Source organism: Panthera tigris, chromosome C1 (assembly GCF_018350195.1).
Source record: "Panthera tigris isolate Pti1 chromosome C1, P.tigris_Pti1_mat1.1, whole genome shotgun sequence".
Taxonomy (NCBI): domain Eukaryota; kingdom Metazoa; phylum Chordata; class Mammalia; order Carnivora; family Felidae; genus Panthera; species Panthera tigris.
This window is the reverse complement of record NC_056667.1, coordinates 217629383-218193907: the sequence shown is the minus strand read 5'-3', so window position 1 is coordinate 218193907 and position 564525 is coordinate 217629383. Positions and strand designations below refer to the sequence as shown.

Genomic DNA, 564525 nt, shown 5'->3' with positions numbered 1-564525 from the left:
GACAAATCTGACTCCACAGGACTAAAACAACCATGGTGCTTCAAAGGGCACCGTGAAGAACGGTGAAAGAAAACCCAGGGAATGGGAGAAAGGATTTGCAAATCATGTATCTAATAAAGGACTTGAATCTAGAATATATAAAGAACACTTAGAAATCAACAATAGACAAATAGTTTGATTCAAGAAGGGGCCAAGGACATAACAGACATGGTTCCAAAGATATAAAACAAAACAAAACAGACAATCATCTCAAGATAATTGGCCATCAGGGAAATGCCAGGCACGGCCACCATGATATGCCACTTCACGCACACAAGGATGGCAATAACTTTAGAAAAAGCAGATAATTGTAAGTGTTGACAAAGATGTAGAGAACTTGGGACTCTCACCCTCTGCTGTTTGGAATGAAAATGGAACAGCCGCTTTGGTAAATAGTCTGGCAGGTTTTCAAAACGTTAGGCACAGAGTGACCCGACGAAAGAGCAATTCTACCCCTGGGTTTTCCCTCGGGCGAAATGAAAACGTGTCCACGCAAATCTGCACGTGAACGCTGACAGCAGCACGGTTCAAATGACCAAAGTGTCTGTCACCTTAGGAATGGATAAGAGTCCAGGACGCGGTGTTTCATAAATAAATGTTGACAGCATTATCTTCCGTGATACCAGTCACAGGATGCCACGTTTATAGGGACACCTGTGAATTACAGGCAAATCTCTAGACACGGAAAGCACGCGAGGGGTAGCCGAGGGTGGGGGCGGGGCAGTTAGGGAGAAATGGGCAGTTGTCGCTAATGGGGCTGCTTTCTGGGGCGAAATGTTCTTTTTCTTAATTTTTTTTAATGTTTATTTATTTTTGAGAGAGACAGAGTGTGAGTGGGGGAGGGGCAGAGAGAGAGAGGGAGACACAGAATCCAAAGCCGGCTCCGGGCTCTGAGCTGTCAGCACAGCAGGGCTCGAACTCACGAGCCGTGAGATCACGACCTGAGCCAAAGTCGGAAGCTCAGCCACTGAGCCACCCAGGCGCCCCGGGGCGAAATGTTCTCAAGATGCACTGATGAGGACTGTGCCACATGTTGTGAGTAAGGGAAGAGCCACGGACTTGTCCACTGTATGTAGGGACACTGCACGCGGACAATGAAGCTGTTAACAAAAGACTATGATACGCTGTTGTCCCCACTGATACAGCGAATCCCTGTGAGTTAGGAAGAAATAAGCCTCCGCTATGGTTTTCAAAGAAAACACATAGGGAACAATATGGCGGCTTTCAACAGAGTCCTCACCGATGAGTTCAGACTCCATGAGGAAGGGTTTGCTTTGTTCAAGGAAGAAGGAAGGAAGGAGGGAGGGAGGCAGGGAGGGACGTGGAAGGACCAGAAGGGAGAGGAAGGACAACAAGACAGTTGGTCCCAGGAAGCACATGTGACACCTGTTTCATGTCTGGTATTTAAAGCACTCTCTTCCCTTCCAGAAGTTTCCGCCGTCTCCCTGTCTCCCCCTGATCTGGGCACGCCCCCTCCCCCACCTCTCCTTTCCCCCAGTCTGGGTACCCGGGCTCTTGATCTGGGCACGCTGACCCCCGCCCCCCAGCCTGTCTCTGCTGAGCTGGGTCACACCCAAGCCCTGGCGGCGTGCGGCCCTTGGGTCCCAGTCTACACCGCCGGGCCTGCTCCGGGCAGCCGGGGAGGCAGGCGGAGGGAGGAGGCACAGCCTGCATGTGCAGAAGCCCAGCAGAGTCGGAGTAGGGAGATAGAACGTCCCTTCCTCGGAAAAAGAAAGTGCTTGCCCTGGAGAAAGTGGTGGAGGGAGGCGGGGAGACACAAGCAGGGAGGCGGAGGGGGCGAGAGGACATTGGGGAAACAGGAAGGACGCCTGGATAATCAGGGACTTGGGTTAATAGAAAAGTGTTAATGCCGGTTCATCAATCGTGACAAATGTAGCATCCCAGTGTGAGGTGTTCACAACGGGGGTTAGGAACTCTCTGCACTATCTTTGCGATAATTCCGTAAAATTAAACTGTTAGAAAATTCTGTTTATTTTAAGAGAGGTCTGGAAGGGAGGCTGGCCGGGCTGCCCCACTGACAGGCCAAGCAGAGGCCCCAGGGGAAGCACACGTCATCCGCAGCTGAGACCGTGTAGTGAAAGGCTGGACGCCAGAGCCAGCAGGTGGAGGCATGGCCGGGACCACGGGCTCAGGGGGTCGCCGTGGGAACCTGCAGTCTCCACGCGAGGGCATCGCACCCAGGCAAGGCGGCAGCCCCTGAGCCCGGCTAGAAAAGCAGAAGGCCCGAGGTCTGTCCCACCCGGCCGGTCCCCACACAGACTGGAGCTCAGGGCCGCCAGCTCGCGTGTTCCCCACACCGCGCCCAGGACCCCACCTGGGGACCACACCTGGACAAACACCCAGCGGTTGTCCAGCTCAGCGAAACCAGAAGGGTGCGCGGTTCAGACCCACGGACGTGCAGAAGCTTCCCCGTCGCCCTGCGCGTCTGACGAGCGGGAGCTTTTGTCTCAGCAGCTTAGGACCCACGCGACCACACCCCGACCTCACCTCCATATTCTCCCGTCTGCTGTGACTTCAGATTCCACCGTGTGATGGACCCGCACCCCCCAGAAAGATCCACTAACCAGAGCACGGTGGCCTGGACCCTGACTGGTGGTCCCTCCAGGGCCCCCGGTGGCTTCCGGGCTCTACCTGTGAGACCAAAGCCTGACGTGGCCCACAGACCGACTCATCCGGGCAGGGCAGACAGGGGGGTTGCCTTCCTCCCCCAACCAGAGCTTCCCCGGGGGTGTGACAGAGGAGCTCACATGGCACCCCTTTCCCACGGGCTTCCCGCGGCCGCCTGGTAGCCACGCGGGTCTCTGTGACACTCACGTCCCTCCCCCAGGCCCCAGAGGGCGCGCCTGAAGATGAGAACCGTGCGGGTCGGTCTTTCTATGCTCCCGACATAAACTCCAACTCCAGGACCTGCCCGTCAAACTCCAGTCTGTCCACAGTCCACAGGTCACTGCCCTTGGCCTCCTCGTCGGCCTGATGGAGGGGTGAGAGGTAGTGGTCCAGACCTGGAGACCCAGGCCCAGAGGAGCAGGGAGAGGGGACCCCAGGCGCTGGGGGGATGAAAACAGGCTGGGGGCATGAACGGCAGTGAGCATGAGCCCGCAGGCCCGCGGGTCTTTGCCTCAGCCTGGGACGTGGTGACCACAGGCCCCTGTGTGCAGGCGGCTCCTGACTGTGCCCCTGGCCCCGAGTACTGCTCGCCACGTGGAGAATACAGGCCGCTTCCCAGGGGCCCTGGAGGGGACCCGTGTGTGGCCCGGCCTCCCAGCAGGCTGAAGCCCCTCACGGTGGGACTCGGGACCACGGCCCTGGGAGGCCGGACCCCCTCCAAGCTGCCTCCCGAGCCAGCGGGAGCCTCCCCAGGGCTGGACCCGGGACTCAAGGAAAGGCAGAAGGGCCCCCTCCTCCTGCTTCAGGACTCGGCCGACAGGGACCCTCACCCTAACCGCTCCCTGGCTGCCGCCAACCCCAGGTCCCTGCCTTCCTGCCCCAGATCCTGAGGCCACGTCCTGTACCCCGAGGTCCTCGGCTGCCTCGCCCCCAGATCTCGGCCTGGACGCCCTGCGGCAATGTGCGGATCCCAGTCACCGAGTCACGCCTGTCCGAGACCCAGGAGTGGCCGTGGCGGCCCAGGCAGGGCTCAGAGACTTCCTCCTTGGAGCTGGTGAGGCAGCACGCACGTCCCCGGGGTGTGAGGGATGGATAAATGGCCACGCGGACGGCATGTGGACCCGTACACGGAGCTCCTACCCTCTGTCCCGGTGCCAGAGGCCAGGAGGACTGAACTTGGGCTCACCGATGCTTGCGTGAGGCAGGGCCTCTGTGCCTGGGTCTGAGAGTCCCAGGACCCAGCCTGGGGCAGGACCCAGGGACCATCCAGGCCACCACGGGGCTCGAGTCCTTGACCTGAAGGTGGTTCGTCAACGACTATGTGACCAGAAGCCATGAGAGGCCCGCTCAGCCCACCTAACTGGGTGTCTACGCTTCCCCAGCACCCTGTGCTCATGCAGGGATGGGGGCTGGACAGAAGGATGTGCCCAGAAGGGGGTTGAATCTTGCCGGCAAAAAGAAGCCCAGGATTTGAACACGCTGACCTGGTGTGAGACACAGGTCGGCCCTTGTTGACTTGGTGGCCTGGGGCGCCGGTTCGACCCTTCCGGGCCTGCCTCCCAGCGAGGCCTCTCCTGGGCAGCGGCAGCAAGGCTGGTCCCTGAGCAGTCCTCCCGCGGGGTGGCCGGGACACGTGAACCCAGGAGCCGACCTAACGAAACCCCGTATCCTTCTCCGAGTGTGGCAGCCAGTGCAGGTGGGCAGGCAGGTGGCCCCCGTCCGCTCTAACTTCCTGGGAAGGACCAGAGGCCCCAGCTGTCTCCCCGCTGGGACCGGGGGAGGCCGTGAAGAGGTCAGAGTAGGGGAGGGTCCGGCCTGTCCCCACCACCGCGGCATCTGGAAGTGCCCCGCCCCCGTGTGCCCTGTCCCTGTCCGTGCTCGCCTATGGTGGGGACGTCATGAAATCCTACCCGTGCCTCTGCCAGCCGGCTGCCGTGGATGACAGCGGCCCAGGACAGAGGGCCGTTCCCGGCGTCCGTAAGGGACTGAGCTGGTGTGGGTCTTCATGGTCACCGGGGAGGCGGCTTTACCGCCACCCAGATGCTCCAGGAGGTGAAGGAAGTTGCCGGGTTCACAAGGCTTGTCGTGGAGAGGCTGGCACTTGGGTCTAGGTCTCTCCTGTCTTTGGTACCTTGGAGCCCACACACCGGGATTCTCAGAGACCTAAATAACCACGGAGCCTCCCTGTGCAGGGAGAAAGAGTGTTGCCCAGGGGGAGAGGCAGGTGCAGGGAGGGGACATGGGGACACCTGTGCCAGTGCCCTCCAGGGACACCCAGCGGAGAGCAGCCTCTGCCCAGAGTGGGACGGGGTGGCCAGCAAGCCCCCGCCTTTGCACCCCTACCTCGTCCCACTTCCCTTCTGCCCTGCAGACCACTCGACCCCAGCCCACGCGCACCATGGACACTCCGCGGTACGGACCTCACCTCCTCCCCGTCCCACTGCTCCCTGGCCCGGGCCAGAGGCAGGCCGTCCAAGAAGGAGCCGTCTTGGCCGTCCGTCTGCCCCAGCGTGAACCATCTGCCTCTTCCCTCCGGTGGCCCTTCGGACGCGAGCCCCTGCGGCCTTCCCAGCACCCCTTCCCGTGGGGTAAGTTCTCACGAAGGAAGGTGACCTCTTCTTGACGGGAGGCACTTTCCACTTTCTTCCTCCCAGACCGTCTGAGCGTCCCTGCCAGCAGCTCCGCCTCCCGCCAGCGAGCCCTGATCGGTGGGCAAACAGACCCGGGCCCCGGTCCTGGGTCTGCTTTGTAGAGATGGGGGAACGCCTACAATTACCCTGCCCCCCAACTCCCGAGGCCGTAAAACGAGAGCAGTGCCCGTGAGCGCCAATGTCCCAAAGACAGAATGACACTACCCAGTGGACGCTGTCAGATGCTCAAAGCCAGCGTGAACACTCGGGTCCTCGCAAGGGACGATGGGCAACTTTGTGGATAAAAGTATGAGATGCTTGTGCCTTAAATCCTTTCAGAATTAACCGTTCAGCTAAAACATTGTTATTACAAGGGTTAAACCAGGGGCGGAATTAAACTTAATAATTACCATGAATGTAAATCATCTAAAAGACAAAAACTCCCAGACTGGATCACAGAACCACATCCGACTCTCAGCTGTCTACAGGACACGCACTTTTCATAAAAGATGTACACAGAACAGAAGCAAGAAGTTCTGAAAAGATATGCACGTAAACGCCAATCATAAGAAGGCCGGTGGGTCTGTTAACATCAGACAAAGCAGACTCCTGCACAAAGATTTTTACGAGGAACACAGAGGGGAACATTTTTTCCTTCAAAGGGTTAATTCATCAAGAGGGTATAACAAATCTAAACACACGAGGCAAATCTGGAACAATTAAAAGGCCGAGGGAGCTAATCCACAAATGCAGTCGAGGCATCGGCATGCCTCTCACAGCAGGCAGAGGGAACAGACAGAAAATCGGCGAGGGTGCCAGGAGCTTCAACAGCCCGTCCACGGCCAGACCCACAACAGTTAATCGGCACTACCCCCAAGAGCGATGGGACACACGTTCTTTTCAGGAAGGTTCTCCAACCACGGGAAGCCCGACACGGGAGAGAGACGGCCCTGGCCTTTCCCGTGGGGAAGGGATTCCGTAAGCGGTGCTGGGAACTTGTGTCCCTGAGGAGAAAATAAAAGAAAACCAGATCCCAGCTCACACAGCACCGAAAAATAAAATCCAGGTGGATTAAACACAACAGTGGAAAGTACATCTTTAAAACTTTTATAAGAAAATGTAGGGAGATATTTTGTGACTTTGCAGTAAGGAAAGATTTATTAAGGAAGTCCGAAAAAAACGCAAACCATAAAAGGACAAAAATGATCAACCTGCTTGTATTAAAAGTACAAGCTGTACATTGAAGGACATAATCACCAATTTAAGAAAACAGCGACCTATGGAAAAAGATGTCTATGCCACAAAAACCGTCAAAGACTTGAAATCCAATGTATGTCAAGAATTCCTACAAAATCGTATTAGTATTAAAAGCAGTAAAAAAATATTAAGAGTTGAAAGCGTGATATCCAAAGGTAAATGGATTTGAAATCACGAACAACCTCACTGATACTCAGAGAAAAGCAAATTAAAGTACAATAAAATCCCATTCCATGCCGTAAGAGCCACAAAAATTTAAAAGTCTCGTAATTTCCAATTCTGCTGAGGATGTGAAGAAAAAGAGAGAACCCCGGGGCACAGCTGCTGTCCGTGTCAATTGATGGAACCCCCTCGGACAGCCAAGGGCCAGAGTCTGGTGACTTTGAAAACGCAGGTGCCGAATGATGGGGTCATACCGCATGGACGGAACAGAAGGTATGTTAATGTAATATGGGTGTCATAATCACAATATATTCTAACATATATTATATTTGTGTTATGATTACTATGTAATGTAATAATATAATATTATATACATAATTATATGCAATTATATACAATGTATGTAATATATATTGTTGATATTCTATTACTGAACGACTTAGAGAATCTTCCGGTGCACAGGAAGGACTTGACGGAGCTGTTTGTGCCCATCAACACTACATCTCACTTACGGACACAGACATGTGATAAGAGTGCGATGAGGTTCATGGTGAAGATAAACGCTCAGCAGCGCTCCTGTCCTGGGGGACGATGGAGTGTAGGATCAGGGAGGGATAGAAAGGGTTGCCTGACTATATATTTAACGTGCTACCTTTCAAGCAAAAGTTAGGATTTTGGCAAAACGTGTGTCCACCACCAAAAGCTTCAGAGCTCTCCGTTCTCTGCTGCGTAAAGATTTAAAGACAGGGTGATACTAGCCACTGGGATTTCCCGAGGTTGGATGATCAAAAGTGTCTTCGTTCGAAAGGCGACATGACCCACTGAGCCAATGTTTCCCAAATAACAAGACATCATGTTACAAAACCCTGGGAGGGTAAGAGATCCACCCAATGCGTTTGGGTATAACATAGGTAGCGTTTCAGATCCACGCTGCGATGAATCCTCAAGAAACTACCACCTGCAGTGTCGAAGAAGGATATCCACAATTGCCAGAAAAAACCATGAGGCGAATTTTTCTTTCCGACGACCCATCTGCCCTATTCTCGTCACACATTTCAAGCAAAACAGTATATTCAGCTGGCGTTACAGGAACAGACGTGAGAATCTGTGGCCTCTAGCAATGCAGACCCTAAGGACATTTGCAAAGTTATAAAGCGATACCCCTGTTTCCACCAAAAATTTTAATGGAAATAAATTTGTTTTTCATGTTATTTATGTTAACATTCAGCAGTTTTGTTTACAGTTATTTTTAGTGGACTGTAATTTATTAATTTATTTAGCAAATAAATAAATATTTTAATTGCTCAATTTTCATGTTTTCCCCATTAATGTTTATTTATTTTTGAGAGAGAGAGAAAGAGAAGGAGCAAGCAGGGGAGGGGCGGGGGGGGGGGACAGAGGATCTGACGCAGGCTCTGTGACAACAGCAGTGAGCCCAACGCTGGGCTCCCACCCACGAACGGTGAGATCGTGACCTGAGTCGATGTTTAACCAAGTGACGTTTAACCACCCAGGCACCCCAGTTTTAATTTCTAACATGACAAGTATTGATAGGCACAAGCCATAGCAACGAAAGCTTTTCTTTCGAGGTCTTGGATGATTTCCGCGACCAAACAGTTGCACTCCCCTGGGACAAAGCGCACTCACGCATCACACTTCCTGTGATCGTCAACGCAAGGCTTCGCCGGACAAGTGTCCCCGAAAACACAACGAACGGGACCCGAGTTTTCTAGGAGCAGGTCCTGAGCGTGAGGGTGTGGAAATGCGTCCTCCACCGTGTGGCACACGGTTGTTTCGGGAGGGTGTGTCAGACGGCAGCAGCTTTGGTTCTGGTAGAGAAAAATTATGGGATTTCTTTTCATTCAGGGTATTTCAGCGGGAAATGCAGCCACATGTAATCACGGCATCACTCAGTAGGCACTGAGGGACGGGCCACAGGATGGGGTCTTGGGGCCACAGGGAAGCCTTTGCAAGAGCCTGGGTGGGCCACGGAGACGCCACAGAGAGGCCACGGAGAGGCCATGGAGACGCCACGGAGAGGCCATGGAGACGCCCGGGCCTCGAAGCCCAGCTCTTGGGGCGCAGCGGCAGCAGGTGGGCTGGGGAACCGATGCTCGTGCCCACGCCCGCGGACGGAGGCTCCCACGCTCCCGCCTTCCTCACCGGCCCAGCCCTGAGCCCCGACCCCACACGGCACCCCGAGTTGGATGCCCACACATCCCTCTCCTCACGGGAATTCACTCTGCGGGGCAACACTCAGACGGTACACTGCGAATGACGTCATGAGATTATCAGCATCGGGAAGGAAACGGTGGATGACGGCTGCGGATCGCTGAGGTCGGGGAAGGCCTCTCCCAGGGGCCGTCTCTGGCCCAGAGACTGGACGCCCGGAGGGGGAGGCCGGGGTCCGGGGCAAATGCTCCGGGGCCAGGGAACAGGAGCCGGACGACAGGAGCGCAAGGGCAGGGGAAGCGGGTCCGCGGGGTCTCTGTGGTGAGGGGAGGTGCGTTCCACCTCACAGGCCGGCAAACAGGCCTCCTCTGAGATGCACGACGTGCCGTGAGCAAAGGGGCCCGTGGTTCGTGCAGAAGCACAGCCTGCATCACGGGAGGTCCCCGAGCAAGTTCGCGGTGTTTCCAGGGACCCTGCCTAGGAGGTAGATCACCGTGCCCAGAGCAGAGTGCTGGCGGGGAGGCAGGGACGACACCAGACGTGGCCGGACAGAGACGCCGGAGCCCTGGCACGTGGCTGATGGCCGTGTAAGGTGGTCCTGCCTCTGGGGGAGAGAACTCGGCCTTTCCTACCAAACTGAACCAGCCACTGGGCACTTATCCTGGAGAAAACAAGACACGCTCACACAGAAGCCTGTAGGCAATGCTTGCAGAGGCCTTATTCATGATGGGCCCAGCCTGGGGACAACGCAGACGCGGCAGCAGGTGGGCGCTAAGGAGGCTGCGGTCCGTCCACACACGGAGCCCCGCCCTGCAGTGAAAAGGAAAACCACTCGCCCCCAAACCTGGGCAATCACAAGGGAGTTGTGTCACGTGAAGGAAGCGAATCTCAGAAGGTTGTGCAGAGCGTGAGACTAGGGCCGGGAGCAGGGAGAGGGAGGGCCGCCGTGGCCGTGGAGGGGACACGGGGGCCCCGCGGTGCAGCCGTCTCGGGTCCCGTCTGTGGCTCCGGATTCGTGTACCTGCGCGTGATTACCTCGTGTGACAGCAAACACACACGCACCAGAGAGCGCACGGGGGCCTGGGGGCGTCCGAATAAGGCGCGTGGGCTGCCGGTGTGGATTCCGCGGTTATGATACCGGGCGGGAGGCTGCCTTTGGAGAAGACCGGTTAAGGATCCGGGTATTGCTTCTTGCCAGTGCATGTGATTTACAATTACCTCAAAGTAAAAAGGTTTATTGTCTGTTTTTGTGTCTACTTTTCAAGAAGACAGAGACAAGTGAGTGGATTTCACGCCATGTCCACAGGGAGTCCTGGGGGCCGTGGGGGACCACTCGGACCAGATCTTGAAAGCCCAGCTCCAATCTGGGTATCCAGCTGCGAGCTACACCGACCGACGCCTGTCCAGAACCTTCTCGGCATTGCTGGGGCCCATCGCGGTGCCCGGAGGGAGAACTCGTCCTCACCACCATCTTTGGTTTGCGAAGACCGGAATTTTAACGGAGTGGGCGGGAACTGAGGACCGGCGTCCTTATTTCCTTTCCTTCCGAGAGCGTGGCCTGGGTTCAGGAGTGGAGGGAATGTCCCAAAGTGCCAAGCCACATGTACCTACAAGCCAATTTTAGACCTTTGCCAAACCCCTAAATTCCACAGAATACTCCATTTCTATTAAAGGCAAATAAAGGCATACCACGTGTGAAGGGGCTTTCGGACCCATTTCCCAGGTCCGTTCAGCGAGGCAGCGCGTGCTCCGCGGGGCTGGGGGTCACCCCGTGCCAGCCTCCCTGACGGACCGTGCTCCATGATGCAGGAGACCCCCAGCCCTGGACCCAGGGCTGCATCCCGACGAGTGATTGAACCCTGCCAGGCTCCGGCGCCTCGTCCGTAGCGGATACGAAGCGCTTAGCGCCGGGTCTGGTGAGTAGCAGGCTTGCAGACGACCGCTAGCCCCCCGGGGCTGCCCAGGCAGGATGTCTAGAAGTTTCATTGGAAAGTTGCTCCCACGTAAAGCGCCCCCTGTGCTTAGAGCTGTGGCCTCTGTTCTGGGACATTCAAGACACTGTATTCCACGAACAGCCACGGGCTTCTGTTCTGGACAGGGATTGCTGTGCGAGTTGAGTCAGCGGGACAAGGCCCGCTTCGTATCAGCGCTGAGACCTCGTCTGGTCACGTGCCACTTGCGTGGCCTACTGTGGGTGAGGACACCCAAGGAGCCGGGCACGGATGGAAGATTAAAACGACCTCCAGTCTGGCCCTCGCCCTCAGCCTCCTCCTGCCCAGAAGGCCCATCTGCGGACTAATCTCGCCCGCCTGCCCCCGAGGGGACGTGGCCGGCGTTTGCGTTTTCTCTGGGGTCACAAATTCGGGAAACCCGGTCAGAGTCACACGAGCCTGAGGTGGCTGCTCAAACCCAGGCGGCAGCCCCCAAGGTGCCCGGGGAGGTCCCCGACAGGCCCACGGGTCCGGGCGCCGCTCCCCAGCTGCCTCTCCGGCTGCTTCTCTCTGTGGGGATGCCGTTCACCCCCAGCCCAGCTGCAGAGCCTCCCTGAGTGGCCCACAGCGCTGACGGCCATCTCCATGCTTCTGGCTTCCTGGCGTCCTCTGGCCAACCTTCTGGACTCTCAGCCCTCGGCCAATGGCACGGCTGCGGAGGTCGGTGGCGTGGAACGAGGGGAGCCTCTGGTCCACACGTGAGGGGAAGGAGAAGCTGTCCCCCCGCCCCCCCCCCCCCCCCGCCGGGGAGGAGGGTGCAGAAGATACTGCCAGATCAGAAATAAACCCAGAAATGCACTCTGCACACAGGACAGGGAGCGTGCAAGCATTTGTCAAATGTAAGACACTGTATACATCTATCTCCAGAGAAGATCCGCAGATGGCCGATAAACACATGAAAAGAGGCTCCGCATCATTAGCCGTCAGGGAAATGCAAATCAAAGCCACAATGAGATGCCACTTCACAGGCACCAGGACGGCTATAATCAGACGCAGATCATAGTGCTGGTGAGGGGGTGGAGGGAATCACAACGCTCGCTCGCTCGCTGCGGGTCGCACGGAAACCGTGCAGCTGTTTCCGAGAGCCGTCTGGCAGCTCCTCAAAAGTTAACCGTGGAGTTTCCACACGACCCAGCAATTCCACTCCTGGGTCTGTGCCCCAGAGAAACGGAGCACGGGGACGCGAAGGTTTATAGCAGCGTCGTTCACCACAGCCCAAGAGCGCAAGCGACCCGAATCGCCCTCAGCCGGAGAAGGACAGACGGAATGTGGTCCATCCACAGGGCGGAATATATTTTTTTTTTAAGCTTATTTTTTATTTTGAGACAGACAGTGTGCAAGAGAGCGTCTGAGAGTGCGAGCACACAGGCAGAGAGAGAGGGAGAGAGAGAATCCCGAGCAGGCTCCACACCTAGCGAGGAGCCCGACGTGGGGCTCGATCTCCCAAACCGTGAGATCATGACCCGAGCCGAGATCGACAGTCAGACGCTCAACCGACAGAGCCACCCAGGCGCCCCAGAAGGTCCTTTGAGTAACCGTGGAAGAGCTCGTTGGACCCCAGGACACTGTCCTGTGTGGCCCCCATCCCCTGTCCCATCTCTCCTCTCTCCTGTCCTGTCCTGCCAGACAGGGCCCCAGATGTGGTCCCTGTCCCATCCGTCCAGAGAAGGCCCCGGATGCGGTGCCCGTCCCGTCGGTCCCTGTCCTGTCCGTCCCGAGAGGGTCCCGAACGTGGTGCCCGTCCCGTCTGTCCAGAGAGGGCTCGGATGTGTCTGGAACCAGGCTGGTCTGCAGCTGCCTCACTCCCAAACTGCACGTTTCTGCAGCTCGAGTTTCTTCTGGCAGCTTCATCCTCCCGGGGACCGTCCTCAGACCTTCCCTCCTCTCAGGGACGGGTCCCAGCTCGGCCTGCATGAAGGTCACTGCAGGTGAGTGCTTCTGGAAAGGACACTCAGATGGCCGGCTCAGATAACATCCCTGGCCGCCGCTCAGGCCCGGGAGCGGCCACCCGCGCCTCAAGGCTCCCCTCCTCCACCCCGGCCCTCACTGCCTTCGATGCCTGGCCCAGCACCTGGTTGCAAAAGCCGTCACGCATCCCCTGTGAGACAAGACGCTCCTCTTCAACCCTGCAGGCCAGAGTGGCTGACCGAGCACCACACGGGCACTCTGTGACAGCAAGCATCCCACTCAACTCTGAGAACGGTGGGCTGGACCCACGTGACCCCGGAGCCGGGATGGTCTGCACCTGATAACGCGGCGGTGATGGGGCCTGCCTCCGGGCCCTTCTGTGGCTCCCCAGGGCTGTCGCCAGGGGAAAAGCTAAGGGTCATCTCTGCCCGCCGTCGAGTGGCAGGGCCAGCCGGGGACCCCGGGTGCCCAGCTCCGTCCTGCAGGACGAACCCTCAGGCTCTGTCTTGTGCACACACTTGGTGTAGAACGTGAGGCGGAAAGACGATTCTCTGCATCTGCAAATTTTTTTTTTTTTAAAGAGACGCTGATTCTTTTTCTGCTAAAGAAAAATAATCCAGAAAATGACAGACCCTAATAATATGAGACACAGTAAGACACGTGTGCAGATTCACACCCAGACACGGCAGAGGGGCCACGGGCCCTGACCGGAAAGGCATTCTGTGCTTATTGTTTCCTTATCACTTTCCCTACTCTTCGAGCATCCCCAGCTTTTCTGACCGTTCTCACACCGGTAAGTGAGATTACATATATTTACTTATGTGTTCATGCTGTCAGCTCAGCCTCAGCGGGATCCCCTCTTCCTGGTGCCCCTTTCTGCTGGAGGCCCCCGGGGCGGCGGGGCGGAGGCCAGTGGCTGGTTAACTTTTTGGCCCGAGTTACCCACGGGAGACGCTGTTTCTCCCAGAGGCCAAGCGAGCTGCGGACGTCCCCGCACTCACCCGTGGGAGCGTGAAAAGCGTTTCCGTCCTTTTCGTGGCAGGCGGTCTCTCCCGTGTGCCGCTCAAGGTCACGTCGCGTCCCAGACGCAGGGCCGGACCCGGGCCCCCGGGGCCAACCGGGCTCCGCTGACGCTCCAGACAGCCTGCCTGGGGTCCTCGAGGAGCCCGCACGTGGGGACCGCCCTCGCTCTCCCCTGACTTCAGCGTCATCTTTGAGCACACACGCGCACACGCCCACTCACACGTGTTTTCTCCAGGATTCTTGACCGTTTCTGGCTGAGCAAGTTTTCGCATCAGCTTTGCCCATCGTGCTGTGGGAAATCTCATATATATAATATATATATATTATATCTAATAATAAATCTAATAATAAAATATAATATTTACAAGTAGGAAAATAAGTTTTACTTCTAAATGTATTATCTTTTCATGCCGTGTCCTTTGATGCTGGCCATCTGAGGTGTCTGTAACAGTGTCCTTGCTGGGAAGTGTGTTTCAGTACAAAACCCAAGAAGGTGCAAGAAAAGCCAAAAATGAAAGGGCGCCCGGGTGCCCTTAACCCGCTCGATGGAGCGTCTGATTTCAGCTCAGGTCACGATCTCACGGTTTACGAGTTCAAGCCCTGCGTCAGGCTCTGTACTGATGGCTTGGAGCCCGGATCCTACTCCAGATTCTGTGTCTCCCTCTCTCTCTGTCCCTCCCCCACTCACGTTCTGTCTCTCTCTCTCTCTCTCTCAAAACTAAATAAACAAAATAAAAAGAACCAAAAGTTAAGAATAACCAGCAAAAGCATCTCCTTCTTAGTAAATTTAAAGTATGGGATGTTGCAATTTATTTCCAGAATTTATTTCCAGACACAAAGTTTGACGCCCCATACCATGCTGCACAAACAAAACAGAAATGACCAACCCCCCCCCCCGCCTCCGCCCCGTGCACACTCCCTCAAATATGACTGTAACTGTGGCCGAGGCAGTCACTCCCCTGCATAGCTCAGAAAGGCACATGTCTCACCCCTGCACAGACACTGGGACGCACGCCTCACCCCCCGTGCAGACACCAGATGCAGCTGGAGGCCAGGTACGTTGGGCCCAGATGTGGGTCTGAGGGAGCATGCCCTGACCTCCTGTGCGGGACCAGCCCTTTCGAGTTTAGAGGGACCGTTTTTAGCTGCGTGATGCTCACACCTGTGCCGACCGTCAAGTCTGCATTAGATGAGGACCCCGACGTGAGCCCTTCCCCACTCAGGTGTACAAAGAACTCAGTTGGACCACCCCCCTGCCCCGACCCAGAAGGGACCCTCAAATCAGCTATTCGGGAAAAGGAAATCTTTTTACCCACATTATTGTAGATCATATCACGTTCATTATTATCCTTAACTCTACTCAACGTACACACAGTGTTTTGAAAACTCTGCCTTTGCCTACTTAATAATCCATCACACATTTGTCTTGTGACTTAATAATCTTGAGAACTATATTAGAGGCAATATAATATCCAATCAATTGAGGGTGCCATAAATTACCTACCCGTTCCCTGACGGATAGGCATCCAAGTTACTTTGTGAGTTGTATAATTCTGCAGTAAACCTCTTCATGCACAGGCTTTTGTCCATTTTTGGAATTTTCTTTTAGCACGATTTCCCGGAAATGTCACCACGAGGTCAGATGGAACAAACAATTTTACGATTCGTGTTACGTGTTGCCAAATGCTTTCCCAAACAGCTTTTGCCTCCTTTTGCCGCCCCCGGGGCACGTGTGGGATGGGGCAGGTGGAAAGGGGCTCCCCCGGAGCCGCAGATTGCTCAGAGAGCCAGGGGCGCTCCCGGTCAGGGGGTCCTAGAGGTGCTGAAGAAGAGGCCGTTGTGCAGGTCTGGGGGACGAGTCCAGCTGGCACAGAGCAGTGAGGCTTGGCGGTAGGAAGCACATGTCCCAGCTAGCCTGCTCGACCTCCAGGCTGGGGGAGGACGGGCTCCCCGTGGGGCTGAGGGAGGGGCACACCAGGAAACCAAGCAGGGAGCCCCCTGGCTTAAGTCTGATCCACTGGGATTTTATCAGGAAAACTGTGAGCTCTATCACTGACCAGCCCATCCCTTTGTCCCGTGATCTCTAAGGCGTAAGTGGCCCCATTGTGAGAAGGGAGACGATTCATTTTCAGAAAGACCAAGTAAAAGCTGTGCTGTCCAGTTAACAGTAGTTTTACAACCTGTTGGAAATGTGTATGAACCCTCCCCACAATGGAGTCCCAAACCCTTAGACGCGTCACTTTCTTGTTCTTCCCCGCTGCATTTTGTGGGCACAGGTGACTTCCGGGTGAGGCTGGGACCTCTGTAGTGCTCAGCCAATGAGGAACCAGGGGAGGGACTCACCTCTGCAGTGCTCAGCCAATGAGGAATTAGGGGAGGGACTTATGTTCTGGGAGACAAATTGCTGTAACCACCGCCCCCCCCCACCCAGCCCCTTGCAAGAACGTTGATTAAAGCCTCGCTTCACTGTGCTTTGAGTCTCCGTGTCCCTCCTTTGATTGGGCAGGTGGGCTTATTCCTCACACCCATGCGGGTGTCACCCAGGCCGTCTGTGTCACTCACACAACCCCTGGATGGCCAAATGGAGGACTGTTTGAGTGTCAACATAAATAGCAATGGTACCTGATTTTAACCCCCGGAATAATGCAAGAATCCATGAGTCCGTGCCGATATAAAGACAAAAGAATGAATGAATGAGGGGGAGGAAAGTCCTTCCCTACAGTGGCGTGGAATGAACGAATGTGGACAGGATGGTGGAGTTCTAGAAGCACAAGTGGGTCCCCATCCTGGTTGTAAATGACTCGGACCAGAAGCTCCAATGGCTGTTGAAAGGGCTGGTTGAGAGTTGATAGGAGTCCCAGGCGGTGGCCTCACGCGTGCTGATTAGGCGGGAAGGAGGAAGTGACTTAGTGGAAAAGGCCGGGGACAGTGCTTACCACATCAGGCACACCTTGGGCCTCCTGACAGGCAGTGCCACCCACAGCCTCACCTCTGGGGAGGACGTGGTTCAAAGCCTGGGGCCATCCTGCACAGTAACTGCCCTCACTCTCCACGGACGGTCGCATTCAGAGAGGACAGGGAGGCTAAGCAACCATTCCAGAGAAAATGACCCTGAGGACGCATGGAATTCAAGCCAGCGTGTGATCCCTGATTGGAGCCTAGAGCGGGCACAGTACTGGGACAGCTGGTGAAAGAGGAGAAAGAACTCGGGTGTCATAGGAGTAGGATACGATTGCTTGACTTCCTGTTAAGAACATGTCTATTCTTAAGTAAAGGAGAGGATTCATCAGGGTGATGCGGGTAACAGATGGCACAGTTGGGTCTTTGCTGTAATTCTGGGCTGTGATGTGATGGTAACTAGCAAGCTTACTCCTGGCTTCTGCACCCAAGTCCAGTCTGTGCCACGCACTGACAAGCAGGGCAAGCTGGTGGATCTGTCAGAACGGGATACAACTGCAGCCTGGGGTGGGAAAAGGACAAGTGCCGGGCGGGGTGCAGGAAGAGGGTCTCAGGGCGAGCCCTTGCCTCCCCCAAGGCACTGAGCCACAATTCTCTGTCCCCAGCCACCGTGAGGCTAGTCAGCCTCCACTCAGTGGTTTAAAGTGGGAATCAGCAGCCCATTGGGGAAAGTTTTAAAGACAGTGAACCGCCATGGAAATAAGAAGGACCGGACGAATTCAACCCCAGAGCAGGCCCCTCCCGGGTGAGCGGCCATGGCTGACCCTTTTCTTTCCTGGGCACATTTCTGAGTCTGGGCAGAGGCTAAGGCTGGGGCCTGTCCTAGGCAGACAGACTGTCCTGGGGAAAAGGTGAGTCTGCAGGTATTTCGAAAATCATCAGGGCCAGCACAAGACATTAATCCAGAGGAGACCAAACTGGGTAGTTGTGTTCTGCGTAGACTCCTCGTCCAGTGCCGCCTGGCGCTTGGGGGCTGGGAAGGCAGAGGGAGGCACGGAGACCCAAGGTTGGCGACGGGACGGCCAGGTTTATGTGTGAGCTGCCGGGGTGAGGGTGCACAGCTGCCTGGTTACACTTTGTGTCTGGGGGTGTCTGGGGGTGTTTCTGGTTGAGGTTAGCATCTGAATCGGTGGCTTCAGTAAAGCGGATAGTCTCCCCAGGGGGACATCCTCTAGTCCTCTCCAATACTTTGAGGGCTTGAGTAGAACAAAAAGGCAGAGGAAGGAGGAATCTGCCCTTTTCTTTCTGCCTCATTGCTTGAGTCAGCTCCTCACAATAAAACCTCCTTTTATGTCCTGTTGGTTCTGTTTCTCTGGAGAGCCCAGGCTACCGGGGAATCATCGCTCCAACTCAGAAAACAGAGAAGGACTAATTCCAATGTTGCATCCCTGTCCTGAACCAGCTCAGTTCCTGACTGGGCCGAGGGGTGTCTCTATCTGCCCCAAACATGGCAGGGCACCCTCAGGGTCACTACATCAGCTTTAGTCTCTATTATTTTCTCTTTCTTTCTTTCTTTCTTTCTTTCTTTCTCTTTCTTTCTTTCTTTCTTTCTTTCTTTCTTTCTTTCTTTCTCTTTCTTTCTTTCTTTCTTTCTTTCTTTCTTTCTTTCTTTCTTTTTTCAATTGTTTCTTTTACATTTACTTATTTTTGAGAGAGAGAAAAACAGAACGTGAGCAGGGGAGGGGCAGAGAAAGAGGGAGACACAGAATCTGAAGCAGTCTTCAGGCGCTGAGCTGTCAGCACAGAGCCCGACTTGGGGCTCCAACCCACGCGCTGTGAGATGGCGACCTGAGCTGAAGTCAGATACTTAACCGACTGAACCCCCCAGGCACCCTAGTCTCTATTCCTTTCCTATTGTCTCTGTCTGGCCTCCAGTAAAAGCTCATGTCAATATGAGACCCAGAGCCTTCCACAGAAAGGTGTGGAGAGCAGGGACCCTCCTGAGGGGCCATGCCCGCCACGTGTGGGGACAACAGATGGGACCAGAGGCAGTACCTGCTGGGGTTCTGGAGGGCAGGTGGCATGTTAGCCACAGAGAGGGAGGACCTGGTGTTTTAAAAGGCGATTCTGGTGGCCGAGTTGGGGACAGGACTGGAGACAAATCTGGCTGAGAACAGATGAGTGGCCAGTGCAGAGAGGGACACACAGGGGCCGTGTTCAGGGACTGGCCACAGGTACGAGGAGGGTTTGCAGCAGAAGAGGAATCTCAGCCCGAAAGGTGCACCTGCCCAGATGCCTCCACCTGTCCCAGGACCTGGAATGCCACGGTGACCCCGGGTCAGGCCCGTCCTCCCAGCAGATGCCACAGAGAAGTGACAAGGAGCTTCAAGCCGAGAAAGTTAACGCCTGCGAGCACTTAACGTCTTACTATGAAAGTGCGCTTAGAGCCATTTGCATAGTTTTGACTTTTCGTTGCTCAAACAGGCAGGGAGACGTACCCAGCAGTTGCTATAGATATGCTCTTACCAGGACTCAGTTTTATTTTTAAAAATAATTGGCTTTATTGTGCTAGAAATAGTCACGGTACATATTATATGCGTTTTTAAAGTTGGCTTGCTTCGACTTTCATGCGCCCGATAAATAAAATTAATTCCATTTTCCACGATGAACTAAGTTAATTTGTTAGGCAAATAACTGGATGAATATTTCATGTTTAATTGCCCAGTGCTCCGCCGAGTGGCACCTCCATCCCACCCGGAACCCCCGGAGGCCAGGGTCTGGACCGTCTACTGCCCCGCGAGTGTGCACTCAGGGTCCCGGGCCGTAGCCGGGCCCGCAGGAAGCATGTGGGCTGCTCGGGAGGCCGCTGGGAGTGCGCGGCATCGCGCCACGGCCGTGCGTCCTGCGGAGAAAGGGCCTCTGACCTGCACGTCTCCCTCGTAGGATCTGGAAGACCCAGCAGCAGTCGTTCAGATCAGCAGTCAGTCTAAGCTGCTGATATGGCCCAACGGAACGTGCCTGTGCGGATGGGCCTGGCAGATGGGGGAGGCTGCGGGCCCACGGGCGGTGGGGAGGCAGGCAATGCAGACAGGAGACGTGATCCCGCATCCCGAGGACCTTCTCGTTCAGGGAGAGCCCCAGCAGTCATCATGGGGGCAGGGAGCAGGATCGCCCTGCTTCCCCTGTACCTGGAGGTGGTTCTGGAAAGAGCTGCCCAAGGACCAGATCCCGGGCCGGGGTACAGCGTCAAAGTCAGCACCTACAAGGGACAAGCGTTCTCTGGAGGGCGTGTGGGGACCCAGTGACCATCCCAGCCCCCTTGGCATCTGCTCTGAGTGCAAGGCTGGGGGAGAGGTTCCCGTCAGCCCCTGCTCTGAAGGGAGTGACCAAGGGTGTGACACCCCCAGGGGAGAACACACAAGGAACAGGGTGGTGCCTGAATCGTCTCCTGTCTGGGAGGTTGGACCCGTGGAACCAGACGGGGAGAGGAGACTGGGGTCTTCTGAGGCTGAGTCTCGCCTTGGTGACAACTGACCCCATCGGACCAAATGCCGTCTGTGGAAGCTCTCAGCATGTAGCCGGTTAGCGCGGCTCCTTTCCTCCCGCACAACGAGGGATGTTAAAAACGCTGGTTTCGGAGCCATGGTCTTCTGTGTCCCAGAGCAGATGGCGGGCAGGGGATGGGCCCACACTTGTCTGGGTGGAGACCTGGGGCGACCACTCCCGCCCTGGTGGCTTTGTTTTCTCTCCCTTCTCTTCACCGACTTCACGGAGAGTCGCTGTTCTACTGGCCAAGAAGTGCTGAAATTTTAGTCCTGTTTAAGAAAATAGTTTTATTTCCTGAGGATGGGCAGAGTGAAGTGCGTGAACGTGGGAGGGGATGCCTACATGTGTGGGTGAGGGGGCATGTGCATGTGGGATGTATGTGCATCTGCGAGCCCTGTGCATGCATGGGTGTGTATGTGTGTGTGTGTGAGGGTGTGTGCATGTGGGGACATATGTACATATGGGGGATATGTGCATATGGGAACTATGTGCATGCATGAACGTGGGCATGTGTGCATGTGTGGGTCTGAGGGTATGTGCATATGAGGGTATCTGCATATGGGGTGTGTGCATATGGGGGGAGTCTGGCCCATACCCATTCAGGTTTTCCCTCCCTGCTTGTCCCCTGTGTCGCTATCCCTGACGTCCACACCTCCCACAGCAGGCCCCCGCCCAGAGATGGAACCACTAGACTGGACCTCACCTCCCTGAGGCCAGCTGTGCCGCGTAGAGGGCCAGGAGATGAACGGGCCTCAGGCCACAGCAGACAGACCTCCGCTATGGGCGGAGAGGGACCACGTGGCCTGGCAACTCTCCTGGACTCCCTCTCAAATTCTCACCCGATCGCTGTTTTTAGGAGAGGTGAGATTTCCCTCGGGGCCGAGCTCCCGCTCCCTCTTGTGTGACCAATTACGCAGCAACTTCTGGGTCCTGCAAAAACCTCAAGCCCAGAAAACGTGTTCTCGGAACCAGATCCAGCTGGGAAGGGCCTTTGGACTTGTTTACTGTAAATACCTGGCGATTGTTTTTAATGAAACAAAATGCCATTGGAAATTAATTGGAGGGGTGCCTGGGTGGCTCAGTCAGTTAAGCGTCGGACTCTTTATTTATTTATTTAATTTGTTTTAATCTTTATTTATTTTTGAGAGAGAGAGAGAGAGAGAGAGAGAGAGAGCCAGCTGGGGAGGAACAGAGAGAGAGGGAGACACAGAATCCGAAGCAGGCTCCAGGCTCCGAGCTGTCAGCACAGAGCCCGATGTGGGGCTCGAACTCACATTCATGAGATCATGACCTAAGCCAAAGTCGGACGCTTAACCAACTGAGCCACCCAGGCGCCCCGCGTCAGACTCTTGATCTCGGCTCAAGGTCATGATCTCATGGTGTGTAGGTTCAAGCCCCGCATCATCAGGCTCTGTGCTGACAGAGTGGACCTTGCTTGGGATTCTCACTCTCCTTCTCTCTCTGCTCCTCCTCTGCTTATGCGTGCTCTCTCTCTCTCTCTCTCAAAATAAATGAAAAAAATAATAAACTTAAAACAAAGAAAATTAATTGGAGATTATTATGTTTCCGAACCTTCCTTCTGCAGCAAGAAGGCATTTGTCCCGTCTGTGTGAATGAGGTTTGGGTGATTTGGCGGCATGGGCCCGGGGCAGGATGGGAGCCTGTGGGGCTGACCGCCACCCTCTCCCCTGCCCCGCTTCCTCAGGTGCTTTGTCAAGGTGCTGGTCACCTCAGGCCTCAGCCTACCTTGGCCCCGTCTAGAGGCTTCTCAGGACAGGTTGGCTGAGTGAATGAATGAATGAACAAGGGAAGTGGTGAGGTGTTTCCTGGCTACAAGTCTCTTCTGGGCCAAGGGAACCCTCACGGCATCATGTGGCTGGCCAATAGCTCCCGCCTCTGTGGACTTTGGGACCCCTTGACTGTCCCCAAAGTTACTGGGGACCCCAAATATTCACTTTTATGTGGGTTACAGCCGCTGATGTTGACGTGATGAAAAATTAAAATGGAGAGCTTTTAGAATATTTGTAATTCAGGTAGAAATAATAATAACCCCATTACATGTTAACATAGATAACACATTTTTATGATGAAAATAGCGTATTCCCCCCCCCCCCCAAAAAAAAATTCAATGGGAAAGATAGCAACATTTTACATTGTTACAATTCTTTTTCCTGCTCTCACGGGAAAGACAGTATTTCTCTTATCTGGTTCTGCACTCTCTGTTGTGATATGTTGGTTTGTTTGAACTGAGTGAAAAGAACCAGCCCCACACAGATATGTGGTAGGAAGCGGGGCCGGGGCGGGGGACACTTTAACGGCTTTTCCAGAGAATTGTGGATATTCTGCTTCGAGTCTCCCCAAACTTGACCATGGTAGGTCCTCAAAGCTACTTAGAATGTGGACTCTGAAACCATATTGGTGACTTTTTGTCCTCACTTGTATTGACATTCATAGGTCTCTCCCACGTTCTGAGCAGATCGTTTACATGGGCAGGATTCAATGTCACCACGGATCATTTGGAAACCGTTTTGTCACGGATTTATGCAGCTTTCTCAACGTTGCTACATTTCATTATATAATATTTAAGATGTTCTGTTCATTCATATCACCATCCATTCATCAGGAAAGCACTGGGGAGCTCATGGTGGGGACACCATGCTTCCCAGAATTCTGATTTTCACTTGAATTTTTGGCAACAAACACGGCCAGGTGTTTCCTTTAAGTAACAGGCTTCCTTGGCTCACTTTTGAGACAATATCTGCCCACGTCCAAGTCGGAACAGCCCCCCCCCCCCATGTAGGTTGCTTTTTTGTGTGAAAACTGTGCCCGTGGGCATCACGCACCGTCGAGGAATTGAGTGCTGCCCGCCAGGCCACCGGCATCTTCCACGGGCAGCCCAGGAGCCCCCCATTTTGTCCCACAGACTGTTACAAAATTCAAGATTTCATGCAAGAATTTTTATTGTTTATCGAAGACACCCTTAAGTAAAAAATTCTTTTAATGTTTATTTAGCTTTGAGAGAGAGAAACAGAGCATGAGCAGGGGAGGGGCAGAGAGAGAAAGAGAGACCCAGAATCCGAAGCAGGCTCCGGGCTCCGAGCTGTCAACACAGAGCCCGACGTGAGGCTCAAACCCGCGAACAGCGAGATCATGACCCGAGCTGAAGTCGGAGGCTTAACCGACTGAGCCACCCAGGTGCCCCAGACTGATATTATTTTAAAAGTGTGTGCGCGATGGCCCGGAATCCAGGGCTGCTCTGAGCTGTCACCTGGCTCCTGGCTGTGGCTGCCGGGTCCCCATCGTCGCTTTCACCGCAAGGAGAAGCAGAGAAAGGACTTCTGCGTGCCTTTGTGGACACAGCTTTCCCGTGTGGACCCTTGAAAGGGCATCTCAGACCTTGAGAGTCTGGGCCGTGGCGCTCGCCGGGCCGAGGAGGGGTGCGTCTTCCAGAGTCAACGCCTTCTGTCCTTTCATTTCACACAAACGTTGCAAATGTCCGCTCTGCGCTCCTGTGTGTTCGCATGAATCCTCCCGCAGTGACGAATAAACACACGTCAGCCCGTCACTGACGCTCAGGAGCGCCTCCAGGGCCTCCACGGGACCCCTGTCCTCTGCCCTGAGTCTCCGCAGAGCCCCGCTCTTGTCCCTGAGCCCGGAGGCTGGCGGCACGTTCCAGGGTCGCGGAGTCCGTGTGCGCGGGGCCCCTGCCCGGCCCTCACCGGCTCTGGTCGCCCGCGCTCGCTCTGGCCACGCGGGTCTTCGGTGAGCACCCCCAGACCCCGGGCGAGGGTGCTGCACTCTCAGTGAGCAGGGTTTATTTCCCAGAGACGTTGATGTTTTCTTTTGTTTTTAGTAAATACCTGACAGTTTAATTTCGATGGATTCTGCAAATAAAATGTTCCCAAACACGACGTGTTCTCCTGAGAAATGACTGAAAATACACAGACATTTTCACAGCGTCTCACGCAGCTGCTGCGTGCGGACAAAGCTGGAACCGTCCACGGGCGGAGACCTCCTGTCGGTGGGCAGGGCGGCGCCCAGTGGAAGTCTCCTGGGACGGGGGTCTTGCCCACGGGAGGCCAAGGCTCGCGCACCCTCTGCCCGGGAAGACCACCCACACGCGATGTCTACCCTTCCGATGGGGGGACCGGTGCAACCCACCCGGGCCGGTGTCCACACAGAGCGCTGGGCGTGTCCGCTCTACTTCTGGAAGGCGGTGACGTGGGGGTGGACGCAGGCGTGGCCCAGTGGGGGTGGGGACGGGGGGTGTGGTCTGGGCGGGCAGCGCCATGGGGGTGAGCGGGCCACGCGGGGGGTTCTGCCACACCGGCCCTGGGGCCAATCAGCTTCCACAGATGTACCCCTGAGCTACATGGTGGCACCAGAACGCCAGGGGTTCCATTAAAGATGGCCGATGAATATTTGTGGAATGAGTGGATGCACAAGTGTACTGACCCTCCACCGAGCGCTGTCCAGCGAGTGGCTGTCCTACTGGCCTGGAGCCCCGCGTGGGGTCCCGTCCCGCCGCCGAAGGAAGGGTGCTCCTTAGCACCTGCTGTAAGAGGACGCGTCCGGCCAGGCCGCCAAGGCCCAGCTGACCCGTCCCCCGCCGGACGGTACCAGCCAAGGCCCAGGCAAGGAAATGGAGAACATCCCAGGTGGTTCCAAGAAAAGGAATCCCATGGAAGGAACTGTTTCCAGCCGGAGGAGCTGTGGTCCCGACCTTGCGCTGGGGCTGGGGTGGGCAGGGGAGAGTCAGCCCTTCTGGCCCCGGGAGCCAGACGTGGCCGGGGAGCCCAGACCCCTGAGAGAGGAGCCGTCAGGTGGGAGATGAGGCCCTGGCTCCCGCCCTCATCTGCCGCGGTTACAGCGACCCTCCTGCGGCATCCGCGGCCCGCGGCGTTCCTGATCAGCTCTCCCCGCGGCTGCCCCTCCAGACCCACTGTCTACCCACTGCCTCCCTGCCCTGGCAAGAGGGAGGGGCCCGGGTGCGGTTCCTCCGGCCCCTGTCCACGGACTCGAGGGCTGGTGGCAGCATGGTCCCTGTACCGGCCTCGGTCCCTGCCCGCGTCCCTCTCGTGGGGCTACTGCTTTGCTTCCGAGCTCAGGTGACGCCCCATCATCACTGGCCCAGGCTCTCCCCAGCCCTGCACACCTCAGACCAGGGCCCTTCTGAGCCTGCCTCCTGGCGTCCCGCGGGGTCCGGTCGACACCGTCTGCCGCCTGCTTCTTTCATCCACAGACGTGGCCACGGCGATCCTCACGGACCGCAGCCGGAGAACTGAAAGGGACGGTTCCGGGCTGCTGGCTTCTGGCCCCCGTGGCTCCCGCTCCCCTGGCGGCAAATCAGCTCATCTACTGGGTCGTAGCATGAACCCCCCAGCCCCTGGGGTCCGGCGTCCCACCAGGACAGGGACCCGCTCACTCCACGCTCAGGCCAGACTCCCTGCCGGCACCTTCTGTGGGTGGCTGGGGAGGTGACCGGGAGACAGAGGCCGGCATTGGAACCGCCATCTCCAGGGTGAAGGCAGGCAGATGTCCCCGGGCCCCGAGGCCGCCACGTAGAGGGGAAGGCGCTGGATGACTTCACGTGGCCACGCCATCTCCTGTCTGTGCCACCGAAGACTTGGCGACCTCCCCTCCCTGTATTTTCCGCTCAGGCAAAGGCAAAAGTTCGACTCGCCTTCAGAGAAACCTTTGTCCAATGAGCAGGAAACCTGGGCCGGCGCTAAGGAGGAGAGCGCGAGCTTCTCCGCGGCCCGACCACGCGCAGTGAGGAGCTGGCCTCTTCAGAGCTGCCGTGTCTGGCAGGATTCTGTGCGTGTGCGTGTGCGTGTGCGTGTGTGTGTGCGTGCTAGCATGTGGGGGAGGGCAGGTGCACCTGTGTGTGAGCATGTGTGTGTGTGGGGGGGGGTGCGTGTGCACCCGCGTGTGAGGGAGCATCGTGAGTGTGAGTGGGGGTGTGCATGTGTGTGGGCAGGTGTGGAAGCCTAGGCTACAGGGGCACCGTCCTGTCTTGTCCTCTCCACCTACGGGGTTTAAAGAGATTGCCTAAGCACATGGCCTGTGTCAACTCATCCCCGGGTTCCAACCGTGGGCAGGGTGTGCGTGCCAGCACTCCAATGACCGGATTTTTCCTGGGCTTAGGCAACCCGCTTCAATCCCACGACTCCTTCTGGGGCGTCATCCTGGATGAGTTGGGTGAGACGTGACTTAAACCCAATAGACACCCCGTGCTGGAAAAGTCCAGGCCTGTGGGCTCCTGGGGCCTCCGATGGCTGTGGTTACGAACAATGAAATAACACGGCCGTCCAGGGGCCCAGCCAAGGCTTCTCACCAGATGGGGTGCTGCCTCAGAGCCCACAGAGGCTCCCTCTGGTTCTCCAATGGCCATGGTGGGGGAGGGGAAGGGTGGGGGAGGGAAGGGGAAAGGAAGGAGAGGAGGGGAGGGGACAGGGAAAGGGGAGGGGAGGGAGGGCCCAGAGTCTGAAGGAGGAGGCTCAGCCCTGGAGAGCTCCTCCCCTGCGGGCCCCACAGGGGCTGTTCCCAGAGCTGCGCCAGCCTTGGGAATGGTCCCACTGTCTTCATCAGAAATACATGAGCAGACACAACCCCCAGCCTGACTTGGCCGTCAGTGTTACCCGGGAAGCGAGCCCATTTTATGCAGAAAGGTTAACAGTGACCCGGGTGGTGGGTGCTGGGTCTTAACAACCTGGCAACAATAAGGTTGCTTTTTTTTTTTTTTTAAGACAAAGAGCCCTGAACAGTAATTGACAATGCTGTTTTTGGAACATACAAGCTATTTTTACTGTCCCCAGAAGAAAATAGAAATTCTCTCTCTCCTGAACAAACGCCAGTGTTCTGTTTCTGCGGACCCCGTGGATACACGCTTGTCTCGAGACCCATTCTTTAGCACCTGAAAAACCCCACACACCGTCCTTGGGTCGGGGACCGGGGCCCAGACACCGGCCTGCAGTCAGAGAGCTGGCACGACACCCCCCACAGCAGCCCCCCCAGGCTTGGATTCCTCATCCACCCAAAGGGGACATCACGGCATCTGCCAGACCGTCACTGGGACAGAAGATGTTTCCACTGGCCCGTGGCCCCGCACCCCAAGAGCCAGAGCTAAAACCAAATGTCCCCTCGGCTAAAACTAAATGATGACCGCCTTTGCAAAAATTGATTTCAAAATTTCATACATTTCAAAAGGCTAATGAACAAAATTCTCTTGATGTCCATTTTTTGCTCCCACTAATACATCTGTCTCATGTCTTTCTTTGGTTCCTGCTGTGGCTCGATGCACCTGCCCCAGAGATACCGAAACGAATGGGCACGGGGCGCCTGGTGGCTCAGTCGGTTAAGCTTCTGACTCTCGGTTTCAACTCAGGTCATGATCTCACAGTTCCTGAGTTTGGGCTCGAGGCTCATAGCACGGAGCCTGCTTGGGATTCTCTCTGCCTCTTTGCCCCTCCCCTGCTTGATCTCTCTCTCTCTCTCTCTCTCTCAGAATGAAAAAATAAATAAATAATAACTTAACAGCAACAACACAGACGACTGAGCCGGTCCCCTCGCTGTCGGCACAGGCTCTTCCCGCGGTGGAGGCACGCCTGGCTCTCAGGAGACGCGGAAAGATGTCATTAGACCCCAGGCCACCAAGGGCCGCTTGCCTCCCCCCTTCCCTGCCGCTCGGAACGGCGCAGACGCTCATCGGTGGAAACCTCCAAACCAGGGGTAGAGCTCACTTCTTTCAGGGCTAAGGCCCCGGGTCTGGAACGGGATGGTGTGTGGGTGAGCTCGGCTCAGGCGGGGGACACACGGGCATCCCTCCCCAGGAGCGTCTGAACAGACGGCTGGAGAACAGAACAGATGGAGCTGTGATACGACATCTCCTTGGGTGACGTGCCGGGCGTGTCCCCGGGCGTCCCGGAGCCCTGCTCTCCCGGCCGCGGCAAAGCCTCCTTTGGCCCCGTCGGCCCTCCTTCAAAGACCTTCTGTCTCCCTGCTAGGCAAGCCCGAGAGTGGAGGGAGGGGTGGGGAAGGCGGGGGTGAGTGAAGGGCAGGGACCCTCCGTGGGAGAGGTTTCTGGGTCTTGGTGGTAACAGGGTGTCCCCAGGACCCGTCCCTGCCTTCATGCCCAGGGGCCGCCCCTGAAGAAAGCCCCGAAAGGCCAGGCATCCGTGTGTCTCCCCCACCAGAGCGCTGCGGGGGTCCTGGAGGTTCCAGAACCCGGTGAACACGAGCTCTCAGGCAGAGTACCTGAAACCCCGCCTCCCGTCCCGAGTCCCCAGGTGTGAGGACCGGGGTGTCTCCTGAAGGGTTGGCAGGTGCACACCTGGGGTTTACACCCTCATGTGTGTCTTCCTTCAGCCCCACAAGCCTGGAGCCCGCCACAACTTAACAGCTGAGCACTCGGGGACCCGGACAGGGGCCGAGAGAAGCAATGAGGCAAGACTCAAACCCGGGGCCCCACGTCCACGTCCCTGCCGCTCCCCGTGGAGTCCTCTGTCTGACAGCCAGATGGCCTGGCGCTCTGGCTGCCACGGCCCGAGGCCGGGCTGCCCCAAGAGCCGAGCTTGGACGGGTGCAGCCACCTTGGCTGGAGGTGTCACAGAGAGCAAGGTGGACATACGTCCCCGTGGTCCCCGTGGGGCTGGGTGTCTACCAGGAGAAGCACAAGGCGGTCAGGGAACAGGTGCCAGGGTGGAATCAAAGGTGGTGGCCGGTGTGGGCCAGCATGCCCAGAGCTCTTGCCCGGAGCACCCCCAGGGCAGGCCGTGTCTTATGTCACCCCAACCTGACGCACCGTCTGTGGGTCTGTGGGGAGGGCAGACTGCCGTGCGCTCAAGGACTCAGCCCTAGACACGAGCGCTGAGGAGCGCCCGGCCTGGGGAGGACGCCAGGACTCGCGGGTGGGCTCTCACTGTCTTCCAGTCCACCCAGGCGAGGAAAGAAGAGCCGTCACTGTGCTCAGGGAGGGCCTCCCATCACCAGGGCAAGAGACAGGCGGCCAGAACCCGCCATATGCCTGCAGGGGAAGAGGAAGAGTGAGGCTTGGAGGAAGTTCCTGGCGTTATGACAGGTTCCATCTTCCAGGAAGCCAGCCTGGGAAAAATCGGGACCAGCGGGCTGTGGGGACAAACCAAGGGCTCTCCCGGGACCAGCCTGGAGCGCTCGCTGGGCCCCGGCTACGAACCCTCTACGCGCCCGGACAGAGCACAGTACCCCGAATGGCAAAGACCATAATAAAAACAGAGCAAATCCCTCTGTGGCCGTTGTTCCTAGGGGGGTGCTGCGCGGGGTGATCCGATGGGGCCGGGATGGAATTGTGGAATCCCTGGGGGGTCCCGGCTCCGCCACTACCTGCCGTGCACTTGGGGCATCGCTTCAGTGCTCTGCCTCAGTCTTCTCCTTTGTCAAGTGAGGATGCTACTAAGGCCCATCAGTATCAAACAAGCATGTGACGGTGGTAAGCACTCAGCCGGGTCCTGACACCTGGTATTTTTCAAAAGTCAGCTCAATGGAGACACAAGAATCCTCCAACGAATGAAGGAGGGGTTTCTGTTCTTTTTGGCCATCCCCCAAGCACTGCTGTGCGTGCAGGAACTAAGTCTAATGCTGTCAGAGAGGGAAACGAAGTGACGTGTCTTAGATGCCGCGGCAATGAGAGTCCCTTAGTACGCGGGGAATATGTTGACGCTGTGGCCTGAAGAGCACATAGGTGAAATCTTAACCCCCAAGGTGATGGCATTAGGAGGTGGAGGTTTTGAAGGCGAGTAGGTCATGGGGACGGAGCCCCGGGATGGGACTGATGCCACAGAGCTCCCTCACCCTTCTATCATATGAGGACCCAGAGAGCATCTGGTACTTTTGACCCACAAGGGGGATCTCAGCGGAGCCCAACCAGGCTGGCACCTTGGTCTGCATTTTCTGAGACTCGGAACTGTGAGAAATAAATTTCTGTTGTGTATAAGTTCCCCAGTCTGTGCTATTTTTGTTATAGCAGCCTGAACTGACTGAGAGAGCTGAGGACCTCAGAGAAAGAGCAGAAAAGTAGAGCAGCAGAGAGAAAGAGATTCTTAGCGGCCACCGTGATGGGATAGTCCTTGGGGAAAGAGAAACAAGGAGAACGTTAGGGATCTTTCTGTAGGAAATACCACGTAAACCTCCTCTTGCACACCTTAAAAATTTTTAATTACACCTTGCATCTTAAGGTGTCTAGATTCAGATCAGTATCTTTGTCACACTATACAGAGACTGTACCATGTGGAGCCCCAGATGTATTTGGGTTGCACTGACCATTATTATTCTTTGATGATAAGAAAATTGGAGACCTTCATGGTGAATGCTGCAGTGGGGTTGGAGCACCTGAGTCAGTTCCTCTTTATTTGTTTTAAAAGTTTATTTATTTTTTGAGGGAAACAGAGAGAGAGAGAGAGAGAGAGAGAGAGAGAGCATGAGCAGCAGAAAGGCAGAGAGAGAGGGAGACACAGAGTCGGAAGCAGGCTCCAGGCTCTGAACTGTCAGCACAGAGCCTGATGGGGGCTCAAACTCACAGGCTTCGAGATCATGACCTGAGCTGAAGTCGGATGCTTAACTGACTGAGCCACCCAGGCGACCCTGAGTCAGTTCCTCTTAACTGGAGAATTTAATTCTTGTGCTGACCCTCCAGCCAACAGTAAGCGAAAGTCTTGGCTCAAGAACAGAGATGGCATCCATCACCAGGTGAGTAAGCCAGAGACTGTGACAGATAAACTCACCGGCTTCCTGCCCTGGACGTTCCTCAGCTCACCAGAACCGGGCCAACTGGTTTTGGGCAGACTGGGCAAACACCACAGAGCAGCAGCCAGATCCTTGGGCATCCAGGGCAGGTGGGCTGGGAGCCTTCAAAGAGGGAAGTGTGAGGGGGACCTTGGAAGTCAGGTGGAACAGAGATGAGCAGACATGAAGGAGGGACTCGAGTCAGTGGGGGGAGAGGCGAAAGTCATCACAACACCGAAGAAGATGCTCTCCAACTTGCTCACCTTGGTAGACACCACAAGATGCTTTGCTGCCTACAGCCTCTAAGCTTCACTGCCTACAGTGAACCTTACATCAGCATTAGTGAATTTAAATGCTTGACTTCTTTATTCCTAATGTGATGCCATTTTGATGCAAAGCTCAAAGCCACAGACCTAAACCGTGGTGATTACTGGAAGTTCCACGGCCCCTCTGTGATGTGCCCGGCTGGCTTCATCAGGCTAATCACATCAGCTCAGGTTAGGGTCTCCCTCCGCTCTGCTTATCGGGTGCTTTACGTCTCCCAGAGCACCGACTGACGCATGCTGCTTCGATTTGAGTCCACAACAGCACATGTTAAGGAATTTGGAACAGAGAACAGCGGAGTAGCTAATCCAAGGCGTCCCAGTCAAAGGCTCATGGAGAACTCAGCCCCCAGCCTCCGCTTCCTGGTCCAGGGAGAGGCACCAGCCACACCCAGCTTCTCCTTCCTGCAAGGGATTTCTCTGAATATAGAAGATGCAAAGGGCAGGTCCCTGCCCATGGAACATGAGCAGTCTGTGGAGACACGAGCTGCTAACATGTGAACACTTAAATGGTGGCGAAGAGCTTCGAAACAGCCTAGCCTCCTACTGGAGGACCCGTGTTGACACTTACATCTTGCCCATGAATTATGCAGGCGGTCAGCTCTGTGGATGTGGGTCTGGCACCTGCCTCCATCAGGGGGGAAGAGAGTGTTGTAGGTGGGGGGGGGCAAGCATGGAGGTGGGGGCTGTGGGTCCAGCAGTGGGGGCAAGGAGCTAGTGGAGAAATGGGGGAGGGGGGCAGGGACAACTGGAGGCAGAGTCAGGGCCTCAGAAGTCAGCCCGGTCTCAGGGTGGGGGCCGGGAGACCGCTGCACATTTATTGAGATGCTGGCAACCGGAGTTTTGAGGAATCTATCTGCCAGAATGGTGTCGGAGCCTCTGGTAGGAGAGGAGGGGAGACTCAGGCAGCCAGTATGGAGTGATGGTGGGACCTGGGCCTGGACCAGAGGGGGTGGTTGTGGGAAGGGAAAGTGGCATCAGCACAATGGATGGGGTGGCCAAACCCCCAGCATGACTGCGTAGCCCGACTCATCTGGGGCAAGGAGAGGGCAGCACAGGAGCAGAGTCCCCAGGCAGGGACTCTAGGAGAAATGAAACAGAAAAGCGAAGCTAGACTGGTCACGTTTGGGTGGATGGCAAGATGTCCAGATTCAGGAAGGAGGAGGAGTCTGCATTGCAGTTCACCAGAGCCAGGAGGAGGGAGTGTGGTTGAAGGGAAGATTGGGGGGGGGGTATATGTGGCCAAAAAGACAAGTTCCAGGAAGCCTTCCCCCTACCCAGTGCTGAGAGTACCTGGATGGGGACCCAGGGAAGTCCTAGAGAATGAGAAGAAAGAGCCAGGTGTGATAAGAGAAGGCCATTGGCCAACCCCCAAAAAGCAGTTTTGGTACCAATCAATCAGTAAAGGATAGGAAGAAGCCAGATCCAAGAAATCAAGAAGAGAAGGAGCCAGTGAAGTGGGGGTCCTAGGGAAAAGGGGCTAGCACCCCCACAGTGAGGGAAAGGTAAGAGAGACAGTGGGGCAGGAGGCCCAGTAGAGAAGCACATGTGAGGTACCTGTAGATGGGGGTTGGGTGAAATGGAGAGGGTGGGCAGAGCTAGCTTGGCCCATCAGCTTTGTCACTTGCTGGCCCCAAGGTCTGGGCCTTTGTACACCTGTCCTTAGTCAACATTGGATGTGGCTTCCCAGGAAAGGTGTGACCTTGGGCAATCTAGAGGGTCTTAGTGTTTGAGGGTATCTGCCTCCATCATGTCAGCAGCTAGGGCAACAGGCCCTCCCTTGTGGGAGACCCAGGTGGACCATCCCCTGATTCATCAGACCAGAAAATAAAGCTGGCTGTCAAAGAAACCAGGAACAACCCAACGTGCAGCTCTGAGTAAGTGCTGCTGAGAGATTTCTGAGACCTACAGAGGTCATTCTCCAGAATAGGTGGCTCAGCTCTGAAGTGTCCAATTGATGGTTACAATTGATTACTGGGAACATCAGGGTCACGGGAGCCTGTCAAATCCATAGGGTGGCAGGAGAAATGAGGCTGTATAAGGAGCCTGGAAGGAAGATAGGTAGATGATGTTAAGAATGCAGCCCTGGAAACCACACCACCTGAAGTCCCACAGCTGAGCCCGTATCTGTGGCTGCGGGACCATGACAATGGGCTGCTTCTCCACCCCTGCCTCAGTTTCCTCTGATGTCAAGGACATATAATCAGGAGAGGAATACATGTGATAATCATGAAAAGCACTTAGAACAGTGTCTGTCATAACGAGCCTGTGATAAATATTCTTTAATTAGTGTTATTTTTAGAAGAAACTGGCTGCTGGTGCAGCTGGGTGGAGAGAGATGGTGACCGACCACAGTCAGCAGAAGAGACAAACACGAAGTTACCAAGTCTGAGATGCAGAACATGCTGTGTAAGCTGATGAGACCTCACTTCCACTCTGAACAGGAGGACCTAAGGTGTTCAGAACAGGAGCAGAAATGAGCACCCAGGTGCTATGAACAGGAGAGCTGGTTTTTAAAGATTGCTCTCAGGTGACATTTAAACAAGGCTGCTTCCTGCCCATTTTCCACAGTATTCTTCAGCAAGATGCTCGCTGAAAGAAAGGGTCTCATTCCTATCTAAATACCAACCAAAGCATGCACACGTGTCCTGTATTTTTCTCAGAAAAATGGAGGAAACAAAGATCATTGTCATCAAAGGGCACAGGGAACACATTTCCAGAGAAGTGTGCTAGGAAAATATAAATATTTCAATAAAAAATTCTCCATCATGTCAAAGAAAGCTTAAAACACAGTCTCTTGGAAGCAAACACCGAAGGAAAAGATAAAAAGAATGGTAGGTCACAAAAGATAAAAATAAGTTGCTAAAGTTTAGACAAAGAAATGAAAGATACATTTTTAAATGTAGAGAAATAAAAGCCACCATAGAAGTAGAACAAATAAGAGTAGATATTAATAAAAAAAATAAAGAATATGAAAGAGCAGAATACAATGAAAAAAAACCCCCACCAATATTAAATTGATTAGAGAGAAAGTAACAGATCTGGAAGACAGACAGTAAAGGACATAACACGCTCAAGTTGATGTTTCTGAAGACAAGAACAGAAAAAATAGAGCCAGAAGATTAAAGATGCAAAGATGTAAACTAAGAAAGGAGAAATTAAAGACCTGAATCTGCTAATTGAAGGTGCATACTATGCCCCAAGAAAAATTCAAACAGAACAAACATATCCCAGTAAGATGAGTAGGCTTCAAGAATAAAGAATCTTGTGAGCATCTAGGAATCAAATAGTAAGGTGTAACATCCAGCAGAGGACTCACTTCAGATTTCCTCCATGTCTACAGAGAATCTCTCTGGACACACTTGTTCACATGTAAGAAAATATAGAGACATTTTCAACATGCAAGGACTTGGGGAATGGTGCCCTTGAGAAACAGCCTCACGTAATCCAGCAAGAGACAAGGGAAGATGTCATTAAGACACTGACAATGCTCTGAGCTGAAGGCAGAGCTATCACTAAATGTCTTTGTGAGTTTTCCTTACAGAGAAAAATTAATTTACAAATTTTCCAATGGAGAAATCATTACCTAACAACAAAATCAGGAAATGGAAGGGGATATATAAAGCTGATAGATCAAGTATTAGACATTTTAACATTTCACACAACAGGAAAATCACAAGAAATGAAACATATAACAAGGTGAGAGCTTGAAGAGAGGGGAACAAGCCAGGAGAAGGGATACTAAAGTAAGTCCCACAAGGACTTGGAAGAGAGGAGATGCTAACACTTCTCATCAAGAAATAGAGGTTTTACTATATAACTAAAAGTTGTCGGTAACCATGAGACCATAAACAGGCAATGAAAACCCAAGCTATTCGAACGTGCATGTGTGCAAAAACACACTCAAGCAACACGAATCATTGAGCTCATAGTAAACAAAGACTCTTCCAAAAGATAAATGAGAGAACTGGAAAAAATTATTTGCCACATCTTTAAACATACACAAGTAAAACTGGCGTATTAATAGGGGAGAAAGGAGATCCTGGCCCTAAAACCCAAACTCACTGATTTGGTAGTACAAAAGTGGCATCTAAACACAGAGACCCAGGAGCAGGAAAGGGAAGGATGCTGGGAAAAGTCACAATGACAAGAAAAATGAAACAAAACAGAACAACCTGCAACGAAGATCGGTCAAGTTATTATTATGCCAAATAATGTAACATTAAAATGTGTAAAGCAGAAATTACAAGAAGAAGGATGCACATATACCTAACCTTCAAGAAACACTCCATTCTAATGCTCCCTGAATGGCTCCACGAAAGGTATACGAAAGGTAAATATCCAGATACGTTGTGTAAAGTTGGCACAACAATAGCACCCAGAGCGAACAGAATACACAGAAGGAAAAACTTGAGCACAATCTCCTTCATAAATATCAATGTAAAAAATAATTAGCAGGTGAAATGGAACAGAGCATTAAGAATGTACTGCAGGACAGTCATGACTGTCATCTGAAGAATAAAGATTGATCAACATAAGGAAAGCTATTACATAATCCACTAGTAAGCAGGTCATTGGGAAAAAAGACATGTGTCTAGGCACTTAGATTTTTTAAATTAGATTTATTTTTAGATAATTGTAGACTCACATGCAAGCACCCATACCCAGACTCCCTATACCCTTTACTCGGTTTCCCTCAATGGGAACATCTTGGAAAACCCAAGCACAGTATCACAACCAGGATATTGGCAGGTACAGGGCATTTCTGTCACCAGAGAATTGCCTTGTGTCATCTTTTATCATGACACCTGCCCTTTCCTCCCACTCGCACACCTGCCTTTGCCCCCTGGAAATCGCTAACCTGTCATGCATTCCTGTAAACTTGTCATTCCAAGAATATTATGTGAATGTAATCACATACTACGTGACTTTCAGGGTAAGATTTTTTCACTCGGCATAATTCTCTGAAGACTGTTTGTTGACACACAATTAATCCCTTTTAATTCTGAGTATTTATTCCCTGGTGTGGATGCACCAAGGTTCACTTAACCATTCGTTCCTTGAGGACATCTGAGTTGTTCCCAGTTTCTGACTATTAGGAATTAAACTGCTATGAATATCTGCGTACAGGTTTTACGTAAGCGTTAGCGTTCACTTCTCTGAGAGAAATGCCCCAGCGTGCAGTTGCTGGACTGCATAGTAGGTGCATGTTTAGTTTGATCAGAAAATGCCAAACGCTTTCCCAGAATGGCTGCACCATATTACATCCCGCTGGCAGCGTAGGAGTGGTGCAGTGTCTTTGCGTCTCTGTTGCTGTTTGGTGTTGTCATTTTCTTGTTGGCCGTTCTGATCATTGTGCATTAGCATCCCGTCATGTTTCATTTGCATTTCCCCTACAGCTAATGATATGGAGCACCTTTCAGGTGTGCATTTGCCATCTTTGGTTTCAAGTTTTTTGCCCATTTCTAAATTAAATTGTTTACAGTTACTGCTGAGCTTTAAGAGCCCTTTATATGCTGTAGATGCAAGTCTTTTTTCAGACATGTGGTTTGCAATTATTTTCTCCCATTGCCTGGCTTGTCTTCTCAACCTCTTCAGAGAGCAGAAGGTTTTCATTCTGATGAGGTCAATTTATCAAATTTTCTTTTTTTTTTTTGCTTTTGGTGTCAAATTTATGAACTCCTCACATTGTCCAGGGTCCCAAGGTTTTATCTTTTTTCTGAAAGTTTTGTAATTGTACATTTAAGTCCATGATTCAATTTGAGATTTTCTTTTCTTTTTTATTTTTTATTAAGGTCTGAGGTTTAGGTTGAGGGGTTTGGTTGTTTGGGTTGTTTGGGTTGGTTGGTTTGATTGGTTGGGTCGGTTGGGTTGTTTGGTCTGTTTGGTTGGTTTAGTTGGTTGGGTTGGTTTGCTCGTTTGGGTTGTTTGGGCTGGTTGGGTTGGGGTGGTTGGTTTGATTGGTTGAGTTCATTGGGTTGGTTTGGTGGGTTGGGTTGTTCGTGTTGTTTGGGCTGGTTGCGTTGGCATGGTTGGTTTGATTGGTTGGGTTGATTGGGTTGGTTGGGTTGGTTGGGTTGATTGGGTTGGTTGTTTTGGCTCATATTTTGCTCATGGATGTCCAATTGCTCCAACACTATGGGTTGAAAAGGGTACCTTCTTCCACTCAGTTGCTTTTGTACCTTTGCCAATAATAATTTTTGAGCTTGTAAATTACAAACTCAAGTCTTAAACTCAAACTTAAGATTAATCAGATTGTCTATTTTCTTTTGGTTGAGTTTTGGTTGTTTTTGGTTTTTGAAAAGTTGGTCCATTTTTTCCAAGTTGTCAAATTTATGAGCATAAAGTTGTTTGTAGTATCCCTTAGAATCCCCGTAATGTCTGTGGGATCTAGTGAAAACCTCTGCAATCATCCCTGACATATCATTCCTGATACTGGTGATTTGTGTCTTTCTTTTTTTAATCTTAGTCAATCTTGTTAGAGATTTATCAATTTTATTGATTTTTTTTCAAAGAACAAGCTTTTTGTTCCACTGATTTTCTCAATTTCTTTCCTGTTTTCAATTTCATTGATTTCTGCCCCTACTAGTTCTTTTTTTCTGGTTGCTTTGGGCTTATTTGACTCTTTCTTTTCTAGTTTCTTGAGGTAGAAAACTTAGAATATTGATTTGAGACTTTTCCCTTTCTTCTAAGATAAGCATTTATAAACTTATAAAATCCTCTTTCAGCTCTATCTCATATGTTTTGATTTGTCATGTGTTCATTCTCATTCAGTTCTATGTATTTGTCTTATTTCCTCTGAAACTTGGTGTTTGACCCATGGATTGTTTCAAAGTGTCTTGTTCCATTTCTGAATGTTTAGAGATTTTCCTGTTGTCTTTCTGTATTGATTTCTAATTTGATTCCCTTATGGTCAAAGAAAACATTGCACATGACTTAAATCTTAAATATTTGTTGAAGCCCAAGATATGATCTGTCTTGGTGAATGTTCCATGGTTGCTTAAAAAACAATGTATATTCTGCCACAACCTGCAGAGTTTTCTCTGCATATCCACCAGATACCGATGGTTGTGTTGTTCAGTTTCTCTACATCCTTGCTGGTTTTCTAAATTCTGTCAGTTGCTCAAAGTGGGGTATTGAAGAGCCCAACTCAATTGTGGTTGTGTCTACTTCTCTGTTAAGTGTTACCAGTTTTGCCTTCATGGATTTCAAGGCTCTGTGCTTGGTGCATACACGTTTGGGACTGCTATGCCTCCCTGGTGGATTGATCATTTTCTTATATGACATCTCTCTTTGTCTCTAGTAACTTTATTTGATCTGAAGTCTGCTTTGTCGGCCATTAGCAGGGCTGCTACTGCTTTTTTCTTCATTAACATTACACGGTGTGTGTTTTCCCATCTTTTCATTTTTAACAGACCTGCACTGTCATATTTGAAGTGAGTTTCTTATAGACACACTGTTGTTGGATCATGGTGTGTGTTGTTTTTAATCCCCTTTTCAGTCTTTGCCTTTTAATTGGTGTGTTTAGGCCATTTACATTTAGGTACATCATTGATAAGTTAAGGCTTAAGTCTGCCTTTTCCCCTCTGTTGATTCTTCTTGTATTTTCCTTTCCTTACTTCCTGTGGGTTACTGAAACTGGTTTTAGAATCCCATCTTGGTTTGTTTGTCGTGTTTTTGAGTCTGTCTCTTGTATTCTTAGAGGTTACCCTAGGTGCTACAGTACACACACATAATTTACACTTTCTTAGTACCAAGGTTTTACTACTTTGAGGGAAGTATAGAAGCCTTGTTTTCCACAGAGACACCTTCCCCTGCTCCCTGCTGTAAGTGTTTCCTCTAAATACGTCGAACACCACATCCAGTGAGGTTATAATTTTTGCTTCCACCATCAAGCACATTTAAGAGACTCACGAGAAAAAGGATTATCTATTGGATTCTCCCCTATTTTATCAATTCCAATGTTCTTCCCCTTATGAAATTTCAAGCCTTCTTCTGTCATCATTTCCGTTCTGTTTAAAGGACTTCGTTTAACCATTCTTTAGGGGCAGATTTGCTAGCAACAGATTTTCTTAGTGAGAATGTGAGAGGGTCTTTCTTCCCCCTTCATCCTGGAAGGGTGTTTTCACAGACATAGAGACAGAGGCAACAGTCTTTTCCTCAATACTTGAGAAATGGGTGCCCCTCACTATGGGCTCCCACGATTTGAGAAATCCACCACCACTCAAGCTATTTTCCCCACAGGGAGTGCATCACTGTCCTGATTCTGGGCAGGGGAACCTGAGTAGGCTGCCTGCTTCCACAGTGGGGTGGGAAGGGCAGGGCTGGGACGGAAGAGTCCCGTGCCCCTTGGCACTGGTTCACTGGGTGCTGGGCTGGTGTTGCTACTACTGGAATGCCCTGTGGCCAGAGGACCACACTGCTCTTAAAGCCTTTTTTGTCTATGCCTGCTATCAGTTTGGGGTTGGAGGTGATAAGGGAGCCCAGGGACTCCCTGTGTGTCATTTCTCCTGAGTTCTGAGTCCCTTGGCAGCCCACCTCCTTCCTTCCACTTTCCCCTCTTCCTGGGCCTGTTTGTTGTGCATGATGGAGATTTCTGGCTGTGACAGAGGGAACCTGGGAGGAATGGGGCTACTTCATCTGGGTAGATGGGGAGGTCTCCTCTCCTTAGATTTTGAAATCTACTCTGTAAAGTTCAGTGCTTAATAAAACTAACAAGGAAACGCTTGGATGGCTCCTTAGGAGCAGCAGAATATTAATAATCTCAAACCAAACGCCAGAATTGTTCTTAGCAGTAAGAGAAAGTGAACGCTCTCTTTAATGTTGACAGTGAGGCTATCCCAAAGTACACATCACTTTTCCAGAAGCGCTGAGCAACGCAGGAAGAAAATGCAACGAAATCAGAAAGGCGGCAGCATCTGATTATTTGCTCTCTGCATGCAAATAGAGCCGAACATGTAATTGAATATGGTGAGAGCCTTTAAACACCCCACACGATGCCGGTCCCCAATTAACATACCAAGTTCTTCTACAAATAAGAACCTGTTTTAAAATACGAAGGAAGAAAGGACAAAGAAGAAAATACCCAGGAACAAATGGGACAAGAAATTGGCAAAACCGTATTAAGAAGAGTTTAACACCATACTGAGGTACAGAAAAATAGACTCGAGTACACACGGCAAGGCAGATCTGAATTTGGGGCAGGAACTCCATTTCCAGCAGAACTGCTGCCTCCGTGATTTTGGGAAACCTTGGTGTGATCCTAACGAACTAGCAGCAGGAAACTGACAAGCTAATTCTAGAGTTTACGTGGAAAAATAAACAGGACTAGGGCCACAGAGGGTCAGAAAGGGCACAGCAGCGAAGGGTTAATTGCTCTGAGCTGCCCTTTCCCACCACCGTGGAGCAGCCGGGCTGGGTCATCTGCTCTCCCCAGACGAGCAACCACCTGGACAAAGTGTGGGACACGTACGTGGTCAAGACCCTGGAAGTCAGGGCGGATAGGCCAGCGCTCCCTGAGGGACGGAAACAAGGAGGGTGAGCCCTGGGACTGCCCCGGGGGCCAACCTGACAGAGCAGCCCCACCGCCGAACAGGGAGCCGGGCAGAGCCGAGAGGAGAAGGCGGCACACAGAGAACATTCTGGAGAATATGCAGAGGCCACCCCCCTTGAGCTGTGAGCTAAGTACCCACTAAGGTGTGTGTGGGGGAGACCCTCCCCACGAGAACCACCCAGAAGAACTGGGTAGGAACACGCCGGCTGCATGAGGCTGAGGGGGGCCCCTCTCCTGCTGCCGGGTACAGCCCCCCCCATTCGTGGGTGTCCGGAACGCTGGGAAGGAATCTGCCTCGGGAGCAGGCGAATTCGCCCTGGATCCCACCCCCGCCACCACCGGACAAAGGCCCAAAGCATCAGACTTTCCCTATAGCTCAACTGCATCCCAGGGAGTAGCTCAGGGAAAGTTGTAAAGTCGCATGAACGGAACCATTTGTTAACATTCCTGGAACCGCGTTCCAAGAGAACTATCTCACTGTATGGTCATTTTTGAATTAAAAAATGAGGAATCTGTGAAGCGTTCCCAATTCTAGGTGTTTCTAGAAAATAAAGTGCGTGGGCGACTGACTGCAGGAGGAGGGCGGCCACAGGCAGGACACAGGGCTCACCAAGGGGCACCGGGAACACACGGGTGGCCGACCTGCCCACGGGCTTGAGCCCAGTGGTGGTTCCAAGTGCGTGTGCATACGTGTGCGAACCTGCGTGCGTCAAATCGTGCACTTTAGTGTGTGCTTTACGCTCCAGGAAAGCTGTTACAACTGTCACGGACAAGCAGAGCTTCCAGCAAGTTGCACAGCGGCAGGGTCTAGACGTTTGTGACAACTAGAAATCCACGAGGACAGGGGCTGCGGGCTCTCCGGGCGCCCCTCGGCCGGGAGCTCGGAGCCGGCGCGTGAATCCTGAGCACGGGAGCTGCGTGTGCACACTTGAGCACACGTGCACACCCACACATGCACGCACAGGACGCATCCCACCACACGCATAACACACGCCACACCACACGTGCACACACCCCCCCACACGTGTACCACACAGTCAGCACCCTTTGTCGCTGTCCTCTGACTGTCCTCACTCTTTCCTCAAATGCAAAGGCTTCGTGTTTCATTCCCAGCAAAGTCCAGCAAGACCCCGTAGCGAGAGAAACCTGCACGCGAGGATGCGGGGCGAGGGCGGGCGGCCGACAGCTGGTGAGCCATCGCCGTGGCCCCTGGAGGAACCGGCGGTGCGTCAGCTTACGCAGGGAACAGCATCGTGCGAAGGGCACGGGAGGGGGAAGGGGCCTTGGCACTGGGGGCTCTGGGGAAGGAGCCACGGGGGACGGGAAGCCACAAAAGGGGGGCCGGCGGTGGGCGAAGGGAGAGTCGGCATCAGGCTTGCGCGGGACGGCGTCGGGCCGCGGGGTGGCGGCCCAGCCGGGCGATCTGTGTGGCTCCGTGGTGTGTTTAGACATCGCGATGACTTTTTTAAACAAAAAAGGAGACAGGCTTGTAATTTTACTTTGCGAACCTGGTTCTGGCTACGGTCTGAAATGTTTGTTTCACTCTGCTCCTGTTGAACAGGGAGATGAGAGAATTCCTTCTCTAATTGGCTCCTCGCTGGAGAGTAATTAACCTCGAAACTGTTTACTGCCGGGGGTCGGCAGCATCTCTGAGATATCGTAATTTGAAGGATGGGTATATGCTAGATTAAAAATCTTTCCGAGTTTGCCATTACCCTCTCTAAACATGGGAAGGCCCTTCTATTGAGGAGCTCAGATTTGGTATAATTAACTTTCAAGGGATTGAACCTGTCTGGATGTGTAATTTCTTCCCGGAACATTTGGGAGCCATTATGGAGCCCATGATATCATTAACATAATTATTGTCAGCATTTCCCTTTGCAGTTTCTTCTTATAGCTGAAGTTGCATATACACCATCATTTCTGTCCTCTGTTGGTCACATCGCTTTACTCCGTGCCTCAAAAACTGCACGGCTTCCTACCTCCTGCAGAACAGAGCCTACTCTGCTTAGCGCGCGGCTCACCCGCCCCTCCGCTCCGGCCGCACAGAGAATCAGGCCCTCTGCTCCCACTTCTGTGACGTGGCATGTGCCCCCAGGACGCACCTCCCTTCCATCGTCCGGCTAATGCTGCCCCTCATGGCAGAGTTCAAACACCCCCTCCTGCAGAAAGCCCTCCAGGATTCCCACACCGTGGTTCCCACAAGAGAGAAGGGAGAGAACACGGCTGCCCGGATGTTCCCAGGGGAGCATGAGGATGATGGAGGTGGCAGGTCTGGGAAGAGCTGGGTGAAAGTTCAAGGTCAAAGTTCTGCAGGGTCTGGTTGTCCGTCCGCAGGAAAGGAAGGGGCCCTGTCGTCCGGGAAGGGCTGGACCCAGCTCCTGCTTCCTCTGGTTCGTGATTGGTTCTCAGACAGTGTCCCTGCCACCCTCACACCGAGTTCCTGAAACGGTTCACGTTCCACAGTCATGTTGGAAATCGGTCAGAGAAATGTTCTCGCCAAACTCGCCAAGAGACAGGGCTGGGCTCCTATTTGCCAGGCACTGGCCAGGAACCAGGCGTATGTGTTTAGCTGTATTCGTGGATGGAAAACTAAAAGAGTGTGATTACTGGGCGCCTGGGGGCTCAGTCGGTCAAGAGTCCGACTTCAGTTCAGGTCATGATCTCGTGGTTTGTGAGTTCGAGCCCCGCGTCGGGCTCTGTGCTGACAGCTCGGAACCTGGAGCCTGCTTCCGATTCTGTGTCTCCGTCTCTCTCTGCCCCTCCCCCGCTCATGCTCTGTCTCTCTCAAAAATAAACAAACGTTAAAAAAATTAAAATAGTGCGATTACTTGCTTTTTGGAACATCTTCTATGACCCACCAGTGTGTCCCCAATTTTCAATTTGAGGGGTTCCTCACCAGCAGAAAAATAAAAAGCTACTTTTAGTCACCGTTGAGGGTCTCTGGGAATCTGGGTTATGAATGTTTATAAGGTGAGGGGCACCCAGGAGGTAGACGGACCACGTGGACAAACCTTCACCAGCCCAGAGTGAAATCCAGGGAGCAGGTGCTAAGCGTTTGCCACCAGGATGCCCCTGTCCCCACTCGTGGGCTTGGGGCACCCACCTGGACCTCTGTACGCCTTGGGGGCTCTAGGAGGTGCCCGTCCGGGAGCTCGCAGTCGGCCGGTGACTGCCTGGGACGTGGCTATACAGTGCCGGCCCTGAGGACTCCCTGAGGTCAACTCCAGAGCTCTCTGCGGGATCGACCCTCACCCTAACCCCACCGAACTCCCCTCCTGGCCCCTCCCTCCCTGCCCTGCCCCTCCAATTCCTGGCCTCTCTAGAGGGCACTTCCTGAATACATCCCGTGCACACAGGCTGCATCTCAGGATCTGCTTCTACAGAGCCCAGCCTGAGTCTCCGGAAGCCTCCGAAAGTTCCAGAAGCAAGCCCAGAGCCCAGAGTGGAGGGGCGGGAGAGGGGCGCGTCCGGGCAGCTGAAGGTGTGTGTGCCCAGGACTCCCCGTTTCCCGGACCGGGTCTGAGCCCACTGACCTTCCGACCCAGGGGCTGTAGGCAGGCACACGGCGCCCTCACCTGTTCGCGGCCCAGACCCTCCAGGACCGGGCCGCCCCACGCCCGACCCCACGCCTGGCAGAAGGCCGCAATGACAACGAACGTACCTCATGCAGGAGGCGTTTTAAAATAACAAATTACAACATTTCAGGTGACTACCCCCAGGAGAATGTTTCACGATGGGTAATTAGGTCTGCAATTTGAGGGCAGAGAGGACGTGTTTTCTGCGGAGCTCACTCAGGGCTGATGTCACTATCGTCCCGTCAAGGTGGGGTTTAGATGGCTCTGCTGCAGGGGTGGTGGAGGGCGGGTGCCAGGCTCCTGCGGGTCTGGGGGGGGGCGCAGCGGGAACCAAGCCCACGTGAGCAGTGCCCGGTGTGCGGACACAGAGGCCGGGGCCTCGACGGGCAGACCCTCGGCCACAGCACGCGCACAGCGGTTAGAGCGCCGGGGACAGCTTGGCTCTCCATCCTTCCGCACGCCGGATCCCGAGCCCCTGGGCCAGGTGGAGGGTCTTCTGACGGGGCCCAGGTTGGGGGGACTGGCCGTGAGGGCTGGGGGGGCCCCTCCGCATCGACGAGACAGCCGGGCAAGGGCACCAGCACCTGCCCGTCCCCGGTGCCACATGCCGCGTGTCCTGATGGGCACAGAGAGTCAGCGTGAAGTTCAGGAACTTCCTGCTTGTGTTCCGGATCGTTCTGAGTGGCTTGGTCGGCAACCCAGGCAGACAACTCCGCAGTTCACTTTCCCACCCTCTCTCTGTGGGGGGAGCATTTCTGTTCCCTTTGGGCGAAGCACATTCTAGAGACGGCCTTTTCCCACCAGACACCCAGCAGTTTTTTCCCAAGACCCGACTCTGTTGAGACCCAGGCTCTGGACCATTTGCAGTCACTGGCTGGTTGGCTGTTGGCTTCTTTGTTTAACGTCCTTAATTTCTGGGTCTGCTTCTTTTGTCTTCCTGTTCTACCTTGTAATCATTTTGATTATAGCTCTTGTACCAACTTTTACATGCGCTTTTCTCTACCATTTACAGGCGGCTCGGTTATTTCCATTGTTTAAAAAATATAATTGCCTCATCTGACCGCCAGTGGCCCCTCGGCGGGTTTTCTGGGTGTTTAGGTTCCAGGGAGGAGGGCGTGGGACCTCCTGGGAGCCAGAGAGGACAGCCCATTGCCCTCATCCGTTTGGATGTGCTGGCACCAGCTGCAAAGAAGGAGGGCCTCCACTGGGCCAGAGAGGGCATGTGTTCTCGGCCTTGGCCACCCTTGACCCTTCCCAAGGCCACCCACCTCTCTGCCTTTCCCCCAGCACCCAGGTCACCCCAGGGGTCTCAGGCTTCATTCCCAGCCCCTAAAAATGGTGTCTCTTGGAGCCCTCCCCTGGCCCTACAGACTGCAGAAATACAGCAAGAGGCAGGTCCCTGGGCAGATCATGAGTGAGTCACTCCTGCTTCCCAGGCAATGTTCTAAGTCCTAACTCAGATCATTCTCTCCCAGCCCCACGGAGAGGCCAGCACTTTTGTGCACATTGTGCAGATAGGAAAACGAGGCTTCGGGTGCGGAGCTGGGATGGGGGCGGGGCTGTCAGAAGCGGCCAGGCTGTGTGGCGCTCGACCCTCCGATGACTGCTTGACTCTGACGCGGTGAGCTATGACTGCATCCCGTTGTTGCTGGGGCTGCGTATCAGATATCAACTGTGGCCTAACACGTTTCTTAAAAACCCAGCAGCTTGTGGGGCGCCTGGGCGGCTCGGTCGGTTAAGCGTCCGACTTCAGCTCAGGTCATGATCTCACGGTCCGTGGGTTTGAGCCCCATCTCGGGCTCTGTGCCGACAGCTCAGAGCCCGGATCTTGCTTCGGATTCCGTGTCTCCCTCTCTCTCAGCCCCTCCCCCACTCATACTCTGTTTCTCTCTCTCAAAAATAAACATTAAAAAAAATTAAAACCCAACAGCTTGAAACAGCAAATGTTCATTATCTCACAGAGTCTCTGAGGGTCAGAAACCTTAGAGCAGCCGAGCTGGGTGTTTCTCGCTCAGGGTCCCCTGGGGGCTTTCGGTCGGGCCAACAACTGGGCTGTGGTCTCATCTGAAGGCTCAGCCGGGCCTGAACCTCCACTTCCAAGCTCACGCTCACGGTGGTCGACAGGAGGGCTCACTGCCTTGTCCCGTCGGCTTTTTCCCAGAGCCACGGATCCAAGGAGGTGAGAGAACATCTGAATAGAAGCCCCGGTGCCTGACACCTCATGTTGGAAGTGACAGGCCATCACTTCCAATCACTCGGGTGCAGTGGGGAGGAGACTGTGGGGGGGTACCTGGGGGTCCTGTGGGAGGCAGACAACCACAGGCCACCTCCTGTTGAATTTGTAACGGGTTGGTAGCTCAGAATTCAGAGTATAGCTGAAGATAATCGTGGGTCACCCACCATATCACTTCACACATGGCACGAGCGTGGGTCATACTGACTGCTGCTCATGCCCCAGCAAGGTGAGGTGGGCGCATCTATCAGAAAGGCCATCGCCGTCCAGCGACTCGCCCCTGGGGACCCCAGGGCCTTGCCTGCATTCCTCGGGACTCTCAGTGGTGACAGCGGGCACCTCAGTGGTAGGTGGGCCGTAAACTGGAAGGCGGGGTGAGGACCCTTCCCAGGCTCCAGCCCAAGCGGGAAGCTGAGCCTGGTGGGACCTGAGCGGTGACCACGCTCTAGACCCGTCGATGCCCCTGGCTCCGTATGTGGGCTGAGAGCTCCATCCGGGTGTGGGAGTTTCTGTACCTGACAAAGAGAAGGACCAGGGAAGCGGATCCGGGGTCCCGTGCCAAAGAAACAAGAGGAAATATCTCCGACCTGGTGGGGTTCTCAGAGACAAGGTCCCATCCCAGCCCCCAGGAGCCAGTGGCTTCAGGGGCTGATTGGTTTGCAGGAAGGGCCCTGGGTGAAGAGAAGGAGGCTGCTGTCCGCATACCTGGAATTATAGGCCCCCGGGTGTCAGTGCACAGGACGTCCCCGTCAGGCTGCCCGGCCCCCCATCAACACAGGTAGAGAGACTACAGTCCGGGAGGTTAAGGGGACACCCAAGCCCCATGAACAGTGAGAGCAGATCTTCATGACGACCAGACAAAGGGAAAGGGCTCCGCCTTGCACCCGTATCCGTTCGTCCCCACAGCCTCTGGGACGGGCACCCACATCGCCTGTGTTTAAGGATGTGGGAACTCCGTCTCCAAGGTGAGCTAACCACCCGAGAGACTGCACAGCCCTCCGCCCCGTGGGAGGGTTTTCCCACTGACTCCGTCTCCCAGTCTCCGGCCCTCTCGGAGGAGAGATCTGCTCCGCCGAGGTGGCCAGTAGATGTCCTTTTCATGGGTTTATTTTCCCTTGACCCGCATCTTCAGTAAAGTGCATTTTGAAAAATGCCAACCTCTTTCCACTGAACTCACAGGAAAAGGAGACCACAGGAGAGAGGGTTGGGGACCAGGGGAGTCCTCGCCTCAGGTGCCGCAGACCCTCACCTGTACCTCATGTATGGAAGGCGTAGGGAGCTGAGGCCCACCTTGGCCAAAGCTGGGGACGGTCTTTACAGCGTTTGCCCTTGGGACTGAAGGGGAGAAGAGGGGAGGCCTCTGAATGGGTTTTGACAGGCTGGAGGGTGAGGGAGCACCAGGAGGGGGAAGGCCGAGGGCCTTCAAGGCGGTGGGGGAGGACTGGCTGCACAGAGGAGGAGCCGCAAGCAGCAGAGAAAATGCTAGAACCTCCTTTTGATTTAAACTCCTCATTTTCATTCTCTCTCTGTGTCCAGTAAACCATAATGCACACTCTGCAAATTCATCAATTAAAACTAAGATGAGGGGTGTTCCAAAGCTCTCGTTTATAGGATGCACAGTTTGGAGACCATTTTAGTACCAGCCCTGGCCCAGAAGTAGGCTGTCCTGTCTGACTCTTTACGTCCATTTTAAATGTGCTCTGAAATTGTATTCAGGACAAAGGAAAGAAGCCGAGAGGGTCCAAGAGCAGGTACGAACCTTTGCACACCAGCTGTGAGCCAGGTGCTGGGCCACGTGCACCTGTTTGCTCACTGATGAAGCAGGTTTTCCTGCCGTCTCCTTTCCACCCACATGGTCTAGGGAGTAAGAACTCCTTCAGGGATGCTGGGTTTTCCTGGGAGGTGTTGAGTACTGCTGGGGGGTTTGGGGTGCTGCTGAGAGGGGTGCTAAGTGCTGCTGGGGTGTCTTGGGTGCTGCTGGGGTGTGTTGGGTGCTGCTTGGGGTTCTGGGTTCTGCTGAGAGGGGTGCTGGGTGCTTTGGGGGTGTTGAGTGCTGCTGGGGGTGCTGGGTGCTGTTGGGGGGGGTTCTGGGTGCTTCTGGGTGCCATTGAGAGGTACTGAGTGCTGCTGGGGTCCAGGGGCTCTGGGCGGATTCTGGATGCTGCTGGGGGTTTCTGAGTGCTACTAGGCTCCAAGTATCAGATTTTCTGAGTTATCAGCACTCAAGGCCTTTTGCCATTTTCTGAGGGAATCATGGAAGGAAAGAAGGGGAGGGGACAGAGGGAGACCAAAAGGACGGAAGGATGGAGTCTCCCACCATCAGGATTAGGAGGAGACAGGGTTGCCACATCAGGCAAAATACCGTACAGGACCCTCAGTTAATGTTAATTCCAGATGAAGAAAAGACCCATGGGACATAGTGACACTAAAAACTGATTTCCTGTTTAACTTAGATACTCTTGGCAATAAATTATCTGCAGAACCCATTGGTTTTGACCCTGAGTGTCCTGACCCCGTATCCGGGCGTGACCCGTGGAAGGCGGGGTGTGGTGTGGCCCGAAGACGTGGGCTTTGGGCCGAGGACCTTCCGCGTGGCCCGACAGCAAGGCCGGCTGAGCCCCCGAGGTCGTGACACAGGTGGGAGGGCAAACCATTGAAAGTTTAATAAAGAAGCTTCCAAGATGAGAGGTTCTTCTGCAAGGGCCACACAAGGAAACCCAGGGGAACCGTGTGGGGCGATGCGGACCGGATCCCCCGCTGCGTCAGGAGCGTCTCGTGTTACTTGATGGATGCTACGCTTTGCAGCCTGTATCGTTGTTGAGCTAATAGGAGAATTACAATTCTCCAAGTCTCCATAACAGGTCTCATTAAATCTAAGCAAACATTTGGTACTTAGGAGCTCTGCATTACAAATCTAATTAAGACTCCATAAAATAAAATAATTCCAGTCTGCATCCAACCGTTCCATTATCTCACACGGTATATGATTGCTGCTTTATTAAACAACAACAAAGAAACACAAGTTCCAAGTGGATCTGTCCGTGTGTTTGGGAGAAAGAACAGGAAAGTGAATCACTCATAACAATGGGCCCCATCGTCTCGGGATTTTCAGCGGCAGCCACACTGTGTTCACCGAGCAGATTCTATGTGTGGGTTCCTGGAACCCCAGCCGCAAAATCACAGGCCGATGCTCCCCAGAGGCCCGCTCCGCGGCCCCGCTCTGATGGCCTGGGATTCCAGAGATCCCGCTGGCCTGGGTGGGCCGGTGAGTGAAAATGTCGCAGGTGGAAACAGCTTCACGGGTGGTTGGGGTGGGGACGGCTGTCCTCCAGCGAACGGAGGGCAGGGGGGCGCCGTGGGAGGACAACCTGAGGACACCAGAGCTGGGCCGGCTTGCTGAAATCAGTCACAGGTCCTGCGGAAAGTAAGAGCCACCTTAGCGCAAGGCCCGCCTTCCTTCCTTCCTCGGGGACGTGGCGATGGCTTCCTGGTGGTGTCCCGCCCTCCTGGGGGGTCCCCGGGACGGGCCTTGCTCCCCTGTGCTTCCCCGGTTCCAGGCACTGCCGATGGATACTCGCTGTGTTTGCAAAACAAAGTGTTTGCGACTTCGAGTTAATTTCACGAACGTCTTCACCACCCAAGCCGCCCATCGGCTGGTTCCTGCCCACGTCCAGGCAGACGTGACCTTCCACACTTTACGTGCAACCTAACTCGAGGCACGTGGTCGAATGCCACCTTTCAGAGGCCCTGGTCCCGTGGGGCGGGGGGGCCCACGGCAGCCTCAGCCACCAGCAGCCTGCGCACCACCGCGTGAACCGCCTGCCGAAGGGGCTCTTTCCTCCGGGCCCTGCCGAGGGTGCTGGTCGCTACACAAGTCCGCTTCTCGGGGACATGCGGGGGCGGTCTTTACCGTGAGTATGCACAACCACGAAGGCCTTTTCCTCTTCCCTGGCTTCCCTCACAGCCGGGGGAGAGCAGAACGGGTTACCGCGCCTTCGAACCACTCGCCATTCTGTCCACCTGCATCCCCGCCCCCCCCCCCCAACTTGGGAAGACGACCGAGCTGCCAACTGGGATGGCTCCTTACAAATAGGAGTTTACATTCGGTGGGACACGCTTTTCTGTTCAAAAGCAGAATGAAGACTTTAACGGACAACCAATCAATCCGCCAGGAGCTGGGGTGACAGGGTCCTGACGGAGCGTCGGTACTTCGCCAGGTGCGCTCGCGTCCAGCTCCCGTGCGATAAGCTCCACGTTCATTTCCACCAGGCACATCCGGGCCAGTCAGAGCTCAGAGACGCCCCTGCCCCTGGCTGCGCACTTCGGGGTCACTCCCTGAGCCCGCCGCGCCAGCCTTCCACTAGACAGAAGGGCTACTTAAGGTAATAGTGTGAGTAGGAGCTCTGGCAGGTTAGACCTCTACTAATGCCATTGGCTGCCTGCACCTGCTGGGTCCTCGTCGGAAACCAGGAGGCGAGTCGCTGTGTCGAGGGCTTGTTGCTGAGATTAGCGACGTGACACTCGCCACGGTCCTCAGCCGCAGCCTGCGGTGTGGACGCTGGCTGGTTTAAATAGGAAATTACAGGGGCGCCTGGGTGGCTCAGTCCGTTAAGCGTCCGACTTCAGCTCAGGTCACGATCTCGCGGTCCGTGAGTTCGAGCCCCGCGTCGGGCTCTGGGCTGATGGCTCAGAGCCTGGAGCCTGCTTCTGATTCTGTGTCTCCCTCTCTCTCTGCCCCTCCCCCGTTCATGCTCTGTCTCTCTCTGTCTCAAAAATAAATAAAAACATTAAAAAAAAATTAAAAAAAAATAAATAGGAAATTACACTCTGGGAAGCCTGAGATCGTAGGACTTATCATCCTGGAAGGCCCTGGAGGAGGGAGGCAGGGGCCACGTGGGAGGAGCGCCCCGGGCGCGGGCTCAGCGGGAGGTGGGGACCCCAGAGCGCCTCGTCAGGGCTCAGTGTGGAGCCCGCAGGAAGCCATGTGAGGGTTCAGCGGTGCATTGGAATGTCACCCGGTCACAGGGGGCAAGAAGGGGACCTGGGGCGGGGGCAGCCTTACCACTCTGGCTGCCTGGCCACTTGGGCGGGGAGCCCGCAGCGCGTGCTTGGGGATGTCGAGGCGGCCGAAAAATAGGAAGTTTTAAAAACGTACGATACAAAAGGGAAATAAAATAAGCCCTATAAAGTGCGGAATGTCCGCTCAGCTGGACTCCTGGAGTCCTACCTGGGTTGTGGGCGCCTTTCCTCGTGTCCTCAGTCAAGTTCCGAGCGCCAGTGTCGCTGGTGACCTGTGTACTGAGGCCGAGTGTCTGGAGCCCTCGGGGACTAACGTCTCGCTGGTCCGGGGGGAACCCTCTCTGCTGGCCTTTCTGGAACACCTCTAGGTGGCCCTCCTCTCGTCCTAGCGCTCTGTCTGGCTGGCAGGTGACTTCACTCCCTCGGCCGCCTTAGGTCAACCCCGCACCCCGCGTGGGCCAGAAAAAGATAAAGAATGATCCAGTATGAAAAACCACTCTGTGGAACTGCTTTTTTTTAAACTGTTCTGTTATTTTTTTTTTAAGATTTTACTTTTAAAGGGCGCCTGAGTGCCTCAGTCGGTTAAGCGTCCAACTCTTGATCTTGGCTCAGGTCATGACCTCACAATTTGTGAGATCCAGCCCCACATCGGGCTCTGTGCTGACAGCACAGAGCCTGCTGGGGATTCTGTCGCTCTCCCTGTCTCTACCCCTCCTCCACTCTAGCGTGAACTCTCTCTCCCTCTCTCTCGAGAAAAATAAACATTTTAATAAAAGATTTCATTTTTAAACGATCTCTATGCCCAACATGGGACTGGAACTCAAGACCCTGAGGTCAAGAGCGGCCTGCCCCACTGACAGAGCCAGCCAGGTGCCTCCAAAACCGTTTTCTTATTTTTTAACGTGCTAACACGTTCATGAGAGTAAAAGGGCAAAGCCCCCTTTTTAAGAAGCCAACTTTGAGGGGAGAAATAGGAGAAACCACCAAGTTGTGTTAATGAGCACTGGTCAGGTCGGCCTACAGAGGAGGGTCCGTGTGGGGGCCCCACCAGAGGAGAAGGGTGGTGCTTTGCTGTGTCTCTGCTCCGATCTGTGGGTGGAAACAGCTTGGCCTGGCGGGAGAGCCACCATCTGGCCAGCTCCCAGGAGCCATGGCGCTACGTCAGCCTCTCCCAGGACACTCCCGCTCTGGGGGCCTCCCAACATTTCAGACAGAATGTTCTGGGTTAGTGGGAGAGCTTCCTCACGATCTGGGAGGTAAACTCAGAATAAGAGGAACAGCTCAGTACTGTTAACATTCACTTTTCTTATGTACCAAGTGATGTGTATAGGTCTTACATATATTATTATTTGGAGCCCAACATATGTACATTATGTATTATATATATATATATATATATATACACACACATATATATATACACATATATATGTGTGTATATATATATATATGTGTGTGTGTGTATATATGTGTGTGTGTATATATATGTGTGTATATATATATATATATATATGCCCAACTTATGTATATTATTATTTGGATGCTGCAAAGTCAAACGTGCACCCACTTTGTGGGTGAGAAGATGGAAGGGGTTAGCTAAGTGGCCAGTGCCACGTGGCCAGTACGAGGTAGAGCCAGGATCCGGAGCCACGCTGCCACCTCCAAGGCATTGGCTTGAGAGAGAGAAAGGCGCCATTCCTGCTGTGGGATCGTTTTCTTTAAATCTCGCTCCAAGTTATTTTTTTCTTATTTTTATTTAATAAGATAATTTGCTGTTAAACCACAAAATTAACTATCTATAGTTTGTCCGCCACTGTAACTCCTGATACCCATCATGTATCTTGGACACAGTAAGAACTTGCTAGGTATTAGGTGGGTTAATTAATTAATTAACCAATCAACCAGTCAAATGTGTCCCTGGGCTGCAGGCTGCAGGATCTGGTGTGCCAGGGCAGTCTCCAGAAAGCTTCCCTCTCCAGTCCCCTCTGCTGAGCACAGGACAAATATCTGAGCTGTCCCAACCATAGGACACATAATAATGACGTGCAGACATTAAGTGAAGTCCAGTGACTTCTGCATGAGGCAAGGCTCTTCTCCTCCCCCTCCAGTGCCCCTCACCACACAGACACCAGTCAAGGACCTGTCAGAGCAGGACAGAGCCACCACTTGTCAATGAAGAGAAGCCCCACTCAGTGATCACTGGGGCCATCCTTGTCCTGAGGGTGCTGGAATCTAGGTACTTCATAAAGTCTTTGTGATTAAGAACTGAGCTAAACAGATCGGGGAGCTGCAGCTGACCAATACCTTCCCCTAAAACCTGAACTCTCACAACTAGGAGAGGAAAGAGACTTACCTGCCAGTCATTGACTTATTCTCTAGATGAGCATTCAGTACCCGGGATGTCCCAAGAGGGGTTGCAAACGCTGGGGACACAGTATGGATAAAGTGAGCAAGATGCTTGGAAAGGATTGTAAATGAGATAAGTGACAGAAAGCTAGATGGGCAGACAGGTAGAGAGAGAGAGAGAAAGAGAGAGGGAGAGAGAGAGAGAGAGAGAGAGAGAGAGATACATACATACGTAGTAGGTAGATAGATGATTGATAAATAGATAGGTGTTGGATGGATGGATGGACAGATAGATGATAGATAGATAGATAGATAATAGATAAATAGATGATAGATGGATAGATAGATAGATAGATAGATAACAGGTAGAAGATATCAAGAGAGAAGGAGAAGGGAAGGATGATCTATGAATAAGCAGCAAAATCAGATCATGAAGACATCGCAGTGCTGCCCAGCTGTTGCAGGAAGGAACCAGAGAAAACCACTGGAGAAATGCCACGTGCACCCAGTTCTGAACAGTGATAAGAAACACTGTGAAAAGAGGTGTGAAAAGAGGATGTCAGAACATTCCAGGTGGAGGGCTGAGCTAATGCAAAGACCCTGAGGTGGAAATAAGCAATTTGTGTCCTAAGTCAACGCACAAAACGGCCATTCCTACCCAGGTTGGCTGGGCAGGTGGCCGGTGGACACAGGGGTGAGAACACAGGCAAGACCTGAGAAGGGGCTCCAGACCCAGCAGGAGACATTCCCGGAAAGGCTTCACGGCTTCTGCTGGAGCATTGAAAACTAACCCGGCACCTCCTAAGTCATGTCCGCCCTTGACTGCCACATCGTTGGCTCTGTTGATCACTGTGGCGCAGTCAGACATACTTCTCTTTCACAACCTGCCTTTGAGACTTGCCAGCTCAACATGGAGATGAGACAGGAAGCCGGCCCTGAGCCGCCGGGCTAGGCCGTTCGCACCGTCGGCCCTCACAGAAATCCAACAGACAGCGCAGCCACCAGCTGGCTCGCATGCGTCATCCAGGGATTTTCAATCATTGCAGCAAATGTCACCGTTCCGAGTTAGCTTTCCATACCCGAACGAGTACCATGAATGCCCGGTACCATAAATGCCAGGTGCCACGAACACCCGGTACCACGAATGCCCAGTACCATGAACACCATGAACACCCAGGACTACCAACACCCGGTACCACGAATGCCAGGTGCCAACATGGACAGTTCCAACAGCACGACCTTCTCACGGTGTCCCCACATGGTGCAAGGGGACTGGGGTCTCTCTGGAGCCTCCTTTCTAAGGCACAAATCCCTCTAAGAGGGGCTCAACCCTCATGACCCAGCACCACCCCTAATACCACTACCATCACCAACCCTCTGGGGGCTGGGAGCCAACATATGAATTTGGGAGGATACACGCAGACTACACCAGGGGCCATGTTGAAAATGTCATCTTGGGATGGTGAGGCCAGGGTGAGACTCCAGACTCTGTGTGGATGTGTCTGGTCCCTGGCTTGAAGGGACGTGTATAAGATAACTCAAATACCTGGATCATCTTTGGCATTGTTTCTGTGGTCTGTATTTTTTTTTCTTAGTTTTCTGTCATTTGGACCTATTTCCTGGCATGCTTGTAATTTTTTATTGAAAGTGAAATATTACGTACTGCCCAGGCTGGGGATGTGGGCAGGGACAGAGGGAGGACAGAGGCCACCTGCAGTGCTTCCCCTCCCTTAGCTCAGGTGCCTGTGTTAGTGTACACACATGCATACACACACACGCGCACACACATGTGCACACACACGTGCACACACTCATCCTTGGGGGAAATGGGGAGATGTAGGCATCGATGCAGGCCCAGATCATTTCCCTAACCCCACCGAGGACTATGGCCAGTAACATGGAGAGCCTGTTGCATCCATTTTAGGAGGGAACAGATGAGGTTCTCCGCACACACGGGGTGGGGATGGGGGGGTCAACAGCAGCGTCACTGGCCCAGCACTTGGCTCTTTGGTTCTGGAGAAAGGCAAGGTGTCCTGAAATAGAAGCAGAGGAGTTCCTGTCTACCAGCTGGACAAGGCCATGGGAGACCTGAGCGGGGGTGGGGGTGGGCCTGCTAGCTGTGCTCGAGAAATGAGACAATGTCCCAGTTTACACATGCCTACTTTCTCACACAAAGAATCTAGCCCTGGGCAGATTCTGGTCCTAGAATGAAATTCTCTGGGACTTGGTGTCCCAATCATCAAAATGAATATAATAACAATAGTTGATGCATAAGCTTATCATAAGAAGTGGTTGGACAATTTCTATCCAAGGGCTGTGAAAATTATCAAGGACAAACAGCAGTTGTAATTCACCCAGGAGATTCAACCAGTGTTGAGAGGTCATTTATCAGAACACTAGGGAGAACAGTGTGCATCTGGAGTTTCCCAAGTACGAAGTCCTGGGGAGTCAGAGGCACTGGCAGGAGGGTCTCCTCCCTCTAGAAAGATCTGCACACCCCAGGTGGTCTGCACACACCAGGCACTGCAATGGAAGAGCCCTCAAGGTCTTGTGTGTTCTCGTCAGACACTTTACTCATTTTGATTCAACAGAGACTGTGATGGGGAAACACAGATGCTGAGACACGACCCCCCTCAGGATTGTTTCTGTGTCTGCTATCTTAACAACTACCACACTGGGTGGCTCACACGACAGAAATGTACAGTTCTATCAGCTGTGGAGGCCAGAGGACTGGGATGAAGGTCCCGGCAGGGTGGTTCCTTTCAAAGGTGTGAGAGACACCCTCTCCTTGGTGTGTAGACCGCCGTCTTCCCCAGCATCCTAACACTGTCTTCCCTTTTTCCATGTCCCTGCCTTCAAGTCTTCTTCCCCTGAGGACACCAGTCATGCTAGATTAGAATCCATGCCAGTGGGTTCTCACTTTAACTTGATTACGTCTGCAAATCATTACCTCCAAATAAGGTCACATTCTGAGGTGCTGGGGGTTCAGACACCAACATATGGATTTGGGGGGACACAATTCAGCCCATGACAGGAATGCAAACCCAAGGGTGGGAGACAGAGGCAGGTGGAGGGAAGCCAGGAACTGTGGGGGCTCAGAGCAGCTGAGATAGGCTGGCATTCCTAGAGGAGATGGTGTTTGAGCTGACAGCAAAGGGAAGGCGCACACGGTTAGCTGGTTAGTGCCCAGCAGGGGGAGTGTGTGTAAGTCTCAAAGGTACAAAATGGCTGAAATATGGGAGAAACCAGCCATGCGGACAGGGGTGAAGGTGGGCCAGCCCCCTTGCATCTACACGCCCCTACCCACTCCACACAAACTCTGACAACTGCTGGAGTTCACATGAATGAAGGAGACGCCATCCAGATGCTAAGTCACCTAGCACTGCTTTGAGACGGCAGGAGAGACACAGGGGCAAACAGATACCGTATATTCAAGGGGTGATCCATGAGGGCCGGTATCAGTTGGAAATGCTCAGGTAGAGAGGTAAGAAAGAGGACCAAGAATGAGTCCCATGTTGGAAAGATGCAGTGTGAGGTTCAGAATGTGGTGAAGATGATGGCCATGGTTGGGCCAGGTCAATGGCCAGACGCCTGGGGACACCACGGCAGGATGATGTGGAGTGAGGTTGGGTGGCAATGTAGAAAGGGCATCACCAGGAGTTGAAAGTTACTGAAAGCTTGGGTTTGATGAGACCACAGGAGACTTAATTTGTTATTCACTCGTTCTCTTATTTGCTCAGTTAATATTTTTTATTCTTTTTAATTTTTTAATGTTTATTTATTTTTGAGAGACAGAGAGACAGAGACAAAACATGAGCAGAGGAGAGGCAGAGAGAGGGAGACACAGAATCCGAGGCAGGCTCTAGGCTCTGAGCTGTCAGCACAGAGCCCGACGTGGGGCTCGAACCCATGAACCGTGAGATCATGACCTGAGCCAAAGTCGGATGCTCAACCGACTGAGCCACCCAGGTGCCCCTGCTCAGTTAGTATTTAAAGAGAATCTATTTCCTAGAGGAGACAGTGGGGAGACCTGGCCTGGCCTCACATGGCATGGAGACTGGCGGGAAAGCCCAGGTTTGAGGATGCCCTTGGAAAGCACTTTGGCATCAGAGACGGTCACTGTAGGTGTACAGCTGTGAGGGGAAGAAGGCTCCCACCAGCTGTCCTTCAAGACCAAAACATCCAGAAAAGTGGAAATGTCCGTCCAGTATAGAAGAGATCTATTACCTGTGATCAGCTCAAAGTCAGAATGCTCTCTAGCAGCATCCAACCAAACACCAATGTGGATGGATCTCAAGGACATTATGCAACATCAGAAAGCATATATTTGGTGTGGTTCTATTTATATGAAGTTTTAGAATGCACAAAACTAGACACACACTGGGTAGGAGCACTATAAATAACGTAGTAAAACAAAATGAAACACAAAAGGGGTACTACGGAATTCAGGGTGGCAGTCGCCTCCGGGGTGGGGGAGGGAAGAGCCCTGCACCTGCACACAGAGGGGCTCCCGGACTTAATCTGGGGGTGGTTCACAGACAGGCAACATACTATAATTATGTCATGCACATAGATGTTAAATATTCTTTTGTATCAATTCAATATTTAAATTGAAAACCAAGTTGGTAAATATTCCCACAAATGCCTATCTAATGACACACGCCGATGGGAGCTGGAAAGGAAAAGAATAGGGTGTGAAATAATGACAAGGTGCCCCCTTCCATCAAGACACAAGGAAGGCCTCTAACGAGGTCACATGGAGCCCGAGAGCTGAAGGAGAAAAGGAGCCAACCCTGAGAAGGGAGAAGGAAGGCACATCCAAGGGAGAGGGGACAGTACAGACCAAGTCCCTGGAGGATGTGGAGGAGGCCATGTCAACACTGAGATTTTATTCTAGGATATGGGAAGCCCCTGGCAGACTTTAAATAGGATGACATATGACCCCAACTCACAATTCTGCAAGGCATACACAGTCAGGTAGAGAAGCAAAACAAACTGGTTTCACTATAGAAAATCCAAGTATGAGCAAAGCAGTATTTTTGACTGGCTCCAGGAACATGTGCGTTAGCATCCCACATACAAATGCTAGTAGACAACAGGGGGTGGGAAATCCCCTCTACCACGGTCTCAACAAGAATGGCACAAACACTGGTTTAGCAAGCATTAAATTGTGATCACCTTGCCAATACTCGTCAAGGTAGATGCCAAACTATGGTGGGCACATGCTCTGGCCCTTAGCCAAGAATAGTGAGGCTCACAAGATCACTCACTTGTGTCCAATGCCTGCCTCAAATCAACAAGTCCTTTGAGTAGATTCCTCAGCAATGGCTAAGCCAGGATAAAACTAGAAGATAGCGTGTCAAGAAAGAACACCTCAGATACCACTAATCCTCCTCCTCACCTTCTAGAAGGGGAAACTGAGGCCGGGAGAGGCAGTGAGATCTCCCGAGTGTGTCCTTGCAGGGTGGTGAATAGCAGAGTTTAACAGTGAAGAACAAACAAGTAATGTGGATGGGAAGCACTGGTGGCTAAGTACAGACATGGAGAACAGAGCTCTTCATGAAACTCAACATATCAACGTTGTGAACCCCAGGGGCACGGTTGTTCTGTACATGTACTGTGATCTCTACTCTAAAGCCTCCTTTGATGGCCTTTCACTCCTGGACAGCCAAGTGTCATATGCTCTGGAGTTGACAAGAAGATAAATGGGAGTTGGGGACAACTGATACCAGTTTTAGCAATTTCTTGGACCAGCAAAAAACAGGGCAGTACAGGAGACGTGAATTCAAAAGCCAACTTCTGGCTGTGACAGAACTGTTTGCATACTAACCCTCCTGATTTACAAAGGCTGATACATGCATGAAAGCAGTTGTTGGAAGTTTCTGGAGAACAAGCAAGACAGCCAGGACTTTAGGGGCCAAGGTCCTGGAAGGAAGGGAAGTACTTAGAGGTGAGGGGAAGCCCCTTCCCTCTCTGGTGTGATTGCTGGGTGGCAGCACAGGACACACAGAAGGAAGCAGGGGGGTGGCTGGAGCTTGAAGAAGTCACTGAGAAACTGACCTGGAGTTTGGGTTACCAAAGCAGCCACAGTGTGAGCACAAGATCCAGAGGAAAAAGAATCACATGGGAGTGAGTCTAGAACACTGCAGTTTCTTTCAAGACATTTTCCAAAGCCTAAGATGCACAGCTCTGGGTGAAAACTCAAGAAACCATTCAGACAGCGGCTTCTACGAGGTTAAAGAGCTGAATGGGGATTACAACTATCTCATGGAGCTGGGATGACAAAAATTGTAGTTCGGGTCCACCAGAGAGGAGGGGTTCCAGCAACAACCTAAACCTTCAGTTGAGACGCCTAGAAGTATGGGCAAACTGCAAATAGATAAGCCCTATGTAGGTCATGGTGATCTTCCTTAACTCAACTATCTGTCAAAAAATAATAATAATTTATCTCTGGAAATCATCTTCCAGGAGCTTACAGTTTTTCATATGTAATATTTCACTTTCAATAAAAAAATTACAAGCATGCCAGGAAATAGGTCCAAATGACAGAAAACTAAGAAAAAAATACAGACCACAGAAACAATGCCAAAGATGATCCAGGTATTTGAGTTATCTTATACAGAATTTAAGTAAGTATGATGAAGATGTTCAAGAAAACAGATGAAAAATTAACTTCATCAGAGAACTTGAATCTATAAAAAAATACTGTATTGGAAATATTAGAACTAAAAAAATAATAAGATAATGACTGCAGTTGAAATTTCATAGATAAACTTAAAAGTAAATTAGAAGGGCACGTGGGAGGCTCAGTTGGTTAAGTGTCTGACTCTTGATTTTGGCTCAGGTCATAATAGCACAGTCATGAGATCGAGCCTCACATCAGTCTCTGCTTAAGATTCTACCTCTCCCTCTCCCTCTGCCCCTCCCCTGTTCCTGCTCACTCTCTCTAAAATAGTAAGTAAATAAATAAATAAATAAAAGCAAATTAGATATAGCAAAAGAGAAGATTAGTAAATTGGAAGAGAGGTTATTGGAAAATATTTCAGATTGAAGCATAGAAAAAAGTGGTTGGAAATGCATGGGGAGAAAAATAATTCACATAGGACATAGTGAAAAGATCTGTCACACATGTAATTCTATTTCCAGTAGGAGATAAGACAAGGATAAAAGGGAAAGAGCAATATTTGAAGATATAACCAGTGAGAGTTTTACAAAAGTGATAAAGTACCCTAAGCAGAAAAAAACATAAGAAAATATACCTACACACATCATAGTAAAACTGGAGAGAAACAAAGACAAAAGAGGAAAGAGGTACATTGCCATCATAGAAGCAATAAGACTGAAAGGTAACTTTTCCACAGACATTATTGAAACCAGAATGTGATAGAATAATATCTTTAAAATGCTAGAAGAAAATTGCTACCAACAAAATTCCATATCTATGGTAGACATTCTTTAAAAGAAAAAGGTGTAGGAGCACCTGGGTGGCTCAGTTGGTTGAGTGTCCAACTTCTGCTCAGGTCACGATCTCGTGGTTCATGAGTTCGAGCCCCGCATTGGGCTCTCTGCTGTCAGTGCAGAGCCTGCTTGAGATCCTCTGTCTTCCTCTCTCTCTTCTATTTGCACGTGCCCTCTCTCTCTCCCTCTCCCTCTCAAAAATAAACATTTTTAAAAAGTGTATTAAAAAGTTTTCAGACAAACAAAAACAGAGAATTGATTACCAGCAGACCCTCGAGTAAACACTATAGGGAGATGTTCAGGTAGAAGGAGAATAACTCCTGGTGGAAATATGGCAATGCCAGAAGAAACTGGAAAGTGCTAACATTTAGATTAAACCTAAAGGAACATTGGGTGTTAAAAACAATTATAGAAATGGCTTTTGGGTTTTAAAAATATATGTTGAATTCAAGTTTATTATAACAATAGTACCAAAGTTGAGAGGAGTAAGTAGGACTAAAGTGTTGCAAAGTACTCACATTGTCCACGAAATGAAAAATCTTCTAATTTAAGGTAGAATTGAATAATGATATGTCAAGGATGCATGCTGTAATCTCTAGGGAAACCACTGAAGGAAAATAAAAAGTATAAATTACTAAAAAGCTAAGTGAGCCAAAAAGTAGAACAACAAGAATGATGTATCAATTCAAAAGAAAGTAATAAAGAAAAAATAATAAAGAACAAATTGCATAAGTAAAAATCCAATAGCTAGATGATACATTTAAACCTAAAATAGCAGCAATAGCATTAAATGTAAATGGACTATATTCTCTACTTAAAATGCAGACTAAAAGATTGAGTTTTAAAAAATAATTATAAGTTGAATACGAGAGAGACACCTTAACTCTAACAACATACACTAACAAAATAAAAGACTAATCAAAAGAAAGCTGTAAAGATTAAATAAAATAAAACCAGAGAAGTTATACTAATATCAGGCAAAGTAGACTTTAGGGTAGGGAGCATTACTAGAGATAAAGGAGAATATTCCACAATGAAAAATTGGTCAATCTAAGACATCAAACCCTAAATTTGCATATAACTAAAAAATAGCCTCAAAATGTAAAGACAAAAAGTAACAGAAAACACTGGAGAAAATGACTAATGTACAATCACACTTGAAGTTTTTCTCTTACTTCTCTCTGCTGACCAACCAAGCAGATAAAAAAAAAAATCAGTAATGACATAGACTATTGGCACAAAATTAATTAAATTTACCTCGTTGACACATAAGACATTACACCAACCACAGTAGAATATGCCTTCTTTCAAGTGCAGCTGGGACATTTTCAACCTAGACCATATGCTGGGCCATCAAATAATTCTTACTAAGTGTCAACCGATTGAAATCATACAGAGCATGTTTCTGAATACAGACTATACACTATATCCCACCCATCAAGAATTAGGAAATGAAAATTCAAAAGTATTCTATACACATAGCAATAGCACCAAGCAACATTATGTATCTGGGAATAATGATAGTATATCGTGTATTACATTTTTCATGTATTATATTATTATGTATTCCTGTATACAGAAAACTACAAACATTACGGGGAGAAATCAAAGACACTTTAACTAAATGTAATGACAGATTGCGTTCATTGACTGAAAGCCTCAATATTGTTAAGATGTCAACTCTTTTTCTTTTTTAAGTTTTTATTTAAATTCCAGTGAGTTAACCTACAGTGTAATACTAGTTTCAGGAGTACAATATAATGATCCAACACTTCATACAACACCTGGTCCTCATCACAACAGGTGCCTTCCTTAATCCCCATCATCTGTCCCTCCTCCACCCCTCCTCTCCCCTCTGGTGCCCAGCAGTGTGTTCTCTGTAGTTCAGAGCCTGAAGATGTCACTTCTTTCCAATGAATTTACAGAGTCCAGGCAATTGTAAACAAAACCCCCGTAATTGTTTAGGTAAAAACTGACAAGCCAGTTCTAAAATGGATAACAAAATGTGAAATGTCAAGAACAGGCAATGATCCTGAAGAAGATTAGAACTGGGTGGCCCAGTTCTATACTGTAGTTCAACAAACTGCTCCAAAACTCAGGGGCTTAGAACAACAATTACTTATTTGGGGGCAAGGCCTGATGGGAATCACTTACCTTTGCTCCCAGTGTCTGGAACCTATATGGAATGACTTGAACATCTGAAGGATAGGGTGGATGGGGACTCTGCAGGGAGTCTCAGACCTCTGAATGTGTCCCCTCATATGGTCCCATGGGCACTGTGGCTTTATAGTGGTCGGACTTCCCATATGGATGCTCAGAGTTCCAAAAGCAAGAGACAAGGACAAGAAGTTGAAGATAACAGTTTCGAAAGCCTAGGCTCGGCTCAGAAACCAGCCCAGCGTCACTGCAGCCACTTTCTTTGGTCCAAAAGGCACCGAACCTGCCAGGACTGATGAGAGAAATGTCAAAGTTTCCACGGCATCACTAACCTGCCACACTGATGGACACATACTATCTGATTTAAAAAAAAAAATTATTTTTAAGTCTAAATAAACATAAAAATAGAAGCACGGATAGATAACCAGAATAACAGAACAGAAAGCCCAGAAACAGATCCCCACCCATATGATCACATGCTTTATGACAAAGATCACCACAGCACAGTGAGTAAAATGGCCATTTATGCAGAAGGTGGTGTTCCAGACGGATATTCAATCTAATACAAATAAACTTTGATTCCTACCTCACACCATACACAAAATTAAAACCACAGTGAAGTTCCACTACACATTCACCAAGATGTCTAAAACTTTAAAGATTTTATATATATATATATATATATATATATATATATATATGATAAGTATTGGAGAGAATGTGGGATACTCTGCTATATGTGTGTAAATTGGCACAAGCACGTTGGGAAACCTTTTGGCCGTATTTCTAAAAACTCAGCACACACACTCCATAACGCAATGATTCCTTCCTAAGTATATATCCGGACGACAGACATACATGTGTGAACCACAATATTCATAGCAACATTATTATAACAGGCAAACCCTGGAAACTATCCAAATGTCCTTCAATAATAGATTGAATGAACAAATTATAGTAAATTTATACCATGGAATACATCATGACTGAAAGAATGAGCCCCTGCCAAATGCAGCAAATGCACAAATATGGAAGACACAGATAATGTCGAGCAAAACCATCGAGACATAAGGCATGCATATTGTATTCCTGTATTTTTTAAATAAAATTCAAAAATGGCCAAATTAACGTATGGTGAAAGAAGTCACAACAGTGGTTGCCTTTTGAGGGGGTAATGACTGGGAATGGGCTCAATGGTTCTGGAAAGTTCTATATCTTGACCGGGTACATTTCACATGTGTGTGCTTACTTTATGAAAGTACACCAGGCTGTACGTTTAAGACATGTGCTTGTTGATATGCACCTTATATTTCAATTGGAAAAAATTATAAAACTCATATAAAAAAAAGAAGCATGAGACCTCTTCTCACAAGCCGTAGCTACAGAGGAACGCTTGTGGCCTGGCCCTCTGGGAAGCAGACGCCGGGACGGGATTAGCGAGCAGGGGACGCTGAGGGCCAATACCCGTGAGGGAACATGCAGAGTGTGTCCCGTGAGCCTGGCAAAGCCACCCGGCCACACGTGCGGCCCACCCCAGCGAAGGGGAGAAGGAATGAGGAAAGTTGTCCGCAAGCAGCCTGGGCTCGGCTCTAGCAAATTCTAAGACAGGGCCGACACCCTGAGGCCAGGTCACCCATCAGAGAACCGAACTCCCAGAACAGGCCTGCCTTGCACCCTCTGGGCTCAGTCATCTGTGAGGAGTGCCGTCCCCGTCCCCTGCCCTGCCAGGAAGGGCGGCCCTGGGGCCTCAAGCGAGGTGGCGGGAGGGTCGAGGTCTCTCCCCAAGGCGGAGTTCTGAGGTGCAGCTTGCTACTGCTGAGGCACCTGCTCCCCCACACGGATCTTCTCTCAGGCTCGCCGGGCCTCCCTCGCGGGGTGTCGTGGAGGAGAGTGAGGCCCACGGGACGGATGGTAGTCGTCACTACGGTGGATGCAGGGCCACAGCATCTCCTTCCTCAGTGTCCATCCCGAACTCCCTTCTTCTGCAGCTCACCTCAGCAGGTGACGTGCTGTGACCCCATCCTTCTGTCCAGCGGCCATCACCCTACTCAGGCCGGCCCGGCTGCACTGGGGGATGATGAGGAGCACCGCTCGCCTCCCCGCTGCTGCCGTGGGGTGAGGCATCCCCAGCTCCTCCTGTGCGTCAGGGTTTTCACCCCTGCATGGCCGGTCCACTCTCCCGCTGCACGCGAGGAGGGCCTGCCTCTGTCTGGGAGGCCAGCGCAGGCTCACGGACTCCGGCCAACGGCCCTCAGTCCCTCGTTACCCTTCCGCAGGGCCCACACCCTCAGGACACCCGTCAGCTTCGCCGTCTGTGGCTTTGTTCGCCCCATCTTTGCTCAGGTGCTTACATCCCCGCACCTGCCAGGCACCTGAGGAATCTACGGCACCTGTGCCGGGGGTGCCCCGGTCCCACCGAGCACCTCGCCGCCTGCCGGGTGCGGGCGAGCCGGGCCCAGGCCTCCATCTGATCACCGCCTCGGACAAGCAGCACAGGTGGGAAAGAGCCTCAGGAGAGACACCGTAGGGCCATGCCTGTGGGGGGGACGGGATGGACACCGGCGGAGGCTGCGAGGGCTGACCTTGACCCCAGGTGCAGAGAGGGAAGGAGGAGCAGCTGGTTGGAGCCTGTCGGACCACGGCGCATCTCAAGAGGTCAGCCAGGCCAGTGGGAGTTTGCCCCCCCAGAGGAGTCCCTCGCCCGCCCTGTGTCCCTGCCATGGCCCAGCCCCTGGAGCGGCCTGAGGGTACGGTGACCACAGTGCGGATGGCACGACGGGCCGCAGCGCACAGGAGGGGGGCTGGCGAGGTCAGGGAGGCGCCTCACCTCCGAGGCCTCTGCGGCCCGTGGTCTGTCCTCCGTGTGGGAGGTCAACACAGAGCTCGCCCCTCCCTGTCACCTGTGTCCACACCCGGTGACCACTCAGCAAGAGCCTTCTATGCGTGGTGCCACTTGGACATGCTTTTCCATGCAGAACAGGCCCAGTACGTTTCCCGTTCGGCCAGCACGGCCTGGGTACGATGGTTCCCCGCATGCTGGGCCCTCCTCCCCACCCCATCTGGGAAGTCTTGGCTGAGCCAGGGTGTCTGGTTCTGTATAGCCCCATCCCCCCCCCACCCCTGGAAACACAGAGGGTGTTGGCTTGGGATGCGCCCCTGCACGAAGCTTTTCTAGGCGAGAATCAACCGATCCCCCCAGCTCGAGCCCAGCCTGCACCCTTACAATTATTCAGTAGAAATCTGAACCCAGCCCCCACTGACGGTGAGCCCCCCGGGCACCAAACAAAGAGGGCGTCGCTGAACACAAGACGTCTGAGACTCCCGTCCCGGGCCAGCCCCTGCACCCGTGAGTGGCTCTGCTGTGGCCCCGACAAAGAGGACCACTGCCCACGACCGCGGTTCAAGCCCGAGGGAAATAGGGTACTTTCGTCTAAGCAGAGGCCCAGAGGGATGGTTCTCGGTTTGATGAGTTAGACTGTGCGCGGTCCTTCCGAGTCCAGATCAGCCCCACAGCTCCTACAGCTGCAAAGAGCCACCCGAGGGGACCAGCCGGGCTGGGCTGCGGTTCTCGCTCGGGCCTTTCTGCAGCTCTCCCTTCGCTTAGCTCCCTCCGCCACTGCTTGACCCCCATGATTTGACTGGCCTGCCCGCCTTGCTCCACTCGCCAGACTTCTGCCCACGCTCCAAGGTGGGCCGGCACCTCGCTGGGCCCCGGGATGCGGCCAGGACAGCCCGGCCCTTGGGAACCACGGCCGTGCCCCTCGTTTGGCTCCTCGTCTGCCGGGACCGCTGGACAACGGCGCCGATCCGTAGTGACCAGCTCAGCATTCTGTGTGACGGCAAAGTCACGAGGTTCTTCATAAACCAGCGGCGGGTCAGGGCCCAATGGCGGGTGTGAGAAGCAGCACTGACGGTGCCCTGGCGGGGTGAGCGGGGGCCGGCGACCCGCCCTGCTGTCACTCAGCCACACACTCACCTCGGCTGCTCCGCGGGGACCGCGGTCCTGCGAGAGGCCGCTGGCATGGTCTGCCGGGAGGCCCTGCGCCCTGCACCCCGCTCGCCGAGGCCCCGCGGCCAACCTCTGCCGTCTGCTCCCGGGGCTTCCTCGGCCTCTCCACCTTCAACTTCCTTTCCTTCCTGGCTGAGGGGGTGGTGGGACCTCGTCCCGGTCCCCCGGCCCATCTAACGCCTCCCGATGTACAGTTAGTACTTCTCCCCTGGCCTCTCCGGGCCCTCAGCCGCGGCCACGACCCTCTACACTCCTAACACTTTTACACGTTTGATGAAATCCAGATGAAGAAACCTGTGCTCAAAGGGCAGTTTATGTTATCATGTTCCGAGTAAATGACGGGCGGGAATCTCATGTGTCAGAATTCTAGGGTCAGTTTCAAAGAGATGAGATAAGTGAATTCTCAAAAACACATATTTTCATGAATAATCGCTATCTCTCTGTTACCCTCCACTGTTAACATTTATAAATTCGCTTGTGTTGTTTTCGTTTAATAGCGGAATCGTTATTAATAGTGACTCATTCATTGCCAGGAGCCATGATGTGAAAACACCATCTGCCGAACTTTGGGGAAAGAAACAAAGAGGGGAGAGACAAAGGGAGTGGGGGGAGGGAGAAGAGGAGGGGAGGGGGAGGGGCAGGGGAGCGGGGGGCGGGAGCAGACACACAGACGCACAGGCACCCACAGCCCCCAGAGCTTTGTGGTTTCCCAGGCATCCTTCCTCTTGACCGAGGTAGTGCTCCCCTGGCACTGGGGGGGCTATCACCTCGTGGCCCCAGAAGTCACCCCCGCCATCACGTGCCGTGCCCATAACTGATGGCCAGCACCTCATTTTCCCGCGCCCACCTCCTAACGCCCCTCGCCCCTCCTCGTGCGCTGACACGGCACATCCTGGGCTCACTGGATCCAGAGCCCAGTGAACCAGCCACCTTCTCCCTGCCCTCAGCCCTCCTCCTTCCTTTCTTCCCGAAGTATGTGTCGCGGTTCCCTATTCCAGTCCCGATCACACATCTGCACTCGCCAACCTTGCCCTCGCTCCCTCAGCCCTGTTAGAGGGACTGTTCCACCTTGCCACATCCCTCCCCCACATCCCTGCACCGCCCTCCCCCACACTCCTAGACCGCCCTCCCCCCACTCCTAGACCACCCCTCCCCCCTACTCCTAGAGCACCCTCCCCCCACTCCTAGAACATCCCTCCCCCACACTCCTAGACCACCCTCCCCCACACTCCTAGACCACCCTCCCCCCCACTCCTAGACCACCCCTCCCCCACACTCCTAGACCACCCCTCCCCCCACTCCTAGACCACCCCTCCCCCACACTCCTAGAACACCCCTCCCCCACACTCCTAGAACACCCTCCCCCCACTCCTAGACCACCCTCCCCCCCACTCCTAGACCATCCCTCCCCCCCACTCCTAGAACATCCCTCCCCCCACTCCTAGAACATCCCTCCCCACACTCCTAGACCACCCTCCCCCACACTCCTAGACCACCCTCCCCCACACTCCTAGAACACCTCTCCCCCACACTCCTAGAACACCCTCCCCCCACTCTTAGAACATCCCTCCCCCCACTTCTAGAACATCCCTCCCCCACACTCCTAGAACACCCTCCCCCACACTCCTAGAACACACTCCCCCACACTCCTAGAACACCCTCCCCCCACTCTTAGAACATCCCTCCCCCCACTCCTAGAACACCTTCCCCCACACTCCTAGAACACCCCTCCCCCACACTCCTAGAACACCCTCCCCCACACTCCTAGAACACCCCTCCCCCACACTCCTAGACCACCCTCTCCACACTCCTAGACAAGTTCTGCCCAAACCCCTCCACCACATCCAAGCCCATGCTCATCAGACCCCTCACTGACCGGGTACAGGCCATCAGAGTGTTGTTGACCTTGCACAGCGGGGTCCCCTGCAAGGTGCTCTGTGGCTGCCACACGCAGTCTGATCACAGCCCAACATGTGGTATTTCAAGGTTAGTCCATCACCGGTACCGGAAAAGTGTATAAAAATCTGAGAAAATATGAGCATGTAATTGTAGTTACAACTTGTTGCTTTTATAATTGCTTTAAGCTTTGATTTGGCCTTTTTCAAAATGTGTACTTTATTCACAAGCCAAATTAGGGAAGTAAAATTTGTATCATTTTTAACCCCGCTATAGTGATTGCAAAACGATACACTCTTGAAACGCAGCGGGAGTGGCGGACCGGATGACGGTGACCCAAGTGTCGCCACAGGCAGGACACGAGAGGGTGTGTCCCCGAGCTCCGTTCTGCAGCCGTAGTTGACGGGGCGGGGCTAACCCCGCTCACATGATTGCGGAGACGCAGCAGAAGCTAAAGAAGCAACGGGACTCTCAGCGCTTAAATGGGGGCTGTGTGCAAAACATAAGCTCAGAACCAAAATTTAGTCTTTGAAAGAATAAGTACTACATTCAAAAGCTAAGAGGAGCGGGTGCTCAGTATTTTTCGCAGAGCTTAGTGCTTTATGAGTGTCCTGCAAAGCCACGTCCAGGGCTGCTGGGCCAGATTAGATCACGGGGCGGTGGGGAGAGACCACATCAAGGACGCTTGGGCGGGAACCCATGGCCACGAAGGTGGCCCGTCCCACTCTCCGGCAACGCCGAAGCTACATTCGGGAACCAGCTTGCGAGACGGAAGACCGATCCCTACCCCAGATTGAGCCAACAAAGTATTTTTCACTAAAATTTTACAAAAACGCAGATACAGCGAGCGGCACAGTGCTTTGAGCACGTATGTGATTTGAACGTGACACAAAGGAAGAAATCCGTTCAGCTCTGTCGCCGACAAACACCACCAGCTCTAAACTGTGTGAAACCAGGAAGGATTGCAGTGTGGACAGACAGGGAGCAGGTACGTATTTAAGGAGATTTCACCAAGATGGGAACCAGCACCCTGCTTTCTTCATCAGCAAAGTCTCGCTTTGGGGAGAAAAACACCAAACATCTGAACTAGCTAGCGCTTAGTGGCACGGTAAGCACGACGCATTTTGTAGCAGTTGGGCACGGAGTGGCTCTGTCACAACAGCAGTTATCTCAAAGCCAGCCTGCTAACTTCGAAGGTAATCTCTTTGTAATCATAGGAGGCGGATTACAAACATCCGCTGTGATTCTTCGAGCGCCGTTAAGCACCGAAGGGCAAGTTGTATCCGGAGCGTTTTATGTGTGGATTGATCACCTAGTGTCCTGAGAGATAAGAAACCAGCTTGGTCCCAATACTTTACAGAGCAGATTCCCACAGACAAACTTGTTTATTTCCACGATGCCTTTGGGATTTTTAAAGTCCTTCCTGGGAGAAGAATGCACAGACTGAAGGAAGAAAGAGGCCCTGGCCACAGCTGTCTGTCCTCCACACGGTGGCCGGAAGGTCCCTGTGGAACGTGAGTCCGATTTAGCTGTGTTCTCTTCATAGCCTGTCCTTCCACTTGGGGAAATATCCCTAGTCTTCTCTGAGGTCTCTTCGGTCCCATGGGCCGGCCCTGGCTGCAAGCCTGTTTCCTCTCCCCACTGTCCCTCCTCTGGGCCGCTCTTGAGTAAGTTCTGTGGACCTTGCCAGACAAGAGTGTCCCTGACGCAGGGCCTTGGCACCTGCAGTCTCCTGGGCCCCGAAGGATCTCCCCAGACCTCTGGGTGGTCCATGCTAGCAATTCCTTCCGGTGTGGGCCACACCTTCCCCTCTTGGCGAGGTCCGCCACGCGGCCGCTGTCTGAACTAGAAACCCCGTGCGCATCATATTCCAAACCACATCCTGCTTTCTTCCCTTCGGGACATTTTTCGTGGCCTGAACTATACCCACTTGCCATTTGTTTACTGTCTGGTGTGAAATTTTTTTAATTCATTTTTTTCTTTTAGCCGGGGGCAGAGGAAGAGGGAGAGAGAATCTCAAGCAGGCTCCACGCCGATCACACAGCCCGACTCAGGGCTCGATCTCACCACCGTGAGCCGAAATTGAGGGCTGGACACTCAGCCGGCTGAGCCACCCGGGCGCCCCTGTCTGGTGTGAGTTTTATCTGTCTTGTTGGCGGTGGTATCCCAGGGCCTGGGGTGGGCCGGGAGCCATGGTAGGTGCTCTGCAGATCCTCCAGCATGAATAAATGAAGGAATGAGTGAATGAGTCTGCGTAATAGCTTCTGTCACCCAGACGGGAAAAAATGCCTCCTTAAGAGACGACGGCCATCCTTTGGCCACAGACCGTGCTGGGCTCCATTCAAGGGCGTGCGTGTGCGCACGTGTGTGTGCGTGTGTGCAAGGTGACTGGCAACGGGAAAGCAGAGGGGGACTGAACACGGCATTTCGGGAAGCAACTGAGTCTCGGTACCCGGAGCAGGGGGTACCCGGCTGGCGTCACCGACCTCATGGGCTGCCCATCCATTTTCTCGTCTTCACCTTTAAAGACCCTGAGATACGTGTCATTGTCACCATAGCACGGGGCAGGACACCCGGGACATCCAGCGTCTCCCCAGGGACACAGAGAGCCAGGAGACAGAGTCTGGGCAGAAGGAGCAGAGAGACGTCGGGGAGGGTCTGGGGCCCTCCCGCCAGGCGGGCTGTCTGGACGGTCCGTCTGAGGGCGTCCTGCCGGCTGCGGCTGGTCCCGGAGGTTTGGCGCAAATGGAGAAACCGAGGGTGCGTAGAAGCTGGCACCTGTGAGGCAACACCCCGCGAGGGCGAGGCCAGCGTCCCGCCTCCCCCACGGAGAGCCCCCGGACCGTACGGAGCCTGCAAACCGTTTCCAAGCGCTGTGACCGGCCGGCCGTGAAGCCCGTCTGCTCCTGTAGCAGGAAGAAACACACAGGGGCCAGGCGTTGTGAAAATCTCGCTGAACGAGGAACCAAGACGGGGTGGTTCCTGGGAGAAGACGGTGCTTTGCCTTTTGAGAGAGCAGCTTCCGTGCGTAGAGAGCCAGCTGACCCCTTGGACGCGGGGGCAGAACGAGAGGGGACACGAAGCCCGGCCCGGACGGGCTCAGGAGCCGTCTGGAGACAGGCCAGAAACTGAGCCCAGGGTCCCTGCCCTCAGAGCCTGCCTGCACGTGCCCCATGGTGGAAACACGATTCTCTGGGTTTTGCAAACTCTGGGGGCGGGGAGGAGGTCTGGAAGGTGGCTGGGCTCTGGGGGAGGCGGGGACAGGCAGCATTCGGGTCTCACTTGGTGTCGGCCTGCACCTCGCACGTTTTGCGAGGTCTCTGGACCTAATTTCAACAGAATCTTCACATTCCCGTCTCCAGCACCCCCACTTTACAGCTGAGGAAACTGAGGCTGGGAGGTGAGTGCTCCCGAGCCGCCAGGGCCTGCGTGGATATAGGTGACCAGAGACCCTGGGGGTGGGGACAAAGGCCAGGACACCTGAAGCTTGGTCACCCCAGGGCAGGGGGTCAATAACTGAATTTAAAAATTGGAATTAAAAAAATACATTAAAACACAGAAGAGATCATGACGAATATGAAAATCCACGCGTGTCTTTAAAAGAAATCCAATTTGAAGTTCAGAGAAAGGCTTTGCGGCCAGCAGGCCACCGGGACTGGGGTCCCCGAGTTCTAGCAGCAAAATTCCAGAGGCGGCGGTGGCCCTGGTGCCCGCTCAGGTGCCCAGGAGGACAGTGGGGGGCGCAGAAGACAGTGTCTGTCAGTGGAGGTGAGAGGGCACAGAGGGAGGAGGCCCCCACCCCGAGGCCAGCCCCTCCCCGGGACGGGCTCCATCGGCTGGGCCCGGGTCAGGCCGGCTCTGTGGCAGCTACATCCTCCTGACCCTCGGCCGTCGCCCGCCCTCCCGGCTGTGGGGTCCTCTGCCTTCCCCGCCCCCACCGTGAGGTGGCCTCCTCCAGCCTCCCCCGGGAGCCTCACTGCATTGCCCTCCTCGATCACCGGAAAGGGGAGAGAAAACCGCCCTCCCAGAAAAACCTCCATCTCCCTTCGCCCCTGTGGTCTGTCTTGGGCAGCCCCCACGAGCCCACAGGCGGGTGCCCTCACCATGTCCCCGACCCCCTCCTCTCCAGAAACAGGGACGGGGGCCCGGGGGCCACTTCCCGGCTTGCTAAGCAGGCGAAGCCCACAAGAAGGAACGCTCAGCCCCAAGTCCTGCCCTGTCTCGCGATGCGCCTTCCTTGGCGACTTGGCTGTTTTGGGCAGCAGGACAGGGAGCCCGCGGCACTGGAGTCGGGTGCCCAGCACCTCCTCTCTCTCCCTGTGGACCCCCGGCCAGGGCAGCTCGGGGACCGGGCTGCTGGCACAGGGCGGGGCCGCCAAACACATCGGTCCTCCTGCCGGAACCATCCAGGGGGTAGCAGCAGCTGCCAGCTTCCCTTGCCCCTGACAGAGCCTGCGTGTTAAATTGTCAACAAAGCCGTTAACGCTGCTGGCGGTTTCCAGCCAGCAGTTTCTGTAGCGACAGAAACCCCAGGGGAAGGGAAATAGGTCCTTCCCGGAAGAGGCGTCATTTCACCAGCTCGCCTTCCAGCTGTAGACAGCTTCATGCGGCCACACGTGGGGCATCCCACAGCCGGGCCGTGGAGTCGTGGCGACCCTGGTGAGAGGTGAGCGGGTGCCCACGACGGAGGTGGACCCGTCACCCCCAGCGAAAGCGCCGTGAAACAAACGCGTCTCCAAGACAGAAACATCACGTCTCTCGAGAAAGACAGGCCCTCCAAATGGCAGGGCCCTGTCACTCCCAAGCGGGTAGACTCAGGCAGGTGTGTGACGCCCCAGGAGTCCAGAGGAGGGTCGGAAGGAGTCCGTCCGTCCGGGGGAGAGCTGGCAGGACTCTCAGATCCCGCCCCTCGCTCGTGCGTCCGCTGGGCAAACACACGGACGAGCGAGCGAGTGAACCCATGACGGTCTTGTGTCCTCCCGGGACAGGAGGGCCCGCCCGGAAGACAGCGTCACGATGACCGCGTGTCCCTGCCACACAGCACGCTGCGGTGGACGAGGCCCCAGACCCTGCCTGGGGGACGAAGCCATCGGGGCCGGGCCTGGAGGAGCGAGCCGAGAAGGGAGAGAGAGTCTGAAACAGACGGAGCGGTCAAACCAAAGTCTCGGAGGCCCGGTCAAGCGGGAGCACTTGGTGCAGGAGGACCGAGCAGATGTCCGGCAAAGCTGTCCCCCGACTTGGTCGGAGACAGCAAATCAGGGGGAACACAGACAGTCCGGGCAAATTCCGTCGCCCCTTTTGGTCGGAGCCCCTGAAGCGACCCGCATCGGCCCAATCGTGCTTTTTCTCAGCAGTTTCTCAGCGAGGGCAGCTCCTAGGCATCTGGATCCTCCCGGGGCAGGGGGGGCATCTCCGGGGCTCCTGGGGTGTCTTGGGTTCCAGGATACACAGAGGAGGCCAGACAGGGGGGTCTGGGGCGCTCCCATCAGGAGACGCAGCAGGGGGGAAGCAGGCTGGGCCCAGGTGCAAGGACGGCCTCGCCTCACCGGCTCCCCGTCTGCTCAGCCCAGCCCTTCTCGCCCCCTTGCTGCCTGGACCACGTCACGTGGCCCAGCGGCAGGGGCAAGGACTCATCGTCTCGCTGATTAAGCAACCGCCTGCTGCGATCCTAAGCCCTCCCCAGGCCCATGGTTTATTTCAGATGTTTCTCATCAAGACCCCAAGGTTCCTGAATTTTAGACGGGTTGCAGCAGAGTCATATTTACAGCAAAGAGGGGCGCCGGGGGGGCTCCGTCGGTTAAGCGTCCGGCTTTGGCCCGGGGCATGATCTCGCGGTTCATGAGTTCCAGCCCCGCGTCGGGCTCTGTGCCGACGGTGAGTAGCTTGGTTGGGATTCTTCCTGTCTCTCTGCCCTCTCCTCTCTCTCCCTCAAAAATAAATAAAAATAATAAACATGTTTAAAAAAAAGATGTAAAAATTCACGACAAAGAAACACTGTTATGTGTTTCTTCCCCAGCGCAGGAAGTGAGACCGTCTCACCCACGTGACCAGCGTCCCACCGCGGGTCACAGGCGCGTCCAGACCCAGAGTCCTGCTCCTGCTTCTGTCGTGTACTTGCTGTGTGAGTTGGATCGAGGAGTTGGTAGCAGAGAGGTTAAGAAGCGTGTTCATGTAAGCAGCGGGCACGAACCCACTCACCTCCTTAGCGCGTTGTTCTGAGAGATGTGCCGTCCTCTACGTGCCCACGGAGCAGGGGGGTTGTGATGGGCTCGGGTGAATAACCCCGGGGGCCGGCGGGGAGCTGCGGGCCCTCCCTGGGGAAGGAGGTCGGTGCCCTGGCAGGAGGGCTGTTCTCTCAGGAACCTCGTCCACAGGACGGAGCCAGGCGGGAATCTGAGGTTGGGCCATCATGTGGGTCACCTCGTCTCACCAGCCACGCAGGGGCTCCCTGGGCACAAGGAGCACGTCCTGAGCCCCAGCCCCAGGCAGGAAGCCCGGCCAGAGAAAATCTGTCAGCTCTGGCCTGTCGGCCGGTGAGGGACGCTCCAGCTCGCTCTGGTGGAGCCTGTCCGCCTTCCAGCTCAGCCACCGAGCCGGGAACACAGGGAAGGCTTCCTCCCTCTCGGGGCACAGAGGTAAGACACTGGGGACCCTCAGGGCACTCAGTAAACAAAATAGAAGTCAGGGCGAATCTAGGCCCATCACCTCTATGTCGGTTGATAAACACGTATCTGCTAAAATCGCGAAACGTACCTCGGATGTGCTGACCCACGAGCCCTGGGCCAGGCGTCTATGCCTCGACCCCAGACACGCACACGTGAACCTGGCCACGCCTGGTCCGACGCCTTTATTTCCTCAGATGTGCCAACGTGCAGGGCACGACACGGCTTCCAGTTGAGGAGGGAGGTCAGCGCGGGTGGCGGGTTAGGAATCGTGCGCGGGAGGGGCCCGGGCGCCCCACGGGCCAGGCAGCTAAAGGCAGGCGGCCCCTGCCAGCTGGTCCAGGCCACCGTGCCCTGCTGCAGCAAGGACCCCCGGTACGGCGACTGCCCGCAAAGAGGAGAGGTCGCCCTGGTCCCCGACACCTGCCCCTGCTGCCGGTCGATGCTCTGCCACCGTGAGGGGAGAGCCAGCCAGGTCGGCGCACTGCCGGAGGGTTCGCAGGCTGCCTGGACGATCCGGTCCCGTGGTCCGGGGCTCGGCCCGCCCAGCCCAGCGCGAGACGCCCCTGCTCCGGCCGACACCCCCAAATCCACCCACGGCCACCACTGCGGCCCCAGCGGCTCCGTCCTTCGGGGCCTTCGAAGTGACCTCCTGACTCACCTCCCCTGTCACTGTCGCCCTCCTGCCGTGTGTCCGGGGAGACCCCCGGGGGTGGCCCTGACCTGCCCCCTCCTCCAGAGGCTGACCCTGGCAGGACACTCAGACGCCCACCGCTGCCGAGGTGCCGGGTGAGCGGTGACGAAGGGGGCCGCCCAGTGGCCCCGGGGAGCCCTGCACGTGCCGCTGGACGGAGGCTGGAGCCAGGTGGGGGGTGGGGGCCCGGGGCCCTCCGACGGCGGCTCGCACGGCCCCGGCGGCACCGAGCCTGGGGCTGCACGTGGGTGGAGCCTGGACGATGAGGGTTCTCCTCCCGGCTGGCTGGAAGCCGGCTACACCCGCCGGGGGAGGGGGGCGGCAGAGCAGCCAGAGAGCACCTGGAGGGTGAGGGGGGGGGGTCCCACTCCTGTGGCCTGATGCTCCCCAGCTGGGGGAGATTCAGAGATGGGACGAAACAGAAAGATGCAAAATGTGTCGACCCTGACCCACCAGCTCACCTGGGGGGGGGCAGCAGGAGCCCCACTGTGGGCTTGTGGGCACGCCTCGTGAGGGTGGGACTGGGTGAGGCCCTGGGCCCACGAGGCTGGGACGTCCCTGTCACAGCAAAGGCAGGGGCGAGCGCCGTGGGAGGACCCCACCCCTATACTGACTCTCATGTGGGGGAGGGGGGCGGCGCCCAGGCCTCCCAAAGAAACACGGTCACATTTTCCCCGGAAATTCTGTCAGGTGTTTGGAGAAATGGGGTTGTTTCTTTACTAAAACTGCCCGGGACCTAATTACAGGACAAGGAGTGCTGCTGGGCCAGGAAGGAAGAAGGTAAATGAATGTCAGGCTTCTTCTTGTGGAAAGAAACAGAAAGTGTTACCAGGAATCAGTGGGTGGGCCCGAAAGGGGGATAGAAGCCGAGGAAATGAGGTAAAGGTGGAGGCAGGGGCTCGCGGCCGAGCAGCAGAGAATGTGCTGGAAAAGGCAGCCGACCGAGGCCATTCGCCCTCTGTGTCCCGGGGATCAGCTGAGAAGCTGGTTTAAGGTGCAGGTTCTAGGGGCACCTGGGGGCTCAGTCGGCTGAGCGTCTGACTTTGGCTCAGGTCATGACCTTGCGGTTTGTGAGTTCGAGCCCCGCGTCGGGCTCTGTGCTGACAGCTCGGAGCCTGGAGCTTTCATCAGATTCCGTGTCTCCCTCTCTCTCTGCCCCTCCCCTGCTCCCACTCTGTCTCTCTGTCTCTCGCAAAATATAAATAAACATAAATAAAGTGCAGGTTCTAGAACGTCAGTCCCCCTTCCTGAGCGCCAGGGTCTGGGATCCCCCACTCCCTCATTGTGTGGCACCCGACATGGAGATCCCGGGGCGAGGGGAAGGGCCCTCTCCTGCTGCCCACACCCGCCCAGACTGGCCCTTCTCTGCCTCCCCCTAAACCTGCCGTGACCTGGACCCTGACTTCTATTCCCCTTCCCGACCCCATGTGGACCCACATATCAGACGGCTTCCTGTCCCTCCTACTGGGCCCCCAAGCCCCGCTCCAGCCTCCTCCGAGCCCCCTTCGCACCCACCCCGTGCCAGCCCCAACTCCTGACCTCTCTCTCACTCAGGACCCCGGGCCCCCCTGCTCAGACTCACAAGCACATTCTTTCGCCTAGCGCTCAGCCTCAGCAGAGGACAGAACAAGGTCCCTCCTGGGGAGAACCTCCCCGAGACCCCTCCCCAAATGCTTACCTTACGTCTCCCCCCGTCGGCAGCCCAGACCCTTGCTGGTGGCTTCTCTCTCTCTCATCGTGCGGTCACGAGGGGGTCTCGCAGCTCCCGGACAGCCATGCCCTCGGGAGCAGGGGTGCAGGGACCGGCAGGGGAGACCTGGAGACCCCCTCAGACATCCACGAGTTACTCCACGGAGCTGTCATCCAGCAAGACGACCAGACAGCAAAGGACGCCACAGAGGGACCTCAGCCGCCCCTTGGCGGGGCCGGAGGGCACGCACCCAAATCACCTGGGGCCGACTTGAGCCAACTCTCCCCTCCAGCATGTGGACATCGGGTCCCCGGTTGCCAGGGCAACCGCATAAAGGACTCACGTGTCCTTCTGCAGTCGAGCGTAATGTTCCCTGGACGCTCGAGATGCCAGGTCCTAGTAAGACAGGACAAGTGTACCCGGGTGTCACTCAGCCAGGACCACCGGCTGGACAGGGAGGTGTGGAGGCCGGGCTGACCCCTGAGGGCAGGGCGCCCTGGGCACACCTGACCTGTGAAGTGAATGAGACGATTCGGAGAAAGTGGGATTTCGATGTTGGTGAGAAGGAGGACCATCATTTCATTCTTTCAATTTGCAAGAACTTGGGAAGGTTTTTCCTTCTTAGGTTTCTGTCTTTGCCCTGTTGGATATTCGAAGCCTTTAAAGAGAGAATCGAAATGTATTTAGTTTAGAAATGCAGTTTTAAGTGTGTCGTGGAATTTAATTAGTGAAGTTTGTAAATAAAACCGAGATTTAATTTGTTCAGCTGGAATAAATCTAACAATGCGGGGGGGGGGGGGGAGGCAGAGGATCCAAAGCAGGGTCCGAGCTGTCAGCACAGAGCCCAACGCAGGGCTCAAACTCGAGAGCCACGAGATCACGACCTGAGCCGAAGTCGGTTGGTTAACCGATGGAGCCCCCCTGACGCCCTTATGTCAGCTTCTTCAACATGATTGCATTTTATAAGACACTTACTAGATTTATAAGCCGGATAAGCAGGTGTCTGGTTATGTAACTTTATTACATCGAGGGGTCAAGGGCGCGCTGGATCAGCCGTGAACAGAATCTTCTCCGGCACGAAACCCGCCGTAGACATCGGACTCAGCGGGCAGGAGGGGAAGGACCGAAGCGTTGTCTCCCGGACTCACGTCGTCCAGCCAGATGCGCCACCACAGCCGTGATCGGAAGTGAGTGGAAGCCAGACACTCGTGAAGACATGAGAGGATCACCCCCCGCCCGCTCCCCCCCCCCCCCGACCACAGATAAATAACAGAAGTGACTGACGGTGTCACATAGGCTGCCTCGTGACACGGGCTCCCAAAGAGCTCCTGTCACAACCTCCCCCTTGGTCCTACTCCAGTAACACTGCTTACCGCCAGTCTCTGGCCACCGAGGCGGCTTCCTTGTCACCCTCCAAATCCGGCCCGGCTGGGATAGGCCTGCCGCCTCGGCTCCCCGCTTCTGCAGGTGTGGCTGCCACGGATCAGAAGCACTAGAAACGTGGCTTTGCGCCCCGGCTTCGCCACCTGGGCCGTGTCCCCAAGACAATGGGCCGATGTCACCTCCTCCTCCAGCCCCGGCACCACACCCCGAGGCCCGGCCGCCGTTCACCAGGCGCCCCCTCCTGAAAGAGCACGGGTGTCTTCGGGACATAGGGGTTCCCACGGTGGGCTGGGGTGTGGGCTCTGACAGTTTGCTTTTGGGGAGTCTGCTTTTGGGGTTTTGAGTCCTAGCTGCCTCCCCTGCGAGTTCACGGAGCCGGGGTGTGCACCGTCGCGGAGCGGGAGGGCCGGATCAGAGGCTTTGCTCAGCCTCCACGCGTCACGTACCCTGCAGGGGCGGCGGGTCCCCCCACCCCACTGGGCAAAGCACGTGTCCTGAAGGGCCGGCGGAAGCGAGGCAGGCCAGGGAGGGACGGGCCGACTGGTTGGGTGGGGCTGATCCCACAGCCGCCGTCCGATCCCAAGTGGGCTAGCCTACCTGCCTGGGGACAAGGACCAGAGCCAGGCTCCAGGGGGGACCCCGGCTCTGCTCCTGGAGGGTTTTAAGCAGGAGAGGCAGAGGAGGCTGGGAGAGGCTGGAGGTGCTCCCGTCCTTGGCTCTGACTGAGCGGTCAAGGGACAAGTCCCAGTATCCCGGTGCCCCCTCCCTGCAGCCAGCTCAGAAACACCTTCCAGAAAGTGCCTCGCTCTGCCTCTCACGCTGAAGCTACGAGGACTCCTCCTGTCCCAAGATCTACCCTGGGTCCCCGTCACGATTCCTGCGGGAATGTGCAGGGCGCGGCAAAGCCTGGACAGACCCCCACTCGGGGTAGAGCCCCTCAGGGGGACCCCTGAGTGCTGGGGCCCGGGGACGCGGCTGTCAGTACGGCACCCGATTCTCCTCTAGGGCAGGCCAGGGTCCAGGGAAAGACCCTCCAAAGTCACCAAGGGACCCCACCAGCCGGGGCCGTGGTTCCACTGTGCCCGAGGGGCCCTTGCTGCATGTGGGCCGTGGTCCCGGGAAGCCCGAAATGGGGCCTCCCGAAGGATGTCGCCAAAGGAGGCAGGAGCCAGGCGCAGGGGCCGCCCCAGAGCCCTCTCTGGGTGCGTGCTGGGTGGGCTCGTGCTCGGTCAGGGCGCCACGAGAGGTCAGCGCCCTGGCAACCCAGCCGCCCGACCGTCCTTCTGAACGCGGGGGATGTGGTACTTCTCAGGGACCGGGGTCTCCAGCAAGTTCACCTGCTCTGCACACCAGTGGCCCCAAAGGGGCCGTTTTTAGTTGGCGTCTTTGGGAGCGAGGCCCCCAGGCTGGTGCCGGTGAACGTCCGAGGCGCAGTCCCAGAAGTCTCTCTCTCACACACACACACTTACACACATGCCCACACTCACCCCGTCACGCAAACACGGGCACTGGCCCTGTGTCACCTGCTCCTCCCACGGGGTCCCCGGTGTCACCTCCTTGTTCCCAACGGGGCTGTGGCAGCACTCCAAGGATCCACGGAGGTAGATGCGTCCAGACGTGAAGGCCCCCGTCCCTGGAGCCCCTTCCAGGCCGCGGATCGGGACGTGAACTCAGCCGTCCGAGGACCTTCACGGTGGCGCTGCTGTACTTGGAAAGGTCTAGAACAAACTCGATGTCCACTTAATGTAACTAAATTGCTCCCGCAACTGCTGGGCCCCCAGCGCCCAAGAGTAATCGGCCCCACGGGTCCGGCTGGCGTGTTATCTCCAGAAGACGTTGTGCGAGTGGAGAGCCTGGGGCGCGTGCCCACTGCTCGACCTCAGGGAAGAGCCGAGATGCAGACCCGGTTGTCTTCACAAAGGTGCTCAGCCCTCGGGATTTAAAACAGCGGGGCAGCGGGTCGTGAGCGCGCCGCCCTCCGGGGGTAAGGCTCCCACGGCAGTCCACACATGCCGTGCGGCACTAAAATGAAGTTTCTGGTGGTGTGGGAAAGCATGCCGAAAATATTAAAAAGAGGCTGGGCGACACGAGCCAGATGGCATTTGTATCATGAACTCGACCACGGAAAGAAGAGAACTCCGTTACGCCGAGGAAAAGCACAAAAATAAAAGGTCACGCGCTAACGGTGCTTCCTGCTGAAGACGGGCAGGAAAAATGTTCTTCCTGGGCCTTTTTTTAAGAATTAAAAAAATAATTTTTTAACATTTTATTTGTTTTTGAGAGACACAGAGAGAAAGCGTGAGTGAGAGAGGGGCAGAGAGGGAGACGCAGAATCCGAATGGGGCTCCGGGCTCCGAGCCGTCAGCCCAGAGCCCGACGCAGGGCTCGAACCCACGAGCCGCGAGATCGTGACCTGAGCCGAAGTCAGAAGCTCAACCGACTGAGCCACGCAGGTGCCCCCTCCCTCTTCTTTTAAATTTTCTATGTTATCCAGGGACATCTGGGTGGCTCAGTCGGTTAAGCGTTCAACTCTTGATTTTGGCTCGGGTCACGATCTCACAGTTCATGGGTTTAAGCCCCGAGCTGGGCTCTGTACTGACCCCATGGAGCCTGCCTGGGATTCATTCTCTTTCTCCCTCTTTCTTTGCTCATCTCCCCCACTCAAAATAAAGTAATAAACCTTAAGTAAATAAATAAATAAGTAAATAAATAAATAAATAAATAAATAAAATTTCTATACTATCCAAACTTACCACAAACATATACATTAGCTTTATAATCTGATCCATTCCAACAAAATCAGAGAAAATGGTAAATAACGTAAATTGATTGTGAAAGTCGATGGCCATCATTAAAATTCCTTCAATGTTTCTCTTTAAGCATTACCCTGCTCCTGGTGCCTGGGGGAAAACAGGAAATAGGTCTACTTCTCCTCTTCACAGCTCTGGTAACAAGGATGAATCCCGACAGAGCCCTCTCCGCAGATAGGGCATAAAACCTATCCCAGAAGAAACTTGGAATAATTTCTCCTTGGCTATCCAGCTAACAGGCAGAATTTCTACTCTTTGAGTAAACACCTCGCACTGCTTTCCTTTAACCAACAGAAGACGGCAGAATTCACGAGACTCTGTCTTAAACACTCCAGTCAGTGCACCACGCGGGCAACCGTCCATGTCCCACAGCCGCCCCAGGAGGGATCAGTCCCATGATAAGGGGCCTCTGCTCCCTGCTCCCCATGCTACATGCTTTGCTCAGAAGCCACCGGAACTTGCCCAGCAGCCCGTGTGGAAGCCCTGGGTGTTCCCTCTTCTCAGGCAGACTGGGACAGGAGAGGAGGCTGCAAAATTCTCCACGTGAGCAGCTAGCTGCGGTCCCCAGGGATGAGATCAGACGGGTCCCTGTGGAGAAGAGTCTGGGGAAGACGATAGGGAGCAGGTGTGAACAAGATGGCTTGGGAGGACAGCATGTGCCCCTCCGGCCACCATATCCCAGTGAACGGGGGGGAGCAGGGCACCTCCCAAAGCTAACCCAAATCTAACCCAAAGCCAGCGTGTCCCCACTAAATCGAGACGGCACAGGGTCCGGGGGAGTCGATGGGATCCTCAACCGGGAAAGCCGTGGTCCGGGGAAGGCGGCCTGCCTGCCAGGAGACCATACAGGAAGTAATGGCCGGGCTGGAAGGCACCAGAAAGGACGGTGTGAAGGGGCCAGCGTGCCTCCAGGCGGGAGGTGGTGCCCATCCGTGCAGACACGGGCAAGGTGCAGGTGGGAGCGGGAGTTGCCCACCAGACAACTCCCACGGCAGGTCCAACCACACCCACCACGGGGATCTCCAGACGCCCAGGTCCCAGGGAACAGAGGCGGGAGCGCCCTGGGCCGCAGAGGCAGAACTGGGCCTTGGAACTGGTCCCGGGACCCGTGGCCGCAGGCAGCGCCCCATCGGGTTCTTTTCCAAACCTACCTAATGGTCTCTGATCATCTCGTTGCTTTCTCTTTCTTTAACTGTGTTTTCTTTTTAAGGCATTCGACACACACTATTTTACATTCTCTCTCTGATCAGGCCAATCTCTCGAACCCCTGCCGGTACAAATTATCAGGTTTTCTGTTTGCTTTCCTTCCTCCCCTGCAGCCTCCAGCTCAGTGTAAGTCATGTCTTGGCGCACTTCGTGGCCTGGAAGGATGTGTGCGGGTGCCGATGAAGGGACTCCGTGGGGACCCGCGGGCCCCGAGCCACGGGCCTGTCTCCCAGGGGTGCCGCGCGGGCTTCTTCCGTGGACACGTCCCCCAGGCATCCGTTCCCGCAGTCGTGGCATCCACCTTTCCTGTCTCAGCTCACGGCTTGTGTTTCCCCCCATTTAGACGCTCACTTACTTTAGTGCAACCCTAGCCGTGTTTAAAAAGTGTGTTTCATTGTCAGGGATCTAACCGCACGTCTCACGGCGGAAGTGCAGGCCCACGCCGTCCCCCACGGCGAGGGCCCGGACTCCCCTCTGTCTGTGTTCGTGAGAGTCCACACCTTCCACGGACGAGGCCACTCCTCCCACCTCTGCCGTCTGTGGACCCGGACCTCGGGCAGACCTAGGGAAGTGACCTTCTACCTGCGCAGCCAAGGGACAAACCCCACACTCGACAGCCATGTTCTCCGTGGTTCCCTCCAGGCCGTGGATGCGCCGGCCCCACGCAGCCCCGGCAGCCCTGGGTCTCACCGCCCACGCCCTGAACTGTCCTGCTTCTCTGAGGACCTTGGCTCCCTCGAGGCCAAAATGCTCTGCCCACCGACCTAAAAGAGAAACGTTTAGTAAAAGCAGCAAATAGTTCTTCCTCCATATAAGGAAGGGCTCAGAGGCCCCAGAAGCCTCCTCTCCCCTCAGATGAAGCTTTGCTGCACATCCCCAGGAAAGGGGCCCCTGCGGGTAAGTCAGCCTGCGGGACTGCGGAGGCCAGGGCTGGGGAGGCCAGGGCTGGGGAGGCCAGGACTAGGGAGGCCAGGGTTGGGGAGGCCAGGGCTGGGGAGGCCAGGGCTGGGGAGGCCAGGACTAGGGAGGCCAGGGCTGGGGAGGCCAGGGCTGGGGAGGCCAGGGCTGGGGAGGCCAGGACTAGGGAGGCCAGGGCTGGGGAGGCCAGGGCTGGGGAGGCCAGGACTAGGGAGGCCAGGGCTGGGGAGGCCAGGACTAGGGAGGCCAGGGTTGGGGAGGCCAGGGCTGGGGAGGCCAGGGCTGGGGAGGCCAGGACTAGGGAGGCCAGGGCTGGGGAGGCCAGGGCTGGGGAGGCCAGGACTAGGGAGGCCAGGGCTGGGGAGGCCAGGACTAGGGAGGCCAGGGCTGGGGAGGCCAGGACTAGGGAGGCCAGGGCTGGGGAGGCCAGGGCTGGGGAGGCCAGGGCCGTTCACTGAGGCTCACACCCGGCTTTGCTTACAGCCCAGTACAGCAGTCCTCCCACTGCAGAGGCGGACATGTCTCTGGTGGTACCTAGTGTGTGGGCCTCACCCTTCTTGGCTGACCCTCACCTGTAGGTGAATCGCAGTCATCAAAGGCATCAAGGTCAAAGCATACCTCGGCCTCAGTGAAAGCCTCCTGCCCCGGCCACAGCAGGCCAAGCCTCACCCAACAGAAACCTTGCAAGCCGTCAACCTGTGCCATGTTTTCTAAATACAGAGGTCGAGGCTGCACATCTCACCCAGCAAAGCCCCTCCTCACCTGTGCCTTCTTCCCTCTCGTCACAGAGATGACGGGGGACACTAATACCAGTTTTCCCTCCTCGATGGGGCCTTGGGGAGGCATCCTGGAGACAGGGTCACTGGGGAGCATCGACGTAGCTCTGGGGCCTTGGAGACAAGGGTCACTATTTCCCCTGGCTGAGGCTGTGAGCCAGCGGTAGGCTAGGTTCTCTACCCCTCGGTCTGCCCGCGGAACCGCGCAGCGATCGGGGGGACCCTCCACCCACTGGGGTGAGTGAGCGGCAGGGCGGAGTGGAGAGTGTGTCCCACAGCGTGAGCCCCCGCACGCCCCGCGCCCACTGAGCCTGCAGGAGGGCTCGCAGGGCCTCTCCCCACAGGGCAGCCCTCCCTCGGGGCAGCGCAGAAGCCCCAGCACCGTCCCAGCCGAGCCCCCAGTCTGTTTTGCAACTTGTAGCCGCACAGCCAGATGTTGACCAGACCACAAAGGGCGCTTTGATGTTTCTTCACCAGCCTCTGGGGAATGCACGGCCCCCACTTCCCGGGAGATAAGAGCTACAGACGGCTCCCCTGGGTCTGCAGGGAAGAGGGCGGGTGGGCAGCGGCCGGGGCTTCACTGTCCCTCAGCCGGGGTGAGACGGAGTGGAGGGGGGGTGCTGGCAGGATGGGAGCAGGCTGGAGATAAGGAGGATGTGGATGAGCTGAAGGTCTGGGCCCAGTGGAGGGGTCCGAGACCCCGTCCCAGCAGACCTGTCCCATAGTGACCCCCACCTGCTCCTGGCAGGCCTTGCAGGGACGGGGGAGGAGACAGCGGTCCGGAATACTTTGGGGTGCAGATCCCGGAGCTCCCCGGGGCGTCCGCTCCTCCCGGATTGCCCTAAGGAGCATGTCATTAGGAGGGTCTCTGATGTCCCGGATGCCACACATGTGGGCCCCGGCCCTCGCCTCTGCTCTCAGCCAGCCAGGCCCCGCCCCCCAGCTGCCCCACACGTCCACTGCCCCCCTCTGTCTCTGTGGGAAGACCCTTTTTCTCACCGCTGTGAGTACTGTCGGTTGAGGCCCCCCAGCCACAACAATAATGGGACAGTCTGCAGGTGACACCACAGTGCGTCCCCAGCTCTGCAACGTGACTCTGTCATCCAGCCGCCCCATCTCACCGCTGAGATACAGAGGTCCAGAGCAGGTACGTAAGCTTCTTGAGATCACAGAGCTAGTGAGTTCTGCAGCCTGGGACCACACTCTCCCTCGGGGGGGTGGGGGGGGAGCAGCTCTCAGCAGAGGGGGGGGCGGGGGGGGGCACACGGGGTCACAGACACCGGGTCCTGTCTCCTGCCCACACCCCATCCTGCCCTAGGGTCCCGGAGCCACACAACTGGGGTCAGGGGTCAGAGCCCATCCAGCGACTCACACACGGGTCCCCAAATACCCCGGGAACCAAACGAGCTGCTTCGGTTGAAATTTCAGATTTTTGAAACACAAGCCGGGGCAGAGAAACCCCTTTGGCCTAAAAACATACCTCGCTTTGGGCTACTGAGCCTGCCCCATTCTCTGTGTGGACACTCTTACCCAGTGTGTCCGGCCTGTAAAGGTTCAGGGGCTATATACTTACAGCGTGTGCCCTTTTCTGTACTCAATTAGATTTTAATAAAATGCCTTAAAAAAAAAACAACAAACTGCATTTCAAGGCAATTTTCCCTAGAAAGGCCTTCCCAGCAGCTGTTTCTGAGACATTCAATTCCTTCCCAGAGGCTTCAGGCGACTAGAGCCTGGGTCCTCATTTAAATCGGAAACACGGTATTTAAAGGATAAATTTTCTTTAAAATGACTTCTAAATAATGGAACGCTTTTACAAAGACTGTGACAGCTCTTTCGGAACTGATATAAACAAATCTTCAAAGCTCGCCGTCAGGGTGTGGAGTCGTGTATGTAACAGGGAGCCCTCTGTGTTATCTAAGAAAACGAAAGAAGAGAGAGTGTGTACGTCTGGGATTGTGTGTGCATAGATGTGCCTGGGACACGGAGTTCTGATGCATCTGGAAAGGGAAACTTCCAGATGGATGAGGGCAGGGCTGGGAGAAAGATACATCTTTCCCTCCTATCCCTTTTCCCACTTTGGAATTTCGTTCCTAGTGAATTATCACTTATGAAAAATTAATTCGATTTTAAAAAGGTTAAGTCTTATAAAGAGAAGGCCGTGTTTTCTCTCATTACACATTCACAAATTCACTTCCTTTTCATGGGCTTCTCTTCCCTGAAAGGAAGAGTTCAGAAATGATTCCCACCAACTCCATTTGTAATATCAGATGGCAAACACCATAATCTCAAGGGATCGGGGCTTAGTAGCTGAAACATATGTAATTATTTCTGCGTGAAAAATATGCAGGAATGGGGGCTCCTGGGTGGCTCAGTCGCTTGAGCTTCTGACTTCAGCTCAGGTCATGATCTCGCGGTTGATGAGTTCAAGGCCCGCGTTGGGCTCTGTGCTGATGGCTCAAAGCCTGGAGCCTTCTTCTGATTCTGTCTCTCTCTCTCTCTCTCTCTCTCTCAAAAGTAAACAGATTTTGCATATGATCCTATTCCACTCCTGAGTATATATCCAAAAAAAAAAAAAAAGAAAGCAGTGTACTGAAGAGATATTTGCACACCCGTGTTCAGAGCAACACTATTCACAATAGCTAAAATGTGGAAACAATCCAGCGCCCCTCGATGGAGGAATGGATAAGAAAATGTGGTCTGTCTGAATAAGAGATAAGGTTCAGCCTTAAAAAGGAAGGGCATTCTGACATGTTACAACGGAGATGGACCTTGGTGATGTGCTCAGTGACTAAGCCGGGTATAAAAGGACACATACCGTATGATTCCACTCACGTGAGGTCCCTAGACTCATCAGAGTCATGGGGACAGGGAGCAGAAGGGTGGGCACCAGCGGCAGGGGAGGGGGTGGGGAGCCAGTGTCTCACGGGGACAGAGTTTCCGTCGGGGAAGATGATAAAGTTCTCGAGACGGATGGCGCCACGTTGCACAGCAGTGTGAATGTGCTCAGTGCCACTGAACTGCGCACAGAAGTGATGTGAGGTCCCGCCGGGTTACACCTGTGCGCCGGTGACCGACGGCAACCGGCTGCAGTGAAGCTGTGGGCAGAGAACACGCAAGGTGGGTGCAGGGTGACCCATGCTACCGCTGAGCAAATTGAGGTCCGGAAAAGCGAAGCGATAGGCGGAGAAAGCTCAGAGCCCGAGGAGAGTCCTGGCGTCTGTTCCCGCTTGGCATCCTTCCACCGCACCAGCCACCCGCGGCTGGAAGTGACAGGTTCCCCCAGAAGTGAGAGGAGGCCCCCGAAAACCACAGCCGTAGGAGCACCGAGGACCACCACCACCGCTGCCAGGAGTCCCGACGGCCCTGCGAGCATTGAGCTCCTGCTGTATGCCCGACTCGGTCACTGGATCCTAACGTGAGTACAGTTAGTTCTTGCCCTCGAGAGGCTCACAGTCGAGAAAAGAAAGATAAAATTGAAAATTAAGAAACGGGAAAGAAGTCTAAAGGAGCTTCGATATTTGTTTGGTGGAGGAAACAACAACCCAAGGGATTAGCCCATTTTTCCTGGACAGAAAGGGAGGCTCTTCAGGTGGAAGCGTTTGCAAAGTGGACCGAGTAGGAAGGGATGCTTGAGAGCCTGGGGGCAGCTCGACGATGCAGCGGGGACGCCAGACAGAGTGCTGGGGTGTCCGACATGTTCGAGGTGCAGGGGCTTATTCCGCAGAGAGGAGAGCGGGGAAAGGTTTGGCCTGGGGAAAAAAATGGAAGCCAGAGCCAGGTCATGGAGAGCCCCGTGTGGCACACTAGGTGTATCAGTTAGCTACTGCCTCATGAGAAACATCCCCAAGCCCCGTGGTGTAAACAGCAGCTTTTCATCAGTTCTTCTTTTTTTCTTTTTTAAAAAATGTTTATTTATTTACTTTGGGAGACAGAGAGAGAGAGCAAGAGGGACAGAGAAAGAGGCAAAGAGAAAATCTGAAGCAGGCTCCGCACTGTCAGCACAGGGCACGACACGGGGCTTGAACGCATGGACTGCAAGATTGTGACCTGAGCTGAAATTAAGACTCAGACACTCAACCGACTGAGCCACCCAGGAGCCTGAGCTTTTCATCCTTCCTGACGCGTCTGCGGGCACACGGGGACAGGACGGCTCTGCGCTTTGGGCTGAGTCCTCTCGCCACTACTGGGCTCCCACTGAGCGCGGCCGGAGTCTGCTGGTCGTTGGCTGTCGTGGGTGGGGTCACCCGTCCGGTGCTCTCTCATCCTCCGGAAGGTTCGTGGAGGCAGAGGTATGCGGACAGGGCGGCCGTTAGGCCCTGAGCCTCTGCTCCTCACCGGCACGCCCCGTGTGCCCTGCACCCCGTGGGCCCCCGCAAGCCCCAGGGTGCGCCCCGATTCAGGGGCTGGGCGTCAGCCCCGCCTCTTGATGGCAGCGGCCACAGGCCACACTGCAAGGAGGTGTGGAGACTCTCAGCAGTTTCCCAACGCCCCACACCGCAGCGTGGGGCCGCCACCGCGGGGACAGCCATCAGAAGTGTTGAGCGCAATGGGGCAACGCGGTATTTGTTCTTAGGAAGGAAACCAGCCCGTCGGCCGTGCCTGCCGTTACCTGGGTGACAAGCCCCGGTCCGTTCTGCTGTGTTGCTTCTTGCCTCGCGGTCTGCCATCCGCAGGCATTTTCCTTCTGGAGGCAATGGTTCAACAGGCAGACGCCCAGATCGGAATTGCCACCGGTCCTCCGAGCACCCCCTTCTCTGCGGCAGGACCTGGAGCCCGGGCCCGGAGGTGACTCCTCCCGGGCCGCGGGCGTCCCCAGGGGAGGAGCGGAACTGGAGGGGGGCTGGGGCTGGGACTTCCCTGCTCTTTCAAGGACTCCAGCCTCACTCGTATTTCCTGTGTGCTCCTTCACACCTTGGAAGAGGTGAGTAACAAAACCAGGAAGGCAGGTGGGGAGAGATCGGGAGACCGAAGGCCCAGTTCAGAGCTCTTGGACGTAAACGGTAAAAGGAACAACAAAGAAGAAAAAAGAAACTTCAGAGCTGAAACTTTTCCAATGATGCCCTCGCAGCGTGATGCGCGCACGGTACCTGCGGTGGGTCTCTGCCAGCTTTTCCCAGGCGCTGGTGCATGGAGACAATGTCATACAGCGATTCAATTTTCTAAGAATCGGTTAGCAATTAAACCCAGAATGTTTGGGAACAGATATTAAATTCTAAAGAGAATTGCCATTTAAACTCTAACTTTCCCGAGCAACCCGCAGATCATGGGGAACAGCTAGAAAGGTTCTCTGGAATTTCAGTGAGGAAATTATAAAAATTGAGGTCAAATGCCCTTTGGGATTCTTTAAATGAATCTGTGACCTTGATATGCCGGTAGAAAGCGTCAAGGGCGTTAGGATTGTCTTACAGGGCACTCATCTGATCCAGTCCCGACGATCAGAGCCGGGGACATGCAAGGAATTCTTGGCCCGTTGGTTAGGGGTCACTGGGACCCTAACCGTTTGTTCCAAGCAGACGGTTCTAGAAATATAGTCCATCTACTGTAGGAAATAGGTATGAGTGTATTCAGCCAACGATTTTCTGCGAGCATTTGGAATGTGTCTCGTGTGGGGCGCAAGCAAGGCCCCCAGAAAACAGCAGCGAGCCCTGTGTCAGGGCCCCCCTGCTTTCCTGGAGTCACCTGCCAGATTCAGAAACCCCAGGGAACTGCAGACCAGAGCCGCAGGAATGTGGACCTCGGGGCTCGAGGCTGTTAGAGAGACCCGTGCAGTACTCCCAGCTGCGTGGACGTTACCCCGGAACACAGCGCGCCTGACGTTGTGCCCGACTGTCTCCAGTCTCGCCAACCCCCGGGTGGTTAAGAACCCAGCACGTCTAGCCTGAGCTCTGATAGATGCCTGGGCGCCCTCTCCTTCCGTCAGATGGGTCCGACCTGCTCACCCGGCTTTTCTGGGCCTCTGTTTTTGTGCACACAAAACACTATGTGGGTCTTCTCAGAGAAGTGCTCTAGAAATGCAGTTAACTGTGGAAATTTGCTATTTGCGTTGACTACCGATTACCTTGAGTATGCCAAAGGTCAGCAACTTGTTCAGAACCAGGATAATTGAGATCAATGAATCAAACATCACGCATGTGCAGCCCCCGCACGGAGAACGGCGTCATTATGGGAACTTCTGCTTGAAGGAGGTGGGTAGCCTAAATTTCTATCAGGAAAAAGCGATCCTCTGAAAATTTTAAGTGCAAAAAAAAAATTTTTTTTTTAAAGAGAAGGGAACAAACAGAACACTGTGGAGGGTGGCTGAGAGGACCCCGCATCCTCATCTGAGAGGGGAAGTGAGTGCACGCGTGTGGCCGTGGCGGAGAGCGGCCCTCCGCAGGAGCTACGGGAAGGTGGGGTTTGCTGCGCCCTGAGCTGTCTGGCAAGGGCACGGTTGCCTCAGGAAGTGGTGACCCCACCAGTCTCGTCTGCCCGCGAGCTGTCACCTTGGAAACGGTGCACCTGCCTGGGGCTTCTGAGTGACAGCCAACTTTCACCCAACGCTCCCCACCAGGCACCCGGCATGCTCTCTCTTCCCCTCACCGTCTTCGAGAAAGAGTGCTCCCGTGAGCTTCTGCCATGCCTCCTCTTTCTCCCTCCACCCTCCCAAGGCTGCTCTTCTGGCCTTCCCAGCCAGCCGCTTCCAAAGATACTCCCGGGTCTCACCTGGAGCCCTGGGACCTATGCCCTCCTTCTGGAATCACCCCACTCCCTTCTCTGCCGGGTCCACGCCCCAACCAAGTGCCCTTCTCTCCGGCCGCCCCTCCACCCCCACCCCCGACGAAGCTCTCCTCCTCCACGTGGTGGCCAATGCAGTAGCTCTTCAACGGCCAGCCGTGGGCCATCTCCTCTCTCGTGCCGAGCGAGTTCGTCTGTCTCTGAGCCTTCAGTCACCACCTCTACGTGTGGGATGCACAGATTTATACATTTAGTGCAGGCTTCCCCTTTGAGTTCCAGACCCTGCTACCCCCCAGCCTGGGGTATCCGCACGTGGATGTTGTCAAGACAGCTCACGCGTGATGAGCCCAAACCCACGCACCTCCCACAGGTGGTCCCCGCTAGGGTCCCCGCCTGTGTGTAAGGCTCTCCCGTGTGCTCAGTGCTGCAGTCCAGGGTCTTAGAAGTCATTCTACACATATGTACCACACACACACACACACACACACACACACACGCTGCCTCTTCAGCCACCATCACCACCACCGTTGCCATCACCATCATCATCATCACCGCCATCACCACCACCATGCCCATTATCACCACCACCACCGCCATCACCCCATATCTAATCCAACACTAATCCACGTTCCTTATGGTTCCTGATTTTTCTTTCTCCTTTGTAGCTATTTCTCCCTGTCTACCTCCAACTCCTTAGCACAAGCGCCCACCTCCTCTCCCGTGACATCTGCAGTGGCCTCTGCCTCACCTGCCTGCTGCCGTCTGTTCTCCACACTGCAGCCCGCTTGATCTCAAAACCCAAGTTCACGATGTCAGCTTCTCCCCTGGAAAACCTTTCCCACCACTCTTCAAATGAGGAACAGGAGCTCACTTGACCTGTCCACAGGCTCCAAGGAGCCTCCAGCCTCCTTTCATGCCAGACTCCCCACCCTCCATTCCAACCTGTGTCCCCTCTCTTCCCTGCCTTCTAGAAGCTTCTACGCATCTCTGACTTTGCCAGCCCCACTGCCACCTGACCTCACACCTTCACCTAACTAACTACGCACCCACATACATGTCCTCAGCAAAGCTTTCCCAGCCCTGTTGACCAGGCCAAGTCCACCACCCTCAGACTGAAGAATGAAAACTGTTTCTAGGATTTTTACAGTTGTAAGCCTTACATTTAAGTCTTTAATTCATTTTGAGTTGATTTTTGTGTATGGTGTGAGGTAGGGATCCAACTTCCTTCTTTAGCATATGGCTGTCCTGTTTTCCCAACACCGTTTGTTGAGGACTGTCCTTTCTCAACTGTGTATTCCTGGCACCCTTATCAAAGACCAGGTGACCACGTGTGCATGGATGTATTTCCAGATTCTGTTCCATTGTGTTGCTCTCTATGTGTGAGTTTATGCTAGTTTCATGCTGTTTTCATTACAATAGCTTTGTAATGGATTTTGAAATCAGAAAGTGTGATGCCTCCAGCTTTGTTCTTCTTTCTCAAGAATACACTCATATTCTTTTGTGTTTCCGCATGAATTTTGGAAATTTTCTATTTCTATTTCCTATGAAATGCTGTTGGAGTTTGGAAAGGGGTTGGATTGACTCTATAAGACCGCATTCTAACAATGCCAAGGTTTCCAACCCACAAACATGAGACGTGCTTCCATTCATTTGCATCTTTTCTGTCACCAATGTTTTGTAGTTTCAGTGTATGAGTTTCACCTTTTCAGTTAAGTTTGTTTCTAAATATGTTATTCTTTCTGTTGCTATTGAAAATGGGATTGTTTCTATATTTCCTTTTCAGATGGTTCATTGTTGGCAGACAGAAACAGCAGATTCTTGTATTTTGATTTTGTATCCTGCAACTTTAATGGATTCATTTATTAGTTGTAACAGGGGTTCTGATGAGTCTTACAGGTTTTCTACATATAAGATCATATCACCTGCAAACAGAGATAGTTTTACCTCCCCCTCTCCAATTTGGATGGCTTTTATTTCTTTTTCTTGCCTAACTGCCTCCTCTACAGCCTACCTGAAGTGTCACAGTGTCCCTTCCCCGGCTGTCCTGTCTGTGGCTTTCCATCATGCAGTGGTTCATCGTATCCACGACACCTATGCCAGTGACGCTATGTTCTGTCTGTTTGCGTGGCGAGCAGTATAACGGCCCTTTGGAGATGTCCACATCCTCTTCCCCAGCCCCTGTAATTGCATTTGGTTACTAAGCAAAGGAGGATTCACTTAATCCTTAATCCTTGGCCTTAAAACAGAGGGACTGTCTTGGAGCATCCGGGTGGGCCCAGGGTAATCACAGCATCCTTAGAGAGGAAAAGGGGGCACAAGGGCAGAGTCTGGGGAAATGTGGCTGTGGAAGCAGAGTCAGGGGATTGTTGAGCTGCGGGCTTTACAGACAGAGGAGGGACCTCAGGCCTCTAGAAGCTAGAAAAGGCAGGAAACAGCTTCTCCCCACCACCTCCAGAGGGAACCAGCCCCACCAGCTCCAGGGTGCCAGCCCCGTGAGGCTGACCTCCAGAACTGTGCCATCATTAAACGTGTGCTGTTTAAGCCAGCATGTTTGTGGCGATTCGTTGTAGCAGGAACAGAAAACTAACTCGTGTCTATTTCTCTCTCCTTTTATAGGCAAACTCTGTGGGGGCAGGAACGCGGCCATTCGCCAATGTCTGCACAGAGTCTGGCAGAGCCTGGAATCTGATCTGTGTTCGGTGAATATTTGCTGAAAGAATAAATGAATGAAGAATTCCAAAAAACCAATTGCAAAGATTAAAATATATATATATATATATATATATATATATATATATATACATATATATGGGAAAGCTCTCTCCCCATGTTTCTTGTGTCCCCGTGCTCTCCCTCTGTCCCCTCCTGCTCTGTCTGCAGAAGCACACCCGGGTCCTTGGGAGAACTGGCAAACACCCTCCGGATGACCAGCAGATGTTTGGTGAAACGTGTCACCGGAAGACAAATGCGTAGGAGGACAGGGGCCAACGTCAAGCAGAGGAAACGCACAAGGGAGAAGACCTTAAACCTAAATGATGTGTAACTCCAGTTAGACATGTGCCTGGGCAGGGTGACAGGGACACTTAGACGCCAATGATCTGCTGGGAGAAGCAGGAGAGGGACCGGTGAGGTGTTTCTGAGGAAACAGGGAGGGGCTTTGGGACAGACCTTGGGCAGCAGGGCCCAGGCTGGAGGCTGGCTCAGCCCCGCACCCAGAGACGTGGCAGTGCCCTTGACCCATCAGGAGTCCCTGTGATCACCGTGCCTGCTGAGCGGTGGCCAAAGAGACACCATCTGTGGGCACTCGGAGCTCTGTCGGAAGGGGGCCAGGAGCACAAAATGAGGGAGGAAAGATGGTCCCTTGGAGGCAAAAAGGACGGAGAAAGGGGCTATGGAACTGGGGGTGCGGCCGCAAGACGGAAGCAATGTGGCCGTTAAGGCAGGAGTCGGGCCTAGAGGCTCTTTCTGGAAGGTGACAGGTGACATCATAGTCCTGGGCTGACCTTTCCCCACCTGGGCACTTGGCCCTGACGCATCAGCATTTTGTGGGGGGCAGCCTGGGAAGACAGTTGACGAGAACAGGTGCCAGCGTGTGGCTCTGTCCCCTCTCCACTTGTCACAGGCCCCCCAACCTAGGTCAAGGCACTCAGGGAAATCTGCTGCCTCCCCACAGGGTCTGTCATTCTCTGCGGGGACAGATCAAGCCCTGCCTGGGCCCTGGAGAAGGGGAGGATAGAAAGATAGCCCTTGAAAAGACGGTCTGTCCTTGTCACTGGAGAGACCACAAGAGCAAAGGGAGGCAAAACACAGCGAGGAAATTCCATGCAGATACTCACCCTTCGATGAGCGGCTCTCAGAAACCAGCAGCGGACGTGGTGCTTTAGGCCGGGACTCCAGACACACTCGGTGCCCGGTGACTCTGAGGCCTTCTGCCCACCACCTCCTCCTTGCCTGTTTGTCCCCACCCCCGGACCTCCCAGCTTCTCCTTAAATGCTGCAGAATCTCCTTGAAATCTGCATTTTCACTGGCAGCACATGACCCTGTTTCTCTGCACTGGATCTAACACCATCACCTGCACACCCATCACCGGCCAGCACAGGTCAAGAACATGGGCCACGAAAAACACTAGGTGGCAGAAGGAGGGCCCAGAGCCGTGAAGTGAATGAACCGCATCAGCTGAATGTGCTCAGCTCAGAAGGCAGCCCGCCGTGGCACGCAGCCCGCTACCGTGGATGGACACACACTCGCTGGGCAAAAGTGTGCTGCTCTCGTCTGCGGAAAGTACTCAGCGTGAGGATCACGTATAGTAAGTAGGCTGCCGTGGGCTGTCGTAACAGAAATTATTTCGGAGACAACAAGGCCGTGATTTCAGACACAAATCGAAGATCCTCGGGTCAGCCTGAAACACAGCATGCGTGTATGATCTGTCCGAGTGTGATCTAAGGACAGACTCTCCGACAAATAAACATGTCAAAGATTTATTTAGCTCGTTCATGAGGGAACCACCAAGATGGCCGAGCTGGTGCAGAGAGCATTGTGGGAAATGGGTATTTACAAGCAGCGGACAAAGAATGTTGATAGAAGGTTGCCAGGTCAGCGATACCCTGCAGGGCAATGGCGCCATAAGGCTCGAGGCTCCCTTTCCTAGGTGCCGGGAGTCTTTTGCATCCCCAGCGACAAAAATCTACAGGTTCATGTGAAATTTCACAGTCTGGGCACTGCGCTGTAAATAATGTGTCAAATACAGACTCATTCCCCTAAGGAATCGAATAACCTTCAGGTGGGCCCCTTAGTGCTCAAGAAAGACATTAAAGGGACGGTAAGCCACGCTTCTGCTTTATTTACAAGGTTTTTAACAACAATTTTTCTTAGCAGGATGTCGGAAAAGGGGAAATAAAGTTACCTTTATTTGCAGATGGTATTATTTACATGTGGACAATTCAAGGGAGTCTCAGAGAAGCCTTCAAAGCTTAAAATGGGCTGAACTGGTCCCCCCCAAATTCATACGCTGCAGCTATAGCCCGAGACCTCAGAGAAGACCTGTAAGGAGGTGTGGTAAATGCTAAATGAGGTCGTGTGTGTGGCCCTGACCCAGTACGCCTGGTGTCCTTGTAAGAGATTAGAACACAGACACAGAGGGACGACCACGTGAGGACACAGGGAGAAGGTGGCCATCCACGCGCCAAAGAGAGGGGCCTCGGGAGGGACCAATCCTGCCCACACCTTGTGTCCCCAGCAGCAAGGGTGCCTCTCACGACCGCGTCCCGCATTAGCCGCTGCGACCCCCAGGGCCAGCGCCATCGGCCAGCCCAATACGAAGGTGCCATGCAGGCCAGTGTGCCCCTGACCAAGGGCTCTGGGATGCACAAGGGGCTGGAGCACCCCACCAACAAATACAGAATGTCCCAGAAGAGAAACTGTGCTCAAATTTGGAAGAAAAGCCATAATACATCTGGCAGCATATTCAACAAGAAACATGCTGAGTCTACGTCACGAAAATTATGAAACACTCCTGGAGGACGTACGGGCCCGTTTAAACAAAGATATGTCCTGTTTCCGGATGTAAGATGTGCTAGGTAAAGATGTGAAATCTCCCAGACTAACTATTAAATTCAACCCAGCTCAAATGAACATTGTAAAGGATTTTTTTTTACTTGAAACGTTGATTCTACCATGCTACTGGAAGTGTTCATAAATATGTAAAAATTGCCAAGAAACTTATGAAAATTAAGACCTGTCACGGGAGACTTTCCCTATTGTCAGTAAATCAAACTGTAGAGCAATATTAATCAGGACAATTCGATGTTGGCACAGAAACGCACAGGTGGATCAATGGGGCAGACAGACACCCGATATGTACTCCAGAATTTACTGTATTATAATATTATGTCTAATGTGGGTTTATTTCAGTTCAGTATGGAAACTATTCATTGAATAGGGTCGGAAAAACCTGCTTCCCATCTGAAAACCAGATTCTTCTTTCTATTCACGTCATACTCAAACATAGATTCCTGTCGAATAAAATATCCAAATGTTTTTAACTATGAAAGAGCAGAAGAACATATAGGGAAATACAGTTTTGAAGTTTATTTATTCTGAGGAGGGGAGAGAGAGAGAGAGAGAGCATGTGTACACATGGCAGAGAGAGAGGGAGAGAGAATCCCAGGCAGGCTCCAAGCTGTCAGCGCAGAGCCCAACATGGGGCTTGATCTCATGACCTGTGAGATCATGACCTGAGTGGAAATCAAGAGTCAAGACAATTGACTGAGCCACGCAGGCACCCCGGGAAATACACGTTTATGACCCCGGGGTCATGAAGGTCTTAACAATCAGAATATGAAATCCAGAATTCATGAAGGAACACACTGACAGTCTGGCCCCACACACGATTTAAACTTCCAGAGTTAGCAGAGTTGAAATGACAGACGCAGAGAGACATCGGCAGCCGTCGTGATGGGCGAGGGGTCAGTATCTCCAAAACCCAACTCACATCCTAGAAGCGTCATGTACCTTAAACGTTTGATTCTGAATTGCTACGGTGAAGCATAGACGTCGACACGTTGCCAAGAAGATTTTACATCTCAGTAAGAAAAATTTAGAAATTTGTTGGGAAAAGTGCAGAATGGGAGATCTATTTGAGGCACCGTAAATATCCTGAATTTGGACCTGACGGGGGCCCCGCGGGGGGGCAAAGTGTGTAAAAATGTGTCAGGCTGTACACACAGCTGAACATATTTGATGGTGTCATGTGTCACCTCAATAAAAATGGTCTGAAAGTGAGGGAAGATCCAGAGCCCGGAGAAGAGAGAGTTTAGACGCTGACGTGCACGTTCTCACCTCTGCTCGTGTCCAGTGTCCCCTAAAGGCCCCATCTCGCCAGGTCTCACCCCTGCGGGGACCCTCCCCACCCTCCCTGCTTCTGTAGCACGTCATCCGGAAAGCCAGGGGGGACAGGGCAGTCTCCTGGGCTCCGTTGACTGGGGGAGCAGCTGCCCAGGCGGCTTCCACTGGGATGCCGCCACGTTAGGGACATGTCTCTGCGTGACAGAGCCACCCTGCTGACTGCCAGCCCCACCAGGCCTCTCCTTGCCCCTTCCCATCCACCTGGCCCTCAGCACCCGTCTGGTGCCCCCGTGGTTCCAAGGCCGCGTCCTCAGGATGGCCCATCCTGCCCAAAGAGAAGAAGAGGGCCCCTCCTGAAGCCACCTGTGCTCTCCTCATGACACGCAGTCTGGAAATGGGGTGCAGGAGCCACTCAAGGGCGCCCCTGCAAGCCTGGGGAAGCAGGAGGTTGGAAGGAGCGGACGCCAGCAAGCAAAGGGCCGGGAACAGAGCACAGGGCAGGGGCAGAGCAGTAAAGCCTGGCCAGCCGCCCAGGCGCCCCATCGGGGCCACAGCTGAGTCAACCCAAGGCCGGGCCGGCCTCCGAGAGGCAAACCCCATCTCCTCTCCTGCTGCAGGAGGACCAGCCACTGGGCCTGGAGCCACAGGCAGGAGACCAGCCCTCAGCGGGTTCCACCACGACCTGATCAACCTGCCCGCCCATGCGGCGGCCTCACGCCGCTGTGGTACTCCTGGGCCAAGCCTGCCCGGGAGGGCGTGGAAATGGCCGGGTCGAGCGACAAGAGCGGCTCTAGAAGCTCCCACCTGGTTTAGAGCCACAAGGCGTTTGGTGGCGGTGAGATCATTCTGTTTTACTTCTCATTTTGTGTCAAACTTTTCTCTCTGTGGTTTGGGGCAAGGAGCCGTAGCCTGGACTTTCTCGCCTGTAAAACAAAATGACTTTGTTTTTCACTGCCACAAATCTGTGGGTATCCGGTTAACAAGAGACAGAACCAAAACACGGACAGAGAGCCCATGAGGGAGTTTGGCTGAAGTGGGAAGTGTTCACACCAGAAACGCGTGGACGTCATCCTATTTGTGCCCCTGCAGTCAGGGAAGATTGGGGGCCCTTTGGCAGAGGCACGGGGTTGGTCATATCAGGGGGCTCTCTCCTCATTGGGTTGGGGTGTGGTCATTAACAAGGACCAGAGGAGCCCTGGCTCCAGGGAGCCCCACCAGCGGGGACCCAAGAGGCAGACCCTGAAGGACGTACAACATGGAAGGGAGCCCCGGGCACGCACGCGTGTGTACTGGGGTCACGATGTTGGCTGTGATATGCTGTCCTCGCTGGACACTCCCGGAGGAGGCCTCTCCTGAGGTCTGAGGGCCAGCCTAGTGTGAGGAGTGGGCTCAGCTCCTCGGAGAGTTGGGGGTCTGGGTGTCTGGAGGGGCTCGTGTGACAGGGACGGTATTGGTGGTCTTCTCTCATGGAGCGGTTGCCCAGAGCTGTGACAGTAAGAGACCCTAGCAAGATGGTTGCCTCCAGGAAACAGCCTGCAGGGCCAGACGATCCCAATTTGCAGTTGTGTGTGCGTGTGCGTGTGTGTGTGTGCGTGTGTGTGTTCCTAGCCGAGAGGACGTAACCAGCATTCCAATCTGGTCCCATCTCTGAGGCTGGGAGCAATGGGAAAATCAAGAAACAACCGTGATCATCCCACAGGTCAGCATTCAGGGAGGTCAGCATCTCCCCCAAGGGCCACTGTGATGAGGAAAGTGAGCCTTGGCACTGGATCCAAGGAGAAGGTCCCCCCTGGAGCAGCAGAGTTAGGGCCACGTGGTACTCTGAAAACGCCCCACACTCAGAGCATTTGGGTGCTATTTTTTATTAAGGAAAGTGATGTTTTTATTAAGAACGCGATCTTTTATTACAACCTCATGCCTAATCAACAGAGGAGAAGAGACACCGAGATGCCCAGAGGTGCCCAGCGAGCAGGTGCTCTGTGACTCCCGGTCACCACCCTTCTGAACCTCCCGGCAAAAGAGTGTCTCCGTGGTGCTAAGTGACAAAACCAGACGAAGACAAAACGCTCCTTCCTGCATAGTCTACACAAATCCTGTACAAGTCTCCTGGGCACATAAAGTCTCACACATGCTCTAAAAGCAGATTTTAGAAGAGAAATTTTATGTAAGAAAAACCGGGAATCTGAAAGGTAAGATTCTTGCCTGAGACCCCACAGCAGGTGGAAGATGTGGGTGCAGGTAAGGGCTGCTCTGTGTCTCTGGAGACAGCGGCCATGGGTGGCATCAGAGGCCTCCAGGGAAACGCCCATCATTCAGAGATGCCTGGCTGCACCTGCACCCCACTGGCCTCCACAGCTGGGCCCACCCAAGGGCCATCAGCACCGCCACTGGGTGCCCCCTGGCCATCCTCGAGGTGGGACTTCCATGTGGCTTCTAGTCCACCACCTCTCGGTGTCTAGCAAAGTTCCAGCACGAACTAGCCCCAGAGCCCCCAGGAAGGCACATGGAGGGGAGGGCGGCCGTGCCTCATCACTTCGTGCCTCAGACCCAGGACAATGGAGCCGCACCTTGAAGCCTCAGGGGACTTAGTCCATTTGCTCACAGCATCCTCCTGGAGACACATTGAAATGAATTTCCATGTTTATAAAAGCATGAATTATTGAAAAGCACTCAGGAATTTTGTGTTCCATTTATACGAATCAATGAACAGAGAGCTATATTCAACCTCTGCTTTGCGGCTCATGGTTTATAAAGACAGTGCAAACCAACAATATCAAATATATACGGAGAGCAATTCCAGTCACAGTTGCGATAAACGCAAAGAACGGACTTTAAAAGAAAGATGCAGAACCTATATGACGCAAATGATTAGGTGAGTAGGTAGGTAGGTAGACTCTTTTTATAATTTTCATGGATGTTTTCAAAGGAATACAAGACCAGAGAGGACAGGATGATGAGCTCTCAGGAGCCCATCCCCAGCGTCGATACGTATCGTCCTGTGCCCCCTCCTGTGCGTCACTGTTCCCCCCCTTCTTGAAGCACGACATATTAAGATGAATGAGCTGGAGACATGAATAAATGCATACACGTGCTGCAAACGTACATGGATAGAAATGTGAATGTTATAAAAATGACGATAATACTTAAGTAAGATCTATTGCGATCTCAATTAAAATTCCAAAGGGAGTTTTTTTACATTGTCAAAATAATTCTCAAATTCAGGCAGAAAAAAAGAAATACATTGAAACTGCTAAAAAACATTTGAAAAGAGGGCAAGATTGATGTACTACATATTAACAAAGAAAGCCATAAAAAGCACCCATAAGAAAAAGTCGACCTTTTTTTATAATGTTGGAGTAGCCTAATGCCACAGCCAAAACCCATTAAGAAAAATATTAACTTATTTATATACTTATAAATCTAAAAGAACTTAAAGATAAACGATTATAATACACAAATGAATTTGGTATAGTTTCTCGATATAAAAGTATGCAGGGACGCCCAGGTGGCTCAGTCAGTTGAGCGTCCAATTCTTGATTTTGTCTCAGGTGGTGATTGCAGAGTCATGGGACTGAGCCCTGCGTCAGGCTCCATGCTGAGTGTGGAGCCTATTTGAGATTCTTTCTCTCTCTCGCTCTCTCTCTCTGTCTCTCTCTCCATCTTCCCCTCTCCCCTGCTCAAGCTCTCTGCCTCTCCAAAAAATGAATGAATGAATGAATGAATACATAAATAATCAGTATGCAAAGGTCAACTGTATTTGCATGTGAGTAACACACACACACACACACACACACACAGAAATTCACAAAAAAACAGTATTTATCTGGGGAAAAAAAATCTAACATAGGATGTACAGAAACTACCCAGAAATCCCCAGTACATTATTAAGAGAATCTGAGGAAGTTCTACACAAAGATAGATCCAACAAAGGATGTACAGAACTTCTAGAAATCTACAAAATGTTGCTGAGAGAAATGTTGAGTTCTAAATAAATGGAAAGCTTTTCTTTGGTGAGGGCAGTTCTCCCCAAACTAATCTATAAATTCAAGGGAGCCCCAATTAAAATCCCAGCAGATATTTGCAAGGAGTTAATAAGCTGACTCAAATACTCATCAGTGTCCAAGGTAATCTTGAAAAACAAGCACAAGGATGTTATAAACAAGATTTATTATAAAGCTGTAGTTAGTAACTGAGCAAGTGTGATGTTGGCACAGGGATGGAGAAAGTGACCAATGGAATGAAGTAGGGTCCAGAAATAGACACATGCATACACAACGCAGAGAAAAGATTTTTCTTTTCACAGTTGGATTTGAGCCCATATATAAACAGATATTTAAAGATATTGTGTGCATTTGAGGAAACTGCCTTCAAGAAAAGCCCTACAAACTTAAAGCCCTCTAGGAGGGAGTGAGAGCTTATTACATTTCTAACCATCAGCATGTAGGATCAGTTTTAAAAACTTTCCTAATTTGACAGCAAATAACTTTTCCATGGTTTGTGAGGCTGAACACTGCTTTCACCTCTTTGTGGTGCATCTGTATTGCTTCTTTAATGAATTGCCTGTTCACGTCTGTTGCCCAGCTTTCTATTGGGAAGCTCAGTTTCTCTTAGTGATTTGTCCTGTATTTTGTCATCTTGCTAAGAATTAAAGGGTTTGTTTCTTTATCTGGTGCATTTAAAAATGCTGTGTCAACTAATACTGACTGGTGGCACGTGCTCTGATGCTGCCCGGGCCCCTCCTGGCTGAGGCACTCCTGGCAGAGCTCCCCCTGTCAGCCCTCAGTGGGAACTGACTCTGTGACCAGAAGCTACACCTTCCACAAAGCCCTCTCCCCTTCCTGGCCCACCTGATGACAAGTGGATGTAGGGATGTGAAACCCAGTGCCAACCCCAGCCCCAACGAAGAGCACCTCTGAAGGGCCACCAGCTTCACACCTCTCTGGCAGCTCAGATGTGGCTTTTGCTGACACTGCATCTGGCCCCACCCTCCCCCTCTACCCAGCCCTGCTTCTCTCACTTCCCTTCCCTGGCGTGGAACATCACAAGTACACCTCCTGCCTGCTCAGCTCCCTCTGAGACAGCTCCTAGGAGCCCACCCGGCAAGCACTTCTGATGTAACAAAGACCTCTACGTTGTCAAATCTGTCAGTCTTCTGTTTTATGTCTGTCGAACCCTTAGAAAGTTTTCCCGCACTCCTGAGATTATGTGACTATTAAACATTTAGGCTGAGAGCATGAACACATCTGGAATCTACGTGGTGTAAAATGTAGAGGAAAGAACTTCATTTTCTTCCCCAAAGGCTTAGGTGGAAGGTGCACTAGGACTTATTGAGCACAAATTTCTTGTGCCACTGATTTGAAGTATCACCTTAATAATAGAGTAAATTACTAAGGAAACTTGGATTCGTTCCTGGGCTTCCCAATCTATTAATCTGGCCCACCGGTCTATTCCTGGGCCAGCCCCCTCGATTTTAATTCTGTAGCTATTTGCTCAGCCCTGACAGGGCTGGCCCCCACGACTGCCTTTTTAATGAGTGCATGTTGTGCAGCGAACCGGCACCACGCTGCCCTGCTGTCTTACCTGTCACCTCCACACAGCCCTCCCTGCAGGCGACCGCGCCCACTTGGGTCTCACCCCTGCTGCACCGCCTGAGCAAACCCTCAACCTCCACCTACTGGGAAATGACACCCGTGCGGCTAAGGACCCCAGCTCGGCACCCACACACAGGAGCACTCGGCGCCTGGTCCTTCACCAGCGGGAAGGACTCATGCTCTCTCCTGTGGGGCTCTCCTTGCCACCCCACACTGCCTTCCGGCAGCCACCCTGTGTCAGGACTGATTGCAGAGGAACGTCCTTGTCTCCGTCCACCGTTGCCCGAAGCCGGTAAGGCCAGTGCAGTCTTGTCACCCTTTCTGCAGGTTTGGCCTCAGCTGTGCCCGCTCGTAATTTCCGCCCTCACGGACTCAAATATGAGCCTCAGGAGAGTCCTCAGGCGTTCACCCAGCAAATGTGTTCACTTGTCCTTCTGTATGCTTCCCGCTCCCTTGCTTTCTCCGTCCTCATGATGCAGAAAAGGAAGGAGATGGCAAGACGTGCTCCCGTGGGCGGGGAAGGCTCAGCACCATCTGGCACGTGTCCCACCCAGCAGACACCCTCGGCTCCAGGTCCCCTTCACCTATGGGAATCTAGACTTTTCTTTTTTCCACTGCTGCTTGGGCTACCATTATTTCTCTCACGCCTATTGTCTGGGAGCTGGAACAGGCAGGTCTCCACGGTCCTAACCACAGCGAGCACGAGAAGGTGCACTGCGGAGGGAAGCGGCGGTCTTCTAGAAAGAAAATTGCTAGCCTCGCTGCCTTTTCCAGGTCCGCTGAGGCTCTCCCTTGGTCCTGACCACGTGTGACCACCCGGCCACAGAGCTTTACACCCAACCGTTGGTCACCAAGCCCCATCAGCAAGACTGAAAGTGGGACAAGCAGGGGGTCTGTTGCCCCCGACGTGGCACAGGAACTTGGAATCTGCAAGACTCTGCCAAGAGCCCCAGGTTAGCCCACGAAGCCCAGGTTCATCACGCTCACGGGTTCGCCGGAAGCTCACGTGGCGACGGGCACACCCAAAAGCGAGCTGGGCTCGGGGAGCCGGCAGGGCGGAGGCACGAGTGGAAGGCCCACCGCCTGCCTCGTGGGATGGCCAGGGGGGCGGAGGGGGGGAGGAGGTTTACTGGGATTTGGAACTTACGAAATCTTATGAAACTCCAGAGCCAGACTGATTCCGTGGTTGGGGAAATGTCCAATAAGGTGGAAACGCCCAGCCGGGCCGGAGCCAGCGACCCCGAGGCCGCTCTGACAGTTCGGCCGCGCACCTGCGCTTCCTCATGCGGTAGCCTGGGCCACCTGTGGCTCCCGGCCTCCAGAAGCACCTTAGTGCGTCCATTCGGCTCCCCGTCCGAAGTGGATGCGGGCACCAGATCCCCCTCCTGTGCCTCCCTGGGAACTCAGCCGCATGTGTCCCCAGGCCCCTGGGCCGGTCCCCGGGGGGCAAAGCGGAGCGGGCAGACTGGACAGCCACACATTCACCGCTCCCCTCCCGTGAACACAGGGCGAGCGACGCCGTGGAACTGGCCATACGGAGGATGGACCCACATAAGTGCAGCCCTGGACCAACCCCTCCACCCCCGCATGGACCGCCCGAGCCGTATCACTCCTGCGGCTTCCCGAGGACCACTGCCCGGGCCTGGACCCCCTTGGGCACCGAGCCCTCCTACCCCCTCTGCCCCCTGCACTGCACGCCCCCCAAAGTGGCAGCACTTAAACGTCCCCCAGGCTGTTTCTAGGGATGGAGCTCGAGTATGAACTGGGAGAAGTGAAACGTTAGCCGCCGGCTGACTGGCCTGGTGGCCCTGAGGGACCGTTCTCTCCTACAAGGAGGGGGAGAGGGGGAGACGGCGGACCCTTCCAGCTGGTCCCAGGGCCCAGGCGTCAGGGAGGCCTCCTCCTCTTGCCACCCCCGGGAGTGAGCAACGGCCCCGCCTCCCGCAGCCATGGTTTATCAAGAGGCACCAAATAGAGGGGCTGATGGACGGTGCAGGAACCATCGCTCCACCGAGAGCTGCCTGAAGGAGGGGCCTCAGAGGGTCCCCACGGGATGTCACCGCATGAGGACACCCCCAAGGTGACGCTCAGCCTTCCTCTCCTCTGTGGCCGGCAGCTCTCACTTCCAAGGCCGAATCCAAAATAAGCACCAGTAAGAATGAAATCCACAGGGGAGTAATTTCCCCACCTGCTCTGGGTCTTTGGGTCTTCAGATCCCCGGGCTGACGGGCAGGGAGCCCCGAGGGGCCTGGCACGGCACCCTGCTTGGGCCTTCTGGGAGGGTCCCCCGAGGCCGAGGGGGCCTCCTGGGGGCCCATTCCCCACGCACACTCAGCTTGCTCTCAGAGGAGCTAATCCCTGTGTCGCATGAGGCATGGACCAGGCAGACAGTTACAGAAACAACGACAGAAATTATAAGAGATGAAGGACGGCTGGAGCTACAGGCTGCAGCAGGGGAATCTCACCCCTGGGGGCTCAGGGGGCCACTCTGATCCGAGCCCCCACCGGGGCGTGAGCCCCAGCACCTCCCGGGGCAGACAGAGTTGGTGGGTGGCCGGCTTCCGACTCACGCAGACCTGAGTTCCGGTCACTAACCCGCCTGGTCACCGGAGACCTGTTTCCTCAGGCTGAGTGAGGGTCACGTGAGAACATCCCTTTGTGTCCTAAATATCAATAACACGACTTCTTTTTTAACCTTTCTGCTCTGAAATAATTTTAGGCGTGTAGAAAAGTTGCACACTACAGCACAGAGTTCCCGGACAGCCTTCCCCCGCTTCCCCCTGGGGTGGACGTTCTGCACGGCCGTAGCAGGACGATCGAACCTGAGAGATTAGGAGCGGTATGCTAGCGTTAGTTAAATTACAGACTTTATTTGGATTTCATCTGTTTTCCACAAATGGCCTTTTTCTGTTCCAGGATCTCATTGCATTTAGCTGTCACGCATGACTTCCTGGAGAAAAGCCTCCAAGAACTTGTTTATTTTTTCGTGGTGTCTTTCTGGGACCTCACACCATCTCCGTGAGAAGGAAACGAGGGTGTGGGCGTCATTAGAGGACAGTCCGTTACCCAATCCGGCAAATGTCCCTGCCCAGCATATGCCAAGGAGTGTCTAATCCAGCTTTTGCAAAACAGCTAAGTGGAGACTGGCCGTCACAAGCTAGGCTCGGGTCACCGCCGTCCGTGGGGACGGAGGGAAGTGACCACCTTTCCTCCCGGCCGGTCCAGATGGCCGACAGCTCAGCCCCACGTCACACGGCACAGGCATCTGGGAAGGGGCCCTAAACCTGTCCTGGGCTCCGGAAAAAATGGAATCTGGAGCCCATTAGGATACAGAGACGCAGAGACAGCCATTCTGCCCGGTGCATCACGGACGACCAGCCATCTGTCGCCAAGGCCCAGCAGTCCCTGGAGTCACTGGAATTCAGGGCTGCTCCCTGCGTTCTGGGGCGCCGTGGGGAGTCCTCCATAGTCCATGTCTCTACGTGAAGCTTCAAAGCAGAACCCAGCCCCGTGGTCGCCCGATTCCAGGGTGGCGGGTCAGCTGGACACAGGTCGAGAACTTAAAATTCCAAAGGAGATCAAAAAAAAAAAGCACAACCCTGGCCCCAGAGCCTTTGTCCTGACAGGGCCATCAGGTGGAGGCAGGAGGTACTTATGACCTGGACAAGCCGTGTGTATGCACGCCCCGCGACCCACCCGCTCCAAGCTGAGGTGGCGAGACGGTTTCCCCTCTTGCTGGGCTGAGCACAGGCACACAGCCCCTCTCTGTGCTTGGTGGCCCTTGTCAGCCGGCCCCCTCCTCTGACGCAGCGGCCCTCTGTGTGGGGAGGGTCCATGCCGAGCTCCCGTTGGGTGCTCGTGTTCCCAGCCCTGGGCACAGGGCCAGGGACCGAGTGGTGTCCCCCGGAAGCTGGCCGCAGGAAGGGAAAGAGGGAGAGAGGAGAGGGATCAGGGACCACGCCATTTCCCCAGGAAACACGCGATGGCACCTTGGGCAGGACGGCTCACGGCAGACCGCAGCCTCTGCCGACTTTGGCTTCGGTGGGACCGCCCAGCCCTGTGGGCTCACAAGTCCTCCCCCCACCCCACCGAGGGACCTCAGAAACTTCTAGATCAGCTGCCCTGTTGTCAGATGAGAAAGGGGAGCCCAGAACTAAGAGCTGCACCTACAGATGCCTCTCTTTGACAGTTAGGGACAGGCTCCCGGCAGCTGGAGGTGACTCCCCCACCCCCCATCCTGTGCCTCACCTTGACTTCCGCACCAACCCGGTGCTCAGGCTCTGGACGGGTCTCCACTCTGGGAGGGGGGAGGCAGTTCTGCTAAAACCTCAATTTGGGAGGAGCGGTCGGCAAGCAGGACAAGCAAGGGCTAGGAGGCGAGGACAGGGAGGACGCTCCCCAGAGGCCGGGTGGCGGGCGGGGAACCGGTTGGCTCTTGCACCTGTGGGCCACTGGCATCGCTGAGCGGAGCCCTGCCGTGGAAGGTGGGACGGCAGCCACAGCGAGAAGGGGCCCGACACAGAACGGGAAGGAGGAGAGGGGCCGGGGAGGTGGGGCCACGGCTGGAGGTTGGGTGTGTCGGCACAGACAGGAAGAAGCGAGCGGGCACAGCTCCGAGGACAGAAGGACACGTGGGCATCAGGACCAGCACCCCTCCCTCGGGCGGGAGGGGAGCCCGCAGGCGGGGCCGCAGAGCATCCCGCCCGGGCAGCACCCCCGCCAGAAGGGACGGTGCGCCAGGACCCCCCTGAGCCCCGCCGGCGGGGCCGGTGCCCAGGCCCAGAGCTGGACCAGGCGGCCTGCGCGGCCGTGAGAAGCCTCCAACTTCCACCAGCTCTGTGATTAGTAACAATGTGTTTAATAGAAATTTCAAGGTTCATTACGGGATGTGGATTAATTAAATTGAGAGGGAAGATAATGAAGGATATTCCCACCGGACATGTAACAGCGCAGGCCTGCGGCGGCAGGAAGAGGGGGTGAAAGCGTGCGGACGTTCCAGAACCCTCGGACGTCTCCCGCCTGCCAAGGGGCCAGAGCTCCGCTGTGTCCTCCAAAGCGAAGACGGGGGCAGGGCCCCCGGGGCGTGGGACAGGCTGGCCCCCCTGCGGTTCTCCTTGGGAACTGGGGGGGCTCGGAGTTACCCCCACGGGGCTTAGCCTCACGCGCCAAGTCGCTGACGAGCGTCCTCCCGGAGCGCGCGTTCATTGCCGTCTGCAAATTCTTCACCTCGGGTTCTGGGAGGCAGGAGGGCACCAACGGCACCAGAATCCAGCGGGATGCGCCGACCTCGGTGGCCGAGCGGCGTGGCAGAAGGAGCAGCCGTGGATCGTGGCTCTGAAGGTTCCGCCGGCCACGGAGTCCCGGAGGCGTTCCCAGAGGCTTCCGGTTTTGAAACCCGAGCACTGAGATGTGAACCCCAGTCTCCGTGTGATTCAGGATTGAGAGTCCACGCACGCTCTCGGCCACGAGAGCCACAACGCCGTTCCCTATGCCCGCGCTCCTGCCCTCGGCGCCACGCGTGCGGAAGACCTCGTCTGATGCTCACAAGAGCCCGCCTAGAGGGGACACTGTACCCATTTCACAGAAATCTCTATGGGCAAACTACAGCCACAGACGCACGAATAAACCTGTTCAACAAAACGCACCAACACTGAGGGGCTGTGCGCCTGGCGTCACGAGCACACTCCTAGCAGAAGCGAAATGGACAGCGGTCCCCTCTGGGCAGGTGGGGGGGGTGCGAGCGGAGGAGGGGCGCGGGGGCCTCTGGGCCCCCAGCAGTCACGTATCTCTTGGTGGACGTGGTGGCCACGTAGAGGCGTCCGTGCATGATCACGCAGCCAGCCCACCGCTCGGGACTGGAGCCCTCTCCCGGGACACGTCAGTCGGAAGTACCATTTCAGAAAGTACCAAGCACCGCGGCCATGACGTTGTCCGCGGAAGGCCGTGTTCTTCTATCCGTGTCACTGTCTGTCCTGCCCAGTTTACCCCAAACAGGAAAGTGTGATGTATCACGAAATAGATGTATTTCTGTTATAAATGGGTGGGGGAGTTTGTAAACGTGGATTCAGGCTCGGAGCGAGTGGTTCCGCCACGGCCCTGGCGCAGGGCCGGCGTGGGCCTCGAATCCAGGGCTCTAAGTGGCCCATCCGGGGTCCTTTGCACCAGCCGGGACCGGGGGCGCGGGCAGCCGTGGCTCAGTCTCCACTCCCTGAAGAGCTATTTTGAGGGTGGCGTTTCTTGCGGCCCACGAGAGGCTCACGCAGCCACAGAATCACAGACTCTCGGCCCCAGAGAGGCAGCGGAAAGTCCAGGAAAGCACCCTGGCTCTTGACTTCCGGCCCGCTGGGCTGACCCAGTGACTTTCCATGCACCCAGTTATGTCTAAATTCCCCTTCATCCTCCTAAATGGGTGGGATTTGCCGGGAGGCACGAAGGAGGTTAAAATCCTTTTGCTGTGCACCAATTATTCGCGCCAGCCAAACCTCATCCGTCAGAGATAAACTTCGTATCCAATTTATATTCCGTGACTCAGCCCTCTTTAAGTAGGAGAAAATGGCGCCTGCTTCTGGGGGGACAGTCAGGCTGCACGGACTCAAAAGACTGGGGCAGCTCGTGCTTTGTGTGTGCATGGTACTTACTGAAGTCTTCCAGAAGGACTCCGGGTGCAGGTTCTGCCGTGGTCTTTGCCACCCACAGGGGGACGGGACGCAAGCTCGGAGCTCGGAGACGGTCGTGCAGGCCCACGGAGGGTGGGAGGTCCAGGCCAACGCTCGCGGCCTGGAATCGCCCCCCGAGTTGAGGTCTGGGCCAGGCTTCCTCCTGCTGAAGGGGCTGGTAAGCTCCGTGGGGGAACACAGATGGAAGGGAGCCCAGAAGCCACCCGTGGGCCTCTTCCCTCGGACCAGTGAGGCAAGATGCACCCTCGGCCACCAGGAGCAGGAAAGGCAGAGCCGGACGTGAACCCCGGGCCCCAGGAAGGTGCACATGATGACGGCCCAGAGCTAGTCAGCAAGAGGGGGGTGGGGGAGTGGGGAGAAGGGGCCAACACCACCATGGAGATAGAGAGATACCAAGAGGACATATGAAAATTTCAGCCAAGCACCCTGGGGAGTGGAGAGAGTCCACACTGTGTGGGAGGGGATGGCCAGGTGACAGTTTTCGTGTGCAACCCCAGCCCCATCCATTTATGCAAGGCAGAGACCGGGAGCCGGTGGTCTCTCTGCTGGCCGGTCAAGCCCACACAGAGAATTCGAGGGAAGGACGACCCCTCCTCTCATGCACTCATGGTGCGTTTGACCCTTAGACCATCCTCAGGGTGACAGTCACTTGGGAGGGACACCTCCAGTCTATGCAACTTGTCCCGTGGCTCAGTGCACATATCCTGAGCACAAGAATCACAAAGCAAAGAGAAACTGCAGACCCATCCCGAGAGAAGCTGTAAAAGAGGTTTTTCAGGGAAAAGTTCCAGTACAAAGGTCTTGGCGGGGGGGACAAAAAAAAAAATCAGTGAGCAAAGACTAAAAACATAGTTAAATCTAAACACACGGCGGAAGCATGGAAATTACGAGAGTGAACCCCAATCGGGTGAGAGAGAGAAATAACACACTAACAGCAATATCACTGTTGGCAATACGATTAAAGTGACAACGGCTGGTCGATGTACAATTATCTCAAAACTAAATCGTCTTGAAGAAGAAACCAAGTAGAGCGTCCATTCACGGTCGGACTTGTGCCCAGAGCCGAAGGTACCAGGCAGCCAGTGATGTGGACTGGATGAGTTCCCGAGGCCGCTGTAACAAATGACCACACGTTTGGAGGCTTAAAACCACAGAAATGGATCATCTCACAGTTCTGGAGGCCGGAAGTCAGAAATCCAGGACGGCCACACCCCGCCAGCGCTCCTGGGAAGCGTCTGCGGCCACGCCTTCCGATCTCAGCCTCCCTGGTCCTCGGCTTCTGCCTCCTCCCCCTCTCCTCTTCTGCCTAAAATCTCCTTGCCTTTCTCCTACAAGGACGCGTGCCATTGGGATGAGGGCTCAGCCGGATAATCCAGGACGATCTCATCTCAAGAGCCCCAACACACCTACATCTGCCAAGATCTTTTTCCCAAATAAGAGAACATTTACAGGTCCTGGGGGTTTGGATGTGGACGTATCTTCCGGGGGCAGCTGCCATCCAACCCACCGTGTGGACGAAGCTACCCATGCCTTTGGTTTTGAGGGTCCCAGATGCGGCGGGACCCCAGTTGTGCAAAGAAACCTGCGGGACCTCAGAAAAAACCCAGACCCCACCCCGCCCACCCCGCGTGTTCAGCGTCCCATCCTCAAGGAGAGGCTAGCCGACGGAGGGCCGTGGGAGCGGGCTTCTTGCCGGATGAGAAGTTGCCCCTCCGGATCTTTCAGGAAGACCCCCCAAAGTGCTCCTTGGGATCCCGGAGCCACATCTACGGGAGCAGGAAGAGGAAAATCTTCGGGACTCGGGGTAGGGATTCCTTATCATATCAGGATTCCATATATCCCGATACGATAACCTTCAGCAGGAGAGGATACAGACACGGCCTGGCTGAGCGCCCCGCCCACTCCCCGCAGGCACCCGCTGATAAAGCCTCCCTGGAACCGCTCTCTACGCTGAACGTAAACCCCAAATGAGGAAATTGCAACCATTTGGGATAGTTCAAGTTTTTAATTACTCCAGGAAAAGTTAATTACAACTCAGTGGCTGCTTACCCTGCAGTTTTCTGAGAGCAAACAGACGCGAAGCCGCCAGATGGGGAGCCGAGATCTTCCCGCGTTGGGGCCGCGTGGAACCCAGGACGCCCAGGTGCCGGCCAGGCCCTGCCACCACTGCTGGGGACCCGCGGTCAGTGCTCCTTACCTGCCGGCGGGACGGGGCAGCTGACGGCAGGCTACTTTGTGCCCCGCACACTGTCCAGTGTCCTCATGTGCGTGGGGAAGACAGAGGCTCGGGGATCAGCCTCCACCTCTGCCCATCCGTGCAGCCCTGGGCAAGTGACTTAAGCCGCCTGGGTCTCCGTGTCCAAATCGGAGAAAGGGGAACGACAGCACAACCCGCCTCGCCAGGGCGTCGTCGGGGCGTCTTCGGGATCAGTGAGGTCCCGCGTGAAGCCCCTGGGGTGACGTCCGGCACGGAGGCCGTGCCCAGCGGTGGTTAGTGACAGTGACGATGGTGACCGTGCTGGTGTGTCCTCGTTTGAGGCTGTTGCCCGAATAACACTCTTCTGGTCCTTCTAATGCCCACCCCGTCTTTGTCCCCACCCGCCGTCTGAGGAACGCAGGCACACAAGTTCACAACAGAGAAGGGGTCGCTCAGCTCAGCCCAGCAGGAAGCTGGAGAGGCACAGCCCTTCCCTTCACCTCTGCAGGCCTGACTGGACATGAGCCTGCCCCCCACCCCCCCACCTGCCCCCAACCCCCTACAGGGCTGACCCCCTCCCTAGCCTCCCCCAACCCCCCAGGCCTGCTCCCCCACCCCCCACCCCTGCCTGTCCCCCCGACCCCCCTGCCTGCCTCAACCCCCCCAGGCCTGCCCCCACCCCCACCTCTGTCTCCCCCACCGCCCTGCCTGCCCCCACCCCCCACAGGGCTGGCCCCCTCCCCAGCCTTCCCCACCCCCAACTCCTGCCTGTCCCTCCCACCCCCCTGCCTGTCTCAAACCCCCCAGGCCTGCCCCCACCCCCACCCCTGCCTGTCCCCCCCACCCCCCTGCCTGCCTCAAACCCCCCAGGCCTGCCCCCACCCCCACCCCGCCTGTCCCTCCCACCCCCCTGCCTGCCTCAAACCTCCCAGGCCTGCCCCCACCCCCATCCCTGTCTGTCACCCCCAGCCCCCTGCCTGCCCCCAACCCCCCCACAGGGCTGACCCCCTCCCTAGCCTCCCCCCACCCCCCAGGCCTGCTCCTCCACCCCCCACCCCTGCCTGTCCCCCCTGACCCCCCTGCCTGCCTCAACCCCCCAGGCCTGCCCCCATCCCCAGCCTGCCCCCGTCCCCCGGCTAAGAGGCTGCAATCAGGCGGGCAAGGAGAGTTATGTGCACCCATGCAGCTTTCCACACATGAGCTGAACCCACCTGCCCCCACGTTGCTTCCTCACACAGAACCTCTCTGGGGGGCTTGGCTTGCTCCCTGCACCCTGACATTGGCAGGTCCCGGGGGCCCCCGTGTCTTCCCTGAAAGTCAAATCTCAGAGTCAAGAGCGCAATGCCAGAGGCTGAATCGGGCAGGCGCGTGCTCGTGCTCAGACACAGAGGGGCCCTGGACACTTGGACACACCGAGGAGACTTCCACGGGGGGAAGACCAGAGGCAGAAAAGCGGGAGGCAGCCTGGCGGTAAGAAACGGAAATCGAGCCATTGTCAGAACAGAAGTCCCTGTGCCCTGAAGACGTCCTCTGCCCACTCAGCCAGCACACTTAGGGCACCGCCTGTCATGGGCAGGTACTCAGGGCGCGGTGACTGTGCAAGACGAGGCTCCTGCCCCCAGGCACACAGTGGCACCACTGCGTGGGCCCCAGGGCACCCAGGGGATCCCTCTCCTCCACGTACATCCCAGCGACAGGTGCTCCCGGAGAGAGCCTAGGCATCTGCATTTCAACAGGAAGCCCCGAGGCCTGGGTCATTATGGGGCATCAGGATGGGTTTGTCCCAGCGCCTTTCCATCTGGGGAGGAAAGGACCTGGCCCAGGGAAGGGGCCAGGATTCCAGGACAAAGGAGGCGCGTGGGGGAAGGTGCAGGGACACAAAAGGTTGGCTATTGACGGCTGCAGGAGGTCAGGACCCTGAATCCCCGGGCCCAAAGCAGGGACCGGCGCCTAGTAGGTGCCTGATACACTCAGAGCTGCCTGGTGGACTCCTGCTGGATGCAGAGATGGTCTGGCGGGAGCAGGGACCGACCCCGCAGGCAGAACAGAACGTGCCGATCCGCAGGGCACGCGGACACAGCGCAGGCTTGGCGGAGCGGGCGAGGGCTTTAGCGCCTGAGAGAGGCGACCGGCCCCCTGAAGCGGCACCTCCTCCAGCGGGTGGGGATGGCGGGGGAAACTGAGGCCAGGTTTGTGTGTTGCCATCTTGGATGGCCCTCACGTGACCCATGTGGCGGGTACCGTTGCTGCGTGGCCCCACGTCATTTCTGTGGGTCACAGATGCGTGGTGTGGGGGGTCCACGGGTACCGGAGGCCTCCCTTCCAAAACGGCCGTCACCGAGTTCGCAAGTGCGAGGAAGCTGCCTCTGCCGGGCGGGGCCGGGGCTGGATCCCGCCGTCCCCCCGCTGTCCCCAGGCAGCTCAAGCCCGGCAGGCGGGTGCGAGTCCCGAGAGACAGGAAAGGGGCAGCCGCTTCTCACACCCGGGCCCACAGCTGCCCGGCATTGCCCTACTTCATTGGCCAAGTGGTCACCGGGCCCGCTTTCAAGGGGAGGGAACCCTGACCCCGTCTCTCCACAGCGGAAGTGCCACAGAATCTTGAGACCAAGTTTCAACCCACCGCATGAGCGTGAAAGCCTCTTTTGACCACGACACTGAGCAAATGAGTTAGCGTGTCTACACCCCGCGTTGCCATCGTTGTTCAAACAATCAGGTTAATACCAGCCAGCACTTCCGTGTCTATTCCGTGCACGTTCCGTGGTCCCCACGGTAACCCTACGAGGCACTCACATGGCGCACCCGAGCAAATGGGGGCTGAGGCGTGCAGTGACTTCCCGTAGCCACGCGGCCGCTGTGGGGTTTGAAGCCAGGCAGGGAGGCCCCAGGCCAGACTCCGCCCACTCCCCACGCTGCTCCTCCCTCCCGTGCGCAGAGCTTGGGACGCGCCACCCGGTTCACTGGGCTGGCCGCGCAGTCGAGTGGACGGGTGAGGAATGAACCAACCAGCGCCCAGGGGGGACCAGGGTGAGATTCACCCAACGATCGCGCCTGTGTGGTAGAGACGCACATCCAGGAAGGGGGGGCGAGGCCCTGGGGTGGGAGAAGAACAGTCACGTCACCCAGACGGGAACACGGCATCACCGGGGGGCGGGGCACGCTCACTTATCCCGCAGGAAACGTTAACAAGAGCGCGTCCGCCACCAGGGAGGACCCTGCCGCATGGACTCCGGACATCCACAGTCACCGTGGCTCGGCCCGTTTCCGGGTGCATTGGGAGAGGTGGGACCGGGGGTCCCCCAGGGGGCTTGGGGAAGGCGTGCTGGAGGAAGGGGCCACGGAGGGGAGGCAGGACCAGTGGAATTTGGTGTCGCTGGGGAGGAGGGAAAGTGCGTGCTCCCGCGGACGGAACCGTGTGCCGAGCAGGGTATAGAAGACGCGAGGGTCACGGGAGGCAGGAAACAGCCCCTCGCGGCCAGAGCACAGAGGGCAGGGGGAGCAGGGCCTGCGCGGCGGGCGTTCAGCGCCCTGCCCTTCGCAGGGCTTCGGCAAGCCCACGTTCGCATGCTTCCCGCATCTGGGCAAGAGGCACGAACCCGTCCACACCGCGAATCCGGCTGGGATTGTACACCCGCCCTCCACGCCTTGGGGTCCCCACCCAGCTCGCCAATTTCCAACTTTAGGACACGTTTTCCAGTCCTTCGACAAATCACCTGCAGTACACAGAAGTGGTAATTAATCCTCTGTACCCCAGATTCTCCAAACAGCTCTACACACTGGGAAACCCAAGTAACGTGACGCAGTAATGCTGGGGAGACAGAGGGAGGCCACGTGGCCTGGCGCGCTGCCGAAGTTCTGGGTCACGTGACAGCACCACGCGGAGAGGGGAAAATTGAGTCTGGGCTGAGAGGACAGGGGCGAGTTTCCCAGGCGGGACGCTGGAAGGGTGCTCCGGGCAGGGGCGAAGCACATGCAAAGGCACCGGGGCACGTAGCCGGGACGGCGTGCCAAGCTTCCGAGTGACCTCGTAGCCCCACCTGAATTCCTTTTGATCCCAAGAATGTGGAGAAGCAGACGGAGGGAAACTTCTGAGCCCTCGATGGTAAGAAGCTGCTCGGGCAGCTTGAGCTCACTGTTCTGATCCGCATCTCATACCAGACTACTTCCCGGGGTCCCCCCGCCCGCCACTGCCTGTCGCAATAGAACGAGCCTCTTACTGATTCTCCAGACACAGTCTCGCACGACTCCCTTCCCAGAAGGGCACGTGGCCTGCTGTTTGGGAAGACTGCCTCATGTCAGGGGGGGGCTCTTACTCCACAGAAAGAACCCCCACCCCACCCCCACCCATCCCAGCCACCCCCAGGACGCGCAGACACCTGGGCCCATCAAGCTCTGCCCGATGAGTGCGAGGCCTTTTCGTGTGCATGTCTGGGCCCGGTTCCCCCATCTATGAAATTAGACGATGAGACCACATCAAGGAATCTCAGACTGTCTCCCAGAGACGCTCAGAGGCCCAGGAGGGAGGAGGCGAGTGGGGGGCAGGTGGGGCCCTACGGACCGTCCGGGTTCTGCCAGCCCGGCCCCTCCCTGATTGCTCCGCTCACCGGGGCCCTGCACGCGCGCGCACACACACGAGAACACAAGGGCGCTCTGGTTGGACGGCTGGCTGCTCCCGGGACCCCTCTGACCCCGCTCCTTCGCCCTGCGAGTCCGTCTTCCAGTCAGCGAGTCACAGCGCCGCACGAAATACGAAGAGAGGCGAAAGTGGTTTGGAAAGGTCAATAAGAAATGCATAATTCAGGAGCCCGCCTCCCCGAGGGACCCCCGACGGAGGAGCGGCGGTGAGAACAGGAAGTAGGTTTCCACCGCAGGAGGAGACGCCAGCCCCTCCTGCAGCCTCCGAGAACTCGCAGGGGTCCAAGGGCGCAGCCGGGCTCGCTCACCCGGGTCAGCGCCTCGGGCCGCTGGGCAAGGATGGGCGGAAAGCTGGCATCCGGAGGGGAAGCCGGCTGGCTCCCGCCTCCTGCTCGTGCACCCAGCTGTTGCCTGGCAACAACAGCCGGAGAGATGGGGTCGGACGGGGCCTTTGCTCTTCCTGGGTAACCAACCAGCTTAAAAGTCGTTGTTGTTGCCTGGCCCGGCTGCCCCCAGCCGCCCGGGGCTGGACCCCCGGGAACTCCGCGCCTCTCGGCTGAGTCGGCACAGCGTGCGGGGGACAGAGAAGGGACCCAGGCCAGCTTTCAGCCGGCACCGAGAGCTTGGGGAACCGACTTAACCTCCTCTGCAAGTCAGCTGACTGATAGCGCGTGCCTCCCTCCCGTGCCCTCCCACGGGCCGTCCGGTGGCCAGGGATTTGGAGCCGCGGAACGGGGCAGGAGGGAGGGGAGGCTGGCCGGTCCGGGCCCTGCGCCTTCACCAGCGTCGCCCCTCGGGAGCCGCGAGGTGCCCGTCCGGCAGGAGACACGAGGCCCAAGATTTTTACGAACGGGTTGCACTCCACTTTTCTCTGCAACTTGCTCTCTTCCGCTAAGAACGCGCCTTGGGGGTCGCTCCGAGCCACGACCTACGTGGAGCTTCAGGGTCACAGCTCCGTGGTACTTTCTAGTGACGACACCACCAAATTTTCTCTTCTTCTTTGCGATTCAGAGACACGCTGGGGTGTGTTTCCCTTCTGCCGAGGACACACGTTTCAAATCTTCACGCACGGCCTTCTGCAGCCAGGCGGTTTTCTTCTGTCGTGTCTTTGACTTTTGTTTCTCCTGTTTGTGGAAGAGGCGTGGCTGACGTGGACGCTCTCCATCGGCCGGGATCTGCTCTAAGACCCTTACGCCTCACAACCGGCCTAACAGACAGCTATTAACCCTCTACGGACGATACTCTGCAAGCACAGAGAGGTCAGGTAACTTGCTTGAGGTCACACAGCCAGCGAGTGATGGGAGGGCATCCAGCAACCCCCCCCCTCCCCGCCCCCCGCCTCGGCCAGGACCCTCTGCAGCTGCGTCTTGAGGGCCAGCCGTGAGCCCCACGCTGGACCCTCTCCCTCGGCCCCTACGGTGGACACCGTCTCTTCTTCTGCTTTCGTCTTTACTCTTCCGCGGGCGCCCTCCTTGGGAGGCCTTCCACACGCTCCAATCTTCTCTCCTGTGACTTTATTCCCAAGTGTACCTTCTCCGCCCCATCGGGGCCACAAGCCGCCCCAGGGGACCCACGGCTTTCCGCCGCGCCTTCCTGCTTTGCTCCAGCCTTCTTCCTCTCTGCCCCCGTCCTCTGGCCGGGCCCCACCGGTGTCAGTGTCCTGGGGCTGTCGGGACAAGTTGCCACGAACCGGATGCCTTAAAACAATGGAAGTGCGTTCTCCCACAGTTCAAGAGGCCAGAAGTCCGAAACTCACCCTCCCTCCAGTCGCCCCGGGGAGGGGGGGGGGTCCTCCCTGTGTCTTCCAGCAACTAGGGGTCCCTGCGTCCCTGGCTCGTGGCTGCGCCCCTGCAGGCTCTTCCCCCCCTCCCCTCTGCATCTGTGCCCCTTCTCTTTATAAGGACGCCAGTCCTTGGATTTAGGGCCACTTCAACCCAAGATTCTTCACTGCTGACATTTCAAAGACCATATTTCCAAGTAAGGTCACGTTCTGCGGCTCCAGGAGGGCCTGCGCTTGGGCGGGACATCATCCCACACACCAGTCCTTCTCTAGCTCTCCCTGAGCAGAGCCTGGAAAGATGAGAGGGAGGGGTGAGGGAGAGGAGAAGAGCCAACATGGTGGCAGGTGGGGAGGCCGCCCTGGAGGCGGGGAGAAGTGCTCCCTGACTCTTCTCAGCGTGCTCCGTTCGTGAGGCGGTGCCTCCCAGGGGCTTCTCCTGCCCGCCCTCTCCTACTCCTCCTTGAGGCGAATCTGCCCCTCCCCACCAGCAGGTGCCCCGGGGATGGGGTGGGCCGCCCCTGGGCCCCCATCCGGGTCGCTGCTGCAAACAGGACTTGGGGCGCGTGTTAATGAACTCGTTGCTAACTGTGCTCGCCGCACGGGGATACGCCTGTGGGGCGCACAGAGCAGCAGCGGCGGGAAGGGCCCCAGAGCCGCTGAGGGAGGGTTTCCGGGATTCGGTCACTCTGTTTTTGTGGAAGCGGGTAATAATGGCCACCTACTGTCGGCCAGACGGACGCCACTGACTTTGCTCAAAACAGCCCTGGTTCCTATTCCGGCTTCGGCTGAAGAAACAGCTCCAGTGACACAAGCCACTTCCCGAGGCCACGTAGGCAGATGGGAGAGCCGAGACGAGCCGAGGCTCCCCGCACACGCGCACGCGCCCGCCGCGGCTCGTGGAAGCACCTGACGGCCTTCCGGGGAGGGCGAGTCCTACCGAGGAGCAGCCGGCCGAGGGGAGGCCCCCACACGTCCTCGGGCCTGGGCCCGCCCCGCGCTCTCGCCTCTGCACACCCATCCCGGTCTCTGCAGGAGAAGCGCCCCTGCGTGCGACCTGCACCGTCGTCTCCCCGCCTCCAGCCGCAGGGACGTGGCCGCTGCGTCCTCGTCCTCGGGACACAAGGACCTCAGCAGGACGGCAGGAGAGGCGGGGTGGTCCCGGCACTCGCCCCGCTGGCTGCCCGCCCTGGACATCAGGACCCGGAGGTGAGAACAGTGAGAAGGAACCAGAGGCACTCCACAGGGGTCACTTCCACGGGAAATGCCTCACCTGAGGCTTGGAGTGAGTCCACGGCCCACTCCGGGGACGCAGCCTCCCGCGGCCCCGAGCCGGGGGGCGCGTGGTCTCCTGCTCCCTGCCGCCGCCTCTCACGCACGCAGAGAAGCTCGGGGAAGGCTCGTAGCGGCTTGCACGCCCCACGCTCCCACGGGCACGGGGTCCGCCAGTGTGGCCTGCACAGCACCTTTGTCCCCCGAGGCCGGCAGACGCACCTCGACTCGTCAGATGTCCCCAGGGCGCGATCGCAGGCGTCAGCCCGCGTCGGATGAGGCCCTGGAGACGGGCAAGTCTGGGCCCCCTGCGCACCATCGGTGACGCCGTCTGCCCGTGCGTCCGCTAAGTGAGCCCGAGGTCTTTGCAGGTGTTGACCAGCGATGCCCTCAGAGGGTCGCGGGGCTGGAGCAGGCCCTGAGTGCTCGGATCCCCACACCCTCTCTGCCCGGAACAAACGGGCTGACCTCCCGGTGTGCTCCTGTCCTGATTAGGCTGGGGAGCCCTGCCGCGAGGACAGTCGGCCTCCCGTAGCCTCGCCGACCCGTGGACATCTGGCCACACTGAGCGCGGGTGCGGGCAGGGCAGGAACATTCGCCCCGTGAAGGTGCACAGGAACCAGATTTCCGTGGCCTCTCCTGACTCAGCACCCGGCTCAGCACCAGGGATATCCCTGATCTGCTGCATAGACGCGGGCCTGGGGTGCAGAGCCCGGAGCCGGACAGGAATCCCACCGTGCGTGGTTCAGAGCCGAGCCTGACCCGTGACGGCCCGTGCCGCCCCTGAGCCCCCGTGCGTGCTCCACCCCATCCCCCGTGCTGAAGCCGTGGGGGACGTGCCATCGGAGTGCGCTGGGCCGGAAGAGGCCCGGGATGAGCCAGGCCGGCCCCTGATTTCACAAGGTGCAGAAATGGAAGCCCAGAGAAGTCCCTGCATGTGACCACACAACCACACGCAGTGTGACCGCACTCCGAGGGCCTGCCAGCGGCACCGGGTCCCGGGCCAGGGCCTGCTCGGTTACGCCTCCATCGCAAGCATCCTGGGAAAACACATTTGCCAGCTCCCCGAGGAAATTTGCAAGCTTATCACAAGCAAGCATCTTGTCCGCAGAAGGTGCTGTCCGGGGCAGTCCTCAGGGCCACAGGTTCACACGCCCCAGCACCCTGACCCACCCACCCCTGCCTGAGGCCTCCCCAGAGTCCTACAGGGTGGCCAGAGCAACCACCCCGTTTCAGAGAAGGGCCGCGGAGGGTAAGAGTCTCTCCCGGGCAAAGCAGCCGGCAACGGGGGGCCGCCACACCGGCTGACAGCCACCAGGGCCGCTTACTCTGTTCCGGGCTCTGTGCCGGGCACCCTGCAAGCGTTACCTCTCGACACCCTCAAACAAGCCTGTCAAGTACGCACTTGTGAATGTTTACACTCATCCCACGGATAAAGAACCAGGCTTGGAGAGGTTCAGTCCCACGCAGCACAAGAGGCAGAATGCACTTCCAGCTCTGCAGGGCGGGGGGCCTGGGGTTCGACCCTGCCGCACGCATCCTCGGGCCCTCCGGGGCGCGGGAGCAAGGCACGGCGGGACCCTGGTACGTGCAGCTGCGTCACAGGCCCACGGAGACGCCGACGCAGGCTGCCCTGCTCTGCCCAGGCGGGCAGGGAGCTCGAGCCGGAGGCAGGGCTTCTATGAAGGCGAAAATGTCCGAGTGGCGACAGACTCCCGACCCTGCTGTGGGCTCTGCGGCTGGGCGCACGCTCCCCTGGTGTCCCCAGCACAGCGATGCGCCAGGACGTCCGGCCGGAGAGCTTTGTGGAGACAGAGCGGAGTCAGGAGGCTTCTCTCTCCAACGCGGCAGAGCTCTGAGCCTGCCTGTGCCGCCCTCGGGTTGGCCACTGGGCAGTCGTCTCGCCTCCCTCCTGCCGGGGCGGGTGTGTTTTCCAGAACCCTGGGTGCCCAGCAGATACGAAGCCCTGAGAAAATCTGTGTCTCCCTCAGGAACATTCCAGCAGCTCTTCCCGGAAATCCAGAAGTGAAATTCCTGAAGCCCCCGTTGAGATGGCTGTTCTGACGGTCTTTCCGAACAACCTGGGCCACTCTGACTCCGGATGGTTCCGGCAGCTTTTCCCCTCCACCCTGTCCCCAGATTTTACATGTGTACTCCCATCTGCATAGAACATGACACCTGCTCCCTTTGTGGACACAGGCCCCTTTCTGCAGGGGTGGGTGCTGGACAGGACCCCCGGGAGCCCCTCCCACAGAAACTCCATGGCCAACGGGCCCCTCCCGGGTGGGTGGACTCACAGTGTTTGGACAGAAAGACAGCACAAGCCTGCATGAAGCCTGCTCCCACCTAACCACTGTCCTGAGGCAGGTTGGTGATGGCAGGAGGCGGACCCTCGGGAGAGTCCGGTCACCTCCCTGTGTGGCAGCCTCCAGGGCTCCTGAGGGGAGATAGACAGGCCGCCCTCCCCTCCCCGGACACCAGGCGTGGGGTGAGTTACACAAAACCAGTGAAGAAGGCATCGTGGTGCTGGTGGCTATGGAAAACAGGGGTGTGCCTCCGTGGGGCCCGGCCCAGGCCACGTTCTCGCCCCAGAGGCACGCCCACGCCGCTCCCACACCACGGGAAGAGGCCACCCCGTGCCGTGGAGCAGAGCACAGATGTGGGGGCTCAGGCTACAGCCCCCAGTGCAGGGGACGCCCACAGGAGCAGCCTGGGACCCTCAGAGCGGGCCCTGGAGCCCATCGGAGCAGGACGGAGGCCACGCAGGCCTTTTCCAGACGGCAGCTGCCAGCTGGGTCTGCCCGCAGCACTGCGGGGCGGATGGAGGCTAGCTTCATTATAATTGTTAATCACTGGGTTACAGCTCCGTGAAGGAGCTGCCGTCATTGTGCCCATTTCACAGATGAGGAAGCCGAGGGTCAGAGGGCTGAGCTTGTACAAGTTTATACAAGAAAGGGTGGAACCAGTGGACAGGCTGGTCTCAGGCCGCCTCACAATGGAAGGAAGCTCAGGGCCGACCAGCCCTCAGAAATAGCTCACTCAGGGGCGCCTGGGTGGCTCAGTCGGTTGAGCGTCCGACTCTTGGTTCCGTCTCAGGTCATAATCTCACGGTTCGTGGGGGTTCGTGGGACTGAGCTCCACGTCGGGCTCTGTGCTGACAGCGCGGAGCCTGCTTGGGATTCTCTCCCTCTCTCTCTGCTTCTCTCAAAATAAATAAATATTCATTTAAAAAAAGGCTCAACAGAAGGTTTGAAAGAGGAAGTTGGGCTGATGTTGCAGAAAATGGCGATGGGAAAGAGGAGGGAAAGATAAGAGGATGAGAGATTTTGTTAACAGTTGACTCGTGGAGTCCAGAGGAAGAGAAGACAAACGGAGGGGACGGACAGATTATCCAAGAATATTTTTTCCAAGAAGATGTCTCAAAATCGAAGGTCGTCTGTCTCTGTATTGAAAGGCCCCCAAGCCCCACCTCGAATCGTGCGGAGGACCCACCCCCCATCGGAATGGACGAAGCTCGGAAATAAAGAGAAAACCTCCAAGTCGCCGCAGAGACAGAAGCGCTCCTGCAGCGGGAGCCTTCTGCATGCCACAGACTTCTCGAGGACCCGGGGCTGGGAGAAGGCCCCGAGGGGAGTGGCGACAGCTTGATTAAATAACCCCGGACGTGCAGCTCACACTCGGCTCCTGTACTAATCAAACACGAGAGGAAAAGTGTCCAGACATAAAAGGTCTCCGGAAACCAGACTGTCCCCGAGGCATAAACCTCGAGAAGAGGTGGCAGGGCTGCTGCGTGGGGGGCTGGGGCTGCGTGGCCCAGGAGGTGCCCAGGGTGGCCCAGGAGGTGCCCAGTGTGGCCCAGGAGGTGCCCAGGGTGGCCCAGGAGGTGCCAATGTGGCCCAGGAGGTGCCCAGTGTGGCCGAGGTGCTCACTGTGGCCCAGGAGGTGCCCAGTGTGGCCGAGATGCCCAGTGTGGCCCAGGAGGTGCCCAGGGTGGCCGAGGTGCCCAGTGTGGCCCAGGAGGTGCCCAGTGTGGCCCAGGAGGTGCCCAAGGCGGCCCAGGAGGTGCCCAGTGTGACCGAGGTGCCCAGTGTGGCCCAGGAGGTGCCCAGTGTGACCGAGGTGCCCAGTGTGGCCCAGGAGGTGCCCAGTGTGACCGAGGTGCCCAGTGTGGCCCAGGAGGTGCCCAGGGTGGCCGAGGTGCCCAGTGTGGCCCAGGAAGTGCCCAGGGTGGCCGAGGTGCCCAGTGTGGCCCAGGAAGTGCCCAGGGTGGCCCAGGAGGTGCCCAGGGTGGCCCAGGAGGTTCCCAGTGTGGCCCAGGAGGTGCCCAGTGTGGCCAAGACAGTGGGTGGCAGGGTTCTGAATTTCGTGGCCATCAAAGCAAATTGGGCACAAGTTTCGAGTGGGGCTGGGGGGAGTGACAAAGGAGTGACATATATGCTCACAACTCTTATTATTCTGGCCTCCATGCTTGTCCCCAGGGATCCGACCTTGTAGTGCCTGGGCCCTGGGACTTAGGGTTTCTGTTCCACCTGTGACCCCAGGCCTAACCGTTTTCCCAGCATGCCTCTGCAGTTGCAAAGGGCACCGTGACCCCCGTGAGGCGGAAGGCGATGGAGCATGTGGGTGACAATGACGATCGGAGGCCTGGCCCTAGGTGGCCTGGTGAACAGGACCCTGCGGTGTCCCGGGCTTCGTACCAGGACAAAGGGCTGGGGGAGGCGCAGCTGCAGTGGGGAGGCTCCGTGGGGGCCGTAGACTTTGGAAGAAATTAGATAGGGAGGTGGGAACCAAGTGGAAGGGGTGGGGTGGAGGGAGGCACTCGTTCACTACAGAGAACGTGAAATGTGCAAGGGAGCAAACGTCACTGCTTGGTCGGCAACAAATGGTGCTTGGACAGCATTATGTGCACACTTCACACGCGTGTGCGCCGGAGGCTGGCCAGAAGCTCCCCCAGCGTCCCACTGTCCTCTCCCTGGGGACCGTGGATGGACTACAGGTCCCAGCCTCCCTGCACTTAGGTTGGGGCATGTGACTGGCTCCAGCCAATGAGCCGTGCTTTCTGCAGCTAATTTTCCTGGTACCCTTCGAGATGGATAATCCCTTTATCCCCATTTTACAGATGAGCAGTCTGAAGCATCGAGGTGACTCGGTGGCCCTCAGTGGCCAGCCCACAGGTCCGAGCCCGGCTGTCACAGAGCCCACAGCTTCATCACTGGGGACCTGCGGGTCTTGGGAACCCCGAGACAGACTGTAGGGTGTCTGTTCTCCCCCTGCCCCGGGAAGAGGTGTGGCGGCTCACCCGGGGCCTGCAGGGAGGGCCCCTGACTCCCCCCTGCATTCATTTCCCATAAGCAGCAGCGCCTGGGCTCTCCCCGCCCCCACGGGGGTCGGAAGTCTCGCTTGGAACCGGGCAGACTCCGAGCCCCTCATTTCTGTGTGAACCACTGTACTTGTAACAGAAGCAAGCTCAGCAGGCCACCAGCTCAGGAGACACAGAGTGTCTCCCCACCTGTAGGATTTGCCCATTTAACAAGTTTGTGACTCACATTTTTTATGGAATAACTTTGGAATCCTATGACCCCATGACAAAGAATATGAAGCCTCCTCCCGTGTCAGCATTTGTGGCCATGCTACGGTCTCCGTAAACAGTCTGGCTAATTTAAGCATATGTCAGTCGCATGGGCCTGGCAGGGCACGAGCTAATTCTTTATGGGCCCCAAACCCAGGCCGAGTCTGGGCAATTACACTGTCCGCGCCGGGCGACCCGCTCATGGGTCATCTACAGCAAGCTTATGATCCGGGCTGCCTTTCCTGTCTCCCAACACACATCTCGCTCGCTCTGGCTCGACAAGAGGGAAAGGTTCTGGGGTCACGCAGACGCGCTGGGTGGGAAACACCAGCTACCCGCTGCAGAATAAACCACGAGGGTGCCCAGGGCCCCCCTGAACCTCAGGGTCCCGAATCAACCCCTCGGTGAGGGTTGATGTCTCAGGGGTGAGTCGTGTGGAATCTGCTCAGATGAGCACAGACTCATATGAGTTCTTGACTGAGGCTTGATTGACGGATTGATTGGTTCCCCTTGCTCCATTCACAAAGCGAGTGATTTAAAGCCACTCACAAGCTGAGGATTTTGACGAGAGACCAACATCTCCCCACTCCCCCCACCCCCCTGCCCCCCGTAACCACAGCTCCGGGCTCTGGTTCTGTGAGTGGGCCTTTTTTCTAAATCCCACATATAAGTGAGACTGTGCAAGGATTTCCTTCTTTCCGTGGCTGAGTACTGTCCCGTTGTACACGAAGGCCACGGCATCTGTATCCGTCCATCAGCGGACACTTGGGTCACTCCATCTCGGCTCCCGTGGATGACGCCACAGCGAACATGGGGGTGCAGGTACCTCTCCAAGGTACTGATTTCACGTCTCTGGGTTGAAGACTCAGGGGTGGGATTGCTGGATCATATCGTAGTTCTATTTTTAATTTTTTGAGGGAACGTGACGCTGTTTTCCATGGCGGCTGCGCCATTTTGCATTCCCGCCAGCAGTGAAGGGTACCAAGTGTCCTCACGCGGGATGCGCGAGTTCTGGAGACCCTTCGCGTGCAGCGTGCTGTCGCCAACACCGTCCGGTGCACTAGGAATGTGCCAAGAGGGTAGGTCTCAGGTGCCGTCAGCACACACAGAGAACAGTGGCGGCATGAGGAAATGGAGATGTTCTCGGTTCCGTCGCGGTGATCGCGTCACGGTGTGAACGCACCGTGGAGCACCACGTTGTACGTCTTCAATATTCACAATTTCATTTTGTTTTATTGTTTTGGAAAACAGACCTGGATGAAAGGGAAACAAGAACCACAAACAGCGGCCAGGAGGTGCCCAGTGTGGCCCAGGAGGTGCCCAGTGTGACTGAGGTGCCCAGTGTGGCCCAGGAGGTGCCCAGTGTGGCCCAGGAAGTGCCCAGTGTGGCCGAGGTGTCCAGTGTGGCCGAGGTGCCCAGTGTGGCCCAGGAGGTGCCCAGGGTGGCCCAGGAGGTGCCCAGGGTGGCCCAGGAGGTGCCTAGTGTGGCCGAGGTGCCCAGTGTGGCCCAGGAGGTGCCCAGTGTGGCCGAGGTGCCAGTGTGGCCCAGGAGGTGCCCAGGGTGGCCCAGGAGGTGCCTAGTGTGGCCGAGGTGCCCAGTGTGGCCCAGGAGGTGCCCAGGGTGGCCCAGGAGGTGCCCAGTGTGGCCCAGGAGGTGCCCAGTGTGGCCGAGGTGCCAGTGTGGCCCAGGAGGTGCCCAGGGTGGCCCAGGAGGTGCCTAGTGTGGCCGAGGTGCCCAGTGTGGCCCAGGAGGTGCCCAGGGTGGCCCAGGAGGTGCCTAGTGTGGCCGAGGTGCCCAGGGTGGCCCAGGAGGTGCCCAGTGTGGCCCAGGAAGTGCCCAGTGTGGCCGAGGTGCCCAGTGTGGCCGAGGTGTGCAGTGTGGCCCAGGAGGTGCCCAGGGTGGCCCAGGAGGTGCCCAGTGTGGCCCAGGAGGTGCCCAGTGTGGCCGAGACAGTGGGTGGCACGGTTCTGAACTTGGTGGCCACCAAAGCAGATTGGGCACAAGTTTCAAGTGGGGGCGGGTGGGGGGGGGAGTGACAGAAGAGTGATGTATATGCTCACAACCCTTATTACTCTGGCCTCTACGCTTGTCCCCAGGGATCCAACCCTGTAGTGCCTGGGCCCTGGGACTTGGGGTGTCGGTTCCACCTGTGACCCCAGGCCTAACCATTTTCCCAGCATGCCTCTGCAGTTGCAAAGGGCACCGTGACCCCCCGTGAGGCGGAAGGCGACGGAGCATGTGGGTGACAGTGACAGTCAGAGGCCTGGCCCTGGGTGGCCTGGTGAACAGGACCGGGTGGGATGCCTCTGGAAGGAAGGTAGGCAGGAAGGAAGGTGGTTGTGGTAGGAAGTCACAGCTGCAGATGCCCAGGCAGACAGGGTGGGACCCCAGCAGCAGAGGAGGACCCCCGGGTCCCCACCCCTGTGGACCTCGGTTCTCCGGCTGCAAGCCAAGGAAATCGGACGAGATGGCCTCAAGGCCCTCCTGTGCCCTTGCAGAAGCCGCCGTGGGTCAAAGCGCACCATCGGGTGCTGGTAAGGAGGGAATCTGGACGTCAGGGGACCCCTCCTCGTCAATAAGGTCACACGACTCCTTCCTGATCGCTGCAAGACGGCCCAGGACCATCCCCCCCGTCCAGGCGACACCAGGGTGCGTTTCCAGGCGGCCGGTCCCCCTCTCTGCGACGGGCCTGGGGCCCAGACCTGGCTTTTCCACCACACTCTGGAGGCGACAGGGCTCAGTGGGACCGTGGGAAGGAGCTCGCTCATCCCGGGCGGCCCGCGCTCTCCCCCCACCAGCCGCTGCCTCAGGCCCAGAGAAAGCTGAGCGCCTGGAGCCCCGCCCGGTGAGAGTCCTCGCCTCACACTTTACAGTCAGAAGCTATTAAAGATCCAGCAGAACACAGAAGAGCCGCCGTCTCTGGGGGGAGCAGCAGCTCATGTAAAACCATCGTAGATCTTTGCTCTTGACAAGAAGAGGGGCAGCTGGGGGCAGAACAGAATCGATCCCTCCTCCCGCTCGGAGGGGTCCTGATGATTCCCTTAGACTCTGTCAGATGCTGAGCCACGGGACGTATCCCCTGACATTGTCCTCTGGGGGTCTCTGGAGGTGGCTGCACCTGGAGGGAAGCCGGGGAGACGAAGGAGCCCCGGGTCAGCAGGACTGCACGGCCACCCTCGCCCTGCCCGCCTCGCCCTGCACATTCGAGCGGCCCTGCCTGCCTTCACCTGCTGCTGCCACAGCGTCGGGGACACCTGCGAGTGGAACCGGGGACACGTCAGACATCTGGCACGTCACCGGGTGCTCGTCAACTGAAGTGACGTCCCGGGGTACACAGCCCCCGCCGTCACTCACCTCTGCATGCCTGCATGGCCTGCCCCCGGTTTTCCCTGTGGTCACTGGCCCCAAGCCCAGGGAGGACCTTATTCTTTCTGGGAAGAAGACCGGGAACCGGGCCCCGCCTGGAGGAGCCCGCCTGCTCACAGGCCCATCACCCCGATTCTCCACAGCGTCCCGTGGCCGCAGCTCGGGACCTGTGTCGAACTCTGAAGCCCGGGGTGGGTTGGGCAAGGGTGGGGGGTTGCCGCAGGGAGGCCCCAGGCTCTGGGGACCACAGGGCTCACACACCGTGCCCACGGCCTTCCCAATTCACGCAGAATTTCTGTCCACGCCCTCCATGCACGTTGCCGACGGCTCTGAGATGGGGAACAGGCTCAGGATTGACAGCGAGGGACGAAGGGCTCTCTCTGGCCACATCCCAGAGGCGGGCTGCTCCATGCGGGGCCCCCGGGGGCCTCCCCACCCCGTGAGCCGGGCTGAGCGGTCCAGCCCAAAGACTCTGGTTCCACAGATGGAGGCATGGAGGGAATTTTGTTAATCCACAACAATTTTAAGAGCTGAAAAACAGGTTCTCAGGTTTCAAGACGTCCCCCCACTGCCTTAAATGTGAAACAGGAGTCCTGAGTATAAAACGCAGGTTCTAAGGGTTAGGATGACAGAGCCTGTGCCCTGTAGGTCCCATCCCCAGGCCCGGAGCATCCAGCACAGCTGTTGGGCTGACAGGGCGGCTCCTGTGGCACCAAGCCACAAAGAAGAGTCTGCAGAAGTTTCCGGAATCGGCTGCTTCCTCCTTTGCCCATCTCAGCCATGCCCCTGGTGCTGCCTGGTGAGCAGCAGAGTCCCAAGCACCCCGCTGTCCTGCCTGTGTGGTTGGGGTCTCATGCCTCTGGGGTGCAGGGAAGCGGGGAGATAGCCTGTCCACTCAAGAGGCCTCCCCAGTCCAGCCAGGCAGGAAGCAGGGGCAGAGGGTCACCTCACCCTCCCCCGAGAGCCCCAGGACCTTAGCACAGCACCATACCCTTGGCTGGTGATGCTCCTCTCCCTGCACGACCCCAACACACACACACTCCCAGCCTTCTTAGAAATATCTGCCCCACCGCTGGAGAAGGCCATTGTTGAAACCCAATTAACCCCTGTGGTGGTTGATTTTATGTGTCAGCTGGCCTGGGCACGGTGCCCAGTTGTTTGGTCAAACATCTGTCTAGATGTTGCTGAAGTTAATTTTTTTAGACGTGATAAATATTTACCACCGGTTGACCTTAAGTGAAGCAGATTAGCCTCCACAATGTGGCTGAGCACCGTCCACCCAGTTGAAGGTCTTAAAAGAAAGACCGTTCCCTGCAGAAGGAGCGGGTCTTGCTTCCGGACCACAACATCAACTCTCATCGGCTCTCCCCTGCCAGCCAGCCCTGCAGATCCGGCTTTCCGGACTCCACAATGTCGGGATGTCTGTGTCTGTCCTATCGGTCCTGTTTCTCCAGACGACACTGGCTGATGCCCTGCTATTCAGTCGTAGATGAAGGCCTAGACGTACAGACACTGGCACAAGGAGGCTTCGGACGTTTCTGTTTTCACGAGACGCCTGGGGTGGCCCAGGCGAGAAGGACCCTGAATCCCGTTGGGCCTTCGTGGGAAGGTGCCCTAAGGCCTCAGTGACGCCGGCCATGGAGGCAAGGGTGGGGCCGGTGGGGGACTCTGTGTCAGAGCAGGGGGGCCGTGTGGGGCTTTCTCCCTTGGGAGGCCTGGAGTCTTGTCCACACGCTGGTGAGCAAAGCCCGGGCCGCCCCTCCAGTGCCTCAGCGCTCCGGAGGACGACCCCTGCTCTAGGCTGAATGTGTCCGCCCCCAGATTCTTATGTCAAAGCCCCAGCCACCACCGGGATGCTGTTTTCACGTGGGCCTTTGGGAAGTAATTACGGTTGGATGGGGTCCTGAGAGTGGGGCCCGGGATTAGTGCCCTGGTAAGAAGAGGTTCCAGGGCACTTCCTCTTTCTCCCCACGGTGTGAGGACACAGTGAGAGGACAGCCGCCCGCAAGCGGGGAGGAGCCCTCCCAGGAACCGAGTCTGACCTGGGCCCCCAGCCTCCAGAACTGTGAGAGGTAAACTCGCGTCACGCAGACCCGCGGATCCAGGCCGCACCTCTCAGCCCGGCTGCCACGCGGCAGAAGGAGTGCTGATCCCGGGGTCCAGGGAGAGGGGTTAGGACCAGACTCCGGAGCCCCCCTGGCTAATGAACACAGGCCAACAGCACGTTCTGGGACCCCCTGTCTGCCCTGAACAGAAGGAGGCGAGGGGTCACCTCTCCCATTGTCGTTTGTGGATCAGACGAGGGGAGACGCTTTGTAAACTGGGCTGACGCTCTCCCTGGACACCGCCCTGGGCCCAGAACTGACATCTCAAAGGCACAGAATTTCATCTAAGAGGAGCCGCCAGGAGGCCGTCCTGCTCATCACCAAGGCCCGCCTCGTGTCCAGGGGAGCTGCCGGCCGTGGGAAGGGCCGCCTGGGAGGCAGCGAGCTGTCAAGGGGCCCGTCCGCTCCGCCCGGCACCCTCCCCACAGACACAAAGGGGAGGCCATCCCACCCTGGGTTCCTGTGCGATCGTGGGGGACCCTGGCTGGGAACAGCACCTGCCACGTGGGGCCCCACACCGCGGCTGGCCAGGCAGTGACGAGGGACCATCTGACCCTCTGCTCTCTGACGGAGGAAGCCCTGGAGGTCATCTCTGAGCCCATCACCTCCCCGACCCAAGCACCCCAAGGGCCAGGACGTGGGGAGGGGCAGTGAAGAACGGGACCGGATGGCTAGTGCAGCACAGCCTGGTCCCCTGCCGCTGGGCGTGGGCATGATTCGCCAGAAACGACGTGCACTGGGAGGCGGCCGGGTGCAGACGTCACAGAATCAGGAGCCGCTGCCCCTCGTAAGTACAAACCCGGGGCAGCCAGTGCCTGTGAATTCGCCGTTCGTCCCTCGTTCAGCCTGTCGGGGTCGCCAAGGCCCTAAGGGTCCAGCCAGGGTGGCCGTGTCCTCAGCAAGTGTGGCAGCCGGACGCCGAGTGCCGTGAGCCAGCAGAGGAGTGCAAATTTACACACTGGATGTGAGCACCACTAATACCCACCCCAGTCAAAAGCCAGTATTTGCAGGCCAGCCATAGAAGCCCCTGACTTTGGGCAACGCTGTTTCATTCAACAGACATTTTGGAACGTCCGCCGGGCACTTAGTCCTTGCCCCTTCTTACGTTCTCGTAAGCGAGTCATCAAGGGCATCTGTGACGTCACTGCGCGCTCTGAGGGCGAGGGGAGGTGGCCCAGGGCGGTCCGAGGCGCAGAAGGCCATCACCTGGGTGTTAGAGCCCATGAGCACCGCCACCCCTTGCCACGAGGGCGGACGCCTCCCGGGGCCGCTCCCGGGTTGAGGTACAGATAGAATCCCACGGCCGTCTGTCCGGAGGCCCCGTAGCTGCCTTCACAATAATCCCTTTTCACCACCTCAAGGGCGGGCGAAAGCTGCCACCTGCCTCCTGTTACATCTCCCCGTAACGCCGTGGGCGGCCGCATTCCGCAGGTGACAGAACACCCCTGGGGCCCCGGCTGTGCAATTGACCACTTTGGGCCGGGGGGACGTCCAGGAGCCCACGGGTCCGCTCTAGGGAGAAGGAAAAGGTTCTCTTCGGATCTGGTAGCACAGCTTCAGGCTGAGAGACCAAGCCAGTCTCTTCTGTGGCTTCCGGTGACCTTCAGGACAAACTCGAACTCCACAAAACGGCATCCACGGTGTGTCCAGGGGCCTCACTGCCCCCTGAGCCACGGGGACACAAAATATCCAGCCTCCAACAAGGTGAACCTGACAGCGTCTGCATCCGACCCAAAACCGTCAGACGTGCAAACAAGCAGGAAAGGAGCGGCCGCTGTGCAGCCTGTGCGGCGGGCCAGGGACACCCCTGGGGTGACCAGGAAACGCCCTGGAGGGAGGCGCTGGGGCGGAGCTGGGAGCCCTAAGAAGCCTCGTGGGCAGGCGGGTCCCGGGCTCTGAGAGCCCGTTGGCCAGGGCAGGGGAGCGGAGGGCCCCTACCGTTTCGCCTAGAACAGAAAGGCACACTTTCACAGACGCGCGCTTCCAGGGACGAGAGGTGCCACACGGCACAGTCTTCCGTTACCACCGCTCTCGATCAGACTTCACACTGTGCCCTGCGACAAAAATGGAATTCGTTTCGAATCTCATTTCAAGAGAAACGCACCATGTAAATAAAGAGAAAGAAATGAATTGCTAATTAAATCCTCTTTATATTTAGGATGAGATTAAACGGAAACTTCTAGAATCTGCAAGTTGGCACGCGGTAAGCACCCCCCCAGCCCCCAAAACCGCTAATTTGGAAGTGAGGCATTTACTTAGCCGCGACTCAATATTGCTATTCTGAATAACGCGCCCAGGGAGATTCCGAGTGAGGCCCCGAGGGTGAGTTTTATTCCTGGAGAACGTCTGCCTCCCCCAGAGGAACAGGCTGCCAGGAAGGGGGCCAGGAGCACCCTAAGGTCACAGCAGAAACCCTTTCCCCCCGGAACACGGCGTCCAGAAATAAACCCAAGGGAAGAAACCAGAAGAAGGACAGGCGGGCTGGCTTTGCCTCTGCGAGAGGGGCGGGCAGTGGGGTGTTGTGGGGTGCCACGAGGGGCGACGAGCGCCACGGGGACACCTGCACTCAGGAACGCCAAGGCCACTCCACGCAGACGTCATGGACAAGGAGCTGGTCACTGGGGCGCCTGGGTGGCTCGGTCCGTTAAGCGTCCGACTTCGGCCCAGGTCATGATCTCACGGTTCGTGGGTTCAAGGCCCGCCCGCGTGGGGCCCTGTGCTGACAGCTCGCGGAGCCTGGAGCCTACTTCGGATATTGTGTCTCCCCCTCCCCCTCTGCCCCTCCCCTGCTCATGCTCTGTCTCTGAAGAAAAGGATCCAGTAGCTACACAACCTCGTGCCCTCCCTTAAGAATTCTAAATGGACACAGGGCTCCCGGCGGCTCAGTGGGTTAAGCATCGGACTTCAGCTCGGCTCAGGTCACGATCTCAGTTTGTGAGTTCAAGCCCCACATCGGGCTCTCTGCTGACAGCTCAGAGCCTGCTTTGGATCCTGTCTCCCTCCCTCTCCACCCCTCCCCCCCCAAAAAAATAAACAAAACATTACAAAGAAGAATTCTAAGCGGGGAGGCGAGTCACGCACTGGGCCCTCCCTCGCTATCCAACCCTCAGCACCTCCGGGCAGCCTGGGCCCCTCGCTCTGGGCGTGGGTCCTCCAGCTCTGACCCAGCTCTGCACACAGGCCCTGCCTTGTGTCTTCACCCCTTCACTCCCTCCGCCGACCCGTCTCTTGTCCGCTTTTGATTCTGCATCAGCCGTCCGGCTCAAAGCTGGCAAAGACACGTGTGTGCACACACGTGTGCATTTGTGTCCACGTGGGAGGGGTGTCTGTGTGCACAGGGTTGTGGCGCTGTGTGCATGCGCATGTGCACACACACAGACATGTGCACACACACATTTGATCAGATGCTTTAATCAAATATGTAAATTAAAGATAAAAATCAGGCCATATGCATTGTTCAAGGCACTTTTATTTACTTTCTTTTGACTTTTTTAAATGTTCATTTATATATTTGAGAGAGACACAGAGTGTGAACAGGAGAGGGGCAGAGAGAGAGGGAGACACAGAATCCGAAGCAGGTCCCAGGCTCCGAGCTGCCAGCACAGAGCCCGATGTGGGGCTCGAACTCATGAACCGCGAGATCGTGACCTGAGCCGAAGTCAGGTCGGAGGCTCAACTGACTGAGCCCCCCAGGTGCCCCTAATTAAAGGCACTTTTAATCCAAAAATCTAAATTATCTATTAAAATGAATGGCCAAAAAATTAAATAATAAATAAATAAGTAAATAAATGAAACTGATGGCAAATCCAACTTACCAGAAATGTTGACAGTGTTTCCTTCTTTGTTGAAGTGTAGTGAACATACCTGAGTTATTATCCGTAGGAGTCTCAGAGGCACATATGAGTCCACAATTCTATGCATCACCGTACTCACCCTGCTACGTGTTCCTTTCGTCCCCTTCACCTATGTCACCCGCCCCCCACCCACCTCTCCTCTGGCGACCACCAGTGTGTTCTCCATATTTAAGTGCTTTTGCGTTTGTCTCTTTGTTTGTTCGTTTGTTTCATTTCTTAAACTCCACGAACGAAGAAATCACTTGGTTTTTGTCTTTCCCAGACTGGCTTATTTTGCTTCACATCATATTCTCTAGATCCATCCATGTTGTTGCAAATGGCAAGATTTCACTGTTTTTTATGCTGAGTGATATCCTGTGTGTGTGTCTAAACACACGCACGCGTGCACACGCACACATGCACACACACACACAACCGCCTCTTCTCCACCCACTCATCTATCGATGGACACTTGGGCCCTTTCCATGTCTTGGCTACTGTAAATAATGCTGCGGTAAACATAGGGTGCGCACACCTTCTTGAACTAGTGTTTTAAATATGGAAATTTTGACAGGAAATCATTTCAACAAAGCTGACCTTTTGTTCAACTGCTTGAAAATTAAATCACTCCTTAGAAATGACACTTTGTTTTGCGAAAGTCACTTCCGCTCATGCTGTCTGAGAAGGAAGGCTGGACCAGCTGGGTAATCTGTCTCGTTTGCCTTAGCACTTAGGCCCCCAGGCCGGGCTGGCCCCTAGGAGGGTTCCATCCCCGCGGTCCCCAGCTCTCCAGCCACACAGCTGGGACGGGACCGCCTCTTGTTCCCAGGACACAGGACAGGAGTGAGGGGAGCCGCTCCTCTGGGGCCTGGCTGCCCAGGTGTGCTTTAATACACAGAGTGTGTGCACGTGAGTGTTCACTGAGTGCGTGTGTGTGTGCGTGTGTCACACAGGGTGCCCGCAGTCGTGCAGAGCCCAGGCCAGTGGCCCTGGTGGCCGGGTGTAAGGGCCACAAGCTGTGTGTGCACCCATGCACACGTGTGCGAGGACATGGTGCCTGCATGTGTGTGTGCACAGGTGTGTGAGGACAGGTGCCCGCGTGTGTGTGCACACAGGGGTGAGGACAGGTGCCGCGTATGTGTGCCCGCACGGGTGTGGGTGCACGATGTGTGTGGTGCATGAGCACATGTGAGGGGCATCCGTGCACATGTACGTGGGTATCGTGTGCAGAGTTTGTATGGGTCTGGGGCGGGGGGTGTGCACACTCACGTGTGCAAGACACGAAAGGTGACAGATGCCACCAGGCAGGACCCCTCCTACTCTGCTCAACTTCACGTCCAGGGGTGAGGACTTGTGTCCCCGGGGCTTTCCGTCCAGCCCTGCGAGTGTCCTGGGCAGTGTGACCTGGGAAGGAGTCGCCCCGACCCCGGCTGTCCCCTGAGGGGCTGGGGTGGGAGAGCACCAGCCGGCAGGCGGGCGGGGTGAGTCTCCTCCCCAGCCACCAAGGGTCCCGGGGTGGGGGGGGTGGCTGTCTGAACCCTGGGACCCTCCTTCCCCCGTGTTGGTAATTTCAGCCTCGGGGGAGGCCGTGTTTTCTGTTTGGCTTTGTTTTTTAGCTCTTGGTAGTACTTATTAATGGTTTTCATTTCCTCAAAAATTACAGCTGTTGTGATGTTAATGGAGCTAATTGTTACTATTCAGCAGCTGGAGTGCTAATCTAGCACCTGCTAATAAAGACACGTCCCGGGAAGTTTGGAGAAAATGACCGGATCATCCAGTGTTATCATGTCACTCTGTGACAAGTGGAAATTATAAAGGCAGAGCATGGGGGGGTGTCGGTGTCTGAGAACCCACAGGGCGTGCGGCACGTCCGCTCCGTGTGCATGGCATCTGTGTCGCACGGACAGGGCTGGTCTTGTGCAGAACACTGCTCACCGTGACGTGTTCTACGAGCGGCAGTCCCACACGCTGAAGAGCGTCTCTGTGTGTCGAGGGACAGAAACGAAGCCAGACCCCGGAGAGCACCGCGTGTGGGCCTGCCGGCTGCCCCCAGTCCCGGGCAGGCAGGGACCCCGGACCCAGGCTGGCACCCACCCGTCTTGGCTGTGGGGCCAGGCCCAGCGGGGAGGAAGGCGAGCGCAGCATCCTCTGTGGTCCGGGACAGCTGGCCTCCCCCTCCTGCCTTCCCTGCAGGCTGAGCATCCGCCTGCTCCCTCCTTCCCTGCAGAGGCCCTCCCCTCCCTTCCCCTCCCCTCCCCTCCCCTCCCCTCCCCGCTCAGGGACCTCAGTCCTGAGTTCTCAGGGAAAGGAGGATCAGAGGATGGGCAGAAAAGTAACAAGTGTGAGAACGGGCCATTAATTCCCTGGACAACTTTGCTGCCGTCCTCCCAAGGGGCCTCTCTTCTCTGGGGCGAGTCTCCTCCTTCAGACCCCCGCCTGGCTCCGCCTGGACACACGGGCTCTGTGCAAAGAGCTCACCGCCTCACTCCACTTTGCAGGGACAGAAACAGATGCCCGGGGCCGCGGCGGCCACGGCGGCGGGTGGGGGGGCGGGGGCAGAGATGGTGCTGGACCCTGCACTCATGCCCTAAGGAGCTACCACAAACAGCACGGCCTAGACCGATGGGAATTTCTTGTCTCGCGGCTCTCGAGGCCAGAGCCTGAGGTCCAGAGGCAGGGCTGGCTCCTTAGAGACCCAGCTCCGTGCCTCTGTCCTGGCTTCTGGGGGCGTCAGTAATCCCGGGTGACCCTGGGCTTGTCCGCTCTCCGTCTCCGTCTTCACATCCCCTCTCCTCTCCGTGTCCCTCCCCTTCCTTCTAAGGACACTTGTCATTGGACTTCGTGCCCACTGGGTAGCCCAGACGATCGCATCTAGAAATCCTAAATTTCACCTGCAAGTTCACAGCTCAAGTCCCAGGTGGACCTTCTTTGCTGGGGCTCCACCACTCAGCTCACAAGAGAACCCCAATGATCAACTGCTCTGGGATGTGGGTCGGGCTGTGGCTCCCCACAGGCCCCGGGATGGAGCAGGAGCCGAGCGAGGAGCCGGGACGAGGAGCCGGGGGACAGGGCTCCGCGGAGTGACCCCCACCCTTCCAGCGTGGGCTCACAGAGCTGAGACCCCGGGGCTCTGCGCGGCTCCCACGCTGTATCGTTCGGGAAGCTCTGATCCAGGACGGCATCCGGCCATGACTGAGTAAAGCCCAGGGCTCCGGAGACAGGAAAGACTGGGCAGGGGCAGGACCCCGAGGGGCCCAGAGCCAGGCCAGGAGGAAGGAGCAGGTATGTAAATGAGTGGCCACAAAGAAGTCACTAACATAAACCTGGACCCTGTCTAAGATACCTTCAGGCCAAGAAAATCAACAGTTTTCAGAACAGAATTTTGTCTAAGTGAATCCAAACCCAAAACGCTCTGGTCTTTGGATCCTGGTGTCGAGGTCAACCACGACAGGAAGTGGTCTAGTCTGCGGCCGTGGTTCTCCAGGTGGGCCAGGAGGGGGCCCGCCCACAGTCGTGCACGTGGTCAGGGGTGGCTAGGACCCGGGTCTGCCGGTGGCCTCCAGGACGTGCCCGGAGCCGTCGAGGCCTGGTCAGAACACCTGCTCGTCCGGGCCCCTGCCTCCCCCGTTCTGCCTCTGCTGTCCAAGAAGACTCTCCACAGAAGGTTCTGGAACAGGCTCAGGCCTGCAGCAGCTGCTGCCCCAGGTTAGCCTTTGTAGCCCCGCCCTCTGAGCCCACTGAGCGGTGCTGCTCACACACCCAGCCCCGAGGGGACAGTCCTGCCCAGTCCTGCCCAGTCCTGCCCAGATGGCTTGTGGGCCATCTACCCTGGGACCCCCGGGGGCTGGCGCATCTGGCTCTCGGCACCTGCTAACAGCCTGGGCTGGGCCCTGGGAACCTGGCGGGCCCTGCCCCCCAAGCCGGCCTCGCTGAGCCTCAGTGCTGTCACCTGTGAGATGGGTACATAAGGAGCCCACTTCACAGGCTGTGGCGAGGATCACTGGTGGCCGCAGCGCCCAGCGCTGGCTCCATCCGGACATTCGTCCCGGGCTTATGGGCAGTGGCACATGGCCTTGTGCCAAAGGCCCCAGATGAGAGGGACATCTCCAGTGCCCCTGTTCCTACTTCCAGTCTCCCATCCAGATGGCTCTCGGGGATCCACAGAGCCCTTCCCTCTCAAGCCCCTAGCTCGGTCTCCATCCACCTCCCCCTTCCCTCCCCTCCCCTCCTCCTTCCCTTCCCTCCCCCTCCCCTCCTCCTTCCCTTCCCTCCCCCTCCCCTCCTCCTCTACCCTCCCTCCCCTCCTCCTTCCCTTCCCTTCCCCTCCCATCCCCTTTCCTACCTCCTCTCCCCAATCCTCTCCCTTTCCCTCCTCTCCCCTCCTCCTCCCCCTCTCCCCTCCCCCTCCCCTTCCCCTCCCCTCCCCTCCTCCTTCCTACCTCCTCTTCCCCAATCCTCTCCCTTTCCCTCTTCTCCCCTCCTCCCTCCCCCTTCCCCTCCACTTCCCTGCCATCCCCTCCCCATCTCCTCCCCTCTCCCTCCCCTCCCCTTCCCTCCCCCTCCCCTCCTCTTTCCTGTCTCCTTTCCCCAATCCTCTCCCTTTCCCTCCTCTCCCCTCCCCCGCCCTTCTCCCCTCCCCTCCCCCCTCACCCCCTTTCCCCTCCCCTCTCCCCACCTTTCCTCTCCCCTCTCCTACCCCGTCTCATTTCCCTCCTCCTCCTTTCCCCTTCCCTCTGCTTCCCTCCTGTCCTGGCCTGGAGACGCCAGCCCCACTGTAGTCCCCCCACTGCCTCCTGGACACAGGAGTGGAATTCACTATCCAGATCAAATTATAAGCACCCCTGAGCAGACACCCCAAGAAATAGGAAAGGAAAGGAAAAGAAACACCAGCACACTAACACAGCCGTTTCTTTCTCACCAAGAACTGGGGCCGCTGCCTTGTGGGACTCTGGGGACAGGGTAAAGCCCAGTGGGGCTGGTGCCGCCTGGGATTCCTGCCAAGGAGGAGCCCCTGTGGGTTGTCCCCAAGCTTGGGGAGGACGGGGCCGTCCTGATGGGTTTCCTGTCCTAAGGGGCCCCTACGTTCCTGTCACTGAAGACACATCCGTATCCCACCACCCACTACCAAAGTGATTTCCAAACAACAGAGAGGGTCTCTGGTGGGGAGGGGAGAGTGGGCTCATCCTGGCTCTTAGATCCGCAGGGCTGGATATCAGTGAGCTTGCTGCAGAGTGGAGGGGAGCAGGTGTGGTAGGGGGAGGCGGGGCGGAGAGTGGTCTCCCATGCCAACTCCAGCTGGGTCTGGGGTCAATCCTCAGGGCAATACTGAAATGTCAGCTTGAACACAGCCACGGTGGGCATATTTACACCACAGACAGAGGTGCACGGCTTCCTTTATGGAGAGCCGGTTGCGAACCACTCAGCGGCACAACACTGGCCCGGCCTCCCTGGAAGGTTCTGTGCCTTCTGTGCGGGCATCCTCCAGGTAAACAAATGCTATGCCCTCTTCCTGATTTAAAGAGCGAGAGCCAAATCGGAGGCTTCCAGGAAAACCAAACAGAACAGGAAAACCAACTTGTCAAATAGAACATTCTAGTTTTCTTGCAGGGTTGATAAGATCTGCCCTCAGCATGATCGTTTTCCTGGCTCAAGCCCTGAATGCCCGAGCTTTGTGCAGCGTTCCGGACCACCGGAGGCCCCGTCCCCGTGTCTCCCCGTCTGTGACTGCGTCCCAAAGGCCAGCATCGCTGGGACATCAGCAGTGGCGTTTCGACACACAGCAGTTTTTTTCTGACAATAAAATCCTAGTTTTAAAAAGCCCTAAGATAGAAGGTCCATGTTGAAGAGAATATCTAACTTATCACCTGTTAAAGCCATTCTACTGTTTGCACAATGAGGGGGTAAACTTACAATTTAAAATATAGCTTGGACGGCACCTTCAGAGGCTGAACAGCCACGTCTGTGGTGAGTGTGCCTGTGTGTGTCCACAAGCATCACTAAGTCTGTTTTCAGCGAGCGGCATTCAACGTGCCGGCCGGCGCAGACCTGTTTGTGTGGATTCGCTGTGTGCGAGGGTGCTCGCCACGTGTTTACCACATGGCGCGTTGCATCTCTGAAGGACAACCCCTCGGAACGCTGCCTGTTAGCACCTTGTACAGGTCTCCAGGAGCGGCCTCCTAAGTAAGATCAAGGCAGGAAGTGCTGGGGAGAAAATTGAATCCACTCCAGCTAAAGCTCGGGCTGGTATTGGATTTTCTGGGTGAATCAGATTTGCTTAGGGCTCCGAGGACTCAGAGCTGTGCCTGGGAAGAAATCTCAGGAGTGAGACTAGCAGCCAGGGGGGCGTGGTGAAGTCAGAAGCCTCACAGGCTGGCGGCGTCTCCCGGTCACCGGCCATGTGGCCTTGGACAGACCGAGGACCTCCCTGGGACACAGTCTGTGGACACAGGCCATTCCGGGGCAACAGGAGTCGGCCCTCCCCACCCCCCCAGCCCCGCCCCCTGCTGGGCTAAGGTGCCAGCAGGGGTTGGGGCCACTGACAGATATGGAATAGTGGATCCGTGTGTCAGCTCAACAGAGCGCTCAGAAATTTGGTCCAACATTATTCTGCGATTTTTCTGGAGGGTTTTGAAGGAGATTAACATTGAAACTGATAGACAGAGAGAAACAGATCGCTCTTCCGAATGTGGGTGGGCCTCATCCAATCAGCTGAAGGGCTGAAAGGAACAACGAGACTGCAGAAGAGAGAGTTCCTCCTGCCCGACTGCCTTTGGAGCTGGAATATCGGGGCTTCCTAAGTGTCGAGCCTCCGGCCTTTGGACTGGAACTCACACCGTCCGCCGTCCTGGGTCTGCGGCTGGCTGACCGCAGGTCTGGGGGGCTTGTCGGCCTCCATAATCACGTGAGAGCACTCCTTATAAAAAAATGCATGTGTCTGTATAATTATGTGTGTATATACTACGTATATAGCGAATCGCGAATATATAGCTCTGTCTCTCTGGAGAACCCTCATCGACACAGGGCCCCAAGGCTGATCAAATGTCCCCCGGCTGTGGCCTCAGCCCTGGCTTCTCACATGGGTGCCAGCAGGACCTGCTTGGTACCCGCCTGCTCGGTGCCGTAGGCCCGCCCCTGCCACCCACCGGAGGGTGGACACCTGTCCCTTCGTGCACCCAGTGCCCCTCTCACAGCCCCTGACGCAGTAGCTGCTGTAAAAATACCCGACCCGGCCATTCCCCGACGCAGACCCACCACCCTCCCACGGGTGGGCACCTGCGCCCCCTTCAGGCCTGGCCTCCACTCGGGGTGCATCCAGCGGCCACACCCCCCATCTGGGCAAGTCCCGCCTGGGATGGGACAGGGTGACTTGGGGGAACGCCCTTCCCTCCCCCCTGCCCAACATAGGGCTGCAGTCCTACTCCTGCTCCAAGGAGCTCGTTTCCTAGAGGACACCCTCCCAGGCAGAGGAGGGCAGACCCCCAGGCTCCGGGCTCTGCCTTCCTCCTTCGGAAGCTACCCCCTCCCCCACACGTGCCCCAAGGTGCTGCGGGAAATCAGGGCGATGTCAGGAGATGCCGAGAAGGGTGAACCTCGTGTGCACACCGACCCCACCTCGGATGTGACTCAGACGCAGACACGGGACCAAATCGGGGTGTCCTCTGGCAGAAGCCAGCCCCCCAGATTTCCTGGCCTCTTTGGGAAAAGTGACCAGTCACACAAGAGCTGTTTCTGCATGGCTTCTGTCATAGGTTAACCCGGTCACCCGGATCCCTGGGAAACGTTTCTCAGCCTCTGGCAAGTCCTGGTAGAGCGTCCTGTGGGCGGGCACCTCTGGGTGGAGGTCCCCAAGAGGGAGAAGAAGCCACCGCCTGGTCCAGGGATGGGGACCACGGAGACTGCCACCCCCACCCTGGCTTGAGGTCAGGAGGAGGCATGCAGGAGGGGCCGTGGGCTCTGTGCAGAGGGCGCGTGGGCTGGGGCACAGTGGGGGTGCGGGCAATCCAGAAAGCGTCACTGGGAGAGCTAGTTGTGACCCCACATGCGGCCTTAGAACAGCCATGCCAAACCCCTCCCGTCAGACCCTCACCTCCCGCTCCTGAAGCCGATTCCAGTTCTAATCGACAGGTCGCTGATTAGGGTTTGCGTGAGCTCCTTCATTCGATGCTTAGTCTCCTTTGGAGTTGCTGCTGAAGTGAGTGAGCTTCCCGTCCGCGGGAGCATTCAAGCAGCAAAAGGCAGCCTGGATTTCAGCCAGACCTCTCTGCATGGGTCAGGATGTCGGGCCTGGTGGCATGGAAGGGGTCCTCCAGAAGGAAAATGTACCTAGGCCGTCCGTGGGTCAGACGAGGGGTGCTAACGGGCTGGGGGTGGGGGTGGGGGGATGGGCAGAGCCAGTCGCCGGGGCGGTGACGGCTGAGCGCTGCTCCCCACGCCCGGGCGGGATGACACCGGGACCTGCAGACCTGTCCCTGCTGTCCCTAGTCCTCAGCTCAGCTAGAAGTGCATCTCCAGAAGAACGGGAAATCCAGGAAGGAATCCCCTCTTTTACCTGCCTTCTCAACCCCCTGCCAAGAGGTGGCTCCCCTGCAGGGGGAGAAGGGGAAGGGCTGCAGCAGCCTGAGAGCCTGCCACCTGCACCCCGTCCTACCTCAACCCTGCCAAGTAGGGTCACTAGGAGCTCCCTCGCCCAAAGTCACCCAACCACCAAGAGAGGAGAGGGGAGCCCGTGGCGCCTCTGCTGGTCCTGCTGTGCACGACGGGGGCGGCCCGCGGGGCTCCTGGGTCCTCCCTGGCTCCTGGCTGCTGCTCCTCCCCGCCCTCACCTCCCACCCTTGGGGCACAGGTCCTCATTTTGGGGCAGGAAGGTTCGAGAGGGAAGTTAAAAACGTAACGGGTGTGGATTTTCCTTTGGGGAAAGAAGCGGGTTTGGAGCTGGGTAGAGGTGGTGGTAATGTGTTTCGTGATTGTGCTAAATGTTGCTGAAATACACGCTTTGAAACCGTTCGTTTTACCTTGTGTGAATTCCACCTCAATTTTTAAAAAGAGGGAAGGGGCGCCCGGGGGGCTCAGTTGGTTAAGCGTCTGACTCTTCGTTTCAGCTCAGGTCACGGTCTCAAAGTTCGTGAGTTCGAGCCCCGTATCGGGCTCTGCACTGACAGTGCTGTCTGCTTGGGGTTCTCTCTCTCTCTCTCTCTCTCTCTGCCCCCACCCTGCTTGCTCTCTCTGTCTCTCTCAAAATAAATAAATAGGCTTTAAAAAGAAAAAGAGGGGAAAACGGAGACAGAGTAGCAGCCGTGTAAGCGGACGTGGATGGGGCCAGGCCCGGTGCGTTACATCCCTCTACGTGCACGAGCTGAGCAGGTCGTAAGCCACCTGAGAGCCGGGGCCTGCGGTGGCTGCTCTGCACTGGGGAAAAGGGGATCGAGACCCCTGGGGTCAAGCGTCACCCCACCACGTCCGTCAGTGCCCCAGAGCAAGTGACACAGCCCTGGACTCCCGGGGGATAAAGCTCCAGAGGACAGCAGGAATCTCACGAGTCGTCCTTCGGGGCCGAGGAGATGCACGTCGGCAGCCGTGTCACTTGCACCCTGTGACGTGAGGGAGTCATGTGCCTCCGGCACTCGCAGAAAGTCCACCTGCCTCCTCCCCCATCCCCCTGAGACTCACACAGGCCCAGCCAGGGGCCATCCTCAAAGCTGAGGCCCTGGCCCTGCGAGGGGACGGAAAAGGTCTCGGCATCCAGACAACGGAAAAGTGGAGACTGAGTCTGAAACTCCTCTTGGTCCAGAAATCTGTGCTAAAGAAATGACTCATTACAACAGCAGAGCCTTCAAGTGAGACAGATGGGGAAAACTCTCTGAAATGTGCCTGTCTGCCATATTTAGAATAATTGCAATCCACTACATTAGGGCATCGGGTTTTCAGCAGCTAGCGAGCTGCTTGGGGTAAGAGGGGCGCACTTTTTTGGCAAATGAAGACGATGCTGAAAAGGCCAGTGTGTTGGCTTGTACTCAGTGCCTGTCACTCTCCCTTCTTCTCCGTGTGGCTGTATCCAGCCCCTCGTCGTATACCGCTCGCTGGTCAAAAACAAACGGCCAGCAAATTGAAGCCTGGAACCCTAGACGGGAGAGAAGAGAAGCGGGCAGTCACGGCCTTGCTGGGCCCCAGGGGTAAGCACAGCTGCCCCGGTGCCCTCTCTGCCCCTGCACGTCCGGAGAGCCTTGGCCCCAACTGGCCCCATGCCTTCCATGCGATGGGGTCTCCACCCAGGGCTTGGCTCTTGACCCGCTCCTGTGATACCAGAGTCGTGTTTCTCCAAAGATTCGTGGAGGGAGAGTTTCACAGCGGGGACAGGACTTGCATGTGCCAACAACCTCACGCTACAGATGGGGCAGAGGAGTCCCCCCACTCACGCCCAAGGGAAGGAAGCTGGGCCAAGATCACCAGAATCAGGAAAACCCAGGCTTTCTCCCTGATGGTCTAGCTGTTGAATTCTGCTCCGTGAGGATCCAATGGAACCAGGGGGCTCCAGTCCCAGCCACCCCTTGTTCCCGTTTTACTTGTGCAGATTCCCACCGAATCCCAAGTAACTAAATCAGTGCCGTGGAAATAAAACCAAGATGGCTCACCAAGCTGGTCATCATTCTGGTAAGCTCCAAGTCCTTCTGACTCCTAGAGACTCGGGGTCCTTCCATTAAAACCCAATGCTAGGGAGTCCCTGCGGCCCGTAGGGTTCATGAAGGGTAGCAGCCACTGACTGGAACTCTGGTTTCAGCAGCTCGGCCAACGTGAGCTACAGGGCAGTCACCTGTGTCGTTTCCACGCCCTCAGGGCCCTGTCCCTGTTCTTCCGCGTTCCCTTTCAGTCAGGGCTGAGCGGGAGTCTGTCCCTCTCGAGTTCCCACACAGCTGTCAGGTGCTACAGCCACGGCGTCCCAGGCCTCAGAGCCCCCGGGACCAGCCCCCTGTAGAGTTCAGCCTTCCTCTGTGACAGGCTTAGCCTCAGGCTCACAAATGTGAGCAAGGCGTTGGTCACACCCAAGTGTCTACATTTCTTCAAACCTTGCTCTAAATTCCTTGGCGGTCTTGTCCAGATTGTTCTCAGGACCCCGAGCGGGGCCTCACGCGTCGCACGTGTTCCATAAACGCCCACTGAATTGAACGTTGCCTTAAATGCATTTCTAATTACCACTTAGTTAAATCATTTAGGGCCCCGTTTAAATTTCATTTTTATGATTCCACCGTCAATAGCTGCCAGGTTGCCAGGCTGGCTCTACCCAGGGTCAGTTCCTGGGAACTGCCTGAATTGGTACTTTTACGCACAGGAGGACGACACACCCCACCGGCTTTGCCCTCCTCCATCACACGGAACACAAGTGTGTGCACCGCCCCACCCCCCGCAGCGGGCGCACGGTGCCTCGGCCACAACCCTGGACGTTCGTGCGGCCAATCACTGGCTCCAAAGCGCTCTGCACCTCCGCCTGGTGGACCGTCACCATGAATTTGGGATGCAGGTGGGGCCGATGGGGTATCCCCTGGGATGGCTGAGACCCTGCCAGGAAGGAGGCGCTGGGCTGAGGATCCAGGGTCAGGCTGCAGGCCAGTGCCTCAAGGGAGTCAGCGGTCAGATGACAGACGTGTGGGATGTGACAGATGCGTTCGGGTCTTCAATGCAGAGGCCAGTCCGGGGGGCCGCCAAGGCCTTACAAGCACGGCAGGTGCACAGGAGCTCCGCTGGGACATCAGAGCTCCAGTCTCTTCCTGGACTTCAATCCCAGCGAGACTCTCATCAGCCACTGTGGCTTCCAGACCACACAACGTGGCTACAGTGGTCACAGCCCCCACCTGTGTCTGAGCGTCCCTCAGGTCACCCTCCTGGCCGTTCCCCAGGCTGTCTCAGCCCCTGGACCACTGGGAGCTGCTGCAGCAAACAATCGTATGGAATCGGAGGACTGGGAAGGCACCTGGTAAACTACAAACGCCAGAATATTTATGCATAAAGCAGGGAGGAGTTTGGTTTTTGTTTGGGCTTCTACAGAGTGTTCTTTATCACCGGTACTTTATCCTTCAGGCTTTTTGGATAAAATTGAAATATCTGACCTGGTAGATTTTCCTATAAAGCAGGTGTTCGAGCGGCTGCCCCCACCCTCTCTGGAAGCCAAGGGTGCTGGGAAGCGGTTGTCTCTGATGTCCTGGCCACTAGGAGGAAGGGTGGGGCCGGGGAGCACTTCAATGCCCCAGTTGGTCAGAGCGGGTCTCCCTCTGCCCTCAGCCCTCGGGTACATCCTTTGCTCTGGCCATAGGCCTTCGGGCTTCACCTGAGTGCCAGACCAGCTGAGAGCCAGCCCCTCCTGAGTCCCACCAGCCCCACCGGGGTCCTGGGCCCCATCTCCAAGCCTGACTTGCTCCCTGCCGGGAGGCCTCTTGGGGTGGGGCCTCAGCATGGCACAGACCCCGTGGAAGAGGCCCCTCAGGGTCAGAACAAACACCTGAATGAAGCGAGGGACAGCAGGCAGCCTCCCTGAAGCAAAGAGCCTGGGTAACGATGTCTGGGGACAGGATGACCTTCAGCCGTGGCATCTCAGTTACCCAAGCGAAGACTGCTCTCGCGGCTTGGGATCCTAAGAGCTGGGCTACTGCTGAGCCGCTGGCTTTCGGAAGGATGGGTCTTGTCATTTGTTGGCTGCGTTCAGAAGGCAGAGCTGTCACTGGCTGGCTGGCTGGTCTTCAGAAGGAGAAGGTAACCGCTGATTGGCTGGTTTCCGGAAGGGCGGGGCAGTCACTGATTGGCTGGCTTCTGGAAGGGCGGGGCAGTCACTGATTGGCTGGCTTCTGGAAGGGCGGGGCAGTCACTGATTGGCTGGCTTTCGGAAGAGTGTGTACTGGTGGGAAGTTGTTAACCAACTAGGTACAGTTTAAATGCAGCCCCGATGGTTAGTTGTTTGCCGTGGCCAAAACATCACCAGACTTTTCCTGGGAGGAGAGCTCTTCTTGTTTACGCGTAGCCTTCCGACAGGAACACCCCAAGCTGGGTCCCTGGGCCACCGAGAGAACCGTGAGCCCTCTTGCCCCGAAGCTACCTTGCTCTAGTGCACACCTGGGCCAGGTGCTCACCATGACAGCCATTGGAGTTTGCTCTACTGTCACGGCTGCGGCCGAGTGTGACCCAACACACATGAACTCTGGGAGAAAAGCCTCAGTGTCTCCAGGAACCTGGGTTCCCTCGTCCGCAGGCGGTGAGATGGCATGGATCTCTACCGGGACTGTCACAAGGACCCGGTAAGACCACGCGTGTGAGGACTTAGTGGAGGAAGCCAGCGGGAGGCCAAGCCACCAAGGCTCACGTCTTCGGGGAGACGTCACCGGGGAAGCAGATGTGGTAGGGCTGGTCAGCCCCGTCTGCCAGAGGCATGTAGGGAATCCTACAGACTCCCAGCTGGCTTGCCCCGAGGAGCTGCTCCTCCCACAGGATGTGCCCAGGACAGGTCTCCTTTCCCTCTCTTTCTGTTGGTGAGCAGTTTGGAAAACACTGGGAATTCACGCCCCGGAACGTGATGTGCAAGGAAGGTCTCTCCCCCCAACAAAGATGTCCCCTTGCTTCCCACCACGCCACATCTGAATTCTGTGTTTGTGTTGGATCATAAGTAAGGCTGATCACGTTTTGTACCTAACGTGGAGTGACATCTTTTGAATCTCTGCATATTGCTGTTTTCACTAAGCCACATGTAACACTTCAGAGCGCCAAATGCTTTTTAAAAAATAGATCTGGCTCTGAGAGAGTGCTATAGAACAACACTGGTGGAATATGGCTTTTATGAAAACACAAAATGTTACCAAAAAAAAAAAAAGAAGAAGAAGAAGAAGAAGAAGAAGAAGAAGAAGAAGAAGAAGAAGAATTGAAAGAATTCTTTGGAAAGAGATGTTTTGCAGAGACGTTCGCTCCGGGGCGTACTCCAGGGGTGAGTGCCCCTGGACACGAGTCATTCCCTTCAGCTCTGGATCTTGAAAACCTGCACAGCTCGGTTCCCCAGACTCAGACCAAACCCCACTTTCCACAAAGCAGAAGCGTCCCGGGTTCTTCCGTGTTGTGCAGGTGTGGTCAGGATTAGTGAAAGGAGACGCGACATCAGAGCTCTCGCAAGTGGCCCTGCTCTCGCTTCTCGAAGCCCCTGGTCGACCTCGCCTTCCCGTCGCCACAGGCAGCCCTGACCTTGCCCCGTCCTTCTGCCACACCAGCCTGACAGCCCCAGGCCTGCATTCCAGGGGATTTGGTCCCTTACAAAGCATGGTCCCGGCCTCAGCACATGCTCCCTGCCGCCCGGCCAGGCATCTGCGTGTTCCTCACCTGCTCCCCGTCCTGTCCCTCCCGCAACTTGCTTGCACCCCCACACCTGCCCTGCAGCAGCCCCACCGCCTTCCCCGAGCCCCGCGCGGGGCCACCGGTGCCCTCCTGGGTCACAGGCAGCTCTTGGCCTCCCCTGCACACTCTCCTCTCCAGGCTTCCCAGGGGCCTTGCTCTGCCAGGCAGGCCCTTGGACGTGTCTCCTGACATCCCACACCCTCTTCTCTTCTGCTGGCCCCCCGTTTACACACACAATGCGTTCTCCCATCTTAGAAGACGAAACTACAGACACAGTGCCCGGACTGGGGGTTGCCAGGTTCAGGGCGGGGCACAGAAGGATATGGAGGAGGTGCAGGGCATCTCCAGGAGGTGGGCGTATAATAGCGGTTGGCAAAACCCACGCCTCTTTAGGGCACAAAGTGAACCCTGGGGTAAACTATTGACTTCGGTCAGTAATAATGTCTCTATCTTGGTTCACCCGCAGTTGATAATGGCAACTAGGGCGGGTAGGGAAGACCTACCATAACTCTCTACTTTCTGTACAATCTTTCTGAAAACCTACAAATGCTCTAAAAAATAAAATCTATTTTAAAAAGCCCTTCCCTTGCTGACTTTCAAGTAAATGGCACAGTAAGAATAAACGTCTAGCTCACAAAGTCCAGCGGCAAAGTCAGAACTGGGGAAGCCAGTGCCCTGCGCCCTGGGATCTCTGCCGGGAAGGTGCAGGTGCGTGTGTAGAGGCTCCCAGAGGAGCGGCCTGGTTCAGGTGGACAGATGGCATCTCTCCACTGACGCCCCCTGTCTCAGAGGTGTGGGACAGGCGATAAGGGACCGCACAGGGCAGAAGGTGCAAGCGACAGCCAGGAGCCCTCTCAGGCCAAGACAGAGGTGAAAACAGCCGCTGCATCCCGCACAGAAAGCCGCTGCTGCTAAACTGGGGGGGGGGGGGGCAGGGGGGCGGGGAGGAAGGATCCGCGGGGCCAGGTTCTCATGTGCCAGAGGGATACCCTCAGATGTGCGAGGTTCCCCAAGCACACCACCCAGAGCCTTCCCAGAAGACTCTTCAGGGGGCAAACGCAGCCCTACCCAGAGCACAACCACAGGCCACGCGGGGAGCCGGACGTCACCATCACCGAGTCAAAAGTCCGCTGGGAAGCCCATGTCCCCGTGTCACCATCCAGACACCATCAGCACGGCTACACAAATGTTGACCAAGATTCCTTAAAGAGCATTAAGCTTCCCAATTAAGAGGCAAGACTCTGCTAGAAATAAATCCAGGATCCCTCTCGGCAATAACTGGGTAAGATCGCTATCAACCTGAAAAACCCCGATAGTAAATTGAAAATTTCCCCAAACGAACGGCTGTGCCAGCTGAAAGACCAAAAACATAAAAATCATGAGCATTTCCATATATTAGCAATATTAGAGAAACCTGAAGCAAACATCCTATTACTGGAAAACAGTATTTAGGGATGAATCTCCCAGGAATTCTGTACAACCTGTTCATACCTGCCAATGTGACTGAGGGACACGAAGAACATTTGAATCAGCGGAGACCCGTCTTTCTCCCTGTGGGCGAGGGCTCAGTGGTGAGGGGATACCTAGACCCCACCCGGCACGGACGGGTATGTTCGGTGCCATTCCAGTAGAAACCCCGGTCACATTTTGGGACCAACTTGACAAAATAATTCTAAATTTTCTCTGAGAAAATGAACTAGTCCGATTGTCCAAGAAACAGAATCTCGGAGGAGGAGGGATGACGAGAACAGTCTAGAAAGTCTAAGAACAGTGCCAGGTATCTACTACCAGAGCGGCTCTTCAGGTCCGTGATAATTATGTCAGTGGTCCTGACCAGGCCAGCCCTAAATCCAATGACAGGTGTCCTTGTAAGAGACAGGAGAGGAGAAGCCACATGAAGACAGACAGAGACCAGAGCAGTCAAAGCGAAGGAAGCCAGGGGCCCCCAGAAGCTGGAAGAGACGGGATGGATCTTCCCGTAGAGCCTCTGGAGGGAGCACAGCCCTGCCCATGCCTCGAGGTACACCTTTCAGCCTCCAGAGCTGGGAGAGAGTAAATTCGTTACTGTAAACCTCCCAGTTTGTGGCCATTTGTTAGGGCAGCCAAGAAAACTGATACCATGGTCTCGGGGACAGGTGCCTGTTAAAGGCCAGCTGGTTGGTGTTCCTATTCTGGCACGTCCCTCCCCGTCCCTCAGACCCTCAAATTCCCACAGAACCTACAGCTGCCTTCTGTCGCGGATGTTTGCTCTTGGGAAAGGTCCTAGCAAGGACCCACACACACAGGGTCCACGTGGGGTCTGTGGACCACACAGTCAGTGTCCTGGGGGCACCAGAAAGCATTCTGCACCCCACAAACACTGCTCATGAAGGCTGCCCCCAAATCAACACCAGCGCCTCCACCCATGATGGCCTGTTCATCACCTTTCAGGTTTCTCAGGAGGGATCGCTCTGACCCCCACATGCAGCGACACCCTTGAGCTCTCTGAGGTGCCTCCCTGGCTGGACCAGGCTCCAAGCCCACCGGGGCAGCTCCAGACATCCAAAGGTCGTCCTCCCAGATCCTCCCACCAAGGCCAGTCTTGCCCTCCTCCCCAGATAGGTGCCCACTCCCTACCAGTCCTTCGGGGGGCAGGTCTAGCCTCAGTGTTTAACATTGACGATCGTAACCGCCTGCAACAGACATAAACTTTCACTCTTTATGAAACTGACATCGGTGAGGAAAGGACGGATTAATCAAAACTGATGCTGGGGAAAATTGCCTTACTTCTTTGGGGAAAAAGTGAAGTCCATCCAGAGACAACAGCATAAATCCAGACAGATGCAGAGTTTAACACTAAACATGAAACCACACAAGAAGCTTATAGCACGTAGGTGGGTATCAGTCTGCGTGATCAATCTGGGTGAGAGAAAAGCCTTTCTATTCCCAAAGCCCGAAAAAGAAAACCACCAAGGAAAACACTGAAAACCCGGCTACATAATAACGGAAAAAAAAAAAAAAGCCACTGTTGGGGCGCCTGGTTGGCTCAGTCGGTTAAGCATCCAACTTCAGCTCAGGTCATGATCTCACGGTCTGTGAGTTCGAGCCCCATGTCGGGCTCTGTGCTGTCAGTTCAGAGCCTGGAGCCTTCTTCGGATTCTGTCTCCCTCCCTCTCTGCCCCTCCCCCACTCATGCTCTGTCTCTCAAAATATGAATAAACGTTAAAAAAAATTTTTTTTAAAAGCCAGTGTTAACTTCAAAAGTAAATTAAATAAAAAGGCGAGGAAAAAATACCTTCTGCAAACATAACGAATCCAGGTTTAATACCATTAATATCGAAAGAAGCCTCGGACGTGAGTAATGTGGTCAGCAGTGTCTAAGATGGCCCAGGCGACCCCACCCACTGGGGCCCACCTCCTCCCGCTGAGTGCGGGCCAGTCCTGCGACTGCTTAGAAGAAAGATGATACAACGAATGACGGTGGCGACGCTCTGGTTATGTTTCAAAAGACCGCAACTCCCCCTTGCTAGCGCTCTCACTGCCGCCCGTCGGCTAGCGTGCTTCTGTGAAGCCTGTGCCACGTCCGGGGCTCAAGGGACTGGGGGAAGTCTGTGGCCAACGGTCCACACTGCTGCCAACAAGCAAGTGAGCAGGGAAGCAGATCCGTCCCCAGTGGAGCCTTTGGATGAGACCCCAGCCCGGGCCTGCATCTCGTCTTGTAGCCTCGTGAGACCCTGAGCAGAGGACCCACCTGAACTGTGCCCAGAATCCCGACCCACGGAAATAAATGTGTGCCGTTTCAAGCCACTCCATGTGTGGTGATTTATTACACAACAATCAATATCCAGTTGATTAGTTGGTTAATTAGAGCTGGACGACCTCCCACTTCCAACCAGGATCCCTCTCGTGCTTTACAGGTGACCCCTCTCCTCTAAGGGAGAGTCCCATGAAACCTGCTTCCCAGCAGCGTCTGTGCCCACCCGGAAACAGCCTCAGCAGGTCAGGGGCCTCTCAGCACTCAGTCTCTGCAGAGAGGGCTACAAGGCAGCAACTAAACCCAAAAGGGGCAGGTTCCCTCTCTCTCTCCAGGAAGCGGGGCTGCGGGAGCACTTCCGGGCTGTCCCAAGGGCAAGGACTTCAGGGACCTCCCCTCACTATAGGGTACAGAGAGCTTCTCGGCAGTGGTGGATGGGGGGGTCGGATTCCCAAAGTGGGTGGTGGGGAGAGAGAGACACGGCAGCACGCCCAGGAGGAACACAGTCCGAGCTCGTGGGAGACGGTCTGGAGCAGCAGAAGAGGAGGGCAGGGGTGGAGGGGGCAGGTCCCCGCCTCTGCTCCCCAGGTGCCCTCCAACGGCTCCCCGTTCTCCTCGGTGCCCCAGCCCCACTTTCCACCCTCTTAGGGCAGCGTGTGCACCTGTTGGCTGGGGCGGGCAACACGGTGGTGCTCTCCGGGCTGGGCGCGTCAGGGGCTGGTGCTGGACCACGGACGCCGGGCTGGAGGACGTCCGCACGGTGCAGACCGCGTGAGGTTCAGGATTGTGTGTTTGTTGGGGGAGGGAGCAGGGCCATGCAATCTGAGCTCATCTTCCCAAGATCCTAGGGTGGAAGCACATAATCTTTTAATTAAAATTTGACTGAATTTTAACTTGAATTTCCCCATCTGCTCCCTTCATTATGCCTAACCCTAAACCTAACTCCAAGCCATCTGTGTTCCTGTCTCATTAGGTTGAGTTGCTGGAGTGTTTGTCCGATTCCTGCAGGCGCCGTGAGCCCCTCGCAGAGAGGAGCTGAGCCGGGGACGCTCTGGGTCTTCGGAGGCAAACACACGCCCGCCTCGCCGGGGGTCTCAGAAAGGCTGTGGCACAAAGGCTTTATCAGCAGCGATCGGACGGGTGGACAGAAGCCTGGACCAGAATCAGCGCCAGCAAGGGCTCGGGCTCAGCGTGGACGCCCTGCTCTGATCGCTGAGAACGGACGAGGCAGTGGGTGCGTGACGTCGAGAAGCAGCGGGGTGGACCGAGCTGAGGGTCCTTATCTCACAAACATGACACCGGAAGCCGCCCGCCTGTCGTCGGGACGATGCCCCAGAAGCTGCTCGGCTCCTGGCCCGCGCTCCCCGCTGTCTACCGAATGCTTGCCCCGGCGAGCGCCCCACGCGTGCCCCCAGTGCGAGTCCCAGCGGGCGATCCTGCCGTCAGGCTGCCGCACAGGAGCCAGCTTCCTGTCCAAGCGCGGGGGCGGGTGGGCACCTGCCTCCTGGGATGTGCCCCGTGCTGTGCTGTCTGCTCCTCGCGGGACAAGGGGCTGTGGCGGGGCCCACGGGGCCTCGCCCCCCCCCCCCCCCCGGAGCAGACTCCTTAAGCAGGCAGACCTCATAAGCTCTTGCGCCGGAACCAGAGAAAACACACGCGCTTGCACAAAACTGGGCATCGTGGCTGGAGGATAATCCGACGCAAACGCACACACTCATGCGTCGTGACAAGCGGCTCCCGGAACATAAAAATGTCAGCGAAGAACAGGACATTTCTGGAAATTCTGGAGACACCGCAGGGAGACCTGGCTTGATCGTGGGCAGCGTCACGGCTCCAACCTGAAACGTTTGCCTGGAGCCACTGAGATGTGGGCAGGAGGAGGAAGGGGAAGGGGTGGGGCTCTGCGGCCTCCTCCCCGCTCTCAGGGGGTCGAGGGTCCCTCCCCGATCTCTCCAGACGCGACAGAATGAAGTGCCGGGCAAGACAGCAGGGCCCTTGACAGGTGCAGCGCGAGCACGCGTGGAACACGCGTGCATATGTGTGTGCCTGCTCGTGGCACTCACCCCGTGCCGGACCGCCTGTAGGCACAAACGCATCTCCCCCCTCTCGGACGCGGGCACCGTCGGGTCCCTGCTTCGCGGATGGAAGAATGGAGACCCAGGAGCAGCCAGGTGGCCTGTGCAGCCACACGGGGTCCCCACGGCTGGGTCCCCGCGGCTGAGGGCCGACCACTGGCTCCATGATGGGCGTGTGGCCCCAAATCCAAGTCTGGCTGATGGCGGCACCCTCCCCCCACCAGGCTCCTCTCCCCACCCCTCACCACGCACATGCACACACACACACTCTTAATTCAGAAGGGTAACACAGAACTTCAGCGAGGGAGCAAGAAATGACCGTTTTAAAATCACAAATGCCCATCAGTCCATTAAAAAACAGCTTATCCCCCGAAAGTAGGAAAGACGTCACCCAAGAATAAAGATCAGAGCTTTAAAGTCAACCCACATCTTTCATGGAGCGTGCTTCAGGGTCCTTGTCTACCTGTATCTCACTGCTGCTGGCTTTGGGGGGGCCCTCCCTGTGGGCAACAGGGGTGACTGAGCCTCCAGACAGGCCCGCGACAGGCCAAATGTGCGTAGGAGGTGGCCCTCCTGGCCAGGTGGTCGAACCAAGTGGGCACTGGCCGGCTGGGTGGGGGCGGCCAGGGACAGACAGGGACCACACAGGCTGCCCTGGCCCGTGGAACCTTGGTGACAGTGGGTTCCAGGGGCCCGGGCCGCGGGCTATGGAGGGGACCCTGTGCCCTGAGGCAGGTCTGTGCCTGACGCCCTCACCACAGCGGCCCTCGTCAGTCCCAGAGGACGATTCAGGGGGATCCCAGGCCACGAGGCCCTAACCCTTGGGCTGGATCCCAGCCCTGTGCCTCTGTGTCCCATGTTGCCCCTGAGAAACCAGAAGTAATTTCAGGCTTTGGCTGAAGAAAAGCTCGCTAATTATGGAAGAGGAGAGACCATTTCTGCTCTCGGCAGGAGGCATATTTACTTCTTTGCATGAAGGTATCTCTAAACACAGGTAATTATAAAAATCATTACCCTCTCGAACCAGCGTGGGAAACCATATGGTCGGTAACACATTCATAAATAATTACCCTGTGCAAGTTCTCTGAAATAATATTTCCTATTTGTCTTACACCTTCTGCAAAAAATGAATCTTTCAGCACTCTCTCATTCGGAAACCAGGCTGACAGCACCCCTCTAGCAGAAGAGAAGGGAATGACTAGAATCTCAGGCCCACCCACCGCCTGGAAGAGGGGCTCCAAGGCCTCAGGGCCCAGCCTGGGAGCCTGAACCTCGGCCTCCAGCCCCCCGAGGGCCCCGCTCCCTCCTGCAGGAGTTAAGCCTGATTACAGCCTGTCGGGACCAGCCACGGGGCCTCTGCTGGTTGTTTTGTAGACGATGTTTGTCATATGTGACGGAGAACGTCAGGCCTATACCAGCGTGGCTGTAGGAGCCTCAGGACCCCGGGTCCCTCCTGCGGTGCCCGGGGAAGGGTCCAAGCAGTGAGAAGACGGTACACTTGGGCCAGGTCAGGCGCAACGGCGAGTGAGCCACTCGAGGCTCTGGCCCCTTTCCACCCCACCACACCCTTCCCGCCACCTGCCTGCTCCCCACGGTGCAGGGTCCCGCTTTGGCTTTCTTGGATCCTTGCCGGGCTGTGTCCTCCTTCTGGCTGTCCCTTCACCTTCCCAGGGTCTCGGTGTCCTGTATGTTTTGCTCAAATTCAGATAGCAAATACTATTTGTAACTCCGCTGGCGAGGACATGGGAGCATTCTGCAAAATTTTTTTTTTTTTAATTTGTTGAGACTTGTTATGTGGCCTCATATGTGATGTGTTCTGGAGAATGTTCCACGTGCCCTTGAAAAGTATGTGCATTCTGCAGATTTAGGGTGGAACGTTCTGAATATGTCTGTTAAGTCCATCTGGACGAGTGTGTCATTCAAAGCCACCGCTTCCTCGTTGATTTTCTGTTTGGACGGTCTACCCACTGACGTTAGTCCCCTCCAGTTATCGTATCCATTAGTTCCTCGATGTTGGCTCTGACCTGTTTTGTGTATTTGGTGCTTCATGTTGGGCGCATAAACACTCACGATTGTTTTATCCACGTGTAGGGTTATCCCCTTTATGTTTATGTGGCGTCCTTCTTAATGTCTTGTACAGTCTTTGCTTTAAAGTCTGTTGTGTCCGGCATTAGGGTGACTTTCTGTCTGAAACGAGTCTCTTGTAGGCGGCAGAGAGATCGGTCTTGTTACCCATTCTGTCACCTGACGCCTTCTGACTAGAGCATTTGGTCTGTTTACACTCAGAGTAATTATTGACAGATATGTACTGACTGGCATCTTGTTACCTGCTTTGTGGTTGTTTCTAGAGATTTTCTCTGATGTTCTCCTCTCCTCTTGCTGTCTTTCATGGTTTGTTGGCTTTCTTTAGCGGTGTATCAAACTTTCTTAATCCTCTCTGTAGATAGAGCTTTCACATTTAATAGAATCCCCCCAGCCTGCTTTTCATGGGAAACAAGTCTGCACCTTCGAGGCTCTCCCGGCCCCTCCCAACACCAGCGCCTGGCCTCCCCATCTCTTCAGGGCCGCCGCTCAGTGTGGGCTTTTGTGGTTTGCCCGGAGCGTGTTGACCTCTGCCCATCCCCTCATCCGTGGCAGTGCTCACCCAGGAAACCGGCGCTCACAAGAAGGGCACCTGGCGGATAACCACGTGACAAGATGGCCACCCTGCCTTTGCATCTGGATGACGCCTTCCATGGGCAGAGGCCCTCTTTGTCCGCATCCTTCCTCCAACTTGTGCTCTTGCAATGGGTTCAGTCTTCACTCCACAAACACGTGTTGGGGGGTGGGCTAGGCTAGGGGACCCAGCAGGGACCAGGTCATCACACATGGCTTCTGGAAGATTCTCTGTGACATTAAACTTTTTACAAGGATGCATCTTGTCCCATCAGCCTCTGCCGACTCAGTACGACAGGGATTCCACAAGCCCTCTTTTTCCAGTTCCAAAAAAGTCCCTTAACGATGTCACTATAATTTCTGAGCTTTCTGATGTGTTTTTTTTTTTTTTTAACTTTTTTTAATGTTTATTGTTGAGAGAGAGACACAGAGTGCAAGCAGGGGAGGGGACAGAGAGGGAGGGAGACACAGAATCGGAAGCAGGCTCCAGGCTCCGAGCTGTCAGCACAGAGCCCGACGCGGGGCTCGAACTCACGAACCACAGAACCCGATGTGGGACTCGGACTCACGACCTGCAAGATCATGACCTGAGCCGAAGCCGGACGCTTAACCGACTGAGCCCTCCAGGCGCCCTGATGTGCTTCTTTTGAAGGCGCAGCCATTATTAGCTGGTTGGCTCTCTATGCGCCAGGCTCAGAGCGCTTCCAAATGCCGCTCCTTTATTTAAATTTATTCTGATTCCTTTCTGTCCTGGATCTGCTGCCTGAGGTATCTCCTGTCTCGCTCACTGAAAAGAGGCGTTGCTGATTCTAACCACGCTTGTGATGGCTGCCGTTACTCCCATGATGCACCTTTCCCGTCCAGACCCTCTGCTGTTAGCAGGTGCGAAACACACCTACGTTTCTTTTAGGATGAATTATGCCCATCCTCTAAGAGGCTTCTGTTGGAGAAACTTGAGATCAGCGTTGCTGGTTCCAGGTTCCAAGTGACTGCTTTTCTTCTTTCCATTCTACGGGGGGAAATTATCCAAAATTTTCTCCCTCTCCCTCTCTCACTCCTCTCTCTCTCTCTCTCTCTTTGAGGCTTCGTTGTTGATTTGCATGCGGTTCAATATTTCAGATACGAGTCGGACGGTCAGATCCGTGCCTGACACACAGTAGGTGTGCGTGCTAATCATGGCACTGGGGTTGCCACAGAGCATCTGTTAGATACTCTAAGGTAACTGAAGGTCAAGCTCTTGGCATTATTATCCATTACGCCATCCCAGGGGCCTCTGGGTTGACCAGCTGAAATCCTACTTGGAGAAGGCTCTTATGTGCATCCCTGAACTGTGGGTTTCTCTGGACTCGGGGGCCCCAGCTGAAGATGCTGGAGAGAAGAGAGCTGAGGTGGCTTGGTCTTTGGAGCCCCGGGGGCAGACCCCACCAGAGGCGACTATTGGGCCAGAAAGCCGCAGAGGGCCCCCACTGTTCGGAAGAGCACATACCACCAGTACCTTAGGAAACGGGCATCTGACGCGTCCGCTGGGCAAGCAGATGTCCTGTTAGCAATAAGCCCGGTGCCCGTGGGTCGCAGCCCCACAGAGCCGTGGGATGAGGTGGTCTTGTGACTTGTAGATTTCTGACTTGGCGTGTGTTCCAGTGGACACACGGTGAGTCTGACCGAGTGCCGAAGGGGCCTTGATGCCCGTTTCATGCTCCATCGTCTCCTTTCTGCCCTGGTTGCTTTCCTGCAGGTTCGTCTCAGGGCCGAAGATTACGACCAGCGAGGCTGCGCCTGGCCAGCGAGACAGCAGCAGTGTGGCTGCGGGCCACCCGGACGCATCGTCCGTCGCTGACGTGCCGTCTGACCTTGCCCTCCTCCTGCCGCGGCCCGCACTTCGTTCCGCGGCACATCTGACGGCAAGATCGAGCTACATGAGCGTTGCTCAGAAAGTGACTCACACCCATGAAAATGAGGGGGTCTAAATAGCACTCATAAGCTATTTTTAATGCACTATGAGCGATACGTCTGCTGACACAGAGATTGTCAGGGAAACAGATTTACTTAAAGTGTTGCGTAAACCCACCATAGCTACGACTTGGCACAGATATTGAGTATCTTATATCAATGGGACAAAGTTCAGATAATCACCGTAAATGTGAATTTCGCCAAGACGAATCCATTGAGAATTAGCAGGCTGATGAAGCAGGGCAGGACAAGTTGTTTTTCCTGAGAGGAAAGGGATCTAATTGATTGAAAATTTTCTCAAAATTTTTTTTAGTACATTAGTACTATTTTTCAGCTTTTTCGAGGTCTAGCTGAGAAATGAAAAGAGTGCTCGTTGAAGGGGGGCAGCGTGAGGTTTTGAAGCACGTGCACAGAGTGACAGGGTCACCGCCACCAAGCTAACTGCCTCTCCATCCCGTCACGCCGCTAACATTTTCTTTCTGCCCGTCGTTTTCGTGGTGAGAACGCTTAGAATCTACTCCCTTAGCGAGTTTCAAGTAGACGACACAGGGCCGTGCGCGTCAGTGAGCGTGCTGGCCGTGGGCCGCCCCGTGCCCGCCTCGCACGACGGGAGGCTACACCCTTTGACCAACGTCTCCCAGCTTCACGCATCCTCAGCCGCTGGCGACCACGGCCCTGTCCTCTGTGTCTGTGACTTTGACCATTTCAGATCTCGCAGTTAAGGTGACGGTACGGAACATTTGTCTTTCTGTGTCCGGCTTATTTCTCTTCGCGGAATGCCCTCAGGGTCCATCCCTGTTGGGGCAAGTGACAGGATTTCCTTCTTTTTTCTAAGGCTGAAGAAAATCTCATGTGCGCTATGACATCTTTTGTTTTGAGAGAGAGCACGCACGCGCGTGCACGTGACTGGGGGAGGGGCACAGGGAGAGACAGAATCCCAAGCAGGTTCCACGCTCAGCCCAGACCCCCACGTGGGGCTCGATCCCACGACCCTGGGATCACGACCTGAGGTGAAACCAGAAGCCGACCGAGCCACCCAGACGCCCCTTTCAGGGCATCTCTAGCCACCGACCTGCCGAAGGACAGTCGGCGGTCTCCGTGCCCGGCTGTCGTGGATGATGTGCCCCAGCGGACGTGGGGGTGCTCGGCTCTCCAGGGCCCTCCTCTCCTTTCCTTTGGATATGGACCCCGAGTGGCGGTGCCGCTCACATGGCCGCCCTGCACACACTGTTCCGGGACCGCGGCTGTGCGTGCCAGCGGCCCACGCGGGCTGCCCCTTCCCCACGGCCTTGTGGGCACTTGGCAACCTTCTGGCTGTTTGAGTCCAGCCACCCTGACAGGTGCGAGCTGGTGTCTCATCGTGGGTTTGATTCGCATCTCCCGGATGAGGAGTGATGCGGGGCATCTCTGCAGAGCCTGCCGGCTGTGGGAGGTCTTCCCCGGAGAAGCGTCTAGTCAGGTCCCGTGTCCATTTTTTACTCAGGTTATTTACGGGTTTGCCCGCTATTTTGCTACTGAGCTGTAGGAGCACCTCACGGTCTTTGGATGTTAACCCCTTATCGCACAACCGGTTTGCAAGTCTGTTCTCTGATTTCGAAGGCTGCCTTCTCACCCTGTTGCTGCATTTCTTATTAAGATGTTTTATTTTATTTTTGAGAGAGAGAGAGAGACAGAGTGTGAGCGGGGGAGGGCCAGAGGGAGAGGGAGACACAGAATCCGAAGCGGGATGCAAGCTCTGAGCTGTCAGCACAGGAGCCCCACGCGGGGCTCGAACCCACGAACCAAGAGATCATGACCTGAGCCGAAGCCAACGCTCAACCGACCGGGCCACCCAGGCGTCCCATGTTGCTACACTTCTAACAAGTTCCCTCGGTGCTGGTGCTGGGGGCCAGGGACCCCACTTCGAGAACCGCTGGCTCCCGGGGGGTTCTGGGTTCCGTTAGTCCTTACCCCCCACGTGTCAAACACACTCTGTGACGCGTACTCCCTGCTTCGGGTTGTTCTTTTTAAGTTTCAAGGAGAAACTTGCGGACGCGAGTCCCCTAAGGGTCCCAAGAGAGGCTGGTGGCACCTCACACCCTGACCGGGGTGCTCCCTGTGTGCACAGGCCTGTTCCTCTGTCACCAGCAGAAGGGACAACAGGCATGTCCCAAACAGCCGGCATCTGTCCTTGCGGGGTGGGAATGGGACCTGAGTACAGAGCCCCCAGGGACACAGACCCCAGCATCACATGCACCCTGATGGGGCCCTGTGCCGAAGACAGACGTGGTTCGATCCGGCCCCCAGGAATGACTCTGCCACGAGAGGCAGCAGGGCAGTGTGTTGGGGGGGGACAGGGGAGGGGACACCAGAGCTTGTAGGAGACCCCGTGGTGGCTCGGAACCAGCCAGCGGTCATTAGGATCCCTGCCCACAGCCTCCCCAGCAGTGACCCCACACAGTCTCTGTGCCCCAGTGACGCCTCCGTTTGTCCCAAGCGTGTTCCCAGGCACCCCCACCCCTTCGGTTTCCAAAAACGCTCAAGGAGCCAGGATTATAAACTGGGTTTGGGGAAGGCGGGTTTTGTTTTTTGTTTTTTTTTTTGGTAACTGAAGTGAAATTCACACAACATCAAATTCACCATTTTGTAAAGTGTGTGAGTCAGTGGCATTTCATGCATTCAGTGCCGTGCAAGCGACAATTCTGTCTGGTTCCAAGACACGTCACCCGGTCCGTTCTCTCCCCTCCTCGGCCCTGAGCGGCCACTGGCTTGCCTTCCGTGTCCACGACGCCTCCCATCGCACATCCGTACCCTACGTGGCCTCGCGTCTGGCTCTTTGACCAGGCGCCGTGTGTCTGAGGCCCCCCCCACGGGGCACCCTGCGTCCACACCTCACTCCTGCCTGTGGCTCAACGGCCGCCCCCACGGCGGGCAGCGTGTGGGACACCAGGACCCTCACCAGCCGCACTCCTGCTCCTCTGAGGCGAAGGCAGTCGCAACACTTTTAAATTTGACAATGGGGGGTGTGTTAATGACTGACTCATGCTGCTTCCACTTTTAACTTGTAACAATTGAGGTTAGCTTGGTTGTGAGAGTGACCTGCTTCGGCAGACCCGTTTAGACGCCCCACGAAGCCGGCCGTGCCGCACGGGGACACGGCCCCGCTGCACGCTCGGGCAAAGTGCCAACACGGAGGAGCTGAGTGTGAGGGCCACGGCCACGGCCACGTTCCACGCCCACCCCGCTCAGGCGCAAATCCAAGCCTGCGCTGCCGGGCTCTGAACCTTCGCTGGCTCCCCGCTGCCTTCTCACCCCCACCTAGCCGAGCCCCGTAGCAAGAACTTCTCGGGCCGGTGCAGCTCGCCCGCAGCTTTTCACAGAGTCCCCCTTCCTCCCCGCCCTGCAGCACAGGGTCTCCCCCACATTCCCTCGGCGTCTGCTTGTCCGTCCTTCAGCCCGTCCAAACCGCCAGCCCCCACCCCACTGTGTCGCCACCTCCCTGTGGGTCCCTCCTCCCACCCAGAGCCTGGCAGCGTGGACCCACCGCGGACACTCGTGCCGAGCGTCCACCTTGTCCCACGTCACCGTTCTCCCTGCTGACCTGGGACACTTCTCTGCCGACCTTGGGCTATGCCCCTGCTGACCTGGGACCGCCAGTCTCCTTGCCTCCAGCTCAGTCCCCAGGCTCCTTTGATCCCATAGTTCAGGTGCATCCTTCCGGCTCCCTGGACCCTGCAACCCGGGGAGAATAGAGCGTCTGGGGAGCATCTCAGCTCCCCCCACTCCTGACCAGTGACGAGGGCACATGGCGTTTGGTGGGAGTCAATGACCCTCACGCCCACTGTTGGGTCCACACAGCGCCCTCCAGTCGCTACGTCCACGGGCAGCTCAGTGCCCTGGGTGTGCTGGTCACGCAAAGGTGACGCTGTGGTGCCCCGAGCGCGCTGTCAGCCGCCCCGCCTCTGTCTCTCCAGGGCTCTCTCCTGCCCCGTCTCCAGGAAACCCCAAGTCCGTCAGGCGGGAGGACGGACCACCCAGGTCCCACGGTCCGGAGCCTGGCGAGCGGGGCCTGCTCTGCACACGGCCCGTGGCCACGCTCCTGCCGGAGCCCCGGGCTTTCCGTGGGCTCCGGGCAGAGCCGGCCCCCAGCGGGCATTCACGGGGCGCGTAGGTGCTTGTCCTTGTCTGCCCAGGTCACCAGTCCCGCCAGCTCAGCTGCCACGCCTCCCGCCATGTGCCCAGCTCCAGGGCCGCCACGCGGGCTCCACCAGGAGCAGGAACAAGTATGGCACCGTCCACAGTGCGAGCCAGAGAGCAGCCAGTCGTGCAGGGTCGTGGACAAGGGAAGGACCCCAGTCATCAGAGGCAGCTGACAAAGGAATCCGACCCCACCGGGAAGCTTTGTGAGGGTCCTCCAAGAAACCGAGCCTGAGCTAAGCTCTGGAGGAGGGGCATGACTCACACAGAAGAAACTGAGAGGAGGGAAGAGCAGTCCCGCGAGGGCAGCCCGTGCAAAGGCCCCGTGGCCATGGGGAGCACAGCACGCCCCAGAAAGGAAGAGCCCAAAGTGGCTGCGGTGCCCAGAAAAGGGGGGTCTGTGGTGGGAGATGGGGACAGACAGGCAGAGACCGCGTCTGCATGGCCTTATCTATCAGGTCAATTAACAGTGTCAACCATTTAAAGGAGGACACCTTCAAAGAGAGTTTGGAGAGCCTGCAAGAACCCCACGAGCAGATGTCGGGTGAGGGGTGGAAGCCCAGAGAAGGTATCTGGGCAGGAGGGTACATGTGGAGCCTAGCGCGCAGGCACAGGTGGGCAGGGGGCACGGGTTAGCTTGCCCAGAGAGACACTGTCAGGGACGAGGGAAGGACGCGGCCGGTGCCTGGCTGGCCTCCAGCCTCCACCCGCCAGAGAGACAGAGACGAGCCCAGGGGAGCACAGAGAGTCGGGAGGCAGGAGAAAAGCAGGGGCACCACTACCTACCCCCCACTAACTGGGCCCGCACTTCAATAGGCTCTTTCTTTCTTTGTTAAGTTTGTTTATTTTGAGAGAGAGAGAGAGAGAGAATGGGGGAGGGGCAGAGAGCGAGGGAGAGAGAGAGTCCCAAGAAGGCTCTGCACTGACAGCACACAGCCCGATGCGGGGCTTGAACCTACGAACCGTCAGATCGTGACCGGAGCCAAAATCAAGAGCTGGGTGCTCAACCGACCGAGCCCCCCAAGCGCCCCCAATGGGCTCTTTCTACGACCCACCCACCAGCCGAGTCATCCTCGAAAAACGTGTCCCCCTCCTCAAAATCCTTCCAAATGTTTCCACTGCAGGTGGAATCCTTCTCCGTTTTCTTTCCCGGGCCCCCAAGCCCCGCGTGTCCCGCCCTCACGGTGTCGGTGGCCTCGTGCTGCGCACCCCGCTCTCCAGGCCCTCCCCCCCCCCCCCCCCCCGGCCCGAGGACACAAAGTACCCTCATCTCCCCCAGGCCTCGCGTTAAGGCCTCGGCCGCCCCCCGCCCCCCACCGTGGGGCTTTGATCTCGCGCACTTTGCGCACGGCAGCCCCCCATGTTTGCTTACTTAATACACGTCACATGCGTCCTTGGTAATTGTAAGCTGCTGTGGCTGCGTCTCACCCGCAGTTGGAAGGTCCAAAAGCAATTACCATGCAGCCTCCCTGTGCTTAGGAAGACGGGGCAATCACCGCTAATGACACAGCACTTACTGTGTGATCGCCCCGCCGCTGCGCCGTAATTACTATGTAATTAAGTGGTCACCAGTTGCCATGTAAACACGGCTCGCGCTGGATGCGTCTGTGGCTTAAACAGCCCTGCGCACTCATTTTAATTGCAAAGCGTGGAATGGAAAACGGTGGGCTGGCATACGCAGAAAACCCAGGCCTGGAAAAAACGTAAGGACCCTCGGGAAAGAGGAAGATGTCGTTTCGCACATCAGCTCCGCAGGTGTGGGGTCGAGAGGCACAACGCGGACCCTGGCTGTCCCCGCGAGAATACTGCCGGTGCCACATGCAGAGCACTTTGCAGACTGCAAAGTGGCAGCCAAACGCACGGACCGGATGATGGCTGGGTGGTCCCTTTGGGACTTTAGTTTTAAAGAGAATGCATTCCAGACTGTCCAACCAAATGCCCTAAGAAGGACCCTCTGTTTCCCAGCATTAAAAAAAAAAAAAAAAAAATTCCTGCCTCGGGCAGTTCGCAATCTCTGTTCCACGTCTTCAAAGCCCCAGGACTTCCAAACAGCAGAGCAGGGGGTTCTTCCCCACATCCAGATACCCCACGAGTGCCAGGACGGCGGACGCCCCAAGGACGATGTGCGGGGGGCAGACACTCCTCGCTCTACCGCTTTGGATGTAAAGAGGCAGCCCCCGGGGATTCTCCGTTCCCACCGCACTCGCTAGGCGAGGAGGGACGCAGGCTGGAAGCCATCTCGTCCCACGGCACAGGCCACCGGGCGTCCTCCAGGCGGGGGGACGGAGCCCCGTTCTCCTCCTGAGACCTCCACACCGCCCGTGTGCAGCGGAAACTGGGGTCTCCTCCTGGGGCCTCCGGAATGACAGAGGTCAGAACAGACCCCGGGGGAACCAGGTCCTTCATATCCAGGAGGACATCCTGGGGCCGCGGCACGGCCCGGCGGTCAGTGAGGCAAAAACGCTGGTCAGCGGACGACCTCCCGGTTGGAAAGGCAACGCCAACGGCCACTCCTTGCTTCCCTCCACCCTCTGGGGGTGATCTCGTGCGTGACGTGCGTGATCACGCATCCAGATCACGTGTCCAGGGCTGGACGCTCCGGCCGGACGCACGCCCTCTAGAGGCGGGGAGAGAACTCTACCAAGAGACAAGGGCCGGGGACATCGGTTCAGTTTGTGGGGATCCAGTGACCAGGCCACGCTGGGACATTCCCTCCAAAGTACAGACCACGGATCCTGTGCCTCCCACCAGGGAGAAGAAGGCCTCTCGGGGTTCTGGTCCTGCTCACGGTCACGGCCGCGGCGTCACTTTGGAGAAGCGTGCGTCCCATCCTCGCAATCTTCCGCCGCGCGTACCGGAGGTCCTGGCCCAGAGCAGCGCGCTTCCCCCAAGGGGCCAGCAGGCAAGGAAGGAGCCACCTCCCAGCGCGGGACCAACCTTGCCCCTCAGAAAGAGGGGCCCTGCTCTCACGTGTGCGGGTCAGGCGCTCAGGCGATGCCCCGGGGCGGCTCGTGGTCTCACGGCAAGTGGACCGGGGCGGCCCTGCCAGGGGCCGCGGTTCATCCTGACACCCTTCCACTGCGCGCCCCGGGGAAGCGGTGTGGACGCGGATCTTAAGGACGCGTTCCCAAACGGCATGAGCTCAGCCAAGGAAGCAAGGGCGCGTGAGCAGCGGGAGCGGAGGGTGGGGAGCGCAGGGGGCACCCCCACGTCCCCGGAGGGCCGAGGCCCTTGCCCAACGCCGCCGCTCTGCACCCACTGTGCGGAGGCCGCCTCTGCGCCTGGGGACCCGACCTGCTATCCCAGCCTCCCGGGACTGGTTGAGGCCTGACCACCTGGCACCTCCCTCTGCTGCAAGGCTTTCCTCGCCCCCTGCACCCTTGCTCTGGGCACAGACCTCCTGTGCTTTGCAGCCTCCCCGGGCCCTTCCGGGGGACCCAGAGGGGAAATCGTCCAAAAGGGACACTCGCTTTCCCACCCCCGGCCTGTTTCTCCCCCACATCTCCTCTGGCTCAGGGGGCAGAACCTCTGCTCATCCTTCCGTCAGACAAGACCCCACACCAGTGCCTTGTTCCCCGCTCACACTCGCGCCCCCCCACGCCCGTGTGCCCCCGTGCCCCCCTCACACCCACGTGCCCCCCACGTCCGCAGCCCCCCCCCCCACACCCACACCCAACACCCGAGCAAATGTTCTCAGGCCTAATCTCAAATCAGTTCAGACCTGCATACCTTTACCTCTGACTCCTCCACAGACCCCCTCATGTCTTACTAGGACGATTGCAGCAGCCTCTCAGCCGGCCCGCGTCCCGCTCTTGACGGGCACCATGCACGTGCACCAGACCAGCTGATGGCGGGGTGTCCCCGGGGGTTATCTTCCCTTTTCTGGCTCACTCCGTTAGTACCCAGATGATCCTGCTACAAATAATTAACACCTTGACGTTTACCGAGGCGGGGACACGGGATCAGTGGCATGGGCACACCCGGGGGACCCCCGCTCCGAGGTCAGAGACGACGGTGGCAGCGGGAGGGCACCACGGGCATCCGCCGGTCCACATTCCGAAATGAAAACCACACCCAGCAGTGGCCGCGTGCTCCCCGCCCCCCACCTGCACCCTTGTAATTAGCGGGCCCTCCCCCCATTACAGGCTCTGCGACCAAGGGGGACCAAGGGGGAGCCGGGTGGGCAGGATGCTGTGCAGCTTACGGGACCAAGAGGAAAGGGGCCATAAAGGGTTAATTAAAGGGGCACGGGCGTCCCAGCCCCTCGCCGGCGTGGACGTTCACAAGCCTTTGTGAGGGGCCCTGTACATGAGAACTGCGGTCCTAACGTACCCCCTGTGGCTCACCTAGCACAGAGAGACCAGAAATGTCTGGCTGCCCTGCTCCCCCAGCACGAGCCCTCTCCCCTCACTAAGGAACTGGGTGGTCTGGGTGGGGGTGGAGGGAGAGGCGAGATCTGCAGACGGGCCATCCTGGGGCCGGCCAGGTAGCCAGCTGGTGCCCGGCAGGTGCCCCTCAGTGGCACCCCGGCAGCCCACCAGGCCCCTGGGCACGGCTTGTCACCAGCCACTGCCGTTCCCAGAGGCTGTTATCTCCCCTCCCCCGGCACACAGAGGTGCATTCCAGAATCTCCTACTCCAGACATGGTTCTTAATGACCAGTGACATTGCCATCCAGGAGCACATTAGAAATGCCACCTGTCTACGCCCCCCACCACCGACCTGCCCCCATCTTCCTCCCGCTCCCAGACAGCAGCACGCAAGGGCCTCTCCCGTCAACCCAAGGCTGTGCCCGGCTGACCTGGGACCTCCCAGTGGGCGGTGGCACCGGGCCTCTCCTCGACCCTGCCCGAGGGCCCGAGGCACCCAGACCTGCCCCCTCTCCGGGCTCCTTCCTTGCTACGGAGGGCTGTGGTCAGGTCACAGCCGCACCCTCCCCTGCATGGCACACCCTGACCTGTCTCCTCAGGGATATCAGGAGCAGGCAGCGCCTCTGTCTGTGCTGACATGGCTGACGGGTTTCAACTCGGCTGCGGATTCTGATTCATCGGGAAGGGCTTCCTAGAGCATTACGTTAAGAAGGATTCTGAGGCGGTATCTGCTAGGCTGGCCGTGCGCGTCCTGGGACGGGGCTGCCCTGGGATCCAAGCGGTCCAGCTCTTAGAGCCCATGGCAGCCACAGGGCGTTCTCACCTCCACGGGCTCCTTGCAGGCCCCTCCCGCCTGTCTGCCCAGAGGAGCCTCCAGGTACGTAGCTGAACAGGCACGAGGGACCGAGGGGCCGCCCTTCACCGCGACCCTGCCAGAGCAGTGGCGTCAGCCTGAGACCCCGGTACAGGGGTGTCAGCCCTGTGTCACCCGGTGTCAGCCTGAGACACCTTCTCCATCCAGGAAGCAAGGGGCGGGGTGTCTCCTGCACCCCTGGGAGACGGGTTTTTCTCCTGGGTGTGCTGTGCTCCCAGGAAGCGAGCCTCACCCTCTCCAAGGAGCAGGTGGGATCCCTACGGGCCAGGCGGGGGGGAGGGGGGCGGGGGGTTCGGGCCTAGAACCAAGTGTCCCAGGGTGGTGCCCAGCACCTAGGAGATGCCTGGACCGGTCCTGCCTCTGTCTGGGAGGTCACTGCCTACCCACCCCACTGCTGGAGCCTCCCTGCTCTCCTGGGACCACACGGCTTTGTGTAAAGGGCACCTCTGAGACGCTCAGTACAAACCCCTCATTTGACGAGCAGCAGAGGGTTGCTGCGTGCGGTGCAGGCCGCGGGGAGCAGAGCCCCAGAGGCCCAGAGAGCTGCCCACGTCCGGCTCTCCCCGCAGCCGGACCTCCGTCTCCCCGAGGAGAGCACACGCCTCTTGCACGCGTACCCGGCCTCCCGCGCGTCCGAAACCCACTCACGCTGCAAACAGCCTCCCTGAGCTCCACGCTGGGAGCCTGAGCGCCAGCCCCGTGTCAAAGAGCCTATTTAGAAAGATGACCTATTTTTAGCTGAATCTTCTGCCGGTTGCTAAATATCTGTTTAAATACATGAATTAACACATCTGTCAACAGTACTTAGAGTGGGACTAAAACACGCTCTCACGGAGGAAGGTAATTTAAAACAAAACACGCGGCATAATGAGCAGCTTGGAGCCGAGGCCCCGGGCGAGGCTCCCGCACGCGGCCCTTGTTCTGCGCTCCTGGGGGCCGTGCCCCTGGCAACCCGGGCCGGGCCGCCCCTCAGACAGGGCCAAGGGCGCCACGGGCCGTGCGGTGCCCGAGCCGGAGCCGCCGGGGCCCAGTAGCAGCGTGTCTGTGTCACCCGGGGCCATGGACCGCGCAGAAGGAGCCCACGGCTGCCCAGAACAGCATTTGGAGGGCCGGAACATCCATCCCGCCCTGCAGAGCTCGGGCTCATCCTGGCAGCAGGCGTCGGGACGGCCTGGAGCCCGCTGTGCCGGGACCCGACAGGGGCCTGCAGGGGGACAGGCCGGAGCCCTTTCTGGGGACCCCTCCCCCTTGCCTGCAGCCCTCTGCCATCCTTCCCAGGTAGCACCTTTGACCACCCCATGGCCAGGATTCTCAAAGGATGGACCCTGGCCGGTGGGGTCTCATCCTGCTCTCGATGGGGGTCCTTCCAAGCACCAACGCAGCCGGCATCAGAGAACCCGACTTCACCCAGACGTGCCACTTCCTTGTCACATGACCTCCAGAAAGGCACTCCTTCACCCGCTGCCTCAGTTTCCCCTATGGGCCGTCGCACTGATCGGAAGCACAGGGAATAGTTCAAAGGTCTTGGAGCGGGCAAATTGGACCATCGTCGGCGTTCCTCTGACAACACGTTATGAAGCCACCTACCCCACCCCTTCCTCGCCTTAATTTCCCTCAATGGATATTGGGGCTGGAGGAGGCAAAACGGAGAGGGACAGGGGCGCCTGGTGGCTCAGTCAGTTAAGCGTCTGACGCTTGATTTCGGCTCAGGTCATGGTCCCACGGTTCGTGAGTTCGAGCCCTGAACCGGGCTCTGGGCTGATGGCCGGAACCTGCTTGGGTATCTAAATAAATAAATAAATAAATAAATAAATAAATAAATAAACTTTTTTAAAAAAGTGGAGAAGGACAGACAGCACCCTTGCATGGTGGGCAGCTGTGAGAGAGATGTGTGGGCCCCGGTGAGATAAAGACAGACCCAGAAAACCAACAAAGGTGTTCCTGGTCTTCATGGAGGACAAGGGACTCCGGGCCAGGACTGGACAGACAGACAGCTGCTCCAGGGGCTCTGTAGGGACCTGGCCCGTCCACAGGTCCCTAGAGACAGGGGAGTCCCTTGTTCCAGGCTGAGCTTTGAGCCGGTCTGCTCCCGTGGCCCCCACACCATCCCCCCACCTCCGTCCGCCTCCAGCCCCCTGCTGACAGCAGCAAGAAGGCCTTGGAGCCTCTCAAACAGGAGGTAGATGAGCATGGGGTCTGCAGGTGCCCCAGGATGGCAGAAAAGTGACCACTCGCCTTCAAGGGGCTGCCAACGTGGCCCGTGGCACCATTAGAGCTGGCCTCTCCCAGAGCTCTGTCTGCCTCTGTCTACTGTCCGAGCCTTGTGGCAACCATCTGCTTGGTGGGAAGCCCGTAGATCGATACTCCCCAGCTCCCCCCCCAGCTTTGGGGATAATAATCTCGTGACCATTGTCTTCAGTTGATGGGACAGGAAAGATCCATGAGGCCACCAGGGGGACCGGGGGAAGGTGTGTTCTATCTTTTTACAATTACCTACTGTCATTTCTGAAGATGAGGAGTGATTTCCAGAATTACAAAGACGTTTAGTTACGATGCCAATAGGAGTGACACTGATGGGAGACATCTTGGCTGTGTAGACCTTCGGGAATCCAAAAGTAATAAAATCCACATACGACGTTGTCGTCTAGAAAACAAGAATGCTACACAGCCGTGAGACCGTTTTTGAACAAATATACCAAATCTGATGTGTGTGCCTGATCGCGAGAAGAGCCAGGACTGCCCTTGGGAACCACCATTCTTCACGAAGTTCTACCAAGCGATGAAGAGGCTCCTTCTGAGCCTTTCGTGCGGTGTGGTCCCCAAATCAGCAGCATCAGCATCACCCGGGGACTTGTTAGAAAGGTGGATTTTTGAGCCACACCCCAGGCCCATTGAATTAAAATCCACATTTTTTAACATTTTCTTTTTTTTTTAATGTTTATTTATTTTTGAGAGAAAGAGCATGAGTGGAGGAGGGGCAGAGAGAGAGGGAGACACAGAATCCAAAGCAGACTCCAGGCCCTGAGCTGTCAGCAGAGTCAGACGTGGGGCCCAAACTCACGAACCGCGAGATCATGACCTGAGTCGAAGGGACACTCAACCGACTGAGCCACCCAGGCGCCCCTAGAATCTACATTTTGATAAGATCTCCAAGATGCTTGCGTGCACACTTGAGTTTCAGAAACACCAATCTAGAGGACTCTGCTATGTCTTAACTGTGGGTAACACCTCACCAGATGGCCTGGAGCTGGCCAGGTCTGGTTTTCCAGGTCTGGGGTCATCTTCTCCCACCTCCCCACACTCCCTTGGTGAACAGAGTCGTGTGTGGACAGGTCTGTTCATCTGTTTCTGTCTCTCTTTGCTGTTCCTGCCCAGAACTCATGTGGCTTCCAGAGACACTCTTTGGAGCTTCGACGGGATGGCTCCCTGGGCTTTAGACGGAGACAGATATGATCCGAGCTGACAGCTGTCTGCGGGACTTGCCCACTTTCTTGATACGAAATTTCTTCTCCGATTTCCCCTGTTTCCCATTAAATACCTCTCTGGCAGTAGCAGCTAGGATTGAAAACAGCCTGTCTGGGTTTTGCCTCTTAACTATGATTTTCCCCTCGTGTGCATCTCTGCAGGTGAAGAGACAGGTGAACCGAGGCTCCAGGGAGGGACGCAAGACAGAGAGCTAGTGCTCAGACGGGACTCCCAGCCGTCTCTCCACTCAGAGTCGAGCAGCGTGTTGACACTCTATCTCTCAGTTCGTGTTCGGTGATGGAGGGTTTGTCTATGTGTTGTTTGTTTTTCTGATCAGAAAAGAAGAGAAGAGAAAAGAAAAGAAAGAAAAAGAAAAGAAAAGAAAAGAAAGGAAAAGAAAAGAAAAAAAAGAAAAGAAAAGAAAAAACATACCAGACCTCAAACATCTTGTGCCCATGTGTGTGCCTCCCCTTTCTGAAAACCCACTGACATGATCAAATAAAGGTAAACTAAAATATAATCTGTAGCGATACCTGGAGACAAAGGACTGTCAGTGAAACAGACTTCTGGAAATCCTGGAACGCATGACAGACACGGGGTTGGTTGAGCACAAAGTGGGTCGGGGCAATCTGACCCGTGATTGGGTGCAGGCCCAGAGGGGTGCATGGGGAAATAGCCACCAGAAGACCCCTCAGCCCAGAGCAGGCAGGACCGGAAGCCAGGAGGGGCTGGGGACGGTCTGAGAGATTCACACGGACAGACTTTGTGAGCCATGCCAGGCAGCGGGGGCCGTGGTGGGTGGCTCCTGCGTCCCCAGGCAAAGCCCCCTGTTGAGTGAAGACAAGGCAGAAGTGTGGCCACCCTCTGGAGGAGAAGGCACCAGAGCAAACACAGGGAAAGCAAAAGGGCCTCCTCGTGCCCTTGGCCCCCACGTCCGTTCCTCCCTACCACGCTTCTGCAAGTACGAGTCATTTCAGACACAGAAGACGGTGAGGTTTCACCAACTAAAGGCAAGCATGGAGGAGGAACGGGGAAGCAGTTCATGGGGAGCAAAGACAGGAAGTGGGAATTCTACCAGCGACCCATGTCCAGGGCAGGTGGCCAACGTGCTGTCACCAGGACTCACCGGGAATGGATAGCACAGTGAGTGAAGGAAGCGTCCGTACCTTTCCAGCCTGTTGATGAACTGTTCCTGGCCGTGTAGAACAGCCACCCCCGTAGAGGGTAGAAGTAGACCTTCTACGGTCTAGAAGGTGGAAGGACACCCCCAGCAAGCCCACCCACCCATTCAGTGCACCTGGACACAGCCCAGCTATGCAGCCCACGGCACTGGGGGCAGACGGGGGAGACACAGCCTGATGGGGAAACGCGGTAGAGCCCACACCACGTGCCCACGTGGGCAGACGAGGCAAACTCAGCAGAAGCACGTGCACAGCAGGAGGGTAAAGAGGGGGCAGGTGGGCAGCGGTGAGACGAGGTCGGTGTGTAAAACAGGACAGAAGAAGTGTAAGGAATGTAAAACTTCTTCTTAATGAAGAAGCCAAATTCATAGTCGCCAAGACATTGGAGAGGTTAGACTAATTCCGAAAGTCTGGCAGACAGGGAACATTTAGGAACCTCCTGTTCTAATAGACTAGTCTCTTAACTCTGGTTTTATCTATTTTGAGAACTATAAGGAAATTTTGACGAACTTTATGCTAATAATCTTCAATAATACCTTTCTTGATTATTAATGAGCTAATAAGACTAAAGTTAATAGGTGCACGGAGTATTTTAATGCCATCATAAACATGCCTCATTTATAAGGCACATGTAAAAATCTGTCCTTAACAATTAAAGAAGACATGTTTTCCCCAGACACACATGAAGCACCTATATAAAAATTGACTGTGAATTAAGTCACAAAGCAAGTCTCACCAAATTTCAAAAACTGTCATGTTTCTTAGCACAAAGCAATTAAATTACAAGCTGTTAACCAAAAGACATGTGTGACTAATGATACAATAACTTACAATACCAGAAAAGGAAAACTAGGTGATTCTGGAAAATCCTCCCCTCTGGGGACAAATGGTGAAGCTGAATAAAATTTAAGAAAAGCGTCTGTTTAGAGACATCAGCAGAATAATGAACATAAGATAGTAATTATAAGAATACAAGGTAATATAGAATTATCAGACTATGATCTGGAAGAAGAAAGACTTCCACAGGAGTGAGGACAACTTTTGGATACACTTTCATACTTTTGATGACTCAGGGGTTAGGGATACAGAAGTTAGAGACAGGCCCACTGAGAGCAGAGGCATCATTAAGCCCGCCAACATTTAGAACCGAAAATGCTGTATCTGAAAGTAAGGGTGAATGAGAAGGGACGGAGGCCTTGAACAAACCGCAGGTGTTTTTGAGTCGTCTGGATAGCCCAGGAAATCTCATGCGAGTCCCATTGCTAGTAATTCTTTCTACAACTTTTCAAACACAATGTCTAGCACAACATCAAATATAAGCAGGCACAGGACATAAGACAATAGGAACAAAACCCAGAAAAAAACCAGCCAATTGAAAAAGACAAGCATGTGTTCCAAACATTGAGATAAAAAGACACACCCTCTGGGGAGCCTGGGTGGCTCAGTCGGTTAAGTGTCTGACTCTTGGTTTTGGCTCAGGTCACGATCTCACAGTTCATGAGTTCAAGCCCCACTGTCTGACTCTGAGCTGACAGTGCAGAACCTGCTTGGGATCCTCTCTCTCCCTCTCTCTGCCCCTCACCTGCTCACCCTCTCTCTCAAAATAAATAAATAAATAAACTTTAAAAAAAAAAGACACAGGCTCTGGAATAGTTACGTTCAAGAAGGGTAAAGAAAATATTGAAAACTTTGGCAGGGAACTGGAAAATATTTTTTAAAGACTTCAGAATTGTGGGGTTCCTGGGTGGCTCAATCAGTTAAGTGTCCAACTTCGGCCCAGGTCATGATTTCACGGTTCATGGGTTCAAGCCCCGAGTCAGGCTCTGTGCTGACAGCTCAGAGCCTGGAGTCTGCTTCAGATTCTGTGTCTCCCTCCCTCTCTGCCCCTCCCCTGTTCATGTTCTGTCTCTCTCTCAAAAATAAATAAACATTTAAAAAATAATTTTAAAAAAGACTTCAGAATTGTAAAAAGTATTGAAAAATCAAATAACCGAATTTTTTGCATAAAAAACAAAAACTAAATGGATGAGTTTGACAACAGTTTAAAAAGCATAGCCGAGAGAATTGTTGAGTTAGAAGACAGACAAGGAGGAAATATCCAAAATGAAGTATGAAGTACAAGGCAGGTAGGATATATGGAGAACTGAGTGAGAAATTTTAACATACATCAAGTTTACATAGGAAAAAAAACAGGAAGAGAAAAAGAATGGGCAGAAGCAATATTTGAAAAGAATATGACTAGGAATTTTCCCCGATGAAAGGCATCAATTTACAGATAATTCACACGGTTTAGGGAGCTCCAAACCGGATAAATAAAATCATACTTCAACACTTCACAATGAAAATTCAGGCAAACAAAGGCAAGAAAAACTAATTTTTTTTAGTTGATTTGTTTTGATAAGTCATATGGAGAAAGACAGATACCATATGTTTTCACTCTTATGTGGATCCTGAGAAACTTAACAGAAGACCATGGGGGAGGGGAAGGGGGGAAAAAAGTTAGAAACGGAGGGAGGCAAACCATAAGAGACTCCTAAAAACTGAGAATAGACTGAGGGTCGATGGGGGTGGGAGATGCGGGGAGGGTGGGTGATGGGCATTGAGGAGGGCACCTATTGGGATGAGCACTGGGTGTTGTATGGAAACCAATTGGACAATAAATTTCATATTAAAAAATAATTTTTTAAAAAGGAAAGCACATAGAACAGCTTTTAAAAAGTTTATTTGTTTTCAGAGAGAGCGAGAAGGTACACAGGCATGTGTGGGGGAGGGGCAGAGAGAGGGAGGGAGAGAGTGGGGGAGGGGCGGAGAGAGGGAGGGAGAGAGAATCCCAAGCAGGCTCCGCACCGTCAGCACAGAGCCTGACTTAGGGCTCGATCTCATGAACCGTGAGATCATAATCTGAGCTGAAATCAAGAGTCGGACGCTCGACCGACTAAGCCACTCAGGCGCCCCGAGAAAAACTATTTTAAAGCAACAAGGGGCAATGAAAATATTGTCGGCAAAACAGCAACTATTAGATGGACCAGTGGTATCTTGGCAGAAACAGTGAAATGAGAAAAGAAAGGATTCGTGTCAAATAACTATCAACCTGACGTCATAGTTTCAATGAAAAAATCCTTGAAGGATAAACATGGAATAATGACCAGATGCTCTCCGACAAAAACTAGATAAGTCCAAACTATTATTTTTTTTTAAAGAAAACTGCAAAGTTTTCCTCTGGAAGAAAGAAAATTATTTCAGAGAGAAAGATAGGAACGCAGAGCAGTGAAATTAGTAAGTATGTAGATAAATCTGAGCAAACATTGACTTTAAAGTTAACAAGGAGAAAGCGGGGTTTTAACTGGAGGAAGAAGCCAACGTAAAAGAACAAGGACGTAGGAGATGAGAGGGGAGGAGAGGGGGGTGAAGTAAAATTGCAGCCCCCCCCAGGTCCCATCCTTCACGTCCCCAAAGATTGGACCACGGAAGACTCTGTCCTCCTGGGTACGGAAAACCCAGAAAGGCTTGGCAAGAGAACCACCCTGGTCCTGACCAAAGCGGGGCAAATACAGTCCCTGAGAAACTGTAGCCAAGTTCACATCATCTGTGTGGTTCAGAAAACCTCAAGGTTTGAATTTAAAGTGTTCCTTTGCTAACAACGTCCCTAAATACTGGACAGAAATGGAAGCACATTTTCTCTCTGGAGGAGTAATCTTCACCTCAGGCCTCGAGGAATACCCACCCAGATTTTCAAGAAAAGAGTGCTTCCCATGAAAAATGAATGAAGCACAAAACAAAACAGGTCACCCTCAGTGAGACACATAGAAAAAACAAATTGCAGACTCAGACCTGAAAAGCTTCAGACCTTGTCATTTTCAGTCACTGATTTAAAAACAAGTCTATGTACTCTGTTTAAATTTTTTAATATTTATGTATTTTTGATAGACAGAACATGAGTGCGGGAGGGGCAGAGAGGGAGACACAGAATCTGAAGCAGCCTCCAGGCTCGAGCTGTCAGCACAGAGCCCAATACAGGGCTTGAACCCACAGACTGAGAGATCATGACCTGAGCTGAAGTTGGACGGTCAACCGACTGAGTCACGCAGGCGCCCCTATGTACTGTGTTTAAAGAAATAAAATACAAGCCTGAGAATCTGTGTAGTGCATGGGAAACTTTACTATGTGACTCAGCAAACTTGGAAAAGATTCAGATAGAGCTGATAGAAATGGAAAATACACTAATCAATATGACAAATACAGGGGACAAAATTAACACATTGTTGGATGCAACCGAGGAGAGGATTAGTAAACTGGAAGAAAACCCAGAAGAAGTTATGCAGAATATACCACAGAGAAACAGAGAGAAAATGCAATAGAAAGGCTGATACACAAACATTAAGCACAGAAGCAGGACATGCTCTGTAAAGAGACTGCATTTCACTCCAGACAAAAGAAAAACCTAAAATCTGTAAGAGGAGAAGCGAGGCTAGTCTGTTCAAAGGAACAGAAGTTAGCTAGCTTAGTAACAACAAAAACTGAGGCCAGAGAAAAGTGGAATGAAATCGTTCATGTGTTGAGGGAGGAAGTGGCAATATAGAAATCTAGACCACCACGATCAGAAAATACATCTTTCAGGAATGAGAAAGAAAGAAAGACATTTTCAGATAAACACACAAGACACGACAGAAAATTTCCCACCAGTAGACCCCCACTAAAGGAAATTTCAATTTTTTTAATGTTTATTTATTTTTGAGAGAGGGAGAGACAGACAGAGAGAGAGAGAGAGAGAGAGAGAGAGAGAGACTGCAAATGGGGGAGGGGCAGAGAGAGAGGGAGACACAGAATCCGAAGCAGGCTCCAGGCTCCGAGCTGTCAGCACAGAGCCTGACATGGGACTTGAACCCACGAACTGCGAGATCATGACCTGAGCTGGAGTCAGACGCTTAACCAACTGAGCCACCCAGGTGCCCCGGGAAATTTTCAAGGGAAAAGAAAATAATTTCAGATGAGAGATTGGAACCTTCGGGAGTAAAGAATGTGAAGAAAGTGGTTGTAACAGTGTACCGTGGGGTTTAAAAAAAGACAGAAATAATATACCTGACAGCAGAATATTACATTCGTGTATACCTCACTACATAGTGTGAAAACATGCAAAGAAAAAAGAAAATTTTAATAGAACCTCAGCAAAACAAATACATACTCGTAGTGGGAGACTCTCAGACACTTCATTCAGTAACAGGTATATAGAACACATTGCTCATCGGGAAGGATGCAGGTTTGTGTAATAACAATGACAAACCCAATGAACATATATGGAGCATACTGCCCACCCACAGCAGAATATACATTTTTCTCAAATACTTAAGGAACAATTCCCCGCCCCTCTCCCCCCCGCAGATTGGCCGTGAAGCGAGGGTTGAATCTCAGAGGTCAGAGATTAAGCCACAAAGTAATAAACAAAGGTAACTAGACATCCCCATATGTTTGGAAATTAGCACACTTCTGAATAACCCATGGGTTTGAAACATCACAAGGGCAATCAGAAATTATTTGTACTGAACGATAACAAATACCATGTAATACAACGTGAGACGCAGCTAATGCTGTATTTAAAGAAAAAATATTGCCTTATGTGCCTCTAGAAAAAAGCCCGAAAATGTACGAGCTTACCATCTGACTCAGGACATTGAGAAAAGAGCACCAAAATAAATTCCAGAAAAAATATCAAGAAAAAATAATATTAAAAGACCACAGATGAATAAAAGAAAACAGAAACATTTACTAGAGCAGATAAACACATTGCTTATTTGAACTGACGCATTGGTGGGGCGCCTGGGTGGCTCAGTGGGTTGGGCACCTTACTTCAGCTTGGGTCGTGATCTCGTGGTTTGTGAGTTCGAGCCCCGTGTCGGGTTCTGTGCTGACAGCTCGGAGCCTGGAGCCCGCTTGGGATTCTGCGTCTCCCTCTCTCTCTCTGCCCCTCTCTGCTCATGCTCGCTCTCTCTCTGAAAAGGACCCAACAACAGCAGCCCTTGAATGAAACTCATAAATATAATTCTGAATAAAAGAAGTAAGGAACAAAAGTACACGTGCAATCAGATTGCACTGATTTAAAATTCAAAACTCCACCATGATGAACGGAGACGCTTGCTTTCCAGGAAGGCAGACGGCCCTCCCGAGGCCAGGACCGAAGTAAGAGCTTCTTCTCCTTCAGAACTGAACTACGCAATTAATTCTGGGACCGGAAGCCACCTAGGACACTAAAGTGCGCATAACATCATGTGTTTATACCCTGGCTTCTTCCTTCTCCACCACTTACTCGTGGCCTGGTACACAGTAGGCGCTCAATAAAGTTCCGCTGGTGGAAAAAAAAAACTATCAGTCACACTCCTCAGACTCGTTACCGGTCCCGATACAGAAGCCCAGGCTGTGGCCGTCGGGGGCCGCTGAGAATAAGGAAGGGACAAAAACTTCCAAGATACAACCTGGAAGTCTCTCCACGTCCCCTTGGATAGAAATCTCCCATTTGACATTCCTGACAAATAAAGCCCCTCTTTAACTTCCCTTCGGTAAAAGACAAGAATTCCTAGGGCTCGGAACACGTCTCCCGTCAATAACCAGGAAACATCCGTGCCTCCTGCGGCTCCCCGTCACCCACGTTAGTGTGTGTTAAAGATGTGAGGTGCTATGGCAGTACTTGGGAGCAGGCTTTCTGATTATAAATTGGGCTTTTCTCTACTTAGTTATCTAATGGGGAAGTCCCACATTCTTAGCAGATTTTTTAGAAAAAAGCACTCTGTTGCCAAGAAGTTTTCAAAAGTTGCTATTTTTGTACAGCCTATAAAAATGCAGCACATTCTCCCTCCCTGCTGACTCTGCAGAAGCATTTAACTCATGGGCCGCGTTTCCAGAGCCTGGTTGCCATCTGGGCCCCGCACAGATGTTTTAGCAGGACAAGAACCCTCCCAGCACAAGTTTTTGTTCATTGTATTAAACAAAAGCAGCCCTGTTAATCTCGGTCTCATTCAGGACCGACTTTGGGGGGGGGGGGGAGAGAATCAATATTTGCTAAGAGGGGAAGAACCAAATCAGTAGGGGAAAACAATTATTTGCTGGCTTTTCAGAGAATATTACAAATAATGATGGTTCAAAACCAGAAAAAAAAAACTGTTCAAAGAGCGGCCCGACATGAGCCCTTTAATCTGTGGTTCAGTTTACCCTCTGGTTCATTCTTTCTATGAACAACTTGAATCCACGAAAATTTTTGTAGCAATACAAACTAATTGGTATGCAAATACCACCCTTCTCGGGTGCAGAATGGTTTCAGTTGGAAGGGCTCACACAACTGCCAGGCTCATCGCAACATGCTCGGATTGGCAAGGGGGCGGAAGACGTTTGCCGTGCGCGGGAGGGAGGGCTTGGGTGCCTCCTCGCCAGGGAACCAGAGCACGTGTCACAACTCCAAACACCAGCCACTCCGGAAAGGGAACCAATCCCAGCGTGCTCCTGCAAGGTCAGCCAAGAGAAACGTGTCTTCCTTCTACGCCCCTACGACAGTCTCTTCCTGAAAACTCAGGAAAGCGTAAGCCGTGTTGGAAGAGAAAGTCGTGGTTCACCGGAGAAGATCGTTTCTAACTGGGGGATCACTCAGCAGAAATCATCTTCTCCCTGGAACAAAGGCAACGTTAAGTCCAAACGGGAGTCACTTTATTAACCTTCCCATGTTCCTTCTCACTGTGGACCAGGTTTGAACGCACAGCTTGTAGGCAGAGGATCGAGGGCCAGGACGCAGCCCGTGCGACTCCCAGGCTGGCGTCTGGGCCTCCGTGAGTGGGAACCGCTGGCCCGCAAGCCCCAGAGGGCGAGCCATCAGTGGGCAAACCCGTATTTCCTGCCTGGTTACTCACGACTCCACCTGACCTCGCAGCAAACACGCCAGCCTGGGAGATGACAGGGTTATTTCAGCTCTGGGAGCATCTAGGCTCCGCTGGTCAGGGTGAGACACGGAACCCCGGCCCGTGTCAACTCCAGGGAGCACTGGGCAGCCGCTACGGGCCAAGGACTCGGTGACGCAGGAGAGAGGAAAGGCTCTGCCCTTGCTGTGTCTGCCCAGCGGGGGAGGCCAGCTCCTCGAACAAGCGGTGTGAGAGACACAAGGAGGGCCGTGAGGTCACAGGTGGTGCCAGTGGCACCCAGAGCAGCCGGTGGATGGAGCTGGAAGACTGGCCGTCCATCTGGCATTGAAGGATGGCAGAAAGGAGGCCTCCAGCCCAAGAGGGCAGCCGGCAAGGGCACCGCGGTGGCCCCAGGTGCAGAGCAGTGGGCCAGAGGCTTCAGTTAGGAAAACGGGGGTGAGACGGTGGGAAAAGCAGCGGAACCAGCAAAGTCAGGCAAAGGACATCGGTGCCAGGGCCCTGGGGCTGCCAGCAGGCTGTGCGAGGGCAGGTCCGGGGTTGAGGTGCAGACAGGAGCACCGCAACGATGCTGGGCTGTTATCATGGGCCAGTCTGGAAGCTCTTTTATTGCAAAAAATCAATTTCGGAGGGATTTTGAACAAATCTCCAGGTTATCGGTGTACGAAAAGGAATGAATTTAGGTTCGGGAATGTGAAGTCTGGGTTTCCCTAGGGACGCCGTCTTCCCAATCCCAAGGGCCCTATTTAAGCAGGACGGCGCTCCGGGTGGGAAGAGAGGGGAAGTGAGGAGCTTGGCTGCAGCCGAAAAGGCTCACAGACACTGGAAGCTTCTCGCGGCAAGGAAGGAGACGGCAGTTGGTAGAGGTGACGAACGCAGAACAGCAGTGGAAGGGGGACCGGTGAAGGGAGACGGCCTTGGGACCAGGGAGGAATTTCTCCAATGAATCCAAGTGTCCAGCGACGCTGGGGCTCCCCCACGAGGCCCAGAGCTGGAGGAACCCACCCCCCAAGAGCGCTCATCAAAAGGAGTCCGAGGGATTCGACTTTGACCTAGAGATTGAACAAAACGGCCTCCGTCCCACGGAAGTTTCCTGGTGCCGCTGGGGTGCAGGGTTGGGTCAGAGAGGCTGGGCCCATCTCTGCACACACCCAACACCAGAAGCCCGATGGGCCCCGTGCAGTGGTGGCTGGGGCCTGCTTGCTCCTGCTCCTAGCATGTGAAGTGCCCCGTGGACTTTACCCTCGTGAGCCCTGTCCTTGCTTGGCCGGCGTCCCCAGGCCAGCTGGGACTCTCAGCCGACTGTGCCCCTTCCCAGCCCTGCCTGCAGTGAGATCACGCTGGCCGCTGAGCGTCTGCCACAACGGGAGTATTTGCCCCAGGGAAAGCGGCACGTGTGACGAATCAGGGCTTTTCTCTCTCCTTTTCAGGGAGCAGGTGGTGAAGCGTGTCCCAGCAGACACCAGGGAGCCAGGGCAAAGCCCCTGGGCGACCCAAACTCCGTCCTGCTCCTCCTCGACGTCCTGTCCGGTGCTCTCCGCACGCCTGTGCCTGGCGTCTGGGCTCGCGCTCAGCCTGGCTTCTGTCAACTGGCCCTGGGTCCTCTGTCACTCTCTCCCCAGCCATTCACATTGTCTAATGGCGCGCACTCTGCCAGAAGCATCCGCCGAGCGCTCGCCGTGTGCCAGGAGACGAGGGGAGCGGTGTGCACACGCGTGAGCTCACAGACGCCCCCGGCCACCCTTGGCAGGGAGGTGCCCTCCTAGCACCGCCCCCACGCCACAGAGCGGGAGCCGGATGCCCTCCGAGGAGACACTCCCCAGCCCGCCGTAAGAGGCACAACATCCAGATCGTCCAAAGTAATGGCTGATCCACGGTGGCTTGTCCTTTGAGGAGGGGTGGGCCCCAGGGCCCAGTGAACCCTGGCGGATTTAGCGTCCTACAACCGGCACCTTACCCACTCCTTGCTGAGACTGTGCCCCAGGGCCAGCGGGAGACCGAAGCCCAGGATTACGACTTGCGGAAGACAGTCGACACAAGGATCCTTTTGAGGTGGGTCCAAGGCACACACAGAACGTGGCGGAACCCGTGTTCCCGCTCGCGCCTGGGAAGGAGAGGAGGCTCCCTTCAGACGCACTCCCGGGGACCTCCCTGCGTCCGATGGGATATGACTGGTGGCGGGAGGGGGCTGGGGCAGCTCCAAGTGCCCGGGCTGTTTCTTCACGTGTCAGGCGGGATGACGCCCTCTCCCTCCAGGGCTGCGGGAGACCCGAGAACAAAGTCCACACAGACGTAAACCCTCCGTAGACGTTGTTCCACGGAACTCGCTGAGCTGCAATGACAGCCCAGGGGAGGCCGTGGAGGCTTCCGGGCGCTCCAAACAGAAACACGGTGACCAAGGGCTCCTTTGGACCTCGGGTCACTGTGGACACTTACGGGAGGCCCGGATCAAGTTTGTCCGGCTTCCGACAGAGTCTCTCCTCCGGGTGCGAGTCGGGAACCTGACAGCTCGTGACCACGCGATTGTCCTTGAGGGGCAGACGGGGAAGCGCCAGCAGGTGAGGCCTGAGGTCACTGCATGGCCCTGGGAGGACGTGAAAACCCTCCGTGTGCAGGGCTGGGGGCCCCGTCTCCACCTTGGACCCGGGGGCGGGGCGGGGGGACAGGGGCAGGCGGGCCTCCCTCCGAAGGCTCTGGAACGCCTGCTTGTGCACTCACACACCCCCACCACCTCTACCGTCAGCGCAGGCTTCCCGCTCGGGCCGGGAAGAGTGACCCCGGCGAGTATTTTCACAGCTGCCGGGAGACGTGTCCACTTGAGTCTTTAAACAGAGGCTGTCATCTCCCGCGGGAGGAGCGAGCCAGGCAAGGCCCACACCTCCGTCCAAGTAGAAGAGGCTCCCGGGCACGTTCTCTCTGTTTGGGCCTCATCAGCCAACCAGACAGAACCTAAGTCCCTGTCCGCTCCCAAGGGTCTGATGTGATTCCTGGTACGTTGTCTGTGGCGGCATCTCGGGGTCCCGGGTGGCAGGTGTCCGGCGCCCTCAGCCTCGGAGTCGGCCCCCCTCACGGAGCCAGCCGAGGCACCAGGGCCGGCCCGATTCAGGCTCAGCACAGGTGGGCGGAGCCAAGGAGGGCGGGCCCGGGGCCAGCTGCCCCCCGAGCGCTGCGCCCCCCACCTGCCCTGGCCTCCAGGACCAGAGTCCTTCTCAGGGAGGATGCGTGAATACCTCACACCCCATCCTGCCGTGCGGCCGTTTGCCAACGAGACCGTGTGCAAAACAACCCTGCTGCTCGTGTTGGTCAGAAAACAGAGACCGCGAGGGGCAGCCCCCGGGCCAGCCCAGGGGACCCCAAGGCAGCAGGGATGCCCCTCGCTCAGTCCTCTCTGCCCTTCTCCCAAAGCCGGGCCCCTGGCGGACCACGAGGTCAGATGCTCAGAAGCTTGGGGAGGTGTCTGCTATGTGCTTCAGTAATTCAACCAGAGCAGCCCCATGGGGTCTCCCCGGGAAGGGGCTCCCCAGCATCTGGGATCTGCCCAGAGGGCCTGCCTGCCAGCTCCTCAGGGGCAGGCCTGGGGTGGCTCAGGAAGAAGCCAGGGTCTGCGTCCGGAGGGGACAGAGGCACATCCCCTGGTTGATTAGCTGGCACTTTCGGATCCCGGCCGTCCTCCCACCGCTGCCTTGAGCTGGGGTTCAGGCGGGGTTTGCACCTGCTCAGGAGCTCGGAGGCCAGGCGGGGAGACCGGCGAACGGCAGAGAGGGCCGGCTAGGGCACGGGGGCTCCAGCCAGCTACACGTGCGGCCGCGGCTGAGGGCCTGCCGGGTAGAGGGGGGCGCGGTGGTGCGGCCGTAGGGAAGACGGCTCCCTGAGCCCCGTCCTGGGACGGCTCCCGGGGATGAACCAGCACACCGGCAGCAATTTTTGTCCGAAGTCTTGTGCCAGTGCCAACACGGACTGTTTCCATCGCACAGGGGAAACCGAGGCAGCAACGGCTCCGGGTCTTTCGTGAGCTGCCCCCATCAACTGGCCATGGGCACCGGCGCCCGTGTTAGGGAAGAGATCGTCCTCCCGATCTGAGAGCGGTGGAGACACAGAGGCTCCGGGAAGTCAGCAGTCTTGCCAAAAGTCACCTGGGAGGACAGGGCGGAACGGGCACCAAGCCAGCCAGGAGCCCAGGCATTTCGCAGCACCTCCCGGAGGCCCGGGAACCTGGGCCGGAAGGGCCACGTTACGAGGCCGAGGTGTCCAGTGCATCCCGGAAGCTCTTGCTGCCTCCGCGGTCTCTGCAAACACGCACGCTAGGAGCACGTGGTCTGATCCTCCCTCCTTCCCAGTGAAGGAAGACGGCCCCGATGGGAACGGCGCAGGCCGCCCTCCGAGATCGTGCTCTGCCGAGGGCGTCGGCCTCCGTCGCTCGTGTCTGCCGGGACTCCGAGGCCGCCAGAGGCCCGGGCAGCCTGGCGGTGGACGGAGGGGAGCCCCCAGCTGTGCCCTGCATGGGGGCCGCGGCCTGGGGGCTGGAGTGGGGCAGCCCCGGGGCGCGTATTCGGCTTTCTGGGCTCTGTCCTGAGTTGGAAGTGGGGACAGGCCTCAGGGAAGCGGGGGGGGGGGGGGGGGGGCGGCTAATCACGTCCTGGTCGTTCGGGGCCGACCGTCGCGGGGACACTGCTGGCTTCCTGGATGGGCGCTGGAGACGGAGGTCCCACCCCCACCACCGTAGCACACGTCTGACTCCTGGAGAGCAGGCGGGCTTCCCGAGCTGGTCACCGTGGATGAGGAGGTCCCCTGCGGGTTGTGGGCCAGGGTTCTGGCCGCTGGCCCTTTGCACATTCAGCCTGTCACAGGAGACCCCAGCCCTGAACACAGTCCCGCAAGCCAGGGGCCAGAGGATAACGGGGACTGCCCACGAGGCGAGTGGGTCGGGGAGAGCCGCTCTGGGGCCTTCCGCAGCCCCACGGCCGTTACTGAAAGGCTGTGGGTCACTAAGTACAATTTCATTCCGGGGCCTCAGGCACAGGCGGGAGACGTGACGGCTCCATCCTTCAGGCTTGAAACCCAGGCTCTGTCATTCCGGGACCCTCGTCCCGGGCTCCCTGCTCTCCTGGGGCCTCCGTCCCGCACCACATCCCCGGTGCTACCTGCATGACTCCTCCTGTCTGGGCTCAGGCAGGACAGCTTCTGTCCCCAACGTGAGCCTGTGGCCTGGCAAGGCCCCAGTGGACTCGAGGTTGCCCTGTGGGTGTCTTCCTGACCCCCCAGCAGCCTCCGCGCACTCCTTGGAAGTCAGGACTGACCACCTGCCCTTCCCTGGGGTCGGCCTGGCCCTTGCCCACTGCTGTGATGCCCATTGCTGGGACCAGGCCGGGCTGGGCTTCTTCAAGGAGCCCTCACCTCTCAGGCTGTACCTGGGCAGTGAGCCGCACAGCCTCTGCTCCCCTTGTGAGCCGCTAAGTTTACGGGGGGCTCCCACTGTCAGGGTGTAGAGCCAGCAAGGGGTGGGGTCGCAGGGGCCTCACCTCCTGCTCTGGGCTCTTCTTCCTGACTTTTCCTGAAGCTCCTCCCCCAGCCCCCTGCTAGTGACTCCCCGTGGGTGTTGGCCTGCCTGGTGTCCCCACTAGGAGAGGGCGGCCCAGGTCAACAAAGTGGGGACGCGGTTGCCTTTGCCTCCGCAGGGGTGGGGGGAGGCTGAGATGGGGGGAGGAGACTCTGGGACTTCCCACCGCATCACACGCTGCCTCCCTCCTCTGCAGGGACTCACCCAGAGAGTGTCCTGGGTTCAAGTTCCACCTGGACACCGGGTTTCCAGGCTGGACACCGGGAGAGCTTCACTTACTGTCCCCACGCCTTTGTCGCCCGGTCTGTGCAGTGGGGTGATGTCGTGAGGGAACATCCACCAATCTCTCACTGTAAGTTGTGCTCCATTGTTTTGCGACAGCTTTTTTAAACTGGGACGTTTTCGAGGTAAAATTGTAAAGTGAAGATTGGCCATAGGAGGGCCCCTGTGGGGCAGTGTCCTCGTGTCATCGGGGCCTCCTGGCTGCCACCACCACCGTGGTAATCACCCGCCCCGTCCACAGCAGAGCAAAGCATCCCTCCAGGGCGGCCAAGCATGGGGTGCGGAGCAAAGCTGGGGTGCAGGGACTGGAGACCACCAGCCCTGGGCTCGCTGCTCTGTCCAGTTCCAGCTGGACTCCGTGTTCCAGTGCTCCCCACCCCTCGTTCAGCAGCAGCCTGGCAAAGCCCCACCCGAGAAGCATCTGGGCCCCCACATTTGTCCCACGCGCCCCAGAGTCCCTGGGGATTCAGACGAGTCAATTCTCCTTTACCTCCAACAGCAGCGAGAGTATTTCAGACCCAGACTTCACAGTCACTTCTCTGCAAACCCAGGAAGGCCTGGGAAATGGCACCGGCTCCCGCCCGCCGCACTTTCATACGGGGCCGTGAGACAGGACGACCTCATTAACAAAACAAGACAGAAAACAGGGGGCTGGGCTGGGCCCATAAACTGTGGTTTGCCAAGATCTTCAGAAGCGATCCGTTGTTGAAGGTGAGATGAGTACACTCTGATCTCTGTGTGTATGCACACATGCCCACACGCGTGTACCTACGTGAATAGGCATCCATGTATTTTGAAAATTTAAAGCTGGGGGCGCCTGGCTGGCTCTGTCGGCGGAGCGTGCGACGCGATCTTGAGGTTGTGAGTTGAAGCCCCACGTTGGGTGTAGAGATGGCTTGAAAATAAAATCTTTCATAAAAAAGAAAATTAAATTAACAGGTAAAAAATTTAAAGACCACAGACTTAGCATAAGTATGTTCATTACAAGGCTACTTATCGTTCAAAAGCTTTGACAGGTAACCTAAAGTCCAACAACAGGGAATTGACTGCGTTAGGTGAGCCACACATTGGGGGGTCTATGCAGCTATTAAAAATTGCATGGCAGGAAAGTATAAATAACATGAAAACAGCTTCTCAATATGCGTGTAGCAAGGAGAGAAAGGTTGTAGGTGCTGGTGTTAGTGACAGAGCGTGAGAGAGGACAGATAGCCCAGCAAGCACCGCAGTGTCCCCGAGGCCCAGGGGCCACAGTGCCGGGCCCGCTGGAAGTTTCCGCCGGGGGTCCCTGCTGCCCAGGTCAGCACCCCCGGACACACGCCCGCCAGGCCTCGGGCCTGTGCTCAGAGGCTCCTGGAGTCGGAGGCTCACCCCCCGCCCCCCGAATCTCCCACGCCACCCTCCCGGGATCGCCCACACGTTAAACCTCCGGAAGAGACACGAGGCAGCAGAGCAGTTCTGCGCACATGCAGCACGGCCCCTTCCAAGGGCCCTGGGCAAGGCGGCTCGGCGTTCTGCCGGGTGCGGCTATGAATTAAAAGCTTCAGACTGAACCGTCTCCAACATAGCTTGAGATTTCGGGGAGAGGATTTTTCCTTCCTTTCCCTTGTTCCTTTTCACTTGCCTTTTTTTTTTTTTCTCACTTTTAAAAAACACAGTCATTAAAGGAGGTCCCCGGGGAAATGAAACACAGAGCACTGTGTTAAGATATCATAGAAGTTCTGACTTTCAATACCCAATTCCCCAGAAAATTTTGAATTAAGCCAGTGAGTTCCACATTTACAGAAACGCTGGAAATTTTCTGGGGAAATTATTCAGAATGGAATGAGTAGCTGTAGCTGGTAAGAGTCTCTCTCCCTGCTCCCAATCTGCCCAAAGCTGTTCTTCCCGTGATGAAATTTTTATGAATGAAACCACCAAGTCTACCAACGGCTCCAGAGTGCCAGCAGCCACAGCCGGATCTCAGGTGGGACGAGGCTTTGAAACGTGGGGTGTGGGGACGCTGCCGGGGTCGTGCGAGCCTCGGCCAGATTCGTGCCCTGGGACGCGCCCGGACATTTTGGGGAAGCTCAGAAGACAGATGTGGCTCTGTGCCACCACAAATGACCTTACAAAGTTCACCTTCTTATATAAGGTCTTTAGTTTCTAAAATCACAACCCCCTGCCCCGTTTCAGATCAAAATAGCATATACAATTGTTGCCGGTTCAATAGTAAACTCTCTCGGTGATTATAGATGACAGGAAATTCAAGTACGTATGTATTTTGAAAATACTTTAAGGTAATATAATACCTAAGTTCAATTAAATATTTTAGTTCAATTGAAATATAATTGAAATATAATTATGGGAATTTACTGCATAATTGCATCGCATAATTGTGTAATATGAGACAGTGATCATTTTAATAACTCTTTATGCTTCATAATTCCTCAGGAAGAATAATCCTCATCATATCAAAATAGGATGTTTATTATAACCAGGATATTTTTCCAAAAGGCACATAGTCATGTAAGTCTAAAAAGACATTACTTGATAGTACTCTGTTGTCATATCCTTGTTTGAGTGTGTAAAATGTATTTTTAATTTTCTAATTAGCATGATAGAAAATGGACTATGGATTTTAAACATCTAAAGAAAAAGAAGGCTTTGCATAATTCGGAAATAATTCTCATCAGGCGTTTGTCAAACATCGATACAACATACACATTCTGAAATTCTGTCTTACCTGTTACTATAGAGTAAGAGATATAATCCTTAATAGTCTAAGGACAACCAAGAAAACAAAGATAAATGGAGAAAAGCTTAAAAAATGTATTTTTTCAGACAGCTCTGGATCTTTGACTATAAATACAAAAAAAAGAGAGGTCGTGGGACAATTTCTTTTATTATCATTGCACTTGCCAACTCTGCTCAAAATCCTTCATGGGTTCATCAACATTATAAAAAATCTAGCTGTGTGCTATCTCTACGAAGTATTATCCCTCGAAATAAATGAAAATAAATAGGAAAAGGTAATAATGTAAAACAATTGTTTAAATTTTTTTAATGTTTATTTATTTCTGAGAGAGAGACAGACAGACAAAGCATGAGTGGGGGAGGGGCAGAGAGAGAGGGAGACACAGAATCCGAGGCAGGATCCAGGCTCCGAGCTGCCGGCACAGAGCCCGACACGGGGCTTGAACTCAGGAACTGCGAGATCATGACCTGATCTGAAATTGGACGCTTAACTGACTAAGCCACCCAGGTGACCCTAAAATAATTTTTAACAAGTCCAGAATGAGTGATCTTTCACACAAGTTAATACTCAATCGTGAATCTTTCATGGCTGTGAATGAGGGTGTTGAGTCTAAGAAAAGTAATAACTTCCCTTATAAAATATGACCTTCTTATTCTTCTGGGGCTAAATCCAAGATATTTTTTATTTTATCAGACTCCCTAAGATCACTTCAATAAAAAGACGACCAGGCTTCAAGTGTGTATCACAAGACGGAAGGAATACAATTCTCTTGGCAGCTAGAACCAAACCTGTGTTGGGGCCGCCTGGGTGGTTCAGTCGGTTGAGCGTCCGACTTTGGCTCAGGTCATGATCTCACAGTTTGTGAGTTCGAGCCCCGCGTCGGGCTCTGTGCTGACAGCTCGGAGCCTGGAACCTGCTTCAGATTCAGTGTCTCCCTCTCTCTCTGCCCCTCCGAACACACACTCTGTCTCTCAAAAATTTATAAACATTAAAAAAAAAAAACTGTTTAGGACAAAGTCCACTTTTATTGTAAATTGTCTTACAGAAGGTGAGTCTTTATGGGAGACGGTGGGACTCAGAATCTCCTGAAAGTCCACCGGGGAAGCTTTTTGTAAAGCTAAATATGTCTATTTTAATTTTTAAACGTTCATTTTTTCTTAAATAATACTGTTTTCATTTTATCAGTTTTACTATGTCCTTTCTTTAGTGACATGTTGGTACTAGTAGATGGTCAAATGGATTCCTTATATTCATGTGTATCTTATTAAATAAATAAAAGACCTTTCCTTCCCTACGTTTTTTGCATCTGTGGGTTTTCTCTTCTGAGTTCTGTTCTCTGTTCCATTTATCTACTGTTCTGAATCAAAAATAGAAATAAAAAGAAACTGAATAAACTATAAACACGAGAGAGGCAATGTTTGCAAATCACACATCCAACAAAGGACTTGTATCCAGAATACATAGAGCACGTGCAAAATTCAAATGAGAAAATAAATAATCCAGTTTTAAAATGGGAAAAAGAATTGAACAGAACACTTTACCAGAGAGGATAGACAAATGGAAAACAAGTACATGAAAAGGTCCTCAACATCACAAGGAATTAGGGAAATACCAGTTAAAATTATAATTAGATTCCATACACTCTTATTGGAAGCTAAAATAAAAATAAATGCACATATGCATATGCAAGCAAGTAATAAACGAATGCAATCTGACAGCATCCGGTACCAACAAGGATGCAGAGCCTCTGACACAGTCATGCACGCTGACAGGGATGCAAGATCGTTCAACCACCCTGGAAAACAGTTTGGCGTTCCTTACGAATTTGAAAATACATATAACATGTGACCAGCCATCTCTCTGTGTTTGTTCTGGAGAAATTCAAACGGATGCCACTCAAAACCCTATACGTAAATGTTTGCAGCAACCCTGTTTATAATTGCCCAAACCGGGAAACAACCCACCACGTAGGGTGGCTTCCACACTGATAGGCTTTGACAGGTGTGGAAGAGGAGGAGGAGTCTGGTTTGTACATTTCACAGCCTTTCCAGGCTTAGAGGATAATAATTGGGGTCTGGGCCCACCAAGGGCAGAAAGCATAGTAAACAACCGCACCTTTTAGGTAGAGACCCCGAAAAGCTGAATTCTAGGAGCTCTCATATGGTGACAAATTTTCAGCAATTGGCTCTAGAAGATAAAAAGCCCTGATTTAGAACATTTCCTAATGTCCATGGTGTAAATACTCCCAGAGAGCCAATTTCAAGCTACCCGTATGACCTCACTGAACACAGAGCTGGGAAGGTCTGAGCCCAATCAGCAACCATGAGCCAGTGCTAGCTGGCTCCAGCACACCACTTCCTAGAAGTCAGGATGCCCTTGAGTAAGCCGCTTCTTGGATCCGGCTCTGAATCATCACGGTACAGAAAGTCTCTCAAACCCTGGAACTGGATTAAAGTGATCAGTGGATTGCCGGTGACTCCCAGGGGCCTCACACATGACTCATACGAAAGACAGAAGAAAGCACAGCACTGTTCCCAATTTTCTTCTTAAAAAACAAAACAAAACAAAAAAGAACACTGATCATCACACCAGCCAAGATAACCAGGCAGATAAGTAAATAAGACATCATGAATGAGAACCAACACAAACAACAGGCGAGAGAAACAGGCCTCCAGGTGCTGACAGAGTAGAATGACCAGGAAAGAAGCCAGATACCGAGTCAACATGCTGTACGGTGGGTTCCATTTACATACAAGTCAAAATGGCAACGTGAAATTACAGTGTTTGGAGACACAGAGGTTGAAAAGGATAAAGAAAGCAGGAAGTGAGTGCAATAAAAGTTGGGATTGTGGCTGGTTTTAGGGGTGAGCGGGGGCTGTGACTTGGAAGGGGCATGCGGGTGGGGGTTCCAGTTGCCTGGATGGTGACAACTCTGGTGTTCAATGCATAGTAATTTATTAAAGTGGAAATGTATGCTTTATGCATTTCTCTCTATATTATATGTATGTCACAGGAAAAATGTTAAAAATAATACATCATGCCCGAGTACTCTTAATCCAAGTAATGCAGAGGTGATTCAGCATTTGAGAAATATGTCAGCGTAACTCTCTACAATAATAGATTAATGGAGAAGAGCATCTTAATTTTTATTTTTGACAAACAAAAGGGCCTTGATGAATTAAAACCGCATGTGCGTGATTGAAAACAAGGCTCTTAGGAAACCAAGACCAAAGGAAACTAAAACCAAAACTAAAAGAAAAAGGAAAAATGTGCTCATTCTCCTCACTCTCATGCAGCATTTGCTAGTGGATTCCGCCAATACCAAGGGGAGAGATGGGAGCGCAGAAGAGGAAACAGAAGAGGAAAAAGTATGTCATTCTTTGCCCATATGTGATTGTCCACAGGAAATGCAGGAGAATGAAGCGGTCCCGCCCAGGCGCTCACCTGTCCGCGCTGCCGCTTACGCGGAATGCGATTTGTGGTGCTCTACGGGTGGTCCACCAGCAGCCCTCATTCCCAGTATCGACCAAAAACTATAAAACGTCTAAGAACAGATCCGACAGGAAGTGCACTTTGTCTATAGAAAACTATAAGACTGCATGCAAGGGTCTTTGTTTTTTTTGTCTCTTTGTTTAAACTGACCTTAATAAAATAGAGAAAAAATCACATTCATTGACGAGAAGACTCCAGTCATACAGATGCTAACTCTCCCCTGAATTGATCTAAAAACCCAGTGCAATTCTGACAAAAATCCCAATGAGCTTTCACATGAACCCTGGCAAACTGTTCCTGAAATTCATGTGTAAGCACAAGGCGCACGGAGGGTTAGGATGATTTGGGAAGAGAACCGTACGGGACACTCCCCAGCCACATATCACGATGCATCACCTGGGTGACACAGCAGGCGCTCGGCCATGAACTGACTCATCGGTCCTGATCCTACTCCTGGGGACCCGTGGCAGTGCTGGGTTCTGCCTCCCCGGTGGATGTGGGAGCGGCCTCACACAACAAGCTGAGTCATGGGCAGGAGCTGCTGGCGTTCCTGTGTCTCCGAATCCACAGGTGTGCCCAGAAATCCTGTGGAAGAATCTAGACTTTACCAGAGCGTGGAGCTGGGGAGCAGGAGGAGCGGATCTTTAGCTGCCAGCCTACCTGGGCGCCTAGCCGTGCGTCCCCCGTTACAAGCGACGGAAGGCCACGTGGGACCCCCCGAGTCAGATCATTTATTAATAATCGCATGGACTTTTTCTGAACTTTATTTTCGAAACACCCATATCGTTTTCATTTTTAAATTGTATTTATTTAAAAAAAATTTTTTGTATTGTGGCAAAATGTAAAACTTGCCATTTTAATCCACCTTAAGTGTGCGATTCAGGGGTACTAAGCAGACTCGCAATGCTGTGCAACCATTATCCCTACCTCCTCAGAACTTCGTCCATATCCCAAACTGAGACTCCGTGCCCATAACACACGGACTCCCCAGCCCCTCCCCCAGCCCCAGGCCCCTGGCACGCTACTTTCTCTGTCTCCGAATTTGACTCCTCTAGGGACCTCATGGAAGCAGAACTATGCAGTATTTGTCCTTTTGGTGGCTGGCTGGTTTCACTCAACATAATGTCCTCAGAGTTCATCCGTGTTGTAACAGGAGACAGAATCTCCTTCCTTTTTAAGGCTGAATAACATTCCGTTGCGTGGCCGGACCACATTTTGGTTTTCCCGTCCACCATATTGGACACCTGAGCCGTTGTGAACAATGCTGCCATAACATGGGTGGGTAGGTGTCTCTTTGAGCCCCTGCTTTCGTTTCTTTTGGGTGCATACCCAGAAGTGGGATTGCTGGCTCATATGGTCGGTAATTCTGTGTTTAATCTTTTGAGGAATATTTCAGTTTTAAAAAGCATCGTTAATCTACCACAGTGTGTTGTTTCTGTCAAACGTATCCATGTACTTTTTTTCTTTTCTTTTCTTTTCTTTTTTTTTTTTTTTTTTTTTTTTTTTGGTAGTTTAAAAAGAATCCCAGAGCTTGGGATGGTTGGGGAAAGGAACATTTGTTCCAGATTCAAATAAGGTATAGTGTGGCATTTGTAGAACAAATAAACTGCTCAGGGCGGTGGCTGAGGGGGTGTCTCAGCCTATCCGCCTTCTCAGTCTACCTGTCATACTCCAGGAAGCTGAGGGCTATACCTGGTGTAGGAACGAAATGACAGGAGGACAGCAGCCAAGGGCCACCTTCCCCCACCCCCCATGGCCTGAGCTGCTTCGTGGCCTCAAAGCCCAGCTACACAGGGGTGGGGGGAGGAGTGTCCCCTGCGGAGGTCGCCTGCCCCACCCCCACACCCACCCCCTGCCAGCTCCACCCTGTCCGTGCCCACGCGCTCAGCCTAAGAGGGGCAGCCTTGAGCCCGCGGTCTCCACTGGCGGAGGAGGAAAGAAGGTGGCCTCGACGGTCTCCCCGGGTCTGTGCCCGACGCAGGGAGGGGCCCAGGTTTGCATCTACTTTCCATGGAACCCGCTGTGCCGATTGTGAATCAAGAGTTAAGGGAAATTTTAAAAATTAAATCTGAAACCACAGGATATGTACAAGAGGGTGATGATTATGCCTGGGAGTTTTTATCAGTCACAGCTGTTCCATTATGTTTGTTTACTTTCGGGTAGAAATGGTCCTTTGAAATACATGACCAAAATAAACACACTGGCAGCTGTGGTTGGCATGGGTGAGCGAGCCGGCGGAACCAGACCCGGGAGGCCACCAGCTCGCCAGCGCCGTGTCAATGGCAAAATAAATAACCCCGATGATACCCAACAACAGAAATCGCCTGTGAAAAATTCTATTGGAATCTAGGAATCATGAAATTTTGTGGAATGTTGCAATTCCGGCGAAACCCAAAAGTTTATTTTGTTTTTAAATACTGAATCTGGAATTCAATATGAAATGTGGTGTCACAAAGAAACCACCATGATGGCATAATACACTTCTACTGTCAATAATTATTATATACAAATATTTATTGAGCACTTACTACGCGCTAGGCATTCAGCTCTCTGCTGGGCACCCAGAAGTGGAAAGGAAAGTCAAAATTCCTCTCTCACTGGGACACCTGGATGGCTCAGTCGGTTGAGTGTCTGGCTCTTGATTTCTGCTCAGGTCATGATCGAAGGGTCATAGGATCGAGCCCCTAGTCAGTCTCTGCGCTAAGCGTGGAGACTGCTTAAGATTCTCTCCCTCTCTCTCTCTCTCTTTCTCTCAAAAATAAATAAACATTACAAAAAATTTTAAATAAAAAAACTGGCAAGAAGACCAACAATAACATAATTTCAGGTAACAATTAATGACATCAAAAGTTTCAATCATGGGGAGCCTGGGTGGCTCAGCCGGTTGAGCATCTGGCTTCGGCTCAGGTCACGATCTCACAGTTCGTGGGTTCGAGCCCCACGTCGGGCTCTGTGCTGACAGCTCGGAGCCTGGAGCCTGGTTCGGATTCTGTGTCTTCCTCTCTCTCTCTGCCCCTCCCCTGCTCATGTTCTGTCTCTCTCTCTCTCTCCTTCAAAAATAAATTTTAAAAAAATTAAAAAAAATTTTTTTTAAGTTTCAATCATAATTAATTTAAATGATTAAACTTGGTTGATCACACATGTATAAACACATGTTAATTGAATTATGATAGAAACTTTATATATCATACACCCCAAATCATCTCTAACCACAAGTCCATAGAGGAAAATAAAAGCAAAGAAATTCCTTAAGGGACTTATGTTCTTCTTATACACATATGAACGTGTGCACTGTTTATAAATTCACAATATTTCACCTACTTTACATAAATTTAAAAAAAAAAGTGCAAAGAAGTTTATAGAAACCAACATTTTTCATTTTGAGGAAAACTGCTGAAAAACTAAATTTGAAGAGTTGGCGTTTGTGTCTCCATCTGAGATCATGAAATTACGGTTTCTGACAGGGTTTCTCCTCTGCTCGTAATTGAAACCCCTCTACGAATAAGGAACTGCGTATAAAAACGTGCAGCACTGATATTTCTGCTTCCATGATATAGGGGATCTCAGGGCCACAACTGTTCTTGGAGGTTAACGAGCAGAGAAGAAGTGACGTGTGCTGCTGTCCATTCCCTCAGCGTGAACCGCATCGGAGGAGAGAGGACAGACTCTGCAGGGCAGCTCCACGGGGAGACCGTGCAGGGACTTCCCACGATCGCCCCGATTCTGGTTCTGGTTTCGCTGGAAGAGGGCTGGTTTCACCGGAGGCAGTGCTCTGAGCGCAAGACCGGAAAATGGACCGGAGGCAGAGAGGTGCTGTTGGTCGTAAAGTTACCAAGAACCAAGTTGAATTGGTGATGCCACACTTCCTGCCAAGCGCTGCCGTCTCCCCCCGGGGGCTTAGAGGGTTATGAATCGGGCACACACCTGAGCGTTAATATCACTCGCCAAAAAGCACGTTCCTGGGAGATGCGGACCCCCGGTCCTCAGGGTGGGATCTGCATTTGTTCCCATCTGGGATACAGACTCGTCTGCGGGTTAAGGTGTAGACAAGGTGTTTCTTGGCCTAGATCAAAATGTGAGCCATTCCGTAGGACTTTTCTAGAGCCCTGCTGAGAGAGCTAAGTTATGTTCACCAGGGCCCTGTTACCTCTGAATATACGTGAAAGGATTTTTTTTTAATATTTTATTTATTTTCGAGAGAGAGACAGAACGCGAGTGGGTAGGGGCAGAGAGAGAGGGAGACACAGAATCCGAAGCAGGCTCCAGGTTATTCATTCATTTATTTATTTAATGTTTATTTTTGAGGGAGAGAGAGAGACAGAACGCGAGCAGGGGACGGGCAGAGAGAGAGGGAGACACCGAATCCGAAGCAGCTCCAGGTTCCGAGCTGTCGGCACAGAGCCCGACGCGGGGCTCGAACCCATGAACTGTGAATCGTGACCTGAGCCGAAGCCAGATGCTTAACCGACTGAGCCACCCAGGGGCCCCAAGAATGTTTTTAACTATACTTCCTGCCACTTAGGAATCGTTCTGGCTACAGAGAAAGACGGTCCAACCCAGCTGCTTCCGGTCACCCCACACGGCAAGTCTGGAGGTGGAACGGCCCAGAACTCCTCCTTGGTGCCGTCCAGGAACGCAGGCTCCTCCCAACATCCTGTGCCGCGTCCCTAGCAAACCAGCGCTCATCTTCACGCTGTGTCTCCCGAGGACAGCAGGCTGCAGCACACGCAGCACCACACCCATGCTCAAATAAAAAAAACAAACAAAAATAGCGAGGAGCAAAGAGTAAAGGAGGGAACTCCTCCGAGTCTAGTCCTTATTATCTGAAAGCAAGACATCCCTGGTGATCGACTAACCCCCACTCACAACCTGTCAGCGCTGGGGCTCCTGCGGATCCCAGACCAACCACTGGCCAAGAGAGAGGAGACACCGAAGACAGGCTGAGGGGAGCGCGGTCTCCCTGAGACCCAGACATCGCAACCCCCACCTGGACAAAATGGCGTTCTGTTGTCAGAGAAGAAGGAGACACGGATGCTGGGGGCTGAGGGGAAACGGCACCTGTCTTCGTGCTCCCGGAGACCACCCGGAGCACTCTTGCGCCCGAGTCTGCTCCACACGATTGCTCAAAAGGGGGCCAAGGGGAGGACTCTTGTGTCAATTGTACGAAAAATCCAAGTGACATCAAGGTAGCAGGTTGTTTTCAGCCGAACCCTCAGGGAGGGAGCTGTGATTTGTGGGAGGGGCTTCTGTAGGAAGGGGGACGTGGGTGTGTGTGGTGGGAAGGCCCCCAGAGAGGCAGGGCGAGAAATGATAGGAAGGACCAGGTCATCGGACTTGCGCCACCACTCGGTGGGTAAGGCCCTGGGACGCCCGCCAGCCTCACAGCCTCCCGAAGGCGGCCGGGCTTCTGTGCGCTGCACCCTGAGGGGGCAAGAACTAGGTGGAGGCAGAGCTCCCCGCCCCACGAGGGCCTCCCCCTCCAGCTCCCTGGATCTTCTGCAAAGACTCAGGCCACAGAACTCCCGAGTGGGAGTCGGCGAAACCAGAGGAACGGGGAAAGGAGAGCGGACACAGAGGAGCTGTCCAGGGGGGTTGCATTTAAAGTCGTGGGATTAGGGTTTAAATCTCTCTGGCCAGCACTGTGGGGGACCAGGACCCCAGCCGACCTCCGGGCTGTGCCCGGCGAGGACTGTGCCCACAGGACTGTGGGCATGGCCACAGCCTGGGGACGATGGGGACCTTGCCCCAGAACACCGTTGGAGGAGAAGCACGATCACAGCTGACGCGGACGGGAACGACTCTTCACATGAGGAGCACCTGCTGGGAAACTCCATTTGCAAAAGCTGTTGCTGGTACCACACGCTCCGAGCTTCTCCACCTGGCGTCTCAAGTCTCTTGGGAGCCGATGTAGAAAGATGTCAGTATTGCTGGGGCATCCCGGACAGGGCGGGCTCGGAAGCTCCTAGACGGGGAGCACAGGAAGCCAGACCCCACACGGGGACAGCACAAGCCTCCTGGTGCCTGGGGGCAGCTGAACGGAAAAGCAGCGAGTGTCCTCAGATGCCGGGTGCTCAGGCCTGGGGGAGTCTGGGGACGAGAACCCTCCACACCCAGACTTCTCAGCAAACTGTGACTCCTGCCGAGGCTGGTAGAGGTTTCTCCGGCCTTGTCCAGAGATGCTCCCACAATGCTCTTCTGCGGGCCTCTTCCCAAACCTCTGGCGATCACCCGGAGGCCTCGGAGCAAATGCCCAGAGAACACTGTGTTTTTTCTCCGGACGCTGGCTACTCAGAGGACAGACGGCCAAGCAGCACTAAGTGAGCTGCGACCTTTGCCCCACTTTGTCCCCAAGGCCCTTTTTCTCCAGCTCGGAAGTCGGCCGTGCTGCGCGAGCCGCTGCTGGGACACGGCTGACTGGCTGACGGCAGCTTCTCTCCCTGTTAAAAATGTCACTGTAATGAGTGCAACAGCTTCCTTGCTCCTAGCAGCTCCCTGCAGGTCTTGGGCTAACCCTTCAGCCTCCGGACGCTCTCCGACAAGTCACGTCTCTGTCTCGCACCGTCCACGTGCGGGGCAGCCCCTGAGAAAATCCTCATTTTCACGAACATGTAGCACTTAGTGTTCTCAAAACCATCTTTCTCTCTCCTTTCTCTAAAATTGCCTCCGATAGGGGCGCCTGGGTGGCTCAGTCAGTGAAGCATCCAACGTCGGCTCAGGTCACTATCTCACGGTTCGTGAGTTCGAGCCCCGCGTCGGGCTCTGTGCTGACGGCTCGGGGCCCGGAGCCTGCTTCCGATTCTGTGTCTCCCTCTCTCTGCCCCTCCCCCGCTCACGCTCTGTCTCTGTCTCAAAAATAAATAAACATTAAAAAAGTTAAAAATAAATAAAAATAAAATTCCCTCTGTGGCATAAACTTTTTCTCTCTTGAGACCTTAGTCTTGGTCTTAGTCTCACAAATAATGCTTCTAGGTCTCGTTCTCTCTCTTTTAAAAACACTTAAAGAAAAGTCGTTTTCCAGCGGGTTGGACCCTGTGCCCCGGCCCCAGCCAGCAGGCTGCCCGCAGTGTTCTGCCCTGTCCAGCAGCCCTCTCCCTGGCAGGTCGCCAGCCCCCGAGCTGAGAATCTCTGGGGCCGGCTCATGCTGAACGCTCAGTCTCCAATGGGGGACCCCTGTGTCCCAGCAGCGGCTCTAAGGGTGGGCTCACAGTCATCCTGTGGGTGAAAAGCCCAGGGCCCTGGGAGAATTTGAGGCGCACAGCCCCTTGGCTGACCAGTGACAAGTGCTGAGCCTCTGAACTCTGTGGGTTGCTTATTCCGAACCCTCAGAGGGCATCCCCTGAAGGGCCAGGTCCCTGGCGGGCAAGACGCTGGCCCTCTGGGGCTCCCCACAGCCAGGGGCAGTCGCAGTGAAGGCAGAGCCGACCATGGTCAAGGCCATTCTTGAGAAGTCTTCTGAAGGAAGTGACTCAGGGCTGTCTCCACACGTGTCCTCACCCACTTGTACGGACCCTCTTTGCCTGTTTGATAGCGTTGTCCTGTCCTCTTTCTTGACTCATATTCTGCTTTAGATATAACCTAATACCAAAAACTCTTAATAAACACCTGGATACATATCAAGTGAGTTTTCTCCTTAGATTTTAACTCTTTCCATCTTTAGCGAAACCTTGTCTTTCTTTTTTGCTCTCTCCCACGCCTGAGGACTACATCCTCTTTGAAGCACCGGGAGCATTTTTTTTTTTAACGTTTATTTATTTTTGAGACAGAGAGAGACAGAGCATGAATGGGGGAGGGTCAGAGAGAGAGAATCTCTCAGAACACAGAATCTGAAGCCGGCTCCAGGCTCCGAGCCGTCAGCACAGAGCCCGACGCGGGGCTCGAACTCACGGACCACGAGATCGTGACCTGAGCCGAAGTCGGACGCTTAACCGACTGAGCCACCCAGGCGCCCCCGGGAGCATTTTTAAGGGATTGCTTTTGCTTCCTGGTTGGCATTGCCTCCTGTGTACAATTGCGTGTGTCCTTGGGGCCTGACCATGGGAAGGCCACCTGAGCAGATGTCACTGGGGACACACGACGCGTCCCATTAAGTTTGCTGACTCCCGTGTAAGTGTTCGCAAGCATGCTTTGCCAAAACTAACATTCTCACAAAGACAGCAAGTCACATTCCTGATTTCCCAGTTGGATTCTGAATTCACCAGGACACCTCTACTGGGGGCAAAAAAGAAAACCCACAAAACCTTCAGTATTTAAGAGAGTCTCTGGTAAATCGAAAACTCCTCTCTCACTTTGAGTCCAGATCGTCCTAGGCCCAGATGCGGCCTCACCCCCCCAGGGGCTGTGTTTCCCGGCCGCGGGTAGCCGTGGGAAGGTAGTGTGGTGTGTGGGGAAAACCCTCGGGAGTAGGCACAGAGCAGGCCCAACCCCGGCCCTCGCTTCTCTTGGCTGTGTGACTTTGGGAAGCTGCTCAGAGTCTCTGAGCATTCAGTCGTCCTCTCTGGAAAAGAGGGGTAAGAGTGATTGAGGGTTGTAGGAAGAACCACGTGTCCCGTAAGTGAAATGCCAAACACGGAGCCCGGCAGACAGTAGAGGCTCGTAAACGTAAGTCCCCTCTCCTGCTCCTCCCTTCCCTTTACACCTCTCGGCCTGAACCATAGGAATCTTACTGGGTGCAGCAGCCAAGTATCTGTAAGAAGGCTTCCCAAGTGATCACCTTTCGTGTGACGCTCCCGCGTCCAAAAACCCACCAGCGCTCCCATCCCTCTTCTCGGTCGGATCACATCCAGTTGAGCTTGACATTCGAGAAGAACTGAGAGATCAGGATGATGCCAGATCAGAGCCCAGGCCCAAGCAGTTCATCCACACGGGAGCCAGAACCCCTGTGAAATGGCCACGAAGGGGGCTGGGAATCAGAAGCGAGGGGGCCCGGGTGGGGCTCCCCCAGCTCCGGCAACAGGGTGGGCCCGGCCCCCTCCTCTGGGGCTGGAAACCCGATGCTGTTGCACCGGGATGCCGCCCTGTGAAGCCGGGTCCAGGTCCTGTCTTCTGGGCTAGCCCTGCACTCTCCTCCCCTGCCCAGACGTCTGGGGCCTCGTCTCTGGGGCAGATGTTTCAGCCACACCAGTCCACTGGAGACCAGTTCCCGTCCTATGTCCTGAGCCTGCCTGGCACTTGTCGGAAATCCCAGGGGATTTCGTGACTCGCAGGTCACCTAGCACAGCTGTTTGCAATCTTAGATGCCCACTGGACTCCTCGAGGGGCTTCCCAAAGTACTCATTCCCAGGCCGCGCTCCCAGAGGTATAAGGCGGGTGTGCGCTGTTGGGAGGGGTGTTGGGAGAGGGGGAGAGCAGACACTTAGTCTGAGAGCAGGAATGCACGCGTGCACGTCACCATCACACACGACTGGAATCGTTGGGCGTGAAAGAAAAGAAGGCTACGTTCCCAAAAAAGCTGCGACAAGAGACTTCTTCCGGTCGAGGGAGCAAGGAGGCTTTATCGAGACAAGGCGTTTCAACTTGCCTTTACACGTGAGAAAGACGGGGTGTCTGGACACATACGCGGCCTTCCAACCACCTTGTCGTCTCGGGGTACAGGCACACACATCTCCATGGTTTTTTTTTCTGGTTTTTTTTTTTTTTTTTTTTTTTATGAGTACCTTGAGCATGTGGAGTTGGCATTGAAATAAGTTTTTACACATTGAAGACATCTTAGAAACTCACTCCACAAGACTACAGAGTAGTCTCCCCGTCGTTACTAAGTGCTTCGGAGAGCAAAAACGATCCCGGCATCCGCTAAGGGCATCTGCTTGGGAAGCGATTTGGTGAAAACAGAGGCTCCATGTAAACAGGAAAGGCAAACCAGACCACGTGTCTTCCCATCCCACGGCTGGAAGTGCTTCGTGCCCAGGTAGACAGCAGCAGCTTGCTCAATGTCAGTCACGGGCCGCAACCGCGTGAGGCCAATGGATCCACGCACGGCTCGTGGCACTGACCTGACTACCTGGTGGTCTGAGCATTCTGGAGTCTGGCACGGAGACCCCATTTCACGTTGGACATTTGTGCTTCACCTGGTGTTCCAAATGGCCCCGTCTCAGTTAGAGTGCTGACAGCGATTGCTGCCATATCCTTATAAGTGCCTCCCCCCGCCCCCATCCAGACACAGCCCTTGGAAAGGACCGCCACCATTGGCTTGCATTTGTGAGCAGTAATTGGCTATGAAATCCCTTGTGAATCTGTTTTGAGAATAAAAGAAGTAAAAAAATTCAAGGATCGTTCCGGGAGCTGGCAGCCTTTGTCTTCCCTTCTGCCCCACGTTTTGGAGAGCACTCCAGTCCCCATCGTGCTCTGTAGGGATGAATTGTTATCAAGAGGACATGTGTTGCATAGGACCTTCAAGGGCAACAGACAAAACGCACAGTCTTTTAGGGCAAGAGCGAGGATTTATAGGCAAAATGCAGCTATTCTGAGACTCCCCAATAAAGATATACAACCTGGACAAAAGGTAAGTATTTCACTCAGTCTGTGAAAGCCTGTGAAATTTATTTTTTGCAAGCTTTTACAGTCCACGGCCCTTCCCATTCAGTCTTGAATAATAGCATTGAATTGAGCTGTAAAAGCTTCCGAAGTTTGAAGCCTTTTGACAAGTTAATTTAGCAGTATGGTAAAAAGTTTTTCCCCGAGATAGAATAAAGCCATCATATCATGAATGTAGCAGTCATCCAGAGGAAAGAAAACACCATTAGGATTAGAAATGATGTGCTTTATGGAGATAGTTTGTGGTTTCGTGTAATCTACCATCAATATTTCAGGAGAAAGATGCTCCACTCATCAGTCAGCTGGAAGTCAATATCTCCACTTAAAACCAACACCCAGGGGCCAGATCACATCTATCTTTTATTGGAAAAATAACATTCTCTCTTAAGTTTTCTTTCCTACAGTTCTTGAGATTCTAATTGTGGGGTGGTTTTTGTGTGTAGATGGATAGATGAAGCAAAGAGGTTTCTCTTCTAGAAAAACACAAGGAAAAGGCAGAAGCAATACTTTCCTTGTGCCCGCCCCCATCTCCCACCCCCATCGCCCCCCTCCGGCTGCTGGAGGGTGCTCTCACTTGACCGTTCGAAGTCACACAGAACGAGTTCAGTCCGTCTCACTCGGTGAGACGGAGGCCAGCTGAGGGTGGGGTTTTGGTTGTTGGCTGCTTTGTTGTTTGTTTGTTTGTTTTTAAAAATTCAAGCCAGTAACTCAGAGTGCCTGTACAGGTGTTTTCTCTGTTTGACGGTGTGAAGACAGGGCAGACAGGAAGCAGACCTGAGCTCTCCCTTCTGGCATCTCCATGACTGTTGCTGAGAATCTTTGGGGAAGAGAAATATTCACCTATAAATAGGATGAATGGTACAGATCTGGCTTTGTCATGTAGGAGAAAAAAGCCAAGAAAAATTAATTATATGTAACAAAGAAATGCTTCAGACGCCATTTGGTCTTGTGCCCTGAATATAAATCTCCAAATGTTTCTCACTTGAATATTTTAGTGGGGAAAAAATAAAATTAAAATTAAAAATCAGATGCCCTATTGTTACGTTTCTATAGTAGTGCAGGGCGGCTGCGAGGCGTGCTCGGTGGGTCTCACGCTGCGAGGCTTGGGCTGGAGGGAGTCTCGGGTGAGGACTGGAGACTCCCCACGAGCCCCCCGAGGACAGGCTCCAAGCTGTGCATCAGGCAGAAGGGGAAACTGTTTCTAAATGATTCCTACCTATGGTGTATGGAGCAGAGAGTGATTTTTCACTTCAATAAAGGAACGACTATTTAATTATTCCTATTCTACTACATTTTAGAAAGAAAATGCCTAATGGGTCAGAGTTGAAGAAGAGAAATAGCCAGATTTATGGTGCTGATTAAAAAAAAAAAAAAAAAAAAAAAGCCAATGCTTTGAATCAGCCAGACCCGAGTCCAGTCTCTACCATCATCGCTTCATAGATGTTTCTAGAATAATCCCCCCCAGCCGATACTCTGAGTGCCTACCCGTGCTGGGCAGTATGCTGAGGGCTGGGGCCACAGCAGTGAACACAGGACAGATTTAACACAGGACAGATTTGTGTCCCCACCCCTCTCCTACCCACACAGAAGTCCCAGTCTACACAACGTGTCCTCAGGCAGCAACTTCTGTCCCCGAGTTGCCTGGCCCTCGCCAGTACAGTGACTAAGAGCACCTGTAGGGTAATGTTGACATGAGGATTCAATGAGAGAGACCTCCCTGGGTGCCCTCTATGTAGTAACTGCACAGACGTCCAAATTACGAGGAGACAGGTCCGCTCATCAGTCTAAGTTATAAGTGATGGCAATATTTTAGGCATCAAATGTTGAAAAGATTCACATAATAATATGTTCTTTTCTTTTAAAAAATTTTTTTTTAATTTTTATTCATTTTTGAGAGACAGAGAGAGACAGAGAGAGAGAGAGAGAGAGAGAGAGAGAGAATGAGAGGGGGAGGGACAGAGAGAGAGGGAGACACAGAATCGGAAGCAGGCTCCAGGCTCCGAGCTGTCAGCACAGAGCCCCACGCGGGGCTTGAACCCGCGAACCGTGAGATCATAACCTGAGCCGAAGTCAGGAACTTAACCACCTGAGCCAGCCAGGCGCCCCAAGAATATTTTCTTTTTTGAGAGAGAGAGAGAGAGAGAGAGAGAGAGAGAGAGAGACAGAGAGAGAGACAGAGAGAGATAGATTGCAGGCACCAGTGGGGGAGGGGCAGAGGGAGAGAGAGAATCTCAAGCAGACTCCATGCTCAGTGAGGAGCCCATCTCAGGGCTCGATCCCATCACCAGGTGTGAAGTGGTATGTCATTGTGGGTTAACGTGCATTTCCCTAATGACTAATGCCGTTGAACAATGATGCCAAATTTGTTAATATTTCCCTTCGTGTTTATGCCTTTTGTGTTCTGTGTCATACTGCTTTAAAAGAAGTCCCGCCAGGGCTGTCCGGGTGGCTCAGTCGGTTGAGCGTCCGACTTCGGCTCAGGTCGTGATCTTGCATTTCATGAGTTCAAGCTCCACATCGAGCTCTGTGCTGACGGCTCGGAGCCTGGAGCCTCTTCGGATTCTGTGTCTCCCTCTCTCTCTGCCCCTTCACAGCTCACACTCTGTCTGTCTCTTTCTCTCAAAAATAAATAAAAACATTAAAAATAAAATAATAAAAATTAAAAAAAAATAAAGCCCACTTCAGATTCTATGTCTCCCTCTCTCTCTTCCTCTCTGCCGCTGGCACTCTCTCTCTCTCAAAAATAAACAAACAAACAAACAGGCATTTAAAAAAAACAAAAAAACTTTAAAGTTTCACTTTTCACATATAGATTCTTTTTTCTGGAATATTTAGGTGCTTGATGTGACTGTAAATTACAGGAATTGTAATTTTTTTTTCAGGGTGGTCAACCACTTGTCCAAGCATCGGTTGTTTAGCAGCACCTCTTCCCTGCTCTGTAATGCAACCTCTGTCCCGGATCAAGTTTAAACTGATATAGCTCCTTGACGGATTGTCCCTCTTGCCAGTATGTAGTGATCACCTTTGCCTCTAATACATTCTTTCTTTATAGTCGATTTTAACTGATATTATAGTAGCAGGGACTTCCTTTTATTAGTGTTGACCTAGAACACCATTTTTTTGCCCCTGAAGACTATAACTTTTCATGTTTAGGGCTATCATTTAAAAACAGTAGGAAGACCCCATGACCCAGCAATAGCACTGCTAGGAATTTATCCAAGGGATACAGGAGTACTGATGCATAGGGGCACTTGTACCCCAATGTTTATAGCAGCACTCTCAACAATAGCCAAATTGTGGAAAGAGCCTAAATGTCCATCAACTGATGAATGGATAAAGAAATTGTGGTTTATATACACAATGGAATACTACGTGGCAATGAGAAAGAATAAAACATGGCCCTTTGTAGCAACGTGGATGGAACTGGAGAGTGTGATGCTAAGTGAAATAAGCCATACAGAGAAAGACAGATACCATATGGTTTCACTCTTATGTGGATCCTGAGAAACGTAACAGAAACCCATGGAAGAGGGGAAGGAAAAAAAAAAAAAAGAGGTTAGAGTGGGAGAGAGCCAAAGCATAAGAGACTGTTAAAAACTGAGAACAAACCGAGGGTTGATGGGGGGTGGGAGGGAGGGCAGGGTGGGCGATGGGTATTGAGGAGGGCACCTTTTGGGATGAGCACTGGGTGTTGTATGGAAACCAATTTGACAGTAAATTTCATACATTAAAAAATAAAAAAAATAAATAAAAAAAAATAAAAAAAAAATAAAATAAAAACAGTAGGAAGATGGATTGTATTTTTAAACCCAAACTGACAATCTGCCTTTACCTGGAAAATTTAGTCTGTTTATATTCATTGTGATAACTGATCTACTTAGGCTTAGTTCCGAGTGTTATTCTGGGTTTTCTGTTTCATCTTCTCTTTCCATGTTGTTCTATTCTTCTTCCCTACATTCTATCAGACTGATGGTTTTTCTTCCCATCTTTCCTTCCTGTCTTCTCCTCTGCTCCTCACTGCCGTGGAAGCTGTCCATTCTGTTTCAAGTCTTTTAGTACCTTCTTTAAAGTTTGTGAGAAGCACTTGTTGCTTAACAAAATCGAAAGTTAAATTCCCAGATAATACAAGGATCTTAAAATGCTTAAACTCTAACGTTGCCTGCTGCCTTACCAGCTCCGCCTTTTTATTAGACACCAGAAAGCATCTATCATTTGACACCATTGTTTGCTCTAGCTCATACTTAGCATGCGCTTAGATTTACTTGCGCATGTACAATTTCTCTGCTCAGCATTTTCTCGCAGCTGACTTATCATCTTGGCCAGAGCAGTGGGGGCACATTGAGAGGTTTTCCTCTCGGCCTTTCCTTCTGTGATAACTACTACCCCGCAGGTGAGGGAACAAAAGCAGGGACTATGGTGTCTGCCAAGTTCATCCATCCCAAGCTGAAACTAATGTTCACATATTGAAAGAATTCTGAACTCTTAAATTAGCAAACACAACTTTTTCCAGGCAGATATGAAACATTTATGACCACTGGCCATGGCCCCATGCTAGGCCACAGAAGGAATATTAATGTGTACCATGAATTGATAACATCCATGCCTGGGGACTGGGGAAATGACCACAGGTTAGGTCTGCAAACCCCACCAACCCACGGTGAGACAGATATGCTTCTGGAGGAAGAACTCCTATGTGGTCCCTCCGTTCTCTTCTCCTGAAATACCCTGTTCAGATCAGATGCCCCAGGAGCACAGCTGGAGGTGAGGATTCTTGTGCAAGTTATTTTTGAGGGATTTCTCTCAGGAGGAGGGAGGGTCAGCAGGACAGGGCAAGGGAGGAGCCGAGCAAGTTAGAGTTACACTCGGGCCTTGGTTCAGCCCTGTCCCATGGGGGTTCAGAAGCATGCCTCCTACCTTGGGGGTTGGCCCTGTCTACCCCTGTCAGTCAGACATCCCTGGAGGGCCCCCTGGAAGGGGAGGGGTACGCTCCCAAGCATTTCCAGGTGAGGTGACTCCCCTTTGACCAAGGACAGCTCTCTGGAGAAGGATGCAGCTGTGAGCCATTAGCAGACAACTCTCGCAGCATCCGGGGCTGAGGCCCCCTGGGGTGGAGAAGACGGGCTCAGGGCTCCAGTGGATCCACCACTCTCCCAGGGATGTTAGCCTCCACCCCCGTCTCTCTGGTCCCCATTTGCATAATTTCCCCAGATCTGTCTTCCCATTTGCAAATAACATGTTCTGTTGTTTCTATGTTCTGATCTTTCTCACTGCATTTTTAAGTTTAATGGCTCCATTCTTCAGGTCTAGAGGTTTTGTTTGTTTTTTTGAAAAGCTCATCTTTTTTTTTTCCCCCTAGTGCCTTATTCTTTTGTTACACATTCAATTCTTCCTTAACTTCCTTAGACCTATCTAGCACATGTGTATCAAACTCGGTTATATTATCTCAGCGTCTTGGGGGCGGTGGGGAGAAGATACGATCCTGATCTTTACTCTTCTGCTGACTCTTGCCCGTGGTGAAATACTTCTTCAGGGTTTTATAATTTTGGGTGGAGAGCTCATTTTGAGTGAGGCTTTATCTGTGGGCTGAGGGCGTTTTCCTTGTTAGAGCTGTTTGCTTCTGCCGGGCGCCCCGAGTATCCCCTACCTGGACTACTCTCCATGTGACTTTGTTGGCCTGAGGGTTCCTAGATCCCGTAGGTCGTATGCACTCAAATCCAACCGAGGGCAGGCCCTGCAACAAGTCCTCGGGGAGCCTCGCCCCACCACCCTGAGAGCCAAGGCGGACAGGAAAACTCTTTGTCGTCTGCGCCCCAAGGGGCAGATTCCTTCCTAGCCCATCCTTCTGCGAAGGGTGCCATGCTTGAGAACGTCTCACATAGGAGCCTCCGAGCCAGCTCTCCAGCTGGGCATGAAACCCACTCCCTGGGGTTGAGAGGCCGGTAACGTCTTCCTCCTAAATGTCCAGTCTAGCCCATTCTAATCTTTGTTTCCTTCCCGGATTTGGTCTCTGGGATTTCCCTTACTTCCTTGTGCACTCAGCCACGTGTGTTTTAAAGTGCTACCTTTTAGGTACGTTCTTAGGTCTTCTGAAACGAGAATGTTTTCGGGTGGACCAGTCAGCCACTTTGCCAGAGCCCTGCACTTGGCCCTGACCTCCGCCACTGAAATCTCAGGCTGCGGGTGACAGCCGTCTTCCACACCCTCTTCCAGTCCCTTCCACTAAGCCTGCTGATGCATTGCACCGGAGCCCTCATGCCTCCGCTCTACCTTTCTATCTCCGAGTCCCTTTCCTGCTCCAGCCAGCCTGCACCCTGTGACGACTCTCATCCACTACCGCGGCCAGTACCCTGCGGTCCTCATCCAGCCGCCAATCTTGCATCATCCACCCATATCGGTTCTTTGCACCTCGGCTCCCGAGCGCTACCAGAAAAAACAGACCACGTGGCTTTGTGCCACTACAAAGACACTGCCTTTGACTCTGGCTGGGTCCTCGGCACTACTCAGCAACCCTTCTTATACCCCTGCTCGGCTCCCGTTCGGTAGCCCACCAAGGCCGTTTCCAACACGCAGGGCTCGTAGCGAGAACGTTCAGTGCTGCTGGTTGCTGTGATTAGCCTGTCCTGGCCCGTTTCTCAGCTGCGACCACGTCTACAGTAAGGTGCAACCCTCACCTCCTGCCCCACACCGAGAACATGTCTGTATCTGTACATACACTCCCCCTTGCCCTTTAGAGACTTCTCCTGCTTAAGGTTGCTTCTGCCTGGGCTTTCCAGCACCTCCCTTAGACCTGAGCAAGACGGCCCCTGGCCTGGGCTCATGCTCTCCAGCGCCCACCCCCTCCCCTAGCATATCCTTCTCCCAGGTGAGGAGTCTGCGGCCCGGGCTCCCTGTTCAAGGCTCTGCTCCACACAACTGGAGCCCGTGAGTCCCCGTCCAAGTGGTCAGAACCCCTTTCCTGGACCCACGCAGGGGCCCCTTCCTCAGTCCTGCCCTCCAAAGGCAGCCGGCACCACAGGCTGCCCCCCTCAGGGCCGAAGGAGGCCAAGTGCAGTGGGCTGGGGTGTCCGGCGTGTGGGAGTAAAGTGCCTTCAGGTGGTAGGAAGAGAAAGGGGACAAGCCGGGGCAGAGCCTCCCCTCTGGCACGGGAAGTAGGGGGACGACTTGAAATTCCAGTTATGGAGCAAGCGTGTCAGAGGGGGACACGCGGGGCATATCTGAGGGAACGGTCTGTTGGCTTGATTTGCTCTTTTGAAGTTTTTAGACCTGTGAGTGTGTCCCTCCCCTAGCCCCTTGCCCCAGGACCACGTGTTAGGGACAGTCTGGAGCTTCCACTCATCCTCCAGGGTGCCCTCCGGGACCATCTCAGGCTACCGCAGTCTCCTCCTCCGTGGCCACTGACGGGCAGGAGTCCCCTGCCCTGGGAGAAAACAAAATCCCACCCTCACGTCTTCCCATACCGGCTCCCTGACTCTCTTTCTCACTGCTTGCATTGGCTGGGTGATCACGTGGCTTATCCTCTGTGCCCAGACACCCTTGGGCCTGAGGGGCTGCTACAAACAATTTCACAGGGACGGCAGGTGACCCTGAACCTCCCGGCTGCCTGCATGCCTGGCTCGGCCTTGCAGTTCTCCGGGGGCCGCTTCCATCCCAGCCACTGCTATGGGCTCCTCAGGTGCCCCCCGCCAGGGCTCCTCTCTAGGCCTGAGTGCCTTTGGTCTCCTGCCAGAACTGTCTCTGATGCTCAGGGTAGGGTGCTCCCGGGACCGTCTTGGGACTTCTGCTTGCCTGACCTGCAAGTGTGGGGACTTCTCACCTGGATGGTAACTCTGAGTAAATGCACCCCCTTGCCCCAGGCGGACGGTTCCGGTCAGCTGGCTACACGGCCCGGCGTTGGCTCTCCCTGCTGCCTGGCCCCTGGCCCTAGCACACCACTCCATCGCTCTCGCCCTGGGATCGCACTCCCGGGCAGCTGCTGGCACCTAAGACCCGTGTCACACTCTGCGGTGCGGGACCCAGGCTAAGACAGTTTGCAGCTAAATTCCTCAAAACACCAGCATGCTCAAAGTTATTTTCTCATTTCTCAATCTGCTGCTTTCCTGGCGCCCTGGCCTCCAGGCGTGGCCCCCCTCTCTCCGCCCCTTGCCACATCTTCCCCTCTGCTCACACCCCGGCCCCCTCCCCTGGTCCTTCCCACAGGCCGGTGACCTCAACACTATCTCAAAAAGCAAAAGAGATGAAAACAAACAAGACCTTCATCTTTGGTAGGTTCGGACTGTCTGCCCGGTCAAGGTCAGCTCCGCCCGGCTGAGGATCCAAGCCCGGCGGAGGTTCATAGTGGCCGCTCCCCTGCTCCTACCCCTCTCCGTCTTTGCATCTGAAACCTGGTAGTGCCTCTCCCTGCCTGTCGGCCAGCCCTGCACTTCAGGAACTGGTCGGCTGACCCCCTCAGCTCCTCGCCCCACAGCTTCCTTAGTTAATTTCATATCCCTCTAGAGATTTCTTTTTTATACACAAGTAACCCACGTTTACTGGGGAATTGAGAAAGCTGGGACGAGCAAAAAGTGAACAATGCTGTCTCGTCTCCCGCATCCTCAGAAGGAAGCGCTGGGAACATTCTGATGGGCGTCTTCCTGTCTTTGCTGTGTCTATAAATGTATTCATTTATAAAGACTGTGCCATGCCGTAATGATGTTTTATAGTCTTCCTTTTCACTTAAAATTCTAATGTGGATTTCTTTCCATAATATTAAATCCCCGATTTTTGGAAACTTGGAGATAGATATTCCTACCTCCGTATGGATCTGTACATGAATTAATGTATCTTCCAATCATTGTTGCTGTGAATCTGTTATCTAGATCTTTACCAACATCAATTATTTATTTCATTCGAAATAACGAACTTCTAGAAGTGAAATCATTAGGTGAGGGAACATGCACAACGTTAAGGATTTATGTACGTGTCCTCTTCGGTAGCTAAGTTTCTACCAGTTGACACAGTTAACGTGTGATAGCGTTTATTTCTTCACATATTGCTTTTATCAGACAGAGAAAGTGCTGTATTACCTTTGTTATGGGGAATGGAACATCCTGTCACGTTTATTGGGCAATTCTCCTTTTGTGTTTGCTGTTCACGACTCTGCTTTTGCGACGTTTGTTTCGGGTCAGCTCTGAAAGCTCTCTTACTGTGAAGGAGATTCAGCCTTTATGCAACATGAGATGCCCCAGTGATTTGTCCTCTAAATTGATCTATAGTTTGGATGCACAAGGAGGTTCTACCCCTGCCCCCCAAACTGGGGCAGCTACTGCCTCCCCTGTTGTTTTCTTCTGAGGTAAAATCTCCCCGTGAAAGGCACAACTCTTAAATTCATGGAGTTCAGACACCTGTTTACTCCTAAGTGCCCTCCACCCGAGTCAGGATGTGTGCTATTTCCTCGGCCTAAAATGTTCTCCAGACGTCTGATCTCTATCCCTGTGGATCCTTCAGGCTGGCACCTGAATTTCATATTAATGGAGTCACAGTGTATTCTTTTCCTGTGGGACTTGTAGACGCTCATCCATCTGTCTCAGCAGCTCATTCTCTCCAATGGTCGAGTAACATTCCTTTGCATGAATGTGCCACAGTTAAAATTTATCTATTTCTTTGTTGATGGCACCCCAAATTTTAACTGAAGCACAGTCAAATTTATCAGTACTTCCCTTTACAATTGGTGGCGGTGTCCTATTCCATAATCCTACGGAAGTGCCCGTAACAGATTTTTCTTAGTACTTTCGTGACTTTTCTTGTTTAACACTTGAACCTTCATCTGATGAGGCAGGAGCCCAATTTTTGTACTCTTCTCCCCAGCTGATGAGCAGGTGCCCGACCACATCACTTGCTAATTTGAAAAGCTGCCTTTATATTCAAATCCTTACAGGATGTGATGTTCTAGCTACTTGCCGATTGCTGTGACACAGGCACTGACCAGCCTGGAAGGCTGCCCGCCAGGAGCTGGGACAGACCACTTGCACGTGCTGGCTACACCTCAGCTTGTCTGCTTGGGGATGCGTCTTTACTTTCTAGGACTTTCCATCCATCTCAGCCGGTACCACGTTGCTTTCATTATGGAGCCTCGGCAGTAGGTTCTGTTTTCTGGAAGCACTTTCTCCCCCATTACTCTTTTTGACTGTTTTCAAATGTTTATTCTTCCAGGTGAACTATTCAACCACTTGTCAAGTCCCATGAACTTCCACTGGGGTTTAATGTTACAGTTAGGCGTTTGTAATGTTTTGCTGACGTGACTGGAAACTTTCCGTCATGTTTTTCTAATGCATATACAATGCTAACCACAATGCTTGCCATATAGCAAAGCTTGGTAAATAGTAGCATTTATAATTATTGATTGAATGTATATCTGAAAGCTATTGGTTTTTTTTTTTCCTTTTTTGTATATTTATAATTGGCCACCTTGCTGAGCTTCTAGATTTTTTCTTTTTTGAGTCTTTGGGGTTGTCTTTATTTTTGATCGAAGGATTTTTTTTTTTTTTCCTTATTTCACACTGGGATTCACTTCCTTCCTGAAACAAAACGCTCTGAGTTTGGGACTCTCTGTAAAACGCCTTTATGTGAAGCCCCAAGTGGACGTTGCCTGGTGTTTGGATCGTTTTTCCACCTGCTTTCCCGGCTTCAGTGTTAGAGACCTTCCTCTCATCGTGTGGAACTCTACGGTCCTTACCAGCCGTGGGTGGTCTCCTTCAGCGGGCGCAGCTGCTCAGGCTCCCACATTCTTCTTCAAAAAAGGTGAGTGGGGTTCTTGCCTCACTCCTCTGGAGGCGCTCTGGGGACCGGAGGCGAGGCTCCCCGGCACACCACAATGTGACTGCTCATCTCTCCGAATGCAATTCTGCCTTCCAATTAGTCCCCCCTTGGATTATGCCCCAGAACTCTTCCATGTGACTCTTTCTTCAGGCACGTGACTCTCATTTTGTACTCGTAAAATTAATTTTAGTAGACTTGCACCCATTTCCCCTGCATTTTCTGATTATTGTACACTTTTAGCAATCCGTGAAATAACTTTGTAACTTAATTTTTATCATCTGAATGTCACGCAGCCACTGACAGTTTCACCTTGTATGAACATTTCATAAATGTACCTCCTCTATCAACGGCCAGGTCGCTGGTGGAGATCTTCAGCTATGCCTTCTGTTTTAAAATTCTGAAATCCACCATTCGCTGCAAAGTAAAGCTATCTTATGACACACCGTTTCTACTTAGCATGTCCAAGGTTTTCTAACCATTACTTATGATTTCAATACGTTTAATATATTATAAAATCGCACATTTTCATTTTGAAAATTCTACATTTTTTTCCCCTCCAGGCGCCAACAATCAAGAACAACATTAAACACAAATCTCTGCTCATTTCTAAAGAGAAAGGCCCTCAAAACAAGCAGCCACACATCTCTGCCAGCACCCCACAGGCCAGCTTTGTCACAGACACTCCATCAGGCTTCACCACCGTTGCCTCTAGGATTTTTCTAAGATTGATAATCAAACTGACCTGTTTTCTGATTTTAAGTTCTGGAGATTTGACAGGGAAAAACAAAAAAAACACAAAGTTTCTTTATACTACAAATAAAATAATACCACAATGCATTAAGTTTCACTAAAACTTCCTTCTAATTTTCTCTCCTGGAAAAACATCTGGGCCATAAAAGCTGGAAAGGCCCAGGTTTCAGTGGATGAGTGAAGTGTACCCGTGTCTCTGTTAGATGATGGTGGGCACCGAGGGCGGCCAACGGTGGGGCAGCGCAGGCCTACCCTCTCCTCCCCCAATCTAGTGGGTGACTTCCGATGACCAAATCACCCCTGGAGATTTCTCCATGGACTTTTCTTCTGTCATGACCACGTTGTCAAGGCAGGTAGCATTCCCGTTCCACCGCACCCGCCTGCGTATCTTCGCAAGCGCTGCAGTATAATGCGAGTCCAGGGTCACGTTAGGGGAGCCTGACCAGTAAGTACGTGGTGGCACTGGAGCGGGGAAAAATCCCTTGAGTCCAGTTAAATGATCTATCTCTTTAGAGTCTGCTTTCTAGGAAAGAAGCTGCTTTAGTGATGAGGCAACGTATTTAACGAACTTTGATTATTAAGATCTCAAGTTTTCTCAGTCCCTAGTTTGGGCTGAGAAACACCTTGCGAGGTTTCTGAGCATCCTGCCAGCTGCGAAGTTTTCCGGAAGCAAACTAACGTCACGCAAGCTGCAGGTGCCTTGCCGAACTTTGGCTGGAGGAAGCGCCTTCCAAACAACTCCACGGAGCCCGGGCCCTCCGAGGCCGTCGCAGCGCGGTGCCAGCCCGCAGGTGCCGCCCGCGGGCACCCGCACGCTCCTCGCGGGTGCTCCCTCCCACGGGGCCACAAACGCCACTCCGGAAAGCGGGAGGCGCACGCAGGCCGCAGGGCGAGTACCCTGCTGCGGGGGGGGGCACAGGCCGGGGGTGGCCGCAGGTGGCTTTCCGCGCCCGCCGCCGGGCAGCCCGCGGGGTCTGCAGGGCCGGCGGGACACGGAGCGGCCACACCACGCGGCCCAAACCACCCCGACACGGCAGCTCACAGCCCGGAGCGCTGGGTGCGGATAGGTGGCCCGGGACCACCGCGCGCGGGCGACTCTGGCCGGCGGAGCGCACCGGGCCCGCTCCCCGCCCGTCGGGGAACAGCCGCCGGCCAGCGCCCCCCCGCGCCCCGCAGGCCGCGTTCCCGCCGCGGGGCAGGGCGGGGCCCGCCGCGCCTGCGCACTCGCCCTCCGCGCCGCCCGTGCGTCTCCCGGAGCACGCCGCACCACGTGACCGCCGCCAGTACCCAAGATGGAGGCCGCGGCCAGGCCCGAGCGGCCGCCTGTCTCAGCCCGCGCCCAAGAGTGCGCTCGCTAGGCGCGCAGTCCCGATCACTAGGCCGGCACAGGACAGCTCTTCGGGGCTGCCGAGTGGAGCTCGCCAGGACCAGGGCCCACGTTTACAATCACAAGCCGCCCGGCTCCCTGCGCTTTCTCAACCGCGAAGCGCCCAGCGACTGGCGCCTGGAGCGTCCTTTGGTAGCCACGCCCCCCAGGATTGGCAATTCGAGCAGCCAACGGGGTCCAGGACGTGTGCGGGAAGGCGGGCAGAGGCGGAGCATCCCTGCCGTTTGTGCGGCGTCTGGCCTAGCGGTTGGCCGCCGCGGGACGAGGGGCGGGAGCACACGGGGCGGTACCCGGGGCCCCAGTGGACCAATGGAAGGACGGCCGGGCGGCCGGGGAGGGCGGTCGGAGGGCGGGGCCGAACCGTAATTGACGAGCTCTTCGTTAGAAATCGGGCAGAAGGGAGGGGCCCGGGAGGGGAGGTGATGCAAGGCTGGCGCAGCCAATGGCTGCAGAGCCGCCGGCTGGGGGGCGGGGCCGGGGCGGCTGACGGGCGTCGGGCGGGGCCTATCAGCGCCCGGCTCCGTGCTGGAGGGGGGAGCGGCATCATGGTTCAACGTGGGTCAATTTTTTGTGAATGAGGAGGGGAGGTTGTGGGGCCGCCGCCGCGGAGCACCGTCCCCGCCGCCGCCCGCGCCCGAGCCCGCGCGCCCGCCCGCGCCGCCGCCGCCGCCTCAGCAGCCTGGGCCCGGCGCGCCGCGGCCGCGTCCTCGCTGTCGCCGCCGCCCGAGCGCCCGCCCGCCCGCCGCCGGCGGTGGTGGTGGTGGTGGTGGTGGTGGCGGCGCAGGCTGAGGAGATGCGGCTCGGAGCGCCCGCGCGGGGCTAGAGCGCCCGCCCCGCCGCCGCCGCCGCCGCCGCGGTAAGCGCAGCCCCGGCCCGGCCCCGGCCCGCGGGCCATTGTCCGCCCCCCCGTCCGCCCCCCCCTCCCAGCCCGCGGGCCGCCGGCCCCACGCCCCCCGCCGCCGCCGGCCCGGCAGGTGGACGCCCGGGTCCGCTCCCCGGCCCGGCCCGGCCCCGGCCCCGTGCGCCAGGCCGCGCGTGGCGCCCAGCCCGTGGGTTTTCCGGAGCGGGCGCCGGAGCCGGGCCGCCGAGGCCGGGCCAGGACGGCCGGCTGGCCTCCGGGGGGTGGGGTGGGGTGGGGAGCACGCGCGGGGCGCCCGTCCAGGCCGAGCCCGCGGCAGGTGGGCCGGGGGCGCCCGGAGCCGGGCGGGCGCCGTTTATGTAACTTTGTCCAGGGCTGTGAGTTTGCAGAAAAACGTCCCTCCCCGGGGCTCGCGGCGCGGGTGCCCCGGTCCGTGACGGGAGGGGTGGGGGTGCTGCCCGCCACCCCGGGAGGGTGCCCGCAGGATTTCCACGGGCCGAGCTGTGGCCCGGTCCTGCCCAGATGGTGGGAGCCGCGTTTCCCCGCGTTGCAAAAACACACCGCGGGATTATGAGCAAATTATCTCGTATTTACATTTAACGTTGAAATATTTGACACTGTTACAGCACGAGACCGTGCGTATCAGTTGGAAAGGCCGGGGGTGGAACCCAGTGTACTCATTTAATGCACATCAAAAATTTGTAATAACTTGCAGCAGCTGATATGAGTGTTTTCTTTATTGCATGTTGTAAATTGACCTGCTGTGACACAATTTTCAAATAAAGCGTTGCAGAAATTAAACTTAAGTTATTTTAAAACTAATGACTTTCTTAACTAAATCTTAATTGCATTACTGTAGAGACCTACCTAATTGCTTGCTGAGGGCGGCTCTGCCCTCGGTGAGGGAGGAAGGGGCCTGGCCAGTTAGTTTGCTTCCTCTCTTTTCTCTACTCAGGCTTTTCTGTTTATTCCCACAAACCACCTAAGCATGGAAGGCCTGGGAGTAAACATGTAAACAGCCCTCACCCAGCGCCAGCCCAGCAAGAAGATCGGGGCAATGCTGGTGGGTTTGCACCTTGGCCTGGTTTCACTTTTTCTTTTGCAATACGATCGAGGTTGCCTGGAGTTTTAATTGCTTCTGGTAATTCCGTGCATTATGTTAGGGATCGTCCTATGAAACTGATGTGATTTCAGAATTGAGCCAGGAAAGGTGATGGTTAGTGGGGATCGGGGAGAGGAAGAGGCATTGAATTAGGAAAACTCAGCTGCTTGTACACAAATATACACTACAGCAATTACAAAGCAACAAAAGTTATTGCAGAATTTTGCGGTAACTATGGCAACACAATTACTCCATTATAATTGGAAATGCAAAATGCCACCCTGCTAGAGAAGTTTCATCAGAATGGAGTTTTGGATATCAAAAATAGGCGAGATTTAATTTTTTTTTTTTCCCAGGTAGCTCCTGAGAAATCTCAAATCTGTGTTCAATTATCTATTTTTAAGGCTGATCCAGCTTTCCCAGATACTCTACTCCCTTGGATCTGTGGCATCTTTCCCCAGAATTCACATTTGTGTGGGAGGGAAGTATTTTCCTGCCTTAAAACCACACACCCTGACACATTGTAAGACTTGTATAGCTTTCTGTGTTCTGGGCTTTTATTTTAAAGATCAAATACCTTCGTAAGGAGAGCAGTAATCAATCAGAAGAGAAGCAGATTTATGCAGCAGGGAGATGTAACACTGCCCTCTTTAGGGTTAGTCCTTTCTCCTGCAAGCTGGCAGCGGGAGTGCCTCTGGGGGAGCCCCGGGGGGCAGTGGAGGGGGGGGGATGACTGTGGACTACTGTAGGCCTCGGGACCAAGGACAGATGTGGCCTAAGCAGCCCTGAGCCAGAATGTTCTGTGGTCAGCAGCTTCGCAGCCATGCAGAATCAAACTCCACATGCCATGTTCTCCGAGGCCTCGGGGGCTGTTAGGGCAGCAAGGTCGACAGAGCCACACGGCACCCTGTCTGCGTGCAGCTGGGGCGGCAGAACTCGCCTTTGCGCGGTCAGAGACCTGCTTTATAAGGGTGCCCCTCTTGGTGTTTACCAGGGGCACTCTAGTTCTGGAAGTTTCCAGAACACGTTGTGGGGTTGCTGCCGTTTAATTTCGTTATAACTTTCCTTTTAACTGCTGCATATTTATGCCCAGTAATCGACTTCCATTTTCCAGCTTCATTGTGAGGCTTCAATGCAGCATGAATGGCTTTGAATTTCTCATCCTTTGATGTTGGGGGTGGCACCAGGGCAAAGGCGACTTTGTGCAGTCTTAATTGCCAGAGCAGAAGAAGCATTTCATCACTCCTGTAGAATCCGTCCATACCGTTCTCTATTGAAAACGGCTGGGCTTTCATCACTCAGAAGCTGCCCCGGGTACTAGATTAATACCTGATGCAGGGAGCGAGGGAGACACACAGAATGAGAGGCAGCTGCTGGCCCAGAGGCCGCGGGCGACAGGCTGTGGCCAGGCTCGGGCTCCTGGACCCGAATCGGTGCCTGCAGCTGGGGGTCTGGGCCAGCCCGGCCTCCGTGTGTGGAGGCCTCAGCTTCTGCCCACGCTCTGCGGCCTGGGAGGCCGGGCCTGAGCCCCTGCCCCATCGGGTTGGGGCAGGCGTCATGTTGGGAGGGGTTTTTGTTTCAATCTCAGACAGTCTGCATGGGTTCGAGGCTGTTGTCGGGCTTGACCTTAGGGGAGGGTGTCGCGTCCTTTGGTTTAAGTCAGAGGAAGGGCTCCCTGTCAAAATTGATGCTCCGTTTTAACAGACCTTCGCAACATATGTTACCAGAGCGTTTCCTTTGGGGGAAAAGAACGTCCTGAAGGAAGATCTGTGAGTTCTCTTCCTAGGATCAGTTTTCTCTTCTCCGGGTCTGTTCAGGGGTGCGGGGTGGGCTGTGGCATCCGTGGCCGCTTGAATGCCTTTTCTGATGTGCCTCGTCCTGCGTTTCCTGGAAAAGAAATTGTCCGGGGCCCTCCACCGGTGACCTCTCCTTGGGATCCCTCCATGTAACGTTGGGGACAGATCATCTGCCTCAGTGGATGCAGAACCCAGAGCGTTTCGTAGCGAGGAGATCCGAACTCTAGCGATTGTGGCATAGCCTGCTAGCTAACATGTAACAAGCCCGTGTTGTAAGGACCCCTCCTCAGGACGCGGTTCCCCTGTACCCGTTTTGCAGAGGAGGAAACGGAGCATCTGTTCCCCGTGGCTGAATCAGGTCCCAGATGCCGATTCCCTCTTCCCTTCCACGCCTCTGCTTCCAGGCCAGCGATGGTCTTGAGGCTGGAGGTCAGTGTTGTCCAGGCTTTGGGGAAGACATGGTCTCTGTGAGAAGATGACAGTTTGGGGTATCTTTTGGGTTCAATGGGGTGTCGACTGTTGCCAGAGCGGCTGTCGCTGACACCTGAGTTTTGGTAGGGTCTGGGAAGTAATTCTGGCTTTCTCGTGCTGTCTGCTGGTGTGTGTGTGTGTGTGTGTGTGTGTGTGTGTGTGTGTGTGTGTGTGTGGCATTGTAGGACTGGAAGGGATCTTTTTAAAAAAATTTTTTTTAACATTTATTATTGAGGGACAGAGAGAGAGCGTGAGCAGGGGAGGGGCAGAGAGAGAGAGGGAGACACAGAATCGGAAGCAGGCTCCAGGCTCCGAGCTGTCAGCACAGAGCCCGGCGTGGGGCTCGAACTCACAAACCGCGAGATCATGACCTGAGCCGCAGTCGGACGCTCGACCGACTGAGCCACCCGGGACTGGAAGGGGTCTTAACAGTCTTGTTAGCTGGTGTCGGGTGTAGCCCATGCTTAAGATCTTCTGAGCCTGCCTGGGGGCTGGTGAGGATAACAGAGAACACCCCGTGTTCCACATCCATTCCAACCAATGAATGCACTTCGCCCTTAACTGTTTTGTCGGCAGGATTGCCTTGGAAGATTTTATTGGAAGAAAGCATTCGAAAGATCAAAAACTCTGAAAAACTACTAACGTAATCTATCCTTATCGCAACGCCACGCCAGAAACCTTAAAGAGAAAATGTTGACAGATAGAGCCGCGTAAGAATGAAAGAAAATTCTTTTTGGCAAAAGACTCCGTAAGTGAGGTTAAGAGACAACAAGAGAAAGAAAATACATAACAAGATGTGCCTACGTGAGCTTAATAGACACTATGTAAAGAGCTGTTGCAAACCAGTAAGAAAAGGATGAGCATCTGTATTGTGAGATGTGCAAAGCCTATAAATGATACAAATTACAGTAGCTAATGTAGAAAGCTTAGCTTTATTAACGGAGAATTTTAGGTGAAAGATTTCATTATGCCCATCATATCAGCGAAGGTTGTTTGATAACACCCCCCTTGGTGGTGATAACAATAATTCCTATCTTATAAGGTTTTTGTGAAGTCGAAATAAGTTATTATGTGGAAATTGCTTAGAATAGGGCCTGGTACATAGTAAGCACAATATAAGTGTTGGTTGTTGTTATTATTTGTTCTCTGGAGAGCAAACTGATTACTTAATTACTCTTCAGAAAAGTCTGTGAGTCAAAAACTTAAATGGTCATTTTTCTGATCCCAGCAATTCTGTTTGTCGGGACTGTTGATTCTTAGGAAAGAACGTGAGAAGTGCTTAGGTGTCCAGATGTGTGTGGGAGATCTTTTGTCCGTTGTTCATAAAGGCGATACTTCTTAAAAACATTTCAGTATTTTCTTCCTCGGAATGTGCGTGCACGGGCTCACACGTCAGAAGCGTGCAGCGTGTTAGGAAAGCAGGTCCTGAGCAGTACTCAGGGTATCTATCTATCCATCTATCTATCTTTCTTTCTTAACTACCTGGGTTTGTAAAGTGATGATGGCGGTCCTCTGGGGTGTCAGGGAAATGTCCTGTGAGGGACTCTCGTTGACTTTTCATAAATGTTGGTGTTGCATACATGTTTGCTCTGAGCATGTGTTACTTTTTAATAGTAATACTTTTTTTTTTTTTTTTTTTTTTAATCCCTGCTATTTCCACTGGTGAAAAAAACCCTCTTCAGCTTGATTATTTATAAAGGAGAAAAACCAGGTCCTTGGGAAGTTGATAAATATGCTTAGCATTAGAAGAATTTAGGGGATTTGGTTCTCCGACTCGCCTGCAAGCTCTCCTCTCGGGGAGCTGGCCTCCTGGGTCTGGGCTGTTGTGGCACAGTCCGTATGCTGTACGTGTGGTATCCTCAGTGGTCTCTACCGAGAGTAGGCCTGTACCCTTCCTTCCCTTCTGCAAGACCCTGTTATGGCCTCCCCTTGTTCTTGGGATCCTGGAAGGCCCGCCTGACCCTGGCCTCTGTTTTCCCTGCCTCATCTGGTAGCACCTGTCCTGTTCCCTGAGCTTCGGTCTTTTTACCTGCTTTGCTTCTCAAGCCCCCTTCGACCTGGAGACTTTGTCCACACTGTTGCTGGTCCTTGGCACTACGTTCCCTCGTCTCCCTCTTCCCTGACCCTCATCCGTGCAAGGAACTGTGACACGTAAGTCCAGCATCCTTTTTTAAAAAAAAATTTTTTATTAAAAAAGCATCCTTAATGTGTATTTATGTTTGAGAGAGAGAGACAGAGCATGAGCTGGAGAGGGGCAGAGAGAGGGAGACACAGAATCCAAAGCGGGCTCCAGCTCTGAGCTGTCAGCACAGAGCCCGGCACCGGGCTCGAACTCACGGACCGCGAGATCACGACCTGAGCCGAAGTCGGACGCTTAACCGACTGAGCCCCCGGGCGCCCCAGCCCAGCCTCCTTTTGATTCCTTGCTGACAGGGTCCAGCGGTGGAATTTCAGTAGCTCGTTGGGACATTGGCGGTTTGGTGTTCTCTCTTCTTACTAGCTGGGGGCTCCAGGGGCTCGAGGGGCTCCGAGGGCCGCGTGCCTGCTGCGTGTGCCCAGTCCTGGTGGTGGAGTTGCTCTATGAGGGAGTGGGGGAGCGGCTGAACAGGGGGCACGGCGTCGGCCTGGGTGGAGAGCCTGGTCGGGGACCGGTCTTCAGGCCTCACGGCATCTCTGCTTCTGTCCGTGCTCTGGAATCGCCCGCTTCCTCCCGGCCTCAATCTGGAAACTGCTTGGTCCTGATTTGGAGATGACATACTTTTAAGTGGACACCATAAAACTTGGAGTCAAGTGGATTCTGGCGACGCGGCGAAGTGGCACATGGGGCCGCCGTGTGGGGCCAAGGCCTGTGCGCACAGCCCGTCCCCGGCCGGGTCCGGGGCTCCGGTGTCCCAGAGGGCGAGCCGCGGCTTTTATTAATGACACTTCCCCGTTTGTTTCATGTCAGAATTAATGACATTACTTAAGTCCTTTCTTCCCTAACCTCATAATTTTAGTACGATACCCTAATACGAGCCTGTGTGTAAACGTCTTTGGTCTGCTCCGTTTAGAGCGGTGGATGTCAGGCTGTGTTAGTTTACTATTGTTTACGAAGTACTCCGTCCGCGTGAGTCAAGTGCTTTTGTTGGACTGAAGTTTGAGCCTGAGACAGTAAATCAGTTCTTACGGCCGACAGCCCGAGCTGGCCTTCCAAGTGGGGGTGCCGCTCAGGCGGGGACCGGGCCGTGTGTTCCCGCAGAAGCGGCGTCATCTGGCGTCTCCCGTGCTGTTGCCGGAGCGGGTCTATTTCAGACTTTGGAAGAGAAGCTTCTGTGGCCCCCCCCCCCCCCCCAGGCCCTCTTCGCTGGGGGTGTGGCAGCGATGGTTGTGGTTGGGAGCTTGTTCCCTACAAGTTTCCAACGGGTCGGTCATTATCTTACAGGTGCTCAGCCTGCCCCCACCCCGGGAACGGGCGTCCCTCACAGGGGTGGCGATGCACTGTGACCGCTCCTTACCTTGGGGGGCCTCGGGGGCAGATGCAGAGGCCCCCTGACTTGACCAGGAAGCCCCGGCCTCTGCTGCGCAAGCTTAGACGCCGGTGGGGACAGGAGGAAGAGGGGGCAAGCACACACAGGTGCACTGGGGCGTGGGAAGCTGGGGGCGTTGGGGGCCAGTGGGTGCAGAGCCTGAGCCCGGTGAGCCGGGGCTGGAGTTGTGGGGCCGCGGCGGCCCGCTCTGGGGGCTCCGAGGCCGCAGCGTGTGGGGAAGGGCCAGCTGGACAGACCAGGGGGCTTGTCCCCACGAAGGGCGGTCTGCTTGTACCTAATCGGGGAATCAGGGTTTCTGCGTGCCTCTCCGTTCTGGTTCCTGCGAGGTGCCGTGTGTCTGGCTTCTCTTGGTCTAACCTGGTGGAGGCAACACGGTTGGGGAAGCGGTGTGTGCGGGACCTGCCACGAAGCCCCCCGGGTGGCCCGCTGGCCCCGTGTGCTCCCAGCTCACGCTACGGGGGCGCGGGAGGGCCTTCCCTCCTGCATCCAGTGTCACTGAGAGGACTTTTCTGGGTCCAGGACTCTTTAGAGTAGTTGTGAGGGCCCAAGCTCGGTGGGAGTCGATGAGGAGAACATTCTGGAAGGGACCTGAGCCAGCCTCCAATCCAGCTGTCGGTTTCGTATGTGGGGACTCCAAAGCTAACTCTGAGCTCCACCTGGCCCCCTGCAGGGTCTTTTTCCACAGGTACTGTGTCCTTAGAGTGTCCCGGCCCGAAGCAGGGCCCCGGCAGGTGGACAGATCACGGCGGGGGTTGCAGGCCCTTCCGGGCTGGCGTGGGAGGCTCCCCCCCTTAGGCGTGCTGTTTCAGCCCCCCCGGGGCCGAGGGGTTGGCGCGTTCTGGTGAGCCTGGCCCCCACCTCCCCTTTGGGGCCGTGGACGCCTAGAGGAGGTGAAGTCGCCCGGTGAGTCTGCGGGGCCAGGGCGTGCAGTTGGGGTGGTGACCGGTGTGCGTGTGAGGGCGGTGGCCCTCAGCCAGCGTGGGCCTTCAGAGCGAGTCACGAGGAGCCATTGGGGAAGCCGTGGTGCCTGAAGGCCCACCCTGCTCTCAAAGTCCTGCGTGGTGCTGCCCTGGGAAGGCGCTGGGCGGCTCCGGTCCCCGTTCCTTGTGGTCCCCGTTCCTTGGAAAGCCTCGCTTTGCCAGCACAAGGGGCCGTGTCGTCATTCCCTCCTCAGCCACCGGGCTGGAGGGACGCATTGAAGGACGCGTCCCTGGACCCCTCGCTTCTTTCCTCCACCCCGGTGAGTTCTTTCTCTGAAGTTCATCGTTGTCCTCGCACTTCAAGCACGTGGCTGGTTTTGCAGCCGCCCGCACGCGTGCCCTGTGGCCAGCCTGGCCCGCGGTCCGCCTGCGACACCCCACCTGCCGCGCACTCCTACGCACCCTGGGGAGGCGTGGGCCGGCCGCGGGGACCCCCGGCCGAGGAGCGCCCACTCCCCTCCCGGCCCTGACGGGAGAGTTGACCTCTGGGGACCTGGGGTTACAAACAGCACTGTGAAGTGTGCCCCCGGCTCCTTCCCCGGGTCAGAGCGCCCTTCTGTGCGGGCGTGGGTAACGTCCGTGCACGCGTGTGTTGCATTTGGGGAAGCTGTCAATTCTTGGCGTTAAGTAGCAGCCGGGGCTGCGCTCTGGCGTCGGGCGCTTGAGTCCCAGGGCTCCTCTAGTGGACTCTTCCAGGTGTGGGCGGGGGTGCCAGCTCCGTTTCTGTGGTGCCCGTGGGCCTGCGGTGTGCGGGAGGGATTTCCGCAGGTGTAGACGTGCTGTTTTCCGCGGGCGGACGTGGGTGTCGGGTCAGACCCGGGTCGGGATCTCCGCTTCGCTGTGGTGACCGTGTGGCCTGGTCTCCGCCAGTCGGAGGTGCCGGCTGTAGGCGGGAGGCCGAAGGGGCTGCTGCGGGGTCGGGGGGCCTGTGCCTACGGCTCGGCCCTTCTCCTCCCCCGACCTCCACCGAGGGGAGGGTTGGTGGCTTTGGTGTCCCTTACGTCACTTCAGGGCCCCCTGAGGTCCCCGTGCCGGCTCAGGGCATCTCTGCCTGTGTCGGCTGAGGTCACAGCAGGGTGAGCGCCTCCCCGGAGGACCTCAGTCACGTGCGGGAGCCAGTCGTCTGTCCGGGTCTCCGCGGGTGCTGTCTCTTAGTCTACAGAGCTCTTGCCCGCACACAGCACGCCCGACACCGGCAGCTCCCAGGGCGCCGCTGTGCGCGTCAGGGACCCGGAGGGCCTTCTGCTGTCGCACACGGGGCTTGGGGCATGGCGGCGGCTGTCCCGCTGCGCCTGGGCCTCGGCCACGGTGTGACTCGTCCCCGGGCCAGTGGTGCCAAGGTCCCCAGCCCCGAGGGTGATCCGTGAACATAGGTGATGGACATCTCATGCCAGCATTTCACCGTCCGTGATGCTTGCTGGCCTTCTGGAAAAGGGAGCAGCCCCAGGGCCACCCGGGTGCGTGTTCAAGTCCCGTTGGGGGTCGGCCCCGTCTCCGCTTCTCTTCGCTGTTCCACGTGACATGTCAGCTACAGGACTGGGTATCCCTCCCCTCCTGCCACCGTGCTGCTGTGCTCTCCGATGACCCTCTGCTGCGGGCTGGAGGCTCGAGGGGACCTGCGTGGCCTGGGTACGGTTCGGGCAGAGCGGCTGCGGGTGTGGGGCGTGGGGAGCAGGGGAGGGTGGTGAAGAGCTTAGCGGCTGGGTACTTCTGGTGCCCTGTGGGCACAGCCTTCCATAGGTGGGACCGCGGTGGCCTTGTTGTAGGACCAGGTAGCCTGTGGTGAACAGAGGAGCACGGAAACAGGAGACCAGATTGTGTCCTCTCGGGGATTACGGGAAAGGGTGTTTGAGGGATACTCGGGAGTAGCTCTCAGCCTTGAGCAGAAGATGTTTCCGGCAGTTGGCCGTCACATGGGATCTCTCCACGGTGGATTCACGGAGCACCGTGTGCTGCAGGGAACGGATTGACTTGCTTTCCCGGGAAGTCAGGTGAAGGGCTGGCAGGGTTCAGGCAGGGCTTGATCCAGCTCCTCCGCCTCGTCGTCAAGACGGGCTCGTTCTTTCCCCTGTTTGGGAGCGTCCGTTCCCGGCCTGAGGGCATCCTGTGAGCTGCTCTCCGAGCTGCAGGCACACTGGTTCATGCCCCCGGGAAAGAGTGTGTTTGTCCCAGCACAAGCCTTGGATCCATTCTGCTTGCTGTGGCTGAGGTCGCTTGTCCACCTCTGAACTGTCACTGGCCAGGGGTGTGGGCCGCACGGAGGGGCTCGGCCTCTTCCAGAAGCTGGCTGGGGAGTCAGCTTCGCTTGTGTGGAAATCGCTGTGGTTGGAAGGAAGGGGAGAGGGGCGGGTGCTGAAGAGGGACCTGGTGGACAGCAGCCGCCAAGGAGCACCCTGCCCTCCGCAGCCCTAGCAGCAGTTCCGGAACGGCCTTCTGTGGGGGTCACGGGGGTCGAAGGGCTCAGCAGGGTCCAGAGACGAGGCGCTGACCAGGACCGCCATGGCAGCGGCCGCTGGGGCACGCCGGGTGTACCCCGGGCACAGGAAGTCTGGGGCATGTGGCTAGAGCTGGCCTGTTGGCAAGGTGGGTAGGGGGGATGGGAGTTCATCAGGGAGATTCCTCGACTCTGGCCCTCCACCGGCTGACCTGCTGGACCCGCCACCCCTGGGAGGGGCCCTGGGAGTGGGGACAGTGGAGCCACAAGATGGCAGGGGCCGGGCCTCCTGATGCCTGTCGACGGACCGACCCCCTGCCCTCAGGGGAGTGTTCCCAGGCAACCCAGGAGGACCAAGGCAGGTATCTGAGAGCGCTCCGGAAGGCGTTGAACCTGTGTCAGCTCTCCTGCCCAGCACGGAGGCGGGCACACGCTGAGGGTGTCCTTGAGAAGGCGGAGGGTGAGTCCTGCCTGCTGTGGCACACTCGGGCCTGGTGGTTCCTGGAGCCCCTCCGATCGCATCCGCCTCCCCGCAGGCAAGGGGTCCACACGGAGAGCGAGCTTTGGCATCAGGTGGATGTGTCGCAAAATCCCCCTTCACGTCCCTCCCACCGTGTAAGTGGCCAGATATCCAGCTTCCCTGTGCCTCAGTCTTCCCATCAGCAAAGCGGGCGTGAGGGGCTCCGCCGGGGAGGACTGTTGTCGTGATCAAGCGACATTCTGAGGCCAGTGGCCTCTATGGGTTGGGAAGGATGCCCGGCTGCATCCCACGGTATTTCTTCAGCGCCGGGCAGCGCGGTGTTATTAAATGTCATCCGTGGGTCCTCTCCGCCTCACTTCCTCCCAGCTGACGGTAGAGGAGGCAGGGTGGTGGGACGGTGGGCAGCTTGGGTTCGAGCCAGGCAGCGCCGAGCCCAGGCCTCTTCCCTCACACACTACCAGGAGCGCACAGCACAGCTGTCCGCCCCTTGGGCAGAGGCGCAGGGCTCGCTGTGCAGTGCGCTTCTGGGCCGGAAAAGCAGTAGCGGGGGCCGGACGTTGTGAAAGGGGGCCGGGTGTGCGTGGCTGGCCGCGTTCAAGCTGCACCCCGGCCGTTCCCGGGTGCGCTCAGGTCTGCTTTCTGTCTGCACGGTCAGCACATCGAGCCCCTGGCCTGGCTGAGCTGCGGGGATTAGCCGAGGGGTGCCCTGACAGCCCGGGGGCCTCGGCCTGTGACAGAATGCTGGGCCTTGTCAGCTCCCCAGGTGGGGAAGGGTCCCGCCCCAGGAGGTTTTACTTCGGTGGCAGGTGCACCCTCTCCCGGCTGTCCTGTTGGTGGTGACGGGCCCTGTGGTCAGGTGCACAGCTGGGTCACGTGTGGTGGAACTGAGCTTGGGGGAGGCAGTTGTCCGGGGCGGGGGTGGGGGGGAGTGGGACACCCGGTGCGGCCCCTGCTTGTGGCCACGCTGGCTCCTGAGGGCGGGGCAGCTGCGCCCGAGGTGGCCTCCTCCTGGCCCTTTGTCACCAGTGCCCTGTCTCCCCTCTCTTGAGCTCCCGGTCAAGTTCTGGGATGTATGGCCCCGGTGCGTGCGCCCCAGCCCCGTGCACACGCCCACATAACGTGTGCACGTGTGTGCACGCCCATAGACACACGTACGTGTACTTGTGTGTGTGGAGGCACGCACAACACGGGGGCACGTGTGAAGTCTGAGAGTCTGGCTCCTCTCGTGATTCCCGTGGACGGAATTCCGCCGCTCACCTCGGGCCGCCCACCCCTTAGCGAGGAACGGCAGAGCTTCTGGGACGGTGGTGCAATGAGGTCCTCCCTCCGCAGCGTGCTGTCCTCACCCCCTTGCCCAGCCCTGAGCACGGCTCATGCTTTCCATCCTCGGCAGCCCGGCTTGCTCAGGCAGGGGCTGCGTGCTCGGGACCGTAGCCGTGCACGCAAGAGTTTTCCTGTTAAAGGGGCTAGGGGTCCTTTTGGGCCGGGCTCTCTCTCTTCTAGACTTGATGGGTGCTTCTTAAGGGGGTCCAGCAGTTACCCCTGGAGCCACCAGCTTTCCCCTTTTCTGGGGTCAGGCGCCGGCGTGCTCCCGTCGATGGCTCCTGGCTCTCGGTCAGCTAGTGCCCTGGCCCCTGAGGCCTCCAGCTGCCCCGGGCACCCACAGGACCTGCTTCCTGGGGCCACGCTCGTCTGGAGCCTTTCCAGGGCACGGTGCCCCTTTGTCCACACCAGCCGGTGAGACCTTGAGGGGTGGCGCGGGGCCCACTCGGAGCCAGGATTCTTGCCTGGCTGTGGCAGTGGCCCCCTCGCCTGTGGTCCCCACCCTCTCCTAGCTGTGCCTCCGCTCCCCGTTCTCCCAGCATTTGGCTCTCCACGCCGGGGGCCTAGACCGCCATCCTGAAGCGTGCTCCCTGGGACCCTTCCCTCTTTTGCCTGCCTCCTGACCTCATCAGTCTTCTCCTCGCCATGTCACGGCACACCTGCGTGGTGGTCACAGCTCCCCATTCCCGAACAAAACTCGGTCCTTTGCCTCACCTGTGGGGGCTCTAGGGCTGGGTCCAGCTTCCGTTCCCCACATTCCACCATCTGTGACCTTTCCCCGGCCGCGTGGACCTGCCTCGACCTCGTTTCCTGGGCTTTCCTGCCCTCGGCCTTTATGAATGCCCGCGTCAGGCTTGCTTGGGTTCCCAGGACAGCGGCAGGAGACTGCCTCTTTTGGGTGGCTGGGCGGCTCCCTTTTGATTCGGTACAGAGAAGGTGCATTCGTGACCTCCTGCTGTCTCTGAGCCTGACCGTCGTCTCTCCTGGACTCTGTCCTCTTCCCGCCTTGTAATGAATAACAGATGAGGCGGCCACGGTTAGGGGCTCCCGAGTCCTGCTGTTGTCACGCCGTCCTCTGGAAGTCCCCAGGGGCGAAACCAATAGAATCGGGCCACGCGTGCGTGTTGTTTGCTGTCTCTGAGCCTTGGCCCCAAGGCTGGGCTGTGCAAGGCGGGGCTCTTTCCTAGGCTTGAGGTTGAGACGAAGGAAGCAGGTAGTGTCTGTGGCCACCATCCCCACGTTCCCAGGGCCTGTCTCTGCCCCCAGCTCCTCCCACTGTAGGGCTGGGCTGCGAGTGCCGAGCTCACGGCTGGAGCCCCCATCCTTCGGCTCTTGTCCCCAGCAGCTCGCCCCCTGTGCCGAGGAAAGACCGTTTTCTTAGCTCTCCATGGCGCGGACAAGGTTGGGAGGCCTCAGGCTACGGGAAGCTGAGGTTCAGAGTCTCTCCCAAAAGGGCCCTGGGCCTGTGACCACACCAGGCCCACGAAAGACTGGGCAAGAGAGCCGAGGTGCCTGTGCGAGTAGGAGGGGGTCCGGAAGAGGCCTTTCCCTCGGACGCCCGCCCCGTGATGTGCACCGAGCGCCCGCGCCGCCGTCTCCTGTGCCCGGGCCACGAGGAGATGCTGAGAGCAGCTCCAGGCTCCTTGACCCACAGGCTAATGTACTTGGGAGTTTTGTGGAAGCTGCAGAATGTTAAACTGTTGTGCAGCTAGGCCCCACCGTTTTCCTGACTTTGCACGGCAGCGGGGGACACCCGTGTTCCTCTTTTTCCCCCGGGGTGTTCCTGGCTCCCCGATCAGAAAGGTGGAGGCGGGCCACGCCCTGTCACTCGGAGCGAATGCTCAGATGATCACGCGGTTCGCCTTCCGGTGGCCTCCCCAGCCGGGGTCCCCTTCCCGGTTTCCTCCCTGCCACGGGGCGGCTCTGTCCTTGCCTCCTCTGCGCTCCGCAGGCTAGCGTGGCCTTCGGGTGTTGGGGGGGGGGGGGCAGTGGATGCCGGAACTGAATCCGAGTCCTTGCGGGGCTACTTTACTTGGGACGGAAAGGAATGGGCGGCGGTCAGCTGGCAATCTTCCGGCGTGCTGGATTTGCAAAACGAACTTTTGCTTGTTCCTTCCCCGTGGACACGTCTGGGTTCTCAGAGGCGCCAGGCGTGGAGGCACCTGTTCTGGCCGAGGGGGAAGAGACCGGCCCTGGCCTCTCCTCCCGTCCCGGCCCTGCCCGGTGCCATCAGGCCTGTTCTCCGAGCCGGGCTCGCTCTCCCAGCTGCCAGCGCGAGTCTCCCTCTTTCGGATTCCAAACCCCCAGACGTCAGACCTCTGAGCTGCTGTGTGCGGGACCGGCCCGACCCACCGCAAGAAGAGGGGGCTTGGAGCAGCGAGGGCAGCGGGGGTGCTCAGCGAGGCGGGCACCGGGACGGCCACGGGGAGCGGCCGTGGCTTCCTGGGCACCGGACTGGCCTGAAGGGAGAGAAACCAGTGAGCCGGACGGTTAGGGAGGTTCGGAGCCGCGGGAGTAACACGCCAACGCGGCCCGTGGTGGTGCCACGCAGCAGGGGCGCACGCCTCACCTGGGTCTGCGGGTGAGCCGCGAGCTGGCACGGCAGAGCTCCCACCTGGGGTGCGCTGGCCTCGCCCGGCCTGGCCCTGCCCGTGGGAACGCTGGTTCTCCCCACCGTGGGGGAGACCCCCTGCCCGGGGCCCTCCGTGCTCAAGCCCGCCTCCGACCCGTAGCGACGAGAGCCCCGTGGCCAGTGTCTCGGGCGGCCGATCTCGGCCGCTGCGGAGGGGTCCCGAGGTCGCAGATCAGAGAGGTGTCTCGCGCCAAGCCTTGCTCTCGTGTTGCCGGAGAGCTTCCGATATCGTTACCGGGAAGGGAACCGAATGGGGAGAATGGATCCGCTCTACAAACAAGCGGTTACTGTAATTAGGGAAAATACTAATGACTTAATCCGCAGCAGCACGTTTTATGACTGCCTTGATGAGGAGAGACAGGCTGGGTATCACACACACGCGGGCAAATAAATCCGGTGATTCTGCTGTTCATTTAAGAAACGGTATTTCCGGCTTTTGCAGCGACAGTTTAATAATTAGGGTGCCTAATTTTAATCTGCTAACGTGGGTGCGCGCCCTGCCTCGCTTGGGAAGCCAGCTGCTGTCGGTGTGGTTCTGTGTAGTTGATTGCCGCGGGGAGCCAGGGATCAGGGGACCTCAGGTAAAGTCAGGCTGTCGCCTGGTGGGGCGGTGTGAGCTCTGCGGCACTCGGGTCGGCCCTCGGGTCTGGTCTGCCCGGGGGCCGGATGCCTGGGGACCGGTGTGTGGTGCCCAGTGAGCCTCTGTCAGCCGATGGAGCCCGTGTCACAGGGGACCGGGCGGTGGCTGCGTGACCGCCCCTTCGGCCCGAGTCCTGCACGCGGGAGGCCACCGCGGGGGTCCTCACCCAGGGCGGCTTTGATGTCGCTAGTGAGGCTCTTGTCCTCAAGTGCACAATACTTTTAGGACGAAAGTAAGCGACCACGTGACGTGCATCTGGCCCGAGATGGGTTTGTTTCCGCTGCCCAGAGATAGAGCTCGAGCAGTAATATTGAAACCACTCAGGGTCAAGTTACATACCTCATTTACCAGGTTGGGGTGAAGAAATGAAATCAGCTTTCATTTGTGTTTTTCGCATGTGAATAAAGCGTACCTTATTCTCTCTCTTTCTTTTCATTTCCCTTTCACGTTTGAAAAATGGGTTTCCATCCCCCAGAACTTGCATTTTCCTGGCTAGACTGTGTTTTGCATGCAGATGTAGTTAGAGACAACCAAGAGGCATGTTTGTGTGGTAGTGACTGCATAAAAAGAAAGGGTATTGCTGAATTGGAAATCGCACGTTTAGAATCTGCTAACACCAAGCGCGAGTCGTTTGTCCCCGGCCCAGCCGGCTGGCTGCGCGCTTCATTGTCCTGATGGAGGGAGGCAGGCCCTTGACCGCAGCCGTCGCCCGAGCATTGCCTGCGGGTCACGTGCTCACTCAGTGCAGATGCACTTCACACGTCCTGATGGGGGTGCGGGTGGGGGCTTGGGCCAGTCACTTCCCGCCGTTTTCTTGGGCGATGGGGACACGCGTGTCTGTTCGCTTTGTCGTAAGCCGGAGGTGCCGCTGACCGGGGACCGCCGGCTCGTAGTAAGTGCCCGCTGTGCTCTGGGAAGTCAGCCGGTGCATTTCCTTATTTTCGCAAACGGATTGCGAGGCTCAGGGGAGAAGTCCACTCAGCGCACGCGGCTGCGAAGTTGGGGACAAAGAAGGGAAATATGCCATGCGGTAAACCGCTGGGGCAGTTCATTGAATTTGTGCGTATGTGTGTCTAGCTCCCAAAAGAGATCTTCATTTTTAACTGCGGTAGGAAGCACGTAACTTAAAATTTGCCATCTTAACCGCTTTTCTGTGCGCAGCTCCGTGGCACCGAGTGCGCTCTCCTTGCTGTGCAGCGGATCTCCGGAACTTTTTCCTCTCGTAAAACCGAACCTTCGTTCCCGTTAGACGTCACTTCTGGTTAAAGACCGGTGGCTCTTGTTGTTCTGTCGTTTGCCACCTGTGGGGGAGGAGATGGGAAGAGACAAACACTTGTGTGTGTGATAATTATACATTTTTGCGAATATATAAAACATACGTGTACACGTAAGTACGACACGTGCAATACCGCGTTGCGTATAGAAAGCACAACCCACTGCGTACGATGTATCGCTAGCATCATACTAACACGTTAAGTGTGCACGTGCACGTGTGTGCACGTATGTGCTCATGCTTAACTCACGGGGAGCCCTTGGAGAATGTCGTCAGGCCTTCTGCAGCCTGTTCCTTCCAGTTACCGTGTTCCACGTTCCTAAGCCTGACCGTGTCATTCCCTTTCCCTAAGGGACGTGGCTCGCGGGCCACAGATTGGCCCGTGCCGCCTCCCCGAGCCCACCTGTCTTCCTGCAGCACCTGCCAGACTGGTCGGAACCCCTCTCCTACAGCAGTTTCTCTGTAACCGGGAGGGGGCTTAGCTGACTGCACCCCGGCCCTCAACCATCGGCGCCCTGGTTCAGGGGCTGAACTTTGCTCACGGACGTGATCGCGCTGAGGCAGGGCTGCTGGTCCGAGGCACAGAGGACCCTGCAGTTTCCAGTGGCAGGGGCGACTGAGGGGCCCTGTGGTAGAGGGGAACCCCGGGGAAGGGCAGCGCCCAGCCTGGGGGCTCAGCACGGCTACGTGGCGTTACAGCCAAGGCTGGGGGGCTGGGCGGAGGAGGGAGCGTGTTCTGGATGGAGAGGTAGTGGAGTGGAGTCGGGTGGCCCGACAGCTGGTGAGCGCAGGCTGGCTCAGGCTTTGTCCCGTGGGCCACGGGGAGCAGGGCCCTGAGGGACTCTCTCTGGGGGTGCAGAGGAGTGCAGGGCGGCGGGGGGCTGGCCCCGAAGTTTAGGAACCGCGAGGAGGTCTGCAGCACCAGACAGGTGTCAGGGTGGGCAGGTCCGGGGTGCGTGGGGACCTGCTGAGGGGAACGGTGTTTGAGGACTTGTCCGTGGATAATCACCAACCTGTCCGTTGTCAGCGCGTCCTGTCTTTTTCCCCGGATGTGGCCCGCTTGTGTGTCTCCGGTGCTCCCACGCCTGCCGTGGACCCCAGGACTCGCACGAGCTCCTCCTTCCTGGCCGGCCAAGCCCCCTTTGCCCCAGCTGGCCGGGGAGCGGGGGCACTGGCACGTGAAGACGCGGCTGCACTTAGCAGATGGCCTTCAAGCCGTGCCCGTGGCGCGGACACTGGTGGGGCAGTGCTCCCTGGTGACGTCTTCCTGGGCTTGACGGAGACGGGGGCGGAATGGGACGTTTGGAGGAAGGCCACCCTCACCCTGGCCGTGGTCCAGCGACAGATGCCCCGGGCCAGGCCGAAGGGTCCTGCGAGTGCCCCCGGCTGCGCTGTCCGGTGTGGTGGCCCAGCCTGTGAGGACGCGGTCCCTGTCCCAGAGGAGCTGACTGGGAATGACCCCCCCCCCCCCCCCCCCGCCTTCTCCATAAAAGCCTCTGCTACGAAGCCTCTGGTCCGTGAGGCACTGGTGTTTTCTCACTGCCGTCATGGTGCCGGAACATTCTGCCTGGGCTTATTCGTGGAGCCGGGTTCCACAGGGGTCCCCCCTCCCACCCCGCACCCTGGTCTGCACTGTCACGTTTGTGACAGCAACACAGTACTCCCTTGCTGTCTGCTGGGGTTTCCTCCAGGTTTCTGGAGGCATCGTTGGCAAAAAGGATTGTACATACTTAAAGCATACAGCGTGCTGATTTGACGCAGGTTGTGAAATGATCCCACGTCGGTTAATCCCTGAAGACGTCCCTGCCCCCACACGATGCTCGGGACCCGCTCTCTGCAATCTCCCGTGCACAGCGCAGTGTTACTACACATCGTGCCCGTGCTGTGCGTCGGGTCCGTCCCATCACGGGAAGGGTGTGCTTTTGACCAACACCTCCAGGGGCCCCCTCCCCAGCCCCTGCCTGCTGGTTTTCTTTAACTGTCCCCCAGGCGTGGTCACTCGGGTCGGAGCGGACAAGTATCAGGGTCTGAGCTGGATGGGGCGATTGGGAGCAGAGGAGTGGCACCTGGGCCCTGATCTCTGTCTGGTCGTGGCTGGTGGGCGTTAACCATCTCGGCCTGGCCCATGGGGTGCAGCGGCTTCTGGGGGCAGGTCCCGGGCGTGGCCGGGAGGCGAGTGGCGGTGCCGCAGATGGAATGCCACATTATCGCCCACGGCGGACATGTGCTGTAGGGCCACGGCAGTCAGCAGAGCGCACCTCCTGCTTCATGGCCTGGTGACGGTCCAGAGCACTGTCTAGAGGGTTCTGCCGAGGGGGCCGCGACCAGACAGCGCCTTCCTGGGGGCAGCGGGGGTGGGGTACCGGTGCCCAGCATTTGCCGGCCCTGCTCTAGGGTGAATGCAGTACGTGCCGAAGCTTGTGGGAACAGCACGCGTGAGTCGTGGGGGGGAGGGGGGCGGGCTGTGAAGGCGACAACGATGTGACCTGCGAGGGGGGGTGAACCCCGGACACGCGTCCTCCTCTCTGACACTCCCTCCCCGAGGGTTGGGCCGCGTCTGGGCCGGATGACGGTGCCCGCAGTGCAGGTGCTGGTAACTGGCGAGAGGTGGGGCCTCCTGGGGACCCGCATCTGCTTGGTGGCGGGGCGTCCAGACCCCTCCGACCTCCAGATGCCGCCGTGGAAACACCTGCTGAAAACCCCTCGTGGTGCCGGGGGAGGGACAGCCCACAGCGCCCTCCCCCTCGTAATCTTCTGGATGAGACCTCTCCTCGGTCAGGCTGTTTGGAAGCTCGTGTTGACGTGACTGTTTGGAGTTGCCTGGGGGTGGGTGAGGGTGTGGGGGGAGGGGCCGGCAGTTGTGAGGGTAGGTGGTCTGCCTGCTCCCGGGGCGTGTCGCTGCCTCCTGTCTCCCCGGGCAGTGGTGCCCAGCCTGGCCGTTAGGACAAGCGGTGAGTGGCCTGGCCCAGGACACCGGGCACAGGGCGGGCGTTCGGGGAACGTTTGGAGGAAAAACGGGCGGAAGGGTCGGGTCGGGCCCGGTGGGGAGCTCAGAGACGGGGTTCTGCTGCCCCCTGGTCAGCGCCGGCCCCCGCGGCCTTCCTCTCACACCTGTGGGTGCCCCTCCCGGGCCTGGGTCCCGGGCCTGCAGCCCCCGGCCCCCTCCTGCGTGGCCGCTCTGTCCCGCTCACCGCGTGGGTGGCCGTGCCCCCAACACGCCGGTGGCCCTCACACCCTGCGCTCCTCGCCGACGGCTCAGCCCTCCCAGGTCTCTGTTCGTGCCTGCGACCACAGGTCCCCGAGTGCGGGTCCAGCTCGCGTCCTTCCCGGCCGCGGACTTGGGTCTCCAGCCGCCCTCCGGATCTCTCCCCTTGGGTTCCCACGGATGCCACACACTTCCTTCTTCGGCCCTGAGCCCACCACCTCTTCCTGCCCTCCCCCCCAGATACTTACGGGTGGCCCCCTGCCTTCATCCGACTGCGATCTGGTCCAGGGTTCCTGATTCAAAACGACTTCCCTTCTGAGCCGCGAGGCCGGTGCGGCAAGGGCGCAGGAGTCCTCTGCCCACCGCAGGGTGCTTGCACATGCCAGGTGCTGGCCGGGCGCTTGCCGAGGCCTCTGAGCGCTGGGGCCGCCTCCCCCTCCCCCACCCCCCTCCAGGGTTTTTCGCTTGTTTTCGCCCCGGTCCCTCGTTTAGTGAGACTGGGGACGGGGTGGTCCCCTAAGACCTGCGCGCGGGCTTGGTGCGCTGCGTCCCCGACAGCACGGCCTTCGAAGCCCAGGCCTCCGTCTGTACTGGCCTTCAAAGCCCTGCCCTGCCTCTACCGGCCACGCCAGGCCAGCCGGGTCTCCTGTGCTGGACTGCTCGTGTGTGAGTGAGGGCACGCGTTTGCTTGTGGGCGCGGGGGTGCATCTGCGCCTATCATTGTGTGAATGAGCGTGCGTGAGCGCGGTCAGTGCATCGAGCAGGCTTATGAGTGGGCGCGCTTGCGAGTGTGACTGAGCGTGTGCGTGTAGTCGTGTGCGCGCGCACCATCGAGTGGCTGAGTGTGCTTTTGTGAGTGTGTATCAGTGTGCGTGTGTCTCCACTCTGAGCGTGTGTGTTTGGGCGCATGGGTGAGTGTGTCTGAGTGTGCTCGCGTGCACGCACCTGTGCAGGGCCCGGCAGCAACGACAGGTGGGCCCTGGCGGCCGGGGGTGAGTCGGGACTCAGGCCGATGTCGGCACAGACGCGGCGCCGGGGGCTGAGAGCGGGAGCTGGGGCTGGCGGGCACGCCGAGGGTGCCCTGGGGTCCGGTGGCTTTGGGGGAGGCCCTGCCGGGGACAGCGGCTACAGCTGTTTCACTTACCCAGTTAGGAGACTGCGCGGTGTTGACACTCCTGGAGACGCCGATGATGTATTTGGCTGTCTGTAACTCATCCCGACGGTGGTTTTGAAGCGACACCTTGGGAGAACGGGACCTCAAGCGAGCGATGCAGGCTGGTCCCGAGGACGAGGGAAGAGCCTGAGAGCAGCGGGGCTTGCCCGGCCCTTGAGGCCCTGCGGGCACCTGGCCTCCCCGCTAGGCGTCCGGCTGGGAGGCAGATGCGGCCGTGGCGGTCCCCAGGATGGCCGTGAACAGCAGGCCACGGTGTCACCTGAGCGTGGCCAGCCCTAGACACCTGTGCTTGCTGCCTTGGGCACCTGATCTTCTGGTTCAGACGTTTCCAGAACGTCGGTGTGTTCCTGACGGGGCCGGCGGCGGGGGCGGCGGGAGGGGTCCTCCTTTCCCCTTCACCCTCTGGATGGCTGTTGGTGTTGTATTGCCGCTCTTGAAATCCCTTTCCCTGTGTGGCCCCTGGGGGAGATCGGGATTCTGCTCCGGACCTGCTGGTCACGGGTTTCCAGAGCAGGACGGGGGGGCTTGTCTGGTGACACGCGTGGCCTGCCAGATCGTTTTCCAAGAGCAGGGGGTGGCAGTGACGAATGGGGTGGCAGTGGGACTCTGTCCCCCGGGGGACGTGGGAAGTGCGCCCGAGAGGGACGCGATGGCACTGACGGCAGGTGCTGTCGGGCCCGTGCCCTCTCTCCGCCGGGACGCCCTCTGCTTTCGAGTTCGAGACTTAGGCTGTGTTTTGTCAAAGGCTAACCACAGTTCTCCGCATGTCCTCTGGCAACAGCCGCAGGCCCACCGAGAAGGGACGCGTCCGTCCCCGGCGTGCCTCGCTCTCTGACGCATCGATCTGGCAACAGCAGGTACTAACAGGTGCCTGTACGGTGGATGCCCTGGGAGAAAGCAGAGGTTGACTGTTATTCTGTGTCTTCGTTGTCCGCGGCACTTTCTCTTTCTTTTTTTAAAATAAAAACAGCTTTGTTTTTTCCCTTCTGATAAAAATGCTCCCTCTAAACAAATAGCTTCGACGATAAGTAAGTTCAGAAAGTGGGAGTTTAAGGCACCCTCCTCTGCCCTGACAGTCACGGTCCTGGGGGATGAAGCCTGCCCGAAGGCGCTCACTGGAAACTCCCGGTGAGAGGCCAGGGCGCCCAGCAAGGCCACCGCGTGGGCAGGACCCCGGGCATCATCTGACTGCAGTGCGGCCGCTGGGCTGGTGGTGCTGACCCTGGTGGTTGGCGTGGACCCGGGAATAACCGGGGTGACTGGGCCCCCTGCCCTTGGAGACGGTCGCGCCTGACTCAGAGTGGGTTCCCTTGCTTTGAAAAGTCCAGAGGATTCGGGGTTTGGGAAAGCCCCCTCCAGATACAGATACCTCGCCTGTGGGAGACAAGGACGTGCTGCCTGCCTGAAACCCTGTCTCGGGCTTTGTGGGGACCTTGCACAGCCCCGAGGCACCGGCAGAGGAGGACTGTGCACCAGGACCGTGCAGGCCAGTAAAGGAGAGGCTGGCCCGGGGTGCCCAGTGGAGTGTCATTGTCCCTCTTCCCTTAGGTGCCAGACACCCTGCCCCCTCACCCTGCTCTCCCCTCGGGGACCCCACTCTCCGGCCAGGAGGAAGCCCGTGGGGCCGCTGGCCGAGCCTGTCCACTTCAGCCCTAGCAAGCAGGTCGGTCTGCCTTGTGGAGACCACGTCCACGTACAGAGTTGGGGGGTGGTATGCACCAGGTGGGGTTCTGCTGTGGAGTGTGGGGCCATGCACGATCTCCCGTGCCCTCCATCTCTGCTCCCCAAATCCGTCCCCGGCCGAGGGCCTCGTCTCTGCTGGCTCCCATCTCTTGTATCCGACACCTAGAAACACAGACCGTCTCCTGAGGGAGAGTGTTGGGGATACGTCTACAGGGCAGAAGTCTGGTCTCAGGATCCCTTTATGTCCTGGAAAATGAGCGGGGACCCCAGAGAGCGGTTGTTTAAATGGCGTATGTCTATCGATACCTAGGGTATTAGAAACTGCCACAGAAATGACAAAAACATCCATTTCAAACTAAACCCATTACAGGGTAATATGACAGCGTATTTTTAATGAAAATGATTATTATGTAAAACAAAAAACATAGAAGAGAGGCATCATTTAGCATTTTTGCCCGTTTCTGTAATGTCTGGGTTGGTGGAAGACAGCTGGATTCCCATATCCGGCTCTAACATTTAATCTGTTATGATTTCTGGAACATTCCACCATACACCCTTGAGGGAAGAAGAGGGAGAAGGGCAGACAGCATCTTAGTGTTACTATGAAAGCAATTTGGACTTCTCAGACCCCCTGTGTGGGTCTGGGGGGTCCCTCAGGACCTGGTACCACTCTTTGACCATCCACTTTTAGAAAAAGTGGTTTCTTTGTGGTTGAGGGAAGGAAAACAAGGAGGTTCAGCCTTTTATTAACAGGAGCCGACCAGGCATTTGGTTGACAGGAGTCTACTGTCACCGAGCTGTTTCTCTCCTGTGACCGTTGGTGGTGGCAGGTTCCTGGCTTGTTGGTGAAGTGGGGTGTCCTTGCGTTTATGGCGGTAACAGTGGAAAGGTTAGGAGGCTGCCTGTCGCCTGCCCTGGGGGGTCCCGTGTACGCCCCGCCCTGAGTCCTGCTTTCCTGCGGGGGTGGAAGCCATCTGCCTGGGGCATCCTGGCCTCGGCCATCTCACGTGCCTTCACAGCCCTTGGACGTGAAATGATCCCCTACTTCTGGGGCCCCCTGCCAGAATTTTTTCCTCCAAAATTATTCAGCAGCTACAGGAAACAAGTATTGTCTTATCTGGAGGCTTTATCCATTTGAACCCTTAATCTAAAGAGTTTATTTTATCAAGAAGTTTATACATGTTAAAACGAAGATATGGGGGGGCTCCTGGGTGGCTCAGTCAGTTAAGCGTCTGACTTTGGTTCAGGTCTTGATCTCACGCTTCGTGAGTTCAAGCCCCATGTCGGGCTCTGTGCTGACAGCTCGGAGCCCGGAGCCTGCTTCGGATTCTGTGTCTCCCTCACTGTCTACCCCTCCCCTGCTCACACTCTGTCTCTCTCTCTCTCCAAAATAAATAAAGATAAAAAAAATAAAAACTTATTTATCACAAAATAGACGTAGCCATCTGGAAGAAGGATCCAGAGGTCTGAGAGGCTGCTTTCCTTTATATTTGAGAGAGAGAGAGAGAGAGAGAGAGAGAGAGAGAATGAGAACGAGAACACAAGTGGGGGGAGGGAGACACAGAATCTGAAGCAGACTCCAGGTTCTGAGCTGTCAGCACAGAGCCCGACACGGGGCTCGAACCCACGAACCGTGAGATCATGATCTGAGCCGAAGTCGGATGCTCAACTGACGGAGCCTCTCAGGCGCCCCATAGGCTATTTTCTTTTGTAGACAGAATCGGGTGTTGTGTTGTTCCTGATAGGTAGTTGTTCTGTGTATGCTTGAGTTACTATGTGACTGTGTGCATGAACACGTGCGTGTGTGTGCAAGTGTGTGTTCACCAGTGTGTGTGTGCACGAGCAGGTGCTTGTGTGCACATACATGTGTGCTTGTGTGTGTGCAACTGTGTTTGTGTGTACGAGTGTGTGCTTGTGTACGCAGGTGCCCTTGTGAGCTCGAGTGTGTGTTTGGGTGAGACCCCGATGACCTGGCGGTGCTCGCTAGCAGTGTTTCTGCCTTGATTGTGCCTCAGGCCATGATCCCAGGGTCGTGGGATCGAGCCCCGCATTGTGGAGCACGCTTAAGGTTCTCGCTCCCTCCTTCTGCCCTTCCCTCACTCGTGCCCTTTCTTCTCTCTCTCTCAAAAAAAGAAAATAATAAATTATTTCATGGATGTTTTTCCTGCCTGATACCCTGACCTGGGGTCTCGTGGGACTTCCGTACATTCCGTCAGCTTCAATTGCCCATCCTGTACTTGTGTCATCAGGATGAGTCCCTGTCCCGTTTCTGTGAGGTTTAATTGTCTCAGGAAGGGGTAATTTGGCAAATACTTCCTGTGTATGTGCTGATTGTAAGAACATAGTAGCAAGAACCATAAAATATCTATCCACTGGCCAGAAGATCTAAATACGATAGTCTGAATGGAATGGGTATTATTTTGGATCTTTGGTGCAAGATGGTCTTTGAGTAGCTGACGCTCCCTCTGTCCTCCCAGCCAGAGGGTTCAGGTGTGTGACTTTCTCACTGATCTTCACTTGGTTTAGGAAGCAACGTGACCCATACCTGTATAAGCCCCCCTTCCTCCTTCCACTTGCTTCCCTACCACTTACTCCCAAGGGCAAGTGTCTTGTCTTCTAACAGCACAGAGTGGTTCTGCCTGCTTCCAAGTTGTATGCACATGGAAGCACGCGGCCTGTTCTCCAGTGTGTCTGTTGGCTCTTTGCCCAGCATTGTTCGTGTGATTCATCTGTGTTGTGCGCATAGGTGGAGTTTGCTCTCGTCTACCTGTTCTATGTTGGATTATGCCACAATTTATCCATTCTGCTGTGGATGGACTTTTGGGAGGTTTCCAGGCTTTGGCCGTCACGGACAGGCTGCTGTGTCCTTTTTGTGTGCATTTCTGTTGGGTATGCACGTAGGAGTGGCTCTGCTGGGGAACAGGTAATATCACTAAGCCATTTCCCCTCGTCGTGGTGCGTCCACACCCTCGTGGCTGATATGAGAGCTCCAGTCCTTCCACATCCTTGCCAACACTGGGTTCTGCACGGCTTTTAAGTTTTAGCCATTTGTAATATGCCCTTCGCAGTTTTAATTTGCATTTCCCTGTGATCACAGATGCCGAGCACTTCTTTATGTGGCGATTGGCCACTTGGAATCCTCTTTTGTAAAAGTGTCTGTTCATATCTCTTGCCCATTTTTTATCTGGGTCGTCTGCCTTTCTCTGAATGATGTATACAAGTTGTTAATAGATCATGGACACCAGCCCTTTGTTGGATGTGTGCGTTGGGCAGATGATCCTCTGCTCTCTGGGTTGCCTTTTTCTTCCTCTGTTGGTCTTTGGATAAATGCGAGTTCTTAATTTTGACGCAGTGAAATGTATCCTTTTCTTTCCACTATTGTCAGTTTCTTTAAACGTGTTTTTTAAAGATCAATTAAAAAAATCTTTGTCTACTTGCAGATAATTGTCTTTGTTGTCTTTTAGGCTAGGCCTTGTCTGACCCGGAGCTAATATCCATGGCGGGGTGCTGCCTGGGTCCTGGCTCTTTTCTGTTTCCATGTACTTAGCAGGAGCCCAAGCCTTGTCCGCAGAAGACCCCATTTCCCTGTGGATTTGGAGTGCAGCCTTTGCCGTAATCATGTTACTGTCTTTGTGTCAGTCTATTCTAGAATATTTTGTTCCTTGTTTTACCTGTTCTTATACCAGCGCCTTAATTACATTAGGTTTATAGTAAATCTGGGTCTTGAGTAGTTTAATTCCTCTGTATCTGTCTTTTCCTTCAGGCGTGCTGTTCCGTGTCCTTTGTACTTCCATGTAAAAATTAAAATACACTCGTCCAGTTTCAAGAAAATTCTGGTGGGATTGAGATTGCATTGACCACCACTCAGTCTGGGGATGTGGACGTCGTAGCCACAGCTGTCTCCCGGTCCACGTGTGTGGTGTGCGTTTGTTGAGATCTGAGATCTCGCGTTTGATGTTCCATAGCTTAGCGGCCAAAGTTCTCACACATCCTTGGGCAGATCTGGGCCTGGATATTTGCCGATCCTGGGTGCTATTGTAAATGGCATCTTTTTTCAGAGCTTATTTTCTATTTGTATTTTTGCTGGTCTGTAAACATACGATAGTTTTTGTATATCGACCTCGTACCCAGCGATCTTGTGAAGAGTAGGTAGGAATGTTAAGAGTTATTGGTGCGTTATTGGGGGTTTTCTGTGGACACAGTATACTGTCTGTAAATAATGCAGTATCTTTTCCCTTTCCAGTCCTTGTGCCCTTTGCCTCTTTTTCTTGCCATGTTATCCTGGCTCACGTCTCCACTGCCGTGTTGAATGGACGCGGTGAGAGGGGTGTCCTGACTTCATCCCCGATTCAGGGGCTGGCTCTCTGACGCCTCCAGCCGATGACCTGAGTCCTCCCTCCTGCATCGGGGTGCGATCTGAGCCCTCCCTCCTGCATTGGGGTGCCGTAGGCTGCTCCGTACTGAGTGGCTCTTGGCTCTGTTTTTGGTCTCTTAACAGCTTGCTGTTCTCCCACCACCTGGCAGGCCGGGGCCGGGGTGGGGAGGGGCCCGGACTTTGAGCTGTGGCCATCCTTTGCCCACGTGACGGGGTGCAGAGGACGCGGTGAGTGGGGAAGCATGTCCTCCTCAAGCGGCCACATTTGTTTGTGGCCACTTAATAAGATTTTGAAAAGAATGTTCCCTTAAGGATTTCTAGTTTCTAAGACTTTTACTCTTTGGAAGGTTTATGGCTTATTTTGTGAAATCGGGTCAACTGAGATTTTTAAGGGCAGCTGCAGGAGAGAACTATAGGTCATCCTAGATTCTAACATTTTGGTGAAGGCAACATTAGCGTACATTTAAGCTGTGGTGACGCGCTTCGTTTCATTTATTCTGTATGGAGCAGAAATAAAAATAAAGAGAAGTCCGTATATAAATATGTGCTTAGTGTCAGAGATTGTCCAGTTAGCAGGGCGCCTGTCTTTCTGAAGGTGCCTGTGAGTCAGAATTACAGAGTCTTCTCTCCTCACAGTTAGCGAAGTGTCGTTAGATGCTTACGTCCAGATAAAAGGAACTATATCGTGCGTGAATTTTATTTTATTTTATTTAAATAGCTCCTGGTCCATTTTTATATCGTGAATATTGCACTGGGTTGTTCAGAAACTTTCCACCTGAAGAGGTGCCCGTGGCAGGGGAGGAGAAGGGGGGAGATGGGGCGTACACGTCCCACAGCTCTGCTGGGCGCTCCTTTTGGCCTGGGGAGCAGGGGCCTTGCCTCCCTTGTGGGGTTGAGGTGGGAGTGTAATGGAGTCCCCAGCTCTGCAAGAGTTGGTTCTGATCACCTGGATTTTTCTCCGCTGGGTCCTGCCACCTTCCTGAGGGTGTGCCCGTTCCTCGTGTAACCTCGCTCCTCTGGCGGCCCGAGGGTTCTCCTTCCTCTGTCTTCCTCTCTCAGCCCCCGGCCCACGAGCATGGATTTCTGGAATCTTCCCTGTCAGGCGCGATCCTTAATCTTGATGTGGGTTTGCAGTTGGCTTCTGAGCTCAGCCCCTTTTGCGGTGGTTTCTGAGGTGGATGCAGGAAAATGTTTGGAGAGTTGATTCAATTCAGCACATTTTTGTCGCACGCCTGCCGTGAACCACACCCTCTGGCGTCGTGGGGCCTCCAGCCAGCCTGGAGTGGCCGGGAATGACCGTGGAAAAACGAACAAGTGACCGTGTCAGACAGCAGGGTGATGGGACCAGTGTGTGGGAGGGCTGGGGACTGCCATCTGGGCGCCCAGGAAGTTGGAGGGAGCCCCGCGGAGGTGTGGGGACGGGGCCCCAGAGAGAGAAGGTGTAGGAAGTTCAAGAGCCTTGTGCCTGGCTATTCAGGGCCCCTCGTGTGTGTGTGTGCGCGCGTGTGTGTGCGCGCGCGCGCACGTGAGTCTAGAAGTGCTCTCGGTGGCCACCGAGCCTTCTTCCCCGTGGAGTCTGTCCCGTGAGGGGCCCTGGAAGTTTCAGTGAGTGTGGCCTTACTCCAACCCAGGAATTTCACAGAGGCTGGCCTGGGGCCGTACAGCCTGCTGTGGCCTTGCTGGGTGGATGGGGCTCGGACCTCCTCGCCCAGTGCTCCCCTGGCAACGACGGGACAGTGGTGGCAAGGGACAGACGTGTCCTGCTGGTTTTCGTGGAACTCACGGCCGGGCCAGTAGGTGTGCCGTCACGGACCGGCTGGAGCCCGCCCGGTGGGGTCCTGTGGGGGGCAGGTAGGCGACTGGGGGGGATCCTGGCGTCCTGGCCACAGGGAGCCACCGTCTGAGCCCTGTTCCCCTGTGGCCCTCTGTGGCATTTACTGCCCAGTCCCTGCCTCCCCCTGGTGATGGCCCTTCAGCTTTCCTCCGGGGAGTGACTCCTTTTCTGTGAGGTTCACTCTGGCTGCCAGTCGCCATGTCCTGCCCTGCCCTGGCCAAGGGGACTCACACGGCCCCGCAGATGGGGGCCCCTGGGGATGGGAGTCTCCGAAAAGGGTCTTAGGGGGACTGCCTGTTACTTCCCGCCTCCAGGGTCTCCACCAGGTTCTCCGCCACCCAGTTTGCTTCTGGGAGTTTCCTGTGCTTGCGTGGATCACCCGGTCCGTCTCTCCTGCCCCTGACACAGGTGCCTTTGTTCTCAGCTGCCAGCACCCCAGAGCCCCAGTTCCTACCTCCTGTGGTTCACGTGGGCTCCCCGATGGGTCCGGTGGCCGTGAAGACACACTGGTCGTGGGCTCTCTCTTCTCGAGCGAGTTCGGCAGCTTGGGTCTCATGAGGTGTTCGGTTCATCTAAATTGTCAAATGTATTGGCATAAAGCTGCTGTGATATTCCCTTACTGTCCACTTAATAATATCTGTTTGGTCTCTAGTTAGTTCCTTCTTGCCTTCTTGATGTTATTAATTTGTGCTTTCTTTCTCTTTATCTTTCCAGGCCAGGTTAACTAGAGGTTTATCCATTGGATTGTCTCAGAGGATCAGCTTTTAGTTTCATCGTGTATTTTTTTTTTTCTTTTCAATTGCACTGATTTCTGCTCTGTTATTCTTTTTTTCCTGCTTATTTTGGGTGTAATTTCTTCTTTTTATAGTTTCTCAAGGTGAACCTTGAGGTCATGGAGTTGAACCTGTTCTGACGTAGACATTTGGGGCTATGGATTCCCTCCAAGTTACGCAGATTTTGATATGTGCTCTTTTCATTTTTATTCACTTCAAAAATGCCTTCTGATGTCTGCTTTACTTTCCCCTCCGACCTCTGACCCATGAAGCGTATCATTTGATTTCCGAATAATTGGGAGTTTTCTGGGTATCTTTCTGTTTTTGATACCTCGTTTCAAATGAGTCAGAGGACATGCTTCGTATGTTTGACTTACGTCCTTTTAAATTTATCGAGATTTGTTTCATGGCCCTAAAGATGGTCTGTGTCGGCAAGCATTCTGTGTGCTCCCAGAAGGCACACGGAGAACATGAGTTCTGTTGGTGGTGTTCTAGAAACGCTCCTGTGGTGCGGTCCTCTCCGTCCTTGCTGGTTTGGGGTCTATTTGTTCTCATAGTTCCTAAGAGCAGAGTTGGAATTTACAACTGGAATTGTAGATCTGTCCGTTTTTCTCTACACTTTCATTAATTTTTGCTTCGTGTGTGAAGCTCTGTGATCAGGTTCCCAAATGTTTCAGTTATGTCCTCTTTGAGATCGTGAAGTGATCTTCTTTTTCCGATGATATGCCTTCTGTAAAATTTACTTTGTCTGACATCGATGTAACTGTCACAGCTTTCTTTTGACTAGTATTCGCATGATTTACCTTTTTCTGTCTTTTACTTTAAGCCTATTTATATCTTCATGCTTAAAATGGGTTCCTTGTAGGCAGCGCATAGTGGGTCTGTAATCCCTGGGGAGGATCTGTTTTACAGTTCAAAGTGCGTGCCCTTCCTCTCTCCAAGCTATGTCAGTCCTACTTCTATGACTGTGCTCCTTTCCTGTCTTCATTTCCCCTCCTGTGGGTTAGGACGTGGGGCACAGAGAGGTCAAGTAACTCACTCAGGGTCACATATTACGATGGTGGTCTGATCATCAGACCCTGAGCCCAGGACTCTGGCAGTCTTGGTTTTCACAAGCCCGTGCTCTTGGCCATCATGCTGTCCTGTGGACCAACAGCTGACTAGAAGTTTCTGGTAAGGCCTCTTTGGCTTCAGCTAGAGACCTGGGGCACAGAGTGTGCTGATAAGCTCGGTGCGGCCGAAGCCAGAGGCACCTGGCTGGTGATGCGGTCGGTGGCTCACCTGAGAGTGCAGAGGAAACCCTCCAGAACACTGGGCAACTGTCCCTGTGCTACCTGGAGCTGCTTGTCAAACCCTGTGCCTCTGCCTCAGATCTCTCTCGTTGGTACTGGTGGCCTCCAGGAAGAGGTGGTCTACATAGATCGTGGTCTGGGTCTGATGAGGGCATTGAGAAGTGATGGGGGCACATTGTCTTCTGGAACCTTCGTTCATACAGCGTTGGATGGGCTGGTGTGGGAGCAGTCAGGAAGAGCCCATGGGCGGTGCCTACCGGCTGTGACGGGCTGAGTGGTGTCATCGTGGGACCCCTCCCCGAGAAGATATGTGGGGGTCCCAGCCCCCAGGACCTCAGAATGCGACCTCATTTGGACATAGGGTTGTTGCAGATGTCATTCGTGCAGATGAAGTCATACTGGGTGGGTTGAGCCCCTCATCCAGTATGACTGCTGTTCGTACAAGAACGTGGCCGTGTGAAGGCAGAGACACAGGGAGAAGCCATGTGGTGGTGAAGGCAGGGTGCCAAGGAGTGTCAGCGATTGCCAGCAACCGACCACCAGAAGTCGGGAGAGGCAAGGAAGACTTTCCCTTCAGGTTTCAGAGGGAGGATGGCCTTGCCGACGCCTTGACTGCAGACTTGTGGAACTTTCATGCGTCCAGAACTGTGAACAATAAATTTCTGTTGTTTTTAAGCCACGTGGTCAGTGGCGCGGTGCTGTGGCAGCCCTAGGAACTGGACCCACTTGGTGCACACTCTGTCCCGTGACAAGGCCCGAGTGTTGCTGGTTCCTGGGAGAAAGAGATCTGTAGTGCACGAGTTGAGCTGGGTCAAAACATACTTAGATTTTTCTGTATGTTGATGATTTCTGTCATCAAGGAACAGTATTTGAATGTGAGGGACTCTCCTGCTGAGCGTGGTGGTCCACGGAGGAGGGTCGTGGCGCTCGTGGTATGCACGCGTTCCCTCCTTGGCCCTGCCTCCTGCCCGTTTTGGCCACGTGCTCTGTTGCATGGTTTTTCCCGTTATTTTTTTTAAAGCTTATTTATTTTTGAGAGAGAGACAGAGACACAGCATGAGTAGGGGAGGGGCTGAGAGAGAGGGAGACACAGAATCCGAAGCAGGCTCTGAGCCGTCAGCACAGAGCCCGACGTGTGGCTCAAACCCACGAACCACAAGATCTTGACCTGAGCCGAAGTCAGACGCTCAACTGACTGAGCCCCCCCAAGTGCCCCGGTTTTCCCCATGATTGCATTTTTGTCCCCGATTCCATAAATCAGAGGCTTCAATTCTACCTTTTATTCTCCCTCATAAAGCCGTTGCCACCTTTTTTTAAAAGAGAAAATTCTACATTTGCAGCACCTTTTATTTATTAGGAGCTTTATATGCCTTTTTACAAAACCTGTGGTAATGTTTTTATTGGTGTCATTATTGATTTCTGCAGTGGCCTGGTTATCAAACTGCAGTTTTGAATAGTCCACTCCAATCTTTTTTTTTTTCTTTCACAAGTCCTGGTGTTTTCAGTATAGTTTTGCAGAGTGTGAGGTTCTTCTAGAACTTGTACATTGTACTGTAGCAGAAATATCTGCTTTCTGTTTAATCTGCAGTTGTGAAGAGAGAGTGCATCTCAGTCGGGCAAGACTGCCCTAGGCCAGAGCCTGCTGGGCACCGGGCACTGGGCTGGGGACCATGTATTTCTGCTGCCAGAGGTGTAGCTCCAAGAAGCCGATTTTGGCTCTGAGAAGCAGTAGACGCAGGATGGGGTAGGAGCAAGTACGCACGGCCTTTTGGCCAAACTCGGGGTCTGGACTAGAGCTATTCTCATCTGAGGATAAACAAACAGAAAATCCCCACATGGGGTCTCCCAGAATATGGTGAATAGGGAGGTACCCTGGCACGTAGAAGAGGAATATGCCTCTGAAAATGATTCACAGTCAAAATCAGAAAAAAAAAAAAAAAAAGAAACTTGACGAGACCGTGGTGGGGAGAAGAAGTGGCTCTGCAGACGGGACACCCAGTGAGGAGCAGGCGGTCTGCTGGGCAGGAAAGATAAAGGAATGAGTCGCAGAGGCACGCGGCAGAGAACAGGGAGTCTGGGGCTTAGTTAAAACCTGTATCAGAGGCCGTAAGGAATCCAAGTGATAGGGTGGAAAATAGCCCTGCCGTGGAGAACATACTTGAGAAGATGCCCAGGAATGCAGAGTAAACAGCACATGTGCCAGTGGTGGGAGAGGCCAGAGACGAGGGCGATGCCAGCCGCACAGGATCGGGGTCTCCGAGGAAGCCAGAACAAGTTTAACGAAAACAGTACCCCAAGCCTAATTGAAGAGCATTCTGAGCAGAAAAGAGACCTGTGTGTATTGAAAGGTTCAGGTCTGGAGCAAAATAAATGAAATGGGACTCTTACCATGTGCCTTTTTGGATTTCAAGATGAAAGCAAAATGTTGTAGTGGAATCCAGACAGCAGAAAAATGGCAACAGCATCTTCACTGAAACTCAGTCCCCAAAGGGAAGGAAGTGTCCTTAAGCAGGACGTGGGGTTTTGGGCAGGGCTGAGGGTGGGGCAGGGTCTGAAGGTTTCAAGGGAGAAGAGGTGTGCTCTAAGACTTTTATACCCAGCCGAGTTGTGACTTGTGTGCGAAGGATACCGAGCCATTGGAGATTTGCCAGACAAACCATTTACATTGTCTTCAAGACAACGGTGTTTCCTTCTGGTCAAGAGAGGAATGAAAAGTTTGAACCTGAGATAAATAATTTACTGTGTTTTCTAAGGAAACAACCAGATACAGAACAATAATTGTGAGGCTCTCAATCCTAGAGTTATGGATAACGTGTAATGGAAACCGCCAAAATGGCTAGCCTTGGGAGAGTGGTACTTCTTGTGACAGACTGGTTAAGATTCTTTGATTATAAGCAATGGGCAAAGAAAGGGTCCTTGAATAATTTAATCAAGAACAGGAAACTGTCACATCATGAAAGGAAGAGATGACAGAGGCCTCAGAGGGGCCTTGAGGCAGGGTCAGTAGGAGACTTGCCATGGTTACCACGTTCTGAGTTTGTCTCCACTTTCTTTTTCTTTTTTAAGTTTATTTATTTATTTCGAGAGAGAGAGAGAGGCAGAGAGGGAGAGAGAGAGTCCCGACAGGGTCTGTGCTGTCAGCTCAGAGCCCGATGCGGGGCTGATCTCATGAACTAAGATCATGACCTGAGCTGAAATCAAGAGTTGGACGCTCCAGTTTGTTTCCATTTTCTGATGATGCAGTCACAGGCGAGTATTAAAGATACCATCCGTGATGCCACCCCAGAAGCCAACAGTTGGTGGTAGGAGTTCTTGTAATTGTCTCCGGGCCCTTCTATCAAGTGGCTATGTTTCATGGAGGAGACTGGGCTTGGGGAGAGGATTTGATGAGTGTGGCTTGTAACACGTGCCAGCCTAGTTGTGAGGAGGGGTAGCCCCGGCCGTATGTGGACTAGGAAGCAGCCTTCAAAGCTGTGTTACCAAGAGAGAGAGTCGCACCGTTCCTGGCTGTAACGTCAGTACAGAGAATAAGACACACAACCACAGAGCTAGCAGTCTGTGTGGGCAGAGGGCAAATAAGAACAGCAAGGAAACAGGTCCGAACCTTACCATGCGTTGGCCTCTGTGGCAGCATCATGGATAACTTGAAATACTCCGCTGTGGTGAGTGCGTTACTACTTTTATAATCAGAAAATGGAAATCAGCTGAGAAGGTGGCCGTGACGAAGGCGGAAACTTGGGGAGTTACTGAAGGTGCAGCGTCAGGTGAGGAAGCCGAGCGTAGACTGGGGAATGTGGAGCATGGATATGGATGTACGGATATGGTGTTTGTGCACATATGGACCGCTGTGCGGATACAGATGTCTGTGCGGATATGGACATCTGTATGGATACCATGGCTATACGGATACAGTATCTGTACAGATTCGAATGTCTGTACGGATACGGTGTTTTTGCAGATATGGGCCGCTGTGCGGATACTGGTGTCTGTATGGATACAAATGTCTGTGCAGATACGGACGTCTGTACGAATATTGACATCTGTGCGGATACATATGTCTGTATGGATATGATGCCTGTGTGGATATGGATGGCTGTGTGGATACTGTGTACCGATACAGTATCTGTGTGCATACAGACGGCTATGTGGATATGGTGTCTGTACAGATACAAATGTCTGTGCAGATACTGATGTATGTGCAGATATGGTGTCTGTACGGATACAGACATCTATGTAGATACATAAGTCTGCACGGATACGGTGCCTGTGAGGATATGGGTGGCTGTATGGATATAGTGTCTGTACGGATGTGAATGTCTGTACGGATACGGTGTCTGTGTGGATACAGATGGCTGTGCGGATATGGTGTCTCTGCAGATACGAATGTCTGCACAGGTATGGTGTCTGTGTGGATATGGATGTCTGTATGGATACGGACATCTGTGCGGATACGATGTCTATGTGAATACCTTGGCTATATGGATACAGCGTCTGTATGGATATGGTGTCTGTGTGGATACAGACGGCTGTACGGATACGGTGTCTGTATGGATGTGGACATCTGTACAGATGAGAATGTCTGTATGGATACAGTGTTTGTGCAGATATGGACTGCTGTGCAGATACAGGTGTCTGTATGGATACAAATGTCTGTGCAGATGTGGATGGCTGTGGATACGGTGTCTGTAAGGATACGAATGTCTGTACTGATACGGTGTCTGTACAGATAATGGCGTTTATGTGGTTATAGACAGTGGTGCGGATATGGTGTCGGCGCAGATACGAATATCTGCACGGATACGGATATATGTGCAGATATGGTGTCTGTACAGATACGGTGGCTGTACAGATACAGACATCTGTATGGATATGGACGTCTGTATGGATACGGTGTCTGTATGGACGTGGTGTCTGGATACGGACGGCTGTACGGATACGATGTGTATGGATATGGATGTCTGTGCGATGGGCCAGGTGGAAGTACGCACAAATGAAAAACCACATGGTGGGAACAGGCTTGTGTAGATTTTTCTTCTAAAATGTTTCGCGTCGATCCTGCCAAGGCTTAGCACCGGTGCTCTACAACGTGTTTTCACACCTATTTACTAACAAAACCCCCAGGTGGTTTGTATCTGGAGAGCCGATCCCACGGCAGACCGTTTACCATCGGTAGTAAAATCCGTGAGGCCAACTCAGTTGTTTTCCTCAGTTGTTGCTGTCGGATGAGAGCCTTCACACCCTCACTGACGCTGCTTTTCCTTCTCTAACCACACAGGTCACCTCCTGAGAGCCCGCCTCTTGGATGACCTGGCCTACGACGCGTGGTCAGCAAGACTGGGAGTTCTCGTGGCCGTGCGCCAGCACTCCCTGCTGCTGTCCGTGTATGTGTCCGTGGAACTCGGGGGCTCTTTGGAGCTGTTGTTTACGTGGAAGTTGTGAGCCGTTGTGAACCGCTTAAAGGAGTGCACGTTGCTAGCAATGAGCTCCCAAAGCCATCCAGGTAAGACGCGGCCCTTTGTTTCTTGGCAGATGGCAGGGCCGTCCTTTCGAGGTGAGACCGCGTGGCCGCTGCTGGCTCGATGCATGGCCACTGTTGGTTTGTGACCGCCCAGTGCAGAGTAGGTGGTGGGTTCTTCACCCTCAGCGGTTTGGGGTCGTGTCTTTGGTTTTGATTTGCACGCAGCCAAAATGGCGTGTGGTTTCCATTGATGCGAGGAGAGGAGGCTTGTGGTTAGCAAGGTGCCATTTAGGCCGGTCTGTGATTTGGAGAGTTAATTCCTCATCCAGTTTCTTTGGTTTTGAGGGGACTTGGTGGGGCGGGAGTGCCTCTGTGATGGGGCACCTGGGCTGGGTCTGAGGTGCGGCACCCGATCCGCACCTGTCTCGGTGGCCACGGGACTCGCTCCTGGGTCCTCCGTGCTTTGTATCAGGCACTGCACGGAGCATCTGGCTTGCACAGGGTTCTCACAGGGCCCTAAGAATCTCAGACCCGGAGGGAAGAAGTGACTTGCCTGAGGTCACAGAGCTAGTCAGTGGCAGAGTGTCACGGGCACGTGCACTTAGGGCTTCTCCTTCTGCCCTTGCGGAGTCACAGTGTGTGTTCCCGCGTAGAGCCCGCGGTACTGTCCCGTCCTGTCTGCCGGGACCGACCCCCCTCCAGAGCCAGCACTGTCTGCTGCCCAGCCTGCTGCCTCTTCCGGTGCAACGTGGTCTTTAAGGGCACTTAGAGATCAGTTCTGTCTTGCATCTGTGTGAGAGAGGAGGTGGGGCTCGCCCGGACGGATGCTAAGTGTCCCTGTGGCACCCACGTCTCTCTTAGTGTGCCTCGGGGCTTGGCCCAGTAGAGTGGACGTGGAGGGTCAGGGTCTGGGTCTTCCCCTTTGGGATCGCTCCAGAACATTCTCACACCTTCCTTTGGCTCTGATTGGAGTTGCCAGAAGCCTCAAAGAGCAGGATTCCCGGTTATATTTAGATAGGAAAGCTTTATTGATTTAAATTGTTCGCGTATTGATTGCTGTAAAGCATAAAGCAAAATTAAGCAGTCTGCATCGAAGTGTGTAAGGTAGACGCGAGCGGTGCCCAGCTCCCCCTCCCACTCCTCGAGCCACCGCTGTTGAGTTGGGGGTGTGCCTTGTTCCTGTGTATAAACATAGAGGGGTGTGGGTGCAAACATTTCACAAGAGTGTAATCATTCCGTATGTGGGGTTCTGTGCTCTCTTCTCAATTTTAATATGTTACGAGCATCTTCTGATGTTGGTATGTACATAAATCTTATGTTCGATAGCTTATAGGTGGACATCCATGCGGTTGTAGCACTATTTATAACAGCCCCAAATTGGCATCACGTAATTATTTTGTACAGACGCTTCTGCAAGTCGTCTCCTGTGGATCAGTTCCACGAAGTAGAATTGCGAGGTTGGGGGCATGAGCTTCAGACGCTGGTCCAGACACGGTCTTAACTTACCTTCTTAATTATAGTTTAGGAGCACACAGAGTGTTCTTTTCTTCATCTGCCCCAGCACTCGGTGGATTTAGTCCATTTCACTGTTGTCACTATGCTACGGGAAATGACTGTTTGAATTTACATCCCTGTGTACATGGGGGTGCACGTTTTGGTATAGACATGACCTGATCTGGTCCGTGCCACCCACGCACTTGAAGGGCAAAAATGCTCTTTTGTTCCTGTTTTTGTGTCTAAAGAAGTTCGTATGTGTATAAAGTTTTCTCATGCGTGCGTATTATATGCTTATATACAGGAGTGTATGTAGTCTTTGTGTGTTGTTTATCTATGAATGTTACCTTCATCAAGTGATTTAAAGCAGCATAGCTTCAGTCTTTTTGGTGCTCGATTTCTACAAAGATGTGAAGTTTTCTATGACAAATGTAGTTTGCAGCATTCTTTTTGCACTGCTGATCCTTTTGTGCTTTACGTATTTTGGTGTGTTTTTATGTGCGTAAACATTAACGGCTAGCTCTTGGTAATTCAGTTCTTGTAATAGAATATATGGTATTTTTCTTTGTTTAATGTTTCTTTGCCTAAAAGTTTATTATGCCTTTAATTTTTTTAACGTTTATTCATTTTTGAGAGAGAGAGAGAGACAGAGACAGAATGTGAGTGGGGGAGGGGAAGAGAGAGAGAGAGACATACACAGAATCCGAAGCAGGCTCCAGGCTCCGAGCTGTCAGCACAGAGCCCAATGTGGGGATCGAACTCATGAACCAGAAGATCATGACCTGAGCCCAAGTCGGACACTCGATTTTAAAAGCGGTTCTGCCCTGGCTTCTTTAGCTGACAGACCTGTCTCTACACACTTATCTTAACCTTCCAGGTTTGTCTCACCAAATGGCAGAGTTCTCCTTCCGAGAGCCTTTGCCTTTTATCTGGAGAATTCGCCCACTGATGTTTATTATAGTCGTTGCCCTGTCTGATCGTGTGTGCCGTGTCGCCCACTGACCCCTGTCATCTCTGTCCCTCTCAGAGGGTCAGGGATGGTGTGGGCAGGGCCACCAGGCGAGCCCAGACCTCCCTGGTCCCTCCCGTGTTGGTTCTGGTGTCGGTGGTGTGGGGGGGGGGGGGCTGAAGCCCCGGGGATGTTCCCCCTTCTAGCCCGGGTCTCCTCAGGCCTCTGCCCCCTTCCCAGAGCAGCCATGCATGGCCCGGCACACCGGATGCCCCTCGGCCGCCCTGCTGCCACCTCCTGGCACTGCTCTGGCCTATGAGTCGGGCTGAGCTGTGACTCTCCTTCCCGCCTCGGATGGGATTGTTGTCTTGTCCCCTTGATCCCACGGGATTGGGATTTTCTAGCAAGTACCCCGAGTTCCTTATTACTTTATGCTGCCGTTTTCTCATTACCCAGCTTTACTGTGAATGCTTTCATGTTTCTATTTATGTCAATTTGAGTGGATTTACGGGAGGTAGGGAATAATGGTTGTTCAGTTTGCTATCTTGAATGGGAAACTTCTAGGAGTTCTCTGTCGCTTTTCCCGAACACAAGGGGCCGAGACCTGTTTCTGGCCGCCCAGTGCGCAGTCTCCCTTGTCTCCTGGCCGTCCCCGCCCTGCCGTGCTCCCCTGTGGCCCGGGGACAGCCCAGCTGCCTTCGGTCCCCCCTCTTCATACTTGGCAGTGTGAGTTGGCTTTGCCCTGATGATAAAATGACCTTTTTGTCTGATGTGTATGATTTTTCTCTCCCCTGTGTTTCTTTAAAACTCCCTCTGGTGCCGGGTGAGGTATGCATTACGATTTTATTGCTGTTCTTTCTGAACTTTGCCAGAGCCGGGCCCTGGTTCTCTGACGTAAAACTGTTCACTGTTGGGGTTTTATTGCCCTGAATAACTATTCCTAATGATGTGAGCAGCCTGGGGAAAGGGCCTGGGCAATCCAGCTACAAGGACTCCTCTTTGATAGCGAGAAGAACAGAACAGGTACAGAAATATCCTGCGTCTTGCCTCAGCCAGCGCCCCAAACCCTTCCCTGTTGGGGACGTGCCGAAACAGGCCAGGATGGGCTTATTAGGACACAGGGCGTGCGCTTTGGAGGTGAGTCCCCGGCCCAACACTGATGGAGGATGGACACACGTGGGGTCCTCCCGGCAGGACAAGCAAAGGCGCCCTTTTTCCTCTGCCCTCCTGGTAAATCTCAGGGAGCCCGCAGTGGAGTCCCTGGGACCTGTGTCCCTCCAGACCATGCCCTTGATGGAAAACTGGTTGAGCAGGACTGGAAGTGAGTAATTCAAGTGCCCTATCTCTCTCTGTATCTTTGAAAAGGGTATATAGTGTTGAGTTAAAAACAGAATAACTATTTTGAGGAAAACTCGTGTACGTAAGATCAGTGCTTTAGTTTGGACCGTTCTTTGATTTCTTAATATTTTGTTCAGTGTGGAATACCCCATCTGCATAAAAGCAGCCAAAAAGTCTGTGTTGACAATAACTTAGTGATTGGTGAGTTTCAACATAGTCTCATTTCTTCAAACTGTCATAAAGTTTTAATCCTGAAAGTCTCCCGGGACAAGGCTCTGCCTCTGGCTGGTCCGAGCTGGGGCTCTGGGCTTCCTTCATCCGCACACTCGGGCTTCCTTCGTTTGATCCTGACTCTGTTTGTTTCGGCCAGTTTGGCTGCCAAGGTTGTTATATTTTAATACAGAAATTATCTCAGAAAGGAACATTTGTATGTCACTTACATCATGCTTTGCAATGATTGCACGTCTCAGGGATATTGCGAAGTTTTAAGGGGAGGAAGTGAATTTTGAGGACGTGTAATTAACACAGGGAAGGCACGGATTCGGAGCTGCTGGTGACAGGTGGTGACAGGTGGGCCGTGGACCCTGCGCAAGGCCTTGGGCCGCGACAAGCAGATGGGGAACTCGGCAGCCGGGAGCGGCCTTGAACGAGGCCCGGGGAAGCCCAGGCCTAGGCTTTCAGGAGCGCTGCTGTGCAGCCAGTGGGCACAGCCGGCCGACGGGGAGTCCTGCCGCTCAGGTCAGGGGACTGGGCCACAGGAGCAGCCGGTGACAGCTGGAGAAGAACTTCTTCATGACCTTCGGGGAAGGCGTGAGAGACTCCACAGCGGCTGGTGGACCTGGGGGAGTTCTGGGCCGGGGGCAGGACCCGGGGCTGGGTGCGGTTTGGGGAGTAAACCAGTTCCTGACGAGGGCCGAATGCAGGTGTTCCAGAGACGGGGGCCAGGAAACGCCTCAGTCCTTCCAGCTGATTTTCGGATGGGAGATGCTTGTGCCTCTTGTACTCCGTACTCCTCTGCTTTCTCAAAGAAGGCGTTCAGAATGGCCGGTCCGTCTCCCGTCTGCGTCTCCCAGGCCTTCCCGGAGCGCCCAGTGCGAACATTTGCAGCTCGTGAACCACCACCGTCCCCGGTCCCCCTGCTATCATTATCTGGGATCTCAATCAGTCAAGGTTTGTTCTGGAAATGATGGAGACATAACGACTTCTTTTTCAACCTACTTTTTTTTTTTTTTTAAATCCTCAAATTGTGTTTTGTCTTTTAAAAATCACGGATACTCAGTCGTTATGAAGAGCTCGGAAAATTCACTGTCAATGGAGCATTGATGGTTTGTTTTGGCAATTCTCTGAAAATTCTTATACAGTATGTGGAACATTTGCATTTATGTCCTTTTTTTCAAAGCCACCATTGTAGAAATGCAAATTTCTGAGTTCTGAGATGCTGAATGTTGGATGATTAATGATATTGAAATTTAAGAATGAACCCCGCGCTATGTATTTGACACAGAAAACCCAGCGCGAGAATGATTAGAAGCCATTGAGTGCAGCTCGGCGGCGGAACAGAAGGGCCGTGATTGATGCGCCCGGTGGCGGGGGCAGGTCCGGCGTGGACAGGTGCGGAGCTGTGTGGCGCCACGGATCCGGCTCTGGTTCACGTGTAGAACTTATCATGGTGACAGACCCACGTTGGTCTCTCACGTACTCCAGGTCACAACCCGACGTGCTTTTTGGAGGCCGACACGAGCGGCGTCTTCATTCTGAATTGTGCTTTGCAGCCCTCACGTTCGTTTTGCGTGACAGCCCCGTGGAGTGGGCCAGAACGCCGTTATTCCTGTTTCGTAGATGAGGAAGCTGGTTATCTACTGCTGTCCAGTGCTTAGCCTGATGTCAGGCAGCTGATCGGAGGCCAGCCTGGAACCGGGATGGGTCCTCCGCCCTTGAGGGACGTACGCCCCGTGCTGGCAGACGTTGTGCGCACTGGACCGGGTCAGGAGTGGAGGCTGCTGGCTTCCGTGGAGCCCGTGGGCCGTGTCGTGCGGTCCCTGTGGTGAGAGGGGGTGGGTGGGGGCACGGAGGCCGCCAGAAGGGATGCGCGAGGTCAGGACAGGGGAGCTCACCTGCCCAGGTGGGGCGCGTGGAGCTGGGCCTAGGGGCCTGGAGGTGAGAGCTTGGTGTGGCGCAGGGAGGAGACTGGGAGCAGAGAGATGGGCGTGGGGTATGGGCTCTGGGGTGGGGGGGGCGACACAGTCCCAGTTCCCTGGGATCTGAGACCTCACATGTGTGGAGAAGGGATCGTGGCTCCTGGTCTCTTGCCCCTAAGCACCGTGCCCCTTCCTGGGACACACGCTTTGTGTTCCATTGGTTTAAATGAACGTGGTCTTGCCACGGTCGAGCCAGGCTTTGGTGACGTTTGCGGTGTGCCTTGAGTGTATTTCTGAACTTTTTCTGGGCTTGTCTTTGCCCCGTCCTTAGAGCCTGGGACTGGAAGACTGGCCAGGTGACTGGCAGACCAGGGTACTTGGGGAGATTTGGGTTGAAACTTTTTTACTTCCACTTAAGAGCCTTGTATTTGGAGGGCGCCTGGATGGCTCAGTCAGTTAAATAACTTACTCTTGATTTCAGCTCAGGTCATGATCCCAGGGTCGTGGGGTGGAACCCCATGTTGGGCTCGCTGCTGGATTCTCCCTTTCCCTCTCTCTGCCCCTCCCCTGCTCATGCTCTCTCTCTCTTTCTCTCTCTCTCTCTCAACAAACAAACAATAAAAACAAGGAAACTTTTATTTACTTGTTTTTTGAGGACAAGATATAAAATAGTGACTTTTAGGAAAATAACGATTAAGAAAAATTCAGATCTAAACTTCGAGCTTCTGGAAGCATCTCTGGCTTTGTGTTTTTAAATTGGTCTGCTTTTAGCCACTTAGTAAGATATTGGGAATATTGGCTTTTAATGAGTGATAAGCAGTGTATGATGAAAGGAAACCTTCTGTTCCACATTTGCCCCTCCCTTCCTTCCCCTTTCTACAAAACAAATGGAGGAGAGAGATTCTGCCTCTCACGGATCCAGGGCGCTGGCCGAAGGGAGAGTGGCCCTCGCAGGGCGCAGCTGCTCTCCAGGAGGGCTGGCTTGGGTTCCGGCTCTGGGTCGTCTTTCAGAGTCATAAACCCAGACGTTGTACGGGGGCCTCTGTCCTGTTGGACTTCGGGCCCCCTGCCACCCTCAGTCCTTGTCACCCCCTCCTCCGCCCAGTGCTCCTGCCTCTGTTCTTGAATGCTGTGATCCTTCCTGACTGGGACCTGGAACATTCCATGCTGAAATGCAACTTCAGAGCTTCGGGGATTTTATCATGGAAAACGATATTCAAAGTCACAACCATTTTCTCACTTTTACCATACGGTATCCTTCGGAAAGGTAGTAGGCGAGGGTTGTTAAAAAGTTGTATGACATTTTTTTAATGATTTTTTTTAAGTTTATTTATTTATCCTGAGAGAGACAGAGAGTGAACAGGGGAGGGGCAGAGAGGGAGAGAGACAGCATCCCAAGCAGGCTCTGATCTGTCAGCACAGAGCCGGACTCGGGGCTCAGACCCACAAACCATGAGATCATGACCTGAGCTGAAATCGAGGGTCGGATGCTTCACCGACTGAGCCACCCAGGCACCCCAGAAAAGTGATAACGGTTTTTAAAATAAAATATTTTATTTTAAAATAAAATAGATGTCTTGTATCTAACAGTTCCATTTCAAATAACATTTGTAAAGGAATCTGCAAAATTGGTTTAAGCCCCTTGATGTTAAGTATTTGGTCGTCACTGATGGGAGGAGTGTGTTTTCTGCGCAAAACTAACTACCTGCCACGGCCACGTGGGCTCCTCCACTCCGTGCTTCCTGTGTTTGTTCAGGGGGTCCTTTTTCATTGGTGAGCCCTCGTCCTCAGAGTTTTTCTGGGGACCTTTTGCGGTGGGTGGCTGGTTGTTCACTTTTTAAAATTTTCAACTCTTAGGCCATGTTTCAGAAGCTTGCTTCTTAAGACCCGGTTGTTGAGGTCTGAAGCCAAGAGGAAAGCTTGCGTTTGAAGAGCTGAAGATTCTAATGTGTTCCGTTCGCATTCATGGCCAAAGCTTACTCCTTTCAAGATGTCTATGCGTCTTCCTAGGAAATCCTTTGTAGAAACTGGGCTTTTATTAGCGTCTTGTTTCTCATTGACGCGTTGGTTCCGTGGGATCTGTGAGATGCTGTTGGAGTTCCAGAGAATCCCATGGAGTCTGTTCTCACCTAACTGAGGTTTTCTAGGCGCTGTATGGGGAGTCCTTTCTCGCCCGCTCACGCCTCTTAGGGTGAAGTTGCAGGTAGCGGAAACCCTCCGCTCGGTATTGAACAGTCTTGGGTGCAGAATTCTCGATGTGTCTCATGTTCACATTCATGTGACCCAAACCAGGGGCTGACTGGCTGACCCATAAAGCCCCATCACCCCACCATGGTCTGACATACAGAACGCAAACCTGCCTGCCGTTCTTTTGTTCTCCCTTTGGCTCCTTTCTGCTCGAGAAGCCGCCTGGTCCCAGCTGTCCCTGCCGGAACACTGCGGTCGCCCTGTGGCTGTGCGAGGGCACGGGCGCTTTCCATCCTGGGTCACCTGCGTGCAGCCACACGGCACCGGCTGCTGTATGTTAGTCTCCCAGACAGGACCGGGAAAAGGGAGCAAGGCAGGGTTAATGGATTTCTTTCTTAGGTACTAGTAGACAGAAAGAGTTTTTAGGACGTTTGAAATGGTGTTGGGCGAACTGGAGACCTGGGCAGCAGAGATTTTCGTTGCGAGCAAGTTGTCCGCTCTTACATGGTGATGTGGTCCCTTCTGCTGCTCCCCGGACATCAGGGGCATTTTGTACAACATTGTTTCTCATAGAATTGGGGTGCAAAGGTAGGCGGGACCGTGTCTACACGGGCAGGTGAGGGACACAGGACAGCCTCCCCGTGGCCGGCACAGACATGGTTCTCAGAAGGGCGGGGAGCGTCCCGGGTGTGATGGAGCATCAGCGCCTGGCAGGTGACACCGCCCGGAGCTGGAGACCGCGTGTCCTGCGCGGCTGCAGGGACCGGCCCGGCCCGGCCGTGTTGGAGAGGAAGATAGCGGGATGTGGGGAGCTTCCCACTCTTGTGCCCTGTTCAGCTTTCCGGCCTCTGTGTCACGGCCCATGGTGATCCGTGCGTGTCAGCCGGGCAGCACCTTTGCCGAGGTCAGACTCACACAGCCTGGTGGCCCTGGCTGGATGCGGATGTGACTTTCTCAGTTCTCGGTTGGGCTTTCCTTGAACTCTCCAGGGGGCCACAGGGCTTGAGGCGTGACAGCCGCAAGGTGGGATGTCTGTGGTTGTGGGTGTTCTTACATCTTCTGATGTTATGTGGGTCCTGGTAGGCGTGGGTTTGGCAGACCAGTTTGCATGAGTGCGGCCTCAACAGCTGTAGCTCCTGAGGAGGTGGCCTTTTTAACCCTTTCCTAGCAGATTTTGGGGGATCTGGCCCGCGCGTGCGTAGTGCCGTGGGATGAGTCTGCTCTGGCCGGGGGATATTGTTTCGACCGTCGGCACCATCCATGAGAAGAAAAGTGCAATTTGGGTCTTTCTTGACTTGCGTAAGTTACCCGAAAGAACATCATTTTAGCATTTCTCAACAGTTTCCAGTTCTGAAATATTTGGGCTTTCAATGGGGGCTGGGCAGGGGGAGGGACCGGGTGAGCCACGGGGCAGAGGCAGCTCTGTGCCCACTGGCTCCTGTGCCAGTCGTGACCCCTCTGCCAGAGGAGCGTCGGTGGGGCTCGTTGGCCTGGCCCCGTTGTCCCCTCACGGTGGGGCCATGTTGCCCCCTGGCGGGCCCTGACCCTTCAGAAGGGCACACGTGGCTTTGGTTTTGGCCTTCAGGCCAGCGCCTACGTTATGGCTTTGTAGAGGGTGGCGGTATGGCCGACAGATGGGTGATCTTGTCCTCCCCCCTTGAGAGGCCTCCACCGGGGCACTGGGTACAGGGTTCCGAGGAGGGCGGCCCCGTATTTATAGTTGAAAGCAGACCCTTTGGCAGTAGAAAGGGGGTGGACGTTCGGAATGAGCTGGGCCTGGCCTGCCGCACCTGGTGGGATGACCATCCTCCTTCTCACCTGGACGAGTTTGGATCCACGAGAGCAGCTGGACTTCACCTGGACAGGGGCGGACAGGTGGCCTGACGCACGAGCCCCCGTATTCATCGTGGGATGTTGTTTAAAATCATTTACCAAAAAAAATAAAAAATAAATAAATAAATAAAATCATTTACCAAGAAAACCTCTTTACTGTTGTTTTCTACAAAGCTAGGTTCTATAGTTTCTGGTTTTGTGTAAACTAAAAACATAGTTTTCGCAAGTTTTTGTTAAAAACGGGTTTCCTGTGCCTTCACGGTTTGGGGGGATACCTTTCAAGTCGGTTCCACACAGTTGTTCTTGTTGGAAACAGAACTCAAACACCAGGAAGCTGCAACCAGCCAGGATAGACTCCGTGTGGGGCGAGAGCTGTGAGGCTCGGGCCAAGAATCCTGCTCTAGAACTTTCCACCAGTGGTTTTTGAAATGTTCTCCGTGGCTGCATCTCCCTTTTGCCTCGGGTGCTTATGGAATCTTCTGGGTGGATGGAGTTGAGTCGCACTGACTGCAGTGGTCTCTGTCGGTCGTGGAGTGTGCATGTTGAAGTCCATGCAGACCCGTGGTGACCACAGCGGTTAGGAAATAGCCCCAGAAAAAGGAGAGCAGTTCACCTGCTCGCGTTTTCATCGAGTGCCATGGGAATTCTGAACATCAGATTCGAGTTTGGGATTTAAAAGGCAAACACATGAGTAGACTTTGAATGTGGCTTTGTTACTCAGCAGCGTGTGAGTTAGAAAGTCCAGGCTGTGTGATGTTTACACTTGGGGGCGAGGGGACAGTGAGTTGAGGGTCAGGCCCAAGAATCTTGCAGAATCTGGTGCTTTCTGCCCGGGTTGGAAAAGACAACCCATAAAAGGGGTTTTGGGTCCTTCTCAGGTGAAGGGAAGCAGGGGCGGAGGTCAGGCTCAGGCAAGAGGAGAGGGCGATGGGGGAGACTGCCTGGCCGAGCGGAGGGAGGTGCGGGGGCGGTGAGGAGAGCACCAGTCCTCGGGGATGCGTCAGCTTTGGGTTGCTGGGGTGGGGGGTGCCCTGGAAGGTCACAGGGCAGTTCGCTTGGGGTCAGAGGTGGGACAGATGCAGCTGGTGGCATGGACCGCCCGGCTGGGGTCAGCTCCTCCCCGCAGCCACTCAGCGTGCTCCCGCCTGTGCTCAGACCCGGCTCTGGCTCTTCCTCTGGGCCCGGCCCCTGGGGTTAGGGATGTGAGGGTGCCCTCCTCTCTCCTGTTTTCTTCTCCTCCCGCAGGGAGAGCAGGAGCCAAGCCGGCATTCCCTGTCCTTACTGTTTGTCACTTGTCCCGCCTGGGCTGGTCGGTCTGGCCGTGGCCGTGGCCGTGGCCGTGGCCCGTGCTGGTCCTGGAAAGCTTGCTCACGTGCGGCCGGGTCCGCAGGGTGCATCCTGACCCCTCCGTCGCCGTGTGTGGGAGCGGAAGCCGGCCCTGGGCAGACGCGGGTGTGTGTGCCGTCCATCCCTCCTCCCTCTCGGACGCAGGTTGTGAGCTCTGGGGAGAGGAAGGAGGTTTCAGGCCCGGCAGCGGCCATCTGACCGGGTTGCTGATCACCACAAGGTGTAATTAAGATGGAAACGTTCGATTCCTCCTCCTCATCTGCCACATTCAGGCCTCGTTGTGTTCACTCGACTGAGCCCCGATTTCTTCCCGTTTGAAAGGAGGTGGCAGTGGGAGCACGTCTGGGGCACAGTGGCCACTCCCGGCCTTGCCAGCGTGGACACAGAAGGCTCTGCGCACCTGCTGGCGGTGTGTTCGGAGGGCTCCGGGTGTGCGACAGCTGGCTGTCCAGGACAAGCAGGGGGGTGAGGGGAGGGATCGTAGGCTGTGGGCTTCGGACGGCGTGTGTGAAGAGACCGGCACGTTGCCCTTGCCGTGTTCCTCCCTCGTCTGAGCGTGAGGGGAACGTCCGTGTCCAGTGGACGCGCGTCCTGTGCTACACCTGCCGGCCCCCCGGGACTGTCCGGGCCACCACACACGAGGACGGTCTGAGAACCGTCGTGGCCGAGAGCGGCCTGCGGAGACCCGACGCCTGAGTGCCGTGTGCGACCCCGGCTTGGCTCGCGGCGTGGGAGAAGACGCCGGGGGAAACTGAGGCCGTCTGAGCTGGTGCTCGTCTCTGGGCGTCGGTGCGCTCTGACTGGTGCTCCCAGCAGTGTGGGGTGCTCCTGACGGGGCATTCCAGTCTGCTGATAAAATGTGAACGAAGAAAATAAGATGAGTTGGTGGCTGGTCTCTTGCTCGCGCTGGGCACGAGTGGCTGGTGTACGAGAGGCGTCCCGGCACCCAGCATTTGTCGTCTTCCCTTTGTGGATTCTCGTAGATTAGCGCGGAACGCGTTTCCTTATTCTTTGTCACGGTTGTCCGTGGCCGCAGTGTCGCTCATCGGACCGGTCCGTGTTGGCAGGTGTGGCCACGTTTCCCGTCTTCCCGCCTGTGTGTGAACGGCGCTGGTCCAGAGCGCCCATTCCTGAGCCAGCTTGTCCCGGAAGTGTCACAGGCGTCCCGTGGAGGGCACCTGTGGCGCTTCGCTTGATAGATTTGCACCACGGGACCCTCGGAACTGGCGTGCACATCAAGGAATCGGAGCCGTCCAGCGCCCAGATGCCCTTGGCGCCCTTCCTGGCTGCCGTACCTCCCCTGCCCCCTGGGGATCAGCGGCCTCGCTCCCGACACCTTGGATCCGTTTTTCCTCTCTTTAAACTTTCTGTTAACACGATCATCAGACATTGACTCTTTCCGTTCGGCTTCTTTGACTCAACGATGTCTGAGATTTACTGGGGTGGTTCAATTCTGTGGGTTGTGGCATCTCGCCGTGTGAGCACGCCACGGTTCACGTGTTCTGGTGTTGAGGGCTTAGGGGTGGTTTCCCGTTTGGGGCTCCTACTGGGACGCTCCTAAGGCATTGTCGGGACAGCTGCCGGTCCCCGCGAAGCGCGCGTTTCTCGTGCCAAGACGTGGACGTGCCATCAGTTTTCTCAAGCAATCCAACCCATTTACGCGCTGACGCACAGAGGCCCCCGGCCCGCCCTCGGCCACGCTTGGTGGCGCTGTCCTCTTTCACAGCGGTGTCTGCGCCGCCCTGATGGCCAAGGGTGCCGAGAGCAGCTCTGCGTGCCCGCCGGGCCCCTGGGTGCCCGCTCCGGTGAAGTGCCTGTGCGTGTCTTTTGCTCATTTAAAAAATCGTGTGTGCTGTCTGTATTTTTCTGACTGGTTTGTAGGAGTTATTTATATAGACGAGAGGCGAGTTCCTTGCTAGTGATTTTCTTCGCTATTTTCTCCCTTACTTATTTTTTTGGTGAACAGATGTTCTTAATTTTAACACAGTCCTAAGTTTATTGGTGGTTTTATTTATGCCGACTTGAAGGTTGTAGAGATGCTCTGTATTATTTTCTAGAAGCCTCGTTGTTTTTACCACTCACATTTAGATTTGCAGCCCACCTGGAATTGATTTTGTTGTTTTAAGTTTATTTATTTATTTTGAGAGAGAGAGCACGAGCAGAGGAGGGGCAGACAGAGAGAGAAACTGAAGCGGGCTCCACACTCAGGGCGGAGCCCGATGCGGGCTCATAGTTTAATGAACTGAGAGATCGTGACCTGAGCCAAAATCAAGAGTTGGACACTTAACTAACCACTGAGCCACCTAGGCACCCCTGGAATTGATTTTTAAAAATAATATGATGTGAGGTGGTAATTGAAGGTTACTTTTCCCATTTCGACATTCATTTGGCCCGAAAGATAGATAGATAGATTTTTCAATTTTTTTAATGCTTATTTATTTTTGAGAGAGAGAGAGACAAAGCACGAACAGGACAGGGGCAGAGATAGAGGGAGACACAGAATTTGAAGCAGGCTCCAGGCTCCGAGCTGTCAGGACAGAGCCCAGCGTGGGGCTCAAACCCACGAACGGTGAGATCATGACCTGAGCCGAAGTCGGATGCTCAACCGACTGAGCCACGCAGGTGCCCCAGCCCAAAAGATTTATTTGAAAGATTCATCCTTTCTCCACTTCTCTGCAATTGCCATCTTGTCCTCAGTCAGGTATGCGTCTAGGTCTGTTTCTGGAGTTCGTTCTGGCCCGTTTGTCTGTTTGTCCGCATGCCAGCACAGCATTGTCTTAGTAATTGTAGCTTTGTAATTGGTGCTCCTGTCGGTCATGTGCTTCCTCCAACTTCTGATCATTTTAAAGCATATCATGGTCCTTCTTAGCCCTTGGCCTTTCCTTCTGACCTAAAATCAGCTTTTTGATTTCAGCCGAATACCACTGTGATCTCCTTTGGGAATATATGGATTTGCCTTAAAATCAGCTTGTTTCAAATCTTCCAGTCCATGCGTACGATGTATCTTTTTATTTATTGGGGTCTTTAATTTCTTCAGTCACATTTTGTAGTTTTCAGGCTAGAGGCCTTTCATTTCTTTTGTTAGATTTGCTTCTACTTTTTTTTTTTGATGCTGCTTTGTTTTTAAAACTTTATTTTTTTGTTGTGTGTTTGTATTTAGAAATTAATTTTTGCGGAGCCACCTTGTCTCTAGACCACTTGCGGAGTTTGCTTCCTATTCTACTGGTTTACCCGTAGATTCTTTCGGGCTTTTTACGACAGCTGTCCGTGGTAGCAAATGTTTTATTTCTTCTTTGCTCGTTTTTAAACCTTTTGTCTTTGTCTTGCATCGTTGCATTGTCTAGGGCCCTCCGTCAGATGTTGAACAGAATTGGTGATAGTGGTCGTGGTTGTCTTGTTTAACAATCAAGGGGAAAATATCCAACATTTCATCACTATGTACGATATGTGCTGTAGGCTTGCGTAAGTAGGCTTCATCACGTGAGTGCATTTCTCTTCTGCCCTCAGCTTGCTGAGTTTTTCTCAGAAGTAGGTGTTCGGTTATTAGGTTAAACCATATGATAGTGCAGACATTTGCTCTTTGTTTTTAGTCTGCTGAATGGCACCTTTGATTTAGCGCAATGTATTAGATTTTTTGAATCTATTAATCGTGATCTTTTCTCCTTTGCTTGATTCATGTCGTGAATTTTCTCAGTTGAGGCTCGAATGCTAAGCCTTACCTGTGTTAATAAATCCAACTCTGGTTTTAATATATTCTCCTTCTATACTACTGGGTTTGTTTTGCTTATATTTGGCTTACTTTCTTTCACGCAGACTCATGAGTGAGATTGACCTGTAATTTTCTTTTCTTGAAATAGCCTTGTCAGGTTTTGACGTCCAAGTTGTGCCGGCCGCTTAAAGTGTGGTAAGCTGGTTCCTTTTTGTCTAATCCTGGGGTGGACAGAGTGTTTCTTTAAAGAGTCAGATGGTAAACATTTTAGGCTTTGTGGACCACATATGGCTTCTCTTATGTATTTTTCTTCTTCTTAAAATTTTTGTAAACAGCCATTTAAAAATGTAAAGACCAGTCTTTCTTAGCAGATTGTGCAAAATCGGGCCACAGATTGTATTTGGCTTCCAAGCCATAGTTTGCCGACCGCTGTTAAATTCTCCTGAAGAGTTTATATGAGATTGATGTTATTCGGAAGAAGATAGTGGTGAAGCTGCCCCGGAGTTTTCTCGGTCTCAGAACCTGTTTTCTTTGTAAGAACATTTGTAAATTGTACCCTCAACTGATGCAGGACTATTCAGATTTTCCGTTTTTTCTCGTGTCAGTTTTAACGTGTTTGGTTTTTCCAAAGAATTTTTTTCATTCCATCTGAATTTTTAAATGTATTGTATAAAGCTGTTTAAATACTTTTGCATTATCTTTGCGTGTTTTGACGTCTCCCTTTTGATTATTAATAGTTTTCGGCTGCCATGTTTAGTTTTCTTGATTATCTCTATTGGATTAAGAAATCAATTTCTGCTCTTCCCATTGCTTCCTTTTATTCTTTGGGTTTATTTTGCGTTTTTTGTTTTGTTTTTTGGTTGTTGTTTTGTTTTTGATGAAGTGTTTAGGTCACTGAGTTGTTGTTGTTTTTGTTTTTGTTTTTCCAGACGTTCTTTTGTAATACATGGATGTAAGGCTATAATTTTAACCTATATGGCTTTAGCAGGATTGCGCGAGCATTTTGGTGTGTCATTTTTTATTATAATTCAGCTTAGAATGATATCTAATGTCCCTTTGGATTTCTTCTTGGATCCAGGGGTTATTTAAGAAGGTCTTTCTTCATTTTACCTTTTTGTGAGTTTCTTATTATCTTGCCTTTGTTATTGATTTCTAGTTCAATTTCACCTTGGTTGCTGAATTTCCTGTGTATAATAATTTCGATGTTTGAAAATTCCGTGAGGTTTGCTTTGCTGCCGTGTGGTCGATTTTGTCTGTGTTTCGTGTATGTGACCAAAGAGTATGCCAGGAAGACTTGAGCCTCTAGGTCGCCGTCGAGCGCATCAAGCACGCTGCTGGCGGTGCTCGGCCCCCCCTCCCCGCCCCCTGCCCCACTCCACTGGTCTGTGGCCCCCTTTTTGTGCCAGTTGCCACTAGTGGTATTTAAACACCCTGCTGTGATCGCGGGTTAACGGTCTTCCTCCTGTTAGTTCTGTCTGTTGCTTTTGAATATTTGAAGCTATTTTAAGCCTATCTAGATTTAGAATTTTACACTGTCTTGGTGGAAGAACCATTTTATTTTCATGCACCGTCTGATTTCGGTGTCCGCGAGGGCCAGCCGAGTTCTCCCCGTCCTGACTCCTGGTATGCGAGGAGCCCTTCCTCTCCTTACTCCTAGTACCTGCCTCCACCTTGGCAGGCTCTGATCCCATTTCCTTTCCCCAGAGTCTGCTCAGCTCCGCACCCTCCGGGGTGAGCGCACGCCTCTGGGGGAGACACGGGCTCAAATACGCCCTCCCCTCGCTTTCTTCCTCTCACGCCTTGGCCCCTGCGGTCCTTGCTGCCTCAGTAGCGCTCTGATTCGGAAGCTTTCACGGTGCGTGCGTGGAGCACCGTCGTCAGCCAGGCCTCCTCGGCCTTGGCTGAGAGGTTAGTGTGCCGTAAGCTGGTCTGCCGTGGGCAGAGTGGGGGGTGAGATTAACGTGTCCGTGTTAGTAGCGTGTTCCCAGTGTCACCATCGAGATGTTTATCCCCCCCGCCCCGTCCACGTTGGTTCTTATTTGGGTTTCCCAGGTGACCGAGCGGGCCGTATTGATCTTTATGTTGTGGTCAGACAGCTGCTGGCGCGTTTTAGGGTGCCTGAAATTTATCTGCACCACGAGCTGCTCTCACAGCACTTTAACTCAGGTATTTCACGAGCTGGTTTCCGTCCCACCTTATAAATGGCGAAGTCTGGCAGATCGGGGCGCTCTGTGCGCTTGTGGGACGCTTCCTGCCAGCCTGCCCTCCCCCGCCCCCTCCCGCCTTGGTTTTACCAAGTTGTGTTTTTTCCCACAATACAGACGCAGAGCTCATTGTGGATTTGGTCCGGGGAAGAATTTGTAGGCCTTTGCTTCTCGAGCCTTCCGTGTCATGACTGTGCCGGCATCGGGTTTCCCTCCGGACAGGGCAGAGCTCGAGTGTGTCCCCACGTCTCTCTTGGCCTCATGTTCATCATGCTTTGGGGGCGGGGGGCTGTATTCAATGGTGTCTTCGTTCTTCCCCTTCCCCCGAGATTCCATGATCCTCATGTTCGAGTGGAAGCCAAGGCCAGAAGGTTGGAAGTAAGCCAGAGGCTGGCACATTTTTATCCTGGGGGGTCGGAGGGTAACACAGCTTCTCCTTTTCAATGATTTTTTTAGTGGGGGGGGGGCTTTGCGGGGGGCTCTTTTTCCACATTAAAATTTACCTTTTCTGTTTTGTAACTCGTGCGTTTCACATGACATGGTTAGGTCATAAATACCATGCTTGGTCTGTTGCGTCTGGAAGTACGTTATGTTCACGTAAACACTAATTCAAATCGTTTAAAAATAAGTACAATTTCACTTTCAAGTGGAATTACAGATTGCTTACTTTTAAGGAAGCCAGCCTTTTCTTCTCCCCGCAGGAGGTGAGGCCTTATGACCAGAAGACCATCTCAGCGCTGCTGTAAGATGGTTTCCGGAATGTGCATCCTCCTTCGAGATAACAAAACACACACAGCGTGGAGTCTGGCTGACTTGTAAACACTTGGCGCTCCGCAGGGTTCGTGGCGGTCTGTCTCCCTTGCCGATGGAGAGTAGACGCCGGAGTGGTGGGAGGGGACGGTGGTCACGGAGGCAGGACTCAGGCATGGCTGCTTAGATGCCCTCCTGCCCGGTGCCTTCTGCGGCCCTGGATGCTGCGGGCGGGCGCTGAGGCCTGTCTCCGGCAGCTGGCAGGGCTCACCGGAGTCCTCGGTCAGGCCTTTGTGACTAGGCAGGATCAGCGGCTGTCGCTGCGCTTGAAATTGTTCCTGGCGCCTCCTCTCAGACTCAGGGGCCCTTTGGAGCACAGGCCCGGGACCTGCCCCCTCCTCGCGGTGTCTTGGGGGGCCTCGGTCCAGGGAATAGTCACCCCTGCAGCTGAGCTCCCACCTGTGGCCCCGGGGAGCCGCAGCCTGCGCCAGTCCTGCCTCCCTTGTTCCCCTGCCAGTGTCCGTGGTGGTGGGTGCGGCCCCCATGACATCGTGACCTGGGGGCCTCTCTCGAGTAGCTAGGAGTTAGTGGGTCGTTAGTTAGCGACGGCGGAGGCAGTGCCCGCTTGACCGCGGTGCCGCGGGGCGATGGTCCTGCGCGCGTCCTTTCTGAGCCAGACGGTGACACTCCGGCAGATCTCGGCGTGACACGAGCGCCTGTCCCGTAGCCGCCACTGCCCCTTCTCAGTGACCTCCTCACAGCCAGCGCCGTGGAGCAAGGCCGTCGGTGTGCAGGTTGACAGGTGGGGGCACGGGGCCAGAGTCGGGACCACTCACAGTGCCCTGCCTGAGTTTTCCCCCCTTTGCTCATCACATGCCGCCTCTGCAGGTGGACTGCCCGGCCTCCGCCCCCGGCCCCTCCCCCGGGGCTCAGAGACCCTCCCTCTGGGCTGGGTCTCCTTCTCTGAAAACCCAGGACACGAGAGGCTTCACCGACTGATGTTGGGAGGGTTGCGTGAGGCGGGCACGTCGCCAGGGCCCGGTCGTGCCCAGGATGTCCGCTGCTGTCATCCTTACGGGAATCCAGAACCTCCCAAATCCCAGAACCAGCCCCAGAGCATCTGGCAAGTTTCAGCTTTGTCGGTGCTGTCAGACTCCTGCCCTTTCTGACAAATGTTAATACCTTGTTTGAAGGTGTTCCCACGTTTGAGATTTCAGGATGACTCTGACATCATTTCAGGAAGCAGATTTGAGGAGGGGTGTTTGCACGTGTCAGCCACCCTCCCCCAGCCCATGACCTTGCTGAATGGTCTCCACCCGCGGCGGCTGGCTGCTCCGGACACAGGCTGTGCAGGGGCGGGGGCGGGGGTGGGGGAGTGAGCAGGGAGCCCTGTGAGTGCAGGGGTGCAGAGGGCACGGCCGGAGAGAGAGAGAAGCCTGCCGCTCTGGGTACACGGCCCGGCCCGGCCCGCGGGGAGGCTCTGCTGAACCCACGTGATGGACGAGGATCAGACCTGTGTGTTGTACGGTTTTGCCCTTTGGTGACTGATGGCAGGACTCTTACGAAAGGGATTTTACCAACAGATGGCAGAGCTTGGGGGCCCCCATTATTCCGACGGGAAAGTCTCCGCAGGGTCTGGCCAGCTGGCCGGGGTCCACTCAGACCGTCACAGTGAGGCCTTCCGGAGTGGCCTGGGCCCGGAGAGGGCAGGTGCGCGCCCCTGGCTTCTGTTTGGGGAGCTGTGGTGAATGGTGTGGGGCGGGGGGCGGGCCCCGCAACCGGACCCTTCACCCCCGATCTGGGGGGCCTGGGGCCCTCGTTTCCCCGGCGCGTGTGCCCCTGCCTGAGCCCCGGGCCCGTGGCCCGTGAGTCCCGGGTGTGCTGCTGCTCCCTGGCGGCCCGGGCCCAGAGGAGGAGCTCAGCTTACACTCGGCCTTTCAGGCGGGGCAGTGGCCGCCAAGTGGTTTCTTAAAAAGAATTCCTCTTCCCCTGATTAATTTCTGGCGAGCGGCAGCGGGGCGCTCTTGCGTCAGTAAACGTCGTCATAAACCCTCCGCTGTCTGGATCGGACGTAAACACCAGGCTCCTGACCCCCGGCCCGCCCGCCCGGCTCGATCCGTTGTGTTCTGGGAGGAGCCCTCCTCCAGGACGCTGAGCTGGCGGGCGCGCTGCACAGATGTGCTCTGTTTACTGGGAGGTCCGTGTGTCCTCCTCCCGCTTCCCGTGTCCCCTTCGCGGGGGACCTTTGCCTTCTTCCAGCAGGTCTCCTGTGACCTTTAGAGAGGCCCTGCGTGGGTGGTTTCAGAACGTTGTCTCGGCCCCTCTGGGACCGAGGTGGGCCCCGAGGCCGTGCGGCCCACCCCTTGCCTGTGGGGCCCTCAGGCTTCCCGCACACTCTGTCCCACTCCGTCAGCAGCACGGAACAGCTCCAGAGAGCCGCCGGGCTGCCTGCAGCCGGACCCGCCTCGGTGGAGGCCTTTCCATCTGAGGCCCTTCGCAGGCTCTGCCCGGGTCACAGACGAGTAACTGCTGTCCCCACGGCCCTCAGTTTACGGGTCAGCGTGCGGTGGCCGGGACTGAACAGAACGCCCCTGCGTCACGGCTCCTCCTGGGTTATGGGGAGAAAGAACTTGCCTCAGGTTTTCTCATGGGTGGTTTGGGCAGCCGGCCAGGGGTGATGGAGCCCTGCCACAGGTGGGTGACGCAAAACCCTGGCTTCCAGGGTGTTTGCGAGGAGCCCGCTTTCCCACTGGGCACGTGAGAGGATGGCTCCAGGAGGCAGCAGCTGGCAGATGGTGAGGGACGCGTAGCGAGGGCCTTGTGGATGGGGTCTGGGCCGGGCCTCCACGGACCTTCGGGGGAGAAACGACGGCCGTGTGGCCCGCGGGGCGGCCGGCAGCAGCCACGCCGTATCAGGCAGTGTGCAGCTGGCCATCCCGGGATGCTCGCTAGGGTCAGGAAGGAACTGGCTGGGCCTTGGCCGTGCCCTTGAACTTGGCCATGGGGTTGCTTTGGGTCCCCGCAGGGCACAGGGCGTGCTTTGGGGTGTTGTTCCAGCGCCCATAGACGGAACGGCACCGCCCCAAGACCGAGTCCACATCCGGCCAGGGAGCTGAGCTGACTGCTTCCGGGGTCTTTGGTTTCTGCTTGTTTTTAGCCTGGGCACACAAGCTGTGGTCAGGATCAGAATTTTAAGGAAGAGTCATAAACGACAAACATCAGAGGTGTTGATAATATTAACTTCTGTGTAAAACTGAGAGGAGTCTGCTCTATTCTAGTTGAGCAGCCGCGATCCGAGCCTTGCTCGCTGAGGACCGGGCTCCGCAGAGCGGCCGGAGAGCAGGTGTCTTGGACCCGGGGTGTATTCTGTCTATTGTAGCGCGGGATGGGAGGGAGGGCCACCCCGCATCTCTGCTGTATCCCCTGTTCCCTCGGGAAGGAGAGGATGCGTCCGAGGGCTAAGCTCGCTTCATTTATGCCAGGAGCTCATCTCAGTGGGACGGGCGCTACCTCTGTCCTCTGTTCCAGGCAGGGACGGTGAGGCTAAGCCCTGTGCTTGAAGAAACCGGCGGCTGGTGAGGGCAGAGCCAGCACTGGGCCAGCCTGCAGCTCCTGCCGCTGCCTTGGGGCTCTGCGTGTCGGAAAGTCTGAAACATTTGCTCAGGGAGGCCGTTAGTGAATCGTTACGGCTCTAGTCAAAGCGTGGTGTTTTCCAGAAACAGGTGCAGATTGCTAACCATGAGCGAGTGATGTGGTCTCCCTTGTTCTTTGTGTCTTGCGTTTGAACTCACAGGGCTTGAGAAGGTGGAGTCTGTGGGTTTGAGTTGGCTTCTCTTTAGGAACATTGTGGGGGGGGTGTCTTCTGTGTGATGGGGGCTGGTGTGCGGACCGCTCACCTGCCCCGCGTCGCCGTTGGGAGAGTCCTCGGGTGTCGTGCTCGTGGTGCCCTGGGGACGGAGCGCGAGCAAGCTGTGGGGGGTGCTCGGTGGAGAGGCCCAGGAGCCCCTGAGTAAACCATGCAGGTTTTAAGGAACGCTGCCTTCTGTCGATTTTTCTCAACTGGTTGCTCTTTTCATTTGTTACTTCTTGAAGCTTGTTCTGTATCACTTACTTAATAAAGCAGTCCCTTCCTCTCTGCTGACACGGGGATGACTGACAGGCCTCCTAATTTCTCTGTTCACGGTGCTTCTGTTGTTGTGAAATACAAACAACATAAAATTGAGCATTTTAGGTATGTTTAAGTGTATGGTTCGGGGGCACTGAGTACGTAAACAGTGTTGTATAATCCGTGTTATTATCCGTCCCCAGAACTTTCTCATCTTCCCAAACACTAAACACTAACTCCCCAGCCCTGCACCCCCAGCCTCGAGAAACCTCTGGATTCTTTCTGCCTCTATGAGTTTGTCTATTCTTGGGGTCCCACAGGTGGAATCAGAAAATTTTTGTCCTTGTGTGTCTCTTGACATAGCATTTTCAAGGTCATCCATGATGTAGCAAATGTCAGAATTTCCTTTCTTTTTAAGGCCGGATAATACTCCATTGTGTGGGTGACCACGTGTCGTCCGTTTCGCCATTGATGGACTCGCGGGTTGTCTGCACTCTTTGGCTGTTTTGAATAATGCCGTTACAAACGTTGGTGAGTCGGAAGCTGCCTCTGGCACACGCAGACGCCTGGGTTTTGCCCAGCACCTGCCAGGGCAAATACACAATGACAGTGGGCTTTACAGGATTTATTTCTTCTATTTCAACGTGTTCAAGCACCACTGCTCTGTATTTAGTGGCAACTACCTAAAGACCCAGGTGGCTCTGTCCTCTTGCTTTGAGTTTTCGCTCTGTTAGCAGCGTTTCTGTCTTGCGGAGCGTGTGGTGTGGGACCTCCGTGTTGGGGCCACAGTGATGGGTGGTGGCGGAGGCACATGTCTCGTGGGATGCCTCCGTGCCGCGTTTCTTTCGGCTCGTCGTGGTTGGGGTTTTGCCTTTGCACGGCTGGTTGGGGTTCGAAATTTAGAATCTTCTTACTTGTGCTTGGAGATATTCCTCAAATACCCGGTTTCCTGTAGCGCTGTCCCCGGGCCTGCCTGCTTCTCCAGTCCCGGGCTCGGGAGGAACCCGCGAGAGAGGTCCGAGGCCAGCACTCAGAAGTGGTTCTTGCGCAGACCAGACTTTCAGGGGGCCAGTCGTTGATTTTGTGTTTGTGGAAACGGTTTATTCAATAAATGGGAAGATACGTTCCTCCCCCTGATTTTAAAAGTTAAGGTAGTCTCATATTCGGACAAGGCCGAAAGATACAGGAAAGAAAAGAAAACACCCTTCTGGCCCCAGTGGCCTACAGGTGGCTGGGGGGACAGTTCTGAGAAGACTCGCGTTAAATTGCGTCTCGATTCTCCACCTGGGCATCTGTGCGCACATGCACACCTGTACCCACACCTGCTGTGTGTGCCGCGGAACCAAGCGGGCGTGGGGATGGCTGCGTGCTATTTCAGTACTTAAAGGTCCTCTACTAGAGGGACCTCAGGGTTTTAGACTGTAGTAAATACACTGCGGTGGGATGTTCTTAGACCTCCATCTTGGCATTTGTGGCTGATTGCTTTTATTATTCTCATTTTATCGGGATAAAGGCTCACAAATAGCACCGTTGGGACACACGCGAGTGACACATGTCACCAGGCCACCCCTCAGATGTGAGCGGCCGTGCGGCCCCCGGCTGTGCGTGAGGATTCCACCCCGATGCCCGGCAGCAGCTGGTCTCAGGGTTCCTTCCTGAGAGACAGAGAGGAGACGTCCGCGGGAGTCTGTCCGTCCCAGGTGTGGGGCTGTGGGGGATGGGGTCAGGAGACTGGCCCGGCTGCTGGAGTGGGGCGGCCCCGCACCAGGGCAGAGGGAAAGTCCAGGAATGTTCCAGAGCCTTCCTCTGCTGCTGCTGCTGTCCCCACCTCACTCCTTTGATCGAGGGACACTGATCGAGCCTGTCTTGTGTGCCCGGCTGTCCTAAGCACCAGGCTCTGCTGGTGAACCACACGGGGCAAGTCCCACCGGTGTCACCTGCGCTCCTGGGAACATCACACAGTAGGCAAGTAAATAACTGTGTAATGGTAAAAATAACTAACGTTGAGTGAGTCTGTGCTGTAACTGACGCTTTTTCTACGTGCCCTCTACGTGTTTGCGGATTTAATTCTTGTGACGGCCCAGGAGTGGGCTCATGATCCCTATGGTATCCCCATTTTCCAGGTGAGAAAACTGAGGCTCTGAGGAAGGACATCATCTGCCCAAGGAACTCTGCCAGGCGGTTTGTGCTCTTAAGCGTCACGGTTTCCCACTTCTGAACCTCTTGTGATTTCAGGTGTCGCTGGTGACGGTGAAGCGGGGTGGGAAGTAAGAGCTTGTTCAGGGGAAGAAGCAGTTCGCTGATGGCTCTGAGGGGCTTCGACCAGGACGGTGACGTCTCAGTTTTCACAGTACACGCCTGGGTGTGTAATTTAACTCCAGGGAGGGGCGTGAGTGACAGCAGGGCCACCTGTCCGTGAGGTTACCTGTGTGGGCGTGTCCAGGCCGGGGAGCGCCTCTCGGGCAGGACGGAGCGCAGGGCCGGGCTGCAGACTGTGCTCGAGAGCTTGCGCTGGGCCCGGTGGCGCTATTGAACAACGTTGTGGAGACAGACATCAGCCTGATCTTGACCTGGCCTCCCCTCCGGGTAGTAAGCTGTGACCACCCCGTTTTCTTTTCCACGTAACCTTTTACTTTAGCCGGCGTCATCCTCTTTTCACCTCGCTCGGGGATCCCGGTCTTTACCTTTGTGGAGTGTGTTATGCTTTATTGTACTTCTGTGCTAAATGAACCGCGCTCGAGGTGTGGCCGCTGGGCCCCTGGGGTCCCCGGGGCACGTCAGGTGGCCTGAGCTGTATTGGTCAGAGGACGAGATGCAGCCTTCTCGCCGAGCTGACCGAGCCTGTCCTGGTGGCGGGCGGGCGGCGGGCAGGGCTGCGGTGCCACAGAGGCCTCGGGCCACGCTGCCTGGCACGCGCACGGACCCAGCCACTTTCACCTGGGAATGTTCTTGATGAGGCGGGGCGGTTATTCCTTTCATGAGGTATTTACGTCTCCGCCCTGGAGGTACGCGTCTTCGAGTGCTCAGTGTGCCCAGGTGGGACGGGCTGGCGTCCTCGGCCCGCCCAATGCGTGCTTCTTCCGCAGACACCGACTGTGCTCCAAGGGGTAACTGACAGGTGACCTGTGGGTGTTCACGCCTGGGCACTTGCCAGACACTTTCTTAAAGATGGCGCTAGGCTGTCCCTTTAAGGAAAACAGCTGACGGTGTGTGTGGCCGGCAGTGACATTCTGGCTCTTAAGTGGAAATGGGAATTTGGGAGCCTGTGCACCCCCCCCCCTCCGTTGTCTAATGACACGTGTCAACATTGGGGAGGGCTTGGGCCTTTCCACGTGACCAGGCCCTGATGTCGCAGACTTGGGCGAGGTCAGGAGCCCTCGTGGTGCTGCCCCGATGCTGCTGGGTCCCCGGAGCTCGCTGGCCAGGGTCACGGCCGCCCTGCAGGTGACTGAATCTCCCGGCCCGGGGCCCTGGTGCTACTGATCCAGAAAGCCCGCAGGCCCTGCAGCCCGGGACCCCGCTCCCCCTCCGGCCGCGTCCCTGTGAGCTGGGCCACCTTTGTCTCTTCTGCCTGAGCAACCTGTCCCGTTGGACGGCGCACCAAAGCAGGTGTGACAGTCCCACTAACGGCCTGAACCAGACCCCACAGATGCTTACAGACGGAAACAGCACCACCCTGCTCACTAATCGTTTTGTGTTTTTGGAAAAGGTACTTGTGTTTGCATAAAAATAGGTAATTTATGTTAACGTTCAGTGACACTATTATTTTCAAATGAACTAAGTAAACATTTAAAAAAAAATCTCAGTTTTAACGAGGAATATGGCAACTGCTGATAGGTATAGCCACCTAAGCAACACCCTCTGGGGTCCCCAGGAATTGTTTTTAAAGCTTTTTTAAAATGTCTTTTATTTATTTTGAGAGAGAGAGAGAGAGAAGGAGAGAGAGAGAGAGAAGGAGAGAGAATTCCAACCAAGCTCTGCTGTCAGCGCGGAGCCTGATGCGGGGCTCGAGCTCACAGATCCTGAGATCAGCACCTGAACTGAAATCAAGTCGGTTGCCTAACCACTGAGCCACCGAGGGGCCCCGTGTCTTCAGTAATCTTCAAGAGGGTAGAGGGGCCCCGAGAGTAAAAATTATGAGAACTGCTGTTCCAAGCCCTCTAGTGTTGATAGGCATCTATATTTTAAAAGCACTTAAAATCACTTTATCCCTGGTGTTCTGACCCTCAGGCCCTGAGGAGGAGGGATGTGCTGTCATGGGGAAGGGTCAGTCTTATGGGGGAGGGGGTGTACCTGCGTGGGGACGGGGCCCGGGGGAGGTTGGGCCTCATGGCTCCGCCTTGGTGGGCAGGCAGGCTCAAGGGTGAGCCACACACTGAGCCCCCTCCAGCCCACGGACACCGCTGAGTGGGAGTTAAAGTTGTTTAAAACAATTGAGTTTTTTATGTACATGTATTTATGTTACATTTAATTATAAATCATTATGACTTGTGTAAATAAATTGTAGCTGGTGAAGAATGAATATGCTAGAATTTTTGGTCTCACTTAACAAGTTTGTCAGTCTGCAAATACCCAGACTTTAGGAAAGACCGTAGACTAGTACGGACCTTTAGGACACTTCTTCTGACCCCAAACTGTCAGGCAAATGCTAAAAATAAATGATGGCAATGTTGAAAGTGTCGAGTAACAAAGAAAACAAGCCGGAAGAGCCAAGAGAAATCCAAGACCAAAGAAGAAATACATCCAGTGGGAAACTTGGATAGAAACAGTCTCAATAAATGAACGCTTTCATTGTTGCCGTAAAAGTGAGAATTCACACTGTTCTTGGAAACTTCAAGTGCAGCCTCCGTGGCCTGCACCTGCCCCAACGGAAGGGGGCCGGAGGCTCGCGGGGCCGTTTGGCCTAGGGCACAGGTCCGTCAGCGGCGAGGAGGCGGGTCCCGTGGGCTGCCACACGGAAGGGGCCTGGGCACAGTGCGAGCAGTCAGGCTTCTGCGGGAGCAGGAGGCAAGGTCACCTGGAAGGAAGGGTTCTCGGCATTTAGCTGGAAAGGTAGCTCGCTGCCCTCGGAAGTGTGCCAGAGTATCCGTACTATCCAGTGTCTCGACTGAACGCCACGGGGGACTGGTGTGGGCTTGGGACTGGACGTGTCATAAAAGTGCCTACTCCTTTAGGGAGCGCTCCGCGTTTTCTCAAGTTGGCGTGGCGTCCGTTCTCCTGGCTTCCAACCCTCAAAAAGTGTTAACTAACTTTGTGGGGTGAAAGTGCCCTCATTGTAGAACCTGTAGGAAACAACAAAAAAACAAAAATTATCAGCAAACTTTACTTACGGACAGAGAGAAAAGCGCTGAACGGAACGTTGGGGGAAAGAGTGTGAGAGCACATTCTATAGTTGTTTGTCACCAGGAGTGTCGGGGCAGAAGTGTCATCGTTCAGTGGGAACTACCACGTTCACGTAAGTACAGGAGAATGTTCAAGAAGAAGGTTAGGTAAATCATTTTCATAATTTAGTTAAGAAATCTCTAAATTGGGAGGAAACACATAGTTCCTATGAGTAGGTGAGGGATCATTGGGAAGCGGAAATAAGCTTCCCCACGGCCGGGAAAGTCTAGAGGCGCTAACAGCGACAGGGGCCTTAACACATCTGTCAGTATCGTTTCAGATGCCGGCAATTTCTTTAGGGTGAGGAAAACCAATATAGATGGGCACAAAAGCCGAAAAGACTCCGTAAAGAAACTCACTACAATCCATCTATTTTGTATTTGCCATTCATTTGTAGAAACGTTCAAGAACCACGTTGATGGTTTCGACGCTCTTAAGTTCCAGACTTCTGGCTGACGGAAGCCTCGCAGATTACAGGTTACGTTTCCTGTCTCCTCGTCAGCACACGTTGGGCGGGACTCGGCTGTGTCCTCATCAGCGCTGGGGGCGCTCAGCGCTCCGCTCTGGGCAGTTCAATCCACATTTAGTTTTTGTGATGCTTTATCATTCTCCTGGCCCGCTTTGTCGTCCTCTTTTTTTCCCACACGTTTATTCTGAATTTAATCGTGAAATATTTTACCTCGTAATGAATACGTGTACCCGGACCCTGTGGGCATCTTTCCAGCGTCTCCGCTCCGCTCCGGGAGACAGAGGCCCTTCTCAGAGCGTTCGCGTTTGTGCTTGTCATTCCTTCGCTTAAAGAAATACACGTGAGCACGTTCCTCAACAGTATGAGTTTCGTTTTGTACGGTTTTGAGCTGTGTATATAAGTGAAACCACACCGTATGTTTTAATGGTTTTTTTAAACAGAACTACTTTGGAGGACGGTTCAGGGACCTGCTCACTGATGCTCTGTTCTCTGCACATCCCGTGTGAGGTTCCAGCTGCCCAGAGGTCCCGTTTCTGGGGATGCTGGCCCTGACCGCTTGGCTACGGTGGTGGCACCGGGCTTCTCCCCTGTAAAGTTACTATACTTCCCCCCCCCCTTTTTTTAAGTTTAATTTTATTTACTTTGAGAGAGGTAAAGAGCAAGCAGGAGAGGGGCAGAGAGAGAGGGAGACAACCCCAAGCAGGTTCCGCACCGTCAGCACAGAGCCCGACTTGGGGCTCGAGCTCAGGAACCGTGAGGTCATGACCTGAGCTGAAATCAACCGTCGGCCACTTAGCCGCCTGAGCCACCCAGACGCCCCTCTGCTTCCCTTTATAGTTGATGAGTATCTCGTGTGAGATGCTCTGCAACCGTGCTGATACCCTGTTGTTTCCAGAGCACTCACCTGTGGCTTCAGCAGCCATAGAGGGTTCTTGCCTGCGTCTGTTACCGTGATGGACAGTGGTGCCCCCAGCTTCAGCAGCCGTGGGTGACTCCGTTGCTGTGACAGTGGTGGCCCCTAGCTTCCCAGCAGCCATGGCTGATTCTTACCTGCATCCGTTCTGGTGACGATGGCGGCTGAGAGGTGGTCTTCTAGTGCGGTCATTCTCGTTACACGCGGTGGTTGGCTTCCTCCTCTAGAGAAAAGGTTTCCTTCCTTCCTGATTTATTTGTTTCTTTATATTAGTTTGGAGTCATGGGTTCTTATTTCATTAACTGGGCTGTAGTCCTTTGCTATCATGATTTAGTTTGGTGCCCAGAGTGTCCTCTTTTGGCCCCCGGGAGCCCCTTGGTGCTGGCTCCTCTGGCAGGTCCCCCGTGATCTGGTGCCCCCTCTCTTTCTCTCTCTCTCTCTCTCTCTCTCTCTCTCTCTCTCTCTCTCTCTTTCTGATATGGGAAGGTAGTCTGGCCTCCCCGTGTGTGCCTTCCCTGCCGCGCCCCTGGAGTCAGCCCTTCCTCCAAGGAAGCGTGCTGCTTTCTCTCAGGACCCAGTATGTAGAAAGCCCGGTGTGCGTGCTGGTGCGTCTGCTGTTTCCACGTGCCGTGGGCAGGTGGAGTGGGGAGATGCACGCGTGTCCGTGGGCACACGCCCCGCCCCCCCCCATCTCGTTCCGCATATACACGTAAACTGCAGAGCTCACCCTGGTACTTCTAATTCCAGTCCAGCCTCACGGGGTCGACGGACCACCCCCTCTCTTCGATGGTCACCCTCCTCCCACGGTGGGAAACTGGGCTTCCGGTTTCTGTAATGCATTTACTTATTGGCTCAGAAACTGTTAATCTGGGCCTCTGTCAGAAAGAAGCCCGCTAGCCGGAGTTCAGGATTTGTCTGGGGCACATCGTCCAAATGCAGTCTGAATGCCGGGTCCCAACGCCGCTTGGGACAGCCCTACCCCCCGGCCCCTGCCCTGTGCAGTTGTGTTACTCACTTGAAATGTGGTTCGGTTCATTTGTTTCTATTTGTATTCCCTTTTATTACCCTCCTCATGCTTTCTTTATCTCACTTCTTTTATTTTTGAGCACATGAGACACGAGTGACGTTCTTAAAACCAGTGGTATCCCTGCCTGGCCTGTGGCCGCCCCCAGCCCCGCCCTCGCTTTCCAGATTTGCCTTCTGGACAGTCAAGCAAATACATGTACTTTATTTTGGATTCTCTCTCGCACCAAAGGAACATCAGACAGGCGGCTCTCTGGCACGCGGTCTTTCCGCACCAGAGCAGGTCCCGGAAGGTCCCGGAAGCCCAGCCATCCCTCCACGGAGCCCCTCTCCTGAGTTTGGGTGGCTAGTAGGTTCTGCACTTGAATAACCTCGTGCCCACGTCCCATCCTCTGTGGGACCTGTGTCTTCAGACTTCACCTATGGAGAAAGCTCGCTTCAGCAGCTCGTATACGGGCTGCACCTGCAGAAGATGTGCAGAGATGCAGTTGGGCTCGACTTTGCCAAATTTGCCCGTGTAGAGCTTGGACCAGTTTGCTTCCGTGTTCCCACCCGTGAGGCCCGAGCGCCCGCTCCCACACCGTTCTGCAGAGCAGAGAATGTAACTTTTTGCCAGTCTGGCAGATAAGAAATGGAATCTCAGTGTGAGGGCCTTTTTCTGTCTTTATGCCTTTGGCCTCTTTTTCTATCGGGAGCTTAGTCATTATTTGCACAATTTTTAAGAGTTCTTTGTACATCAGGAATATTGGTTTTCATCTGTGAGGTCTATTGCAAATACTTTCCTCCAGTTTGTCAACTGTGTTTTCGAATGCTTTATGGCGCTTCTTTGCCATGTAAAAGCACCCCCCCTCCCCATTTGGTTCTTTCTTTCTTTCTTTCTTTCTTTCTTTCTTTCTTTCTTTCTTTCTTTCTTTCTTTCTTTCTTTCTTTCTCTTTGTTTCTTTAACTGCTTCTGGCTGTTGAGTTGCAGTCAGAAAGCTTTCCTCTGTCCCCTGATCAAGAGGAACCCCCATGTTTTGTTCATTCTTTACAGCTAGGTCCTTGGTGCACGTGTTAGGTTGGGATCTAGTTCTGTCTTTTCCCGGTGGCTACCCGGCTGTCCCAGCACCGTCGGGTAAACACCTCCTCCGTGTCCCTCGCTGCGCCGTCTGTCTGCTCGTGTGCCCGTCCTGCACCGTCTCCAGCACAGGGGCTCCCAGGGGGGTTCAGCGTCTGGCTGGGCTCTCGGCCTGTTCTGACAGTGTTCGTGACCCTCATGTGCGTCTGCTGGCCGCCTCTCTCCCGCTGCCGCCCTCGGATTAGTGCGGTCAGGGTGCCTCCCCGCCCTCCGTCTCCCCGCGTACTCTTCACCCTGTGTCTTTCCTTCCCGGTTGTTTCCTCCGTGCTGTTTGACTGTTCACCAGTTCTCTCTTCAGCCCTCGCCAACTGGTTATTCAATTCACTCATTTAGTTTTTAATTATTCAACAGTTTTTTATTTCATCTTCGGACGGGCCTGACCGCTTTTGATATTAGTGATAACAGGCGACACATAATCTCGTTTACTCCAGGGGGCAGGTTGTGGCTCTTACTGTCCCTCTTTGGCAGGGGGCAGACTGAGGCACAGAGAGCGATTAGAAGATCCAGGGCTGTGCAGCTGCTGAGCAATGGTCCCCGACAGGCACTCACTTCCTCCCTGGATGACCCCGTTCGTTTCTTCACGCCTGCTGTCGAGATGTATTTTGTGGCCAGATCAGATTTTCCTGTAACTGAAGTCTGTGCTGGCCTGGCTTCCACTCCCGGCCTTTCCCCTGCTTTGTGATTTTAGATTGTGACTTTATGCCTCGTAATGTTTTGCAGACATTCTTTTGGGGTTGATGGCGTGCCCGTCAGGGGAGGGGATGTGTGTTTGTGTCTGCCTAGGGCTAGCGCAGCACAGACCCGGGCCGCCTCGCCTTGGATGCACCTGACGACGTATTTGCCGCGGTGTCTGTCCGGTCTTGGGGCTGGGCGGGGTCTCCCCCAAAGCCCTGCCCGCTGATCCGTGGTCGGGGGCCCCGAGGGGCGGCTCCTTCCTTGATCTGCTCTCCCAGCCAGTGTCTGGTCTGGGCACGGCTGTGTCCCTTCCACGGGGATGTTCGCCACCTTCCCCGATGGGGGTCCACCGTCCGCTCCCCTCCGGCTCAGCCCCCGCCTTGGTCTCCTGGCCCAGGTGGCCTTTACCGTGACCAGCGAGCTGTGGCCAAGTCACGTGGCAGCCGCGGGATGGGCCCCGGTCTCCGTGCCGTTTCCTGTCTGACTCGGCCTCCTCGAGGTCCTGCCTTCTGAGGGCTTCCTTGCCCTTCTGACCCCTCAGCTGGGTTTAGAGGAGGTTGTAAGAGCTGGACACCGCACTGCCGGAGTCCGAGGCTTCTCTTACCACGGTGAGCTGGCTTTCTTTTGAGGGCGCGTGTTTTCACAGGAGACCAACTCTGTCTCCCCTGATTTCAGGCGGAGAGGCTGGCAGATCTGGGGGGCAGGGGATGCTGAGGCCTGAGCAGCCACATCCGCTAAGTGACGTGGAAAACCGCAGGTAATTTCTAACCGCCACTGCCCCTGGATAGCTTGTGACGGTCCATGCCGCCTGTCAGAGCTCTGTGCTAACAGCCCCGCCCTGACGTGAAGCGGGGCCGAGGCAGGGCCGGGTGGCTCCTTGCTTCAGCGCCCGGCTCTCTGCCGTCAGAGGACGCGCCCAGGGTGCGATCGCGTCTTGGGCTTTGCCTGAGCCCGTCCTTGCACGCTGGCTGCTGCGGGGACATTTATGTCCTCTGGTCTTGTGAAGCACTTCTTCCGTTAACAGTATATTTAAAATTACAACATGAGTTCAGGCAGAAGCCAGACCCCGTTGCTAAGTAAGCACGTCTGTGTGCCGGTAGGAGCGCGTCCAGCCTCCCTGCCCTCACGTTCCCGTGCGCACAGGTCGAGGCTGGGCGGAGGATTTCTTACCACCAGCCTCCTTTAGCCCCCGGCCCGTGGGCACCCTCAGTGTGCTGGGCGAGGCCACCACCAGATGCGTCTTCCTGGGATGAGTCCTCCCCGCTGCTTGCCCCGCGGCCCCGTCGGCGAGGAGCGCAGGGGTGCAGAGAGCGCCTGCGGGCGGGCTCTGAGGGCCTCTGTCCTCCAAGTCAGCAGCTTTGTTCTGCAGACGAAGAAGCCCAAGGGGACGCGGCTTGCCTAAGGCCACCTGCCCGGGCCTTGGCCCAGGGGCCCTGCCTCCCGCTGAAGCCCTGTGCCCCTTTCTCCAGGCGGCGTGCGTGGGGTCAGAGCAGACGGACAGGCCGCGGATTCGTGTCGTCTGTGCTGCGGTGCTGAGTGAGGGGTGAGCGCCCCGAGGGACTGTCCCAGGAAGAGGATCGGCACGTCCTTGGGCCATGCTGGCAAACACGTCGCGGTCCTTGCCCCAGCGGCTGCTTTCATTTTTATAGAAGGCAGATGTGAAAGTTTTAATGTAGTTGGACACAAGGAAAAGTACGAATTTTTCCTCTGTAGCAGTAGAGTGGGTCATTTTTCTTAACAAAACTGTAAATAACAGTCAAGCGTTTGCTTTAGAATAGAGGACGACCGGGGAAGTTTTTACTCCTGGATTTCGATATCTGGCCTTGGCCTCCTCAGTAATCCAGGAAGGAAGGGCAGAATGTAAAATCGCGTATGTGTGCCTGTGTTTGACCCCTCGGTGACCACAGGTGCAGACGCACGCACCGTGCCGTGTTCCACGCAGGTTCCACGCGGGGCATGTGCCGGCTGCAGACAGGGGCTTGCTTGCCTCCTCCCTGCCCGCGGGGGGAGGGATGGTGGCGTCTCCTGTCGGCCCCTCCTGGACTCGGAGCCCAGGGCAGAGGGCGCGGTGACGGCCCTGGGGCTGCTTAGGTGAGAGGGAGCCTCTCCGGGCCCCACTCACGCTGGCCTGCGGGCCTGCTGTCCAGCCCCAGCCCACGGTGCAGCCTGCTCGCGGTTAGGCCAGCAGCGAGCGTGCGCCGGGGTCTGGAGCCTTTTGACTGATGGTGATGATTTTATCTTATCGCGAAGATCCCTCATGTCCAAGCTGAGAATATCTGTTTATGATTTTCGTGACTTTGGAGTTTTCCTTAGGACTTGTGTTGAGCAGTGAGCACATCACGTGGATGCTTGGGGGGAACTCCACTCTGGGGGAACACGTAGGTAGTCCTTTCTGAGCTCTTTAGGCTCGGGAGGGGCCCGTGGGGCGTGGCTGGCCCTGCCCACGGTCCCCTGGTGCCTCCCCCCTGGGGGGGAAGCTGCTGGGGGCTTGTTAGAAAGTCTCAGCACGGGAATTTTGTGTGCAGTGAAGTTTAAAGGATACGCTTGAATGTTTGCTTCAAACGGGAACAGCAGTCCTGTCACTTGTGTAGCTGTGCGTGTGATTTGGGCGGGGCCGGGCCGCCCTCCCCCGCGGTGCTCCCCTCTGCCCCTCGCCTGGAGAGAATTACACAGCCCTTCCCTGTACGCGTGGGTTGGGGCCTGTGTTCCAACGGAGTCCTCGGTGTCCAGTGTCACTTCCTTTCTCGAATCTGTCATTGTCCACCTGCCGGCGACACCCAGGCTTCTCCGTTTCCCGGACGTGCAGAACGAGACGCCGGGTGTTGAGTGTCTGTGGATCGGGACAGCTGACGCCGGCCGAGGACACTTCATCCTGCCGCCGGGGCCGCGTGTGGACACTCGCCTGACCTCCCACACCTTCCGGCCGGGCCGCGCTGCTCGGCCGGTGCCAGACGTTGCGACATGGTAGAAACGAGCGTGCCGAGGAGTCCGGTCGTCTTTCGCTCGCATGCCGTGGGGGTGCCCAGCGGGAGAACGGGCACCCCGCCGCCCAGGAGTGCAGGGAGCTCGGGGCGGGGCCCGGCGCTGCGACGCCCCGGCAGATTCTGTCTCCTTCTTTGTGAAACAGAACTACTGCCGCTCGACCCGGCAGAAAGCGCCAGGGGCCAGACAGCCATCCCGCGCCGCGTGCTTTTTTGTAAACGTGGCTGAACCCCCCTGGCGTCCTGGCAGGGAGGATGGTGGGATTGGCTTGTAATGCGACCCGACGGGCACCCATTCCCTTAGTGGCTGTTTGAGGACAAGTGGAGGTGGATGCCAGTGACTGTCACCTTTGTCCCGAGGCCCTGAGGCTGCCTGGTGGCCCTGCTCAGGCTCAGCTCCCGGCAGTGCCCAGGGGCACCTTTTCCTGGGGACCTGGCCCGTGGGCTCTGTCTCCTCTAGCGTCCTCAAGGAAGGCTCGGACACTGGCTTCTTCTCTCTTCGCTTATGTATTAACTTTTTTTCGGTCTTTATTTTTATAGGGGGTGCACCCCCCACCGCAAGGGAGGAATTGTGGTCTTGGGTGGGGACACCAGCGGCAGTGCTCCGCTCTGGGAATCCTCCAGACCGGAGCTGGGGCAGGAGCTCCCTTCGTGTCTGCTGGCTGCCGGTGTCTGGGGAGCTGCTGCGGGAGGTGGGCGGGCGGGCAGGCCGGCCAGCGGTCCACGGGCCTTGGACGCTTGCTGATGCTGGTCCCCCAGGCTCCTGAGGTGCCCGGAGCCCGCTTTTCTAAAGAGGCATGGCGGGGGGGGGGGGTCCTCCAGTTTCCAGGAGCTGCCCCAGGGGCTTTCCAGCCAATCCTCCTTATCGTGGGTACAGGTGTGGCCTTCAGCCTTGGCAACCGACAGAGCCAGACTTCTACTGAATCAGATGATAAATCTGAACCTGGAGGAGGCGGGAGCGGAGAGGAAGAGCGTGTCTGTGGCCACGCCAGCTAACACACAGACACTGCCACTGGGGTCAGACCTGGGCCCTCCCGGTCAGTGGGGAGGGCCCTGCGGGACAGAGGGGCGGGCGTGGGGAGGGCCGGGGAGAGCCTGGGAGGGGGAGCTGGACGGGAAGGGCGGGGCACGCCGCTTGGGGCGGGGTTTGCTGCTCTGGCCCCTCAGCCGCTTCGGGGCCGTCCCATCTTCCCACGCTGTGGTTATAAGGCACGAGTCTGCGGTTGACCCAACGCTCGAACAGGTGCTCCCGTGCCCTCCAGGCCTGCAAAGCTCCCTGGGGGCCCTGTTCACGAGGGGAAGAGGGTCATTTACTGATTTGCTTTTGGGGGGGCTTTCCTTTGTTTTGGTCTGACTGCCCCTGGACAGAGATGCCCCTAAGACCAGAACCTGCAAACAGTTGGTAACGTTCGAGGAGCTTTGAGTGAAATCGCACGTCGTTCAGCAGACCTACCTGCCGCGGACAGTGTCGGAATCCACGGAACGTTTATGGGCGTTTCTTCACGTAGGACAGTCTGTTGGCCCAATAATAGGGCTCAGGCAGGTTAAAGACAGGGTTTCTTTTCTTGAGTGGCCAGTGGCCATGGCCTTGGCAGTGTGTTCGGACCTGCAGTGGGGCGGCGGTGAGTCGGGTGGCCAGTAAGAGCTTTTCACCCGTGTGTCTGCTTTGGAGAAAGGCGTGTTTTCGGGGGCTCCCAGGAGACCCTGGCCGGCCTCCCTTGCTGGCGTAGGTTGGCTCTTCTCTGTTGTTCCCTTTGAGGCTGCCCTAACCAGATCACCCCAACGAGCCAAAGACGGCCCGGCTGTGCACCACGTAGGACCCTCCCCCAGGTTAGGAAAACGCGGATCCATTTAGAGGACCTGTTCCAGAAGTCCCTTACCAGTTAGCTGGGGGCGTGGCCGTCGCCGAGTGGGGCTCCATAATGTCCTCCGTGGCTGCGCTCCTTACGCACGTGCACCTTGTCAGCTCTGTGGTGTTAGGGTGAGTCACAGGCCTTGCGTTTTGTCTGGGGCCTCTCTTTGCGTGTCCCCTTTCACGTGCCGCGGGGGGCAGAGAGATGGCCCTGCCTGTGCGTGGCTGCCCAACGCCGTTTCCTGGGCCTGGCCTTCTGAGCCTCTGCCCACGGGGCTCAAGGAACGTGCTTGTCAGTAGCCAGGCCCTCCTCCGGCGCCAGCCACAGGCCCTCCGTGACCTTGCACTCCCGGGGGGCCGGACCGGGCCCTTGCCTGCTAAGTGTTGCCCCTGAAATAGCTCTTCCTCCACACACATCTGCTGCCCCTGGAAGCAGCGAGGAGAGGGAAGTCTGAAGTCCCCTGAACACCACCGCTGTCCTTCCACATCTGAGGGCTTCTGTGTGGGGGGCCGTGGACGCGGCCTGGGCCACGTGTGGTAGCCCTGGGGCTTCTGCCCGGACAGACCGCCAGGTGCACTGGTCCCTCGGGTTTCTTCTTACCAATCAAGTCGGCTTTGCCACTGCTGTGTATCAGTAAGAGAAGGTTCTACGTTCTCACTTCCCCTTGTGCAGAACGGTTCGCCAGGAGGCTGGTGATGGCCCTGGGCCACTTAGCTGAGGAGACTTCCTGTGGCTTCGTGGTTTGATTTCTGCCCTGCACGAAGCCTCTTAGGTGCTGCCAGATGGGGGACCTCCACCCTGGGGTCTGATCCTTCTTGGCCACAGCTGCTGGGCCACTCCAGGCGACCTTGCAGATACCCTGTGCCCCTGGCACCCTTGTGCTTGACCCTGGCCCACCTGGTGGCTCGGGCGGGTGGAGATGGCAGCCCGGGGTCAGGGGGCTCCTTGCTCGCACGCCAGCCGTCACAACCTCCACGGCCTGGAGTGCGTGTGGAATCCTCGCTGCCTCTCGTGTCAGCCGCGGGGGGTCTGCTCCCCAGTGTGGCTTGCCAGAGCTCCGTATGCCAGAAGCGTGTCTTCTCCCCCCGCCCCGTGGACCCCACCCCTCCCCTTGCTGGCGGGGGCTCCCGGCCCTTTCTCATTTGGATCCTCTGTTGCCCAGCAGACGGCCACTTCCCCTTCCCCGCAATCTCCGAGGCCGAGGTCTGGAAAACCAACCCCTGGCCACAGATAATTTATGGCGTCCTCACATTTGCATGTGGAACGGGAAGAAGAGATTAGGAGTGGAACTCAGTTTACATGCGAGGTCCCAGGTCCGAGCAGGGCTGCCTCGCATCTTCCGCGGGCATTTGCTGTGCGCGCGGAGTTAAAGCTCGGCCCCGCGGCTTCCAGGGGGCACTCACCACCCGACGGAGACCCGGTTCTGGGGCGTTCTCCGGGAGTCTGGAGATGGAGTCTGTGGTGATCCCGCGTATCATCTGCCGGTTATGTAATGTGACAACATGGGTATGAAATAGAAACCAGATGTCGGGGCGGGGCGACAGAGTCCTCATCAGTGGGCACCAGCGGGGCCCGGCTGGACTTTCCTCCTCTGTCCCGGGCTCACTGTCCCGGGAGACCCGGCTCTGGAGGGGCTGCTGGGGTCTAAACAAAAGGCTCGACTGAAGGTAAGGTACAGATTCAGCGCGATTAACTCTTTTACGGAGCTTGTCCGGGGTTTTCCGAGCCCTGTGGTGGAACCGCGGGGCGCCGTGCTGCGTGGCCTAGTGACTTGCTGTCCGGGGTCGTCTCAGAACGTTGAGCCTCAGCGCGTGGCGAGCAGTGGCCTGTCTGCCACATCCTCCGGCCCCCGTGCGCTGGGGCAGGGAGAGAAGGGGATCTGCGTTTCGCCCGGTGAGGGGCTCCACCGCGCGGGGGGGGCCCTGGGGGCAGGTCGCTGTCCAGGCGCTGTCGGCGCAGGGACCGATCACCGGCCCCCGTGTCCTCTCCCGGGGCCCCTGAGGCCTCGTGCAGCGCGCCCTGCGTGCACTGCTCCAGGAGCTCTGACCTGTGCTGGAAGCGGGTCTCCTTCCTCGCGGGAGGCCACAGCGTCCACGGATGGTGGCTGCGTGTAAACCAGAAATCTCTCCTTTACCATTACTTTCTGTTGGTAGCTGATCTTCCAGAGAGATAGGTAGAGTCCGTACTTTGCTCAGCAGACCTTTCGGAAACAGAAAACCCAGGAATCTTGGCTGTCGTCTCAGCCCCGGGCTGCTTTAAAGCTGCATGGGCTTGTTGAATTCTTGTTGGGGAAATCTGTGCTTGACTGCTGCTCACGTTGTACGGTTGTCCTGTGCCCCCAGGGAACCAGCTCGGTGAGGGAGGCAGAACCGGGTCTGTGGCTCCTTCTGGTCCGAGTACGGACGTCCCCTCCAGGTTCTCAGCTCTCATCTCTGAAGCGATAGCCAGGGTTCATGGGCTGCTCTCTGGATGCTAGCCCAGCGCTAAGCGTCTTAGTGAAATTCTTACGTAATCCTTAAAACACACCTATAAGACTAGGTACTTTTATGACCCGTGTCCCAATGAGGAAACTGAGGCCCAGAGAGGGTGGACGCCGTGCCCAGGGTCTCACGGTTGGGGGCTGTGGCTGGGATCCAGCCCGGGCAGGATGTCTCTGGCTTTTTTCCCACTCTTGGCTGTGTGGCCCTGACTTCCCGGTGGACGGACGAGGGGCCGTCTCTGGGTGTTTGCTCCTGGGCCATGTGTGTTCAGCGTGTGCGGGACGTCAGAAGCCAAGGGCGGAGGTCCTCCCCTTGACAGAGCGAGATGTGACGGTTCCTAAGCCCCCGGTCCAGGGAGAACAGGGGAAACACTCCAATGGCCTTATTGCATTTTGATTGTTCTACAAGAGAACTTGCGAGAAACCCACCCAGTGGTGTTTGGAAGACCAAGTGTGGTTGTTGGTAACTTATCCAAGTATGTAGAACTTCTGAAATCATTTTCTCAAACAGGAGTTGCCCTTCGACCGTTTAGAAGACCATGCTTGGAATCCGTGGTGAGCTGTGAGGGCCTACGAAGCAGCAGCACCCTGTTTTCCAGGAGAGTGTGGGGCTGCCGTGAACGTGCCAGGGACGCGTCTTTCTCCCCAGCCCCCGGGACCTCCAGCTGGTCTGTCTGCGACCTCCAAGGCCGTCTGGTCCCAGCAGGGGCCCCAGGGCATCACAGGGAGGCCGCTGTCTTGTCTGGGCCTCAGGCTCTGCCTTGTTTCTAAATATAACCCCTTCCTTGTGTTTCTCTGAGGGTCTGGGGTGTAGACACCGCCCGGCAGAAGACGGCCACTGGGGCACGGAGCCCACCCTAGGTGCTAGGCTGTGCGTCCAGGGCTCTTGTCCTCCTTCGTGTCAGGTTTGCAGACCCTTCTGGCAAAGTGTGCGTGGGCCCTGCCCGAGAAGGATCTTCCTGACAGCGTGGCCTCTGGAGTGTGTGAGGCCTGAAGATGAGCTCGAGCAGAGTAGCCAGCACTGCTCCCAGGTCCGCGGCCCCCGTGGCCCCCGCCGCTCCGTCACACCAGACTTGGGGTGCTTAGCTCCCTAGGCAGGTGGAACAGGAGGAGAAAGGTGTTCAGGCCCCCCTCATGCACCCCCAAACGTCCCATGCATATCAGAAGCCCCTTCCAGAAGGTTCTTTCATGGGAGAGTCCCATGCAGTGTGGGGCTGGGTGGGAGACAAGGTGAGGGTCACCCGTACCATCCGGGGTACCTGGAGGCTGAGGGTCCTGACTTTGCTCTCTTGTCACCGCCCCACCCCCATTGCCATTTAAACCAGTTGAGTGCTGGGGCCAGGCTGTGTCTTGTCTGAGGGTCTCGGTCTGCCGTCAGCTGGGGCAGCGTGGGGACCCTGCCCCAGGTGGCCTGCCCTGCTGTTGAGCAGGCATATGATGGTTTGTTTGAAATCAAGAGCATCTTTTCCAAATTATGTTTTTTTGTTTTGTTTTTTGTGTGTGTTTGGGGGGGTGGGGGTGCTGACGGTCGTGAAGTCGGAGCGCGGTCAGCGCGTGGCTGTGAGGGACACCTGTGAGGGACAAGACTGCGGGAGGGGCCCAGGCCTGCCGGGCCTGGGAGCAGGTGTCAGACAAGTCAGCCAGGGACTCTGAGGACCTCGGCGTCCTTGGTCACAGTCCGTGACCTGTGGCTCCGGGCCAGCAGCCCACATCCGACGGTCAGTCCCCGAGAGTCACCACGGGAGCCGAAGCTCTCCCACACGTCCCTCTAAGTGTAGGAAGAAGTGGAAACGCTAGGAAGACTGCCGGAATCGGGGACTTCTTCCGAGAAGTGACTTCCTGGGGGAAGAGCTGGGGTGCCTGTGAACCCAGATGCATCATCATCAGTTTCCGGAAGCGAGACTCAACGGTGGCATTCCCTGAGACCTTGAATCATCAACTAATTATTGAAGTGTGCTGATTCTCGCACGTAGGCCGTCTGGAGCGGCAAGGATAATTTCAGCTGTGGGGGAGGTCACCGTAACTCCGAGTCTGCCTACAGTTCGTTATGTGCAACGCTGGTAACCTGATATTTCTCTGTTTGCTGCCTGCATGGTCATCCCGAACGTCGTTCGGATTCATGGCCCGTGAGGACAGTGACAGCTGCGTTCCCAAATGTGTTTAGGCAGCGGGCTGCAGGAAAGTGTTTGCTAAGGATTTGTCTGCACAGATTTCCCTGTGTGTGCGCACTTGTGTGTATGTGTGCCTGTGCGTGTACGAATAGATTTACATTTGAAATGCAAGTTTCATTGGTCCGTTTGTCCAGGGACGGCTAGAATTTAGTAACCAAATGAAACTAGGCTGCACATATGCAAATAATTTGGACGTGATTGAAAACCAGACCGACTTCTTATGTATCCTGCCTGCAAATCTGGAAACTTGTAGGACTTATTTTGGCATTCTTCTTTGAAAATAATTCATGCAGAAATAGTGTTATTATGCAAAAATACAAAGAGGGATAAAGAAGAAGTGAGAGAGCCCTTTGCCGTTTTCCGGGCTCCGGCAGAGTGGTTTCCACGAAGAAAGGGGCAGGAGAGGGCTGTCCTGACCCCAGCTCTGAGTGCCCCGGGGAGGACACCTGGCCTTCAGGGAGACCCAGACTCCCCGGTAAAGGGGACGCAGACCCACAGGGCACCAAGGAACCAGGCCCCACCAAACAGTGTAGAAGGAATAAGGGATGTTCGTGTCATCGTCAGAAAGTGTACCGAGGATAAAGGTTTGCCGGACGGACCCTCCGCGTCAGCTACTGATGCACCTGCTGCCTCCTGGAGAGACCGACCCGCAGACCAGCAGCACGTCGTGTGAGCTCACTGCTGGGTTACCGTCCTGGTAGTTAGGGAACATAGCAAAACCAAAAAAAAGAGGGAGAGAAAGGATGAGTGTGGCAGGATCTGTGCTCTTCACATCGATTGCTCGCTCGTGTGTGCCTGGATTGGAGAAACACTTACCCAGCCTTCGGCCCGCTGGGGAATGTGCTGGATTCCCAGGCTGTGTGGGCCTCACCGTAGGCCTCGGGCTGGGCCCATGAAGACCTTGGCCCCAGATCATTTTCATCCTCTCTCTCTTTCTTTCCTTCTTTCCTTCTTTCCTTCTTTCCTTCTTTCTTTCTTTCTTTCTTTCTCTTTCTTTCTTTCTTTCTTTCTTTCTTTGTTTCTTCTTTCCTCCTTTCTGTCTTTTTCTTTCTTTCTTTCTTTCTTTCTTTCTTTCTTTCTTTCTTTCCTTCCTTCTTTCTTCTTTCTTTCTTTCTTTCTTTCTTTCTTTCTTTCTTTCTTTCTTTCTTTCTTTCTTTCTTTTTCTTGCTAGCTTTAGAAAACCTGTTTCTGCCTGAAAACAGACATTAGTGACTGTTACTCCGAATCCCTACTAAACCGGGGAGGAGCCAGGTACCGTCAGTGTCTGGGCACGAGGGGACAGCCCGGTGGCGGTCAGGCTCCTGACTCCTGGGGCCTCTTAATGGAAAATGGCGGTGTTCCTGGAGCCGGCAAAGGGGAACATCGTCACCTGCAGAAAACTTTTACTCAGACTGGGATCTCCTTTTAAACCAGCGTGCCTTTTGAAGGAGGAAGAAGTTTAAACAGATTAATTAATTAATTTGCTATTTAAGCAGTTTATTTTGCACCCTGAGTTTTTAGGGTGTTTTCACCTAGGCCGTGTTATTCCCTCCGAGCCTTGCGGGAGCCTTGAGAATTAAGCTGGGCCCGGCCTGTCAACCTGCTCTTTGCGTTATTAGTGATGATTGCGTTATTAGTGATGAAGGAGCACCGGGCCATCAGCCGGGATGCACTCTGCGTTCACACGGCGCATCTCGTTCGACCCTCGAGGCAGGTGATAAAACCTCTGGAACCAGGTGCTGGCCGTGGGCTCCATCCCCCCGACCCTGAGGCCACCGGATTGACGGCTTCCTGGGCCCCGCTTTGTGCATTTGCCGCCTTCATTTCATTTACGTCCAAGAACACAGGTTGAGCGCCTTGTCTGAGGTCAGCACCGGGAAGGGGGGTTTGAGGCACTGGCCCTCCGAGGTTGGTGCTGGGTGGGGGTCTGCCAGCTTGGTGCCCGGTGTCCCGTGAGGGGGGCTGGGGAGGGAGGGGGGAGAAGGAGGGCCTGAGGCGGCCACGGCTTACAGAGACCAGGATCCGTAGTGGGTGCTCCATGCAGAGCATTGACAGGGGCACCAGGGCAAGGGGACCTTGGCATCGAGGGGCTTCCGGCGTCCCCGACCAGAGGTCCTGGCCCCGGGCCCGCCCAGGAGGCGTGGGTGAGCGCAGTGCCCTGCCGTCCACGCAGAGGGCACAGCTTCTGAAGCTCCTTTGTAAGAATGACGAACGGACGCTGCTTGCCGAGGGACGCGGTTTGCAGATGAGCTGTTTTTAGTAACCTGGACGGGGTTCCGGGCTGACTTGAAATTTTCACTTGATTAGCAGATAATTGAGGCGACACCTCAACTCTTGGTTTCCTCAACTGTGAGTCCCCCGCCCCCCCCCCCAAAAAAAAAGCACTGGAAACCTTAGGACCGGAGTGTTTCAAGAGAACACAGCGAAACAGCTGCAGTGAGAAAGCCCGTGGAAAAGCAGCTGGCTGTGCCCGCGGCCAGTGGCCACCTCTCCGCTGGGCTGCGCGTCTCCTGCCGGGGCCCCACCAGAGATGTTTGGGGACTATTGCAAAAGGCTGAAAGCGCCTGCCTCCCTTCATCGTAGACGGCAGGTCGAGTGAGGAGAGGAAACGAAAGTTCACCCAGGCACTGGACAGGGACAAAAATGAATATGCTAGTGTAGACTGAGAGCAAGAAGCAGGTGTCTCAAATCACCAGGCCCGGCGGCTTCCCCGGAGCCCCGTCCTTTCTCTGGCTCGGCCGTGAGGCCGGCGTCCCACGCATCTGTCCTGGTGTGCCACTCAGGACGGTGGGGCAATGATCGCTGCGGCCCTTCCTTGCCTCGGGCTCCCCCTCTCTCCCTCGTGGGCATACAAGTTCTTGTGCCCCAGATGCCCAGCAAGGACCCTCGGGTGGGGAAGAATTCAACCTGAGAGCCACTTTGTGGGAGGAAAAATGTGACTTTGCCTTTCTTAAGAATGAGTGATTTCTAGGTGATTTCCTCTGACAGTTTACCCAGAGGGGGTGCTCATTTGAAAGGCCTCCTGTCCACCCTCAGGTCAGGCAGGAGTAGAGGAGGGTCCAGAGGAGGGTCCTGGCTTCTGGGGGGGCCTGAGGCCTGGGTTAGGGGGCTGGCCCTCAATGCCAGATGTCGCTGGGTGTCCTGCTTCCTTCCGCTGCACAGCCGGAGAAGGGAAGATTCTGGTTGAGATGCTTGGAGCCCTCGGGCCAGACCAGCACGGGGAGTCCCTCCCGCGAGGGAAGCCCTTCTTCCCGAACCTGCTAGCTCGGGTATGAGTTAGCACGAGGACAGCGGACTTGCCCACAGATCTGGACCCCGTGTGGGGGCCTTCACTCTCTGCCCCCACCTCGGCTTGCCGAGCCTCAGAGGTGGGCCTGTGGGATGAGGGGTCCTGATTGGAGCCTCACATGAATTTGCTGGCGTCACTTGCACCCAGACCCTGAAGCGGGCTCACCCAGAGGACCCTGGAAACTTCCCCCTGACGGCTCCTCTGGCCGAGTCAGGCACCTGGGCTCTGGCCACCGCCCGGCGTTCCCCGCAAAGGGTCCGCACGCTCCTTTGGAGAAAACGTTCTCCAACTCGAACGGAGACCCTGGATTTTCAGTGTGAGTCCCGCAGGGGTCACAGCCTCCTTCCGTCCACAGACTGAGGGCCATGGCGTCACAGGTGTCTTCTGGTCAGTTTGGTGAGCTGTCTGCTCAGAGCCTCATTACCAGTTGTTGGTGGCACGGAACCTTCTTTCCGCCTGCAGAATTACTCCAGACTCCACAGTGACGATGTGCTGGCAGTGGACTCAGAGGCCTTATTTATGTATTTATTTATTTACTTATTTTATTTTTAAGAAGGAAAAGGTGGGTGGCCTCAGTCCCAGGCACAGCCTCTTGGACACTAACGGTGAGCCAGTCTCCTGTTGGAGGAACAGACCGTGTTCACGTACTCTGTTCAGCAGCCACGGTTGTGGTCGCACCGTGGCATCGGTCACATCTTTCTCACGTGTGTTTCACGAAAAGCGAGGCAAACAGGGCCTCCGCAGGGTTCACAAGCGTGGGCCTGCGTGGAAGGCCTGGCTTGGCGTCGTTCTCTGGGCTTCTCTCGTCCGAGACGTGTGGTTACTCTCAGAGCAGATAGAGGACAGTTACATTTGGGCCAGAAGGCAGGAGGAACATTCCATAGGAGTGAGAAACACATCGACTGTAAAAATACGCCACAAAACCTGTTACCACTTCTGATAGTGGCTGGAGGGAGAGACTGACTTTTCGGAGCAAGAACACGGGAGAGAGGGGGTGCCCCTTCTCCAGTCGGTGCCTCTGGCTGCTGAGTAGAGGAGGTGGGGGCCCTTGCCTGAAGGGGCTCCTGTCGGAAGGTCTGTTCTCTACGGAGGCTGAGGGAGGAGGTCGGGGAGCAGCCGTGGGGACACAGAGGCACGTGGGGACCCGCCTGCCCCCGGGGAGGGTTCTCCAGGGCCCCGTGGCCACCGGCTCCCCCCCCCACCCCCCCGCCAGAGCTGCATGGGTTTACTCGGATAGACTGCGCAAAATGAGTCATGGGCTTCTCGCCTTTTCCGTCTCGCTCCTTCGAGCGATATGCGATCATGGAAAAGGAGAAAGCAAGAAAAACGCAGTCTGGAAAAAGTCTGTAAGAACCGGTGTAAAGGCTGGGCGTTTTCACAGCTGCCGGCGTCGCAGGGAGGCCGAGGTGTGCTCGCTCCACTCCTGTGCTTTCGTTCCCTTTCTGCCGGAAAGCTCGGTCCAGCTTCACTCACATTTATAGGACACAGGCCGCTGTGCTTGGGACGGTGTTTTTTCCTGCTTACTTGGAGGAAGAGGAAAAGACACGGGGACACAAAGATGGCTTTGTGAAGGGGGGGACCCTCCTGGGCCCTCTAATCCGGAACTTTCCGAGATGGTGGAGGTGACCCGCAGCTACTCTGGCGGGCATGGTTGCCACCGGCCTTGTGTGGCGATGGAGCGCTCAGACGTGGCCGGTGCGCCTGGGGAGCGGAATTTTACGTTTTATTGGATTTGAGTTCATTTTAAGTGGCCACCTGTGGCTACTGGCCACTCAGAGTGGGCGCCGAGGAGGGCTCTAGACCGAGGACTTGAGGATCTGTTCTTTATTCGGTTGTTTGAAAATAGAAGGCTTAATCCTTGTGAGTTTCCTGGTTGGGATAAAAAAGAGGACTGCTTGTGCTGGGAATATTTCAACAGTGAGTGGCCTGGGCGGTGTCAGTGCGGTGCCGAATTTATGACCCTTCTCAGGGCTGTTTGGAAGATGGCACGAGAGAAGTCCTGTGTCACAGACGGGCCCGCTAACGGTTCCAGGTGGGGTTCGTTTGTCCAGGGAACAGACATTCCCTTGGAGGTGCCATGGGGTCCGTTGATGGAATTCAGGAGAAATTCATAGAACACAACTGACGGAGTCCACAGGCAATGTTACCCACTCCCCCCCCCCCCCGTCTCCCCCCCTGCTGCTCTCCCCCCTCCCTCTCTCTCTCACTCTCCCACCGCCCCCTCCGTCTCCTGTTTTCCCCCTCTCCTCCTCTCCCTCCCCCCTCTCCTGCTCTCCTGCTCTCCCCACCTCTCCCGCTCTCCCTCTCCCTTTCTCTCTCTCCCTCTCCCCCCCATCCCTCCTCCCCCTGATGGCCTCCCTCCCTTCCCATCTGCTCTGTCCTCAGCTGTGTCCCTGCACTGGTTTGGCTTGTCTCCTGTGTCCCTCTCGTGTTACACACCCGCTAGCAGCCAGCTCGAGCAGGGCAGGGCAGCTGGACACACAGGCAAACGGACATCCAGATGGACTTCACAACAGCTCGGGGTCTGTAAAGTCAGTGGGAGCCAGCCAGTGTAGACAGACCTCACTCCGTGATTCCCCCCTTGACCCTTCTTCTCACTCGGGGAATCCTCCTTTGTTGACCTGGGCACTCCTGAACGTTACTTAGCCAATAAGTAAATGCTGGTCGTTAGCTGTTAAACACCAAGTGACTGCGGGGCACTGCCATCTCATCGCCCCGCGTGCGAGGGCGGCCCCGAGTGAGCGAGTGAGCGAGTCCTTGTTTCGGCAGCCCCGTGCCCGCTGCACCAGGGGGGTCGGAGCGTCTGTCTGGGGCCGGACCGCGTGAGTACTTTACTGAAGTTCAGAGGAACGACCGCGCCTTCTCTCCAGGTACAGCGCCCCGCCGCACCCCCCGTCTAAAGCGGCTTTGCTCCACAGTCATCTTTCTGCTGTTCAAAGGGACGGATTTGATCACCGATGTCTTGACTTTTGGGGACTGTTCCTGGTGACAGGCACCACCCCCCCCCCCGTCCCAATTTTTAAATATTTGACAAAGATCCTGACACGGTATGTTTTGGAGGAGATGTTACTCATCGTTAAGTCTGTGTGGAGACAGTTAAGTCTGTGAGAGGCTCTTAGTAATTGGATGGAAATAATTCCCAAAGGTTATGTTGTGTTATGGTGGATGCCACCTCCGGCCCCTGGGGGTGACGTGTGCGGGTTCCCGCGCCGCTGCGTTCTGGACGGTGCGCTTTAACCGTCATCTCAGGGCTTTGACAAACGTGACAGATGTTTCTGCTCTCCCTCCCGCTCTCCCTGTTGGTCATCGTGTGTGCTCGTTGGGCTTGAGATCAAGCAGGGTTCGGAGCGAGGATGGTGGCGGGGCCGAACGCCCTGAGGGCATCTCCCACAGACCCCTTAGCCCACGGGACTCGTGTGTTCTAGTGGCCGGGTTCACAGAGGGTCCTGACGGTGAGGGTGGCTGGGCCCCGGGGGTTTGCCGTGTGTGACCACGCTCGAACTTGAGGTGCCCCGGTCTCCCGGGGTGAAGGGCTGTCGTGTTTCTGGGTCCCTACTAGGAGTCAGGCTCTGGAAGCATCTTCTCTTGTTCCCCGCGACGCTCAGGTGGCGTGCCAGCCGGTGACAGGCCACAGCTTGTCCAGGGGACCGGCCAAATCCGCCAGGAAGACTGGATTGGATCCCAGCTTTGTCTGCTTCCGGAATGCCCAGACATTCCCCTACTGTGCCCCGAGCCTGCTTTCGTCCACGCCTTTGGTTACAAGGATTATGTGGTTTGGTGTTTCTTGTTTTTGTTTTAGGCCGTTGACTTTTTTTATCGTGTGACTCTGCCGTGTGTCTGCTCTCCCATCACGGTTCCATCAGACCGACCGAACCATGACACTTGAGCCTCTTCATCCCCGCCTCTTCCTGGCACCTTCTCGGCGGCCTTGGGGACAGCGGTGTTGGGGACGGGCGCACGCGCAGCAGCAGCCACGAGGGGCGGGCGGGAGGCAGCTGTGGAATGGACCTGTTGCTCCTTAACTGGAAGAATAACCGTTTACCTTCGCGCTGTGAAAATTGGCGGCCATTCACCAGGTCTCCGTTTTTCCAGAGTTCTGGGGCAGTGGACGCGGTCTTCCTAAGACTGCCTTTTCCTTTCTGAGGTCTCGAGGAGGCGTGGCCCGAGCCTGTGTCCGTCCCGAGCTAGGTCTTGGGCTACGGTCGCTGGCGTCTCCGTGGCGCGGTGGGTTTCTGCAGGGAAGGTGTGCGTGCTGTCTGCGTGGCCTGGCGCCCGCGAGCTTCGTTCGCTAGTGGCGAACGGGGTTACCCGTGAGCAAGCCGGCACGCGAGGTGGCCCGGTCACGTGCGTGTCTCTCACAGGCAGGGAGTCTGCCGCGGACTCAGGTGACCGCTGTCTCATGGCCACGCAGACCGACCGGTCGGCCTGCACCTGGGCCCCGAGCCCTCCGTTCCGCCCTGGGCCGTCAGGCCAACGTCCGGACCGATCACAGCAGTGCACCGAACACGGGCCTGAGGGCGGAGAGCTCCACACGCGCGTGGACTGCGATCCTGCTGCGCCCCAAGCCGCAGAAGTGGGTGCTGGGTGCTGGGTGGGCTCTGGGGTTCCGTCTGCTGAGCCAGAGCCGGGTGTGGGGAGGGGGCTCCGGACCAGACGGCTGTGCTCCCAGCCCGACCGCGGCACCTGGCCGCTTGATCTCCACCGGCCTCTACCTCCTCACTGGATCGCGGGGCCAGCGACCTTGGAGGGGGTCTGTGAAGACCGCGTGGGGGAAAGCCCTGGAAGGCATGGCTTGGCGCCTGCCGGGGTGGCTTCACTCCGCGGGCCCGGCCACCTGCCCTGCGCTCCTCCTCCGTGGTGCCGTCCAGGGTTGCTTCTCGTGTGCGGAGAGCGTGCCTGCCTCTTGGGGTGACCTGGGCCCACAGAGGGGCTGGGGAGAGGGTGGTTCTCAGGGAAACAGTTACGGGCAGGCAGTGGCCCGCCTCAGAGCGACTCCGGCGGGGCCCGGCAAGCGTGGGGCCGGCTCTCGGGGCCCGGCGGCCTCGGTCGTACGGTGGCACCTGCCGTCTTGCCTCAGGTGGCTGCCGTTCCAGGAAGCGGCCTGGCTTTTGCTTTTTCTTTCTCTTTTCCTTTTTCTTTTCCTTTTCCTTTTTTTCTTTTTCTTTTCCTTTTCCTTTTCCTTTTTTCTTTTTTTCTTTTCCTTTTCCTTTTCCTTTTTTTCTTTTTCTTTTCCTTTTCCTTTTCCTTTTAAATCTAAGGAGGATGCAGGGAACTTTAGACAAAAATTTGAATTAAAAAAAAAAATTGGGGCCAAGCTCTGAGCCAATTAGACTAGTCTGTGGGCTGCGGTGAGCGTTTGGAAAGGGGCAGCCGTTGGCGAAGAAAATACCAGTGACGCTGCTGGGTCTGGTGGTTTCCCCTTTCACATGCGTGTGTACGTGTGTGTCGTTTTTAGATAAATCTTGGGAAGAGCTTTGCCCCTGCTTCTCCCGGGAAGCTCCAGGGAGAGATGCCCCAGGCAGGTGTGGTTGGCAGTGCCCGGCCTCCCCGCCACCGTGCCCGGTGCCCCCAGCCCACTGGTCCTGGTGCCCACAGCTGCTGGGCTGGAAGGGAGTCTGTGCAGTGAGGGGCACAGAGAGGGGGCGGGTGGACTGTCCCCCAGCGGCAACAGGGGCACCAGGAAGAGCGGTGGCTTTTTCTAGAGTGGAATCACCGTTGCTTCTGGAGGGGAGCCCTTCTGTGTGACGGGGGCCCCAGTAGCTCTGCCCTCAAGCCCTGGCACGTGTCGACGGACAAACCGCTTTTCTGTCGCGCTTTGTTTTAAAGTTTGCTCTTGGTCCTGTCCCTTTGGTTGCTTATTTAGAGGCTTCCAATTAGGAAGCAAAATGAGAACAGCTCCCTGACCATCGCATGGCTACCGGGGGCAAAAATAGAATCTCCTGTGGTTTGGACTCGTCGGGGGATGGCGTCAGTCTCCTTGAGGAGGCTCAGCAGTGTGGCCGCCCCCATCCCCAAGTGGTGTGGCCGTGTGGCGGCCTCACTGTTTGGGACAGGGGTGCTGTGCAGCCTGGGGCCTGGCCGCAAGGGGCCGGCGAAGGCAGGGACACAGGGGCCGCCCTCTCTCATGGAGGGGGTCACCACGAAGCCCTGGAGGGCTTGCACCCAGCTCCCGGTCACCTGGGCACCTGTGAGCGAGGTGCGTCTGCGTCTTGTGGCGGGTCAGGGGCACCGCAGACAGCGGGGGCTCCTCTCTGAAGTGCAGGTGGCCTTGGGGTCTCACCCCTGGGCTTCACGGAGCTGCAGTGCCCTCACCCTCATTTTGGAGGTCTGCGTGGCCGCCTACGGCTCGCGGGGATTCCGAGGGTTCATCCTGCTCTGTCCGGGGAGGGGACCCAGGCCCAGATGGCCCTCTCGTGCCCCCCCTCCCCCGTCCTGGCTTCGGGGGGACCTCCCCGTGTCCCTGACATGGACCGGGGCAGGGGCGGTGGGGGCACGCACGGCAGCCCAGGTTTTCTGTTAAGTAGCACGGAGATGATTCTTTTCTTGAATATAAAAATAAACAAAAGTGAAAGTTCTGTTATTTTTTTCCTGTGCCCCAGGGAACATCTTTTGGAAGCCATCTAGATCACTGTTCCATTTCTTTGGCAAGAATAACCAAATATTGAATGTCAAGGGAAATGAGCAAACAGCTCTAAGATCCTCTGATGTAGACCGGCCTGGTGAGCTGGTTTCACCATTAGTCCAGGCTTTCCTAGGTTTATCTGCTCCCAGAATCTTCGGGGCTCTGATGGAAACTGTAGTTCCTCGCCCACCTGCGACCCCAGGGAAGCCCCCCGGGCGCATTGGGAAGGACTGTGAGGTTCCTTATTCAATGACTGTGTTCTAGGAGAAAGAGCCAGAAATCACCAGATAAATGCTAAGTCCTTAAACAAACAAACAAACTCCTGAGGCTTCTTTTAAATGCCAGCCAGTGTTGTGACCCTGATCCCAGGAAGCCCTGAGAGAGTATCTGAGGCCAGGGAAATGTCATGATCTTTACAATGTCCTGTGCTCAGCTGGTTGTCTGCATTTGAAGAAGAGAGACAATACCCGGCAGAGGAGGAGAAGGCTGGGCCGGACCTTGGACCTTGGACCTTGTCCCAGGGCGGTAATGAGGCCCCTCCAGGAGACAGCAGCGGCTTTGGTCCCCGAGGCACACCTACGGAGCCCACTGTGTGTGAGTGACGCTCACTCTGCACACACTTACTTCCTGGCCGTGCAGGCACAGGGTCCAGGGAAGGTGCTGGCGTCCGGGTGCTGTCCTTTCCCGCCCGGGGACCTGGAGCAGTAGCCTGGACCTGTGCCTCGGTGTCGTCACCTGTAGAGGAGGGACAGTAAAGATGCTGTGGTCCTCAGCTCTCTCTTGGGTGAGGATGGGGTCCCTTCCTCGGAGAGCTCCAATTGCTGACCAAGGGCCAGGTTGGGGGGGGGCGGGGCAGGAGGAGGGAGCGTGAGTTTGCCTGGAGCTGGCAGCTTCCAGCAACGATGACCCAAGTCATTGGCTTCCCACTTCCTAACAAGCCCGTTTCCCAGTTTGGGAAGGCGGAGGCCGGGAAGAGGCAGACGGCCGCTCCTGGGATGTGTGCACGCAGAAGATCGTTGGTAGTGGCTTTGTTGTTGCTGTGGGTTTGGGTGAGGACATTTCACTTAAGAAATAAAATTGAGTTCGGTGGGAACAGTAAATTGGACACCAGACCAAAGCTTTAGGGAGGCGCAAGCCCGAAAGCAAAAGTGACGGGAACGTGCTCTCTGAACTAGCAGGGGCACTTTGCTTTAGTTTGTTTTTAATCATCGAAGTAGGAAGCGTCTGTTTCAGGAGAGCTTTAAAAGAAGACACATATTTGAAGATGGGGGGGGGGGGACTCTCTCCTGATGCTCCGTCCGATCGGCCACCATCCATCACCGCCACGTTAGGGTGTTTTCTGCCGGGTCCCTCTTCGTGTGTTCCGTTGTGTCTCGTCGGTTTCTCCGCAACCGGGTTCTTGATGAAGATAAGATCTTGCTGTTTTGCGTTTTACGCTTACCGTTTTTCTATAACCATCTTTCCACGTTGTAAGAAGACCCCGCGTGGACGGACGGTGAGTGGCCGTGGGTGTCGTCCCACAGGTGACCCGCCCGCTTCTCCCCCGTTGGACAGGTGGAGTCTCCTTGTTGAGTAGGCGGACCTCTTGGGTAAGAACAGGAGCAGAGAGTTTCTTTCTCTCTCTCTTCGTTTTTCAAGTTTTATTTATTTATGTATTTTGAGAGAGCCAGAGGGAGAGAGTCCCAAGCAGGCTCCGTGCTGTCAGTGCAGAGCCCGACGTGGGCTCGATCCCACGCCTTTCCCGCTCCACGCGGTGCTCCCTGTGTCCCCGAGGAGAACACGGAGGGGCTGCCCGGGAGGTCGCCTGCCCCGTACTCCTCTGCGTCCAGCCTGCTCTCTTGCCCGAGCCTTGCACGTGGAGGACTCTGCGGTGCCGGAGAGCACTCCTCAGCACCCCTGTGTGCTCCCGGTCCTCCTCCCTCGCGGGAGAAGACCGCCTCGCCACGCAGAGCCCCGGGCCCGGCAGGACCCTCTTTCTTCGCCCTCCACGCTGCGTCCGTTTCCTATACGCGTCTGTTCCTGCCCCTAAAAATCCATAGAAGCTGTCTGCTGTCTCTGTGCCCACTGCCACCACCTTCCGGAATCTCCCGTCAGCCTGTCCCCTGGCTTCCAGGGACATCGTTCTGGGATGCGGGATGGGGGGGGGGCGGTTACCATGGCCCTGCTGTGACTCCCCTACGCCCCCAGCCTCAGGGCCTGTCTCACTGCCCTCGGGGCACACATGTGGCTGGTGTGTCCCTGTGTGAGTCATGTGATGTAGCATATGCATGGGGCCTAAACGCCCCCTGCCTTGGAGGGAGAGAGCGCGAGAGTGATAGAGCTCTTGTGCGTGCTCGCTTCAAGAGAAAGGGGCAGGACTAGAGTGGCCCAGCTCTCTCTGGAAATGTCTTCTAGGAAATTGGCTTTCTGTGTCTCACGGCGAGTGGATGATGTAAAGCCCCCCTGTTGCTTTTAGCCCGCGGGAGCCCTCCGCAGACCCTTGTCATTGGCCGTCTTCCCGCTGAAGTCTTCGGAGGCGGGATGGAGCGTGCGGGGACATGCACCTGAACTGTGTGAGGCTGTTGTCCCAGTGCGGGGTGCAGACGAACCTGAAGGGGACAGGGCTCGGGGAGGGCGGCGGTCAGGGCACGCCCAGTGGTGCCCTGTGCGTAGTGGCCTCTTCAGGAGGAGGGACGGGGCCGTCCCTTTACAGGACCGTGGTGGTGGCCCCAGGCTCCTCTGTGGGCCTGTTTCCTGCCTCTCAACCCACAGCCCCTCCGCCTGGTCCTCCCCTGCCTCTGCTCTCGTCAGGTCCCACTCCTGCTGCTCAGTCTAACCTAGTCTGGCCACACCACTTTAGCGACTTGCCCCAAGACCCTCACGTGTGAGGGCCCCCCAGGCCCCACTTTTCTGCCCGGGCTCGCCACTTTGGGACCCCGCCTGCACCGTCCCCATGGTCAGTGGGAGCCGTCCTCAGGGGTTTGTGTCCACTGGGAAGGTGCCGGGCACTACTAAAATAGGGTCTTCTGGAACCCCAGGGTGTTGCAAGATGTTAACAGATTCACCAGGAAAGCGAGGCAGGGGAAGGCAGGCCCCGATCTAAGAATTAGGGGAGCTCATTCTGAAAGAGGCTTTTCTGGCCCATGTAGGGACCCGTAGCCTGCGGCCTGGTGGTCTCCTCAGGGGCGCTCTTTGGGAAGGACAGTTCTGGGGGGCTCGGCTGAGCAGGGGTAACGACTGGGAAACAGGAAGCTGCTGCTGGCCCCAGAGCCCAACCCGCAGGCCAGGTAGGCAGTTCCGTTTTATTTCTAGAAGGAATTTTATAATTAAAAAAATTAAAACTAAATCTCATAGAGTTTCCTGTTTATTGTTTGGGTGGTAACTGAAGTTGAAAACCCGTTTCCCTGCCTGAATGGGGTGCTGCTTTGAGTGCTAATGGGCTGGCTTCAAAGGGGGCTGTCCACTCAGAAGTCCCGTCAAACAGCCTCCTGGGCCCCCCGGAGCCCGCCTCCCTCCCACCCTCGTTCCGAAGAAAGAGACAAGACCCAGCATCCACCCCTCACTCAGCTGTACTTCCCATCGTGGAAACTTGGGGTGTTCCAGAATCGCACACATCATGTGACCTGACCCGTTATTTTGGCTTTGGTATTCACACGGAAAACTGTCACCAGCTCTGCTGGAACTGAAGGTCTGCGTTTTGAACCAGAGGCGGAGAGGCCTGTGTTTTTCTGACCCTGCCCAGTCCCCAGGCTGCTCTGGTTTCCTGTTGGGACGGCTCAGGGAAGACCCCCCCCCCCCCGCCGCCCTCCCCCTCCCCTGCCCCACCGAGATGGATGGCTCAGGGAAGGCCGCCCCCCCAGATGGACGGCTCAGGGAAGGCCGCCCCCCCAGATGGACGGCTCAGGGAAGGCCGCCCCCCGCAGATGGATGGCTGAGGGAAGGCCGTCCCTCCCACCCCCCAAATGGACTGCTCAGGGAAGACCCCCCCCCCAGATGGACGGCTCAGGGAAGGCCATCCCCCTAGATGGACGGCTCAGGGAAGGTGCCCCCCTCAGATGGACAGCTCAGGGAAGGCTCCCCCCTCCGATGGATGGCTCAGGGAAGGCCGCCCCTGCAGATGGATGGCTGAGGGAAGGCCGTCCCTCCCACCCCCCAAATGGACCACTCAGGGAAAGCCCCCCCCAGATGGATGGCTCAGGGAAGGCCCCCCCCCAGATGGATGGCTCAGGGAAGGCCATCCCCCCCTCCAGATTCCTTGGCCCAGCGCTCAGCTCCGATGCTGTTTACCCTGGCTGTTTACCCTGACTGCCTTTCTCATTGCAGCCGCTCTCAAAGGCCTTTGCGTCACGCCTGGAGCAAACAACAAATGCTGAGAGGGTTTGTGTTCTTGCCGCGGAAGGGCCGCCAGAGCACTCTGTTTACTTGGAGGCCTCTGCGTATTGAGAAGGGGTGGCGGGGCAGGTGCTCCTGGAGACCAGGGCTGTGCCTCCAAGGGCGCCCGTAGAGCACCCCACGGCCAGGGCTCCAGTCGCCTTTACGGTGGGGTGGGGAGGGGTGTCTTGTCCTGTCGTGGGAGCCCCCACCCCTGCCCTGGCTGGGATGCCGTAGACTCAGCACTGGGCTGCAGGAGTGGGGACTCCTCACAACAAAGGTTCTGTTTTCATGCAAATGCAGCCACCCCTTCCAGAAGCCTCCACCCTGCAGCCTGAGTTCAGCTGTACCAGGCTCTCTGGAGCTGAGGCCCTTTCTCTAGAAGGTGCTGGGGGATGTTTTACATGTTCTTTACGGTATTTAAAACACGTGGCCTGAGAAGAACAAAATAAAAAGCACCCACATAGACATCTCCAGTGCTGCACCCCCCACCTGCCAGCCCGCGCTGCGAAGTAGAAATTAACCTAAATTAGGAAGATAATTGTCCCCGTGTTAATTGCAGGTTGTCCTTTAGAGCTGTTTTCATTTGCGAGGCCCCAGCAGCAGGCTGGCTCCGGGCCCTAGCAGGGCTCCCAGCTCGGTGGCACCCCTTAGAGCCAGCCTTCCGGCAAGCAGCCACTTCCTGAGGTGTCCTCTGCGCCCCGGTCTCTGGGTGGCATTCTCCTGAGGTCCCCGCGCTAGCCGCGTGGCCCCCCAGGCTCCCTCCCCACCCCCCAGCATCCCTCCCGAAGGCTGCGAGGCTGTGTCTCCACACAGGCGACCGACACAAGCTCCCCGGCTATTTTCGGCGCCCCGGTTGGTGTCACAGCTGTTTCGGCTGGCCGCAGGCCTGCACTTGGCCCTGGGGGCCCGGGCCAGCTCCGGCAGGCCAGGACCCGTGACCTCACACCTCGCCCCCTGGCTCTCGGAGTGGGCGTCACAGGAAAAGCGCTGTTGGCCCTCGAGACGGTCCTGTCCGGCTTTTCTGTTTGGGAGAAGCGGGCGTCGCTGCCCTGGGCACACCACCATGTGGACACAGGGACCCTCCGAGTTGCTTTCTTCCTGTCTCCATCGGTGGTCGTGCTGCCCGGCTCACGTGCTCGTCAGTCATGACCGGATGAAACTTTTGAAGTCAAATCCTCGATCCCCGTCCTCCCCGGTGATGCATAATTGCCGAGTGAGCGATGGAACCCCCTCCTTGTCTCCCCAGCGGCCGTGTAGGCAGTGGGGCAACAGGACGTAGTGTGTGTGTGTGTGTGTGTGTGTGTGTGTGTGCGCGTGCGCATGTATGTGTGTGTGTGTGTGGTGTGCAGGCCTCCATTTCTGCAGCTCACCCTGCCTGTCTGTTGCTCTGAACGTTGACCCCCCCCCACGTCCTCTGTCCCTCCCACCGCCCTCTTGGTGGTATCGAAAGCCCCAGACTTGTCGGTTTTACCACCCACCTGCTGTCACACACAGAGAAGTGTCCTTCAACAGTGTAAGATGGGCTGCTCATTGCTGCGGGGTGTCCCATGATGGGAGTTGTGTGTTTCCCCATCATTGCTGCGGGGCGGCCCCGTATTCCAACCTTACAGTCGAGGAGAAATGCACTCAGAAGACAGAGTAAGGCCAGATAATACGGAAAGTGTTAGCTCATGTTTGGAAAAGAAAGAATGGATTGAATTTAGTAAAAATTGTTGATACGTTTGGGGTTTCAAGTGAAGAGGCTTTCTGTTGATAAAGCCAATGTTTGGAATCCAAACCTGTATTAACTTTTCCAAGCTTTGCTCTGTTTGGGTGCTCTGATTAGGGAATAACACATACTGTCTGTAGCTCCGGGCCGCATTGCTTTTGATCTCCCATTAGCTTGACCTCAAGCTGAAATGGTGAGTCAAGTGGCGGGGACCGCCAGAGGGGGGCTTTGGAGCCGTCTAAGCCAGACTCCGCAGCCAGAGCTGTGGTAGATCTGTGCACGCCTGCTCAGGGCTGGGGTGCCAGGTGTGAGGAGAGGGTCCCTCTCAAGGCCCCCAGGGCTCAGCGTCCCGGGCTGTCGCCTCGCTGGGTGACCTTGGGAAGTCATTGCGGCTCCTGGTGGGCTCAGGTCTCTGAGCAGGCGTGGACGGGACCTGCTTTCAGGGATGCCTGGCGAGGCCCGTGTGGTAACCGCTGCTCACGCCGCCGTTCTGTGTGTTCCGTCTACACGTGCTGCCTCTCCTCCTTGACTTCTAAGCGTCCTCTTTCCTTTTTCTATGGCACTGTGCTGGGCACGTGCTTGGAACCAAGTGAAGGCTTTGTGAGCGAAGAAGGAACAAACTGTTATTTAAAACATTTGCGTCAGCTTCCCTTGTCCGGAAACACACAAATGTGCGCATATTTTAATGCAAAGCAAGGGTATGTGCAAAAATTGTTTCTCCTAAGTGACAACTGGCCTAAGCCGAAAGCAACCCTTTCGTCCTCTGGCTGATGCTCACCGAAAACAAAGCAGCAGGAGAAACCTCCCAGACGGACCTCCAGGTCATAAAGGAGACTTGTGTATTTTCTCCTGACTGCCTCAGTTTTGTCTCCTGTTCAAGTCTTTGATTTTTGCGCGTGGTGCAAGGTAGGGACCAGTTTCCTTTCCTTTTCCCATTTTGATAACATTAGTATGAAACTTGCTACCCTTTCCCAGGATTGCCGCACTGCCGGCTCGGGTGGAGGTCAGGTTAGGTCTGCTCCTGGCCCCTCTGCCGGCTCAGGTGGAGGAGGAGCCCGTCGTCGGATTAGCGAGGCACCGGCTTCTTTAGGGGCTTAAGCTCAGTACCCGCCTTTCTGCTCCATCCAGCTCCTCCTGCAGGGGACCCAGGGCTCCCTGGGTGTGACCCCTCCAGAGACGGGAGCTCCCTGGACAGGTTCCATCCATCCATCCATATATACACACCCACCTGGCCAACCAACCAGCCAACCAACCAAAGTGGGAATTTGAGTGGAATTGCATTGACTATATAGGTGCGTGTGGGGAGAAGTGGCGTCTTTACAGTATTGGGTTTTCCCCTTCCTTTGTGTGCTTATCTTCTGTTGCTGGCTAAGGTTTTAATGTCTTCCAACAGATTTTTGTAATTTTCTTCAATAAAGGCCTTGCACGTATTGCATGAAATGTATTCTTTGGTAGCTTTTAGGGTTTTCTCCCCTGTTGTGGATAGTATCTTGTTTTTAAAATGAAGTTTTCTTTTGCTGGTGTGTGGAAATGCAGTTGAGTTTTGCATTTTGTTTTTATAGCCACTCACTTTCCTAAAATCACCATTTCCAGAAGTTTCTTCTGTAGGTCTTTGGGGTTTCTAAGACAAAGAACATGAACTGCAATGATAACAGCTTTGTGTCTTCTAATTACTGTGTTTATTTTCCTCATCTTACTGTGTCGGCCGAGGATCCCAGTTCAGAGATGAGCGGGAGTCGGAAACTGGGCTTCCTTCTGTCATCGTTGACGTTAAAGGGAAGACCTCTGACCTGTCCCGGTTTCAGAGGGGTGGGTGGGTGGTCGCCATAGGTTTTTGTGGATTCCCTGCAATGAAGTTCACGGGTGCGTATGTTTTTGGTAGCCGAGAGCTTCCACTGGTTAGCATGGTATTCAAAGTTTGGCACAATTCTTAGACTGTTTGAGGTTCGTGTTTTCTTGGTGGGTTGATTTTTTTTTTAACTACTGGTTTGTTACCAATAGTCTGAATTTCTAATTCTTGTGGTATTAAGATTTTTTTTTTTTTTTTTAAGGAATTGGCCTATTTCATGTAAACTTCGATTTTTATAGCCACGGACTTGTTCATGATATTTTCTTTTCAAATCTCGACTGGATTCATAATGTTGTCCTTTATAATTTCATGCATTACTTATCCTTCTTTTTGGTGTGTGTTTATTTTCTTGCGTTTTTGAGAATCACCTCTCGACTTCGTTGATTTGCTAGTCTGCTTTCCAGGTTTTTCGTGTCTGTTCTTGTTTTCCTTGCACTTCGTGAGGGTGTTATTGGCTGTCCTTTCTCTCCTGGGGTCAAGTGTGAGCTCGGTGACGCCCAGCCTGCCTCCTCCTGGGATAAGCTGGACAGTTCCGGAAGCGGACGGTGTGAGGTGCAGCCTACAGGTTTGACCCCTGGCACTTGCGTTTTCAGTCTGGTTTTGGAAAGGTCACGTTTAGTAGACACCTTTGGTTTGCGGTAAGGAAAACGGCACTTGGTCTCGGTGGTCTTCCTTCTGAAAACACGCACCTTCTGAAAACATCCCACCATCCCAGCTAAGGGACGTGCAACAAAATACATGGCCTGTACCCCTTCAAAACTCTCCGAGCCATCAAAAACAAGGCAAGTTCGAGGAACTGTCACAGCCAAAGGAGCTTCAGGAGAACTGACACCCAGATGCCACGTGGGTCCTGTGCAGGTTCCAGAACAGAAAGAGGGCAAAGCGGGGGCCTCGGTTGATGGCCGTGTGTCGGTGCCGGGTCCGACTCCTAACAAGTCCACCATCGCAGCGCGAGATGTCGACAGCCACCGGCCCTCCTCCAGGATGCTCGGCCCCAGAGCCCCGTGTTCCCGGCCGGCGTCGGCTCCGAATCTCCTCGGTGCCCCCAGCCCTCCGCACCCCGGGCCTCCTCCGGGTCACTGTCCCTCCTTCCTGGCACACAGCCCTGAGGAGTAGCCAAGCAGCTCTGTTGCTGGGCAGTTCTGTTTTGGGTTACCTGAAAGTGTTTGACTTGCTTGCCCTCGTTCTAGAAGGATTGTTTTACAGGTTCTTGAGATGATGCTTCTTTTCTCCTTTTGTGCCAGTCTGGCAAGCCTGCCTCTGTCCTCTGGCCGCTGGGGACGCCTTTGCCTTCGGCAGCTCGGGACTGTGTCGGTGTGTCTAAGACACTCTGTACTACTCTCCTGGTGTGCATTTTCCTTCTGTGCCTGTGCCCCGAGTCTCTTACCAGTTCTAGAAATCCTCGGCCACCGCTCCACTGTCTGTCCCTTCCCCTCGTCCCAAGCAGGGGTGCTGGGCCTTCCCACTTTGCTCTTCCTGCGTTTTCCCTCCTTTCCAACCAACTTCTTCATCCCTGTTTCCTAATTCACTTTATTTCATTTTGGGGTTCGCATGGTATCCATTGAGTAAACCACCCATTGGGATTTTTTTAGGAAATGATTTGAAATTCATCATTCATCAATTCACTTAAATTATTCTTATTTTTGCAAGTGTGTTTTGTTTTCTACGGTGACTAAGTTTCACCGTGGTGTTACTTTCTTTATTTCTTAATGTTTACAAGTATCTTAGGAAATGTTTTATTGACTCAAAACACACATGCAGAAAAATGCACTTAAGTGGATAAAATGCTAATGGTAGTTTTTCCCTTAAAGTTTCAGAAATAGTAACACTATATCCTGTTCCCAACAATGCTTGTGTCTCAAGTATGTGTTTGACCCTGTGCTTTGATGCTTTGCCGCCTTCCAGTCATTTCTTTGTGTGTTTGCTTGTCTTTACCCGGAGCTCATGTGTGGTCTCCCTTCGTGGAAAATGTAGGCATGGGAATGGAGGGGAGGCTGTTCCTCAGGAGGCCTGTGGGCATGGTCAGGGAGACCCTTGGGAGTGCCCCGCCGGGGGTGCCGTGGCCTTGCCCGGGGGGAGGGGCTGCCTGACAGCACCAGGCACCCGTGTCCTGAGCCCAGCACCTCTGGGTGCGCCCCATGGCCTCCCCTCACCCAGCCCATGCGCTCTCTGTTCCAGGCTCTGCCGTCTGCCCAGCTCGAATTTTTATCCGAGTTATTTCTGGCTCCTTCGGGGGTCCCTTCGCTGTGGGTGAACCCAGCCACGCCGCAGAAGCTGTACTTTATTCAGAATCTGGGTTTTCTGCAGCACGAGAGCAGGGAGGCCAGCCTGCCTGCCGTGTCCCCACGAGCCTGGCCTGGGGCCCACGCACACTCGGGCCTTTGGATCCTTCTTTGGTTTTCTCCGTGGCACCCTCGCTGGCCTCCGCCCTTGTGCCCCACCTCGGTCACGCTCACCTGCCCAGTGCAGCCTCCACTTAAATCCTGGGTCTCCACGATGCCCTCCTTCCCCAGGAGGGTGCAGGCTGCAGGAGCCAACATCCACTCCGCTTTCTGGTCTCTCCCCAGACTTTGCACCCCAACCCTGGGGGCTCTCCGTGTCCGGCCCCACGCCTTCCCTGCCCCTTCCGTCCTTGGACTTTGAGCCAGGCCTTGTAGGTGCCCTGCAGGCGGCCTTGTCGGGACTGGGGGGTGGGCGTGTTTTGCTTAGCGGTTTTGCTAGATTGCTGCGTAAATTTAGACGCACGACGACGTGTTGACTTCCTTCCTGCTTTTGATCCCGTTCTCTCCTTTCCCCATGAATTCCCTCTCATTTGTCTTGAATTTTCAGCCACTTGCTTGTCTCTGGCTTGCTTTCTGAGAAAGCTGGGCCTCTAAATACGCCCTGATTGCTTACATTAAAAATTACGGGGGAGTAGAACTTCCCAGCCTGCGCCCCCTCCTGCTCCCTCTCCGTCACTTCCTGCGTGGCTTGGGTGTTGGCAGGATGCTTTCACGCGTGGCGTCCGAACGGAGACGCTCCTCGGTGTGGCAGGGTGCACCGGGACGTGCCGCCGGCCCGTGTCCGGTGCCACTGTGGGTCCCTGGCCTCCCCTCCGCTCCCGTCCCGCACCACAGGGCCACCCACGTCCACACAGGCACCAGCACGGACTCCCCTCCCGTGGCCTCTCGTCTCTGCTTCCATTGCTGTGGATGCCCAGGGGCACCTGCTGGGCTGCCACGCACCCCCCTGGCCTGGGTGGGAGCCGCGGAGCCAGCGGAGGGGTGCTCGCCCCTCCCCCTCCCCAGGGAGACAGTCCTGAGATGCTCACCTGCGGCTTCCGGCTGGGTGCACTCGATTGGGCCACGCAGCGGCCACGTGATGACGCGTCCTTGAGCCGGCCTGCCCTGCCCTGCTTCACTCCTTGCCCCTCACCCCGGCTCCTGCTTCTGCTCCTGCCCCGGGTGAGACTGCTCTGGAGACGCCGGGACACGCAGGCCACATCCGTGGAGAACACGGCCTTCGTGACACCCGCGTCCTCATTTTCTGTTCCCTGTCAGCTCACTGACGTCACGCGCAGGGTCCCCACTGCCCTGACTGCAGCGACCCATTCCGGGGATCCTTCCGGTCCTTCTCAGTCTGGCCGTGGCTCCTGACGAGCCGGCGGGGGGGAGGGGGGCCCTGCCACGTGCGCCCAGGGCTGGCTCTTCCGAGGGGGTGGCCGTCCACCTCCACGTCCGGAGGCAGCTCTGTGTGACACGGCTGACCCCATGGCTCCTCCCTGTCACTCCGGGCCCACCGTCCAGTCTAAGTGTGCAGGCCAGGAGTCCGGGAGCAGGTTCCGGTTTTCTCCTTCACCAGCCCGGACCTGCTGTCGGTCACCCCTCCGGTGGCTCCTCCTGCAGGACTCTGGGCCTTTCGGGCGGGCGGCCGCCGCTGCTTCCTGCAGATTGCCCAGCACGGCCAGCATGAGATGAAATGCCCAGAATTCAGGGCTCACACGCGCCGGAACAGCGGCCCCGAGGACTTGGCCTCACCTCCTCGCGTTTGCCCACGTTGCTCTCCCATCCGTCTGCGGTGGAAGTGCCAGGCGCGCCGGGCCACCTTCCTGTCTGGCCAGCGGGGGCCGCCCGGCACCCTGACGTGGTTCCCTGGCCTGCGTGCGGGCTGCCGCCGCGGCTCTGAGACCCCTGCGCTCCGGGCCTCTCCCTCCGCCTGCAGGCTTTCCCTTCCCGATTTTGGGGGCTCAGAGGTACCTGCGTGGTTCAGGGCTTAGTGTGAATCCCTGCTCCCGAGGGGGGCCCCTCCAGCCACACCCCTGCACACTCGGTAGATTGTCATCAGATTCCTGACAGCGCCGCGGGTACTCCGTGCCCCCCGCCGCGGTCTCACAGCCTGCGTGGACGTGCGTGGCTTCGGTGGGCAAAGGAGCCACCCCTAGGAGCGTGTTGCTTTTTAAATGGCGTGTGCGCACACCCCTGCGTGGGGACAACGGGAAGACTCTTGTAGTCAGCTGTCAGCCGCGGACGCTGGGGGACCGTCGGTTTCCTGGCGCAGGACGGGAGTGCCCCCCGGGTCCCCTGGCAAGAGGGTCCGCAGTGCGGTCCCGCGGGGATTAAGTTCCTTCCCCACCCTCTTCAGGTTGCTTTGAGGCTTAGCGTTTGGAGCGTGCGGGGAGCGCGCGTCCCCCGGTTTCGTCCGTCCGTGTTCTGTGGCCCGGCTCTGCCCCCCGACGGACCCCGCGGCCCGGTCAGTCCCGCTCGCCAAGAACGCTTAGTGCGATGGCAGCTTTGTATTCGCTCCGCAGTCCTGGTGGAGTTGGCGTGAAGGAGCTTTGGGACGAAAGTGTCTGAGGGTCTGGGGCTGGCTTTCTTCGGCTGGGCAGGAGGCACGAGGCTCACTGGCGCCTCACTTTTGTCCTCGTCTCGTAGGTTGTTGGCATCCTCACAAGCGAGAGAATGAGTGTAAAATGTAAATTTCCAGATGGCGTGTTTGTTTGTTTTTTGACCGACATGTTTTCCGTGGTTGACAAAACAGAGCGAGCGTGCGTCTCAGGTGATACGCGGCACTTTGGTCGGGCTGCGCCCAGTCCCTCGGCTGCCATGCCGGAACCCAGCGTCCTCGGCCACAAATGCCCCCGGAGAGTGGGGTCTTGGGGTCTCCGTGCAGGTTCACGTGACACGGCCCCCCTGGCAGGGGATGCACGTTCTCCGCGGACCGTGGTTATTGATTCTGGAACGTTGGGGGGACTTCTAAGTGTGGCGCTCAGCGCTCTGCCCTCCGTGACAACACGTGTCGAGAAAGCGTGCAGAAAGCCCGCCGGGGGGCCTGGCGTTTGTCGTTTTCCCAGAACGAACACCTCTGGTTCATTATGAGGCCTGGCCGGCCGCCCTCCCTGTCTCTCTGCCGAGGGTGCGGGAGCACCTTCCACTTACCAGCCTCCCTCCGTGTCTTCCCCGAGGCCCGGCTGGCAGGGCCGGCTCCGCCTCGCCTGTCACCCCCTCGCAGGAGACTGTCGGCCCCGTGGGTGTTCGCTGGAGGTTTTCTGCTTTGCTGCTGCTGTCGTTTGCTTTCTTCTTCAAGCTCACGCTCCCCCGTCGCCCGTGTCACACCGTATTCTTCCAGGCAGGCCTGTCCTTCTGCGCTGGATCTGGCAGAGAGGACTCTGGTTTCTGCTGGGGCAGGGAAGACGGACCAGGGCCCGCAAGACTGGGTCAGAGCGCTGGCTTTGCTGTTTAGATGCTGGGACATCTCTTCGTTTCCCAGAGCCTTGGTTTTTCTCATCTGTAAGATGGGTGCATATCCCCAACCCGTGCATGTTTTACAAGGCTTAGAGGATTGAGGATAAGCCTGTAGTCTGACCAGGGAGACGGTCTGCACGCTGATTCATTGAGTAGTTCACGTGTTCGCTCGTGGTTTTCGGCACGTGGAGGTGAGTCTCCGCCGCGGGCCCAGAGCTCAGGCCTGCTGTTCTCGAGGCCAGCCTGGCAGGGGGACCGCCGGTCCTGGCCTTGCTTTTGCCAGTAGAAGCTGTTACTAGATGTGAGATGAAGGTGCTCCGAGGCCATGTTCTGAGATCCGGAGGAGGGTGTGCGTGCACGCGGGCCACACTCTGGTGAGGTCACCTGACTCCTTCCCCAGCCTGGGGACCTGCGGCCACACCTGCTCTGCCCTTTTCCTTTGCTTTCATCCCAGTTCTTTGTCTTTGGAGCATGCTGCCTAAGTGTTTACAGGCAGGGAACTGAGTTTTGAGGGAGGCTCTAGAACCTGCCTAGATGGTAACTTAGAGCAAACCAAAGCTTTTGGCAAATGACTTTGATACGTGGTAAAAGGTGTCTCCGTACTTGAACCATTTTCTTCTTCTTTGCAAATTAGAGTGTCAGGTATCTTTAAAACCAGCGTAAATAATTCCTATAGCCTCGCAGAAAACCCTGGTTGGCCGAGGCGCCTCTTCCGGGAAGACCCCCCATCGGAGGGCTCTCTCTCGAAGTTAACTGACCACACCCATCCTCCCCCAGCTCGGCTTGAAGCTCTCCTGCTGATCCGTTTTTTCTCTCTCTCTTTTCCATCTCTCCTGGAGGGCTGGAAGACTTCAACGGTCTGAGCCGGTGGTGAACGCATGCAAATTGCTCAGAGACCCCTGTGTCCAGGTGACCTTGGCCGCTAGGTGCTCCGCCAGGAGAAGAGTCCTCTCACTCATGCGTCTTGTTTCCTCCGGACCCGAGAGCTACTGGCGGTTCCTCAGGCCAGCGGCCCCCGGACACCATCCCGGCTCCAGGATGGGACTGGTGTGGGGGACAGTGCGCTGTCTGAGCAGCTGGGCGCCCGTAGGGGCGGTGGGAAGGCCTTTCCGTGCTCATGCCACCAGGCCGGGGCCTTGGGGCTGGGCCGGCCATGTGCCCCGGGGCTCCCTCGTGCCTGCAGGGGTTCCGGCGTGCCTGCAGTGTGGTCGGGCTCTGAGGAGTCGGGAGACCTGCCGTCGGCCGTACGATGGGGTCGGCGGTGGGTCCCTGCTGGGCGGTGACGTCACTTTGCAGAGACCCGGTCTCTCTGTCCAGCCTGCCGTGCCCTGGGAGGTGAGGCCTCACGTGTCCGCCTGGCTCTGCCCACCTTCCCTCCCGGCACCGGTCCCCCCAGCCCCGTCCCCTGGGGAAGCCTGAAGAAGCTGATACGCGGGAGTTGGGCGCTCAGCTGCCTGGAGACACGGGGATGAAGTTCTACGTGATTTTTCCTCTTACTCCTCCTCCAGCAGACGCGCAGCCCCTGCTGCGTCTGGCGGGGGTGGCCCTGGGGCACCGCGGTCTGGTGGACCCCGCGTCTGCCTTCGGGGGTCGCTGCGCGGTTGAGGATCGTGGAGGATGCCCGCCGTGCACGGTGCCCGCGCTGCCCGCCCAGCTGGCGGCGTCCCAGGGGCTGTCGCTGGCAGGGGCGCGGGGAGGCCCGGACTCCTGAATGGTGTGCCCAGGCACCAGAGGGGCGGGCGTGTGCTTGAGCGCCTGCGTGCGCGTGCGGCCAGGCTCGGGGTTTTGTGGGTTGGTGAGAGAAGGCACAGTGAGGACGGCCCTCAGGCCTGACCGCTGGGCCATGGTGTCACCCCTGCTGACTGTTGTCAGGCTCCAGGGCTGCCCTCCTCTGTCCTCGCTGCTCCGTGGCTCACGCGTGCGGCTGGGCTGTGTCCAGAGCGGGCACTTGGCTGCTCAGAGCCTCACCTCCAGCTGACCTGGAGCCTGACCTCGCCATCGCTCGTGAGTCAGTTTTGGGGAAGGCTCCCATGGCCACGTGGGGGCATTTCCCACTCGGCCGGGGGGTCCGCCAGGGCTTCTGTGACGCAGAACTCGCGGGCTACCTTCCCCGTGCCGCCAGCTGCCCCGAGGACCAGGGTCTAGGCAGGCAGGGCCGTGATCTGACAGCCCTGCCCGGGGAGAAAGGGAAGAAGGGGCTGGAAGCAGCGTAGAGAGTAAACCCCTCCATCGTGGGTGCGCCTGATCTGGCGGCTCTCCGACAGGCGTTCTTACACCGTCTCTTCCTCCTCGGGCCCCTTGGGTGCCGTGGGTCAGGCCTCGCTGCCGGTCCGTCTGCGTTTCTGGCGTCCTGTGCCCGCCCCAGCCCGATCCTCCCGGCGTCCGAAGTCAGGCAGGCTCCGTCACACCCTCCGTGTGGCTCTCCCCAGCCACGGAGGAGCACGTCGAGGGCCCCTGCTGCCGCGGGGCTCACCGCCCTGCACCGCGTGCTCTGAGCCAGCTCCGCCTCGCACGTGTGTTCCAGCTGCCCGGAAGCGGCTCGCCCACGCGCCACCTGGGCCGTGCCTGCGCCTTCTCCGAGGCCTCACCTTCCCCGGGACCCTTCCCCCCCCCCACCCCTGCCTCTCCCTTGCCCCTTCCTCAGCCTCTCGGGCGGCACTTGGCGCTGCGGGGCGATCCTCCCCTCCCTGGGGGCTCCCGGAGGGCAGGCACCCTGCATTTCCAGCTCACCTCCACCACCCTCGGTGTGCGTGGCGCCCCAGGGGCCGAGAAGTGGCCGCTGGCGCACGGGACCCAGCGCACCGGCCCCACGGGCACCGGGCTGCCACCGCCCACGCCTCCCTGCTCCAGTCCGCCCCGCCCCGCCCCGCCGTCTGGTGCAGGGTAGAGTCCGGTGTCGCCTTCTCTGCGCGGTGCCGCTGCCGCCTGCGTCCCATCTTTAGGAACCCGTATGTGCGCATAGATGTGAAAGTTCAGACCGGCAGGGCCTCCTGGAACTCGGGGACGGTTCTTGGTGACTCAGCAGTCTTGAGCTCCTGCCATTTCTGTGCGAGCCCTGTGCTTGGACGGTTATGAATCATCTGCTCGCCTCTTGATTTGCGTCAGTCAAACCACATGTGAAGAAAGCAGCAGTGAGCGAGGCTTTGCCGGCAGCTTGGCATCCAGCGTGGGGGACACTGGCCAGGGACGGCCTCAGAAGGCCAGCCCGCACTCGTCCCGGTGGTCCGGGCTGCGGGCCTGGGGTGGCTTCCGGCCTGGTCCCCCCGCCCCCTCTCTTCCCCTCCCGAAACCGCTGTTAGCCACGCAGGAGATGGGCGCAGTGGTAATTACGGCTCTTTCTGCCCTTTACTGGTTTCCTATGTGTAATCCTGTGGCCAGCGGGACATATTTACAGTTATGGGAATGTTTACTGTTTCAGGCAAGGCCGCTGGTCTTTTCTCCCCTGTCACAACATCATTTTAGGACATGGCTCTTTGAAAAGACTCCTTGTAAGAAGGACTTAATTGAAAAGGGATGTCGCTGGGCCCCCGCCTCCGCTACGCTGGAGAGGGTTGCTCCAGAGTGGGCGGGGGCGCCTCCGGAGGTGACACGGGGCGGCAGGGACGTTGGCCGGGAGCGGACGGGACTCGCGAGCCTCTCCGGCCGGCCGGAGGAGCGCTGGGTTGAGGGTCAGGTCGGTGCAGCTCTGCCTGTGGCCGCAGAGGAGGCCCTGGGGCTCGGTTCCCAGGACGGCCCCAGTTCCCTGGCTTGGCTGGCTCAGTTTGGTGTGAGGTAGGCAAATGACGTTGCCATTTTACCGTCGAGCTCACTTGTGTTATGATTGTAGTTGAAATCGTAGCTGACGTTCGAGTTACCTGGCTCATCCCAGTTCGAATAGCATTTTGGGAGAAAGTCAGCCCTGCCCCCGCCTTCCCAACGTCACCGTCTCTCTGGCAGTCCGGTACCTTTGCCCTCGAAGTCAGGTGGGACTTCAGGGCACGTGGGGTTTATCCGGGGTTGCCCCCTTCTGGCAGTGAGCCGCCGTGCGCGTAGGCCCGCTCCAGGGACGTCGGGGGACCTAAGTCGCCCTGCTTCCTGAAGTTTCTCCGCAAATCGGCTTGGAGAGCATGACCTTCTGTGACCGTGAGCCCGGGGTCCCGTTTGCAGCAACAGAGGAGTACCTGATCCAAATCCGGCCCTTTCGTGGGGGAGTCTCTGTATTCTGTACTCTGTAAAATCTCAGACGTTTATAAAGGCAGAAGAGAGAACCACGAAACACCAGGTGGCCTTGCCCCGGCTTCGTCGACGGCAGAGCAGGGCCAGGCCTGTGCCCCAGGTCCCTCAGCGGCCTGCCCGGAGGCGATCCCTGCAGTTGTACAGACTCTAGAAGATCGGGGCTTTTTCAACATAGAATTGTCTCCCCTCTGGCGCAGTGGACGTGGAGGCTTCAGTGCTGGCAGGCAGGCGTGGCTTCAAATCCCTGGTGTCTCAGATGTGCGTTTTTTCCCAGGTCGTTGGTCAAATAAATGTTAAATGAGGACCCGCGGAGGCCTCTCCCGCTCTCTGTGTCCTGGGCAAAGTGGCTGCTTGTCCTGTTGAGACTGCCCGGCGGGGAGCCCCCTGCCCGTACCCCCTGGTGCCACGTGAGTGCCTCCTCTCAACCCCGCACCTGGGGGCTCGTGGGGGTCCCAAGGCTCCGTCAGATTTAGGTCCGGGTTCGGCTGCCGTGGGCGGCGTGGGGCTTTCCGCTTTGCGCTGGGCGGTTGGCGGTCGTGACGGTCACTGCCCAGCTTCTCTGGTCCTTCCTCGGGGCCGTAGAGTGACACTGGGGCATCTCGTCCCCGCCTCATGTGTCAGGTAGGAGATGAGCGCAGAAGGGGTTCGGATAGGAAAGGCTCCTTCATTTACCTATTTTCAGAGAGACGAGCTCGCTCCCTTGTTATCTAAAGGTGATGGGTGAGTGCTGTCAGCCTCCCCATCCCTAGTGTGATTGCGGATGCGTTTAGGGGGTATTTCATGTATTTTCACCCTAGGTCGTCACTGCCCTTACTGTGGCTCAACTTGCCCCATCCTTGGCCAGTGGGAGCCCTGAGGTCGGCCCTTGAGTTGGGCGGTAGGACCCTTGTCCTCTCGACAGTTTCCTTGCTCTGCTGTGACCGCCGTCAGCCTCCGACTCCAAGAGCCTCGACTTGGTCACCTCTTCCAGGTCCCCTTAGCCATCCAGGGTCCCCTGTTTTTGGGTTCTGGAGTTGAGGCCGTCTTTGGGGGGCATGCCTTCCCTTCAGACATAAGGTTCTGACCTCTGAAAGTGCTGGCCACCTGTGGGGGCTTCTGTTCAGCCCAGCGGGTCGGGGAGGGGGGAGCCGTTTCAGGAACGCAGGTGCGGCTCAGGACCAGAGGGCACAGCAGGAGCACCGCCAGCCTGAGGACCCCCTCCGAACCCGCAGCCTGGCGGTGCACCCACCACCCAAGTTCAGGCGCGTGGGGCAGGTGTGCCCGTGGTGGGGGGGCGGGGTGAGGGCGGCACTGCTGGCCGTGGTAGCCAGGAGCCTGCTCCTTGGGACCCCCGTGTCCCCGATACACCGCTTCGGTCAGGGTTTCCTGTCGCTCTGTCCTCACCCGCGTCGTAGTTGCGGTGCTGCTGTTAACGGTGAGCCGGCCCCGGCACCAGGACGTTCCCGCTGTGTCCGTCCCACCGGCTGCTCCCGCCTCTGGCCCCTTCCTTCCCGCGGGCGCCAGCACGGGGCTCCCTTCTGCCGAGGAGAGGAGGGTCGGGTCGGTGCACTGGCGTTTGCGACCAGGTGGTGTTTCTCCCCCGGCCTCCCGTCGGGACTTGACGGAGAACCGTCTTTCCGCGTCTCCTTGGAAGCCAGGCTTTCCTTCTGGGTCAGCTGCTTGGCTTAGGCGCTCTTCCCACGTGCAGTAGGTCGGCTTCCTGAGGGTTCCGTGTGGCAGCCCCCGTCCAAGTCCGAAAGCCGTGGCCCTGGTCGTGCTTTTGGCTCAGAGAAGGGATGACCGGGGAGAGCTTGCGTGAAGTTGGCATTCACGCTGGGCGAGCCTTGCAGCGTCCGGGCCTGGCTCCGAGCTGGGCCTGGAGATCCCCGCGCCTCGTGCAGGGGCACAGCGGGAGGCTGGGAACAGTGTCCGAATAGGCAGCTTGCGCCCAGAGGCAGGAGGGGTGGCTGGGGTGTCCCTGGGGACCCTGAGAGGACCAGAAAGCTCTTGGGTGCCTGGCTCATGCCGGGCAGGCCTGTGTGTGCTCCAAGGCTGCAGGGGGTCCTGGACGAGGGGCACCATGACAGATCAGCGGGGGGCAGGGGGGGCTTGCAGTGGGCAGAGCCTGTGCCCGGTGCTCTGCGCTCAGCCTTCTCCACCAAGGCTCTAGGCAGGGCGGGTCCCCTCTTGCGGGGCCACTGACTCCGGCCTCTGTGCCAGAAAGAAGGGGCTCCCGGGTGGGGAGAGAAAGGACAAGGAAACGGAGACGTTTATCGGCAGGCCCGCTTCTGCTCACCGCTTCACGGAGCCGAGCTCGCTGCCCCGCCACCCCTCCCAGCTCAGGGGCACCGTCTGTTGGCCCCTCAGCCAGGTCTAGATCCACACTGCTCGCTAGCCGGGACTCCCGTCTGGCCCACCCTCCCCAGCCCCGGGCAGCACGGGGCTGCCCGCTGCCTCTCCAGATTCGTCTGTTCTGGGCCTTTCATCTCGGCGGAGCGATGCAGGATGGGATCGTTTCGTGAGTGGCGTCTTCCGTGAGCCTGTTCCGTGGGTTCATCCCCGAGTAGCGGGGCCCGACACCCGAGGGACACCCCGTGGTGTGGATAGGCCACGTTTCGCTCATTGGCTCGTCTGTGGACGGACGTTTGTTTCTACGTTGTGGCTCTTCTGGTCTGTGTTTCTCTGGACATTCCTCGTGCAGGTATGTTGGGAATGTGTGTTTTCGTTCATCGCGGGTACATGCCTGGAATTGCTGGATCCTGGGTTAACTTTAGGTTTAACTGTTGGCAAGACCGCCCCCGCCCGTTTTCCGAAGCAGCCGCGCGCCCTTTGGCATTCCCACCAGCAGCGTGGGGGGTTCTGATTCTTCCACATCCGTGTCGACACCTGTATTGTCTGTCTTTGGCTCTAGCCAGCCTCGTGGGGGTGAGGTCGCATCTCAGTACAGTTTTGATTTGCGTTTCCCTGATGACGAATGACGTCCAGCATGTTTTCATGGGCTTCTTGGCCATTTGTACATCCTCTTCGGAGAAATGTCACTCAAATCCTTTGCCCAGTTTTTTAATTGGGTTAATTGCCTTTTTACTGTCGTGTCATAAGCGTTCTAGTGTTGCGTATCCTAGTTACTACTCTCCTATCAGATGCATGGGTTGCGGATATTCTGTGGTTTGCGTTTTCATTTACTGGACAGTGTCCTTTGAAGCACAAACGGTTTTAATTTTGACAAAGCCCGTGTGATTTTGTCTTTCGTCGTGCGTGTTTGCGCTCTCAGATCCTTGCTGGAGTCAGATGGGGCTGGGAAAGGCGGCGTGGTCCTCCGCCGGCTCCTGGCTCTCTGCTTGTGTCGTGTGTGAGTGCTGAAAGTCTTTTCTTGGGCTGTCTCGTCCTTGCCTGGCTAGGTTCTGCGGTGCTCTAACCGTAATTCGCTTTTCCCACAGTTGTTTTTAATTGAATGTCCGTGGGAAAATGGCCAAGCAAATTGAAAGCTTCACAGAGAGAACTGAGTTTCTTTGTTGATGTTTTCACCGCAGTTTTTCATCTTTATTGTGTGCGCTTTGTTGGAATTTGGCATCCTGTTGTGAATTTTCATTGAGACTGGTCTTGCTGAATATCCCAGTGGTAGAGAGGTCGCCCCGCTCGAAAGAGAAGTCCCAGAGCAGTCCTCAGGCTCTGGGTAACGTGCAGATGGACGTCTCCCTGGCTCGGGAGGTTGACCGCGGGGCACAGAGCCATCAGAACTCCGTATGTGGAGATGCCCGTGCTCAGAGGCAGCGTGAAGAGTCGGGACCCTGCAGCCTGCCCGTAGGGTGTAGACCCGCCCCCCGGCCCCCGCCGTCACCGGCCCTGGCCACCAGGCTTCCCGTTTGCCCGGAGGATTCACCGCCCGTGGGTGGGCACTCCGCGGAGGGCACCGTCGTCACTGTGAATTGTCACCCTGAAGGCGGGGGCGCTGCACGAACCGTGGGTCTAGTCCAGTTGGGAGAGGGACAACATTTGGCACTTGGGATCCGGTCTGTGGACCCGGGGTAACTTCAGAGTAGGCTGCTGCTTCTCTGGCCGTTTAAAACCAGAACATATCACACGCCAACCTTCTCACTGGTTTTAATTTGGAGATGTCACATCCCTCGGATAGAGGAGAAAGTGGAGTTTTGTGTCTTTGCCAAATGAACTCAGTCCTTTGCTTTGCGAGTGGTTTGTGAGCTGTGTGACTGGTGCGGCCGTGTTTCGTATGAGCCCCAAACGCTCACCGTCGTCGAGGAAGGCTTGCTCTGCATGTTCTCGGCCGGAGCCGGCGCGCCGGTGTCCGAGTTGCTCCCTGCTGGCGCTCTCCAGGGTCTGTGCGAGTGTTGGTCTCAGCGAAGAGCCCCAAGGCTACCTGAGCTGATCCCTGGACAGACTCACGTCTGTGCGCAGCACCCGGCAGCTCGCCTTCTCCTTTTCGTTCCGTGACTGGTTTAGTGATTTAACAACACACACATGGTCCCCTCTTTGCTTGCGTAATGAATTCTAGAAACGTTGAGCGAAAGTGGAACTTAGTTGTTAGGGACAAGGGACAGCGGCTCAGTCCCTGGGAGGAGAAAATGCATCCTCGGACCCCTAATTAGGGTACAGATGTGCAGCTGGCCCCCAACAGCGAGCACTTCCTCTCGGTTCTTATTTTCGACGTCTCCTCTCTACCTTGGCGGTTAGCTCTGTCACACGTCCGCCTTTCCTGGTTCTCGCCAGCTTTGCTCCGCCCCTTCCAGTGGAACACGTGAGGGGAGAGCTGGGCGGTGGCCCCCCCCCCCCAAGGCTGCAGGCCTGTCCCATCCCCTGGCTGAGAATTTCCCTGTCTCCGTTGGGATGCCATCGGCCTCGATGCATTCTGATTTTATTACTGTTAATTTTCACACATAACCCACATGGGCCAGGCAGCAGCGTGTTCCCAAGGTCGTTGTGGTGCCGCCTCCAGGCCGGGGTTCCTCGTCGGCACCCTGGGGATGTCCAGGCTCCAGAAAGGCGGTGTGGCTCTGTGACCCCCAGGGGCACCTGCACGGAGCCTGTGTGTGTTTTACGCCAGGACGTCAGTCAAGGGGACAGATCAGGCACGACCGCTGTGCTCGCTTGAGGGGCAGGTGCCTGGGAAGCCTTGTCAAGCCCTGAGGAGCAGTCAGGGAAGCGGGAGGGGACACAGGAGACGCATCCGCCATCGCTGGCCTTGTAATGACACCACGGCGTGTGGACCCTGTGCACATTCCAGTCCGGAGGGTCCCTGTGTGGTTGTGGTGTCTGTGTGTTCGGGTCGCTCGAGTCAGCCTCCTACGCGGATCTCCCACGCAGGAACCCAGCTTCTGAGCACGTGGTGAGTTGGGGGGCTTCCGAGAAGGGGAATCGGGGCCACGGACCTGGGGACGCACGCAGCAGACCTTCTCCCTCCTGAGCTGGCGGGAGGTCCATGGTCCCAGAGAATCAGTCGAGGAAGCTGAGCTGAAGGTCGGGCCGCTCGATGCTTCCCCGGCACCGGTGCCGCGGCTCTCAGACCCCCGCTCAGGCGCGCAGACCCTGTGCTGTGTGTGTTATACAAGTGCACGCACGTGTGTGCACGTCAACGCCGCCGTGGGCGCCCACACGAAGCCAGACGATGAAGATGCTTGGGTGACTTCCGTCTGTCAGGAAATTAAGTGTTGACAGGCACACGAGGAGTGTTTTCAGGCTGAATTTCCCAGAAGCAGCAGCTGAGAATAAAGTGACTTCAAGCTGAGCCAGTCGAACTGGCCCTTGACGCTCTCGCCAGCCCTTACAAGCAGCGGGGTTCTGTCCTTCTGCCCAGCTCTGTCTGCACCGGTTTCATCTTGGGGGGCTCAGGATGGGTGGGGCGCCCCCGGTCTCTGATCGAGTTGGAGGCCTGCCTGGGCTCTGCATTGGTCCCAAGCCCGTGGGGGCCCCCACGAGCCTCTCTGCACAGATGCCGAGGCTCGTGTCCTCTCGGGCCCTCGTTCCTCCTACTCTTTGGTCCCGTCTTGCTTGCTGGGCAGTGAAGCAACAAGAATGACGGGAGACGTCCTCTGGCCACCCCGTCACCACCCAGCACCCCCGACATCCTGGGCCTCCAGGCTTCTTCCTGCTCGGGGTGGGCCCTGTCTTTTCGAGTCTTTCTGAGATAAAGTGTGGTTGTGGAAAGTCAGCACGCAGGGAGTGTTTTGATTTCTTTTCGTGCCAGCTCAGAGTTCGGGAGAGCAGCGTGTGGACTTTCGTGATGGCTGTCTTCATTCTTGAGACGTGGCCGATTCAGGCAGCATCGTTCAGACTCACACTTTCCCCCGAGAAATTCTAAACCCTCTTCCATTCTCTGCGATCTCTTGGCCGGCTTGCACTTGTCGCCATGTGGAGTGGCCCCTTTCTCTGTCCCTGAGACGCTCGGGCCTGCGGTGGGGTCCCGGGGCCGCTGAGAATGGGTTTGCCTTCTTCCCGCACCCTTTTGCTCCTTGTAAGGAAAGGATCTCAGAAGAAGAATGAGTGAAGAACGAGGCAGATAAAAAAAATAACAGTCGGATGAATTATTTCCTGATCCTTTCAATAAACCTTTGGTTTTAACTCAGACAAGAATTAGAGAAGATTCTGGTTGGTGCATAGAATTCAAGTACAGCTTACTGTTTGGTGTGCGGTGTTTTGAAAAATGCTTGATAGTCTTTCTTTGTAGGAAAACACCTTCATTCTTAGATGGCATTTCAAGGACTGCGTGTCAGCCACGCGAGAGATCAGCGGCTAAAGTTCCAGGAGCTAGGAACAATGAGGAACAGTAAAAATCGACTTTGTGTTCCGGATGGGGCCAACTGGAGCGGTCCCTGGTTCTTGGTGGGGGGAGGCCGTCGAGGGCGGTGCGGGAGGCCTGTGTGCAGGAGCGGGTGCCCCGGGGAGGGCCGCTCCCCGCCCGACGCTGTGCACCGAACACGTGGAGGCGGGGGGCTGCCGGTGCGCAGGCCCTTTCGTGTGAGAGCCCTCGTGGTCGGCCAGGCCATTCACACCCCCTGGAGCTCCTCCCGAGGAAGCACTGTGGACTGTGGTTTGACATTTCCGGCCCGGGGCTCACGTCTTGAGTGTGCAGCTCTCTCTATAGCTGCTGTAGCGTGTGGAGGCCCTTCCGGGGAGCCGTGGACTTGTGCCGCTTCCCCGTGTCCCGAGGGGTTCGGAACCATGGGTGGTGGCCAGGCTGTGACGTGGCCCTCGTGGCCCTGGCCGGGTGCATTTCAGCGTCATCAGCTTTTGCGCGAGGCCTTGACCCTGACACGCAGGGAGCCTGGCTGCCGGTGAGAGCCGGACAGCTTGTCCAAGTTAGTACAAAGTGGCTGCCCCGTCTGCTGTCACTCGCCCACCTGGGGCTGCCCATGCCGCGCCCGCACCGGGAGCTGCCCGGGGAGGGCCAGGCGGCTCAGCTCTGCAGGGGGGAGGCTGCTGCCTGGAGGTGGCAGACCTTGGGGTTTTCTTTGTTTTGGGAAGGCCCGTGAGCCCTTGGCTTCTTGGGAGGAAGGATTTTTTTTTTTTTTTTTTGAATCCACACCCATTGACAGTGTCCCTGATTTCCTGATAAGAAAGTCTGTTGCTGTATTTGCTGAGAATTCACAAGTTTGAAAAGGAAGCATTTCGTGACTTTGGGGCATTGTTAGAAACTGATTTTTTCTGACTGGTGCGCCTGACCCTGGGGTCAGGTGGCTGTGTGCTGGGCCTGGGCCTGGTGCTCAGACTGACCCGGGGCCGTGGCGTCCTTCTCATGGGTGACACCAGGCTGGGAGGTGAGTTCACAGCAGCCCAGGGGGGTGGGCGGGCCCTGGGGCTCACTCCCCGATGCCGATGCCGGGCCCCCAGCCCCTGCCTGCCCGAGGCCTGCGCCCTGCGCCCTGCGCCCTGCGCCCTGGTGTCTGTCTGCCCCTGGCCTGCTGTGGTGGGAGAGGGGAGTCTAGCCTAGGGCTTCTCTGAGCCTGGAAAGTTCTGAGGCAGCTTCCTGCTTGTGGACAAAAGAAACACAAATCCCTGTGCTCCAGTCAGCGTGGGGGTGCCCCCATCGGCGTCTTGTCAGTTAGGAAGTAGGGAAAGGGGAGGCATTGCCACAGCCCCCCCCGCCCCCCCCCCCGGCCGAGAGAGGTCCCAGGGCCCCCACACGGGCATCGACACCCCTGACACCAAGGTGCGGCCTTCTTAGGGACACTCCGCCGGGCCTGGAGCCCCTGCCCCCTCCATCCTGGGGTGAGGACGGCGGCACAGGTGCTTACGGGAGGCTTCGGGCTGCACTGAGAAACAGGGATTTGTTCTTACACAGAGCGCGGCCCACGCCCTCTGGCGCACCTGTAGGCGGGCCGGCCTGCGAAGGTGGCATTGACCGGGTCCCTGCTGGCCACACGGGGTTAGGAGACGGGCCCGCAGGCCGCTTCTCTCGCTTCCTCACGTGTGGTCGGCCGCCCCGTCGGCACCATGGGTAACCACATTTCGTTTTCTAAGATAAACCATCGCGTCTGCGGGTGACCTTCACACGAGGAGTCTTGCATTAGCACATTCTTAACAGACATTTAAAAACCAGCCCAACAAAGCCCACTCCCTGCCCCCACACGCTCTCCGCACGCTCCGCTCGTAAATGTAAATTGCCTTTGGAAATGCCTGTCTGGAATCTGCAAACCGAAGCCCGATTTAACCTTCTTCAGGGATGCTCCAGCGTCTTGGATGGAGGCGAAGTGTAGGCGTCTTGGGGAGCCCTGCCTGCCTCCTCTGGAGTTGCAGCGGGCGTCGTGGCGGGTTCCCGTGGGCGCACGGGCTTTGGGAACGTGGGGAGGCCAGAGACGACCCTCAGGTCAGGCCGAGTTGGACCCCCGGAACCTCCCCATGGAGCTGCCCTCCTTCCCAGGACCGTGTCCTCTTAGCATCTTCCGTTAGTCCGCCCTCCTCGGGGTCGCTGGCCAGGAGGGGCTGTGCAGCCCAGCAATGGCGGCCCAGGCCAGCCGCTGGCTCGCTGTCCCCACGCCCGCCACAGCAGCTCGGGCAGCGTCGCCTTCTTCTCCGCCCCTCGGTCGAACCTTTCAGATGTGGTTGATGCCTGCTGAGGCCCTCCCAGCCACCCTGTTTAGCCTCCTCTCCGGTGCCCTTCCAGAACATTCTTCAGGCCTTCCTAACGCTGCTCCCTTCGCCGGCTCCTCTGTTCTCTGACGGTGGCCACAGGCAGGTGTTCCTTTGGGCCCAGCACTATTTCTCTGGTGTCAGTACCAAGGGCCGCGGCCCGTACACCTGCCCTGCATGGTGACCCCCGCTCCGCGGAGTGAGCGGGTCAGGGTAGCTGTTCAGTGGCCCCTGAGTCCCGGGAACAGCTCTGATGCCTGGGTGCAGAGGCTGGCGCCCAGACAGTAAACAGACATGAGGAAGCGTAGTGTTTTTATTCTTTGGCTATGAAGCAGTGACCCGCGTGTGACAGCCACAGGGTCTGTCTGGAGGACGAGTCCTCGGTCCTTCAGTGCCAAATGTGTTCATGTGCACAGCATTTTGGCTGCTCCTGGGGGGTTACCCGTGGCCTTTCGTGGAGCACAGAAGCTTCTAGACCATCGCACGTGCACCAGCCTTCCAATGGGAGAGTCCCCTCCCTAGCCTGACACTTGTCCTGCCCACCGGGCCACCGGCTCATCGAAGGGATGCCAGTGGGTTCCTGAAGCAGCTGTCCGGTTTCCTTGGCACGTCAGGCCAGGCCTCAGAGCCCTGCTCCGGCTGTGGACGGGGTGAGGCTGAGTGCGGTCGTGCCGGCACAAGAGCGCCTGGGACAAGCCGTGCCGCTCGGAGCTCTGGACTCCACGGGGCACAGAAGGGCCTCCTGATGACGGCGTCACCTCATCTCTGATCTGGTCGCCCAACGGAAAGCGCTGTCGGCAGGGGTCCTAATCTGTTTCTAATTAGGTTTTAATCTCTTTCACAAAAGCTTCTCTCTCTCCTCTTCCTCCTTAATTATTTTTAACATCACCGGGAAAACACAACCCTTTGTTTATAATTCCAAGGAGAACCAAATTGCTACTCTGTCTCCAGAGTGTGCTGTTGTGGCCTCTGGTATTAAGGCAAGGTTTTTGTAATCCCGCTAAAATTCTATTTGCATCATGGAAACTTAGGATTCCCCCAAGGAGACCCCAGAGCAGGAAATGGTTGCCCTGGTGGTAGAGCTGGGCAGCGTTCCCTTCCCGGCTGTTCCGTGCCAGCCCTGTGGAGGCACCTGCCATCAGCCTGCGTCCCTGTGGGGCTCACGGGCAGCTCCGCCCACCAGGGGGACATTGCCTCTCTAGGGCACCTGCAGACCTTGAACCTTCAAGGGGAAGGTGCCTCCCCTTGGGGGTGGGACCTCACGAGGGGGCTGTCCCTCCAGCGCTCTCGGAGAGAGCGCTGGAGGGACAGCCCCCTCGTGGCACCCAGATGACCCAAATTTGGGCCCCTCTGCACATGTCACAGGAGGCCTCGGTTGTCACAGGTCACTGGTGGTAGAACATGCTGTTGGGCTGGGGGGAGCCCGCCCCTCTCGTCAGGGCACAGGGGGAAGTTCTGGTCCCAGCTGGCCGGGAGGTGGTCGTCCCCTTGAGAGCGGCCACCACACACTCTGACCCCTTCTGGCCCTGGGGCAGCAGCTTCCGTCTCGGCCTTGTCAGGACGCCCCTGTGCCCTCGGAGGAGGGAGAGATGTGCCCACCTGGCCCTGTTCTCTTACGAGCCTTGGGTTGAGAAAGCAACCAGAAGCTTCCCCGTGGACCTGATTTTCCTTGGAGAGGCTGCCGTGGACCGTCCGTGTCCGTGCGGCGGGCCAGAAGGTAGCGGTTTTGGTAACAGGTGAAAAGCGCCTCATCACGTCCTCTCGGGACGCTCCCCCGATGCGCAGAAGCGGGAACCCCCAGGACTCCTACCTTTGTGGAACCCGGCCTCGCCTGCGAGGATGCGTCAGTGCCGGCCTCCGGGGGGTGATTCCGGATCGTGTGTCTTCTTCCCGCTTTTGCTCTGAAGACCTCCCCGTCTCCCTCCCTGTTCTCATCTCTAGCATATTCTGTGGGTCCTAACATCTGCTCAGGAGGGAGTCGAGTTTCTGAGATGCGGTCTGAGCTCACTGACGACTGTCCCAGGACGCTTTTCTGGCTTTCTGTTTAGCCTTGCAGGTGGGCCAGGTGACGTGGCCCTTATCCCTGCCCCCACCTCCTCCCCCAAGACACATGCACAGGAATGGCGGGCGAGATGTCCACGTGAGCACGTGATGTTGACCCTGAAACTCGGGAAGGTGTGCTCCGTTCTGAGAGGCGGGCCGGCTCCCTCGGGCCGCTGGCTTCTCTGCCGCTGTCACTCAGAGCGGCCCCTGCCCTCCTGGCTGGGGCTGCCCTCCAGGCTCCGGGTGAGAGTCCCCAACCCAGGAGGGACAGACGCATTAGCACGGCGCCGTGGAAGCCGCCTTCCTGCTTTCCGCGGGAGGGCGAGGTGGGGCTCGGCCGCACGGTGAGGGCACGTCAGCGGGAGGCCTGCCGGGAGACCACCGTGGGCAGGGCAGCCGTGGCACTGTGGCCGGGTGGGCCGGAAGAGCCTCTTCTGTCCACTGAGGATCTCAGACCAGGTCCTTCAGGTGCTCCCGGGAGCACTCTGCTCTGTCATTGCATCACCCAGAGGCGTTGCTGGCCTTAGCGTTGGGACTGTGGGAGAAGAGGCGTGTGGTCAGCGGGCCGGTTTGGGGCGTCCTGTACTCTGTCGAAAGATGATAGCATCAGTCCGTTGATCTAATACTGCCTCGGCCCTGTTCCAGATGCTTCATCTGTAATGACTTGACTAATCCTCACAGCAAGGCCGGGCGATCCAAGCGTGTCCTCCCCGTTTTATCATGGAGAGGCCGGGCGCTTCGAGGGCAAGGGACGTGGCTGTGCTGACAGCTGCCAGGTCGGGGAGCCTGGCTCGAAGTCCGCGTCCGGCTCCGGAGTCCTCTGTGGCGTGGAGCGGGTCATGACAACCTTAAAACCAAGGAGAATAGAAAATACCAAATCGCACCCGAAGGAGGATGAGTTACCCTTTGGCGGAATCGGGTTCAGCGGCACGTGGGTCGGCGTGTGCGTGCTGGGTCTCTGTAGGAATGTGCGTGCCGTGGGGCTCGGCCAAAGGCTCTGAAGTGCTCCTGGCTTAGAAAGATCGCTATGGGAAGAGCTTCCGAATGGGGCGGACCGGAGGAGGAGGTGGGGGGTGCCTGCGTCGATGTGTGAGCGAGCCGTGAGGAGGCCGCGAGCCGGGCAGGTACCCCATTCGCTGGGGCCTTTTACTTCCGTCGTCGTGCTTCCTGTTTTCGGCACAGAAGGCTGCCACCTCTGCTGTTAGGTTTATTCCCAGGCACCTGATACTTCTTGATGCGGTCACGATGGGTGTCTGTTAGTGCTCTTTATTTTGTATTTGTTGCTAGTGTTCAGCAATACGACAGATTTTTGTATATTGACCTCTGGTTGACCTTGCTGAATTCTAGCACCGTCTGGAAATTCTTCTGGATTTTCTTCATGCTGACGGCAAACAATGACGGTTTTATTTTTACTTTCGATTTCTTTTGTTTATTTTTCCTGACTTGGTGCGTTAGCTGAGGGCACTGGTGCAGCTTGAATAGTGGGCGTTCTTGTCTGGTTCTCGATCTCAAGGGGACAGTTTTCACTGCATAGGTATTGACCAAGATGTCTGCAATTCGTTTGCTTTACAGAGCACAACCCTGGCTGGCTTTCTGTTCCCAGGGCCCTACCCACCCACCCCCTCCCTCCTCCTTTCCCCCAGATCCCCCCCATGAAGCTGTATTGAATTTTGTCAAATGTTTCCATTGTCTCTGTTGAGATGATCCACACTTTCTTGTTTTGTTAATGTGGTTAATTACACTGATTATTTTGAATAGTAAACAAACATTTCATTTCTCGGCTGAAATCTTACTGACTGAAATGGAATATTCTTTCTATATGTTGTTGGATTTCGATTGCTAATATTTTATTGTTTCTGCTTTTGTGTTAAAGTTTGACACTTAAGTATTTTTCTTGTAATTATCTTGTCAATTTTTGGTATCACCGTGATACTGTCTCATAAAAAAAGGTGGGCAGTGCTTCCTCCTTTTGTATTCTTGTTGATTTTGTGTAAGATTGGAATTATCTCTTAGTTGAAAGTCTAAATAGATGTTCCTGTGAAGTAAGTCATCTGTGTCTAGGTTTCTCTGTGGGAGGTTTCTTTCTTTGTTCTTTAAAAAATATATTTTTTAATGTTTATTTATTTTTCAGAGAGAGACAGAGAGAGAGAGAGGGAGAGAGAGGGCAAGCAGGGCAGGGACACAGAGAGAGAGGGAGACACAGGATCTAAACCAGGCTCCAGGCTCTGAGCTGTCAGCACAGAGCCCGATGCAGGGCTCAAACTCACCAATCACGAGATCATGACCTGAACTGAAGTCGGGCGCTTAACTGACTGAGCCACCCAGGCGCCCCTATTTTTAATTTATTTTTATGTTATGTATTTTTGAGAGAGAGAGAGGCAGCGCGAGCAAGGCAGGGGCAGTGAGAGAGGGAGACACAAAATCGGGAGCAGACTCCAGGCTCTGAGCTGTCAGTACAGAACCCAACGCTGGGCTTGAACCCACAAACTACAAGATCATGACCTGAGCTGAAGCTGGACGCTCAGCTGATCAAGCCACCCAGGTGCCCCTCTTTTTTCTTGTAAATTACAGATTATCTTTCTTTAGAAACTATTGGGCTATTTGGGTCTTCTATTTCTTCTAATGTCACTTTTGGCAAGTTGTATTCTTTTTAGCCATTTTTATATGTTATCAATACAGTTGACCTTCGAATAACACGACAACCCTGTGCAGTTAGAGGTCACACGTAACTTCTGACTCCCCAAAACTTACCTGTTGATAGCCTACTGTCCACCAGAAGCCTTACTGATAACATAAATAGTTGATTAACACATTTTAAGGAGAAAGTACATTACGGCACTGTCCTGTATTTATCGAAGACAATCTATTCATAAGTGGACCCATGCAGTTCAAACCAGTATTGTTCAAGGTTTGCTGTTTGCATCACGAGTCTTATAAGATTCTCCTGTTTCTCATTTTAGTTCCTGCAGGACCTAGTGACAGGGTTCCTTTACCTTGTCACTGTTGACACGTCAGGCCAACGAGCCCTGCCTGGGTGTCGAGGTGCTGCCCTGTGTATTAGGGGTCATGTGGCAGTGGTGCATCTGGAATCGCCCGCCAGATGGAAGCCATGTTCCCTCTTGCCAGACGTGACCATCAGAATCTTTTTTCACATCATTTTTCACAAGAGATCTTTCCATTTTAGTCTTTTGAAAGAAACAACTTTTGGTCCTGTTAATCCCAACTATTTATGTCTCTTCTATTTTATTAACTTTTGCTCTTTATTATTTCTTTGCTTTCTTTGGGTTTTATTTGCTGTTCTTTTCCAAACCCCGGAAACAGAGCCCTACTGTGTGCACCTGGGGCCATGTTCCTGTCAGCACGACTTTACCTTGCCGAGCTCTCCGTCGTGAGAGGAGTCCCGGTGCCCTAGTTCCCCCTTACCTTGCACTTGTGTTTTCTGAAGAAGTCAAGTTTGACCATCAAATATTGACGTTCCAAGTGTATTTGGTCAAAAACAAAATCCCCGTTGTATGAATCAGAGGGAGAGAGGAACAGGATAAGAGGAGCAGCCGTGTGTCTGGAAAATCAGGCTGCTTGAAGTGAAGGCATGGCTGAGTTAATTATTAAAAGGGGTATTAGAAGGTCTAGTCTGATATTCACTCAAAGAACAATTTCTCCAAATAGGTATCTTGGAATTGTAATGGCAGATTTACATGTGAGTAGGTATTCACCAGCCATCCGTCTGTCAGTCCGTCCGTCCGTCCATCCATCCATCCATCCCTCCATCCCACCCATCCACCCATCCAGTCTCTACCGTTGTTGAACTCGTCATCGTTTTAGGGTCATGCACACAAAAATTAACAAGATTTTGTGCCTTATTAGCAGCTCTCGATCTTAGGGCAGAGTCAGAAAAGCATTAGTCCAGCAGTCTTAGGATGTCTGTGTTGGCAGGGAGCCTTCTGGATCAGCACTCTCATCTGCCACAGGAGACTGCTTCTGGGGTGAGGTGGTAACTTTGTGAGAGGAGCCAGCCTTGGTTCTGGGTTGGGTGCTCTGAGGGAAGCCTGATGCCGCCCAGTTTTCCCTTCTCCTGAGTATATTTGCTTAGCAAAAGAATTTATAAAAAGCAATTCTAATTTTCTCCTTATTCAAAACTGTTAAAAAAAGAAAAATCCCCCACACAAAGTCAAACCTCTCCAGAAGTAAATTCCAGAATTCATTCTTGGATTTGTTTCTCTCTCGCCTCAAGAGTGAAGGAGGCTTCCCAGGAACCCCACCACACTCGCTTGCTTTCTGTTGCCTTCGGTGAACTTTTCTTGACTCTGGCTCTCTGGAAATCTGTTCCAAACTCTAAAAGGCAGCTGGGACGCACTGGAGCCTCTCAGCACGGAACTACAAAGTGAAGGCATTGCCTGCAAAGCAGATGCTGTTTGCATTCAAATAAAAGACAAACATAATATTTGCATTAATAAAGAGCCTTTGCAAAAGTATTTGCATAAAGTGGTTTATCCTTTTCCAAGAGCTGGTTACTTTTAACTAATTTCTGAGTGTAGCAGAGGATAAGCAATCTTTTGCTGATTATTTTTCACAAAGAGTCGCTTTTGCACAAGCATAGCTGATTTCACAGAAGGGCTCTCCACATGCAAATGTGGCGTCAGGTGGAACACTGCACTGATTGCTGTCAGTCACATTCTTGGTAGATTTTTGTGTTTAAAAGTGGGATTGATGAGCTCTTCCCCTGTTCTCGGTAGTACTAAACTTCGCTTCTGCAAAGAATTTTGCAGAGTTACTGAAACTGGGCCATATTTCAGTGCTCGCCTCCTTTTTATAATGAAAAGGAGCCAGACGGTTGGGTGAGTGCTTTGGTACGTACGGGGTGCAGTGGAAAAGACAGATAAGTTTAATTCTTACTTAAGTAATGAGGACTGTGTAAGAGGAAAGGTAAAGAAATCAGAGCACTGGAAAACTGAGGGTCCACCAAGGGGAAGGAGAGCCCAGAAAGAACACGTCCTAAGTCCCGCGTGGTTATTCAAACACAAACTACCAATTTGCCCCTGAAATCTCCCAGTTGTCGAGGTGAAAAGAGAACCTTGTTTGTTTTTAGGATTTACATTGTTCTTAAGAGGAAGCCGACCGGGTGTTTTTGACAGCGACTTAGAATCACACACGGATGCACACACACCTGAAACACAAGTTTGAGGAAACGGCATCATACGTAATGAAAGTCGTCTCTGTAACACGGAACTTTGCGTCAGCCTTGCATCCTGTGTTTGTCTGTGCATGTGTGTGTTGACCTGTGGCTTACCTCACAGCCGCTCCCTGCGGCTTACTCTTTCCTTCTGGAAGTGAGTTTCTCCTTTCTGAAATGATACTCTAGTTGTTCATTCAGCAGTGGTTTCTGATTGGTAAACACTCTCACACTTTGTCAGAACATTGTCTCTTTCCCCTTCTTCCTTGAGTGCTAGTTTAGCTGGGCATAAAATTGTAGGTGACACCGATTTCACCCTTTCACGTCTTTGCTTTGAAGACGTTTTAGTGTCTTCTGGTATTTTGTGTTGCCGTCAGCTAGTTAACTCTGGGCGTAATAATTGCTTCTTCCTGGCTGATCTGTCTTCTCTGTCTTGGGGCTTTCTGGCCATGTTTGATGGGTGTTCTGAAATTTTGTTACAGTGTGTCTGGGTATGGATTTGTACTTACTTATCCTGCTCTGGGTTACCAAGCTTTTTAAATATAAGGACTCCTGTGTCTTTGGGGTTTGGGAATAGTCTCCTTCATTACCTATTTGAATATTCCCTCTTCTGCATTTGCTCTATACTTCAAGAATTCGTGCCAGACCTAGACTGGACCGCTTCATTCTTTCATCCACACCTGTCTTTTCTCCTTTGCGTGCTGCATTCAGGCTGCTTAGGGAGGTCTCGCATCCTGATTCATTATTCCTGTCTTTTGCTAAATCTAATCTGCTCCTTTCAATTCTAGAAAATTATTTTTATTCTTTTAAAACAACTTTCTATTTTTCCAGGGTTTCTTTCTTTCATTATATTCTTTCCCTCCTTTAATGCCTTACTTTAAAAAAATGCATGTTTTGTAGTCTTTTCCGCATTTTCTTAATATTTGTAGATGTTTTAAAGTCATTTCTCTGTTGGGTTGGCTATTTCTGCTGTAGTGGGTGATTCCCATGCATCAGTTGTGATTTTCAGTTTTCTTTCTATTTTTAATGTTTATTTATTTTTGGGTGAGACAGCATGAGGTGGAGAGAGAGAGGGGGACAGAGGGTCCGAAGTGGTCTCCACCTTGATAGCAGAGAGCTCGATGTGGGGCTCAAACCCACAAACTGTGAGATCATGACCCGATTGAGCCGCCCAAGCACCCCGTGATTTTCAGTTTTCAGTGTAGACTCCTTTTATTTAGGAGGGTTTTCCTCTCCTTCCCTGCCTCCCTCCCCCTCCTTTCCTTCTTCACGTATCTCATGAGAGTCATTTTTCCTTGCTTTCCTGGGGTTCCAGGCTTTCACAATTCTGGACTCGTTTTTGACCCTAATTTCAAGGACCAAGGATTCTAGAGCTGCCCAAGTGATGTGACTTTGGAGGTCACACCCACATGGGTTTGAAGTGCTTGCAGGAGACTCCCCCCAGCTCTCGTCCTCCATCACCCTGGCCTGGTGGGCAGGGTTTTCCGGCCCCATTTTCATAGTCCTTCCAGAGTTCTGGCTTCTGCAGGGTCCCAGTTCAGCTCTCCGTCTGGGACAAGCTCATGACCATGTCACCCACCTCCTCTGGGCCACTTCTGCTGACTCTTCGGCCACAGGGACGGGCAGCTGGATCTTGGTGTACTTGCCAGAATACCCTTATTTTGTTTTTCCTTCCTTGTCAGTGGGACTTCTCTTTCTTTTCAGCTCCAGTGTGTATGTGAAATTGGGGTGGTATTGTATTCAATCGCATAGCCACCATTTCTGTATTCTTGTCGTGGGAGGTCAGGGGTCGTTAGTAGAGCGGGATTCGGGGACCTAAATTTCTGATTAGCTTTGCATATCGCTCGCTGTATCGCTCCTGGTGGGATCTGTGTCTTCCACACTGTGAACCTGGGTTACGCCACAGGTGTCCTTGTTCATTCAGAAAAGCAACCAAGCAGCACAGATTCAACCACTGTTGTTTTCTGGTTCCTCTTTTTTTATAGTCCGGTTAAAGGCTTGCCCCTTTTTCTTTTTTCAACGTTTTTTTATTTTTATTTTTGGGACAGAGAGAGGCAGAGCATGAACGGGGGAGGGTCAGAGAGAGAGGGAGACACAGAATCGGAAACAGGCTCCAGGCTCCGAGCCATCAGCCCAGAGCCTGACGCGGGGCTCGAACTCACGGACCGCGAGATCGTGACCTGGCTGAAGTCGGACGCTTAACCGACTGCGCCACCCAGGCGCCCCTTGCCCCTTTTTCTTATTGTGTGTGGATATTTCCGTGCTGGATCGGTCCTAACCAAGTCCCCACCTAAGGGTGCTCGTGGTACGTGTGTGTGTATGTATTCCCCTCCCCCACTCCTCAGGGGCACTCATTTTAATTAGATTGCCTTCATGCCCGCCCAGTTGGACAGAATCTGTCTCTACAGGTGTAAAAACCAAAGACACTGGTTAGAGAGTAAGAAAGGCTGCTTTTGTGTTTCATTTTGGTATAATTTCTGTTGCCTTGGTCCCTTGAATCTGTGCATTGTCACAAGCGAATACAGTGGCATGTGATTTTTCATCTCGGTCGAAGGTTGAACAATATGAAATAAGCCTATTCCTAGAACCACAATATCTTATAAAGTGAAGATACTGAAGATACCCTTCAACTCAACATAGTCTATAAAGCAAGTGCACTCCTGGGATGGGAGCGCACCCGGCTCCTGCCATGCTTACGTGGCTCTGGGTGCGCCCGACGGGACGCTCTCTGACCAGTGCCGGGTGCTGACGGGTGGAGCCTCCGGCCGCCTGGGCCACTGGGCTTCTCATCGTGAGACCACGGCCAAGCTGAGCTCGAACTGTTGGTTTGCCTGTAGAGAACAAGAGTGGATGGTCGGAGTCTCCATAATGAGCGTGTGCACACACACGCTTTTTTCTTTCTTTTTTTTTTTTTAATGTTTATTTATTTGAGTGGGAGAGAGAGAATCCCAAGCAGGCTCCACGCTGACGGCACAGAGCCCGACACGGGGCTCGATCTCAGCAACCGTGAGGTCACGACCTGAGCCCAAATCCGAACACTCAGCCGACTGAGCCTCCCGGGCACCCCTCTACTTTTTTTCCCCTTAATTCAGACATTACCTGATTATAAAACAGAAGACGAGCGATTGTAGTCTAAAAATGCGGATATAATTTCTGTTCTTAGGACAACGAAGCTTTCAAAGTTTGGGAAATCTGTTTTAAAAAAAGCCACATGTAACACACTGGCCATTTAGCAAGACTGTGCGGCTCTGCGCTCTGGCATTGCGGTGGTGTTCGTGCCCTGGAGGCAAACGGAAGGAGGGTGGTGGGCACAGACCTGTTGGCCCCTCTTGAGAGGGACTTCTGCGGGACATTGGAGCTCTCGAAGGCAAAAGCTTCCCTATTGCCCTGCTCTCTCGCTCCTGCCTTTTGATGGGCGAAGTAACAACCTTCTGATGACAGTGAAGGTGGGAGCTTAGGTTCCCCGTCGCGCACGATGCTGCCGCTGTTTGTGAGCAGGTCCCGTGAACAGGGTGTCGGGGGGCTGGCATCCTCTCGGTCCTGTGCGGTGAAGAGTGTCATTGGACCCATTTTACAGATGTGAACAGTGGCGGGGCGAGGCCCACGCTGGTCAGGTCGTTTGTGTGGTCGGGGGCCCTTAGCAGAGGAGCCAGGCATCGGTTCCAGGCACCCAGGCTTCGCGCCCACGGCCAGAACCTGGGTGCCACGCGCCGCAGGCGCCCAGCTCCTCAGTCGTGCAGAAACCGCGGGCCGCAAAAAGTGTAGAAAGGACAGAGATTCGTGCCCTGTCACTGACGTTAGCATAGTCAACATCTAACAGCCACTGCTGCTCCCGCGAGGGGCTCTATTTTTAGAAGATTAAAATAGAACCCAATACAGTGCAATCACTGTATTTTTAGAAACTAAAGTTAGTGTTGTACGAAAACAGTTATAAAAAGAATAATGATAAGGTTTAGTTAGCCTTGATCGGGGGGAAGTTGTGATTTGTAGAGTGTATCCATATTGTGCAGAACGAAAACGTGATACTGATTTCCGCAGACCGTAGACCAGCTTTTCCGAAGGCCCGGGGGGGGGGGGGGGGGGGGAGGGGCTAGCCTCGCTGGAACGGGAGGTGTGTCGCGGTGTTCTTGAACTGAATGATGATGACGGGGTTATCTTGAACGCAGGCACAGAGCGGGAAGGACCCGGGGCCGGTGCAGCGGCTACACTCGGGGAGTGTGGAGCCGGAGCGGTGTCGGGGGTTAAGGGGTGGCCCCAGCTGCACGCAGAGCTGCCGTAGAGCCCCAGGGGGGCTGGTAGGTCCACACGCCAGCCCACATGCCGGCAGCCTGGCACTTGGGTGCTGTGATCTGTGTGTCCCCCTGTTCTAAAATTATGTTTTAGACATTTTAGAAGATCACACTTTCTACAACGGCATGTTCTCTATTATTAGATAGTACCAAAGTGGGAGAAAGTAAACTTATTTTTTTAAACGCTCATTTATTTTTGAGAGAGAGAGAGAGAGAGGCAGAGGGAGAGAGGGAGAGAGAGGATCCCAAGCAGGCTCCGCACTGTCAGCACAGAGCCTGACGTGGGGCTCGACCTCACCAGCCATGAGATCTGTGTCACCTGAGCTGAGATCAGACAGTTGGACGCTTAGCTGACTGAGCCACCCAGGTGCCCCGAAAATAAAACTTACTGTAATGGTTTAAAGCTTATGACAGAGAAACCACTCCTGCTGAAAGGCCGTCTTTCCCTTAGCCCATCACCCCCCCCAACCCCCCCAGACCCCTAGTCCCTCAGCCCCACGGGCCCCCTGCCCAGCACCCCCCCAACCCCTGGCCCCCTAGCCCCTCAGCCCTGCAGCCCTGTAGCCCCACGGGCCCTCAGCCCTGCAGCCCCACAGGCCCTGGGCCCCCAGCCCTGCGGCCCACCGCCCCTGGCCCCCGCTCACAGTGGGGCCCTCAGCCCCGGCATGCTGGCTCACTGCTGGCACTCTGAGTGGGCTCCAGGCTCTGGAAAGACCAGGCGCCCGTGAGGAGGCCCTGTGCAGACTCGATGGCTAAGTTGAGGCAGGGCTTGAGATGAAAGGCGGGTCACACGGTGGGCTTTGGAGGTGGGAGTGCCACCCGGGCAGAGGAGGGCCTTTCCAAGCGCCAGATCCAGCCCTCTCTTGTCCTCCGTGTGCCATAGCCTCCAGGCCATGGCAAATGACCCTTCCTGTTCAGGTTGCTGGCAGGTGAGTGGAGCACGGCAGCGTCCGGGGGGGAGGGGTTGGCCGGAGAGCCGAGTGGAACGTGTCACGGCACATAGCGAGGGACTTCTGGGTGCTTCCACGCCCGTGGCCTGCAGTTTGGAGCAGTGTTTTGATTCTGCACCCACTGCTCCAGCCCCAGGGTGAGCTTGAAGGGAGGCTCGAGCCCGCGGCAGCCAGCAGGCAGCTCCGGGGTGAGGACAGGTAGGCAAGTGCGTGGAGCTGCCCTCGCTGTCCTCGCTGGGTCTGGGTCTCAGCGACGTGAGTCTCTCGTCACACTGGCGCAGCCTGCGCTCCGTCGTCACCCCTGCCGGTTCCAGCCGGGGGGTCTGGGTTCTCCGGGTGCGTCTGCAGGGTTGGAGACCTGGGTGTCTCACGTGCCCGCTCCCCGCGAGGGCTGACTCCCACGCCTCCTGCGGGGCTGGTCTCCGGGCGCCGTGTTGCCGGCGCGCCTGGCTCCTGACGGTGTTTGTCAGAGAAATGAATGAAATTAAACCAGGCCGTTGTGTGTAACCAGAGGCCGTCTGTGCATCGCAACGGGAAACACGCAGCCACTGGGAAATGCGACAGGTGCCGTCACCGCGTTGCATGCATGAGAGATGCGCCCTCGTCTGCCGCGCGGTCCCGGCCGCGTCCTGCGGACGGGGCCGCGTCCCGAAACGAGGACCTTGCGCTCGGATGTGGTCCCAGCGAGGACAGACGCCGCTGTTGGGGAGACACCTGAAAACCGGAGGAAGCGGCCCGCCTGGGACGAGGACACCTGTCTTCCCCGCCGAAGTGTACCTTACGCGCTCTTTCCCGGCGCGAGACGGCAGAGATTTCTGCGCGGGGCGCGTGTCACTTCGTAGTCGGTTCCCTCGGTAAGAGATGCGCGTGTGGTCCGGAAGCCTCGAGCCCCTCCCGAGAAGCTGGGTGCCGGTGGGTGGCGAGAGTTGGGTGGGCAGCAGCCGTAGGGCTTATAAACTGGCAGCTTGGGCACCACGTGCCATGACGAAGTACGTAGTAGGTCGCATTCTGAACCGTGGGCACGATTCCCGAACGCGTGGTGCCCCGCCCCAGAAAGTCCTAAAGTAACGATCAGAGGTGGCTGGGGAGTTCTGTTTGCTCTTCGAAATGACCAGTAGGTCGCTTAGAATTAGGCTCAGGGCAGCCTGTGCCCCGGGGTCTTCTGTCCCAGCCCGCACGAGAGCGCCCACCCGCCAGCCTTTTCCCTGTCATTTCTGAGTGCTTTCTTTGCCTTGTGACCCCACGTCGAGGCCACTGAAAGTCCCGGGGGATTAGCCCGCAGCACATATCCCAAGTCAGCGCACGTTTCCTGCTCCATGCCGACCGTCCTGTCCAGCCCTGGACCTCAGAAACGGCCCCCTGGGCTCCTCTTCCCACCCCCCATTCCCCTTCTCCAGGGCCCCTGGTGTTGGTCACTCTTCTCCATGGCAGCGAAAAGGAGCCTTTGGAGCAACAGTCAGAACTTCAGTCTCAGGCGACCTTCAGGAGCTGTGGCCTGGCGCCTCCCTGGCCTCGCCCGTGTCTTCCCACTTTGCTCCTGCTGCACGGAGCCCAGCCAGCTGTTCCGCCTCAGGGCCTTTGCACTTGCTGTTCCCGTGCCTCAGATGACATGGTTGACATGGCTCCCTTCCTGCGTGTCCCCCGGGTGTCACCACATCACGAGGGCCCTCTTTGATCACTTTATCTGAAGGAGTCACCCCCGGTCACATTCTTCCCCTGTGAATGTTGTTTCCCGCACATGGTACCCCACGATCTGTTTCTGTGGTCGCTTTCTCTTCACCAGCGGCAGGTTGGGGTACGGGGACTCGACACAGTTCAAGGCTGTATCCCCAGAGTCAGGACAGCTGCTCCATAAGCAGTTGGGTGAAACTTACTGAACACGCGAGTGTGTGAGGTGGTGGGGCCTGTGTCTTGAAGGGGTGAGTGTGGAGAGGCAGGGCCGCAGACTGGGCTTCCCACCGTGTGGCCCCCGTCCTCTCTCTCTCTCTCTCTCTCTCTCTCTCTCTCTGTCTCCTGGTTCCTTCATCTTTACAGCGGGGACAGCGTAGTGTTTATGCCCGTTTGCCTGCCGAGGACTGAACAGGTTACTGGGGTTGCAGCCCGCCGCCCGGCGCCTGACCCGTAGCGAGCGCCTGGGACGAGGGAGCCGTGGTTTCTGATCGGGGTGCAGACGACACTCTTGTGTCGAGTGGCTCCGGCAAGGTCCAGGCGAGAACAGTGGCTTAGAGAAACGAAGTAAACTGGAAGAATTGAAGCAGGCACAGCCCTAAGCAGCCGGGGGGCAGGCCTTCCCGCGGGGCCGCTGTGGCGTGCTTCCCGCGAGCATCTGCTGGATGTGGCCGCTCTGGCCGCGTGTCCCTCGGGCAGGCGCGCTGGGGGTCGGCCCTGGCGGCCTGCAGTCCCTCCAGGGCCCAGCGTGCTGAGCACCGCTGGAGGCTGCTGCTCAGTTCCCTCTGCAATGTCACGTTGGAGGAAGAAAGGCAGAGGACCCTTTCTCCGTACGAAGAACACGGGAGGCGTTTAGAAGCCGGCGTGGCTGGGGAAAGCGTGAGCGGGGAGCCCGTGGCTGGGTCTCCTGGGGCGTGTGCCTCCTTAGATGCAGTTCAGCCACACGGTTAACATGCCTGCGTGGACGTTCTCCAAGTGGCCATTTTCGGACTATTGTTACGGGTTTGTGAGTCATTTCTCGCGAGCTGCTCATCAACGTGTACCTATTTTCTGGCTTCCTGTCACGTAACCACAAACACCTTTCGGCTCATTTTTAGTGCCTGGCAGTGTGGGGAGTGCTCTGGGGGCCTGGCTTCTCCATCCAGCGGCTTTAGTTGCCGACCCACGTTTTCAGGAGACGCTTTGGCCGCAATCGGGTGCCTCGACTTGGGCCGGAGCCTACGTCCCGGGCGCAGACGGGGCTGCGCGTCAGCGTCACGCAAGGGCACGGGCGGTGCCCTGTTCTTCGCACGAGTCATTTGGTTTCCTTTCTGTATCCGCGCACAGATGAGGCAACTGAGGCTGAGTTTAAGCAGCATGACTGCCGATGAGGCCGCACAGGGGCGTAGACGCCACCAGGCCTTTCTGCCTCCGAATCCCCCAGGGCCACACATGGCCTCCCTGTTCAGAAAATAGGACGCCTGCAGAAAAACGGCAGCGCTGGGGCACCAGGAAAGGCTGGCCTTCGGGTTTCCATGCACGTGCAGGGGGAGAAAGTGTGCTGTCCGCAGGCCGCCTCCCCGTCGTTGCCAACGGCCACGTTGCTCTGTGTCCTTACTGATTGAATTAGTAAGGGGCCCTATCTAGAAAACGCCCCCGTCAGTCACCGGGATGCTTGCGGCTTGGCCGTGTCCCTTTGCAGAGTTCCCCAGGACCGGTGTCTGTCATTCCTTACGCGGACTCCGGGGAGGCGGCACGTCGTACATCTGAGGCTACTTCCCCCCACCGGCCCCTGCCTCCAGCGGTCTTCAGACAGCTTTGGGGTGACTCACCAATTACGTCCCCCCCCCCCAGGGCAGATGGACAGCCTCGTAGGAGCCAAGCCGGAGCTGTTTTCAAAGGCAGGCGAGGACATTTTCTCCTGATCTTCTAAATCTCTTATTGCCACTCGAGCAGGGCCGGGCTGTCCGGAGGGCGGGGTGGCCTCCTCATGGGGGGGGGGGGGGAGACAGTGAGGACAGCTTCCCCGGAAGCCCGGCCCAGAGACTTGCTGGGAAGGTCCCTCCAGGACGCATGGCCCCCGACCAGAGGGAACAGCTGAGCCTTTCCTGGCCTTCCAGACTGCGGCAGCCTGTCCCCTGCCTCCCCGACGTGGGGACTGCCTCACACCTGCCCCCTGGCACACCTGCCCTCCTGCACTCACACCCTCGTCCTGCTCTGTCCTTTGCTCACTCGCTGTTATCCAGCTCAGTGCCTGAGCCGGGACTCGTGGGTGCACGACAGACCCACTCTGCCTTTGCCCCCCCCCCCCCGGGAGGGGCACAGATGCACCGTCTCCACTCTCTTTCTTCCTCCTCGTGTGTGCCCGCCACGTGCTCCTCCCCGTCACCGGGTCCGTGGACCCTCCCTCAAGCAGGCGTGGCGAGCCAGAGAACTTTCCGGAGAAAAGTCCCGAGGAGCAGGCCTCGACCCTTCTCTGCATGGCTCTTCTCTTCGGCTTCTCTGCAAGCGGTCTGCGTGCCCGGGCCGAAGCAGCGTGGACATTTGGGCCTGCTGGCCCTGATCAAGCTCCAGGTGTCGGGGGCCTCGCCTTGCTGGGGGTGTGGAGAAGCAGAGCGTGTCTCCCGGGGAGGCCACGGCCCGTGCCACCCGGACCCCACTCGTGGAGCAGGCACGGGCCCTCGGCCCTGGGGGCCGAGTTCGGCGCCCTGTTTGTCCCCACGTCTTGGATGCCCACAGCCCGTTTGCTGACTTACACGCAAGTTTGCTCTCGTCTGCGCAGCCGGGGCTTGGGAATAACTGAAGGTTGTCGGGCTCGTCGGGGAGAGAGAGCTGCTTAGGCGATGACCTGGTAGGAGTTCAGCAGCGGCAGATGCCGTTCAACAGAAAGGGGGGGCTCATGTTCATTCTTGGCATCTCTTGAAAATACCATGAAAAATTTCAAGCGCGGATGAAAAAGGAGAGACATTAACGCATAGAGGGGGCCCCCGTGCCCTACTCCAGCCTCAGAACCCTGTGCTTTTGGGCTGTACACACTTGATCGGTCCCTGGCCCAGCCTCTGTTTCCTGGAGAATGTAAAACAGATCCCAGATGCCACAACATTTTCCCGTAAATGCCACAGCGTGTGTTTCTAACAGACAGAAGCCCATCAACACACTCCACAAAATGAATGATTCCTAAGTATCATCTCCTACCCAGGCGATGCTCGGTTTTGGCCGGTGGTCTTAGAAAATGTCTCCTTAGTCGTTTGCTCAGACCCAGGCGCAGATGTCGGGACTGACGGACAGGTCTGGAAGGGCCCCTGTAGCGGCTCGGCGCCTGGGAGGAGCTGGGTCACTGTCCTGGGCCGCTTCCCACCCCGCACTTGACGGGGCTTAGCCTCTTGGTGTCCTTTGGACTCATGTTTCCCACAAACAGGTAGCTAGAGCTAGTTTTGACTTTTAGGTGGAGGAGAGGAGTATTTCCTAGATGAGCCTGGACGTCTTACAAGTCTCTAAGGGGAAAGACCGTGTGTTCCTTCGTCACGTTCTCCTGATAAATACACAGACAGCAACGTTGGACATGCCTCAGGAATTCACGGCATTTAACGCATTAAAGTTTAATTCACATTAATGGGCGGATACAAGCTTTATTGCAGAACTGGGGTAGTTTTCGGTAACTTGCGCGGGGAGGAAAAGAAACACTGCGGCACCTGCTGCTGGAGGCGGAACTCGCCAGGGAGTGCCCGCTGGCTCGCCGTCCGAGGGGTGGGCCGTCCAGGGGGTGCTGGCCTCCCCGGGCTCGGGCACCACCGGGGGCGGGCTGTGCCAGGGCGGGCGGTGCCCAGAGGGCAGGAAGGCGGAGGGGGAGGCCAAGGCCTTTTGGGGAGTGGGTTCAGGTCATGGGGGGCCTGGGGGGATTTGAGTATTTTGCCCACCTGATGAATCACTTCCGTGTCTCTGAGCGGGGACATTTCAGCATAGCGAGCCCCCTTTTAGAATTTCATTGAACGGGGGGGTCCGACTTCCAGGTCACTAATCGTGCAACTCTCTCAGGTTAGGGGCGGGGACTTGCTGGCCTCCCGCTGACGTTGGCACTGAGCCCAGGCCCCAGTGACCCCACACTGACGCTCACGTGTTCCTACCGCGCCCCCCGGAAGATGGGGGCGGGGCTCAGGGGGGCGAGCCCCTCCGGTGGCGCTTCCGTGCAGGCACCTGCTGCGTGCCGTAGGCCAGAAGCCGTGCTGCTCGCGGCCTGGCCTTCCATCCTCTCACAGGCCAGAGACCAGCCGTCCGTCACCAGGCAGGAGAGCCTCCCAAGCTTCGGCCCTCCCTACGAAGGCTCGCCCGTGTCTTGAAAGCCTTTCTCCTGCGTCGAGCTTCGTACCGACACGCTCAGGAGCACACGTGTCCCTGCGGCAGGGATGCGACTTTTTGCGTTAAGTAGGTTTCTACATGAACCCAGGGCTTCTCCTGTTCAAAGTGAGACCCTGGGCACTCGTACGACTCGGTGCCCCCCAACCTGGGGACAAGCCGCCTTTACCCCCACGGCCCCAGTTTCTCCTCGAGCCGCACGCGCTTCCAGATTTGGAAGGGCAGGAAGGACCCAGATGCCTCCCTCTCGGGCTGCGGCCCTCGTTCGGAACGCAGCGTGTCACGGCCGCTCCGACTCCAGGCTGCCTGGCGGAATGGCCAGCGGGCACCCAGGAGCCAGTGCCCCCTCGCCCCCAGAACCTCCTGCTCGTCACAGCGCGTGTGGGGCCACGGCAGACCCGGCGGCAGAGTGCAAGCCAGGATCCGTCCAAGACTCAGACTGGAGCTCACGCGCTTTGTAGGGAGGAGCCCCTTCCTGTGCATACATTCTGGCATGTTCCCTCTTAGATTTGAGCTCACCCCGGATTAGATGACGGGGAGGGGGACGGGCGAGAGGGAAGGAATACCGTCATTGTTCCTGCTGGAAAATCTGCTGACTGCTCCCCAGGCCCAGGGTAGTTCCTGAGACACAGGATTCGTTCTCAGCACGTCTTCAGGGTGGCCTGAGAGAAGCGTAGACAGAGCAGCCCGGGGTCTCGCCTTGGGCGCGGGCGGCACGGGCTTGGAGCCAGGCCGGTGGCACTGAAGGCCGTCTCCAGCTTGCAGGGCGAGGTGGCTCAGGTGCGGCTCCGCCCAGCCCTGCCCTCCGCACCGCGCTGCCACCTTCTCCTTCGGGACCCGGGGTCCAGGCTGCCTCTGTGTCTGGTGTTTCCTCGCCGTGTCCCCGGGAGCGCGCCCCTCGTGCTAATCCTGGGAAGTGGACACTACGGGCTGTCCACAGCATTTCAGCAGCACGGGCTCCGCAGAGCGGCCTCGTTTCAGAGAGTGCTGTCTGGACAGGGACAAAAACAGCACCTTACGGTGGGGAGGCTGGCCCAGTGACCGAGGGGACCAGCCCCGGCGACCGGTCATGTTGCTGGTGTGTGATGTCATGTTGACGAGGAGAGCATTGGACAAGTCCTAGTGGCGGGCCAGTCCCCAGAGTACCTGATCCCCCTCCACACTGTCCCCTCATCCCACGCGAGAGGTCAGACGAAGCGTCCCAGCGCAGAGGGAGTCTTGTGGGATCCCGGGCTGCGGCTGGGACAGAGAGAGGGCAGCAGGGAGCACAGGAAACCTGAGCTGCCCCATCCCCGGGCTTCAGCTCAGGGGAGCTCAGGCCGCCATGCCCACGGGAGATGCTCCCCGCGGGGGAGGCGGCAATGTGACAGCTCCCCGTGCTGTGTGTAATTTTTCTGGAAATCCACAACTGTTCTAAAATAAAAAGCTTGTATAAAAAATAAAAATGGATGGGGAACTCGGCTGGGACGGAGAGTTGAATTATCACTGCTGTCGCATATCTCGGACTCTGTGACCACGAGTCAGAAAGCAGCTGTGCCGCGGCCGCACCGGGCGCTGGGTCCGCAGTGGGGGGGGAGAGTGTGCTGCCCGCTCCCGTGGCTTCCCCGCCCGCGTCAGACACCCCTGTGCCGAGCACAGTTCCGGGGGTGCACTTACCCCGATCTTTCACGTTCATGAGAGCATCCCGGCTGTCCCGTCCGCATCGCTGCCACGAGCCCGTGGGTCCGGGAGGTTGGGGCGCGCGCGGGGCAATCAGGGAGGAAGAAGGGGGAGGTCAGAAACGGGACGGGGGTCTTTCTCAGCGTTTCTGTTCGGACGCACCGTCCGTCCCAGCCAAGGATAAGGCAAGAAAGAGAAATAAAAGGGAAAACAGACTGTCACCGTCATGGGCAACGCGATCCCGCACGGGGAAAATCCAGAATAACATCAGGGAGCGGATGACAGCGAATGTGAGCCTCGCAAGATGCCGGGACACAAGACCAGCGTGTGGCGAGCGATGGCGTTTCTGTGTCCCAGCACGCAGAAGCTGTCTAGAATGTTTTGCTCAAAATACCAAATACCTAGGCATAAACCCAAAGTGTTCTGATCACGCTGGGCTCAAAATTCTAAAACACCTTTGAGAGGAATGAGATGAAGTCACAGTCCCTGTTCACGGATGGGAGACGCAGTCCAGCCAGTTAGTTCGCTCCCTCCCTTTCTCCCCTCCCTGCCCCTCCCCTTCCCTCTCCTTTCCCCCCTCCCCCCTACTCTTTTCCCCTCCCCTCCCCTCCCCTCGTCTCTTTCTTTTCTTTTTGTCTTTCTGTCTTTTGGAACTTCACAAGCTGATTCTAGGCTTTATGTGGTAAAGAACCCATGTCACCCAGGATCGTTCTGAAGAAGAAAGTAGGGATTCTTGCCTTGCTGGATATTAAGGATTATTGTAAAATGGCAGTATGATTATTGGCACAGGTATAAACACATCGGCCGGTGGGGCAGAGAATGGGCGGAGCTGGGGTGCCAGCCAGCAGCCGAAGTATGATGAGGCACTTGGCTTTCCATTGAAAACTCACACACACACACACACACACACACACACACACACCCCAGAGAACCCTCACCTTCCTCAGGACAGAAACCAAGAGCAGAGAGAGAGGAGAGACCCACGTGAAAGGCAAGGCCGTGGGACCGGCAGGAGCGGGTTCCGGGGAGCGTCTCTGCCGCCTCCAGCTCCGGAGGACCGTCCTAAACCTGCCCCAGAAAGCGTAAGCTTTGACAGGATCGACAGATGTGACCTTAAAGACAGACGGTCTCTGAGCTGATGTCTGCAGCAGGCAGCTGCCAGAGGATTCGCCGTCAGGGTTTGTACAGAATTCCCCTGAATCAGGAAAAAAGATAAAACCCGGTTGTTTAGAACAGAGCAGAGGACTTGAATGCAGAACAGCTCAGGGTCAGAGGCCCTCAGGGAAGGGCAGGTGTAACCTTAATGAGACACATCTCGTCCCCACCAAGGAGGACAGTAGTGTGCAGGGGGGGCGGGGGTTCTCTCCTCTCCCCTGCCCTCCCCTTCTCTTCCTTCCCCTGCCCTCCTCTCTCTCCTCCTTTCCCCTCCCCTCCCCTTCTCTCCCCTCCCCTGCCCTCCTCTCCCCTCCTCTCTTTCCTCCTGTCCTCTCCCTTGCCCTCTTCTGTCTCCCCTTCCTCTCCCTTCCCCTCCCTTCCCTGCCCTTCCTCTTTTCTGCCCTCCCTGCCTGACTCCAGCCCTCACCCCTCCTCCCCATCTCTCATTAGGTAACCTGTGTGTGGATTTCTCGTGTACTGTGTTTATTGGTCCGAGAAACATAAGTTTTTGTGCAGACCCCTTTTAAGTCTATCAGGAAGGGGCTGAACCTTTTTATTCAGTGTCTGAGTTTGTTTTTCTGTTTGTTTTTTCTTGTTGTCCTGTAGATGATGTGGGACTTGTCACAGAAATTGCCTCAGCGTCCACACTGTGCAGGCGTGGGCCGGCCAGGCTCTTCGGGGTGAGGCGGTGGGGGGCCCCGCTGTCCCGGGGCCGCAGCTGCGCAGGCCTCCGCCGGGGTCTTACGGCCTGTGGCCGTGGCTGCGGCCGGTGGCCTGGGTCCTGCCCAGCGTGTGGCTCTGGTACCTGCCTGACCTTCCTCGTGGGTTCCCCGGGAGGCCCCGTGAGCTCAGGGGGAAGAAGGATACGAAAGCGCATCTGGTCAGAGTTCACACCCCCCCTCACCATGCAGGCCCCGGGTCCACGGTCCCAGACCACAGAACCGGAGCGTCCTCGCCACACAGCCACGTTTCCCGGCACGCCCACTCGTCCAGACATGCCATCGACGTCTTGCTGGCGACTCGGGGGGACGTTCCCCAGTCTGGCGTCCAGACATTTTGGGGATGGGCCGACTCAGCAAAGCCCTACTTGAACTTAGCACTCAGGGGCGATATTTGGGGATGCACTAAGGACCACGTATCTTTGAACTCGCGCTCTGAATCGAGCGCGTGGAGATTGACGCCCCTTCTCCCTTGAGCGTGGACACAAGTGACGTGTTATTATGCACCGTTTGTGCGTTTGGCTTTGGCGTAATCAGACCTCTGGGGCTCGGGGCAGACATGAACGGCTCAGGACCGCACTCGAGAGGAGGTGTTCCCATAAGCTGGGGCGCTGGCCCGGCACGGCCACTAGCCGGTCCCAGGATCCGCAGTTTCCTCATCTGTCAACTGGCTTCTCGGTGTCTAAACTCTTTCTGGTTCTAGAGCCTTGGCTCAGATGGAAGTTGAAGGCGGGCTTTGGGAGGTGACTCTGGGGTCCGTTCCGGGGGACGGGATTGCCAGGTGGGGGCTTCCTGTGAGCCTGGTCGAGAGCCCGGAGTGGGATGGTTTTCCAAGCACCGTGCTCCTGACCCTTGTCCCTGGGAAGCTACAGCTAGAGTAGGATTTTCAAAAGGGCCTTCTGGTGTCTCTGAACGTATTTACAGTGGGATCCAAAGTTTTTAAAAATATATAGTATATGAATTTCTTATTGTTTTACGGAATGTGTGAGTAGGGGAGAAGGGCGGGGGGTGGAGAGAGAGAGAGGGGAGGGGAGGGAGAGGGAGGGAGAGGGAGAGGGAGGGAGAGGGAGAGGGAGAGAGACAGGGGAGGGAGAGAGAGGGAGAGAGAGGAAGAGAGAGAGGGAGAGAGAGAGAGAGGGAGGGAGAGGGAGAGAGAGGAAGAGGGAAGGAGGGAGGGAGAGGGAGAGAGACAGGGGAGGGAGAGAGAGGGAGAGAGAGGGAGAGGGAGAGAGAGAGAGAGGGAGAGAGAGGGAGGGAGAGGGAGAGAGAGAGAAGCTCACATAGGCTCTGCACCCAGCACGGAGCCCGGCGCAGGGCTCGATCCCGTCGCTATGAGATCACAACTTTAGCCAAAAGTCAAGATTTGGACGCTTACCCAACTGAGCCACCCGGGTGCCCCCAGAATTTTGTATTTTTGAAAGTGAAAAATTTTGTTTGTAAACAAAATAAATTTCACCTATGTATTTTCAGGAAGAAAGGTTCCAGAGTGCTTTTCCGTCACCGTCTCACGGTCTCTCTCAACATGGCAGCCAGGGAGCTCACGTGGCAGGGTGGCAGGCTTATGGCTCAGCACTCGGGCTGGCGAGGGGTCCGGGCTTTGAGAAAAGGCCCTCGTGCAGGTGTTCGGTGTGACACGGGCTGTCGGTCCCCCGCCTCGGGGAGCCACGCACCGTCTTAGCCCCGAATGCGCCTGGCATCTTCTTGTAGCCACGCAGACACGCTGCCAAGTTGGGGAAGGGTTGCCAGTTGAGGGGAGGCGTCCCAGACGCCCCGTGGTGGCTTCTCCCCGTGGCCCGGGGGGAGGGAGGGGTCTTCGCGGTGGCTTGTTCCTGTGTGCGGCTGCCCCTTGAAGGCCTCACGCCCTTCCCTCAGTCGGGGGTGGGGGGTCTTCAGATCTCAGGAGCACACATCTGGAGCTCCTCCGAGGACTTCTGTCCTTGGACTTGGAACGTGTTCCGAGACACGCGCGGGTTGGCTGACGCAGGACGGGACGGCCCTGCGAGGCGTTATCCGCTGGAGGTAAAGAGCGAAGCGTTCGTACCGCGGCTGATCCGATGCCCTCCGTCTGGTCGTGATTGCAAAGTCTGCCTGAGGGAGCTCACGGCTGCTCTGCGAGACTAGCACTTTCTCCTCCAGGCAGTCGCGAGAGTGACGCCACGTCACGTCTGTCATGACGCGCCTGTCCCCGCAGCCCGCTGTGCACCACTTGTCAGGAGCTAATTTTAAACCCAAAGTGTGATTCCTGGAAGTTTTGCCAGAGTTTTCTGGCTCTTCTGCCCGGGAGGAGATGGGGAGTCTCAGGGAGCGCAAGAGCGGCGGCTCCAGGTTTAGGGTGGTGGCCGGAAGCCAGCTCCGTCTCCGCGCCCAGCCTGGGGAGCGAGAGACGGTTCCCGAATACGGGCCCAAGGTGGGTTCAAGAAAATGATTCCTTAAGCTGCGAGTAGCCGGCCAGGCGTCTTTGCGAAAGCGTGTCTGGGCGTGTTGGTGACCTCGGGCGTCCCCCCGCAGCACGCCGCACAGCTGCTCTCGGCCGGGCCCCCCACCCCCGCCAGGGCCGCGTTTCTGCTGTCACCCCGGCCACCTGTCAGCATCTGGGAAGAGGGCGAGCGGTTCTCCCGTTTCCATCATCTCCGGGCTTCCGGTCTCTGCAGAAAAGCTGTGCTGATGAGCACAAGTAGGTAGAACGTGGCTGGAAACCGAAGCGAACCGGGACGGCCGAGCTGGGTAGATGCCCTCAGGCCAGAAGCTGTCGCCCGCCCTGTTGCAGTCGGGACTCCTCTGGCGTCCTCCAAAGGGGCTCTCGGTTTCTGATGCGGCAAATAAAAATAACCTGCGATGGAATTAAAACTGTCCTCCTTTAAAAATGCGAAGGACGCTTGCCTTTCCATTGTCTGCGAGGAGCGTCCTCGCAGACTCTGAGTGTAAAGCATTTTCGTGGAAACGCGCGCAGTTTCTGAAACCAAATGCTTTCTCTGTCCTCCAGATGGACTTTCTGGCCGAGACCAGCCTGTGGAACTGCTAAACCCTGCCCGCGTGAACCACATGCCCAGCACGGGTAAGTCGGCACGCCCCGCCTGGTGGGCACGGGCTCATCCGGGGGGCGTTCGGAGGCTCCACCCACGGGGGGTGTGGGGGGGCAGGTGGGCCATCAGATCCGTGGACTCCTGTGCTCTTTTCCGGGGGTGAAATAGGCCACCCGTTGTGGAAGTGCATTGGGCGTTGCCTTGAGGTTATTTCAGTGGCAAAGGAGTGAATCTTTTCCGTCTTGAGCTCCGAAGGGCGTGTTCTTCCCAGAGGGGCCACCTGCTTCTCTTAGGCGTGACCCCGGCCCCCGTCCGTAGGAGGGCCCCCGGGAAAGAGTTCTGAGCCCAGGCCAGGGCCAGAAGTCCCCTGCCCGGCGTGGCCAGGCTGCTGGCCGCCACGGGACCACGGGCAAGTCCCGCCTCACCCACAGCCCGGGCTTCTCATTGCTTTAGCCGCTCAGTGACAAGGTCTCCCAGTCGTCTTGTCCTTTCATCAACTAAAGAACGTCAGCCGTGATCAGGAGTCTTTGAGTCCATGTATGAGATTTCCAAATATTACGCCTTAAGCAGCGTTAAGCAGCGTTTTCCGAATCTAGATGGCCGTGGAAACATTTTTTCCGGTCTTTTGCTTTCTGTGAAACACCTCCCCCCCATCCAGTGTCCTCCAGGATTTCAGCTCACAGCCTGGGCGCCTTCGGGTCCCCCTCACAGGCCGCTCGGCCGTCCCTCCTCGGGGCCCGGGGTGTGAGTTGGCCGCAGACCCCCGGGCCGGCGTGTCGAGGCCAGCACCGCCGGACCCTTGCCTTCGCCGAGGCCTGTGTCTCGGTGGTCCCCGGCCTTCGTGGGCGCCACCCCGCCCGCTCCCTCCGTGGGCGGCGCCGGCGGACCCCTGCCTCTGCCCCGGCCCCCGTCGGGCCCGCCCACCGCCTCGCCGTCCCCCGTGCCCTTGAGCGAGGCTGGAGGTGCCGGAGGAGAGCCGTCCCTGCCTCTCCTTGGCGTTTCCCCAAACACAGCATCTTGTGGCTTCTCCGTGGTGCTCCTGGACGGTGCCCGGGCGCTCCGTGCCCCTGGGGCCGCTCACGGCCCGCTCCAGCTTCTGCTTCTTCCCCCGCCCCTTCACTTGTGACCCCGCACGGAGTGGGGGGCAGGGAGGCTCCACGGTAGCACAGGAGGTGCCCCAGTTTTGGTCCGTGTGGAGTAAACCGTGCTGGTTGTGACTTGTTCTTCAGCTCCTTCTGCCGGTGTTATTCTTGTTTGAACGCGGGTCCCCGTGTGGCCGGGCATTTTAAGACTGGCTCCTAGAGCCCACCCAGGGGTGGGGCAGAGGAGACTCTGCAGATGGCCCGACGCATTGAAAGGGGGGTAGGTATGTGTTGTTTCCACGTGAGCCACAAAGAGGTGGGCTGCAAATGGATCTTCTGGCTCGGTGAGAGCACGCTGCCTGTTGAGACCCGACTTGGGACTCGGCTTAGTGTCGGACGGCCCGTGGGCTTCGCACTCGGGCCGAGGGGCCCCGGGATCCCGCCGACCCCTCGGCTGTGGCCTGAGGCCGGCTGCTGAGTTTCTGTTTTGTTTTGTTGGCTCATCTCTTAGACGGGGATACTAATGCCTTCTCCGCAGGATTCTCAGAAGGATCGAACGTACAGGTCTGATTTTTAGTAGTTCCTGGACAGATGCCATCCCTTCGCGTCCCATTGACAGACACGGAAGACGGTGTGTGGCGTAGCTGGGACAGAGCCGGTCCCGGGTCCCAGGAATGTCCCCCTGGGCCCTTCCCCCTCCTCCCCTCCTTTGCGGGGAACCGCCTACCTCGAGGAACACGCCTTGGGGAGTGTGCCCCCAGGGAACCGAAGCAAGTCCTTTCGCCTCCTGGGAGCCAGATCCCCGCGGGCCGAGTCGGACACTGCTGCGTTTTCTGGTGCTTTTGCTTTCTGTGTGTGTGTCACCGGTGGTGAGTGCTCGCAGTGGGGGAGCCGTGCCCGTGGGGCGCCAGCGAGGAAGGGGGCGCGTGCACGCGGTGCCAGGGGTGTGACGTCGGCCGTGAGGCTTGCACGCGAGGCGCCGCAGAAGCCGCCGTAGTGAGGGGGCGGGGCCCTCCTCACGGGTCCACGCGCTCGGCCGGGCCAGCCCACAGTCAAGTACGTCGCACCAAAAATGTTGATTCAGGTTAATGAAGGCTTTGAAACTTAACACGAAGACTTCCTTCACAGCCACACGGTGATGGTGCGGGAGTAGCAACGATGTTCTCTGTACTTCTCTGTCCATCCCGGTCGGCCTTGGTGGGTTTTCTGGCAGTCGAGTTTAACTTCGGCCCTCTTTTGACACGTGGCGGTGTGGACGCAAGCCGATACGTGACACACTTTGCAGGAATGACTCCGGCGTCCACCTGGGGAGCCGGCTCCTTGAAGCAGTGGCTTGCGCGCCGAGTAGGAAAGGGCTCGGGCCCCCCCGCCCCGCCGTCGACCTGCGCGCACCTCCTGGCTCTCCCAGGTTGTGAACGATGGCGACCTCAACGCGGGCTTCTTCTGATAATGGTCCCTTTAAATAGTCCTTACAAAGACTGACTTCACATAGAAAAGCACTATTGCCATCTTCTGTGCGCCCTCTTGAACCGAGACCTGAGGTAATTCTTAAAAAGAATAATGTCTCATGGCAGAAAAGTCTGTATCGTAGAAGGAAAAGGCCAAAATTCTAGTCAGTTGGGGTTACTTTGATTTCTTAACCTCCCCTGCCCTGTAACTTCTCGTGGGTAAACAAGCCTTTCCTTCTGCTTTTCCTTGTTGTAAAATTTCTAATTGTAGGGGCGCCTGAGTAGCTCAGTCAGTGAAGCATCCGACTCGTGACTTCGGCTCAGGTCGTGATCTCAGGGTTCGTGAGTTTGAGCCCCACATCGGGGTCTGTGATGACACTTCGGGGCCTGCTTGGGATTCTCTCTCCCTCCCTCTCTCTCTCTCTCCCTCTTCCTCTCTCTCTCTCCCTCCCTCTCCTCCCCCTCTGTTCCTCCCTTGCTTGTGCACATGTTCTCTCTCTCTCTCTCTCAAAATAAATAAATCAATGAAATAGAATTTGTAATCGCCAAGTAGTTGTATCTTAGAAGAAACCATACAGCCGCTTACCCTCAGATACAGCAGATCCTGTGCTACTGTTACCCTAGGTGAGCATCGTATTTCTGTTTTCTGAAGTGAAATAACACCGTCACGGACGTGGCTGCACCTGTTCGCCCTTCCCAGAGACTGTCATTTTCCTTCCCGGGTGGGGACCTGGGGCACAGACGCGACAGCCGGGCGGGGGTCCTGAAGAAGCCACGCCATCAGCTCCGTCGGGTGGGGAGAGGTGTCGGGGATCCAGGGCAGAGGAGAAGGGGAGAGATGGGCGTCTTGGGGAGCGGGAGGCCCCAGGACCACACACCCACCTGCATCAGGTGCTTGGGTTCTAGTGCCCTTGGAAGACGCTTAAGTCACTCATTTCTGAATCGTCGTTAACTGTTTTGAAGTTACAGGCTTCTCCCTCGGATTATAAAAGCGATGTCTATTAGGGGAGAGACATGGGGTGCCAGACGTGCTGGGTGCTGGCTCCCAGAACTGGGAGGGGGCTCACTCGGGCGCTACCCGGTGTGGACGCTCAGCAGCCCTGACGGAGGGAACGGGGTCGAGGGGAGGCCTCGGTCGTCCAGGAGCAGAGTGGAGGAAGCGAGACCGGAGCGGGAGCAGGACGCACATCTGAAGCACACCGCAGTTAACCGACGGCGTGCACGGGGCTGTCCACCAGGCGTGTGTGCTCGTCACGGCAGCCACGCACCCTCGCTGGGCACCCGGCACGCGAGTTATGGGGCAGGACCCCCGTGCTCCGGTGCCGCTGGAGAAGAGACCGCCTCAGACAAGGTCGTGGCCCCCGAGCTTACGGATGCGCGCTGCAGGCCCCCGAAGGTTCCGCAGCTACGGGATGCAGGCACCGTCGCCCGCGATACACGTGCCCCTAAAGTGCGCACGTGGGTCAGCTGGGGAGGCTCCTTAGGAAGGCGGTACGACAAAGGTGAAATTGAATTTTTCAAAGGAAATTCCGGCCTCTTGAAGAAACTACAGAAACTCCCGAGAACTTACCCAAATGAAGACAGAAAGCGAGGGCTAGCTTTAAACATGGATTCCCACGCCGTGAAGGGTATTTGACCAGCACGCTGTCGAAGTGGCGACAGAATTTCTTACACATGTCTTGGAGTTTGGAGCAGGAGCCGTCTGGGCTGGCGCGAAGCTTCTGGTGCCTCGCAGGCATGTTGGTTGTGCCGTTGTTTGGTTTCCGTGAGCGGAAACGCATCTTGTGAGGCAAATGCAGATGTGAGACCTATGTGACCCTGTACGACCCGGGGAAAGCGCCAGAAAAGCTCCCTATTGGCACCTGAGCTGATTAGTTACTTTAACCAGTAGATCCCCTGGGAACAAAGCCCGTGTGGTAATACTTCTCACGTGATGCTCCTTCGTGTGTGTGTGTGTGTGTGTGTGTGTGTGTGTGTGTGTGTGTGTGTATAATGTGAGGATGGGGTGCGGTGGAGGCCTGGGCTGCCTTGTGTGGCTCCTGCTGGGTGCCAGGCGGGGTCGGGGATTGTGCTCATTGATCTCCTGGTTCTGGCGCCATTGTGACCTTGGACCACCCTGGGGCTGGAGGCAGTGCCCCCCAGGACGCGCTCCATCGTGGCCCAAGACGGGCTGCCCTCCGCCGCAGGTGGGCCCGCGCAGGGGCGCGTGGGGCATATAGCAGGCATCTGCCCCGCTGTCCCGGGGGCCTGCCGCGCTCCTCCTGCTTGCTTGTCTGCTTTCAACTTGGGAGGAAAAATGAAACCCAGAACATAAAGATGCCGAAGTCAAGTTCTGCAGTTTGAAAATTTGAGGAGAAGAGTCCCAGTTTGATTTGCTCAGTCTAAGCAAATGCGGAGAGTTTTCCCGCTTCCCTCCCCGCACAGGCTCACCCGAGAGCCCCTGTGAGCAGCCCTGACTTAGCCCGGACTGAGGAGCCTGGGGCCCACGGAAGCCGGAAACCTGAGTGTCACTGCAGTTTTATCCAGGGAGGCCGCACAGCTGTACATGTGTGGCGGGCACCGTGAGCCACCCGGAGGTGCCGTGGGTGACTTTAGGGGAGCAGGTGAATCCACGGCCGGGAGCAGTTCCGGGCAGAAGGGTGCCGTGCTGGGGGTGTCCTGCTGGGTCGCTGCCTCCTTCCCCGGGCGTGGCGCAGAGGAGTCCTCAAGGTGTGCTTTTCCCATCGCGGTTGAAGTTCATCACCAGTCCCGACTGTGAAGAGGCATCGCTTCCAAGGCCTGCCCGTCCCCAGCCTCCCGCTCCGGTCCTTTCTGGGCTCCCAGCCCGTCCCCCTGGGAGCGGTCAGTGCAGCCTGGCTTCTCCATGCCGGTTGCTTCTCCCCGTCCCTCCCACCAGGCCCGTGCCTCCCTCGGGCAGTCTGCATGCAGGGGCGCCGCCGTGCCAGGAACAGCATCTCCCACGGCACAAGCACGGCGTCTGTCCGGTGTGCTCCCTTCCCTGCCCCACTCCTGTGCTCCCACTTGGACTCCGGATTGAAGGAAGCGAGTGCAGGGTCGGGCCTGGCAGCCCAGCAGCTCAGGGGATCTGCGTGGCCTCGAGCGAACTCGTCCTCTCGTGTCACATGACCACTCGGCCTGGCGGAGGCACCGGGGACCGGGAAGCATGGCGGGCGACTCTGGCACAGCGTGGGGCACGCGGGAGGGAGCCTCGTGCGGCTCTCTGCCGACTTCTGTTTCGTCTCCTCCCGTCTGCTGGTACCCAGGCTCTCGGCTCCGCTCCGGGGTGACCACCTCCCTCCGCCAGCCCAGAAGCCTTTGTGATCGCACCCCTGGAACCTCTGTTTAAAATGAAGCAAAACCAGCCCGTGCGGGGAACCTAACGTGAAAACGCTTTGAGTTACGTCGCGAACGTCTCCCGTGAGGGTTCAAGGCTGCGTGGGCTTTTCCTTTAACTCTGTCGTAGAAGGTTCCGGCCACGCCTGAGGAGGTACCAGACCTCCTCAGTGTTTAGCGCATGTCTCTCTGGGACGCCGGGCCTGGTGACTGGGTCTGGGCCCCCAGAGGGGGACTCCTGTCACCACCCGTCACCTGGCAGGCCCCGGCCTCCTTGCCCTCTGCCGTGCAGGTGCACCCGGGGGCTCGAGTCCTGTTCACAAGAACTTCAGAAGCGGAATCTGAAGTGGAGGGCGTGGCTGCTGACCTGCAGGGACAAGGGCGACCGAAGCTGCTTCAGGACGCGGACCACGGCACGGCCACTTCCTACCAGACGCCTCCCAAGTTACCAGCAGGCCCTGCTGCTTTTCTCGGGAGTCTGACGAGTTCACTTTGGGGTGCAATTCACACAAGAGAGAGTGAATTCTTTCCCAAGGACAGTCCTTTATGGGGTAAAGCTTGGGGTATCGTGCTTTGGTGCTTCAGGACAGTGTTTCCAGAGAAAAGACAGGCCTCCCTCTCTCGTGTCTGCTTTTCTGTCCTGTTAACCTAGCCCCTCTGCCCCCACAGTCCCGACCTCGCTCATGGACACTGGCCTCCCTACGTGACGGAGCACCGGGCCCTGCCCCAAGGCCCTGGGAGCTGAGCAGGATAGGAGCCCGCAGCCCGGCCTCTCCAGGTCCCAGAGCTGTGGGCACATCCAGGGGTCGTGCTGATCGGATTCTCCGGGCTTGTCACAGGACGGGGCACACAGGGCCTGCCCTTCAGGCTCCCGACCCACAGGAGAGAGGGAGCAGGCAGCAGGCACTGCCCACTTTCCGTCACTCACCCCCCGGCCACTTCTTTGTGTCTCTTTTTCCTTCTCTCCTACCCTCTCTCCTTCTGCCCTGTGCCTCCCTGTGTGTGCCCTCGCCCCTCCCCAGACCAGGGCTCTCGGCGATACGTGTGTGAATGGCCGCCAAATCTGGAGAGAGGGACGTGGCCCTGAGGTGCTGGGGGCCGAGCATGTCACACCTGGGCGTGACACCGGGCCGATGACGGCCGCCTCCTGGCATGCTGCTGTCCTCCGGGATGGAGCCTGCCATGGGGCTGAGGTAGCCCGGGGCAGGAGGGCTGCCCTGTGCGCTCACCCACGGCCCTGGGGCCTCATGTGAGCGGAGGTGACCCGGCACAGCTATGACGTGACATTTGCCCTCAGAGTGACAACGTGATTTACTATCTGGCTTGTGCACTTGGGCTTTGCAAACCGTTTCCCCCCCCCGAATACTGAGGCATGGTCCCCCTACCTTCCCAAGCCTTGCCCTCCGTCCCCATGGCCGCCCGGATGGCCTGTCCGTCCTTCTGTCTAGGACAGCACTGTCTCCTTCTGCATTGCACCCCCCCCTCCCCCCAGGGTCCTGTTGTCCTGTTTGGGTTCTGCCTTGCATGATGACAGTTTTCCTGACCGTCTGGCAACCCCACTGTCTGCTCATCTTTGGGGAAGGTCCCCCGAAGGCTGGGGGCCCTTCAGGGTGTGGGTGGTGCCAGCGGCTGGGGGCCCCCCTAGCCTCACTGGGACGGTGTGGACCCGGGCCGCCCACATCCTGGGTCATCAGCCATTTCCATGCTCTCAAGCCCGGTCAATCTGGGACCTTCGCCTTCTCCGGGAAGGGAGCCTCCAGGCTCCTCCAGCTCTGTGGGGTTGGCACGAGTGCTCCCAGGAGGGAAGCAGGAGTGCTCCCGGGGTAGGTGCTCCATCTCCTGAGCTGTGGGTTCTAGGGCCACAGCGGCTGAGTCCCGGGAGGCTTTGCGGCTAAACGCAGACCCTCCTTTCCCCGCCATCATAGAGTAGGATGGGGTTTCTTGTGTCTGATAAGGCAGGTACCCGTTATTCACCCATGTTCTTTCTGTTTTTTTTTTTTAATTTTTAAGGTTTAATTTAAATTTTTTAAATTTATTATTTATTTAATTTTATTAATTTAATTTTTAGTTAATTTTTAAAGTTTATTTTGACAGAGACAGAGACAGCACAGGCAGGAGAGGGGCAGAGAGAAACGAGAGAGAACGAATCCCAAGTAAGCTTCACGCTCAGTGCAGAGCCCGACGCGGGGGTCGATCCCACGAGCCACGAGACCGTGACCTGAGCCGAAACCAAGGAGTTGTTTGCTCGGCTAACTGAGCCAGCCAGGCGCCCCTCACCCATGTTCTTTCTGACTTGGGGAACTGTGCTCTCTCTCCTGTTTGCATTTTGTCTGCATCTGTGTGGGTGATTTTTTTTTAAAGCACTCCGTACTGTTTTAGTGGGATCTTGGGGGAGCAGGGAGCGTCCCCGATGGTGTTCAGTGTGACGGTGTTTGGTCTGCCGTTCCTAACCTAACGAGAGTGCCCCCTCGTGCGTCTCCGGTGCTGCTCCAGGCCTGGCCACCCCTCTCCCGGCCGGGCTCTGTCGGTGTCCCCCGCACTTGAGGGAGGAACTAACGGCCTTTCCTGTCCTGGGTGGAGGGGAGATTTCTTGGGCTGTCGATGTTTATCACGAGCCGTTCCCGCCCCTGAAATTCTGTGTGCTGCTGTCGCCGTAGATCTCCATGCAGAGTCACCATGAGCTTGCCGTGTGGCCTGCGGAAGGGAACGGGAGCCGGAAGAAAGCCAGCGTTTCCTGGTTGCGGCACAGGGGGGACTTGGGCATCTGGGAGATGTCGCCCTGGGCCCAAAGCCGGCCTCACGTCCACACAAGCCCGGGTGTGGTGGCGGCACAGGGACCCCAAGACCTGGGTTGCTACAGGAAGCGGAGAGCCGCCCCTTCATGTCCTCACAGGACATTTGACAGTGATTATTAGGTGAAAGGAAGGGTTTTTCTAGTGCTGGCTTCCCTGTTGCTTGTGAGCACAAGTGTCCCCAGTCGCAGATGTGTGCCCAGGACTGACCGACGTGTCCAACATCGTATCTCTGGTCTTTCCAGCTTTGTGTCCTGCACGTCAGGGCAACGCAGTGGGAGAGGGATGTGCCCAGAGTGTCCGTGGACCCTCCTTCACGGGCGTCGTCCGGTGCCTTCAGCCAGGGTCAGGGACGTGGCCGCGTCAGCCTTGCCCGCCTGCTGTGGTTGCCGTCTGATCGAGACGGGACTTACCGTCCAGTGATCACGTGTACTGTGCCTGCTGGTCACACCGCATCCACCCGCTTTGGAGAAGGCCCGTTTCCGGAGTCTCCCGGCAGCCAGCACCTGCCCCGAGTGCCCGAGACCCAAACCCAGACCCTTCTCGACTCCAGGCCCAGGGGAGCGGGCAGGTGTCGTCGGGGCGGGACCACGCAGGGGCCCGGTGTCCGTGTGGCTGCCCTTCTCCAGCTCTCCCAGCGGACCCCACCCTTGGGCACCTCTGCAGGTGGCAGAAAAGCCTCGACGCTTCCCTGAGGAGCATGGGGACGTGCAGGTGGGCTGGTGGTGGAGCCCAGCACACTGTCGTGTCATGTCGGCTTTGTGTCTTTACTCTCCCTCAAGTCCCGCCTCTGCCCGGGGACCCTGGTCCACAGTTATTTCCTGTTGCGTTAATTCTGCTCTTACCTCTCTTTGCTTTTTTTTGGGGGGGGGGGTTGTTACCCTTAGGTTGGACATTTGGCATTAAGTTTTAACCTTTCTTCCCTGTGATGTGGGACATCCCTAAGCCTGTGCATTTTGTCGAGGTTTGAGAGCTGTGTTCTCGGTCCAGTTCTGGGTGCTGATACGCAAAATGCTATGCTGGGCGGCACCGAGTTGTGTTAGAAGTAGAAGGGGGGCGGTGGGAAAAGCAGTGAAGGGCAGGTGGCATTCTCGTGGCCCGGGGTCTACAACGTTAAAGAACGTGGCCGAGGAAGGCCTCATCGCACAGGCCCTGGGCTCCCCCACTCATGCGCTCGTTCCTCGTGATCGGTCCTAGCGTCCTAGTGACACTGCCCTTCGCACTCAGGACGCGTGTATTTGTGGCCGAAACAAACAGCCGTCCTGTTTGCAGAGCTCAGGGTGTACTGGGGGAGAGGACAGCCACCACACGCAGGATGCAGGGCAGGGGCAGGAGTGGAGATGTGGAACCTTCCGTACAGGGCAGTAGGCCTGGTGGACGTGACGTGGGGATAGCGGACTCCCCGGGCAGGAGGAGCAGGTCAGGACTTGCCGGTGGGGAGAGAGGCCGGTGCAGAGGCCGGAGGGGAGTGCGTGGGGCCCTCGAGGAGGCAGGAGAGGAGGAGCGTGGTCCGCAAGAGTTGAGGGCGGGGGGCTGTCACAGACCACCGGGGACTTGCGGCCACCCTGCCAGCCAGGGTTTTGCCCGTGAGTGAGTGAGTGGAGAGCTCTCGGAGGTTCGAGCAGAGGAGGGACACCCCTCACCTGATGCTACGGACCGTGAGGGTGGTGGCCGCAGGGGGCAGGGCGAGGGACGGGGAGCCTGGCCCCAGCAGGGCAGAGACAGCAGGCATGATGACCATGGCTCAGATTCTAGAAATACTAGAAGTAGACAGCATTCACTGGAGGTGTAGGCGTGCCGTGAGGGAAGCCAAGAGGCACGAATGACCTCAGGGTTTGGGCATTGAGCACGTGGGTGGTGGAGTTGCCGTGGATTTCGGTGGGGACGTGGACGAAGCTGCCCTCGGGGGGCAGAAGAGGTCTGGTCCTGGATTGCTGAAGAGTCGTGCCCCATTGGGGATGTTGAGAGCCCCAGCGTGGAGGCAGCTGAGGCCCAGGCCCTGACGCTGGGACTCGGCCTACGGAGGGCATGGAAATGAACCCTCCCACGGGAGCGGATCTCCAGGCAGTGTCTGTAAAGTGGACGTTGTTTATACTTCTTTAATAGACGGTGTTTGCTTAGAGTTACTGGTGCATTTTCTACCAGGTCATACTTGGTGGGGTGTCCCTGCTCCTCAGGGGCTCGTGTCCTGTGCTGAGAGCCCGTGTGTGTCCGCACAGGAGACCAGACTTGCTCACCGCCTCGAGCAGGACTCCTGGGCTCCAGGACAGCCGATCGCTGACCGTTGTGGCAATAATGGCGGCAGCGACAACAGAGGGGCGCTGTCCCTGCCTGTCCCCCTTCAATCACGTGGGCACTTCATGCTGCTGGGACTTTAATTCCCCCCACGCGGACGGCAAGCGGCTACCAATCAGAACCCAGGTTACACGCACGGCAAGGAGCCGAATGTCTAACACACACGTCCAGGTGTCTCTTCCAGACGCTCACGTGTGAACCTCAGCGCCCCAGCGCACACCGAAGTCCCACGTCTCCAGCCGCCCGCGACCCACAGACTCTCGAAAGATGCTGCGTTCCTTGCTGGATACGTGGGGTGGGGTGGGCACCTCGCTTTCCGGAGAGCCCGGCTCACCCGGAGAAACGCAGCCCCGCGTCAGGATGGCCTCTTCGCTGCCCTCTTTCTCCTTCTGCCAAGTGGAAGAAACACCTTCTATTTTTAAATATTTCAACTGTCGGTATTAGGTAACACTGGCCCTGCTGCAGCCCAGCTCTTCGGTGAAATACATAAGCAAACGTTTGGAGGTTGCTAGGAAGGAAATTCTGAAATGCATTCTTGTTCGAGTTACGTAAACTTGACCTTACGTAACCGAAACGGCAACGACAATTGTAGAGATTTGTGGCCTTCCTCGACCACGGGAACTATTTTTAATTTTCAAAGGCTGTATTTTTCTCCATTGAATTTAGGATAATCGAAATGGCTCTCAGACAAGAACTTGCGATGTGTGCCAGTGTGAGCCCAGCCAAGGCCCGGGGTGTGGGGCAGGTAAGGGAGGCGGGGACTGCGGATTCGAATCTAGGTGTCCGCACTGACTGGCCGAGCGACCCGGGCAAGCCGCTAACACCCGTGCAGCCTGGGTTTTGCCATCTGTCCTAGCTGTTCACTCCTGGGAGCACTTCCCCGCGGCAGGGAGGAGGGAGGGGGTCCTTCAAAGCACTGTGGCGGGTGCCGTGCCTAAACCTTCGTGGCGCCCAGTTTCCTGCTGTTGCGACGTGAGCGTGTGGACTTCGGGTGCGTGTCCGGTGACACCGTGTTTACGAACGCGAGACAGCGAACTTTCGGGAGGATGCTTCTGTCCCGTCGCTTCCTTCTGAAGTCACGTTTGTCTCTGGTGGCTGCACTTACACATGAGAACTTGCAGGACGGTTCACCGTTTCTGCACGGGGCGCTGCCTGCTGCTATTTATAGTTTGCCGGAAGTACATTTGCGCACTTCTTGAAAGCCAAGTTCCCGAGTGCATGCCAGGTTTTATTTACAGCTCTTGCTCAATTTGAGCTTGCAAATATTTCCAAAAAGCCGTTTTTCTTCCTGCAGGATACAGAGAAATGAGAAACATTACAAGGGTTTTCTAAAGAGCTTTCAGGATGGGTCTGAAATAGGGAGTGGGGGAAAATCTAACACTTGCTTCATCGCTAAATCACAGAGCATGGGAGTACAGATGGCTTTGCTCCCTTCAGATAGAGCCCGAGCTGGTGCAGCCAGCGCACAGGAATTTCTGCACACAAGATTCCTTTAAAATAACATCACGGGCTGTCGTGAAGGCCAGGAAAATCGAAGTGAGAAGTTGCATGTGTCTCTGGACTAGAATTACGCGTGGCAAGGTGCTTGGTGTCCCTCTAGTACCTTGCATAGGAGGGGTCATTGGAGGCCGCCACCCCCCCCCCCCCAGATGGTGGCCTGTGTGGATCGCCGTTTGTATTTAAGCAACTTTATTTTCTGTAGAGTCAGGTTTGGAACACGTTTCTGAGCGAAGCTTTCTGCCTCGCGGGTCAGGTTATTACTCTGGAGAAAACACCATTTCAGCGATCTGTTACGGAAAGGTTTCTTTCTCCAGGGTCCGTGATATCTTCAGTACTTTCAGCTTGGCATTTAATAGGAGGTTTTGGAAAACTATTCAGCAGAAGACGATCCAGCCAAGTTGTACGGACAGCGTCGAGATGGCCCCCCACCGAGGAACAGTGTGGCCGGAAACGAGATTTTGAAGCCCAGATACGTTTCACGCAACCCTTGGCATCGACAGACGTGGGGCCAGCTGTTCGTCGGTGTGAAGCGTTCACGGAGCTGGCTCTCGGCACCCGCTGCCACCAGCTGTGGGCAGACCTGGCCGAGGGGGCCCTGGGCCCTGGCTGTGCCGTGCTCGCAACTACCTGTGAGCAATGTTACTTCTAAAATTCCTCATCTTAATGAGAAGAATCTGTTTTCGAAAAGAATGTGCCTCACCTGCTTTCCGTCTTTTACCAATTTAAAGTTGAGATACTTTACTCCGTGGGATCACAAAGAGAAATGGATGTTAACAGAGGAAACAAAATGGCAGATGCTGACCGTTGTTCACGCCGGATGCCCGCCTGCCCGCCACATCCCTCCCTGTCCCGTGCACCACGGAAGAGTTTCATAACGGAAGCGTGTTTCGTTTGGTTTGAAACGCTGGGACTGGTTCCTGAAAGCCTTCGTCACCTGCGCCGTTCCCCATCCCCCCCACCCCTGCCGTTCCCGCCAGTTGCCCCGGGTGTCCGTGTCCCAAACCAGCAGTCCCTTTAATTTCTGTCATCTTCATGATTTTCTTCCTCTTTTTCCTTGAACAGCATATGGTTTAATTTTCTGGTGCTGCTTCTAACTTAGAGTCCAGCGCTTAATTTATTTGTTTCGATTCCTTTTTTTAATTACTCAAGTGCGTAAGACTATGAATTACTTTCTGAGCTGGGCTTCAGGCGGTTCCTGGAATTCTCGATATGCGATGTGTTCATTTGCTCTGTTTTACACATTTTCTTCATTTTCATGCTGGATTTTTGAACGTTTAAGAGAAAAGTGTTAAAATTTTCCTCTAGTTGGATTTTTGTGTCTGCGTGTTTTATTAATTTCTCATCCGGTGGCAGTGTGCTCAGGGATTATAGTCTGTACTTCGTGGGGTTTCGTATGTGTTTGGAAATTTTCTGTGTTCTCCATGTGGCATTGATTTTTGCGAACGTTCCGTGGGGGCTTGAAATGAAAGCATAAATTCTTTCACGGTACAGAGTTTGAAGCGTATCGTAGCCTAAGTGTTGGTTACATTATCCCTGTCTTCTGCGTCCTGCTGTGGGCTGTCGCCGATGCCCTACGCGCAGAGGAGCTTCTGCGGCCGGCACGGTCCCTCTGCCTGGTTTTCCCTGGGTTTCTGTGTGTTCTCTGACCTCTGTCTTGAAGGCACCACGCATCTCTACGACAGCCGTACTCTCCTGGTAAATCGTATACTCCAGACTTGATGAGATGGGCCTGTGCCTTATCTTGCATTTGCTTTGGATTTAGTCTCCGTGATACTGATATTTTGACCTTCGATTTCTTTCTCTTAGTACTTGCCTCTTGTGCCTTTTTGTCCCGTTCAAGCTGAGTCTCGTAGGCCTGGCTGCCTTCCGGGTATGCAATACATTGTTCAGTTTTGTTTTTACCCAATCTGATCGTTTTCAAGGGACTCCGTGAACAGTGAGTGTGCTTGGCTGTATGTTTTCCGTCCGTTTTATGTTCTGTTTTCTGAATTAAATGCTTCTGCTCCTTTGGCTTCTGGGACGTAGGCTTCCTCTGGCCTTTTGTCTGGTTTGGTGTGTGTAGTGCTGTTTTTTTGGTCGTTTTTAAGGCCGTATCCTCTTTTTAGATCTTAGGGGACCATTTACAAGTTCACATATTTGGAGAAATAGCTATTTCTTGATACGGCAGCTTTGAGCAGAATTTGTTGATGTCGTGGGAGATTAGATAATTCGTAAACTATGCTGTCTCTGGCCCCTTTCCTTCACTTTCTGATTTCGTTAGTGGTAGTGTTATTTTTAGTTCTGGTAATTCTCTTCGGGCCATAAATAGTGTATATACATATATACATATCACTACCATTCATTGACTTGCTAACCTTAACGTGGTGGTGGTTTTTGCCTGGGAAAGGCGAGAAACTGAACGTGTGCGTCTCTTCTGCCACGACTTGGTTTGTTCACTTACGCTTTCCCTTACAAGTATGAAGCATTTTAAGTTAACGTTAAGGTTCCCAGAAGTTGGGTCTAGAGATGCAGTCCATTTGATCATCGTTAAGGGGAGAAGAGGACCCTGAGCTCTTCAGGCTTCTGGAAATCTCCTCCAGCCTGTTCTGCGCTCGGGCTGTGCTGCTAGGGCCCCGCGGGGCTGGCGCCCGCAGATCCCCAGTCCCAGGCCCAGTGACCCGGCCAAGAACGCACTGGCCTCAGCCGCCGTCTCGTGCCGTAGAATGTCTAGTTGCTGCCCCCAGTCTTTGAGACTTCGGGGCAGCCGAGGGGGCCCTGAGTGAGCAACGAGGGCTTTGAATGAGCCTCTCTTGGGGATTGTACGCTCGCAGGAGGGGGAAGTGTCAGGAAATGGGATACTTACTGCTTACTTCTGCCCCGCCAAGCCAGAGACCGGGGCGTTTAGAAATTCTTGAGAGTGAGGGGTGCCCAGAAGGAGCCGCCTTCACGGGCAGGTTGTGCACCTGCTGAGAAGGACCTCGGGAAAGGCAGGCGGAGGGCAGAAAGGAGCCCCACCCTTCTTACTGGTGGTACCGACACGAGAAGATGCCGTTTATCTGCAGGTCCCAGTGCCGCGCCCCCTCGTGGGATGGTCACCCCGCAGGGTCTGGTGCCAGATCCCCGCCCGCCGCTTCCTGAGTAGGGACCCCAGCAGTGCAGCCCTCCCTGTCCCCGTGCCTGGCGGGACAAGTCCCCCCAAGGGGGAAGGAGCTCAGGGACGGAGGGAGGGCGGGTGTCACACTGCAGGAAGGAGACCTTCAGACGTGGTGTTTTAAAAAGGGCACGGTGTTCACAGACTAACCGCTGAGTGCACGCGCCGCGAGCTCTCAGCACGGTGTGAAATTACCTAGATTCGGCAAGCCTTCGCTTCCTCAGGGGGTCTCGGTCAGCGGTGACCCAGTGGGCTGCTCTCTCATGCCTCCCGGGCAGGCCTCAGTGCCCCCCCCCCTTGTGGCAGTGTCACTGCAGGGTCATTGCCACGACCCGTTCATGCCATGTGTGTGCTTGACCGGACTGTTCGTGCAAGTCTTACGTGTGCGTGTGCATGTGTGCGCCTGTAAACACATGTGTGGTATAGAGATGATCCACCGTGATTACGGGGCGAGCGGTGTGCCTGGCGTGGCCCCAGCTAAAGCGCGTGAGCCACGGGCACTACACGCATACGTGCAGATGTGTGTCCCTAACGCTGTACGTTCAGCTTTTTAAACAAATTAGGGTTTAACGCGTTACAAATAAATTTTAAAAGTAAACGTGGGCATGTGATATGGATACAGCACAGCTTTTGTGAGTTGGGCCAAGGGAATAGGTAGGTGTCAGTCAATTGGGGATTTTAGTTCACATTCCCAAATTGCGTTCCGGAGAGCGGTCGTTTGTTCACGGTGATTTCTTTTTTTCTTTTTTTTTTTTAACACTTTTTTTTTTTTTTTTTTTTAAATTTCTGAGACAGAGTAGAGAGCACAAGCAGGGGAGGGGCAGAGAGAGGGAGACACAGAATCCAAAGCAGGCTCCAGGCTCCGAGCCATCAGCACAGAGCCCGACGCAGGGCTCGAACCCACAAACTGTGAGATCGAGACCTGAGCCGAAGTCGGACGCTCGACTGACTGAGCCACCCGGGCGCCCGCCCCTGTTCACAGAGATTTCTGACGAACCTACTTTGCACCGAGCTGTCGCAGCCCGCGGCGTGGCTGTCTCCGTGATCCCCCCCCCCCACCCCGTGCCAGCGCGCTGGTCCGGCCAGTGTGCCGCTGGTGGCGGGGTGGCTTTGCAGCTTTTTGTTCTTGTTCCTGTGTTGCTTGGCGGGAGTGGGGTGGAGATCTGGAGAGACTTCCAGTGTTTCCTGGGGGGGTGTCTCCCAGGGTCGCTGCCCTTGGCGTTGTTGACCTAGAGAAGAAAGATGCGGTCGAGGTGGCTGGTGCTTTATCTTCCTGCCCCGTGACCCCTCACCCGCTTCAGATTCGGAGGCCGCGTTGGTCTTTCACTCTGCCTCACCATTTCCAGGAGAGACCAGCTACTGCAGCTTGTCTGTGCCCCCCGCGACCCCGTCCCCAGGGGTCTGCAGCACCTCACAGATAGCCCAGCTTTAGAACAGAGTCCCTGTTTTTATGTTCACGGATGACTCCTTCTTGCCAAATCCCAGAATGCCACGTCCCAGCCCTTATCTTGCAGAGCCCCTCCCCAGTATCGACTCACAGGACTAACCTCTTCTAGAAGTACCTTGTCCCAGGACTACACACTCCTGGTACCTGTCCACTGCCCTGGCCACTCATCCTCCGACCCCTGGGCAGATGTTTTCCCCATCTCTCTTGTCCCCAGGGCTGGCCTTTGAATGGCTTCTCATTCTTGTTGACTCCTTGCCTTGGTGATCTCGGTGGCCCCGTCTCATCCATTCGTACCCCCGAATACCACCCTGCTGCTACCGTCGTTCAGAGTTCTTGCTCCCGCCTGGATCTCACGTGATTCCATATCCAAGAGCCAGCTGCTTGTTTTGAGGCCTTGCCTGGGAGTTTAATAGGCATCTCAGACTTCAGTGTGTGAGACTGGACTGTTGGCCGTCCCATGCCAACCCAGACTCTGGGGCCTCCGTCCTCTGAAGCCCCCAGATCACCCTTGAAATCCTGTCCCGGGGCGTCTGGGGGACTCAGTCGGTTAAGCGTCCGACTCCGGCTCAGGTCATGATCTCACGGTTCATGAGTTTAAGCCCCGTGTCGGGCTCTGTGCTGACAGCTCAGAGCCTGGAGCCTGCTTCAGATTCTGTGTGTCCCTCTCTCTCTCTCTGTCCGTCCCCTGCTTGCTCTCTGTCTCTCTGTCTCTCTCAAAAATAAATAAAAAACATAAAAAAAAAAAGAAATCCTGTCTCCTATCCCACATTCAGTCAACTAGCAAATGCCATCAGCTGCCCCTTGAACCATGTGAAGGAGGAGTCACCTGAGTGATGGAGACATGCTCACGTGGCTTCACGGTGACGCTTGCACATCTTGGTAAATGGACTGGAAAGTCACTGAGGTGTGCATTTCAAAAGGGTTAAAACGCACAGTGTGCCTCGGGAAAGTTACTAAGTATTGTAGAGCCCGGCTGCTCACCTTCTCCGTCGTCAAGGATGGCGGCCGGCCCACCACTGGCCTCCATCCACAGCCAGCAGCCGCCTCTCCACCTGTCCCTTGCCTCTGTCCCGGCTGCCCTGTCGGATCTCAGCCTACAAGCCAGAGCCAGAGTAGTGCCCCTCGCCAACGACCACCCCTTAATTCAGAATCTGTGAGTATGTGACCGTGCGTGGCAAAAGGGACCTTGCGAGTGTGATTAAGGATCTTGACATGGAAGATGACCTGGGATCATCTGGGTGGGCTCGGTGGAGTCACAAGGGTCCCTCCAGATGGAAGGCAGGAGGGTCAGAGTCAGCAGTCAGGCTGATGCGATTAGTGGCTTTGAAGATAGAGGCGGGCCAGGAGCCAAGGCGGGCGCATGCCCCTGGATGCCAGGGCATGCCGGGAGCAGTTTGCCCCCTAGAACCTCCGGAAGGAACACGGCCTGCTGATGCCTTGAGTCTAGCTCCCGAAAACCCGCGTTGACCGCTGGCCTCCAGAACTATCGGAGCCGCTGAGTTTGTAGGAACTTGTACAGTAGCCACAGGAAACTAATGCACATGATGCCCTTGTCAACCCTCCCGCGGGGCCGGGCTCAGCTTTTCTACTTCCTCTTCCCTGTGCCCTGTGCAGATGTCTCTGCTTCTCTGTCCCTCCATTTTCCACATCTGTCACACGGGGACTAGAAGGTGGTTAGGAGTGTCTACCTGTCCTACTTGCCACGTGCTTCACCCGCTTATTTTGTTTCCACCTGCTTCCCCTCTGGACTGTGTGCTCCGTGGAGGGCGGGCCTGAGGCTTGCGTTTGTCCCCTGGGGACTCTCTGGAGAGGTTCTAGAAGGCCCAGCACCACCGCATCAGCCGACACTCCTGTGCCGTTCTCACTCAGCACGTGAGCCTGCGGGCTGTCTGGGCACTGGATTCTAAGTGTGCGCTAGAAAGTAGGCGGGTCCCCAGGGCCCGGGAGCGGGCAGGTGCACCCGCAGGCTTGCTCGAGGCGAGCCCGGGAGAGTCTGGCCCCGAGGGAGTGTACCGTTCGGTAGCGTCTGCAGAGAGCAGGCAGGTGAGGCGGGGGGCTCACGCACATCTGCAGCTGCAGGTGACCCGGGTTTGGTGGAGCGTGTTCTTGGCAGACTCCCACCGAAGACGAGCCTGTGGCCCGTGCTCCAAGCAGGTCCCCACCGTCCGTGTGGCCGTGGCCCCCAGGTCCTCGTCTGCCCCGGCCCCAGCTTCGCGGGGAGTTCTCGTGGGGTTTGAGCACCTCGCGCCGTCCTGGGTTCTGGGGCGGCCACAGAGAGCAACGGGACCACCCGCCACCCGCAGGGGTGACTGAGGGGCTGTGCGGACAGTGCCCGTTTTCAGTTGTTTCCGTGTTTCACATTAGAGGCTTCGCTAAATGCTTGGCCAGTATCTAAGGGTGCGTCTCTGGCAAGCGGGCGTGCGTATTCCCTGGCCCTGCCCCCTGGCCAGGTGCCGGGCAGGGGCCTGGTCCTTCCCTCGGGGCCCCAGATGTCCCGACCTGTTGCCCTTGCCTCTTGGGCTGACGCTTTTACAGTAGAGCACCCTCCCTGCTCCTTCCGGGGGTGCAGGCCTGGCCCCGCGTCCCAGCCTCCGGTGTCGCCTTCACGGTTCCGTCTTGGGCCCGCGCCCGGCTCCGGCCCTCAGCTGGGCCCTTCTCTGGGGGTCCCTGCATGTGGGGGTGGGGTGTGGTGGTAGCTCGCCCTCCCCGACCTCAGAGGTGCCGGCATCCAGGGGGCATTTCTTTGCTGGGCCAGGTCAGGCCCCCACCCAGCTCCCAGAATCCTGTGGCTGTTGTCTCCCTGCGTGGTCATCTGCTTGTTGGGAAGATTTAGGTCTTTTCGCTGTCCCCAGGGTGGAGTTTCCAGAGGGGCCGGCATGCCTACCATCAGCCTGTGTTCTTGACGAGCTGTTCTTTGGGTGTCAAGAATGAGCCCCCCTCGGCCCAGCCAGGAGGCGGGGATGGGGGTGGGGGGTGGGGCGTAAAGACCTTTTAACTCGTGTTTTCACAACGTAAGTTAAAGATTAATTGGACTCCTAATAATCCTGCCGAGATTTTAAACACGTCACTTCACATTGCCTCTTACCATTTCTTTTTAAAAACCCTGTCCCTGGGCTTCAGAATGGAAATCTGCAGGAAACAGGGGACTGTCCTTCCCTTCACTGGCCGCTTCGGGAACCGACAGAAGCCTTTAAGGGCATTTTTCCTTTGGAAAGGAGATTACGACGTGCAGAACGACCGAGCTCCGTGAGGTGGCTTCTGCGGAACAGGAGCCCGAGGAGAATGGACTGCTTCACCTTCCCACTGGAGTCTGAACTCGGTGCCCCCCGCCTGCCCCCGCGAGGCTTCTCACTGACGCATATCGCCACCGGCTTCTGTTTCGGGGGTTGTTGGCGGGCATTGTGCAGAAATGGCACCAGCAGCTGTACGGGTCCGGGAAGACCTGGGTCGTGGGGAGGGTGGCGAGTCCCTGCTGGGACTGAAAGCTGTTTCTGCAGCCCAGCTGCTGGATAATTGGGGTCCGTGACCACAGCCCTGCCTTCAGACCACGCCCCCGAAATGGGGGTCTCTTGCGGCTGGCAAGTGACCACATCCCTCAAGTTGAACAGCGTAACTGGAAACGCGGTGTTTTCAAATGCAGGTACTGTCGAAGTTTGTTTTCCAAGCAGGTAAAACAGTGCTGTTGATTTCTTCGTACACATGTACCCCCGGTCGGGGTGTGGGGGGCCCTGGACCGTCCTGGGGGACTGTCACTCTTAGAAATGGGACTTCCAAGCACCTGAGTGGCTCAGTCGGATGAGCGTCAGACCTCGGCTCCGATCATGATCTCGCGGTCCGTGGGTTCAAGCCCCGCGTGGGGCTCTGTGCCGACAGCTCGGAGCCCGGAGCCTGCTTCGCATTCTGTGTCTCTTTCTCTGCCCCTCCCCCTGCTCGCACTCTGTCTCTCTCTCTCTCTCTCTCTCGAAATAAATAAACATTTTAGAGAAATATTAGAAACGGGACTTCCAGCTCTTTTGGAGAGGCGGCGAAGCCGGGCCCTCTGCAGGAGGGACATCCTGTGGTCCTTTCTAGCTTTCTGGAAGCTGGACTTTATACTGCTTAGTGATTCCGTATCATGAGGTTACCAGTTGTGTGTTTGTACTATGAAAAGAAGTAAGACGGAAGAAATCATGTATTTCTTTCCTTCTGTCAAAAACGTCCACTCAAAACGACTTGAGTAGGGCAGTTTAAAATGGAATTTTCTGGGAGGAGGTGGCTGTGGGCGAATGCAGCCAGGTGATTTCATCACACAGTAGTGCTTTTGGTTCCCGGTTATGTAGCCCGAAGATTTCGTCACCTCGCCTGCCAGGAAATAGGTCTTCACAAGCCAATGTCTGCCCCCTTTTGGGCGACCTATGGAAATATAAAAGACCCCCGCGCTTGTGGAGGGTGGCTTAACAGGTCCTATGTGTCAGGATTCGTGCAGTGAACACTCTGGGACCCGGCTGGGGAAGGGCTGCTACGTTTTCTCGTTCCTCCTTCCAAGGCGCCCAGGCAAGCGCCGGGTTCCCCGGGGAGGGTCTAGCCCCCTGCCAGCCTCCTTCCAGAGGAGCGTCCCACACAGGCCGTGTGCAGACATCCCCGTGGCACCCATGGAGAGCACTCTGTTCCTGAGTCCGGAAGGCGGAGTTCTGAAATGTCCTTCCTTGATTATCAGAAGACCTTGTAACCCCGCATGCGTCCTGGCTGGTGCGGAGTGGAGCCACGCATTTGCCTGGGCTGGTTTCTGCGTGGCTCACCTCCCCGGGGGGGCCCGAGCCCCGTTGGTCACGGTCCGGTAATGAACGCAGGCTCTGTAGTCAGCCACACACCCGAGGAACCCTGTTCCCAGTTCGGTGTTTGCCCTCGACTTGCCGTCTTTGAAAGGCTAGTTCCCCACGTACGGATGCTTCCTCGGACAGCGCACCGTCGACAGCGGGGTCTCCCGACGCCATCCCAGGCATCTTGCTTTCGTCCTGTCCCGTTTCGTGAATCTTGTTTCGCAGATTCACGTGCGGCGTTCTGTGTCCCCGCTGTGTGCCCTGACACGCTCGTGGCCTCCCACTGCTGGTCCGTTGGTGGCCATCTGGACCGTTTCAGTGAGTGCCGCGACGTAGGACAGCGAATCTCGCACCAGTCGCGTGCCCACACGCAGGAATTTTCCAAGCGTGACCACTCTTAGGAGAGGGATTACCGGGCCACGGAACCAAGATTCAGCTTTATAAGGGAAAGCTGATGATTTTCCCGAAGGCCCATCCCCACTTATGTGCCCCGTGGCTCTGCTCAAAGCTGCAGGGCGAGGTGGCCGTCAACCAGTAGCTCGCGGAGTCTCCCGCTTTCCTGGGTCACTCAGGTGGTGTGGCCTTTCAGCCAAGTTTCCTCTGCCATGAGGAGCCCTTCTGTGAGAAGCCTATTTTTCTTGCCATTTTCTGTTGGTCTTTTTCGTACAGAATAATCGGACTCACTTACACGTAATAGATCCAAGTCCTTCGTCAGTTCTGTGGTGCCCACCACCCTCTCCAAAGGCTCGATCTTCCACTATGTTGTTTTTGTTTTTTTTTAATGTTTATTGATTTTGGCGGGGGAGAGAAGGGCAGAGGGAGAGGGAGACACAGACTCCGAAGCAGCTCCAGGCTCCGAGCCGTCAGCACAGAGCCCGACGCGGGGCTCGGACTCCAGAACCGCGAAATCGTGACCTGAGCGAATTCTGACGCTCAGCCGACTGAGCCCCCCGGGGCGCCCCGACGGTGTTCCACTTTTAAACTGTGTCTGAGGAGCAGAAATTCTTAACGTAGCCAAACTGATCAGTTTTGTCTTGTGGTAAGCACTTCATGCGTCTTGAGTTTTTCTGAAGTTTTGCCTTTCAGAGTCTTAGTTGCCGTGGAATTAACTTTGGCCTGTGGTGTGAATGGGGGTGAAATCGGTCTCCTTCACGCACGCGCTCCGCACTCTGTCTCTCCTGGAGGGCCCTGGCCGAGGACTCGTGGCTGCCTTCTTCAGAAGCGCCTTGACTGCTGGGCTCTTTTCTTCCCTGTGGTTTGAGGTCCCTGTTCCGTTCCTGGAACCCTGTGCCTCGGATCCACGGACCAGCCGGAGAGGATGGGGAGCTTAATGACCGTCGGTCTTCTTGTCCCCGATTTGGTCCATCTCTCCACTTACTTCAGTTGTTTAAAATATTTCCCATTAGTCTTCATAATTTTTATCCATGCAATTTTGGGGGCTTTGTTTTCCTTTAAATATTAGGCCTTCCTGTTTCACATCGAAATGTGTTAGCTCTGTCATGTTGATCTTACCTAGCATTTCACGGAACGTCCTTGGGAGTTCTCCTGACTTGTCTGTAACTCACTTCTCACGGGCCGAGGGAGGAGCTGTGCCCGGGCAATCCTAAGGCTCTGTGGATCACGATGACTTTGCCTCTTCCCTCTCTGTGTTCTGATTCTAGCAGCTTCTCTGGGACGGTGTTGGCTAGAATCTTGTCTTGTTCAGGGTTCATCATTAAAACCAGTATTTGCTGGGGCGCCTGGGTGGCTCAGTCGGTTGAGCGACCGACTTTGGCTCAGGTCATGATCTCACGGTTCACGGGTTCGAGCCCCGCGTCAGGCTCTGTGTTGACAGCTCGGAGCCTGCTTCGGATTCTGTGCCTCCCTCTCTCTCTGCCCCTCCCCCACTCGTGCTCTGTCTCTCTCACTCTGTCAAAAATAAACGTTAAAAAAATTTTTTAAGCCAGTATTTGCTGTGGATTTTGTTTTTTGTAAAGATGTTTTTTTTCAGATTAAAGAAATTCTCTTTTATTCCTCGTTTGTTAAGAGCTTTTATAATGTGAATAGTTGTTGGATTTTATAATATGCATCGTTTCATTATTAAGATAATCATTATTAGTGTAGTGAATTACATTTATAGATGTTCTGTATAGATGTGGCATTTCTCAATTTAAAATGACACTTATTTTGGCCTATTATCTTTTTTATAGACTGCTAGATTAGGCTTGCTAATAATTTATCTGAGATTTTTGTGGCCATATTCATGACAGAGACTATAATTTTTCTTTCTTATGCTGTCTTTGTCTGTTTCCTTAACAAGGTTTTATACTGGCCTCATAGAAGGGGCTCAGCAGTGCTCTCTTTTTTTCTGTTCCCTTTGAAGTTTTCTTTAAAATTGAATGATCATTTAGTTGAAAGGTTAGTAATACTGTCTCTACCACGGTCCTTATGGGAAGATTTTAAAGTGTCGATTCATTTTAGTTTGTTATGATAGGGTTACTCTGTTTTCTATTTTTTTTGTCAATTTGGGAAAGTTACATTTTCCTAGAAATGTGTCCTTTTTTTTAATCTTTCAAAATATTTACGTATTATTTTCAGAGAGCGAGCACACGGGCAGGTGAGGGGCAGAGAGAGGGAGAGAGAAAATCCGAAGCAGTCTCCACACTGTCAGCACAGAGCCCGATGCGCGGGGTTTAATCTCGTGACCCAGGGATCATGACCTAAGCTGAAATCAAGAGTCCAACACTTAGCCAGCTGAGCTCCCCAGGCGCCCTGAAAGGTGTCTGTTTTGTGTGGGTTTTTAAAACGGATTGGCCTGAAGTTGTTCATTACAGTTTCCTGTATTTTCGGTCTCTGCTGTACCTACAGTCTGGTCACCTTTCTTGTTCCTCTAATTTGCGCCTTTCTCTCTCCTTCTAAACCACTCCCAGACGTTTGTCTGTTTTATGGGTCTTTTTAAAGAACCCATTTTTTGTGTTGGTATATGAGAATGTATGTAATGACTGTTTTCCATTTCTTCTGTATATTTATTATCTCCTTCCGTTTTCCTGGCATCTATTCCAGTGTTGTTTTTTCTTCTTAGAGACACATCTAGCTCATTAGTTCGCATGCTTACTGTTGTCGAAGGTAAGTATTTAGGGCCGTGGGTTTTCCTCTGAGTACCGGAAGAGTACGAGTTTGCAACTGACTGTGTAGACTGTTTTCATGATCTTTCCATCCTAATTCTTCTTAAATGGTTGTTTTGATTTCTTCTTTGACCCATATTTAGGAAGTGTGACTTAAAAAATTAACTTTGTATCACAGAAAATGTTAGATCCATTCCAACGTGCAGAAAATACTAGAAGGATCCTGCTGTTCACATCCGCCAGCGGAGGCAGTGCCCGGTCACGCCCAGCTGTGTGTTATCTGCGTCCTTACTCACTCACCACCTCTACCCTCATGAGCATTTTGAATTGAATCCCACTCACTGTATCACCTCATCTGCAGCTACGCCAGTGTCTGTGTCTCTAAACGCTAAGAACTCTGTTTTAAACCTAAGGACGATGCCGTGTTCGTATTCAGACAAGATTAACAATGACCTAACTTTATCATATATTCACCCAGTGTTTATATTGTCTCTGGTGGTGGTTAATATATACATATTTAGTCTATCGTTTGCCTCGGGGTCCACTTGACACGCACACGGTGATCGGTATGTCTCATAAAGTCTCCCTCCCACTCACCCATACATTCTTCTCCCGGCCTGTTGTACTTGTTTGTTTCGACCCTTGAAGTTCATCTTTGAAGACGCTCAGTTGCGTGTCTTGTAGACTTTTCCTGTGTTTTAAATCCTGCTTGATTTCACCTATCTCCCGTCTTATCATTTAAGATGGACCGCTGTCGTCTGTGTTTCCTGTAAATTAGCACTTAGATTGAGGGGTTTGGTCAGATTTAAGTGTGATTCTTTCTGGCAAGACTTTATAGTTGTGGTGTACACCTGCATCGGGAGGTGCCCAGCTCTGCAAGTCTGTGTGTGTGTGTGTGTATGTGTGTGTGTGTGTGTGTGTGTGTGTGTGTGTGTGTGTGTGTGTGTGGTTAACAGCCATATTTCTTTTTTCTCCTTAAAATTCTTTTTGATCGATCTCGGACCCCCACTGCTTTGGAAGTTAAGTGGGAAACATTACTGTTACGAAGGCAGAATGTCTGAAGTCGGTATTTTCTGCCCCAAGCGTCTAGAACACTGGTAACTCTTGACACGCCTGCATACCTGCCTCTTGCCCAGTGTTTTCGTGGCCTTTTAGTTTAGGTGGTCTTGTTCCTACTTTGTGTAGACAGTGTTTGTTTGGACTCCCCTTCTGCACATTCGTGTACGTTTCTCTGCTCACCTTCTCCCCCACCGAAGGCTTGATGGCGAGTTCCTAAACTCTCATTTTTCTTCTGACACGTGTCCGTGTACATTCTGTGCTCGTTCTTGAAAGACAGTTCCCGGAGCACAGAACTCCAGCTTGGCCATTGCCTTCTCTCGGCACTCGGGGACCCATCACCCTGGCCGTTACCCCGTTTCCCCTGTAGAACAACCACGCTTTGATTTCAAGGTCTTTGGAACTTTTTCTTCAGTATCTGCAGTTCCAGATACTTATTTGACTCTTGACTTATTTTTTGTTTTCTCCTGCTCGGTGTGCTCTCTGTGTCTGCAGATTGAAGTCTTCCGGCAACTCTGACCCTAGCGGAGGCTCGCGGTTAGGATCGCAGTCTGGAACGGGACGTCCAGGACTGAGGCAGGCTCTGGCAGAATCCTGTTTTTAGCAGGCAGACGCAGGGGGTAAACCAGGGCCTAAAAGTGAATGCTGCTCCCTTCTTGATTTCTAGAACCCTGCATGGAAATCCCACGCACAAAAATACAATTCAAAGGGCTACCTTTAATACAGTCTGCACAAGACGCATATCTCTCCCTGCCCCACACCAGAGTAAGAAACTTTCCCATATATAGAATCTATAAAAATCCACGAGTACCTCTATGTACTATATTTATTTCTTTTACATTTTGATCTCCGTTGAAAACAAAACAATATAAAACCAAATCACCTCTTCATGTGCCATAATCCTTTTGATTTTTCAGGCATAAGGTAACTTGTAGTAAATTGTTAATATAAGCTTATTTCTTTGGCATTGCACGTAGATGTCTAAATGAGACACACAGAGATGATACCACCTGTATATGCTTAGCCACACACGAGGCTAAGGCCACTTAGACTGTATGCATTCCCTAGAGACTATTTTTTTTTATTTATTTTTATTTATTTTTTTTGTTTTATTTATTTTTGGGACAGAGAGAGACAGAGCATGAACGGGGGAGGGTCAGAGAGAGGGAGACACAGAATCTGAAACAGGCTCCAGGCTCTGAGCTGTCAGCACAGAGCCCGACGCGGGGCTCGAACTCACGGACTGCGAGATCATGACCTGAGCCGAAGTCGGCCGCTCAACCGACTGAGCCACCCAGGCGCCCCTCTAGAGACTATTTTTGAGTTTTTACATCTGAGTCTTTACATGTTAAATCTTGACCTCCACACCTCATCTCCCCCTTACACACACACACCCACACACACCCACAACACGGTGTTAAATAGAATAATTTTAATCCAGTTGAGACCACTTTGGGGGAAAGCGGCATTACATATAAATCAGTATTTTGTGTTTTTGTTTTTTGTTTTTTGCTTTTTTTTATAAATCAGTTTTTTGAATGCAACGGGACTACGCGTGTTCAGTGCTTTAGAATGATATCGTTAACAGGTTCCGCATTCTGACGTTTCACAGCGAGATGGCAGGTTGAACACAGGTGTCCAGTCTTTCTCCCGAAATTCACAAAAAACCCCAGAAAAGGCCCAGGTCATAAGCAGAGTTCGCCTGGACGCGACGCGCGGGCGACACGCGGGTGTGGTCTCTAAACACTGCTTCCCACCAGAGGGACCCAGTCCTCCTTGGAGCGGCACCTGATTCCACACAGAGGTCAAAAGTGTGCGAGAATTTCCAGGCACACCCGGTCACGGCGGAACGGAGGGCTGCAGCAGGCGTCCGGGCGGCTTCCGGGCCAAACTGAAGGGCCCTCGCTGTTCAGGGAGGGGGGCTGCCGTGCACTCTATTGACCTGGTCTTGAGAAACAAAACCCCTCCTCGTCGCTCACATACGGAGGACGCTGGGCACCAACTCGTTGTTTTCAGAAATTGGCAAATAAAGGAAGAGAATCAGGCGCTTGCCCTGCCTTCCTTCTGGAAACTGTTTGTCAGAGTGGGAAGACGGTTGGGTCGGGGTCCCTCCTCGGTACTGAAATAAGGTAGCGAATCCCTGGACAGGTGCACCTTACCACCTGACCACCTCACCTCAGCAGCCATCTGGGCAGAAGAGCCACGGATGCGCAGGAGCTCAAGGAACCTCTGTGGGGAGGTGGTCTTGCTGGGATATCGGGCTCCAGAGCTCACAGGGCACCACGTTCACCTGCAGCCCAGGCGCCGTCCACGACGTCCAGAGCAGAGCATACTCCGCGGGACAGATGGGCAGTGTCTGTAGCCCATAAGTTGGAGGGGGTGCCGGGGTAGGGGGGAAGGGGAAGCCTTTAGAGCAAAAGAATTGAAGGCACGTATCAGCCAATAGAATGTAAGGACCTTTTGTGGGTCTTAATTTGAATACAGTTTAAAAGGCATGTATGGAACACTCCTCAAAACGGGAATGCTTTGAGGCCAATTGATAATATCATGAAAGAGTTGTTCATTTATTTGGGTATATTAATGGGATGTGATTGTGGTTTCAAATTTTTTTTTTAATGTTCATTTATTTTTGAGAGACAGAGCACGAGCAGGGGAGGGGCAGAGAGAGAATCCGAAGCAGGCTCCAGGCTCCGAGCTGTCGGCACAGAGCCCGACGCGGGGCTCGAACTCACGAACCACGAGATCGTGACCCGAGCTGAAGTCGGACATTCAACTGACTGAGCCACCCAGGCGCCCCTGATTGTGTTTTTTAAAAGAGTTCATTCAGGGATACTTTCTGAACTACTATAGAAAAAAACGCCTTACAGCCGGTGTCCCCCAGTGTAATCCAGAACGGAAGGAGGTGGGGGTCACGCAGAAGACACGAGGTTCGCCATTAGTTGGCAGTTGTTGGAACTGAGGGATGGACCCCTGGGACTTGATTCAACTGTCCTCTCCGCCTCTGTGTGCTTCTGAGAATTTCCATAAAAAATTTTTAAAAACGTATTGCAGAGAAAGGTCATAGGCCCCGGGCACAGGCGAGTGGAAGAGGGAGCATCAGCAGCGGCCCCGGATGGGGGTCAGAAGGCAGGTGCGTCAGTCAAGGCCCGTCTGCCAGACCCTCGCCACTCCCCCACCCCCACGGACGCGCCGCACACGCCCCTCCTGGGGCAGCGGCCCCCATCTGCGACGGGGCTCGGAAGGGCGGCCAGTCAGACACGCTAGACTCCCGGACGTGCTCCCCACTGTGCTCCGGAGTGAGCCCCCCCGGGGATGGCCCGCTGGAGGATTTTTCCTCCGGGAGAATGTAATCCAGAGGCCCTGGCCGGGGGACACCAGCAGGTGGAGGGCGTGGGCACCGTAACAAGAGCAGGGGCATAGCTGCGTTCCCGATGAGCGGCGAGCACGGAGACCCTCACTCAGTACCACGTCAAGGTGGGAAGGCTCCTCCCCAGGAAGAAAGGCCACCCCACGCGGACAGCTTCTGGGTGAGAGCCCCACTCTGCCGGCAGCCTGCGTGGGAGTCCCTGCCAACACCCGTACTCGGAGCAGCCTGGCGGCCGGGAAGACGAAGGCAAAACAGACAGATGTGGGAGGACCGAGACTGTGCAGGGTTATCGGTGCCGTCCTCCCAGACCAGAGCAGGTACCTCGTCCACCACGCGAGAGCACGATGCTCTTAAGGGGCCGTCGTTCTCTGAACGTGGCCGGTGAGTCGTCAGTTAAAAACGTCAGAGCTGAAATGGTGCGAAACCCGATGAAGAGGTGAAAATACGTGTGTAAGGAAGCCTCATAAAATTGAGCACAAGCAAGAAAGAGAGAAAAGCAGAGGATCCTTCGAGATCTACCGAACATAAGAAGTTTCAGAAGCAGAGAGTGCAAAAAGGAAAGCCCCAAGAAGATAACTCAAGGCTGTCCCGGGGGAGGACAGAGGCTGCCTCGCTGACCGGGCCAGCTGAGTGCCCCGCCCTGGCCGGAGGAGAGCCAAGCCCTGTCACCGTGAAATTGCAGAACCCTGGGGACCAGGACAAGACCTGACAAACTTCCAGGGAGAAAAATCTCGTCCCGTCAGAGGATCCGGAATCCGGATGGCTTCAGTTTTCAGTAACCATGTTGGGAACAGGAGGGCCAGACAGTGGTGCTCCTAGGATCCTGAAGGAAGTGAGCTTCCGGCTGGAGTTCTGGAGGTAGCAGTGCATGGAGGGGAGATGGCTACGAGCAGAACCTCCCTCCCCAGGCCTTCTCTCGAAGGCACCCTGGGAGCCTGAGATCCTGCAGGACGAGAGGAGGGGACAGAGACGGAGGAGGGCGTCCCCTGGAGGAGGAGGAGGCCGGCCCCCTGATGGCAGCTGCTCAGGGGAGCCTGGGCCACCTGGCCGGGCGGGAACTCTCCGGCTTCTGGGCAGGTGCCTGTGCCTGGGGGACCTGAGCCCGGGAGCCTGCCCCTGACCCTTCTCTGTCGCTGACCTGTCTGGGCCAGGCCCTCCTGCTCCCCTCCCTGCCCCGCCCCCTCGCTCCTCTGCGAGGGGCCTTCGTGGTGCCTCGTGGCCGGGGGTGGAGGCTGGCCACCGAGGACGCAGGAGCAGGGACTCTGCATCCGCCCCACCAGATGCCGCAGCGGGGTGGCCTCTGGCTTCCTGGGGGTCGCTCGTGACCTCGTCCCAGACAGACCTCTTCCTGCCAGCTGTCCCGGAAGCCGAAGGCAGACTGGACTCCAGCCTCTTCCCTCTTCCTGGGAGTCTCCGTCACCCTCTTGTGCTCACTGCTGTCGGCCAAAGAATGGGTGTCTGGGGACACGCGCGTGGATGGCATCACCATAAAGAAAAGCAGGGGATGCGTGACCGAGCCAGAATGTTGTGGGGGGCGGGGGGGCGGGCACACGATTTGGGGCGATTCTCTGATTCTTCGTTCACTCTTGCTCTGCCCTGACTACGCGTCCTTCAGCACGCGCGAGCTGTTTCACGGTGAAGATGAAAACACTCTACATAAGTTACACATTTCCAACAGTCCCCCACCCTCCTCCTCCCTCCCCCCGTCACACACAGACGAAATGTCAGAGTAAGAGGAAATCATAGTTACATGCTTGAAATATCTATTATTTTTCCCTGCGTCTGAATGAGTCATTCTTTACTTGAACAGATCCTAAACTTTGGCCATGTTTTCTAGAGAATAGTGCTGGTCTTTATTTCGCATCTGTATGACGGCGTTTAGCGGAGAGGATCTAACCCACGTAATGGAAAACTACAGTGTCCTTTTTGACGATCGTTTATTTTAAAAAATAGAGACTGGCAGATTTTTTTTCGCTTTCCGATGGCGAACTTGTAATTCAGACAGCACAGCCTTGCCGTTTCTTATCGAAACGCTGAATATGGTCTTTGTGCTTCTACTAACGTCATGAGTCCGACTGTATTACTATGTTTCTCAAGGCACAACCTATAAAAGCAATTTTCTACTCCACATAAAATATTCATGAGAATACAGGCTTTTTTGTTTGGATGCTGCATTCTTTAAGTAGAGAAGGTTGTATTGTTTTCTTCGGGGAGCTTTGGGTCAAAAGCTCTGGCAGCTTCTGTGGAGAATGCCTGGCCTGTCAAATGGTTTTTGATACAGAAATAGTACGAGTCGCATATGATACACCCGCCAGCAGCTGGAAAGAAGGGGGACTGTGGCCGTGATCCCCCCCGCACCCCGGCTGCCCCAGGCCCGGGACAGCGGGGCTCCGGCCATGTCGCCCACCCGCCGGGCCGCCTGACTGGCCGCGCAGGAGGGATAAGGAGGTGGCATTTCTCTGCAGGCCTCGCCAGGGTCTCCTTGTCCCGCGTCCGTTCCCACCCCGGCTCTCGTGTCTCCCTGCAGACGCGGTGTTGTTTCCACCGGCAGAAGCCGCTGACGGCGCCGCTGACGTAGGTGATGAGTAGCTCTTCCTTCTGTGTGCCCTGCTCTTAGCCTTCTTTAGCAGAAGAACGGAGTTTTGTGTGCGTTTTGTGTGGTAAACCGAGCAGTAGGCCCTCCCTGGCTAAGAAGCGGTCATTGCAAAAGGAACGTTGCAGTGAGAACAGCACGCCATCCCGCGGACACCCGCGCGTGTCCCGGCTCTCACCCTCCGCGCCCCGCTCACGGGCCCCCTCCGTCGTGTGCGGGCCCCTCGCCCCCCGGGGCATCCTCTGACCTCGGCCTTTCGTGTCTGGGGAAGGACTAGCGGGGGCTGCCGGGCAGTGATCCCTTGGAAGATTCCCTATGCTTCCAGCCTCAGAAGGATCTGGGAAAGGTTTGAGGAAACGAAATGAGCTCCGGCTTGCATGTGGCAGATGTGCACAGCCCGCCTCGGCCCGCTGCTGAGAAGGAACCGTCCAAACAGCCTGGTCCTGCCCCGCGCCCCCACCTGAGTGCTGCTTCCCCTGCGGTGCCCCCCCCCACCCCGTGCTTCCCCGTGGCAGGCACCCCACTGCCCGCCCTTCTGCGTCTGAGGCCCGGCCTCCCCCGCGCTGTCACCCGCTCTGGCCCTGCACGGACGCTCCAGGATTTGCGCGTGAAGACCCTGCCCTCTGAGTGGGGGTTGAGTTTTCCCTCAACCTGCGTCCCCACGCCCCTCCACTTATACCCTGACCTCCGGCCCTTGTTCACGCTGTTCACGCCCGTGTGGACGAACCACCCCCCCCCCCAGCCCTGTTACAGGCTGGCCTGGGGGTGTCCCCACGCCCAGCACAGAGCAACAGGGCCCCACACAGCTCCCCAGTAAACGAACGTGTTCGTAGAAAAGTTCAGCCCGCCGTGTTTTTGAAGTTACTAAAAAGCTGCTCTGTGGTCAGCACCTAAAGGGATTGACCGCTAGACATTTCTGATGGTCCCCTGAGCCCCTACGTGAAAAATGGGAGTAAGGAGGGGATCTGCTAAATGAACAGCAGCCGGGTCTTCTGCCCGCCGGCTCAGGGCCGGGCTCGGTGCCACGGAAGATCTCGGGTCCCCGGGCAAGATGGGACCCCTCGCACATCTTCTAGCGGGGGGCGCACCAAGTGGGGCAGCTGACACCGCGCAGGGCAGCGTGCTGATGTCACACGCTCTCTGTGGCTGTTTACTTAAACCAAAACACTGTCGCTTCGCCAGGCAACCCGGCGCTGCTCTCAACCTGGAAAGGGAGTCGAACCTTCTCACCGCGAGGCTTACGGGCTCAGTGCGTCGGTGCCTGCGTGGGCGTGTGTGACCCTGCAAGACACAGTCAGGTTTATCCTTAGAAAGCAAAGGCTGACTAACCCGGGGAGGCCTGCCCCGTGCTCACCTGTGTCTGCAGCACAAGAGGCACGTTAGCGGGTCCGCGGACAACAGCCTTCTCGCCGCACCCGTGGCCACACAAGGGTGAAACCGGGTAGCCGTCCGCAGTAACGGTGCTTCCGGGAGGCGTCCCGCACGGTCACCCTCGGGAGCGAGGGATCACACACTCCCTCGAGAGAGAAGAGTGGGCGTCGAGCCCTGTAAGGAGCCCAGTGACGCCCTCTTTCCTCCACGTTTGCTCACAGAGCTGTCCTCCCTGCCCTCGTGTGTGTTCCTTAAAAGAGAGTCTGAAGCAAATGGAGGAAGATATTGAGGTTTTCTACAACTGCTATTTATATGATTTTCCCATTTTTCTATATTTCATAATAAAAAAGATCAAGAAAGGCAACTGATAAAATCCAGCCTTTCCCAGCTCCGCGTGGTAGGAATGGGTAGGATAACGCTGCTCCCTGGTCCTTCCTGTTCATGAAAAACAATTTATTTGTGTAGATTTTGCTCATGTAAACAGCAAATAAACCCTCTTAATATATCAAAGCTTGATACGCCATTAGAAATAATTGGTTGCATACATTTTCACAGCTGGAGGGTGCAATCTCACTGATTGGGGGAAACGGAAGATAAACAGTCCACTGGCATTTTATCCTGGCCTTGTCGGGGCCCAAAGGATAGGACAATGGAATACTTTCTAAGAGGGTCGAAGACGGAGTATTTTCCCACCACCCTCTGGGCGGCTCTGCCTCTTCCCTCTGTTCCCTGGGGGTCCAGGGTGAGGCACTCCTCAAGGTAAAGCTGGTCCAGGCCCTGGGGCCCCTGTCAGCCCTGCCCCATGGGCCTCGGAGAGCTCCGGGCCCTGGAGCCTGAATGGCTCCGGGTCCTGGGGGTGGAGGAGACCAAGATTTTGTGTAGGAGCCGGACGCCCCGTCCTGGGCAGCATCCAGGACTCCGCCTGCGTGAGCCGCGCCCTGCAGGCTACACGGCCACTTGTTTGTCCAGGACACTGGGGCTCAGGCCAGGTGACTACAACGAGGGCTTCTGCCAGAGCTGGGCCTCTCCCTCAGCAGTGTTTCCTAGCCTTGCCTCATCAGAAAGGCAGGGCTGTGCCCGCGCAGTGACCACAGAAATGCTCCGTCCTGAGGGGCGGTTCCACGAAAGCGCCAGTTTACCGGGAGCTCTGGGCTTGTGTGGTTGCGGGGTACCGACTCCCCAAGGAACCAGATGATGGCTGGAATCGGAGGGCCCTGTGGTCTGGGCATCAGGTCCCAGGGCATGTGGGCGGGCCAGTCAGGAGGCCCTGGAACAAGGTCAGGTGCATAACGTGGCCCCACCGGCAGAGGATCCGGCCAGAGGTGGCCCTGATGGTAAGGAACTGGGGTGGCCTGCCTCCGCTGATTTTGAATTCCCGTGTGAGTACTGAGCTCCCTGGAGCGGGAGGCCCCAGTCTCCTGCCCCGGGGCCCTGGGTCTGGTGTGTCACTTGAAGAAAGGGGCCCAGAGCAGGTTGAGGGGAGCTCCTGGGCCTTTGAGCTGCAGGAGCAAGGGGCGGGGGGGAAGCCGGGCAGTTGCCCCTGCAGGGGACTGTTCCCCTGCCTGGCCGAGAAGCAGCACTCACGGCCTGTGCTTTTCAGCCTCGAACCTGCCGTAGGAGGAGTCCCCCCCGTGGGGTTATGGGGTGATGGCCAGAATTTAAAACTTTGTGCACGCTTCTCCTGTCTGCAGTTTGGTATTGATCTGTAAGCATCAAGACTGATTTCGCTTCTGTTTCTAATCGGAATCCCTTGAGCTTGTTTTCGGCAGTACATTAGTAGGAGGAAGAAAATCCACTCCTTGGTGGACCGCAGCGCCCAGGACCCTGATGCACGTGCCGGGCGGGCGCTCACTCGCTGGCCGCGGTCGGGAAACACGTTTTCCGGGAGGGCGCGCGCCTCTCCACGGAAACGCGGGGCCGTCGCGGCCGTCGCGACCCCGTCAGCGGCGCACGCTCTTCTGCGCTTCGCGCACACAGGCCCTCGGTGGCTCCGCGAGGAGGAAGGACAAAAGCGCAGGCCCGCTGGCCTCTCCGCGCACTCGCGTTTAGCTCTCTTTACAGCCAGCTCCTTTCTCTTTCTCGGGGGACTTTCGGGGACGACGTCAGGGCGGCCGCTGGGTCCCCCCCCGGGGGCCTCTCCTTGCCGGGCGCGGGGCGGGGCGTGCGTCTGGCGGGCGCCTGTCGCGGCCTGACCTCCCAGTCGCTCTCGCCGTCTCTGCCCTTGACCGCCGGAACGCCCCAAAGGCCTCCCGAGCCCCGCATTTTGAGCCGGTCAGGCAAGGGGGGGGGGGGCGGGGCAGCGTGCTTCAGCCCAGGGGCGCCCCTGGGCATCGGGCAGGGGGCGGGGAGGGGCCCGGGGACGCCGTGCCGCGGCAGTGACCGGCGCCTCTGTGCTGTGCTCTCTCCCGCAGTGGATGTGGCCTCCGCGCTGCCTTTGCAGGTCGCGCCCCCGGCGGTGCCCATGGACCTCCGCCTGGACCACCAGTTCGCGCTGCCCGTGGCGGAGCCCACCCTCCGGGAGCAGCAGCTGCAGCAGGAGCTGCTGGCCCTCAAGCAGAAGCAGCAGCTCCAGAGGCAGATCCTCATTGCCGAGTTCCAGAGGCAGCACGAGCAGCTCTCCCGGCAGCACGAGGCCCAGCTGCACGAGCACATCAAGGTCAGTGGGGCGGCGGGGCGCGTGCGCACCTGCGGGGGCCTCCCCCGCGCCGGGTCCCTCGGGAGGGGGGCGGCGGGGCGCGTGCGCACCTGCGGGGGCCTCCCCCGCGCCGGGTCCCTCGGGAGGGGGGCGGCAGGGGGGCCCCCGCGCACCAGCCGGACGCCGCGATGACGCACGGGACGCGACGCGCCTCACTGTGCTGACCCCAACCTGCCGGAGGCCCGCCGGTCGGGCTAATTGTGGTGCGTGCAGCGCGTTGTGGGAGAGGCACCGAGGCACGGGGCAGGAGCGGGCTTAAGGGACGCGCTTGACATTTCATTTCGTCCCAAAAGATAACACGTCCCCAAGTAGAAAAATTACCAGGGAGAAGAAACGCCAGAATCTTGGTGGACGAGTGACCGCCTCTGGGTGGTGCGTTTATAAATCCTTTGCGTTGCCTTCTTGGGACTGGTCTTTTCTCAGTTGTCCCCATTGATCCTTTAGAATTGGAAAAATGCGGCACTATTTTCTTCTCATTTGAATTTAATAAGAAGAAACTAACAGATTTATTTCCTTACTTATTGACTGTAGTTAGTCTCTGTAAATATTCATCCTGAGCCCAGGGTTAAAATTAAATACACTGGAAAGAACCACGTGTTAGTAACCAGTAGCAAAGCTGTGCTACATCCTGGACAGATCACTTGTGACAGCTGTGACCATAATAGGCTCCACTGTATTTAGCACCACGGAGAGAAGCACCGTGCGGGAGATACAAACAGGGCAGATTAAAAGCGAGAGAGAATCTTACCTTTCCCGGTAGCCAGCCTGAAACGAAACAGAAACCCCCAGGTTGTATAATTCATCCGTTCTGTGTGGCAGAACACCCTAACCTCGGCGATTTAAAGCAACGAATGTGCCTTAGCTCATGGTTTCCGTGGTCAGGAATGAGGGGCAGCCCAGCGGGGGGTTGTGACTTGGGGTCCCTCATAAGGCCAGGGCCGTGAGACCCTCTTCTGGGCTCACTCACGTGGGTGTGGACGGGAGGCTCAGGCCTCGTCACCAGCAGAGCCTCCCACAGTGAGCACCCCGAGAGACCAGAACGCCAGGTCCGAGGTGCAAGCCCCAGCGTCTCCTGCGGCCGTCTGGGAAGTGACGCAGCCCCTGTCCTGCCTTATCCCACTGGTCGCGTGCAGCCCTGGTGCATCCTGGGAGGGGCCCAGACAAGGGGTGAGTAGCAGGAGGCAGGGATCCGGGAGTACCGTTGGGAGCCTGGCTACCGGAAGGGGAATGTGAGTGTGTCTTAAATAACCTCCCGTTTCCAAACTGTTCTTTCAACGTGTAATGTGTTAAAGGTTTTGTTTATACCACATCTCGGGACACCATCGTGGACGCTACGCACGGAGCACATCTCCTTGTGGACCGGCTGCATTTCCGGCGCTCCGGGGCCACGCGTGGTCCGTGGCTACTATGCGGGACAGCACAGCTGTGGGGAACTGAGAGCCCTCACCCTGTGCTACCGGATGCCCCCGAGACACCCTTTCCATGGAGACCCGCACGGCCCGTGGGCGACAGCGCTCAGCCCCAGGCTTGGCTTTGTCAGGCGCCAGCCGGCCCCTGGGCAGTGTGTGCCACGGGGGCCACGCGGAATCGTTGGCGGGTCTGTCTCCTCCTGCTTCCGGCCGGTAGTTTCTTCCGTCGCAGGGTCTCAGCCACCCCCCCCCACCCCGTACCCGTAGAATACAGTTCGAAGTATCCATTGAATGGCCGCTGTTGACGGGGTGGGGGAGACGTGACTGTACCGGGGCCCGTGGCCTCGCTCTCTGTGTACCCGTGCCGGCGGGACCACGGGGCGAGGCCGCCCAGCGGTGTCACGTGGCTCGGCGGGCCGCATCACAGATGCGTGAGCACCGCCGGAGGCGCGTCGCGAAGGCTGTGTCCTCAGGCCTCGTGGGGCCGGGCCGGGCCGCGAAGCTGCGTGGCAGGCCCGGGGTCTTGGGAGCTGTGACGCGGCTTCGCTTCTGGGAGTTTGGGTTTGCTGTCGCCGCGCCTGCCGCTCTCGCCCTGAGGCGGCCGGCCCCCCGGGGTCAGCGCCGGATCAGCCAAGGCCAGACGGTTCCCTGAGCTGTAGGAGTCCCGGCCCCGTCGTCTGGACTGTAGCATTCTAGGCGGCGTGGGGGTCCCGCGGAGTGGAGGGGTCGCTGCGCTCTGTGCCCTCGGCCACCCGCAGCCGTCGTGACGGCCGCTTCTGACAGGTGTCCTCGGGTGTGCGGTTCGGGGGCCCACGGAGCAGACGCCCCGCCCCTGGCCGACCCCACGCGTGCGCCTGCTGGTGGCCGCTGTTCTGCGTGGTGGGTGGGCGAGCGGCGGGGTCTGGGTGCGGCGACGTGTCCCTGGGGCCCAGGTCTGTGAGGGCGGCCTCGGGAAGCGGTCGCTGGCCAGCGGGAAGTCACGAGTTGCCGCTCTTCCCGGTGACCGCCTGCGGCCCGTAGGGTGGTCTTCCGCGGCGTGGCGGGAAATGAGAAGAGCCCCTTAGCGGGCCGTTTTGTCTTGTCCGTGAGGCTAGAGCCTCCCCTTTCTGGGAGTCCCAAAGGCAGACTCTTGGCTGTCCTGCGTCCGGCACGTGCCTCCAGCCCCGCCAAGCCCGGGTCCCCCCCGCTCTGTGGCGGCCTGGGCTCGGCCACCTGCGTTGTCACCCCGTCTTGGCATCTGGCGGGTCACTAGTCTGCCTTCCCCCGTCCTTCCAGGCGGGTCCCCTCGTACCCGGAGGCCAGCGGGCCCTGTCGCTGCCCCTCGCCTTTCGAGGCCAGAGTGCCGTGTGCCCCGGAAGGTCCTCTGTCCCCTGGTGATGCGGTTTGCGGCCCCGACCTGCCGTCCTGCAGGCCGTGCCCGGTGCCTGGCTGGGGAAGGAGCTCGGGAGCCACGTCCACCCTGCCCCCCCCCCGGGGCCCTGTGTGCACGTGACGGGGGTCTGCGCTGCCCGCGGACCCGCGGGGGTGGCCTTCTGTGCCCGCGACGCCGAGGAAGACCACGTGTCAGCTGAATTTGTAGCTGTGGCCGGAAGATGAGAAACCGAGAATAACAAGCGGCTGAGAAGAAACGAAGCCTGTGCGGGAGAGGGGTCGTTGCTAAGCAGGAGGAAGCAAGAGATGGGAACTCCGGGACCCGTTGGTGCTGTCACCTTGGGGCGGGGCGGGGCTGGGCTGCCCGCCTGCCTGGGGCCTCCGCCTCCGGGAGGGGGCAGGTCTGGCTTCCCCTCCGTGACCCCCTGTCCCCACCTGGGGCTCTAGGGCTTTGTGTCACTGCTTTGGAGGTGAAGGAGCCTCCCTCCCGAGTCCTCACATCGGCGCCCGCGAGCTCCAGAGCAGCTACCACAGAGCCTGCGCAGGACCCCCCCCACCCCCACCCCCGGTGTCGCAGAGCCTGTGCCAGGACCCCCCCACCCGCCCTGGTGTCAGAGAGCCTGTGCCGGGACCCCTCGTGCCACATAACCTATGCATTGACACGCCCCCTGGTTCCACAGAGTCTGTGCGGGGACCTCCCCCCCCCCAGTGCCACATAATCTGTTCCGACCACCCCCCCGCCGGTGCCACATAGTCTGTGCGGGGACCCCTGGCCATCAGGCTGCTCCACATGCCAGGTGTGCCCCTGAGAACTCCCCTCACCCACAGGGCCAGATGCTCTAAGAGGTGCCGGGAGCCCCACAGACATGGCTCTCACAGACACGACCCCTCATAGACGTGGCTCTCATAGATGTGGGACCCCCCCATAGATGTGGCCCCCACAAATGTCAGCTGTGGCTGTCACACATGTGCCTCCCCATAGATGTGGCCCCCACAGATGTGGCTCTCACAGACACGGCCTCCACAGACGTGGCAGTTCAGATGTGGTCTCCCCACAGATGGGGCCTTTATAGGCACGGCTCTCGTAAATGTCCCCCATACAGATGTGGCCCCTATAGATGTGGCTGTCACACACGTGGGCCCCCTCCATAGATGTGCCCCCCTACAGACGTAGCTCTCGCAAATAGACGTGGCCCCCACAAATGCGGTTCTTACAAATTTTCCACCCCACAGATGTGGCTCTCACAGACACGGCCTCCACAGACATGGCAGTTCAGATGTGGTCCCCTCATAGATGTGGCTCTCAGAAATGTGCCCCCCTCACAGATGGGGCTTTCACAAGTGTGAGCCCCCCCATAGATGTGACCCCCACAGACTTGGCTCTCACAGATGTCGTCCCCCCCCCATAGATGTGGCCCCCCACAGATGTGGCTTTCACAAACCTGCCCCCCCCCTCCCCCACGAACGTGGCTGTCACAAATGTGGCTCTGGGCCCGGTTCTCAAAAGCACAGGGAGAATCTCAAGTTTATATGTTCTCTGCATTTTAATCATGTGTTTTATTTTTTTATGTGAAATGGCGATCATAAAAGCTGTTTAACCTCTGTAATTGAATCATTCCATCAGTTGGCTTTTATTTGGATGATTTAAACTCTCTTCATGAGCCTTCATATTGTTGGTGACATTCGGCAGTGAAGTTTGTCAGACAGATTTCTTCAACACACAATCTAATTAGTGTCATTAAATCATCAGTGAATTTGAATAGGATTTTATAATTAAAAAGGGAATAACGTTTAAAATGTAACTTAAATTGCTAACTTTGGGTAAATGAGGTCTTTCATGAGGTTTCGGCCGTCAGCGTAGCACTTTGTACTTGATGCGATTTCTTGCCGGTTGTGGCTGATTCAGGTACCGTGTCCCGTGTCCCCTCCTTCTGTCCTGAACAGTGAGTTCTCTCCGGAAGAGGGTCCCAGGTGAGCGGCATAACTGAGGCAGAGGAGAGAGCGAGCTTCCGAGCTTCCGTGGGGCCAGTGTTTACGCCCGGAAGATTCTTTTTTTTTTTTTTTTTAATGTTCTTATTTATTTTTGAGAGGGAGAGAGACAGAGCATGAGCAGGGGAGGGGCAGAGAGAGAGGGAGACCGAATCCGAAGCAGGCTCCAGGCTCCGAGCTGTCGGCACAGAGCCCGACAAGGGGCTCGAACTCACGAACCGTGAGATCATGACCTGAGCCGAAGTCAGACGGTCAACCGACTGAGCCCCCCAGGCGCCCCGTTGGAAGATTCTTAACCATTTCGTCAACCGGGATCGCATATGTGATGAAAAGACCATTGTCTAGATCCGCCGCTTTGGGGGTTAGTTGCGTTATTTTAATTTGTAAAAATTTTGTCCGAGAAACACACGTTTCCGATGCCTCAAGTTGAAAAGTAGCATTGCGCTAACCAGTAGAGCTGGCCGGCCCCGCCTCCCGCTGGGATTCCCAGGCCTCGGGTTGGTTCTGGTCAGGTGTGCTCCCCATCTCTCCCCGGCCAGCTCTGTCCTTCCATTGAAGATCCCACGTGGTGAGGTCCCCCTTGCGGAAATGACGTGGCTCTCTTGCCCTCCGCCCCTCAGCACGTGCAGACGCTGCCACCGCGGGCGCCTCCAAGCACTCAGGCCACGCTCTGATTCGAGAATTATCCCGGGTCTCCGTTCTTGTGTCTGTGGCTGCATACACACCACACAGTGACCACGTGCCCGTGGGCTCAGCTCCTGGCTCTTCCGCCCTGCCCGTCGTTGGCCTCGTTTCCGTGACCCCGATTCAGATCCCGTCCTGCAGCGTGGACGCGTGTGAGTTCTCACTGTGGGCGACCGCTGGTGATCACACTCACGGAGCCCGACCCTGGTTTTAAGTGTTAACAAAGCCGGCACACGATTTCCACGTTTGAAGGTGTCTGCGGTCTGAATTGGGCACATCTTTAGCTCAGGACCGACGATGGAAATACTCATTCTATGCAGAAAGGACAACGGTTGCATCGTCTAAGCCGGCGCGAGGCCCTTCGTGCTCGAGGGGTGACGGCCGCCATTTCAGAGGGGCTGCAAAGACCGTGTCTTGTGGTGTCTTTGCTTTCGCCCCGTAGCAAACCACCCAAGTCTGGCGCTTGGCACAGCCTCTGTCCGGTTTGCAGAGCGGCGTTGGGGGGGGTGCTGCAGGTGTGGGCTTGCTCTCATGCTTCTGTGACCGGCTCTGGCCGGCTGGTGGCCGGCTGACCTGGAACGGCCTCACTCTGGCCTGGCGGTTGGCAGGACGTTAGCGGATCATTTGCTGGTCTCAGCGTTCCGAGCTCACAAGAAGACGGCGTGTTTTAAGCCTCTGTCGGAGTCCAAGATGCTGTTGCCTGCTGGCCAGGGCAAGTCTTGAGGCCAAAGTGAGGATTCACCTGGAAATCTACCCCAGGGAACGGATGTTGGGGGCATGCAACGAATAGGGGCCAGAAATGCCATGATCTTCTCCAGGAGACCCTGCCCCGTTCAGAGGGCACTGAACTCCCTGAGTCAGGAGCACCGAGAAGAGGAGAAGCGGACAGGGCTGTGGGCCTCCCTGTCTTGGCCGTGGTTCTGGATTCGGCGTGGGTCCCTTCACCGCCATCCATGGGCAGTGGTATTTTTATAAACGTATTTTTTCCCCATGTTTTGCACAGACGCTTTTTTGTATCGGGAGCCCGGCCTTCAGCCTCACTGATGGAAACGCTGTGAGCACGAATGGGGCGGGGTTGACACTGGTACCGGGGCCACCGTCTCGGTTCCCCAGTGGCGGTCACCGTCTGCTGTGGTGGGGACACGTCCCCGTCGACCCTTCTGTGTGGCCCACCGAGCGGACAACCCTCTGTGCCCCAGGAGCAGCCGCCGACTGGCCCCGGGGCCCAAGCGTCCCTGGGAGGAGAGGAAGGCCTGCGCCCCGGGGCCCCTGTGCCCGTGTGTGGGAGAGAAGCGGGGGCCTGTGTTCGCGTGCGGACGCCGCCGTTTTCACAGGGAATGTTTCCACGTAAAAAGTCTCTCTGATCGTGTAAGTCGCTGATGTTAATTATTGATTGACTGGAGATTACAAAGAGGAAAATGTTACTCCAGTGCTGCGAGCTGGGAAAGCTGTCCCATCTGAAGCGTGTCCCTGTCATCTTCTGTAAGTTGTGTGCGTGTCTGTAGTTTCACGGGATTGGGATCACGCTCTGGCACGCGTTTTCTATTTACTGTGCTGTCACCATTCTCTTTATCGTTGCACCTACTCGAGAAACATGATTGTAATGGTTTATTGTGGTATTACAATGAGCCATAATGAATTGAAATACCCCAAAACAGTTGAAGACTTGGACGCGGAGGTCATTTCCAGTTTCTCCTGTTTTCGCATCCTTGCGCATGCCTCCTGCCTCCGTCTAGACAGAGCAGAAATGCTATTGCCGACCCGAGGTAAGTACCTGTCTGTACTTCTCGTCACCTATTGCCGAGTTCTTCCTCCCAAACCTGTTCCAGTCCTGAGTGAATGTGGGTCCGTCTGTCTGTCTGGGTCTTTCGCACCCACACCCACATGATTTTTCGATCGGCAAAATGTTAAAGCAGCGCGAACCAGGACAGGGAGCATTTACTGGCCCGTCCTGGAGGGTGGTGCCTGTGCTGGGTGCTTGCTGGCGCCCTCACTCCTGCCCGGCCTCTCTCCCACCCACGGGGAGGCCGGGCCACGCGGTGACTCTGCCCTCCGGCAGGGGGGTGGGGGGGGGGAGGGCACGACGGACCCCCGGCAGCGTGATGCACTGGGCTGTACTTGTTCACGGTACGTTTCAGTTCTGTCTCACATCCTGTCTGCTTCCTCGATGGGGGGTAACCGTATTGCTGTATGTTTATTAACTCGTTTCATTGATCCCTACCAATTGTCCTTTTCTTTGCTGTTTTCGTATTGCCGTGCTCTCTCTTTTTGGTGTATGGTACCCTTCGTAAATTAAGGGCGTTGTTTCAGTGTCCCTCATCTGTTGTCATTTGGCTGTCCTTCTTCGTGAACCAGGCGTTTCTCTGAACCCTTGAACTGGCGCCTCTCCCCTATGACAAGCGCGTGTTTGTTTGGCAGACGCCTCCGGCCTCCCCCCGCCCCGTGCCGACCCGACACAGCTCTCACCGGGAGCCTTGCGTGGCGCCGTCCGCCACCCTCCTGGTCCACACGTTTGTGCTGCACGTGGCTTCGGCGCCTTTTCTCACGGGGTCTCCCCTGGAGCCCTGCTTTGAAGGTGCAGCGGGCCAGTGAATTAGCAGGACGTCTTGTAGTAACTGCCCAGCGTTGAATTCCTAACCCAGAAGTGCACGTCACCCTCTGACGATGTGAGGCTTCTTCTGTCCTGGCGGAAAGCCTTGTTTTGTTTTTCTCACGCAAGGCTTACAGGTTCTCTATTTATCGGGGGTATTTTATAGATTGTGTTATCAGAACGGAGTGTGTTGCTTCCCTTTATTTACTGCCTGGCTACTTACCGTCAGTGCGTAGAAAAGCTCCGGATTTCCCGAAGTGCGTTCAATTTTCTCGTTAGTCCTGGCAAATGTGTAATGGGTTATCTCATGTGCTCCCGGTAGACGATAACGTCGTCCGCAAATAATACTTGTCTTTTCCTTTTTCTCTTGAGCTGCGTTGACTAAAACTTCCGTGACCACGTAGCGACCTGACCCACTCCATGGCAGCACACGGTGGGGGTCCTGGGCTCGTGGCTTGCGGGAGCAGCAGGGAAGGCGGGACCCTCCTCCTCCATGCCGCGGTCTCCTTCAGGATTGCTCTGGGGCTCCGTCTCCGGGCCCTGTCACCACTTGCCCTGTGCTGTTGAGTCAGGCACCCCCACTGGCTGGCTCCGTGAGCAGGTGGCGGGCGCTCTAAGGGCAGAGGTCTTCCCTGGATCCTGTGTGGAGAGACCCTGGCCTTTTTCTGTTGTTGGATCAAATCGTCTTTTGAGCTATTTTATAGTTTCCTAATGAGGATCTTGGTCATCTCCATTACAGAGGGGCTTTTCCTCCGCCTCCGCCAGTCCAGGGTGTCAGGCAGGATGGAGCGTGCGATCCAGAACCGAGGCTCTGCCTGGGGTCACCCAGCCTTCCTGTGCTGCGTCTGCGGTAACCGCCCTGCTTCTGCTGAGCGGCCGCGAGCACGTCTGAGGGCGGGGCAGGCAGCGGCCACGCGCTCACCTGGCAGAGCCAGCGGGGAGAGGGACACTTCCCCGTGGCGAGTGTCTGTTCGCGTTTTTCCTTGTCTTTATTTTTTTTTAAACTTTTTTAACGTTTATTAATTTTGAGAGACAGAGAGACACAAAGCATGAGCGGGGGAGGGGCCGAGAGAGGGAGACACAGAATCCGAAGCAGGCTCCAGGCTCCGAGCTGGCGGCACAGACCCGACGCGGGGCTTGAACTCCTGAGCCGTGACATAATGACCTGAGCCGAAGTCGGGCGCTTAACCGACTGAGCCACTGAGGCGCCCGCTTTTTTCCTTTGCTTTAATAGAAAATACTTAGTTTCTTCCTCATTCATTTTTTCATGGTGGTAAAATTCACATATCCTAGGTTATCATTGGCCATTTTAAAGTGTATAATTTATACATTTAATACCGTACAACCATGGCCACGATCTAGTTCCGAAATATTTTTGTCGCCCCAAAAAGAAGCCCTGAAGCAGGCACTCCCCGTCTCCCCTGGCCACAGCCCCGGCAGACCGATCGGCTTTCTGTCCGTCAGAGTTCGCCCGCTCGGGATATGCCGCGTACGGGTCGTCACGCGCTACGTGGCCCCTTCACTCAGCGTAAGGCTCTCCGGTCTCATCCACGGTGCAGCTGTGTTAGAGCTTCCTTCCTTTTTCAGGCTGCGTGATATTCCCTTGTGTTTGTCTGTTCATCAGCTGATCTACGCTTGGGCTGTTTCCGCCTCTCCAGTGGCCTTGCGTGGCGTTGCTGTTTGAGCATCTGCGCTCACCTCTCTGGGGTGGGTACCTGGGGTCGGGCTTGCCGAGTCGCGTGTAGCCCTCCGTTGAACTCTTAGAGGAACCACTAAACCCGACTCACTTCTGTATTTCGGGAAGATGCACGAGAGCGCAAAATTTACAGTTTTACCTGCGTTTGGGTTGCCGCTCAGTGGCCTTAAGCCCAATCGCGTGGTCGTGCGACCGTGAGCACCACCCGTTCCCAGGACGTTCTCATCTCCCCACACAGAAACGCTGTCCCCATGAAACACCGGCTCCCCGTGCCCTCCCCTAGCCCGGGGGCCACCCTTCTGCTCCGTGAACCGGACTCTCCTGGTACCTCCTGTGATGACGTCATGCAGTGTTTGTCCGGAGCCGCTATTGTCCGCGTGGGTTTAACGGTGGAGTTCTCAAGGGCCCAGGCGCTCAGAGTTGTGCGCTGCTGGCAAAGTAGCTAAAACAGGCAGGGCGGTCCGGCAGGCGAGGTCGCTGCCACGTGGCTGTGTCCAGACCCCTGCCTCCGCACCCCTGATGTGCTCACACCTGGGCACGAGTGCGGACCACCACTGCCACTGTCTCTTCCCGTGGCCAGCCCCACACTGGCTCTGGGGGTCCCCCAAACTCAGACCGTGGTGTCTTCTTTACGTTGCTGACTTAACACGTGTGCACAAAGGTACTCGAGCGGATAAAAGTCAAGCCCACCGTGTGCTTGTAAGAATGTTCTGTACCGCATGCCGGATAATACTGTTAGGGTGGGAAAAGAAGATGAACTCTGTTCAGTTTGCTAACGTTTGCAAGTGTTCCGGAGACTGAGCCACGGTCCGTCCTTGGGCTTTTCTAAGAGTACGCACCTTTGGGGACTGGTCTTGGTAGGTAAACCGAGAGTTAAATTTGAACCCAGAAGTTGCTGACTTCCGGTTTAACCACCGGTCATTCTGTTGTGTTTCCGACAAGAAAGACAGACCGAACTGGGGCAGCAAACTGGACCAGACCGCGAACAGACTGCCACTGCGGGGGATCCCCACATCCCCGAGGAGTGCCTGGTTAACGGACTGAAGGAGGTGTTGGCTGGGGACCGCTCTATCCAGGCTGGGGTCATTCTTCTCCTTTCCAAGTGATGTCAGTTCAGGGGAACCCAGGGCCAGCTTGTGGCAGCTGCTAGTGGCACTCCATGCTTCTGGAAGCTTCCCTCTTGCATTGTGGCCTTAATGCCTCTGGGAAGGGTATGAAGAGGGAGCATGTCAACCTGTGTGTTCAGAGGGTCTAGTGAGTATCGGCAGGGGCAGGTGTAGGGAGGACCCCAGTGTAGGATTGCCCCCCCAGCACATACCTGGAGTACGCTGGTCCCCAGTACATACCTACATTATGAAAACTTTCGTGAGCCAAAGTGGCATAACGCAAAGAAGCAATCACCACTGATTTATACGAAAACCTTTTTGAGTGCGTCCACATCGAGAAAATCGCCTCTTAGGCTTTTCTGATACTTAGGACACGTGTTGCTAGCGGATGCACAAAATCAATCGAGACCCAGCCCTGATGCTCGCAGACACGGTTCAGAGCTCTGGCGGCGGGGCGGGGAGACGGAGGGCGGTTCCCGGGCAGGGCTCAGTGGAGCCCCTCCTGCCGCCCCGGTGTGTGTGCTGCCCCTGGACCGGCTCGCAGCAGAACCAATGCTTTTCACGTATCTGCTCCCTTCTCCTTGTTTCAAGAAAGTGAAAATCTTCTTCACATTTCTTTGAAAACAGGCCCTAACGGAGGTCTTTCGCAGAAGCCGAGTGACATAGCACAAACTTTTCAGAAGGAGGGGATACCTGTGCTCCCTGCAAAGGTGCAGAGGCCTCTCGCTTCCTGGCCTCAAAGGGTATTTCTAGTCTAGCAGGCAGAAAATAAAAATTATCCCCACGCATGCGCTTTTTTCCTAGCAAGGCTGAACTCTGTGTGTGTGTGTGTGTGTGTGTGTGTGTGTGTGTGTGTGAACTGTGTGTGTGTGTGTGTGTGTGTGTGCGCGCACGCGTGGAGATGTAAAATCTGTCGGTGTGATCTGTGCTGTTTGCACGGGTGGGAGAGAGTTCTAGAGCCATTCAGCTGACAGTGTGAGTCCTCGCCTTGCAGGCAGAGGGATGAGATGGAAAGGAAGCCTGGCTTTCTGGCCCTCCCAGCCCAGCCCTGATGTTTACTCTCATTATTACCTGTCCCGGTGGCTGCCCCAGGCCGGGGCTTCCAGGTCACCTGAGGCAGCCGTTAATGAGCCACTAGGACACTCCGGGTTGTTGTAGGCCGGTTCCTAGGAAAGCTCACCCTGCCTTCTGGCCAAAGTCCTGCGTCATCCCCGCACCTGTCTGCACCTGGGTAGCGTGTTTACGGAAGGAACCGCTTGTGAGGCGGCCGCTCTGGCTTCTAGGCGGTCATTACGGGCAAACGGACGGCCTTGCCTGACCTGCTGCTCCGAGGGCTCCTGGCGACGCCCCTGCTTTTCCTTTGCTGCCGGGCGTTTGTGGCACGTGAGACCATCGCGCTTTACACAGCAGCCCCCGTGATCGTGCCTTCTAGAGTGTAGCTACCTGGGTTTGTAGAAGGGCGGAACCTGCTGTGCACTCCCGGAGGCAGCTGTAGGAGTTTCTGTCCTACAGAGAAAAGAGGCTCCCGCGCTGTGCGCAAGAGGCTTGTGTGCACCCTCCCCCCTCCCCTGTCCGGGCTCTCGCTCCTCAACGTGATCTGGTCCGCGACTCCCCCAGGCTCGCTCTCCTGCCCAGGATGGTGGGCCTGCAGCAGCCAGGGGGCCGGGGGGCAGACACAGTCTGACCTCTACACAGCCCAGAGCCCTCACGGGAAGTGTCTCGGGCAGAAGCCCTGGACAGGAAGGAGCCAGGGTCGCCTCCGGTGGGGTAGGCGTAGGCCTCACCATGAGGCAGCTTCTGAGGTCAAGCCTTGACGAAGAGCCCAGAGTTCCAGCAGCAGAGACGTGATGGGCGAGGGCGGAAGGGGTGCGGGCCACCGGGCTCGACCGGCCCTGCCCTCACCGCCCCTGCTCCCCTCGGCCTCGGTGCGCAGCCTCTGGGGGGCCCGCTGTGCCCCAGCGCTGGGTGTCTGAGGCAGACCCTCCTCGTGGTACTGGAGGGCGGTGGTACCCTCGTGGGTGCTTTTGGCCACTGCTGGTTGTGCCACGAGGCAAGAGGGAAGAATGGTTTTGAACTTACGGAACGCGCCCTTCTGATTTGAACCGGGAAACCCAGTGAGCTAAAGCTGGAAATGGCCCCATTTTGTGAGGACGCCGTGGGGAACGACACTTTGGCCCCAGATGCTCACTCAGACCCACGGCCGAACAGGATGTGTTCCTGGAGGTCAGCCCCCAGACCCCGAGGTGGGAGGGGACACGCTCTTTCTCTTGCTCTCGGTCACACGTTCGTTCTGCGGGTGAGGGTCACCGGGCCGGCCCTGTGCTCGCCCCAGGGGATGCGCGGGATGATGCCTGAGAAGCCCCCGAAGCATCTCGAAGAGTCGACACAACACGCCCCGGGCCCGGCCCTGCTTCCACGTGGAAACGGCCTTGCGGTCTGGCATTTCATACCGGGCCCAGTTCTGGTTCTAGACGGAAATGGGCCTGGGCCTTGCAGCCTGGCTTTTCATACTGGGCCCTTCTGTGGCACTGAGCACACCAGGCTTTTACAGTGTTGAAGAAGCATTTAAGGTCTGTGTTTTATGTTCAGTTTAGCCTGTTCTAAGTTATACTGGGAAGTAGGTGGCAAAGCAGTTACTCGTGTCCGTCTGTCTGTCCTCCTGTTAAGTGCTGGCAGGTACCAGGCCGTGGGGAGGGGCAGGCTTCCTGCGGGGGGCGCTGGGGAGAGGCGCCCGCAGGCCTGCACCCTCCCTGTCCCCTTACTTTTGAAAGCATCTGTCCCTGAGGAAGGTCCAAGGGACTCGCTCAGGGCAAAGAGCAGGCCCAGGCCAGCCTCGTGTGCTCGGTGTGGACGTGCCCACCTGAGTCCCGGCCCCGGGCACCAGCCGTCCGTGCGTGGAACCTGGTCCCTCTTCCTTCCTCCCTCTCCTGCTGGCCCGGTTGTCCTGTGTTTGGGGCACATCACCAGCCTGGGCCACCGGCAAAGGAGGAAAGAAACAGAAGGGGAGGCAACTGTCACCTGTTTTCGGGGTCGTGCTGAGCGCCATGAAAAGAGCCCCGGGAGCAGACGCGGGGCTGAGGCTGGCTGGTGGGTCCCCGCATGTCCCCCCTACCTTCGCCGCGGGCCTGGCATACTGATGGGGGCCGCCTTGCACAAAGCACGTTGGACCCTTAGTGGCTAATAAAAGTCCAATTTAAGAATATTTCTGTTGAGGCCAGTTAGCCTCAGGGAGATGCGAGAATGCTCCTGGTTGGTTGGCTGGTTGGTTGGTTTTTGTTTGAAGCCAGGATTTCGCCGTGTGATTGGCCTGAAGGACTCCCGGGACATCCAGTCCGTATCTTCTGAGAGGGAGGGTTGGGGCAGTTTCCTTACTGTTTTAACTTTGACATTTGCTGCCTGAGTCTACAGTACGTTTAAAATCAGGAGGCTAGGGGCGCCTGGGGGGCTCAGTCGGTTGAGCATCCGACTTCAGCTCAGGTCCTAATCTGACAGCTCGAGAGTTCGAGCCCCGCGTCGGGCTCTGTGCTGACAGCTCAGAGCCTGGAGCCTGCTTCTGCTTCTGTGTGTCCCTCTCTCTCTGCCCCTAACCCACTCGCATTCTGTCTCTGTCTCTCTCAAAAATAAACAAACATTAAAAAATTTTTTTTAATCAGGAGGCTATCCTTGACCTCAAAAAGAAGCCCACTGTTCGTTCTGGGGGTCCTGGTATGTGGGGGGGTCCTGGGTGAGCTGTGGTCCTGGAGACTGTGGCCCACGCTGGTGCACGAGTGGCCCTTGGGTCTCGCCTATGTGTGGAAAGCCCGGACCTGCCCCACCTTCTCTGGGAAGCACCTGTGGCACAGGGCACTTCAGGCCCCAGGGAACTTGGCTGCTTAGACGGCGCGGCCTCGGCATTAAGTATTTTGCAGAACCCCGGGGCCCGAGAGATTGGGGTTTGACCCGCACTGTGAGCAGTCCCCGTGTTAATGACAAGAGGGGGTATGATGTGGTTCCATCCAGCCTGGCTGCTGCAGCGCGTGACCTGGCCTGGAGATAGGCGCTCTGACCGTATTGGGAGCTCGCTCGCTGGGCCCCGGGGAGCGCTCGCCCCTCAGCAGGGATGGTGCTTGAGTGCCTGGCCCACTTCTGTCCTTCAGCCTGGCGCCTGGGTTTGCACTTCAACGTTGGTAATTAAACTCCAAAATCAGAGTCGAAGAAAACTGAACCCTAGAGATCTAGTATCTTACCCCACACTCGGCGTTGGCTCACACATAAATTCGGTGTTAAACTCTGATTGGAGTAATGGTATCTGTTATTATCGGGGTGTTTCCCTTAGAAAAATTAGGTAGTAGATATCTTTAAATTGCTCAGAAGAGTTTCAATCTACAAAAAACGCAAAAAACAAGCAAAAAAACCCCACCTTCTCCACCAGTGGCAAATACGCGTGTGGATTTTACGTGGCATAAAACTCGGCATTTTTCCAAGTCCTATTTTTCATGGCCATAAGCCGCCTTCCTGCTGCACCGCTGTTCTTCCCCAGGGAGGGACGGCTCGCAGCCTCCCGTCAGGGCCTGACCGCGGGCAGGCGCAGAGTGGCCGCACGGCTCGGGGAGCCCCGTCTGCGCAGAGCGGGGAGCCAGCTCGGGAAAGTGAAGCGGGTGTTCCGCACCTTGTCCACCGTCCTCACTTTCCAGAAGCCGGGATCACAGAGGGTCACTCCGTCCGGGACTCCGGAGGCAAGCCTGAACCGTGTGGTGACGCTGGGGGGTGGGTGGGGAGTGTCCCAGCCTGGTTCGTTCTCGGCGCCTTTTTTGGAGGGGCCTTGGCACGCGGGTCACCGCCTTCCGCCTGACCCGGGACGCGGAATGAACACCTGTAGACGGACGCAAGCGGGACTGAGACCCTGTAGTGTGGCCGGGGGGGGGGGGCATTCGTAGGGAACCCAGTGCGTGTCTGTTAATGGCTCCTCCTGAAAACCCCAGGGCAGTGTTGCTTCCTGGGAGTTTGGTCTCCCTGTGAATTTTAATCACCACTGTGTGCGGCTGTTTCCGTGTTTTTGTAACGACAGTTGAAAGATCTCGCTCTCCTTCTGGGTTCTGGCTGCAAAGTAAATATTTTGAGACTATATTAAGTGACTTTCTGCTCCTTCCTCCTTTACGCATCAAATGAACACAGAGCAGTTGAAAGGGAGCCCAGGGCTGTACGAGGGCCGCTTGAGGGCGGGGGTGATACCCGGACAGGGGGCCCCTCGATTCTAAGACCCGTCGTTCACCAGACCACCGTGCTGGTTTCCCGGCCTGAGCGGCACCAGGACGTCCCCCGGGCTGCGGGCTGCTTACTTGCGGACACACGGGAGCCGCACGGCTGCAGCCCGGGGAGGGCGTTCACCTGTGCCCGCAGCCGTGCGGCCCTTGCGCAGGTTCTCGAATCCGCATCCGAATCCGAACGGGTCAGCAGGCGCTACACCAGCGGAAAGACCTTCCTGGGGCGTGTGGAGGAGCGTGGAGGGGGGCGGGGGATCGGGTCCGAGGCCGGACGTCTGTGCTCCGCACTGTCCCCTGACCGCCCGGCTGGTGGCCCCCCCCCCAGAAGTCCTCTGGCAGCAAGGGCTGGGAAGGTGCTTATTTCTGATAGTTTCGCTGTCTCCACGGAAGATGGTTGGATTGTAACTTTTTCCACAGGGAGGCTCTGCAAAGTGCCCGTCAGTGTCCGTGGGCCCCACCGGTGGGCACCGAGCGGGGCCCCCTCCTCGTGGCCCCTTCCGCGTGGCCCTCCCCTCACAGCTGCCGCGTCAGTTCCCTTCCGCCTCACACCGGGCCTGCGTGAGTCCCAGGAGCAGCAGGGAGGTGCGCGCCCTGTGGGGTCTGGACACCCCGCCCCTCCTCCGCCCTCCTGGTTCGAGGCCCAGCCACACCTCACACCTCCCTCTGCTGGTCCACCCCGGTGCCCCTGGCTGCAAAGGGGTCCCCTTCCCCACTGTGGAAGGTAGGGGCTGGCCACTGTGGACCGGGGCTGTGGGTCCCCTGCAGTGAGAAACGCCACCTGATCGCTGGAGGCTCTGTGTGTGTGTGTGTGTGACCCTCTGGCGAGCCGCGCCCTGGCTCAGTCCCGTGGGGCTCTGCCATCAGGCCGCCTCCCCGGGCAGAGCCGCCGTGGGGTGTGTCTCATGGAGGCTGGCACGGGGCCGGCCGTGTGGGAAGGTGTGGCCCGGCACCTTGCCCCTTGGGCCGCGCACATGGGCCTGGCATCCTGCACCTGCTTCTGCACGCGCGTTCCCCACATACCCGCCGGTGGTTGGTTTCTGTCCTCGTGAACTGTTGCCAGCTGCTTCCGAAGCTCTGCGGAACGTCCTCGTCATTGGCCGGCACGGCACTCCCCCTCCTGGGCTGCAGGCTTTATTCAGAGAGGGAGTGTGGACTTTCATGTTACGAATGTCTGTAACTGCCGTTCTTTTTCTTTAACATTTTTGCTGTAACGTGATTTGCACCTCGGAAGAGTCACAGACGAGACGGGTGACATCTCGCGTCTTTGTAGAGAAGGGCTCTAAGCAACCTGAAATCCTGTTTTCTTAATTTCTTAATTTACGTGCTCTAGTTGGTGACAGAAACCGGGTGATTTCCCTACTCTGGCGACAGCATGGTGGGAACGGGGCCCGGGAAGCCAGTCGAGGGTCCTAGTGGTGGCACTGCTCCCCGTTCCCTGCGGCCTCTGTGGGAAAGACATTCGATGCCTCAGATGTGGACACTTGTGCCAGATTTCCTTGCTAGAAAGTTCCGGGGCTGCCCCCACCCCTGTCCCACACCAGAGCAGGATGGCCACCCGCCCAGGAGGGGCCACAGAAACAGGACGGACGATGACAAGAAAAGAGGGCGCATACTCGAAGCGATTCAGGCCTGGCGCGGACGCAACCCTGGGCTTTGCCGCCGTGTCCCGGGGCGTCCCCCGCCACCACCTCACATCCGTGGAATCTGAGGGCCGACCCTTTCCCCACAAGCCCGTCGGCACCTGCACACTCGTGAGGCTTGTTCCGGCCCATCTGTGTTTCTCATGGATCGCTGCCTCGTTCTGCCTCCTCGCCGGGTGGATCTCCAGCGACGGGCGCGCACAGTTGGCCCGCGTGTTGGGCTCTGAGGGCCGTCGGAGCGTGTCCAGCCCGGGCGTTGGGAGCAGGCCGCCGAGCGCTAGTCGCACAGGCCTGGCGCGGACGTGTCTCTGGGGCTCGGCCTAGCCCGGGACCTGCCGGCCGGGGTCTGGGCGGACGCGCACCTGACCTGAGGAGGTGCCAGTGGTCTGCCAGGGCGGCCGTTCCGCATCGCCCTCCGCTGTGCCATTCTCAAAGCACCGTTCCCGGCTTGCGACATCACCCAAGCCGCCTCTTTCCTCCCGGCAGCTCAGGGGCGTTTATTTTCATAATTTCTAACACGTAGAAAGTCAGCCGGCATCCGGGGCTTCCGGCAGCCACGCTTGCTGTGTGGACCGGGCCGAGCCAAGGCCCCCCCCCCCCCCCCGGTTAGGGGTGCTGGCCGTCCAGAGGACAGCCTGGCTCCGGGAGACACGGCGTGGAGACCCGTGGCCCTTGGCCGGTCTTCGTGTGTGTGTGTGTGTGTGTGTGTGTGTGTGTGTGTCTTGTCCCATCTGGGAGCGAGGCTCTGACTGTCTCTGTCTCCTCCTTCCCTGCTCGCAGCAACAGCAGGAGCTGCTGGCCATGAAGCACCAGCAGGAGCTTCTGGAACACCAGCGGAAGCTGGAGAGGCACCGCCAGGAGCAGGAGCTGGAGAAGCAGCACCGGGAGCAGAAGCTGCAGCAGCTCAAGAACAAGGAGAAAGGCAAAGAGAGTGAGTGTGCGGGGTGGGGGGACGCCGGGCGGGCGCCGGGGCCTCCCCGACGTGGCTCTTCCCGTGGCTGCCGTGCTCCCGGGCCCGGCGGCGGCGGCCCAAGCAGGAGCCGGTGTCGTCCGTGTCCATGCCGCAGCACCTCGTCCGGGTCGCCGAGAGCGTCCTGCAGCGCACTGGGCAGGTGGGGAGCGGCTCTCCCCTGTGAGTTCGGTTCCGTCCTAAATGTCTCAAAGTTCTTCCCTCTTACGGGCATTGTGGGAGCGCCTCGGAGCCAGGCCCGGCTTGTGGGCTACGCCGGGGGCCGAGCGGGGACGCGGGTGCCGACACGTGCTCTCGGGCCCTAACGTTCCCTCCTGTGCTTGCATGCCAGAGGACCGGGGTCGCCTCCTAGGAGGGGCCCAGGCTCGATCCTAGCCAGGGGGTGATGCCGTGTGCTGGTCCCCTTTGGGAGATTAGGGGGGCTTCCCTCGTGTCCCTGGGGGAGGAGCCACGGCCCCCTGCTGCCTGCCAGACTGGGGGTGGAAAGCACGTCCGGCGGGTGCTGTGGGGGACCCGTGTTTGGGAGGCCTCGTGGGTCCCACACACGGGACTGTGGCTGAAGGGGCACGACCCTCACGTGCGTCCGTGCCCCTTTCTTTGGGCAACTTGCTTCCAGTGACGCGCCCGGGACCTAGAAGGCAGAGTCGGTGGGTGACGTATTCGCAGGCTCGGTTTGTGTCCGCCCGAGACATCCGTGCCGAGTCGAGCCTGTTTGCTCCCTGGTGATGATGTAGTCAAGGTGTGCATTTGTCTCCTGTATCGGGTTTTGGTGTGGTGACTCTAGGGTGATTGACGCTTCCAGTGCTCGTGAGTAAAAATACTAGTCTTCACACACTTCAGGAACACACATAAACCTCACAAAACCAGTGTCTTCAGCTACTGAAAATGGTCAGTCATCCAGACAAACCATCGTAACAGTCCGTCGTGTGGACTTTAATCTACCTACGCACGACAGCACGGGACGCATTAAAAGATTCTTGTGAAGTCTCTTATTTGAAATTATTTAAGGATCTTTTGTCCTGGGGTGCGATATACATACAAAAGGCACACACCCTGTTCCCAGGCTCACCTCCCAGCAAAGCATCTGGATCAGGACGGGAACCACATCCGGGCCCCTCCCTCCTCCACAGAGTAACTCCTCCCTGGCACCTAACACGGAGGGCAGGTTTGCCTGCTTTTGAAGTTGATGTCAGTGGCTTCATGAATCCGCAGGATTTCGTGTTTTGCCTCTGTCACTCACCATCACACTCGTGGAGTCCGTCCTTGCTGTCCTGTGTGGCGGGAGATCACTGATTCAGGCTGCTGCCTGCGTCCCACCACATTCATCCAGCCTGTGGTTGGTAGGTATCTGGGTGTTTGCTGACCCGCACTGTTAGAGACAGTGCTGGCACGTATGTCCCTGGGCACGTTTCCTTGTGCGGACAGGTAAGTGCGAGGTATGCACGTGCCCCCCCTCCCCCCTTTCCTGCGTGAGGCCTGGCCTCCTCCAGCCTTGTAGGGCAGCTCCCGTGTCTGCTTCCCCACCAACCCTGGTTGCCATCAACAGTCTGAGTCTGGCTGCGAGCGGTCGCCCCTGTGGCTTCAGCCTCACAGTCTGATCACCGGTGAGACTCGGTGCGTTTTCATGTCTCCTGTCAGAGGGGTATATTCCTTTCCTGGGAGAAGTGCCTGTTCAAGTGTCTTTCTCATTTTTGTGGTGGGTTCTCGCCCTTTTCCTCGACTTGGGTAGTTCCCTTGACATCCCCGCACCGAGCTCTCCCTTGGTGTGGTGTGTCCCACATGCCGTCCTGTGCTCTGCTCTGTCTGCTCTGCCTCATGGCGCCTTTTAAACAGCACAGGCTCCCGCTGCTCCAGCGTCCTGATCAGTCTTCTCTACACTGGGTTCAGGACACGTTCCCACCTGTGTTCTATATACATTTTTATAAATATTCGCTTTCCAAAAGGCTGTTGTTTTTTTCCTAAAATATGCAGCTAGTGTATCACTTTTGTGTTCAGTTTGTCTCTCCACTTAACTATTTTTAAGTTCTTAATAATTGGTTTTATACATAAAAGTAACAACTTTTATGATCGTTAGTTACTAACGGCATATTTTGCTTCTGAAATCATATACTTTAATGTGTTTTTATTATAATGGTCTGGTTGAGTTTCAATGTAGAGAGCATGTCAGAAGAGTTTTTACTACATGTGAGATCTGATTTTTGTACCAGTATTTTAAGGTAATTCCTAAAGCTGAATGGTACACCTCATTACATCACACCATTCGGGTAAGACGATGGCTTATGGGGTCCGCGATGGCCCATGATGGAGACTCCAGGCATGAGGACAGGAAGCCGTCAGGAGAAGATAAATTGCAGATTTGGGTTGGCAACATATGCCCTTGGTCTTTGAGGGCAGACTCGTATCTGTGGTGGGCTGATGGGGCAGGCGAGGCGGCCATGCTCATGGGTCACTGCAGCTGGGTTTGGACCGTGAGTCTAGGTGAGTCCGCTTGCTGTGTGTTAGGGATCTGCCGTAGGGGCTCCATGGCCTGTCGTTGGGGGCCGCCTTCTATGTGGAGAGCCTCCCTGTACATGACAGCACCTGGCACATATAGGAGCCCTTCTCCTCGGGGCCCAGGTGTGCTTGGTGGGGCCGCACGCACACAGTGGCCTCTGCCTCGGGGCCTGCTCCTTTCTCCTCTCTCAGGCTTTGCTTTGGCCTCACTGGTACATCCGACTTATGTTTTGCTTTCGAGGAGGGTAATTGTTGTTCATCAAAGGATGAACGTTAAAACTGTAAGCATCAGCTAGTTGATGTATGCCACAACGAACCAACAAATCCAGGTTTTCAGATTTTGCTAAAAAGCAGCTCAATTGGTTCCTAGTAGTTTACCAGAAGCTTCCAATATAAATAACATCTTAAGCCTCACAAAATGCGAAAAGATTTGCCTTCGGAAAACATTTTAGATCTGTTTACAAGTCAAAAACAATTTCTTCTCTACCTCCTAAATCCCACCCCCCCCGACCCCCACAACTGGAGCGTTGGAATGTTCTCTGCTTCCCTCCTCGCTTGTCACTCACAGCAGCCCTGGTGGTTTTCAATTTGTGGATTTGGGTGGTCAGGTTTTATTATTAATAATAAACTGTGTACAGTGTGGGTATTTGGCTCGCTTGTGTAGGCTTTGCAGCCCTGAGTGTGGTCTTGTGAGAAGGCAGGCCTGGCAGGCCCCCGTGCCCCACGCCACTGGGGGCAGCCCTGCACCTATGAAGGAGAGCCTTGTTCCCACCAGCTTAAAGGGCGTTTGTGGGGAAATGCAAATGGCCTGGGGCGTCTCCCGTTTGTCAGCATTTGAAAATGCAGGGCAAGGCATCTGTTTAGTTTCTTGGGGTTTTTTAAAAAGGGAATTTCCTATTGAATATTTAATTAAAGTTTTGTTACATTGATAAACATTTACCGTACTTTGAATTTAAATCATTCTGCAGTTTTTTGCTTATTGATAGCAGTCAATGCTGTTAGCTCTAAGGAACAGTGTATTCTTGGAACTTGTGGCAGTTTTCATCTCATTCAGCGTGAACACATAATCTTTCGACAGGGAACTTTTACTTAGATTAACTACATTTAAGAATCTAAGACATACCGTCTTTTAACACAAATTCAAAGGGAGAATCAATCGAAGGCAAGTCTTTGTTCTCTGGGCAGTCTGGGAGGAATACAGCTACGCTTCTTTTCATTGTTATTTACAAGCACAGCCCGGGTGGGGAAAACGTGCCATCGTTTGAGGCAAAGTCGTTCACTTTATTTTAAAAAGGAAAAAAAAAAGGGGGCTCAAGAGGCTGGAGTTAAAAGACCCAGCACCTGGTCTAGAAGGTGATTCTCTATCCCACGTGCGCGAAGGGGAGCTTCCTCAGAGCCCAGCAGGGCGTGAGAAGAAGGAGCCAATCGCCTGGTCCTTAGGTCCCCTTCCCTGTGGGGAGGGGACTTCATCTCTTGTATTTTATTTACATCTTTATCCCCATTGGCCAGATCAGACCCTGGCGCATAATTACGTCTCTGGAAACCCTGTCGGATGGATGTGTGATAACCAAGAGGAATTAAATTTTTTTTAAGTAAAAATGAAAGACATTTGGTGTTTGTTTATCGAATGTGTTTTATTGACTCTATAATTTTGGTTTAAAGTGGACGAATCTAGGGGCGCCTGGGTGGCTCAGTCAGTCGAGCACCTGACTCTTGATTTCGGCTCAAATCGTGATCCCAGGGTTGTGGGATCGAGCTCTGCATCCGGCTCTGCACTGAGGTTGGATTAAGATTCTCTCTTAAGATTCTCTCTTCCTCTGCCCCCCTCTCCCCACCTGTGCTCGCTCACTCTGTCTCTCTCTGTCTCTCTCTCTCTCAAACTAAATAGATGAGTAAGTAAATAAAGGAGAGGAAGCAGGAGGAGCACAGAGTACGTATGGAAGTGTGGAATCGCTATATTGTACACATGAAACTAACATGACACTACGTAAACTAACTAAAATTAAAATTAAAAAAAGAGAGAAGAAAAAAAATTGTACTCAAGTATTTTATAAGTGTCAAAAGAAGCGTTTTGCGATGCATGTTGGGTTGGAATTGAGGACACAGTTAGAATGCAAAGATTTCAACATACGTGACCAGGACAAACAACCTGCAGATAAAAAGTCAAGGTGGCAGAATCTGTTGAGAGATGGGTCAATGACTGGAAGGATGACAGCTCCGTTTGGAATCGTCTTCGCGTAAAGTGCCAAGAAGAGAAGACGGTCCCTCTGTGGCCCAGCGTCACACACCTGTGGCCCGGCGTCTGCCGCGGGCCCCGCGTGTGTATGGGTGTGAGTCGTGCCCACCGCCCCTGTGAGGAAGGGCCCGGTGCGTCAGCCTCCAGCCACAGGTGGCCTGGGAAGGGCCAGGGAGGGTCCACCCTTCTGACCAGGTCACCGTCTGCCCCCTCTTGGGATGTGGACTTGGCCTGACGTGCCCAGGAGGTGCTGCGGCATTCGTGTGGTGTATTTATGTCGGAACCTTCCTGAGCTCGGGGAGGTGGGCTGGTCCTGATTTGGTTCCACGAGAGCCTGGTAAGGTGCCCTGTCCCAGCCCGAGCTGGCCGAGGGACCCCATGTCAGTCCCGCAGACGTATGTCCTGCCGTGAGGACACAGCAGGCAGCTCAGGGCACAAGGCCCTGCCGGTGGCTGGCAGGTGCCACAGCCCTGGCCAGCAACAGGGCCAGGGTCTCCTCCAGGAGGGGCCGCTCTCCTTCGCCACGTCCCGCTGTGCTTGCCTGTCGCTGGGATTTGTCGCGTGCACTCCCTGCCGCGGTGGGGCGTTTGTTCTTTTCCCTCCTTTGAGTTCTGGAGCCCGAGACATCAGCCAGGGCTGTGGTCGAAGCAGGGAGAGTCAGAGGCCACCTAAACCTGGTCCTCGGGGCCAGCTTGTCCCCAGAGGGCCCTCAGGGGAGTCATAAGCATCCCCCCACCCCGTGGAGGGCAAGTGGAGCCACCGGGCCGGTGGTTCTGGGGAAGATCCGGCGAGCTAACGCACAGTTTGGGTTTGCTGGGAAACTTTCGGGAACGGCCTTGCCCGGCCCACCGAGAGTGTCCGCTGCTTTCTGCTACTTTGCGTGGTCCACTCTTCCGGAAGCAGTTTTGCAGGACCGGGAGGCCATCTGCTCTTCGTCCGGGTCTTCCTGCTCCCCCTCCTCCCTCTCCTCCTCAGCAGGTAGTCTGATCCTCCCTGCGCGGACAGCAGCCCGAGAGGGAACAACCAAAGTCCTCGTTTCACTGTGGTTTCTTCCATCTCCGCAGGTTGCGCGTATCTCGCACATTTATTGGCCAATTCGCGTTTCCCCTTCGTCAGCGACCCTCTGCGTCCCCTGTCCTTCGTCTCACTCCTGGTTGCCAGGCCCGCCGTGTACGGTCACGGTTAGCCCTTGGCGTATGTTCTGCCATCCTCCTGGTGCCCCTGCGCTGTCACGAACGCCAGGTGACTGGATGCCCGGGCACGTTGTAGGCAGGTCTGTGTGTCTGCACGTGCGATCTTCTGACGCGTCCACTTGCAGACGGGAAACACGGGCTCTGCACGTTCAGAATCTGTGTTCCCTCTGACACTGGCTACATTTCGGGGGACTGAGCCGTGCCGCCCGGAAGCAGGTGTGACTTTGTGCCTTTGGTCACCCCCCACGGCCCGGCCTGTTAGCGTTAGTCGTCCCGCGTGCCCTCCTCACGAGTGTCGCCGGGACACCGTGCCCGCTGGCTGGCACCCGGCACGTAGAGAGCTCTGGCAGGCTTCTCTTCTCACGTGCCCCTGGGGCCGTCTCCCCAGAGCCTGGGAAGGCCCAAGACACAAGTCCGTGTGTCGTGACGGGAGCTTCTGAAGGTGGTTTGGGGTCGGTTTAGTGAACCTGTGTTTCCCTGGATGATCTAATTCGGACCCCGTTCCCCGGGGTCTGTGCTGGCTGACTGTCGTCCACGACACACGCAAGGCCCACTGTGACCTAACTGCGGGGGGACGCTGCCCTGGAGCACGGCAGACACACGTACCGCCGGACAGAATTCAGTGTGCGGATGGTAACAGTGGCAAGACAGACGGCTTCTCTGATGATACTAACAATTCACGAGCAATCTGTCAAAATACCTATAGAGTCACATACACCAAAGTCCACTTCACACGCATCAGAAAGAACCGTGAACACATAACAACAGCGAGCACATAAATGAATGAAAGCCCAACACCGGGGAAACAAGGATAAAATAAAACTTATTATTTACCAAACCAGCGAAAGGAAGATCAATTTCAAAGCTTCCGGGAAATGGGGAGACCAGAGCAGATTACGTGCAAACAAGCATTTGAATATCAAATTTGGGAAACAACCAGTATTTCCTTCCTCTGTTGGGAGGAACCCAGTTCTTTCCTCCTGCGTTTGCCCTTTACGTAGACCCACACGGACCCGGAACGCGACGCTGGTGGGATTGCCCACGACGCAGCGCTCCGTCACCCCCGGCTGTCCTGCAGTCTGTCCGTTTGGACACTGCTCAGCTGAGGGCTCGGTCCCACAAGTCCCCCCGGCAGACGCCGGTTGCCGATCCAGACTGTCACCCGAGCGTCTGACCAGCCGCTGTAGGTCCTCAGAGGTTCCCACAGCCCCCTCCTTGCTTGTTGAACTTGCCGGCCAGCTCACAGCACCCAGGGGGAGGCTCCTTACGTTCCTCAGTTTAGTAAAGGATGTGGCAGAGGACAGAGATGAGCAGCCAGAAGAAGCAGCACGTAGGACGAGATACGGGCAGGTCCCGGGCGCGGGAGTCTCTGTCCCTGTGGAGCTGGGGCGCGTCGCCCTCTCAGTACGTGCGTGTGCTTCCCAGTGCGGACACCCTCTGCGCCCCATACTGGGACTTTATATGGAGGCTTCCTGGTGAGCAGTTATTAACTCTATTTCCAGCCCCTCTCCGCCCAATCCAATGGGGCTGAGGATTCCAAGCTTCTAATCATGGCTTGGTCTTTTGGTGACCAGCCCCTCCAGGAGCCATCCGAGAGTCCAGCCAGGGTCACTGCATCAGAACAAGAGATGGCCCTAGTGTTCTGATCACTTAGGAGTTCACAAGGGTTTTAGGAGCTCGGTGCCAGGAACTGGAGGCACATGCGTGTGCGTGCACACACGTAAGTCACGTGGTGATCCCAAGTACTGATAGAGACGGGGTCACGTGGTGATCCTGAGAGCTGATAAGGACGTGGTCAGATGATGATCCCAAGTAGTAATAGAGACAGGGTCACGTGGTGGTCCTGAGTACTGGCAGAGAGACTGGGCCACGTGGTGATCCCGAGTACTGATGCAGACCAGGGTCACGTGGTGATCCCGAGTGCTCCCGAAGGCACAAGGTGCCTGCCTCTGGTGCATGGCCACGGTTGGCTCGTGGTGGTCAATGTACGGACGCATTTTGGGAAGCAATTAGAAGGTGCTTTGAGGGGCTCCTGGGCAGTTCGGTAGGTTAAGCGTCTGACTCTTGATGTCAGCCCGGGTCAAGACCTCACGGTGTCTCAGCTGGAGCCCCGGGTCGGCTCCAGGCCGAGCGCGGAGCCTGCTTAAAATTCGCTCTCTCCCTCTGCCCACGCCCCCTCCCTGTCTTCCCCCCTCAACTAAATGAGTAAATAAACGTTACTATTAAGAAAGCACCGCTGGGATTCTAGACAATAACGGGAAGCATTGACGCCACTTGCAAGGGGAAGGCAGGCGGTGCTGCACGGGGCGCTGAGAACGGATCGGACGGGGCAGGTCTTGCGTCAGGGTGGTGGCTTTGGACTTTGATCTGTGTGCGCACGTCTGTCTCTCCGATGTGCAGCTTTCTGTCCCCGGGGCTGTGAACAGCCAGCCCCCGAGAACCCCGCGAGGCGCAGGCGCTGCCCGCGTGCGGGCTGCCCACACGGGCCCCGGGGAAGCGGCCCAGGAGCAGAAAGCCACCTTCCCTCGGGCGCGAGGCCGCCGCGGACACGCGCGTCATGGCGCACCTGCTCCCGTCCGCTGGTGGCGGTGGTCCGCTGTGCGTGCACACAACCTCCGGGGCTCGACCGCGTGTGCCGTAGCGGGGACGGAGCCGCGTGCTGCCCGCGCCCGTTCGCCACGTGCTTTCACATGAGGGTCCGAAAGTGCCCCCGGCGGCCGATCCGTGTTAGGTGTCAGTGAGTCCGTCTGCTGGTTACTTCTCCGTGGTCGATGGGGCGCGGTTCTGCGAAATGTTCGTGGGAGGAAGAGCCCGTCTTAACCCTTCTCCTGTCCTTCCCCTCCCTCTGAGAAGCCTTCGTGCCACCAGCAGCGTCCCGATTTCGGGTCGATTTCGGCTCGCAGGCCGGGCTCCGAGCCGCTGCTCCCTCCCCAGCACAGAGCTGCGCGTCCACGCCGCTGGGCCGCCACCCCCGGTCACCTGTCCGTGCTTTCTCCCGCGCCAGGTGCCGTGGCCAGCACAGAAGTGAAGATGAAGCTTCAGGAGTTTGTCCTCAATAAGAAGAAGGCGCTGGCCCACCGGAACCTGAACCACTGCATCTCCAGCGACCCGCGCTACTGGTACGGGTAAGTGCAGGGGTGCGGGCACCCGGGCCTCCTGTCTGGGGCCCCAGTGGCCGGGCATCACCCGTAGGCCGGTGCGGTACCGGGTCTTCACCCTGAGAGGCGGGGGAGGCTGTGGGCAGAGACTCGCCAAGCAGGGAGCGGGCTCGCGACAGCTGGCGCGGTCCAGCGGCAGATGCCGGGACGGTCACCCGGACAGAGTGGGGCCGGTCTCTGCATGACAGAGGCTGGTGCCTGGCCATTACTCTTCTCCCGTGTATTTTGGCCACAAAAGGAGCCACCTCACTGGCACCGTGGTCTAACTTGTCCGTATGCACCTGCTGGATTTCTACCCGGTGTTTCACTGACTGCTAGGCAGGTCCGTGGCATCTGTGCTGTTTTTCACGTTCACGTGAGGAGTCCTTTCGCAGAGCCCACGTGGTTGGCAGAGGCCACAAGAGAGCCTCGTTCGTGCTAACAGCTGGAGAGGCTGGCGCACCGCGGCAGAAAAGTCCGCGACAGTGCCCGCGCGCAGAGGGATGTCCCCTGAGCACCAGCCCGTCACATGGGAGCTGGCCCCGGCACAGGCCACGTCTGGAGCGGAGGAGCGGGTTTATGTGGCCTTAAGCAGTGATCAAGGGTGCTTTGCGGCTTTTTGCTGTGAAATCTAGTTTTCTCCCGTTTTCAGGGCTGATTTCATCTCTCACAAAATCCATGAGGTGGTTTTCATAAATCAAAATATGATTGCCTTCTGTTTCATCGGGGGAAAATGTATTATTCTCAAGCTCCCAGCGGATAACTGTGGACTAAATAAAAACCCCACCACATTCCGCTGAGATGATCCCGAGGACCTGGCAGGTGACACCAGTGACCAGTCAGAAAGTACTTTGATTCCGAGGCAGAGACGGCGCCCTCGTTCTGTGTGCAGCCATCGCTCGCTGCTCGGTCCCTGAAGCTGCACTCATCGAAGCATGCTGCTGGCGTGCACGCAGCTCAGCCGGGGACACGACTCACACGGACGAGCAAAGGCAACAGCGTCCCCGAGGAGCCACGGGTGACACCGTGAGCCCCAGAGCCACCACGTGGAGGATTCCTTAGAAACGCTTGTAGCGGCCCCCGGGGGCCCACGTCTGGCTGGGGTGCTTGTTGTGGGAAAGCTCCATCCTCCCCTGGGGTTGGGGGCTATGGGCTGATGCCCCACGGAAGGCCGTTTGGGGAGCAGTGAGACGGTATCCGCGGGGTTTGCGCTGAAGACGGCAGGAAGGGGAGCGGGGGCGGGGGCCTCGGACCGGGAGGCGCTGGGGGAACCCGGGACCACAGGCCTGTGGAGGCGGCAAGAGGGCAGGGGCTCTTGGGCCTGCTGGCGGGAGGGAGGCTCAGATGGTGGGGCTGCAGTGTTTAGCAGCTGCGGTCGGCGGGCGGGGAAGCGCCAGGTCTGGGGAGGTAAGGCTGGCGAGGGGCCAGAAGACTGTGAGCCTGGAGGAGGTCACGTGGTGGCAAGCAGGAGTCGTGGGTTGACCGCGTCCGAGTGCTCGGATGGTGGCCGCGGTCGTGGCGGAAGATTGGGGTGGCCGGTGCCAGGCTCCCCCGTGAGTCGGGGGGATCCTGGGGTGGGGAGACCACTGGCAGGAGTGGAGGCCGCGGTGACGGGTTCACACGTGACAGGACAGAGCCTGTGGGCTGGGAGAGCACGTCACCTCCCGTCCTGGAGGCTGCAGGGAAGGGGGCGGTCCCGGCAGGAACAGAAACAGAGCACTGAGGAGGGAGCTTGGAGTTGAGGGAAGGGCCGCAGGGTCGAGGGCAGGTGAGGGTCCCGGAAGGGGTTGACAGGGACCGCTCCCTGCAGGGCTCCCCGAGGTAGGGCCCCGACTGGACGAAGCTTGCTTGCTCTGGGTTCAGGTCCCTCGCAGGGATTTGGGGCACACAGGCTGGAGTGCGGAAGAGCGTGGTCTCAGGGAAGTCAGCCAGGGGACAGCGCTGTTTGCACGGAACTTGGCCGCTGTCTTGCTTTGTCACCCCGAGGCCGACATCGTGGAGCGACTGTCATGTTCAGTTGCTGTCGTGACGGTGAAAACTGGGTCTTCCTGGAGAAGGAACTGAACTTTGACCCTAGCTTCGCTCCACCCACAACGATTAGCACAAACGTGCAAGCGCGTCAGTGTGCCGTGCCCGTGCGGCCAGGGACTGGACCCGGGCCTGGAGCGCCCGCCCACACGTGCGCGGTCCTCAGGAGGGTGTGACGGGCGGGGGGGGGGGGTTTGCCCTGGAGGGGTCCCGGGGACCTGTGCGGCGGGCACCCCAGGGCCGCAGGCGCGAGGAGCTGGGCTGTGCTGCCGGGAGTCACTCCCTCGAAGTCTCCGGCCGTGGTACTGGGGCAGCCTGCGCCCGGACCCTCCTGTCGAGGCTCCTCCGAAGGCTGGACCGGGAGTCAGGAGGTTTAATGCTGACAGCGTCTCGAGACAGCAAACCGGAAGAGAAAACCTGCTGGATCTGAAGCGTAGCGTTTCCAGCTTCTGGCCTCATCGGAAACGATCTACGATCGAAGTCTCTAGCGACCCCAGATAGTATTTATAGTCACGTCCATTTACGTGACGCCCTGTCAGTAACTATGGCTTCGCTCTCCCGCCCCATCACGCACACACACAGGTCCTCCCGTGTTTCTCACGGAGGAAAAGGCGAGTTCTTTCCCACGTCGTGGCTTGGCCCTGAGCGACTTGGAGGTGACCGAGGGGATCCCCTCTGGGGATATGAATCCGTAGAGAGACAGTGCTGCCCTCAGACCTTTCGGGAGACCCTGAGAGAACGGCCCCCGAGGGGAAGCCTCCCCGCCCGAGGCGGCGACCCCCCGCGCGGTACCGGTGTGTGGGTGCACCTGTCCCGGGAAGGCGAGCGCGTCCTGAGGAAGGAGCCGCGCTCTCGCTGCTGCTGGCAGGCGCCCGGCGGGCCGTGTCTGGGGCTCTCTGAGCGCTTTGCTGCCACGTAGCCCGGCCGGGCCCCACGGCCCACGTGGCAGGGCCACACTCACAGGGCGGGTCTCTGCGAGCGGCACATTCTCCGTGAGCAGCACCAGTCTGCGCTCAGATATTTAAACATCCACCTGTAGGCATTTAAGAGCCCACAGTCTCCGTTCAGACAACGCCAGCTGTGTGGGTACGCGGTGCTGTGGATCCAAATAAACAGGCTACCAAATGCCAAGTAAGTTGGCAGATCGCTTCAAGCCATTAAGTAGATTACGCAGTTGAAAGACGCAACGGAGTTCATCACGCCTCGCGTGGATGCTTCCAGCAGGGCCCAGCCGGCCGTCCCACCGAAGCCCCAGTTGGCCGATGGTCTGGCCGATGGTCTGGCTGAGGGCCGGTGGCACCGCTTCCCCAGCCCCGACCCCCGCTCCCGCCCCGCTGCACCACCTCCCAGAGCCCGACCCTGTCTCCCCGTGTTAAGGATTGAGTCATGCCTGGCTGGTCGCTAGGGGCAGGAAACTGCACAGACCAGCTTCCAGGCACAGGGTGCCTGCTAGTCCAGACCCGTCGTCCTCAGAGAAGGGGGCCGACTGGGTGGCTTTGGTTCCTCTCGAGGTGCAATTGACGGTATTTTCTGCTGAAAGGACGTCCCTTTGGGGACCACAGACCTCATCATCACCAGCTCCAGACACACCCCCAGATCTCAGTCACCTCTAACCGCCTTTGGTTCTGTGCACACGCAACCCCCCCTCCCCCCCCCCCCGTCTGCCCCAAGGACAGGCCCTGTGTGGCTGGCGGTGACCCGGTGGGTGGCCAGAGAGCAGTCAGTGCAGGGAGCCCCCAGGCGGGAACGGGGTGACGGTGGGGGGTTGCACGGGCCCTCGCCCCTCTTGCACCAGGGTCCGCAGCGGAGGTCGTGCTCGGCCTGGGTTCCCGAGTTTGGTCTGGCCCCCGACAGGAGGCCGGTCTCCATGCGCGGCCCCAGCTGATCCGGGGCTGATGTGACACCCTGGCTAACTCGGCCGTCTGTCTCTGCCTCTTCTCTCCAGGAAAACACAGCACAGCTCCCTCGACCAGAGCTCCCCGCCCCAGAGCGGGGTGTCGGCCTCCTACAACCACCCGGTCCTGGGAATGTACGACACCAAAGACGATTTCCCGCTCAGAAAAACAGGTCAGTGCCCCGGTCTGCTGCTGCCTGAGGGCGGGGCTCCCAGCCGGCCCCTCCCACATCCCCCAGACGCTGAGCCAGGCTGGGATGCGCACTCGGAGGGAATCCCAGCTCATTTTTAAGTATTTGAAACTATTTTTAGAAGTTTTTTTGAAACTATTATTAGAGCATCGTGTTAAAATAATCCTTAAGCGCTTCCTGACGGTTCATACCAAAAGCGGCGAACCTCACGTGAGTACCGCTGCCCTTTAACACTCAAGCTCACTCGTGAACAACAGCCTAGCTCGTGGCGTGCTGCACTTTGTCACAGCTCGGAGCATCCCCTGGTGGGCCCGGGACACGGCAGCTCCCGCCCACGGGCCCAGGGTCCTGCCGGAGCAAGCCAGCCAGCGTTCGGCCCTCGGCGCCGGCTCTAGGCAGGGCCTGGGCAGCGGGGGCGGCCGGGGGCCCCAGGGTAGGAGCAAACGTATTCAAGAAAGGACCTCATTGTGTCCCGCGAGGACATGTCAGCAAGACGCCTCAGGGTGTGTGCGGCTCTGTCACCAGAAAAGAAGGGCATTCAGACTCCGGCTCTCTTGGACTCTGCCCAGCGGTGATGGTTTCAGCGGGCAGTGGCTTTTAAGAAAGATCAGAGCGGCTGTGGCCGGGGCACGAGGGTGGCCGGAAGGGCAAAGGCCAGAGGAGTGCCTTCCAGAGGCTTTGCCTCGAGAGGTGAGGGCCGGCTGTGGCCGGCGCTGGAGCACGGGCTACCCTGGTCGCAGACGCGGCGCGTGGAGCCCGCGGGTGCAGAGCATTGTGGGAAACTCCAGGGCGCCCTGCCTGGTGGAAATGAGGCCCTTGTGGCACAGCTTTTTCTTTGTAAACACAAATCTTGTTTTATCCGGAGGCTCTGGGTTGATTTTTGACAGATACGCTTTGAGGCAGTCACATCAGCAGCTTTACGCGAGTGATGAGGCTTTGGGGGACGGGGCTGGACGGCTCCCCCGCCGCCCCACCCTAAAGACAGAAGACTGGGGGCCTCTCGGTAGTCAGAGCTGTGCCCCGGCGGAGTCGGTGTGGCACGCGGGGAGCAGACCCTGAATCCAGAGCCAGAAATTGTGGGGAGCCCCCTCAGTAGTGCTTGACTGACGGTCCAGGTGTGTGAGATGGAAGGACCGCACCACGAAGGCCACGGGCCTGGAGCTGGAGCCCAGAGTCCCCGACGAGCACCTCGGTGGCGTTGGCCGAGCCGAGGCGAGGACCCTGCAGGCACGGGCAGGGTTTCCTTTCTTGGCGAAAGGAAGGTGCCACTGCGGTCCTCTTCTCCTCAGTTTGGGCTACGTGGCTCTCACTCGTCCGCTGACAACAGTTGTGGGTTCGCCTAGAGAGAACCCACGCGCTCGCCAGAAGCGCGTGGTGGCCGGTTCTCCCAGGCTGGCCCCCCAGGCCCCCTTCTGGAACCTGGTGCTGTGCTTAACCACACTCACATCCGCGGAGCAGGAGGTCACGGGCAGCAGCGGGCACCGTGCCGGGAGAGGGGCCGAGACCGGGCCTGCCCCAGGTGCTCGGGGCCCGGAAAGAGTGAGCCGCCGGAAGCTCCCCTCACCCGCAGTGCGTGGGCAGGTTGGGGGCTCCCCCGTCCAGCGGCTCGGGTTGGATCTTTTCACTGGCTTTGAAGCTCTGTGTGCCCTGTGATGGATTCCTTAGGTCCCCTTGGCCTCAGTTTCTCATCAGTGACATGGGGCCCCGAACCCCCATATCCTCCCCACCGTGGATACACTGAGCAGGCAGAGCTTCCTCCTGCCCTGGGTGTGGCGAGCGTGGCCCCCAAGGTCCCGACGGCGGAAGCAGAAGTCCGGGGACCCGGCCGCCAAGCAGAGCCATCCACCTCTGGCCCAGGGGCCTCGCCTTGCCGGCCGACACCTCGCCTCTTCCCCCTGATGTCCCAGGAAAGGACAGAGAACGTCACCTGCCTCTGGTGGCGCTCACGCAGCTCCCTGGCCTGAGCCCACACCCCCCACTCTGAGCAGAAGTGGGGGTGCCCGTCAGGGGACGTTTGCTCTGGTTCTTTCCGTCTCCCAGCCGAACGAGGCCGGCACCACCCGGAGACGGGCCCCTGTCACAGGACACAGAACCCGGCGGTGACCTCTTATAGCCAGGGTCCCGGAAGACTCTGGAGGCAGGACGGTGAACTCCACTGCTGACCCGCTGCCATTCCCCAGAGCTGCGTGGCCCGCGACCTTTGCCTCACAGGCCCCGTGACCTCCAGTGTTTGTGCCTGCTGGCTCCCGTGCTGCCTTGGGCTTCTCTGGGGTCTGGAAACAGGGCCTCTAACACCTGCTTGCTCGGACCTTGTGCCACAGCAACCCCCTCCACCCCCCGCCCCAGGTCCTGTTCTGCTGAGAAATGAAGACTGTCCTGGTCACAGTTGGGGAGGTGCCGCTGAGCACGCGGCGTTCCAGAAGAACTTAATTAAGATTTGATTGCGGGATCCATTTTTTAAAAAGGCGTCACCAGCACATTAATAATATTAATAATATAAAGATTTCAGTGGAAACATTTAAGCCACTTAAGGGAATAGAGTGTAGTTAGGTGTCCTGTATCATTCTAAAAGTGTCTTTCCAACACTCGATGTCAGTAATTCTAAATAATTTATAGCTGCATTTCTGTAAGAGTCGGTAAGAGGAAAGACTACAAAAATGAGACTTTGAGCGCACCGACTCACCCACGCCCCTGCGCGTTCAGGGGGTGACTTCGCCCTGGCTTGGGGGCCGTGGCCTGGGTTCAGATCCAGCTTCCTTACTCACTTCCCAGAGGCTGGGTCATAACAGGTGGGTCTCCTCTCCAGAGCAGAGGGAAGAAGGTGGCGCCTGGTGGGTCCAGCCCCGGGCAGGGGCGCACGGTTCCCCTGGGTCACCCACCCAGCAGGGGGCGAGGTGGGCCCAGCACCGGCTCCCCTCCCCCGCCCGCCCAGGCAGTGTCCGTCCTCACACAGCCTGTGCTGCTGTCACATGAGCATCATGAGGGTCATGGTGCATCGCCCCAGGACTGCACCCAGTCACTTGGTGCTCCCCTGGGGCCTCCTGAGGTGCCCTGACACCCAGGGGATGCAGTCCCTGTCTGTGGAGAGCCTGCATGTCCTCGAGCGGCTCCCCAAGGCTGGCGGTGACCCCTGGGGGCGGATGCTGAGGCTGATTGCCTTGCCCAGTCACACCGCAGTGAGTTGGGATCCAGACTCAATTTCCTGTGCTTGACCAGCAGCGCCCTGTGCCTGCACCAGGGCGACATCCGCTCTGCCCCCGATTTCTGCAGGGCGGTGACTCGGTGAGCATTTGCCCCGTGCATCCGGGGTGCTGGGCTCGGAGCTGCTGTGGTGGGTGGGGAGCAGGCCCCCCTCAGCACAGGGGCCGGGCCAGGGAGGGGGCCCAGGCACGTGACGGGCAAGGCTTGTACCCCAAACACAAAGCAGATGGATTCAGGCCCCTTCTGACACGGTCGTGCTGGCCTCTGGGCACCAGGGTCCCGTTCCGAGCCTGCAGCCCAGCATGTCCCCGCCGCCTTACAGAGATCTGCCAGAGCCTTCCGTGGCCTGTGCAGAGCCAGGTGGGTTCTCTGTGCCCTCCGCAGCCATGAAACCTACCAACAAGCCAGCGAATTTTCCCATGTCCTGGCGAACCGAATGACGTTCGTGGCATTTGGTTCCGTGTCCGTGTGAGGAGTAGGCTGAAGTTACCAGGACACGGAATGGGCGCGTTTCATACACGACGCTCGGCTCTGCGGTTTGGGAAGGGGCTGCTTCCCGCACCGCGTGCCGTCGGTACCTTGTTCTGAGCCGCTTCGCAGAAACCCCTGTGCGGGTCGGTAGCAGGGACAGGAGGGGACGATGCCCACGCGCTACGGCCAGTCGCCTGTGATAAAGGGCCCTCGAGCTCCTGCTCGGGGCTGGGGCGGCTGGCCTCCGCCCTCTCCGAGCGGTCTCCGAGCAGGGTGTGGGAGGCCACCGCGGCCTGGGCAGTGCTGGCCCTGCCGAGCACCAGCTGCCAGGTGGGCAGCCTCCCTCGGCACTCAGGGGCTGTGTGCTCTTTAAAAACCGGGTGTGAGTGTGTTCAGAGAGCTCTTCAAAAGGCTTTATTGTGCTTCCAAAGGAGAGAGAGGGTGGGTCTGGTTAAATGCCAGGCAGCTTCTGGGTAAGGAAGTTGGCTCACGTGTTCTGTGCTCCAGCCTTTCGACCTTGACGACCATCACCCTTGGCCCTGCGATATGCAGAGCACCAGCTGGGATCTCGGACCAGTCTCTCCGAGAGCCACGTCCCACCATTCGGTGGTACATCCACACTGCTCCCGGTGGCCAACAGAAATCAGCTGGGGGACACGACACCTTCAAGCAGCGTGCGGTGCTTCCTTTCTTTATTAAAAGATCACAGAGTGTGTGCCTGTAACAGATTAAAACACACATTACACGCACATCCTGAAGCTCACTTCCCAGAGGCGGCTGCTGCTATCAGCTTGGTACCTGTCTGTCCAGAGACCTGTCCCCGCGTGTGGCAGTGTTGTCTGTGTGCGCCGTGAACACGCAGGCCCGTCTTTTTGTTAAGAAAAGCGCTTGCTTTGCATTTTGTCCTGTGATTTTATCTTTCAGGCAGTATGTGTTGTTCACACCATTCCATTTGGGGATAGAAAGATCGATACCTGCTTCTATGCTATTGTCACGTGTGGGTATAAACTGTAACTCTTTTGTAGCGTAACTTGGCCAACAAACGTGGGTACCTTTGCTCGCTTGTGCTGGTGTCTCTGCGGGATGGGTCCCTAAGGATGGGGCTGCCCGCCTGAAGGGCTGCGCGCTCTGAGCGACGGGGCAGATCAGACCACATTGCCGCCCGTTTGTCCCCATTTCGTCAAGCAGGCGCTACCGTGTCCGTCCTGGCCCACGCGACGGATGAGTGCGCCCTGCTTCCTTCAACGTTTCCAGGAGTGGTTCCGTCCCGGCTAGTAAAGCTGGAGCATCTTTGTGCTCATTTTCCATCCTTCCTAGTAGAATGTGAGCTACTTGCAGTGGGGCCCTGGGTGGCCGTGTCATGTAGCCAGTGAGCTGTGCAGAGCTCAGAGTGCCTGCTGGCCAGGCCGGGGCTTTCTTGTCTGTCCCTTGGGCACAATGTCTAGAACCACACTAGACAACGGGCAGGGTTCCTAGGTGTTCAGTGGATGGAAGTCCAATGGCCGATCTCTCATCCATTTTCCTTTGGGTGTTTTCTTGGGACTTTGTAGGGACTCTTGATATGTTAATATCAATCCTACGTCGGATACGTGTGCTACAAAAGTTATATTCCAGTTATATTTTGGGGGTTTTTTCTTTGTTGTTTTCAAAGTAGATAAATGCACGTCAATCAGAGAGCCCCACTAGGCTCAGGACAGGAACACGTGCCCCTCCCTGCCCTGTGACAGGTGACTGACAGAAAGTATACACCAACATGAAGTGGCCCTGCCTGCATTTCTTTATTTGCACAACTTCTGTTTTTCCTCAAGTTGCTTCGTTTTCTGTGTGCCTGTTATTAATCCACAGGGAGGAGCCCCTGCATAGCAGGCGGTCCAAAGGCCCCCCTGGGGCCTGGGGGACATGCTCCCGGCCCCCCACCCCCCTGGGGAGGCTCCGCCCCTTTCCCAGGACCCCAGGGGCTCCTGCGCGGCCCCTCCTTCACCTCGCACGGGCACAGGAGCTTGCACCGGATGCGAACATGAGTCCTGGCATGCTGGCGGGTGTCCCCACTGGCTCACATCTGACCGATGACGTGGTCGGGTGCAGAAGCCACTTTCCTGCAGGACTTTTGCGTCTTCGTCTTGCGTCCGAGTGACCGTTGGGGAATCCAGCACCGCTGACGAGGCCCACCCCTGGTGCCCCGAGCTCCAGAACCCTGCAGGGTCTGCCTGGCGAGGGCCGCTGTGAGGCCTCCTGGGCAGCAGGCCTTCTTCAGATGGAGCACAGTGTCCCTTCAGTCACCTTGTTAGCGACCTTCCCCGCTCTGCCCTGTCTTGGCTCTTTGTCAATCCAATGTCGGACCTTTGCGCTCCCCTTTTCCAAATTTCTCACCTTTTTCTCCAGATGTCTTCTTCCCACACTTGCACTTCTGTCCCGTGCCTTGTCCTGGGTCTCGGGAAGGGGCACCTGGAGGCACACGCTCCGTCCGCGTGCCCGGCCGAGACGGCGTCGTGGGCATCCTCGGTGGCTCAGGCCCTGCTCTCCTTGCTGGGCGTGGGGGCAGGCCCACACACCAGTGACTGCTTCCAGAAGGACCCTCCTCTGTGCACGCGCCACGGGCACCTACGGCCCCTGTGCCCACCTGGCTGTTAAACAGTAAAATGTTCCCACCCTGAAAGCGGTTTACGCTGTGACCGACCCTCAGGGAGAGCGCGACGTTCATAAACTGGGTGTGGGTTAGGGTTTGTCGAGAGCACTCTGCGTCTCGGCCGAAGGCACTTCCTGCCCAAGGAGGGGCGCGTGCTGGGGAGGGGGTCGAACTTTAAGGCAAGATGAGGATAGCTTACTTTGACTTAACCTGTCATTTACCTGATCGCCTTTGAGGAGAAACCTCCCGGCTCCCCACGTGCCCCTGGCAGAGCAGGCACCGTGTCCGTGGATCCGGTCAGCGCCCTCTGTTTCGCCAGCACCATGGCTGTGACCCACGGCTCCCAAACACCTCCCTCAGGCTCTGGCTCTCGGTCTGCTGCGGCTCTGTTCGAAGGAACACATCCAGGCGTATCCTTACTCCACCCGGCCCCGTTGGGAGCTGGCATGCGTCCTGAGGACCTCAGGGGCCGGCAGGAGCGGCTCGTTGGGGCCTGTGGGGGCCGCGCGACCCTGCACGTGGCGGGTGCGGTCTCCAGGGTCCGCTGTCTCGCCGATGGCCTGCCGTGCAGAGCGGCCTGGGTTACACGCTTTCGGCAAATCTCAGGAAATATGCTTAGGAATGGCTGGAGTGGGGGTCACCATGTCTCCTCTGTGGGGTCCGCACGATTCGTTCGAGCTCGCACAATGACTGGACCCGTGGCTGCCGGAGAACGTGCCTTCTCCAGAGCAAAGGAAGGGCAGGAGGGCCTTTGCTGCACCTCAGAGCCCTTCGCAGCCCAGCCAAGGTCCCGGGGCAGGCGTGGGGGGGTGGCGCGGGGGGGAAGCCGGCCCGGAACCTACACTGCAAGGTGACTGCCTCCCTTCCCGCCTGGTCCCCAGCCTGCTGCTCAGCCCCTGGTCCTGCACCTGGGGGTTCCATGGGGAGGCGGTCCCGGGTGCCCCAGAGGGACAGGGAAGGGCCCAGACCGGTGTGTGGAGCCCTTCTGGTGCCTTAAACTGGGCTGCGGGGCGGGGCACACCCTGCTCAGTTTAATGCCCTGCTTTCATCTTAAATGAGACGCTTGACATCTTGAACACAGTGTCCCTCGTATCCGTTCTGCACTGGGCACCGCACATGAGATGGGGGCCCGCGGAGGGGCGGGTGGGGGGAGTTTGCTGAGCTCCCAGGAGGCGGGGCAAGTCCTTCAGACCGGCCTGACTTTCATGTTCAAGCACGGGAAAGGGGGAGACCAGCAAAGAGACAGATGATCAGAACCCTTTCAGGGGCCACCGTGAGGGGAGTGCAGCCGTCCCACGGTCTGGACAGGGGGGGCCAGCAGCCACGTGTGGTGGGAATGGGCTTGGGGCCTGCCCGGCACAGGCTGCAGGTCACAGGGAACCTGGGGTCCTCGGGGAGGATGGTCCCGGCCGGTGCCGTCGCTCGACCAGATGTCGGGAGCATGGTGACCCTGCCGCCCCCACCCCTGCACCCCATGTCCCCAGGCGCTCCCCGCCGAGGGCCACGCTGTCCTGCAGTCTCGGGGGCAGCTGCCGACCCCTCCTCGGACAGAAGGTTGTTGAAAGGACTGTTGGTGTCCTTATAGCAAAGACCTTGGTGGCATGAGAAGAGCTGCTGTTTTCTTGCCTGTTAGCCACATGGGGTTGTGGCCTTTTTCTCACGTTAAATAAGGCTGAGAAACTCAGCGCAAACCCAGAAGTGAGTGAAACACATGAGTCTGCGGTGCCCGCAAAACAAGTGTGAAAGCAATGACTGTGGATCCTCCCGCCTGTGGAGAAGGTGAACCCCTCCCACTTTTCTTGGCCGCGGAAGTCCTACGAGTGGACGGGCACCCGCTCTAAGCCCAGATACCGCAAAGGGGAAAGGGCCCCGTCCCTGCCTCACACCCTCCAGAGCAGGGGGGCCATCGGGAGCATTCTGGCAGCTTCTTCAAACACACCTTCGATTCCTCCGGGAGGCTGCACTCAGGTGCCCGGCCGTGCCCTCCGCCCTCCAGGGCCCACAGACCCGGCCTCCTTCGAGGAGTGGGGTCCCCAGGCCACTGCCCCGCCCTCCACGCTCCCCAAGGGTCGGAGTCATGGTGCCCCTGAGATGCACGTGTGGCCTGCTTCTTAAAACCCAGTCGTCTTAGTTCTGATTCCAGAGGGAAATTCGATTGCATTGCGTGGCACTCTGGAGAGCAGTGAACTTCCTGTTCCAGAAAGATTAAAAACAGCAGGGGTGCTGATTAAAAACAAACAAACAAAAAGGTAAAAACGAGCTAATTTGCAAACGCACAAGTCGTAGGAACTTGAAAGCAGTCAAGTAAAACCCCAGAACGCCAACGTCTCCCAGTGGTGCTCTTACCCCTGTCCTGGCCCTGAAAGCTGGTGGCCTCGTGGAGTTGGAGATTCCTGCCCAGGCGTCCGGACGGGGCACCTCTGGGTGCAGTAAGGCACTGCCCAGGCAGCTCGCACTGGGGTGCCCCCCACTTCCCCAGAGGTGCAGCTCGATGGGTACGTGGGGAGGTCTGGGCTCCGGGTGCAGAGGCTTGGGAACCACTGTGGGCTCAGATTTGCAGGTCTGCACAGCACAGGGCCGTTAACAAACCAGACCAAGCCGAAACACCTGTGTCCCCCGTTCAGATGGACTCTGAGGGAGATGGGCTCGTTCACCTACACGCAGGTGTGGAGGACTGGTTGGCCTTAGGACCCCATGGCGGCCACTGGCAGAGGTCGCCGGGAGCCCCAGCAAGCAGCTTGTTTCCAGGTGGTTAGACGTGGGAGGAATTTCTGACACGCAGGTGAATGAGGAAGTGGAGACCATAGAAGCCATAACAACATTTGTGGGCCGACGCCCCGAAACGAGCAGCACAGATAGGTAACCCTGTCCGAAGAAACGGAGCCGAAGGCGTCCGATGGCCTTTGTGCATCTTGTGGGACTGAAAAGATGCTGCGTAGGCCTCAGGAACGCTGCCTTCGCTCTGCCCTGCAACAACACAGCAGGGTCGAGTGGATATTGACCTGATGTGCATGGTTTTTTTAGCTGCCAGTGAGATAAACTTGGTCCCCGTCGTGAGTGTCTGACTATAACGACGTCTCCTTTTTGTGCAGCCTCTGAACCCAATTTGAAATTGCGGTCCAGGCTAAAGCAGAAGGTGGCCGAAAGACGGAGCAGCCCGCTGCTACGCAGAAAAGACGGGCCCGTGGTTACCGCTCTAAAGAAGCGTCCATTGGATGTCACAGGTACGTCCCGTGAGTCGTGGAAGCCCGGCCACCGCCTTCTCCGCGAGGCTCTGCTGCTGCGAGCCTTTCCGAGACCTCCTCTGAGGCCCTGCGTCTCTGCACGGCACCTTGTCCCCGGGGCGCCAGCCGTCCGAAAGCCACAGCCAGTGCCCTGGCAGGGGTCTCTAAGCACGCCCCCGCGCCCCTTGTCTGCTCCGGGCCTCAGCCACGGAAAGTGGCGTCCACCGGCCCGGGTACGGTCAGGGCAGTCCTGTCTGACGTGGCACCGGGTGTTTTCAGGAGTTTTGAGTTGAGGTTCCCCGATCCTGCCCCGTCCGTGGTGAATCACACGGTTGTGAGCTGCTCACCGCCCATCACGGTGTCTGGGCCACGGGGCAGGGGTCCCACGGGTGGGAGGGGGAGAGAGGAGGGCGACCGCTCGTTTCCACTTTCCTGGTGAGCGTTGCTCTCGGCCCCCACCTAGCGGTGGACACGCAGAAGTACGCCCCCGGCAGAGCCCGGGGCCTGAGGGGCGCCCTCCTTCCTGCGGGTGCTGCTCCCCTCTTCCGGGCCACGCCCCCCACTGCAAGGGTGCACCTCGCTTCCAGAGGGCCCACCCCGGCCCCAGGCGCATCCCACTTCACGAGGGTGGGCCCCACCCTGAGGCTGCGCCCCGCTGCAAGGGCACACCCCAGCCCGGAGTGTGTGCTCCCGCTTCCTGCGGGCGCCCATCCACGTGCCCGAAATCAGCACCCCGAGAGAGGCGCTGCTCAGAAGTGGCTTGGGGGCGAGGCGGGCGGGAGCCGTGTTTGCGGCAAGCACAGGGCCTCCTTTGAGAGGCAAGGCTCTAGGTAGCGGCTTGTCAGTGGTAGGTTCTCAGGGCCGGAGGAGGGGGGCTCCCCGGGGCTGTTCCCCGTGTGGAAGCGGCTAGTGCCGCGCACATGGGTCGGAGCTCCAGCGCCTCTGAGTTAAGGTGAGAGCTTTGTGGGGCCCTCCTGCCCTGTCCCGCTGCGCTCCAGGGCCCGTTAGCCAGGAAGACTCCCCCGACGTAAGCTCCTGCCTCCGAGCGTTTGTGGGAAAAGCGGAAGCTCTTCGTGTTTCGGCGCAGGGTCCTGTGCTGGGTCCGTCGAGGACAGACGGGCCCGGTCTGAGGAGAAGAGCGTTGTCACTCGGAGTCCCGGAGTCTCCCCAGCTGGGGGACCCCCTTCGAGGCTGTGAGTGCAGCTGTGTTTCCTCTGACGGGTGCCTGGCGTGGGCCGGCCGCCCTGATGGACGGAGGAGCCCGTGCGGTTATATTTCTGGCCCCGCACTTGGTGAGGCGGGGCGGTGGGCAGGCTTCTCCCCGAGCGCCGGCTCTCGTGTTCACGTGGTCAGCCCGTGACGGTTTCATGCTACCGTGAGTCCGCACCAGGTTACACGTAAAAGTGGGGGCACGGGTCCTCGCCTCCACGGAGCTCAGGATCCCACTTGAGAGGCCAGACCGTGCCCGCCCCAGCCGACGGGTCCCGGGTTGTGCTACCGCAGAGGAGTCCGGGGCGGGCAAGGCCGGGGGGCGCTGGGCGGATAAGTGCAGCTGGCAGAGAGACGAGAGGGGATGGGCTTCTGGGCCCCACAGACCCCAGGCAGCCGGGGTAGAGCTGACCCTCCAGAAGGCAGAGTAAGGAGTTCAAGGAAGGTGGTGCGGGTTCTGCCGCGGGGGCGCGTGGCGGTGCAGGGGGAGGCCCACCGGTGCGTGTGTTGGGGGGGTGCTGGGGGCCCAGGTGGGGGCGGGGCCGGGCGGGGCCCGGGCTGCTTCTCCCCGGTGGTTAAAGCCTCGAGTGCGGCAGGAGCAGAGATCTAGGCGGAGCCGCTGCTGCTCACTGTGGGGCGTGTTTCCTTGCAGTCTGTCTTCTGTGTGCCCGTCCCGCCGCCCGGCCCATGCCACGCGGTGCCCCCGCTTGTGCTGATGCGAGTAACACGGTCACACACCTGTGTTCGTTTCTTACCCCGCTTTCCCGCAAGCGGAGCGAACGGTAATCCGCGTAGTTGAGTGGGAACCGGTTGAAGAGCCGGACGTGTATCTTTATTGCCCCAGTTTCTCACCCGCTGGCGCGAGAGGGTCTATCTGGTGGCTCTGCAGGGGACACACGTTTGCAGGAAGTCAGTGGAAGCCGGCATGTAGTCTGGGACAGAAGCAGCAGGGATGGCGTCCAAGGCGGGGCCCCGGGGACCGCCCCCGAGGGCCAGGCGGCCAGGAGGAGGCGGCTCTGTCTTGTGCACAAAGTGTAGCAGTTCCTCCCCCCGGGCCCTTCTCAGCGGCTCCCAGTCCCGTGACGTATAAGGAGCCGTGACCCTCGGTGAAGAAGTAAGCCCTGGATTTGGTGTGGGGGCAGCAGGGACCCGGTCTGGGCTCACGTCACTGTCTGGGAGGCCTGACTGTGGCCAGGCTGCCGCGGCGAGCCCGAGCGGGTGTCGCCGGGCCGACAGCCGGTCGGTCGAGAGGGCCAGGGGCCACAGAGGTCACAGTCCGTGGTGAGGCCATTGTTACGATGCCCACAACACAAGAACGCAGAGAGAGCTAAAGAGACGCTCCCACAGACACCGGTGGCACGGCGGCTCCGGTGGCGGTGAGAAGGGGGCAGGGTGAGCACGTTCCTCAGTCTCGGGCAAGTCACCGTGAGGCCTGGGCCCAATTAGCAGGGCGGATCCACCCGTACCTTTAAAGTTACTTGCGGGATAAACTAGCGTGCGATGCCAGGGAACACCGACCAGTCACAGCAACCACTGGCGGCACCTGCCCTGGGCGTCTGATGTTGCCCAGGAAAAGCGAGAGGCTTTCGTTCCAAAGGAGCCCGGCGGCCCGTGGCTTTGCTAGCGAGCACGGAAAATCTGACCTCTCCCTATTCAGAGTTCCTTGGCCTCTGTGGTTCCCGGTCTTCTGTTGTCGGGTTATTGCTGAGCGTTTAAGGGCTTATCTTTTTGGTGTAGAGGATCATCTCGAGATTCAAGAGGAATAAAGTCGGTAACGTGCACAGCTTAAAAGGCTCAGGCGGGGCCTCCACAGAGCTGTATGTGTGCAGAGCTCGCCAGGAAGTCAGTAGCAAAACTGAAAATAGGGAATTAGCCTCACAGCCCCTGTTCGGGGACCGCGGTCAGGCTCTTTCATGATGTGACTTGTGCCAGTCAGCAGGTGGGAAGCAGAAGTCCCCCGGAGGCCCTCGGCGGGCACCCAGGCCTGGGTGGGCACCTGCCACGGCCTCGCCCAGAGCCTCTGGGCGGAGCGTGGCTCACGGATGTCTCTCCGCCCCACAGACTCGGCCTGCAGCAGCGCCCCGGGCTCCGCGCCCAGCTCGCCCAACAACAGCTCCGGGAATGTCAGCACCGAGAACGGGATCGCGCCCGCTGTCGCGAGCATCCCCGCCGAGGTCAGTGAGGGCTTTCCGTTCCTTTCTGTTCCCTGCGCCGGCCTGGCACATTCAGACAGTTGGTTTCCTTGAGGTGACCGAGGTTTGCGGGTGCCCTTCGGCCTAGACGGTTGAGGTCGGGAGGCACCCTGGACGGGGCACCGTTGGGACCTCATCCCTCTTTCCTGCCACTGACCACTGCTTCTCCTGCAAATGTGAGCCCCGTGTCCAGATGGGAGAGCAGCTTCGAACCCAGCCTTTCCTCCTGGCCTCCTTCGGAGCACGTTTCATCCGGCCGATTCAGAACACAGACGCGTGGGCCCGTGGGGTCCTAGATGCCTCGCTGCTGTGTGCCCCTGGGGCTCTGCACGGTGGCCGAGAACCATTGTTGGAAGAGAATCAAGGTGTTTATTGTTGCTTTAGAAATACATAGGTTAAAACGTCAGCCAACAAACACACATCCGTGTGTCGTGGGGGAGCAGAGTAGCACGGGCAGGTGGTTAGGAACCCCAGAGCTGGCGTTTCAGAGGCGCCTGGGTAACTAACCACCAGCCTGAGACACACGGTCAGGTCCCCGCCCCCAGCTGTGCCACAGGTGGAGAGGGGCGTGGGCACAGAGAGGGTTCTGGAAGCACTTGGCAGAGAGGACGGGTGCTCCAGGGGAGACAAGGGGCTCGGGGCTGGCTGCCCGTTGTGCCCTTGACCAGACCTGGGTGACTTTCCGGGCAGTGGTTTCCAGGACCTTCCTTCCGTGCTTTCTTTTTCTACCTCGTTCTCTTTGCCCCAGCTGCTTATTGCACAAGTGTCCCTGGAGCTCCTACCTCGGGCCAGCCCTGCACCAGGCCCAGGGGCCAGAGGGCCAGAGGGCCAGAGGGCCGGCCAGCAGCCCGCCTCCACACAGCAGGCTGTGCGGCCTGGGAGAGGCAGGCTCTGGCCGGTGCCCGGGAAGAGCAGGGGAATTTCACGCTATCGAGCAAGGCCACGGGCTGGGGGCGCCCTGCGTGGGGAGCCGCCTCTCCGCGGAGTTCACGGTGAACGGAGCCCGAAGTGCCGTCTGCTTCATGCCGCAGACGGCCCCGCCGGGTGGGAGGTCTTCTGAGTTCTTTTTGAGTTCCTGCTGACCTACAGGAGGGTACGGTTGAGTACACGTAGTCCCTTAACTTTCCCCCTAGATATTTAGCAGCGAGTCCTCCCCTTCCGCAGGGTTGACAGATCTTACTCGGGGTGCGTGGGCGCCAGGGCGGAGCCTTTCCACCCCCTGTTGTAGACACCCGTGCGCACAAACACGCGGCAGAACGAAGGGTGGCGCTGGCTCCTCCGCTCCCCCCCGGGTCTCCCCCTGCCCCTGCTGAGGTACAAGTCCCGTGTTCATGCGAATTGAGCTGCCGCAGACTCACCCATAGGAAGGGGCCATCCCGTTTACCGTCCTCTGGCGGGCAGGGGTGGCCTCTGACGGTCAGGTCCGCCCGGGGGACCTCTGGGGGTTTCGGGTGCTGTTAGAAGCTGACCTCTCCTGAGAACTCGCAGGCCTCGTGACGCCCCCGCTGGCTGCACCCCCTCGGGCGCAGGGCGACGTGGGTCCTCGCCGGAGCGCCTCCTTTCACTGCTGTTCTGCCAGGGGCCCCGGGCCGGGACAAGGTCCGCGGCCTACACACGGCGGAAGCAGGCGCCCCGGGCCTGGAAAGGCAGCCCCCTCCAGCCCAGAAGGCCCGGCGTGAAGCGGGGCGTGAGACCAGGCCCCGATTTTGTGCGGAGCACGTGGGAGCTGATGAGCCTGTCGCCCCGCGGACGGAGACCGCCAGCGTTGCGCACACGGGCAGTCAGCCTCCGAGCAGTTCTCAGAAGGCTGTGTTATTTCTAAAAATAAATTAGGTAAAAAAAAAAAATAGAGTGATTATAAAGAGGAAATTATAACTTTGCAGACATTAGGACGTTTGCTCGTTTCGTCCCTGGGTGATTACAGCCCGGTGGTGCGTGCTTTCCTTGGCCGTCTCCATCATGTTCTCCTCGGCACAGCGTGTTGGTATTTCTTCTACTTGGGACCAACAGTTTTTCTGTCTGGGGAAAGTGCTTTCCATGGTGGTCGTTAGCTCGTGACTGAGTAGGGTCACGGTGAGCGAATGCTTTGTAGCCCTGTGGTCTCTCCAGGACAAGATACACCAGGCGCCCCTGCGCGAAAAACGCTTTCCTTCCTGGTTTGCGCTCATGGCGTCCAAACAGACCGTAAGGTGTGTGTGTTTCCAAAGGACGCTGAAATACGACCGCGTTAAACAGCACCTTGGGGATCCTGCGAGTTATGGATATTTGCACACACGCCGTGAGGCGGTACAGGCACACGTCTCTTTATCGCGCATCACAGGTGTTGCCCTTTCTTACGAACCGAAGACACCAGCCTTCCGTGGAGGAAGTCGCTGCCGACGGGGTGGAAACAGCAAGAGAACCAGAATCGCAAGCAGAGCCTGATGATGGGACCGAGTGTGTGGCCGCGGTCTCGGGGGAAATCTCGAACAGAGGAGGAGTTGCTTCTTGGGGAAGTGGTTTCTTGAGGCGGAATCTGCCGCTGGTGACGATGCCGTGAAGACTGTTGACGTGACCACAAAGGACCTGGAAGATGCGTACCCTGAGCCGATAGAGCCGTGGCCGTGTTTGAGGGGACGGACTCCGGTGTCGAAAGGTTCCTACTGTGCGTAAAGTGGCGTCAAACGGCATCACGTGCCACAGAGAAATCGTCCACGAAAGGAGGAGTCACTCGATGTACCAGACCAGCCTCGTTGTTGACTAATTTAGGAAACGGTCACAACCACCAAGCAGCCGTGAACATCGAGGCAAGATCTTCCTCCAGCAAGAGGATTCTGACTCACCGAGAGCTCAGATGATGGTTAGCGTTGTTTAGCAATAAAATGTTTTAACTCAAGTCTGTCCATTCCTGTAGACATGAAGCTGTTAACACACCTGGCACACTAAAGTGTCTCGTGAACACAACTTTCACGCGCACGGGGAGACCAGTGAGCTCACGGACTGGTGCTGTGGTGTCGGGGACCACACCCAGCGTCTCCGAGGCAAGCCGCAGGCGGCCCCTCCCCACCCCCCCAACCCCCAGCAGATGAGGAGGCCGTTTCCTCCCCGGGCCGGCACCCGGTGCACCCCCATGTACGGCCACTTGATGATAGCTTTCAGCGCATAATTTTCCCCTCGGATGTGACGTTTTAAGGCGCCCGGACGTTTCTCGTCGTTAGTTACGTGCCCCACTGTGAGAGGAGCTAAGAGGAGACTGGTCACACGTCCATCACTCCAGTGAGTTTTTCGTTATACAGACTCCGTCTGCCGCCTCCCACTAGCCGGCCTGGTGGCCAAGTCCTTTGTTCCTTCTGTCTGTCTGCTCCGTGGTTCGGCACACTGACCAAGTACCTACTCCACAGGGGGCGTTGCGGCAAACAAAACAGCATCCTTTGGAGGGAAGAATGTTCTTTCTAGAAGCAAACAGATGTTAAATAGCACGGTAATTCAGATCCTCAGAGAATGCTCCCACTCCCCCTTTTCTGTCTGTCCTTCCAGCCCTCACTGTCTGCTTTTGAACGAGCAGACCATCCTGTACCTTGTTTTTCCAGCCTAACAACACATCATCGGTGGGACTCCAACCAATCCAGATTTTTCCCGGCCTCCCAAGGACCCGGTGCATAAGTGTGGTTCATTTGCTACACCCGGGACACGGACACGCTGCCCTTCCCTGCCGTGGGCACCACGGCCACGACATTCCTGGGACCGTCTCTGGTTTTGCCCGGCACCGTTTCGTAAGAGCCACCCGAAGAGTGGAGTTTTAGGATGAAAAGTTAGATAAATTTTTAAGGCTTTTGACACGGATTGCCCAGTTTTCCTGCAGAAAGAGTGCACCGCTTGATAAACCCGCCCAGCAGCGTGTTTCTGTTCCTCGGGGCCAAGAGAGTATTCTCAGTTTTAAAAAGCTTTGCCAACTTGATAGGTATTTAAACATGTGTTTTGATTACTGATGGTTTTGAGTAATTTTTTCAGGAGTTCTCCCGTAATACTGGTTCTTTGTCATTTGCCTTTGACGAGCACTTTTGCTAATTATTATTTGATCTGTGAGCTCTTTACATAGTTACCTTTCTCTGTCCTACATGTTGCCCGTATTGCCGTGACCATTATTTATCATTTGCCTTTTCTGCAAGGGGATTTTTTTTTTAGGGGAGAGGGGCGGAGAAAGGGAGAGAGAGAGAGAGAGAGAATCTTCAGCAGGCTCAGCATGGAGCACGACGCGGGGCTCGATCTCACAACCGTGCGACCATGACCTGAGCTGAAATCAAGAGTCGGATGCTCAACCGACTGAGCCACCCAGACGCCCAAAGGGGATTTTTTTTTTAAGCAATATCTTCTCTGGTTTCTGCCTCTGATGTTATATTTAAAATGACATTCCCAACCAAAAACGTATTTTATAACACGTTATCTTAGATTTTCCTGATAGTCTACGATGATTAAACAGTGTGAATAAAAACGAGAGCGTCATGGATTGTGAATCCATGTTTCGGGGCTTGTGACCTGCTTTGAAATTCTGTGCCACCTCTGTGCTGTAACCTGTCACTGTGTTTCTGTACTGTAGCGTCTCGGGACTCCGCGTGGCCTGCCCTGAGGCGCTCTCAGCTGTCGTTTCTCGTGGTGTCTGTGGCCCACGCTTGTCGCTGGCAGGCTGTGTGACGGCGTCATGTGTTCTGTCTGCAGACCAGCTTGGCCCACAGGCTCGTGACTCGAGAAGGTTCCGTGGCCCCGCTCCCCCTCTACACGTCACCGTCCTTGCCCAACATCACACTGGGACTGCCCGCCACTGGCCCTTCCGCTGTGAGTAGGCATCGGCGGGTCTGCGTGGCCAGCGGGGGCGGGGGGCTGTCACGGGCCCTCGGCCCCGGGCGTCACGGTTGTACCTCTCCAGGGGACGGCAGGTCCGCAGGAGGCCGACAGGCTCACTCTCCCCGCCCTCCAGCAGCGGATCTCCCTCTTTCCCGGCACGCACCTCACCCCCTACCTGAGCACGGCGCCCCTGGAGCGGGACGGTGGGGCTTCACACAACCCGCTGCTACAGCACATGGTCTTACTGGAGCAGCCGCCTGCGCAGACGCCCCTCGTCACAGGTGAGCACGGTCGGCTCGGGGCCCAGCGGGGAGGCCCGTCTGCACCCCCGAATTTCTAGCCACGGCCTCTCCCGTGTTCAGGCGTGGGAGTCGATAAACCGAGTCTCACTTACAAAACTAGGTAGACAGAGTAAAAGCAGGTGTCGCTTAGACCTTCTGGAAGCTTCTCCAGAGAGACGGCTTCTGCCGTCTGCTTTTTTATCTGGGTCAAGACGAGGGGAGACGACTCTGGTAGATCGTCAGTTCCCATTCGTGGTGGAAATGTCTGTCGTGTGCCCCGCGTAAGGGACGCTCACACTTAGGAATAAGTCAGGAAATGTGGCCGGAGGTTTGCACGGCAACTGTTCCTTTGGGAGGGACGAAGGTGTGGGGTCTGCTGCGGAACAGGGAAGTACCTGTTCGTCTGCAGCACCCGGCCTCACGCTCAGCTCCCTGGAGGTCTGCTGATTTGTTTGCGGTTGTGATCTAACATGACCTCCTTGACGCTTCGGTGGGAAGTGCAGGTGCGAGCGGGTCAGGGTCCCGACCTGTGGCCATGCGGGCCGCGGGCAGGTGAATGTCTCTTGTGCCCACCGGTCTCTCTCCAGCACTTGGTCCTGAAGAGCCATGGGGCCGCTCTGGGTGTGAAGGGCCGCATCTTGCCCTCTGTGTGTGTCCGTGTGGATGGCGGGCTTCCATCTGTGGGTATGTGTGTCTTTCTGTCTGGGCCCCCCAGTGGTTGAATTCGGGGTCACCGCCCTCTTCAGAGTTGAGGGGGAGCAGAAGCGTCACCGGGCATCTCCCCGCCTTTCAGATGATGGGTCATGAGCACCGGGGCTCAAGGGTTCCGTCTGAAATCGCATCTGAGTCTGTGTGACACCCAGAGTCAGGGCCCGGGGTCAAGAGCAGTGAAGGATGCCTGAGTTTCTGTCCTGTATCATTTATGTAAACCTACAGCTGACCCTCCTTGTGACCCCCGGTCCCCGAGCGTCTGCTCATCACCCACCGTTAAAGAGCATTTTTCGGGCACATCCCTGAGCTTCCTGTGGAGTAACCTTTTTTGTTTTTAAGTAGGCCCCATGCCCAGGGTGGGTTTGAACCTGGGATCAAGAGTCGGCCACTCTACTGACTGTGGGGAGTAGCCTTTTCCCACAGGACTTAAATGACAGTCTTAGGTAAATCTCACCTCTCTGATAAACTTGCTGAACTTGACTCCTTCGTGATTGGCCACGTTGCTGCTTCTGCCCTTCGTGTGTGATCCGGTGGCCCTTTCTGTGACAGCAGCTGCCTACGGCTTGCCTGTGGCAGTGAGACTGGCTGGGGCACGACTTCTGGTCCAGCACCTGTTAGCACTGCCCTCCCCGCCCCCGAACCTGCAGGCCCCTCCCGGCCCCCGGACACCGGCCACAGGTGCTGGAGGCAGGGCCGTGGCCCAGAGCACAGGCTGTCTCGTCTCCGTTTCATCCCAGCTCAGTGACCTGGGAAGTCTTCCCTCGTGCCGTGCCTCAGTATCCCCGTGTGTGAAACAGGGGTAACGCGAGTGTCTGCCTGGCTGAGTTTCTTCGGGGTTAAGTGAGGTGTGTGTCAGTGCAGGATGGGCCTGACACTGGTGAGCCCCCTTCAGGTGTTAGTTGTGTGGTCGTGGTGGTTACTTTTGGTTTTATGGCTTTTAATTGGCAGCCTCCCTCCTCTCCCCCAGGCCACGCAGTCGGTCCTTCCCAGTTCTCGTGGCCCCTACCAACCCCCTCCCCGTGAACTTGGCCCTGATTCGGGTCTCTGGGATCACCCTCCAAGCTCCGCCCCTGCCCGGGTTTCCTGCCCCTCAGGGCCTGAGAAGCCCTCTCCGCCCAGAGCACTGCCCTCCTGAGCCGGAGCACTGGCCGCGTGTGGCCCCTGATGTTTAAAGTGGTCGTTGAGACCCAGAAGCAAAGTACCCGTCTGGTTTCTCAGTCCCACGTGGGACATGGTGGGTGCCCGTGTGGCTGGTGGCTGTCGGGGCACGTGAGTGTGGCCTGTCAGGTGGTGCCGGCCGGCCGTGACGGCCTGGCTGCCAGCGGGCACAGGAGCGAGCCCTCTCCTTCTGGTGTGGCGCACAGGGGTGTGGCTCCCTCTTCGCCAGAGGGGGCCGCCCTTTCCAAGCCGGCTGTCCTGAGGCCTGGTCCCGACCTGGGCCCTGCCCCCGCCGGACGTGGCCCTTCCCCCTCCCGTGTGCTCTGCTGAGCTTCGCTTCGGTTTCGTTCCCCTCCTGCTCACCTTCCCTCCCGGAGGACGGTCTGCACATCCGCGGCATCGTCCCGCCCTCCCGGCCCCTGTACGGGGCCAGTGCGCTGCAGGCCCACGGTAAATGTCTCTGGGGGCAAAGCGAGGGACACTCGGGGTTTCTGAGGTGGCTTGTGTCTGAGCAGGATCAGGGACAGTCCCCAGGTTCACCTGCCAGCGGCCCTGCTTTTCCGTGAGTGCTCGCGGGCAGATGGACACACGGACAGAACGGCTGAGCCAGAATAGCTATGTCTCACGAACACTGGGAACAGAGGCCGCAGATGCAGAGTGGGGAGGGGGGACGGGCGCCAGGGCCGTGTCCCTCCCCGGGCGGGTCCGTGGGATGTCCCACCTCCGTGTGGCACTCACCTTGCTCCCCACTGCCCCAGGAGTTGTCCAGCCGAATCTTCTCCTGAGAAGAGTGACGCGCCCTCATATGCTCCCAGAGGTTGGGTCTCTGAGCGACCCCCCGAGGCAGCGGGTGGGAATGGAACCGTCATCTCGAGGCGAGAAGGACACGTGTGTTGTCCAGGCCTCCTGCTGTGTGGCCGGAAGGCACAGCTTTCAGCCCAGCGTCTCCCCTGGGCTGGTCCTCCGCAGTCGGTCTGGACGCTCAGCCGTGCGGCAGGGAGGGCGTAGGGAAGGCTTCCTGGAGAAGTGGCATCATTGCTGAGGCCTTAGGTGAGGGTCTCGGGAGAAGGACAGGTGGAGGGAGCGGGTGTTGCACCTGGCGGATGTGGGGTCATTCTGGCCTTCGGGTCACTCGCTGGGGCTGCCCCCCGCGGGCTGGCGGAACTGGCCGTCTGCCCGTGGCTGCGCTTCTGAGCACGGGGACGGCGGCTGGCTTCCGCAGCAGTGATGGCACGCTCCCCTTGGTACCTGACCTCTCCCAGGAGGCGCGTGGGGCTGCCGCGCCTGGGCCTGGCCCGCGATTCCCAACCCTGGCCAGGCCCCCAGAGCTCCAGCGAAGCCGACTGGTCCAGGCGGGCCTCTGCTGTGCGGGGATTTTCTTGCAGCGCTCAGGCTGTGCCGACGTGCAGCCTGGCACGCCCCTGGCGAGAACTTAGCCTTGTCCGGCTGTCACTTGGAGGGCCTTAAAGAGTCCCACCCTGGCGCATGGGGCAGTGGGATGCCCCATACGGATTTCTAAGGGCGCAGGCCGTACTCACCAGTGTGAATTCGCCTACTTCACCCGAGCCCCGCAGCACCAAGGCCAGCACCTCAGATCTGGGTCCGGAGCGCCAGGACAGCCTGACTCTTCGCCTGTTTCCCTCTTGACCCCCACGCTGGCTGGGGCATGTGGACGTGGTGCCTTTGTTTGCAAACTCGCCAACCTGGATGGCCAAGCGAATGCCGGGGATTCCCACGTGATCACCGTTGTGCGGTCACCATTGTGCGGTCCTGCGTGGGCTTCCGGTCGCGCCCCCCCCCCCCCGGTCCCTCTCTCAGGACCGACATGAGGGGCAGGCGGGTGTCATCCGTGTCCTGGAGCCCCGACAGACTTGCGCCAGCCCTGTGGGCGGGAAGAGCGAAGCGTCTCCCGGCCCGCCAGGTGCTCAGGGAAGGAGGCCCCCGGCAGCCCCGTCCTCCCTGCCAGAGCAGGGTCCGCCGGGCGGCACAAGTCAGACTCTGTCCCTGCACGGTGCCCATCTGGGCACAGCGGGCCTCTGCAGGCAGCTGGGTCACCCAGGACAGAATTGGATCTTCACGTGGTGTGTTTTTATGCATAGAAGTCTTTTACGTTGTATATACCAAAAACCAAATAAGGGTCTGTCATCAAAAGCCCTTGTTGATGACCTGAGGGGTCAACTTTAGGTTCTGAATTGGAAACCACCTGACCAGTAATGGGTTTGCCACTCAGAGGTTAGGAGTCCATTTTCGGCAATGCGACCAGTCCCCAAGTGGGACAGCACTGGAGTTCTGTGTCCCGGGGGGGCCCATTGTGAATTTTGGGGTGAGTGGGGTGGGCCCAGAGAGGGTAAGGGTGGGGCGGGCCAGAACGGGGTCCTCCCGCTGTCTGCCCATGTCCCCATGGGGATAGTGGCCTGCGTCCTCAGGGCAGTGTCCACCCCGCGTGAAGGCTCACATTCATGCATGTTCCTGCTCCTTTGTCAGCCCTGGAAGCTGCTTTCCTTCCGCAGAGCCAAGAGAAGCTTCTGTGCGGAACCTGGGCAGCCGCCCAGCTGACCACAGCGGCCCTGCGGTCCCAGTGTCCTGCGGAACCTGAGAAGCAGCTGCTCGGGAAACCCTGTTTTAGCTTCATGTTTTCCGAGGCGGGACCCTCTTGGCGACTACGTCACCTTTGATCCCATAAATGCAGCTTCGTATGGCTGGCTTCCGAATTTTCATCCTCACGACACCTCTGTCAACAGTGGGTGAATACTGAAACACCTTCTTCGGATGATGGGTTTTTTTTTGGTTTCTTTTTTTTTTTGTTTTTTTTTTAGCTCTTCTAGAAACTTGAGAGGGAATCAGTCTAGCGTTTGAGTTACTAACTTTAACTTAGCAGCCAGGCAGATAATGAAATTTAACATAACTTCTCCCAGAAAACAGTGAGCTGGACAGAAGGCGATGGCAGTTTAGGGGGCTAGAGTTGGCTGACTTCTTGAAAAGCTAATCAGGGACAACTTTGCGAGGGTTGAACCTTTTCTTGGCGTCTGCTCTCTCTGCATACAAAATTGTGGTTGTAATTTTGAAATCTCCAGCCCACGAAGGGACAAGGGAAACAGGCTGCAGTGACCCCAGGGGTCTCAGGGACCCCCTCCTGGGGGGGATGGGCAGGTGTGCCTGTCGGGGGGCCGGCCACTTGAGCAGTTCCGGGGGCCGTGCTTTTGGGGAGGCGGGCATCTGCTAAGGTCAGGTACGTGCTGTTCCCCCTCAGGCAGGGGACCATGACCCGCGTCAGGTTCAGCCTGAGCCTCGTGGGTTAGTGTGCGTCCAGCTCGGGCCGCTGGGGCAGCCCGTTTTCCATTAGCAGGGAAGGTTTGTTAGACTTTTGCCCAAAGAACCCCGGGAAGATGATCAACTACCTAAGCCCACAATTTGCAAAAGAGAAGGTACAGGTGGATGGAAAGTTTACAGAAGGAAAAAGGTTTGGCATCCTGTGTCCCCTGCACAGGGTGCATTTTAAAACGAGATTCAAATGCACATTAAAACAGGATCACATATCCATCCAGATCTTGAACACTCAGTCCAGGTGCGGGTGCAGGGGAAGCAGCTGGTGGGCATGGGGGGAGGCAGCACCTTTGCAGAAATTTGTAGAAGATTCTGACCACAAGCGCCAGGATTTTGACAAGTGTTAACACCCCCTTTGTGAATAAAGTCACCGCTTGACGAGACCTTTAAAGGATTTGATCCCTCAGGACGGGTTTTTTCCCTCACAGCTTGGTTTCTGGGTCGGTTAGGGGAAGAGCCGTCTCCGTGGTCTTCTAGAACGTGCCAGGCCACCGGGACCTCCGCAGCCCTGGTCAGCGTGGCGCAAGCCACTCCGGCGGCCCCGCGATGCCGCTCGGACCGCAACCAGTCGTTCTAGGGCCCGGGCCCGGCCGAGGGGTCGTGGGGCCACTGCCGGGCGGACCGGCCGCTCCGGAACCTGTGACTCGGAACGCCTGCGCACGGTGGCCGCTGCTCACTGAAGCCCACGCCGGCGGCTCACGGCGGCCTGCGCCCCGGGCTTCAGGGTGGAGCACGGGGGGCCCCCGCGTCACCTTCCGACGGTGTCTTTCAGGCCTGGGCGCGCTGCCCCTGCACGCGCAGGCGCTGGTGGGAGCGGACCGCGTGTCCCCGTCTGTGCACAAGCTGCGGCAGCACCGCCCGCTGGGGCGCACGCAGTCGGCCCCGCTGCCCCAGAACGCGCCGGCCCTGCAGCACCTGGTCATCCAGCAGCAGCACCAGCAGTTTCTGGAGAAGCACAAGCAGCAGTTCCAGCAGCAGCTGCACATGAGCAAGGTGGGTCTGCGGGCGTGGCGGGGGGGGGGGGGGGGGAGTGCATATCGCATCCGCGTGCGGCCCCGTGTCCCCGAGCTCCCTGGGCGCCCCTCTTCCCGAAGCGGACCCGCCTTTCTGAGCCCCTCGGCACCTGCGCGGGCCTGCCCGCCGGGACACCCTGCTCGCGGGGTCTGCACCCTCGCACGGTCCCGAAAGTCCCTCCCAGAGGGGGGTTTGGGCAGGAAATAGGGAAGTTCGGTGTGGCGGTGCTGGTCATCAAAACCGGAAACGGTCAGCGTCCCGTGAAGACGGCGGCCGCCAGCCGCCTGAATGCAGCCCGTGTGACCCCGCTGCAGGGTTGTGGGGACACGGTCCCCCGGCACCCTGTCCCTGAACGGCCAGATGCCCAGTGCAGGCCGAGCTAAGGCCCCCGTGGGAGACGCGCTGCCCCCCCCCCCCCCCCCCAGCACGCAGGGCCAGCCAGCACGCCCTCCCCTGCACAGGAAAGGCACCTACTTACTTCCTGTGGGCGAGACAGGCTGTCAGTCTGTGCTCCCAGCTGTAAACCCCACTTCACGTTCGTCTCCCCAGTGCCACCCGAGGCTTCTTAATTTTATCGTGTCACTGTCTGACTGATAGGGTAGGAGGTGTTAGGAAGACGGGAAACACCTATTCATTCCTGGTACAGTCTTGAAAAGAATGATTGAGAAACTGGGTAATCTCCCTAGACTCTATTCCATGATTGATGATGAGCGTGAACGACGGGTGATTGAAATGTTTGTACAGCGTTCTCCTGGGATCTCGGGGAGCCGACGACGTTGTCTCGTGCCGTCTGGCACCAGTATTTCTGCCTTTCGTCTGGGAGACGCTGTTCCTAAGGGGCTCCTTACCCGAGGGCGCGAGGGCCCAGCTCCCAGCAGCCCTGAGACCTCCCATCCCGCAGCCCTGCTCGGGCTGCGTCGGGGATCGTGGCCGTTTCCTGCGTGATCTGCGGCTCGTTCAACCCCGGCCTCCGAGTGCGTTCACTTCACTGACACCCCTTAGGGAGAGCAGCCACGCACGGCTGCTCCGGTCTTCCCAGGGTCGCTGGCCACGGGAACCGAACCGCTGGGCGGCGGAGCCCCTGAGAACAGGAAAGACGGACCCGGGAGCCGGCTGTGCTCACCTGTTTGGGCCCGAGGTCGGCACAGTCACCGGTGCTCTGCGGCCGTAGTAGCGTCACTTGTGAGAGCCCGGCACCTCGTGTGCCGTGGTGTCTGGTGAAGGTCCGCCAGGTGAAGGGTCTTTCCGGAGAACGCATGCCACCGGTGGGTGGCGGAGCCTCGAGCTGTGCAAGCGGCAGCCGCCCCCTGCAGGGCAGCGAGTGTGGGTGCGCCCTCTGGCGGGTCTGGGCGTAGTGACGTGGGAAATGTGGCGGGACGCGCTCTCCCCCCTCTGCGGGGACGGTGCTCCAGGGCACCTGTTGCCCCCGCAGGACAGAGGCTTTGCTGGGGGAGGCTGTTCCTGTCGCGGCTTGAGCCCCGTGGTCCCGTGGGTCGGGCTGCGTGCCTCGCCGCGGACTTTCCTGTTCACCTCCGCGCTCTGGGCGCTGACCCTGACATCCGGGTCCTCCGTCCGGGCGGTCTGACCAGGGGCACGCCCACTCATCTTCCAGCCCTGGCCTCTCTACCAGTTTGGCTTTTCCCCCGACCCGTAGTCTGGCTGTAGCAAGGGCCCCGCTCCGAATACAGACGTGCGTTTCTTCTCATGCCGTCTGGGGAAGGGGCTCCTGGAGTCCGGAGCGCGTCGCAGGACACAGCTGGTTTGCGTGTCGCCGACAGTGTTCGGCCAGCGCGCTGGCTGGCGGGAGCCTCGCCCCCGACGTCGGCTCCGCTGTGCCGCCCGCCCACAGCCCGGCTAGCAACCCCAGAGCTGCATTTCGAAGGCGGCCACAGGCCTCTGGCGGCGGCCGTGGCCCAAGGAGACTGACCGCACAAGCCCCCTGCATCACCGGGAGTCTGCGGCTGTGGCCACGTGCCTCCCAACTCCCTCCGCGCTGCGGCCTGAGAGGCCGAGGCCGCCTCGGGGGTGTGGCCTGCGCCCCAGGGGATTGGCGGCACCTCAGGTGCCTGTGCTCCTGCCCCTGCCCAGAGCTCCCCGGGACAACGGGGCCGCTCGATCCAGCCTCCAGGAATCCTTCACGGAGCTGGGCTGTCTCTCGTGAAGCCCAGGATGGCCTGACTCCCCAGGAGGGGCCTGGAGGCCTCTGCTCAGATGCCCTCACTTCCCAAGGAAGCGGAGAGAGCCAGAGAGGGAGTCCGGGACCCTCGCCCCATAAGAGGCGGGTCCATGCTTCAGCCCCTAGCCGTGCCCTCTGAGGGCTGTGGGCACGTGGGCCTCGGGGAGCTGCTTGGGAGGGCTGTGCCCTGGGGACAAGCGCACGGAACACTGACACTCGCACACAGGCGTCCGCCCAGTCCGACCCTCGTCACGCCCGCGATGTGGTGGTGTGGGTGGTGAAGCAAGCGGTCTGGGAGGACTTGCGTACAAACGTGCGGTGGCCAAAGCGTGTCGGGCATCCTCGAAAACCTCTCCCCTTCTGGAAACCGAGTCAGAGCGTTCTCCACAGCAGCATAGTCAGGGGCTTTGCAGACGGTCACATTTTCTCCGAGCCACGGCGCCGGTCCCCCAGGAGCCTGGCTTGACCGCTGTGACTTTCATGCCCCGCGTCTCTGCGCTTGGCACACGGGTGCTTGTTAACAAATGCGCACCAGGTGCTGGGCTCTCCTTCCCCGGCCGGCCCGGCGCGCAGGGTGTTGGGCGACAAGCGGTGCCTGCCGGCTCCAGCTCGGGCCCGGCAGCATCCGTCCAGGTCGTCCGTCCCTTTGCTCTGAGGCACAGAGCTCGTCTCCGCCGCCCTCATCCCTTACCTCTGCCTTATAGATTATCCCCAAGCAGAGCGAGCCGGCCCGGCAGCCCGAGAGCCATCCCGAGGAGACGGAGGAGGAGCTTCGTGAGCACCAGGCCCTCCTGGAGGAGCCCTGCCTGGACCGGCTCTCTGGGCAGAAGGAGGCACACGCGCTGGCCGGCGTCCAAGTGAAGCAGGAGCCCATCGAGAGTGATGACGAGGAGGCGGAGCCCCCGCGGGAGGTAGAGCCGGGCCAGCGCCAGCCCACCGAGCAGGAGCTGCTCTTCAGACAGGTGACCGCGCCGGCGGGGGCCAGGCGGGGTGGGAGTCGACGGACCGGGCGGGCCAGGAGGGACAGGCCAGGCCCCCTTTCCTCAAGGGGCGGCGCCGTATGGCCGGCCGTCAGTAGACACGGACGGGCCTCTTCCTCCCGGCCCTTCCCCGGGTGCTGTGGGAGGCGGGTGCAATTTGCTCTCTCTTTTCCGTTAGCTGTGCCTAGAGGTATAGACCCTCTGTCCACGGTGGGCATTTGTGCGCCTGTATTCCGGCCAAATGCCAGCTTCGGAGTTCCTAGGGATGGTTTTCTTTCAGATCTGTAAACTGTAGGCTCACATACATCCAAGCGTTAGTAGGATTCAGCGTGATCATTGAAGGCGGAGGGGGATGGAGATTGATTTATTCTTTTTGTTCTTTTTTTAAATTTTTTTTTACTGTTTATTTTTGAGAGAGAGAGAGAGAGAGAGAGCGCGCGCGCGCACAAGTAGGGGAGGGGCAGAGAGAGGAGACACAGAATCAGAAGCAGGCTCCAGGCTCCGAGCTGTCAGCCCAGAGCCCGACGTGGGGCTCGAACTCACGGACCGTGAGATCAATACCCGAGCCGGAGTCGGACGCTTAACCGACTGAGCCACCCGGGCATCCCAAGGGAGATGGATTTCTTAATTGATCAAAAAGGTAGTCAGGGCCTTTGGGGGCCCAAGAGGCAGTGGTGACCAACTTTACAGATCTGGAAAAACGGTGTGACACAGGTACGTAGTTCAGGCCCTGACACACAACGACCAAACCCACTAGAGACTGATGAGTAAATCTGATGAAAGATTTATCAATTTATAGTGAAAAATAAAACTTCCACGCCCACGAAACCACTAGGGCAGCCGGCCAGGGGTGCGCAGGAAGTGGAATCCGATCGTAGCCTTGAGCAGCGGAGCTGTGTCTGGAGTGTGGCGGCTCCCACAGTCCGCGGGGGGCGTGCTGCAGGCAGGCGGCATCTCTCGTGCTTTTTCTGTCGCTCCTTCGGAGGGGGTCCCTCCGTGGCTTCTGGGTCCACGTTATCAGCACCCCAGGCACCAAAGCGCTGCCCCACAGAGGCGGTCTGGACAGGGGGCGGTCTGGACAAGGGGAGGGGCCGCCTCTTCTGTCGTGCAGACTCCTGGCATCAGTGAGCCCGGCTGGCCGGCAGTGCCCACACCACGCTGCCCATTTGGGGCCCTTGTGGTATTGAGCCCTTACCAAAGCCGACTCCTAGAAATACAGTTTTGTGAGAAAGAGGCGTTTGTGAAAGTATGTTTAATTGCTTCACCTCCTTTTTCTTCTGGTTATTTTTGCTGGAAGGCAGCCAATGTGGGGTCCTGGGCATTGTCCATCTGGGTCCCCCCCCCCGTCCTCAGAGAGGCACATCGGCCCATCCCTGCCCCCTGACACCCGGTCGAGCCCCGGGCACCCGGAACCTGAACAGAACATTTCTTTGCCTCAGTGGAGCCTTTCTGCCCTCGGGCCGGGGTTGGGACCCCAGGAGGCCGGGGAGCAAAGGGTGGCAAATGGAACAGTCAGCCGTTCCACCCTGAGGCGTGCTCTTCTCTCACGTCTCTGGCTGCGCATCAGGGACTCTTGGTCAGAGCAAGAGCACAGCAGACTCGCCCAGGAGGGCTGCCTGCGGGTGGGGACTCATCGGGCCCGGCAGCCGCCCCAGCGAGTTCCTGAGCTGTGCGCTGCATGTGGGTGCCCAGAGCCGTTAGAGAAGAGATCCGTGTAGCCCTTCAGCCGGGGAGGGGGCAGGTGACGTGGGGCAACAAGAGCCTGTGTCTTCTCCCCCCCCCCCCCAGCAAGCCCTCCTGCTGGAACAGCAGCGTATCCACCAGCTGAGGAACTACCAGGCGTCCATGGAGGCGGCCGGCATCCCCGTGTCCTTCGGCGGCCACCGGCCTCTGTCCCGGGCGCAGTCGTCCCCGGCGTCTGCCACCTTCCCCATGTCCGTGCAGGAGCCCCCCACCAAACCGAGGTTCACCACAGGTACCGTGCACGGGGGCGTGTGGGTTGGGGCGGCCGACCGGCACCTGCGGGCAAGACTGGGGCGCAGCCAGAACAGACGCAGGAGGCCCGCCCCGGGCTGCGCTGTCCGGAGGGCGAGGGGATACCCCTGACCTGGTCTGATCTGCGCCTGGGCAGAGCCCTGGCTGGGGGACTGGATGGGTTGGTCACTGAGGCTCCCCACCCCTTTCTCTGATGCTGCGGTCTCTCCTGGGTGCCAAAGCCCACCTCCCCTTTGCTGGAGAACCCGTTTCCTCCAGAGACCGCCCACCCACAGGCCACCGTGGCCGGCAGGCCGGGTAGCTTCCCATCCACGGTCAGCAGAGACCGCGACCTCGTGCTTTCTCGCCCGCCCTTCTGTGAACCGAAGCTTCAGGTGGGGCCTCGGCTGTGAGGCCCAGGTAGCTTGCGGGTACAGTTGGGACAGCTCAGGCAGCCTCCGGGTCTCGCCTTCTGGATCCAGTTGTCCTCCCTGCCCCACCCCTGCGGGAGCTCGGTGACACCTGCCAGCAGGACTGTTTCTGCTTGACCAGCACCGCCCCCTGCAGGCAGGGACGAGGACTGTGTGGCCGGGCAGGCGCCCACCCGGGCCAGAGGCTCTGGGCTCTGAGTCGGGCCCTCCCAAGTCAGGCAACGGGCTGCACCCCGGGCGTCCACGCTGCCCAGCCATGCCCGGCCCGGGACAGAGGGCGGCCAGGACGGCTCTTCACATCCTTCTCGGCTGCTGGTTCTTTCTGGTGACGGACAAAGAGCACAATCCCTAAAAACACGACGGTTTCGTCCTTCAGACAGACCTCTAAAACGTCCTGTCCGCAGGCTGTAACATGGAAAGTCTGAATGTGCCCAAATTCTCCTTGTTAAAAGGATACTTTTTATATTCAGAGGAAAATTTCATTAGTACTTATCCAGAGGCCAAATCATTGCTTTTCAGAAAGAAACCAGGAAACTGCAGAGGGTCACAAATAGAGTCAGCAGGTGACTAAGATGGGCACGTCCCTAAAAGACCCCAGAGACCCCAGTCCCTGTAACCATGCTGGAAATGTGCCCACCGTGGGGGCCAGGGAGGCCCCCGGGGCGCCTTTGTGCCTGCGTGTCCCCTGCAGTGGCCTGGCCAGTGGCCTCATCTGCCTTACTGCTTTTTGAAAATGTATAAAATAGGACGAGCTCACCGAAAAGAAACAGGAGAGAAACACCGAGAAATTGACAGTTGCCTGGAATCCCACCCCCCAGAGGTAGCCACCCTCAGGATCGGGTTTAAGTCCTCCAGATCTGTTTCTGTGCACAACTGGACGGACAGGTTTCCAAAGACGGGACTCGGCTGTGGCCGTGGGCTTGGCAATTCTCCACGCCCGGCCTTGGCGGCATCCCGTGCACGTGGTCCTAGCTCGCCCTCGTGGCGGCAGAGCGTCCTGGCTCCTCGGCTCTGCAGACTCGTGCGGTTTCTCTCCGGATTCCAGGTTCCTGTCTGTAAGCGGGAGTGACCTGGGGTCACCTCGAAAGTTCCCGCCACGGGATCAGTAAAGACTAGCCGACTGTTGTGTCGGGATGATGCCATGTCCGTCTTGTTTGTGTACACGCATTCCACACGTGCACGCGCGTGCACACGTATGTACGTATACGTTGCCGTTACGAACTGCTGAACGCACCCTCTCGGGTACACGGGTCTTGTACACGTACTTTAGTGCGTGGGTGGTGAGCGCGCTTGGTCCCGTAGGCCTGTTCTTCGCCAGCTGCTTTTTTTTACCGGAAGTCCTCCCTGCCCCATGCAGTCTTGCTGGTATAACCCAGGAATGCCAGGAATGCTCCAACACGAGGGGACTGACTCCCGTTAGCCTGACTCACGAGAGAATGAGAGGCAGTACTGGGACCAGTACGTCCTGAGGCCAGGCGTCCAGCTTGGCCCTGTAGAAGCGGGCTCATCCTGCAGCCCTGTTCCTGTGTTTGGTGACGCTGCCTCCGTTCTCCAGCATCAGGGGCATAGAAGTAGCCGTGGGTCTGACAGCACAGCTCGTCTCACGGGGCCTCCACCTTTCTCTGCCTGCGGGAGCGGGTGTTAGCCACACATGCCCCTTCCCAGGCCCCTGCCTGCCCGAGCAGGTCCATTCAGCCAGCCTGACCTTCCGGTTGTGCCCCTGGGAGACCAGGTACAGGGGGACTACAGACAGTGCTGCGGCAGGGGCAGCGGGACACCCCTCCCGGCAGATGTCACGTGGGCCCCGAACCTTCTCCACCCACTGTGGGGGGGGCATAGAGCAGGTGCGCTCAGCCTGCCCCTGCCCTCCCCTTTCTCCAGCCCCGTGTCCAGATGCACAGGATACGTCCACCTGCATGAGATTTTCCTGGCCGTGACATCAGTCACTCTGGTCTGGGAGTGTCCCCATCCCATCTGGGGGCCGGCCAGACGTCGCTCCTCAAGGGCAACCCCATCCCCAAGGCTCCCTGGCGCCCCACTGTGCCCCCAAGGACGCTGCAGACCAGGCAGTTGGTTACCCGTATTCTGTGTTAATTCTCACCACACGTGCTTGCCCGTCTGTCTGTGTCATCGCACACGTGTCCCAGCCAGTCCGGAGGGTTCTGAGAGTAGGAAACAAGTCTTTTTTTTGAGCCCCCACAAACCTTGGACGGTCCTCAGAACTGCTTGATAGGCTGCTCCCCGACAAGACGGACTTGGATTCCGGGCCTAAAGCGTCTTAGTTGGGGGAAAACAGCACCATCCTGGAACATGAGTGCCACACGGCTTAGGCTTGGGAGCAGGCTGGGGCATCTTTTCTTGTCTTCCTGACTTGCCCCGCCACCCCCCGCCCCGGGGACCCCTGGGCATGTGCGGTGAGCCGGCACACAGCCCCTGTTCCCATTTCTGTGAACCGCACTCGGCCTCCAGTGAACTTGCAGCTTCCAGACAAGTCGTCCTAGGGGACGCGGGGCTACGCTGGCCCGGTCGCTCCCAGGGAAGTGGCAGGTTGTCCCGCCGGGCAGCTCTCTGGGTGGGTGGAGGGCGGCGGGCCTGCTGCCAGAGACCCCCGAGGGCCCCGCTGACCGCGGCCAACTCCGCTCCCGTCCCCAGGCCTCGTGTACGACACGCTGATGCTGAAACACCAGTGTACCTGTGGGAACACTAACAGCCACCCCGAGCACGCGGGGCGGATCCAGAGCATCTGGTCTCGGCTGCAGGAGACCGGCCTCCGGGGCAAATGCGAGGTAAGGCCGCCCCCAGGGCAGCTGCGGGGCTCAGGGCGAGAGGTCGCGACGGGCTGGGGGCGCCCGTGAGCGTTCCCGCCAGGGCATCGGGCACCGGTGTGTGGGCGGGAAGAGGCTCAGTCTGCTTTCCTGAACACCCAGGTCCTCCCTTGGGGGAGCCCGCCTCTGTCCTGCTTCCTTGTTCCCCTGTCACTTCTGTCCCCTCTATCCCCTTGCCCTTTCTGTCCCTCTATCCCCATCCCCCTCCATCCCTGTCCCCCTGCTCCCTCTATCCCCGCCCCCTCTGTCCCCCCTTTCCCCTCTGTCCCCCTGTCCCGACCTGTCCCCGTTTCCTCCGTTCTCCTGTCCCCTAGCCTCCCCTGTGCCCCCCTACTGCAGGACAATGGCAGCTGGCCCCCCATATGCCCATCAAGTGGGGACCTATGTCCATCCCGCAAAAGCAAGGACGGGATGCGGGTGGCACGTACTTCCCTGCACAGTGACCCAGGCAAGAGCCCTAGAGCAGGCACGTCAGGGCCGTGGGGGCAGCAGCACCCCCTCTGTGTGTCCATCTGTTCTCCTTCAGAAGCTACAATATTTGGGAATTTAAGTCCGTCTGGTGATGCAGGATTTTGGGAGGGGAAAGGGGCACGAGAGCCCCACGGTGCCCTCTGGGGAGGACGTGACCCTGCCTGGTTGGGCAGGACGGAGGACGGCACCTGCTCTGGGGTCTGGCCAGAGGCTGCACCACCGGGGGGCAGCAGCGCCCTGGCAGGCACCCCTCCGAGGAGATCTTCCAATGCCCTGGTGTCCTGTTCAGCGTCCCTCATGGGACCAGGGCCCCTGCTCCTCCTTCAAAGGACCGCTCCCCATGACCGCTCTTTACCCTCTGGCCTCTCCTGGAGGGTCCCCCCAGTCGGGGGCCTCTGGGGGCTTTTCAGATAGAAGACTGGACAGGAACGGTAGGGATAAGACCATGAGACAGCACACGTGGGGAGAATGGGACCCTCGTCTGTCCCGAGGCGGAGTGCTGCCACTTGGTGGCTGGCGGTTGTGGGGCATCCTTGGACCTGTGGACGTGGACACCAGGGAGGAGGGGGTCTGTCGGACGTGGGGTCAGACCTGAGTCAGCAGGACGGCTGGGAGGAGGCCCGTGCGAAACATACAGTGACGTGCGGGACGCAGAGCCCGGTGTCCCTGACGTGCGGGGACACTGACCTCAGGGTACACCACCTGCTCCACGCAGCCCCGAGGGATATGGCCTCCCTGCCTCCACAGGCTCCCACACGGGCCCCCAGGGCAGAGCGCAGGGCCCAGGTGCTGCACACGGGTGGTGGGCGTCAGCCCTTGACAACAGAGGTTAGAGGGACTGGCAGTGCCCGGACTTCCCAAGGTCCCCGGCCACTTGGAGACCAGAACCTCCTGGTCAGGGCCCCCCGATCCAGTGGACGACTGAGGGAGCCCCAAGGGCCGGGCTCCCCTCCCTGTGCTGCCGCGTTGGCCTCTGCTGGGCAGCGAAGGGCGTGGGCTCACGGGCTCACGGCCTCGTCCACGCGGGGAGGCCCGGCTGGCAGACGGGCAGCCGCCGGCCTGCACCTGCCCACTCTGCTCCCTTCATCTCCCGCGTCCACGGCGTCCCTCAGGAAGCTGTCACAGCTAGCAGGAGCAGCCCCAGGCCTGCCTTGCGCTCGGGAGCCCCACCAAGGCCCCCAGGGTCGTGTAGACGCCCGTGGGACTGTTGCCCTCAGAAACGTGAACTTTAATCTCGCTCCATAAACTGCCCTCCTCTTAAAATTTTAAGTAAGCGGAGCTCGTGTAAAGAACAGTGAATTTTATGTTAATTTCTGGGGGAAAACGTGGACATCGCTGTGGAGTCTTGATTTGAGGAATTTCCAGACCAAAGGAAAAGCGGAGGGACAGGCAGGTGATGAGTGAAGGCAGCCGAAGGGCCCAGCGAGGATGGCAGGAAGGGTGTCTTTCCCGTGCAGGGGCCTCGTGCCCCGCCCCCCGCATGGGCGCTAGGGGAGCAGCTCCCAGGCTTGTGGCAAGCCCCCCATCCCCGACAGGGGCCCCAGCAGTTAGAAGGCAAAGTGGCAATTTGATGCCAAATCATGTGGGTGACAGGGAAGGTTAAAGCGTCGAAGGCTGGAATTATCTTTCTAAACGTTTTCAAAGTTATAATTAACGCATAAAGCCTCCAAAACATTTTTCAAATATTTTTTAAACGTTGTGTTGGGTGCTGTTTACTTTCTGTTTTGCGAGGACCAAATAACCGTGTGCCCGTGCACGTATAAAATTCAGTTTCCTCCGGGGTGACGGTGTTCGTGGAACTGCCTTCCGTTGACACGAAGCCCTGAAGGCACAGGGAGACGTGCGCACCTGTTCCTTCTGTCCCCGCAGTGCATCCGCGGACGGAAGGCCACCCTGGAGGAGCTGCAGACGGTGCATTCGGAGGCGCACGCCCTGCTCTATGGCACGAACCCCCTCAACAGGCAGAAACTGGACAGTAAGAAACTTCTAGGTATTTCAAGGCCTTCTTTACCTTTACCGCCCGCGCTCGCTGGCCCCGCCCCTTGAGCGCCGCCCACCGGGCGTGTCCCGCGCCTGCGCGCGGGGCCTGCACCAGGTACTGAGGGGAGGGCGGGCGGAGGCTGCTGGTTTCGTGCCTGGGCCGGGGGTGCTGCAGCCACGGCGGGCGAGAACCGCCGGTCTTGCGGAACGTTCCGTGGCAGGGCGTAGACGCTGGTGGCGGATCGGGGGATACTCCAGCCGCGGACCTGCTGCCAGCCCTCTCCGGCAGTGAGCCCGGAGTCCGGTAGGCAGGGGCAGCCCCACGCGGGCTCCCCGCGGGGTGGGGGGCTTCCGCGCTGGTGGGCCTGAGCGAAGGGACTTGCTGACCGGCGTCTCCCGCGTCAACGCCCCAGGAGGTGGGGGGGGGGGGGGGGTCTGAGCAGGGACCTCCAGCACAGGCAGGTCCGGAGCCTCCGGGCCCTCGGGCTCCTGGGCGCAGACCCCACCCCCGTCATGACCTGTCCGGGGCACCTTGGCCCCAGCCTCCCAACCACCTTGAACCTGGAGGGACACGGGGGGGTGGCCTCCTCCCCCCTGTCACCAAAGGCTCTGCTCAGGCTGTGCTGGGCGATCCCACCACGGTGCGGCCGGTCACTCCCTCGGTGCGCGCGTGGGTGTGTGCCCTGCTTCCCGCGTGCAGTCGTTTCCTCCCTCGGGGAGCGCGTCTTCTGTGCTAGAAACGCTGTAGGCGTTGAGGTAGCTGACACGAATGAAGCGCTTTAGTCTTTGGAGGGGGTGGAGCTAGTGGCCAGGAGGACATCGGGGTCCTGTCCTAGGGCGGCCAGTCCTATTACTCCCTGAGCCCCATTGCCCTGTGGCAACAAGGCTTTCGGACGATGTGAACCCTTGTTCTGGGGACATAGGAGCCAGCAGCACAGGAGAGCCTGGGGGCTGGACGGCAGGGGGACGGCAGGTGCCAGAAAGTGCCCTCCCGAGCTAGGGCTGGGGGTGGACACCCCCAACGTGGGGGGCTCGGCACGGCCACTGCAGAGACCTGGGCCCGGGACAGAGGGCGGGGAGGGGTCACATCCGGGGCTGGCCAGAGGTTCTGAGAGGCCTCCCCTGCCCCAGGCAGACATTGCCGATACCTCCTCAGAGAATGACCGGCCGCACGGAAGCTGACGGGATCCCAACGGGGAGCCACCAGTTCGTGAGCCCACCATGTGCCCGGAGCTCCCAGTGGCTCTTAGGTCCTCGGTCTTATGAATAGATGACCAACGATTATCCGCCCCCCCCCCCCCCCCCCCAGCCAGGGAAGCGCTTCGCGGGAGAAAGATCCTGAAACGGGGCAGCTCAGAGGACAGATTTCTGGGACAGATCGGGGACACCGTGAAGAAAACTGAAGCTGTCGTTACCCATAAAGAGAGCTACCACGTCCACGTAACGTGGACAAGTGCAGCCAGCATGGAGGAGACCCAGAACACTCAAGCCACATCAGACAGTAGAGAGTCCCAGGCTGGAGGGGAGGTGGGCTCCATCCCCTAGGAAGCAGGGCAGAACAGGGGCAGGACCTGGACAACAGGGGGAAGAATGAGAAAATCCAGGGAGCGTTCCTGCCGTGCAGAAGCTTCCGGGGAAAGTGAGAAAAAGGGAGGAGAGCATCATAAAGCAATCACGGGCGAGCCACGGCTGCCCGGACCCTCTGAGGGGTGGCAGGGACAGTGTTGGAATGGTGGGAACGAGGGGACATGGGGAGGTGCGTGAGATTCCAGGGCGAGCGCCCCACGACAGGGGTGCCGCCTCGCCGGTTCCGGGCAGAGACCTTCCCCACCTGCAGCCGTGGCCGAGCCAGGAGGGGCGAGGAGGAGCTGAGCAGAGGCCTTTGCAGACACCCTTTCTCCAGGAGGACGTGCAGAGCGAGGTCGAAGGGCCACCAGGCCGCGGGTGGGAGAGCCCGCTGCCTTGTCCGCTCCGGCTGCTGTAACCAGGCACCACAGACAGAGGCCAGAGTCTGTCGCTTACAGGCCGGCAGCGGGAGGGCTGGGATCGAGATGCCACACGGGGTCACAGGCTCTTTCAAATCACAGGTCTCGCTGCCTCCTCCCTGGGGCCCGAGGGGAGGGAGCCTGGCAGGGTTTTCCGAAGGCACTGACCACGCCCACCAACGCGCAACCCTCGTGACCTGACTGCCTCGAGCCCCGCTTGTAACACCGCCCCCCTGGGCGTCAGGGTCCCGTTGTGTGAGTCCAGTCACAGAAACCAGCCCCCAATGGGATTTGCTCCCCACGTGGAAGCATCCAGAACACCCTGGAGCAGTGTGGCTGAGGGCTTGTGCCAGCGTCTTGTTGGGCTCCCTCCTGCCATGCTCCCCAGACCTTGCTGCCGGTGCTGGCTGGGGGCTCACTTCTCCCACCCGGAGGGGGAGCCGGGGCCTGGTGGGTTCAGAACGACACCAGAGCTGCTTGTCCTTCTGGCCACATGGTGGGTCTGGTCCACGGCCCGGCCAGGTGCTCTGGCTGCCGGGAGCTCTGCTCCCCAAGACCCCCTGGGAACCCCAAGAGAGCTGACGCCAGATGTGCCCCAGAGACCCTCCCACCCCAGCCTGTTCTGTCACAAGAGCCATCACCCCACAGAGGTACTTCTGTCCTCTGTTTACACAGCAGGGTTTGTCTTTGCTACTCAAGTCGATTTTTCAAAGCCCAGCCGTCGTGGTTTAGGGTACGCTGTAGGAGGTGACACCGTAAGATGTGTGGGGACAGTTGGCCAGAACGGGAGGGAGGTTCCCCAGCTCCCTGTGGAGAAGGGCGTGCTGTGTGCTCTGTCCCTCAGTCGCGGGGTGTTCGTGTGTGGACTGCAGTGTGCCCAGGGCCCCGGTCCCGGCAGTCGTGGAGTGGGACTCGGACAGAGGGTGGAGGTCTGAGCCGCTAGCTCCAAGGGCAGGACTGCAGGTGCAGGAGGACAGGTTGCTGGTGGAGGGCTTGGGGACCGGCGGGGTGAGAAAAGGTGGGAGCATGTCCAGAGCATGTCCAGAGAGGGGAGCTTCAGAAAGGAGCCTTCCAGGATGCAGATGGTGGGGAGGTGGCCAGTGGCCTCAGGGACGAGCTGAGCAAGGAGGCTGCGTGAAAAAAGGCCAGTGCGGCACGACAGGCAGGGCGGCCTCCAGGACCCTGCGGGAAATGCCGCTCCTTCCAGGGCGGCACCTCGGCTGCCTGGAACATGTCCAGTACGGGAGGGGATCCTGTGGGCCCCGTCGGTGCCACCGAGGCACAGCACCAGTAAGCCCCCAACCTCACGGTCCCCTGACACAGCGGACGGCAGTGTCTACTCTGTCCCAGGCGAGCGCACTGAATGGCCCCCGCGGCTGTCCCCGCTCTTAGCAGGGGGCTCGTCCCAGCTCAGCCCCTGCTCCCTTGCCTGCAGCCAGAGGCCCGGGTCAGCTGAGCCGCCACCAAGGGGCCTTTTGCACTTGTGTGTTGTCTTCTGACCGCGAAGGTGGGCGGGGAGAGGCGGGTCACGGGGAGAGGCGGGCCCGGACGCTCCGGCAGGGGAACCGGCCAGGTCTGGGGGCTAGTTTCACACTCGGTTTAGGACGGATGGTGAAGGAGAGACGCGGCGTATGCGGGGTCTTCAGGGAGGAGGGCCTGGAGCTCTCCTAGTGGCTGGCCCTGCAGCGGTGCCTCCTGGGCCCGGGTCCGTGTGGGGTTGCCCCTCCTCACTCAGGCCCCCGAAGCCCCCCTCCTGTTTGCGTCGTCCTCACACCTGCTCCTCCCCCGCCGCGATGCAGCCGTCCGAGTGAGCTCCGTGTGTCTTTCGTGGTGGCAGAGCCTGTGTCGGCAGTGGGTGAGCGTGTGTGCGTGGGTCACGCCGGCGAGGCCCTAAATCGTCGCTTCCTTTTGCTTCCCTGCTACATGCTGTTTCGAAACCCGTTCCCATCGCTCCAGGGACACCTAACCGGCTACCTTCTCTCCGCTCGGGATCCGTTTTGAGAGTCCCGGTGATTGTGCTGGTAACCAGGCGTCCTGTCGTCAGTCTGACTGTTCCAGACCTAGTACAGTTGGCCGTTATCTTGTTGCTAACAGAACCCTAATCGGGCACGTGAACACCACCATGTGAGTTCCCTCCCTCTTCAAAGCGAGTCTTCTAAGCCGTGTGCAAGAAGACCCACGTGGGCGCTGAGGTGCAGGGCCACTCGGCTCGGCCGACGCGCACCGTGGACGCTGAGGGGTGTGGGTCTCGGCCCTCCGTGCCTTCTGACGGCCGGCACCTGGAAAGGGAGCCTGGTCGGATGGCCGCGTGGCGCCTGGCAGCGCTCGGGAGGGGTAAGACCCCGTGTGGGGAGCAGCGGTGCCTTCCCCACGCCCGCGGGCCCACCAGCCCACCTCTCAGCAGCTGCGCTGATTGGAAAAGTAAGGTGGCCCTTCACACACCCGCGCCCGCTCCGCCCGGACGTTTGTGGCCTCGCCGAGGTGATGGTGGCCCCGGACCACGGGAGGCCCGAGTGAGCCACAGGCGAGGAGGTGGCTGGGGACAAGTGAAAATGAGCTGTGCTGAGAGCCGGCCACGGTTCCTCGGGAGCTGTTTCCGGAACCGCTTTCCTGTCCAGAAGCACATGCTTAGCGCCCACCGAGGAATGCATGAAGATCCTACCTTTTCTTTCTATTTCGGTCTTTGGTTGCTGGCTAATGAGCAAAGTCAAAATATTTAGGTGATTTATGCTTTTAACGTAGACAGTATTGGCTCTGATTTCAAAAAGAGAAATCTAGTCTCTTAGCAGAGCCTCCTTCCACTTGGACTTAGGCACACAGATCTGTCCGAATGCATACACACGGGCCTGTGGATTATCCGGGAGGAAGCTCTTTAAATCCCCCACGCCGTGTTCCTGTGTTAGAATCATCCATGGTGGGCAGAGAGCCCGTCCTGAAGCCCCAGGGCCTATCGAGGACTCCGCACCGGTCCCAGGACTCAGTCGATGACCTAGGCCATTAGGTGGGCCTCTTCCCGGACACGGGGCAAAGCAGGACGGCAAGAGGCCCGGCGTCCGTGCCCTCTGCTTCCCCGGGCCCGCTCCCCCAGCCCACCTGCTCCCTGCGGCGGCTCCCTGCAGAGGCTCCCTCACGGTGCAGGCCGGGTAAGCCCCTCAGGAGCCACCCTCCCCTGCCCTGCACGTCCTGCCTTGGCCCCCCACCCACTCACACATCTGTGTGTTCCTGGCTGTGGGCCGGCCGCGGGCACGAGGGAAGGCAGGCAGACGTGTCCCCACCCTCACAGGGCAAACTATCAGAGTATGTGGCAGCGGGAGCCGCGGATCCAGGCCGTGGCAGTCAGCAAGACGTGGCACGAGGCAGGGTGCAGGGAGAGGCCGGTCTGAGGTCGGGACCCCGCGTCCAGGCATTTCAGAGGTGGGAGGGGACGGGTGGATGTAGGGTGCGCCGTGGCCCCGGGTGAACGTGAGTGTCGTGTGTCACGTGAGCAGCAGGAGGGTGCAGGCCGGGGCTGGCCCGTGACGTGGCCCCCGGTGGCTCGGTGCCTAGTGTGGTCCACGCCGGGAGTCAGGATGAGGTGGGCACGGGCGGGGCCAGAGTCCGGCCCGGGCCTGTGGTCCCAGTGGTATGGCTCACGGGCATCTAGAGCAGGAGCCAGTGTTCTGGGGCCGGCAGAAGGGGGGAGGGGCTCCCCGCAGTGGGCGCAGCCCTGCCACGTCCAAACAGGAGGCCAGGGGTGCCTGGTCGGCTCAGTTAAGTGTCCGACTCGGGGTTTCTGCTCAGGTCGGGAGCTCACGGTTCCTAAGTATGAGCCGCATGTCAGGCTCTGTGCTGGGCACGGAGTCTGCTTGAAATTCTCTCTCGTCCTCTCCTCTCTTCCTCTCTCAGTCTCTCTCTCTCTCACTCTCTCTCTCTCTCTACCCCTCTCCCTCCCTTTCTCAAAAAAAAAGAGGAGTCCGAAGCTGGCCTAAGGAACCCGCCAGGGGAGGCCTAGGGGCCACGGGGGCAGGGTGCCTACAGGAGCAGTGGGCGGCACAGAGCGGGTCTCCTGGGCCACCTCCCCAGGCACGCGGCCACATGGAGCCCTAGGGGGGCAGGTGCTCTCTGTCCTTTGTGACAGGTGAGTCGTAGGCTGGTTGCCAGCCAGCGCTGGATCACCCTGAGGAAGACAGTCCCGGTCTTTGCCACCAGGGCTCAGGCCCGAGCCCCGTGGGAGAGGGGACTTGCCCCGGTGCCGCTGGCCGGGGAGGGCCTTCCGGGTGGCCAGCTCCGCTCCGTGTGGTTTCCTAGCTGTGTCCGTGTTTATAAGTGGGGAGGGAGTGTCGTATTCCCATCCCCCCGGGATGCTCCGCGTGATTCCGGGCCCTTCTCTCTCCCTTGTTTGTAGCCAGGGGGCGGGTGGTGCTGCCGGAGCCACGAACCCGGGAGGATGAGGGCCAGCGGGGAGGCTCCCTGAGGGGCCGGGTCAGGTTGCTAAACAGCGAGAAGTTCTTGGGACACCGCCTTTCGGCTCATCCTGTGCACGGTGCGCCAGCTCAGGCTGGAAGGAGAGCCCGCCTCTCGGTGCAGACCCCCAGAGGGGTGACCGTTGCCTCGGGGAGGGGGAGGGGGAGGTCTGTCCACGGGGACTGTCCCCCAGCAGCCACACGGTGATGCCGAGGTACCTGTGATGCCAGCGGGACCCTCGGAGTGTGGCTGTGTTGTGCGCCTTCCACAAGTGCCAGCGCCCCTGGGCACCCCATTCCCAGAGCCCGCGCCGTGCTCCCTGTAGGCGGGGCGCCTGTGACCTTGCCCTCCTGACTTTGACTGTCCTTCTCCCCGCAGGCTCACTAACCTCGGTGTTTGTCAGGCTGCCCTGCGGTGGTGTCGGGGTAAGTACTTCTTTAATGTGTAAATAATGTCCTGCTTGTTCTCGGGCCCCAGTGGCCGCAGAAACCGCTGCCCTGTTTTCCGCAGAGTGGATAATTGCTGCCAGGTGTTTTCCGTAAACAGGGTCTGGCGGGTGGGGCCGCCCCCCCCCACCGGGCCCTCCCCCACCCCCCACCCCCCACCCCCCACACACGTGTGGCTTCAAAGGCCCGGGGCCTGGGAGCATTTGTAGCTGGAGTCGGGCACCTTCCTCCGGGGAGGCCGTCTGGCACGCAGGCGCGCCATGGGGAACAGGTCGGTCTCGCCTCCCAGCCTGCGGAGGAACAGCCTGCGCGTCTCGGCTCAGGTTGCGGTGGAACAGGGGTGTGTGCGATCGCTGTGTCCGACCGCCAGCCGGGGGCCCCGGGGAACCTCTGAAGGCCGTTGTGTTTTGGGGGGGGGGGGCTGCTGCTTTTCTGTGAGCGATAACGCCCTCAGGCCGACCTGCTCAGGAGAGCCAGCGTCTTTTACGATTTCTGGTCTGGACGTCCACCCTGCCCGCGGCGCGGTGAAGGTCAGGTGTCCACGGCCAGAACTTCTTGTTAACGGGGAGAGGCCCCCATCCCAGCCCCCGGCTCCTGTCGCCTTGGATGACAGAGGGTTGGGGGGGCGAGAGCGGGGCCCGGGGCTGCTGGCCATCGAGGCCGCGTAGCCCGTGAAATAGCGCAGTCGGCCGCGGAGGGAAGGGGCCGGCAGGACACCGCGGACAACAAAGCCGCTTCGGCGGAGGCCGCGCAGGGGCAGAGTGTGAGCCTAATTACAGATCGCAGGGTGAAGCCCCAGGTCTGGATTCTGTTATGGAAATGAAACAAAATTGTTTTCTTCCTGAGTCTTTACAAAACTCGCTGCTTTGAAAATTATCCCGTCAGAAAGAGAATAAACGGCATTTACTCATACCACCACCAAGCCCCCTAGAGTTATTTTATTTTATATTGTAAGTAGGCTGCAATCTCTTAATTCGGGGCAAATTTTTGGCCAGACTTGAAAAGGCTTGGATTCGGCTGCCCTGCAGCCAGCGCGCCGTGCAAGGCAGGATTTGTAATTTGCAAAAGGGAGAGAGAGCTCAAGTCGGGCCTGCGGCCTGGAGCCAGGCAGCCCCCGCCGAGGGTGCATCCAGATCTGAGCCCCTGCAGACCAAGCAGCACCCACCTTCACATCCGGGCATGAGAGCGCCGAACTGGGTAGAGGAAGCCTGGGGACTCACTGGTAGAAGGCGTGAACCGTAGGGTCTTTCGGGGATGGCTGTCTTTCGAGGCCTCTCCATAATCCCTGCTCCCAGGAGGGTGGAGAAGCACTTTGCGTGTGTGGGCTCGGCGTCACTGGTGGGGTCTTGGGAAAGCCAAGCAGACCCGGGAACCTAAGTGTGGGTGGGAGTGTGCGTGTTCTGGGTGCTGACGCAGGTGAGGAGGGGCCTCTCCGCTTTTCCTGAAAGTTATTCTGAATTAACATTTAGGGTGTGGGATGGTGTTTTCAGGTTGTTTGCAGACCCCTTTTCCCTTAACTGTGCTGAAAAGAGAGTTTGAAGTCAGTGGAAGCTTCTTTCAAACCAAATGAAAGGATCTGCTGCTTTGCTCACCTCCCGATCTTTTCCATCTTCCCCTTAAGGGGACGTGGTGTGGGTGAATCCCCCTCCCTGCTGGCCCTGTGGCCTCCTCGCTGGCCTGGGCGCCCTGAGCAACGTGGCTCCCCAAGGGCCGTGGTGTGCCCGGCACCGGCCGCCTCCGGTACATCCCTTCTGAATCTCTGCAGGAAGTGTCCTCCAAGTTTTCCTCTGCTGGAAGAAACGTAGCAGCCCATCTGCACTTTGGTTCCTTGTTCGAGCTCCTGCAGTGGCAATGGCCCTCCTGCCCCGCCCTCGCCGGGGCTCTTGCCCCTGGAACTCAGGGCCGGAAGGCAGCCATCCCAGGCTGGCCCAGCAGTGGTACCCTGGGACTCCATCCTTCCCTCTGGACAAGACATCACAGGGCTTCCACCCTGGGGTCACACACAGAGACCCGTCAGAGCGTGCACCAGGCTGGTTCCCTGGGCTCAGAACCCAAAATCCTCACGTTTTAAGGAGAAGTAACCTGAGTGGTTTTGCGTAACTGCCTTTGGTCCTCGGGGGCAGCATCCGCGCCAGCCTGCCCTGGACACCCTCGTCCTCCTTCCTGGGAGGCTCAGCAGCGGTGGTGGGATGCCCCTGCCACTCGCCTGAGGACCGTCCCCTTCGACTGTGATGAATCGGTTCTGCAGCTGACGTAGGTCGGCCCGGGCCAGCTCTTTTGAAAAGCTGCTTCCATGACTAGCGGGATGGTATCGTTTACAACAGAAGCCGCTCTTTGAAAGTCGAATATTAATGCCGTGCAGAGTCGGCAAAGTGCAGAGCATTCTTTTGACATTTGGAAACTGTTTAAAGAACACAGAGGTTTGCTCACTGCAGAGAATAGCCGTCCTGCGGAAATGGCTTGAACCCCTCATGAATGTATTTTCAGTCGTCTCGCTTTGAAGACGAAGCTTCACGAGTTCATTGCGGGAAATGCAACCCCTGCATAACGGTCGGTGTCTTGGCCAGGCGGGCAGGAGCCCGGCTGCGCCCGGACGGACCTGGGCAGGCCCCGACGGGGCTGTGTCACCTCTGCGTGTCGCTGTGTGGGTGGCCTCGGTCTCTGGAGTCCCAGAGCGTTCAGCGCTCGGAGGGGCTGATTTGTTGGGGGGGAGGGGTCGCTCTCAAATGGACTTCGCAGGCACCACGCTGCAGGTAACGGGCTTGTGACTGCACTGCTCCTCCGAACCTTCACCTTGGCCTGGCACCCGGGGGGGAGGGGGGCTGTGTGCTCCATTTTGGGGCTCCGATCCCACCCAGGCCCCCACAAGGTGACTTCCGGAACTGGCCGCTCCAATTTCTTGTCGTCTTCAATGCCCACATCAGCCAGACACATTGGACGTGTGTCTCCGTAAACAAACAAGCCAGGACGCAGATGGGAATTTCCTGACCACGTTTTCCCGTGCGGGGTGTGCGACCCTCCAGGAGGTCCCTCACGGGCTGGCTCCTCCCTTCCCACCCCACGCTCCCGTCAGACACGCAGAGTGGCTCATTCTCTTCAGCACAAAGTAAAGTCAGACTCTGGAGGGACCAGTTCTTCTTAGGTTTCGTTTTGCTGTTAACATCGCTCACCTGCCATGAAAGCAAACAGGAACAGAGCTCGGTGCGCGAGACGCCCCTGTCTGAGCCTCGCGTACATCGGGGCACTGGAGGAAAGCAAGGGCACCTCGGGTAGGGGTAGAGGTGCGCACGTCCCATTCCTGCTGCGTTTATGGTTCTTTTCCCGTTTGGTATTTTCTGGCGTATCTTAAAAAAAAAAAAAAGGTGAGGCCGAATGTGAGCTGGGTGTGTCCTATAATCAGTAAAAGAGAAGCGAGCAGCCCCGTACTGGGATTTTGCAGGGAAAGCCCCCAGACTCCACAAGCCCCCAGCTGCACGGCCCCCACAAGAATGGGGGGGCGGGGGTGACAGGCCGAGACACGCCTCACTGCAGGGCCCTTGTCTCCACAGGTGGACAGCGACACCATATGGAACGAGGTGCACTCGTCGGGCGCGGCCCGCCTGGCCGTGGGCTGCGTGGTGGAACTGGTCTTCAAGGTGGCCACCGGGGAGCTGAAGGTCAGTGGGGACCCTGCAGAAACCGGCCTGGAGGAAGGCTGCCAGAGGCTTTCCAGGGTGGGGGTGGGAGGACGGCCCCCGGTGGGTCCCTCTAGACAAGGAGGCGGTGACTGGGGGAGGGTGGCTCCTGTCCAGGGGCGAGGGTGGGCCCTGTCCCGTGGGTCCCCACTCATCGACGGGAGCACCTCCGGCCTTGGTGAAAGTGCGTGATAGCACAGCGGCTCTCGAAGCTTCGGTCTCGGGAGCACCTTACACTCCCAACAACTTTGAAGAACCCTGAGAGCTTTTGTGTACGAGCTGTGTCATCACCCCGACCATACGAGAGATTCAAGCGGGATTTTCAAAACTGCTTATTAACTTGAAAATAGCAGCGACGCCTGTCTTAGTGGGTCAGGCAGTCTCAGACCTGCTCCTGCACGAGTCTGTGGCCCCACAAGGCGTGGGCGTGCGAGAGGGGACGGCGTTCGCATAGCTTCCTCAGACAGCGGTGCAGATTCCTCCTTGATGCTCCACTGCGGTTGCATACGTGGAAGTTTCTGGAAGATGAGTTGCAGTGCAGAACCTGAAACGGTAGCAGTGGGATCCTCTCCTTGGCGTTGAACCCACTGGTCTGTTGCAGGTTGGACAGGGCACCCGACCCAGTGCGGCTCATTTGGAAGTCCTGGCTCATGAGTTAGGCAGACACACCTTCCAGAATCTCGACACAGTCTGTTGCATAGTATTTAAAACATCACTGATTTTCGAAACCGTTACTCTGGGCGCCCATCTCCTCGGGAAGGTCGTCTGAGTGCAGGCAGGAGCTGGCCATGAGCTTCTCAGATGACGCTACGGTCTCGCCCTGCACCCACTTCCCTGTCCTTCCCTTTTGTTCACTCAACGGGGGAACTTTCACGAAGTCAATACGTTTGATCCCGGCATCACACGTCCTCGGGCAGAGCTGCTGTCCCCTCGGGCCTGCTGGAGAAAACGGGCGGAGGGCCTATGCGTCCCTGGCATTGCCGGCTCCTGTGGCACCAGCCGCCTGCCTCCCTTGCCCTGGCACCGTGGTGATGGAGTCTCAGGATGGGGGCATGGAGACCCCCGAGGGGGTGCCGCCTGTGCTCGGAACCGGGTGCGGGGCCCGCGCATAGGACAGTGTTGAGAGGGCGCAAAGCGGGGGCTCCCGTGTGAGCGCGTCCCTCCCTGAGCTGGTGCTGCAGCAGGCCCCGTCACCAATGCTCAGCCCGCCCCGGGGGCTGTTCCCAGCCTGACCACACAGCTCCCCGCGGGCCACACAAGAGGTGCCCGTGCACATCGTTTTCCGTGGCTGCTGAGCAGTGTATTATGGTTCTGTAAAGCACACGTGACTTACGGGTCCCGGGGGAGGGGGGCACCCTGTAGCCTCTGAGCTGTTTCCGCTGAGTAAATGGGTCACTTATTTTCTGCAGCGCCCGTGCCCCCTGGCTCTGCGTCCTTCACGTTCAGCCCAAACTGGGGCAGGAGCCCCTTGCGCTCTGTCTGCACCCAGGGTTCCCATCAGGTGGCTTCTTGGGGATACCGGTCACGAACAGAGGGGGACCCAGGGTGCCCTGCCCACTCCCACCCAGATCCCAGAGCTGAGCAACTCCAGGCCTTCTCGTCGGGGAGCTATTGAAGGTCAAATGTCAAGGGCGAAGTCACCTTTCATCCTAGTAACCATGACAACCAGTAGACCTCCTTAAGAGCAGGGACCAGACGTCAGCCCCGTATCCTGTCCCACGGCTGTGTGCCCAGCTGTGCTGTGACTCTGTGTCCTCGTGTGTGGTCTGGGCTCATCTTCTCACTAACGTGAAACCCGTCTTTCCTCCCTGCTTGTCCCCACCTGTCTGGTGCCGTGTGCAGAACGGCTTTGCCGTGGTCCGCCCCCCAGGACACCACGCGGAGGAGAGCACGCCCATGTAAGTAGGCGCGCGGCCATTACGGGCAGGGGCTGCAGGTTTCCGGTTCCTCTCATGGGAGGGCTGGACTGCACTTGAGTGAAAATGGGGCCCCAGCTGGCACAGCTCCAGAGCCGCACAGGTGACCTTCACCCACCAGCTGTGGCGAGGTGGTGGCCTGAACCGGAGGGGGCAAGGAGAGGAACCTGCAGACATTTCTAGACATCTTCAGTCTTGTACAAAATTGGCTGGGGACTTAACCTGCACCAGAATGTGTTCATGTGGTGCTTCATTGTTCTAGAACATTCCATCCAGACCCCTCAGGTCATCTCACGTGTGGCCTTTTAGCTGACCTGCTTGTGGTTTGATACCAATGAGACTGACGTTTCAAGGTCGTGACCACAGGGGCCAGCTAGGTCTGGACTCCGTTTGGGTCTAGGGGTGCCTCTGACCATGCACACATCTGAGGCGCTGGCCGAGGTAGCGGGCGCGGCACGCAGATTGCCCCAGGTTTACCTGGGAGAGTCGGTGGCAGGTGGGGACCCACCTGGGGCAGAGTCACGGGGACCGGACCCTGGGCCTCACCAGTCGTGTACCGAGTGCCTTGGTGCCTGGGGGTGGGTTCGCCGTGATGCCATCTCGTGGGATGTGGGAGGGAAGGGCCCTGACGCCGCTGGTGTCAGTGGAGATTAGAGAGGAGACGTCCGGGCTGTGCCCCAAAGAGTAGGGTGGGTCGGACAGCACAGCGGGGACCGTGCATACGGAGCACGGCTGGGAAGCCGGGAAGCGCGGGGAGACGGAGGCAGACCCTGTCTTCAAGAGCAGCTAGAACAGGCTGAGGAGCCAGAGGCCAAACCCACACTCGTGAAGGAGCCTGGGGTCTGGAAGACAGGCGAGCGGGAGCCCCGTGTCCTCTAAATCTGGAAGCGAGGGCATCAGACTGCGGTCTGAGAGGGAATCTCCTTCCCGCAGCGCAGGGAGCGCGGCCTCACCTGAGCAGCCCTGTGGCCTGGGGACGCCATGACCCAGAACGCTCCGTGGCATTTGGGAGCAAGATCCTCCTTCCCCTGGAGGCCCTGTTCTGATTGGGGTCTAAGTGGTTGGGTGTCCTGAAGTGTACGAGCCGCGTGGGCTGGAAGGAAACAGGCAGCAGCGTGCTGGGTGGGTGCCCCGCGGGTGTTCGCACGAGCCGTGGGTCGGGTCCCAGCCCCGGAGGAGCCCGCCAGGGGAGGGCTTACAGGTGGCTGGCCCGGATTCCAGAAACGGACCCCCCTGGGTTTCCCCACCTTTGTGGTAATTTAGGTGGAGGGGGCAGATGTGGAGAGTTTCAGTTTTACTTGAATTGGTTTGCTTTCTCACCCTCCTGAAGACTCTCCGGGTTAGTCAGTCACGGGATCGATTCTTGTGTTGTCGTCGCGTGTCTGAGAACGTGACAGATGTGCAGTAAGCAAGTAACCTTTGTGACCTCTGTGCCTGTGCGCCGTCGGGCCCCTGCAGAGGCCGGCCCGTGCGCGTTCTGCGAGGTTTTGGGGCGAGGAGGCGGGGTGTCGGTACATCGAGGGAGGGGTGCCTCACCCCGGGGCACCTCGGTCCGCGTGCGGGAGACCCGTGGGGGTCCGTCTGTGCCTCCGCGGTGTCAGTTAATGGAGCCGTGAGTTCACCAGACCCTCTTCAAATCTCACAGGGCTCTAGATGGTTCCGTCGCGTCTTGCGTAAAGGCGGATGAGAACCCGTGTTTCCTCTCCGTGTCTCCTCTCATCTGCAGGGGGTTCTGCTACTTTAATTCTGTAGCCATCGCAGCCAAGCTTCTCCAGCAACGGCTGGACGTGAGCAAGACCCTCATCGTGGACTGGGTAAGTGGGACCCCTTCCCCGAGAGGGGCTGGGGGCCGTGCGCCCCCCTGCTTCCCCGAGCAGACAGCATCCTGTGTGCGTTTCTCCCTCCGTTGACCTTGCATTTGGGGACCTTAACTTCCTGGAAGCTACCTCAGAGACGCAGGAAGTAAAAGCTCAGACTTGCTCCGAGTCCGTTTTACAGGTGCCCTCTGCCCGTCCTGCCAGTAGCCGGTTCCTGAAATGTCTAGAGCTGTGCCCGTGACTGAGGGCGGCGGCCAGAAGAACTCGTGGAGAGGAGGGTTCAGGGGGGCGGTGCCGGCCTCGACCTCACGCGTCCACCGCAGGGCCTGGGCCAGGCTCTCCCACGGCCAGACGTGGCATGTGCGTGTCAGACCCTCCTGATGGAAACTGGGTGATTGCGCCCGTGTAGCCGCTGCCCCGTTTTCCTGCCGGGCCTGCCGCCTCCCCCCGGCCCCACTGCCTGGGGGGTGAACTGCGGTGTAAGAGCTGTAGGTCGCGGCTGAGCTCCAAAAGCAGTTACACAAATGCTTGTCCCAGGGATGGACGTGGACGGTGTTTACTTTTTAATCCTCCTTCATTCTGTTTGGCATTTATGATTTATTTTATAAAATTTTTAAGGGAGAAGAAAAGCAGATAGATACCCAGGGGGGATGATCCTTTGTGCCATGGACTCCTTCCCAGTTTGGGAAAAGAAACACCAAACCCCAGCCCAGCAGAAACCGGCAAGCTCTCAGGTGCCGGGCACTGGCCAGGGGCGCGTAGATGGCAGAGGCCGTGCTTAGCGTGCTCGGGTCCTCGTCCCCGTGTCCCCATGAGCCCGGCCTCCACTCCTCCCAGAGGATTAGTTAGGGGTGCTGCCGAGGTGTTAAGTATGGAGTGGTTCGTGACCACGTGGCTAACATCCCCTCGGTCCACGACGCAGGCGTGGCCAGGACGTGGGGGGAAGTCGATGGTTGTAGGGCTGCTGACCCTGGTGTGCACCCCCACGGGAAAGGGCACACGCGCGTGCAGGGCTGCGTCAGGTGCGGAAGGTTCCCGTCCCCGCAGCCTTGGTGCACATCTGCTCAGCTGTGGTGGCTTTCTGGTTGATGGGATCAGGTGTCTGTCCTGCCACATCGCTTGCGGTGAGCACAGATAGCTTTTACGTTTTTTTTTTAATATACTTTTTTTAATGTTTATTTTTGAGAGACAGAGACAGAGTGTGAGCAGGGGAGGGGCAGAGAGAGGGGGGAAGACAGAATCCGAAGCGGGCTCTGGGCTCCGAGCTGTCAGCACAGAGCCCGACGCGGGGCTCGAACCCACACACCGCGAGATCATGACCTGAGCTGAAGTCGGACGCTTAACCGACCGAGCCACCCAAGCCCTCCTCACAGACAACTGTTATAAATAACAAAGATACCAAGCAGTTCCCAGGCTGTAAAATCACTGACTTGCCCACAGCTTCTCACACGTGTGAAGCCGGCTGCCCATCCTGGTGGCCTCTCCAGTGCTGTCCCGGGCCGTGCATGGCCTCAGGCCTGGGAGGAAGCCTGGCTGCCCTGCCCCACTTTTGTGCTTTTGACACGCAGGCATCGTGATCAGAAGCGGTTTGGGCCCTGGCGGCTCCGTCAGCTAAGCGTCCAGCTCTTAGTTTCGGCTGAAGTCATGACCTCGTGGTTTCGTGGGTTTGAGCCCCACACCGGGCTCTGTACTGACAGCACAGAGCCTACTTGGGATTCTCCCTCTCTCCCTCCCTCTGACCCTCCCCCTTCATGCTGTCTGTCTCTTTCTCCAAAGAAAGAAAGAAACTTAAACAAATTTTTTTTTAATATAAATAAAAATTAAAAAAAAAAAAAGCAGTTTGTTGTTCGAGCCTGGGGCCCGGGACCCCCGTGCTGTGTGCACCTGTCCCTCCCGGCCCCACGGGATGGCCTCCTGCTGCACCCCAGTGTCCGGCACAGAGCCGACACCTCACACGTGCTCGAAGGGGAACGGTTGCAGTCCGCTCCCTTCTCACAGACGTGGCAGTGGCCGGACGGTTTTGTCTGGGAAACCGTGGCCTCTGGGTGGGGCTGAAACGCCCCACCCTCTTCCCCCTTGCCAGAAGCTGCACTGTGGCACGGTGCCGAGGGCGAGGGAGGCAGACGAGGACGCAGCCTGGGGCTCTACTTTCTGTCCCTGGGCCCTGCTCCCTCGGGGCCCTGCGCAGGCGCCCGGCCACGCTGGGAGCCCAGAGGCGTCCCGCTAGCGCTGGGTCCTCTGCTCCCTGCCTCCCAGGACGTGCACCACGGAAATGGAACCCAGCAGGCCTTCTACAACGATCCCAACGTTCTCTATATCTCCCTTCATCGCTATGACGATGGCAACTTCTTCCCGGGCAGTGGGGCACCAGACGAGGTGAGCAGGGGCCACCCACCCGCCCGTGTGCCGGGCCGCTCTGCAGGTGAGAGGGCAAGTGTGTGCAGCCCCTGCACACGCACAAGCCAGGCCTCCCTGCTCGCGTTCATCCCAGCAACGGCAGGCAGGCGTGGGCTGAATTCCATCACGTGCCCACGGGGGCTTTATCTGGCCTGCGGTTCCAGTGACAGACTGGCCATCACGTCTGGCTCCAACGTAGGCAGATGTGAGAGAGCCCGGGCACCCTTCCTCCTGCCCATTCCTCTCGTCCGTCCGTTGGGCAGGGCGCCGTGCTGTCCCTCAGCTGTCCGGGGCCACACGGGAGGGGGGATTGGCGGCTCACAGGCTCCTTCACGGCCCCCGAGCCCCCGGCAGAGCCTGCCCTCGCTCTGAACACAGAGGCCCCGACACCCAGGGGAGAAGTTTAATCGGACTCCGGGCCTTATTTCCTGGAAGGAGGTAGGGAAGGATAGCCTCCTGTACTCGCATTTCGGTGCCTCTGTTGGTGTCTATGCCGCAGAGCCACAGGCCTTCAGACACTGCTGGGCCACGGCCAAGAGAGAAGGGCAGCCCCACACCCCTCCAGGCACAGGTGGCCGAGAGCCCTCTCCCCGTTGTTGGGTCCTCGTGTCAGGGGCCCTGGGAGCACATGCTGGGGAGCACAGGACTCAGGCTTTGCTGCCGGGCCACTGAGCCAAGAGCCCCAGGCCTGTGACACCGGGGCCGGGTGCCCTCCAGTTGAGGGCCTGTGACACAAGCTTCTCTCTCCCACTCAGGTGGGCACAGGCCCAGGTGTGGGCTTCAACGTCAACATGGCTTTCACTGGTGGCCTCGATCCCCCCATGGGAGACGCGGAGTATTTGGCGGCCTTCAGGTAAGTGTCCCGGCTTCTTGTCCCACAGGGCATTTGTCAGACAATCGGGGGTTCCACACCAGTGTCCCCAGCTCTTGCTCGGTTTTACTGATGTTCTTGGACCTTCCTCTTCCTACACACACGCACCCCGAGGCCCCTCTCGGGCAGGCCCCTCCCCTGGCATCCCTAGGGGCCCCACACAGGGGGGCATTTCTGTAGCAGCCTTTTCTCTTAGTTGGTTCTCAGAGCCTCAGCTGGAGTCTGAGACTGTCTTGTCACCTCTGTTCGGCAGCGGGTCCGTCTTGGGCTTTAAGCGAGACACGGGAACCCTTCTGGGTTTTGACGGTAAGGAAGTGACTGAGGCCCGGGTGAGGACCTCAGTGCGGGGCTCAGAAAGGTGGATGCTTGGTTCGGAAAGAGTTCATGATCTCCCAGCTTTCCTTCCAGTGAAGTCCTTGTGGGACAATGAGAGGCAGGAATCCGTGTCCCGCCTTCCCTGCTGCGGTTCTGGGGAGGTACGTGGCCGCCGTCTGCCCCGCTAGGACAGAGCTGTGCGACGGTTCCTTTAAACAGAGTGTTTGCTTTGTCATGAAATGGCGATCTCTCCTTTGATCTGGGCCAGGTTGAAGGAGTTCCTGCGACCAAACACAGACCCTCGGCAATGCAGGCTTTCTGCCGCTTGTTTTAAGTGGCGGCCTCTCCCTTCTCCCCAGAATGTGGGGCTCTGGGGCCCCAGGGCCCCGTGAGGAGAAGGGTGCTGTTCAGCGTGCTAGGTCTCTCGGTCGTCGTTAGAAAACACTGTCGGTGTGCTGGGAATTGGAGCCCCGTGAAGTTTCCTCCCTGCCTGTTTCTCGAATTCCCTGCTCTCCTTCTGCCGTAAATATAAAGCACACGTGTGTACGCGTGATGCCTGTGTCTCTGTGGACATGCGTGTACGTGTATCCACGTGCACAGGGCTGTGAGCGTGTAGGCACGTGTGCAGGTGCGAGAGCGTGTGCATGTGTGTCTCTGGCGGGGGTGGCTCCGTAGGAGGACACGTCTTTACACATTCTGCCGTAGCATCCGCCGTGTGCTCCGGGGGACCCTACGGGGGCCACGGGACCCCTCGCGCTCGTCTCCAAACACAGTTCCGCTCCCCAGACTCGGAACGGTTTTTGGCTCTGGCACGATGCATCGCTGTGTGGATAGAAGCTCCTTCCCAGCTGCTCGTGGTTCACGGAAGTAACGGCTCAAATTTGGTTAAGTCGAGGCAGCAGGTTAGCTTCTCCAGCAGCGAAGTTGGTTTTTACGATCGCGTCCGTCACCTCCCCAGCTGGTTTCTCTGCCCTGATTTCCCCGGGTCACTTTTTCCTTTAATCTCATTTGACTTAATTTTGATGTGTCTTCCTATCCCTCATCAGATATAATGTAATTTTGACAATCGCTTGCCTAATTTAAGGGAGAGGGACTCCCCCAGTGGGTACGGGATCTGGCAGTTTGCCCGTGTGCCTGGTTAAGAATCCACGTCACGAAATCGAGCCCGTGCGGCGCCCGCAGTGGGGGCCTCGCTGCCGTCCGTGGAACGCCTGTGCCACCTTGTCACCCCTCGGCCCGAGAACCAGCCCTCTCGGAAGGCCACTTGGAAAGTAAAGTGGCTGGGCATCTGCCGTGAGGACCATTGGTTTGCTGGGGACCCCAGGGCACGCCGCGGGCAGAGGGCGGCACTGTGCTCGGCTGGGCTGGCCGCAGCAGTGGGGGCAGCTCTGTACTTCATGTCACCCCTGCTTTCGGCCGGGCTTCAGCCTCACTGGGTGCTCTGGGTGCTCTGGTCCTGAGACGGGGACGCCCAGCACCGGGAGGTGGCCCTCCGGCCGCGGGCCACCCCCCTCCCCCAGCCGCCTGCCTGGGGCCAGCCTTTAAGATGAACCTTTCTCTCCGAGTTGCTGTTGACGTTGTGTTTTAATCTTCTGCCAAGCGCATACATGATGATACCTTATCAAATGAACTTTTTAAAGCTTAAATAGCCTCTTTGAAAAGGAAAATTGTTTCAGGGTTTTTTTGGTTTTTTTTTTTTTTTTTTTATTGATTTCAATGTAAAGTAGCACTTTGAAGTTTACAATTTATGGTTCCCTGGGCATCGATCGGCTGGGGGAAGAAGGGTCAGGATCCGTCTTCCCCTTTCTTCTGTGCGTCTCCCCCTTTCTGGGGGCCCCTGGGGACAATGCGGGCCTTAGAGGCAGCACCTTGTTACTCAGACCCATGGCCTGCCACGTTGCGTTTCAGGAGATCAAGCCTGGGATGAAGAAGAGATAAGAAAATTGCCCCTAATGAAATCCAGAAGTGGCGGCACTTTCTCCTGGGGCTCAGACTCGAGGACAAAAGGCAACCCTAATTCAAACCAGCCCGTGCCAGACGGGCTTTGAAGTGCAGAAGCAGGGGCCGAGGGCCCTGGCGGACGGAGAGGATGCGCTCTCCTACCCCTCCCCTACCTGCCATCCGGTGTCAGCGCTCGGGAAGCGAAACTGGGATTACGTGTGCTTTTAGATCACAGCTTCGCTTTAAATGTGCTTTTATAAAGTGTATCAGAGATGTCAGTGAAACTGGATATTTTGAAGTGGTAACTTTAATCTTTTAACGAGTCGCGATTTGCCTTTAAGTTGAGCCACTGGGTAGATTCACGTCCTTTTCGCCAACCTTTCAAGCGTGACCCAAGGACGGAGGCTCTCGGAGCTTATGTTACTTCATAAGCTGTTTTGTGGGAGTTTGTTCCTTTTTCTTCCCAACGAAAAATTCTTTACAAAATCGTTTTTAATTTTTACTTATTGTTGTGAAATGTGCTTGGCGCTTCCCGTGTTAGCCATGGGGGCGAGCACAGCTCAGAGGCGCCCACCGCGCGGGTCTGTCCACAGAGGCTCCAAGAGTCCAGGCCTCGCTGTTGTGAAGACGTTGGATCCAAACCCCCGGACCTCGTTTGCTAGAGGCAGGGATGGCCCTGGGAGGGCGTCCACACCCCTTCCCGTGTGGAAACTTTCCCGGAGGACGTTCCGTGGTGACTTAGAAGCGGAACGTGGCAGGTCACGTTGAGCCAGCCCTGGTGCCCGCCCTCGAGGGCGGGGCAGAACCGGGACAGCAGGGCCCCTAGGCTGTGGGGCTCGCAGGCGGGTGCAGTGACAGCCGTACTCGGGCACCTGCTCGCGGGGGCATCCCCGCGGGAGCACACCTCCCAACACAGACCTGCCTGTGTCGGGGGCCGCCTCTGGGGGCCGGGACCATGGCCCCATTGGTCAAGCGTGTCAGGGGCTCTGACCAGGTGACCAACACGGCGGGTCTGAGTGTTCCATGGCTGTGCTGCGGGAGCCCCGATGAGGACTCGGCCGCAGAGCGGTCAGCTCATACTTGTGGCTTGGAGTCGGGTGCCGGGGTGAAGCCAGGGTCCTGCCCAGAGCGAGGCGGGAACCCGGGAGAGAGCACAAGGGTACTGAGCCAGAGACCGAGGTTGGCTTTGCGGCAGGAAGAGGGGGGCAGCTGGGAGAGGCCTGGGCCGCGGTGCCTGAGGGGACGGAACTGTCATGCGCAGCCCGGCAGAGACCTGCTCCTCAGGCCGGCTGTGGGTCCGTGTGGCGTCCTCAGCAGCCCCACCGCCTCTGCTGCTCGTGCCCAGGGGTGCGCCGTGCTGGGGAGTTGCAGGGGAGCGCTGAGATGGGTGGAGGTGGCCAAGAGTGCAGGCCCGGGGACAGGCCCCAGGAGAGGAGCAGGACAGAGCTGGGAGCACATCGGGATGGGACATAGAGCTGGGAGCCCGTCTGTCGGGGTGGACCACCCATGGGGAGCACGTCGGAGCAGGGCAGCCTCGGGGAGCGTGTCAGGACAGAGCTGGGAGCACGTCAGGGCCCGACAGCCTTGGGAAGCCCGAGCACAACTGGAGACGACGGTGGCAGTGGGGCCGTGGGCAGCGAGGGACGGGCACTGTGTTGGCAAGGCCCTGGATGGTGAAGGGTATAGAGAAGCCAGCAGAGCTGGGTGCCCCACTTGGCAAATGACAGCCAGACAGGAGCAGCAGGGAGGGGCGGGGCTCAGAGCAAGGTGACCTCCCCGCCCTCTGAGGAGGCAGCAGGGGGAGTGGAGGAACATCCCCACCTCCTGAGGGCAGAGTCTGGGTTCACAGAGCGCAGGGAGCCTGGAAGTCGGCGGGGTTGCAGAGCTGGAGGTGTAGAGGAGACGGGGGCGGGTGAGGGCCCGGCCTCAGTGTCCAGCTTTGCCCTAGCCACCCACTCACTCCTGCTGGCCGCGGTGCCTGTGGAGTGGAAGGAGCAGGACGCGGCCGTGGACGTGGACGTGACCGTCAGGGACAGCCAGGCCAGAGCCCGTGGTTCCCGTTGTTACCGTTGCTCTGACCCTGACTCCCAGCAGCGTTCGAATACTGGATGGGCAGGCACTCCAGCCGCGTTCCGGGTGACCTTGGTGAAAAAGACAGATCTCGGTGGCTCTCAAAACATGGAGCCCTGACGCCCCGAAGCCCCAGAGGCCAGGCCCAGCGTGCAGGTGGTGGCAAATCCAGATGTCAGAGCAGACACGCCAGCCCTCACGGCAAGGATGTGCACAGCATCCAACAGTAGGAATTTTCAATTACCAAAATGCCATGGCTGTTAAAATCGTGTCATCAGACACCCAGGGCACCGAGCTCCCGTGAAACCGGTTCGGGCGATTCAGCAACAGCTGTTGTGTGTCCGTCAGGCGGCTCCCGCTCACGTCAACTCTGGCTGCAGACCTTTAACTTCAGGACCGAACCCAAAATACGCGACGAGGACAGAGCAGAAGGTGTTGTCGCGAGAGCCCTCGGGTGCCACGTGACGGGGGAGGTGTGTGGGTCGGTGGTGTGGACCAGGCTCCTGGGGCACATGGAGGCCACCTCCCAGCTCCCCAGGTGCTCTCGGACACAGGTGGGCACGGGCCCTGGAGGCAGCGCCACTGGCCCGAGGCTCGTGACCACCGCGAGTTTGGTGGGTTTTGCATGGGGCCCTGGTTGAGGGACAAACCAGAAAGGCCATTTCCTGCCAGAAGCAGGAACCAAGGGCAGAATCGGTTACTGCACGTGGACTCCCCTGTGGGGTTTGCAGGTGGCGAGTTTATACGCCTTGCGTAACCAGATGTCACGGGGTGGCTTACGAGGAACGTTTCTGTTAGGTGTAAGTGCCCGTAAATCCGCCTGGCTGTCGCTCCCACAAGGCAGCCGGGACTGGGAGCGAGCGTCCCCCACGGTAGCAGATCGAGTTCACGCTACCCCACCACGCCAGCTTGCGCCTATCCTGGGCACGCAGCCGTCCTCTGCGGAGATCCGCGGTGCGGACACGGACAGACGTGTGCGCCAGCTGGCGGGCGCAGAGTGGCCGGTGAGCCTCAGGCTTGAGGGGGGGCGCCGGCCTCGGCCCTGCCGAGGCCTCGGGAAGGGAGCGGGCGGCGTGCCAGGGCCTCCCGTGGGGCTGCGCTCGGGGCGAGCGTGCAGCGAGGCGCCAGGCTCTGTCACTCAGCACTGCTCCGACCATCTGAGCTCCAGCCCCCAGGGCCAGGCCATGCCGAGGGGGCTCTGGGGCCATGGGACCCGGCGGTGTGGCTCCTGAGAACCGGGTGCCCTCTGCTGTCCCGCAGTAAGGGGCGCACCAGTCACGGGCACGTGCCCATCTCTTCTCTGGGAGACGCGCCTCCTCCCGCGTCTAAGCAGACGGTGGGGAGCGTGCGGCTCTGGGAAGCTCCCCCCTCACCCCTCTGCCTTCACGTTGCCCTGAGGAACGTCCACGGTGGCCCCACAGGAGCGCTCACCTTAAAGTGATGATTTGACAGAAGGCCTGCAGTAAATATTGACATCTTGTTTTCAGAGACCAAGTTGCTTGTTAAAATTTCATTCTAGAAATGAAACCTGAGGCCAGATTCCCATTTTCTTTGCAACACCGTGAAACATAGATGTTTTGCACAGGGGTCCTGGATGGGATGATGACGTGGGGGTTCTAGAAGGCCGATGGGACCGTCAGGAGGGCACATCTGGCTCCTTTCCTAGAGGCCAAGAAGCAGAGTCCCGTGGAGCGGAAGTGACCTCTCCCAGGGCCTACCTACCGAAAACCGGCCTGGAGACCCACCGTGCGCCCGCCTGGCACTCACCACGCCTGGTTTTCGTGGCTTTGGCAGGTGATTGAGATCACAACCTGCGGGGCTCCAAAGCCGGAAGTAAAGCGAGAGTGCATGCTCGTACATCAGCTGCCCACGCTTGCGTGTGGCCGATGGGCCTGTGCCCCCCACACCCACACAGACACGTGGGGTCAGCCTGTTTCGCATCTTGTTTTTCACTGGCTTTTCAGTGATGCCACACAGCCAGCGTGGGCGCCGGGCGCTGTCTTGGTATTAACTTCCTCCCGTGCTGTTCTTGTTAACTTTGTGGCGGGGGGATTAGGAACAAAATAGCTCAGCAGTCCTTCAGAGCAGAGAGCGAGGCCCACAGCACGCGCTGGCTTCAAAACGGCTGCTGGAGCCCTTTGTGAACGAGCCGGCATCTACAGAAAACGTCCGTGGTTCTCATCGCCAAGATGAGCCAGGCACGTGGCTGAGACTGTTCTGCCTGAAGACAAAGTTCAGCAAAAGCCGCTGGCAGGCAGGTGTCGATCGGCCTGGGGCCGCCGAGAGCCACCGCGGGCGACCCGGGTCCTCAGAGGGGACCGTCCTGTGTGGGTGGGAAGGCGGAGTGCGTCCCTGGTCGTGACGTGGACACGGGACGAGCACCGGGACCTCCTCGCCTCCGGCCTCCGTGGCAGGGCGCCGAACCCCAGCCGTGGCGCGTGTGCTGAAGCGGACGGTTTGTGTAAAGACTGCGGTTTGCACGTTGCGTTCACGGAATCTGAGGGCTTGTGCTGCAGCGTCCCAGCGGGCACAGAGAAAGGTGCTCAAATCCAGGGCCGGTGTCTGGTGTGAAGGATGCTAGCAACGTCATCGCGGCAGAGTCTGAAGCGGACGTGGGCCAAATCCCACCTCGTGTCTTTTTAAGTTTGAGTGGAACAGGCCATGCCCATGTGTTCCCGTGTGGCTGGGGCTGTTTTCGCACGACCGGGGCCGTGTCGGGTGGTGGCAACAGGCCCCGTGGCCCAAAGACTCCGTTTCCTCTCGGGCCCTGGGCGGGAACACCTGCTGGTCCAGACTCACATGCGGTGCCCTGCAACCCCTGACGGACGGACCCCACGGCGCCGACCCTGCTGGAAGCTGCCCTCACCAGCCCGTGGCTGAGGCGGTCCGGACACAGCTGTACGAACGGGGCCCAGCCTCAGAGGAAAGAAAAGTAGAAGCCGCGAGAGCCTCCAAAGCCAGCCCTGATCTTCTGGGCCTGCCCAGTGGGAGGTCCCAGAAGCGGGCTCCCGGGCCGGCCAAGGGCCTGGGGTGAAGTCGGTGGCGGACTCTCTCGGTGCCTGACGTGATCAGAGGGAAGCCCGGGGGCTCCTCCCACATCACAGACGCTCTCCTCTCGGACGGGCTCGCTCTGTGGGTCTTCCGGCACCGGCCCGTGCGCGTCCCGCGGGTCTTAACCTCGTGCGCTGAGGTTTTCGTCACTTCCGCTGCCTGAGGTCAGAGGGACGTCTCAATGCGATCACGTCTGAGAGTTGTTCCCGAACGGAGAAGCAGTTCATTTTTGGTTCTGCTGGCCCAAGCTGGTGCCTTATGGAGTTGACTTTGCTGACTTAAGTGGCGCATTTCGTGGCAAATTTTATTTTATAACACAAAGCATGAGAGACTGGAGGCTCTCCCACCAGCCCTGCTGCCCTCTGGCCGTGGTGTTCCCGCTGAGCAGGCGTGAGAAGGGCCCGGGTGGGCCTCCGGAGACCCGTTTGACTGAGTTGAGAGTCCGAGATGAGCAGTGGGGCCTGTGGGCCTTTGGAAGGTGCAGGACAGGAAGTGGCCTTTGGTGCAGCACAAATGTGGTCCGGCCTGCACGACCCTGGGGGAACCCAGGTGACGAGTTCCGTGGAGGCGCACCCAGCCTGCTCCAGGCCCCCGGCCCCTGGGTCCGCCTCGCCCAGAGGGAGGAGGGAGACCCGGGAAGTCTGGTGATGGATTCAGAATCGAATAGAGCAAGCTTAAGTGACGGATGAAGTCACATAGCTTCCTGTTGTGACACGTCCTCCATTGTAGCCGGGCGGGTGTCATTAGACCACATGCGAGTGGTTGTTTTGTGTTAAGTGTTTTTTCCACTGTTCATGGGGCCGTTTTCCTCATTTCCCTAATGTAACTAAACCACTGGACCTCTCGGTGGGTGTTTACACCTTTAGCCCGTCCGTTCTCTTAAATGTGCTTATCTGGTGTCCCCGTAAAGATCCCAGGTGTCCGATTAACCCACTGAGCGCCCCCGCCCGTGTGCCTGCCGGCCATCCAGTCGCTTGTGGCTGGCGTGCAGGAGCGAGCGGGGCCCCCCTCCGGGCCAGGGCTGCTCGGGGGCTCCCTGTCCTCTCAGCCCCACAGCTGTGGGTCCCTGGTGCCGGGGGCAGTCGGTGACTGTGCCTGTCTTGAATCCGGGCCACGTGAAGGGAGATGGGGGGAACAGAGGCACCCCCACCTACAGGAGCGAGACAGCACCTACAGGGAACTGAAAATGAGGCACGGGGAAGATCTTTAGCAGTCTGGGTGGCTGGTGCTGCGGGGGTTATAGGTCCCCCAACATAATCAACCAGCCTCCTCCAGAACCCCTGTGTGGTGGCTTCCCTGGGCATTCACGTCGGGGCTTAGTGGTTCAGGCTTTGAGGGTGCTGTGAAATGAGCCGTGATCACCTTCCGGGTGCGAGTCCTCCGATCCCAGCCCCCGTGCGGAGCCCTTATTCTGCTGACCCGGGTGGGAGATGGGCTAGTCTCCTCCCGGCCGTGCCCCCTCAGCTAACCCAGTGTCGCCTTCTCCTGCCCTTCGCAGAACCGTGGTCATGCCCATCGCCAGCGAGTTCGCCCCAGACGTGGTGCTCGTGTCTTCAGGCTTCGACGCCGTGGAGGGCCACCCCACGCCGCTCGGCGGCTACAACCTCTCCGCCAGATGTAAGTCGGGTCTGCAGATCGCCCAGGAACACAGTCTGGATTCTGCTGTTTTTACGGTTAGGCGTGCTCTGCATTTCAAGCCTCCCCTTTAGCAACGATAGGAGGAAACTGTCCGTGTTACATCTTACCAAAAACGTGACCGTGCCTGCCGCCCCCAAGAACACAGGGCAAACGGTGGATGCACAGGGTGGCCCTCGCGGGGGCCGTGCCCCAGCACAGACCTCAGAGCCCTCCCTGATGCCGGCTCGGGGCCCGGGGGCCCACACGCCGACCGGGCAGAGGGCCAAGCGTAGCATCACGCCCAGCGCCCCTCCGTGCGTGGCCAGCCTGCTGCTGGCCGTGTTCTGAGCTTCTCCACTTACAGGCTCCCCTTGGAGACCACGTGGGTTCAGGCCCAGGCCTCCACGACAGAGCAAGGCCGTGGAACGTTTGGGTTTCCCGTTGGAGATAAAAGTTAGTTTACGCTACCGTGTAGGCTGTTCGGCGTGCGATAGCGTCACGTCTAAAACCACGTATGTGCCTTAATTCGAAGTTATTTTATTGCTGGCTTTGCGGGAGTTGTGACCACCGATCGCCATGACAAACGTGACGATGATGAACAAGTTAGAGATACTGCAAAGATTACCAAAACGTGACGCAGAGACACAGAATGAGCAAGTGCTGCCGGAAGAACGGTGCCCACGGACCCACGGACTTGCCCGACTCAGGCTTGCCCCAGACCTTCCCTCTGTAGAAAGTGCGGTAAAGGCTGAGGCGCCTGTGGCCCTCCGGGCAGCCTCGGGGCCCCATCACCGTTCCCGTCAGAGATGTAGCCGAGGCTCTGGGAGGTCGTGGCCCAGCGTTGGGCCCGGGCCGCTGATGGCGGCCTGTGACGGGGCCGCTGAGGGCGGCACGGCTTTCGCCAGCTCTAATAAACATCAGAACGTGCCGGTGAGGACGGTCATCACCACTACCCGTCGTGCGTTTTCTGCTGGCGGGAGGGGAGGTGGGTGCAGAGGGCATGCTGTGGCTCCTGATGAAATCCAGACACGCCAGACGTGGCGTGTGAGTCCGGGAGGGGCCCGCACCATGGCGCGTGTGCCCGTGACTGTACGTGCACACGCGTGTGCCCAGCACACCGGCCGACCAGACCCCTGCGCCTCTCCCTGGCCCCGAGGCTCCCGGGACACAGCCTCAGGGGCACATTCTTGGTGCCTCTTCTGTGGCCCCAGCCCGACAACCGAGGGGCTCCTCCGGGGGCTCCTTCCTTTCCCCCAAACGAGATGATTTGCGGCATTATAAAATCAAAGCACCAAACCGTAATTCCTACTCTCGAACAGATCAAACAGAATCCCAAACCGAAATTCCTCAATGAATTTATTACAATCAGACCTGGCTTCTATTATGTGTTTCGGAGCGCCAGCCCCCTGGGTCTCTGTAACGTGATGTAATGCGTCTCTGGGTGCTTTGATCCGCGGCCCACCCTCGCCCTCCGCTCACGCCTCCCATTTCCTGTTGCAGGTTTCGGGTACCTGACGAAGCAGCTGATGGGCCTGGCTGGCGGCCGGATTGTTCTGGCCCTGGAGGGGGGCCACGACCTCACGGCCATCTGCGACGCCTCGGAAGCATGTGTTTCTGCTTTGCTGGGCAACGAGGTAGGAGGCGCAGGGCGTCCGCGGCTGCTCTGTGCACAGGCTCGGGGCTCGGACCTGTGGGCTCTGGTGCATCTGTACTCAGGCGGGGGTCATGTCCGCCCACCCCCCCACCCCCCGCACCCCATAGCAGGACCGCTGCACACTTGCACAGTGCCCTGGTCATGGCTGGAAGGGTGGGAGCTGAAGGGCTACCCAGAACCCTTTTCTCTGTAAAGGTGGCTTGGGGTCCTGTGTTGTAAAGGTACCGCCTCTGTGTGTGGGTTTTCTCATCTCCCCACTTCCTCCGTGGACAGTCCCTTCTCAGAGGGGTTTGAAGGTAAATTCTGGGGGCAGCGTCACCGTGCAGGTTTGCAGACTGGGGCATGAGGTCCCGGCAACACCCAGACTTGGGGCCCTGTCCCCACCCAGGCCACGGGACAAAGTCAGGGGGATGCTGGCTTGCACAGCTGAGCTCGGAGGGTCTGGACCGGAGAGGGAGCTTCTCAGGGCTCAGGGGAGAGTGTCCCCGGGAGCGCTGTGTCCCAGGGCGATGCTGGGCCGGGCTGCCCCGGCCCGGCTGGGGCCGCAGGTGGGGAGAGCTGCCCAGCCGTGGGTGGACGGAGGGCGGGCGGGCAAGTGCCTCCTGCAGCGTCTGAAGTGTGACCCGAAACTGGTCTGTAGTTCCCACTTTGGTTTCCCGAAATGTGCTTTTCCTGACGTTTTAAAGCCATCCGCGGGCCTTTGGACGTGGGGTCACACGCCTGTGTCCTGACCGCCTCGGAGGAGCGCGGGGCGGGTTCCGGTCCCTCACAGCACTGCTTGTTCTCGTCGCTCGCTGTGGCACCGCCGCGCGGTCTGAGGCCAGCCGGCCGGTGTCTGGGGAGCACAGGCGGGGCTCCCTCGATCACAGGCCCGACCTACAGCAGGGAGGGGCCGGGGGCCCAGGCTCACCAGACACAGGGCCCACGTGGGGGACGTCCGGAGGCGACCCACGGGTCTGCAGTGTGCGAGGACACGCTCCAGCCGGGCGGATTCCCTGGGCGTCCGTGGGGACGCCGCCGTCCCCGTGTGGGTCTCCCTCCCCCTGTTCACCTGGACTCAGAGGAGCCTGAGTGGCAAGGCCCCGAACTGCGGCTGGAGGACGCACGGCTCAGGACTCCGCCTGACCGGAGTGGTGCCTGATCCCCGGGCCACTCGTGGGCGCTCCCAAGAAGATCTGGAAGGCAGGGTGGCCCGGAGGATTGGGGCGGGAGGCCCAGGCGGAGACGGCCCCTGTGGCTGTCGGGCTCTGCTCTGGGCTCCAGTCAAGCAGGCCCTGGTGGGGAGGGCGCCCCTCCCGTTCCACCGAGCCCTCTGTCGGGAGGCCCAGAAGCCCAGGGAGAGGGTGGTGCTGTGCGGAGTACCAGCCGGTTCCCCCGTGTGGGGCTGCCTCTGCCTGGCCCAGGAAGGCCCCTGTCGAGGCCCCTTTCTTGTGCTGTAGACGCCGCGTCTCAGCCTGGGAGCTTGAGCCAGTTAGGGCTCCGCCAGGAGGCACGTCTCCCAGAGCGGGCTCTGGCCCACCGCACGTCTGCCCTCCTAGACCCCCGTCAGGATCACGCAGCGGGCAACAGGGCCCGCACGGCGTTTGAGGAGGGCTCCAGTGGAAGGTGCAAAGTGGGGCTCAGGCAGGCACTTGAGGGCGCTTGTGAAATTTGACTGCATCCCACGGGACGCGGTGGGACGACAGAGCGCAGACAGGTCTCCAGTGACAGAATGCAGGGCTCTGTCCTCCGGCCACTGGCGGTCAGTATTGTTCCGTTTGACTTGGGTGAGCCGTCAGCAGCACGCTGTGGACACGGCAGGGTGAGACGTGTGGCCTGTGCCCCTCCAGGCTCGGGGTGGACGGGGCTGACAGGATGACATTTGGAGGCAAACGTGAGATCTGAATCCCAAGGCCTAGTTGCAGCCACGTGAGCTCAGGGTCACGTGTGAGCACGGCCTGTCGGGGGTTCGATCCTCGGGCAGCCCTGTGTGTGTCCTCTGGGTGAGGTGGCCAACAAGGAGAGGAAGGCAGGTGACCCTGGGGGGTGTGGCAGCAGGGAGGAGAACCACAGCGTCTCGGTCCTGGGCCCACACACCCGGAGGAGGGCGCTGGCCCAGGGGGCTGTCCTAGGACCGCAGTGGTGGAGACCCTCCCGTGCTTCCTGCCCAGCAGCCCTGGATGGCCGGGCTCAGGGTCTGGAGGAGCAGGGTCTAGACCCTCGGCACCAGGGGCACCAGGGTGAGTAGGACCAGGAGCCAGAGTCACCGGCACCCAGCTCCCGGAAGGACTTGCTTCCACGTGCCCCGTGGCGCCCGGGCCGTGGCCAGCGGTGGGGCGTGGGCGGTGGGCTTCAGGGGGCTCTGTGTTCTCCTGACAGCCTTTTGTCACGCGTGCTGTGTAGACCACGGAACTTGGTGGCAGACCTCCTTTCCGGTCAGGTTGTTAGCAATGCGCTGGGCTGTTCTGGAGTAAAAGACGGGCCTGCTTTTTAACGTGTCCACACGTCACCACCCTTTCTTCACAGAAAGCAGCCGCGCCCCCAGACTGTGTGCTAGAGTTTAAGAACAGCTGAGCAACACACTCAGACCATCCTGAAGCTTGTCGATTGTTACAGCTAGTCGCTTTACACAACGATAAAGCCCGGGCCCGGTCCCGCTCCCTGGGCGTTTCCCTTCTACGAAGAAGACGTTTTCCTTAAGCACTAGTTGTATCGAGGTCTCTTGAAAGTCTTTCTCCCGCAAGGAAGTTGCACTGAGCCCCGCTCCTCCTCCCTGCGGGCTTTCCGGGCTGATGCTCCGCGCGTGGGACGGTTTGGCACGCAGCCGCCGCGGCCTGCAGACAAGCGGTCGGACCGTCCCCTGGGCCACCGGGCGACGGCCATCTGAAGTCCGGCCTTGCTCCTGAGAGCCGTTTTACGTGATGGCTCCAGCTTTAGGTTTTCGCAACCACCGGTGACAGTTGACAATGGAAAATCATTTGAACGTGCCGCATAAGTATCATAGAGCAAGCGGTGTAGGCAGACATGCGGGGAGCCCAGCAGGTGGGCACCGAGGCCTCCGGTCTGACTTGCAGCAGTGAGGGGCCCGGGGCACGGGCCCCCACAAGGGTAGGGTTTTTTGGGCAATTTCTGCTTAATCATGGGGTATTTCAAAGTTATGTACTGCCGCTCGGCCCACGTCCAAGATCGGTGGAGAATGCTGGGGGATCAGGTGAGACCGGCGTTGAGGAAGGTGTGGGGGGATCTGGCCCCTCGTTGCACCCTCACGCTTAGGAAAGGAGCCGGTGCGACCGCTCCCAGTGGTCACAACAATTGCGAGTGAGAGATGGGGACACGGAGAGACACAGAGATGGGAACAGACAGGTAGGGAGACCAGGAGAGACAGAGGCACAGAGATGGGGACAGAGACACACAGGGACAGGGACGGGGAGACAGTGACAGCCTGACAGCCAGTCTTCATTCTCTCACGTGCACCCTCACCTGCACACGCCCTCACACACGTGTTCACGCTCCCTGTCAGTCCCCCTCAGGCCCGCAGTGACCATTTGGGGGGGCCAGCAGGCGCTTGTGGGGGACACAGGATCTCAGATTGTGTGCACCGGGGCCAGGGTGACGAGTCGCCCGCTGACCAACGTTTGGAAGGGCGGGCCCGCGCCGTGCTCTATAAGTGGGGAGAGCTGTACCTGCCCTGGCACAGAGTGCCCTCCTCGCCCCATCATCGTGACAGTGGGATGAAGGGCGTGTGGTGACAGGCTGACCCTCCTTGGCCCCCTTTGTAGAATGAGGATGAGGGTCCACGCGGTCGCAGGCTGCCTGGTTCCGCTCCCGGGGTGGCGGCTGAGCAGGGCCCGTGAACTGCCTGTCCAGCAGGTTCCGTTACTGACCGCCACGCTCCCACTGTGGCCCTGCCAGCAAGAAACACTGTTCACGGGGCTCACCTTCGGGGGGTGCTATTTTCAACGACTCCCCCTCTTCCAGGAGGAGCCGCAGCTACGAGGACAGAGCCAGACGGAAGGTGGGGCGAGGGTGCGGGGAGAGGGGAGACGGGGGAGCTCTCCGGGGTCAGTCCCAGGACACGGGACCGGGTCCTCCGCACGGCTGGAGGGACCCCCAGGGGGCTGCCCCGCACGTGCCTGGGGAGGGGGCCACCAGCAGCTGTTAGAGAAGGCTCCGCGACGTTGCAGGCACGGGGACGCCCTGAGCCCGTAGCCACTGCTTCCCCAGGACGATGGGGCCGCTGCCCGAGCCTGACACGTGGTCCCCCCAGCCCCCGCAGGCACCATCCAGAGCCCACTAAGCTCCCCGAGCCCCACTGCCGGGCCCTGCCGCCCGCTGTGTAGACGAGACGTGGGGAGCCCACCTCACCCGGGCTGTGGGTTAGCGGAGGCGGTGCTGGCTGTGTGTCTGAGCCCTTGACCAATTTTCTCAAAAGGAATCGTGATTTGTAGTTCTTAGTCCTCCTGTGGCTTGTGTTTGCATTTCAAAAACTTTGCTGGAAACCAGCCCCTCGTGTTCTACAAGCCTTTGTGTTTTCCCCGGAAGAGCTATGGAAAAGGCCGCTGACAGAGACGGTTAGAGAGTTGTGGCCGCGCCCCTGCCACGGTTCCACGCACCACGGCTGCCCAGCCCGAGCGGGCAGACAGCAGCCCTCCCCACGCTCAGCACGGCCGAGGAACCACCACTGACTTCTCAGGTGACCCCCAAAACAGCCACAGTTGGGGACAGCCGTGGGGAGCGTCCCCCCTGGGCCCCAGCCGTGAGCAGCTGTGGATGTGCTCGGGGACAGCAGGGATCTGGCTGAGGATGCCACTGGCACGTGACTCCCTTTAGCCTCAAAGAGTGACCAGGGAGCGACCCAGGGCCCCTGAAGGCCCCTCTGGAGGCGGTCGGCAGGGAGCCCCCTGGGGCATGGTCAGGGTGCCTGTGTCCTTGGAAGGATGAAGACTGAAATCTGTTCTTGGGGAGCAGCGCTGCTGAGGCCAAGGAGGCTGGAGTCTCCCTCAAGAGAAGGGACCCACCGCACTCGGGGGACAGAGAGGCGGGCGCACTGCTATGGGGGCCTGGGCCCGGGAGGGGCCGGCAGAACAGCCAGGGCCTGGTGTGGGGGTCAGAGCTACAGGTGGGCCCCCTGTGACATCCTCTGGCAGGAAGGAGGCCTGGCGTGCCTGCTGGGTGCTGGCAGTCTGGACTCAGAAGCGGGAAGGAGACCGCGAGGGCCAGAAGGCTGCCAAGCTGACCCACGCGGCCGGGGCCCTGGCCGGGTGGCTGCGCAAGGCCTCTGGCGGCCCGGTGCGGGCCGGAGAAAGGCTCCCAGTGTGGACGGGACGGGCGCACCCGTGGACAGGCCCCGGCGCCTCTGTCGTGGAAGTTCTCCCGGCCGACGCAGATCTTCCCACGTGAGGAAAAGCACGAGCAACGACCCAAGTTCTGCCAGGACGTCTTGAGCACCATTTTCTCAGGACGTCGGAACCTGTTGGTTCTTGAGCGGCACTTCCAGACTGTGGAGCAGAAAAAGGCTTTCCCCTCCTAACGAGACTCAGGAGCTGAAGCCCTGAACAGCTGTCATCAGACCAAGAACGGTCTGCAAGGGCCAGACGCTTGGCATCCTCAGAGTGGGACACGGAGTGTTTTCCTGCTCACTTGTGCTGAGGCCAGCATTTTAAAGACTAAGCTTAAGGTGTGCTTCTGAAGTGTTCCGGACCCAGGCATCAGGGCGGCTTTGGGGGTCTCCTGTCTACAGCCAGCCCATCTGCTCCCCCCCAAAAGAGCCGTCTCCCAGAGGAGGCCCACAGTGCGAGCACGAGGCTTTGGAGCTCAGTGACACATCTCCCCGGCTGAGCGACACAAAGGCCCGGGGACTCAGTGAGTCTGGCACGTGGGGGGCAGGGCCGCCCTCCCTCTGCTCGTGTTGGATGGCCTTTCTGTTGGGGGGGGGGTTCCACCACCCATTTCTCTGCTCCCCACCTCAGCCTCCTGATGCCTGCACCCCCACCTGGCCCCGTCTCCAGAAAGGTCACTGCTGCCCCGAGGGTGGACAGGACAACCCACCCCCGCACCAGCCTGCCCTGCCCTCCCCTCCACCACTCTGCCCCCTCCCCCTGCCCGGCCACGCCTGTCACGTCCCCAGGGCGCCATGGCTCCACCCTCCCGGCTTCTTCCTGGTCTTTGCTCAGAGGGCACCTGCCCAGGACCACCCTGGCCACTGCATGGACACGGCAGTCCCCCCACCACACCCTGTGTCCCGCGACTCTGCTCTCTGTTGGATCTACTCCTCCAGTAAGGCTCTGGCTCACCTGGCGGTCTCTCCCCATCACTAGGATGGCACCCTAAGGCTGGGGGATGGGTGCTGTGTGCTTTGTTCACCGACGTAGCCCGGGTTGTAGAACAGCGGTTCGCACTTAGCGGGCCGCCCCGCAAATAGTAAATGAAAGAACAAAATCCCAACTGGTCAGGGGGTAACACTCTGAGTCCTAAAGTTCCTCCCGTTTCCCGGCCCTTTTTCGCCACGCCAAGGCTGGAGGCAGGCAGCCTCGCATCTCCGGCCCCGGAACAGAGCCAGGTGCCGGGTGCTGCTGGGTGGCTGCTCGGGGCCCAGCTGACCAGGGGCCAGCCTGCAGGGCGATGCTCCGGGCCGGCACCGTCTGCCCCTCAGCACGGCCTCGCGCCGGCCTTGCAGCTCTCCGCCGGTCATCACGGGAACAAACCACGTGCCGCCGGCGACACGCTGCGTTGTCCCCTTGCTTCCCTTCTGTCCCTTTACCCCTTTCCTCCCGGAGACCCCACAGGAGCCGCCCACTCTCCCCAGGGGCGTCCCCTCGGGCTTCTGTGCAAGCCCAGGACGCGGGCGGTGCTTTGCCCCGAGGTTTCTCGGGATCTTTCCCTTGAATTTCGCGTAACTTCATGACAGAGAAGGGACAAGGTGGCCAGCACGGGGCGGGGGGGGGGTGAACGCGTCCTCCCCATGTGCTCCTCATGCAAGCACGCAGACGCCTCACCTTCCAGAAGCCTTCGCCAGGAGCTGGGACGGAGAGCGAGCCCCAGGCCGCAGTCGAGCCACAGGCTGATCCCCTGGGGTGCCCGGGACAGGGAGCCGCCACGGGAACGCAGTGGGGACAACGCAGGGACGCGCGCACCACAGCGCTTGGAGGGGACGGTGGCAGAGGCTGTTGTGAGGGGAGGGTGACGTAAGCCCCTGGAGGGCCAGCCGGCCCCGGAGACTGGCCGTGAGGAGCCCCCCACCCCGAGCCGAGCCAGTCACGACTTCCTCGCCCTGATGCAGCCCTCTGCGTCAGAGTGAGACTTTACGGAATGAGTTGGGTTTCTGAAACCATTTTTCTCTTAAAAGCGGGAGATCGAAGTTTCTGACGATACTGGAGTCGGGCAGGACAGTCAGGGCTGCGCGGCTGTGAAAACCCGAACCCGGTGCGTGGAGCCCGGGCTCCGCCCCTCACCGCCGTCCACACAGGACCTGGCCGAGCAGGCTGCCCGAGGGGACGCTGCTGTCCGCACACGGGGGCCGGGCCAGGGAGGAGCGGCTGGGGGGACCGTCCTGCTGTGGCTCTGATTCCACATCTCCCCACCTGGCACCCACCAGGCTGTCGCGGGTCGAAGCTTCCCGCCAAGTCCCCGCGTGGGGCCTCGGCGGCACTCGGCATTCTGACGTTCGACCTCTGCCCGCCTGAGGGGCGAACGGCACCCCGGGCAGGGTGGGCCGTTTCCTCATCACCTGCCGGTTCCGAGCCTGTCCTCGGGGACCTGTTGGCAGCCCGTGCTTTCTTCTCTGGTGAAGCTCATGGCTCTTGCCCAGTTTTCTACTAGGCCGGAGTTTTCCCGCTTATTCGTAGAGGGGGAGATTGGACGGATGGGTGGGGTGGGTGGATGGCAAGACGGATGGATGGACAGGGGATTGGACGGGTGGTCAGCTGGACGGATGGATGGGTGGGTGGACAGATGGACACTTAGGCATCTTCCTCTTTTCTGTCCTCCGGAAGAGCGAGTGCAGGATCAGAGTAATCTCTTGCCTGGAGGGCTCTCCTGCGCCCTGGGTTTCCTTTGCAGGAAGGTTCTAGGTGACTGACTGCGTCACTTCTGTCCCTTCTTGAGTTAGTGCCGGGAGGTCACGTCGTAGCAGATTCATCCACCTCAGCCAGGTTTCTTCTTGCCTGTGGCACCCCAGCCGTGGCCCCCTCACCTCCCGGCTCCGCGTCTGTGCCTGGGTGGCGGCCTCGCCCAGTCCCGCCACGACCCGTCCATTTAAGTTGTTTCAGAAAATCAGCTTTCAGCTCCAGTGTCCTTTTTCTTTTCCAGAATATGTTTCTGCCCCTTTTCTGTGTGTTTTCTTCACGTCTTTGTCCGGGCCTGCTCTGTCCTGTCGCTCACCTCTTAAACTGAGCACCTGCTTTTTCTGACCTGCGTGTGCCTCAGACGGATACGTGCCGCTTTGATTACTGTTTATTTCTGAGCATTTCCTGAGTTCTGTCGATGACTTCTTTGACCCGTGATTGGTGGGTGTGGGGGTTTTTGTTTGTTCGAATCTCCAAACCTAAAGGCTCACAGCTCTCGTCTGTTACCAGTTTCTTCCGGCTCAGGCAGTGGCAGGAACAGGAGGTGTGGCTGCGGGCACGCTCGCTCCACGGCCGGAGTGCGGTCCGTCTGCGAGGACGCTCCCGGTGTGTTGGAAGGAGCACGCGTCCTCCGCCCGCCTCCCAGGGCTCTGTCCTCTCCTCCAGGCCTGTTGTAGCGTCCACATTTGGTTTTCTCTGTCGACTTCTGCCTGCTCTTTCTAAGGAAGACGGGCCACCCTCTCCTCCCACGGCGCGCCTCTGTCCACCCACTTTGGTTCTGGCGACATTCATGTCCTACGTGTTGAGCAAATTTTGCCAAATGTGTACAAATTTTAAGTCCTGTCCTTTCGGTGAATTAATTGAAAGTTGTACCACTCCGTAGAGCCCTCCTTTATGTCCAGCCACGGTTTCCCGCTCACGCACGTGGTGTGGACCACTGACCGTGTCCTGAGGCTCCTGCTCTGGCTTGTCTGTCTCTCCTCCTGTCTTCCAGCCCCCTCCTCTCTCAGCATAAGGGCTGGATTTCATTCTGATTTTTATAGCCAGTCCGAGGTGTGGCCTTTAAGTGGAGACTCTGGTCCTTAAACGTCCTTTGTTGCTCTGCCGCGTTTTCCACACTCGCGTCCACATCTCGCCCTGCCCTGCGCTCCCCCGGTTTCCGCAGCACTTTCTCACCAACGGCTTCTGGCCTCCTCCCGCCGTGACGACCTGACGGGGGGCTCCCCGCGTCGCATCTGTCCCCGCTGCGTAGGAGGGCTACACAGCTGGTTGTGGTTTCCAGTGGTGATCCTTACACACACTAACACGTACCCGTGATGTGGTCAGTGGCCTCTTCCCTCCCCCCCCCCCCCGCCCCCTGGACCCAGGCGGGGCCGTGGACTAAACGACACCCTGTTGGACGTGGTTGCACAGAAAAGCTACATGCCTCCCGTAACTGACCTGTGCCTGGTGCCCTGCGTGTTTACTTGCTCTGTTGGGAGCCCCCCCTCCAGCCCCCTCCCGGGTCACGTGCGGGTCACGTGCAATCCCTGACCGGCAGCTCATGCCTCTTGCTTGCTTTTCCTTTCGCTTCGCCGGGATGACACCATTACCGTGGTTTTCTGTGGTCCCTGTTTCTGTGGCCTTTCCTGCATTCACGTTCTTTGCTCATTTCTTCTTGCTTCTCACACCGTCACCTGGGACCACTGTGCCTTCAGCACGAGCGCGCCCCTTACGTTTCCCCGGAGAAGGACACGGCCGTCACCTTCCCCCGTTTGCCTGCTTTTATTAAAGGCGTGATTTTACCCTCACGCGTGAGTGAGCAGGGGTGCCGCTCTGGGTTGGCCGTCACTTTCTCGGCACATTGAAACAATCACACCCTGTCCCGTTGCTCTCTTTGCCGTGAAGCAGCCAGTGCCTGGCTCACCGGCTCCTTTGCACACCGTGTTCTCCAGCTGCTATCAGAGCTCTCTGCTGGTCTCGGACGTCGCACAGCCTCACTGGTGTGCACAGGGGTGGGTGTCTCGTATGATTCTTCCTGCTCGGGTCTCATCCCCCCTTCTGGACGGGGGATCCTTCCCGTCAGTCAGTCCTGGAGACGCCTCGGCCGTGGGCGCCCCTAACGACCCCTCCCCACCCCCTGGACACTGAGCAGATGAACGGAGCCCTGCCCCCTCTGCCCGCTCCCCTCGTCCCTGGTGCATTCAGGCCACCCCCTCCGCTGTTGCTTCCAGATTATCAGGTTTCTCTTTCTCTGATCCGAGTTGCCAATTTCTGCTGTTACGTTTTCATTGCCAGAAGTTCTGTTTGGCTCTCTTTCAAATCCTCCCGGTGAGTAATCCTAGGTTAGTGTCTTACTTATTTTTGTTACTATAAAAATCACCTTTATCTTCCGAGTATTTGTTTTTTAATTCACATCCAAGTGAGTTAGCATATAGTACAATAAAGATTTCAGGAGCAGTATCTTACTTTTAACGCATCTTAAACCTACTTACTGCATAGTTTAAAACTGATCATTTCAAGAAGCGCGGTCTTTGAGGACATAAATCTGTGGTTTTTTTACTAGACCTTTAATCCTGGATAGCTGACCCCTCGCACGGTTCCCTCTCGGCCCGTCTGACCTCAGCCTGGGAGCCAACCCTGGACGGCACTGCTCATGCCCAAACACGCCCAGCATTCGCCCGCCTTCCCACGACCGCCCCTCCCGCATTGGCCTCCGTGCGGGACCCCACCGTGCGACCGGCCATGCCCTGTCCTCACCCCCTCTGGGCTGTGGGGGTCTCTCAAGCTTCCCTTGGTTGTCATTTTTGAAACGTTGACAATTTTCGGCAATCGAAGAATGCTACTCAGGTGTTGTGTAGAACGTCCTTCAATTGACGTTTGCCTGGTTTTTCCTTACGATTGGACAGGGGAGGAAGACCGCGGGGTCAGGTGCCCCCCTGCTTCTGTCCAGGACAGTGCCTTCCCTGGGCCTTATCTCTGCCGAAGTGAACCGTGAGCCTTGTGTGAAGTCCCCTTTCTCCACTTCCACACGTGCTCTGTGGTGGATGTCGGGAAGAGGGGCTCAACTCACACTCGAGGGGACACATGGCACATGGGAAGGTGTGACACTCCACGTCTTGGAGAGGGGGCTTGTGCAGAAGTTATTGAAATCCCTCTTCAAGAACATGTCTCCTCCCCACCCCCCCATCGATTTGTTCAATCGCTTTTTCCATCGGTACGGACTCCTGGACACGTTCATGCCCTGTGTGAAGTTCAGTACCCCCTGTGTGCCTCCCTCCCGATGGGCCTCGTGCGCATCCTGTCGGCACCACCTGCCATCTGGTCCCTCGAGACCACCAGGCCCTTCTCAGCCCTGCCCTGCGCCAACCTTGGAAAATCCCCCATTTCCCCAAGGAGCCTGGTGCCCTCTGCTGGAGAGTGACGGGCGAGAGCTTGTTCTCCTGACCCCAGTCCATGCTGGCTGACCTCTGTCTTACGATGTTTTGACTGGGCACTCAAGGAACTGAGCTGGCATTCCTGGTCGGCAGCCTGCTTTGGGGACGCGGTCCTCACGAGAGGGTCTGCGGCTGCTCTGCCAGGCACCTGAGCGCTGCAAGCAGCGGCCTGTAAACCGGGCTGATTCTCAGGGGGACTGTGTCCCTTCTCCGCAGAGCCAAGGCCAAGAACCAAGTCCTGCTCTGCAGTTGTCCACGTGAGGCCAGCTCATCTTCGGGGGGTTGGGGGGCTGTCCCAGGACGTGTGACTGCCCTGGGCAGGTTCTGCTTCCTTCTGGAACCCAGCACATCTCCCTGCATTTTAAAGGCTTGTCTAATCCTTTAAAGTTTTTTAGAATTACTTTTGTGTTTTCGTGATGCATTTGAACCAGCGTGCTTGGTTGTCATGTTGGGGACGCTACAGTCTGCCCTGTGGCCCCTCTGGTTGTCTTGTGTTTCTTTCCTGATTACCTTCTGCTGCCTGCACTGGAGGAAAATCTTGCAGCAAAAGGTCCCTCCCCTCTGAGAGATTCTGTTCACTTTTCTTCCTTTTACCTTTTCCCCAGTTTTGGAAGAACATCGTCAATGGGGCGTTCGGGCATTCTTTGTAAGACTAGGGACACGAAAGCAGTATTTCCGAAACGTAGCCATGCTTTCCCCTACTGATGAGCCTGTGGTGCAGTGTCCCAGGAGGCCCCAGGTCTTGTACACCAGCCGCTCGTTGAGACGGTGCCTCCCGACGCAGCAACTCACAAGTAGACCGGACGGTCTCCTACAAAAATTACCCTAAAGAAAATAAATCTAGGGGCAGGTGTCCGACTTCAGCTCAGGTCTTGATCTTACGATTCGTGAGGAAAAAAATCTACCTTTGTTTAAAACAAAAATCGTATAGGGGCGCCTGGGTGGCTCAGTCGATTAAGCGTCCGACTTTGGCTCAGGTCGTGATCTCATAGTCCGTGAGCTCGAGCCCCGCGTCGGGCTCCGTGCCGACGGCTCAGAGCCTGAAGCCTGTTTCGGATTCTGTGTCTCCCTCTCTCTCTGCCCCTCCCCTGCCCATGCTCTGTCTCTCTGTGTCTCAAAAATAAATAGACGTTAAAAAAAATTTTTTTAAACAAAAATCGTATAGTAAATAGCAAAGCTATATTTGGGTTTTTCCTCTTCTCTGTTAGCAAGTACGCTCAGCAAAGAGGTGCTGACTTTGAGCGTCCCGCTTCAACACACATGGGGCTATATCTGTATTCACAGTGTGTTTCGATTTTTTTTTCTAGCTTGATCCTCTCCCGGAAAAGGTTCTGCAGCAGAGACCCAATGCTAACGCTGTCCGGTCCATGGAGAAAGTCATAGAAATCCACAGTGAGTTGCCTGGGCCAGCGCTCAGCAGGAACCTCCCGGGGGCACGGGCTGACCCACATCCCCCGGACTGTCTTGCGGGCAGGCTACGCCCTGCGCTCCCTGCGCAGACACTGGGTCCCCGCCAGCCTCCCTGCTGGGAAGCCCGTGTCTGCCAACAAACGCTGAGGGGGTCCCTTAGGCCCACCGCCCCCCGCCCATCTCAGAGGGTCTGTGTGGGAGGCCCCTTCGCAAGGGCAGTGCCCGAGTCGGGGGGGAGGCCCCACTCCCGAGGACTTGGCTGGCAGTGTGGGGGAGCCCAGCGTTTGTGAGCCAGGGGATAGCCCGGCTTCTGTCCCCCGAGAGAGGTGCTCTTCAAGGCGCCCGGGAGGAGTGCGGCTCGAGACCCCGGGAAGGCGGGTGACTCCCGGTAACAGCTCTTCCCTTGCCCCAGGCCAGTACTGGCGCTCCCTGCCGCGCCTCTGCTCCACGGTGGGACACTCTCTGGTAGAGGCCCAGAAGTGCGAGAACGAGGAAGCCGAGACCGTCACCGCCATGGCCTCGCTGTCCGTGGGCGTGAAGCCCGCGGAGAAGAGGTGAGCGCCTCCGCCCTGGCCCGGCGGGCCCTTCCGGGAACGGTGCCCCCTTCTGCACACCGCCCCAGACTCGGCCCTTGTGTCTGAGGCGCGCGGTTTCTCCCGCAGGCCCTGCCTTATGCACCGGGCCTGCCCCGGAGGGGTGGAGGGCAGGGGTCCCCACGCGCACGGCTAGCTCTTAACGGCGCCAAAGACCCGGAGAAGCACTTGGAGACCCTTCACTCGGGAGCGGGGGGCCCGCCACGACCGCCCTTGGGGGGCAGGGGCACAGGGAGCCCGGAACGGGCAGCAGGAGGGCGCGGGTGCGGGAGACGCCCCGAGGCAGGTGGGCACCCCCCCCCCGACCCTCCCGCTTCTCTCTCCCTCTGCCGTGCCCGCCGCACCCCTGCTCAGACCTGACGAGGAGCCCATGGAAGAGGAGCTGCCCCTGTAGCCTCCCCCGGAGCTGCGGTTCTCTTGTCTGTTCGTCCCCGTCTTGAAGCTCCGCCAAGAACAGCTCCTGTTTCGCTGCGGCCTGCCCGCGATCTCTGGCCAGGGCTTGAGCGGCAGCGGGGAGCCCTCCCTGCCCGGCCCCCGGGCCCCCCCCCCCCCCGGGCGGGCAGCATTGCGCGGAACCGGGACAGACGCCGGCCGCGCAGACACACGGACACACACGCGGCCAGGCTCTCGGCTCCCGGAGGGAAGCCGCGGAGGAGGGAGGCCCGTGCGGCTCGCGGCACAGCCGCCCACTTCGACGCCACGAGGGAAGGAAAACGGAAATCAGAGATCTGATAACACAAAACGGACTCGATTAAAACTGGTGCTTACTGTTGATTACCACCCACAATTCCACAGTCTCCGTGGAAACCGCTCAACTCATCCCGTAGCTTCTTTTTTTCTTTAACGAGAACGTTCTCTAGGCCCCGGCCGCCTCCGTGGCCCGCAGCGGCGGGGTCTGCGGCCGGGCGGGGGGGGGCGGAGTGGACACGCGCAGGAACGTGAGCCTGCGGGACCCGGCTCTGCTCTCTCAAAGCCATCGGAAGATGCGAGTTTGTGCCTTTTTTTTTATTGCTCTGATGGATTTTTGTGGCTGGGTTTTCTGAAGTCTGAGGAACAATGCCTTAAGAAAAAATAAACAGCAGGAATCGGTGGGACAGTTTCGGGCCTGGCGGGGGAGGGGGGGTGGCCCACGCGCCCCGAGGCCGCTGCGTGCTGGCCAGGGGAGGGGGGCGCTGCTGGGGCGGGGGGGGGGGGGCTGCCGTCCCGTGGCCCCTGTTTTGCTTTAGTGCTGTTTAAGAGACGTGCAGGTAGTTCCAGCAAAGTGGCAAATACTGTTGGGGGTTTTGAAGTCCGACAAATTTTAAATGAATCCAAAGTGTTCTTTTCTCGTACGTCATTTAACAATTGAGCATCTCCATTTGGTTGTGAAGCATGTCCTAGGCTCACTTCCAGTGTTAGGATCGGAATGCTTTTCATTAAAAGCAAGTAGCATGAAGTATTGCTTAAGTTTTAGGTATAAATAAATATATATATGTATAATATATATTCCAATGTATTCCAAGCTAAGAAACTTGATTCTTATGAAATCTTGATAAAATATTTATAATGCATTTATAGAAAAAGTATATATATATAATAAATGCAGGTCGTAAAGGTCCCTGGCGAATGAATGACGTGTGGACTAGACATCAAGGTGCTTACGGAAAGGGATCTAGTTTGAAACTCACGTATTTTTGAATTCCAGATTGGATAGCTTCCAGATCGCCAACGAGTCCGCCACTGGACGGCTGCCTTCGGGTGTGAGCTGTCCTTCCCGCTCTTTCCGGACGGGACCCTCCTGGTCCGAGCCTCCTCGCACATATTTACCTAATGAGTTTTTATAGCAAAGGATAGACATTTGCTGTTGATTTTTGTATGAATTTTCCACAAGGAGATCCTGAATAAGCATTGTTTTGTGAATTTTACATTTTGTTCTCACCATTTAGCAGTTTCCTGAATGGTAATAATGTCTAAACCTTTTTTCTTTCTAAATTCCTGCTTGTACATTTTTTTTTTAAACTTTTAAAGGTTTTTTTTTTTTTATTATTATTTTCATTGTTGTTTATTTTCGTACAGCGAGCAGTTTGCTGCGGTGCACGGAACTGCCCTCGGTTTGTTTTCAGAAAGTGAGCTCGAGGTGGGGGGGTTGGCGTGCAGGCTCCTGGCGGTGACTGGCTGTCCCAGCCCCGCCCCCCACGGCTGCGCCCATTAGCGAGGGGCTTTTCTTCCCTCCACACCGGTAGTGTTACAGGGGGTGCTGTGTTTTCCCCTCGGCAGCCGCGCGGGGAGGATCGCAGGGTCACTTGCCAGACGCCTCGGGCCGTCAGCACTCATGAAACTCCTGTTTCAACTTGCCTGGCCACGTTGTCAGGATAGGATTTTAAATTCAGTTTTCCAAAGACCTTTTAAAGCATGTCAGCAAAATGCATGGGGCCGGAGTGAGGCCCACACCTGTTCTGGGTTTTTCCGCCGCGGCCACACGGCCGGGGGCCGGCCGAAAGCAGCAGGCCCCGGATTTTGGAGCCTGTGGCTGCGGGAGCCTAGGGGCCCCCCGCCGCCTGGCGAGCCTGCAGGGACAGCACAGATTCCTGACCAGGGCAGCCAGTCTTTGCTCTTTTTGTCTTGGACAGTAACTGACCGTCACTTTTTACTGGTAACTTATTTTTCAGCACTTGAAGACACCAGTTTCATTCCAAAGCATGTAGTGAGTTCAGAGCCGCGGGGAGAGTTCGGGCACGGCGCTCCCGTCAGGAGGGAGCCCCAAGCCACGTTTCGGAGTCTGGTCGCATTCACAGGGTAGCTTCTGAGACACTGACGCAGGCGGACTCCTGACCGAGCGAATCCAGATTCTTAGGTTGGCTCGGTCACGGGGACGTTGGTGGTCAGGTCCAGGACGGCGGCCTGAGAGTAGGACAGAAAGGTCTTGGGGCAGGTGTGACTGCACCCCCTCCTGCCGGCCCCTCCTTGCTGCGGGGCCCAGCCCACCTTGGCGGGAGGAGCCGGTGCGCGGGAGCCAGCTCGGCCATCCGGGCCGGTGCAGAGCGGCCCGTGGCCAACCGGGGCCCTGCTCCACGCGGCCCGCGGGCCCCCCCCCCCCCCCGCCACCGGCCGGCCCCGGCTCTCGGAGAGGAAGAGGTCATCTCACGCTTTTTACAGTGACTGGGTCAGGGAGCCGTCCGAGGGGGGGCTTGCTCCCCGTCTCCTGCGGGGAGACCCCTCGGCAGAGAGGCCTGGGGGGCGCGGCTGCTGTGTCCGCGCGCCCCAGCCCCACAGATGTGCTTAAAGCATTACCGTGTAGCCTTTTCTTTTCTTTGAAGACACACTCGGCCCTTCCCCGCCGCCAGCCGCCAGGGTCTGCAGGACCCCCGCGCCGAGGGGGGTGGGGGGCGCCTCCCATCTCCCCTCTCCGGTCCTTGCGCCTAATTTAGCCTTTTTCTTCCTTTGCCAAGGCCTCGGGGGCACCGGCCGGGGGTCAGCGAGCGAGCACTTTAGGTCCCCCCGCGGGACTCCCCACGATGCTGCCGGGGACGCGTGGCGCCCGCCCTTTCGGCTCCCGCCGCGCCCCGGCGTGCCCGAGCCCCACCAGCAGGCGGCCGCCCGGCTCCAGAGGGCCGCTTTGTCAGAGTGTCTCGGTTTTTCTCCACTTACTTTCGAACACCCGTTTCCAGAGGAAGGACCGCCGGGTGCTGCTCCGCACGGAAGCCAGGGCGGCAGAGTTTGTCGGTTTTAATTTTCGATCAGAACATTCCTCCTTCGCTGGTCACAGCCACGTGCTCATTCCATTCTTTTTGTAGACTTTCGGGCCCACGTGTTTTATGGGCATTGATACATATATAAATATATATATAAACATATATGAATCTATTTTTTTAAGTTCCTACACCTGGAGGTTGCATGGACTGTGAGGCCGGCATGTCTATATCGTACACAGATTTTGCACGCCAGACTCGGCAGCTTTGGGGAAGAGGAAAATGCCTTTTCGTTCCCCTCTCACGACATTTGCAGATTCGACAGATGGGGAGTTTTTCTGTAAAACGAAACCTTGAAGGAGAGTCGGTGGGGGGGAGGGGGGGAACGTTTGCGTCTTACTGAACCTATTCTTAAGAAATTGTACTTTTTATTGTAAGAAAAAGAAAAAAGGACTACTTAAACATTTGTCATATTAAGAAACAAAGTTTATCTAGCACTTGTGACATACCAATAATAGAGTTTATTGTATTTATGTGGAAACAGTTGTTTTAGGGAAACTACACAGAATTCGAGGTGAACTGCCCGTCTCTCTTCCGTTGACTTGGAGGCATTTGCCTCGCTTTGTTTTGTTTGTTCCTTGGATCTTGCACAGGGCCAGGCGCGCGCGCTGCCCTCCGGCCGGCCCGGTGGCCGCCGACGGTGACGGTGCACAGCCCCGGAGAGCCCCTTTCCGCACAGCTGTGGTGACTTTCTAGTTACTTGTAGACCACGCGTGGCCAAGATGTCACTTTCAGCCGAGAGTCGTGACCTGTGTGAGCGCCGCGGGTTCAGACCCTCCTTTGCATGGAGAGGAGACCCTTTCTTCCTCGCCACGACGCGGAGCTCGTCCCCGGCCCGGCTCGCCTCGTCCGACGTGACGACAAGTCTGCGCCCGGAGGAACGAGCAGGCGGACACTTTCGTTTGTTGGGGTTTTCGGTGTGTGTGCCCCGCGGGGGAGGCGCTCTTTCCCAGTTGATGAGAATGACCCGTATTATAATATACACAAGGGGGGCTGACCCCGTTTGCCCAAGAGCTTGCACAGAGCTGCGGTGCCGCCGCGGCCCGCGTGTGGCCCGTCGGCGCGCTCCGGGCCGGGTCCTCGCCGCGGCAGCCTCCCGTTTTCTTCTGTAACGTAATCCGTTCCCTCCGATCGTCTGGACCTTCCAGTGGTCGTTTCTTTCTTTTTGCTCCGTGGAGTTGGAGATTCTGTTCCCGGTTTTCTCATTCTCGTTCTGTTCCGTGTGGGCGGGTTTTCACCGACGGCCGTGTCCCCTCCTTTGACTGCCGACTCCACTCCACCCGGAGTCCAGTGTTTTGTACCTCATCAGACAGCTTGTTGCTCTCGTGGTGTAAATAAAACAGCATCTCTGGTTTCTGCCGTGTGCTCGCGTCCTCTCTGGCCCGCCCACCCCTGCCCCGGGCTCCCCCATCGTGGGACGGGAATCGCCGGCAGCCCCCGCGGGCGGCCCCTGGGACCCAGACGCTCGGACCTGTCGCCCTTTGCCCGTTCGGGCCGGTCCCGTGGGCAGATCTTCGCTTTAAATGCCCTCCTACCATTCCCTGAGATATTTGGCTGCCTCCCCCCGGCCGGCAGGCGCCTCCGCAGAGGGGGCGAGTCTGCAGACCCAGCCACAGCCGCCCCCCCACCCCCGTCCCCCAGCAGCATGTTGCCTCCCCCGAGTGACCACCCCACTTCCGGGCCCCCGTGCTCAGTGACTGATGAGTCGGGATGGGGGGTGGGTGGAGGCCGGCCACTTGGGCCCCCTGAGGACAGCTGGGGCCATTCCCCTCCCCGTGGGTTGTCAGCCTGCTTCAGGGTCTCCCTGACTCTCACCAGCCCGCGTCTGGGGGCAGGAACCTGGGCACAGCTCCATGGGAGGCCTGTGGCCTGAGGTCCCTTCTGCAGGTGCAGCCACGCTGTCGGTAGGGCTCACGTGGGGGACCCGCCTCCAAGCACACCCCCCGGTGGTGGGCAGGCCCCGTTCGCCCGCTGCACCGACCACCCGGCGGGGCGGCTGCGACCTGGCAGCTGCCAGCCCCAGCGCAGGAGAGGCAGGTGAGGCAGGGAGACCCTGAGAGCGCACCCGAAGGCCGCCACAGGCCTTCTCTAACCTGATGTCACAGGTGAGGTGCTGTCACTTCCCCGCCTCTGTGAGCCGTCACTCGAAGCCAGCCGGGAGGCCGGCCCACAACCGCACCCCGGGAGGCAAGGGCCATGCAGGCTGCCCACACCACACCCGCCTCTGGCTTCGTTTGGTTTCTCTCAAATCCCGACAGCTTTGCCTTCAGAATGTGCCTGTAATTCACTCAACTACCTCCCGACCCAGCCCCCTTCTCCACGCCGGTCCCTTGTGCCCCCTTCCCCTTAGCCTCCCCAGCACGGGAGCCAGGCTGACCCTCCCAAGGCTGGATGCTGGGCAGGCTCACCGACGTGGTCCTGCTTCTGTTGGCCTGTCTGTCCCCCCCACTAGAGTATAAGCTTTGCACCTGCTACGGTCACTCCTATCTCCCCAGAGATTAAAACCTACTAGTAACTCAACAAACAGGGTGGAATGAATGTTTCTGGGGCTCAGTCCTCTTGGCCCATTTACCTGTTGGTTATCAGAGATGAGAAGTAGAGTTTTAAAATATATTTTGGTGCTAATCCCTGGTCGGTTCTGAATTTCAAGTATCTTCTCACCTGGGGATTCTTTCCTCTCTCCTGTTAATGGAAACAGTCCGAGATGCCACCGTGCCCCTCCGCCTGTTTCGGCGGCTGTGAACAACATCCCCCCCCCCGCCCCCGCGTCCCGGTCCAGGTGCGTGTGGTCTGAGCCCCTCCTCACAAGCAAAGCCCAGATGGCCTATGATCCATCTGCACACGTCTCCGTGGACATCTCTTAGAGATGAAGACTTTTTCCCTAAACGTGACATAATACCGTATCATGCTCTAAAAATTGGCGGTTCCTTAACAGCCAAGATCCAGCCGACACAGATTTCCCCAGGTGTGTCACTGGTTTTCTTGTTTGTTTGCTTTTTACACTCGGTTTGTCTTCATCAGGATTCACACAAGGACCTCACATGGCATTTGACAGGTGTGTCCCTTACGTCTCTGACCTGTGGGCTCATCTCCTTCTTAATTCCCCTTGCAATGTACTTGTGGAAGAAACCGGACGCTCGCGGACCCCACCGTGCCCTTCAGTCTGTGGCTCCAGCCCCGGGAAAGGCCCCTTGGACGCAAGCATGACCACAGGGCCCACTATTTCAGGGACAGTGATGCTTTTCACCATTCCTTCTCCACAAACGAGACGTTTCAGGGTGTTTACATAGGCAGTAGGTAAGCAATTATTACCAAGCTTCTAGCCCCAACACCTTTCAGAAAAAGTAAACACTCAAAGGCCGAAGTTACAGATTAAAAGACTTTCCATTCAGCATCCCAATACTAAATCTTTCAACCAAGAATTCAAGGGTGGTAGAATTAAATAGTTTACATAAATAAGACTTGATTTTTAATTTTAAAATGCATTTAACATTCCTATTTAAACCCTTTGGCAGATTAAACTATTTTGTTGGTTGAAATGTAAAAGGAACATCTTTTATTTCTTGGAAGCAGTGAAAGTTCCAGTTTTTAACACTGGATAGGAGTGTGGCATTTTGATCCGTACAAGTGTTGGGATTTACGCACAGAACCTAAAGCGGGTGCAACTTCCTCAGTTTCTCCTACTGCTTAAAAGTCCTTTGATAGTTGAGCATTTGAAAATGTAAGCTGGGATTTACAACTAAATTGTGTTATAATTTAAATACTCAGGTCTTTTTTAAAAAATTTAATATTTGTTTTTATTTTTGAGAGACAGAGAGGCAGAGTGTGAGTGGGGCAGGAGCAGAGAGAGAGGGAGACACAGAATCGGAAGCAGGTTCCAGGCTCCGAGCTGTCAGCACAGAGCCCGACGCGGGGCTGGAACCCACGAACCATGAGATCATGACCTGAGCCAAAGTCGGACACTTAACTGACTGAGCCACCCAGGCGCCCTGTCTTTTAAAAAAATTTTTCAGTGTTTATTTTTAAAGGCGAGAGAGGCAGAGCATGAGCAGGGGAGGGGCCGAGAGAGAGAGAGAGAGAGGGAGACACAGAATCCGAAGCAGGCTCCAGGCTCCGAGCTGTCAGCACAGAGCCCGATGTGGGGCTCGAACTCAAAAACCGTGAGATCACGACCTGAGCCGAAGTCAGACGCCCAACCGACTGAGCCACCCAGGCACCCCAAGGGCTTTTAAATCTGATTATTGAAAGCTGTGAGGACCCATTTGTTCTGCTGACCCCTGGGTGCAGGTTGCGGGTGTCACGTTTCCCCAACACATTCTTGGTACCAACCTGAGTTCAGTCAGCCTTTGAAGTCAGCTGGAATCCCTGGTGAACAGTTGGGACTTTGGGCTGCCGTAGCGTCGAAGTTCAAAGCGAAGGCTCCTTGGAGATTAACCGACTGCTGGCAATCGGCCGTTGCACGCACCACAAAGTGCTTCCGGGTGACAACGCCAAAATGCCTGCACGGCCGGGCAGTAGGCATCGACCCAGCCCTCCGCGGACATTTGCACGGCCTGCGGCCACTGTTCAGATGGAGACTCACATGTGTCTAGATACCCAGAAGGTACAAACAGGTTCAAAAGGTGTTAAACGGAAATATATTCTATCCCCCCCAACATATACACCTTGACAAATATACATCCTTAAAGACCAAGGAGGGCCAGGCTAACTGCACTAAAGTGTCCTAGAAGTCCTGTCCCTGCTGGCTGGGATTATCCCTCACCCCTCGTGGGGCCTCCTAGGGCCTCATCGGGCCTCCCAGGACCTCCCAGGGCCTCACCCGGCCTGCCAGGGCCTGCCCCAGAACCCAGAAGGCCTCCTCTCTGACATTTACCAGACTCACTCTGCACACACGTTTTGTGCTTAAACCTCCAGCCATAACGTGGCCACACGTGGCTGTGGGGGAAGCTGGGACGTGTAGTCTGCACAGCCAGTGAACGTGTGCCCAGCGGGTTCCGATGCTCTGTTTTGACAGAACACGGGGAGAATAGTTACTGACAGAAACAGCCTCTCTGCCACACAAGCCAGGCACAGGAGGGACATCGTGGCACCGGGGCCTGGGGACGTCAAAACGAAAATGGTGCAGGATCAGGACAGTCCTGAAACACGAGGTCTTCTCACTCGGAGCCCCGATACCCATGGAGTATGTTAGGCGAATTGTTACAGAAACACAAAAAGACATTTCAAAGAGATGTCACAGCGGGGTCTAGAGGATGTCGTAGAGAGGAAGGAAAAAGTGTCTAAATGAAGAGAGGCATTGACTCTCACAGACTCAGGGGCAGGAGCTGCTGACCAGGCCACTGAAAGGGAATCAGAGACACAAGCCGCCAGCCGGCACCAACACCACACCAGCCAGCCCCGAGAGGCCACGGCGGCTGATGCAGAGGAACTTAGAATCCACAGACCAATGACCATCCAATTTCCTTTGAATCCATTCTTACTCTGTCTCGAACCAGAAGACAGTTTTCGTCCAAGCCGAGCTTAGTAGGAAGGAGAGAAGGTTCCCACAGCATTAAGGTTTGCTCTGATCGTGCCCTGGACGTTGGCTTGAAACCACACAAATAGACACATGTCAGAGGAACATGCTTCTGCTGAGTGTGACGTAGGGAGGCATGTCCGTGTGCTGGCCACCCAAGGTCCGCGTGCCCCCCGGGCGTGCCCGCCATCCACGCGACGCTGACCGCCGGTGCTGTCACTGATCTGGTGAGCTCACCGCGTGCAAACAGCCCGGGAGGAACATACCCACGGCTTAGGTCTGCCAAGCCAGACGTGTTCCCGAGGGAGACGCCGAGACTGCTCGATTGCGTTCCGAGCACACGGCAGAACGTGGCTTTGTGGGCAGTCTGGCCCACGGGTGAGCGGCACTGGAGGGGTCAGTACGTCCTCCAGGCCCGTCCTGCTGTAGACGGGACCACCCACACAGCCTCACTGAAATGTGTAAGATCCAAATAGACGGAGTTAGGAAACGAAGGTGTAATTTCTCCTAACAGAGAGCAGGCTCCTGGATGCCTGTGGCTGGGGGCGACACCCAGCACGGGGGCCAGGCGGTAGTGGGGACCTTGGTGGCGGTGGCCCCACCCTAGCGAGTGCTCACGTGTGAGGCCCTGCATTAACTCTGCTAAAGTCTAAACCCACGCGAGTCCATGGGGAGTGTTCTCACACCCACTCACACCCGAAGAAACTGAGGCTCAGCTCACTTTGCCTAAGCTCGCACAGCCGGTGACAGGGGGAGGATCCAAATTCAGGGCTACTTTGATGCCGGGCCCCTCGATCTAATCAATGACATCTGTGTCCCAGGCCACACTGTGACTCCCAGACCACAGTGACTTTGGAGCAGGACGGGCCGCACCAGCACCACTTACTGAGGTGTCTGCACCGGGCCTTGTCCGCGCGGCACGAGGGACATTCAGGGCCAGGTCATCCTCGTGGTGGACTCTCCTGCCCCCTGGACCGTGTGCCGCAGCATTCCGGCCTCCGATCTCCCCTGGCACGCATACCCGGCCCACCCAGGGAGAAAGGGATGGGTGTCGGGATTCTCTCTTCTGCCCCCGCCCAGCATCCTCAGTACAATCCGATCAGAAAGCCGAGCCTCCTGGATGGAGCGTTCTGGCCTCACCCTCCTTCCTAGCGCCCGTTCAGAACCAGATGCCTCTCAACTCCAGCCTCTGGTGACGAGGGCCTCTCCCCCACCTGGTGGTCCAGTTCACCTCTGGACAAGCCCAGCCGGGAGGAGGCCCTTCCCATCTCCCCCGGCCTGGGGCCCAGCGTGTGGAGCCCCTCCCAGGCACCCAGGGTGGGCTGGATGCGGACCAGGTACAGGTGGGACCTGTGGTCCTTGGGAGCCTCCAGGGACACAGAGCAGGGCCACCGTCCCTGCCCTGGGAACTTCCCTCCCGCCCTGCCCCTTCCCAGCTAAAGCTTCCCGGATCCCATATTGGGAAGGGAGAGTCAGGCAGAGACGGCCTTGAACCAGGGCAGGACCTTTGACCTCACGCAGCCTCAGGGGGCAGGTGGCCCCTCAGGTCCTCTGTGTCCCCACAGAGTAGAGGAAGCTCCTGGGGGCGTCTCCGATGCGATCTCAGCTCAAGACTTGAATGAAAACTGGATGTACGCATTGGGGAGGCAGAATAGCAGATTCCCAGGGTCTGAGAAAGGAGAATGAGGGTGTCCCCTGGGCAAAACTCAATTCTTAAAAGCCACGGACAAGTCACAGAAGGTGTGACACAATTGTTCGATACACAGAAAACTAGTAACCCGTGTGAGTCATCTAAAAAGTCACTGGGAGAGAAGCACTCTTTGGAGGGTGTATATATTTAAACGACTCAATCCATTAGATGCCGGGGACGGTGCGTGGACACCAGCGAGTCACAGAGCCATCGTTGGCGGGACGGTCACGGCTAGAGACAGACGTGAACATTTTTGTTAAGAACCTTCCAAACGGCCGTGCCTCCATCCGGTAATTTCACTTCTGGGAAATGGGTCCCAAGGACATAAATCTAATTACAGAAAAGGTTCTGTGTCCAGAGATGCTCACTGCAGCACCGCTTAATGAAAAGTGGGAAACTCGCGGAGCTGGCTCACAGTCGGGAGCGGCCGGTGCCCACGCGGCCGGCCAGTGGGCGACGCCCATCGGGGTGGGCTCAGCACGGCCGGCTCCGCGCCCGCGGGACCGTGCGCACGCGTGGCTGCGGGCGGCGACGGGGACGTGCGCGTGCGCGGCTGCGGACCCGGATGGGAACGTGCGCGTGCGTGGCTGCGGGCGGCGCGAGTGTCCTGTGGGCGCGCACGTACCCGCACCCCAGGCGACGGGCCTCCCGAGAAGGCGCCCGGAGGAAGGCCCCCGGAGGGGAAGGCGAAGCGAAGCGTCGCCGTGCAGTGACGCACGGCGCGCGTCGGTGTCCTTTTCCGAGAGTGAGAGGTGTGCGCTGCTGTGGGCTCGTTTCTTTTCGTCGGTGGAGATAGTCTCGAGCCGCGCTTCCCAACCTCGGTCCCGCAGAACGCGGGTCTCAGCCTCACAGCCGGTCCAAAGAAAAATGTGAAATGCAGGTGTTTTCTAGCACATTCCACGGAGCTCCCGCCCCCGAGCCCGGAAAGCGTCCCGGTGGCACTTTCCTGGGTGCAGGAGACGCGCGGAGGCGCGGCCCCAAGTCAGCTGGGCCGGGGGCCCCTTCCGGGGCGGGGGGGGGGGGGGGGGGAACAGCTGTCCGGGAAAGCGGCCGCAGGGGTGTCCTTTCAGCGCCCCCACCCCACCCGACACTGGCGCACAGCGGGACGCTCGGCCCGGAGCCAAGGGTCAGGTGAGGCGGCCGGAGCGGAGGCCGGCTGAGCCCCACCTGTGATGCCGAAGGTAAAAGTACCGAGTAAAAGTACCGAGTTGTTGCCCCCCCCCCCCCCCCCCCCCGTCTTTTCAGTTCTGTGACTTCATTGTAAGAGGCTCGGTGTAATTGCAAGAATTTAAAACAGCCCCTGGGAACAGGGGCGCTGTGGGCCCTGCAGCACTGAGGGAATGACCCCCACCCTGCTGGAAGCGGAGCCCCTCAGCCCCCACCGCAGGGCCCTCATGTGCGGCTGGGGCCGGTGGGCCCCTGAGATGGGGCGGGAGGTTCCTGCGATGGGGGGGGGGGTGCGGTTCCCTGCTGTGGGACAGGGCTCCCAGCCGCAGGACTCCCCACAGACTGAGGCCTCTGTGAGCCCAGCGTCCCCTCCGCCCAGCCCTGCCGCCTCCCTCCCTCTGCACGGCCCGGCCCAGCCCACAAGCACCTCCCAGCAGAGCCAGCACCCCAGCTCTGCTTCCTGGGGACCCCAAACTGCCACTGCTGTGACATCCGGTGCTGTTGTCCAGGAATCCATGTCAGGAAGGGGGACACCGAACGAAGGTGCATCGCGCAGAAGACAGCAGAGTGACGGCGTCTCAGGCCACAGGGCCAGGAGCTCACGCCCGCGGGGGCAGGTGGGGAAGGGGTGCTGAATGCCGACACAGGTGACTCTGAGGTCCCCCCCGCCCCGGCCCTGTGTCTTGCCTCCGTCCCCCTCCTCCGCCCGCCCGCCAGCTTCTCGCTGTGCGGCACCCACCTCCTCACCAGCGGCCTGGCCCAAGGGCCTCCCAAGACGCAGCCTCTGGCCCAAGTGCCCACGGCCCCTAAACACAAGGTTCCTGCCAGGAGGGCACCTGCTGGGCCCGTCCAGCTCTGCCTGGGCCCACTTCGGCCCAGAACACAGGCTGTCACACACATGAGCCCCACCAGACTCTCGGACACGGAGGGACCCCCACCCCCACCCCCGGGCTCGGAAGACGTGCTCCATGTTGCTGACGGGGCTCCTTGAACCCACCACACGTCTGGCCTCCCGGCCTCCCCGATGCCGTGCCCTCGCCTGGAACGCTTTTCCTCCACATCTTCTCGGTGACCCTCTCCATCCTCTGATCTAGCTCGTAAGTGGGGCTTTCCTTCTCCCCCACCCCAAACCCTTTGCAGAGACACAGAGATGTGGCAGGGGGAGGCTGGGCCATCTGCTTTCTCCAGACCGTGGCTTCAGGCCCAGCCCTACCTTCCGGTTTCCCCCTGAGACCACGCCCCAGACCCTCTGGGGGGGCACACGGGATTAAGCAGGGTCATGTGGCTGGTCAGCAGCGGGGATCCGTTCTGAGCTCCAGACCGCTCTTGTTCCCAGATGGCCAGAGACTGCTGGTGGCAGCCAGAGCCATGAAGGGGTGACCGGGTGTGGTGGGGGCTGGTGATTCACAGCCTGGGGCCGAGCCCTGCATGTTCTTGATCCTCGACCCTTGATGCGGCCCCTGCCTAGACCGAGCTGGGTGGGGGTGGGCACTGTGTCCGGACAGCCAGCCCTCTGTGGTGGCCCCCGAAATATATGCCCATATCCTAAGCCGTGCTAGCTGTGAGTGTGACCTCAGTTAGAGAAAGGGTCTCTGTGGGTGTGATTAAGTCACAGGTCCCAAGATGAGATCATCTTGGATTAACCAGTGGGCGATACACCCAACGACAAGTGTCCTTACGAGAGACAGAAGAGAGACCCAGGGGCAAGGGGAGGAGATCGTGGGTCGTGTAAAGGTGGAAATACGGACACTGATGTTGGAGGGAGGCAGCCACAGCCCAGGAACCCCCAGGGACTCCCGAAGCTGGAAGAGGTGAGGGTCCTCCCCTGGCACCCTCGGAGAGAGTGCGGCCCCACCACCCGTGGAGGGGGCTGGGTGCCGTCGTGGGCCTGTGTGACGTCCGTGTGCCGTGATGGGGTGAGAAGCCAGAGAGGAGTCAGGGCAGGCAGCCAGATGAGGTGCCGGAAGCCAGAAGGGGGTGTGGCCCCCAGAGTCCAGGACCCCGGCCTCGGCCAGGGTGCGCCCCAGTCCCTGCCGGTGGGCACCGTCAGGTCTTGCTGTGGGTCTTGATGGGAAAACCCGCTCTCCTGCAGCCGGCCAGATGCCAGGCTGAGTGCCAGGACCCGGCCGCTTGCAGAGTCTGTAAGGACGTGTGGGTGGCCAGTCTATCCAGTCTGTCCCACCAAGAGACGCCAGTGACAGGAATGTATGACTGCCACCAGGCGCCCCATTGAGGATGCTGTAAACCTGTGCATTGGGGGCTGTCGGGGCAGGGAGACACCTGCCAGCCCCCCTTTCCTGCAGGTTCCAGGCCACCTGGCAGAGGGGCTGGGACACCAAGTGTGGGATGTACCCCAGCACGTCTGTGTCGAGGTGACCAGGACCCTGCCTCCACTCCCTCCTGGGCTGGGCCTGCTAACGTCCAATTCCTCCTGACCCCCCAGAAACGCTGGCTCGGGGAACAAGGCTGCTTTCCAGGCCTTGGGGACTTGGAGGTTAATGTCGTCGATCTCAGGCAGCTTTCCTGTAATTCAGTATGTCCAGTCCCTTTGGCCAACTGTGAAAGACACTTTTCACACATTGTTAACTTTCCCTGATGGATTTGCACGGGTTGCAGCCAGGGCCCAGTATGTGGGGATGTCCAGGCTCCTCCGCGGGGGGTGGTGTGGGACCCTCACCTCCCTCACCAGGGGCAAGAGGGCAGCAAAGGCACAGCGTGGACACGCTCAACTCCCCAGGCTTCCTGAGGTTTGGGGAGACTTCATCCGCCAGAGGCGCCCAGGGGAGAGGAGGCTGCAGTGCCTGGGGGGCAGTGGGGAAGTGGGGGCCTGCTGGGAGCCCCCCACCCAGCAAGGTTCTGCTGCGGAGGCCTGTGCGGCCCTAGCGCCACCTGGTGGTGCTGCCCAGAACTGCAGGCACATCAGCTGCCCAGAGGCCTCGGCCCTGGAGGTGACAGGGTGGCCGAGGCACAGCTCTCACCGACAGACACCTGGAGTCATTCCCCGACACCCTGGCGCACAGAGAAACTGAAAACAGTCTCCTTACCACCCTTGGGGGAGCTCTCCTGTCCCCGGCTCAGCTGGAGGACCCCCAGCGGTGCCCCCCGCCCCAGGGTGAAGCCCCTCGTTTCCAGGCGGCGAGGACCCCGGGAGCTCTGTGTCGGGCTGGACCGAAAATTGAGCCCTGGGCCCTGAGGCCCCACAGCATGGGGCTGGTCTCCGCCGTCCTCTCTCCAGCGTAAGCCGGCTACTTGTGGGTGGACGGGACAGATGTCGGTGCAGGGCTGGCATTCCGGCGGGGATGGGAAGGCAGACACACAGCAGAACGGAAAGGTAACTTGTCTTGCGTGCCGCAGCACTGGCCTGACCTCTCCCCTGAATGGCGGGAGGCCTGTCCCACGGCCTGTCCCCAGGTCCCCCACGTGGCTGGGTAGAGAAGAAGTACAGCAAAACTCGTGTTTTCTGTGGGGAGAGCCGTGTGGCAAAGGCGAGGCCGGTGCCTGTAGGAGGAGGGTGCGGTCAGGGGACCGGAGCGGGGGCTGCCGCGGGGCAGGTGCGCGGAGAGGCCGTGATTCACGGTCATGAGACACTCGGGGAAACGGGAACGAGCCCCAGGTGAAAGCAGTGTGCACCTGGGGCCCCTCCTGTCGGTGGCCGTTAGTGCTAACTCGCTTCTCTCAGCAGGTCCGGGACGCGGCACCGCGTACGAGCTGGACCCTGAGACCGCAGCGCAGGCCGACCCTGTTGATGCAGAAGGGGACAGAGGCTCCAGAAGCCACCAGGGAGCCGCCTGGCTTCCCTGACGACATCCACCCATCAAGGGGAGTGTTTTTCTACTCCGTTGAGCACACTGGGCCTACGGGACCCTGGGGGAACGTTCTGTGCACAAGCAGGGCCTCTGTGCAACAGCCCGGCGTAAGCCTTCCGTGGGTGCCGTGTCCCCTTCAGCTCGAGCTGGAGCCCCAGCAAAGCTCGGCCTGCGCCTCGTTTCTGTTGTCGTTGGTCCGAGAACCTGACTCCGGTAACAGTCAGATGCTGGATGCATCTAGAACGCTGTGGGGCAAGCTTCCCAGTGACTTCAGTGTGGGGCAGGTAGGAGAGGGAAGTGGGCTGCCGAGCGGGGCAGGGGGGCGGGCATTGCGAGGTGAGCGCAAGGGGAGAGCCCCGCTTGGAATGAGCTGAGTTTGCCGATTCTGTTGGGTTTCCAGTTGGGGACAGTGACAGACACCCAGATGCTCGATTCTCGGGCTTGAGAGGAGCTCAGTAAGCTGTTACAGCCCAGCACTGGGTGAGGTCAGCGGGGGATGAGGTCCCCGGAGATGAGAGCGAGGGACTTGGAGGCGACAGGAAAAGAGAGAGGTGGGGGACCCGCGGGTGGTGTCAACACGCTTTCACCACAGGTCCTGTTGTCTGAACCCCTTGTGGTGAGTTAAGTGGTGGCCAAAAAGAAGAAGACACGTCCCGTCCCTCCTCCCCGGAAACTGATTGTGAAGTTGTGTGGAGAAGGGGTCTTTGTTGGTGTAATGAAGTTAAGGGTGTGGAGGTGCGATTGTGCTGGGTTGGCTGGGTGGACCCTGAATCCAGTGAAGGTGTCCTTACACGAGACACCAGGGGAGGCACACAGCAGAGAGAAGAGAAAGCCACGTGGGGACAGAGACCGGAGTCATGAGCTGAGGGTCGCATGCAGCCCCCAGAAGCTGCAAGAGGTGGGCAGGACCCTCCCCTAGAGCCCTTGGAGGGACCGCAGCCCTGCCAGCCTTGATGTGGGACTTCTGGCCTTCAGGATGGGGAGAGAATAACCGTCTGCGGGTTGAAGGCCCAGGTTTACGGTACTTTGTTGTGACAGCCCCAGGACGCCAATGCGCCCCTCCTTTTAACCCTGAGGAGACTGAGCCCCCAAGGGGCTGCTTGCCTGCCCAGGTCCGCCCGCAGTCGGTGGAGGAAAACCCAGTCACCCACCACTGCTCTGCTGGGGCTTGGCTACGACAAGCAGGGTGTGACCCTCGCCTGGGACATTTCAACTGTGTAGTTGCGGATGTCTGTTCCAGCCTGCCAGGATCTTTGGGGATCAGGTTCCATTTTGCAGCTACTACTGTATTCGGGGCCATAGGCACCCCGTTAAAGGACTGTATCTCCCACCCTCCCTCCCAGATGACTGCATCCAGGAGGCTCAGTTCCTCCACTGATACGAAAGAGAAGTGAGTGTCAGACAAGGGGGAGCGTGTCAACCACCGGTTCAGAGCAGTCACTTCAGGCATTAAGAGCAGAAAGGGAGTTAATACAGGCAATAGAATTTAAAACTCCCTGAGGGTCACAGGGGTGAACGTCAGGGCCCAACTTGCACTGTTGATTTAGATGTCCCTCCAGAAGCCAAGACCGAGGCCAGGAACCCATTGTTGCTAACGCGGCCACCTTGGCCAAGTTTGCCTTTCACCCACTAAGCGGGCGTGCAGACACTGAGAGGCAGACTCGGGTCCCCAGGATGTGCACGCTTGCTAACCTTGCCTGCAGCGGTCACAGCCGCTCACTTCTGTCTTCCACGTCTCACCCGAGTCCTTGCAAGTAGGACTTAACCTGGATTCCAGCCAAAGGGCAGGTGCAAGGGAACGTGGGGGTGTAGTTTTCCAGGGCATGGTGGTGAGGCTATGATCACTGCAGGTTGGTCTTGCTACCAAGTGGAGGTGGGGTAACTCACAAAGGAGGGGAAAGAGAAGGGCACAAATCTACGCGGGAAGAGTCTGCCCAGGGCAGGGCGTGAATATAATCGCCACGGGTGGTGAAGAGTCAGCCCTGTTGGCATCAGTACGGGTGGGCAGCGAATGCCACTTTCAGGATCCTGGGAGTCAGCTTGTTGGACCTGAGATCAGGCACACACCCCCTCCTTGCTGCCAGTCAGAAGGAAGGACGTCAGGAGCACTGGGGTAGAGTTCCACAGACCCAGCTGCATGAGCCAGGCAAGGGGTGTCAGATTCCTCAGTCGCTTCCCTTACTCTTGTCACCGCTCTCTGCCTCCGAGTTTAGTGTGGTTTCGGAAGATACCTGTTCCCCTTCTCTTAAATTTCTCCATATTTTCATAAATTTTGTCCATATTTTCCTCGATTTTACTTAATATAGTTATACTAAAGTCCTTGTCTAAGTTCTGCCATTGATTCTAGATTATCCAAGGGTCTGCTTCTATTGGCTGTTGATTCTCTTGACTGTGAGTGCATTCAGCCATCCAGCCCGGCAGGAAAACGGCTGCCTCTTCCTTAGGGTTCCTGACATCTTAAATTATTACAGTGCTCCACACAGCCTCTGAAGACTTTCCTGGATTCTCCCCCCCTGGTAACACTACTTAGAACTGTTTGGTGTACCTGTTACACACATATTTTGAATGACTCCCATCAGTGTGTAAGTACAATTTTCTGTTCAGTCTATTTGATTCAACATTATTTTGTATTCTCATTTTCATGTGTTGATGTATTTGGTATATTGCTGAGGTGATTTTCTCTCCTGGTTTTTATTAAAAACAAATATATATAGATAAATATTGACAGTTAAAGATTCTGGTTGATGTGAAGGAGTGCTAATTTTATTTATTTATTTATTTATTTATTTATTTATTTATTTAATTTATTGTATATTTGTGATTTTTCAAAAGAAGCCACTCACACCACAAATATCATACCATTAAATAAATTACCAAAAAAGTTAAAATTTATTCATAGTGAACAAGCCTATACAAAGTAAAAAAGTAAAAAAAAAAAAAAAAAAAAAGAAAGTAATTACAGATCTTCCCACAAAAAAAAAAGCCTGGTTGTTTGGTTTTCTGGTCAGGTGGTTTCACTGGTGAATCTTATTAAATATTTAACCAAAAATTCCTCATAAACACTTTCAGGAAATGAAGGAAGAGGCAAAATGCTTATTTTATGAGTATTACTCTTGCACAAAAGCCAAGCAAAGACAATCACAAGAAAACTTCAGACCAATATTCATGAACATAAACTGCAAGACCTTTAATATCAACAAACTCAATCCAGTAACATATAAAAAAGATTATAAACCATGACCAAGTGGGGTTTATCCCAGGTATGCAAAGTTGGTTTCACACTTGAAAGTCGATTAGCATAATTGTGAAGCGGTAAGAAATATGTACATTGGTCTTTGCTCTGAGTTTCTGCTACTACTTGATCTTTGACCCTGGTTCCTGACACAGAGCTTCTAAAAAGCTCATACTTTCTTGAGTAATAGGGAATGTCTGCCAAAAGCTCTTAAATCCCTTGGAATTTTCTAGGTGACAGGAGCATCTTTTTTTCCTAATGAGTCAGCTCTTGGTGGAGGGGCCCTGGATGGAGCCAGTGACCAGAAAAATCAAGCCATATGAGTGGACGTCTGCCCCATGCCTGTTCCCTGGAGAGGGGAGGAGACTCCGGATTCAGTTAACAGCCCATTATTTACAGACGTTGTATGTGATGAACCCTCCATAAAAATCCTGAAAGGGTGGCGTCTGTAGGGCTTCCAAGTTGAGCACATGAAGATCCTGGAAAGGTGGCCCGTAGAGGCCCTGAAAGCCCACACTCCTTCCCCCACGCCTCGCCTTATGCCTCTCTTCCATCGGGATCCTTTATTATATCCTTCTTTAAAAAAGATTTATTTTGAGACAGAGAGTGCAAGTGGGGGAGGGGCAGAGAGGGAGAGGGAGAGAGAGAGAATCCCAAGCAGGCTCCGCACTGTCGGTGCCGAGACCAGTGTGGGGCTCGATCCCACAAACCGTGAGATGATCACCTGAGCCGAAAGCAACAGTCGGATGCTGAACCCACTGAACCTCTGGGCGCCTCTCATGTCCTTTTATAGTGAACCAGTAAATGTATTTCTCCGAGTTCTGTAAGCTCTTCTAGCCAATTATCAACCTGAGAAGGGAGCCAGTCAGGAGCACAGGTAACAGGCATCTGAAGGGGAGGGGTCTGTCTTGTGGGACTGAGTCCTTCCTCTGTGGGGTCTGTGTTGACTCATCAGTGTCAGAATTGAGTTGAACTGTAGAACACCCAGCTGGTGTCACAGAATTGTTTGATGTGGGGAAAACCCACACATCTTGTCACAAAAGTGTTCTGTGTGAGTGTGTAAAGGAAAACAGTGAGCCTTTCCAAGGCAGTAACACATCACATTACTAGCATAAAGGGAAAAAAAACCACATGGCCATCCCAACATACACGTAAAAAGCACATGAAAAGATACAATACCCATTCATGATAAAAAATATCCCAGAAAATTAGGAATAGAACGGATGCTTATTATTCCTATAAAGGGCACTAAAAATCCTACAACTAAGATCATACTTAATGGTGACAGACAACGCTTTCCACAAAGGATTAGGAAAAGGGCAAGAATATCCATTCTCTACTCTAATGAAATAAGGCTAGAAAAGTTAAAAGCATCTAGATTGGAAAGCAACAAGTAAAACTATTATTGTCATTAGTCCAACTGACATAGTAGAAAATCCTAATGAATACACATAAACTGATAAATCTAATAAATGAGTTAAGCAAGGTTATTGGATCAAGATGCAAAAACCATTTGCATTTCTATATACTAGCAACAAGCTATCCAAAAATAGAACTAAAACAATTCCATTCACAATTGCCTCAAAAAAGAATAGAAGTTCTTAGGAATAAATCCAACAAAGGAAATGCAAAGACTATTACATAAACTCTAAAATATTGCTGAGAGAAATTAAAGAAGATCTACATAATTGGAAAAACATTCCGTGTATATGTATTGGAAGGCTCGATATCCTCAAGATCATAATTTTCCCTAAATTGATTTATAGAGTCAATGAAATCTTGTAAAGATCCCAGCAGGATTTTGTTTTTTAGAAATTGGAAAACTGACTGTAAAATTTATTTGAAAATGCAAAGGATTCAGAATAAGTGAAATAATTCTGAAAAAGAACAAACTTAGAAGGATTTATACTGCTTCTTTAAAGCTACAATGATTATGACCACATGGCTGTTGGCATAAGGTAGACATAGAGGTCAATGGAATGAAAAGAGTGTATAAATAAATGCTTACATTTATGATCACTGATTTTCAACAACGGTGACAAGGAAATGCAATAGGGAACAGAGCGTTTTCAACAAACGGTACGTCTTAGGCCTCACATCATACACAAAAATTAACTCAAAATGGATCATAGACCTAACTTAAAACTCTGAGAAGAAAGCACAGAAGAAAATCTTTGGGGGCTTGACCCAGGCAAAGAGTTCTTAGTTATGGCCCCAAAAGCATGATCCATAAAAATAAGAAAATGATACATTGAAGTCCATCAAGATTAAAAACTCCCTGTCATAGGACACCATGAAGAAAATGAAAAGACAAGCCACAAGACTGGGAAAATTTATCTGCAAGTTACGTATCCTGCAAAGGACTTGAATCCAGGATACCTAAAGAGCCTTTAGAACTCAATACAAAGACAATCCAATTTAAAAATGGAAAAAAGGTATAAACAGCTATTTCACCAAAGAAGATGTATAAAATGGCTCATAAGTACATGAAAAGGTGTTCGATATCATTAGTCATTAAGGTTAACACTATCAAAATCACAGTGAGAAATTGCATCCACTAACATGGCTCTCATCAAAGAGATAGACAACCACAAGCGACGACGAGGATGTGGAGAAATCGAGACCCTCATTCGTTGCTGGCGAGAATGCAAAGTGGAGCAGCTGCTTTGGAAAACACTTGGTGGTTCTTCAGAATGAAGAAGAATGATGTCTGTCACCGTGGGATCCAGAAATTCCCCTCCTAGGTCCATACCTGCTATGGTCTGAATGTTTGCGTCCTGCCCACATTCATACGTTGAACTCCAGACTCCCAAGGTGATGGCTGTGAGCTAGAGCTCTCAAGAAGGGGATCAGTGCTACTGCAAGTGCCCTTCCAAAAGGGACCCCAGTCTGCTTCCTCACCCCTCTATCCCGTGAGGCCACGGTGAGAAGACCATCATCTGTGAACCAGGAAGCGGGTCCTCACCAGACACCACGGTTGCCGGCACCCTGATCTAAGACTTCTGGCCTCCAGAACTGCGAGAGGTAAGTGTCTGTTGTTTATAAGCCACTGGTTCTGTGGAAGCTGTCACAGGAGCCTGAACAGGCGAATATGGTACCCAAGAGAAATGAAAACACATGCCACACAAGAACGTGTAGGACAGTGCCCAAGTGGCGTTTTTCATAAGAGACTGGAAACAACCCAAATGTTTGCTAACTGGTGCCCGGACAAACAGTGTGGAATAGTCGTACAACAGAGTGCTATTCAGGGTAAAGGAAACACGGTACCACCACATGCCACAGCGCAGATGAATGTCAACAACGTCATGCTTGGCGAAAGAAGACACATGTGGAAGATTTCATACTGTGTGATTCTGTTCATATAAAATGTGCAGAAACAGCAAATCTATGGTGACAGAAAGCATATCAATAGCTGCTTTGGGCTGCGTGTGTGGGAGCAAGGATTGGCTGCAAATGGGCACAAGGGAACCTTTTGGTTTGGGGTGATGAAAATGTTTGAAAAATAATTGGTAATTGGAGTGTGGCGACAGTTGCACAGCTCTGCAAGTTTACTGAAAATCATTGAATTGTACTCATACCGTGGGTGACTTCTCTGTACGTAAACTGCCTCAGTATGAACTGTGTTGTAAAAGAGAACTTCTCCGTGAGGTTTTACCCAAGTGAAACCGCCGTGCGGTTTTTCTAGGCTCTGGCATGATCCGAGTGCTTGCTTAAGTAATTCAGACAGTAGATCGGAAGCCCTTTTCTCTGAGGATGTGCAATTCCATGCCACCGAGGAGTCTATCGTAGTTCAAGTCAGGAAACCAGTCCCCTCAGATGCTTCAAGAGGCAGATTTACACCCAAGGAAGGAGATGCTTACAGTCGTTGGAGGGGCTCACGCCTCAGGTTCCAGGGTGGACCTCCTGCCCTCTATCTCCGAGGCCAGCTCTCGGTGGCACAGGTCACCGGGAGCTGGGGGAGGCAGCACGGGACACTGCAGCAGAGGGTCTGATGCTTCCAAACCCAGGCGCCTGCACAGACCTCATCTCCACAGCCTTCCTTATTCTCCAGGGGATTCACATTCCAAACCCAAGCTGCAGGTTGCTGTGTGGCCCTGAGCTCTTTGACCTTTCCCAGTGGAGCTGACCCCCTGGGAGCCTCTACGTAAGGGGAAAAATCGTCCAGCACACGTGGGAGCTGCCTCACACCTTGATGGGAACCTCTATGCCGTGGAGCCTCCTCGGGAAGCTTATCGGTAAGGGCGTTTTATTTGGGGAAAATGACTTCCGGGAAACATCAACAAAGGGTTTGTTTATTCATTAACGACACGCTTCCCTGGACCAAGTGGGGTCTCTGCCCGGCACCCCCGGCACCCCCCATTCCAAATCCCTTGTGATTCGCACTTTTAACAGTGTGGCCAGGGCTGAGATGTCAGCTCCCAGCTCACTGCGTGTTCTGTGCAGCCTCTGGGGAGAGGGTCACCCTGCACCCCCTCGTAACATCGGTGTTTAACGTTTGCACTTAGGTTTTCAAATCCTAGGTGTATGCTGCTTACGTAGGGTTGTTCGGGGCTCGGTTCTTTGCTGTCTGGGACATATTGCCTGTTCGGGGCAGATGCCCACTCACACATGTCCGTTCTCACCGGCTGTTTCTTCTTGGTGCAGGTGACACCTGGTCACTAATGGACACAGTCGATAACTTGCATCGGTAGCTCATTGACATGCGTGACGTTCCCCAGCAACAGGTGTCAGTTTCATTCCTGTGTCTCGACAGCTGCTCACGTTCTTGAAATCCTGTGTTAAAAAATGTCTTGATTCTGACCTTTTTGTGGCATTTTCAGTGAGTCCTCTGGGGCCTGCTTTGTCTCTGGCCACAAGTAGCTTTTTAAATTCGATCCGAATTGATTAAAGTGAATGGAATCAAAGGCCACGTACCTCGGGCACACTAGCCACCCGTGGCTAGTGGCCACTGCACCAGTTACCGCAGTGCCACTGGAGGCTTGTACCTGCCGTGCTCATGCAACACTCTGCACAAGGCTTACCTCCAGCTGCGAAGTCCATTTCTCTTTGAGAAGTGACTCTCTTTTTTTTCTTTTTTTTTAGTGTTTATTTTTGAAAGACAGAGCATGAGGGGGGAGGGGCAGAGAGAGAGAGAGAGGGAGACATAGAACTGGATGGAGGCAGGCGCCAGGCTCTGAGCTGTCAGCACAGAGCCTGACGTGGGGCTTGAACTCCCAAACGGTGAGATCAGGACCTGAGCCGAAGTCGGACACTCTACCGACGGAGCCACCCAGGCGCCCCAGAGATGCCTAAAGAAAGGCGCCCCTTTCTTTAGGACAGTGAGAGTGTCTTACCTTGGTGGCACAGAGCAGATACTTGTCTGTGATTCCCGAAGGAAGGAATGGCTTGCAGGGGTGGTTGGATGGAGGAAGGCAGGGGCTCTGCAAGTTTCCGATTTGGCAAGAGGACTCCTGTGTCCCGGAGAAGCCTGGGGATAGATAGAAGGTATGAGCAAAGGGGGCTCAGGCTGAAGGGAAGGGCTACTTGTTTCTGAGGGCCTGCCGGCCGCCATCCCGGGAATGGATCTGGATCCGGGATCTCCAGGCTCTGGACCCCAGAACAACCCTTCCAGACTACGGTGGTCCCCGAGTCCTGAGGACAGCCTTCCGACGTGCTGGCCAGCGACCCTGACCCTCTGACCCCATAGCCGGGCTCACGGTGACGTGCCGGATGGGGAATTTGGCAACTGGAAACTGAGGGCTGAGTCAGCCACTGGGAAAGCTGAGCTGAGAGATCATGAGGCTGTGTTGGAGCTGGGAGGCTTTGGGGAGCACCGGGCAGAGGGACAGAGGGAGCGACGGAGCAGAGCCGGGAAGTCAGAAGCAGCCCGAGGGTGGCGTCACTGGACCCCCATGTCTCAGCCTGTGCCCTGAGCCAGCCTGAGTTCGGCCCTGTGCTGGCCCTTCCCCTGTTTGGAGAAACAGCTAGTTCTGATCGTGTCATCCTAGAACATGGAACTCTCCTGGGTCGAGGAGGGAAGAGCGTGGTGGCCTGGCTTCCTCGCGTCCCCACCCCACAGGAGCGGGCCTTCCAGGGCTGCTGAGGGCCACCTGCCTGGCAGGACCTCACCCGGTGTGGCGGCCACGCCAGGGAGCCGTGCACGCGCACAAGCCTGAGAAAGTGAGAAATGCCAGCTTGGACCAGAAACTGAGACCAGATCGGTGCTGACCAGATCGGAGGTGGCCGAGGGCTGGGCCGGCCCCCCTCGTACACACGGGGGCCTGGAAACCCGCCTGTGACCCCGCTGGTGTCCTTAGCTAGTGGGGAGGTGGGGACAGTCTCTGATCAGCCTTGTGGAGGTCGTCCTGAAAACCCCGAGACCTTCCGTGTCGGCGTCCCCACCCCCCCGAGCGTCCACGCAGAGAGGGGGCCGGGGGTCCCGGTGGTTCCATCGAGAGGGTAGCTCAGGCCAGTTCCCTCTTTTTCTCTGTTCTTTGTTGTCTAAACCCTTTGTTGTTGTTTTTCTCATTTTTCCCAGTGTCGTGCAAGTCCTGCCAGTGTTTCCAAGCACACTGCCTTGAATCAGATCCCAGTCCTCCGAGGCTCGGCCAAGCGGAGCTGTGTATCCTGGGGAGGAATAGGAAGGCGGGGGCGCTGGCAGCGGGGAGGGGGCGTCCGAGGCCCGTCATCCTGCTCCCGCCCCCCGGGGCGCACGGTTCCGTCGGGGACGACCTCCGGGCACAGGCCCCCGGGAAGGCACTTCACGTGCTCTCTCGAATGATGAGTGTGTCCTCGCTGCTGAAAGCGGCCAGAGGAATTTTGTCCTTCGGCATATATTTAGCTGTGTATTTTCCTTTCCTGTCGCCACGGTCGAGGTGACATTTGCCTGAAGCCGTGCAAGTCAGTGCAGCTGGATGGTAGGCAGTGCCCGGGCTGGGGGTGGGGGGCCGCTGCCCCGGGCCCTGGCTGCACGTGGAGAAGCACTCCCGCCGGTGGTGCTCGCGCTGGGGGGACCGCGTGGCAGGCGAACCGGACAGCACCTCGCACGGCAGCAGCCGCAGGACGTGCGGCTGTCTGCGCTGGAGGCAAACGCGGCCTGTGCGTCTGCCATGGCTTTGACCTGCCTCTTGCTGAGGATCACAGTCCGGAAGGGCTACGGGGCCTTATTGCAATGACTAGGGACCCATCTATCTTGTTGAGAAGGTCTTACTTACAAAGTCATTTCACGTAACACAGATTTTTTTTTAATGTTTGTTTATTTTTGACAGAGAGAGAGAGACAGAGCACGAGCAGGGGAGAGGCAGAGAGAGAAGGAGACACAGAATCCGAAGCAGGTCCAGGCTCCGAGCTGCCAGCACAGAGCCCGACGTGGGGCTCGAGCCCACGAGCCGTGAGCTCATGACCTGAGCTGAAGTCGGCTGCTTGACTGACTGAGCCCCCCCAGGTGCCCCTGCACAGATTCTGTTTCACCAGAGACCCTCACCCACTCTGTGGCCCCAAGTCTCAGGGGTGTGCTCACTGCTCCCCTGGGGAGAACCCATGCCCGGGGACTCGCGAGGCCAGGCCCTGGGACGCAGGGGGTCCCGGAGCCCGGGGGGGAAGCTGGGGGTGGGGCCCGGGACAGCCCCGGGCTGCCTGTGGGGCTGGCACACTTTTATTTACAAGGCTGCTCTGGGCCTGCCAGAGCGGGAGGAGCCCCCAGGGTCTGACCCCCGGCCCGGCTCTGAGAGAGCCGCAGGGACAGACCGGCCGCAGCTGCAGCCACCCACGGCGGAGGCCACGTCCAAACGTCGGGGGAGGTGAGCATGGTAGAGTGGAACGCATACTTCGGTCCTAAAATAGATTTTATCTGAAAAAGAAAACAGATGGAGATGGAGGTGATGTTGTTTTCTTCTGTGGAAAGCACAGGAAGCAGCATCGGGGCGCTGGCCGCTGCCCTGCTGCCCCGCCCCCGTCCCCCTAGGGAGCTTGGCCCCGGCGGTTAAGGCCCAGCCAGCGGGTTGGGGCGCTGGGGCTCGGCCGCCGTCAACCGACCCGGCCCGTTGCTTTTCCCGTCTTGGCTCTCGGCGGGACCCTGCAGTGCAGGTGGCTTGGCCAGGTCGCCGACAGGTGAGGGGTCTGCTCTGGGCGGCGGGGGGGGGGGGGGGGGGGGGGGGGGGGGGGGGGTGGCCGGGGCCCGTCCTTGCTGCGGCCAGCGGCCAGGCGGGCAGGGCGATCCCGGCCGGGATCCAGGCCCTGGGTTCTGCCGTCGGGCCTGGGTTCTGCCGAGCAACATGGGCGGAGGGAAACTTCCAGAATGTGACAGAGAATGATTTTGCCAATAGGCTGACTTTTCTGGCTGCCTTTTACAACTGCCGGTAAATTCCTGTTTGGGGAAAGTCTTAGAGTGTTAACAGGTCTGTGTCATGATTAATGTTATCTGGGTAAAGCCTCGATTCAGCAAAGTTCCTCCTGACTCAATTTGTTGTCATATGACTCACCGTGTGACCACCGAGGGAGGAAAATCGTTAAGTTTCTCACTGCCGTGGCTGCACTTCTGTGTTAAACTTGCTGTATTTACCTGGGATGATTACGAGGGTGGGTCATAAACATAACTCAAGATTTTATGGGCGGCAGTTAACCAGAGGTATGGGTTTCCCTCGCTTCAACGGATTATGGATTTGTACCGAGGAGTTGAAGTTCAGCACACATTTCCTCTCAACAGCGCCCCCCACGGGTGCGACACTGGAGGCGTGTCTGCAGCAACAGAGCTCGAACCGCGTCTCGCCTGCAGACAAGGGGTCTCGGGATGATCTCAAGAAATTCATGGTCGTTTACAAAGCTTTGCCCAGGGATGAGAGCAAACCAGCTTCCGAACAACACGCCAAAAAGCAAATACCGTGAAGCTTTCCATAACGACGCTTCGCAATGGCATACGGCGTATTTTTGTCCCAGGTGCCGCGACCAAAACACAGCCGTGTGGCTGAGGCTGCAGCCTGGTCCCACGGCCAGGAGGGAGGGCCCGGGCCGCCGTGCCGGGGACAGAGATGTTCTTTCACACGGCCGTCTCAGGGGGGTGCAAAGCCCGGAGACACATGATTTTGAAACTGCAGGGCACTTTTGTGTACACCCCAGACGGCCTGAGCTCCCTGCCGGCCACCAGGAAAGAGGAAGCAGAACCCGGTGATGCGGAAGTGTAAGGGCCGAGGACCCGGGGCCGGATTCTCTTGTCCAGCCCGTGGCCTGATTTTTGCTCTGGGAACAAGCACGTCACGACCGCAGTGGTGATGGAGGCTTGCCTCCCCTGGAACCCGGGGTGCACGGCAGGACCCCGTTCCTAAGCAGCTGAGAGACGAGTAGGGCTCCCCTCGATGCACGGAAGACGGGCTAGTGTGCAGGCTTGGGGAGAAGGGAAGCACTGGGCCTTCCCGCCGCACACGGGAGCTCTGCCCAGACAGGAGCAACCAGGAATCCAGCTCCCACGAGCCCCACGCCTGGGGGAAAGGGTGGGGCTTCTTTATACACGGCGGGTGTTGCCATTTGGAAGCACCTGGAAGAGGTCCACGGTTTCCACCTAGGGAGTGCTCACAGACCCTGAACGCCCTTGTCCTGGAACTGGACTCGGTCACACCCCCACTGGTGGGGGAGGAAAGCCCGAGGCAGACACAGGGTCCCTCGCGATGGTCCCACCTGCCGCCCCAGACGTCCCTGCACCACCAGCCGACAAGATGGATACTCTGGATGACATAGGGGTGCAGAGGAAGAAAGAGGAAATGATGAGGAAAAGAGTCACAACAGAATCCAAAATGCACACCAATGGCCCTGCTCAGTTGCTAGGAACGGGGTGGGCTCTGAGCTTCCTAGCAGTCAGAGCAAAGAGGAAAACTAGCTTCTGCCCATTTCCCCAGAGCCTCCAGGATGATCCTCGGGGGCCTTGGGGTCTTGGCTCATTGTGCTTAGGTCTGGGGTTTAAAAGAAGGAACAGGGTGGGGCGCCTGGGTGGCTTAGGCGGCCTAGTGTCTGACTTAGGCTCAGGCCATGATCTCATGGTTCATGGGTTCGAGCCCCGCATCGGGCTCTGTGCTGACGGCTCGGAGCCTGGAGCCTGCTTCGCATTCTGTCTCTGTCTCTCTCTCTCTCTCTGCCCCTCCCCCACTCACACTCTGTCTCTCTCTCAAAAATAAATAAATGTTAAAAACCATTAAAAAAATACAAAAAGAAATGCGGGGCAGCGTTTCCACGAGGCTCCATCAGTGGGCAGTGATCTGGACGGATTTCCTCACCTGCACCCTCGCCCACGGTGGGTGTTCGTCACTGAAAGGCAGCTCGGGCGCACCTGGTGTGACTTCTGGCATGGGTTTGACTGTGACTCACCACGTTCCAGACAGGCGTTTATCAAACGGGCTGTGATGGAGGGCCGGCGGGTTAAGACGCCTGATGCCTCGTGGACGGATCCTGGCCACGACAGTGTCATGGCCAAGTCAAAAGGGGACAAAAGTCTCTAGGACCCTCGGCCCTGTCCGACCTCAGGTGGCCGGCTCACACAGCCACCCCCCCCCCCCCCCGCAGGGCTCTGGGGAGCGGCTCTGGCTCCTCTGGGGACAGAAAGGGGCTCCCGTGAGCACCGTCCGGGCCAGAAGCCAAGCTCGCGCTGAGGAACCGGACAGCCGGCTGGACGGGGATGCGGTGTGCGTCCCCTGACCCTCTGGCCTCCCGGTGCCGGACTCCGGACACGTCGGGTTGACTCGGCGCTGAAGCTCTGGGTCCAATGCGCTCCGGGCAAAGTCGGCCACGAGGACCCAAACGTGAGCCCGCAAATGGTGGCATTTCAGACATTTCTCCCTCCCCAGCTCGACGGCTTCTCCTATTGGTGACACACGCACGCGAACGCAGAAACTTCTCTTGCTGACAATATTTCCAAGCGAGAGAGAAGGAACGGGCGGCAGGAGCAAGCCCGGGAACCCCAGGCCGGCCCCCGGGTTCTGGGGGACCGAGCACAGGCCAGCTCCACGGGCTCCCCCTCCAAGCTCGCCCCTCACACGCCGTCCCAGGGGCAGGCAGGAAGCTGTCACCTCTGTGACGGAGGCCCGATTCCGGGTGGTCCAGCCCTGCTATGTGTGAGTCACTTGGCCAGGGACTGAGCCAAGCTGGCTCCCTGACACCCACATGTCCCCACAGCCCGATTGTTTTCTGTATGGCTTTGTATTCGTAAGCAAATCTGAGGGACGTTTATGACCTTGTAAAAATACAGCGGTCCCCTGCAGACATGCCCGTCCAGGTTGAAAAACTATGTAAATGCAGGATGGCTGGGCCCCGGGGGGAGGGGGGGGCGGAGGCGTCACCAGGAGGCAGCCCCCCGTTCGGTGAGTCTCGGGTCCCAGGCTCTCCCTACCGGCCCCCCCTCCCCGGGTTCGGGTCCTGGGCCGCAGCCCCACACCAGCCTGCCTCACTCAGCGCCACAGTCCAGCGTGCTGGTCAAACAGCGACTGCAGCTCCTGTGTCCCCCGGGTGGCCTCCCCGGGTGCGGGGTCTCTGGGGACTCCTGGGTCTCACGGAAAGGCCGCTTCCGGCACCCTTGGCTGGCCACCTTCTACGGCTTCTCTTCCCAGCTGCTAATAGGCCCTCTTGCTGGCAGAAATTCCTTGCCAACCTGGCGTGGCGGGAGGCGGGGGGGATGTTTCCAGCCTGGCCAGGGGCTGGTTATGTCGGTCACCTTTCTGCCATCTCAGTGGGGCTCGGGGGGACGGAGAGGGGACACGTGGATTCAGCCCACCGTCCCCGTCCGGGCTCCCGGCTGTGCCACTCACCAGGGCGTCCACAGCCCCGCACTGTGGGAATTCCGCTCTCCCAGCACTGGGGGGAAGTAAGGAAAAATAACCCGCCCCCCCCCCCCTGCCTTATGGGGTGGGCCAGTCTCACTGCACAAACTGGGCCGCCCCGCCCCACACCTTCCCAGCAAAGGAGACAGGAGACCCAGCCATTCCGACGCCTACAATGTGATTGAAGGAAAAGCCTGCGGGTCACAACTCACTCACAAGCAGATATTAGCTGCTTGTTTCCAATGGCAAACAAACCCTCGGGTTCTGCAGAAGGATCAGTTGGGGGGGAAGGGGGGGATACTATAGCTAGTGGTTTGCGGATGGACAGAGGCTTGAAAGTGGACAGCACCTGCCTCTGAACGCGCAGGCCGTTGGTCCACCCGAGTGTCCCCATTTTCGTGAACTCTCAACAATAGATGCGCGCTGCTTTCTAAGAAGAAGAGAGGCTATTAGTTAAAAAAACAACCACTGTTGGGGCGAGGTGGTGGCTGAGCTTGGACCGGACCCTTGATCGTGTTTGACCAAGTTTATGCACAAAATCCGAGCAGCCTGCAGCCGGGTGGCGACCCTCTGGGCTTCTCCACCTGAGGACTTTCCCCTGGAAAACGTTTCCCTTCGGGAAGGTGCAGGAGCGCTGGCCGAGGCTTCCTGGGGGCCGGAGTTCACTGGGGTCCAGGGACAGCGGGGCGGAGGTGGACTCAGAGCCTGCCCTCAGGGCGCCACCAGCTCAGGAGAGGCCAAGTGTGGGAAGAGCAGAGCCCGGGGAAGCAAACAGATCGGATGCCTCCTGCGGTCACGGCCACACTGGCCTGTCCACCTCCGTGCCCAGGGTCCAGCCCGGGCCGACACAAGGAGCTCCAGACGTGTTTGCTGACTGACTCACGGACAGACCACCCTCCCAAGCCCTTCCCTGCCCACACGGCTGACCCCTGCCCAGGAGGACCTTGCACGTGGGAACGGAACTCTGCCGCCCGGTCGTGCAAGGTTAACATGGCACCTGGCAGGGCGTGCCCGTCCCTCAGCTCTCTGGGACCCTCTCCCTTCTGCCTTCCCCTGAAGGGACACCCCGGACCCCGCTTGGCAGGGGGCTGGGAAAACGAAGCTCCAAGTGCAAAGGGGAAGCATCTGACCCAACTTTGAACTTTTCTGGCAAGGAAGTGAAATCCATGAGGAAATATGGGGAGTCTGGGCTTCTTCATGCTCTGCAGGGAACCGTCTTGGGGGCGGTAAATCAGCGTGGGAAGGAGGCAGGAAGGTGGGGAGGAAGGGGTGGGTGCATGGGGGCTTTGAGTCGAAAAGGTTTGCTTTCTGGGAGCTGTGACGTTCTGAAGAGTGTGTGTGTGCGCGCACGTGGGCACATACGTGGGGTGCACACGCGTGTCCTGAGGCACACACATGACAGCCCGTGTGCGTGCATCTCTGTGCAGATGCACGTGTGCACGTGCACGTAGGTGGCTGTCACGCACGTGTGTGCAGTCGTGACGCCTCCCGCACAAGCTGCTGGCGCTGGGAGAGCGGACATCCCCAAAGGGCTGCTAGATCCCTCTTTTCATCCCTTATCCACAGGAAGGGCCCCAGATTTCTCACCCCTTTCCGGGGCCTTTGGGGACAGACAGTCCACAGGGAGGGTTTTGTGTGGGGTCCCCATGGAGGGTAGCCCCGTGCCCGGGGACAGATGTCTTTGGGAATGCACCCCCCGTGCCACCCCGTCTTCTCCGTCTCTCCCCACTGCCCTCCCCACACCACCTAAGCCTTCCCTGCCCCCACCCCACCTGGGAGCAGAAATCCTGGCTGAAGGCAGGGAGGGGAGGCATTCCTGGGTCAGTGGTTTCTGGGCCTTTGTTTCTCCTCGGTGTGGACTGGCGGTGCCCCTAAGGCAAGGCAGACTCAGAAAGAGCCCCGATGGACTCTTGGGGACACGACCTGAGATGCTCCCACCCCCGTTCCTATGTGGCCCAGGGGCAGGCCCGGTCTGGCTTTGAATCTGATCTCTGGCCCTTCCTGCCCCTGGCGACTTGCTCCTGTCAGCAGAAGCTCAGGCCTCCCCTCAGGGACCGTGGTCACGCCCACTCGGTGCCTGGGCCTGCTCTGTGGGCCTGTGCCAGGGCAGCTGGTCACTCAGCCGGGCCACAGGAGCCATCCAGGCCCTAGGGCCCCCCCCACACCTGGACTCTCAGGACCCAGTGCACAGCACCCCTGCACTCCCCACCACTGGACTCTCAGGACCCAGTGCACAGCACCCCTGCACCCCCCCACCACTGGACTCTCAGGACCCAGTGCACAGCACCCCTGCACCCCCCAGCACTGGACTCTCAGGGCCCAGTGCACAGCACCCCTGCACCCCCCCACCACTGGACTCTCAAGGACCGAGTGCACGGCATCCCCACAGGGCCCCCACCTCTGGACTCTCAAGGACCGAGCGCACGGCACCCCGGCAGGGCCCCCACCGCTGTGCCCTCTGCTCCTGGAGGCTGGGGGTACCCTGCCTGTGGGGTCAGTCCTCCTGCACAAGGATCCCTGTACCAGTTAGAGAAGACCTTCCCTGGGGAGCCTTCGTGAGGCACCTGAGGTGTTTCCGGGATCAACACTGGTGAGCATCCAACCTGCAGGCACAGGCTGGCGATCACCTCACAGCCCAGCAGCCCCAGCGCCTGAGATACAGGGCGGCCCGACTGTCCGATTCGATCAGAATCTCGCGCGGCTGGGTAATAGGACGAGGTGGGCGCGGGGGGGGGGGGGCAGGGACGCCTCCCGTGGCCACACCCCAGGTTCAAGCAGATGCCGTGGGCTGGGGTCTTCCTGTGCCCGGGCGTTCGGTCTAGAGGGTGCGGTGCCTGGACAGACAGCCCGCCCGCGCCCGGCCTCGTGCGCAAAGCCAGATGTTCCCGAGGTGACAGAATGCTGGTGTGGGCAGGGGCAGGGGCGAGGGAGGCCGCCGGGACCTCCAGCCAGATTTCTGACATCCTTGCAGAACAGCAACATTCAAGACCAGGGCCAGACCTCCTCCCTGGGGAGAGAGGATGCGGGAGCGGCAGGGGAGGGCAGGGGAGCCGGCGGTGGGGGACCGGCCAGTGCGCGCTGGGCCCTTGGCTGGGAGGGGGCGGTGGGGTTCGGCCGCCGGCCTGGACTCTATCACCGCGAGGAAGGCGGGAAGTCCGTGGGAAGGAGGTGGGTGGAAAGAAATTTAATGGGAGTTCTTAAAATTCCCTTCCACTTGCGAGGGTGTTGTCCCTGCCCGCAGGGAGAAGGGATGTGCGTGGGCCCCGCGCAGGCCCGGCTGGAGCCCTAAATGGGAGGGGAGGGAGGTCAGCACCCCACCTCCGCAGCCCGCGTGTTGAGCAGTGTGATGTTCACCCCTCCCCAGCGCGCCTGGCGGCGGCCCGCCTTCCTCCGAGGAAGGGACAGAACGGCACTGCGTCCACCACACGCGTGGCAGGTGACGTGCACCGACGTGACACCGACCGCCCCTCCCCCACACCCGCAGCACACGGGTGGCCTTCTCGTCCAGCGTCTGTTCCCGTGGTTGCCACCGGAACACAGCCCTCGAGGCAGAGGGACGGAAGTCCCAATCCCCAGCGAGGGGACTGAACCCCTGTGTCCACCCTCCCGTCAGCCAGTCCCGCCTGGTGCCAGACGCGGCACGGCTCTGCCCTTCCGCGGGCTGGCCGCTGCCGTGTGACGGTGCCCACCCTCTGGCCACCTCAGGGTTAAACTGCTATCGACACGAGAGGGGCCCCAGGCTCTCCCTCTGCCTCGGCCTGCGGTTGCAGCGTGGCCCCACGTGTGTGGCCCCTGAACTCAGCACCAGGAGGAAGCAAAGGCTCCCCAGGGCTGGTGATGGGCCTGCGGTCCCATTGCTGAAGAAGGAGCCTTGGTCAGAAGCTCAACATGCACAAGGTGCTGTGACGGGGGCTGGGAGCCACGGCCCCTGGCTCCCGTGGGGACGGCCATCCCAGGGGTCGGCGCATGGGCCTGCGCGGGGCCCAGGCATCGCGGGGTGAGGGCTTCTGGGCTGGGCAGCTAGGCACGTGTGTGTCTAATGTGATGCTCGACGCTGTGTCTGGTTCTAGAAAACCCGCTGGCGGTTTCTAAGGGCCGCGTGACGTTGCTTTGCACAGATGTTCGACGGTTTGTGCCTCCGTTAGAGCTGAAAATTTAAGTTGTTTCCAGGTTCCCACTTTGGGGGGGGTGTGCTTTTTGCTAAACCTTTACGTGCATTCAAGTTTCTCGTTGCTAAAGAGACTTTAAAAACGGCCAAATAAATGTCCGCTCTTCAGAATAAATGGAAGCAACTTGGAGGTCACACATAACCCTCCTCCAGCCCCGATCTCAGCAGAAAAGTCAGTGTGTGTTTGGATTTGCCCCATAAGTCAAATGCTGAGAGCTCAGCTCCCCTCTGCCTCTTTTCTGACTCATCCAAATCCCAAAGGTGGAAATGCTTTGCTGAGCAGATTAAAGTGGTTCCAGATTAACGAACCTGCGTTGGCCGCCACGAGCTGCTGGGAAGAGAAGGCGAGACCAAGGACTCATTCAGAGCCGTGCCCGCCGCCAGCCAGGGGTTGGGGAGGCGGGAGGCGGCCTCGCAGGCATCAGGACGAGCCTCTGCCCCGGTCCCCAGCCGCTCCCCGGCTTGTCCCGGCCCCGGTGGGTCTTCCCCGGGAGTGGCTCCCATGGGCCCTCTCCGTTCCAGAAACTTTCTTTCCTCAGCTTTGCCCGGGGCGGCAATGCCTGGTCCTGCAGCGAGGTGTCCAAGGCCTCTGTCCGTGATGAGGCGCGGGGAGCTCTGTGCGCTTCTGCCACCGGCCCGGCCAGGCCGCGTGCGCCCGAGGCACGATTCCGGTTTGTGTCCCACGGAAGCTCTGACTCGGGCCCCCTGCTTGTCAGAAGCAGAGGGGGTCCTGAGCCCCGCTTTCCATTGCTGGGGCGCCAACCTCCTTCCCAGCTTGCCACCCCCATCCAGACTGCAGCCCCCTCACCCAGACGGGCTCTGGGCGGCAATAGGGGCCTGATGGGGGCCTGGGGAGCAGGTCCCACCTGATTCTGGTCCCTGAAAATGGTCAGATGTTTGAACTTCACCAGAGGAATGTGCCAGATTGCCCCGTGAGGAGACAGAAGCGGAGAGATGCTCTCTAGGTGGGTGAGACCGTGGAGATATGGGAGGGTGGTCTGTGTGCATCCGGGCATGAAGGCCAAGGACGCTGCCAGAGGCTCACGGGTCTTAGAGCATCACTAAGCCTTCCCGGGAGTCAGGTCTCTGTGCCTGCCTCCCTACCTGAGTTCACAGCACTGTCTTCTCCGCCTCTCTGTGTGCCTCTGTCTCTGTCTCCCTAGGTCTCTCTGTCTACCTCTGTCTCTGTCTCCCTGTCTCCCTCTCTCTGTCTCTCTTTGTCTCTGTCTCTCTATCTCTGTCTCTCTTCTCTGTCTCTGTGTCTATATCTCTGTCTATCTCTGTGTCTGTCTATCTCTGTCTCTCTTCTCTGTCTCTGTCTCTGTGTCTCTCTGTCTCTGTCTCTGTGTCTCTATCTCTGTCTCTATCTGTCTCTGTCTCTCTATCTCTGTCTATCTCTGTGTCTATCTCTGTCTCTCTTCTCTGTCTCTGTGTCTCTATCTCTGTCTATCTCTGTATCTATCTCTGTCTCTCTTCTCTGTCTCTGTGTCTCTATCTCTGTCTATCTCTGTGTCTGTCTACCTCTGTCTCTCTTCTCTGTCTCTGTGTCTCTGTCTGTCTCTGTGTCTCTATCTCTGTCTCTATCTCTGTCTCTCTCTGTGTCTGTGTCTCTATCTCTGTCTCTATCTCTGTCTCTGTGTCTGTGTCTCTATCTCTGTCTCTATCTCTGTCTCTCTCTGCCTCTGTCTCTCTATCTCTGTCTTTCTCTGTGTCTATCTCTGTCTCTTCTCTGTCTCTGTGTCTCTGTCTCTGTCTCTCTGTGTCTCTATCTCTGTCTCTATCTCTGTCTCTGTCTCTGTGTCTCTATCTCTGTCTCTATCTCTGTCTCTGTCTCTCTATCTCTATGTCTATCTCTGTGTCTGTCTATCTCAGTCTCTCTTCTCTGTCTCTGTGTCTCTGTCTCTATCTCTGTGTCTGTCGATCTCTGTCTCTCTTCTCTGTGTCTCTGTCTCTGTCTCTGTCTCTATCTCTGTCTCTGTCTCTCCCCTCACTGCCTCTCTTGCTGCGGCTCTGGAAGAAATGGCTGTGAGCGCGCCCACACGACGGTGGCAGGTCAGCTCGGGGACGGACGTTGTCGGTGAAGTGACACCATGCCGTTGCAGCTGTGAAGGCGGACGTCGCCACGGCCGCCTGGTCTTCCCGAGGTGTTCGAGGCAGTTCTCCCCTGAGACAGACGGACGACCCCCCCCCCCCCCACACCAGCGTTTTCCGAACTGGGCTCCCCAGCCGCCGGCCCCCCGCGGCGTCGGCGGCTCTGCTGCCAAGCGGGGAAGTGCCACGTGTCCGGACGGGTCCGGAAGCGCTGCCCCGGGCCGTCCGGGTGACGTGCGGCCACGTGTCCCAGGACCTGGGGCGCACGGCAGCGGGTCTGGGGAGCCGCCCGGGGACACGGTGCGAGGTGTCCCCTGAACTGACTTCACCAAGGGCCGGCCCTCCCGCTGCCCTCCCTGCCCAGAGCATCCGCCGGGACGGTGCCCCGTGGGGCCCGGCGTGGGAGAGCGGGGGCCACGGGGCGTTGCCGCCCAGGCGCGCCACCCGAGGAGGGGCCCGTGCGGGGACCGACAGGTCACACGCCGGCCGACGACTGGGCCGCGGACGGCACCACAGAAGCTCTTGTGCCGGGACCAAGCCTGAGGCCCCGGCAGGTGTGCTGCCTTTTAAATCACCAGAATCTGGCCTCACCTGGCAGCACCTGATGGTAGCCGTCAGCACCAGAAGTTCCTGCGTGCACCTGGCAGGCCCCAGCAGCACCCAGCAGCACCCAGCAGCACCCAGCATTCCCCAGCAGCACCCAGCAGCACCCAGCAGTCCCCAACAGCACCCAGCAGGCCCCAGCAGCACCCAGCAGCACCCAGCAGCACCCTACAGTACCCATCAATACCCTGCAGTACCCAGCAGTACCTGGTGGTACCCACAGCACCCAGCCCGCCACGGTCGGTCAGCCAGGGGTAACTGGTCTGCATCTCTACTCCTCTGCCCAGCTGGGAGGGAGGGTGGCCTGGATCGGCCCCGGCACACGGTCTTCAGGGGTTACAGCTGATCGCCGTGTGGTGCTCGCGGGGACTTGCGGCTCCCCGTGTGGCCTCTCCATTCTGGGCGTCCCCCAGGCCCTGGAGGATGCTGCGCTCGCCTGTCAGAGGCTTCGGGTCTGGCCTGTTGAGAGCCTGCGATCGCTTAACCCTTTGGCCCTGGGTTCTGACTGTCCTGGTGCGGGCGTGCAGAGCTCTGCCCGTGAGCCTCTTTGGTCCGTCCCATCCACTCTTCCCCAGTCCAGGCTGGCCACGTCTGCTGCACCCCCGAAGTCCCTCGGAAGCGCCTGCAGGCCAGGGCGGCCCGGGCCGGCCACACGCAATCTCTCTGTGGCTCTGTCCCCCTCAGCCCCCTCCCAAGCCCACACTCTCCCTGCTAAGGCTCCAGAGGAGGGGTCCTGGGGAAGAGGCCGGAAGAGCAGGGCGGGAGGGATGGTCGGAAACAAACCGGAGGCAATGTTCCCGGCCTGGGGATAAAGCAGCGAATGTCGGTCTGAAGGGACACCAGAGAGAGGGAGCCCAACCACTCTGACCAAGCCTCACGTGCTCGAGTGAAATCTCCGTAAAAAAAACAGCCAGCACTTGGGGCGCCTGGATGGCTCAGTCGGTTCAGCGTCCATGAATCACGCATTCAGTTTTCAACCCCATCCGCTAATGATGCAAAGATCTTGGTTGAAATTTTGCCTAGTCAATGTCCATGTTCCCCGATGTTAATAATTGGCTCCTGCAAATTGGGAGGAGTTGTATTTAAATTTTTTTTTTGTTTGTTTTTTAGTCAACGGACTTACAGCTCACTGGATCTTGTTGTCATTTGGAAGATTTTCAAGTGGGTTAGAAAATTCTGTCCCCGAGTTTTTAAAGTGTCCAGATATGAGAATTTTTGTAGATGACAGATACTGTTTTCAGTCACGAGAATACAGAACAGTGAAAAAACGCACAAACCTTAGTGTTCAAAATACAATCTCCATAGAATCACTTTCTTAAAAGAATAAGAAAGAGAAGAAGCCACTTTTTCATCCTTTATTAAAATGTCAACTTTACCTTGAAAGGCAGATTGTGTTTAGTGTTCCAAAAAACATCTTGGCCACTGGTCATGTAGAAAAGGCTGGCAAACGGAACGCTTGTATTTTATAAAAGAAAAGTGTGTCAGTTCATCCCGGTGGTAGAGAGGAAGATAGGAGGGTGTTGGGGGCTCTGAGGCCCCAGCCGGCCCCTCTCCCCTCCCAGCCCCTCTGCAGAGCCCAGTGACTGCTGGGACCCCGGCGGCTGTGTGGACGCACTCACCCCTGCGAGCCCGGGGTCGGCTAGCAGAGTCAGGGCCCAGGGGGTAAACCGAGGAGCTGTGGAAAGCTGGCCTGAGAACGAGGCCATGAAGCCCATGCAGCGAGATCCAGGGGGAGCTGACTTGTGCGTTCAGTCTTCTCTCCCCTTGATGTGAGGACGGTAGGGAGACGTCCTCCAGGCAGGTGCCCAGGAGGGGCTGAGGGCCATGGGGAGGGAGAGTCCTTAGCTTTTCCTACCTGTTGGATATTAGAGCTACCCTAGCAGCAGACCTGAGCCCCGCATTTCTGACAAAAGGGATGGAGTCATCCAAATCCCAAAGGCGGAGATACCCTCCCTGTGAGATGGGGTGTGTGTGGGGAGGGCTTAGCTATCAGGAGGAGAATATCAGAGCGAACCATCCAAAAGACGTGGCCAGTGAAACAGCAGGGGAAGAGTCAGACGAGCCTGAACGAAAGGTTGATGAGGGCATATGTAAAAAGGTCCAGATTCCAGGGGCCCCTGGGTGGCTCAGCGGGTTAAGCGTCCGACTTCGGCTCAGGTCATGATCTCACGGTTCGTGGGTTCGAGCCCCGCATCGGGCTCTGTGCTGACGGCTCGGAGCCTGGAGCCTGCTTCGGATCCTATGTCTTTGGATCCCTCTCTCTGCCCCTCTCTGCTCATGCTCTGTCTCTCTCTCTCTCTCTCTCTCTCAAAAATAAATACATGTAAAAAAAAAAAAAAAAAAAGAAGGTCCAGAACCCAGCACTGAAAAGAATCCCAAAAGCTCATGAACACGACCCCACACTGAAACGGCCAGCAGACGGATTAAAGAAGAGAGGGAGTGAGGCAGACCCCAATTCGAGTCCCCGGACGAGGAAGGACCAGGAAGGTCTCTGGAGGCAAAGTGGAAAAATGAAGCGGCAGGAGCCCCGAAGGAAAACACGAGGTCTAGTATGGGACCAACGCAAAGCAGAAGGAACACAGGGGGGAAAGATAATAACGAAACACTGGAAGAAAAGGCCCCAAGCTGAGCAAGGTCTGGAGCTCACACACGGAGCCCAAGCCTGGACTGATGAGGGAGATACGGTCTGTGCTACCCCATACAGCTCTATTAAGCTGCAGACACGCTGTTATTCCGCTTCTATGAACTTTCTAGAAGCAGCATGTCTAATCTATAGGGAGAGAAATCAGGCCCATCATTGTCGGGGCCAGGAGACGGGCTGGGATTACAAAGGAAATTTGGACAAATATGTGACGTGTGGATTTGTCAAAGCTCACGGGAACAAGCAACTTAAATGGGCCCACTTTATGGCGTACAAACTTAAAGTTGAATAAAAAATTACAAACTGTAGGGGCTCCAGGTTGGCTCAGTCGGTTGGGCGTCCGACTCCTGATCTCAGCTCGGGTCTTGAACTCGGGGTCACGAGTTCGATCTCTGCATTGGGCTCTGTGCTGGGCACGAGCCTACTTTTAAAAAATGGCAAACTCTAGGGGCACCTGGGTGGCTCAGTCAGTTAAGTGCCGACTTCGGCTCAGGTCATGATCTCTCGCGGTCTGTGAGTTTGAGCCCCGCGTCGGGCTCTGTGGCGACAGCTCGGAGCCTGGAGCCTGCTTCAGATTCCGTGTCTCCCTCTCTCTCTGCCCCTCCCGCACTCGAGCTCTGTCTCTGTCTCTCAAAAATAAACATTAAAAAAAAATTTTTTAATTACAAACTCTAGTTTCTCTGTAAAAAGATAATCCAACTAATTTCCAATCGAAATGAATGTCACCTAGAGAAAGCATAATAATCAGAACAGCGTCAGACTTCACATCCACGACCTAGACTCTGAAAACTGGGCAGGACCGTCCACAGATACAGGAGCAGAGAGACCCAGGAACCCCTGTTCCCAGCAATGCCGTTTTCTTGCTGACAGAGTGAGAGAAATACAGAGAGTAAAACATCTCACGGAGTCTATCACCTAACAACGCCACCTGAGAAATGAGCTACCTTCTATTTAGGGAGGCGTTAGTCATGTCGTCTGTTATTTGCCACTGAAGGGGGTCCAAAAGGATGTGACTTTTAACATGGAAGTTCTTAGGAAGCTAGCAATGAGACGGGTTCTTATCAGATAGAGAAGCTCTCCACCATGCCCACAGATAATATCATACGTAGTAGGTGGGAATGACTGAGGGTTTTCTGTAAAAGTCAGGAACAGGACACAGGCACCCATGCTTCTTCATGGAGACGTTCTGGAAACTTAGGCAATACAAGACTAGCAGAACAAAGTGGAATTCATAGGAAGGATGGAACACAAAAATCATCATTTCCTTGTCCAATGGAAAGCCAAAAAAAATTATCTAAAATTTGTTATAATCAGTGAGACAATTTTAGCCTGCCACGTATTAAATAGGTAAAAATCATTTGCTGTCTTTACATCAGGAAAAATACTTTGGAATATACAGTGAAAAATTATATAGGCAACAGTAACAAGAAAATTTCAAATTTAGGGATTCGTCCCATCGGAAAGACAAAGAGTCCTGAAAGTAGAAAACCACAGCATTTTTATGAAGAATCTCAAATAAAATTTTAATACGTGGAGAAACAGATCATGTTCTTAGATGTGAAAAGTCTTCATTATAAAGGTACAAAATGCCTCTGAGCCTCTTGATTTATATGTTTCATTAAATTTCACTAAAGTCTCATAGAATTTTTTTTTTTACAGGAAACCTTATAAAATACTTCTGAAGGATCCCCACACCCACTGGGATGAAGCATGGAAAAGATCAGCCACAACTTTTTTAAGTTCAGATAATCCGGGAAGAGAAATTTGAAATCTATGTATTGAAATACGTTACGAAACTATGGTAGTTAAAACCAGGTGCTGCTGGCCCATAATTGGCGGGAGGTGCCTCTGGAACACTCTGGAACAGCCAGGAAAGTCCAGCGATGTGTCAGACTATGCATGTCTCAGTACAGTGTTGGATAGACTCACAAGAAAAGAAAAGCTGGCCTATGTCACAAATGGGACACAGACTCTAAAGTGACTAGAAGAAAATGCGTGGGAATATTTATCTGATATCAGGGCAGAAAAAGCCCTACACGATTTTCTCTAAAGGAAAATACTGCTGTATTTGCTGCGGTGAAAATGAACAAAAACCTCTTACGTCTCACACAAATAAAACTAGCAAGCTAAAAAGTGGCCTGATTTGCAAAATCGGTGACAGACAAGGGGGAACGATGCTCGGTGGGTATGACTTTCAAAAGCCAGGAAAAGACAAGCTTCAGTACGAGCCGACGACACTGGGGCTTGTAGCTAAGACCCCACACCCCGGGCGGGGGGCCCTGCCCGGAGAGTCTCGTGCTCACTCACCCCACGGCCGCCCTGCGAGGTGTGCGGGATTGTGAGCTCTGGGCTCAGCGAGGGAACTGAGGCACTGCGGGGTGGGGGGCTGCTGAACCCCGAGACTGCCCGCCTTTCCGGTGCATCGTTCTGGCCCCAAAGACCATGGGTTCAGATCAGAGAGTGAGACGTAAAAACACTTCCCATGAAGTCGTGAAAACCGGCCCCGTGCTCATCAGAGACATCGAAGGAAAAGCGCTGAAACGTCACCTCCCACGGCTCACACTGGCCCCACATGGGGAGCCCCCTGTCCCGGACCGCGGCCCGAGCTGGCCTACGTCTTCCTCGATGGCAGGGGCGGGTCCAAGCCGATCAGCAGTCCTCAGAGCTGCTTTTGGATCCACGCTGCCCATCCAGGGGCGAGCTCTAGGAGACATGCTGGGACCTACGGGGTCGAGGCTGACCAGCCGGGGCACCTGCCGGTCTCACCGAGATGTCGAGGCACGATCGTGAGGCACCCTGTTTTCAGTGTCAGCTGGCACCCTTCGGCCTGGCGGGGTCTCCGTCCCCCCCCGGCGTGTCCCATCCTGGGCTCTTCTGGGCACACCCACTCCTCCTGCTTCCTGGCACCTGCTCTCTCGTGACAGCACTCACAGGCGTGTCACGGGGTGACCATCTGGACAGATGCCAACCGGGTCTTGTCCCTCCTCTGCTCAGTGGCGCACGACTGGCTTTCCATCCGCCCAGAGCAGACTGCCAAGTGTCCTCAGGGGCGTGCCCACGCCAGCCACCTGCAGCCACCCTGAGGCCACCACCAAGCACCAGCCGCAGGGGCCAGCTCTGGGCTCATCCCCCTTGGGCCCCGCACACAGGGGCACCCCCAATCCAGGCCCATGACCTCCGTTGCCCGCTCAACACCGTGAGGTCTCAGATTCCGCGTCATCGGGAGGCCTTCCTGCAGCCACACCCCCGGCCGAAGCTAGATGTGCTCCCTCTCGCGAAAGTGGCTGCCACAAGTTCCTGTGTTTTGCCTGGTGAACGTGTCCTCCCCACCGGACCGTGGGAGCAGGGAGGGCGGAAGCTGCCTCCAATGAGTTCACTGCTGCGTCCTGGTCCCAGGACCAAGCCTGACGCACAACAGAGGCTCACCATCTACTTGCCGAACAGAGCGGGAGCTCCAGATATGCTCTGTGTCGGGTTGGGGGGGACCCCGGTCGGCCTCGGCAGGACACAGGGAGCCAGCGAGGGCCGTGGAGGGATTCTGGCGGCAGGACGGCCTGAGACGCTGCCCAGGGGCAGGATGGAGAAGGGAGGCCCAGAGAACCTGGGCGCTGGGGAGCAAGGGCACGAGCCAGACAAAGGGCAGCATCCTCGAGTCTCAGCCGACCTTCAGGGACGTCCTGCTGGGGCTCCTGACCCTTTGTCGATGTCAGGCAATAGCGTGACCTTTGACGGAGACAGGAAGAATCGTTCCTTTCTTGCAACTTAAGGAGCGTGTACATGTTACTCGTCTAGACAGTAAAAGTGCAGACGCGCTCCCATCCCGCCCGGACACGGTAGAAGGGACGATGCCCTGCTCTGTGGCTGGAGGGGGTGTCTCTGGGGCCCGGCGGCTTTCGTTTCCCTTCTCCGTAAGAAATCATCCAGGATGCGGCTGTTTCTCTCCAGAGCATCAGTTTACTGATTCCGTGATTGAAGGAGAAGGGTTGCCACGAGGCAAAGCTGTCCCCGACGGGAGCGTGCTGGCAGTCCTGCCCCTCCAGGGTATTTATCCTGGACTTTACACAACAGTAAAAGCCCATCTGGAAGCCATGCCAGGCAGACGAAAGCCCCCAGCAAACCCTACGGAAAGGCGTCGCCACCCCCTCGGCCGTCACCACTAACATCGCACGTTGGCAGCAACCTACTGTGTGCACGGGGAGCGAGGCACCGAAAGAAAATAGGAGGGGAGGGAGAAAAGTCGTCTCTGTTCTCAGGGGTTTGCCGTCCCCCGGGCCGGACAAACGACGTGCCGAGAGATGGGTCACAATAAACAGCAGCGCCCGCTCCCTGACAAAGAAAAGTGTAACCGCAAATTCTGATGCACTTTCTTATTCGAGTGATGATTATCGAGGGCCACGGCAGAGACTGCCGGTTGTCCCCATGTTTACTAGAAATGGAACCCTGTGCGGCCAGGGGCGTGGCTGCCTCGAAGCCACACTTCCCGCCCCCACCGTGCGGCCACACGCGGCCACGTGGCTAGGGCCCCGCCGATGGGATGTCCGAGGCGGTGCCACGTGCTACTTCTTAGAGGTGTCCCCACGGGAGGTGGCGGTGTGTGCTCTAGGTCCTCCGTTCCCCGTCCTGCTGTCTGCCCCTGGGACATACTGCTCGGGAATTGGATGTCATCTTAGCCCCCGAGGGCCGCCTGGTGACGGTGCAGCAGAGGGAGGAAGGAGCCTGGATCCCGGGTGGCCGTGTGGAGCAGAGCCACCCAAGCTGCCCGCCCCTGGAGTGCTCACCCGAGAGGCCCCGCAGCGTGCCGGGAAGCTCTGCGATTTGGGGGCCCCCGATGCTTACAGTTAAACCTGATCTTCACGGACGCAAGCACCCACTGAGCGTCAGCACCCCCCCGGGAAGGACTGAGCTGGAAGAATGAACACGACAGAGGTAGTTCCCGCTGTCAGGGCGTCTGCAGTCTGAGTGAGAGAGACAGAGACAAGGTCACAAACACACACGCACATTTACAAACGCCGGGAGGCTCAGTGAAATAAGGAAACACCAGCAAGATGGACGGGGAAGAACAGGGAGGAAAGATGTCCCGGAGGAGGCCAGTCTTAGGAAAACCGGAATGAGGAGAACGGGGCATTTGTTATAAGAAATGGTCTCCTATCAGTAACCCTGGTCAAAATTTGGAATCCGGAAACGGCAGAGCCACGGTGGCACTCATTGAAGGGATGGGCCACTACCCCACGGCTGGGAAAGGGAGGTGCTCTCGAGTCTGGGCAGAGGGTCCTGGGGGCAGTCCTCTGCCAGGTCCAGCTGTCCCTGGGGTTGTTGTTGGCTTTGGCCGGGGTGTGCCCAGCTCAGGGAGCGCCCGGTCACCGGCCGTCCCCAGGGTGACACAGTAGCTTTTTGTGAAAATGCACATTCCTGGGCCCTGCCAGTGGAAACGTCTTTCGTGGGAGGGGAGTAGTGCTGATGGGGTCTAATAGCCCAAGGATTAAGGGGTCTCTGGAGCTCAAATTTGGGGGCATGATGGTCACCTAGTCCGAGCACCTGCTGGCAGAGCCCGCGCCCCCTCCTGCCCCCTGCAGCTGCCCGGAGAGGGGACCGCAGCCCCGTCCCCAGTGGGAAACTCTCTCACAGTGAACCGAAATCTGAGCCTCCTTCTAGCGCTTCTCCTGGAACTACCGAACAGAAGATGAATTTCTTTTCCAAACGAGAAGCCTTCAGCTCCGGAGGTCACTTAGCGTGAACTGTAAACTCCTCTTTTTCTGGCGAACAACCTCAAAGCCGGCAGCCCTTTCTCCTGCGGGCTTCCTTGGCTGCAGCTGCTTCCTGCTGCGGCCTCTTCCCTGAGCCGGCTCGGGGTCCGGACGGACGGAGGGAAGAGGGTGGCCCTGTCCGTCCGCGTCCGGCCTGCGACGGTGGCTGGTAATCCTTGGGGGTCGTGGCGTGGACGCAGCCCGGGACCCGTCTCCTCCACAGCCTTCTGCCCAGGTCTCTGCGTCTTCTCCCCTTCCCTTCCATTCTAGGGATGCTCACGGTTGGATTGAGGGCCCGCCTCAAGCCAGGATTACTTCCCAAGATCCTAAGCTGTATCTCCAAAGGCCCAGCTAAGAATCACGTTCCGACGTTCGTGGTGGACGCATCTCTTGGAGGTGACACCATTCAGCCACTAAACCTTTGTACCTTACAGACACATGCAGTCAAGTGCACAAGGGGACAGGCTTGCCGGTGTCCCCAGCAAGCCGGCGAGGACTCTGTGAAACCACGCTGTGAGGCGGTGGGACAGACACAGTCCGACATTGCTGCAAGCTGTGGTGTTTCTGGGAATTTTCCAGATCACCGGGTCTCGCCTCTTTAAGAGACAGCGTATAGAAACAATCCTATTTTGATGACAAGGATTCTAAACCATATGAACAAACTCCCCCGACTTGCTAGACAGAAGACAATTTAAAAGACAGTCACCACTTTGTGATCTTTGGCAACTCGAGATCATCTCTCTGAGCTGCCGTGGGACGCCGCAGGCCCGACTCGGTTGGGTGGGTTGTGGCCCTTTGCACGCAACGTCCCCACCTTCCTGAGCTTCTGGACCTCCGAGTGGTGACTGTCAGATTTTCCCCGCAAGAATTGTCACTTCTCAAAATGGCCGCTCATCCAGTCAGTGACCAGCTCTCACAGGACGCGTGATGGGATAATTTGGGTGGAATATTAATCTTTACTGTGCTTTCTGTATTTCTCTCCCTCATCCAATTTCAAGCAGATCTCCCTGCTCTTTGTAATTTTTCTTTTCTTTTCTTTTTTTTTTTTTTTTTTGCCTCAGGGATCTTTTTTTCCAGGCAGAAAGCCAAAGCAGCTTGAAGCCAAAGTCTCTTTCTGTCTTTTGTAAAAACCTAAACCCATTTCATAAAACCCTAAACCCGGCGATGGAGGAGGAAGGAGAGTGATTCCCTGGGACTGTGAGGAGGAGACCGGTGGTCCCAGAGGGCCCAGGATCTGAGCAGAGCCCACAGCAGAGTCCAGGAAGGAGGGAGCTCAGAGGGCTGACCGCGCTGTGCCCCCAGGGATGCCAGCCCGGGCACCAAGGTGCTTTTCTTTGGCGAGGATTCCTGGGCACCTAGAAGTGCTCGGAAACAGCCGCGAACCTTAGGGCAGGAGGATGTGGCAAGCGGCCGCTGTGGGTGGGGGGTGTCGGCTCAAGGCCCTCCAAGGTCTTTTGGGCACCACGGAAGCTTCTGGATTCTGGAGTGCCTCTAGGAGAGGAGGGGACTGCGTTTTCCGCCAGCCCCACAGGGTGGGGCTCAAAGTTGGATTTAAACTGACTTAAGGAAATAAAGGAGCCCTCTGGATTTCGGGACAACATGGCCTCTCGGGGTCATGCTTTGAGACCTCTTCTCTGGTCCACATGGGGAGCAGCTATAGACAAAAGGCACTGTAAGAAGCCATGGTCACATGACAAAACAAGACCAACATCTCAAGACAGACACAGACACAAAGCACTGAGTGGGGTGTCAGGTGGGCACTGGGCCCGGAATCGACACGGTGAGGACAGTGCCTGAGAGAGCCCCACCTGACGAGGGTGAGAAGGCGGGGCTGGCTCACTGCTGGTAGGGCCCCCCACCCGGGAGGGGAAAGAAAGTTTCAGTTGTGCTTCCTGGGGCTTTGGCTTCCACAGAGTTGAGGACCAGGGAGGCATGGGGAGTGGCCTCACATCCAGGAGCCGGGTTGGATGTTACCTCCTGCATCTGGGACATGTCTGGTGCTCTGCGGGACCAGAGCTCAGACACCCGGCTGCAGGAGGCTGGGTGGGGACCTGGAAAACCGCTAGGCAGGCGGGGTGTGGCCGGAAAGAGAAGGAGGGAAAGAGAGGGGAAAGGTGGGGAGAGAGAAGAAAGACAGTCAGTGGAAGCAGGGTCAGAGAGAAAGAAGGACAGAGACAGAGAGAGAGAGAGAGAGAGAACCTTCTTCTACCCAAGACGTCTCCAGAAATCTCAACACACAAGTCGGTTGGGATAACAAACACCAGAAAGCAGTATGTAGCTAAATAAAATAAAACCCGCAAGGCCATTCCTTGTTCAATTCACTACAGCAACCTTACGATAAGATTTTATTTTTTTAAAGTTTTTATTTATTTTTGACACAGAGAGAGAGAGAGAGACAGAGCATGAGCAGGGGAGGGGCAGAGAGAGAGGGAGACACAGCATCGGAAGCAGGCTCCAGGGTCCGAGCTGTCAGCACAGAGCCTGACGCGGGGCTCGAACTCAGGAACTGTGAGATCATGACCTGAGCCAAAGTCGGATGCTCAACCGACTGAGCCACCCAGGCGCCCCATTAACATTAATTTATTTTGAGAGAGACAGCGAGTGTGAGCAGGGGAGGGGCAGAGTGAGAGGGAGGGAGAGAAACCCAAGCAGGCTCCACACTGTCAGCACAGAGCCCGACTCGGGGCTCAATCCCACAAACTGTGAGATCGTGGCCTCATCAAGAGTCAGACATGGAACCGACTGAGCGACCCAGGCGCCCTGAGATCTTAGCATCTCGAGCAAACAAAACAAACCAGGGCAAGTAATAGCCTAAGAAGCACAATGAGCACCAAGCAGATACTGGTAGGAAAAACGTCAGAACTGAGAAAAGTGGATGCCGTCTAATTAAAAATCTGGAAATGAACAAGATGGTCACGGAGCTAGGAAAGAGGCAGAAGCCGAGAGCCAGCGGGTGGATTTGAAGGTGGGCGCGGGAGCTCACCAAGGGCGAGGCACGTGAAAACAGAGGCTGGAAAGGCGGCCACGACGCCGGAGCCACGAGGGGCTGTGGGACCAGTGGGCAGGGGCAGCCCGCACGGGAGGAGGTCCCGCGGGAAGAGCAGACAGAAGAGGGGAGGAGCGATATCATGTTTAACAGGCAATGCCAAGACCGATCCGGAGCTGAGGGAGACACGAATCCTCAGACGGAAGGCCCTCCGGGCGCCCAGCAAGTGAGTGAACATACGCCCTCTCTGGACCAGCTGCACATCCGTAAAACCACAGCTCTCGGTAAGAATGCTATTTGCTCGCGGGGGGCCTGGGGGGCTCAGTCGGTTGGGCGTCCGACTTCGGCTCGGGTCATGATCTCGCGGTTCATGGGTTCGAGCCCCGCGTCGGGCTCTGTGCTGCTGACAGCTCGGGGCCTGGAACCTGCTTCGGATTCTGTGTGTCCCTCTCTCTCTGTCCCTCCCCCACTCATGCTCCGTCTCTCTCTGTCTCTCTTAAAAATAAACATTAACAAAATTTAAAAAAAAAAGGAATGCTGTTTGCTTTCTTTGCATTTATGGACAGTAACGGCAACAAGCAGGTGGTAAAATGTACTGAACATCTTTCCTCATTGAGAAGGAGGGTTTACATACGTTAGACCTCATTAGGAAACATTTAGTTAGGAAAGTAGGCTGACCATGAAGGGTAGCCACTGCAGGAATAGAAATGAAACCTAGAGTCCCTGCACCATTGCACAGAAAAGAAGGGTTCAGGCGACTCTATCCTGCTGGGGAAAGGCCAAAAAGATAAGAGGAAACCATGGTCAGCGAAGTTTCCCAGCAAATGGTAGAAGTGGCTTCAATCATGTTAGTATCCACCGTAAATATAAAGGGGTTAAATTCACGTGCAACAACAGCCAGAGGTGATGGGATGAATCCCCCGTCCCCAAACCCAGCTAATGCTGCTTGCAAAGGTGCACGTAAAACACACGACAGAGGCAGGTTTAAAAAGAGTGAAACATGAGCGCAAAGCAAATACAAATGAAGGGAAGCTGGACACAGGAGCCCTTCCCAGGCCTGTGGCCAGGACGTCACGATCGGGTGATGAGTGAGCCCCCGTCCAAGGCTGGGAGCTCACGAGAAGTCTGTCACTCCACCTGCTGGTCCACGTCACTGTTGCCCTGGGACCAGGACCCGGGCCTGCGAGGGCTGGCCCCGAAGCGTCCCATGCCACTTTGCCTACGTCTCTGGAGCCAGAGCAGATCCAGGGCAGCGTCCCGAGGCCAGCGGGGGATGGGGTTGTATGACCTCACGTTGGGGAGGGGAAGCGAATCCCCGTGAAAGGCGACGGAAGGGCGACCCATCGAGAAGGCCGCGCTGTCAAAGCTTGTGTGCAAGCAAGAAACAAGCATTTCTTGCACAAATGCTCAGTGTGGGCTCAGCGCTCCCTGGGGGTTTGTCCCCTCTTTTTGTTCCTACCGCTGACCGCTGAAGGTCCCCATCAGGGGAAGTTAAAGCAGCCACTGTAATTCTTTCTGGGTGCCCTCCCCTGTCCAAAGCTTCCTTCCGAGGGTGTTGACCCTGTGATCGAATCACGCTGGCCACAGTCATCTGGCGCAGGGACAGGCAGTCAGCTCAATGCCGTCCCTGCTGGACTTCCTGATGACCTCTGGCCTGGCCTGACCCGAGAGCTCCGCTCGGCAGGAACATTGCACAGTGGATGATGACAAAGAGGCCATCGCGTCCTTTCTCCGGGGGACTCAGACCCAGTCAGAAGCCAACAGCAGGGCAGACGGAAGCCGTGCACTGAGACCGAAGGCCAGGGCGGGAGGTCAACCCTCGCTGGCCAGGTCCTGGAAGGGGTCCCCTAGAACGTGTCCCGCCCTCTGGGAGGCTGCTCGGAGCTAGAGGCCAGTCTCTTCTTCCCGCTTCCTGTGCCTCCAGCACTAACCTCGTTACCTCGTTAACTCGGAAGCCTGAGCCTTGTTTGTTCCTGGGCTTGAGCAAGCCTGAGACATCCACCACCTTAATATTCCATTTCATGCAGCCCCGGGCTCTCAGGCTGGAGCTGCCCGGCGGGCAGGTATTTTTTACAGCCGCCCAGGGGACAGTACGAGTTTCTCTCCTTCATGGTCATATTGCAGGTGGTCGAGGTTTCTGCAAACGCAAGTCCTGCCTCAGGATTTGCTTAAGGCTCGGAGCTGGAGAGCCTGACTTTTACTCCCGGCTCCTCCCGGTTTTAGCCGGTTCCTCCATCAAGACTTAAAGTGTCTGACTTCATTTTCTTCCACGGTGAGGGCGCCTCCTGCCCGCTTGAACAGCTCACCCATGGGCGGGCGTCCTGCCCAGCTGACTCTTCCCAAGTCCGGAAGCCGCTTTGCCTCAGAGCCTGCCGTGCCCACCTGCCGCGCCCACCTGTTCCCAAGCTCAAGGCTGCCGGGTGGTCATTTCATTTCTCTCTTCTTCCGCCTGCCTGGGCCGTGGGTGCTACGTCTCCCCACGCGCACACAAAGCCGCGGAGAGACTCTCCTCGCCCCCACATCTGAACCATGACTACACTTAAAACACGGGTAGCGCTTCAGAAATCCAACATTTAAAGGCACTTGTTTAAAAACCATGAATCCAAGCCTTTACCAGGTGCGGCTAGGCCCCAGAAGGGGCTTCAGGGGTGGGTTTGCCTTCTTCCGTGGGGAAGCTGCAGACACCCGAAGAGGCCGCCTCCTTCGAGGGGACATGCCACGAGCACGGCTGGGGGTCCGGCTCCCCCTCTGATGGCTGGGACCAGATCTGGAGAAACTAAAGAAGGCGGCCTGGCCGGGAGCCCTGTACGCGGGCCGGGCCTGGGTCCTCCGACCTCCTCCCCGGACTTGACTCAGCTGACCTTCCTTCCTGGGGTCCTGCCTTCATGGGAGGTTTTGCCATTTAGTTACTCAAAGTTTACGAAATGTTTTAAGTCTTTGGCTGGACTGCATGGGGAGTCCCTGCCGGGGCCTGCACAGCCTCAGGAGCCGCGGTCACAGGCCGCTCGGCAGAGCTGGGGTGGGTGGGGCGCCGCGGCCCTCGTAAAGGGCCCTCCTCGCCTTATTAAAACGGCTGTTGTTTTCCTAAGTCTCCGGCCCTCCATTAATTACTCTTAGTTCGCTGTTCCGCAGCCAAGAGCAACAGTTTTGGGTCCAGGGTGGGATTAAAAGTTTTAATCTTTTCGGTGTTACTGGAGAATGGGAAAGGCTCTGAGTGCGGGCGAGGGAAGCGCCTTCCCCCGGTCCTTCCCGTGACCGAGAGCGACGGCCACGACGGTCACCGTGGCCCTCGCGGTGCGCCAGGCCTGACCCCTTGTCCCTGACAGAGAGGCAGGCCAAGGTTTCAAGGGTGGAGGAGAAAGGTAATATTTTAAACAAAGTTCGAGCTTTCTGACTGGATTTTAGGTCGTAGAAAGGTCAAGCAAGCCCTTTCCAAAACAATAAAAATGTTATGAAATCTCTCTTCTGCACATGCCGACCACAGCAGCGAGGTTGGAGGGTGGGCCTCAGACGATGTTTTGTGAGTTGAGAAAGTTTTACTGTCGAACGTCGTTTGAGCCGCGCGCCTCCGGGCCCTGGCGGGTCTGCCAAGAGGCTGGTACCATTTTTACAAGGGCGGCCTGCAGGGAGCGGAGGACCAGCCCCAGCAAGAAGTTTGTCCCCGAACCGTTGATTAAAACATGCTGTCGCGGAACGCCGGGCCCAGTGCGGAACCTGCACGCAGAGGTGTTCCGATGGTGTCTGTGAAGCTGCTCGGCCAGCGCTGAGCCTCCCCAGGTGACAGAGGTGCAGGGAGGGGCGGGGAGACAGCTGTCTGGCCCTAAGGGGACCGTGGCCTGCAGAGGAGGGGACAGGCGGGCTCGGGGTAAGTGCCAGCTTTCCCCGAAGTGTGGCGTTTTCAGGAAAAGAGAACTGGGGGCATGCCCTGCTTCTCTAGGACCCGGACCACCCGCCTCTTGTGTGTGTGAACACGCGGGACCCCCGGGAGCAGCCCACGGGTGCCCTCGGCAAAAGCCAAACCCCCTGGTGTCCTTCGGAGAGGCTGGCACTGGTCGGCCGGCCAGGAAGCCCAATCTGGGCCCTGCTGGACTCTGCTCCCCAGGCTGTCTCCGCCGCCCCCGCTTTCAGGGGGTGACCCCGAGTCTCTGCTCAGGAGCCGCCTGCATCTCTGCGGCCCTGGTGGGACCGGGGGCGGGCGGCAGGTGTCTGGCTGTTCAGCGACTGTCTCCGGAGCGAGCTCCCCGTCTAACCCGACAGCGGCCTCAGCCTCGGGCAGAGCCCTCCTCCGAGGTCCAGCCTCACTGCTCGTGTTCCTCCCCGGGGGGCTGTGAGAACTCGTTGAGCTCAGGAACGTGCGGCTCTAGACAGACACACAGGGCGCTCCCGAGGGATGGACGGAGACGAGGTTTGCAGGGCTTCCCTGGAGCGGGCGGGACCCGTCCGCCTCCCCGTGGCTGCACAGAGCTGGGCGGGACCACCTGGGTTCCGTCCGCCGTTTGGCTGTTGCGGATAATGCTGCGGTGGCATGGGTGTGTCCTCTGTCCCTCATGACAAGGACATTTTTAAGGAGCGCCAGTTAGCTGTTTGGCGCGATGTCCTTCTATGTGAGTTTGTCTGACGTTCTTTTTTTATAAATTTTTTTTTCAACGTTTTTTATTTATTTTTTTGGGACAGAGAGAGACAGAGCATGAACGGGGGAGGGGCAGAGAGAGAGGGAGACACAGAATCAGAAACAGGCTCCAGGCTCCGAGCCATCAGCCCAGAGCCTGACGCGGGGCTCGAACTCACAGACCGCGAGATCGTGACCTGGCTGAAGTCGGACGCTTAACCGACTGCGCCACCCAGGCGCCCCTGTCTGACGTTCTTTATGCTCTGACATATGTCTTGTATTCGGGGTAAAGATACGGCACCACTGAGGTGTCCCCAGGGCCTCACTTCACAAGGCGCGGAAAGTCCCTCTGCCCCGCGGTAGGTGATGTGTTTTGACCGCTTGGCTAGGAGACACTGCCAGATTTCTCCACTGTAAAAATACTCTTCCCCTTGGTAGTTAGGAAATAGTCTGTGTGTGTGTGGGGCGGCGGGGGGGGGGGGGATTACACTGAAACTATGGAAATAAACTGTTTCCCAATACACTTGGCCTCTTGGTTTTAGCATCCGTTGGTGAGCCCCGCATGAACCGTTCGTTACTATGTTGGTTGCAAAGTTTCAATGCCCTGACTCTTGTCATCCCCCCCGCATTCATTGGCTGGCATTCTACTGTATGGGGGACATTTCCCTTCTCTTGTTTCCTTTCTAAAACCAGCATGAAACATGGGCTCCTTCTTTCTCCCTGTCTTGATGCGTTCTAATTCATTGCCATCATGACTGCTCATTTCCGTGCTCAAATTGTCTTAGGTTCGACCCGTGGGAGCCCCTACCTTCCAATACACTTTCCTGGTACTTTGAACACTTTTTAACTTTCTGGCAGAACGAGACATTCTAGGCTCACCTTGCTTATTTCAGTCCTGGAGTTGACTGGATCCCTTCAGAAGCCTGGTTTCGTTTAGTGGAAAATGGATGGGATTCAGGGACCACGTCTAGCTGCTGATGGGCATCATTGTTCCCAGGTCCTTTCAGGGACGGAGACAAGATACCCCATAAAGAGAAATACACACATGCACACACATTTTTATTTTATTATTTTTTAATGTTTATTTATTGATTGAGAGAGAGAGTGTGTGTGTACAAGTGGGGGAGAGGGGCAGAGAGAGGGGAAGGCAGAGAATCTCAAGCAGGCTCCGTGCTGTCAGCGCAGAGCCCAATGCAGAGCTCGTCCATGAACCGTGAGATCAGGATCTGAGTTGAAATCAAGAGTTAGACGCTTAACCAACTGAACCACCCAGGAGCCCCACCACACACATTAAAAAAAAAGCTTTTTAAAAATGTTTTATTCATTTTTTTTTTGAGAGAGAGAGAAATAGAGTGTGAGTGGGGGGAGGGACAGAGAGAGAGAGAGAGAGTGAGAGAGAGACACACAGAATCTGAAGCAGGCTCCAGGCTCTGACTAAGCCACCCAGGTACTCCCCCAACACACACTTTTGGTTTTTCTTGCTGGTAAGGATATATGTGTGTGTGTGTGTGTGTGTGTGTGTGTGTGTATGTGTGTGTATGTATACACACATGTGTTATGAAATCTCTCTTCTGCACATGCCGACCATAGCAGCGAGTTTGGAGGGTGGGCATACACACACACACACACGCACACACACACATATATATACACATATATACATATATATACATATACACATATATGCATATGTGTATATGTATATAAGTGTATATATGTGTATATAAGTGTATATATGTGTATATATATGTATATATAAGCATATGTGTGTATATATATATGTAATTTGGAAGTTATATGCTGAGACAAAAAATATAACATTTAAAAATCAAATTTCTACATATGCTTTTTAAAAAATTTTTTAAGTTTTTAAATTTACATCCAAGTTAGTTAGCATATAGTGCAACAATGATTTCAGGAGTAGATTCCTCAATACCCCTTACCCATTTAGCCCATCCCCCCCCCCACAACCCCTCTAGTAACTCTCTGTTCTTCATATTTAAGAGTCTTTTATGGTTTGTCCCCCTCCCTGTTTTTTATATTATTTTTGCTTCCCTTCCCTTATATTCATCTGTTCTGTGTCTTAAAGTCCTCATATGAGTGAAGCCATATGATATTTATCTTTCTCTGACTGACTAATTTCACTTAGCATAATACCCTCCAGTTCCATCCACATAGTTGCCAATGGCAAGATTTAGTTCTTTTCGATTGCCGAGTAATACTCCATTGTATATATATACCACATCTTCTTTATCCATTCATTTGGGCTCTTTCCATACTTTGGCTATTGTCGATAGTGCTGCTATAAACATTGGGGTGCATGTGTCCCTTTGAAACAGCATAGCTGTATCCCTTGGATAAATACCTAGTTGTGCAATTGCTGGCTTGTAGGGTAATTCTATTTTTAATTTTTTGAGGAACCTCCACACTGTTCTTCAGAGTGGCTGCACCAGTTTGCATTCCCACCAGCAGTGCAAAAGAGATCCTTTCTCTCCTCATCCTAGTCAACATCTGTTGTTGCCTGAGTTGTTAATGTTAGCCATTCTGGCAGGGGTGAGGTGGTATCTCATGGTGGTTTTGATTTGTCTTTCCCTGATGATGAGTGATGTTGAGAATTTTTTCATGTGTCTGTTGGCCACCTGAATGTCTTCTTTGGAGAAGTGTCTGTTCATGTATTTTGCCCATTTCTTCACTGGATTGTCTTTTGGGTGTGGAGTTTGATAAGTTCTTTATAGATTTTGGATACTGACCCTTTATCTGATATGTTGTTTGCAAATATCTTCTCCTATTCCATCGATTGCCTTTTAGTCTTGCTGATTGTTTCCTTCGCTGTGCAGACTTTTCTTTTGATGAGGTCCCAGTAGTTCATTTTTGCTTTTGTTTCCCTTGCCTCTGGAGATATGTTGAGTAAGATGTTTCTGTGGCTGAGGTCAAAGAGGTTTTTGTCTGCTTTCTGCTTGAGGATTTTGATGGCTTCCTGCCTTACATTTAGGTCTTTGACCAACACACTCACTTTTAAAGTTTGTACTGACACGTCTCATGTAGGTCCAGCGCCACCGAGTTCTTCCTTGTCTTCTGCTACTCCACATTTATTTCTCCGGTTCCCCAAAACATAAGTACAATTACTCATTTACACAATCATAGACAAACACACATTCAAAATAGTTTCATAATAAATGGACTAAGTAATGTTCAAGATTTATACCCAGCAAAAATATCTTTTTTCTCTTTAGACTGAGGTTATCCTCAAAAGTTACTTAAACAAGTTCTTTTTCTTCCATGTGGTTATTGTTCTGAGTATATGTGGCTATGTAACAAGGCACTCAAACTTGAGGCTTAAAGATTTTTATTATTGGGGCACCTGGGTGGCTCAGTTGGTTAAGCGTCTGACTTCGGCTCAGGTCATGATCTCACGGCTTGTGAATTCGAGCCCTGTGTCAGGCTCTGTGCTGACAGCTCAGAGCCTGGAACCTCTTCAGATTCTGTATCTTTCTCTCTCTCTCTGCCCTTCCCCCGCTCACACTCTGTCTCTCTCTGTCTCTCAAAAATAAACATTAAAACATTTTTTTAAAAAAAGATTTTTATTATTACCCCTGACCGTTCTGTGGGCTGGTGGTGCTCAGCTGAGTGGTTCTTGCTCAAGGTCTCCTCCGGATGCAGATGAGGCTAAAGTCATCTGAAGACTCAACAGGACTGGCCATCCAAAATGGCTCCAGTGATCTTGCTGGACATATGAAAGTCCTCTACTGGCCTCTCTCCATTAGGGGAGACTGGGATTCTTACATGGAGGCTCTGGGCTCTGAGAGAGGAGGTAGACACTGCCAGACGAATTGGGGCATATTCTTTGAGCTGGCCGAGTATCACTTCTGCCATATTGTGTTCATCCAAGCCATCACAGGAACCTCTCTGATTCAAGAGGGTGGACATATAGATGCTACCTCTTGATAGGGGGCATGTCAAGGTTCATTGCAGAAGAATTTGTGGGTCAGAGATAAGGTCACAGTCGTCTTTGGAAAACACAATCTGCCACAGTTATGCCAACCACTTGATGTGTAGATGGGTTCATTTTTTTCTCTTTAGCTTTTCTCTTTCCTTCTTTGTTGACTTAATTTAGTGTTTTGAATATGTAAAAAAAATATTAACTTGATTCCAAAAGTCGAAAGCTAAGCAAAAGTGATATGGTATACTCAGAGGAGTATCAACCCCCCAAAACCCCCTGATCCCCACCCCAATGCCTCCCCTAAGGATGTTGATTTCATTAGTTTCTGGTTTATCATGGTTTCTTTCTGCAAAATGAATATACATATTTTTTTTCTTATTTCCCTTCATTTTTTTTACAAAAGTTAGCATACCACATACTAAGTATGTATATAAACATACTACACTTAATTCTAAGTTTTAGACAATATTCTAAGTTTTAGACAAAAAACTTTTTCTAAGTTTTAATGTTTATCTATTTTGAGAGAGACAGAGACAGATAGAATGTGAGTGGAGAAGGGGCAGAGAGAGAGAGAGAGAGAGAGAGAATCCCAAGCAGGCTCCTTGCTGTCAGTGCAGAGCCTGACTCGGGGCTTGAACCCATGAAGCTGTGCGTTCATGACCTGAGCTGAAACCAAGAGTCAGATGCCTCACTGACTGAGCCCCACAGGTGCCCCTTCCATGTGAGTTCTTCATGACCTTCCTTACCCCACAGCTGCATGGTACCCAATGTGCAGGTATTTATTCAAAACATTTATGTGTGGGCATGTAGGTTGTTTCCAATGTTTTGTAATTTAAAAAAAAGCCACCCCCCCCTGCAATTTGAAATAACTCTGTATAAATGTGTATATGTATGGTAGGGGTATCTTTGCAGTAAATTCCTGGAATAAGGATTGCTGGCTCAAAGGGCAGGTGGGTACATAGTCTTGTTAGCTGGTGCTGCTTTCCCCTGCAGAAGAATGTCTGTTTTGCATTCTCACCAACAACATGGGAATGCCTGCTTCTCCACGGTCTCACCAATGCTGTGTGTTATTAAGCTCTTGACTTTTTTCTTTGCCAATCTGATAGAAAACAGATGGTAACTAGTCTCATTTTAATGATTGTTTTAATTGTCGTGAGTGAAACTGAACATCTTTTCATATGATTCAGGGCTGCGTAGTTTATCTTGAGTGAACCGTTACTGCCTTTACCCACTGTTCCACCAGATCTGTGGATCTTTTTTCTCTTGGATTTTGACGAGCTCTTTACATATGAAGGATGCTGGTCTGTTAGCTGGGATGCATGGGGCAATTTCCCTCAGTTAGCTGTTTATCTTCTCAACTTTTCTTTGATTGCATTTGGATTTTTTAAATGTTTATTTTTGAGAGAGACAGACAGAGAGACAGAGCTCAAGCAGGGGAGGGGCAGAGAGACAGAGAGGGAGACACAGAATCCGAAGCAGTCTCCTGGCTCTGAGCTGTCAGCACAGAGCCTGAGGTGGGGCTCGAACCCACGAATTGCGAGATCACAACCTGAGCCGAAGTCGTCAGACGCTCAACCGAATGAGGCCCCCAGGCGGCCCCGCATCTGGCTTTTTAGTCATGGCTAGGAAGCCTTCCCTCACCCATGGTTATAAATGAAGCCACATGGAGTTTTTTCTAAGACATTCAGATCTTTGCTGATCTCACTCCTTTTCTCCATCTCCCTTCCCAGGGTGAAGACAGAAGTTTGAGGACACCTCCCCCTGGGACCCTCAGGAAGCCAGAAAGGCCCTTGGAGAGGTGTAACGCAGTTCCTGCACCAAGAGCCCACGCCTCCTTGGACAGAGCCCGTGGCCCGGGCTGTGTGTGGGACACTAGCGGGCCTGAGTCTCTGGACGGACGGCTCCTCGTGGAGAAGCAGCGAGCTGGAAGGGAGTTTGCTGGAATCAGCAGCAAGCAGGTCTGACCACCTGACGCCCACGTTCCCCCTTGACGGCAGGAAAAGACACCCAAAACAGGAAAAATAACCAGAAGTGTATCATGAACATTCCCAAACCCATGTAGAAATAGAGAATGCCACGAACCTGCACGTACCTACCGCCCGGCTGCGGCAGACGTCAGCACTCTGCTGGCTTGTCTCCCAGAGAGGATCTGTCCCCCGAGGGCTCCGGAAAACCCCCGTCGGTCACTCAGCGCCGTGCCTCAGTCCAACGGAGCACTGGGGTTCCGGCTGGTGACCTCAGAGAGGTGTTCGGTTCACTTCCTTAAGTGGGAAATAAAGATCCCTACCACAATGCATCAAAGTCTTGGCACTGACAGCGGTGGCTGATGTCCAGTGCAGAAGGTTCCGGCACAACTGAGGCGTCCCCTGGCTGGTCCCCTGCAGGTACAGGAGTGGCTAGGGCTGTGGCATCCAGTCCGCCTGGCATTACGGGTTTTGCATTAACGTCGGTTTTCCGGGTTAGCCTCTGACAAACCTAAGGTTTGAATTGAACAATAAATAACACCAGAAAACAAACAAGAAAGAAACCAAAGCCAGTGTTGACATCGGAGAGAACAATGCTCGCCAGTTGCAGAATTAAAGCCCCGAGAGACAGAGGCACTACGCTCCATTTTCACTTTTGTGCGAACGGCAGGCAGTATGATGATTCCAGGCACTGGACATCCGAACCTTCCGTCTCCCCCCGTCGGCTGCTAGAAAAGAATACCACCGACTGGGTCATTTGTAAACAACCGAATTTATTGCTCATGGCTCCGGAGGCCGAGGACCTGAGATCACGGGGCCAGCATGGCCGGGTCCAGGGGAGGACCCACGCCCTGGTTCATCGTCAGTGGCTCTTGTGGTGCCCTCACGTGGTGCAAGGGGGCGGGGGTCCCTCTGAAACCACCATAAGGGCACTAGTCTCATTCCTGGGGGCTCCAACCTCATGGCTTAAGTATGTCACAATGGCCCCGCCCACTAATACCCTCACACCAGGCACTGGGCCGCTAGGATTTCAACATAAGAATTTGGGGGAGACACAAACATTCAGACCAGAGCACCCTCACTGAACTGCTTTCACGTGTTCTCCCAATTCCTGTCCCTACGAGCATAGGACCTTTACGTCACGGGCACCACATAAAGGCCATGGCGTTCCCCACTCTCTCTGGGCCCGGCCTCTCCGCTGCCATCCAAGTCCCCACGAGGCGGCCACAGTCTGCACGTGTATTACCCCTGGGACCTCCCCTGGCTTCTGGCAGGGAGCAGAGGGTGACCGTCTCCAATGCCGGAGCTCCAGAGCCACCACCCCAGGGGGACAGTGTTGCAGAGGGAAAATGTGAAAACGCTGGTGTCTAGGAGGGGCGGCGGGAACGTGTCCCTCCCTCTCAGTTCCGAGGAGGAGAGGGGGAAGGAGCTGCCAGAGCCACAGAAATCTGATCCCCAAAGCCAT

The 564525-nt window shown here is 56.7% G+C and overlaps 1 protein-coding gene and 2 long non-coding RNA genes across 11 annotated transcripts; 2 read left to right on the top strand and 1 right to left on the bottom strand.

The window, feature by feature from the left end:
* Positions 1-145536: 145536 nt before the first annotated feature.
* LOC122241085 lies at positions 145537-167764 on the bottom strand. The gene is made up of 3 exons (XR_006221050.1): positions 166621-167764; positions 155055-155236; positions 145537-146418 (listed from the first exon to the last, which is right to left on the bottom strand). It is a non-coding gene; the product is annotated as an uncharacterized LOC122241085 (long non-coding RNA).
* An 87742-nt stretch (positions 167765-255506) lies between these two features.
* Positions 255507-508483, top strand: HDAC4 (histone deacetylase 4). 9 transcript variants are annotated; one of them, XR_006221049.1, is made up of 27 exons: positions 255507-255912; positions 358751-358822; positions 394519-394763; positions 413311-413461; positions 422427-422547; positions 426533-426654; positions 436063-436194; positions 439465-439577; positions 444291-444407; positions 444499-444697; positions 450663-450883; positions 453785-454042; positions 455849-456035; positions 459118-459251; positions 461631-461751; positions 468548-468594; positions 472164-472271; positions 474132-474187; positions 475932-476019; positions 478279-478398; positions 479175-479272; positions 488166-488284; positions 489785-489918; positions 502704-502788; positions 503219-503360; positions 505084-505338; positions 506828-508483. XR_006221049.1 is itself a non-coding variant. In XM_042995875.1 (26 exons), exons 1-26 carry the CDS (start codon positions 255891-255893, stop codon positions 505220-505222), a joined length of 3297 nt encoding a protein of 1098 aa, XP_042851809.1. In that variant the 5' UTR covers positions 255507-255890; the 3' UTR covers positions 505223-508483. The 9 variants fall into 9 exon arrangements, 8 of the variants coding, with proteins under 8 accessions (XP_042851809.1, XP_042851808.1, XP_042851806.1 ...); XM_042995875.1 differs by having other exon boundaries at positions 444553-444697; positions 505084-508483; XM_042995874.1 differs by having other exon boundaries at positions 461631-461736; positions 505084-508483.
* Positions 508484-519070: 10587 nt separating this feature from the next.
* On the top strand, positions 519071-522040 carry LOC122241084. The gene is made up of 2 exons (XR_006221048.1): positions 519071-519589; positions 519898-522040. It is a non-coding gene; the product is annotated as an uncharacterized LOC122241084 (long non-coding RNA).
* Positions 522041-564525: the final 42485 nt, after the last annotated feature.

Excerpts from the sequence above, each read along its gene's own strand:
- HDAC4 (XM_042995872.1), top strand. The coding sequence starts at position 255,891 with ATGAGCTCCCAAAGCCATCCAG. Across the intron at positions 413,462-422,426 it reads CAAGGAGAAAGGCAAAGAGA|GTGCCGTGGCCAGCACAGAA; the intron begins GTGAGTGTGCGG and ends CTCCCGCGCCAG. Across the intron at positions 444,408-444,498 it reads CCGCCACTGGCCCTTCCGCT|GGGACGGCAGGTCCGCAGGA; the intron begins GTGAGTAGGCAT and ends GTACCTCTCCAG.